Below are 444,437 nucleotides of genomic sequence, written 5' to 3'. Positions count from 1 at the left end.
TCTTGGACATTAGGTCTTAGTCTGGTCTTTGAGTTAGTTCTTGTAGTTACCATGGGTAATTGGAGTACAGCTAGTTAAGTATCCAGGCCATTTAACCCAGAGAATCAAATTGCACCACGAGAATTTATTTAGATTTGAGTTTTGTTCAACACTGTCTTTTTCTGGACATGTTGTTAATGTTTTTAATATTATTTCTTTGGCACATGTTCACTTTTGCTGTTAAAGTCATCTGTTTTCTGTTTCTGAATTTTCACCAGAACCTCAATACCAGTGGGCTCAGGTTCAGCAAACAAAGTATTGCCAAACGGGAAAGTTGGCTAAACACCCAACTTCAGCACCTCCACAGTTCCTAGAATCCACAGTCAGTCACACTCTCTTACCAACTCCCCAACTCCCTTGTAAATAAAACCCTTCTCATTGAAGGCATTGGACTTATTTCCAAAAATCCTCTCATTTTCTCCTATCACTGGCATTCATTACCTAGGACAAAGTTACAAACCCATTAATTATTGTACATTATAACCCATAACCACACATACTCTGAAATGTATTTACTCATTACAACAATCACTATAGCAGTGCATCTAAGTTATAGTGTCTCTAACCTGTTATGACTCACAGCTAGTACACACACACACACACACACACACACATACACATACACATACGACAAGTACAGGAAAGCCTCATTAATCTATATCCATTAATGGAAAGAACCCTCATCCTCCCCCAAAAAAAACCCAAATTCTGAATTGGGGAATGTTTTTTAGCGAAGTGTAATTTAATTATAATGCTTAAACATACACATAATGACTAAATTAGACTAAAACATGTTCCCTAATAGAAACTCTGAGGAAATATTCCTTATTGAATATGTAAGAATAATATGTGACTAAAATAAAAACGGTCAAGAGGTATGGGTCAGAGAGCTCTCAATATGCTTTAATGGTGCTTCTGAAATATTTTAAAAGACTTTTCTCAAAAAAGCTAAATATCTCCCTTTAAATATTCTTAACTTTAACAATTTGTTCAACTTTTTCTCTTTGGTCCTCAAAGGTAAACCTCCAGTCAGACCCTGACCACAGCTGTCACTAATTCCGAATTCGTGAGATCTGAATAAATGAGGTTTTAATACACCATCATTAACAAGTCAAGGCCAACAAAACACTCATGTTGGAAGCTGAGATTCTAGGAGTTTTGGACAGCTTTCCACCTGCAGTGTCACTTTGAACACTAATTTTCTTCTTTCTCCTCTCTGGTTTAGCATGAGAATGAAGCTCAAAACCTCTAGGGAGTAGCAAGAAAGATTTCCTTCAAGGATCTAAAAAGACCTAGGACACTCACTATTTAGGCTACAAATGTTAGGAATGGAAAACCAAGAAAAGGTTTGGGAGCAGAGGCTGGAAAAGGGGTGCCTTGAAAGTACCAGAATAAGGGAATCAATGACTTTTATGTGCTGGATGTGTTGACCAATGTCATTTTTGGGCCTTGGTTTTCTCATTTGTAACCATCGGAGAATTTGATAAACTCAAGATCCTTCCAGTGTCTGATATTTTATCACTTAATTATCACAAAACAATACTCACATTGTATTTGGGCTTCTAGGTAGCTGAAAGGGCTTGTGAAGCACCCATCCTACTGTCTTCCTCAGCCCTGTCCATCTTAACTTTCCCATCCCTATCAAAACAGGATGCAGTTGAAGAGTACTGGACTGGAAGTGAGGAGACCTTGTTCCTTGTACTGGCTCTGCCAAAATTTTGTTGTGTGATCTAGAAAAACTTATTTCTCCTCTTCAAATCTCAATATTCTCATTTAAAACAAAATGAGTAGCCCAGACGAGGCAATCTTTAAAATGCGTCTCAGCTTCTTTAGTCTCCGCTTTGGTGACTTTGCCAAGACTTTACAAGGAATTGGTGAGCTTAGCTGGTGTGGATCATGGCAGAAGGGTAGAATGGATGTGGAGAAGGAGAAAACCCTTAGCTGAAGCCACCACTTATGAGGTAGTATCTTCCCAGTTGTCAGCATGGTCTACCCTTGTGTCAACAAATCGCTATAGAGGAAGCAAAAATATTGAATGAGAGGAAGAACAAGGTCCTCAGAAAACTGTCTCTTTTGTTTGACTTTTTTGTGATTCCCCAAAATCTACAAACTGCCTTTCAAAGAAATTTCAAATAATACATTTTCACACAAAGTTCCGAGCAGTTCATTATTTTACAGTGTTTTGCCATTAGAAATAGAGCTCATATGTGTGTTGCAGGACCAGCGCACTCTCCACAAAGAAGAGAGAATTTTTTTTGCCTCCAGCCTCTATCCAAGTTCTGGAGATGTGTGGCAAAGGCAGTATACTAAGGCTTTTGCCCTTATTCCCAAGTGTGTGTACCTTAATGCTTCCTTCCTGGAGCATTTAGAAGAGCTACTCTTACTGGTTCACCATGGCAATCATGGAGAAGATCTCCTCTGCTACATAAGGCAGGGGGTCCATACATTGTCTTTATTTTAGACTTAGAGAAAACTAAAAACTGTCATCTAATCCAGTGCTACTCAAAGTGCAGTCCCTAAAGCAGCAACATCAGCATTCCCTCAGAGCTCATTGCGATGCAGATTCCCAGTGCCCACCCCAGACTTTCTGAATCAGAATCTCTGGGGGTGGGGCCCTAGGAATTTGCATTTTAACAAGATCCTTAGGTGATTCTATGCACATTAATACTTGAGAAGCATACCATTTTGCCTGTTTTTTTCAGTTTTGAAATCTTATAACCCTATGACAAAAATAAAGACTCGGAACTCTGGGAATCAGAGTAGCCTTGGTCTATGTAGCCTGACGATTTTAGGCAACCAGCTTCAGTGACAAGATTAGAAAAAAAATGGGTGTACAGAGAATTAAGCATTTAGGAAATGAGGAGAAAGCTGAGGTAGGGTGTATAAACTCAAAAAGTTTAATAGAAGGCCGGGCGTGGGTGGCTCACACCTGTAATCCCAGCACTTTAGGAGGCTGAGGCAGGCGGACCACGAGGTCAAGAGATGGAGACCATCCTGGCCAACATCATGAAACCCCGTCTCTAATAAAAATACAAAAATTAGCCGGGTGTGGTGGCACACGCCTGTAGTCCCAGCTACTCGGGAGGCTGAGGCAGGAGAATCGCTTGATCCCAGGAGGCAGAGGTTGCAGTGAGCTGAGATCTCGCCACTGCATGCACTCCAGCCTGGGCAACAGAGTGAGACTCCATCTCAAAAAAAAAAAAAAAAGTTTAATAGAAGAGAAATTATGTGACTATTGGACAGCATCATAAAGATGAATCTTTAAGGATTCTCCAAACCAGTGTCAAAATTTAAAGTCAAGGGAGAACAAGGAAAGGATGGGAAAACACAAGATCCATTTCCTCAGGCACAGCAGGAGGACAGAGTGGGCAGGGCTGCTCCAGTGCAGCTTCTCGGGAAGGCAAGATGGCGGCCACTATGAGCGATGAGAAAGGGCTGCTCAGGGTGGTTTTTCTGGAGGGTCCCAATCTTCTTGGTAGTCTATGAGATGGAGTCATTGAATCAGGTAGGACAGGGTGGATTCTGCTATGGTGATAAATAACTCCCAAACTCCTCAAGACACCAAAGGATTATTTTTCACTCCCCCTCTGCTGTAGATCAGCGAGGGCCTCCGTGGTACTTCCCCATCCTTACTCAAAAGCCCAGAAATAGGGGAGCAGCCTCTATCAGCAATGTTACCTTCGTCCATGGCAGAGAAAAAAGAGAACTCTAGGGGGGGCCCCACAAGGACAATTAAATGGTAGCAGAGAGTGGCACATACCACTTCTACTCACATCTTCTTGTATGAATCTGGCCACATGGACCCACCCCACCAAAGGGGAACCAAGAAGTGTGATTCTACCTTATTGCAGGATAATGGAAAATACCCAGTGAGCAGCACCAATGACTACCATAGTCACCATGTTGAGTTTAGAGCAAAAGATTGGGAATTTATGTAGACAAAGGTCCCCTTCCCTATCACCATGATAAAACCATCAAAGTGTTCTTTTTTAAGGCAGATGAAACATTTCTGCAGCCAACTTATTATATATGAAGCCAGTGGTGTGCGAGCATGTCCACTGAGCAACCTCTTTATGATAAGACATCTATGAAGTGTTGAGAAAGTATCCCATAAACAGATCATCTATTCTTCAGTTCCAACCTCAGGGCTCCAGAGGGGACAGTGGATACGAAATGCTAACAGTAGATTCTGTGGAATAGCATCAAGATATTCTCCTACAACATGTAATGATTTTAAACTGTGGTGGTTTCCACCTACCCCCCTTTCCTTTTGCCATAGTCTTTTCCTCAGTACTCCAAACAACAGTCACCCTCCATCTACTCTGCCCTCAGGGAAAAGGTAGATAGACACCAGAGGAAGAAGTCTTTGTTCAACCTTGACTTTCAAAATAGACTTTTTTTCAAGCCCACAGGGCAAAAATTGTCATGTAATTGCAAGAGCCTTATAGTAGAAAGAGAAAGTGTTTTCTCTGACAATGAAAGCTGACCTTTTAGTATCAATGAGCCAAGCTTGGAAAGCTTGAGTTTTTATAATAAGCCACAGAGTAGACAGCATATGGGATGTGGTGGAAGAGCATGTCCTGCTATACAAGGCAAAGAGAAATATCCTCCTGCACTGGGGAAAAACCTCAAGTACAATCAAAGAAGGCAGAAAGAAAGCAAGATATGTGAATCCCTGAGATGTCCTGATCACCCACTATGGGGTGGGCTGGTAGGGAAAGAGGGAGCGGGGAAAGTAGACAACTGAATCCTCCAGACAGATTGGAGAATCTGAGGGTAGGACACATTTCTGCCTGGCTTCCTGCCTAGATCTTAGGGAGGTAAATTCCTAATGAATGTTCCATGCCATCATGACAGTGATGGAAGCATGGAAACAGCAGTGAGACAGGACTACTATCTGTCAGGACAGAGAGACGGTCCTTCACTCAACCCCAGACTTCCAGAGCTCCTAAGTGATACCCAGAAGACAAGTACCCTGGCTAGGAATTTAAAGGCTATCTCAAAGACTGCATATCTCAGAGCTCACAACAGCAGAAGACCACCATTACAGAGAAATGAAGTTAAGCACAAATTTACACATTTGAGTTACAGCCATAAAGTGTCAAACAGGCACATCAATATCCTAAGACCCAAAGTCTTTCAAAAGCGGTTCTCAAACCTTTTTGTCTCAGGACGTCTTTACACCCTTAAAAGTTATTGAGGGCCACAAAGAGCTTCAGCTTGTGTGGGACTTAACAAAATACAATTATCATACTCAAAATTAAAATAGAGAATTTAAAATGTATGTATTAATTTATTTTACATTAAGAACAATAAATCTATGATGTGCTAACATAAATAACATATCATTATGGGAAATAACTACATTTTCCAAAAAAAAAAGAATTAGTAAAAAGAGTGGAATTGTTTTACATTTTTTGCAAAGTTCTTTAATGTTGTGCTTACTAGAAGATAACCAGATTCTGATGTCTGCTTCTGCAGTTACTCTCTTGCAGTATAACATCTCATGCAGCCCCCAAAGGCAGCCTGGTGAACACAGGAGGAGGAAGGGAAGCTCCAAAAGAGGAAAGAGAGAGAAGCCCATTTTTCCCCCTGCCAGTGGTCAGCCCAAAGTAAAGCTGGGCTGGAAGAAGCTTTAGTTTTACAGTAATTTGGAAGCTGTTAATATTACAATGGTCTGGGACTACTAATCATTAGGCTGGGAAATTACAAAATGGCTTTCTATTTTCTAACAATAACCTGAAAAGTAGGGAATGGGAAAAAGGAATGAAATTTCTTACTGGTGACACACTTGGGTTTACTTGCTTGGCATAATGGTTATATAAGCAAACACACCTGGCAAAGGACCTGTGCAAAATACCCCTGACTGAGGAAGAAGGAACGTTGTACTAAAGACTTGAAGGAGGGGCATACAATTACAGGATTAAGGAACTGTATGAGATCCTTGATAGACTACAAGAAGAGAAGATAAGTCTTTCATGAACAAGGAACAATCTTCATGAGGGAACAAGACAGGATAGAAAGGAGACGAGATTCATGGACATCTGGGTCTTTGCCTTCCATCAATCATCCTGGCCACCATCCTATGTCTCCCACACCTCTTGATAATAGACTCCAACCCTACTTCGTCACCAGTGTAGGCACATGGCTCAAGCCAGACCAACTGCAGTCTTTTTCTTTAATTTCAGACAGAAACGTAAAGAGAGAAAATTTCTTCCTTTTCAGGGACTGGACCTTAATGATACAAATCTAGGGCTACCGTAGCCTTGTCCTACACTATATGGGGAAAGAATGAAGGTGATGAAAGAGGAATAATGAAAGCTAACATTCACTCAATGCTAACTGTGCACTTGGCACTATCAAAGCACTTTGCAGGCATTAACCCATTGAATCCTCACACCATCTCTTATGAGGTTAGAATTACTGTGTGTCCCATTGCTAAGGAATTTGCCCACATCCTAAGGAAAAGGAGAAGCCATTGATGGGCTATGGGATGTATGGGAGGAAGATTAAGGTCACCCTTCAGAAGATGACTCCTGTAGAGCTCTCCTGTAGAACATGGATTTGATGAAGTTCATGTTGAAGGACAGGTAGACCAGTGAGGAGCAGTGTGGTATTATGCTGAGAGATGCACCAAATCAGAGCTTTGGGTGTGGCCTTCAAATTTCAGTTGCAGAGAGCAACATAGTGGTCATTTAAGGATTCTGAGTCATTTTCTGGTTATTTTAAAATTATACTGACCAGGAGCAGTGGCTCACACCTGTAATCCCAGCACTTTGGGAAGCTGAGGTGGGCAGATCACCTGAGGTCAGAAGTTCAAGACCAGCCTGGCCAACACGGTGAAACCCTGTCTCTACCAAAAATACAAAAATTAGCCAGAGGTGGTGGCGCACTCCTGTAATCCCAGCTACTCGGGAGGCTGAGGCAGGAGAATTGCTTCAACCTGGGAGTTGGAGGTTGCAGTGAGCTGAGATTGCGCCACTGCACTCCAGCCTGGGCAAGGGAGCAAGACTCCATCTAAAAAAAAAAAAATATACTGAATGATCTGAATTATTGATTTTTAAAAATGTACACTAATATACTACTTAGCAGTAGCTTGCATTTATCACAAATCCTCTTTCCATTTATCTTCTATCTAGGACTGTGATTATTCTGATGTATAATATGCTTAAAAGTCAGGATTGTGTGTGTGTAAAATGTGTAGGTAAAAGAATAAGTAAATATATCAATAAGTAAATTATGTTAGCACTAGGTGGTGGGACTCTATCTGATTTATAGTGATTTATTTATATTTCTTTTTATTTTCTATCATTTCTAAGCATATATTATGCCTATGTGCAGAAAATAATCAGTATTTGTCATGTTACCAATATCATAGGATCATTATATATAAATCTATAATAAATGCATATATGTATAAAATGTGTGTACATAGATCATCCCTGACTTATGGTGGTTTGGTTTACGACTTTTTGACTTTACAATGGTATGAAAATAATATATGTTCAGTAGAAACTGTACTTTGAATTTTGACTTTTTCCTGGGCTAGCCTTATGTGGTACAATACTGTCTCACGACACTGGGCAGCGGCCAGGAGCCACAACTCCCAGTGAGCCCCACCATCACGAGGGCAAACAACCAATTCAAGGGCAAGCAACCAATTCTGTTCTCTACAGTGTATTGTTGTCAATAAATCACATAAGACATTCAACACTTCATTAGAAAATATGGCTTTGTGATAGGTAAGTTTGCCCAACTGTAAGCTAATATAAGTGTTCTGAGCACGTTTAAGATAGGCTGGGCTAAGCTATGATGCTCAGACGGTTAGGTGTATTCAATGCATTTTTGACTTACAATATTTTCAACATATAATGAGTTTATCAGGATGAATACCCATCAAAAGTTGAGGAGCATCTGTGCATGGGTGCATGCATTCGTGTATGTGTGTATGTGTAACAAAATGACTAGAAGAACTACTCGAAATTACTAATGGTGTTAGTGAATCTTGGTAATTTTTAAATTTCTTTTTACTTTAATGTATTTCTCAGTTTTCCATAATAAGCATGCATTACTTTTTTAATGGAAAAAACAACATTCATTCTTTTAATATTGAAAAGAAGTGAGGTTGGAGGGCTCACTTTAAACAAAGATGCCACACCTCCCTGAAAATGGAGCAGCAAATGTTTTGGCCATTCTCCAGCAGGGCCTTCTATATAAAGCCACAATACTCATATGATGGTTGGCTTAAATTAGGAAAACTCAGTGGAACTGTGAGCAACTCTACTGAGCATCCACCTTAAGGTGGATCTTTGCCCCCTTTTTCTTTGTTTCCCAGGGCAGGGCTTTTATCACTGGATAATTAGCTCTGCCTTTTTTATAAAGTACTTCTAGCTGTGACTGGGGAACTGGTGGATTAGGGGTTGCAACAGGGCCAGGTGGGCTGGGTGAATGTCATGCCCTCTCTAGTCTGTCCACACCCCATCACTCCCTACTGGATTCCTTATAAGTCAATTACTACTGCCTTTAAAAAGAATTCCTGGCCAGGTGCGGTGGCTCACACCTGTAATCCCAACACTTTGGGAGGCCGAGGCAGGTGGATCACCTGAGGTTGGGAATTCGAGACCAGCCTGACCAACATGGTGAACCCCCGTTTCTATGAAAAATACAAAATTACCCAGGCATGGTGGTGCATGCCTGTAATCCCAGCTACTTGGGAGGCTAAGGCAGGAGAATCACTTGAACCCAGGAGGCGGAGGTTGCATTGAGCCGAGATCACACCATTATACTCCAGCCTGGGCAACAAGAGCGAAACTCCATCTCAAAAAAAAAAAAAAAGAATTTCTATGCTATCTCTGATCTTAGCCTAATATTATATTTGTTAGAGCCTTTAGGAGGTGGTGAGTACTACATCAAATTAGAGAACAAGTCCCATCTAAAAAGAGTTGTATTTATCAGCTGCAGCCAATCATTATAACACAGAAATGCCAGCCCAAGATAGCCCCTATTTCATATTTTTAAAGGATTAAAAGACACTGATTTTTAAATGATGTTAATACATTTGAAAAAAAAAACAAAAACAAAAAAAAAACACTTTCTGGGCCAACGAGTTCTGGCTAAATACAATAGCTTTGTGAGCCATGATTTGACTAGTCAACTAAAAAATTACATGACCTCCAAGTCAAATAGTCAGTACTAGGATTCCTTGTTTTCCCATATCTGTAGCAGCTCTTAACCACTGATACTGAATACTATGCATCGCACCTATAATTCTGAAAAATAGGTCTGGCACCCATAAATGAGTAATACCTTGACCCAAAAGAATGGCCAGGGCATTTCAAGAACCCACAAGATCATGGACCAGAATTGTTAGACATAAACATCTCCTTTGGATATTGAAAGTTGTGGATGCAATCACACTTCCTGGTAGGTCATGAGATTTAGGTTTTTACAGTAGAAAGTATTGGCTACATAAAGGGTCATTATACAATACTGGGCAGAGCATAATCTATACGAGCCTTTGACAGAGCTTTGAGCTGGCCCTGAGACATTTTGCTTACTTCCAGGATGCCCTTTTAACAGACCAGTAAAGCTTTGGAAGATTCTGAGCCAGACCAGTCTTTGTTTTCACTGTGTAGCTGTGAGACTCCTGGGAAGCTATGTCACCCAGAAAAAGTCATTGTAGCAGTAAATTGAAATCATGTCAAAATATAGCAGAAAGAGAAAGATGAAATACCAAATCCCAAACATCTAAATCTCTCCTCAAACTGCCACCTCTAACTGCAAAATCTTAGAGGGAAATATATGCAACCAGAAGAGAACAAAGTAAAGAAGCATTTATGATTATCTAGGGCAATGTAGAATTTTAGTGAACTAAATTTAATCAGAACACTCAGGCCTTAATAGATCTAGGCAACTCCATTTCAAGGCATGTTCCAGGTGAGCTTATGCTAACCATGGGGGAGAAAGATCTCAAAGGAAGAAAAGCCAAATAGGAAAAAAAAAAAAAAAAGGCAAAAAGGCCTGCCTTTCTTCTAGAAAAGAGTACCTCTAGCCCAGTCTCATTTATCCAATTCTAGCCAGCAAGCATGTTCAACAAGTATTTGTGTTGGGGCAGTGGGATTGGAGGGAAGATGGGAGAATGCAGTGTGGAGAACCAAAGTGAAATTGTCAGAGGTGTTTGAACCAGAGCAACTCCATCTTGAGTAGGGGCTGGGTAAAATGAGGCTGAAACCTTCTGGGCTGCATTCCCAGGAGGTTAAGGCATTCTAAGTCACAGGATGAGACAGGAGGTCAACACAAGATACAGGTCATAAACACCTTGCTGACAAAACAGGTTGCAGTAAAGAAGCCAGCCAAAACCCATTCAAATCAAGATGGCAACCAGAGTGACCTCTGGTCGTCCTCACTGCTACACTCCCACCAATGCTGCAGCAGTTTACAAATACCATGACAATGTCAGGAAGTTACCCTATATGGTCTAAAAAGGGGAGGCATGAATAATCCACCCCTTGTTTAGCATATAATGAAAAAATAACAATAAAAATGGACAACCAGCAGCCCTTGGGGCTGCTCTGCCAATGGGGTAGCCATTCTTTTAGTCCTTTACTTTCTTAATAAACTTTTTTTCATTTTATTCTATGGACTGCCTTGAATTTTTTCTTGCACAAAATCCAAGAAACCCTCTCTTGGGATCTGGATCGGGACCCCTTTCCAATAACAAAAGGGAGGGGGTTGGCCCCTCTTTTCCCAGAGAGCAATCCTTACCCTCTCTTCTCCTCTGGACACGTGAAGGAAGAGTGTTTCTTGTGGTTCACTCAAAGTTTAACCTCTTTAAAAGTTCCATCCCCCTAGGACTGGGACTGTGTCCAGGAACTTGTCCAATCCAGATCAGAGGTCCTGCTGTTTTCCATGGGGCACAAGACGAATACAGACTATTTAGAGAGGAGCTGTGAGCTTCCCCTCTCTTGGAGGCCCCACATTCTCATATTTTCCTGTTAACTTATTGGCTCAACTCGAGCTTAGGCTCAACTATTGGGTGGGTGCTGCTATGCTTTTGCTGGAAAATCAGTGAAGTCTAGAGAAATCCCACAGTTTTGACAATACCTTCATGGACCCCCTTCCCAGCTGTACAGATCTCCTCTGACCCCATGAGGATCGATAAAGAGAGCAACTCACCTCTCACTGCTACATGATTGTCTCTTTGATTTTGCTCTCAGAATCTGATGAAAGAGGTAAACCTAAGACTGTGAAAATTAGGTTTGCCTCCAGGCCACATTAAGCCAAGCATCATTGTCTCTTCTGTTTCTCCACAGAAATTACAATCAGCTCCATCTCCAAATAAGCTCACCAAACAAGTGTGTACAATATGCACCAGAAAACAATCTGACAATCTAGCCCAGATAGAGTAGCATCTTCCATTTTAAATGTACAAGCTTGCTGCCATCCTATGAGGTTTCACATAATGGGCCTTGTTGCTCCCACTGAAAAAGACAAAATCTTCCTGTCTTCATATTTGCCAGGGTGCTGGTCAACACATGCAGGTGATCTGTGTTATCTATGACTTGTGAACATAAAACTCACTTGGGAGAAATCTCCCCACAAAGGGCAGTAGGTAGCACAGGAGAGTGGTAAGGGCTTTGGCTCCAGAGCCAGGCCACTTACTATCTAGAGACCATATATTTAAACTTTTCATGCTTCAGTCAACCCATCTGTAAAAGGGGATTAGAACCGTCCTCGGTCATAGGGTTTTTGTGAGGATGAAATAAGTTACTATGTGTAGAGCACTTAAAAGAGCACTTAGCATAGAATAACTCAATAAATCTTAGAAGAAATTGTGACTAATTCCCATATAATGGTTGTATAACGTGTCAGGCGGGTGGTAAGCTATATAAATTTCCTCCTGTCTCAAAGAGTGACCATTCTAAACAATCCTACATTCTAGCAAAACCTAGACATTTGCAATGGTTATACCTCCTGTCAATCAGAAGAACTTTCTAGAGGCTCACTCGTATATTTAAAACATATATATATATATATGTTACTTTAAGTGGGAGGGTACATCCAGTCTGAGTTAATCCATCTTGGATGGGAACAGAAGTCCCTGAAAGCAACACATTTCAAGTTTTAAATACATGAGAGAGCCTCTAGAAAGACCTAGAAAGTTTCATATATATATACATACACAAATATGAAACAATAGGCTTGAAGAAATTGAGTATCAGGCAACAAAGGACAATGATTCCTGCAAGACAAGAAATAGATGAGGTGAGCCATGTGATTGTCCCAGCTCATTGCCTAGAAACAGTTTAAAAATGAAAAGACAAGCCATAACCTGGGGAAGAAAATATTTGCAAATCATGTATCTGAGAGAGGATTTGTATCCAGAATATGTAAACAATTCTCAAAAGTAAATAAATTGGCCAGGCACAGTGGTGCATGCCTGTAACAATCCCAGCACTTTGGGAAGCTGAGGTGGGAGGATTGCTTGAGCCTAGGAGTTCAAGATCAGCCTGGGCAATACAGAGCGACTCCATCTCTACAAAAAAATAAAATAAAAATTAGCCAGGCATGGTGATGCATGCCTGTAGCCCCAGCTACTCGGGAGGCTGAGGTGGGAGGTCCGCTTGAGCCTGGGAGGTCAAGGCTGCAGTGAGCCATGTTCACAGCACTGCACTCCAGCCTGCCCAACAAAGTGAGACCCTGTCTCAAAAATCCCTTCCTTAAACCTTACACAAAAATTAATTCAAGATGGATTAAAGACTTACATGTTAGACCTAAAACCATAAAAACCCTAGAAGAAAACCTAGGCAATACCATTCAGGACACAGGCATGGGCAAGGACTTCATGTCTAAAACACCAAAAGCAATGGCAACAAAAGCCAAAATTGACAAATGGGATCTAATTAAACTAAAGAGCTTCTGCACAGCAAAAGAAACTACCATCAGAGTGAACAGGCAGCCTACAAAATGGGAGAAAATTTTCGCAACCTACTCATCTGACAAAGGGCTAATATCCAGAATCTACAATGAACTCAAACAAATTTACAAGAAAAAAACAAACAACCCCATCAAAAAGTGGGCGAAGGATATGAACAGACACTTCTCAAAAGAAGACATTTACGCAGCCAAAAAACACATGAAGAAATGCTCATCATCACTGGCCATCAGAGAAATGCAAATCAAAACCACGATGAGATACCATCTCACACCAGTTAGAATGGCGATCATTAAAAAGTCAGGAAATAACAGGTGCTGGAGAGGTTGTGGAGAAACGAACACTTTTACACTGCTGGTAGGACTGTAAACTAGTTCAACCATTGTGGAAGTCAGTGTGGCGATTCCTCAGGGATCTAGAACTAGAAATACCATTTGACCCAGCCATCCCATTACTGGGTATATACCCAAAGGATTACAAATCATGCTGCTATAAAGACACATGCACCTGTATGTTTATTGTGGCACTATTCACAATAGCAAAGACTTGGAACCAACCCAAATGTCCAACAACGATAGACTGGATTAAGAAAATGTGGCACATATACACCATGGAATACTATGCAGCCATAAAAAATGATGAGTTCATGTCCTTTGTAGGGACATGGATGAAACTGGAAACCATCATTCTCAGCAAACTATCGCAAGGACAAAAAACCAAACACCACATGTTCTCACTCATAGGTGGGAATTGAACAATGAGAACACATGGACACAGGAAGGGGAACATCACACTCTGGGGACTGTTGTGGGGTAGGGGGAGGGGGGAGGGATAGCATTAGGAGATATACCTAATGTTAAATGACGAGTTAATGGGTGCAGCACACCAACATGGCACATGTATACATATGTAACAAACCTGCACATTGTGCACATGTACCCTAAAACTTAAAGTATAATAATAAAATTAAAAAAAAAAACAAAAAGGAAATAAACCAAACAGCACAACAAAAATGACAAAAAAGGAGGCCAAATACTTGAACAGACTCTTTGCAAAAGAAGATGTATAGATGTCAAAAAACATGAAAATATCCTCAACATCATTTAGCCATTCAGGAAATGCAAATTAAAAGCACAATGTTAGATACTACTCCAAACCATTAAAAATGAATAAAATTTAAAGACTAACCATACAAGAGTTGGCAAGGATGTAGAGGAAGTAGAACTCTCATTCACTGCTGGATGGAATGCAAATGGTATAACCACTTTGGAATATCGTTTGACAGATTTTTTTAAAAAGTGAAACATACATCGATCATATAATCTGGCCATTCTAATTCTTAGTATTAATGCAAGAAAAATGAAAGTATATGGCCATACAAAAACATGTAATAGGCAACAAGTAGAAACAACCCAAATGTTCAACAGATTAATGTATAATGTGTGTATATATATATATATATATATGGGAATATATGTTATGGTAAATCCATACAATGGCATAGTATTTAGCAAAAAAAAAAAAAAGAAAGAAAGAAATGGACTTTTGATACATGCAGTAACATGTACACATCTCAAAATAATTAGGCTAAGTGACAGAAGCTGGTACTCAGTACATAGTGCATGATCCCATTTATAGAAAATGTAAACAATCTAAAGAGACAGATAATAGGTTAGTGTTTCCCAGGGGTTGGGAGATGGGGCAAGGAGAGAAGAAAGGGAGAGATTCGCAAATGGAAACTTTGTTGGTGATGAAATTTTGACAGTGATGTTCATCATCTTGACCGTGTTGATAGTTTCATGGGTGTACAAATATGTCAAAAATTATCAAACTGTACACATTAAACATGGGCTGTTTGTTCTATGTTAATGACACCTTAATAAAGCAGTTAAAAATACATTTGCCTTTTAATTCCTCTTTGGTGAGGTCTAAGGACACAAATACACTACATCCTATGGAGCAAGAATTCCCATATATAATATATGAGTTACATATATTCCCATATATATATATATATATTTGTCATCATAGGTCACAGAGGGGAATAGTGTAATAAATACACCATATCCTATGGAGCAAGAATTCCTATATATAATACATGAGTTACATATATACATATATTCCCATATATATATACACACACATATATTCCCATATATATATATACACATATATTTCCATATATATACACATATATTTCCATATATATACACACACATATATATATGTCATCATAGGTCACAGAGGGGAATAGTGTAATAAATACACTATATGCTATGGAGCAAGAATTCCCATATATAAGAGTTACATATACTCCTATATATATGTGTGTATATATATATATTTGTCATCATAGGTCACAGAGGGGAATAGTGTAATAAATACATTATATCCTATGGAGCAAGAATTCCCATATATATAACAGGCACCTCTCCAACCACGTCTGCAACCCCTGATCATCCATGTGGAATTCCCACCTCCTGCAATTCCAACTGCCTTCTTCAGGCTTTCTTAGTCTTGTGCTGTATTTACATTACAGTGGCCAGGCAGGCCCTTCCTCCTGAGGCCTACGAATCTGCCTTACACCCATATTTCTTCCCAAATGCAGACGTTATAATGAAGTGTTTAAAAATCAGACTTGGGAATCAGCCTGCCTGCAGCATAATTCACCAGCTGAATTATATTGAGCAGTAACTTAACCTCTGGGCTTTTCTTCATCTGCAAATTGGGTATACTAATAATATCCCTCTTATAAAGTCATTGAAGAGGAAATAGTTTTAATAGTGCTGAGAACTGTGCCAAGCACATAGTAAGAATTCGGTAAGTTCTGCCCAGAGAGAAACTACAGAAATGATATGGCTGCTCATTTTTTTGAAATACAGGGCATGGAAATATCCTTATTCTTTTTCTGCTTATTTTCCCAGAAAAAAAAAATCATCTCAATGTTGTCTTAAGAGTTGTCTACAAAAGTATTGATTGTTTCAACAAAACCCATTGATCCCACCTACTCCCCTGAGGAGGGTAATTCCACCCGGGGGAAATCCAGGCCCTACCTGCCCATTCCACCCACATGCAACCCAATGTTGCCCTTGGTATATCTCGTCTGCCACCAGCTTTTGCCCAAAAAGTCGACACCATCTATCTTTGAGGCATGTTCTCTCAGAGCATGGGGTTCAATCTTTCCACTCAGCTCTGCCAATGCTGCAACTCAGTAAACATTGCCCTGCAGTTCCTTCTACTGATATTCCTGGACTTCTTTCTCAAATCTCTACAGATTTCCCTCTACTTGCATTGTCATCACAGGTCACAGAGGGGAATCGAGGAGACAGAATTCCCCATATAATCTTATCTTCCTGTAGAAGTCCCATGATCCACCCTCTGCAAGCTGAAGATCTGGAAAAGCTGATGGTGTTATCCAAAAGCCATGATGTCAATTCCCGTCTGGAATCTGAAGACCTGAACACCAGGAGTGTTGAGGACAGGAAAAGATCAATGTTCCAGCTCAAGCCATCAGGCAGAGTTAATTCAACTTTCCTCCTCCTCCTTTTGGTTCTGTTCAGGCCCTGTTTATTGGATGGTGCTCCCCCACACTGGGGAGGGTCATCTTTAAGGAATCAGTCCACCAATCTGAATGCTAATCTCTTCCACAAATATCCTCAAGCCACACCCTGAAATAGTGTTTAACCGGCTATCTGGGTATTTCATGGCCCAGTTAAGCTGATGTACAAAACTAATCATCACACTTCCTATAAGTTTAGAAGAACACCTTATTTGATTTTTTAGATTCAGGCTTTCTCTGGAGGAAGGGGGTGGATCTTCCCTCTGAGGGAAATGACTTTCCTCTTCTATTTAGTTTTTCTGGTACCACCATCCTCTATAACCAACGAACAACTAAGATATCCCCAGTCTTTCCAGTCCAGTGATTTTAATTGCAGGCACTATTTAATGGAATTTTCTTAGACTGCTAACTTTATAATATTTTCATTTGGTTTTCTCCATCCCAGATCAAGAAAGAATTGTATTCCCCATGTAGTAAGTGCCCATGTTTTTCACTTATCTTTCCACTGATCAACTCCTCCCACTGGGGCTCTGAAAACCACAACCATGATTAGGAATTGTCTAATATCCATGACACCTAATCAAGAAAGAAAGTGGTAGGGGACCCCCACTGGTATCTTCCAGCCAAACCACATAGATCACACAGGGATGATCCCTTTGCTTGTTGGTGCCACTACTCTCCCAGGTCCCCTATCTCCCTGAGATTGTGGCTTACATGACACACAATGGAGCCAGCCCAAGAGCACATGGTGAGGAATGTGTGGGCAACTGCAGTCAAGGTTCTTCAATCCTACTGACATTTAAATAAGGCATTCAAAACAAAGTGGAAAATCTGGGGACGCTAATTCAAGATAGCTCATCCAGTCTGAGATCAAAGGCCTGAAAGTTCCAAGTGAGAAGCCAAATATGCAAGCAGACGATGGCCAGACCATATTTAAAAAGAGAACTTCAACCCATAGTCTCTGCAGCCACAAGCCCAGGCAACCAAATCACAACCCCTGCAGCAATAGGCCTCAAATAGTCAGGACTTGGTCAATGTTATGTCTAATTGCGTAAGTCAATTTGACTGGGTTAAGAGATACCCAGGTAGCTGGTAAAACATCTTTTTCTGGGTGTGTCTGTGAGGGTGTTTCCAGGAGAGATAAGCAGTTTAATCAGTAGACTCAGAAAGGAGATCTGTATTCATCAGTGTGGGCTGGCATTGTCTAATCCACTGAGGGCGTGACGAGAACAGAAAAGCAGAGGCAAGTTCACGTTCTCTTCTTGAGCTGGGACATCCATCTCCTCCTGCCTTCGGACTTCAAAGCTCCTGGTTTTCAGGCTTTCTGACTTTTAAACTTACACCAGAGGTTCCCCTGGTCCTTTGGCCTTAGACCGAGAGTTACATCATAAACAACAGAAAGTTATTTCTCACCGTTCTAGAGACTGGGAAGTCCAAGATTGAGGTGCCAGGAGATTCAGTGTCTGGTGAGGAGCCATTTCCTGATTCATGAAATAGTGAAATGGATTTTTGAAGACTCAGTTACAGCTTCAGCTAGGTGGCGATACCTTGCAGGGCTGGCTCAGGGTTCTCCAGAAGGCTGTATATACTCTGAATCAGCATCCAATATATGGTACTATTTCTCCAATAGCCAGAATTCATGGGTCTAGGAATTAAGGGGTAGAAATTGGAGTGGCACCACTCACCATCACCACTAGTGACCCATTAATAAAAATTTTGCTTCCCATTCCCGTGACTTCATGCTGTGTTGGCCCGGAGGTCAGAGGAAGGAATGGTGTAACTCTCAGTCCAATGTTGAAGACCTGAGAACTGGCAGGGCTACTGGTATAAGCTCTAGAGTCCAAAGGCCTGAGAACCAGGAGCTCTCATGTCCAAGGGCAAGAAAAGATGGCTGTCCCAGTGTTACAGGACCTTTGGGGTGTTGCTTTTCTGGCTGGAAACCTGTGTCCGATGGCACCTTTGCCGAAGTTTTGCTTGGGTCCACCGGGCTCATTCTGTCCACTTGGCCTGGCAGGCTGCACTTGTTTCATGCTACAGGCCTGGATCCCATACCTCCAAGGAGACCATAAGTCAGGCATGGAGTAGTGAGGAGTGTGTGAGTGAGCATGGGGTCTGCACCCTCAGACATGCCAGCTGCTGCCACAGGGTGGACAACTCCAGATGCTGGCACAAGCATCAGCTCTCTTCGAGGCTGTGGCTGGACCAGGCACACTACGAGCAGCTTCCCCTGGGCAAGGAATGTGGTGGTACCCGGAAGCTTGGAGATGCCAGGCACTGCAGGGCCCCAAAGAGGGAGTCACAGCCCTGGCTCAGGGAGCTTCCAGGTCTGGAGTCCCCAAGGGGCTGCAGCTCTTCTCTCCTTCTCCTTGTCCACAACGTAGAGAGCAAGGGTCATGTTTCAGCCCTGTTTGTGTTACAGCTCTTTTAGCCTCACCATTTGGTGGGTCCTGAGTTCTTGTCCTATGACCAGGAAGAATGGGTTATGCAGACAAGTGAAGGGTAAGCAAGATGAAGCAGAGCTTTGTTGAGTGATAAAACAGCTCAGTCTCTCAGCTCCTTTCTACAGCCAGGGTGTCCTGTTGTAGTGTTCAGCTCCTAGTAGAGAGGGTAGCTCCTATCTGCAGGCAGGTCACTCTAACAAGTGTTCAGCTCCCAGCAGAGAGGGTAGCTCCTCTCTGTAGCTGGTCATCCTGATGAGTGTTCCGCTCTTGGCAAAGAGGGTATCTCCTCTCTGCAGCCAGTTGACCCCTTGTCTGTTCTGCTCTGGCTGAGCCCCAGGCTTTTATGGGCCTCAGAGGGAAGGAAGTATGTGCCAATTAGTCCATGTGGTGATGGGCAGGCCTGGGAAAGGCACTACAAGTTCCCACTCCAGTCCACAGGCTGGCAGCCCAGCCCTCAGCCTTCAGGCCCTCACCAGGAATCCGCCCCTTTCCACCCAAGAGCCTGTCTGCCTCCTGCTGCCATCCATGGCATCCAAGCTGCTCACACCAAGGGGCACCTGCAGGCCAGTGCCAGGCTGTCTTCAACACCCCCTCAGTCTCCCTCCTGTGTTTGTGGGCACCCAAAGGCCTTCCCAGGCCCCCAAGAGTGCAAAGAGGCCCAGGTCCACAGCCCCAACTTGGGTGGCTACAGCTGCATCCCAGTGGATCAGGGCTCTGCCTGCTCCCAGCTCCTGCTGGCTCCATGGAATGTGCAGCCCTGGAATCTGTCCCCTCGCAGCTTCAGATAGCGGCTCCAGGTCCTTGCTGGGCCCAGGCTGGTGTCCAGGGATGCAGCAATGTTGCCACGAGCTCCCCCCATGGCCCAAGTGCTCAGGGGCAGCCCAGGGCTCCCCCTCAACTGGCTCGTGGCCTTGCCCAGCAGGGCACCTCTGGGAGCAGATCACGGGCCGCAGGCCTCAGGCCCAGCTGTCTGGAGTGTCAGGTCTGGTGGTCACCCCAATGCAGGGCAAACCCTGGGGACACAACCTCCTCCGAAGGTACAGGAACCCGGTGCTGTAAAGTAGGGTGAGTATAGTGGCTGCACCATGGGCCAGGTCCCTGAAGTAGGCACTTCTCACCCTGGAACCCCAAAGCATGGCCCCAGCTCTGCACCCTGAGCCTGGCCCCCGTACCCCATGTGCAAGCATGGCACTGTTCTGGGCCCAGCTCTACCTCAGGGCCCTTCTCTGCCCAACCACACTGTTCCCCCTCTGGCAGGTGACCCAGCCCAGCCCCATCATGGCAGCCCCCAGAGCAGCAGTCTAAGGAGTGGGGGGGCTGTCCGCCTCTTCCCCACACCCTCCCTGCAGCAGCAGCTGATGGCAGCAGCTGCCTCAGATGGCCCACCACTGCCATCACCTTCTTGGCCCACCAGCTCAAGAAAAGAGAGAGAAATTCAGCTCTCTCTCTTCATACTGTTCTATCCAAGCCCTCAATGGATTGAATGATGCCCAGATGCACTGATGAGGGCAACATTCTTTACTCAGTATTCTGATTCAAATGCTAATCTGTCCCCAAAACACTCTCACAGACACACGCAGAAATAATGTTTTACCAGCAAATTGGGTATCCCTTAACCCAATGATATTGACATATAAAATTAACCATCACAGTCAATAACTACAGCTTCCCTAATTTTTGCCCCCACTTCTAACTCAGGACCAGCCAGAGAAAGCCAAATATACTTTCAAACTAATCACATAAGATGCCGGACTTCTAATTAGCCCGTCTTCAGCTTCCCCATACCTGCTGATTCAGCAGCCTCCCATCAGGGGGCACCTGAAGCTTTCCCTTTTTGCCCCACTGTAAATCTTTCCCACTCTGCCTGCCTTTGAGGCACTGCCAAACACAAATGATTGTAGGTGACTCTTTGTTATAGCAAGCTCTGAATATATAGTCTCTGTTTCCCATTTGGGTATTCTTCATTCATTTCCACCCAAGTCACTGAGATTTTAGGTCATTTCTTTCATCAGATAGCATTATTTCCTTGGATAAATATAGATCTCAGGCCCATTATGAGCTCAGACGCTTGGAGGACATCCTTCATCCAAAGTAGAGGCCCATGAAGAATAAGTCAGAGAGCATTTCTCCCATGGAGCCTGGTCCTCAAACTTTGGCATGCATCAGAATTTCTTCGAGGTCTTCTGAAAACACATTGGATGACACCCACTCCCAATTTTCCCTTTAGCAGAGCTGAGTTGGGGACCAAGAATTTGGGTTTCTAATAAGTTCCCAGGTTGCTGATGCTGCCTGCCTGGGACCACACTTTTGAGAACCACTGGCTCAACCCTTGAGCAAAACAAAAAGCAAACAAACAAAAATATCTTACCCCTGGGCTATTTAGTGCCGGGATCAGGTTCTCACTAAAGAACTGCTGTAAGTCATTGTACTGTAAATCACAGCCTCTGTATCTGAAGGGATCCCAAAGGAACAAGAGGGAGTGGTTGCTCAGTCTTTTCTTAGAGGTGTCTAAGGTGACATCCCTAGAGGTCTAGAGGTGTCTAGAGGTGACATCTCTGTCACCTCTCCAGGCTCATGTAAATAAAAATGTCTGAAGGAACAAAGGGAGAGAGAGAGAGGTAGGGGCAGAGAACAGACAAAGATACATCATGTCAAAGAGAAAGGGAGCCAGTAGAAAGAGAAACAGATGTAGGCATAGAAAGAAGTAGAATTGAAAGAGGATGAGTCAGATCTCCCATTACCTCGGCCCTGTAGAAGGAAGGGCTTCCTGGTAGAAGGGTAGCTGTCTACGCTGGCAATACATTGGAATCCCCTGAAGGTCTCCTAACATGTACCAAGGCTTGGCCCCTATTGCCAGACACTGCTTCAGTTGCTCTGGAATGGGGCCTTGCCTATTGGTACTTCAAAAATATCCCCAGATGATTTTAGTGTGTAGCTGCACTCGAGAACCACCAGAATATAGGGCAGCATACCCAAAGGGCATTCATTTGTTACCTCTGCAAAACTACTCTCAGTGGACTATAGTCTATTGTGTCCTGGAAATACTTGGGCTCACCTACCCACCTGGCCAGCTCAGAGGTGAACATACTTTTTCATGCTTTTGATAATGCATCTATTCATTCATTTACTCATGTACTTGCAAATGAATATTTCATATATTTCACAAATTTAAAATCCCAGTACCACCAGAAGAGTTGACTCCCTTGACCTATAAGATTTGTGATTTCCTTCCAAATCAAGGGGATTACATCTAAGAAGGAAAGTTCACATCAACCCCCAAGAATTCCTGCAATCGCAAAAAGGACAAGAAGGTGTGTTTTCTGCACTGTTTCTTGTTCTGCCCACCCGTATCCTAGGGTGGGAAATGTACAGTTACACTCTATAGATTATTATAATTAAGTAGTGTGTGGAATTCGTTTTAAAAATAGCTTCATCAACTCTTCATAGCATATTTCTGTAAGCCAAGTACAGGTGAAAAGCAAGCGAGGGTTGTTATTGTTTAGCACATTTAATTAAGTAAGTATTTCTTTCATCCTTCTGGGAATTAAACGTTGAACAGTGAATAAATACAGGGAAATCTGCCTATATTAATTTCTGGCTTACTGCCTTAATTCAAAAGCAGGGTGAAAATCAAGAGCTAAGTCTGTGATCTGGGGTCGTTATGTGCTAAGCAAAGCAATTGAAGGTTTACCCTTTATGTCTCCGATAGAAGTTACTTCAGGAAATATCTTCTTTTATGTTCTCGCTTTCAACTACCTCCTTGACGGCCTCCTCCTCTATAAATAAACATCATCTCTTCTCTTTCTTGAAGAAATTTTTCTTTACGTGTCACCTGCATTGATTGTAATTTTTGTTTAAGAGGGACAGAAACACCTCAAACTGGCTAACTGGAGAGAGAATGTCTTGGTTTATGCAAATGAAAAGTCCAGTCTTGCAGGCTGCATGTAGAGCTCAAAAATGTCATCAGGGGCCAGGTGCGGTGGCCCACACCTGTAATCCCAGCACTTTGGGCGGCCAAGGTGAGCGGATCACGAGGTCAGGAGATTGAGACCATTCTGGCTAACACCGTCTCTACTAAAAATAAAAAAATTAGCTGGGCATGGTGGCATGCACCTGTAGTTCCAGCTACTCTGGAGGCTCAGGCAGGAGAATCGTTTGAACCCAGGAAGCAGAGGCTGCAGTGAGCCAAGATTGCACCACTGCTCTCCAGCCTGGGCGAAAGAGTGAGACTCTGTCTCAAAAAAAAAAAAAAAAAAAAAAGTCATCAAGAACTGCTTCCTCTTCTCCGTCCCTTGCCTCTACTCCCCTTGTCTTGGCTCCATTTTCAGATAGCCCTTCCCCTCATGGAGTCAAGGGGGCCACATTGGCTCTGTCTTACATCCTTCTAGGTTCAAGTCCAGTGGAAAATAGAAAATACTCGTTTATTCCAACATTCAAACCAAAGCTTTGGTCTGACTCTAATGTCCTGATAGGATCATATGGCCATTACCACATTGATGACTGTGACCAGGAGAAAAAATGATCCAAGTTTAGGCCAAGTCACATGCTTCAGCCATAGTACTGGGGGTTGAACCCTACCAGAAGTACCTGGACTAGGGTGGGGAAGGAGGCTGTCAAGAAGGTGGATATAGTTTCCACAAGAAAAAGTGGTGAGTAGTTACTAGAAGAAGAGTGTATGGATTTGTTACAGCAAAGCACATTCTGAGCTTTATTTAATGAAACTGAGGCTGCTTTATATCCTTCCCATCTTGAGTCTTTCTCAACTGTGAGATTTGGTAGTTGCTAATCCAAACTAGAATTCGGCAAACTTTTTCTGTAGAGTCAGATAATTAATTTTTTAGGCCTTGTGGGCCATATATTCTCTGCATAATTACAACTATTCAACTCTGCACTTTCAGTGTGAAAAAAGTCATAGATAATGTATAAATGAATAGCCATGGCTGTGTTCCAATAAAACTGTATTTTCAGTATTGGCTGGTGGGTTGAATTTGGCCCATGGGCTATAGTTTGCTAACCCGTGATTGTTAATCATGGGTCCTAAGTATGAGAAGGAGTCAAAATAATATTTTACCCCTCTTCTCCTCCAGCTTAGCTGTACCCAACATTCTCCATTCTCATCACCTTTCTACAATCAGAAACAGAAACTCCCATAAAACACTGAGACTAAACATTGATCGAATTGTGGGAAGTACATATTAGAAGTCAGTAGATAGTCGTATTAATACTGTATGAAGGTACATTTTCCATGGTCACAGAACTCAGATTTAAAAAAAAAAAAAAGATTGACAGATGAAATAGACAAATGAACAATGGCCAAGCCATATATAAAAAATAGAACTCGGCCTCACAATCTGCAGTAGCCAGTTTAGGAGGTCAAACAAGAACCCCTGTATTTATTGACTCGAATGGTCAGGATTTGATTAATAATTGATAGCTTCTGGAAGAGGTGGGGTTGTGGGGGTTCAAGTAAAAAATATTATATTCAAAAAAAATTTGGTATCTTCTCTAATTTTTGTCCCCAAACTTAGGGCCAACTGATGAAAGCCAAACAAGTTCCCCTAACCAATCACATAGAATGTTCTGCTTCTACTGAACCACCTCCAGCTTCCACAGGCCAAAGGCCTCCAATCAGGGCACACATGAAGCCTTCCCTTCTTTCTGCTACAAATCTTTCCCACTCCTCTGCTTGCCTTTGAATCTATACCAAAACGTAAGTGATGGCAGCTGACTCTTTTGACATAGCCTTTGCTTGTTCTCATTTGGGAGGCTTTTGTTTATTTGAATAGTATGTTGTTATTATCCTACATCTAAACTAAAGTTGTTTCAAGATGATCTCTCTTAAGGGATGAATTCTGTTCCTACAAAATTCATACATTAAAGCCCTAGCAAGACAGAGCAGGGACCTCTTCATAGGGACTTCCCTCAGGGTCCCCCCAAAACATAGAAATAGAGGAAAATTGTGAGCTCCTTCAAGGGAAATTCCAGGCACCTAGCTAGCCTTAAAAAGCAAGAAGGTGGCCGGGTGCATTAGCTCAAGCCTGTAATTCCAGCACTTTGGGAGGCTGAGGCAGGCAGATCACAAGGTCAGGAGATCAAGACTATCCTGGCTAACATGGTGAAACCCCATCTGTACTAAAAATACAAAAAAATTAGCTGGGTGTGGTGGCACGTGCCTGTAGTCCCAGATACTCGGGAGGCTGAGGCAGGAGAATGATGTGAACTCAGGAGGTGGAGCTTGCAGTGAGCTGAGATCATGCCATTACACTCCAGCCTGGGCAACAGAGCGAGACTCTGTCTCAAAAAAAAAAAAAAAAAAGCAAGAAGGTAACAGTAGTGTGAAACAACAGCCAAAGAAGTTAGAGCCACAGGATATTTGATTCTTTAGAGAAACTAAAGATAACATCTTCACGTTTGTTCCTGAGTTGTTTTTCAAAACCCAGATGCTCACCAGATGAAAAATACTGTCCACCCATGGCACATAGACCTCAGATAAGAAGGAACTGAAGACTGAATTCTGACCACTGTTCTTGGTTCTAAATTTCTTCCTGAGGGCCCTAAAGAAAGTCACGCTCACAGGCAAAGCCTTAACATTCCTTACTGCTGACCCCAAGTGTTTAGGCAGAAGTCTTACTTCCTTAACCAATTGCAAATCAAAGAACCTCTGAATCCACCTGTGACCTGTAAGCCCCCACTTCAAAATATCTCACCTATTTGGACTAAGCCAATGTATAGTCCCCATGCATTGATTTACGACTTTGTCTGTAACCTCTGCCTCCCCAACTTTAAAAACTCTTACATGTAAGCCATCTATGAGTTTGGGTCTTAAGCATAAGCTGCCTGGTTCTGCTTGCTTGGCACCCTGCAATAAATGCCTCACTCTTCTCACATTGCAAATCTTGATGTCAGAGTTTGACTTTGCTACTTCAGGCAGGCAGATCCAAGTTCAGTTTGGTAACACTAACTCCTAGTACATGAATTATGATTATATTATAGAGACTGTTGTGGGAATCAGGAGACCAGAGAGAGCAGATGGGTGGAACAGGAGGATTTTATTTAGGTGGCCACTGGCTCAGCAGATTAATATCCAAAGGCTGAGCCACAAACAAAGACAGGGCTTGACTTTCATCCATGCAACCGAAGTGGGATGGCTTGCCAGTGGCACGAAACTTGTGGGGCAGGGAAAGTGAGCTTACAGAAGCAGAACAAGGCAGTTAATCAAACTGTGACAGGTTCCTAACTCAGGCTTACATGTGACTCTTGCTATGCAGGCCAGATGGCTATTATCTAGGTTTGCTCAAGATGCCTGCACAGTCTTATCTCATATCCTTCGCTATGGTACCCAGATGGCTGCAATCTAAGCATGCTCAAACATGTCTCATGACCTCTGTGGTGCTACAGAGACTTACAGACTGTAGTTACAGAAAACAGGAAACCATAAACTCATAAAAACTTGCAGAGCAGGGTCCAATCACACAGAACGGGGAGGGATTCGAAGGGGAAGCTGCTCATACCAAAGGAAAGAGGGAAAATTTGTTTTTCCTCTCACATTTCCTGCTTCAAGACACAGCCTTCGAAGAGGTGATTAAGTTAAAATGAAGCCTTTTGGGTGGGTCCTAATGCAATCTGACTGTTGTCCTTTAAGAGGAAGAAATTTGGACACACAGAGAGACACCAGTAGTGCATGGCACATAAGAAAGGCCATGTGAGGACACAGCAAGAAAGCAGTCATCTGCAAGCCAAGGAGACAGGCCTCAGAAGAAACTAAGCCCCATGATACCTCAGTTATGAACTTCTAGGCTCCAGAACATGAGAATATAAATTTCTGTTGTCTAAGCCATCCATCTGTGATATTTTGTCATGGCAGCCCTAGCAAAATAATATAATCTTCTATTCTAAATTGTCTGTTACCAATCCAACACCACCATCCCTCCCTTCTAACGCAGGGAGCTACATTCAGGGTCTCCCTTACTACAAGGCTCCCTTCTTATGCTAGAGCTTGCCATAGAGTAGAATTCACATGAGATGTTAAAGGGGGAGATAAAAAGGATGCTGTTATTCATGGGTAGGACTGCAATACTTCACAAATAAAAATACAGGATACCTGGTTAAACTTGAATTTCAGATTGGTACAAGGATGTCCCATTTTGCCATGCATTTTTATATGCAATATTTGGACATATTTATACTAAATATTTACTCATTACATATCTAAAATTCAAATTTAAGGGATATACTGGTAATTTATCCTAGAGGCTATGGTGGCCAGTCTTGGTGCCTTTGCAGACCACCTCCAAGAACTTCCCCTCTGTGGTTCTGGCAGGCTTATGCTTTCGAAGATCTGTCCAGGGTCTCACGCTTTGAGGTTCTGACATATGGATGCTTTGGTTTCTCACACTTTTCCGTGAACTTGGACTATTCCACTCACTTCACTGTGGCAAAGCTGATGTACAGCTATAGCCTTCCTGATCTTCACTTCCCAGTTCTTGACATAGTTGTGTAAGCTCTAATTTCTATATTAAGCCTCTTATCGGTATAACACTTGGAGTGGCTCTAACCCAACCCAGACTGATCCACCCTTTTATCCACAGTCTTGCCAATTCAGGGCAATTCAATCACTTCTGATGTCTCTGTATTAGTCCATTTTCACACTGCTGATAAAGACATATATGTGACTGGGTAATTTATAAAGAAAAAACACTTTAATGGACTCACAGTTCCACATGGTTGGGGAGGCCTCACAATCATGGCAAAAGGCATGTCTTCCATGGTGGCAGGGAAGAGAGAATGAGAACCAAGTGAAAAGGGTTTCCCCTTATAAAACCATCAGATCTCGTGAGGCTTACTCAGTATGGGGGAAATTGCCCCCATGATTCAATTATCTCCCACTGGGTCCCTCCCACAACACATGGGAATTATGGAAGCTACAATTCAAGATGAGGTTGGGGTGGGGACACAGCCAAATCATATCAGTCTCCATACTCTATTTAGGATTCTTCCCTTTTACTCTCTCCTCTGGAAGGTTGTGAGTACCTGGAGGGCTTATATATCTTCCACCAATCAGTGTAACTGCCAGAGGGATTCTTCCTGCCTACTGCACAAATGAAGAAATTTGTGCCTACTGCACAAATAAAGAAAGAGTTTAATAGACACAAGTCCAGCCACACTACATGGGAGATGGAATTAGTACTCAAATCATTCTCATCCACAGCTGGTAGGTTAGGGGTTTTCAAAGGCAGTTTGGGGGAAGGGGTGGAGATGGCTAGGCTTACTGCTGATTGGTTGGGGCAGAGATGAAATCTTAGGGTGTTGGAACTGTCCTTTTGTGTGTTCAATCACTTCAGGGTGTGGGCCACTGGAAGAGTAGGGTTGGCAGGTCCAGGTGGAGTCATATCTCAAAAGGCCAATCTACTATAGCAGTGTTATCTGCAGGAATGGCTGGCAATCTATGTCCGCAATTTAGCAGAATCAGGCTCCTCTCTTCCTCCAGCCTGATGTTCTTTCATTAGCTTTACAAAGGCTGTTGAGTTTTGGGGAAGTCCTATTATAATTTAAACCATAGCCTAAATGTCTTCCAAAGTTAGCTGGGCCCAAAAGCCCGAGGGAAAGGCAAGATGAGGGGTGGGTTAACTCACTTCACTGTTACAACTTTCTCACTGATATAGTTTTTGCAAAGATGGTTTCATCAGGAGAAGGACACCCAGTCTACACCTGTCTTTGTCATCGCTGTGATATAAACCATCTTGTATTGTCCCTGTAACCATGCACTGTCACCCGTTAAGGCCTCTAGGTAATACCTGTACTATGTTCTTCACAGCCTGACCCCCCAGCTAGCCCTCCAAGCATTTTGATTTTCCTCCTCCTAATCATACCACACATGTAGAAACTGTCAGCTTCTGTACCTGGACCATGCTAGGGCAGGGGAGCATTGAAAGGCTGCCTCCTGGTCCCTCTTGTCAAATCCTGCCCTCTGTCACTGCTACACTAACACAAGGGCCAGGTTGGATAAAGGCTTCTCCACTTGTGCACTGTTTCCTACAGCTTACCAGAGAAGCAAGGCTCAAGTATTCCCTTCTCTTGGACACTCAGGATTTCTGTAGTAGCTGTCATCTCATCTCCTTCCCTGGACCTACCTGAAAGGGTCAAGAATTCTGCAGCCATATCCATAGTGTCTTCTGCTCCTCTACTCCGCTTCCCTAGTCTCTCTCCCCAATCCCAGAAAGAGTCCTTATCTCTTTTTTTGTAAGGAAATCTGCTTATCATATTGCTGTGTGTTCTTATACATCCATGGTTTAGCAAATACGCTCTAACCTCTCAGTCTTTCAGATTATGCCTTATATATTCAAAGCCGAGCTCTTAGAATTACAACAAATAATACAATATAAATCTGTTCTCCCTGTAAGCTCACCTATTACAACACAAGAAAAGAAACAGCATAGCTTTCATAGCTATTGTCTCTGCTATGTGTTTAAAAACTATTCAGAACCAATGAGCTGTTTTAGGCTGTATTCACACTCCCCTGAGGGATTAAATGTTGTTAACTCACTGTGTGGAGAGCCGCAGGACAGCATCAGAACACATAGGAAAGAAAAACCTCAATTAATATCTCAAATTGTATACTCTACTTGGAATTGTTAGCACACTTTATCAGTTTACCTCTCCAGAAAATCAGACAAGAAAGTGTATATGGAAAATAAGTCATAATCCAAGATTCCATAGAGCAATCTTTCCTGCTGTGAAGAAACAGTTCTTTATGAGAACTGAATGGGCTTTTATAATTTCAGGCAAAGATCAATTACATGGGGCTTTAGTTTTATCCTAAAACATTTTTCTGAATCATAAAAATTAAAAGGGAGATATTAAAAAATCCCATAAATGATCATGTAGTTTCAACATGTTACCTACAAAAGAATAAAATGAAGCTGGCTTCAGACTTCTCTTCAACAGTAAATTCCTGGCTGGGCACAATGGATCACGTCTGTAATCCCAGTACTTTGAGAGACTGAGGCAGGCGGATCACTTGAGCCAGGAGTTCGAGACTAGGCTGGCCAATATGGTGAAAACCCATCCCTACAAAAAATGCAAAAATAAGCCAAGCATGGTGGTGTGTGCCTGTAATCCCAGCTACTCGGGAGGCTGAGGCACAAGAAGAGAATCACTTGAGTCCAGGAGGTGGAGGTTGCTTCCACACGTTGAATCAGGAATCAGCTGAGTTTAATAGAACCAGTAAGTAACATAAAGACTGAACAATGCCAATTGGATTTTATGAAAAAGAAGTCACCAGTAACAGACTTATCAATTTTTAGGATATCTGATATGTAATTTTATAAATCTAATGAGTTATTAGCATTTAAATGAACATCTATACATTGATTCTCAGTAACTGAAATGAATTTCCCCACAGCATTCAGAGTACATGAAATGGCACATTTGTTTGTTTTATTTTATTCTGAGTTATATTATATATTCACATGACACAGGAGTTACGAAGAAATTACTTAGGCAGATGGTAACGGTATGGGAGTCCTCGGTAAGGCTTTTCTTTTTAATGAAAAGCGGCCCCAAGTCATTTTCTAACAAAGAGCAGCCTGTAAAGTCCAGCTGCAGACATACACAAGCAAGCTGGAAGCTTACACAGGTGAATGCCGACAGGAACTAGGGACTAAACATGTTCAAGATGGCGGCTCCATCTTCCCTTCTCTGCCAGTCACGTGTACGGTAAGGAACAGACAAGATGGCACCAATCAACTAAAAAGTCCATTTGCATAATAAGATTAGGGTAGGGCAACCAGCCTTCCGCTTGCACTATGCAAACATTATACCTGATCGAATCAATCTGTGTACCCTATGTAAATCAGAAACCGCCTTCTCAAACCTGACTATAAAATCTGGCGCATTGACCACCAGCTGGTCCTTGCTGCTTGGAGACCCCCCTCTCTCTACAGAGAAAGCTGTTTCTCTTTCTCTTCTCTTCTGCCTACTAAATCTCTGCTCCTAACTCCTCCTGTGTGTCCATCTCCTAAATTTTCATGGTGTGTAATGACAACCCCCAGGGTATATACCCCAGACAACACAGCCGCTTCATAAGTACAATATGCATGTACAGTTTAAGAGGAATGACAAAATGAAAACTCACAAGCCAAGTTAGGAAATAAAACATTATCAGGAACGTAAAAGGGCCCTGTGTTCCCTTTACTCATCCATGATTCTTTAGTCCCCCAAGGAGTGATCAAAATCTGAATTTTGTGATAATCATTCCTTTACTTTTCATTAGATTACTACATATGTGTGTGCCTCTTACAACGTATTGTCTAGTTTAAAACTTCTAACAAATGTAACACTAAATTATTCTGTAACTTTCCTATTTTTATTCAACATTATGCTTTTAGGATTTATCCATGTTGATGCATATGACTATTGTCTATTTATTTTTACGCTGTAGAGTATTATACATCACGAATAGTATATAACATAATTTACTCATCCATTCTACTATTGATGGACACTTGGTTTGCTTCCTATTATTTTGCAGTTGCTACAATGCAACCATTGATGTTCTTATGCATGTCTCCTGGATGTAGTCACAGGCAGCATACACTGTCCTTCTATTCATGGATCCCATAGATATCCCTATTTCTGTCTGATGTTCACATTAATAGTATCCAAGATAGCTGCAAGGAAGTTATTCTAATAACGCATGCATATTATTTGAATTAGAACTTCATCATTATTTTAAAATATCTGATATGAAAAGGTTGGGTCAGATTCAGTATCTATTAGCCGCATAAAAGAATTTCAGTGTAACATTTGTCAAGGAAGAAAAGAAAGAGCTGTTAGATTCTGTAAATATAATATCAATTGCTAATTTATGAATAGTTTTGAAAGGCTTTAACTTTTATATTACTTGCTTGTGGGAACAAATTTCTCATCACAACGACTATCCAGAATTTAAAGAGATCATGACCAAAAGTCTTGAACAGGAATTGTGCATAGTCATTTAGAACAAAAAATATGATTCCTACAAATATTATGCTCATGGGACTGAGTTCAAGTTTCCAATTTAAAAAATGGAAATTATTTTAGCTGAACATCTTATGCAAATTCATTCCTTCCCTTACTTTTTGTGGTAACCTGCCTCCAAGATGGTACCCAGTGATTCTTGTCTCCTGGTATTCACATCCTCATGTAATTCCCTCTCATATTGAATAGGGCAGACTTCTGTAACTAATAAGATAATTGCAGAAATGACAGTGTGTGATTTCCAAGGCTAGTCATAAGAGGTACTGTAGGCTTCTGCCTTGTTCTCTCTCAGATCACTTTTTCTGGGGGAAGACAGTCACAGCATTACAAAGACACTCAGATACCCAATGGGGGCTCCACAAGCTAAGAAGCTGAAGTCTACTGCCAAGAGCCAGCACCAACCCACTAGCCATGTGAGTAAGCCATCTTGGAAGTGTCTCCTCCAGCCCCAGTCAAGCCTTCAGATGATGTAGCCCCTGATGACATCTTGCCTGCAACATCATGAGAAACCTTGAGCAGTAACTATGAGCTAAGCAGCTCCTAAATTCTTGACCCCCCATAAACTGTGTGAGATAAATGTTTATTGCTATTTTAAGCTGATAAGTTTGGGGGTAATTTGTTATACAGTGATAGGTAACTAATATATTTTGGGAATATTTTTGTCATAATTATACAATATTTTAAAATGTCAGTTTTTTCAATAATCCCATATCAATGCCTCCCACCAATCACCTTCTAAAATGCAGATAAGGTATCTTTTTGGAGAGAAAATTAAAAACTGGGATTGCTAATGTTCAGGAGCCTTCACCTTACACAGAAATCTTTAAGTCATATTCACAGACTCCTTTGTTTCTATTTTTATGTATGTTGGGGCAAGGGGACATAGGAGATTAACGGCATAATAGAGCCACAGTGGGGTGGCACAAATTTTATTTCAAGGGTTTACTGAAAGTTAGTGGTCCTGAAGTCACTCTGTATACGAAACATGAGCATAGTTGACACATCTGAAGTCCCTAAGCACTAAAACAATAACGATGCCTTCCTATATGCAAAGACAAATAAAAAACGATATGTGTAAGACGCCCCTGACATTAGTATTTTTCCCTGATGCTTTTTCTTGAAATGTCAGTTACCAAGTTCATCCTAAAAATTCTTTGTTTCTCACTTTTTCCCTTTCCTCATAGTTGGTTGATTATTGTTTAATGCAGCAATGATAAAACACCCTTTACAAACATAAAGATTCATTTCCAACATGAATATTTTTTATGACAGCAACTCCTTTGCTGCAGTTGTTATGAAATCAATCATTTTACTTCCCAACCACTGGTGTTTTCCTGAGGGGCTCTTGTTAGCCGAGCTGCCATTGATAAGTGCTTATTCTGTTAATATTCCTTTGAAACCCATTATAAACATTCCTTTTACCCAGAAACTCAGCAGTCCCTGGGAGGTGACTAAAGTGAGGATGGCAGGGCAGAGGGGAGGGAGCTCATTCAGTCCTGCAGATCTCATGCTGCCTAAGTTGTTTGTCCATTTTTTCAGCACCCATGCATTGTCACCTCACATGCATGCAAAGAGCCAAGCTGTTTATCCTGACCATGGAGAAGGACTAAGCAGGTAACAAACGCTAATTTCTGAGGTCAGGCAAGGCACTTTATATTATCCCTTTTTGAAGCCAATATCCAGGTGTAGGGCAGGATGGGGAGGCTCTGAGCATGCTGCATATTTACAAGTACTTTGCTACATTTAGTAAGAACTGATTAGTGGTCATACCCATGGAAGTCAAAAACTCTAGCATGGTGGCTCATCCATATAATCCCAGCACTTTGGGAGGCTGAGGCAGAAGGATCAATTGAGTCCAGGACTTCAAGACCAGTTTGGACAACATGGCGAGACCTCATCTCTACAAAAAATTTTTAAAATTAGCTGGATGTGGTGGCGCCTGTATTCCTAGCTCCTAGGGAAGCTGAGACCAGAGGATCAATTGAGCCCAGGGATTTGAGGCTGCAGTGAACTATGATCCGGTCACTGCACTCCAGCCTGGGCAACAGAGTAAGACCCTGTCTCAAAAACAACAGAAACAAAAACAAGCCTCTCACAGTTTGATTACATTTTTGGCAGATTAAGCACATGCCTTAAAAAACGTGGGCAAAGAAAGGCAAGGAAGAAAACTTTAAAAAACTTGATATTAAAATTTTGAAGCTGAGCTGTTCAATATAACTACAGTCACATGTGACTATTTAATTTTAAGTGAAAATTAAGTAAAATTAAAAATTTCCTCAGTGGGACGAGCACATTTCACCTCCTTTATAGGCCATGCGTGGCTAGAACAGATGGAAAACATTTCCACCATCGCAGAAAGTTCTATTGGACAGCACTGTTCTGAAGTGTTTAATTTGCCATCATGGAAAAGAAATAAAACACTCACTGAATGTCCTTAAATCTGTTTTATGATTTGGCATTGTGTTTAAGTCTGGATTGCGCATTTAGGATAGAGGTGAGAGGACCACACTATTTTCAGTGTCTGGAGACCTCTAAAGACTCTAATTCGACCTTGGCCAAAACGATCGTTAACAGCATTTATATGCTTGATGTCCCCTCCACGCAGCCCATCAATAAGCCATTGCGCTCCACGGACACACTTCAGCACTCCCAATACACCAGGCACACACTGAGTAGGAGTCTCGGCTGGTGTCCTAGCAACAGCGACGCGACCCCGCCCCTTCCCGCGTACACCTCCTACCTTATTAGCCTGGAAGGGGCGGGACCAGGGGGTCAGTGCCCAATAGGAAGGGAGCAGAGGAGGGAGTCCCGGCCGCGTCTCCGTCGCTAGGGAAACCGATGCAGCTGGAGGCCTCGCGCGATGGGGAGCGCGGAGGAGCGCGCCGCGCTCGCGGCGGCAAACGTGGATGGGGAACCCGGCGCCGACCGACGACTGCGACTCCTGGGGACCTACGTGGCCATGAGCCTGCGGCCGGCTGCGGGCGCCTGGGAGCGTTGCGCGGGGAGTGCCGAGGCGAAGCAGCTGCTTCAGGCCTTCCTGGGCCGCGATGCTGCCGAGGGGCCGCGGCCGCTGCTGGTGGTGCGGCCCGGGCCCGGGGGCCTGGCAGTACGACCCGGGCTGGAGGTGGGACCTGAGTTGGGCCCGGCTGGCGCTAAGGGGCTTTTTTTCTTGCGCACCGGGCCCGAGCCTCCAGGGCCTGACAGCTTCCGCGGCGCAGTGGTCTGCGGGGACCTGCCCGCGGCACCTCTGGAGCACCTGGCCGCGCTGTTCTCGGAGGTGAGGGTGGGTTAGTATTCCCGCGAGGCTAAAGCTGGGTGGGGGAGGGGAGGAGGAGCCTTAAGGGACGGAGGCGGGGCCAGAGGGGGCGGGGCGAAGCTGCAGGGGCGGTCCAAGGGGCGGGGTGATAGGCAGAGGGGCGAGGCTATGGAGGAAACACGACCAGGAGGCAAGTTCCTGAAGTCAGGAAGAAAATGGGATGGGGTTAGGGGCGGAGTCGGGGGGGTCCGGAGGGAGGGATCTGGGTGGAGGCCAGGCCAGAATGAGAATGGGAAGGGGCTAAGGCTTGGGTCAGTCCGGGTCTGAGTTCCAGCCAAAGTCAGGGGAAGACCATAATCTGAAGAGTGCCTTGGTCCTGACTACTTTCGAAATCAGCATCTCGTAATCCCTCCTGTAAATTGGAAACGTCTGAGGAAGATGGGAAGTGGTGAACAAGGAGGTATTTCTGATGAATCAGTGGGGTGGAAGGAGGCGAATGGCTATAAACAGTGCCTACTCCTGGAGAGCAGTTAAATGGAGGGGGGAGGTGGGTAGTGACTTGCTTTTGATTTTCATTTCATTCATTCATTACCAACCATTTAGCAAAGGTCAGCCCTGTACCAGCATAAGAAGTTGGGCGCCCATTTGAAAATGCCCAGCAGGCCTTTGGAAGAGTCTGCCTGAAGCTCAGGGAGGAAGGTGGAGATGTGGGTCATAAGTGCTTTAGTGGCACCACAGCAGAAGCTTCGAGACTCATGCAGGAGATTTCAGGGAAGTGCTCCGGAGAGATTCCTGGGCCCCTTAGACCTTTCTGGAATGGGAGTAAACTGCCCTGACAGAGAAGTCAGGCCTGTGTGTTTCTGGAGGCTTGATGCCCTGGACCCTGCAGGTTGTGAAATAAGAATGGGCGGGATACTGGCTGTATGATGTTTCAGGTGATAGGTGCTATAGGGAATATCAAAGAACTATTCCCACCCATGAAATGCTTACTCCAAGGAGCTGAAACGTATGTAATAATTCATATATTCAAAATATTTCAAACTTTTAAGACTGGGGTGAGGGTAAAGCTTACCTAAAAGTTGGCCTCACTGCTGGATCCAAGTCCTGGAGTCTTCCTGCTATGTCAGGTGTAAGCCCTTTAGATGGTTTATCAGGAGGCTGTGGGGAGGTGAAAATTCCAGGGAAGGGGTTGGATAGATAGAGGAGGACACAGAGGGCCCAGGGAAGCTAGATCTCTTAGATATGGAGGTATTTCAATATTTTAACAAACAGAACGGTCTTGCCACTGTGCATTGTCTGAAAGCCATCCCGCTGAAACCTGAACTTAAATCAACTTCTCTAATGAATGTTGATGATGGAAAGTACTTTTGGCTTCAGAGGAGAAAGACAGGCCTGTGATCTGAGAAGCATGCTTAACATTAAGTGTTGAATTGTCTCCTGAACAGTTAGAAGAATTCGTATAAGTAGAGAACAAGGTAACTTTCAAGATACTGAGAGCAGACTGATCAAAGGTTCAGAGACAGTATTTAACCTAGTGTATGTGGGAGACAGAAGGCCCATCTCAGAGTTGTGTCATGGCTAAGCAAAGTAGTCCAGGAAGAAAAATAATTTTAAAATAATGAAAATTCTCAAATGTTTAAGAATTTTCATTGGTGCATTGAAAGAGATTGGAGACAAACAATGTTCATCAACAGGGGACTGGGCGACTGAATTATGGGCCATCTATACAGTGAAATACTTTGCAACTATTAAAAAGAATGACTGATATGGAATATTCCTTTTTTTGAGGCAGGGTCTTGCTATGTTGACCAGGCTGGTTTCAAACTCCTAGACTCAAGTGATCCTCCTGCCTTGGCCTCCCAAAGTGCTGGGATTACAGGTGTAAGCTACCATGTCCAACCAGAGTATTCCTTAGGGTAATTTTTTCCTTGTGGCAAAAAAACACATGACATAAAAGTCACCCAACAATTTCCAAGTGCAGAGTACAGTATTGTCAACCACATATGCATTGTTGTGCAACAGATCCTCAGAACTGCCCCGTCCAGAATCACTGAAACTCCACACACACCCAACAAGCCACACACCACTCCCCTGAGCTCCTGGCAAGCACCATTCTACTTTCTGTTCCTATGAACCTGACTCATCATATAAGTGGAATCATGCAGTATTTGTTCCTTGTGACTGACTTATGTCACTTAGCATAATGTCCTCAAGGTTCATCCATATTGTCGCCACCTATCATCATATGCGGAATTTCTTTCTTTTTTTAACAATATTCTATTGTGTGTATAACCATATTTCTAAAAAATTTATCCATCATAGACACTTAGGTTGTTTCTGTCTCTTGGTTTTTGTGAATAATGCTGCAATTTAAGATAATTTTTTAAAGAAGTGCAGAATTGCATGGATGGTATGCTACTATTTGTGTTTAAAAAAGAAAAGAGGGGAAGAAGAAAGAAAGGAAGGAGGGAAGGGAGAGAGGGAGGGAGGAAGAGATGACATTCTTTAACAGTAATCTACAAGAAGGAGAAACAGTAACTGAAGTACAGGGGTAGGTGGAAGATTTACTTCCCACTGTAAAAGCTTTTGTACATTTAAAATTTTGCCCCATGTAAATGTATTACCTATTTTAAAACCTAAATAAATAATTTATTTTAAAAATACCTCAAGTCCTTTCCTTGCATTTCTCAAAGCTGGTACCAGTAACTTTATTCCACTTTCTGTCTATCCATCTACTTTTATTCCATACCCTGAAGCTGATCCAGTGTCTCTTTCAAGGCTTGCTGGCCTCCCATCTGCTAAGCCCCCTCCTTCCAGCCTGGCCCTCCTGTCCACCCCCTCTCTTCTCTCTCAGCACCTTGTAATCATATTAGTAGTCTCTGATTACCTGCTCCCCTTTTCCTTCCACCTCCCCACGCAGCATCGCTAAAGCCAGAAGAACCTACCTGGCTGAGAGACGTCTTCCTGCCTTGTGTGTGTGGGGGTAGGATTGAGGGTGTTGGCTGAAAGAAAGCTATAATTTTAATATTACTTTTGTTCCATTCTACTAGTACAAGGTAAAAAAGGAAAATGTGCCTAAGAAATGTTTGAAAGGAAGAATTAACAGAATTTAGTAACTTGTTCTCCTACTTCCTTACTTCCTCCTCCAACCACGTCATTCACTACTGCCAACTTATTTTTCCTAGCTCTGAAACTTGGATTTTTTTTTTTTTTTTTTTTTTTTACTTTTTACATTTTGGAGTGTGAGCATAAGATTTGGAATCTCACAGACCTAAGTCAAATTCTGGTTAAATTCAGCAGTGTGATGTGAGCAGATGTGCTCAATCTGCCAGGTCCAAAACTGTCTTGCAGGGTTGCTATGAAATTTAGACATCATATATTAGAACACCTGGAATAGAGTGTCACACTGCAGGTGTTCCATAAAGGATGAGAATTCTTGTCACTCTTCATCCCATTTAAAATCCTCCTCACCCATCTGATGGATCCTTGTCACCTTGCTGTAACCCATCCTGGCTCCTCCTAGAGGACTCAGCTGCGTTTCCCCCACAGCCTTCTCCTGAGCCTGGAGCTGGGGCAGGTGGCCTCCTTGTTCCTCCTTGCTGCTCTAGATCCACATCAAAAAGCCTCCAGTTTGAATCTCCTGTCATCAAAGGACATCATCCACTCTCACTGCTGCATCCTGTACAGATGGTGCTACCCTTGCGTGTGTATGACTTTGCCTGCCAACTCACTGTGACTCTCCCCAACATTACTTTTAATATGTGGTTATTTCCAAAGACATATGAGTGACCCTTCCAATAACTTGGCCTCTGGGTTCTCTGTATCTTTGTCCTCCAGTGATCTTGTCCTCCTCCCGATCATAAGCGGCCCCTCCCATGGCCATTTCCAGACCTTGCATTCCCAACAACCATCAACCTCATTGCCCAATTTTATGCACCTCCTTCTCTGACCACTACTCCCATCTTTCCAGCTCACTCCCTCTCATACCCTGACTACAACAGTCCTTTGATCCTGCTGGGAGCTCCAATCTCTTGGCCTTGGCTGCTTCCCATTGGCCCTGGCCCATGCCCACGATCTCTTCTCTTACCCAATTTGAGTACCATGCTCCTTCATGATCATCATACCCTTGCATCAGCTCCTGATGTACTGGCCTCTACCTCACTGTGTCATACTCAATTGGTGCAACCACAATCCTGGTAAAACCCAGCTCTACATACTTCATACCGGCACCCATTAAATTAAAAGAGACCAGGGAAAAACCAATGGGCTCCTCTTTAAATGCACGAACTCTCAAACCGCTAAGTCAGCTTTTTATGTTTCCCAGCAGACATTCTATTTTTTTTTCTTTTCCAATTATATTTTCTTGCTCTTTTAGATCACTATTTCCCAACTTGAGAAACAATTTGAAAAGAAAAATCTTTCTTCTCTCAAATGTCCAAAACCTCCTGTCAACCTCACTCTGAGACGCTCTTGCTTCTTTCTTGGTTTTTTAAGAAACGGAAATGAGAATAACATGTCCACGAACACTTATGTCTACTTTGACTGGAGCATCTCTCCTTGTATCTTCTGCCATCCCGTCCGTTGCTAGAGGTACTGTTTATGCTGCCCTCTGATGCCAACCCTAAGGCTGAAACTGCTGCCTGTGCTCTGAATCCCACACATTCCTGAGGAGATCACTCTAGCAATTTCCTCTTCTCTCCTGCATTCATATTTTTCTCCTCTCTGCTAGATTATTCTCATCAAGCAAAATCCCCCTTTCATCCCACCAGCTGTCACCTCATGTTTATGACCCTCTTCATAGCAAAATTCTTAGAATGTGTGTCTCCTCTTGCTGTCTCATTATTTTCCTGTTTTATCTCGTCCTCACTCACCAGGCTTTGACTTTCACACCTCACAGAAGAGGAATAAAATAACATGTCAATGTTTCTGATGATCTCCACTTGACTAAATTGAACGACCCTGATCAGTGCTCATTTGGCTTGACCTGAGAGCAGCGTTTGTCATAGCTCATGATCATCCTCTCTTCCTGGGAACACTTTCTTCTTTGGGCTCCAGCAACCAGTCTTCTGGTTTCCTCCTATCACCATGGCTATCACCAGTGATGGTGCCTCCTCTTCTTCCCCACTTCTTTCTTTCTTTATTTTTTTGTTGAGATGGAGTCTCGCACTGTCACCCAGGCTGGAGTGCAGTGGCATGATCTCTGCTCGCTGCAACCTCCACCTCCTGGGTTCAAGCAATTCTCCTGCCTCAGCCTCCCAAGTAGCTAAGATTACAAGTGCCCACCACCACGCCCAACTAATTTTTGTATTTTTAGTAGAGACGGGGTTTCTACTCTGTTGGCCAGGCTGGTGTCAAACTCCTGACCTCATGATCTGCCCACCTTGGCTTCACAAAGTGTTGGAATTACAGGCGTGAGCCACCGCGCCCATCCTCTTCCCAACTTCTTAACACCAGATGGCCCTACGGCTCATTCCCTGGACGTCTTCTCTTCTCTCTCTATACACCCATTTTCTTGGGGGCTGTCAGTCGATTTCAAAGTTTCACAAGCCAGTTGTATCTGACACCTCCCAAATTTGTTATCTCCAGCCCTCTCTTCTCCTCTGAACTCTCAACTAGCATATCCAGCTGCCTACTCAACATCTCTATCTTAAAGTCCAATCGAGATACTACATTTTAACATGTGCAGACAAAAGCTCCTGTATCTTCTCTCAAGATCTTACTCCACCTTTACTCCTCCCCACATTGGTTGACAGCAACTCCATTCTTCCCGTTGTTCAAGCCACAGATCTTAGAGTCATCCTGACCCTTTTTTTTTCTCTTGCGACTCCTAAAGCAATTTGTTAACACATCTTATTGGCTATACCTTCAAAATTTGTATGGAATCAGGCCATTTCTTTCTTTTTTTTTTTTTTTTTTTGAGACGGAGTCTCACTCTGTCACCCAGAGACTGGAGTGCAGTGGCGCGATCTCAGCTCACTGCAAGCTCCGCCTCCCAGGTTCACGCCATTCTCTTGCCTCAGCCTCCCGAGTAGCTGGGACTACAGGCACCCGCCACCACGCCTGGCTATTTTTTTGTATTTTTAGTAGAGACGGGGTTTCACCGTGTTATCCAGGATGGTCTTAATCTCCTGACCTCGTGATCCACCCGCCTCGGCCTCCCAAAGTGCTAGGATTACAGGCGTGAGCCACTGCGCCCGGCGGAATCAGGCCATTTCTTACCATCTCCCCCACTACCCCCTGTGCCACACCACTGTCTTCTGTATTATAGCACCAACTTGCTAGGTGGCCTCCCTTTCCACCTTTGCACCTTAGAGCCTATAATCACAGCAGCTTGGTTGATCCTACACAAAGCGATCTCAGCCTATGGCACTCCTTTGCTCAAAACTTTCAATGATGTCCATTTCTCTGAGAGTAAAAATCAAAATCTCACAGGCAAGGCTGCATGTGAATTGACTCCCTTTACTCTCCCCTATTCTTTGGGATCACTCTGTCCCCGCTTTCCTTGCTTCCACACTGCTCCTTGATAACACCAAGCATGCTTCCATCTCGGGGGCTTTGCACTGGCTGTTCCTTCTCCCTGCAGTATACTTCCCCCAAGGATCTGCAAAGCACACCCCCTATCTTTCCCAGCCTTTGTTCAAATCTTCTCTTCTCAGTTAGGCCAACCTCAACATTTACAATTGCAGCCCCTCCACCCCACACTCCTGATTCCCTTCACATGCTTTACCTTTATTCACAGAACTTACTGTTTCTTGACTGTCTCTCCCTTAGAATATAAGCTTCATGAGGTCAGAAATTTTTGACTGTTTTGTTCACGGGTGTATCCTCCTAGCACCTAGAAAAGTGCCAGCACAAAATAGATGCTCAGTAAATACTCATTGAATAAATGAATGAGTAGCTTTTTGGTTTGTTGTTGTTGTTGTTTTGAGACAGGGTCTCACTCTGTTGCCCAGGCTGGAGTACAGAGGCGCGATTTCAGCTCACTGCAGACTCGACCTCCCTGAGCTCAAGCGATCCTCTCACCTCAGCCTCCTTAGTAACTGGGACTACAGACATGCGCCACAACAACCAGTCAATTTTTCTATTTTTTTGTAGAGATGAGGTCTTGCTATGTTGCCCAGGCAGGTCTCCGACTCCTGGGCTCAAACAATCTGCCCTCCTCAGCCTCTCAAAGTGCTGGGATACAGGTGTGAGCCACCGCACCTGGCTATGAGTTGCTTTTCACTTCATAGAGAGTTTACATTCATTATTTTTCTGTCACTCAAAGCCCTTAAAACTCCCACCCAAAACTAATCCTTTTTCTTCAGACAGTATACATTGAGTTATTTGATAAACATCTTGAGTGTTTTCTATATGCCAGATCCTGGAGAGAACTGTGACTATATAAAAATTAAATAAGATAGAGTCCCTGCCTTTGAGATCCTAGGAAAATTCCAGTTCATCCTCTTTCCCGGTTAGGTCTTCTGCCCTGGGTTCAAATGGTTCTTTCTTAACATGAATGTGATAAAGCTTAATTTGTAATCTTTCCTTACTTTTTGAGCTCCCTTTACTGATTGTTGTAAGTTCCTACCTCAGTGAATGTTTCCAGACAGACCAGGCAAAGACCATCCTCTAGAATCTAGCATGCTGGGTCCAGGTATTCTGTTTCACAGCCACTGGGGCTTATTGATCATAACCCAACCAGTCATATCAGTTCATATTTCCTTTTGGTTTTTTATATATTGATAGCTTCCTCATCACATTATATGAGCATCTGTTTGTCTTTCTGGTATTCTCCTTCCATCAGTTGTGAGATTTTGACAGTCAAAGATTCCTGGTGAGTTGTATTGACAACTGTTTTTCTTTTCTTTTTTTTTTTTTTGCTCTGTCTCCAGGCTGGAGTGCAGTGGTGTGATCTTGGCTCATTGCAACCCACGCCTCCAGGGTTCAAGTGATTCCCCTGCCTCAGCCTCCCAAGTAGCTGGGACTACAGGCGTGTGCCACCGTACTTGGCTAATTTTTTGTATTTTAGTAGAGACAGGGTTTCACCATGTTAGCCAGGATGGTCTTGATGTCCTGACCTTGTGATCCGCCCACCTTGGTGTACTGACAGCTTTCTAAGTTGCTGGTAATGGAAACTTAATTTAAACTAGCTTGGAAAGTTTAAGAGCAGCTTGATTTAGGAGCTCAAACAAAGTTACCAAGACTTGGTCTTTCTCCATCTGTAAGCACTCTCCTCTCCATATTAACTTTATTCTAAGGCTCTATTGGTTGCGAAGGTGACCAAGAAAAGCTCCACACTAGCAGAAAAGAGAAGGTGTCTCTTCCTTGAAAAGTCACATAAGACACTTTGGCCTGACTCTCACTGGCTCAGACTTGGTTCCATGTTCACCTATGGATTTGGGGATGAATAGTGAAAAAAGAGAAACTATGTTGGGTGGCCAGAATCCCCTAACATTCACGCTAAAGATGGATTCAAGATCCTCAACTTTGCTTGCCTTTTCAAGGTGCCCCCTCCCACCACCTGTAGACAGAAGGTCGTGTTTATCTGCATGTGTCCTACTTTTTTGCCTCTGGCCTTTGTGACTATTTAATCACCTCCTATTCACCTCATTGATGAGGGAGGGATTCCTGCCCCAGAGTAATGGAGATGGCTAAACATACAACGCCCAACATAGGACAGACACCATTGACAACAGTTTATCAGTCAACATACTCACAGCCCAGAAGAGGACACTGAGCCATGCAGAGCCACATGGGGATTGCTCTTGGGAACAGACTAAATGACAAGGGGCTGTGGAAAGCACACTTTGTATTAATAGTATCAAGAGGGTGTAGTGGTCCCTGGATCTCATTGGGGGACACAATTGGCTAGGTTAACTCATTCCACCAGCTGGCAGGGAACTGAAGTCTGCTTCTCAGGGATAAGTGGGAACTGTGCCTGGTCCTCTTGATAAAGAGTTTTTTGTTTTTTCTTTTTAATATTTTTTCTGAGATGGAGTCTTACTCTGTTGCCCAGGCTGGAGTGCAGTGGTGTGATCTCGACTCACTACAACCTCCGCCTCCTGGGTTGAAGCGATTCTCCTGCCTCAACCTCCCAAGTAGCTGTGATCACAGGCACCCACCACCATGCCTGGCTAATTTTTGTATTTTTAGTAGAGATGGGTTTTTGCCATATTGGCCAGGCTGGTCTCGAACTCCCGACCTTAGGTGATCCACCCGCCTCAGCCTCCCAAAGTGCTAGGATTACAGGCATGAACCACCGTGCTTAGCCGATAAAGAATTTTTTGGCTAGAGGACTTTATCCCCAGGAGCAGAATGGGAACGAAAATTTGTAAGCAGGCTATTCAAGGGCCTCCCCAATTTACCAGATGTCAGGGTCGTATGTAATGTTTGACCCTATTATTAGGCCTTCCAGCACAGTGACCTGCAAAAGGTTGTATATAGCTTTATAAGCCTTTTCCAGATGAGGCTTTCTTTAAGTTCTCAGAAGTAGAACGCCTGCCTTTCTTTCCTGTGCACCTCTGTTCCAGGTTGTTCTACCTGTCCTGGCCAATGAGAAGAATCGCCTAAACTGGCCCCACATGATGTGTGAGGATGTCAGGCGGCACGCCCACAGCCTCCAATGCGACCTCTCGGTTATAGTCGAACAAGTGAAGGGAAAAACTTTGCTGCCTCTTCCAGCAGGCTCAGAAAAAATGGAGTTTGCGGATTCCAAAAGTGAGACAGTGTAAGTACCGCCAGCCGGGCCATATGGGCCTCTGAGATATGGGAGATGCTGGTTATCAGAATGTTTTCCTTACAACTTTTCTGTTCCTGACTCTGCACATCTCCTCGTTCTGCACGCAAGCCTACTGTCTGCTCTGTTTGCCGACACCCTCCGACTGTGGACTGTGTGTTTACCCTGGTTACTCCCTGCCCAGCCACTGCATGAAGTCTTCCAAGGCTATTACAGCAACGTGGCCTTTTTTTCCGTTCAGAATCATTTCAAGGCTGAGCGCAACCACACTAGCTTTCGGTATTTTGCTTATCAGGATAGTGTCTCATCATTGGCAAAGACCCAGGTCCAGTCTGGGAGGCAGGCATGCCTCTTCCCAGTGTTTACTCAGTACATAATGTCACAGAACTATCGCTGCTGGCTCTTGTCACAGTTCCAGACTCTCCTCCCCCAGCAGCTGAAGACTTTTTACAGGTCCTGGGGATTTTTTTTTCTTTTTTCAAATAGTAGCAAATCTGGCTTTGTTGGGACCTGGCTTTGTTGGGAGTTCATGGCTCCTGCCCCTAAGTGGGCCTTAAAACCCCAGCCTCATCTCCCTTTAGAAGTTGAATCCACCATCAGCTTCTGTTTATCATGCTGACTTTCGAGTTGTCTTCGTTTCTATCCCTTGGGAATTCTTTTCCCCTTTCAAGCCAGGCTATGTATATAAATATTAATAGTATATTTTGCTATATTTTATCCAGCATCTCTAGGTGCTTGTGGCAACGGACAGCCTTCCTACGTGAGCTCGGTCTGCCACACTGTCAGGAGTTTCCCAATGTATTACTGTCAACATTGTGTATTCAGGATCCATGATTTGATCCGAAGAATAAGTAATGCATGCAACAGATTATATGCGTGCAATGCATTATAATATACAACAATGTACTTTATAAGAGTTTTTTCTATCAGAAGTAATTTCCTACATATACAATTTGAAGTAATTTCCCAGTTAATTGGAAAACTTATTGTGGTTTAATAAAGATATCCAATCTTCAAAATAAATAAATTCAAACTACCCCTTTTCTAGTCCCTTTATATTTTAACTTAGTAACATTCAGTGTGTGTTTATAATCATTGCTGAATTTATCTCTGTTTGTTCAAGTTTGATAATTTCCCAAAAGACTGGATCATTTTGGGAGAATGGGTGTCTTCTTCCTTTAATACCTTCCACAATCACTTGTGCCATATCATTTCTCAGCAAATATAAATTTAACTTAATGAAGTGGAAGTGGGTTTCTGACATAAAAATGTGAATTGTATGTCCTCTTTCTTTGTCATTGTGTCCTTGGTTCTTTGCACGTATCATTTTCAGTTAAGACTGTGAAAATAATGACCAAAATGTATTAAAAAAATTTTAACTGTTTCCAAATATAGCTAAGTTACTTTCTCTAAAAGTCGTATGAGGGGAAAAGTTTGGGAATTCTATTCTTCACTGGAAAAATGAGGACCAAGTGAAATCGTGATGGTGATATTCAGATGGCTGATTATTAGCCTTGTGAAGGAGGAAATAAACTATTTCCTCTTGCTGCAGAGGTCAGAGCTAAGACCAAGATGAGGAAATCACAGGGAGGTAGAAATGGTTCAGTATAGAGATAAACTTTCTCCTTGGGAGAGCCAATCTATTGAGAAATGTGCTGCTTTGTGAAGGAGCTTGCTGTCACTGGTAGGATTCAAGCAAGCATTGGGTGGTCATCTGAATATTTTCTGTCCAAGGTATTCCTGCATTGGCAGGACAACGTACTGGCATTCAAAGTTCTTAAACTAGTCTTCAGAATATTGATGAGCCCTGAATCTGTATGAAAAATGTACATACACGCACATAAGCATTTTTTTTTTCTGGAGAGAGGATCTATAATTTTCATTGACTAGTCAACAGAGACTGTTATCCAAAGAAGTTAGGAATGCATGGGCTAGGTGAAATTTCTCACCTATTTTTTAAAATTGGGATTCTGTCTTGGGGTACACCCAGAGTTATTTTCACGTTTCAGGGTTTTTGTTTTTGCTGTTATCGTTGTTGTTGTTGTTTTGTCTTTCACAGCTTGGATTCTACAGATAAGTCAGTCATCTATGCCATTGAGTCTGCAGTGATCAAATGGAGCTACCAAGTCCAGGTGGTTCTCAAGAGAGAGTCTTCCCAGCCACTCTTACAAGGGGAGAATCCCACCCCTAAAGTGGAGTTGCAGTTCTGGAAGAGCAGGTAGGCAAGAAGGCACCTGCTGGAACTCTGCGGTGAAGATGTCTTACAGAGACTAAAGCTAGAGCTTTCCTGGGTTAAGCCACCACTGAGCCTGTTCTTCCCTATAGGTATTTCACATCATCGCTGGGGTAGACAGCTCTGTGTCATTGGGTCAACAGAGTTTTTTGATAGACTGGGAGATGCACACTTTCCCCCAGATTCTATAGTCATTTTTCCTTTCCTGGGCTAACGTCAGTATGTCTTCTCACATTTTTTCAAAGGCTCTTTGGACTACATGTAAAATTAATGAACTCTCTTTAACATTTTTCTTGTAACTTTTCTGCTCCCTTCCCCTTGAACAGTTGAGGCCACATGCACACACCTTTTGTAAAGTTCTGAAGACAGAGGGGTTTTGGGGAGTTGGCTGCAGAACAGCCTTTCCTGTGTTCTGGCTCATCACTCGCAGGGCTGGAAAGTTCATCTTCCAGGGTGTTTGTCCAGAAAGGCTTCATTATTGCTCCCGCTCCTGCTTATTCCCCCTCCTCCTCCCCATTTCTTCACTCCTATTTATTATTGTGCTGATAAATCCTTTACTCAAAAGGAGATAGACAGATGTTAGAGGCAGATGTGCCTGTCCTCGCATGGAATGGAGATTATCGGTGTCACATGACCAGACATGCCTGTAGGGCTCCAGCCTTTTGTCTGTACCACCCTGCTGAGATGCCCCATGCTCTTGCCTGGCTTCTGACCATTCTGCTGACCTACTGCAAGGCCCTTCTCTTAGCACCCTTGCTCCAATAATGCCTCTCTCACCCTGACTCAACCTTACTGCCAGAGCTAATGACCTCCAGCTGCCGAGCTTTTTGAACCACCAGATGGTCACAGCAGTGTTTCCTGGAGCTGCCCGTTTGAACCTGTGTTCCCAGCTCAGGCTTTTGCCCTCACTGTGCTGGGAACAGATGTCCAGGCTCTTTGGGCTGGAGCACAGCCTCTGTGGAAGCACCCTGAGGCAGGGCTCCTGTCTGTGTGACGATGGGTCATCACAGTGTGACTTGCATTTCCTGATGCTTACCTGGATTCACCCTTCTTCATGATATTGCAGGTATGAAGATCTGAAATACATTTATAATCAACTGAGAACAATAACGGTGAGGGGCATGGCCAAGCTCCTGGACAAACTTCAGAGTAGCTACTTTCCAGCTTTCGAAGCCATGTACAGAGATGTTGTTGCAGGTGAGGACCAGCAAGTGTTTTCCCAAATGTGTTTGACTCAATTTACCGTTGAATGATGCATTCACCTCTCTCTGTCTGAATTCAGCAACTTCAAGTCCTTGTAAATTTCCGACCTGACACAAACTAGCACGGTGGCAAGAATACCACATCTAGATACACAAGAGCAGCTAAACAGAGCTATGCCGTTTGCAGTTCCACTGCTGTATGGCCTGGGCAAATTCACCTAGCCCCTCTGAGCTTTAGTATGTATGATGGTTATAGGGCATACACTTCTGCCTACTTTTCTAGGTCCGTGTGAGATTATACAGGTGGAAGAACTTATTGACTGAACACAACAGTGTTCCTGGAGCTGTCCCTTTGTGTCTTTCAAACACTGGGGCCAGGACATACAGTTCTGGGGTGGCCATTATGGAGGCTGTGTGACGAACTCCAGTGTGGTCATGTGAGTCCATCTGTCCTAATCAAGGACTACCCTTCTGGCAAGACAGCCTGACCATGCCTTGCAGGACCTGGGATTATTGGCTGGGACCTCTCATTAACTAAGTGCTTGTACCTCCCTGGCATGCTGGGAACTCGTGGGTCTGGTCAAAGGTCTTTCTGGGCCCTGTCTTCAGAGTCTGGAGACTACTAGAAGAAAGTTCTTCCATCAGATCTGCCTACAGCTGCTGCTTTGCACTGTCCAAATGCGTGTTGTTATCTCTCACCTCTGGAATTCAGGTCCCTCCACCTTTGGCTTCTTGAGAAATCTCTATTCCATTTCTAGCTCCATTCTGCATTTTCTAATCCTACTGTCAGATGGACTGCAATTTCCTGGCCATTTGAGCACCAGACAAGATCCACTCTTATCAAAATTGCCAAGCCAGCAAAGTCTATGATTAGAAGTAGGTAAATTTTTTCAGGACTCCCTCTCCCTTCCTTGGTGCACTGTGCGTCTTCTCCCTTTTTCTTACGAAATCTCCTCTTTGCTCTTCAGTGCCATAGGTCAAAATGTGCTTTTAAAGGTCTTTGTCATTTCACATGGTCTAAGCTTAATCTAAGCAGTGATTTTCAAACATTTTACTTTGCCCAGAACTCTCTCTTTAAATACAATCTCCCACATAAGCCCACTATATAAAACGAATCCAGGCATATTTGGTTTAGTAAAAAGGGCAGTGTCAGCTAGGCGCGGTGGCTCACGCTTGTAATCCCAGCACTTTGGAAGGCCGAGGTGGGCGGATCACGAGGTCAGGAGATCGAAACCACGGTGAAATCCCGTCTCTACTAAAAATACAAAAAATTAGCCTTGCGTGGTGGCAGGCGCATGTAGTCCCAGCTACTTGGAGAGGCTGAGGCAGGAGAATGGCGTGAACCCAGGAGGCGGAGCTCGCAGTGAGCCGAGATTGCACCACTGCACTCCAGCCTGGGCGACAGAGCGAGACTCCGTCTCAAAAAAAAAAAAAAAAAAAAAGGGCAGTGTCCTGTGCCCAGAGCCCATTGGCTACTTCCCTGTCCCACCTTCCCTTCTTCATGACTTGGAGATTGCAAACAACTTAGCTAAAGGAAGAAAAGTCCAGGTGTTAGTTTCCAACATGAGCTACATCACAGAGCAGAACTGGCATAAGTTGTTAGTCTCTGAGGTCCTCCCTGACCCTGAATCCTCATTGCAGAGGCAGCTCTGCCAGCGTGTTTGGCTGGCTCGGCACCAAGTGTCTCTTGAGGCTCCAGTTCACTGCTTTGCTGAGAGATTCTGTGTCCCCGAGGAATCAACTTTTGTTCCCAGTTTACACTTCCAGTGGACAGGTGTCCCCAGAAGTGGTATGAGTATCCCTGCTGATGTCAGAAATGACTAAGGGAAAGTTTTTTAAAAAAAATATGTTAAAGGGGCCGAGCACGGTGGCTCACACCTGTGATCCCAGCACTTTGGGAAGCCGAGGCGGACAGATCACAAGGTCAGGAGATTGAGACCATCCTGGCTAACACGGTGAAACCCCATCTCTATTAAAAATACAAAAAATTAGCCAGGCCTGGTGGCACAGCACATATAGTCCCAGCTACTCAGGAAGCTGAGGCAGGAGAATTGCTTGAACCCAGGAAGCAGAGGTTGCAGTGAGTCAAGATCGCGCCATTGCACTCCAGCCTGGCGACAGAGCGAGACTCTATCAAAAAAAAAAAAAAAAAAATATATGATAAAGGGTAATAGCCCTGGTTTTGGCAAGTGCTACCAGCTTTCCATTTATAGTAGTAATTTAAAGTTTTCATGCTGTCTAATTTAGTTAGGTTAAATTGGGAGTCAATATAGAGAAAAATATTAAGTAAGCAATAGAGTGCTACAGATTGTACATATGTAGAACACATATAAAGGACATATGTGAATGCCTGAAATTTGGGGCTCTGAAAAAGATGTAGTAAAAATATATTATGAGTTTGTTATTTAGTGCCCCAAATATACTTTTCATATCAGTAGATCAATAGACTATAATTATTCATATGAATTAATAGTTATAAGATTCACTTCCCCAGGCGAGCTTCAAAAAGTTATTTGCAGTAGAGTGTATGCCGGCAGTGAATTTTTTTTTTAAAAAGATACCATTACAATAGTGCCAGATAAACACTACTATAAAAATAGAAATTCTTTAAATATGAAACTCAATGTCGATGATGGAAGAAAATTTGATTAGAAGAGTTAGGTAGAGACGTGGTCAGAAAATTTGGCAGGATCTTCTAAGCTGGTGACTGATTTTCTCATTTCTAGCTGAATTTCAGAGCATCTGACTTTTTTTTATCCTAAATAGATATACTATGTACATTATTCTTATTAGTCATGGTCAGCGTAGTTCACTGACCTACTGATGAACTGGAAAGAAGGAGAGGAAAAGAAATATTTCTGGGTTGGTGGATATGAATTAGAAAACAGTGAGAAGAAAAAAGGAGGTTAAAAGGATGGAGGAAAATATGCGGGAACACGATTGTATGAAGTAGTATTGACTGAACAGTAAATAACCTTGGAAAACAGGAAAGCAACAGTCCCCTTGAGAAGGAAGAACAACGGTAATAAAGACTAACTAGAGAGTTTTCTTTTCTTGCACAAGATTGGCATGGCACAACCTGGTTGCCAAGTTTCTGAGTCCATTTGTGCTGCTCTAACGGAATACCACAGCCTGGGTAATTTATAAAGAGCAGAAATTTATTCCTTTCAGTTCTTGAGGCTGAGAAGTTCGAGATCAAGGCACTGGCAGGTTGGGTGTCCGGTGAGGGCCTGGTCTCTGCTTCCAAGATGGCGCCTTGTTACTGCATCCTGCAGAGGAGAGGAACTCTGTGTCCTTACCTGATAGATGGTGAAAGGGCAAGCCAGCCAAACTCTATGTGAAGCCTCTTTGATGAGGGCCTTAATCCCATTCATGAGGGAGAAGCTCTCATGGCCTAATGGCCTCTTAAAGGCACCAGCTCTTAACACCATCACATTGGCCATTAAATTTCAACACCTGAATTTTGGAGGGGATACATTCACACAGCAACAATTAAGGATGTGTGTAGGTAGATATGTGTGCGAAAGAAGGCACACAAAGAAGGGCTGCCTGGAGCCAGTGCACACTGGTTTACTGTGGCTCGTGAAGGGCTGCTGTATGCATTGTTTTAAACCTTGCACCCCCATTCTCCAAAGCAGCACTCAGCGAAGTCAAATTGGTAGCCTAGAAATGGACATAGTAGGAATACTGGGAATATTTACACCATAGAAATTGGCATATGCTACAAAAAAACATGTTTGTCCTCAAAGAGCCTGTTGTTAAAGACTTTCTAGCAAACCACTGGAGATCGCTATGCACTTTGCTGTTTATATTTACATTCTTTAAAAAGGTATAAGCTCGGCTGGGCACAGTGGCTCGCACCTGCAATCCCAGCACTTTGGGAGGCTGAGGCGGGCAGATCACTTGAGGTCAGGAGTTCGAGACCAGCCTGGCCAATATGGTGAAACGCCGTCTCTATTCAAAATACAAAAATTAGCCAGATGTGGTGGTGCATGTCTATAATCCCAGCTACTACGGAGGCTGAGGCAGGAGAATAGACTAAACCAAGGAGGCAGAGGTTGCAGTGAGCCAAGATCGCACCACTGCACTCCAGCCTGGGCGACAGAGTGAGACTCCATCCCCACCCCCAAAAGAAAAAAAAATGGTATGAGCCCAGCTCTCGCTCTCTCTCTTCATATGCCTTGTCATCCAAGCGTATTGCATCCTGGGTTGGATGGCCAACCCTTTTCTCAAGTATTGTGCTCTTAAAAATCAAGGCAATGCTAATTAGTATAATTAAAAGAGATTGTGATTTTTAAAAAGATTTCAAAACGGTATCATAAAGAGAAAGCTATAGCATGATAATCTCAGCCTCTTTTGTCTCAGCACTTATGAAAGCAAGAGATTGCGCTCATTAGAATGACTGTCGGATTCTGAAATCCCCCACCCCAACACAGCAGTTCTAATACTCACCATCAGCTCCTCCACTTGAGAATCCTTGCCCTAATCAATTTACTGTGACATCTGACTTTGCAAAAAATTCGATTCACATACTGCTTTCCACAACTTCATTTGGGATATAAAGTACAAACATACACATCAACATATTTTTGTGTATGGTGAGCCTCCATGAAGCCAAGGGTTCAATGTAATAAACTCTGGGTCGTCTTCCTTTTCCTTAGCCGGACAGGATTGGTTGTTTCGTGGGAGGGCCCTTGGAAAGTTATTTAGACCTTAATTTCTTCACTTATAAAGTACTAAAGTATAAAGTACTAAAGCTGGCTTGCAGGGCTTTCTATGAGATAGTAAATATCTCATAGATAGTAAGTAGAACAATTCCCAGCATATTGAAACTGCTTGCTAAATAGTGTATATTTTGAGTTCCCTGTAGGATGAATGCAGAGCTTCATCCACTTACTATAACCTAAGACCACCTGCTCTCATATGATACCACCTGATTATCTGCCCAGGACAGAACCAGCCTTTATAAGCTCACCCTTCCAATTTAGTTTGTCCAATGGCCTTTTGCATTCCCTCTAAGTTGCTATGCAGATATTAGCATCCAGTGCTGCTGGATTTCCTCGTTTCCCCTGTCAGTCACCACAAGACGACTGGTTAAAGGCTGCTTTCTTTCCCTGGTTGTATTCAGAGGAGATGGTAAGAGATTTTCCTGGCTTTGAAAACCAGCAGAACCTTGCCATAACCCATCTATGTTATGTCTCTATGCTCTGTGACTTCTTTATAAGTGCTCAACAAGTTTCTTTATTAGTGAATATTCATCAGTCACCACCATTTATCAAACACCTGCATTGGTCCAAGCACTGTGCTAGTTGTTTATAAAGGTTCCTGTTGAACTACCTTCAGCCTTCACAAGGACCCTTTAAACTGATTACAGCTCCGCCTATTTTTGAGGCTCAGAGAGGTTACACATGCCCAAAGTCATACAATTGCCAAGCGTCTAGGCCAGCATTTGAAGGAAAGTCTTTCTGATTCTAAAACTTGTATTGTCTCAGAGATAGCAGCAAAGTAATCGGCAAATATGTACTACCCACCAAGCCCCAGATGGAGGCTAGGAGGGCCAGGGAGAAGTCCATTTAGAGGAATGTTACAAGAGAGAACTCTTCAGATCATTATCCTAGTTGTTCAGGACTCTCCAGTTTCCATATTTCCTCATAAGAGCTAGGAAGTTTTCTGGAACCAGCCTTCTCTCTGCTTGTTGCTTTGCAGATCTTTTACTTCCCAGGGACTAGGGCTCCACCAGGTGGGTATTAGGCTCCAGATGGGAATGCTGACCATCTCCAATTCCTTCCAGCTCTAGCAGAGGCACAGGACATCCATGTGCACCTGATACCACTCCAGCGCCACCTGGAAACTCTGGAGAATGCAGAATTTCCGGAGTTGAAGCCCACGCTGCGGCCCCTGCTCCACGTGGTATGTCTGATTTGGGCCACGTGCAAGTCCTACCGCTCCCCGGGGAGGCTGACTGTGCTGCTCCAGGAGATTTGCAACCTTCTCATCCAGCAGGTGGGCTACCCCGGGATGCCCAGCAATTGCTCCCTGGGGGCTGGTTGGCATCTTGTCACAGGAGAGAAGAGACAAGTGTCCTTTTTTCTGGGCGGGGAAATAATTATGTTCCAAAGAGTTCTTACACTTGAATTACAGTATTTTACTCTCAGAAGCCAATAATTTACAAAGACATTTTCAGTAACATTAGAACACCTGAGCCATCCTGTCTTCCTTTCCCCTACTTAAGAGGGGATAAGTAGGGGTGGTGAATTTCAACCTCCTTAATAACCTATGAAGGAGGACTGGTAATGAGTCAGCAGCAAAGCCTAAGCAGTTGAGTGCAGCCTCTGATGTCAGGTAGCGTCAGGCGATGCTGTACCAATCCCTGGCTTTGCCACTTGGCAGCCAGCATACCACTTGTGTGCCAGGACAAGTCACTTCCTGTTCTGTGCTTCACTCTCCTCCTCTGTACAATGGTGAAAACAAGAAGCCATATCTCTTTTTGGGTTGCTGGGTGATTTGAGGCTTCCATGTGAAAATGCATGTGCCCTGCACATGGTAAGATCCTGATACCCATAAGCTATTGAGAAGCAGCTTCTTAGATTACGCACTTCATGCTCCTCCTTCTTAGGGACCCTTGTAGCACCAACCAGGGCAGTGTAAACCTTGAGGAGTGTACCTTAAAAAAGAACTAGAGGGCTGGGCACGGTGGCTTATGCCTGTAATCCCAGCACTTTGGGAGGCCGAGGCAGGCAGATCACAAGGTCAAGAGATGGAGACCATCCTGGCCAACATGGTGAAACCCCCATCTCTACTAAAAATACAAAAATTAGCTGAGTGTGGTGGTGCACGCCTGTAGTCCCAGCTACCTGGGAGGCTGAGGCAGGAGAATCGCTTGAACCCGGAAGGCAGAGGTTGCAGTGAGCGGAGATCGTGCCACTGCACTCCAGCTTGGCAACAGAGCAAGACTCCATCTGAAAAAAAAAAAAGAACTAGAGGGCTTAAGTAGGTTTGGGTGATCTCTCCAAACCAGTTTCTTTTTCTTCTAAGGAGCTGTGACTCTGAGAAAATAACAAACAAGCTTAATAAGTAACTAAGAATAACTAACATCTATGGGGTACATTGCAGGCTGCAAAATACTGTTACATTCATGATTTCCATCAATCATCAGATAAACCCTGCAAGGTGGGCAGGGAAGGTCTTATTATTTAAAGATGTGGGCTACTGTTCAAGGAGGTTAACTGACTTGCCCAAAGACACCCAAACCAGGACCCCAACCCAGGCTGTTTGACTCCTTCTAGGCTAGTGCCTTTCCATTACTCCATGTTTATCAGCCAGAACTCTTTCGGTTGAAAGTGTAAGAAAACCCAAACCAAAAGTAGGAGCAAAAAAGAAAACACATTGGCTCACGTACCTTGAAAGTCCAAGGTAAGGCTGGCTTCAGCCCTGACTTGCAATGTGGCCTTAGATGATGTCATCCAGACCCAAGGACCCACCCTGTTGTGGTGAAGGTGGTGGTCCCTACAGCTCCAGCTTTTCAGTTTTCCAAGTGTAAGCCTCTTCAAGACAGAAAAATAATTATGGTCCAAATAATTCTTGCACTCAAATTACTTTACTATTGAAAGCCAATAAGTCACAAAAGCATACCTGGGAAAGGGCACCTGCTCCAGCCCCAGCTAGCCCAGCAAAGTCTCATTGTGTTTCCTTGTCTCTGGCTACTTGCCCATTCCTGAGCCAATCACTGTAGCTTCAGTGACTAAGACTATTTGGCCGAAACCCAGGTCGCAGTCCACATGTGGAATGAAGAGCGAGGTCAGATGTTTCCTCTATTATCCTCATGAAAAACATTACTTGGGCAATGATTCAGTTCAGAGTTGGTGTTGCAGAGTTACAGGATGTCTGCACCTGCTCAGTGATACTAATCTGTTTGTATACCAGGCCTCTAATTATCTCAGCCCAGAAGACCTGCTGAGAAGTGAGGTAGAAGAAAGTCAGAGAAAACTGCAAGTGGTCTCAGACACTTTGAGCTTCTTCAAGCAAGAGTTTCAGGACAGACGGGAGAATCTCCACACTTACTTCAAAGAGAACCAGGAAGTCAAGGAATGGGATTTCCAGTCTTCTTTGGTCTTTGTGCGATTGGATGGCTTCCTGGGACGACTGCACGTGGTGGAGGTGAGTGCGCTCCTCACCTCAGGCTGCCAGCCCCAGACAGAAAGAAGCAGTCCAGGGGACCAAAAAGTGGAATAGGAAAATGCACAACACAACCTCATAGCCAACCCTCCATCAGCTGGAATAATCCATAATAAAGGTTCAATTGGCCAGTAACAGTGGCTCATGCCTGTAATCCCACTAGCACTTTGGGAGGCCAAAGCAGGTGGATTGCTTGAGCCCAGGAGTTTAAAACCAGCCGGGCCAACATGGCAAAATGCCTTCTCTACAGAAAATACAACAATAACAAAATAGCCAGGTGTGGTGGTGTGCACCTGTAGTCCCAGCTACTCGGGAGGCTGAGGTGGAAGGATGGCTTAAGCCCAGAAGGCAGAGGTTGCAGAGCTGAAATTGTGCCACTGCACTCTAGCCTAGGCGACAGGAGCCAGACCTTGACGCAAAAAACAAACAAGGGCCAGGCGCGCGGTGGCTCATGCCTGTAATCCCAGCACTTTGGGAGGCCGAGGTGGGTGGATCATGAGGTCAGGAGTTCGAGACCAGTCCAGTCAACATGGTGAAATCCTGTCTCTACTAAAAATACAAAAATTAGCCAGGTGTGGTGGCACATGTCTGTAATCCCAGCTACTCGGGAGGCCGAGGCAGAGAATTTCTTGAACCCAGAAGGCAGAGGTTTCAGTGAGCCACGATCACACCATTGCACTCCAGCCTAGGTGACAGAACGAGACTCTGTCTCAAAAAAAAAAAAAAGAAGAAGTTTTAATAAATAGTTGTCATTTGGATTGATCATCACATCACATAATAGTGGTTATAGTAGAAGTTTAGGAAATCCTGATCATAGACCCATTTAGGAAGAAGGCCCAAGGAATCAATGAACTAATTCAATTGGTTTGTTGCCCATAGCCTTTGAACTGGGTTTCAAATAAACTCTGCCTAGAAAGACTGACACTGAGCAAACCTTGGTTGGGCTAGCCATTCCCACAAAGCTGGCTGCTTTGAACTTCTCCTCCTCCACTCCCCAATCTCCAAGGCAGCTCCCCAAAGTCCAAAATGAATGAGTCCCTGTGCAAAAGAAACATGACTTTTGCTCAAAGTTATGTCTTTCCCTCAATTATTTAAAAATAAATATGGATTTTAGTTGAAGTACTAGGGTGAGAAGACATGATACTATTTCTTTGGATTGTTTCAATTATCAAAACTTAGTATGTTTAACAGGTCTCTCAACATTTTACAGCTATGTGTTTGCTGACTGGACTTGGAAGGGAGGGTAATGGGCCTAATAAAATGAAATACAGACTTAAACGGCTTTGAGAAATTCAGGGTTGAGTTTAAGATTAAGACAAGAGGCCGGGCACGGTGGCTCACCCCTGTAATCCCAGCCCTTTGGGAGGCCGAGGCAGGCGAATCACGAGGTCAGGAGTTCATGATCAGCCTGGCCAACATGGAGAAACCCCGTCTCTACTAAAAATACAAAAATTAGCCAGGTGTGGTGGCGGGCGCCTGTAGTCCCAGCTACTCGGGAGGCTGAGGCAGGAGAATCGTTTGAACTCAGGAGGCAGAGGTTGCAGTGAGCCTAGATCGCGCCGTTGCACTCCAGCCTGGGCGACAGGGCGAGACTCCACCTCAAAAAAAAAAAAAAAAAAAAAAAAAAAAAAAAAAAAAACAAGAGCCAGAGGGACAGGGAAGGAACAAGAATCATATTCCCAGCGATCCTGAGCAGGTTTGGAGGGAAGAGAGCTATGCTGGGAGGAAGCCGTGATGAACAGAGCAAACCATGGGAGGACAAGGACAGGAGAACGTAAGATTGGATCTGTTATCAGTTCAAAAAGTATTGGTTCAGCATCACCATGTGACAGGCACGGAGCTAGGAAGTGAGATACAAAGATGACTGAAATGCAGTTTTCCTGTAAGAGGCTGGTGGACCTGCAGCCACCGCAGGAGAAGGAAGACAGACTAAAGGAGGAGATCCGGGAGGAAAGACACAGAATCAGGAAAGTGGGATATACTGACTGCCATCATAAAAGTGAGATTGGGCTGGACGCTGTGGCTCACGCCTGTAATCCCAGCACTTTAGGAGGCCGAGGCAGGTGGATCACAAGGTCAGGAGTTTGAGACGAGCCTGACCAACATGGTGAAACCCCGTCTCTACTAAAAACACACACACACACACACAAAATTAGCCTGGCATGGTGACGCGCACCTGTAGTCTTAGCTACTCAGGAGGCTGAGGCAGGAGAATCACCTGAACCTGGGAGGCAGAGCTTGCAGTGAGCCGAGATCGCACCACTGCACTCCAGCCTGGGGACAGAGCGAGACTCCGTCTCAAAAAAAAAAAAAAAGCGGGGGGAGATTGATGTGTTACTGGGAGCAAGAAAGAGGGGTCTCTAGCCCAGCACGACTTCGACAAAAAGTGGGAACGCAAGAGAAAATCAGTTGTGAAACTGGAGTGGGAATTTGCCAGGGAAAACAAAGATGGGAAGGGCATGGCATAAAGAGAGAAAATCCGTGAGAGAGAAAGCCAGAAGCTAGATCTTATGAAAGGCGCACCTTAAACCCTTCATCAGGATCACAGAGACTATAAATAATTGATTATCTAGCTTTATTCTAAATGCCTCTTTTTCCCTCAGCTGTTTCCATCACAATTGATGTACAGCCCTTCACTCCTCCTGCACTCTGTATTCCTCTCATATCCACCACCAATTCCTTTGCTGCTGTTTAGTGAGAGGTGAGGGACACTCCAGCCCCAACCCATGCCTGGCCTGGGCTGACCATGAAGAACGAATTTCCATCACTGCCTTGCAGCAGCTATGTTTGCAGGTGCTCCAGCCCTGCAGATGGCCCTGGAGATGGTAGCAGAGCATGACTCTGAAATGACTGCCTGGACAGGGCCCTCAGGCCCTGTGCACACATGCTAATGATTTGAGTTTGCATGTAGACAGCTATTCTAACATCAGGGCGCCTAATCTGCAGGGTATATTCAGTAAATATAAGCAGTGATGGCCACCAGCCTCCCTAGAGTCATTACTCTCACAATAAGTCCTTTCTCAGGCTGCTGCTGCTTTCTGAATCAAGGGCACAGGTGCATAAAAAGCAGTTGCCCCCATTTAATTAGAGGATGACATGAGTGTCACCAAGCTCCCTGCCATGCTGCCTCTCCTTCTTTTGTGTGTCATTCTGTCCTTGGCTGTGGTTAGCTGCTTCGCTCCTGTGCCCAGCTGCTCCTTTTCTTTTCTTTTCTTTTCTTTTCTTTTCTTTTTTTTTGAAATGGAGTTTCGCTCTTGTTGCCCAGGTTGGAGTTCAGTGGCGCAATCTCGGCTCACCGCAACCTCTGCCTCTCGGGTTCAAGAGATTCTCCTGCCTCAGCCTCCCAAGTAGCTGGGATTACAGGCATACACCACCATGCTTGGCTAATTTTGTATTTTTAGTAGAGACGGGGGTCTCTCCATGTTGGTCAGGCTGGTCTTGAACTCCCGACCTCAGGTGATCCGCCCACCTCGGCCTCCCAAAGTGCTAGGATTACAGGCGTGAGCCACTGTGCCTGGCCAGCATTTCTTTTCTTGACTGTCTTTCTCTAATTCTTCCTCCTCTTTTTACTTGGCCCCCTTTCACTTTGTTCTCCTCTATTTTCTAACTTCCCTGACCTCTTTGTTTGCCCTGAATTTCCAAGTTTTTTTATCTTCCCACAGCTACTCCTTGCCTCCTTTCCTCATATATCCTCCCCTCTTTTATTTTTAATCTCCCAAACGTCTGCTTAGATGCATCGCCCTTGCCCTTTGCCATCTTTCTCCTCCCCCAGCTCTTGCCTCCTGAGTCTGTGCAGTGGAACACAGGACTGTCGACTGTCCTCTGGCATATTTCATGTAGCACTTTAGTTAACATTCTGTGTATCTCTGTGATTGATGCCTGATGGAAATGGGATTAATCTGCTCCTCTCCTGTAAGAATTATCATGAACTTAGCCTTATTCATCTTCTATTCTAATACAATCTATGGCCACTGAGATGATGGTAGCTGCAATTAATAAATACATGAAACACCAATGTGTTTATCTCTCTGCATGCTCTCATCAACGGTTAGAGTGTGAAGGGCTGGTTTTTAATCCCTACAATTCTCCCAGATTTCATTTCTCTGATGTGAGTTGCTTTTTTATTCTTTCACACTTTTTGCACAAGAGAATTTTGTTGTGCAGATCCATTCTTCCTCTCCGGGTGCCTGCTAAATGCCAGAGGTGGGGCTGGCTTGGAAGAAGGAGTATACATTGCCCAGTATTTTTTGGTGTCTGCAGTAAGCGGAGTAATTGCATTTTCAGGATACCACCATTCTCCTCTGCCTTCTTATCACAACCATGATACAACTAATCTCTTAAAGATTTAACCCTTGTGGAGGGAAGAACTAGGAATAGAAAACTAAAAAATTAACGTGTTTCAAGAACCTATACCATGCCAGAGCCTGTATCCTTGCAATCATCTTAAGAACTGGGGCCGGGTGCAGTGGCTTACACCTGTAATCTCAACACTTTGGGAGGCCAAGGTGGGGGGATCACCTGAGGTCAGGAGTTTGAGACAAGCTTGGCCAACATGGTGAAACTCCATCTCTCCTAAAAATACAAAAATTAGCCGGGCATGGTGGCATACCCCTGTAATCCCAGCCACCCAGAAGGCTGAGGCAGGAGAATCGCTGGAACCTGGGAGGCAGAGGATGTAGTGAGCCGAGATAGTGCCACTGCACTCCAGCCTGGGTGACAGAGCAAGACTCCATCTCAAAAAAAAAAAAAAAAAGAAAGAAAGAAAAGAACTGGGTATCAGTATCTTTTCTTTAACAAATGAGCATAACTAAATCTGATACATAAATGAACTCACCAATAGTTACACAGGTTGGAGAGGTGTAGCTGAGATTTGTACCCAGGGGGACAGCTGGTTCCAAGTACTGTCTTTGCACCAAACTTTGATGTCTTATAGGGGGTTGTAAAGGTCTATTTCCCTCCTTCCATCCTTTTCTCCCTTCCTTCCTTCTTTCTTTCCTCCCACTTTCCTGGTTTGAGGACCCCAAACTGGTTTTGTGGTTTTATTCTGCCCTTATAAACTCTGTTCTACTTTTGTACACTCAATTTTTACCATACAATTTCTAGGTCTTTATATCAAAGTAAGTTACTCAGGTACAATTATAATTCCCATTTCATGAAAGGATCTTATTTGACTTTATGACTTACTAAGAAAATCCTAGAAGTATATAAAATCTTTGCAATTTAATGAACCATCAAAGTTCAAAGAGAAAAAGAGTTGTTGGGTTGCCTCTTGATTCCTTCTTTCATCCTGCCTTCCTGCTTGATGCATCAGTGCACACACACACACATCGAGTTCATTTTTGCGTCATAGAGTTGTAGATTCTGCAGATTCCCTGTTTGAGTTTCTGCCTGCAGCCTCTTCCCTCCAAACAATGCAGTAAGCACCGTGGAGAGAACTCTCATTTCCTTTATTATAAAACTGCTGTAAAGCTGTGATTCATTTGGAGACAAAATGATTTCCTGCTGAGGCTTTATGTGAAGTGATTAGCAGGTAGATAGGTAATAAGCTGACCTAATATCCACACCGCGTTTCCTTTTGCTCTTTCTACCATCTCCAGCCACTCTTCAGCCTCCTTTTATTCTGAGCCTAATTGGGTGTCTTCACTTTTAGCCCGGCTTGAATACGTGGTCACATAGGAGACCATTAGCCACATAAGGTCGGTGGCGGTCGAAAGGTAAAGAAAACAGTTTTTTTCCAAATGACCTTTTGAGATTTTCATCTATGAACGTCTGCTTTGTGCTCTCCCTTAATGAATTCCCAAGGTTCTTCTTTTAAGATGGGCAGTGCAGCCTCTCCTTTAAGAAGGGTTGCTGTTGGCAGGTCTTGCTATTACCTCTGATTTTGATTCTTCATCTCAGGGGCCAGAGCACATATTGAATCCTCCCCTCATCCCCGCCACCTGCCACCACCGTTAAGTGCTGCACGTTTTTTTCATAAGAATAGAACCTGATCAGTCCAGTAAGCAGCCTGGGACCCCAGTGTTCCTTGTTCTGTCTTGAAAAAAGCACCCAAATGTCCCCTCTATACCCCATTACACATATAATATCCATTAACCCGATCTAATGACATCAGAGTGATCACGGTTAATTATAGTGGCTGCCTTTTAGTGAAGTCCTACAGGGAACCTTCCATAAACTTGGTAACCCCACGGCAACTTAAGTGTTATTGTTCCCATCTACAGGTTAGGAAAGTGAAGCTTAGAAAAGTTAGGTGTGTTGCTTTAAGCCACATAGCTGGTAAATGATGGAACCAGAGTTGTGTGAACTCTGGGTTTTTTTTCGCTTTGTTTTGTTTTGGCCCTAGATCCTAGGCTCTTTCCACAATGCCATATGTTGTGTCTCTGAAGTGGATATTTCAGCCCGTGTATAAAATGATGAATTTCATGTTTAGTACTGTGATGAATAAAAATAGATATTTTAAAAATATCACTTAAACCTCTTATTGATTTAAATTGCCTTTTATCTGTTTTGTGAGAACTTTTAAATAAACAATGAAAAGAACTTACATTTACATAATTTAAGAATTGAATTATTTTGATTCTTAAATCAAAGATTTAAGGTTAATCAAAGATATAGCCATGGTCAGTGCCATAAATCTGGTGTCTATAGTTGTAAGACAATTTCCTGGCTGCTTCAGAAATCTTTTCTACTATGCCTCCAACATCAAACTTATTAAAACCCGTTCAGCGATGGAGAGCTCCCTCCCTCTCTTCGTAGCCCATTCTACAGCATTAGATGTTTTTTTATTAAGTGAAACCACAGGAAGTGGCCATTTTTTAGGTCAAAATGATCCCATATCAGCAATGTAATAAGTTCAACCTGTATGGTGAGGTCACATCTACTTCTTGGTCCCAGTCACTCATTTGCCTTCATTCTGCCCTCACTGTAGCACCAGGGAAGGTTCCCCCTTGCACTTGACCAGGGTCCTGTGGACATTGAAATGTCCTTCTTTATAATTCTCTTCTCTTGTCTATTTTTTTTCACCAACTGCTCTTCAGAGGTTAGGGTTCCTAGCTCCTCTATCACCTTGTTGCCTTTTTTTCTGGAAGTATTATAGGCAAGTCAAAAACAAAGAGCATACATTCCTTCACTCAACAAATATGTGTTCAGGGTCAGGGACTCTTCCAGGCACTGGAAATATCAAGGTACGTTTGGGGCATTTACAACTTACTGGACAGAAAATAAGCAAATAGTATAATATAATGCCAAACAATATAATTCCAGAGTGTGATAAGCGCTCTGAATAAGCAGAAGAAGGGGATAGAGAGTCTGGGAAAAAGCTGGATGGGTGGATCTCTTTCCATAGAAGGGTGAGGAAAGGCCTAAGACCTTGAGTTGAGCCCCAGATAAATCTGTTGTCCACTGTGTGTGTTAAGTTACATAAAACAATGTAAGTGTCTATCTTTTTAAGTGACCAGACTTTCTCCAAAAGTAGAATAGTTAAATAAATATTTTGCTAATATCTAGGATAAATTGAAGATGAAACACCTTCCTGTCACCTCCCTAGACCACGCTTTAAGTATTCTTGAGAAATAAAATAGTCTAACAAAATTATCATCCGGGTTTCTGATGTAATCAAATATATCACAATGCATCTACCTTTTAAAATGGTTAGGAAGTATTTCCTAGAAATTGAAATTGACATCCACAGAATTATGAAGAATGAGTACCAAGGTTGCATTTCACAGCACAAGTATGACTCTCCCTATAAAACCTATTACAACTAAGCACTTTACGAGAGACTTGAATTACTACTGAAGTCAATTTCATTTCCATAAAATTCATTTCGGTTTTCTTCCCAGTATATCAAGTTGAACCTATTTTTAAAGAAAGACTGACACTTTTCCCACCATTAGTGGCAAAAGTCCCTCTCTGGTTTTGGCATCTGTCTTCCCTGCCTTGGCTGGTGTCTTCCCTTTTCTCTCCCCTCCCACTTCAGCTGCTTGCCACCAGCCATGCCCAAACATAGCTGAGCAAAAACAGGCTTGTTAGATGGCTGCCCAAATCTGTGTGGGTGCCCTCCTGGCCAAGCGAGGAAAGCCAGCCATTGTCCGCACTTCCCAGCGCGTCTGTCACTGCTGCTGGAGTTGGTGTGTCCTAGCAGGAGAAAGGAGCCAGGCAGCCTGTGCTAGCCTGATGGGTCACCCATGGCAACAGCCATGGGCAGTGAGATTTCCTGCAGTGGTACCAGGACCTGCTGGATTTTACAGCATCGGTGTCAGGGTACACCCCTTAAGCCTCCAGAGCAGAGGATCCCTCCCACAGTCCGCACCAAATGTTGGCCAAAATGACACAAAGGGAACTTTTACTTTCCTCTTTCCTTCCTAAGGAACATGCACACAGATTGGAAGTCATGACAAGAACCATATCTTGGTTTGGAGGTTTTGTGATTTTTAGGTACTCACCAGAGATAAATTCAATCTGTCCTGCTAGACGTGCTCAGGAGGAAGCTCCCATCCTATCGGAGGTGAGGCAGCTTCCATGGACTCAGGAGGGGCTCCTCCCCAAGGCTTCTGGGTTGTGCCATCCACCTGTCATTGGATCTCAAGCACACCTGGGACACTGCCACATCAATAACAGCGATGATACTGTGTGTGCAGACCTGGCCTAAATCCCAGGCTTGAGTTAACTGACTTAGCACTCAGCATCATGCTACAAGGTGTTATTATTATTCTGCAGCAGATGAAGAAGCGCAGCACAGAGCTGGTAAATAACCACTCACCGCCACCAGGCTGGCAGCAGGGTGTAACATCCTGTGCACGCCCAGCAAGGGCACCCTGCAGATGTCTTTGCTTGGCAGACAAGTTGCAAAGAAGGCCAGTGTCACCCTCTCGGCATGTCTTCAGGACTATTTTGCAGCTCTGTTTTTCCATCAACATCCCTTAGGATTGCTGTCATTCTAGAACTGGATAAGATGATCCATTTGAAATGAGCTATTTTAGAGAAATCAGCGATAAAGCTACCAATTATATAAATAGTTTTATTGTTATTACATTTTATTATTTGTTAAAGACTGCAAAGACATAGAGAGGTGGAAGCGTACATTTCACTTATTTATGTACGTATATATTTATTTTGGTTTGCGTGAATTTTAGACTGTACTTTCTCTTTGCTTTGTTATCGAGTTTAACCAAGAGTTATTTTTACCAGCCCAATCTAATAATAAGGTTACAAAACTAATCAGACTCCACAATGTCCTAAGCAACCGCCGCCCCCATGGTTTCCAACTTTTCTCATCCACTGTTGTTATGATAATGATGATGATTTTAACTCTTTTGTGAATTGTCCCCATAGGGTCTTCTGAAGACGGCCCTGGATTTCCACAAACTGGGAAAGGTGGAGTTCAGCGGCATCAGAGGGAATGCCCTGAGTCAGCAGGTCCAGCAAATGCATGAGGAATTTCAAGACATGTACAGGCTTTTCTCAGGATCCTCCTCCGACTGCCTGTACCTCCAAAGCACGGTAGGGCTGGGAAGGGCTAAACCGCCAGCTCCGCCTCTGTCCCAGATGCCGTTCACCTGTAGGGTCTAGGTATTGACTTGCATTTTCCCTGTGTATTTCCTTTGGCTCTGTGGTCCCAGTGGTTTTGCTAATTATCCTTTGTGTTAGGAGAAATTATTATTCCTTGTGCCAAGCGAAAGATTCTAATTATTGTGTTGGGAGAAAGATCAAGGAGGCCTTTTCCAACTGTTAACTGCTCCAGACTAATGACACCAGGGTTTCAGAGATGCTGAGGTGGGTATGACATGACAGTGGAGGCTGTGGCCGCCCTGTGGCTTCAAAAGTTTTAAGCTCAGTGAAAGAAGCCAGACACAGAAAGACAAATGTTTCATGGTCTCACCTATACGAGGCACGTGAAATAGTCAAAGTCATAGAAGCAGAGTGGAATGGTGGCTGCCAGGGGCTGGGGGAGAGGGAAATGGGGAGGTGGTGGTCAAAGAGTATAAAGTTTCAGTTATGCATGATAAATAATTTCTGGAGCTCTAATGTACAACATAGTGAAGATGGTTAACAATACTGTATTGCGGGCCAGGTGCGGTGGCTCACGCCTGTAATCCCAGCACTTTGGGAGGACAAGGCGGGCAGGTCATGAGGTCAAAAGATTGAGACCATCCTGGCCAACATGGTGAAACCCCATCTCTGCTAAAAATACAGAAAGTAGCCAGGCGTGATGGCAGGCGCCTGTAGTCCCAGCTACTCAGGAGGCTGAGGCAGGAGAATCGCTTGAACCCGGGAGACGGAGGTTGCAGTGAGCCGAGGTCTCGCCACTGTGCTCCAGCCTGGTGATAGAGGGAGACTCCGTCTCAAACAAACAAACAAACAAAAAACTGTATTGCTTTGCTCTCTCACTCATAAGTGGGAGTTGAACAATGAGAACACATGGACACAGGGAGGGAAATAACACACACTGGGACCTGTCAGGGGTTCAGGGACAAGGGGAGGGAGAGCATTAGGACAAATACCCGATGCATGCGGGGCTTTAAACCTAGATGACGGGTTAATAGTTGTGGCAAACCACCTTGGCACATGTATACCTGTGTAACAAACCTGCACGTTCTGCACATGTATCCCAGAACTTACAGTAAAATAATTTAAAAAAAAAGAAAAACTGTATTGTGTACTGGAAATTCGCTAAAAGGGTAGATCCTAAGTGTTCTCACCACGCACACAAATAGCAAATGGTAACTGTGTGAGGTGATGAATATGTTAATTAGCTTGATTGTGGTGATCTTTTCACAGTGTATACATGTATCAAAACATCAAGTTGTATACCTTACATGTATACAATTTTTATTTGTCAATTATAACTTAATAAAACTGAGGGGGAAAAACGTTTTAAGCTTTGGGCAAAAACTGCTAAGGGAAGAACAGGCACACCTGGACAGAATTTTATTAGTGACTCGGGGAGGTGTAAGTGAAGCCACAGCCTGGGTTTTCTGATCTGAACCTGGTTCCTAACAGAACACATAGGATAAGGAAAGGGCCAGAGAAGCATTTTCCAGGACAGGAACAAAGAGCCCGCGTCTCACCTGTAGCCCCAGGAAAGCCTCGACCTGTAAGTCCACGCCCAAGGGAGAAAAAAAGAAGAAAAAGGGCCAGTATGAAAACAGAGAATGGAATTCTCAGAAAAAGGAATGGCAGAATTACTGGAGGAGGAATTTTAAGAGCGTGTGCGGGAAAAGGAGAAAGAAATTAGGGTGACAATCTGCTCTGAGCACCTTCAGACATCCAGGGGAATCTTAGGTGGCCAGACCCAGGAAGATACTGCCTTCTAAGAATTCTATTCATCAAAAGTAGACCCAAAAAAGGTAGACTGTACACCATCCTGGTTAACACAGTGAAACCCCGTCTCTATTAAAAATACAAAAAATTAGCTGGGCGTGGTGGTGCACACCTGTAATCCCAGCTACTTGGGAGGCTGAGGCAGGAGAATTGCTTGAACCCAGGAGGCAGAGGTTGCAGTGAGCCGAGATCGTGCCACTGCACTCCAGCCTGAGTGACAGAGCGAGACTCCATCTCAAAAAAAAAAAAAAAGTGGACCACAAAGCAGGCTATATACAATGTATTTGCTACTCTATAATACAATAAAACAAAGCATAATCCCATGGATTTTGCCCAGGGAAAAAACTAAAAACTAAAAAGAAACCACAATGTCATCATGTTTGGGAAGTAGGACTAGACCATTTTTTCATACTCTTTTTTTTTTCACACACACACACATGCATTACTGTTACAAAGCAATAATAACAAATAATTCCACAAATTAGAGATTGGAGTTAACAATGTTTCTCTGAAAATTGCTACATTCTAAGAGAAATACATTATGGTTGCCAGATAAACTACACTAATTTGGACATACTAAAAAAAAAAATTCTTGTTTATCTGAAATTCCAATTTAACTGAGTGCCTTGTAGTTTTATTTGCTAAATTTGGCAATCTTAAGAACAAGGCTAGTTGCTGTCCTAACCAATTAAGAAGGATTTAGAAGAAATAGTTTGTATTAGTTTAAATAGCTTTCTTTCCTCCTAATGGCTAGATTAGTTTGCTGACAATGGAAAAATAGAATTCTGACTTGGGGAAGGAAGGAAAGTGGGTGGTAATGTTGAAATAGCCCCATTGCTGGGGCTGTTGATGCTGCGATGGTTTTCAGGGTAATAAGAGCTGGTGTTATAAGAGCTGGTGTTATGAGTGAGAGAAGGGGCTTCAGGAAGCAGAACGGAGGAGCGTGGAAAGGGTGGAAGAACACCAAACTCACATCTAATTCACTTCACCATTTTGCTGGGACCCTTTAGGTAAAAATGCTGCAACCACAGGATAACTCTACATGGCTAAAAATTAAGTCATGCCATGGTGAATTTCAGAAAAATAAAATAATTATTTGGTATAACCAGTTCAAACACAAAAGTTAGCTGTGAGGAGCATAGTGGGGTTGGCTTTCAGAAAATTATGTTTTCCTTATATATATATGGTGTCTCTTCAGGACTTTGAAAATGATGTCTCTGAATTTAACCAGAAAGTAGAAGATCTTGACCGAAGATTGGGGACTATCTTTATTCAAACTTTTGATGATGCACCTGGCTTGGAGCATGCCTTTAAGGTTTGTGTAAATGGGGCAGGAGCCACTCGGTCCTGGATACTCCCCCAGCCCTCATCAGAGGATGATATGGATACCTTTCCAACTGTTCTGTTCCTGCAACTATTAATTATTCTTATTAATCTAGTAGAGAAGGATATGGGAATCCTTCTCACATCAAGAAAGTGTGCAGAACTGGGATTCTCGGGCTGATTACTGATGCCTTCCTGAAAATGTGACAATGTAAAAATACTTTTAAGAAGAATTTCTGTAGTGATCTCTTTAGGTGCCATACCTTTATCAGTAGGGAAAGCGTGACCATGCAATACCATGGCAATTTAACCGTGGCTGCTAGGTTGATGCAATCTGGAGCAAACCACCTCCCAGGTAATGAGTGATAGGTTTCAGGCATCGATAACTGGAATAAGAAGATGTGTGCTCTTACCACCTCACGCTCAGATCAGGTAGTACAAAGTGTATGGAGGAGAAGGACATGTATGTATTTAGGACAAGGCATAGATGATGAGTAGGTAAATGACTGCACAGCTGAGAACACTGCATCGTGAGACATGAAGACTTGGTGCAGCATGATACATCTTCCACGAAGCAATCAAGAGGCTTATTCTGTAAAGCTTTAAGGGTTCCACTAGTTGGTAGAAGTTACAAGAAGTCACATTGTGGTTCAGTAGAGGAAAGAGATTTCTGTCAAAGCCGTTTAAGATGGAATGGACTTCTTTAGCAAGTAGTTCAGTTTCTGGGCACTGAAAATGTTCAGACACAGGATCTGTGATGGGTGGGACGATTGTAGAAGAGGCTTAAACCCTGGATGGATGGATCTGTGCTATTCTAGAATATTTGGTAAACCAAATGCGGCAGGCTCCATTAGCCATTGACCATATATACACATGTAACCTTTAATCAATACCGTAATTCACATTGGAAGGCTTTTGAGATTCCCCTCTCCAAGCATTTGAACCAATTCCAAAGAAAGGTCTTGCACGTGTCTACAAAATGATCATGTATGCTATTGACTGTCAGGGATGATTGAAACTCTGCTGCCCAGGTAACTTGTGGGGCTGAAACTCCATTCGTGCACTAAGGATGCCCAGCCCTACCCATCATATAGATCCCTCTCTAGCAGAGATATTCGGGAATCTTCAAGGGATCCCTCATAAGTATTCTCAAGTCACTTTGAAGTCTTTGAAATCACGGCAACTGCTACCTGTCTACAGATCTCCTTTAAATTTTATCTGCCAAGAAAGGTGCTTGAAGGAGTCTTGCCGTTGCTTTTCTTCTGATGGTCCCCACCATGAAAACATGTCTGTGTGTGCCAAGGGCATGCCTCTTTGGGTTCCAAAATTCCAATCCTTGAAATTTTATGGTAGAGTAGGGTTCTGGGCAGAAGTAGAAGGAGACCTTTCCTCTACTGAAGCAGCACTGCTTGTACCCAGAGTTTCAGAGGGCTCATAGAAGCAGATTATTTATCTTCTGACCTTGACTCTTCTTCTCAGCTGAGCTTCCAGCCCAGCCCTTGGGAACTAGTAGGAAAACCATAACCCTCCGATCCCTTCTGCCTACTTTGTTTCTCTCTTTTTGGTGATCTCACCAACAAGAAACTAAAACCCTTCCTTCATCCCCAAGCAAAATCAAAATCTCCAATTGACATAAGCTCATGCAGAGAAGAAATTTTCAAGGCTGAGGAGTAGGGACCAGAGAGAGTACCTGACTCTGGATCCCCTGTGGCTGCTGTAAGATCATCCATCTACTAGGTGGCCCCTCAGTGGACATGAATCCATGAGGACATCCAGGCCAAGGACTGTGAATAGAGGGTGCAGGCTGGCTGTGGTGGTCCCTCAGTGCACACACATGTGCTTCCTCAACAGAAGATGGGAGCCACCAAACTCAGTGCAGTCCTGCTCTCTTATGCTTCCATTGAGGCAGAGCTACTTATTACTGTCTCCAGAGATCTGGGTGATTGTTTTGTGGAGGAAAGTGTGACCCTAGATCCTCCCCAATAGAAGGCTTTTTAGCACCTTTAGAGAGTCCTTAGAGTGCCTTGGAATCATTAAGGAAATCCAGTCAAGCTGTCAGGCCTGGAAAACATCTGGCCAAGGACCCCATATTTGGCTTTTCTCTGTACCTGGTCATTCTGCATAACATGGCCTGGACACCTCGGACTTCTAGGAGCCATCTAAGATTGTGAGCTGATGCCAATCAGCTCCTAGAGCTTGCACTCCCTCCAGGATTGGAATGCCAGTGAAGCAAAAAAATGGCCCAACCTGAAATAAGGAGATAGGATAAAGAGCATAAGGTCTTAGACAAATGCAGACTGTTCAGCTTCCAGTTTCAGGACATGTGGTTGTAATTTTACATCATGTTTCTCATGTTCATTGACTTAAAGCAAGGGTTCCACATTTTCTTCTACAAAAGGTCAGAGAATAAATATTTTAGACTATGGGTACATGTGTTTTCTGTCACATACTCTTTTTCATTTTATTATTTGTTATTTTTATTTATTTATTTTTGAGACAGAGTCTTGCTCTGTCACCTAGGCTGGAGTGCAGTGGTGCGATCTCAACTCACTGCGACCGCTGCCTCCTGGGTTCGAGTGATTCTCATGCCTCAGCCTCCCGAGTAGCTGGGGTTACAGGCACACGCCACCATGCCTCGCCAATTTTTTTTTTTTTTTGGTATTTTTAGTAGAGATGGGAGTTTTGCCACATTAGCCAGGCTGGTCTTGAACTCCTGGCCTCAAGTGATCTGCCTGCCTCGTCCTTCCAAAGTGCTGGGATTATAGGCATGAGCCAGAGTGCCCGGCCCTCTTTTTAATTTTTTTAATTCTTTTTTTAAATGCAAAAACCATGCACTTAGCAGTTGTGGGCAGATTTGGCTACCCACTGCTGTACTTCGTCACCCCCTGACTTCAAGCACTAGGTGGAGATGAGAGGTTATCATGGAAAGCACGTTTAGAAGCAGTGTATTGGCACATCCTAAATATAACTGGAGTCCTACATGTCCTCATCTCAGAAAAGCATCACAATCGAAGAAACACAGTCTAGGAGCCAGAAAGTAATTAAAAGCATTTCACATCTTGATTTTGCTGCTCCAGGAAACACTGAGGGGTTAGAGCAGTCTGAATGCACAGGAACACATTTTCAGAGCAAGGTCAGCATCACTGCCATTCTCATGGCACCTGCTCTCAGAAACTATTTCCTTGTTCCCATTCTCAAATTTTTGCCCTTCAAATTCTCCCCAACATCCAGCCTACTTAACTTCTTTTTCTTTTCCATCATCACCTTCTTTCTGTTCTAGGTCTTTTTTTTTTTTTTTTTTTTTTTTTTGACAGAGTCTCGCTCTGTCACCCAGGCTGGAGTGCAGTGGCGCGATCTTGGCATCTTGGCTCACTGCAACATCCACCTCCCAGATTCAGGCAATTCCCTGCCTCAGCCTCCTGAGTAGCTGGGATTACAGGCACCCACCACCACGCCCAGCTAATTTTTGTATTTTTAGTAGAGATAGGGTTTCACCATTTGGCCAGGCTGGTCTCGAACTCCTGACCTCGTGATCCACCCACCTTGGCCTCCCAAAGTGCTGAGATTACAGGCATGAGCCACCGCACCTGGCCTGTTCTAGGTCTTAATTATGTAGTTCAGCTTAACCTTTCTGGGATCTTTAGTTGTCCCTTTGTTTATTGGTTTATCCAGATTCTTATGCCAAGTAGAGCTGGGGGTGGGTAACTCAGCAGACAGGAATTCTCTGTTAGAAGCAAAGGAGAGGAGAAAGACTATGAATATCATCCACATATGAATAATTACAGGTCCAGCTCCACGATAACACTGTTCACTCTTCTTACAGTGGTAGGCATATAAAGGAAAACCAGAACACTGGATTTGTATGACCATGGAAAGGTTTAATCTGTGATTTTTTTCCTCTTTTTCCTCCACCTTCCCTACAGCTGCTAGACATAGCAGGAAACCTCCTTGAAAGACCACTGGTAGCGAGGGATACATCTGATAAATACCTGGTCCTCATCCAAATGTTCAACAAAGATCTGGATGCAGTGAAGACGATCTACAGTCAGCATGTTCAGGAGGAAGCAGATCTTGGTAGGCTTGTTGAAGGGGATTTTGATGGAGACATTCTGTTACTGGAAAGAAGCAACTCATTCCTCTTGTATTTGTTAAATGTCCATGTATGGATCTATACATTCTCAAAAAAGAGCAAGCACAACCTTCTTGCTTGAAATTCCAGACCACTTTGGGTGACTGGGGAGCTCTCTGAACTATGGCTTTCCCTGTTTCTGGGGCTGAGATTGGCAGGCTGACCCAGCGTGGTGCAGTCTTGACCGCCTCTGTTCAGCTGAGACCTTGGCATTATGTATGAGTTCACCCTTGATCCGTGTTGCTACACTGACTAATCTTCAACACGCCTCCATTCGAAAATAAATGTTTACACGCCTGAGAAAAGTTTCTTATGCCTTCCAATGCCATAGCAACCATGCTTCTGGTGGGAGGAACCAGCAGGAGCCCTCCAAAGGGCAGTACCGTGCCAAGGCGTGATGTCTCCATTTTTATTATGATGCTGAGTGTCAAAACAAATGCATTTCAGTTTTACATACATTTATTGAGTCCTTACTACATGCCAAGCATGCCTGTGGGTACTATATAGTGTGGCAAGTCAAGGTAAGGGATAAAATAACAAAAAAGGTGGTTCTTTATAGAATGTTGAGTACTGCTCGACTTGAGTTATAAAGAATGGTAACAAGCTGGGAGTGATGGTGTGAACTTCTAGTACCTAGTATCTCAGGAGGCTGTGGGAGTATCGCTTGAATTCGGGAGTTCAAGGCTGCAGGAGCTATGACCCTGCCACTGCACCCCAGCCTGGGTGACAGAGCCAGACCCTGTCTCTAAAAATAAAATAAATAAGAAAGAAATAAAATACATTCCTATAGTCAGTCGCACAGTGCTTTGCACATAGTGGGTGCTCGATAAGTGGTTATTGGACTGAATGGCCTCTGACATCTGAAAAATGATGCCATTTGATGAAATAAATTATTTACTTCTTATTATGAAAAGAAAATAAAGAACAAGAGACTAAAACTCTTCCTTCCTCCCCAAGCAAAGATGCATTGTGGATGGGAGATTCGAGGGCAGGCTTAACAAGACAAGATGCATTGTGACTGGGAGATTCGAGGGCAGGCTTATGGAAAAGGTAGTCTTGAGCTGAGCCCTAAAAGTTGGGAGATCAACAGTAAAGCAGAGGAGACAAAGGCCTTCAGAGCAGATATGAGAGGATATGGAAGGCGATCAGCTGGGTCTGCCTACAGCCAAACAAGGTGTGCAGAAGACACTCATTCGGCCACGGCATTTGGGGTCAGCCTGGGAAGTGCTCAGAGTGCCGCATTAAGGAATTTGGAATTCATGATCGAGGGTAAGGGAAATTATCAAAGGCTTTTAAGTAACTGAGTAACAGGATTGCTGTGCTTGCAAGTAGGTTTCATGGTGAGGTCATCAGGAATTGCCTCCACTTGGAAGTCATTCCAAGAAAATCTGTTGGCCAAGCCTTATGTGGGATTATCCCCATGACTTCTTATGGTCAGATACAGAGTTTGAAAACTCAAATGCCTTCAGAAGCTATATCGGTAATAAATGACCACGACCTTAGTACCTTAAAACACCACCACCCGTCTTTCAGCTCACGCTTTTTTTTTTTTAGACGGAGTCTGGCTCTATTGCCCAGGCTAGAGTGCAGTGGCATGATCTCGGCTTATTGCAATCTCCACCTTCCCAGTTCAAGCGATTCTCCTGCCTCAGCTTCCAGAGTAGCTGGGATTACAGGTGCCTGACACGAGGCCTGGCTAATTTTTTTGTATTTTTAGTAGAGTCAGGGTTTCATCATGTTGGTCAGGCTGGTCTCGAACTCTCGACCCCATGATCTGCCTGTCTCAGCCTCCCAAAGTGCTGGGATTACAGGTGTAAGCCACCACGCCTGGCCCTCAGCTCACACTTCTGTAGGTCAGGAGTCCAGCATGGTGCATCTGGGTTCTCTACTCAGAGAGAATCCCAAAGCTGAAATCAAGGTGTCAGTCAGGCTGAGTTTGCATCTGGAGGCTCTGGAGGAAAAATCCACTGCCATCCTTCTCGCTATTGGTAGAATCCAGTTCCTCATGACTATAGGAGTGAGGTCCCCATTTCCTGTTGGCTGTCAACAAAGGGCCACTCTTAACAACTAGAAGCCATCTGCATTCATTACCATGTAGCCACCTCCATCTTCAAGCCAGCAACAGGATGTTAAATCCTCTTATGCATCAAATCTCTGCCTTCCTCCCCTGCCACCAGCCAGAGAAAACATTCTGCTTTTAAGGCCTCACCTGATTAGGTCAGGCCCACCCAGGGTCCTCTTCCTCCTGCTGTATAACAGCATGACCACAGGAGTACGTTCTCATCATAGCCACAGTTTTGACTCATGCTTAAAAGGGAGAGGATTATGCAAGGGTGAGGGGCATTGGGGGTCATCTTAGAATTTTGCCTATCATGGAGGACAAGCAGGAAATGAAAATGATGGATCTGGACTGAGCATGGTGACACCAGGGAAGGGTGGTACCCGTGGTGAACTAAAGGAAGTGGCCACTTCTCTAGTTGCTGGTTAGAAATGCCAGCTGATTCTTGCTAATCTTCTCATTTTACCAGAGAAGCTGGGAAGTGAGATTCTTTAAAAAGTGAAAACCTCACATTTGTTAAATCTTGACAACTAAATATAAGCAGACAAACCCAATGCCCGGGCTAACATAAGCATATCTAGTCTGTGCTGACTCGAGTCCAGGGCTGCATAATCCACATGACCTGCCTCATTCATCATCTTACAGAATTCTCACAGAAATTTAATTAAGCAGGGAAGATATTATTCCCGTTTTATAGATGTGAAAATTGAGACCCAGAGTGATTTGAGTTGTCTGTTTAAGGGAGTGTTTCAACCCTGACTGTTCAATTAGAGTCATCTTGAGAGCTTTTAAAAAAAACACTCAATTGTGGCCAGGTGCAGCGACTCACGCCTGTAATCCCAGCACTTTGGGGGATTGAGGCGGGTGGATCACCTGAGTTCGAGACCAGCCTGATCAATAGGGTGAAACCCTATCTCTACTACAAATACGAAAATTAGCCAGGTGTGGTGGTGGGTGCCTGCAATCCCAGCTACTCGGGAGGCTGAGACAGGAGAATCGCCTGAACCTGGGAGGCAGAGGTTGCAGTGAACCATGATTGCGCCACTACACTCCAGCCTGGGCGACAAGAGGAGTTAGACTCCTTGAAACACTCATGGCTGGGCCCCTCCCAGAGCGGTGAAATCAGAATAGCTTGGGCAGGGGACCCAGGTCCCCTGAGGCTGGGAGTGTTCGTCTGAGGATCACTCTTTCTTCCTCTTTAACAGAACCCCCCAGGAACTCCAGTGTGCTCCCAGGTGACTTTAGTCTGGAGATAATGAGGCAAAAGTGGAGTACGTGGCGGGAGGCGTTTGTCGAGCGGAGAGGGCTGAGGTGCTCTAGGCTCATTTTGGTCTGTCTGTGGCCCTGTGTCCCCAGGGTTCTCCCCGGTGCACAAGAACATGCCCACCGTGGCTGGCGGCCTCCGCTGGGCACAGGAGCTGAGGCAGCGCATCCAGGGTCCTTTCAGCAACTTCGGACGCATCACACACCCGTGAGTATTGTGTTCCTGAAAGACAGGTTTGTCTTGGGCTGCTGTTCCTGCTCTAGAATCTGAGTGTTGTAGAAATGCAACCTGCTTAACGAAGGCCAGAAAATCATCTTCCTTTCTTTCCATATCCAGCAAGGGATTAGGCACCTATTGGCAAAGCAGTCGTGATATGGATGCATTTGGACTGATGGGCAGGGCCCTTGGTGTTAAGCGGTGTAACTGGCTGACTCATTTTGCTCTGGGGGATTCATTTCTGGAGGACAGTGAGCCAGGGATTTTAAGCTCTGTGGAGTTCTTCCACACGTCTCCCTTTGACACCATGTCTCCTTGCTGCTGAGGCCACTGGAAAATAATGAAGCCCGGCATTTCCTCAAGTGCAGTATGAGGTCTCCGTCCATCGGGACAACTCTGGGAAACCTGTTAAAGATGCAGGTTCCAGGGCCTCACCTGTCACTGGCTGAATCTGAATCTGGCTATGAATCTGCCCCTTTAGCAAGCTCCTCCTGTGATTCTGACGGTGACCCGGTTTGGAAACCCTCAGCTTGCTTCACAGCTGAGGTTAGAAGCTGAGATGGAAGCATCTCAGCTGCTAATTGTGATGTTGTGTTTAAGACGCTGGCTGAGGAAAGGCAGTCTTTCTCTGATACCTCTTTCTAAAAGACTTAATCTTGCTGACAGCACACAGGTCTCGGAAAACACAACAGAAGGAAAGGAATCAAACTCTGGCCGTTGGACTCACAGGCTTTTTGGAGTTAGGAAGAGCCTTAGAGACCCTCTGGTCTGGCCCAAGTGGGAAGACTCAACACCATCAGAGGCCAGACAAATGGATGGCCAGGATGGGGACTGCAGGGGCCCATCAGCACCCCACTCCAACATTGCCAAGCAGAAAAGCAGACCCAATGTGAGCAATCTCCTGACTGTTGGAGATAAGCTGGAAACTGGATTTTAGAGTTGGACATCCAATTTTCCAATGATCAAGGATTCCATTTTTTCTCAAACTCTGCGCAGATCTAACCAAGCATGCCTGTGAGGCAGGTCTGCCCTGTGGGTGACCCATTTGCAGCATCTGCTTGGGTGTGGGCGAGATTTTTATTTTCAGATGAAGAAGTGGAGGAAATGAAGAGAAAAGGGAGGTAACTTGCCCAAGGTCCTAGAGACAGCCAAAGAAAGAACTGGAAGAAATGCCTGGTTCCCCAGGCTCCTAATCCAGAACACTTCCCAGGGACCCCCAGCCCTGGAAGTTTGGCGGGGAGTAGATCTGAGCCCTCATGCATCTCAATCAAGCAGCAGAAGGCAGAAGATATATGAATGGGGTGGGGAGGGGTGCCAGGGCTGCCCCTAGAATGTGGACTGCTGCAGCTGTCACAGGTCTGGTTCACAGGAAGCAGACCTATGATGTGTGTGCAGGAATTTATAAAGATCCTTTCAGGAGCAGCACCCATGAGGAAGGGAGGCGAAACAGATTGGGCAGAGAAAGAAGTTGAGCTGCTGAGCTGCAAGAAAGTTGCAATGGGGGCCTCAGCCGGTCCTCCAGGGAGTTTGGGCCCTTCAGAGCTGTTCTGCCTCTGTACCCTACATCAGCTGGTTGAATGTGGGCTTTCCTGGGGAGAGGTATGACCTTTGGGTGAGGCAGCTTTCTTTGGCCAAGGCTGTTCCCAAAGAGGGAGGCAGCGTTGCTTCTGCAGCAGCCAACACTCCTGGCTAGCAGGGACAGGGTGAGGCAGGGGTTGAAGCGGGGAGGTTTGGAGGTGTACCAAGGCTTGGTCCCAAGAGGGGATCTGGAAGGCACACAACAGAGACCTCTATAATTCCCGTGAAAACACCCCCGTTGTTTTAAAAATGAATTGAAATATGTATTTTGGGCCGGGCGCGGTGGCTCATGCCTGTCTGTAATCCCAGCACTTTAGGAGGCCGAGGCAAGTGGATCACCTAAGGTCAGGAGTTTTTAACCATCCTGGCCAACATGGTGAAACCCCATGTCTACTAAAAATACAAAAAATTAGCCGGGCATGGTGATGGACACCTGTAATTCCAGCTACTCGGGAGGCTGAGGCAGGAGAATTGCTTGAACCCGAGAGGCAGAGGTTGCAGTGAGCCGAGATTGTGCCATTGCACTCCAGCCTGGGCAACAGGAGCGAAACTCTGTCTCAAAAAAAAAGTGTATTTTGCTTTATAATAGGTATTGATTGGTTATTGAAAATGTTTTAGATTCTTCACCATGAAGTGACATGGAAACTGCAGGAATTTCACTGCTTAGTCCTGTGACTTCCCAGACCCACTTGGCCACACGCCCATGGGAGAAGCCTCACTCTGCTCTGGCCTCATTCTTTTCTAGATACAAAACTGAGACCCGGGGTTGGGGCCTGTGGGGCTTGTGGAAATCACACAGCTTGGGAGGGGAAAGCGCCTATTCGGGTTGGAGCATATTCCACTTCTCCTTGCTGCCTGGCAGACGCATCTGCTCTTTCATCACGAACGTGAACTGAGTAATCGGGGGGAAAAAAAAATGCCAGCAAAATCATTGCTTTCTCTGCAGGCGCTAGGGCTTCTGTGGAAAGCTCGAGGGATCTGGTGAATAAATCCTATGTTGGTTTAAAAAGCAAATGAATTTTAAGGAATCTCTGCAGTAAGCTGCCTCATTTTGCCAGCAGGACAAATAGAAACAAGCCTCTACATAGTTAGTGTGAAGGTTTGAAGAATTAAAGATACTTCACCAATTTCTTCCAGGAACTGGACTTTCATTAGTGTTGCAGCACGTGTCAAAACCAGTGGGTAACAGTACCTCGAGCCACACTCTCTTCCGTGGTCCTTAGCATTCCTGCAGAAGCCTCCGTGTGTGTGTGTGCGTGTGCGCGCGCACTTGTGTTTACGCATGTTATATGTACATGCACGTGCACTTTATGTGTATTACATGTGCACATGTTTTGGGGTAAGAGCTGGGAGGGACCCTCGTGTAAAAACGTGAAGAAGTGGTAGTGTTTCGGATCACGTGTTCTAGATGGATTTCAGAAAAGGGGAAACATATATATTTAAATATATAAAAAAACATGTTAATATACATGTACCTATATAGATATTTACCTGGCATATAGTGTTATAGACAATCATGTATCACTTCACAATGGGGTTATGTTCTGAGAAATATATCCTTAGGCAATTTCATCATTAGGTGAACAGCATAGAGTGTATTTACACAAACCTATGTCTATGGTCTAGAGTATTGTTCCTAGGCTACAAATGCCCTATGGTCTAGCTTAGCCTAGGAGCAATACGCTCTATGATCAATATGCTCTATGATCAATACTCTCAATGATCAATAAGCTCTATGGTCTAGTGTATTGCTCCCAGGTTACAAACCTGTGCAGCGAGTGACAGCATCACCACAGGCATGAGAGTAATGCCTTGCACCATATCAAGAGGCAAGAGGAATTTTTCAGCTTCATTAAAATCTTACCGGACCGCAGTCATATACGTGTATATATGTTGACCAAGATGCCATTATGTGGTGCATGACTGTATATAACATTGATGGTCTTAAATACAGAAAATTATAGCACCTAGAATTTTTTCATATCTCAGTTTCCCTTTTATTCAGATTTTTGAAGGACCTCACATACCTTGTGCGTGACTGGCTCAGCTAGGTGAGGATGTTGGTGGAGCCTCAGGCAGGAAAGGTTATGAGAGCTCTGACGCTTGCGGAGCTGCCTGCGTTTCAGGAAGTGCAGATGCCCTCTAGTGGCCAGAGTAGGATGTTCGGGAAGAAGAAGGGCTCTCTCAGGGCTGTTTGGAAACGAGCCAAGGAGCTATTCACGCTCTTCTTTGGAGACTGCAGTTTGTTCCTCGGATTATTATTTTAACTTCTTCTAATTCTGTGTCACTTTTTCTCTTTTGCACAAGTAGTTGCATGGAATCTGCAGAAGGAAAGCGAATGAAACAAAAATATGAAGATATGCTGTCATTGCTAGAAAAGTAAGCAACTTCTGGGATTGTGTGGGTCTGCAAATTGCATAGCCTCCACGGGGCCTTTTGCAGCGCCGAGTTTGTGCAGATTCCCGAGTGGCTCTGAAGTATCACTGTATGTTTTATGTTATAACCATGATATTTGTGAGTACAGTATTTCCGGGTTGCACACACACAGGGTCTCTGGGGAATTCAGCTCTATTCTGGAAATAAATGCTTTTCCAGTGTAGTTTTGCTAGGAGTGTGAACTAGAGCTAGGAGTGGGGTGCTACTCATGGAACTCCAAGATGGGAGTCACGGAAAACTGCAACAGCTGCTTACTCAGCAGAAGGCAACAGTGCATGCTGCACAAAAAGACAATAAGTTTTAAAAAGTACTTCCCACATCATTTTATTGAGAAAGCATAAGAATGAAAATTTCATATGACTTCAAACTTGTAACTGCTTTAAAGCTGAATAAGTCTTTTGGGGGCTCAGGGTCTAGAAACAGCCATTGTCTTGACTTCTCCTTCTGCCATTTGTTCTTTCTCCTGGTTCAGGAGGGAAGAATGGTGGCCGTTGAGATTACGATTGTGATTATGCTTAGCATTGTTCCAGACAGATCAATTAACAGCACCTCTAACTGCCAAGTAACACATATTCCATCCCTTTTACCTCCAAAATAACTTCAAGTCCATCCACTCCTCTTTGTCTCTACCACCAGTGTCTTCACAAGAGACTGGAACTTCTCCAGGCTGAACTGCTGCAGTGTCTTCCTAACATCCTTGCTGCCTCCAGATCTGTCCCCCTCAGTACCCACATTGTTACCAAATCCAATAATGTCACCACAGCTACCACCAGCTGGGAGGCCTTGCAGTGGTTCTCACAGCCTCCTTAACATGACATGAAAAGTCTTCCCTGAGGTGGTTCTTGCCTCCTCGTCACCACCTCCAGCCCCTGCCATGCTCTGTAGTCCTTGTTTCAATCACAGTTTCAAGCATGCTGTTTCTCACCTCTACCCTTTGGCTACGCCAGGAATGCTCACTCTCCCTTTGCCACCCAACCTCTGGCCATACTCTGAGACCCAGGCAAGCATCCCTTCATCACCTCTCCTGTGAAACCTTCCCTGACATTCTCCTTATCATCCCCAGCCCTCCACCTCTGCTATTAGGTGCGTGATGTCCTGTACATTTCTCTCTCTTTTTTTTTGAGATGGAGTCTTGCTCTGTCGCCCAGGCTGGAGTGCAGTGGCACGATCTCGGCTCACTGCAAGCTCCGCCTCCTGGATTCACGCCATTCTTCTGCCTCAGCCTCCCGAGTAGCTGGGACTACAGGCGCCCACCACCACACCCAGCTAATTTTTTGTATTTTTCGTAGAGACAGGGTTTTACCGTGTTAGCCAGGATTGTCTCGATCTCCTGACCTTGTGATCCGCCCGCCTCGGCCTCCCAAAGTGCTGGGATTATAGGTGTGAGCCACCATGCCTGGCTAATTTTTTTTTGTATTTTGAGTAGAGAGGGGTTTCTCCATGTTGGTCAGGCTGGTCTCGAACTCCCAACCTCAGGTGATCCACTTGCCTCGGCCTCCTAAAGTTGCTGGGATTACAGCTATACATTTCTTTAGGATTGCAGTTGCTGCACTGTGTCAGGGTGATCTGTTGGCCTGCGATCCCCACCATTAACTGCCTTTACTGTCAGGTACTCATTCATCATTTGTATCCCCGAAGTCCAGCACATGGTAGGTGCTCGGTCAGTGTGTCATGACTGAATGATGAACGTCCATGAGCTACATAAAGATTAGTGTGAGAGCAAATCTTCCCCAGTAACTTCTTCCAACATTTACTGAGACTAATCACAACTTCCTTATCCCCTCAAAAGATCTCATGGGGTCTTTCTCCTCTTCTCTGATTTAAGCGATGCTACCTTTAGAAATCTGTGGTTACGGCCGGGCGCGGTGGCTCACGCTTGTAATCCCAGCACTTTGGGAGGCCGAGGCGGGTGGATCACGAGGTCAGGAGATCGAGACCATGGTGAAACCCCGTCTCTACTAAAAATACAAAAAATTAGCCGGGCGTGGTGGCGGGCGCCTGTAGTCCCAGCTACTCGGAGAGGCTGAGGCAGGAGAATGGCGTGAACCCGGGAGGCGGAGTTTGCAGTGAGCCGAGATAGCGCCACTGCACTCCAGCCTGGGCGACAGAGCAAGACTCCGTCTCAAAAAAAAAAAAAAAAAAAAAAAAAAAAAGAAATCTGTGGTTACGGCCGGGCGCAGTGGCTCAAGTGTGTAATCCCAGCACTTTAGGAGGCCGAGGTGGGCAGATAACCTGAGGTCGGGAGTTCGAGACCAGCCTGAACAACACGGAGGAACCCCATTTCTATTAAAAATACAAAATTAGCTGGGCGTGGTGGCGCATGTCTGTAATCCCAGCTACTCGGGAGGCTGAGGCAGGAGAGTTGCTTGAACCCAGGAGGCAGAGGTTGCAGTGAGCCGAGATCGCACCATTGCACTCCAGCATGGGCAACAAGAGCGAAACTCTGTCTCAAAAAAGGAAGGGAGGGAGGGAGGGAGGGAGGGAGGGAGGAAGGAAGGAAGGAAGGAAGGAAGGAAGGAAGGAAGGAAGGAAGGAAGGAAGGGGAAATTTGTGGTTCTCGCAGAAGCTGACAGTATCTTCAATTTATGTTACAGATCATGACCAGGCACTGGGGAGCTGGGAGTGGGCTTATGAGGTGGCTGTTGTCTCTGACCCTTGCAGGTATGAGACAAGACTTTATGAGGATTGGTGCCGGACGGTATCAGAGAAATCACAGTACCATCTTTCCCAACCACTTCTGAAACGTGACCCAGAGACGAAGGAGATCACTGTCAACTTTAACCCACAGGTCAGTCGGCTGACAGTAGCTCTCTTTTGGGTGCCTGAAGAGTTTCTTTGAACTCTGCTGATTTCAAAGGCGTAAAGACTTTTTTTTTTTGAGACGTAGTTTCACTCTTGTCACCCAGGCTGGAGTGCAGTGGCGTGATCTCAGCTCACTACAACCCCTGCCTCCCAGATTCAAGTGATTCTCCTGCCTCAGCCTCCCAGCATAAAGACTTTTTATAAGAACATGCAAAAGATGCTCAAAATAATTTGTACCCTGGATTTATTTTTTGGGATGAATCGTGGGGTGTAGTGTTTTATTAAGTTGTCCATGTTCACATTTTTCACTACAGTTGCTCAATATATTTGCTTTGATTTTGCACAACAAGAAATACTACAAAAGATCACCAATCATTTAGTAACAAACATAGCCCACTGGGCCTACCTTGAATACTTACCGTGTCTGAAGGCCATTGACTAGATGCTGGAGGGCCAACCAAGTGCATATAAGACTTGGCTCCTGCCCTCAAGGAACCCACGGTCTAGCTGGGGGTCACAACCTTAACATGCAAAATTTTATCTTCACTAGATGGCATATGGTAAATCCCAGAGGAGTGGCTTTGGAAATAAGACTCTAGATTAGTGATTCTCAACTGGTGGTGATTTTGTCCTCCTGGAAACATTGTTGTTTGTCAAACTAGGCAGGAGTGCCAATGGCATTTAGTGGATAGATACCAGGGATGCTGCTAAACTTCCTGCAATGCACAGGACTGTGTACCATAACAGAGTTACTTGTCCAAAAATGTGAATAGTGCTGAGGTTGAGAAACTGTTTTAGATGATCAGAAGGATGGAAGACCAGTGGAGACTGTAGCAGCCACAGAAGGTTTAATGCTGAAGAAAAATGATAACTAAAGTTTAGTTGGTATCAAAAATAATATTACTCAGGTTGAAAAAAACTGCTAAAAGCAGTCACCTACATCTGCCTTGATGGCATATGCTCCAGGAATGCACTATAGACTGAGCCGAAAACCAAGCTGATGGCATATTGGTGTCTTTCAAGAAAATTGCAATTTAAGTAGAACATTGCTTCCTCCTCTGCAATCAAAGTCAACAAGGAATATAGAGAATTTATGTCTTCACTTTGGCAAGACGTGAGTCTGTTTAACTTACTGAACTCCTTGGATCAATTTCATTGGCATTCACTGTGAGCAATATTGAATATTAAATGCCTAAAGAGATGAATATCTGGATTACCAAGTAGGCCACAGTCTCCATGTTGTAATATAGTAATTAAGCCCTTGAGATAAGTCCTTGGTATAAGATATATTACTATATAGTAATTAAGTCCCTGGTATATAACCATACTTGGTCATGTATTGAAGATGGACCAGCCTCTGCATATTCCAAGGACAAGGACCTTATCTGCCTTAATGTGTATAACACATAGGGCATACTTTATAGATGTTTGCAGGCCATAGAAGGGAAAGGAGGGAGGAAAGAAGAAAAAGGGGGGTAGGGATAAATATTAATATCTAAACTATAATGTGAGTTAATGGGGACAACTACAAGCTTCACAAGTCAAAGAAGAACACGATCACCCCTTGACATACAACTTCAAGCAATGTGGCCAAAGCTGGGCTATTAAGAATGAACAGGGCCAAGCGTGGTGGCTCACGCCTATAATCCCAGGACTTTGGGAGGCCGAGGCGAGCGGATCACCTGAGGTCAGGAGTTCAAGATGAGCCTGACCGACATGGAGAAACCCCATCTCTACTAAAAATACAAAAAATTAGCCAGGCGTGGTGGCGCATGCCTGTAATCCCAGCTACTCAGGAGGCTGAGGCAGGAGAATTGCTTGAACCTAGGAGGTGGAGGTTGCGGTGAGCCAAGATTGCACCATTGCACTCCAGCCTAGGCAACAAGAGCGAAACTCTGTCTCAAAAAAAAAAAAAAAAATGAACAGTAACACAGTTATCTTATTAGTCTAGAGGGACATGATCAGAAATTTGCCCCTCTTGGGACAGGATAAGAATCGTACAGGTTAATTTTTTCAAATTTATGTAAATCATTTAAATTATTTTAAATGTCTTATTGTTGGGCATTTACATTATTTTACAGTTTCATCAGTCTGTATTTCATTGATTCTAGGAGGCATCTTTTTACATATTTATATCTCTGAAATTGGCATGTTTGTAGTTTGACTGCATGTTTTTCTTTTTTCTTTTGTAGCATATAAAATAATAGTGACTCTTACAATTGATGACATCTTAAATTGGATAAAGCATGATATAAATAATGCTACAACAAATATCCCTAGTTTTTATTGTATGCATTCTTGGTTAGGATAAAAGTCCAGAAATGGAATTTCTGGGCTAACGGGCATTCACATTTTGAGACTTTTCGTGTATATTATCAACTCGTTCTTTAGAAAGATGGAACTCAGTCATTTTCCTGCCAACAAGATACTGTTCATTTCTTCAAATAGTTTCCAGACTGTTGAACTAAGAGAAAAAAATCTCAATGTTGTTCAATTTGCATTTATTTGATTACTAGTAAATTTGAATTTTTATCATGTGTTACTCATGTATATTTATTCTTCTTTGAATTGCTTGTTCATGTCCTTTGCCCATTTGCTAGTGGAAGTACCCTCTCTTCCTGTGAATTTGTTACGATACTTAGGAAATATATGACAGATACTAAGAAATCTGCTCCAAAAATTTTGCCAGTTTAAATGGCCAAATATGTTGGCCATTTTATGTTGATATTTTATGCTCAAAAATTTTTATGTTTTATTTTGTGGTTTTATGTTTGGAATGACTTTGTCTACTTCCCTATTCTATTAATAGCCCTAGATCTTTTCTTTTAATTATTTTCTTTTCACTTTTTACAGTTAAATTATTAATATCTATCTTGAGCTTACTTCTAAGAAAACTAGAAGACTGAGTCCATTTCCCCACAAAATGGTTAGCATTTGTCTGAATGATGAGTAGGGTTTGCCCACTAGCAATAAAGAATTGACCCAGAGTGCTGGAAGGAGAGCTAGGAGCCAGGTGTCTTTATATGAGGGGGAGATAGGGAGAACCTGGGGCCATCTGTTTCGTCACCTGTACCTATGCCCATCAGTCCTCATGGGTTCAGATAGAAATATCAATAAATAAGGAAGGATGAAGAAGAGGGTGCCTGGAAACCCTGTTGTTTCATTGGACAAGTCTTTCTCCTTGGCTTCTCACTTCTTCAGTTGCTGCTGAATTTGGGACCTCACAGAAGTTCAGCGCAGCCTGGATGAGTTCCATTTCCTGAACCCCTAGCATGTTAAGACACAAGGAAATGCCAGCAGAAGGTTACAGAAGTTGTGGGATATTCAAATTTAGATATTGAATAAGTAAAGTTTTATTATGGGCACCTCCTTTCAATCCTGCCACTGTCTTGCTGTGACTGTTTCATTTGGAGAGAATACCAGAAGTGTGAACTTGAGGCTTCTCATGAATGTTGGTAACCTAGGCCAGATGATTCTCCTCCTTTGGACCACCATCCTTGGATGAGAACTGGCTGGGCCAGCACGAGCCCATCATTTCCGCAGCCACATTGTCCAAAGCACAGAAGGCAGAGCCCTCCCTTGCTATCGCTCTTGTCTCTGTTCTCAGGTTTTCTTCTTCTTTATGATTAACAGATTTAGGAGCCTTGTTTCTTTCTGAGACATCTTCCTTCTGCCTGATACTTGATTTTCCTTTTCTGAGACTAGATTTAAGAAACTGATAGGAGCAGAACTTAAGAAGAGACCCAGAAGATCTTTGGGCCTCCGAGGATTGTCCAGTCCTTGACCAATGTTGCAGATTTATTATCACTGAACGACAGACGCTTGTGTTGCTTCTTTTCTCCAGCTGATTTCAGTGCTGAAAGAAATGAGCTATCTTGAACTCAGAGAGATGAAACACATCCCTGAGACAGCAGCAGCCATGTTCTCCTCCAGGGATTTCTATCGGCAGCTTGTGGCTAATTTAGAGTTGATGGCAAATTGGTACAACAAGGTTATTAAAACCCTGCTGGAGGTGGAATTTCCATTAGTGGAGGAAGAGCTGCAAAATATTGATCTCCGCCTCAGAGCAGCAGAGGAGACTTTGAACTGGAAAACAGAAGGTAACAGGGCACCATCTGAAGTCTGACAAAAACATAGAGATTCAAGGATCTAATAAAGTTCATAGAACCTCCAGTTATTCCCTGGTAATCTTATCTGGGGTTGAAACATAAGTCTGTCTTCTCCTTTGACACATATCCAAGCAGAGAAGGCAAGAAGGGTTGGTATTCCTTTTTTCCTTTTCTATGGCTATAGTTGATAAATTTAGAAAACCTTGCTGCCATGCACGTTGGGAGGCTCAGAGGTTGCATAAGATCTCCAACAGTCTCCAGCATATATTGGGTGCTCCATGAGTGAGAGCTCTTACTATATTATCTTTGTTATTTAATTTTCTTCACTAGATTGTAAGCATCTTAAAGCAGTATGCATTGACTTCTCTCGTATCTCTCAATTCAATACACTTTCATTGGCTGATTAATATGTGCAGGGTACTGTGTGACAAATTAGAGAGATCTGAGGTGTATGGGACATGGTCTCTACCCTCAAAGAGCTCACATTTAGTAGGGACAACAGACAGATATACAACATAGTTATACAGAGCCATATGATGACTTTCATGAAAAGCCATCATAGAGTTAAAAATGAAGTGTGATGAATAACAGGAGAGGGATTCACAGGACGGAATCACAGGAGGGAATCACAGGAGAGGGAGATTAATTCGAATTAGGGTCCTCAGAAGGGTTAAAGTTTAAAAAAAAAAGATTACAGTTGATTCATGAAAGTCTTAGAATGCCATATGAAACAAGTTAGAACTTTATTTCATATACAAGAGGAAAAGACATTTTCAAAATTTAACATGATGAAAGTGCTTAAAACATTAAAAGAAAGATTAACCCAAATAAGGTTATCAAGTCTCACTGGTGTTTGGATATAAAATTGTATTCCCTAGCAGCTGTACCAACTTTTGTGTGCTTGGTAAGTAAGCATTACCTCTTTCTCTTCCTCCATAATCAGGATCATGGTAAGGGTTGGCTTTTCTTTTTTTTTTTTTTTGGAGACAGAGTCTCGCTCTGTCGCCCAGGCTGGAGTGCAGTGGCACAATCTCAGCCCACTGCAAGCTCTGCTTCCCAGGTTCACACCATTCTCCTGCCTTAGCCTCCTGAGTAGCTGGGACTACAGGCGCCTGCCACCGCGCCTGGCTAATTTTTTGTATTTTTAGTAGAGACGGGATTTCACCGTGTTAGCCAGGATGGTCTCGATATCCTGACCTTGTGATCCGCCCGCCTCGGCCTCCCAAAGTGCTGGGATTACAGGTGTGAGCCACCACGCCCGGCCAGGGTTGGCTTTTTAATACAACTAGGAGGGAGAATATTCTGATGATAATGAAGTTACTTGTGTAGAAAAGTCTTATAACACTCGCAAGTATTAAATCCCTGTCTTTCATAGCAACTAGCCCTTTAGCTATGCCACTGCAGGCTATTTCAATTAATTCTGTTTCTTTTGGGGAGCAGGCATTTGCGATTATGTCACTCAAATCACCAGTAGTATTCATGATCTTGAACAAAGAATTCAGAAAACTAAAGACAATGTGGAAGAGATCCAAAACATCATGAAAACATGGCTGGCTCCAATGTTTAAGAGAAAAGATGGAAAAAGGGAATCCCTTCTTTCTCTGGATGATCAGCATGATCGAATGGAAAAATATTACAATCTCATCAAGGAATCTGGCCTCAAGATCCACGCCCTTGTTCAGGTAATAACCCAGCCACTCAGGCGCACATACTACGAGTTTAGGGAAAGCATCAAAAAGTGCGTTTGGATGCACTAAGTGATTAGGACAATCAATAAGTGCAGTGTCTTCTGAAGTCAAGGATAGAAGTTTAGGCTGATAACAAAAGACTAAATCTAATAGATTGGGCAAATGAAAAGTTGCATTTTGGTATCAATGTGTTGAAATTATTACTGTCTTCATGGTGACAACACTTAATTGTCACATGACTACGGTCTCACACCTACCCCCAAGGGAACAGAAGATGATGACAAGGGCAGAATCCCAAATTATCCACTGCACTAACCACCCCTTCCCAGCTTGCTGACACAACATAGTGTGGTCCTCCAGCAGCATCCTTATAACCCAGCTCCGTAGAGCCTAAAGAAATGAAGGACTACCATGGTATCCATAACTGTGTGTGATTAGAGGAAAAAATGCAGAGTGCTACACTTCCTGCTGTAAAGCTCTGCCCTGCATTAGTGGTCAGGGAAACTTTATGTCCCATCATCAAAGACTGAAGCTTCCTTGTGAACAATGGGAAAGGATTATAAATGGCCACCAGCTCCAGCCCTACCCAAGTAGCTATAGGGCCTTGTCTGACAAGTTGACTCCTGTGGAAAGTCACAAGTGAATCACACTTGTTATCTGTGGATTTTCTGTGGTTTGAAGCACAATAAAAATGTTGAGCCTTAAGCACCAATGATTACCAGAATTAAGATAATTATCCCAATTTTGTCTTTGAGAGTAGAGAGCCCCTCAAGTTGAAGAGTCCCTCAAGTTGATTTAATTTTTAACCCCTTCTGTCCCCACATCCAGTAAATCAGTAGCTGTTGTAGAACCCAGGCATCCGCTTTTCGTTAATCTTTCTTTCATCCAACTGTTCATTCATCCACTCATTCACCCATCCATCCATCAGCTGTGTTTCCATAGCTGTCCTGGGCACTATATTGAATACCAAGAAAATGTAAGATATAGTCCCTGCTTTGAGGTAGAAGAAAACCATTAGGCAAAAAAAGAAATTACTTAAGATTTTGAAAGTTTCAAATCTATCATCCATCTGTCGTCTATGTATCTACCTATTGATCTGTCACCTATCTATGTGATGACAAATGTTCAAATCCATGCTCTTGAAAGTCAGAATGAGAAAAAATTCAGATAATTAAATCACAAAATCAGTGAGACAAGCACAGTGACCTAGAAAAAAGTACATATTGTAACATTTCAATTCTCCAGGGGTCAACCAGGAAATAACCAAAAATGGCCACAAGCCAAAATACTTATCACAAAAGTCTCTAAAAGTTCAGACACTTTGATAATAATTCTTATTATAACACAATAATAGTAGTTGATATTTATCTAGTATCTACCATACACTACCATACAGTGCCAGGCAGTGTCCTAAGCACTGTCCATTTCATGTAATTCTCATGAAAATCAGATACTTTCATTATCATTTTATTGATAAGAAAACGAAGGCACAAACAGGCTAAATTAATTGTCTGTAGCTGCCCAGTTAATAGGAGACAGAGCTGTCTGACTGTAGCTCTGCATTTATCCAATATATTACACAACCTCCAGGGTAGGCATAAAGGTCCCTCAGGTCAAATACAAGACTTAGTAATTAGGCCTTAAATAATGTTTGCCTTTTGATAATTTAAATATTTTTAGACAAAAACCACTGAACAGAAGCTCCACGAACAGAAGAAATTTTTATCTTTTTCTGCTAATTGGTACATAGGTACCCATCACCTGAGCAGTGTACACTGTACCCAATGTGTAATCTTTTACCCTCACCCACCTCCCACCCTTTCCTCTGAGTCCCCAAAGCCCATTGTATCCTTCTTATGCCTTTGCCTCCTCATAGTTTAGCTCCCACTTACGAGTGAGAACACACAATGTTTGGTTTTCCATTCCTGAGTTACTTCACTTAGAATAATGGTCTCCAATTCCATCCAGGTTGCTGCAAATGCCATTATCTCATTCCTTTTCATGGCTGAGTAGCATTCCATGGTGTGCGTGTGTGTGTGTGTGTATACACAGAGAACTAGATAAAAGAGAAAAATTTCTTCTGTTCATGGAGCTTCTGTTCAGTGGTTTTTGTCTAAAAATATTTAAATTATCAAAAGGCAAAGATTATTTAAGGCCTAATTACTAAGTTTTGCATTTGACCTAAGGGACCTTTATGACTACACTAGAGGTTGTGTAATATATTGGATAAATGCAGAGCTACAGTCTCCATGTATATGTACACACACACACACACCATGTATACACACACACACACACACACACACACACCATGGAATGCTACTCAGCCATGAAAAGGAATGAAATAATGGCATTTGCAGCAACCTGGATGGAATTGGAGACCATTATTCTAAGTGAAGTAACTCAGGAATGGAAAACCAAACATTGTGTGTTCTCACTCATAAGTGGGAGCTAAACTATGAGGAGGCAAAGGCATGATACAATGGGCCGGGCGCGGTGGCTCACGCTTGTAATCCCAGCACTTTGGGAGGCCGAGGCAGGTGGATCACGAGGTCAGGAGATCGAGACCACGGTGAAACCCCGTCTCTACTGAAAATACAAAAAATTAGCTGGGTGTGGTGGCAGGCGCCTGTAGTCCCAGCTACTCGGAGAGGCTGAGGCAGGAGAATGGTGTGAACCCGAGAGGCGGAGCTTGCAGTGAGCCGAGATTGCGCCACTGCACTCCAGCCTGGGCGACAGAGAGAGACTCCGTCTCAAAAAAGAAAAAAGAATGATACAATGGACTTTGGGGACTCAGAGGAAAGGGTGGGATGGATGGATGGATGGATAGATAGATAGACAGACAGACAGACACACACACACACACACACACACATATCACAATTTCTTTATCCACTCTTTGATTGATGGGCATTTGGGCTGGTTCCATATTTTTGCAATTGCAAATTGTAGTGCTATAAACGGGTCTGTGCAAATATCTTTTTCATATAATGACTTCTTTTCCTCCAGGCAGATACCCAGTAGTGGGACTGCTGGGTCAAATGGTAGCTCTACTTCTAGTTCTTTCAGGAATCTCCACACTGTTTTTCATAGTGGTTGTGCTAGTTTACATTCCCATCAGCAGTGTAAAAGTGTTCCCTTTTCATCACATCCACACCAACATCTATTTTTTTTTATTTGTTTGGTTATGGCCATTCATGCAGGAGTAAAGTGGTATTGCATTGTGGTTTTGATTTGCATTTCCCTGATCATTAGTGATGTTGAGGACTTTTTCATATATTTGTTGGCCATTTGTTTATCTTCTTTTGAGAATTGTCTATTCACATCTTTAGCCCACTTTTTGATGGGATTGTTTGTTCTTTTCTTGCTGATTTGCTATAACTAGATTTTTAAAACAGTGTACCCAATAACTATGTCACTAATTATCTTCTATGATATCATGTGTAATGTTTAATTGTGTGGATGCACCAGTATTTGACTAACTCATCCCACTGTTGGATATTTGGGTACAGTTGGTTATTCATTTATTAAAGTTATAGTATAATATACATGCAGTACAATGTACAGACAAAAAGTATACATAGAGCTCAGTGAGCTTTTACAAATGTATACACTCAGGTAACCACCACAATACAAAACATTTGCCATCACCCTAAGAAAGTTCATCTGTCCCTCTTTCCAGTCAATACATCCCCATTCTCCTGCCAGCCTCAATCACTGATCAGCTTTTTGTCAATATAGAGTAGATTTGTCTTTTCCTATAAATGGAATTACATAGCATGTTCTCTTTTGTGTCTGCCTTTTTTAAAACTTAGCCTAGTGTTATTGAGATTTGTCCATATTGTTGCATTTATTTCGAGTCTAATTCTTTTTATTGGTAGAATTCCATTGTATGAATATAACAGAATTCGTTCATCCAGTCCCCTAATGATGGTCTTTGAGTTATTTCTAGTTTCAGACTATTATAAATAAAGCTTGTATGTACAGTCTGATATAAGTTATTCCATGGACATATGTTTTCATTTCTCTTGAGAATTGCAGGGTCATCAAGCATATGTTTAATGTTTGTAAGTAATAGCCCAGCAGTTTCCAAAAGTGATTGTGTAATTTATACTCCCAGTGGCAGGGTAATAAAGTTCAGTTGCTCTACCTCGTCACCAGATTGTGAGTTTATGTTGTGGGTCTTTTAAATTTTTACCATTTTAGTCAGTGTGTTTTGGTATCTCACTGAAATTTTAATTTGTCTTTCCCTGAAGATTTATACTTTTGAATATTTTTTTCATATGCTGATTGGCCAATTATATGATTTCTATAAAGTGTCTAAGTGTTTTTCTCATTTTAAATTGGATTGTTTGTAGTTCTAGGAATCCTTCACAGCTTCTGGTTACACATCTTTTGACAGATATGTGTATTGTGAATATCTTCTCCAAATTGGTGGTTTACTTATTTTCTTATTGATATATTTTGATGATAAATAGTTTTAAATTTTCATGTAGTGTGATTTCCCTTTTTTCCTCTTATGGTTAGTACTTTTGAGTCCTAAGGAAACTATCTACTCCAAAGATTGCAAAGATATTCTTTTTTTTTTTTCTTTTAGAAGCTTTATAGTTTTAACTTTTTTATTCAGGAGTATTATCTATCTTGAATTAATTTTTGTTTAGGAGGTTACAGGAGTTGAGTTCATTGTTTTCCATATTAACATCTGATTGTTCCCATACTGTTAAAAATAACTTTCCCTTTTGAATTTTTTGGCACCTTTGTTGAAAATCGATTAATTGTGTAAAATATTAATATAAAATATATGTGGTAGAAAATACCAATGCCACTTGTTCTTGATTATTGATCAAGAGAAAATTGATTATTAGTAAGTCTGAAAATCAGGTTCTATATGTCCTGCAATTTAGTTTTTCCTTTTCAAGGTCACTTTGACTAGTATAAGTTCTTTACATATACACATAAATTTTAGATTCAGCCTGCCAATTTCTAGGGGAAAAAAAGCTAGATGTGATTTTGATTGAGATTACATTGAATCTGTAGATTAATTTGAGGAAAATAAAGACCTTAACAATATGGAATATAGCAATTCATGAACACAGCATATCTCTTCACTTAGTTAAGTCTCTAATTTTTCTCTGCAATGCTTTGTAGTTTTAGTGTAGAAGGCTCACACGTTTTCCATTAAATCTAGCACTAAGTTTTTTATGTTTGCAGTTCTACAATAAGTGGAATTGTTTTATTAATTTTATTTTCCAATTACTATCAGGTAGTGTATAAAAGCATCATTGATTTTTATATTTTGATATTCTGTGATCTTTCTAAATTTATTAGATGTAGTAATTGCTTTGTAAATTTAGGATGATGATCTATGTAAATAAGTCATTTGTAAATATGCATAGACACAATATTACCTCTTTATTTCCAATTTTTTATGTCTTTATTTTTTTCTTTTTGGCCTTATTGCTCTGGCTAGAACCTTCAGTATAACATTGAAGTGGTGAGAGTAGAAATGCTCGCCTCATTTCCAATTATATGGAGACACATTTGGTAATTCACCATTAAATTTTTAGCTGTAGGGTTTTTTGGATGTTCTTTATCAGACACAGGAAGACCCCTTTTATTCCTAGTTGGCTAAAAGAATTTCATCATGATTAAACATCGAATTTTATCATATGATTTCTCTGCATCTCCTGAGGTGGTTATATAATTTTATTCCTTTTTTCTGTTAATGGGCACATTGTTCTCTTTTTTTTTTTTTCAATGTTAAACCCAACTTTGCATTTCTGAGATAAATGCACTTGGTCATGTCATATTAATCTTTTCATGTATTATAGAATTTGCTTTGATAATTTTAAAAGATTTTTGTACATGTGTTTAAGAATGACATTTATCTTCTACTTTTATTTTCTTTTGATGTTCTTGTTTTGGTGTTAAGATTATGCTAGCCTTATAAAATGAGTTGGGAAGTATTTCCTCTTTTATTTTCTGAAAAAGTTTGTGGAAGGTTGGTCTTGACTCAACCTTAAATGTGTGATAGAATTCACCAGGGAATACTTCTAGACATGGATGTTTCTTTTGGGGAAAGTGTTTGATAATTATTTCTTAGATAGATGAAAGACTATTTAGATATTTTGCGTTAACACCTTTATTAGTTTTTGCAAGTTGTTTTTTTTTTCAACAAACGTTTTCATTTTATCTAAGTTATAAAACTTACTGGCAAAAAAAATTATTCATAATTATTTCTTATTATCATTATGTGTTGGCAGAAGAGCTGAGGCATGGCTTGCTTGTCTGACATAATGTAAAAGAGTCTTGGAACATGTCCTCTGTCCAGGGTCTAAAACCCTTGTGGCCTATGGAACACCAAGCTCTGTGCCAAAGGGTGGAAGGCTGCCCTGCCACACTACAATCTAAGCCCAGGGCATAAAACCCCTTGTAGCTGGGAGAGAACCCAGGGTTCAGGGCATAAAACCTCTTGTAGGCTCTGGAATGTGTCCAGACTCACTGGCCCCTTGCTCCTTGCTCTCCCAAGATCATAAAGTCATTGTATCTTGAATTAGAAGAACCTGTTCTCCCTTATCTCAAGTAGCAGAGCATATGCTAAACCGTCACAGCTACGCTTGATGCACGGCTACCTTTCTATCCTCATCTGTCTACGCCTACATCCGCACTTCCTCACCACCTGCTTCTTTGTTTGATTACCAATAAATAGTGTGGGCTCCCAGAGCTCAGGGCCTTCACAGCCTCCAAACTGGCATTGGCCCCCTGGACCCACCCTGTGTACTCTTGTCTTATCTCATTCCTTTGACTCTGCCAACTTCGTAGCCCCCATGACCTGGTGTTGGGTCTAATAAACACCCCAACATTATGTGTCTATGGGATCTGTAGTGCTGCATCCTTTTTTATTCCTAATATTGGCAATTTGTGACTTGTTTTTCTTCGTCAGTTTTGCTAGAGATTTTTTCTTTTCCTTAATTTTATAAATATTTTCAAAGAACCAAATTTTGATTTTGCTAATTTTATCTCTTCATCTATTTTCTAGTTTATTAATTTATGTTTTTTATTATTTCATTCAAGTTATTTTAGGGTTAGTTGTTTATCTGTTTTTAGCCTCTTTAGGGTATAAACTTAGGGTCTTGATTTTAAGCCTTTCTCTCGGATATGGGCTGATGGTGATACTAGTTACCCTTTTAGTAGTGCTTTAGTTTCATTCTACAAATTTGATCTACCTCATTTGCATTATTATTCAGTTTTAAATGTTTCTTTCTTTTTTTTTTTTTTTGAGAGTCTTGCTGTGTCCCCTAGGCTGGAGTGCAGAGGTACTGTCTCGACTTACTGCAACCTCCACTTCCCAGGTTCAAGCAATTCTTGCACTTCAGCCTCCCAAATGGCTGGGATTATAAGGATGTGCCACCACACCCAGCTAATTTTTGTATTTTTAGTAGAGATGAGGTTTTGCCCTGTTGGCCAGGCTGGTCTGGAACTCCTGACCTCAAATGATCCACCCGCCTTGACCTCCCAAAGTGCTGGGATTACAGGTGTGAGCTACCATGCCCAGCTCTTGTTATAACTTCTTTTACTCAATGGTCACTTTGAAGTTTGTTGTTTAATTTCCATATATTCAGAGCTTGTCTTGATATCTTTAAAAATTGATATCTAATTTAATTCTATTGTGCTCAGAGAAGATACCCTGTAAGCTTTCAGTCTTCGGGAATTTGCTGAGACTTGTTTCATGACCCCGAATATGGTCTATCTTATTGAGTGTTCCTTGGAGACTTGACAATAATGTTTATTCTTCTTTTGTTGGGGGCAGTGTTCTATAAATATGAATTAGTTCAAAGCAATTGATAGCATTGTTATGATCTTTTGCAGGCTATTTGTTCTATCAATTATTGAAGGTAGGGCCGGGCGCGGTGGCTCATGCTTGTAATCCTAGCACTTTGGGAGGCTGAGGCAGGTGGATCACGAGGTCAGGAGATTGAGACCACGGTGAAACCCCGTCTCTACTAAAAATACAAAAAATTAGCCGGGCATGGTGGCGGGCACCTGTAGTCCCAGCTACTCGGAGAGGCTGAGGCAGGAGAATGGCATGAACCTGGGAGGCGGAGCTTGCAGTGAGCTGAGATTGCGCCACTGCACTCCAGCCTGGGCGACAGAGCGAGACTCCGTCTCAAAAAAAAAAAAAAAAAAATTATTGAAGGTAGGGTGTTAAAATCTCCACTTACAATTTTGGATTTGTCTATATCAATTTTAGTTCTGTTAAATTTTTTTTGTCATGTGTTTGAAGTTCTGTTATAATAGCTATAAATTTCACATTTATAATTATTATAAATGTGTAACATTTTATCATATTTATAATTATTACAACTTCCTGATTGACCCTTTTATCATTTTGAAATTCCCTTTTTATTTCTAATAATACCCTCTTGTTTTGAAGTCTATTTTTTTCTGATAATAATATAGCCTTTCCTTTCTGATTCATTATTCTTACTGTTTGTATTTTGCATCTTTTCCTACCAATTTAACTTCAACCTGTTTGTTTCTTGGATTGAAATTTCTTGTCTTTATAGTCGGCATATAATACAAATTTACTTCTCTAAGTCTAACAACTCTGCCTATTAATTGGAATGCATAGACTGTTTACATTTAATGTAAGTATTTGTATGGTTGAATTTAGCTCTACTAAATTTTGCTTTTTGTTTTCTATTTGCTTCATTGCTTTCTTGTTCCTCTGCTCTTCCATTGCCACCTGCTTGTTGGGTAATTGTATATTTTTTAGTATTCTATTTTAATTTCTCAATTGGCATTTCAGCTTTACCTTGTTGCATTACAATTCTAGTGGTTGTTCTAGGTTTCAGTATGCCTCTTCAGCTTATCACAATCTACTTAGACTTTTCCTACAGAAACCTTGCAAAAATGTGGTGTAATTTAAGCTCTCACCTGTTTTTTGTACTGCTGTTGTGTGAGATATTTGTATATATGCACGCACAGAATATATAAATAGTAAAGTATATGGTATTTATTAATATGCATATTGAGCCCCACAATGCAGTTATAGTTTTTACTTTTAAAATTTAAGAAAAAATATTTACAGTGTTTTATATTTACTCACATACTCATCATCTTCAGGCTTGTTATTCCCTTTTATAGATATAAATTACCTTCCGGGATTATTTCTCTTCAGCCTGAAGAAATCTATTTACTATTTCTTCAAGTACAGGTCTGCTTATGACATATTCTCTCAGTCTTTATCTAAAAATGTCCTTATTTCATCTTTTTTTTTTTTTTTTTTGAGACAGAGTCTCCTCTGTCACCCAGGCTGGAGTGCTGGAGTGCAGTGGCGTGATCTCAGCTCACTGCAAGCTCCTCCTCCCGGGTTCATGCCATTCTCCTGCCTCAGCCTCTCCAAGTAGCTGGGATTACAGGCTCCCGCCACCACGCCCGGCTAATTTTTTATATTTTTTTTTAGTAGAGATGGGGTTTCACCATGGTCTCGATCTCCTGACCTCGTGATCCGCCCGCCTCAGCCTCCCAAAGTGCTGGGATTACAAGCGTGGGCCACCGCGCCTGGCCTCATCTTTGTTTTTAAAGGACAGTTTTAAAGGACAGTTTCATAGTGTTTATAGTTTATAGTTTTGCTTTTCTTTTGGAAGTTATTTCATTATCTCCTACCCTCCAATGTTTCTTATAAGAAGCCAGTCATAATTCGAATCTTTGTTTCTCTATATGTAATGTATTATTTAATCTCAGGCTGATTTTACTAGATTCTTTTTTAATCTTTGATATTTTTTCAGCACAGTGATAACATTCCTAAGTTGGTTTTCATTGTGTTCTTCATGCTTGGAGTTTGTAAGTTTCTTGAAACTCTTTTTCACTAAATTTTGTGAAATTATGATATTCTTATCTGCTAATTTCAATATCTATGTTATTTTCTGAGTCTATTTCTTTTCTCTTAATGAGACAGAAGTTTAATTTTCTCTCACATAAAATAGGTTTAATGAGTAGGCTTTCTAGGGTTAGTATGACAACTATGAAATCAGAGACCTACCCAGATTATTTTCTGAATCTGTTTTTAGGGACTGTTTTCTCTCCTGGTTAAATGGCACATTTTTCTGCTTCATTGTATGTCTAGTAATTTTTTTATTATGTGCTAGACATGTTGGAGGCCACTTGAATGCCTCTTGAGAATCCGGATTTTTTTCCTTTAAAGATTTTGATTTTTGTTTTGGCAGGCCACTAATTTGCTGATGGATCACCTTGATCCTGTTGAGGCTCACTTTTTAAGGGTCTAAAGCGGACTTACTCTGGAATTGAGCAGCTCTAACTTACGGTGTTTCCAGGGTCTCAACTGAATTCCTGGGTTATCTGCAAGTTTGCTTCATTATTTCTGATAGAATCCTAACATATTCCAACACTATATGGCCTACATAATTTCCATTCAGCTTACAGCCCTCTGCAACTATTCTTTACTGGTCTTACAGAGCCTTGCTCTAAACATATGTAGCTGATTCCTCAGTCAGACTCAAGAGGACCCAGCCACCACAGCAGCACCAAACTCCAGATTCTGTCTTCTCTGCCTATCAGCAGGAATGCTGTAACTAAGCTCCACTAACCTATGCCATAGTTTGAAAAGGGCCTTTGGGTAGAAAGCCAGGTGGTGGTGAGGCTCACCTTGAGTATGTCCCTTCTTTCAAGGATCACATTCTTGTTCTGTCTGTTATCCAGTTACCCAAAGCAATTAATTATCTTATTATAATCAGTTCTATGTTTGTTTGCGGAAGAAGAGCAAGTACAATCTCACTCTCTGCTGTTGTGGTTAAAATCAGAAACCTGAACTATTTCTTCCTACGTCATAGAAAATTCCAACACGTTTGTTTCTTAGACCACAATAGATTTGAGGCAGTAAACAAAGGTGAAAGATATAGATATTATATTGATAGCTTGACAGTAAGAGAAGATAGAACAATTATACAAAGCAGTCATAAACACTAGAAGTGATTAATGTTGAAGCAAACAAGCATATGCATCTTAATACCTGAGAGCAACTCTGTCTTGTCACTGTGTTGTGATTTGCATGATGATGGACTTTAAGTCACGAAGAACATCTTCAGTCTACTTAGGAAAGAAAGGTGTAGGTATTGCATCTTAGAAATTGTAGAGTTGTATTACCTAAAAGCAGGATCATGAGATTGTTTAAATCCAGGGAGATTTATAACATGGCAATACATCCTGAAGAGGTAAATATGAGTCATCTAGAAAAGTTACTTCTGCAAGTTAGTTCCTGCTTTTTCTGAAGATATTAGATAACTGGAAAGTTGCTGTAAAAAGTGTTAATACTGCAAATGACAAAGAGTAAATGGGATGTCTGTACTTGGCATTGCTGAGCATTTAGGCTTCCTTTCCATGAAGCCCAAACCTTGTTACCATGGTGATGTTTGGACGCCAGTAGGTCAAGAGTGTGTCATGTAAAAGAGAAGGCGGGGAGGAAGGAGGGGGGAGAGAGAGAGAGAGTGAGAGAAAGAGAAACATTTTTTATTTATTTGTGTGCATTTTCTAAATCACTGAGTAGGATTGAATGCCAACTGCAAAACATTTCAGCTCATTTCTAAGAATTAACCAGAAAATGCTTTGCTTCTTTGAACCTGAAATTTTTATTAAACTTTGAATCTTAATACTGTCTACCCTTAGAATTTCTTCCTCTGCCTACCCTCACTTCTGCCCTGATGCAACTTCCTCCACAGTATATCAACCAGCACTTAGGAAGCAAACACATTGCATCCATCAGCATTGGTTCTGAGAAGCTGGGCCAACCCCCTCCTCCCTCCTCAGGGACAGGTTGCCCCCTATATTACTGTCATGGACTAACTTTGCCTTCCTTTCAATCAATGGTAATACTCGTTAGGCAGAGTGGATTCGATACACATGTAACTGCAAATTCTCCACAAGAGAGTTTTTTTTTCTCCATGTGTTGTTATTTTGACTGTTGATTACACCAGTTCTTTCATGCTATTAAACAAGGTTTATATCCTTTCTTCTTCCTTTTATAGGAAAACCTGGGTCTATTTTCAGCAGACCCAACCTCCAATACCTGGAAGGCTTATGTTAACTCTATTGACAATATGTTGCTGAATGGATTCTTTCTTGCCATTGAGTGCTCCCTCAAGTATCTTCTGGAAAATACTGGTACTTACCGGCTTATGGATGTGGGTTATTATTGGAAAGATAACGAAAGTAACATTTGTTGAATTATGTTGAAGAGCAGCTGAGTGCTCTGTGACTTTTCCCAAAATGTTGTAGACCTTTTGTGAATGATGCACAGGAAAATAGAAAAGGTATCGAACTTCTAAATTGTTCAAAGACAAAAGATTTCTGACGCTTAAAATTAGATAATAAACCAGGCTGTAAGATAGTGACGCACAAAGCAAAAACATAAAAGTGAATTCACTCTAAATCAAGCTTCAGTAAAGAGGAGTGACCAAGTTAAGAAGCAGGAAGCACTGTTAGTATGAAGGCAGAAGGCTTCATCCAAGCTTGACTTATGGCAATGGGTGGGGGACATTCTGTGCCTTCAAGCTTCATGTACTTTATCTCTGTAGCCTTTTGAGAACACAAGGAGATTGTGTCCGCCAGGTAAAATGGAAGAAACAGAAGTTTTTCTGAGTGAGAGTCACACAAGAAGTAGGGGAGGAGGTAATTTTCAAAAGAAAAAGAAATGTGTAGAACACAATGGGCATTCTTTGAAGCTTTTAAAAAATGGTTAAAGGCTTTGAATTTATAGTAGACAAACTGGGGTAAGGTATACAGAGTGAAAGATACAGAAAGGGCTAACCTTGGCTAGTAAATGATGAGATGGACAGTGCAGAAGAATTCAGGGCTAAAAGTTGAATTAAACCTTCACATTCTGGCAGATTCTGAGTTGCTTAGCAAAGAACCTATAGAAGGATTTGTCAAAATGGAAAGGCAGAGGTAAATAGTTTGAAGCTAGAGGATGGAAGTAAGATGAGAGTTTTTAAGAACTCAAGTATCGAAATGAAATACTGATGTAAAATAAATAGTCTAAGGCCAGTGTCCAGATATCCAGCCCATAAAAGAGACTACATGCAGACACCTAGGTTGAGAATCCAGAAGGAAGCAAGGCCCAGCACTGAGTGTAGCCCCAATGGCCACCCCCATGGTCTTGATAGGTAGAATGGCTGAGGTGTGAGGCATGGTCTTTGCTTGCAGGATACAGGGGTGCTCCAAACTAAGGAAATCAACAACAGGACTCAGGAAATCCAGCATAGTTAGCAAGGTAAGAGATCATCTTCTGGAGCCTGGAAGCAACAAGCCAATGGGGCATGGAACACGGGCACCAAGTCTGGACAACTGGCTCTTACAGACCAGCACTGGTGGTGTTCACCTTAGTGAACTGACCAAGCCTCCTCTAATGCTGGAGGTTCAGGGGGCTTCATCACTAAGCCCTCCCTAGAGAATCTAGGAAGACACCCCAGCCATACTTGGGTGCAAACAGTGCACTAGAAAAGGTGCCTAAATGACTTCATCCTTGACCAGTGGCTCTCTGGTTCTCCTGATCTGGGCTGTCTGATGTGCCATTTGTCCACTTGTGGGAAGGACAGAGTGGGACCAGGGGATGGAGAGAAGAGATGGCAGTCTTTCTCCAAGATGACCAAAGTTTCCTTTGCTTTATGGAAATAGGAGGACAGGGGAACACATTTTCTTCACAATATAGAGGCCCTTCGAATTCTCCTTTGAATGGGCAGGAGCTGAATTTATCAGCTGCCTGATCTGAAGCACTATAGATAAAATTTAAAAGGCACTGGTTATCTAAGGGGAAGTAAAGGAGCCTAAAGGGGCCTTTGAGGAGAAAATCATGGTGACACCTTGCAGTGGCTCAGTTGGGTGGCTTTTTCATCCTAGGTCCACCTTACCATTTTGTCTGGTCAAACCCACAATAAACGAGGATAAGGCCCTGGAAAATGGTAGAGCCACAGGATGGAAGGAACCTGTCCACCAAACTGGAACACTCACCTTGGACTGTTAACCTGGAGGGGAGTAGACTTCTTTGACCTTTGGAGTCTAGAGCAGAGCAGGGGCTTCTGTGATGTTGAGTGCATTCCCAAGGTTTGGGATGGTCTCCCTGTCATCTCTCAACCCAAACCCTGCATAGGTTATATGCTTCCCACTCCATAGAGAAATATCCCTCCTCCTCTTACCTAGTAAAATGATTTACATGCACCAAGATTGTGGAACCAGGACAATCTACTTTGGATGGTAATTACATTGGCATTACATCCAATGTAGAGATTACAGTCCCATGTCAACATATGGGACAAAAATCTCATATAGTCAAAACATTCTGTCAAGTCTTTTGAATTCTGTAAACTATATGCAACTTTATCTATTAATTTATAAGTACATAATATGTATATTAATGCAGAATATGTCATGAATACATATATAAAGCAAATTATAGGTGATTTTATAAGCTATACTATTTTATAAACTTAGAGTAGTTTTTATAAACTATACCATTTTATAAACTCATAGTAGTATAATTACTTCATTATTGGTAAACTTGTATTCCCTTAAGTTAAATATTGGGACTCTCCTGAGTCCAATCTTGTGTTCCCTTAGTTAAATATTGGGACTCTCCTGAGTCCATTAATGCGAATTTGTCATCCCTCCAGTTCCGAAGGCAAGGCCCTATTCTTATGTATTTTGAGTATACTGCAGTATTTTACTTGAGGTGAATGGCTAAGCTGTGGTAACAAAAACTCCATCAAAAATATGGTTTGAAGGACAGAGAAGTCTACCCTTGAAACCAAGAGTTGAAGGTGAGTGTTCCAGTTTGGTGGGCAGGCTCTTTCTGTCCTGTGGCTCCACCATTCTTCAGGGCCTTATCTTCATTTCTGGGGTTGAGCTGACTCAATGCCATGTCCAGGCTCTAGTCTGGTAGAGGAGAAAGAGACTGAGTACAGAGAAGGATCACCTGCAGTCTCAAGAGTCCCAGCCCACAAGTGGCACCATCATGTTGTCTTACATCCACTGGTGAGGAAATTTCATTGCCACACCTGTCTGCAAGCAGGGCTGGGAAATCTGGTCAAATTCCAGTTATTACTCTATTTCAAGGGAAGAAGACAACAATGGATTTCAGTGAATAGTCTCTGCCACCCACAGTATTCAGCCCATAACAGGCTCCTAAATATAACTACAATTGAAAAGTCATATAAAAATAAGTGGTTATTGATAAAAACTTTAAGCATATATCTTGTTCCTGGAACATCTCGCTCTGTGTTGTATTTTGATTTAAATTTAGCAAGGCAAGTTGACCTAGTAAGTAATCAGGGATTTGTTAATTATTCATACTGTTTTTAAAATTTTTATCAGTACAGGACCACAGCAATAAATTATGTCTTAGAAAAGGATATGGAGCAGAATAGGCAGAATTGTAATTTCTCTTTGTAGTTTGTGTCTGAACATCATTGACAAGCCTGCCCCTATTCACCTAGAGCAATCAGTGGAATTGCATGGTTTGTGCCTAGGAAGAAATCATCTGCTTCCAAGAAATGGGCTTTGAAAAATCATCCTCTTCTCGGCCGGGCACAGTGGCTCATGCCTGTAATCCTAGCACTTTGGGAGGCCGAGGCAGGTGAATCATGAGGACAGGAGTTTGAGACCACCCTGGCCAATATGGTGACACCCCGTCTCTACTAAAAATACAAAAATTAGCTAGGCATGGTGGCACGCGCCTGTAGTCCCAGCTACTCGGGAGGCTGTGGCAGAAGAATCGCTTGAACCCGGGAGGTGGAGGTTGCAGTGAGCCAAGATTGTGCCACTGTACTCCAGCCTGGGTGACAGAGCCAGACTGCATCTCAAATAAAAAAAAAAAAAAATCAATCTCTTCTCAATCAGAGGCTGGACTGTCCCCCAGGAGGCATTTGAGAATGTGGAAGGGGAGTGGCTTGGGCTGATCCATCACTAGGATGTGCTCCACGAAGACAAGGAAAGTAAACATCCTGCAGTACCCAGGAGAGCCCTGCACCAGAATTGGCCTGTTCAAATATCAGTGGTTCTGCCGCTGAGAAGCACTGCAAGACTATCACCCTCACATTGTATGGGATGTAAATAAATTTTACATTTCCGTTTCCCTACAGTCTAGCAGCTTATCTGAAGAAAAGCATTGCTCTGGATGCTTTTAAAACAGTCCTCTACTTTGTCCATTTTATCCACTCTTTGTTTTGTTTGCTTGTTTTCCGTGTTTTTCAGAGTGTAAGGCAGGACTTACCCCAATATTTGAAGCACAACTGAGTCTAGCCATCCCAGAGCTAGTTTTCTATCCATCTCTGGAGTCTGGAGTGAAGGGGGGTTTCTATGACATTGTCGAGGGTCTCGTCACCAGCATTTTCAGGATATCATCTCTGGTGCAACGGCTTTCCCCACAAAACGGCTCTCCTCACTATCAGGTACTGGAGCTGCAGCCATCCTGCCCTCCAACTGTGTCCCCTCCAGCCGAATCTCAAACTTCCTGCCACGCACTGGTGTAACCTGCCTACCGTTGTCTCGCTTCCCCAGGTCGACCTGGACGGCATGCCAGATTTGGCAAACATGCGGCGCACGCTCATGGAGAGAGTCCAGAGAATGATGGGCCTCTGCTGTGGCTATCGGAGCACCTTCAGCCAGTATTCGTATCTCTATGTGGAGCACCAGAAGGAGGTTCTGGGTCAGTTTCTGCTGTACGGGCACATCCTCACTCCGGAGGAAATTGAAGACCATGTGGAAGATGGCATCCCAGAGAACCCTCCCCTCCTTTCTCAGTTTAAAGTGCAAATTGACTCCTATGAAACGCTCTATGAAGAGGTGTGCAGGCTGGAGCCCATCAAGGTGTTTGACAGCTGGATGAAAATTGATATTCGACCCTTTAAGGCATCTCTGCTGAATATTATTAAGAGGTGGAGCCTCCTGTTCAAACAGCATCTTGTGGACCACGTCACTCACAGGTACAATAGTTGTTTTCACTTTCTTCCAGCATGCTAGGCTGCGAGGAACACCATGTTTTTAACCTTTTTTTATATTTTTTCCCCATGGGTATGTTGGTTAAATTAAAAATTAAGACAGCTGGTTATAGGTTCTAGGCTTTTGGACACCATGGTAACTTAAGTCCTGCCCTTTTCTTTGTTCACCAGATAAGGCCTCTTTGTTTTCTTTTCTGTTTGACTTCCAGTGTGTGAAAAGCAGGTGGTTAAGTGGTAAGGAATATTAGAGTCAATAATAGCAGAACCAAGCTCCCTTCACAGCTCCATGCAATCTCTTTAAGCTTGGGAAGCAGAGGGGGTCTAATGCGCCTCTTTGTTCTCCTTCTACCTCTTACTTCTTGTCTCGGATTATCCAGCTGGGCAATGTGGGCGTCACTAAAACCCTGTGTTCCTGACTGCCTGTCTGTGCCATTCTCACCGTGCAACAGGCTGGATATGAAATTCTGTCTGCCCTACTGTGACCTAGACCACCTAGCCCAGCACTAGGCTCTCTAAGCCAGAGCATCATCCTCTGAATGAATAATCCACGTAGTCAACAGTCACCCGATCACTTTACCTTGGCCTGGTCCCCAGAGACCCACCACAATTAGAATCTCATCCCCCATCTCAGAATCCCATTGGGGACCACCAGTCCCTCTGCACAGTGATCACCCTTTGGAGTGCTGGATGACACTGCAGGAAGGCCAACCTGACCCCCTCCTCAGTTTAGTGCTGGTTTTGCTTAATGCTGCCACTGCCTTGCTCCATGATCTGGAGCCATAGGCAGAAAAAAAATGGTAGCATCGAGAATTTCATCTATCTACAAATAAACTTTGAGAGATTTTCCAAGGGTGATGTTCAACCACCCTAGGAAACCCCAAGAATGCTTTCTAGGGATTTTTTTTTTTTTTTTTTTTTTTTTTGAGATGCAGTTTTGTTCTTTTTGCCTAGGCTGGAGTGCAATGGCACTATCTCTGCTCACCACAACCTCTGCCTCCTGGGTTCAAGAGATTCTCCTACCTCAGCGTCCTGAGTAGCTGGGTTTACAGGCATGTGCCACCACACCTGGGTAATTTTGTACTTTTAGTAGAGACAGGGTTTCTCCATGTTGGTCAGGCTGGCCTCGAACTCCTGACCTCAGGTGATCCAGCTGCCTTGACCTCCCAAAGTGCTGGGATTACAGGTGTGAGCCACTGCACCTGACTGGGGATGTTTTAAATAGGGCTTCCTGTGTATTCTTCCACATTCATGAAAGCTTTTCTTCCCTGAGGAACTCAGAGGCAAGAAGAGGAAATGCTGATGGGTGGTAGGACTGTGACAGATGCCCCAGGATGGAGCACTGTTGGAGGGGACAGCTGCTTTGTGGTCCCTTTCCATTGCTAGGTCTGGTAATCCAAGGATAAGCAGCATGTTTCAAAATGCATGTTTTATTATTCAGGCACAGCAAGGCTACAGAGCAGCAGATGACTCCCATAAAAAGATAGATTATTACTCACAGTTCCCAGGAGAACAGTATACAGCAGATAGATTATTACTCACAGTTCCCAGGAGGACAGCGTATGGCATGCCACACAGGGCCACAGTGGCGAGCTCCAGGGTCTGTCAGGAGGCAGAGGGAGGCGGAGAATACAGGCAGGAGCCTTTGTTGTGATTTCTGTGGGAAGGAATAGACAAGGCATGGCAAGCAGGCTCAGGATTGGCGAGTCTGAACATTTCAGTAGCTCTAGGGCACAGAGGCTATTCCAAATTGTCTGGGACCTGGCCTTGGGCTGATTAGGGCAGGGGGATAATGGCCCAGAGCATGAGAGCCCCATAGAGGAGGTGGTTGGACTCTGGAATAGTTGGTTTGCATATGGAAAGTGCGCTCCCGGCCAGCCACTGCTGTCTCAAGGAACTGCTCAGCCCGTGCGGAGAAGTCCCTCCAGAGTTTCTAAGACCCCAGACGTGAAAGGATCAAAAACACATGGTTGATACAGGATGTGGTAACAGCAGGTGCCATAGGCATCAACCAGGTGGGCTTTAAAGATCTAATGGGGTGGGTTTAACACGATGAACACACAGTAGAGCAGCTAGGAGGCCTGACTTTTGTGTCCTTGGATCCCTATGTCCTCACCTCTGAAAGAAGACAGCCCAACTGGATTCTTCTAATGTGTCTTCCGTGTTCTAGCTTTAACAGTTGGTGATTCTAGAAACTGGCTATTGTGTTAACACTTCAGGAGAAGATTTTATTGTATTCTGGAGGATTAGATAAAATAGAAATAAAAAAAAAATTATCATTGTCTCCTCTGTGCCATGTAATTATGTGATTTCCACCTTTCGTTAATAGGTCAGGATGAATCCCACCTTACGTTGCATTTTAGATACTTCATTCACTACCAGAAGTCCAACCCCCTTTTATTACGTAAATTCTCATCCCATTCAGCTCTTCCTGCCCTAATCTGACTCAACCCCTACCCCTGCACTGGCAAAGCTTTCCCATGCTCTTGCACCAGACCTCAGGATCTTACAGCAGCAAATGCCTACTGCCCCTTTCATCTTGTCTCATCACCGTTTTGCTCCAACTGAAACCTGGCTCCCTTCTGAGGACACTGCTTCCCCTCCAGCCCTCCCAAGTGGAGGCCGACTTTTCTCCTATATCCCTCTTACCAATAGGCCTGCAGGTGGGTGAGGTATGGTTGCTCTTCAGTGCTGCTTCCAGACCATTTTACCGCCATCTTCCCTCAAAATCACCAGCTCTGCTGACGTGAATTCTCAGACAATACCAGCTGCACTCTGCCTTGCTGCCATCACCCACCAAGCCATTACTCCCTCTTCCTCACCAGTGCAGATCTTAGCGTCTGGCTCAGAGGTTTCCCTTCCCACCCTTCCCACTTTCTGCTGATAGTCACCCGCCATGACCCAGCATCCACAGAATTTCCATCACATTGGCTCTTATGCCATTGACCTCCTCCCTCCAACACCCTTTGCTCTGCCATACCTCTGCTACCTACATCTCTTCTGCGTTCTCAGTGGGGCTCAGAGAATGATGGGGAAGTAATTGCTCTGCCTTCAGAAGCTCAGGTTGAAGCATTCCACTCCCTGGCCTCCACCTGTTATCTTTCCACCTCACTTACTTGGCAACACTGCTGCCCAGAACTCTTCAAACCCATCAGGATTTCCAATTCATTGACTCCCCTGCTTTCTCAGAATCTATCATCCTCGGTCCCTATTCCCTCCCATTCCCACCTTGTAAAACCCTGACTGTTTAAACTCAGTGCTCCACGCCTTTCCTGAGCAATTCATCCCTGATGAAGCAAAATCAAACCAGTCTTCTGACCAGTCCTACATTTCATTTGTGAGCATAAATTCGAGTAGGCCCTTCACATTTTCCTAGACACTTCTCAATTCTCTCAGACTCCTGTTTCCTTCAAATATCTTCTCTGCCTTTATGACTCTGCTTCTCATTTCATTGAGAAATTAGTATCAATCACAAGAGAACTAATTCACCTTTTCATCAACAAATCTACCAACATGCCTGCATTTGAAGCCAGATATTCAACCACCTCTCCCGTGACTGTGGATAAGCTGTCCTTGCTTTTCTAAGTCCAGCCTCTTTCCTCTCACCTTAGGACTTACCTTCTTAAATATTCCCTATCTCCAACATTATTAATTCTTTCCTTTACACGTTCTTAGTAGCATGTGAGCATATTGTCATATTTGCCACATTGAAAAAGAGAAAGGAGTATGATCCCACAAGTCCTTCTAGCTACAACACAATTTTTTGTATGCACTCCTTTACAGCAAAATTTCTCAAAACATGTGTTTATATATATATTTTTTTGGTTCTTCACCTCCCATTCTCTCTCTACAAAAAGTTTTATGATGAAATATAACATACATACAATTTAGAGAACAATATTAAAGAGAATATGTGAGTTTGCATCATCCAGCTAAGAAACAGAATATTGGCTATATTTTAAAGTTTAAATCCTTCTCCCTCCTTGCAAGATGTTACTAGTGTCCTAAATGTGACATAATCCTTCCCATGCTTTTCTTTATCGCTGTGTGTGTGTGTGTGTGTGTGTGTGTGTGTGTAATGTATATGGATATATATACACGTGTGTATGCATATGGATGTATACATATGTATATGCATACACACATACCTATATGGAGACTTGCATTAAAACTTCATAAAAATGAAATGATATTATTGTATGCCATATATTTTTCTGTGTTCTATTTCTTTCACTCAGCATTATGTTTGAGATTTATCCAGGTTGACAGTATAACAGTAGTTCATTTTCACTGTCGTAGAGTATTCCCTTAGATTAATGTACTACAGTGTATCTGTCCATTCCATAGTTGTTGAACATTTGGGTTGTTTCCAGTGGTTTTGCTCTTCCCTAAGGACACTGCTTCCCTTTTAACAATGTTGCTGTAAGTACTCTTATATGTGATCACGGAGTGGGCAAGCACTCCTCTAGGGTGTATACTTAAGAGCAGAATTGCTAAGTCAAAGAGTATGCATATAATGCCAAGCTCCTTCCAAGGTAGAGACAGCCATGGGTGAAAGCTCTTACAGCCTAACATCCTCCCCACCTCTTAGTATTGATAAATTGTTTAATCCTGGCCACTCTGGTGGGAGTGTAATGGTATCTCACTGTGGTAAATATTTTGCACTACTCTGAGTATAAAAAGGTCCTCATCTTTTTATGTTTTTGGTGAGTCATTATGTTTCCTTTTCTCTGCCTATTCATATCTGTGGCTTATTTTTCTACTGGACTTTGTTTTTTTTCCTTTTTGAAATTATGATTAGGAATTACTTACATATTCTATATCTAGTCCTTTGCTATTTTATGTCTTGCAAATGGAGTCTACCATTTTGTGACCTGTCTTTTCACTCCACTTATGATGTATTCTGGTAAACAAATTCTTAATTTTGTGTGGCCAAATGTGTCCAACTTTTCCCTTATATTGTTCTTCTTTTGTCTTGTTAAATAAATCCTTTTTTTGCCCTGATATCCTAATGATACCCTCCTGTATTCTCTTCTAAAAGTTTTAAAATTTTATCTTTCACATTAAATAGTCCCTTATCTAGCACTCATGAATATGAAGAAATCCTAATTACTGTAGCTTAGTAACAAATCTCGATATCTGGCAGGGCAGGTCTCCACCTGGATCATTTTCATCAAGAATATCTTGACAGTTCTTGGTCCTTACCATTTCATATAAATTTTAATCATCAGTTTGTAGAAGAAAAAAATCTGTTGGGATTTTAATTATATTTGTAGTGACTATAGACCAATTGGAGTAGAATTGATGATACTGAGTATTCTTGTCCAAGAAAATGTTGTCTCTTTAGTTATTTATATCCTTTTTATGTCTTTCAGTGAAATTTTGTAATCATTGTCTTTTAAAAATTTGCATATTTTTGTTCAAATATATTCCTCAGTATTTTGTTTTTCAGTTCCTAGTATAAATGATATTTTTAAATTATATTTTCTGTAGAAATGGAATTTATTTTGTACATTGATTTTTTATCATGCAATCCTGCTAAATTTAATAATTTTGATAATTCATCTGTACATTCTTTGGTGTTTGCTATGTACATGGTCATCATCTACAAATTTATGATACTTCCTTCTTCTCGGTCTTTATGCTTTATATCGCTATCTCTTACCTTACCACTCTGGCTAGGACTTCCAGTAGAATGTTGAATGAAAGTGGGGATAACATACATCTTTGTCTTGTCTCTGATCTTAAAAGGAGTGCTTTTAACATTTCACTGCTGAGTATAATATTTGCTGTGAGTTTTCTGTGGATTTGCTTTATCTGATTTTAAAACTACCCTTCTTTTTCTAATTTGTTAGGAGTATTTAGCATAAATGGATGTAAAATTGTGTCAAGTGTTTTATCTATGTCCATTAAGATAATTCTGGTTTTTCCCTCAAGCTGTTAGAGTGGTGAATATGTTATTTGGCTTCTAATGTTAAAACAACCTAGCATCTGAGATATACCCAACATAAAGTATTATCTTTTTCAGCATACTCTCTGGCTTATTGTGTTTGCAAATATTTTGTTTAGCATTACTGCACCTGTTTGTGATTGAATTTGGCCTTCAATTTTCTTTTTTTTTTCCTGTCTGTATCTGATTTTTGGTTTTGTAATTTTGCTGGCTTCATAAAACAAGAAGTAATCCTTCTTATTTATTCTCCAGAAGAGTTGGTGTAATCTTGAAATTTTCTGATCTCTGAGAGTTTGATTTAAATTTCTTATTGAGCCATCTGGGATTGGGATTTTCTTTGTAAGAAGATTTTAGCCTATAATTTCTTTAATGATTATAAAGATATTGAAGTTTTCTATTCCTTAGTAAGTCACTTTTAGTAAGTCATATTTTCTAGGAATGTATCCATCTCATGTAACTCTTCAAATTATTATTTTAAAATGGATAAGATCCTCTCAACTGTTTAATCTCTGCAAAGCCTATGGTGTCTCCCTCTTTTCATTTCTATTGTTTTTTTTTTTTTTTTTTGAGATGGAGTTTCACTCTTATTGCCCAGGCTGCAGTGCAATGGCGTGATCTCAGCTCACCGCAACCTCCACCTCCGGGGTTCAAGTGATTCTCCTGCCTCAGCCTCCCAAGTAGCTGGGATTACAGGCATGCACCACCACGCCTGGCTAATTTTGTGTTTTTTAGTAGAGACAGGGTTTCTCCATGTTGATGAGGCTAGTCTCGAACTCCCGACCCCAGGTGATGCTCCCACCTTGGCCTCCCAAAGTGCTGGGATTACAGGCGTGAGCCACCACCCCCGGCCTTCTATTCATTTTTATTTGCGCTTTCTGGTTTCCTTTCTTAGTCTTGCCAGACACAAGAAACTATCTAATAAACTCATTGATCTTATTTATTATAGTTTTATTTTTATTTCAATAATTTATTCTTTTATTATTTCCTTTACTACTTTGGATTTATTTTCTGTTATTTGGCTAACGTTTGCTTGTTAATTTTGAGTCTTTTGTCTGTTTGAATGCTAACATTGAAAGTTATAAATTCTCTTCTAAATACAGTTTTACCTCCATCTTGCGTTGTAGTATGTAATACTCTCATTATAATTTAGTTCTAAATACTTTTAATATTAATTATAATGGGTTTAGATTTTTTAATTTTTCAAATGTGGGACTTTTCTAGTTACAGTTTTTTTATTAATTTCCAACTTAATTGTGCTGTGGTTTAAAAATGATGTGTCTAATAACAAGCTTCTGAAATTTGTTGAAGTTTTTCTTATTCAATCTAGTATATTCAGTTCTTATACATTTCTGGGCATATTTGAAAATAATGTATATTCTATAAGTACTGAGTGGAATGTTCTATGTATGTCCATTGTTCAAGTTTGTTAATTATTCTGTTCAAATCTACTGTATCCTCACTGCCTCTTTTTAATCTACTTAATCTATCATCACTTACTAAGATAATTGTATTAAAAATCTTCCATTTTTAGTGGTATATTGTCAATTTCTCCTTGTAATTCTGTAAATTTTTGCTTCATATATTTTAAGGTTATGTTATAGGCATACAGATTTTGACTTTTTATATCTTCTTGGAACATTGAGCCTTTTAACCAAACATTAAACATCTTCTTTATCACTAGCAATATTTCTTGTACTAAAGTATGTTCTGTCTTCTATTAATGTAGCTAAAACAATTTTTCTTTGGTGATATTTGCTTGGTGCATCTCTTTTTATCCTTTGGCTTTCAACCTTGCTGTGCCCTTACATTAGAAGACATTTTTATAATCAGCATAGAACTGATTTTTTAAATCCACTTTAGCAATATGTATTTTTTAACTGGAGGGTTTTTTTCGTTAACATTGATTGTGGTAGATTTTAATTTAAATCTACTATTTTATTATGTTCTTTTAGTTTGCTATTCTTTTTCTTTTTCATTGACTTCCTTTTTTGTCTGCATTGGGGTATAATTTTTCATATTTTCTTTTATTTTCCTTATTCCACTTTTTCCTCTGCTACTTTGAATGTCATGCCATGTAGTTCTACTGTTCTAATGGTTACCACTGCTATTTTAATAAGCATCCTTAAAATAAATAAATTAATTACTATTTTTAGTCTCTTCACAATGATTAAAAGACTTTAGAATAGTTTGATGTCTCCTGTTCATCCATCAAATTGTATTCTATAATTCCTAGTAATTTAGATTGTTCTCTATTATTTATTTAAGCCCCGGGAACTATATGTATATACTGAATGTTATTTTTATTTTTATTTTTTTTTTTTGAGATGGAGTCTCATTCTGTCGCCCAGGCTGGAGTGCAGTGGCATGATCCCAGCTCACTGCAACCTCTGCCTCCCGGATTCAAGCGATTCTTGTGCCTCAGCATCCTGAGTAGCTGGGACTACAGGCACACACCACCATGCCTGGCTAGTTTTTGTATTCTTAGTAGAGACAGGGTTTCGTCATGTTGACCAGGCTGGTCTTGAACTCCTGACCTTGTGATCTGCCCGCCTCGGCCTCCTATTTAGATTTACCAACATACTTACCATTAATGCTCTGTAGTCCAGATATCCGACTGAGGTATATCCTATTAGAAGTTCCTTTAGTAAAGGTCTATTGATGAAGTGCTCTCATTCTTTCTTTGTCTGAAATGTATTTATTTTGCCCTTGTTCTTTAAAAATAGTTTTGTGGAGGGGAGAATTCAAGAATAACATAAGTTCCCTTTGATTATTGAAAATATTATTCTACTGTGTCCTGGCTTCCATTTGTGTTGCCGAGTAGTCAGTTATCACTCTAGTTTTGTTTTGGTTGTATGTGTACTGTCGTTGTTTTGAGAAACTTGTCTTTGCTCTGAAGCTAATTTTAAGATTTTGTTTTCTTTTGGTAATCTGTAGTTTCATAGTGAAGTATATATATGAGGGTTCCTTTATATTTATTCTGCTTGGGATTTGTTGGGCTTTCTTGATCTCACACTGAGTGTCTTTCAGCAATTCTAGAAGATGTTTAGCCAGACTCTTCTCAAATGTTGCTTCTTGTTTGTTCTATTTTGTTCTTCTGGCACTTTTGTTATACTTATGTATGATGTTTTCATTATCTCCTATCTTTTAATAACTTGCATATTTTTCCTTTTTTCTCTTTCTACCCTGCAGTTTAGAAACGTCTCCACATATATCATATGCCAGTCTAATCCCCTTTCACCTTTGTTGAAATTTAAATTATAATTATATTTTCCATTTTTAGATCTTCTACTCAGTTATTTTATAATTTTGCTTGCTTGTTTTTATTCTTTGATATTTTTCACACTTTAAGCCTTCTCATTTATTACTTAAGTTTTAGAACATGTTTATTAGAGTATAATCTTAAGACAGTTTTTGATTTGTCAACTTAAAAATGTTTGTTTCTTCCTGCCATATAGTAAAGTGATATAAAGGCCTACTGAAAATTATGAGGTTATTTCTCCTGGAATTGTCCATCAACATATGATCATTTATGCATTGCCAGCAAACACCTCTTAGAAGCTTTTTCTATGCTTCTTTTCACAAAGCAGCGCTATTGCAAGCCATAATTCTCATGTTATCCACTTCATAAATTTTGCCACTTCTCTGAATCTAGCATTCAATACAAAGGTTCCACACACTATCACAGATTTTGAGTGTGCTCGGAGAACCTCTGAAATGGCCTCCATTCTTGATTCTATCCAAATTACACGTTACATTTAGATGTCGTGTCTCCTCCTAAGTCTCCTCCATCTCAAGATAGGCCTCAGTCTTTGCCATTCATAACCTTGACACCTTGTGCAAGAGGTCACATTCTTAACATCAGAGCATAGTCTATGTAGAGTGCTTAGTCAAGTGTTGGGCATGTGGTAGGATTTTCATAATGATAGATATTTTTGTTGGGGAAATCAATACATCTGCCTTTTGAGAAGTAGAACGAGAATGGTTCCTCATATTCTGTTTGTGTTGATTAGCTTGGCCAACCTGGAAGCGTTTATAAAGAATAGTGAGAGCGGCTTACTCAAGAAAGTTGAAAAAGGAGATTTCCAAGGCGTGGTTGAGATCATGGGACACCTTATGGCTGTTAAAGAACGGCAGAGTAACACTAATGAGATGTTTGAGCCCTTAAAGCAGACTATTGAATTGCTGAAGACCTATGAACAAGAATTGCCAGAAACAGTGTTTAAGCAGCTGGAGGTCAGTGCATTTATGTCTTCCTTATAAAAGAAATAGAGGAAACATTTTAGGATTTCAGAATGGGGTAAAGTGGGGTACAGCAAATGAAAAACAGGGCTTGGAGCTGCAAGATCCGTGTTTTGGAACTATAATATGTAGTGTATTTGTAACGTCTAGCAAATTTTGGAAACTCAATACATATGGGAGAAGGCAATGCTGGAGATAGATGGGAGAATTAAGATGGATAATTTTTTTCCACAGAAATGAACCAATGTTTTGGTTGAGAAAAAAAAAAAAGCAGATCTGAAATATGTTAAGATGGTCCAAGAGGTAATGTGGGACATAAAAGAAAATAACCAAGCAACCCTGAAGAACATAGAAAAGGGAAGGGGTTAATGTAGCTTCAGTAGAAATATGGTAGAAGCAATAGAAACCGAAGATTGTAGAAACATCTTCCTTTAAGAAAAATCTAAAAGTCTCTTTAGCATTGCAAGTTTTCACAAATTTAGAGGGCTTAGAGGACCAGAGGTTGAGAGCAAGAAGGTTAGTGCTGAGTGAGCAGTAGGTAATAGTTGACAGCAGCTGTGGAAGGAAGTCGAGGAAGAGTGGGTGGAGGGCAGATTGTAGGGAATGGGAAGGTGACACCACCACATCATCGTACCATCTTGTAGCACAGATGGAAGCATCTGGGCTCTGTCCAGCTCAGGACTATGGGAGAGGAAAGAGCACCTTGGGAATCTGACCACACTGAGGTTTCCTTTGCAGGAGCTGCCTGAGAAATGGAACAACATAAAAAAGGTGGCCATTACTGTGAAGCAGCAGGTGGCCCCACTGCAGGCAAATGAAGTGACACTCCTCCGCCAGAGGTGCACAGCCTTCGATGCAGAACAGCAGCAATTCTGGGAGCGATTCCACAAAGAAGCCCCGTTCAGGTATGGGCCAAACACTGCTGCCTCTCTTTCTCTGAACACTGCAGTCTTTGAGTCATGGATAATCTTTTTGTTGGGCGTGTGTATTCTTCTAGCAGCTGCAGCCCAGTTAATAATCTTCCTTCCCATTTAGGACCTTTGGTTGAAACGTGGTGCTAATGTGGACTGAATCCTATCATGACCTGTATGAAATGGCCAGGGATTGTAGAAACCTCTTGCCTTAAAAAGATGCATATATATATATATATATATATATATATATATATATATATATATATATATATATATCTAGAAGCATCTTTGTGCCTGCAAATTTATAAAGGGATGATAGGTGGTATAATTACTAGGATTTTACTAAACCTTTAGCATTCTAAGTTCTCACAGACTGTTCTTTTGGTTTTAAAAAGTGGCTGATTGAATTTTTAAAATTTTACAGAGCATTTCATTTCGGCAGCATAAAGGAAGGATTTAGGTGAAGGTTTTCTCCAGGGGGTTTCTCTCTGCTTGGTTCCGACACCTCCCTGCTTGTTATGACAGGTCTTTACATAAACAAAGCAACTCTAGGATCGGCAACACCATTCATCTGTGCCCACACTGCACATACTTGGGCTCCTTTCTCAGGGATTTCCTCCCGTGGTGAAGCAGTCTGCTTCTGGTCCACAGCTCAGCATCAACAGCTCCAACCAGGAGGCCAGGCTGGCGCTGAATGGTCCTACATCTGCTGATGTGCCAGCTAGATTGGGTGCCCTTTGCCCTAACGCTCCAGCTCTGTGATTTGTTTCCTGTTTCCTTGAGCTTCATTTCTTGCTGGGTCTCCTCTATAATGTTGGGTAGACAGACTTCGAAATCTCCAAACTGGAAAATTCTCGATGCTCACAGTGAGGAATATTTTCGTTTTCATTTTCAAAGGTTATTTGCCCACAGAAATAGTAAAGCAGCAAACCAAGCAAAAAAAATATAACTTCATTGGAACGAAGTCCAATAAAAATTAAGCGCACAGATGCTAGATTCAGGTGGCCTGGGGTCTAATTTCAGGTCTTCTACTTCTTATGTTATGACAAAGTTACTTAATATCTTTGTGCTCCAGATTCTTCATCTATAAAATGTAGATAATAATAGTGTCCACCACATATAGTTGTGGGCTGAATTAAAGAGATCATTCTTGAAAGTGTGTAGCATTGTGCCTGGTACTATGGTGAAAAACCATACTGGTTTGCCCAGGACTGTTCTGGTTGTTGTCTGGGAGTTTTAAAATCTCTCCAGGTTATTCTAAATGTGCAGCCCAAATGGCTGCACATTGCTTTAGAGTCATATGTTTTATATATTTATATCTTATGTCTGTTTTACACACTTGTCCTTCCCTGCCTTTTAACATACTCATCTTATCCTCTGTAACTCCAAGCATAATGCTTGGGAAATAGCAGCGTTTTCAAGATAGCGTCTTGCTCTATCACCCAGGCTGGAGTGCAGCGTCATGATCATAGCTTAGTGCAGCCTTGAACTCCTTGGGTTCAAGCAATCCTCTCACCTCAGCCTCCTGAGTAGCTGGGACTACAAGCATGCTCATGTCTTAGGAAGCACCTGTGTTCTGGACAAACTGGATGGTTGCTCACCCAAGCTGGCATGCCTATTTTTATCATTCATTCTTCAAACATTTATTAAGCAGCTGCTATCTCCCAAGCATTATACTTGGGGTAACAGAGAATAAGATGAGTAGGTTAAGAGGCAGGGAAGGACAAGTGTGTAAAACAGACGTAAGATATAAATATATAAAACATGTGACTCTAAAGCAATGTGCTGCCAGTTGGGCTGCACATTTAGAATCACCTGAAGAGATTTTAAAACTCCCAATATGCCCAGTCTGTCCTATATACTAATGAAGTTAGACTTTCTGGAGGCAAGACCTGTGAATCAGCATTTTGTAAGCTCCAGGAATTCCAATGTGCAGCCAAGTTTGGAAACCACCACCCTAAAGAGAAGTAATTGGTTTCCTTTCGAGCAATCATGCGGAGGAATGTAACTCCTAAGTCTGTATCCCTTTAGAATAGTTGCCTTAGGAGCCATGCCCTTGTTCCAAAGAATCATCTGTTGCTCAAAACCCTTGTAGACTCCTTTGGGAACTATCTTTCAGAGTCTGAGGCTTATTCTTTTGACTCTTTTTTGGGCATGCAATTGAATTTTTGAAATTGAACACCAATTCAGAGCCAAAACTGCTGGGGGAGGTAAGTTCTCCAGCTAGGTAATACTATTTAGTGTTAACAACAACCACACCAAAGGCAACAGCCATAAAAATAAAGACACTAATATTTTTGCACCAACAGTCTCTTTTTTTTTTTTTTTTTTGAGACAGAGTCTCACTCTGTCATCCAGTCTGGAGTGCAATGGCATGATCTCGGCTCACTGCAACCTCCGCCTCCTGGGTTCAAGCAATTCTCCTGCCTCAGCCTCCTGAGTAGCTGGGGTTACAGGTGCCCACCACCATGCCTGGCTAATTTTTGTATTTTTAGTAGAGGCAGGGTTTCACCATGTTGGTCAGACTGGTCTCGAACTCCTGACCTCATGATCCTCCCACCTTGGCCTCCCAAAGTGCTGGGATTACAGGAGTGAACCACCGCGCCCGGCCCAACAGTCTCTTAAAATAATTTCAAAAAAGAAAAAAATTCAAAGATGTTGGAGAAAATACCCTCCCAAAGAGACTTCTAAGACTGCTTGAAAGGGAAACAACATTGGTATGCTTTTGTATCTGTTCGAAATTCAGTATTCCTCCTTCATGGGTATATTTTGTGTATTGATCAACTCCTGTTGGTTTTTTCATTTTATTTTTATTTGATAGTTGTGTTCGTTTTTCTTTCTTTGCACTTATATCTGCTGGCTGTGAGGATACTGCTACTCTTAGCTGGGTGTTCCAAATTCACATCTGCTAATTTGACATGCAGATGAATCCCTGGAAGAGGATGCTTTGAAAAGAACTGCTGGGAAACCAAACATTTCTGCAATTTTGATGTATTTCTCTTCTTGTCAAGAAAAACATCAGAGCTAAAATGGAATTGTAGATTTATCACTAAAGTGAATCTTAGTGGATGTCAACTTATGTGTTTTGTTTTCTTTCTTAGTTTGGTGTGTGTGAGTGTTCAAAATTTGTAGGTATTGTGTGTGGCATGTGAGTTTAAATCTGGTTTCTCCACTGTTATTTATGAATTTCTAAGTTGCAGACCCTGGTACATTTTTCTGTGAATTCAAGTTTGAGTTTAATTCTGGTTTCTTCACTTATAGATCATTTATGAATTTCTAAAGTGCAGACCCTTGTACATTTCTCTGTGGATGCAAGTTTCTGCTCCTGATTAGCTTACACAGGTTAAGCTCAGTTTTGAATGTTCCCGTGTTTGAGGAGAGAAAAAACCTGAGTGTCTTACTAAGCCCTTGCAGTCTGACAGGTGCTGTGTGAAGTCAGGTTGCATAGGTTGAAGTTCTTCATGTCCAAGTCAAATTTCAGCTCCTCCTTCAGTTCTTAACTCTAAATTATAACACCATATCTCGGTGAGAGCCGAGCTCTCACCGCAGTAATTGGCTAAATCATCCTACTCAGATTCAAGGGCTTTGTGCAACTCTTAAAGCTGGTGACCAGTTCTCCCTCTTGAATGAAAGGAATGCCCCTATCCTCTAGTGGCGTTTCACTGTTTGGTCTTCCTGACCTTGAGCACAGTCCTCTTGACCTTAAGAAATGGCACCATGACATACAGTCTTCTTGCCCACACCAAAACCAAGGTAATCGAGGGATTACTGAGCCAAAATCACCTACCTCTGTGAGCTCCAGCTCAATGAAGACCATTCGTGTTTTCAGGAGGCAACCAGATTCTGTGAATGGCTGGGAGGGCTTTCTTGAAGATATCTTCCATGGGGTGCTGTCCTACATGACAACTAGAGAAAACAGCTTTCCAAATAGCCCAAGGCAGCAGTCATGAGGAAAGAAGGGCTTTTGTCCTTCTTGCACAGTGTCTATTGTCTCTTCCATAACTGCAGAAAAGGGCAGTATTTGTCATTAAACCTCCCAGGGACATATCGCTTTCCTAAGATATGTCATTCATTCAGCTTGATGCTGTTCTTCCAGTTAATCTGACTCATTCACATGATTTAGGCTTTCATGGAGTAGATGAGGTTATGGTCTCAAAAGTGGAGCTGGCAAAAAATGATGTAGCTGTTAGGATTTTGAGATAATACACCTTTCCTGACCTCAAGGACTTATAGCCTCAGGGACAATTTCAAATATGAGCAATAAGGCATGCACATTGGGGACCAGCTTTAACCCCACCTGGGGAGGCAGTTCACGCCTCCTGTAGAACATGGTGCTTGTCATGGTGAGCCAGAGCCAGTGGCAAGTAAGAGCTCTTTCAGTGGGGGAAAAAAAAAAAGAGTTAGAAAATGAGGATATTCTGGGCAAAGGAAATAGCACATATGAAGATGCAGAAGGATGAAAATGTAAGAAACAGCTGGAAAACTGCATGTGTGTATGGCTGGGATGGAGGAAGTAGGAGAGGAGAATGGAGGGGGCCATGTTTTGACCATAATCTCAGCTACTGAGGAGTCTAAGTATGACAAAAACATAAAGACCGCCTTTTCATGGCCGCAGAGAACAGAATGGGGCAAGGTAGGCTCAAGACCAGGTGCTCAATGGGAGAGTGGTTCCAACAGCCCAGATGAGAAGTGGTGAGGCCTGATCAGAAGCAGCGGCAGAGATGAGGGAGAGGGGAAAATGGATTGCAGAGAGATTTAGGAGAATATCTGCAGGATTGATTGAATGTGGGAGATGGGGGAGAAGGACAGTGTGAGGGGATTTTTCATCTTCTAGCTTGGGCAAGTGGTCGGAAGAGCTTTTGTCCCACTGTTCACTGAGACAGGCACAGAATTGGAAGGATTGTGCCTCACAAAGTCAGGGTTGGACACATTAATTTTTTTTTTTTTTTTTTTGAGATGGAGTCTCTCTCTGTCACCCAGGCTGGAGTGCAGTGACGGGATCTCAGCTGACTGCAACCTCCACCTCCCAGGTTCAAGCGATTCTCCTGCCTTAGCCTCCCAAGTAGCTGGGACTATAGGTGCATGCCACCATGCCTGGCTAATTTTTTGTATTTTTAGTAGAGACGGGGTTTCACCGTGTTAGCCAGGATGGTCTCGATTTCCTGACCTTGTGATCTACCCGCCTCAGCCTCCAAAAGTGCTGGGATTACAGGCGTGAGACACATTGAGTTTTATGCTACCTGGTGGGTATCAAGGACAGGTGTGACACCGTTCATGGTATACACACATACAGATGGTACTGAGGTTCACATTTACTAACAGCCAATTTCCCAGGAATCAATTTAACTCACTTATTTCTCTCTCTCCAGGCTCACATCTGGGTCAGGCCTGAATCAGTCATTTTTCCACGATCAAATGCATGAGCACCGTATTTTCATTTCTTTTAATTATAGTTTTATTCATCCAAGCTTTCCAGGCATTTCTCTTTTAGAGTAAAATACATTTTGCCTTATTATTTCACTTCAAAGACTCAATCCACCCTTTTCCCTCCTATTACTTTCTTGTTCTTATGCTGTATCATTTCCCCAGGGTTTAGAGGATGGCTTCCAGTTTATTAGGCACATGGACCAGGTCTGTGAATATCCTGACAATTTGCTGTAAAGTTTTGAAATCGTAAGAGGGCTACCTGTCCTCACGTCTATGGGTTCCCTTCACAGCTTAGGCCAAGTTGGTTTTTATGTGTGCTTAGCTACAGAAAATGATCACCCACAAATCTAAACTATAAACAATAATTATTCCGCAGGGTGGATGAAGTTTGGAATAGGTTTGATAAATGCTCACCTCTTATAAATACTTGAGGAACCAACATTGATTTAAGAATGCTTATGGGTGCCAAAGGAAGAATGGTTAGATAATTTCTAATCTTCTATGTGCACCCCAAATAGCTCCTATCTTACCTAAAAAGTTATTCCTGAATGGTGTTCCACTAACAAATTAAACAGCATGTGGGCTTTTAGAATTTGTTTGAATTTTAACTAACATCAAGAGGTTCAGTTCACATTCTAAGTTCACTCTAGTCAAGATAAAAAGTGGAACCTACACACATCAACGATTAGTCTTTGGAAATGAAGAATAAACACAAGAACTCCTCACCCTTGGTGATCTTTTTTGCTGGGCCCCTTACCATGAGCACATTCCATTTCTTTCCTCTTAGTTCTTTCTTCCTCATAAGGGAGAAAGCTCCTCTCTCTATATATATGTAGAGAGACAGGGCTCTTTTCAACTCTGAGCACTCTGACCTTCTGTTCTGAAATATGTGGGAGCTAAATAATAGAGAAGGCATGCAAATGATAGTCAGTCCCATTCTCTTAAGATGTAAATCTACAACCATAGCACCTGAGCCAAAAACGATTTAGATGGAACAAGCAGGATTCAAACATAACGAGCATTGAAGTTAATCTGACACTAATTTAATAGTGTGCATAACTGTTATTCTGTTGCATGGCAATTAGGCTTAAGTGGTAAGCATTCAGGTAAATGACTTCAATTAGGATTACTTTCCATCTGTCAAGTCAAATATTTCTAAAGTCAACAGAGAAAGGGCAGTTGAAAAACAGGAATTTGTATGTCATTTTCTTCCTTTTTCACTCCTTTCTTATTCTACCTACCAACACACAAACACATGCATGCACATACAGAAACACACACACTGTTGATGGGAGGAAACGGCCGATTCTCTAGTCACTCATTTCCTCGCAACCTTCCCTTTGATGGTGAACCCCATGATGACGTGTTTTGATTTTATCAGAACATACCATTCTTCCTTAAGCTGTGGTGTGTCTAGTATGTAGCCCTCCCAGCACACAGAAGCAAGAAAACCTGAGCTTGAGGATGAGAGTGAGTATAATAAAGTGGGGTTGGAGGAGAAAATGAGAGGGTCCTTGGACACTAGGGCTATGAGTGCCCTTGACCATAAAAAAGCCATCTGCAGCCGAGCAGGATGGCTCATGGCTCATGCCTATGGTCCCGGCACTTTGGGAGGCCGGGGCAGGTGGATCACGAGGTCAGGAGATGTAGACCATCCTGGCCAACATAGTGAAATCCCGTCTCTACTAAAATACAAAAAATTAGCCGGTCTTGGTGGTGTGTGCCTGTAGTCCTAGCTACTCAGGAGGCTGAGGCAGGGGAATCACTTGAACCCAGGAGGCAGAGATTGCAGTAAGCTAAGATTGCACTGCTGCACTCCAGCCCGGTGACAGAGCGAAACTCTCTCTCAAAAAAAAAAAAAACCCATCTGCCTACATGGGTTCCTTTGCATGTAGGGTCTTATGTTGGGGAAGACACTATGCAGGAACGCATGCTTTGCTGTATGGCAGCATAAAGTCTGTCCACACTTACGAGGATTAGAAGCAGTTTCAGGTGCATGCATGCCATAAACACTGGAGAGAAGAGGATGAGGAAACGTGAACTAAAAAGCTAGAAATGGTGCACATAGGTGTTGAGTGCAAACCCAGAGGCTGCCCCAGGATGCAGAAGGGAGTGGCCCAGGGAAGGGTAAAGCCAGAATGGGAAGATCAGGGACAGCTTGGAGGAGAACTCACGAAGATGAGGAGCCAGATTCAAGGCACACGGTGAAGGAAAGTGACCACAATTATCTATCAAGAGCTTTGCAGCCAGTCTTCATGGCCGCTCACAGTGGTTCTCCAGCGTGGAGTGCTGTTGCCTGAAGCTGATGCAGGCACCAGCGTGAGCTTCACCGTGAATGACAACACCATCCTGGCAAATGGAAATCACCTGTGGAGTGTGTCTGGGTCGCACCCCCAGTGGTTCTTATTTAGTTGGTCTATAGAGCAGTCTGGGCATGGGGATCTTACAAAGCTTTCAGAAGATCTTGACATGCAGCTGAGGCTGATAGCCACTGCCTCAGAGTGATCAATGGAGGTAGGGTCAAGGTTGGGCTCCTGAGTCCCAGCTCTCCCACTTGAAGATCACCTACCAAGCCAGGCTTGCTGGCTTGTGCCTGTAATCCCAGCACTTTGCGAGGCCAAGGCGGGTGGATCATGAGGTCAGGAGTTCAAGACCAGCCTGGCCGACATGGTGAAACCCCGTCTCTAATAAAAATACAAAAATTAGCCAGGCATGGTGGCAGGTAATCCCAGCTACTTGGGAGGCTGAGGCAGAGAATTGCTTGAACCCGGGAGGCAGAGGTTGCAGTGAGCCGAGATCACACCAATGCACTGTAGCCTGGGCAACAGAGCAAGACTCTGTCTCAAAAAAATAAAAAATAAATTTAAGAAATCGCCTATCACTAGGTTCCTGGCAGGGCCCTTAGCTTTCCGGCTTCTGCTGTAATATGACAGTGCTCTTTTGTGTCAAGTGGTCTTCAGAACCAACAGCTAGATGAAGGGCAGAGTCTAAAGGGGCTTGGATAAGGGGGTGTTCCCTTCTAGACCTGGGTGGAGAACATCTAAGCATAATGTTCTTGAATTGCCCTTCTTCCAATGCCCACTCCACCCCAGTCTATCCTGAGTGTCTTTTTTTTCCCAAAAGAAAATCCTGGGAAGAAAAGACATTCTTTGCTTTGGTGAAAAGAATGTTTTTGGTGAAAGCCACTGCTCTTTCCTAAAACACCAAGCATTTAAATATTTCAGCTGATTGCTACCTTAGAGATGCTAGGAGATGGGCCCCTGCGTGCTATACTTACAGAGGAACACACTGTGTTTTGTAGGTTTGATAGCATCCACCCTCATCAAATGCTGGATGCCAGGCACATCGAGATCCAGCAGATGGAATCCGCTATGGCCTCCATTTCCAAGTCCGCCAGCTTATTTGAAGTCAATGTCCCTGACTACAAGCAGCTGAGGCAGTGCAGGAAGGAGGTCTGCCAGCTGAAGGAGCTCTGGGACACCATTGGAATGGTGACCTCCAGCATCCATGCCTGGGAGACCACACCCTGGAGGGATATCAAAGTGGAAGCCATGGAGTTGGAGTGCAAACAGTTTGCCTGGCATATCCGAAACCTGGACAAGGAGGTCAGGGCCTGGGATGCATTCACAGGCCTGGAAAGCACTGTGTGGAACACTCTGCGCTCCCTGAGGGCAGTAGCTGAGCTGCAGAATCCAGCCATCCGGGAGCGGCACTGGAGGCAGCTGATGCAGGCCACTGGTGTGAGCTTCACTATGGACCAGGACACCACCCTAGCGCACCTGCTACAGCTCCAGCTGCACCACTATGAGGACGAGGTCCGGGGCATTGTGGACAAAGCTGCGAAAGAGATGGGTATGGAGAAAACCTTAAAGGAGCTGCAGACCACCTGGGCTGGCATGGAATTCCAGTATGAGCCCCACCCACGGACCAATGTCCCCCTCCTGCGCTCTGATGAGGACCTCATAGAGGTTCTGGAGGATAATCAAGTTCAACTTCAGAACCTGGTGATGTCCAAGTATGTTGCTTTCTTCCTGGAGGAGGTGTCGGGCTGGCAGAAGAAGCTGTCCACAGCGGATGCTGTCATCTCTATCTGGTTTGAAGTGCAGCGAACATGGACTCACCTGGAAAGCATATTCATTGGATCTGAAGATATTCGGGCACAGCTACCTCAGGTACCTGCTAAGGAAATCTAGAATCTCTCTATTCTCTGATCCAGGGTGAAGGGAAGGTCACCCAGTCCCTGCATTGTCTAGGCTCTTGCCTTTTCTGCCTCCTTGCTTTGACTTTACTTAAAGGCACCTCCCACAGATGCTCACCTTTCCTGCCACCAAAAGTTAGGCAGAGGAAAAGAGGGACAGTGAAATGCATAGCAATCAGTTTGTCCTTCAATGGGTAGGACAAAGAAAGGAGAATCTCATTCAGTAAAAAAAAAAAAAAAATGTATATATAAGAAAGATTAAAAAAAAATACTGGCTACTGCAGTTTGGGATGAGGTCCTCACGGGTTGCTTCTTGGATTATTAAAATTCAAGTGTCCACTGAAAATGAGTCTCGTTTCCAGACAAATTCAAGTTCCTTCTCAGCAGCATGCCGTTCTATAAACCGCTGACCTGTGCCAGCGCTCCAACTACCAGCTGTCAGCTAAACACCAAACAATGGATTTCCCTAAAATATGTGTTCTTCTCATTATTACCTTCCGTGTTTGATTGCCCCTTCTAATGAGTCCTAATTAATGTGCCATTAACTTACCCTTCTCTCAGTGGACTCTGATTCATTTTTAAATTTGTTCTTTAGGCTTCGTCTTTCTTTCAGTACAGCAAGTTCTTTGCTTACAAATTAGCTTGATTCCAAAATGTCACGCACTGTCCAGGCTTTGGTTAGAAATTAAAGCACGTTCTGCCCAAGCATAGTTTTCCTGCTAATCCCAAAAAGCATATTTAGTGTAATACTATCGATTAAAGGTTGTATATTTGCCGTGAAAAATAATAGAAAACAATTCTGTATCGCAGTTGTCATTAAGTCAAATTGAATAAGCCAGATTTTATTTAACTCAAATGCCAGTGATTGAAGCAGGCCAGGCTTAATGAAAAGGGGGTCGGGACAGAGGTGGAGATTCTTACAGAAACTTTAAGGGAGATGTTTGAGAACTTTTAATTAAAAATATTGAAGAGTTAGTATCATTAACCTCTATACAGTGGCACAGGTTTGTGTAGAAAATATGTAAACACATTTACTTTCTCTGTAATAACAATGAAACAGAAACAATTTCAAAACGTAATAAAATCAGCCAGGCTCTAACACCCTAACTGGTAACTATTTTCATTCATTATGAATTTCTCCCAACTTTTGTTCATGTATATACATATTTTTACATAATTGCTCTCAGTGTAATTATAATTTTCTATTCAATTTTTTATTTCAACATTTATGCCAGATATTCCAGATACTTCTACAACCTTGATACTGTTTTATTTTTAATTGGAGCAAAACATCTCATTGAGGAATCATAATTTACTTTGCCCTCTTGTGTTTTTTTGTTTGTTTTTGTTTTGAGACAGAGTCTTGCTCTGTCGCCTAGGCTGGAGTGTAGTGGTGCAATCTCGGCTCACTGCAACCTCTGCCTCCTGGGTTTAAGTGATCTTCCTGCCTCAACCTCCTGAGTAGCTGGGATTACAGATGAGTGCCACCACGCCCAGCTAATTTTTGTATTTTTGGTAGAGACGAGGTTTCACCATGTTGGCCAGGCTGGTCTCGAACTCCTGACCTCCTGATCTGCCTGCCTCAGCCTCCCAAAGTGCTTGGACTACAAGCTTGAGCCACCGTGCTCGGCCTACCCTCTTGTTTTTAGGTCTTCTTGGGCAAGGGGCAGGATCACAGAGGGAAGGAATGGCAGGCCTGGGCTTGAGTCCTCATTCTCTCAGTTGCACCTGTGGGACCTTGGGCAGGACATTTAACCTCTCAATGCCTTGGTTTCCCTGTGTGTAAATTGGGACTAATACTAGTATCTATTCCAGAGTCTTCATTAAAACAATGCACATAGCACATACCATTATGACTGTTGTTATGTAATAATAATACCACAAGCTCTACCACCTCACCAGGTGCCATGTATTTGGCTGAAGCGCGTTGCATATATTAGTCTGTCAATCATTTCAGTGATAACTGTGAGTGTGTATGTCTGGAAAAAATGATGACAACTGATTAATTTTGACATCAAAGGAGTATATTTGCTGAGGGAAAATTCATTTTGGTTATGTAAACTTTTGCATGGGTCCAGAAAGAGCGTTAGATGCACTATCTACTTAGGAATCAAGTGTTGTATGCCTGGGGCTTGGGGTGTTCTCTGAGACCTCTTCAGGGAGTCCTCAAGGTCAAAATTATCTTAATAATCATATTAAGATGTTATCCGCCTTTTTTTTTACATTTTACATTCTTCCATGAGTGTACAGTGGGGTTCTCCAGAGGTCAGATGACGTGTGATATCATAATAAATTGATACAGAAGCAGTTTTGTGTTAAGTCAGATATTGTAGAGACTTGACAAAAAGCGAAATGATGCCCCATTTTCAACTGTTAGTTTTTGTTTTGGAAAATATACTTAAGTATTTTATTTATGCTAACATAGTGGGTTTATTATTGTTACTTTTTTTTTTTTTTTTTGAGACGGAGTCTCGCTCTGTCACCTAGGCTGGAGGGCAGTGACAAGATCTCGGCTCAATACAACTTCCGCCTCCTGGGTTCGAGCGATTCTCCTGCCTCAGCCTCCTAAGTAGCTGCGATTACAGGCACGTGCCACCATAACTGACCTTTTTTGTTTGTTTTGGTTTTTTGGGGGTTTTTTTGTATTTTTAGTAAAGACGGGGTTTCATCATGTTGGTCAGGCTAGTCTCAAACTCCTGACCTTGTGATCCGCCTGCCTCTGCCTCCCAAAGTGCTGGGATTACAGGTGTGAGCCACCACGCCTGGCTTATTATTGCTACTTTTTAAATGCCTTTTTTTTTTTTTTTTTGAGACAAAGTCTCCCTCTGTCGCCCAGGCTGGAGTGCAGTGGCACCATCTTGGCTCTCTGCAACCACAACCACCACCCTCCAGGTTCAAGTGATTGTCATGCCTCAGCCTCCCGAGTAGTAGCTGAGATTACAGGCGTGCACCACCAAGACCAGCTAATTTTTCTATTTTTAGTTGAGACAGGGTTTCACCATGTTGACCAGGCTGTTCTCGAACTCCTGGCCTCAAACCATCCGCCCGTGTCAGCCTCTGAAAGTGCTGGGATTACAGGTGTGAGCCAGGGCGCCCCGTCTAAATGCATTAATGAATATTTTAGAAATTTCTTTTAAAAAAAACTTTAGCCTCTGGTACAGAAAATATTGAAAGATATGATAGATAGTACCTACATAAACAAAAGCTCTTTGGACTCCTAAATAATTTTTGAAAATGTAAATGGGTTCTAAGATGAAAATGTTGGAGAACTGCAGCTTAAACTAAGGGTGTTTCCTTCCTTAAGTCTATTCTCTGTATTTGACAACCCAGGAACAAGTTTCTGCTTCTAACTGGCTCCATGGAGGGAGCTTCTAGAAACTGAGCAGAGTGGTGGTTAATTGCTTCCACATTTTTATTTGCAGGATTCTAAAAGGTTTGAAGGCATCGACGTTGACTTTAAAGAGCTAGCTTATGATGCCCAGAAAACTCCAAATGTGGTCGAAGCCACCAACAAGGCAGGCCTGTATGAAAAGCTGGAGGATATTCAGGGCAGGTGAGGGTCCGCCCGTTACCCCTTCTCTAATAAGAAGGCATCATTTCCTTTTCCCCATCATCTCTGAGACCAGTGGGCAGGAGCGAGTATGTGTGCCTTGCATGTCCCTTGCTTTGCCTGTATGTTTGGGTAGCATGGAGCATTATTACAGGTGTTGACGCCAAGGTAGACACATCCACGTATATCTTTGCAAATATCTCTAAGTGTTTCTTGTGCTGATTTCTGCATATGTTCCGTCTATTGCATATACGTACATTTAGGTAATGTATGTGTATCCATGGGTCTAGGCATTCTTAATTGGGAAATTCTATGTTCTGTGCCCTCAGATTGTGCCTGTGTGAGAAGGCCCTGGCAGAGTACCTCGACACCAAGAGGCTTGCCTTCCCGCGGTTTTACTTTCTCTCCTCCTCCGATCTGTTAGACATCCTTTCCAATGGCACGGCTCCACAACAGGTAAGCTGGAGGAGCGTCTGCGGAAAGGTCTAGGAGGACTGAGGGGTGCCCGGCAGGAGACAGTTTCCGACTCCCCATCGTGCCTCTTCTCTCTGGCGGGTTCTGTACTTCAGACCTGTCTGTGTTGCCCCCAGCATCATCACATACCTCAGAGCTTTCTTTCTTTCTTTTTTTTTCTTTTAGACAGAGTCTTGCTCTGTCGCCCAGGCTGGAGTCAGTGGCACGATCTTGGCTCACTGCAGCCTCCGCCTCCTTGGTTCAAGCCATCTTCCTGCCTCAGCCTCCCGCGTAGCTGGGACTACAGGTGCATGCCACCATGCCGGCTGATTTTTTTTTGTATTTTAGTAGAGACGGGGTTTCACCATGTTGGCCAGGGTGGTCTTGATCTCCTGACTTCGTGATCTGCCCACCTTAGCCTCCCAAAGTGCTGGGATTACAGCTGTGGGCCACCGCGCCCGGCCACCTCGGAGCTTTTTTAATCCCCATCAGTATTGCCGCTCAGCATGCCCTCTGGCCCATCAGAGGCTAATCTCTAACAAAGAACTGAGAAACTCTGAGAATGGCAAAGGTGGAAGGGGTTAAGGCTTGGCAGAGAATGCCTTCAATCTAGTTCTGAAGAAAGATCCAGGAAATACTGGCCAAACTCAATAGCTAAAATTTCTATAGGGAGATAAGATTGGAAGTTATGTTAACTGAATATGGAGGTAAGGCTTATTGGCAAAAGCATATATGAGAAGCCCAAAATGTGGCGTTCTGGCTTCTGGTTCTAGACAGTTACTAGCCATAGAGTCTTGAGCATGTGACTTCTTAGCAACAGACTTTCCTCATCTGTAAAACAGAAGAAACCTGCTGTGTTCAAAGGTTTTTTGAGTATTAAAGTAACTAATTGAAGCAGTGTTGGTATTTGGAGCTACAGACATTGGTTCTGAAATTTGGGAGTGCATCAGAATCACTTGGAAGGCTTGTGGAAGTACAGATTCCTCGGTCCCACTCCCACTGTTTCTGATTCACTACGTCTGGTTGGAGCTGGAGAATTTGCATTTCTAAGAATTTTCCCAGCATGTTGCTGGTCTAGGGACTACACTATGAGAACTTCTGCTTTCAACATTGTCTGGGTCTCAAAATGCTTGGATGAGTTCTTTTTCCTGATGTCATTTTGTTATTCATTTAAAGAATAGTTGGGCTCATTTGCTTCTTTTTGCTTTCAGTGTTAGGGTTTTTCCCATACTTGTTTACTTGATTGTTTAAATATGTATGACGCTGATAGGATTCCAAAAGTCAAACCATGCAAAAAGATATGTATATACTCAAAGATGTATCCTTGCCTCCTCTGTTCCTTTCATGCCATAACCACCTCTGCTCCACCCCCTATAGGTAACCAAGTTCATTAATTTCTGGGTTATTTTTCCTATGTCTGTCTTTCCTATGGGTTATATTTCCTATGTACATTTTCTAATTTCCCCTTCTTGCATGCACAAAAGGTAGCCTGCTACGCCTACCTGTTTTCACTTTGCTTTTTTCTACTTAGCTATATAGTTTGGAAATCACTCCATATCAAGTCAAAGATATCTCCCTCATTTTTTAATATTTGCATTATACTCCATGGATTGATATACCATAGTCTGGCCATAGGTTATTTATAATATTTTGTAATTACAAAGAATGTGGCATTGAATAACCTTGGACTTTGTATTGTTGGCTGTCTGTCTTCCAGGTAAACTCCTAAAAGTGAGATTGCTGGCTCAAAGGGTAGATACAGATGTAGTCTAGTGAGATATTGCCAAGTTTCCACCCTTTTGCTTCACCACAAACAACAGACGAGAGCTTCTCAAACAGAGCCAAAGGATGGAAACATGCATAAGTTTGTCTTTGACCTACCCTTTCTAAGTTAGTGAAATTAGGTTTTGATTTGTTGATAAGAAGCAAGTACTAAAGAGAGATTATCCCTGATAGTTATAGCGCTTCTTTTTTTCCTATAGATGGAAATATTTCCAAAGTAGTCCAGGTGTGGTGGTGTTGAAATATTTATTATTAATGCATTAACATTTTGTATTATAACTGTATTTTTAGTCATTCTATGTTCAGATCACTGCCAGATTTTTTTTATTTCTCATTCTTTTTAAAAATTAATTAATTTATGTTTAATGGTGGATCTTGCTCTGTCACCCAGACTGGAGTGCAGAGGCATGATCGTAGCTCACTGCAGCCTCAAACCCTTGTGCTCAAGTCGTCCTCCCACCTCAGTCTCCAGAGTAGCTGGAACTACAGGCATGAGCCACCACACACAGCTAATTTTTTAAAATTCTTTGTAGAGACAGGGTCTTGCTGGTTTTGAACTCCTGGCTTCAAGTGATCCTCCCGTCTTGGCCTCCCACAGTGTTGGGATTACAGGCATGAGCCACCAGAATAGGCCTCATTCTTAAATATTTATTTTGATTCATTTCTTATTTGATTTGAGTACATTTTTTAGTATTCCTCACACCCTAAGAGGTGAAGCATGGTGGAATACATCCTAATTCCTTCTATATCTGTCATTTCACATGTGAGCAAGTGAATGGTTAGGGTTAGTATTCATGAGTCACAGCGATTACCTCTCAATGCATGCAGATATCACCCTGCTGTTTGTTGTTACAAAGAAGTCATCCGAGGCCTGCCTGCTTTAAAAAAAAATTTCTAGATAGCCTAATTTCTTTCTATCTAGGTCCCTATAGAGAATAAAATTTAAATTAATTTCTAAAAATTTGTATGCTTATATACTTGCTTTATTTTGTTAATTTATCCCTAAAACATGATGAGATTTTGTCCTATCTGAAAACCAGAGCTTTTATGATCTTGAAAAAGTCTTCTTCTAGCATGTTTTTAAATAATATATCTATTCCATTTATCTGTATATTTTTTCATTCAGGTTTATCATACTTCCAGAAGCTGAGATTCCACTTTATACATGCGATATACATTACCTTCTCTTTAATCATATTTTCATCTCTTAGGCCTCTTCCTTGGCATTTATCAGTAAGTTTCTCAAGCTCTTCCACCACATTTAATTTTTTGTGTCAATTCTGCACTTTAGTGTTGCTAATACTGCTATAAACTGTACTCTGTCGTTGTTAGTCTCCTTACTTTATTTCTCTACCTCTGCCAACTCATCTTTCACCATGTTTTATAGACTTCATGTTTCTTTAATTTAATTGAAAGAAAAACAAGGTGATGGTTTCCAAATTGATTTGTTTCCATCATTAAAGGTTTAAAAAATTTTATATACAATTTTATGTAAAGTTATATAATTATATATAAAGGTTAAAAAATTTTATATATAAAATTAGGTATAAAAATTGTATATAATTATATATAAAATAATTATATATAAATTATATAAAAATTATATATAAAATAATTGTATATATGTTACTTTATAGCATATATAGTATATCTATCTATATAAAATTTAGCTATATATAATATACAATTATATATTAGCATTATATTTATATGTATTAATATTATTAATATAATAGCAATATATTATATAATATATATTATTAATAATAATTATATATTATATTCTATATTATACATACTAGTTATATATTATATATAAAATAACATAGATACATTATATATTTTATATATATATGCTCTTCTTTGCCCTCTTGAGTCCTGTTTTCTCCTTTTAAATTTTGGGATATTTTCATAGGCTCTATATTGTTGTTGTTTTTAATTTGCTATTTGTTTTTCAATAAAGAAAGGTCTATCTTGGTATTTATCCCAAATCAGTGTGGGTGGTGTCTCCATGGGTACCTTCACAGTTTACCTAAACACTCTTAGATTTGTCCTCTCATCTGATAAGCTGGAGAGCTGGTTGTTCTAAATTTAGCATTAAAAGTCAGGATACCAGCAGCTGGAGGGCCTTTTGTAATTATTCAACAAGCTCTACCAGGGAGCAGGTTCTGTTTATTCTTTTTCCTTCAATCTGCTATTTTCTTCACCTCAGGACCACAACATAGCTCTGTCCAGCATCCCTCCTAGCACTACAGCCCCAGGCAATCACTGTAGAGGAACTCTACACCTCAGATACCATGCCTGGGAGCAGCCCGGCACAGCCAGACTTTATGCTTGCCATGAGCATGCCTGCGCTGCTTGGAACCCTTCTGATGTGTGTTTATTGAACTGAAGAGATTTCAAGAATGGGGTGGCTATGGCTGGGTGTGGTGGCTCACACCTGTAATCCCAGCACTTTGGGAGGCTGAGGTGGGCGGATCACGAGATTAGGAGTTTGAGACCAGCCTGACTAACATGGTGAAACCTCATCTCTACTAAAAATACAAAAATTAGCCAGGCATGGTGGCACACGCCTGTAATCTCAGCTACTCAGGAGGCTGAGTCAGGAGAATAACTTGAACCTGGGAGGTGGAGGCGGAGGTTGCAGTGAGCCGAGATTGCACTACTGCACTCCAGACTGGGTGACAGAGCAAGACTCTGTCTCAAAAAAAAAAAAAAAAAAAAAAAAAATGGGGTGGCTTCTTCCACAGGCCACTGTCACCACCACTGTTGACTACCCAGATTCAGTGTATGTTAGCATTCTTCTACTAGATGGTCCTTTGCTCATGTCCTGTACCATGGTAGCGTTTTCTTAGGAAGAAGATTTACAACTTGACCATCATATTTTTCTCCAATCTAGTCCTATCTGTAGTAGACCAATCCGAATTTAGTCAAACCATTGTGACTTAGTTGGTTTATAGCTAGTGCACGACTCTCACTAGTTTTATTCAGTCTTCCTTTGGCCACTTCTATGGATTCATTTTATTCCTGTCCTCACATCAGCATTGTTCCCACAAACTTCTTTCTAAATGCTTGGTATCCACCACTCTGTCTTTCACAATGATTGCCACATGGTAGGCCTCTAAACAATTCCCGAACACGTTCTATGATCATTTGGCCTGGTTTCCCTTCATAGGTTCAACGTCACCTTTCCAAACTCTTTGACAACATGGCCAAGATGCGATTCCAGCTAGATGCCAGTGGGGAACCAACCAAGACAAGCCTCGGCATGTATAGCAAAGAAGAAGAGTATGTGGCTTTCAGCGAGCCCTGTGACTGCAGCGGGCAGGTAACACAATAGCCTTTTCCCCTCCTTCTGCTTTTTTCTCTCAAATGCCTTCATTCAAATATGATCAGCATCAACTCTAGGAGGGCCTTTCTGGCCTTGGTCCAGAACTGCTGTCCATGCCCTCCAAGAGCCAGCTTCTTTGACTGGAACTGACGTTGGAGCAGCAGCTGGTGCCCTGGTTTCCTCTTTTGGGGAAGGACACATGTCAACATTCATATCTTTTCCTTAACCAAAGACCTGTGCAGAGGGAAATAAAATGCACATAAACAACTACCCAAGTCAACGAAGGATTTTAAAATGATTACCGGCACCAGGAGACGTCAACATGGCAACCCCTGGAGCATCCTCCGGGGGAATCTGGGACACTGACACCCTCCGTGGGAGAAAAATGTCCTTTTGTGAAACCAGCTGCTTTCCTGAGATGTCCCCTCTGTGCACAAATGTGCCTCAGCGTCACTTCCTCCCACAGCCTTCCTCTTGGAGAACCAACTACCACCATGCTCCAGGAACTGCCTCCTCCAAATCTCCATGTCCAATGCAAGGGACACAAACCATGGGACCATTTAACCCCTTAAGCCTCCTTCCCATCCATTAGCACCACCGCTACAGTATAAGCCTTTCTTTATCCTCCGAAATGATCCAGCAAAGCATTGCCCCTGGGGATTCTCATCTAGTGCCAAATAACAGCTGGAGTAAGGATATTTTATAGGGTTCCACCCTTATCACCTATATCTAAGAAAGCAATTCTAGTGCCAGAAAATAATCGCTTCTCGGTTGTATGAGGGTGGCCCTGGGGTTTCATTCACAATGCGTTCTTTCTGTAGACCCAGAAAGCATTTAGTTAGGGAATACAATCCTGGTTTGTGCTTCAAACTCAGAGTGGACAAGGTCATAAGAAGCCACTGATTTATTTACACCCAGCTCAACCCAGATTTCTGTTTCCTCGCAGGAGCTCTGGGTGACAGCCCCCACCCCCTTAACCTGCTACTCCGTCCTGCATATTCCAAATGCACGCATCAGCCTGCTATTAATTAAGTCTGGGTCTGACTTATCACCATCCTGGATTACATAAACAGCACATCACTTTGCACCTTCTGGCAGCCACTTAAGGCTGTATACAATGTCTGGGCTCCCTTTCCTTCACTCCCTCAGACTGAGTGGAAGAAAATATGTAGGACTAATCAAAACTTCTTAGGCACCCAGTGTCTAACCCGAGTTATTCTTTCAGGTAGAAATATGGCTGAACCATGTCCTTGGTCACATGAAGACCACTGTGAGGCATGAGATGACAGAAGGTGTAACTGCCTATGAAGAAAAGCCGAGGGAGCAGTGGCTTTTTGACTACCCAGCTCAGGTATTCTCCTAATGGGACCCCATCCTCCATGGGGCTGTCTTCCTCCACAGCCTCCCCCAGCCTTCAGCATTTGGTAGATATCAGGCTGGCTGTGTGCTTCACTGCCAGGGAGGCTTGAGTCCCAGACCACTGTGAGGGGTCAGCAGGTGGGAGCAGGGGGATTAACAATCATGACCTAAGTCAACCCTGACCTTGGGAAATCAAGGGTGATCTCTTTTTGCCCTCATTGGCTGCAGAAGGGAGAAAATGTCAACAGTTCAACTCTTTGAGCCAGCCTACTTTCTATGTGCCAAGCTCTGTGCTGAGCACAGGACACACCAGCAGGGAACAAGACAATGAAATCTGTCTTGCTGGAGTTTACAGACTCATGTGGAACTGAGCTGCTGACACATGTGACTGGTGTTTTGTTGTTGTTTTTTGTTTTGTTTTTTGTCTGTTTGTTTTTTGTTTGTTTTTTAAGACGGAGTCTTGCTCTGTCACCCAGGCTGAAGTGCAGTGGCACGATGTCGGCTCACTGCAACCTCCACCTCCCAAGTTCAAGCCACTCTCCTGCCTCAGCCTCCCAGGTAGCTGTGACTACAGGCATGCGCCACCAGGCCTGGCTAAATTTTTGTATTTTTGGTAGAGATCGGGTTTCGCCATGCTGGCCAGGCTGGTCTCAAACTCCTGAACTCAAGTGATCTGTCCGCCTCGGCCTCCCAAAGTGCTGGGATTACAGACGTGAGCCTCCGTGCCCAGCCGTAACAGGTGTTTTAGTAGGGGAGGCTCAGGGTACTCTGGGAGCATACAGATAGTTCATGAGGTCTGGGGACACGCCCCTGAGCATATGATATAAAAGCTGAGGTGTGAAGCAGGAGTTAGCAAGCTAAAAATGGGAGCAAAGAGCAACCAAGTAGGAGGAAGAGCCCAGGCTCAGAAGCCAGGGTGAGCAGGCATGTCTGAGCCAGAGTAAGCAGAGGAGGAGCAAAGGCTGCAGGTGGATTCTGGAAGCCAGTTTCTGTAGACCATGTGAGAGAGTCTGACTTGATTCTGAGGTAGATCTGAATTCCTTATAGGTTTCTCAGAAGCGTAATAAGAGAGAAGCCAGACCTACCAAGAAATGTTTAAAGTACCTCTGGCTACAGTAGGCCACTTCTCCTTCCCTCAGTTAACAGTATAGTAGTAGTGTTGCTCTGTTTGGGGGTTGCAGACATTTAGTAGTCATCAAAGCCATAGAGTAGATAAGATTGCCCTTGGAAAGTATGTAGAATGAGAAGAGAGTACAAAACAAATTCTTGAGCATCATTCAGAGCCGGAGGAGGAGGAAGGAGGAACCAGTAAAGCAGAATAAGAAATGGTCTTTTGGGAGCAGAAGGAAAACCAGGAAACAGTAATCATGGAAACCAAGCAAGAAACTGTTGGTAAGAGGTCGGAAATGTCAAACACTTCTAAGAGGTCAAGCAAAATAAAGAGGGTAAAGAGAGTTCATGGATAAACTTGGTGAGGCCATTTCCGGGCAGTGGTAGAGAAGGGGCCACGCTGCAGGGGCTGAGGAGTGGGAAAAGGTAGAAAGTATTCACAGTGGCTGGGCGCGGTGGCTCACACCTGTAATCCCAGCACTTTGGGAGGCCAAGGTGGGCGGATCACGAGGTCAGGAGATCGAGACCATCCTGGCTAACACGGTGAAACCCATCTCTACTAAAAACTACAAAAAATTAGCTGGGCGTGGTGTAGTCCCAGCTACTCGGGAGGCTGAGACAGGAGAATGGCGTGAACCCGGGAGGCGGAGCTTGCAGTGAGCCCAGATCGTGCCACTGCACTCCAGCCTGGGCGACAGAGCGAGACTCCGTCTCAAAAAAAAAAAAAAAGAGAAAAGAAAAGAAAAGAAAGTATTCACAGTGAATGTGTGTGGATAGCAGGGAGAAACTTGGCTATGAAGAAGAGAGCAGAAAGGAGTCCACACTGCAGAGAAGAAGAGGTGTTTATTAACAGTAGGGTTGGAACATCCTCTCAAGTTATCCCAGTAAGGCTGCCAATGAGGGGGAGCTTCTTTAATAAAATCTAATGGGACATAAACTCAAAGGGAAAAATGGATGAACAGAAACGGTGCTGTTTACTACAACAAGATTCTCTATTTCACAAAGGAATTAATTCCCATCAGGCTTCCTTGTTTACCTGTATCAGAATGTGTTGCCTCCTCCTATTGCAGTAAACATCACCTAGAGTAGTGTCCCCCAAACCAAATGATACTACAGATGAGCAATGGATTTAAATTCCCCACCATGAATAATCAAAGTTATGCATGTTCCATACAAAGCTTTACAGCAAGTAGAAGAAATATGTATTTCAATTGCTTTTTCTATTTATTTATTTTTGATCTCCAAAAATGCAAATCGTATTAACCACAATTGAATTTCAGTATCTTTCATCTTGGCATTTAAAAATAGGCACTTTAAGGTTTTAAAAGGTCTTTAAAATGTAGTGAAAGTATGGTAGAAGAGCAAATATGTGCCATAGATGATCAGCAGTGACTCACTAAATTAGATTGTCAGAGCACAGGGGAGCAGAGCAAAGACTGGGTGTCATTGGGATGCTTGCGCAACATACTATCGTCCTCCCAAGCTTGGGAAAGTTGCTACCTCTGGGAAGTAAAAGACTGAATCATCCACGTCACAATTTCTAGAAGCCACCGGCCTTGATCAGAGTCAATCTTGGGTTCTTCTCAATCGAGTGATACATTTTGCAGGAGCAGAAAGTGCTTTTCCCACCTGTGCCGCAACAGCTTCACACCTTCAAGGGTTTAGAGCATATGGTTCACTTAGTGCTGGCGGAAGAGGGAGGGATGGGGCTCATGTCACCCACACAATTACATCCTGAGCCCTTGCTGTGTGATGAGTGGGTTGGTTGGAAACAGCCATGGTAGCAGCTTTATGAGGCAACTCTTGCTGCCACAGGTGGCCCTGACCTGTACTCAGATCTGGTGGACAACAGAAGTGGGCATGGCATTTGCCAGACTGGAGGAGGGCTATGAGAGTGCCATGAAGGACTATTATAAGAAGCAAGTGGCCCAGCTCAAAACGCTTATCACCATGCTGATTGGCCAGCTCTCCAAGGGAGACCGGCAGAAGATTATGACCATATGCACCATCGATGTGCATGCCCGGGATGTGGTAGCCAAGATGATTGCTCAGAAGGTGGGTCCCAAACACCCAGGGATGCCCACTTTTGTGTACAGCTACACTGAGAAAAGCTCACATATGGCGAAAATATGGGGGCCCCAGGGTCTGTACAGCACTGACTAGACTCCTGGGGGAGGATCACAGTGGCTGCTCCTCCTTTTTTTTTTGAGATGGAGTTTCACTCTTGTTGCCCAGGCTGGAGTGCAATGGTGCGATCTCGGCTCACTGCAACCTCCGCCTCTCGGGTTCAAGTGATTCTCCTGCCTCAGCCTCCCAAGTAGCTGGGATTACAGGCGTGTGCCACCACGCTCAGCTAACTTTGTATTTTTAGTAGAGACGGGGTTTCTCCATGTTGGTCAGGCTGGTCTCAAACTCCTGACCTCGGGTGATCCACCTGCCTTGGCCTCCCAAAGTGCTGGGATAGAACCCTGTAATCAGAGCAGCTTGTGCTTTCTATGCTGTGGTGGCCACAGCATGCTGCACTTTAGCAGCAGTCAACAGCCAAGGCATCAGACCCCTATGTGTCTTGTGGCCAAAGGACCACCTGCTGCCTATGATTCACCCACCTGCTCTACCACTCTCTCTTTAGGTAGACAATGCCCAGGCTTTCCTCTGGCTGTCTCAGCTGCGCCATCGTTGGGATGACGAGGTCAAACACTGCTTTGCCAACATCTGTGATGCCCAGTTTTTGTATTCCTATGAGTACCTGGGAAACACACCTCGCCTAGTGATCACACCTTTGACTGACAGGTGAGCACTGGTGTCAACCACTGACAGCCTTACTGCTGTCTGGTTCAGGCCAGCTAGTGGGCATCTAGGGTCAAAGTCCCTGTCACTTGCTATTTGTCCATAGAGCTAGAGGGAAAGGGCCTGACTCAACACAGCCGGTTTAAAGTGAAACTGAAAGGATATAGGGCAGAGTCTTTCTTGGAACAAATCCCAGAGCAAATCAACGAGCCGTGACTTTTTGAGGAATTACTAAGTGGTCATACACGCCTGAGTTCTAACACCAGCCCTAACACATACCAGCTGTTTGATTATGAAAAAAATTGACCTAAGTTTTGGTTTCCGCATCTGTGAAATGGAAGTGGTAACTCACAACTTCCATGATTATTTTAAGGATTAAAGACAGTAATGTTGGGAGGGAGAGTGGGAGGGAGAGTAGGAGGGAGATGAAGAGAGGTAGGTTAACAGATACAAACATACAATTAGATAAAAGTATAAGTTCTGTCATTCAACAGCAGAATAGCATGACTAGGGCTAGCAACAGTGTATTATATATTTCAAAGTAGCTAGAAGAGAGAAATTCAGATATTCCCAATACATAAAAATGATAAATACCCAAGATGATGGATAACTCGAATACCCTGACTTGATCATTACATTATATGCACATCATAAAATATCACATATACCCCATAAATATGTCAAATATGTATCCATTTAAAAAGCACACTGGTAACCCCGTCACCTCCATTTATAAAACACAAAGAGGTATTTCTCTGTATATTCATTAAAGTTAAGAAATATGCCATAGAATGTTATACTGCACAAAGATTATAATAACTTTCTAAAACTATTCTCTTGAAAATGTCATGGTGCAATTTAATGAAGAACTCTTAAGTAAGTGAATAATGTATTTTGCTTTCCAGGCATATTTATAAAAATAAATATGGTTCATTAAAGCAAGCATGTAAAAAAGACAGTAATACTCCCAAGGAGGTTAGTATATAAGTGCTCAGTAATCGATCCCTATTATTATTTTCCTGTCAATCAATCGATCAACTAACTGGCACATTTATTCAGTACCTCTTACTCTGGGAATGCAAAGAAATAAGCAAGGTAGTTCCAACCCTTCAGGAGCTTGCATTTTTTTTTAGAAAGACATCATTTCCCTCACATACTAATTCACACATGAATGAATTCACACCAGACACCGAACAAGTCACTGGGAATACTAAGATGACTAAAACATTTTCTGCCCTTAAACTCCAATTCTAATGAGGGAAATAAGACATATGTAGATAAAAATTTAAATATCACCAAAGGGAAAAGTACAAGGCCATAGTATAAAATAAGGTACAAAGCCATATGCAACAAATTTCCAAGCAGGTGACTCAGCAGAAAGCCCTTTGAGCACGGAGGGCCCCACTCACAGGAGGAGGAAAAGAACTGGAAAGGCTTCAGGGAAGAGATGGTATTTGACCTGGAGCTTGAAGGATGTATTGGATTCCAGTAGGATTTCAATAGGTTATGAGATTACTGTCGCGGTGTCCATGAAATTGTATAGAAATCTGTTCACAGGTAACTTTTTCTATTAAGAGGATATACAGCATTGATTAATTGTTAAAATGCTATGCATCCCCAAAAGTTAAGGAGCTACTGATAAACATTGCAGGAAAATGGCATATTGTGGGCAAAGTCACAGACGTGGGAAAACTCAAGATAATGTTCCTGGAAGAGGGAGTTCGGACTTTGGGGGAGGTAGTCAGCCATAAAGCAGTCAGAATATAGAGTATGAAGAATATATTCTTTATCCAGTAAGTAGTGATAAACTATTGAGAAATTTCAACAGAGTGTGAAATCTGTACTTTATGAAGATTCATCTGACAGCACAACACAGGTAAAGGAGAGTGAGGGCAGAACAGTAAGTCATGGTGCATGGGAGAAATGATATTTTAATTCCACTGAGATTTCTGTAAATTCCGCTGGGAGTTCATACCTTTTCCTTGTAATTCCATCGAACATTAAATCTCCTCTTCCCCAAGAGGAGTTGTATGTCTGAATAACTGGTTCACTGAGATGAATGACTTGTAGTTAATGAAGAGATTGTCAGAAATTGTGAGTTACAGTTAAAATGGCCAGATAGAATCTGTGCTATTTTTTGACTTTTCTCTTTTCCTGTTCTCAGTGATATCACTTGTATTTTAGTCAAATCCTCAGATATATTTCCCAGTATTTGATAAGTATTTCCAATTCAGTTAAATTGCAGTCACTATGTTCATGGAATGAATAGGACGTGGAAAATGCAAAGTAAGTACTTGAAAATCCCAGTATGATTCATAGCTCAACACCTCATAGCTGAAGCATCACAGTCAAGACGATTCCTCTGCTCCTGTTTTTTCATTTCTTTAATTCATTTTCCTCCCCAGTCTGGAAGGGGAGAGGAGGGTCCGACTCGAACTGCTTCCCACTTACTCTGTATCTCTCTTTTTTGTGGTACCCCTTAGAGGGCACATCACTGTCTCCAGTGGCTCCCCACTCTGCAGGGACCAAAATGTGAACTCTGCATGGGACTTGGTAGTTCCCATCAGCCACCCTGATGACTCGCTCCCTACACTCCAACTACGTGGCCTCCTTTGTGTTCCTTGATCACCTGGAGTTCATTCCACCTCAGCACCTGCACACACATGCTTCCCTCTGCCTGAAATGCCATTCTCAAGGCCGTCTGTTCCGCTGGTACCTTCTCATGCTTTTTTTCTGCTCTCTGTCCTCAGAGGCCTTCCCTGACCACTGTTTCTAAAAGGCAGCCTCTCCCACCACACACACACACATACACACACAGAGAGAGAGAGAGAGAGCAGGTAACCCTAACAGAGCCTCTGTTGATCTTAAGGTTCCCCCATTCTGAAATGACCTGGCTTGCCTCCTTGTTGGCATTCCCCTTTGGAATGTAAACCTCTAGCAATCAAGAACCTTTGTCTATCGTGTTTGCTGTTATGTCCCCAGCCCCTAGTAAGTGTTGAATTAATAATCTTCAAATGAATGAATGACACTTAAATATTGAGGACCCAGATCATAAGAATAGACAGAATCAAGCAAGGGAAGTTGACTTAGGGGCAAGGTCTGTCCAGGACTCTGTCTGTGTCTTCGCTCCCAGTGAAGAAGAAACAGCTACCCTGTGTTTTGCTCTTAGCTAGGAATCCATCTTCCTCCCTGCCTCAGCTTAAGACAAATGCAAATAGCACCTCTCCAGAGGGAGATGTCGATCTTTCTGTAGCTAGATGGTAAAGGAAGCAGCAACTGGACTTGGGGGTGGGGGGAGGGGTGGAGTCTTACAGGTGTTACTTAGGCCGATTAGTTGGAGGATCTCATCCTGTCTGGGTTAAAGGAAAAGTGGTTCCCTTCTTTTCATTCAGACTGGACCACTCTAATATCTGTCTTTAGGGCCATTCTCAGTCATTAGCAGGAAGGAGGTCCTGTACAGTCAGTCTTCCCTACTGCAATGAATTTTTCTGCCTATCTCGAAATATGAGCTAATAGTTTGGGAGTTTATACCACTTGGGACAGAATAATGAAGCCATTAGGTATTTGGGCAATTCGATAAATCTATCCCCTGCTCTAGACTATATGTTCCAAGATAACATTGACCTTCATTTCTTCTCTACTCCCAGGACCTAGCACTGTGTGTAGCACACAATGGGCACTCAGGAAATACTCCTTGAGTGAATGCAATGAAATGATTCCTGAGCCTCTAGATATGAGCCAGACCTTCAGAATATTTCCATCCTTTCCACCGACATATCAGACATTATCATTCTAAGTGATAAAAAGTACAAGATTTGTCTTTTCCCTGGGCCTTCGCACTCACCCAGGAATTGAAGATAATTACCTCTTTCGGATTTAGAGGTCTCTAGTACACTAGCGCTGAATACCTTATAGAGGGAAAGGGTAAAGTTTCGACAATGCGTTATTTCTGAAATAGGGATTTATGGCCTCTACTGTGAAATGATGCAAATAAGAATTTGAAAGGAATGTTAGCTAAAATAATGGTGAATACTATACAGACCTTCACCTTGTTTGCGCATTAGTTGCTTTTCTGACAAAGTAGTATGTAGCTGAATATTTATATGGCAAATTCCATTTTCTCATTGACTTCCATTATTATCTCAAGAAATGTTTTTTGCACAGAAAAAAAAATTGGCCTCAACATAGAAAATCACATTTTAAAAAGCATTCAGCTTTTACTGGTGTGTAGCCTAAGTACATTTAATTCTCTCCTGCCAGAAGAATTAATCAAATGGACAATTGATCCATACAACCTTTGCACATTCATTAAAAGCACACCCGTTTTACAGTACATCCAAATGATTATGCCTGTTTCTTTGGAATTTCCCACTGCCTGGATGGGACTTGAATATATAAATAGGTGCAATGGTTCAGCCCTTGTCACAGGACTTCGGCACCACACTAAGTTGAAGAACTAAATGGAAATGTTTTTTCAGGCTGAACAAAAGCAATTCTCATAAGTCGTTTCTGGACCTTTGGATGATCTGCTCCTGCTTTGCTCCCCTTCCTTCACCTTCACACACAAATTCCCCTTTCTGCCCTGTGCTGTGTTAAGTACTGTTTTAATCAACTGCTTATCAATGTTGAGTACCGCTTAATTTCTCAGGAACTCCTGCAAGTAGGTGAAATATAATTGATGCAAGAGGCTTTCAAGGTGATTTTCTGGGCAAGGACACAGCTAGCAAAAGTCGTACGCTTTCTCTTTAAGTTTTTCCCTGGTGTTTTTGCTGGAGAAAATTTGGAAAGCTTAGTATTCTGTACAAAAGAAAATGAAAGTCACCCATAGGTAGCCATTGTTAATATGTGGTTTGTTTCATTCTACATGTAGAATGTTGAAAAATGAAACTGAGGTCATATCCTATATATAAAACATCATAGATTGCTTGTTTTATTTAACATTATATTATGCATATTCTCTAAATATTTTCCTAAAACATTCTAATGGCTGAATTACAGTCTATTTATAAGTATCCCATAATTTATGTAACATAACCATATTATGGGTTATTTAAGTTACAACTAAGCTTTCACTATTAAAAATAAAGCTGTATGAACTCACTTATATGTACAATTTTAAGCAAAAATTTCGTATTTTTCCTTAGGATAGATTGCAAGAAGCAGAATAATTAGATGATACATGCTTTCAAATCATTCGTGAAAAAATGTTATTCCTACTCTCACTAGTAGTTTATTAAAGTATTAATTGCACAACACCCTGACTAGCATTAAGTATTACTGTTACTTTATTACTTTCATTATTCAAAATTGTATCAAGTTTGGATTTGGATGTCATTAAGTGCTCATAGGTTGAACATTTTTATTTATTAGCTATTAGATTTTCTTCTCCTGTTATTTATTACTGTCATTGCCCATTTTTCTCTGGGATATTCTTTTATCACTTCTACGGTTAGAAAATCCATGTTTATTTCAAGATCAATTTAATATTCCCCTATATTTCATTCTAGTCTAGTTTATTTTAATTTTTCCCTTAACCTGTTTTAATTATTTAGGAAATCTTTTGATTACTGAGTAAAGCGAGTCAAAACATTTTTGTGAAAACATTTTCAGTTACCAGTGATAGAAGTGACCAAAAAAACACTTATCTCACACATCTGGAAAATGAGTCCAGCTTGCTGCAGTATAACCAGCTCTGGGACCTAAACTAGGAGATATCAGGGTTTAAACACTCTCATATATCATGACTTGACTTCTTCTGAATGTTGACTTCTTTCTTGCACAGGCTAGAAAGATGGTCTCTATGCCTATGCCTTTATAACTCCTGACTCAGGAGGAAGAGAGACCCTCTCTTGCCTGGCATGTATAGCAAATTCCTTGAGGGAGGTCTCCGATTGGTCCTGTTTGGATCATGTGCCCGTCTGTGAGCCAGTCGCTGCAGCCAATGAGATTGAGTATTTTGCCCATCCTGAGCCTTGTCCCCCAGCCCCAAGGATAGGAAGGGTGTGATTGACAGCCCATCAGAATACAAGCTGTGGAGGAGAGATGGCTCTCCAAAGGGTGATATTCTGGGCAAAGAAATCCCACAGGAATGACAGTGGGGAGTATATAACGTTATTTCTTTTGTTTTCAAAGTGACTAGTGGGCTTAACGTTTTTTGGTGAGTAACCAGTTCTTCTTAATGATTTATGATGTTTGCTCTACCATATTTGAAGTTCTAAATTCATCAGTCTACCTCAAAACTATGTATTCTGTTCCATCAGTCTATCAGTCCCTCTCTGTGCCACAGTATTTAAAGATGTTTGCTTTATCCTGAGTTGTAGTATTTGTAGGGTAAAGCTCTGCATCATCTACCTTCATTTCCCCTTTCTTTTTTTTGGCACTTCTGTTTCTTCTTTCAAATGACAAATTCAAAATTATAAACCACTGGGGTTTTTTATTGGTGTGCCTTAATACTTTCAACTTCATTTGGAAGAAACAGCCATCTTTATAACATGTGATATATTTCTGTTTATTCATATGTGCAATCATGTTTTTTGGAAAAGTTTATATTTTGGTTATTTCTTAATGTGATCTCTGGGTCTTTTTAAAGTTGTCATTACTATAGAAGATTTTGTTTTTATTAATTATATATATACACATATATATAATATTTAAACAACTTTATTTCCCTGTTCTTTTAAAAATATATATAATAAAAACAAAATCTATCCACAATGCGATACCACCTTACTCCTGCAAGAATGGCCATAATCAAGAAATCAAAAAACAGTAGATGTTGGCATGGATGCAGTGAACAGGGAGCACTGCTGGTGGGAATGTAAACTAGTACGGCTGCTGTGGAAAACAGTGTGGAGATTCCTTAAAGAACTAAAAGTAGAACTGCCATGCGATCCAGCAATCCCACTACTGGGTATCTACCCAGAGGAGTAGAAGTCATTATTCGAAAAAGATACTTGCACATGTATATTTATAGCAGCACAATTCACAATTGCAAAATCGTGGAACCAACCCAAATGCCCATCATTTAATGAGTGGTTAAAGAAACTGTAGTATATACATACAATGGAATACTACTTGGACGTAAAAAGGAATGAATTAACAGCATTTGCAATGACCTGGATGAGACTGGAGACTATTGTTCTAAGTGAAGTAACTCAGGAATGGAAAACCAAACATCGCATGTTCTCACCGATATGTGGGAACTAAGCTATGAGGACACAAAGGTATAAGAATGACACAATGGACTTTGGGGGAAGGGTGGGAGGGGGATGAGGGATAAAAGACAACATCTATGGTGCGGTGTATACTGCTCAGGTAATGGGTGCACCAGGATCTCACAAATAACCACAAAAGAACTTACTCATGTAACCAAATACACCTGTACCCCAATAACTTATGGAAAAATTAAAAAATAAAATAAAAACAACTTTATTAAGGTATATTTTACATATCAAAAAATTATTCATCTTAAGTGTACAATTCAATGATTTTTTTAGTGACTTTACTCAGTGCAACCATTACTGTAAATCAGCTTTAGAACATTTCAATCCTCTCACAATAAAATCCCTCTTGATCATTTATAGTTAATTCTCATCCACCGGGAAACCTCCCCTAGCCCCAGAAGCCACTAGTCTACTTTCTGTCTCTTTAATGTTGCTTATTCTGGGCATTTCATATAAACAGAATCTTACAATAGATAGTTGCTTGTGCCAGGCTTTTTTCACTTCACATAATTTTTTTTTATTATTATACTTTAAGTTCTGGGATGCATGTGCAGAACGTGCAAGTTTGTTACATAGGTATACACGTGCCATGGTGGTTTGCTGCATCCATCAACCCATCATCTACATTAGGTATTTCTCCTAATGCTATCCCTCCCCTAGCCCCTGACCCACTGACAGGCCCCAGTGTGTGATATTCCCTTCCCTGTGTCCATGTGTTCTCATTGTTCAACTCCCATCTCATGGCAGAGCATGTGTCTGTAGTTGGTTATTTTTTAATTTCTGAATAATATTCCATTTTATAGATATATTACATGCTCTTTATCCATTCAACTGATGGACACTTAGACGATTTTCAGTTGAGGCTGTTATAAACAATACCGCTCTGAACGTTTGTGTACAAGTCTTTGTGTGGACATGTTTTCATTGCTCTTGGGTGAATACTAGGAGGAAAATTGTTATGATACTTTTATGTTTAACTTCTTGAGAAATTGAGAAGCTGTTTTCTGAAGTGGCTGCCCCATTTACGTTTATACCAACAACCTATGACGGTTCCCATTTCTCCACGTCCTTGACAATATTTATTATTGTCTGTTTTATTTCTTTATAGCCATTCTGGTGGCTGTTAAGTAATATGACATTTGGATTTTAATTTGCATTTTTCTAGTGATTAATGATGTTGAGCAACTTTTCACATGCTTATTAGCCATTCATTCATCTTCTTGGGTGTAATCATTGCCCATATCTTTTGCCTATTGTTTGGTCTGTCTTCTTCTTATTGAGTTTGAGAATTCTTTGTATATTCTGGATATGTTGCAAATGTGTTTGCAGATATTTTGTCCCAGTCTGTTGCTCATCTTTTTTTTTTTCTTAAAAAGCTTTAAGAAAAAAAAATGAGTTATTTAAAAAAAAAACTTTTATTTTAGGTTTTGGGGCACCTGTAAAGGTTTGTTACGTAGGTAAACTCATGTCATGGGGGTTCGTGGTACAGATTATTTCAACACCCAGGTGTTAAGTCCAGTGCCCATTAGTTATCTTTTCTGCTCCTCTCCCTCCCTCACCCTCGCCGCCAAGTAGACCCTAGTATCTGTTGTTTCCTTCTTTGTGTTAATAAGTTCTTATCATTTAGCTCCCACTTATAAGTGCAAACATGTGGTATTTGGTTTTCTGTTCCTGCATTAGTTTGCTAAGGATAATAGACTCCAGCTCCATCCATGTTCCTGCAGAAGACATGATCTTGTTCTTTTTTATGGCTGCATAGTATTCTGTGGTGTATATGTACCGTGTTTTCTTTATCAAATCTGTCATTAATGGGCATTTAGGTTGATTCCATGTCTTTGCTATTGTGAGTAGTGCTGCAATGAACATACGCATGCATGTGTCTTTATGGTAGAATGATTTATATTCCTCTGGGTATATACCCAGTAGTGGAATGGCTGGGTCAAATGGTAGTCCTGCTTTTAGCTCTTTGGGGAATCATCATACTGCTTTCCACAATGGTTGAGCTAATTTACACTCCCACCAAGAGTGTATAAGTGTTCCCTTTTCTCTTCAACCTCACCAGGTTAGTGGTGTCTTTTGAAGTGCAAACGTTTTGAATTTTGATGAGGTTCAACTTATGAATTTTTATTTTAAGGACCATGCATTTGGTGTTTTATTTAAGAAATCTTTGCCTAACTTCATTTTATCTTTAACTTTCTTTTTACTTGTGTACAGGAAAAAAAGTGATTTTTGTACAATATATTTGTCTTCCATTCTACTCATTTACTACCCTGTATTACAAATTCTAAAAGTTTTACTCTTGATTTTCTTGGGTTTTCTAAATCACTCCTAGAATTTCTAATCATATTTGAGACAGACAAATAACGAGAAGTGTAATTATAACTACTCAAGTTTAGTTACTAGGCATGCTATAATTTTTGCTAGAGAGATGATATGGGTAGCATTGCTCTCAGTTTTGTCACATTTTGAGAAAGATATTTACCAATTAGCATAGGTAAAGAAAAAGATGAGCACTGGATGATGAAGAATCTCATAACCAGTTGGTATAAGGAACAGATCCTAGAATTGGGGCATTTATGCTAAAAACAAAAAATTTTCAAAGTGTAAATATTAAAGCGTTGTCAAAGGAACGGATTTGTTTTAGGTTAGTGCAAAGGAAATTTCTATTAATGCGATTTCTCACGTTGAGCTTGAAACCTGTTGAAACCTCTGGGTCTTTTTCACATGAATTTTCATCTACCCACATCTCCAGTCTGCATGTATCCAAGTAGTTGGAAGATTACTTTACATTCATCGCTCTTAAATTGGATTTTGTTGGGTCTGTCCCATCATTTTTCACTGTTAACATTATTTAGAAATTTGTTCTATCGTCTATCTAGTAATTATTTCTTAAGTTATGAGTGAAGACATTAAACATCAGTGAGCTGAGTATGCCTCCGGGCCTCCCTGAAGGTAGATACTGTTGCATTCATGGTCATTCCTCAGTTATGGTTATTGAACCATGTGGTAGACAGAATTCTACAAATGATCTCTAAGGACGCTCACCCTTCTATAATCCCTTCCTTTTTGAGTGTGAGTAAAAACTGTGACTGTGATGATATTATTCCCATGGTTGTGTTTTGTTATATGGCAAAGGAAAATTATTTAGGTAGACTTAATATGATTATATGAGCCCTTAAAAACAGAGCTTTCTCCTGGCTCCTCAGCCAGCAGAAGGGGAAGTCAGATTTGAGGCGTGAGAAGAATTTGACATGCCATAGCTGGTTTTGAAGGTGGTAGGGGCTGTGTGCAAGGTGGTAGAACAGCCTCTAGGAGCTGAGAGATCCCCTGGCCAACAGGGACCTCAGAAGTGAATTCTGCCAAGAACCTGAATGAGCTTGGAAGCAGACTCTTCCCCAAAGCCTCCGGATAATAGTCCAGCCCAGCCAACACCTTGACTCTGGCCTTGTGAGACCCTCAGCAGAGAACCCACCTGGACTTCTGGCCCACAGAACTGTGATATAACAAGGGATGTTCTTTTAAGGCACTGAGTGCGTGGTAATTTGTTACACAGCAATAGAAAATTAATACAAGCCAACTATGACTCCACCTACTCTAAGATTATCTGGACCACTTTTCTGTGATAAGCACAGGCTATTCATAGCTGAAATCAAGATATGGCAGCTTTGATATTTTCTTTATCTTGCAGTAGAATATCTGTACCAAAAAAAGAATTTATTGCCTCAAAAATAATACCTTCAAAGTTTGTCGGTTTCCTACTCTTCAAGGTACTTTCAAATATCTTGTCTGATAGTATCCTCATAAGACCCTGGTGGGGCAGATAAGAACAGAAACTGTAGGAGTTATTTGCCCAGGGAAAACAAGACTAATTTTAGTTCGATGTTAAGAAGACCTTTCAAACAATTAGAACCAGCCCACTGTGGAATGGGCTGCCTTCTAGAATAGTAAACTGTACCTCACTGAAAGAAAAGGCTATATGATCATATTTGAAGGATTTAAAGGGGGAGCACCTGACATGGTGAAAGAGTCAAACTGCCTCACCTTTAAAATCCCTTCCAATGCTAACATTCCTGTGTTCCCACTGGAACCAAACTAAATCAATCCATATCCATGTTGGGACTCATCGGCCAGGATCTCTCTTCCTTAAGGATCTTTTGCCATTGTCACAATTGCCACTGCTTTTGAAGCAGCAAATTTGTCTAAGTTTCTTTGTACAAAGAAAATGAGATGTCATAGATCTTAAGGATGCCTTTGTTTTTAAGGTACAAAGAAGTTTAAATAACTTGGCTGAGTCTCACGGACACTTCATAGTGAGGCGAGGTTTGAACTCATTTTGTCACTCCAGAGTCAGCGCCTGAAACAGCTCTAGCATGGTCTACTGGCCCACACTCGCAAGCAGGCCTTAGTCCTATCTCACTGGGCCCCCAAAGATGATGACCTATGCCCTCCCGTGTTTGGCAGGTGCTACATCACCCTCACCCAGTCCCTGCACCTGACCATGAGTGGGGCTCCCGCAGGACCTGCAGGCACAGGCAAGACCGAGACCACCAAGGACCTGGGCCGCGCACTGGGCATCCTGGTCTATGTGTTCAACTGCTCAGAACAGATGGATTACAAGGTACAGTTCCACCCAGCTTCCTGGGGGTGGGGGTGGGGGATAGGAACTCAGGGCACCAAATCAAAGCTAAGATGCATCCGTGCCACCCTGACCCAGCTTCCCCAGGTCTCAGAGCCCAGATCAAGAAGTCTCTGCTTGCTCCTTCATGGTAAAGTTAGACGTTTGAACCCTGGAGATTTTTGGCCTCCCTATAAGGCTTTCATGTGATGAGGAAGCACAGCCCTTTGTATTCTCATTCCACCAATGAGCTCTGACCACAGATGGCTGACTTCATCTTTTTGAATCTTTCTTTTATTATCTGCAAAATGAAGAAACTGAACATATATCCAAAGTCCTAATTTCCCTATTTGACCTAGAAACACAGAAAGGCTCACAAGTAGCCAAGATGAAGGCACTTGTCTTTGCATAAAAGCTCGACGTATTTGTGCTCTTCTGTAGAAGTGGACATTCCCCAGAATATCAAGAGGGGCAGAATATTCTGCAAGGGCAGGCGTGATTTCTGAAAGCAGGCTAATCAACCCCCAACTCCGAGCACAGACACCCACAGAAGACAAGTGCAAAGCTAATATTCATTCAGGCACGTACCATTTTTTAAGAACCAATGTGTTCCAGGTTCTGAGTCACCAAGAAAAGCCAGAGAAACAAAAGTCTCATGAGGTCACTTCTTTATCTAGAAATATTCTGCTCACAACTGAACTTTATATAGCTTCTTTTTTTCTTTTTTTTCTTTGTGTTAACTATTCTCCAATTTTTCTTTTTTTTTTTCTTTTTTAATTATACTTTAAGTTCTAGGGTACATGTGCACAACGTGCAGGTTTGTTACATATGTATACATGTGCCATGTTGGTGTGCTGCACCCATTAACTCGTCATTTATATTAGTTGTATCTCCTAATGCTATCCCTCCCCGCTTCTCCCACCCCACGACGGGCCCTGGTGAAACAAAAATGTAATAACAGATTATCTCCCTCTATCGTTATTTTTGTTATATTGTATGTGTTTTTATAAACGGCCTTAAGTCCCTTTTGTCAACAGGATGACATGGAAATAAATTTTCAGTGAAAAAAAGTTGCATTAAATAGATTAAACCTTTATATATAAAAGTCATGTGCTATATTGACTGTAAAATAAATTTAATGTAGTTATAATTTTAGAAATAATGCTTGCCATTACCATGTATAGCACTCTGTAAATGAGATTCATCCTCTGTAATTTAATCATTTCTGTAGCATAATTTTGTTGTGTAGAGTTGCAGCATCCTGTGGCACCATGTTTTCTCATGTTAAGTAAACAAAGCAAGGATCTGGACCCAAAAATCTTGTCTTCCACATGGCCTTCATCCCCTAAATTTTAGCACAGTTGCTTTTATTGAACACATTAAGATAATGTTTCTCTTTAAGTCAGGCTGGAACAGAAAGGTGGAGTTTTCTCCCCCCTTTATAGAAATGACCTCAGCCTTAGGGATAATTTTATGTTTCTAGATTTTTCTATAGTTGAGCAATGGCAGCAGCACTGCTAAAGTAAGTAGAGTCTCCCAAAGGGAACATTCTGAAAGATACACTCATTTGGATGTAGAAGACATAGTGTATTGATTGAAGAAAATCAGCCAGATTTCTTCAAAGTCATACCTAGAATAGCAAGCAGGAAATGATGAGTTGGCTCCGTGGCCAGGGGTCACTATGGCCATTTTACTCAATTCTATCAAAACCAATCACTGAACCCTAACCCCACCAATTTTTTTAAAAGTACAGGGTGAACGGGGGAGTCTATCCTTATTTTTTTTTTCAACTATAGGCTAAGCTTCCATGGAATACAGGCTAGACACAGGTTAGAACATCATAAATAAGCATAGCCATAGTGAAACATGCCAGAAGGGAGGTGCTCCCTTCCTGGACACCAAATATCCCAGGTAACCAAACAGCCTTACTAAGCTGTTTGCAAACTTCCTCTACCTTTGTTTTCTGGCTGTTCAGAATTATTTTTTATGGTAAAACACTCACAATCCAGTTAATTTATTGAGTATTGCCATTGCTCAGCATGTGCTGGGCATTGTGCAGGATGCCAAAAACAGATCATATGGAGAGAGAGGGAGAGAGAGAGAGAGAGAGAGAGAGAGATGGAGGATAGATGGTAGATGGATTTTAGGTAGATAAATAATAGATGAATGATTGATGAGAGAGAGAGATAGTATAGCCCAATTTTATTTGGAGGGACAAAGGATATATGATATCATCAGGGGAGCTAGTTAACAGATAGCATAACCCTGGGTGCTCATGTGCCCTACAAACTTTAGGCCCTGGAATATTCCAGAGTAGGGGGAGAGCCACAGAGTGGGCTGGTCAGGAAAGACATGTGGAGGACGTGATACCCAACTAAGGCTCAGTTTTGGGGTTGGTGACAGAGCATGTGGCATTTTCACACATTCTAACCCATTAGAATGTCAGCTTTAAAGCCATGACCAAGTTCTATGTGTGGCCAATATTTGTCCCCAGCCCTCATTCTGACTTCACCCTGTGAGCCCTCCTCACAGGACCTGGCTGGGAGAAGGAGAAAAAGGGTGTGAGGTCAGGAAGAGCTGCTGTGCACTTCTCCAGGGGAGATTTTGATGTGTCATTCATGACACTCGCAGCAATATACTCTGTTCAGGTCTGTCCGTAGTGAAAGCTAGAAATAAGTATGGAACAAGGGCTAAGCTACCTTAGAGAGGATCAAAAACAGGAGATAAGGAGGGGAAGGACTGAAAGCCACTGAAAGCATCTCACCTTGAAGTGGGGACTGCAGAAAGAACCTGCAGGCTTCAGAACCGGAGCAAAAGCATTAAGATTGGCAGTCAGATGAAGTGAGAAAGGAAGAACTGGAAGCAGGAATAGGTTTTGGTGAGAGCATCTCAGTCATTCAAACCAGAGGGAATGAGGAACCAGCTGATGTGGTAGTAGACATGGAAAAGCGTAAGAAGCTTAAAATATAACAAGGTAAGTGATACCTCGGGAACATGGGCAGGCAGTCAGTGGTGAAGCAAAGGGAGAGGTTGAAGAGGAGAGTCTAGGCTGTGGTCAAAGACCCTCGCTATCCCCTCTGCCTTAGAAATCCTATAAGCCGTATCACCTCACTTAGCTCATGAGGACTGGGTGTGCAGTGAGCTGGGGAGGACAGGAGAACAGCGCAAAGACTTGAAGCAAAGGGAAAGTTATTGCTTTACTCTCTTATCCAGCCACTTTCTCTGAAAATGACTGCAGTTTCAGTGCTGAAACATCCTTTATATTACAGCTGCAATACTTTCCCCTCTTGACCTCAATTTGGAGATGCTATTGCAGGGACATCAAATGGTTCCAAACCTGAAAGTGTTTGGAATTATTTCCAACCCTCTCTGTAACAACCGTATTGTGGATACTACTCTTATCCTGGATGGAAAACCTATAAAACCAGCCACTTTCGAGATCATCCTGGCCAATATGGTGAAACCCTGTCTCTACTAAAAATACAAAAAAATTAGCCAGGTGTGGTGGTGGGGCACCTGTAGTCCCAGCTACTTGGGAGGCTGAGGCAGGAGAATGGCATGAACCAGGGAGGTGGAGCTTGCAGTGAGCCGAGATCGAGCCACTGCACTCCAGCCTGGGCAACAGAGCGAGACACCGTCTCAAAAATAAATAAATAAATAAATAAATATAAATTTAAAAAAAAATGCTGAATAAATGAATGGGACTTTTCCATTATTTGCATTTCCCTGGCATTTTAATGACGTCTCCTTGCCAATGACCTTGTGAGTGTCTCCCAGGAACCTATCTTTTTGGTTGCCCCATCACTTACCAGTTCATATTGAATACCCAGGATGGTTTTTACTTTTAGGACAGAAATGCATTATTCCCTTGTAAATTCTTTCCCTGCTCTCATTTGAAAAGATTTACCTTTAGTTTTTGTGTGTGTGTTTTTGTTTTTTGGTTTTTGTTTTTGTTTTTTTAAAAGGTGTTATCACCCCCTGTCTTTGTCTCCAGCTCCCTCACCACTCTGGAAAACCTGGGTGGTTGGGCATAGATTTAAAGATACAGACATAAATTTTTCCATCAGTGCATGACAAAGGCTGGTTGGAAGGCTTTTTATCTGTATAGCATAGGAAAAATCATCTTTTATTCATTTCCTGGGATTTTGAAAGCTACAGAATCAACAATAATGCAACCCTGATGACATTTTAAAGGGATTTTCATCCAAGTGTCTTGAAAAGGTTCTGTTTAATCCTGTGACTTCTGTTGGCACCCCATAACCATAAAACATTTAATTGTTCTTGAAATTTTAATACAAGTTTCTGACCAGTGGTCTTTAGGGGGACTAGAAATATCTATAATAAAGGGGATGGAGAATGACTTCAACATGTATTGATAAGCCTGGCCCGTTGGTAATTTAATCTTTGTGCATTTTCTTGCAGTCTTGTGGCAACATCTACAAAGGCCTCGCTCAGACTGGCGCCTGGGGCTGCTTTGATGAGTTTAATCGAATCTCCGTGGAGGTCTTGTCAGTGGTGGCAGTGCAGGTAGGGGCCAGAAGTTGGTGGGAGCTTTTTGGTCTTCATATTGATTACTGCGGAAGTCTATGTCCTCTTGTTTTCTACCTCTCCTGAGCATCTACGTCCCTTTTTCCCTTGTCATTTCATGCCCCTTTCTCCATCCTCTAAAATCAGGCTCCAGGGAAGCTGTCCTCCAAAATGGGTATCCTTCAGTTACCCACCAAAGTAGAACCATTTACCGGCTTTGGGACTCTGTTTCGTTCTCTGTAAAATGGAGAGAAAGAATATCTGTCCTACCTGCTTCATCTGGGTGCAGAAACGTGAGGGCATAGCTCAGCTCCTCAGAAAGGCCATGTTCTTTGGTTATAAACCAAGGCTTAAATTTCAGTTATTTTATTTCCTATTGGAATCTTTGGGCAAGTTGTTCCACCACGCTCAGCTTAATAAAATGAGGAATACAGCATGAATGGTTTTTGAATGAAGTCACTTCTGGGGTGAGATTTTATGTAAGCATGCCACTTGTCTTTCAAGTCATCCAGAAAGCATTTATTAAACACCTACAACATAGTAAGTGTTATGCAAAAGACAGGTGAAGTTTCCCAGTTGAATAGAACGTGATCTCTGACTTGAAAAAAACAAACAAACAAAAAAAAATCTTGAGCTCTTGAGATAGATGTGAGTACTTTCAATGTTCCAGAGGTGACTTAAATTCTGACTGAGCATGAGACTTCCAAATGCATTATATTGAAAAGATGGAGAGGATTTTGGATTTGGGTCAGGATCCTGTGAACAGTCGGAGCAGTAGAAGGGTGAAGGGGAACGTTTGAATAAGCTTTTGTTGAAATTCTGTACCAGGCACTTTTCATACATCATCTTTCACATCATGAAAGATCTTTCACGTCTTTCCACCATGGCCCTGCAAGCCACTATTCTCCCCATTAAGTATGTGGAAAAGCTGAACATCAGAGGGGAACTGTAGCTTGTCCATGGGTAGACTTTTGGAAAGTGGTAAGGTTGGTATATGCACCCTGTGCCCCCACCAACACTGTCCAGGTGCAGATGTGGGCACTGATCTGGTGTCTAGTGGGTAAAATGCCAGAGGAGAAAATAAGGCCAGAGAGACAAGTTCGAAGCCAATAGTAGCAGGCTGAAATGCCTTCCTCAGCAGGCATCAGAGAACCCCCAGAGACAGCCGGGAGGGAGATTGCTCCTCTATTTGGCAGCAATATAAAGGAGGGGCTGAGCAGTAGGAAAACTGGTGGCTGAGGGCAAGTCAAGAGTCCCTCCCAGGGATTCTTACTGCAGCTGCACAGGCTCCATTCCCCCCAGGAACCCCATCTCCAAGATAAAGCACATCGTTTGCCAGCATCTATTCCATACGCCTCCCTGTAGGCTGAGCACCCCCATCTCCTGCTAGGGGCGGCTGGTTTCAGAACCCCCATCCTGCCCTTAACAGAGCAAAGCAATCACAAGGGCACCATGTGATGATCAAAGCTGTGGCGAGGTGGTTGGGACAATGATGTGCCTGGTGCTTCTAGTGTGTACCGCACACCACATAATCGAAAATGGTTTAATTTTGCTTGTGTTTGCTTTTATTTCCAAAGCAGTATGCGCACAGTACAGAAAAAGAGAAACGTAGCTATGAGAGACTCTTTGGTCCCTACAGGTTTCTGTAATCCTTTCAGGTGCAGACAAAGGAATAAGGAAAGCGTTTAGCTTGACTGACATTTTTCTAAGGCAAGTGTGTGGGATTGAGGGGAGGGTGGCAGAAGCGGGGTGGGAGGAAACATCATGCAAAAGGTCGTCCCTGGTGGGGAAAGACGACTGAGCCAGTGTCATCCTTGTTCCCCTCTGCCGTGGCAGGAGCCAGCTTCCATCCACATAGGTCCCACATGTGGTCACCTCTCATCCCACACACTGTCATTTTCACAGGTAGGCATGGACATGGGACTGTGGGTAGGGCACTGAAGCAACCGCAAAGCTGAACAGCAGTAGGGCTCACACCATCCGCAAATCCATGCCACCTTCATCTCCAGCTGCCCTGAAAGCCACAGGCAGTCAAGGAACTCTGCTGGGTCCCTTCACTCATCACTGCTCCAAGGTGGCCTGTCTTTCCATCTCTTGTGTTTGACAGCCACTGACTCTTGTCCAAACTGTTCCTTGATGAAGCTCTGAAAATTGCCAGAATGTGAGGCTCTTCCCTGGTTTCCAGTGGTGAAATATGGTTTTTCCCTTTGTTTGGGTTTGTTCTTTTCAGCAGCAGTTAGTAGAGGAAGGAAGTCAAATGGCTAGCCTGGACACTCTTGGACTGAAACCCTTGACCAGCTTGGCTTGAAAGAGCTGGTTGTGTGCATCTCAGTGGCATCACATGAGTGTAGCTTGAAATGGGCTGTTGTGAGAGTCCCTCTATCATGAAAACTGCCAAATTCTACAAATCAAGGGCATTTTTGCTCTCCTGAAGAGCTGGTTGTTAAAAATTTACCAGCACACCTCTGCCTTGTAAGGATGTAAGCTGAGTGTTGCCAGATCTTTTACATTTTAAAGAGAGACTGGACATCCAGATTTTTATAAGAAATCAAACATGTTTCCTGGCTGCTTTCACCTTTGGCTGGTCACTTCACATCCTGGAATAAGGAATAATGCCAGTGTGCGATGCCGGCTCAGCCACTCACTAGCTGTGTGACCTTGAGCATATCCACGTCTCAAGATCCACATCTATAAAGGGAGTTAATAATATCACCTCCTTGAGGCAGTTGTAATAATTTTTAAATGAGTTAATATCTCTAAAGCACTTTTTTAAAAAGCCCTACAGAGAATAGTCACTCAATAAATGCTTTGATGATGATGATGATAATGGTGGTGGTGACATTAGTGATGATGATGATGTTAATGGTGATGATGGTAGTGGCGATGGTGATAATTATGCTAATGATGGTGATGCTGATGATGATGATGGCGGTGGTGGTGGTGGTGATGATTATTCTAATGATGATGATGATGGAGATGATAATGCTGATGGTGGTAATGATGATGGTGGTGATGGTGATGATGGTGATGATGATGGTGACGACAGTGATGATGATGGTGATGGTGGTGGTGATGATGATGATGATGGTGACAGTGATGATGGTGATGGTGGTGGTGGTGGTGGTGATGATGATGGTGACGGCAGTGATGATGATGGTGATGGTGGTGGTGATGATGGTGGTGGTGATGATGATGATGATGGTGACAGTGGTGATGGTGGTGGTGGTGGTCGTGGTGATCATGGTGATGATGATGGTGACAGCAGTGATGATGATGGTGATGGTGGTGGTGATGATGGTGGTGGTGGTGATGATGATGGTGATGGCAGTGATGATGGTGATGGTGGTGGCGATGATGGTGATGATAGTGATGATGATGGTGGGGGCGATGGTGATCATGATGTTGGTAGTGGCAGTGATAAGGGTGATGATGATGATGGTGACAGTGATGATAATGTTAACAATGATGGTGATGGTGGTGGTGGTGGTGGTGATGATGATGATGGTGACAGTGATGATGGTGATGGTGGTGATGATGATGATGGTGACGGCAGTGATGATGATGGTGATGGTGGTGGTGATGATGGTGATAGTGATGATGATGGTGGGGGTGATGGTGATCATGATGTTGGTAGTGGCAGTGATAAGGTGATAAGGGTGATGATGATGATGGTGACAGTGATGATAATGTTAACGATGATGATGGTGGTGATGATGGTGATGATAGTGATGATGATGGTGGGGTGATGGTGGTGATGATAGTGATGATGATGGTGGGGTGATGGTGGTGATGATAGTGATGATGATGGTGGGGTGATGGTGGTGATGATAGTGATGATGATGGTGGGGTGATGGTGGTGATGATAGTGATGATGATGGTGGGGTGATGGTGGTGATGATAGTGATGATGATGGTGGGGTGATGGTGGTGATGATAGTGATGATGATGGTGGGGTGATGGTGGTGATGATAGTGATGATGATGGTGGGGTGATGGTGGTGATGATGATGATGATGGTGGGGTGATGGTGGTGATGATGATGATGATGGTGGGGTGATGGTGGTGATGATGGTGGTGGCAGTGATAACGGTGATGATGATTGTGGTGGTGACGGTGATGATAATGTTAACAATGGTGGTGATGGTGGCGGTGTGATGGTGGTAATGGGGATGGTGGTGGCAATGATAGGGATGGTGGTGATGATAGTGATAATGATGGTGGTGATAGTGATGAGGATGATTACTATCATTATTATCTGAACACTGCAGGAAATGGGTTGAAGAGAAGTAGAGGCTGGGATACACAGGGCAGGGAAAAAGTGTTCACACCCTGGTCTCACAGGTCTTCTCTATGCCCTTCACTTCTTCTGAGCTGGACCAACCTCGAGCTATCTTATCAAGCTTAATAATGTACTAATCGATGAGGCAGTGCCCAACAGCCATTGTTCTCCCTGGATAGTAGATAGACACTGAATTTGCTTTATTTTGAAGCTGCTCAACACAAGGTCAGCAATGCATTCTCTAAGAGCACTTAGTTCCTGTTTGTTTCTGGAATCAAATGAAATAAGTTTAACTGGGGGGTCCCTGATGCTGTCACACTCTGATCTAGGAACATACCCATCAGAGACATTTCTCAAGAAAGTGGTCTGACAACAGCCCAGGCAAAATCTGAGCAGGTAACATTTGAAATCGAATACCCATCCAAGGAGAAAATTGCACTTAATTATTCACATGGCAATCCAGGCTGGCATATTGGTTCAGAAGCCACACCAGCTGCTGACAGTTCTTCACCACCCTCCCCTTTCCTCCTCTCCGCTCCGTGTCTGTCTGTGCTCCTCTTCCCAGTAACTCCTACAAAAGTGATTATGCTGCTGGTCCACAGCGTCTTTGTCAGTGGACATTCTCATGTCTCCATGAGACTGGACAAGCAAAGTCACATAGCCACTTGGGACAAACATCAGTGTGGCAATTCCAAAAAAAAGATTACTCTGCTATTTAAAAAATGTCTAAGATATTACTTACTTTTTTCTGGAATCTCTTTTTTACTATTGCAATCAGCTGTCTATGCTTTGGGTTATCTGTGCCTGGAGACGTGTGCCATGAGGACTCACCCCAATGCCCTGTCCCCCTCCATGCCCTCTGGCCAGACCTTCCTGGCACTTTCTTCTCTTCCCTGCATTACAAGCCCCAATAATGGGTTGGGCAGAGGCAGGAAGCAAGTAGAAGCAGAAGATCAGTCAGCAAAGACTTGGGAGCCCACCATATCAGGACTCCAAGTACTCCAAGCACCAAACAAATGCTCCAGTCTCAGAGCTGAGGGAACTTCCCATGTAACACCCTTTAAAGAGAAGCTTAAAGTCTAATGGGAAAAAAAAAACCCAGAAACGTTAAAATGTTTAAAAATTGGTGAGTGGGTTGCACTTCCTGAAGGCAACAGACTTCAATCTGCCATTGCAGTGGGAAGCGTGGAGCGGGCCAGGGAGGATGTTAAATAGCACATGGCATTTGGGGCAAAGACTTGAAAAGAGAATGACCACAGGGGACCACAAAATGAGCCACTCTCCTAGAATAGAAGGGCCAAGGTAGAGGGGTGACGAGAAAAAGCCAAGATCCCAGTAGCATAGGGCTAGCCCATGACCTCCTTAAAGTATGTCACCTGCACAGAGACAGCATGGCCTTAATACTTCACTGAGTCAGATGCAAGGCCCTAGCCTGAGTGGGAGGATACAGGGACAGAACCCTCTGTGATCAGCAGCTTCCAGTCATGAGGGGAAAGATGTCATCTTCATGCAAGAAATGCAGCTCTTATGGTCAGATGGGCACACAAGGCTTGTGCAGATAACAAGGATGACCACTGGACATGAGAGCTGCCTTGCAATATATAGAAGTAAACCCTGGCCGGGCGCAGTGGCTCACGCCTGTAATCCCAGCACTTTGGGAGGCCAAGGTGGGCAGATCACGAGGTCAGGAGATTGAGACCAACCTGGCTAACATGGTAAAACCCCGTCTCTACTAAAAAATACAAAAAATTAGCCGGATGTGGTGGCAGGTGCCTGTAGTCCCAGATACTCGGGAGGCTGAGGCAGGGGAATGGTGTGAACCCGGGAAGCGGAGCTTGCAGTGAGCCGAGATCGCGCCACTACACTCCAGCCTGGGCAACAGAGCGAGATTCCGTCTCAAAAAAAAGAAGAAGAAAAAGTAAAACCTAGGCAAATTATCCAAATGATAAGACAGAAAATAAGTTCCATGAAAGATGTGCAATTTTAAGGGCCATAGAGGCTGGAAAGAGACAGTAAAACCATCTGGCTGAGGGGCAATTGTGGGCCATGAAACTGGGATGGAGCAGCATGGCCCAGTGGCAAGAACAGTTCATTGACTTTCAGATAGGTGTCCTGAGAGTGACAGTGGAGGGTGCCAGGCATGGCTGGTGTCATCTAGCCCCATGCCACTCAAACTGTGAGCTTGTTAGAAATACGGAGTCTCAGGCCCCACCCCAGACCTACGGAAACAGAATCTTCATGTTAACACACCCTCCAGTGATTACCACGCACAATAAAATCGGGGACTGTGCGGCTCTGGCACAGTCATCTCAACACTGGCTGCACATTAGAATGGCCTGGGTAATTCTACAAAATAGTAATGCCCGGTGTCCACCCTGAAAAGATGTTGATTTAGTTCCTGCAGAATAGGACCAGTGTTTATCGGTACTTTCTAAAAACTTTCCACGTGGTTCACACGTTCAGCAAATTTTGAGAATCAGAGCTGAGAGAGAGACTGAAAAATGAGGAAAACACCGCTGAGGACTGTAAGTTTGGGTTCACATCAAGACCCCCAAGACTGAGCCCAGTTTGTCCCAGCCAGTACTCTGCAGGGGCAAAGCCTTTCCAGGCCCGGTGGGCCAGAAGGAAGTGGGGACCCAGGCTCATCTGAGAGAGGAAGAGAGGGGAACCTCTGGCCTTTTCCAGGACCTGGACTTTGTCAAGGCTTCCCGGACCCTGATCATTGTTAAGTTCCAATGATTTGCTCTGCAGACCTCAGTTGCTGCTAGATCCTGTCCAGTACAAACCAGGCTAACCAAAATTTATATGAGCACCGATGCTCCAACATTATCTACATCCTTGAGTCTGTTCCACACCCTCCCGTCTGAGAGAGCGAGGTCAGTATGCAGCTATGAATGGGGCCACGTGGACAGAGGTAGGGATGAGTAGAAATGTAAGAATTGACTGGACTGCAGTGGTTCTCAAAGTTCAGCGTGCATCAAAATCACCTGGAGGGCCTGTTCCAACGCACCCCACTGGACCCCATTCCCAGAATTTCTGATATGATTTATCTTGGAGGTGGAGCTAAGAATTTGCATGGGAATTGGTTTGGACCGAAGGACACATTGTGTGGGATGGAGGTTAAGTACCTTCTATCTTCTCAGCCTCAGAGTCCTCACTGGTAAAACATTTGGTCTAGATCAGGGCTTGTCAACCTCAGCACTATTGGTGCTTTGGGCTGATTATTCTATTTTGTGAAGATCTATCCTCTGCATTGTGGATGTTGAGCAGCATCCCTGGCCTCTACCCACTGAGTGCCGACAGCAACCCCCATTCCTTGCTGTGACAAGAAAAGTTTCTCCAGACATTGCCACACGACCCCTGGGAGAGAAGGATTGCAAACTCATCCCCAGTTGAGAACAATGGTTCCTACATAGCTTTCCATTTTTATTTTTATTTTCTTTGTTTTTTTTTTGTTTTTGCTTTTGTTTTTGTTTTTCAGATGGAGTCTCACTCTGTCGCGCAGGCTGGAGTGCAGTGGCGCGATCTCGGCTCACTGCCACCTCCACCTCCCAGGTTCAAGCGATTCTCCTGCCTCAGCCTCCCAAGTAGCTGGGATTACAGGCATGTGCCACCAGGCCTGGCTAATTTTTTGTGTTTTTAGTAGAGATAGGATTTCACCGTGTTAGCCAGGATGGTCTCGATCTCCTGACCTCGTGATCTGCCCGCCTCGGCCTCCCAAAGTGCTGGGATTACAGGCATGATTGTCTTTTTAATGGGTGGCAAAATCATCTTTTCTTATTTTGTGGAAAGTATGCCTCTAAATTATAACAAACATGATAGTTTTCAGAGTAAAACAAATTGCTCTGAAAATGTGTATGTTTGATGAGAAACTGGTCTGTGGCTGGCACAGCACTCCTTCTGCTACAAGAGCGTTTGGGGGAAGTAGCTAAAAGCATGTGCTTCGGCACCAGATTGCCTGGCTTTTAAACTTGAGCTGCTCCACTTACCAACTGTGGGGTTTCAGGCAAGTTTCTTTTTTTTCTTTTAACTTTTTATTTTGAACCAATTTTAGATTTATAGAAAAGTTGTAAAAATAGCATCGAACTTCTACATATCTCACTTTTAGCCTCCCCTTAATGCTAACATCTTACATAAACATAGGACAGTTTCTTAACTGCCTTCTGCCTCAGTTTCTTCATCGGTAAAGTGAAGGTCTGAGACTACCTATCTTAAACAACTGTTAAAAAGCTTTGGATGGAATAATTCACAGAAAATACTCAGAATCGTCCCTCGTACATATTAAGTGCTCAAAAATGTCAGTTATTATTTTTTGTTATTCACTGTGGCTTTAAGATCTTCAGAAAACAATGCATTTTTGATAGAGAAACAGATCCCAATGGGTGAGATGTGCCTGGCAGCCTTAGCTATCAGTTGCCAAATGACCTGTGTGTGTACTTCCTTCCATCTGGCTGGGCTTGCATTTAATCCATACATCCCTAGTCCACCTGCTTCTCCACTTCCCTCTCCCTGCCTCTAAGCATCCTGAAAGACTCTCTGGCCTTTCCCAGGACCTGGACGTTATCAAGGCCTCTTGGACCCTGATCATTGTTATGTTCCAGTGATTTGCTCTGCGGACCCCAGTTGCTACTAAAGCCTGTCCTGGACAAGCCAGCCTAACCAAAATTTCTATGAGCACCGATGCTCCGACATTAACTGCATCTTTGAGTCTGTTCAACACTCTCCCTCAAGAGCCCCTCTACAGAATTTTGCACAAAAGCACAGATGCCTCCAATCCAAAAGTGCATCATAAATTCTTGCTGAGCGTGAGGTTTCTGGGCTTCGGTGTTTCGAGAGAGAATGCTGAGTCAGAATGAACAGCAGAAAAGGTCCCAGGCTCGTGCCTTAGTCTTCACCCAAAGGTAGCAGAGCAACTTATAAACGCTAATTAAACTTGCTTTCCCACTCCCTAATAAGGCGAGTGCTCTGTATATTTTATGTACGGGAAGACTGGGGACAAAGGAGAGAACCAGCCTTTGCCAGTCACGTAACTTGCAGGGTGATGAAAGCTGCAAGAGGCCCCACGGCAGAGCTGGGCTGGGCTGTGAGCCCCACGCAAACCAGCAGAGCTTGATCTGTTTGGCCAGCGTCCTGGCTGCTGAAGCCTGCTTCTGCCAGGATGGCATTGATATTCTGCACGTAGAAAAGAAGTCTCAGTTTCAAACTAATTGCTGTGAGCTCAAACGCATACAGTCATTAGCGCTTCACTCTGGGAAGGGAGCTGAATCCTAATTGTAGAACTGTCATGCATCCAGGCAAACTGTGTACTCTGGAGACAGCCGTGCCCAGTGGTAGGTGGTCCAACTGCACACCCCGCCCTCGCCCACCGTTTCACACACACAACCCTACAGCCCCATCTCCACAGAACTAGGCTACCGTTTGCTCTTCTAGCACCCTGGACTTAGCCGACCTGCTGAGGCTCATTCAAAACCTTGCACCGGCCCCAGCTTTTGGGTTTTGCTTCTGAGAACCTGAGAGCCTGGAAATTCCCAAAGACCTTCTGGGGCTGGGCTGTACAAGGCTGTGGGCTAGCCTGAAAGTGTGTCCCTTTCATCTTTTCTCTGTTGCTGATCATTTTTGCTTATGCATTTCCAAGCGCCAGGTGTGACAATAAATGGTTGAATTTCCCTTCTGCCTCTCCCACTGCTAGAGAGTAATCTAGAACATAGATCTGACTGGGTCAAGCTTCAGGATAAATCCTCCTCTGACTCCAGTCTACATTTAAGAAAAAGTCTGATTTTCTAAAGAAAAAAGCACTAACAGCCCTCTGGGTCTGACCCAGCCTACCTTTGCTCCATCTTTAAAGGGTCACCTGTTCCGGAGGTATAGCCTGGGGGAGGGCTATGAGGAGTTAAACCAAGACAGGGACCACAGTTGCGATGAGGATGGTCACATGGATATCCCTCATGTTAGCTGGTATTTCTAAGCATTTTTCTTTAGGCTATGTACTTCATAGACTCTATTTCGTTTACTTAGAACAAGCTCAGCAGGTAACTGTGGCATCCTCACCATCACACAATACCTGAAAGCACAGGCTCCAGGATCCATTTGCCTGGATTCAAATCCTGATGCCCCAATTAGTAGCTGTGTGGCTTTGGGCAGATGTTTCCATCTCACCATGCTTCTGCTTTATCAGAGATGGGGATGATGTAATTGAAGTGCCCCCCTCCAAGCATGGTGAAGCTCAAATGAGTTACTACATGAGAAGTGGTCAGAACTGTGTCCGGCCAGTGGTCAGCCCTAATACACTTCAGCCATTACTACAGAGAGAACCCACATTCAGGGAGTTAAACACCTGTTTGCTGTTCCCTCCCATGCTGTTAGCCACAGTGTCATAAATATGGATGTGGGCAGCCAGATTCATTTTTTTTGTTTTGTTTTGAGACGTAGCCTCGCTTTGTCAACCAGACTGGAGTGCAGTAGCATGATCTCGGCTCATGGCAACCTCCACCTCCCTGATTCAAACAATTCTCCTGCCTCAGCCTCCCGAGTGACTGGGATTACAGATGCACACCACCACACCCGGCTAATTTTTGTATTTTTAGTAGAGATGGGGTTTCACCATGTTGGCCAGGCTAGTCTTGAACTCGTGACCTCGAGTGATCTGCCTGCCTTGGCCTCCCAAAGCGCTGGGATTATAGGCATGAGCCACTGTGCCTAGCAGTGGCCAGATTTCTTTTAGACATGCACCCAGGGCCTGTCAGTAAAGGGCCTGGGGTGTGGTCATCATGTCTGTCTTTCAGTGAAAGGGTCCACAGGACAGTTCTTCGTGCTGTGTGTGACTACGGAGTTCCAGCTTTAGTTATGATCCCTCCACTGAAAGGCAATTGAGGAATTTCTCGCTAATTGATTGGTTCACCAGGTAAAAAGCATTCAAGATGCGATTAGAGATAAGAAGCAGTGGTTCAGCTTCCTTGGGGAGGAGATCAGCCTGAATCCTTCTGTCGGTATCTTCATCACCATGAACCCGGGCTATGCTGGCCGCACAGAGCTGCCGGAGAACCTCAAGGCTCTCTTCAGGTGAGTGTCAGTTCTGCCCCATGAAAAAGCCCCAAAAGAGAAGTTTCTTTCATTTTTCCACTTAAAATGTGTGACATATATTTTAAAGAAAATTTGGAACATTTGGAAAAGTAGATTTTTAACAACCGTCTTTAATGTCTTTAATGCAGTAAAATTGCTTTTTGCTTAACTGTATTCTGTTCTCCTCTGTATATACATTTTAAATCCATACGTTGGTAGCCTACAGTTGTGGTCTACATAGTTTTGTGTTATTTTGTTTTTTTATTTCATAGTCTCTCATAATCATATCCTAAATATTTTCTTCTATTAGATACTCTTGATAAATCTCATTTCATGGCTGCATACTTTTTTATCAAGTGCATGGTTTACAATGTAATTAACTACTCCCCCATGGTTAAATATTAAGACTTTCTAACATTTAAAATAAATTTATGCATAATGCTGTAATGTACATCTTTGTATATAAATCTTTTTTTCTGTATGCATGATTATTTTCCTTGGCTAGCTTCCCAGAAGTGGAATTACTGTGTTAATGGGTAGAAACATTTTTAAGGCTCTTGATACACATTGCCAAATTGCTTTCTAAAAAGAGTAGTACCCAATTACACTCCTCGTAGCGACGCATGAGAGCACCTCTTTTATTTCACCCTTGCTACCGGTGGACATTGCCATATTTTAAACTCTTCTTTATTTTGATAAGAAAACATAAATACATTTCCTTAAAGTAGCTGGAGGCTGCATTCTTTTTCCAGAAAAGGAAAGTTGGCCCAACAAAGAGAAAATTGAAGAACGCTTCGTGGCTTCTGATTTTCTGGTTACTGAACTTTTACCTAAGTGAGACAGACTGTGGGGAGCTATGACAAAACTGTTCTGTCTCATTTTTGGACTGAGAAACACAGTGCCGTCTGTCTGGAGAGGTTGTCAACACTTTACTGGATTTCCAGAGGCGCAGGAGATCACTGGGCAGCTCCCTGAGTACTTCACTCTCTCATTCGTGGCAAATTCCTATGTCGCTGGAGTGACGGGGGCTTCTCCTTCTTCAGCCAGGTCCCTGTGTTAACCAAGAGCTGCTGGAATGCCAACAAGCTGTCTAAACGGGTGCTACAGAATACTGCATTGTTGGCCATTTGTTTCTACAAAGTAATTATTAAATAAGCCTTGTGTTACAAATGATTATAGAAGTAGGTGATCACCCAGATAAGAATTCTTTCTTACCTTTTTTTCTTGCTGAATTTTTCTGCTGACTGGAACTGTCTTTGCCAGTTCAGAGTGCCATAATAAAAATACTGCAGACTGGGCGGCCTAAACAGCAGACATTTATTTCTCACAGTTCTAGAGACTGAAAGTTCAAAAGCAGGGTGCCAGCACGGTCAGGCTCTGGTGAGGGCTCTCCTCCAGGTTGCAGGCAGCCACCTTCTTGCTGCATCCTCGCATGGAGGAAAGAGGACGAGCTAGCTCTCTGGCCTCTACTTATAAGGGCATTAATCCATTCATGGGCACTCCACCCTCATGACCTGATGACCTTCCAAGGGCCCCATCTCCAAATACCATCACACTGCATCTTGGGGGTACACAACATTTAGTCCATAACACATACCCATAGAAGGAAATTTGGAAATAAACAGATTTTTCAAAATAGTAAGTACAAACATCTACTTTTACATTTAATTCTCTCAAAGGCCCTATGAGGTAGATAGTAATAGTTTCTCCAGTGTTTGGTGAAGAAACAGATGCATTCAGCAAATTGCTCAGGGTAGTAACCCTGGTTACTAGGGTTAGCTAGTGAACCAACTAGTAAGCGGCAGAATGCTAGAGTTTGAACACAGAGCCCCTCCTCCTCCCTGCCCCCAGTCCTGTCATCCAGAAACAATCAGTGTAACCATTTGGCATTTTTTTTCCAATACTGCATCAGTAGTGCATTTCTTTTTCAAAATTGGGATCAGACTCTATATAGTGTAGTATCCTACTTTCATTAACTAATGTTTCTTTGTGTCATTAGATAATTTTCCTTTCACACCACTATTTTTCATGGCTGCATAGTGTTCTGTTGTACAAATGTATATTTACCCTTATGTTCAGGTTGCAAAATAATTTTGAGAATTTTAGCATTTGGTTGCTCCTTTGAATTTGAATACAATGTAAAATATTTCAAGAAAAAAATGTGCTCGAATGAAATGTTTTTGAAAATTTCATATCAGTGTAGGGAAAATGCAATTAAAGAAATGTAACAACCTGTTACATACCCAACAAATTAATAAAATGTAAGTAATTTTAAAATCAAATGTTTTTAGTGCCAGAGGAAAAAAAAATACAACAAAGCCTTCTATAAATCGCTTTCTATATTATTGTATATGCCATTCTGTGTCAAGATGGGGTTAATAAGTGTTAGGTTGGTGCAAACATAATTGAAGTTTTGCCATTGAAAGTAATGGCAAAAACTGCAATTACTTTTGCACCAACTTAATACATACTTTAGGCTTCATCATTAGAAATTTACATTTGTATTCAAACAAGTACAGGATACGCCCTAGGTGTCTAGGCTTAGAGGAGACACACATTTGGAGAATGAAGAATAGGGGAACTCTCAGTTTCTTGAAAGTAATGGCAAAAACCACAATTACTTTTGGACCCACTTAATACATACTTTAGGCCTCATGAGAAATTTACATTTGTATTCAGGTAAGTACAGGATAAGCCCTGGGTGTTTAGGATTAGAGGAGACACACATTTGGAGGATGAAGAATAGGGGAACTCTCAGTTTCTTGTAGATACCCAGAGAAACTCAATTCCTTATTCTAAGCCTCGAATCTACTCTAGACAATTTGCTTTACTAATTCATGCCTTGTGTAAGACACACTAAACTCAAGTCACAAGACTTGAGTGGTAGCTCCAAGTCTGTCCCTGCCTGCTAACATTATCCAGCCCCTTAAGAAGGCAACTTCATTTCCTTTATCCTTAGCTAACTCATCTCTAAGTTGAAAGTCTTCATGCTAACTGCAGGAGCACATAGAATAAATTGAAAGTCTTAGATGAAATAATGGCTCAGGTCTTTCCATGAGTTTTTGCACTCACAGATGCCTCCATGTGTGATCTCAGCCAGTGCCTATTTTCTTGCAGTCTCCTCTTCAACACTGTACTTGGGAAACTGACTGGGCCTTCTGTCTTTCTATACTCAGGCCTTGTGCGATGGTGGTTCCAGACTTTGAATTGATCTGTGAAATCATGCTGGTGGCAGAAGGATTCATTGAAGCCCGGTCATTAGCCAGAAAGTTCATCACTCTTTACCAGTTGTGCAAAGAGCTTCTCTCCAAACAGGTAGGATCTCTAGGGAGGCTGCACAACCAAGCACCGTGCAACAGCCCCAGCTCTGGAAACGTTCTGGAATAAATGTATTAGGAAAACATACTCAGGCTTTCTCATAGAAAGTCACTGTGCCCATAAGCATATCGAAAGCTCTGAACACTTCCATTTTGGAAGTGTTCGAAATCACTCTCTGCTAAAGATTTATGTTCACTTTTTTAGCTCTGCATTTTTCAAAATTAACCTCAAAACTCCATTTTGTAATAGAATACTTAGCAACACTTCACAGATACCAGCGTCCCATGAGAGACATTACAGTGGCCAATAAAAAACCCTGGAGGAAATGGTCTGTACCTGAAGGGACATAGATGAGGAGGGTTAGGGAAGCAGGTTAGATGTTAACCAGCTTTGTGCTTCTCATAGTTGTTTGGCCGTTACCTGTAGCTTCTGCCTAAGGCAGGAGGAAATTCACAGAAAAATTGCACCTTAGCAAAACATTACCTGCAAAGTTTCTGCCTTGAATGGAGAATTTCTTTTTGTCAAGGATAGATGACCAAGCTTCCCTGGGCTGTCCCCAGTGAGCTTTGGGAATATCTTGTTTTGATTACCTTTACTGCCATAACACAGGCTCTCTCAGCCATGTGGAGTCTGTCCAAGATGCAGAAAATCCTGTTTTCCTCATACTTCTTTTCTCATTGTATCCCCTCTCTAGGTTCTTTCCCAGCGGTGACTTCCACTTTTACAGCTTTATCCCAAACCTCTCTGCTGAGCTCTAAACCTGTACATTGAATGGTCTGTACCACAGCTCCCCCGAGTGTTTAAAAAGCTCCTCCAGCTCAGCATGTCTAAAGCTCATCTCTGTCAGCTCTAAGCCCAAGCTTCTTTCTCCTGCGTTCCCAGCCTCAGTATGCTGACCCCTCATTCACTCATTTGCTAACTCTAGGACCCTGGGAGTTACCCTGGACCATTTCCTCTTCCTTGGCCCTATATATAATTTTAAATGAACCCCTCATGATTCTATGTTCTGGATATTTCTCAAATAAGTCTCATTTCCTTTCCCTATTCATTGGTACCACTTGAGTTCCAAGCACCCATATCTTTTGCTTAAACTATTGCAACTGCCTTTCTACTAGTTTTTCCACCTCTATTCTAACTCCTCAGATCTGTTCTTTAGCCACTTGCTAGAGTGATTATTTAAAAACGCTCCTCACTGGTCCTAAGATAGAGACCAATGTCCTTATCACTCTCTGCTAAAGACTGCAGGGTGTTCTGTCTCCTCCTACATCAACAGCAGCTCCCTCCCTGTCGTGTGATGCTCCATCTCCATTGATCTTTTTTGAGTTCCTTGAAATTGATTGTCTTCTCACCTGAGCCTGTGGATATCCTGTTCTCACTTGCCTTGACTGCACTTCTTTTTCATCTGTGCCTGACTGAATTCCACTCCTTCAAGGTCTTCTTTAATGCCATTTCCTTAGGGAAGTCTGATCCATATCCTGGGTACAGCCACTGTGTTCTTTGTCATCATTGCACAGCACATTTTCCCTTGGCTGCTTTTTTTTTTTTTGAGATGGAGTCTCCCTCTGTCACCCACAGTAGAGTGCAGTGGCGTGATCTCGGCTCACTGCAACCTTCGCCTCCCGGGTTGAAATGACTCTCCTGCCTCAGCCTCCTGAGTAGCTGGGATTACAGGCACCCACCACCAAGCCCAGCTAATTTGTGTATTTTCAGTAGAGATGAGGTTTCACCATATTGGCCAGGCTGGTCTCAAACTCCTGACCTTGTGATCCGCCTGCCTTGGCCTCCCAAAGTGCTGGGATTACAGTTGTGAGTCACCGTGCCTGGTCTCCTTGGTAGCATTTGTCATGGCTCTAATTAAATAGCAGTCTGCTACAAATCAAGTAGAGGAGCTGGGACTTGACCAGAAGTCTGTCTGAGTTCAGACTCCATGCTCTGTTCTGCCCACTACAGCTCCTTCCCACACCATGCTGCTGCCTGAAGCCTGGTATCAGCAGTGTGGTCCACTCTCCCATAGATGCTACTAGCAGCACTGTGACCAGGGGCTTCATCTTTGACAGAACCCACTTTAAGGAGCTATTCTTTAAACCTCTTTTCCCATAGAATGTGAAGGACTCCAAGGTGGCACACGTAAGCTCAGCGTCTACCATCTCTAAGAGTCAACATGGCTCCCTCCTTGACAGCCCTTCCAATTCTACCTGCTGAGTATGCAAGGAGTAGCCAGATAGGTTTGAAAATGGCTGTGTTTGATCTCTCTGACCCCTCACATCATTTGTATGTTCTGTGTCTGCCCTGCTGTCATCACAACTGGAAAATTAGCTAGTGTTAGACCAGGAACTAGAATTCTGGGATCATGATTTTCTAAGTCATTCCTTCCCACATCTCTGCCCAGGCTTCAGAGGTGACCTAATGCTCATAGGATATCTATGATTCTACAGACACTCACCCCAGCACAAGGTGTTCTTTCTCTCTGTCACTTTGGTCTAACACTGCCCACAGGATCACTACGACTGGGGCCTGCGGGCCATCAAGTCCGTGCTGGTGGTGGCAGGATCCCTGAAGCGAGGAGACCCTGACCGGCCTGAGGATCAGGTCCTGATGCGCTCCTTGCGGGATTTCAACATCCCCAAGATTGTGACTGATGACATGCCCATCTTCATGGGCCTGATCGGGGACCTCTTTCCCGCCCTGGATGTCCCCCGGAGGAGGGACCCCAACTTCGAAGCTTTGGTTAGGAAGGCGATAGTGGATCTGAAGCTCCAGGCTGAAGACAACTTTGTGCTCAAGGTACATGTGGTTTTTCCTCCCAGGATTTCTCTATCTCTTCCTTATTGTCCGGGACAATGGGTTATCCTTCATCCGTAATCCAAAGGGTTGTTTTAGATGTACAAATATGTATCTAGTTAGTAATAATTCATTTCAACCAGTCTTCACTGGGGACCCACAATGTGGAATGCATGGCAGGGAATACAAGGGAAAGTTGGAGGGTCCTTACTTTACAGCCCTTCCATTCTGTTTGGTGTACCTCGGTCTGAATACCAACTATCTGCTCACTCACCCATAAATGAAAGGACAAAGACAGAGGCCAAGATCTGGCCACATCTACAGAGCCTCCACTCAATCCTACTATCCTGGATAGAGACCAGCAAAAGAGACACCCAGGACCAGCAGAGGAGAATACCCCTCCCAGCCTCCTAGAAAACACAGCACAGCTCCTTATTTAACCTTAAGGCTTACCAGATATTGAAGAAACCCAACAACATGCAAGATAAAGACGGATGGACAGACACAGATACACACACACACACACACACACACACACACACACACACAACAAAAGCAGCCAGTGAAACTAACAAAGAGAATATTTTTAAAGTTCTAATTAGCATCTTTGAAGGAAATTTTAAAAAATGATACCCATCAAACAAGAATTAGATGCCATTGTACAAAGAAAGCACTATTGGAGAATTATAAAGACCTTTTTTAAATGTAAAATTGTATCATCTATGGCATTCAAAATTCAGTGAGAGGATGGGAAGATAAAGGCAACATCCCAAGATAAAGTTATAAGCAGTATTATGTATTATGCATGTGTGTGTATGGTAAAATATTCACACATGCACACACACACAGAGAAAGTGTGAGAGGCTAGATGATGTATAGAGGATCAATTTAGGTTATCCAACATGTTACCAGTAAGAATTCTAGAAAAAGAACAGAAAGATAACTAGAGCTGGAAAGACATGTATCCACATTGGAAAGACAGTACTGAACAGAATGACTTTAAATGAATCTGTGCAGTGACACATCATAATGCAATTTCAGAGGTCAAGAGTCAAGAGAAAAGAATAAGTCTCCTAGTTGAGTGAGGAGGTAGTACTAGTGTATTAATACCTGAGACTGGGTAGTTAGGAAAGAGGTTTAATTGACTCACAGTTCTGCATGGCTGGGGAGGCCTCATGGCAGAAGGTGAAGGAGAAGCAAGTCCTTCCTCACAAGGCAGCAGGAAAGAGACAGAAAGAGTGGAGGGGAAATAAAGAGCTGCAGACACTCTTTGTCTTCCTTGCACAGTACATATTTCCTTTGTAGCATTTATCACAGATCTAATTAAATAACAATCTGCTACAAATCAAGTGGAGGAGCAGGGGCTTGAAATGAAGTGTAAGTTCAGACTCCATGCTCTGTTCTGCATGCTACACCTCCTCCCTGCACCGTGCTGGTTATAAAACCATCAGATCTCATGAGAACTCACTCACTATCACAAGAACAGCATGGGGGAAACCACCCCCATGATCCAACCACCTCCCACCAGATCCCTCCCTTGACACATGGGGATTTGAGATGAGATTTGGGTGGGGACACAAAGCCAAACCATATCAACAAGTGATCCAGGAAAGGAATGAAATTTAAGAGGAACTCAGAATCTCCTGTCAGCTAAATTGGATACTTGAGAACAAGAAAAGTCGTCCTTTAAAGTTTTTAAGGGAAATGATTTCAAGGCTAGAATTCTATACAACCAAATTATCATCCATGATATTCTCAGACTCATAAATGTTACTTCGTATGCATCCTTTTTGAGTAAGTTACTTGAGGACGTACTACAGCAAAACAAGAATGAAAAACAAGAAAAATATTGTGAGATTCAAAAAAATCAAGAATCAAGAAAAAAAATCCTGAAATGACAGCTGTTAGCAGGCCTAGAAAGCAATCAATTCAAATTAGAGCTGGAAGTCAGTAGTCTCCCAGAAAAGAGAACCTTAAGAAAAGTGAACTTATTCAAAGCAAGAATAGAGTAATAAGCTGAAAGTTCTTACGTGTTTTATTGAACTTCTAAGTTATGGGGACTGTGATGATTCATTTTATGTGTAAATTCACCTGGGCCACAGAGCGCCCAGATGTTTGGTCAAACATCATTTTGGGTGTGTCTGTAAGGGTGGTATAAAGTTCTAGTTAGACAAGATGAATAACTTCTGGAGATCCATTGTACAGCATGATGACTATAATTAGAAAGATTATCACATACCTGAAAATTGCAATGAGAGTAGACCTTAATGTTCTTAGCACAAGAAAGTGATACATATGTGAGGTGATACATATGTTAATTACTTTGATTTAATCATGCCACAATGTATACATAAATCAAAACATCATACACCATAAATATATACAACTGTTATTTGTCAATTATACCTTAATAAAGCTAGGGGAAGAAGAGGAATACAATGTTTATACAGTCTACAACATGACTGAAAATATTATTCTAAGTCAAAAAAAGAACGAGTCACAAAATACCACATATTGTATGATTCTATTTATGTAAAATGTACAGAACAGACAAGTCTTTAGAAGCAGAAAGTAGACCAGGGGTTGCATAGGATGGAGGTAGGGTAGGAGTGGGGATTGACTGCCAATGGGTAAGGGGGTTTTCTGTTGGGTTTTCTATGTTCTAAGATTGGATAGTAGTGATGGTTCTACAATTGTGTAAAGATACTAAAAGTCATTCAATTTTACACTTTAAAGGGTGAATTTTATGGTACATGAAGTATGTCTCACTAAAGTTGTTGAAGTGAAAAAAGAAAAGATGATGGATCTAGAAAGCGATTTTAAGTCTTCCCAGTATCAGGGTGTGGCATCTCTGTTAAATCCCTTGTTTATGCAAACAAACAAACAAAAACCTAGGAATAAAATACAGTCTCCATTCTGCAGCCAAAGCACCATCTACCCCTCCCCCTCCTCTCCCTCTTCCTCCTCCTTCCTCCCCCTCCTCTCTCTTTCTTTCCTTCCTTCCTTCTTTCCTTCCTTCCTCTTTCTTCCTTTCTTCTCCTTCCCTTCCTTCCTTCCTTCTTTCCTTCCTTTCTTCCTCCTTTCTTTCTTTCTTTCTCTCTCTTTCTCTTTCTTTCTTTCTTTCTTTCTCTCTCTCTCTCTTTCTCTTTCTTTCTTTCTTTCTTTCTTTCTTTCTTTCTTTCTTTCTTTCTTTCTTTCTTTCTTTCTTTCTTTCTTTCTGACCCCCGGTCAATTTCATGCTTAAAACCTCCAAATGCTTCCTATTATACTTAGGATGAAATTCCAGCTACCAATTTCTGCATCTCTCTCTGGCCCCTGCTTGCCTTTTTTGTCTCATCTTGTGCCAGTCTCCCATTTGTGCTCCTGGTCTTTCAGCCCTCTAAGCTTGATGCTGAACTTAAGGCTTTTGCATTCACTGTTGCTGTACCTGGGATGGTTTTCCCTGCTGGCCTTCACATGGCTGGCTCGCTTTCATTCATATCTAAGCTTAAGCCTCCTTGGAGATTCTTCCCAACTCTCCCCTCATTCCTATCAGAGATGATCCTGCATTAAGTCATTGAAGGAAGAGACTCTCTTCTAGGTGCTTTTGGGCCCTGAATCACAGGAACAGCAATGCCCTGGGACAGAGTAAAAAAGACACTGATGCTGTGGACAACAAGACACAAAATAATATCTCAGTAAATGATCCTGCCACAACTGACACTGATCGTCTTGCCCCCAAACAGCCGTTTAATCTACTACCTTCACACTGAGCTTAGCCTTCTGCTCTCCTCCTAAATTCCCTGGTTGTAGAATTCTAGAATTCTAACACCTGTGTCATTTAAATTTCAAAAATATAGGAGTTCTGGCCAGGCACAGTGGCTCACGCCTGTAATCCCAGTACTTTGGGAGGCCAAGTTGGGTGGATCACCTGAGGTCAGGAGTTTGAAACCAGCCCAGCCAACATGGCAAAATCCTGTCTTTACTAAAAATACAAAAATTAGCTGGGCGCAGTGGCAGGCATCTGTAATCCCAGCTTACTTGGGAGGCTGAGGCAGGAGAGTCGCTTGAACCCAGGAGGCGGAGGTTGCAGTGAGCCAAGATTGCGCCACTGCACTCCAGCCTGGGCGACAGAGTGAGACTCCATCTCAAAAAAAAAAAAAAAAAAATATATATATATATATATATATTTAGAGAGAGAGAAGGTCCTTATAATTTTTTCAAAATATAGAAAAAATAAAATACATAGGAAAAAACTTACTCTCTCACTGCCCTGTCAATATTTTGGTGCATTTTCTCTTCGTTCACTTTTCCTCTGCTAAGGATCTTACAGTGCAAAATCGAAGAAATCTGAACGACAATAAAGTTCAAATTTTTTCTCATGATATGCTGCAAGACCTTTCATGATCAGGCCAATCCAGCCTTTCCAGTCATCCTTCACATTTTCAACAAGTTGTTCATCATTTGGCACGTGCCAGCTTCTATATTAGACTTTGGAAGGAGAGAGAAAAAAGCTCAGTCCTGCCTACCTTCAAGGAGCAGATAATAGAATATGGAGACCAAAAAAAAGTAACCACTGCAGTATGTTAGATACTAGGATGTAGGCTAGTATGGGACATCTATACTAGGTATGGGTCAGACTGAAGGCTTCCTGAGGAATGTGCAAAGGTTTGGACAGAAGACTGTAGAAGTCACTTTTGTTTTTTCTTTGTTTGTTTGTTTTTGAGATGGAGTCTCGCTGTTGTTGCCCAGGCTGGAGTGCAATGGCGCGATCTCGGCTCACTGCAACCTCTGCCTCCGGGGTTCAAGCGATTCTCCTGCCTCAGCCTCCTGAGTAACTGGGATTACAGTCACCCGCCATCATGCCCGGCTAATTTTTTAGTATTTTTAGTATTTTTGTATTTTTTTTTAACCATGTTGGCCAGGCTGGTCTCGAACTCCTGACCTCAGGTGATCCACCTGCCTCGGCCTCCCAAAGTGCTGGGTTTACAGGCGTGAGCCGCTGCGTCCAGCTGAAAGTCACTTCTGAACAGAAGGAATAGATGCAGGACAGAGCACCACTTAAGAGCTCCAAGTAGTTCTCTGGCTGGACTGTGTGTGTTGCAGGATAAGAAATAAGACTAGAGTCTGATTTGGGCCAGACTGCAGTAGGACCTTATAAAGGATTTGTATTTCATTGTCAAAGCCATGGAGGACAATGAAGGGGACAGAGTGAAGGCAGTGGCTGGTCCGATTTTTATTCCTGTAAACGTGCTCCTGCAACAGTGTGGAAAGCTGTGCCTGGAGGCAAACCAGCCCAAGAGTGATGAGGCCGTCAGTGCCACCGTAGTCCCCACAGGACTTCTGACTCCAGCCTCACCAAACCATCTGGCCAACCAGCCACATCATACTCCATCACACTGCAAGCCTTTGTTCATACTGCTGCCTCTGCCTGGAATTTCCTTCCTGTTCATCTTCTGGGCAAACTCCTACTCATCCCTGGAGCCCTTGTTCAAATGTCCCCTCCTTTATGAAGCCTTTCTTGTTCCCTTTATGTGTACAAAATCAATTGTTTCCTCCTCTCTGTTTCCACAGCACCTTATAAATACCTCTAAGATGGTACTTATCCTCTTACCTTAGAATAATTTGTCCACATGACTTTCTTCTCCGTCACATTATAAGATCACGGAGGGCACGAGGATCGCATCTGAATCCCCCTCACCTGACACACTCTGTTGCACTTGGTTGGTGACTCATAATTATATAACTGAATGATGAATACAGGAACAAATGAATCATGCTGCCCTTATATTTCAGACCTCCTCACATCTTGGGGTGGATAACTCTTCCTCTGTTGACTTCAGGTCTCACTTCAGACACCAGCTGGGGTCACAAAAGAGCAGTTAGGATGCAGTTGAGTAATAGGCTGGTCCCTCTGGCTGAATTTCCTGCCTCCCCAGGTGGTCCAGCTGGAGGAGCTCCTGGCTGTGCGGCACTCTGTATTTGTGGTGGGTGGCGCTGGTACCGGCAAGTCACAGGTGCTGAGGTCCTTGCACAAGACCTATCAGATCATGAAACGGCGCCCCGTCTGGACTGACCTCAATCCCAAAGCAGTCACAAATGATGAGCTCTTTGGCATCATCAATCCAGCCACACGAGAATGGAAGGATGGTAAGAGTGGGATTCTCCCAGGAGAAAGTCTGCTAGCCTCAGAGTCCCTGTGGCGAGCTGGGATGCAGTTGGGTGAATTGCAGAAGTGAACATTGGACTGATCTGTTTGGGACCGCAGGAGATAAAAAAGCCAGTACAAAGGGAGAGACCAATTTTGGCTTGCAGGGGAACTTCAGTTTTTCAGATGTTCTCCCTCCTTGGGGACCTCTTCCAGCTGCCTTTTAGAGAGTGCATTTAAAGAGGATAAAGCAGGCTGGGTGCGGTGGCTCACATCTGTCATCCCAACACTTTGGGAAGCAGAGGTGGGTGGATCACGAGGTCAGGAGTTCGAGACCAGCCTGGCCAATATGGTGAAACCCCGTCTCTACTAAAAATACAAAAAAAAAAAAAAGAAAATTAGCTGGGCATGGTGGCACACATCTGTAGTCCCAGCTACTCAGGAGACTGAGGCAGAAGAATCGCTTGAACCCGGGAAGTGGAGGTTGCACTGAGCCGAGATCATGCCACTGCACTCCAGCCTGGGTGACAAAGAAAGACTCCGTCTTAAATAAATAAATAAATAAGATAAAGCAACACAGGCATTCAGCTGTAGTTCACTGACTCTGGGGTACGAACCATGGTGTAGAGTGTTAACGCTGCCTGACAGTAGACTTCAAGTATGTGTTGGGTAGGGAAGCCCACGGCTCATTCCCAAAGAAGTGGTGCAGTCTGGCATCCTACAAAGGGCACGACTCCCCTATTTGGTGTTGCCCCAGCAGTGATGGGGAAGCTGCATGCTACAGAACCTTGTGCCCATGCCAGGCCCCTGATGATTATCCATTCAATCTCAAGAGGGACCCTAGAGCCATATTCCTTTCTACAGTGATTCAGAGACCCCCAAGCCTGTGTTTGCTGGGTGCTGATCTCAGCCTTACCTTCAAAGAACTAAACTTCACCTATAGACATTGTAAAGGGTCGTTTGGCACTGGAAGACAGCAGAAAAGAAAGTTGAGGGGGAAAAAAAGAGGTCCCTGAGCTGATAAGGAGGACCTCTTTCTAAAACCTGTGTAGCTTCTGGAATGAGGAAATCTCAGCTCCTTCCTGATGTTTCAGTGTCTGACCACATCCGGGTCAAGCTCTCTGGATTTCTCTAATTTAGGAGCTTTCATCTGAGGTCTAGAACACAAGGATTTAACAACCAGAGTCTAATTTTTATTTTGCTGTTAATGAGACTTAGCATCTTTCCTTCTTATTGATCTTAGTAATTTGCTCTTTTATGATTTTATTTCCTGTTTTTCTTATCAGTTTTTAAGAGTTTTTTTTTTTTTTTTTTTTTTTTTGAGACAGAGTCTCACTCTGTCGCCCAGGCTGGAGTGCAGTGGTGTGATCTCAGCTGACTGCAAGCTCTGCCTCCCAGGTTCATGCCATTCTCCTGCCTCAGCCTCCCGAGTAGCTGGGAGTACAGGTGCCCGCCACCATGCCCAGCTAATTTTTTGTATTTTTAGTAGAGACAGGGTTTCACCGTGTCAGCCAGGATGGTCTCGATCTCCTGACCTCATGATCCTCCCACCTCGGCCTCCCAAAGTGCTGGGATTACAGGTGTGAGCCACCACGCCGGTCTAAGAGTTTTTTAATATATCAAAGATATTAACCCCTTATCTGTCACATGCATTGCTAATGTTTCCCCAACCTATTCTTTGTCTATAGACACTTTATTCTCCCGTGCTCTTTTTAACAAAGGAAATTATGCCTGTCTAGTCTTTTTAGCATCTGGGATTTATATTAGTTTATAATTCTTCAGCTGCTGATCTAGTATCATAAATTTGGTCAAAAAAGATTCTTTTTACATTAACATTTTTTATCCATCTGGAATTTATGTGGGGGCTTAGTATGAGGTAGGGTACAGAATCAATTTTATTTCCTTCCAGATGGATAATTGATTGTAACCGTACCATTTATTAAGTAAACTATCCTTTCCCTCTGAATTTAAACACCAGCTCGTCATTTGTTAAATTGCATATGTATATTGAGATCTGATTCTGGTCTTTCTATTCTGTTTGACTCACCTCTTTATCTAATCCTAGACTAATGTCATTTTATTTCAGTTACAATCATTTTATAACATTTTAATATCCAATGAGGTAAGTCCCTCCTCAGTAATCTTTTGTAATTTTATTGTCTTGTCTCAAGCACTTCTTTTTTCATATTAAATATAAGCTCAATAATATAATTCAAACATTTTAAGTCTGAATTCTAGTTAAAATTTTATTAGATTTATACATTAAATTTGGGAAAATTGACAGGGAAGATATAATAATCACAAGTCTGTGTTCACTGAACAAGGTAACTTTGAAGTAAATGGAATATAGCCTTTAAAATATGTTTGGGGGCCAGGCCCAGTGGCTCATTCCTATAATCCCAGTGCTTTGGGAGGCCAAGATGGGAAGATCATTTGAAGCCAGGAATTTGAGACCAGCCTAGGCAACATAGTGAGACCCCATGTCTACCAAAAAAAAAAAAAAAAAATTAGGATAACTTTAAAAGAATACAAATTAACAGGTTATTTTAGTTTCATGTATTTATTTGTTATCTGTTTTTTATTTTCAAAATTCACTCCAGTAAACAGAAAAATAAGTACATAAAGGAATTGGCAAGTATATCACTAAACTCAGTATAATACAAAGTTATAGAACTTTTTATCCCATAAATAGAAAGTATTCCTTTCCTGGTTGGTTCATGTAACATTTCCAAAAATTAAAAATGTAATTGGCTACAGAGAAAGCTATAATGAATTCAACAATATCAATTTACAGGTCACATTCTCTGATAATAATGGAATAGAATTAGAAACAAATAGCAAGAAAGTCACCAAAAATTATTTTACTACTTGCAAATCAAGAAATGTTCTCTTAACTCCTGTATCAAAAAGGAAATTTAATTGCAAACCTCTCTAAGATGCAATAAAAAAATACTTCATACAAGAAAACCTATGGGCTCCATCTAAAACCTCTAAGGGAAAACTTTTTAAACTCACTTTATTATAAAAGATAGGCTGGAAGTAAAGGAAGTTAATATTCATCATAAGAAATTATTCAAACTAAAAATGACAGAAAAGGAACTGATAAAGATAAAAGCTGAAATTAGTCACTAGGAGGAAAACAAACAGATTATATAAAAGATAAATAAATGTAAATATTGGTTCGCTGTAAAGACCAGTAAGATAAGTCTATTGTGAGAGTGATTAATGGGAAAAAAGAGTAAAAATACATATAATTTGGAATTAACAGACAAGACTAAAGTAGAAGAAAATATTTAATTGATGACACATACTTGAAAAACTAAAAGAAATAAATGAACCCCTAGTAAAATATAAATTAATAAAATTTCTTCATTAAGAAGTAGAAAAATTGAGTAAACTAGTGAAAAGGAAAAGTTAAAAAAGAGTAGAGCAAAAAACAGATAATTTCAAAATTATGAAAAGATAACTCAAATTATCTTATAGAGCAAGAATAATATTGATATCAACTTTTATGTGGAGCCAAAAAAATCCAATGTTACTCATTAATATAGACACAAAAATTCTAAATAAAATATCGGTAAGTAGAATCAAACAGTATCTCAAAAATAATACCCTTTGACCAAGTAAAACCTATTTCAGGAATGTAGGGATAGAGCAATTGTTTTTAACAGTATTAACATAAAACATTAACAAACTAAAGGGGAAAATCATTTGATCACTAAAAAGATACTTAAAATGCAATTCATTCCTAATAGAAAATTCTAAGTAAAGTAGGAATAGAAGGAAACCCCTGAAATATAATAAATGCTCTGTACCTAAAGCTGAAATGAAAACAAAGTCATTCTGAATAATGATACAGTAAATTTCCATGAAAAATAAGGAACAAGTTAGGGATGCCTATTGTCAACATGGGGTTCTAGAAAACGTAATAGGACAAGAAAATGAAATAGATGGTATAAATTGGAGGAAAGAAAAATAAATTAGAGGAAAGGAGAGAAATTATTGTTTTGTTTATTATGCAACTTTATATCTAGAAAATGTATGAGATATTACTGAAAAATTACTAGAATTAACAAGAAAGTTCATTAAAGGCAACCGAACATAAAATAAATACACAAAATTTGGTAACTTTTCTCAATACTGGCAAGTCAACTAAAAATAGAAGTGCAGGAGGAGAAAATTTGTTTCACAGTAGCAATAAAAATCATGAGATATTTAGGAACACATTTAACCAAACACATATATTTTAAAATCTGTAAAAATGTATTAGGGACATAAGACCATATGTGAATAAGTGAACAGACGTACCATACTATTAACTAGGGAAGTTTAATATCATAAAAATCAATTCTGCCCAAATTAACATATAAATTTCAGGTAATGACAATTAGAATTAGATGAGCCTGTTTCCAAAGCTTGTGTTTGGCAAGATTCGCCAAGACTGCAATTACAAAGCATGAAAACTCTACCTTAAAAAGTTTAATGTAGTTTCATCATGTCATAGTTACTTGCTGAAATGATCCACTTTGTCATTTAAAAAGCTTATACTATCAAGAGTTGTTCTTGTTCTTGTTAATGTTATGAAAAGTTAGACTAAAGCACAGGAAGAATGGACCTTGGGCACTGCCAGGTTTTTGCAAAGCAAGATATAAAACCAGGTCTGCATCTTGGCCAGCATGGTGAAACCACATCTCTACTAAAAATACAAAAAAATTAGCTGGGCGTGGTGGCACACACCTCTAGTTCCAGCTACTCAGGAGGCTGAGGCAGGATAATCGCTTGAACCCGGGAGGCAGAGGTTGCATTGAGCTGAGATCGCACCACTGCACTCCAGCCTGGCAACAGAGCAAGCGTCCATCTAAAAAAAAGCAAAGTAAAATAAAATAAAAATAAAACCAGGTCTGATCTGCCTTTGCATGTTCCACGTATGCCCCCTTCTGTGTGTCGTAGCTAAAGGGGGAAAGCTATGTTTAAGTGAAAGAGGATTAATGAAGAAATGGAAAATAAGATATCAGTGGTTCCTTTTAGGATTGTTCTCTTCCATCATGCGGGAGCTTGCCAACATCACCCATGATGGGCCCAAGTGGATTTTACTGGATGGCGACATAGATCCAATGTGGATTGAGTCCCTGAATACTGTCATGGATGATAACAAGGTATGAAATTGGGGGATATCCCTAGATCATGTCTAATCATCTGTGAAACCAGTCACCCAGTGTGGCAGGCATACTTGCAAATCTAGATTCCACATCATGGCCAGCTCAGAGTAAGGAACTATCATCAGCATCTTTACTACACATCTCCACACTGATACAGTCCCAGCAGCAACTTTTGCTTACATCAGTGGTACTGCCATGGCTCACACCAGTTTTAGCATTATTATAATTTCCATCAGAATGTTCTGCACATAGACTCTTTAGTATTTAGAGTTCAAAGCAGTCTTAAGTCATTTATTCACATCTTTTTTCTTTTTCTTTTTGTGCTTTTCTAGAATAAGGATATTGAAGATCAGAAACATTCCAAGCCTGTCAAACATCTTTCATGGTGGCAAATATTGTTCCATTGAGAGGATATTTTATTTTTTATAAACAATGAAAACTCTGTAGTCCCAGCACCCTGGGAGGCCAAGGCGGGCAGATCACGTGAGGTCAGGAGTTCAAGACCAGCCTGGCCAACATGGTGAAACCCCATCTCTACAAAAAATACAAAACATTAGCTGGGCGTTGTGGCAGGTGCCTGTAATCCCAGTTACTTAGGAGGCTGAAGCAGGATAATTGCTCGAACCCGGGAGGCAGAGGTTGCAGTGAGCCAAGATCGTGCCATTGCACTCCAGCCTGGGCAACAAGAGTGAAACTCTGTCTCCAAAAACTAGCTGGTGGCTGTTAAGCTGGTGCTGTTTGTAAGCTTGTTCAGAGAGCATGTCCAGATTACAAGTTTTAAAATGCCTTTGACGTTTACAGGACTGTTAGAATAAAAGTATGCTCTCCTGGAGAGAATACTTGATTGTTTTATCCACTTTTATTTTAGGTTTGAGGGTACATGTGCAGTTTTGTTACGTAGGCAAACTCGTGTCACAGGGGTTTGTTGTACGCATTATTTCATCACCCAGGTACTAAGTTCAGTACCCAATAGTTACATTTTCTGCACCTCTCCCTCCTCCTACCTTGCACCCTCAAGAGAGCTCCAGTGTCCTGTCTGTTGTTCCCTTCTTTGTGTTCACGAGTTCTCATCATTTAGCTCCCACTTATAAATGAGAACATGTAGCATTTGGTCTTCTATTCCTGCGTTAGTTTGCTGAGGTAATGGCCTCCAGCTCCATTCATGGTCCCCCCCCAAAAAAACATGATCTCATTCTTTTTATGGCTGCATAGTATTCCATGGTGTGTATGTACCACATTTTCTTTATCCAATCTGTCATTGATGGGCATTTAGGTTGGTTCCATGTCTTTGCCATTGTGAAGAGTGTGGCAATAAACATTTGCGTGCATTTGTCTTTATAGTAGAATGATTTATATTCCTCTGGATATATGTCCAGTAATGAAATAGCTGGATCAAACAGTATTTCTGTTTTTAGCTTTTGTGGAGGCACCATACCACTTTCCACAATGGTTAAACTAATTTAAACTCCCACCAACAGTGTATAAATGTGTTTCCTTTTCTCCACAACCTCACCAGCATCTGTTCTTTTTTTACATTTTAATAATAGCAATTCTGACTGGTGTGAGATGGAATCTCATTGTGGTTTTGATTTGCATTTCTCTAATAATCAGTGATGTTGAGATTTTTTTCATATGCTTTTTGGCCACAAAAAGTGTCATCTTTAGAAAAGTGTCTGTTCATGTTCTTTGCCCACTTTTTAATGGTGGTATTTGTTTTTTTCTCATAAATTTGCTTAAGTCCCTTATAGATGCTGGATATTAGACCTTTGTCAGATGCATAGTTTGCAAATATTTTTCCCATTCTTTAGGTTGTCTGTTCACTCTATTGATCATTTCTTTTGCTGTCAGAAGCTCTTTAGTTTAATTAGATTCCATTTGTCAATTTTGCATTTGTTGCAATGGCTTTTGGCATCTTTGTCATTAAATCTTTGCTCATTCTTATGGCCAAGATGGTATTGCCTAGGTTGTCTTCCAGGGCTTTTATAGTTTTGGATTTTACATTTAAGTTTTTAATCCTCTTGAGTTAATCTTTGTATATCATGTAAAGAAGGGGGCCAGTTTCAGTCTTCCACATATGGCTAGCCAGTTATCCCAGCACCATGTATTAAATAGGCTTCCCCAATTGCTTGTTTTTGTCAGCTTTGTTGAAGATCAGATGGTCAAAGGTGTGCGGCCTTATTTCTGGGCCCTTTATTCTATTCCATTGATCTGTGTGTCTGTTTTTGTACCAGTACCATGCTGTTTTGGTTACTGTAGCCCTGTAGTATAGTTTGAAGTCAGGTAACATGATGCCTCCAGCTTTGTTTTTTTTTTTGCTTATGATTGCCTTAGCTATTCTGGCTCTTTTTTGGTTCCATATGAATTTTAAAATAGTTTTTTCTAGTTCTGTGAAGAATGTCATTGGTAATTTAGTAGGAATGGCATTGAATCCATAAATTGTTTGGGGCAATATGGTCATTTTAATGAGTTTGATTCTTCCTATCCATGAACATGGGATATTTTTCCATTTGTTTGTGTAATCTCTGATTTATTTAAGCAGGGTTTTGTAATTCTTTTTGTAGGAATCTTTCATGAGTTACTACTATAAAAGGAACAGTATTAATATGAAATGTAAGTTCTTTTCTTTTAAGAGTTCCATTGTTCCAATATAGTCTAGTTCATTCAAATCATCAACATCAACTTAAACTGTTTAAATAACTTTTTTTGTCTGATTCAACACACACACACACACACACACACAGGGGTGGTGGTGGAGAGTGCATAGGAAGAAAGAGAGAGGATTACTGTAGAAAATTTAGAAAACACTAATCATCACAAAGAAGGAATGTATTCATTTTCACGCTGCTGATAAAGACATACCAGAGACTGGGTAATTTATAAAGAAAAGGAGGTTTAATGGACTCACAGTTCCATGTAAATGAGGAGGCCTTACAATCATGGCAGAAGGTGAAAGGCACATCTTACATGGCAGCAGACAAGACAGAATGAGAGCCAAGTGAAAAGGATTTCCCCTTATAAAACCATCAGATCGACTGGGTGCGGTGGCTCACGCCTGTGAGCACTTTGGGAAGCCCAGTTGGGCAGATCATGAGGTCAGGAGATTGAGACCATTCTGGCTAACACAGTGAAACCCCGTCTCTACTAAAAATACAAAAAATTAGCCAGGCATGATGGCAGGCGCCTGTAGTTTCAGTTACTCGGGAGGCTGAGGCAGGAGAATGGCATGAACCCAGGAGGCAGATCTTGCAGTGAGCCGAGATCGTGCCACCACACTCCAGCCTGGGTGACAGAGCGAGACTCTGTCAAAAAAAAAAAAAAAAAAAACAGATCTTGTGAGACTCACTCACAACCATAAGAACTGTATGGGGGAAACCACTCCCATGATTCAGTTATCTCCCACCGGGTCCCTCCCACAACACATGGGAATTATGGGAGCTACAATTCAAGATGAGATTTGGGTAGGGACAGAGCCAAACCATATGAAGGAAATAATTATCCATAATCCCAACCAAACCAATAATAATCAGCAAATCCCCACAGGCTGGCAAGGCACCTCCCTCCTTCCTCACTGGCATGCCCTTCCCTGTTGTCTCCAGGTGCTGACATTGGCCAGCAATGAGCGGATTCCTCTGAACCCCACCATGAAGCTCCTCTTTGAGATCAGCCACCTGTGCACAGCCACTCCAGCAACTGTCTCTAGAGCAGGTACGTCTCAAGAAGGGAAGAACCACAAAGCTACTCCACATAGGGAGGTGCCTCTCGCTTCACATGTAGTTTTGCTGGCTCAGAAGGAATCTCCACATGGGAGCCAGAAGCCTCACGTGTGGTTTTGTGAATTTGGAAATATGGTAATAAGAAGGGAAATAGCTTTTGAGCTGCACAACTATCCTCTGCACAGAAGTGTCCAACTTAGGCTACTTTTAGGCCAGTTCTAGCCTCCACGTCAATGGAGATGACCAAATATCACTGTTTCTCACTAACTCCTGGTGCAAAATTGCAACTCTATCTCTTAAGTTTCCTCTGTCTGCACTGAACACATTTGTTAACAGAGACTGGAAGATTTTTTTAAAAAATTGTGTGGCAAAATCAAACTTAAAGAAGCAGGGAGTAATTCTACTCAGTTGCCAAAGGTGAGGGTTGGGGGAAGGGGCAGATGTTGGTCAATGGGTACAAAATTTCACTTCTGCAGGATGAGTAAGTTCTAGAGACCTGCTATACAACACAGTGCCTATAGTTAGCAATACTGTAGGGTGCACTTAAAAAAATTGTTGGGCCGGGCTCGGTGGCTCACACCTATCATCCCAGAACTTTAGGAGGCTGAGTTTGGCAGACAGCTTGAGCCCAGGAGATTGAGACCAGCCTAGGCAACATACCAAAATCCCATTACTACAAAAACAGATACAAAAAATTGTGAAGAGGTTAGATCTCGTGTTAAGTGTTCTTAACACACACACACACACACAAACACACACTTTTGGAGGTAATGGATGTTTATTACCTTGATTGCAATAATGGTTTCACTGGTGTATGCATATGTCCAAATTCACCAAATGGTATACATTAAATATGTACAGCTTTTTATATATCAATTATACTCCAATAAAGCTGTTAAAAATAATAATAAAATAAAAGGAAATAAATAGTAAAAATAAATAATTTAAAAAGAGATCTTGTTTGGCCTCTACCATAATATTACGTTCCCTTTCAAGAACCTCTGCTAAAATTGGTGCACACAGGCCAGGAGAGTTGTCTGTCCCATCCTAGGGATGCTCTAACAAGACTAACGAATTTCCACAAACTTGGGGCTTTTAAAGCAACAGAAATGTATTTTCTCACATTTCTGGAAGTCGGACATCCAAAATCAAGGTCAGCAGGGCTATGCTTCCTCTAAAGGCTTTAGGGGAGAATGTTTTCTTGCATCTCCCAGCTTGGGTGTTCCTTGGCTTGTGGGTCCATAATGCCAGTCTCTGGCTTCTTCCCGTGGCCTTCTCTTCTGTGTGTGTCTCTCCCCTCTGTCTCTTATTAGGATACTTATAAATGTTCCACCCAGATAACCCAGGATAGTCTCATCTCAGCATCTTTAACTTAATTGCATCTGCAAAGACTCTTTTTCTTTTTTCTTTTCTTTTCTTTTTTTTTTTTTTTTTTTTTTGAGACGGAGTCTCGCTTTGTTGCCCAGGCTGGAGTACAGTGACACGATCTTGGCTCACTGCAACGTCTGCCTCCCGGGTTCAAGCCATTCTTCTGCCTCAGCCTCCCGAGTAGCTGGGATTACAGGCGTGTGCCACCATGCCCAGTTAATTTTTGTATTTTTAGTAGAAACGGGGTTTCACCATACTGGCCAGATTGATCTTGAACTCCTGACCTCAGGTGATCTGTCCGCCTCAGCCTCCCAAAGTGCTGGGATTACAGGCGTGAGCCACTGTGCCCAGCCTGCAAAGACCCTTTTTCTAAATAAGATCACATTGGCAGGTTCCAGGGGTCAGGACATGGCCTTGACTTTGGGGGGACCACCAGTCAACCCACTACATACCCCCACATTCCCATGACAAGTATTGCTAATCTGTCACAGCCTTCTTTCCTCCTTAGCCTGGATTTGGCCTTGGGATTCTCAAAGCTGCTCCCCATCCATCTATCACTAGTCCGTTGGAGTTAGTCCTCAATAGCAAACCCATTTACCCTCTCACATCTCAGCCAAATCTCCTTTTCTTTTCAGTCCAGTCTTCTGTACATTTTCCAAACAGAGAAAATAACTCCCTGGGGTAAAAAAAATATAATGATGTATATGGAATATTCACTAAACTGTATTCTCTGTGCTCACAGGGATCTTGTACCTCAACCCGGCAGACTTGGGATGGAACCCTCCAGTGAGCAGCTGGATTGACAAGAGGGAAATCCAGACAGAGAGAGCCAACCTAACCATTTTGTTTGACAAGTATATTCCAACCTGCTTAGACACACTCAGAACCAGGTAGGCCAAGAAATAAGAAAGATAGAGAGTTAAGGAAGCAATAAAAAGCCCATGGGTTCATACCTGGTGTCCTGCTGATGTTCTGTCCTGCCCCAAAGTCAGATGTTTCCAGAGCAGTCCCCTCCAGGCATGGCAGATGGCAGAGGGGACACACATTAGGATGGCCGTGGGATGCCTGTTGTCAGCTCAGGCATGAAGTGAGGTGAGTGAAGAGGAGGAAGATTGAAAGTCCCTTTCGTGAGTGCCACGTGGGTATATCTGAAGGAGGCTGCGGGTTGTAGTATCAGATTATAATCCAGAGACTCAGATCCTTCTGTGTACAGGGCAAGCAGCTCTGCATTTGTAATAAGTAATCCACAGGCCAGATCAACAGACCTAGGGGTGAAAACGGTACTTATTGGTGACCTGTGGGGCCCACTCCCTGTCCCTGGCTGTGTGTGTTCACGGCCCAGATAATGTGGGTATAATGTACCATCTGACAGTCCCGCCCTGCTGGATATTGTGAGTTTACTTTTCCTCTTATCAGTTTGTAAAAGTAAGAGCAACAAGCCCTGACCACTTATCACTAAGCAAGAGGTTAATCACTCTTGACCAAGAGGATACTTATTACAGCGAGAATACTATCTGTGTCAGCACAGGGAGCTGCCCATGTTTGGAAGCTGCTTTTGTTTTACACTCTTTTTATGGTTGTTGTTGCCATTTGATGCATCATTCTGTGAATCTGACACCCATCCCCATAGTGGAGGCAAGAGTGGGCCCCTGAGGCTGGTGCTGTGAAGGCGACGTGACTCAGAGCCCCATGAAGATGCCACAATCTAGGGTCAGGATTATGTTTCCCGGAAACTAAAGTCCATCATTGAAGTTGATCCCTGCCTCTTTCTTCCTTGGCTTGTCAAGCATGGGATATGATTGTGCCTTCAATGGTTTGCAAGCATGGAGGCCGAGGGGAAGGGAGCACTTCAGACTGCAGGAAACAACACTGCAAGAGGGCGCCAGGTGCTCTCATTCCACCTGCCCCGCCCCGCACCCCAAAAAATCCACTCACGTTCAAAGTGAATTTTGTATACCTAAAAATTGAGTTGCAGTCAAGTAGGTGACATTGTGGTCTATTTTCGTTGTTTAATGAAACATTACTTTTGATTTCATAGTTTTTCTATTTCAGGGTCAATAATTATTATTCCAACTCAACATTTGTATAAGCCTTTGAAAAGCTTTCAGTCCGTGGATGGCCCATGGGCTCTGTGGCCTTGGGACGTAATGGGCTAAAGCAGCCCGTGTAGCTAACAAAGTCTGGAAGTGGGAAACAGTAGTTAATATCACAGATGGACTAGGGCAGCCAAGAGTTAGAAAACCAGAGAAGGGTAAGGTTTTAGGAAAATAGTCTATCCCTGTTCTTTTTTTTTTTTTTTTGAGTTTTAAAATGTTTTTAAAGTTTTATTTGTATAGATTTAGGGATAGAAGTGCGGTTGTGTTACAGGGATATATGGCGTAGTGGTGAAGTCTGGCCCTTTAGTGTACCCACCACCTGAATAGCATACATTGTATCCAATGGAGTATTTCAACCCTCACCCCCCTGCCACCTTCCCACCTTTTGGAGTCTCTGGTGTTTATTATTTCACTCTATATTTCCATATATACCTACTGTTTAGCTCCCACTTATAAGTGAGAACATGCAGTTTTTGACTATCCATTTCGCAGTCATTTCACTAAGGATAACGGACTCCAGTTCCAGCCATGTTGCTGCAAAAGACATGATTTCATTCTTTTTTTATGACTTTAGCATTCCATGTGATATACATAGATATATATACACACCACTTTTTTTTGAGTCATTTTCTTGCTCTGTCACCCAGGCTGGAGTGCAGTGATGCGATCTTGGCTCACTGCAACCTCCACCTCCTGGATTCAAGTGATTCTTCTGCCTCAGCCTTTGGAGTAGCTGGGATTACAAGTGTGCATTACCATGCCCAGCTAATTTTTTTTTTTTTTTTTTTTTGTCAGAGTCTCGCTCTGTAGCCCAGGCTGGAGTGCAGTGGCGTGATCTCAGCTCACTGCAACCTCCGCCTCCTGGGTTCAAGCGATTCTCCTGTCTCAGCCTGCCAAGTAGCTGGGACTACAGGCACGTGCCACCACGCCCAGCTAATTTTTTGTATTTTTAGTAGAGATGGGGTTTCACCATGTTGGCCAGGATGGTCTTGATCTCTTGACCTCATGATCTGGCCGCCTCGGCCTCCCAAAGTGCTGGGATTACAGGTGTGAGTCACCTCACCCAGCTTAATTTTTGTGTTTTTAGTAGAGACGGGGTTTCACCATGTTGGCCAGGCTGGTCTCAAACTCCTGACCTCAGGTGATCCGCCTGCCTCGGTGTCCCAAAGTGCTGAAATTATAGGTATAAGTCACTGCACCCGGCCTACGCCACCTTTTAAATTCAATCATCCATTGATGGAAACTCAGGTTGATTCCATGACTTCACTATCGTGAATAGTGCTGCAATAAACATAGGAATGCAGGTATCTTTTTGATAAAATAATTTCTTTTCCTTTGCATCCCCGTTCTTTAGGATTTTCCTGAGACACTTGTCCCATATATCCTTTAACTAAAAGACTGCTGTTTCTCACTCTGGGCATTTAGAACAAGAGACGGCAAACTCGTGTGTCTTTGTGTGTGCATGTGTGCCAGTGTGTGCACAAGCCTTTGAAACAGCTTTGAATATTCTGACTGTATTAAGTCTATCCAGAGGCAACTCTCCCCAGAACTCTCAATTATGGGTGCTTACTCTGGGTGTAATGTCTTTTTTTTTTTTTTTTTTTTTTTTTTTTTTTTTTTTTTGAGACGGAGTCTCACTCTGTAGCCCAGGCTGGAGTGCAGTGGCGCGATCTCGGCTCACTGCAACCTCTGCCTCCCGGGTTCAAGAGATTCTCCTGCCTCAGCCTCCCGAGTAGCTGGCACTACAGGCACGTGCCACCACGCCTAGCTATTTTTTTGTATTTTTAGTAGAGACAGGGTTTCACCATATTGGCCAGGATGATCTCAATCTCTTGACTTCCTGGTCCGCCTGCCTTGGCCTCCCAAAATGCTGGGATTACAGGCATAAGTCACCACGCCCGGCCAATGTCTTTTCATTCTCACAGCCATCCTGCCAATGAGGGAGCTGAGGCTTATTCTATTTTATACAGTCACAGTGTTGTAATGCCAGCTTCATGTGGCCCTGTCACTACAAAGCCGTGTCATGTCAACAGATAATAATTTTTTATTAAATAAGCAGGCCCATAAAGGGCAATTATAAAGCAGCTTTATTTTATTTCCTACTGTTCCTTTAACACCATTATATGTGACTAGTTCTTCTCCTGCCCCTGCATGAGATCTAGGTCAGGGTCTGTGACTTTTCTGTAATAAAAAGGCATCTGATCACTTCCAGTCACACAGTCATACATACATGTGTGTTAGTCCAGTGAAAATATAAAGAAACAAACTCCATTCATAATGGAGGCTTCTGCCCCACCCGCCTCAGCTCAGGACTGCAATGAGAAAGGGGCGTGTTTTTGACTTCTCTCCTTTCTCTGCCAGTGACCTACTCCCTGGCTATGACTTCTGACCCACTGGTGTAAAAGGGGGGTGGAGAGAAGAGGGGAAATCCGACTTCTCTTTGATAGTTTTTGGGAGCTCCTTGGCTCCTTCCCATCACTGGAAATCTTTCATCTGTTATTCTGGAAGAAAGTAACTGCTTCTCTAGCCAGTCAAGTCCTGCTCCTACACAAACCCCATCTGCCTCACCTTATCCCTTAGCCAAGCACTCAGAAAACCCCTGCCGCACACAGCCCACACCTGGATTCCAGGAGATGCTTGCCCCTTCTCTGCTTTGACAAACTGGAGCACAGGCTGCCCCCGCAAGGTACCTCCCCACTCTCCACTGGGAGATCAGCAAGTCTCGGGGGTTTTCTAGGCAACGGCCCTTCACCAACTCGGAGTAACCCTACTGAAGCCCCTTTCCCTGGCTATTAGGGGAAAGCAGCTTCCTTCCCTGTGCAGGAGGGGACACTCATTGCCTACCCAGAGCTCTCTCTAGTATTCTGATTGCTAATTTCCAGGCCTTCCAGCATCTCCCACTTTGTCCTCTGTACTCTTGAAAGGGTGAGAAGCCAGGATTGCAAAACCCTCTGCGAGTGCCATCTAAGTTGTCTGGAATCTCTGTTTGGAATGGAAGGGCAGTTGGCACCTATCCTCTTGGTGGCATATCCAGCACTGGGCCCAAGAGAGTTGTGTTATATCCATCTGTTACAAATACACATCAAATAAATGAGGGAACACCCATCGAGGAGCCAGTCTTCTCGTCACTCATGGAAGTAATACCTAGATTACTAGACTCTAAAACCGTCATAGCGTTTGTTGTAAGAATTGCAATTAGATTCAAAACCAGCACAAACGCTAAAAAGTGAATGGCGTGCTGTGCAACTCTCAGGTTCAGTGCTGGGAACTGACTGTTAAGGTGTCCGTTGACAGTGCTATATTTGTTATGAAAATGGACTGCCTCCATGCTGCCTATGAACACTTCATCCTGTGGGAGGGGGCGATGTGGGCTGAGTGTGTGGGTACGTGGTGTACTCTGCATATACATGTGGTGTGATGAGGGTACCCATGGAAAGAAAAGCATGTATGTGTGAGCTTGCGCATGCTCCTGCTGCACGGGGCATAGGATGTCTTTTGCGCATCTCTTGATATCTGCCTTTCAATTAAGGCATCTAAAGCCAAGATTAAAAGTGCAAACACCAGGCCAGGGCAGAGTTACAGAGGTGTATTTTCGGTTGAAGAACTCCATTCAGTTCATCATGATTGTATAAAATAACCATCTGTCCTGGTCCACTCTACTTCCCAGATAAGATCCTGGCCCCAGAAAAAGTGTTTTTGGTGATTTCAATGGAAGGAGACCTCTGAGGTGAAGAGGTAAAAGGGCAAGCCTCAGAGTTGCACCCAAATTGCGTCTTTAGGTGCTTTTTTTTTTTTTTTTTTTCGAGAGGGAATCTCGCTCTGTCACCCAGGCTGGAATTCAGTGGCCCGATCTCAGCTCACTGCAAGCTCCGTCTCCCGGGTTCACGCCATTCTTCTGCCTCAGCCTCCCGAGTAGCTGGGACTACAGGCACCCACCACCACGCCTGGCTAATTTTTTATATTTTTAGTAGAGACGGGGTTTCACCATGTTAGCCAGGATGGTCTCGATCTCCTGACCTCATGATCCTCCCCGCTCGGCCTCCCCAAGTGCTGGGATTACAGTTTAGGTGCTTTTTGACAATTGCAGAAAGTGTGAAATGAGCGAAAAAGTGACTTGTTGCAGCCACCTGTGTTCCCCAGGGACTGAGAGCGGATCAACAGAAAGAGAAGTGTGGAGGGGGAGGGTGTCAGAGGAAAGGAGATGAGGAAGTCCTCAGGAGGGCTCTGGCCTCTTACTTCCTTACAAAGGAAGCTGGCACGAGAACAGACCGTGAGTCCACTGAAACCAAGTGGTTCCACAGCTGCCCAACAGCACCACCAGAATGGAATATCCTCTGTGTTTCAGATCCCCTTGGGTCTCTCTTTGCAGGTTTAAGAAGATCATTCCCATCCCAGAGCAGAGCATGATTCAGATGGTGTGTCACCTTCTGGAATGTCTCCTGACCACGGAGGACATCCCTGCAGACTGCCCTAAGGAAATTTATGAGCATTATTTTGTGTTTGCTGCCATCTGGGCTTTCGGCGGAGCAATGGTCCAAGATCAGGTAAGGAGATATGTTGAGTTCAACGACCACATTGAAGTCTGTAGCGGCAAAAACTGATCCTTTAGCAAAGATTTGGTAGACAGGACAGCTAAATGTTAGAATGGACTTGAAAGCTGCAAACTATTTAGTCATCTACCTATTACTATGCTAAAGACATCAGTCCTCCTAGCAAGACCTCACAGGGTGAGATACATGAGGTCGTGGTGTGTTCGGAGCTTTTCCTTTTTGAGCTACTGAACATATCTTTGATTTCCTGGGAATTTATACGGTGTCTGAGTTTGAACAACTGCTGGTATATATGCACTACTTTGCCGGGTTGTGTGTTTGTGGAGAAAGGGGTAGAAGGAGGCTGTGCTCTGGAAGCTTGAGTGGAAGGAAAACCTTCAGTTTTCTTAAAAACCTCTAGAACAAGGATGTACCACTCCCTACCAGGCCAGAGTTAACCATCATATCTCCATACCCGCGAAACTCAAAGCTGTCCAGAGAAGGTTGGACCAAAGTCTAATTCGCATCTAGGACTGGAAAACCAAAGTGGAATTTATCTCATAGTGTTGACTGCTGTAGTCTCATGTTGATTGGAAGAAGGGATATGTGGCTTGGAATATCCTTGCATCCTATCCCCCAACCCTTCTTGTATTCCCAGCCTTTTTCTTTACTTATTTTTCTCCAAATAAAAGATAGTTTATCTGGAAAGAAAAATATTCAATATTATGCAAACCAGTCTCTTATAACTGACTCTAGCTATTAGGCATTATTGTATGGCAGTTAAGAACATGGACTCTGTTAGCAAATTTTAAGTATACAATGCAGTATTGTTACTATAGGAACTTTCCTGTACAGAAGATTTATTCATCTTGGACTTAATCATTTTTATAACCAAAACTTTGTACCTTTTGACCTATACCTTCCATTGCTCCCTCCCCCAGCCACTGGCAACCTCAATTCCTCTCTCTGCTTCTGTGAATTGACTATTTTAGCTGCATCATGTAAGTGGTATCATGTCAGATTTGTTCTTCTGTGCCTGGCTTATTTCACCTAGCATAACAATCTCCAGGTTCATCATGTTGTCACAAATGGAAAGATTTCCTTTTACTTAAAAAAAAAAATTGCTAAGAGGGAAGATAAATCTTACATCAAATGTTCTTAGCACAAAACAACAATAACAATGATAAATAAGAGCATGGAAGGGAACTTTGAAGGTGATATGTAGGTTTATGCATAGATTGTGGTGATGATTTCACAAGTGTATACTTTTTTCTAAACTCATCACATCGTGTGCGTTAAATATGTACAGCTTTTTGTATATCAATCATACCACAATAAAGTGATTTTTTAAAATAGCTGAGAAAAGCAAAAAATAAATAAGAACATGAACTGTGAATTTGAATTGTAGCTCTGCCACTATTATCTGGGGAACCTTAGGAAAGTAACTTAACCTCTCTCTACCTTACTCTCCCCATGTGCACAAAGGATGATGATGGGGTACCCAGCTCCTAGGAGGGTGGCGAGGACTAAGTGAATGCATACTGTTCTAATCACTCAGCATGAATACATGCAAGGTACTTAGCACAACCCATGGGTGCTTATTATTAATATTCTTCTAGTAAAAATATTCAGTTCTATAGCAAGTATCTGGTGCCTCTCTTACAACAGGGGATCAGACCAAGCTGTAATTGTTGGAAAGTTATCATTTACTCTTTTCAGTCTGGATTGATTGTGAGCCTCTTTCAAAGGAAGGTAGAAAGTTTCAGCCTCCCAAGGCAAAACCATGTTTTAGAAATCCAAAATGAAAGTGAACTTGGACAAAAAAGAATTCGCAATTAACTTCTTTTTCATTTTCAAGGGCCCTGACTGTTAACATCCGTCCTACCAACCATCACTCCCTGATGTGTTCTTTGGTGCTCAAAATTCAGAAAGCAGCTCTCTCAGGCTCTCAGGAAGTGTGCCTTTCTCTACTGCCCTCCCCAGAGCCGGATGCCCTGGAGGCAGAAAGGGAAATCTCCAAGGATAGGAGGATACATGAACCAGGAGTTTGACATCTGAGAATTTTCTGCTGTCTGTTCTGTAGTCTTTGGAGCTTCTCTGCGGACTACTCCTTTGACAGCTCTACATTTCCCCTTTGAAGCAAGGAGGCAAAGATTTCAGCAGGATGGATGAGACCTGGCTGAACTGCACAGGGATCCCGAATGCATAGGTTTAATTGCTCCCCGTCAAATGCAGTCTCTGACCTGTGGGCTGGGAAAATGTCAGACAGCGACGGCTGGGCTACTCTCTCATATTGGTGCTGCGCAGGCAGTGGGGTATCAGGGTGAAAATATGTGATCAATTTTTCTAACTCTGGGTATAAAAATTTAAATCCCCTCAAGCCTTTTAAAAGCCCCGGAGAAAGCATCCCTCCAGGCATCCTGGGCACTGGAGCACTTGAAGCAATTGACAGCCCTGCCAGCAACCTGGGAAGAGGACAAGGGAGAAAGCTTTTAGCAGCAGGGCACATCCCAGACCCCTACACAGCCTGCATTAAAAGCTAAACACCAAAAACAGTGCTGTAAATAGGAAGGTAGGAGTTTGGCCAAAATATTCACATCAGGAACAGCAATGGTGCTTACATTGAAAAAAAACTGTCATAAAAGCAAAACAGAAATAACAAAATGGAGGCTATACCTGAGTAGAAGTTCCCATTTAAAAAAAAAGAAAAAGTCCTGGCTGAATACTTTGCAGCCCTTAGAGAGAACAATCTCTCGGAAACATAAGGTAGAGAAAACACCAGATTGTGAGACTGACAACCTGGGTTCAACTCCCAATTCTGTCTTTTCATAAAACCCCCACTTTATAAAATGGGAATAATTTAAAGTAACCAGGATAACTTATAGCATTGTGAAAATGAAGCGAAGTAACACTGGGTTCCCAGCTCTACCACAGTATGCCCGTAAAGTCCTCATGTCTTCCAGGTTAAAGGGCAGAGGAAAACAGTGAACTGTCAGAGCCCAAGGGAGATGGGGATTTCAGAAGGGACCATGCTGAAGAGATACCATGGAGTGGAATTAAGAAAGGATCACTGGGCTGGGCGCGGTGGCTCACGCCTGTAATCCCAGCACTTTGGGAGGCCAAAGCGGGTGGATCACGAGGTCCGTAGTTCAAGACCAGCCTAGACAATATGGTGAAACCCCATCTCTACTAAAAATACAAAAAATTAGCCGGGCATGGGCATGGTGGCGGATGCCTGTAATCCCAGCTACTCGGGAGGCTGAGGCAGAGAACTGCTTGAACCCGGGAAGCGGAGGCTGCCGTGAGCCGAGATCACGCCACTGCCCTCCAGCCTGGGCGACAGAGCGAGGCTCTGTCTCAAAAAATAAATAAATAAAAATAAAAAAATAATAAATAAGAAAAGAAAAAGAAAGGACCACTGGACTGGCCCAGCAGAGGTCACCTTGACTTTACAGTGTCCAATTCTAGTACCAGGTGCGGTCAAGCACCAGCTTACAGGAAGGTGAGACGACGTCGGGGTGGCCCGGCCAAGGGCTTAGCTGAGAAATTGCCAGGCATCTCAAGGCAGCATCAGGGTTGAGGAAAGGAGAAGACCCACACTTCCTTCCTTCTAGAGGTGGCCTTCACCTCAGAGTTTCCATAGAAACCTCAAATCTGGTTTTCGTAGAAAGTTGAAGGTCTTGAAGCGTATTATCTAGGAGTTAAGAATGGGGGTTTCCTCTAGGCTTCTGGTTCCAGAGAACAATATTGGGAAGTTATAACGCCCCCTTGATCTAAATTCAAATCAGAATGAGAACATCAAACAAATCTTTTCTTATCTTACCACCCATTTCCACTCTCATTTTAAAGCAAAAAAAAATCAATCCTATTTACTTAACAGCAAAATGAGGAGTGCCCTTTTTTCGGGGTCCATAGTTGTTAGCATGTGCCCAGCTCCCTGGTCTGTTCAGCCTTTAAACTCTGTTTTTGTCCTGCCCTCCATGAATATTTCCTAAAATGTCCAATATGGGACTTTTTTGTTTCTTTTAGGATTTTTCTTAGTTCATTGTGTTTAGAGAGTGGGTTTGCCCTCCCAAAGAGTTGCCAGTAGCAATGGGTATGATTTGGGTCTGAGTGTGTGTGTGTGTGTGTTGTGTGTGTGTGTGTGTGTTTGCTTGGACACAATAAGATAGTTTGAGTACACCGGGTGTACAGCCCCATGCGTAAGGGGCCTATTGTCTAATAGGTATGCATGCAAATTATATGCCTCTACCTATTCCTTCTGTCAGAAAAACCAGTGCAGCTCTGTCTCCCCCACTGCTCCTAGATTCTAGGATTTTAGCTCTTGCAAGAACCTTGGAAATCTTTCCAGAAACCTCATTTTGCAGATGAGGAGATTGAGGCATAGAAAGAAGGATTTGCCTGTGGTTACCTAGCTGACACCCATACCCCTTCTGAGGCTCTTCTCACTGCAGCGCCCTGTGCCCCAGGTGTCAAGAGTCACCATTCCACTCCAACCTTAGGCTGCCATCCTGGGAACTGCAGAGAATCTCAGGCACCGAAGAATGGGACCAATCTATCTCTTCAGGAGTTCTTGATTCTCCCCCGTGTTCTTCCACCTCCCTCCCTCAACCCTCTCCACCATTCAATGGCTGTAAGACAGGGCAGGACCAGGCTGGCTCAGCCGCATGGTCAAGCAGGGATTCCTGTGCGTGCCCCCTGCATAGTCAGGCCTGGTCAGGGTTGACCCTCGGGGCGGCGCTGCCTTCCTGGAGGAGCTGGTCTGACAGGCCCACACAGCGGGGAGCACACTGTCCTGCCCTGAGCTTCTATCTGACGCCGTGGCCTCCTGTGTGGGCTTCTTGAGTCCTGGAGGACCTCTTCCCCTGACTGTCTTTGTTTTTGCAGCTTGTGGACTACCGGGCAGAGTTCAGCAAATGGTGGCTGACTGAGTTCAAAACAGTCAAGTTTCCTTCCCAAGGAACCATCTTTGACTATTACATCGACCCAGAGACCAAGAAATTCGAGCCTTGGTCCAAGCTCATCCCCCAATTTGAATTTGACCCTGAGATGCCCTTGCAGGTGAGTGCAGCTGAGCAGCCCAGGATGTGTGTGCAGTTGCCCTGAAGGATCTGCAGTGGCTCCAGTAGCAGCCCCGCATGGGTATCTGAGCATCTGTCCTTGCTGGGAACTAGTCATCCCCAGCTCCATGACTTTGCAGAGGAGATGACAGGTGTAATGAAGTCACAGATTCTACTAAAGGCCAGGACATTTCCTCAAGAGAGGAGGAAATGGCAGGGGCAGAAGATTTTAAAATGCACTAGAAAGGCCACAGAGAAAGAGGCCCGGGTGGCAGAGGAGAGTGGGGAAGCTCTCTGCCTAACTGCGGGGAGCCCAGAGAGTGAGTCTGTAGGATGGTCCCACTGTGAACATCAGGGAAGATACTCCTGACCTGTGCTTATTTGGGGAGCTCCACCGTGACGGAATCCCCTGTTCTGAAATGCTTCGGAACATTGGTGGTGCATCTGTTTCTCCCTGGAGCCCACCCTTAGCAGGCTTATTGTGCTCCCGTTCCAGGCATGTTTGGTGCACACGAGTGAGACCATCCGTGTGTGCTACTTCATGGAGCGGCTGATGGCGCGGCAGCGGCCTGTCATGCTTGTGGGCATGGCTGGCACTGGCAAGTCGGTGCTGGTGGGAGCTAAGCTGGCCAGCCTTGACCCCGAGGCATACTTGGTGAAAAACGTGCCATTCAACTACTACACCACGTCGGCAATGCTGCAGGGTAAGCGGCCCAGGGCACCTGGGGTGGGGGGCATCTGGGTGGCCGTGTGTCACCTGACACAGAGCTGAAGCCAAGCCTCAGGTGCCTGCCTGGCTTGAGTTCTGCATACCCCAGCACTGTGCACTTCCTCCCACATGCCCCTTCTCACCTCTCCCTGCCCGCCTCTTTCTGGCTCCTCCAGCACCCCTTAGCACTGCTTCTGGTCTTTCTACATTCCTCCCTGGCCTGTTAAATTCCTCAAGAGCAAGGTGTTCAACACAGAGCAGTTCAGCACCTTGATGACAAAGAGCTAGCTCCAAGCCATAGAGAGATTTGCAAGAACTTGCAGACTTCTGGCACTGAAAGTATCTCTAGAAATCATTTAATTCATCTCTCATATGTTATGGATGGGGAAACTGAGGCTCAGGTAAAAGGATGTGATTGCCCAAAGTCACCACCAAATGGCGGGGCAGGCATGACACACCTGGTCTTCTGAGTCTACCTGGGACTTGCTTTTCCCTGGTGTTTACACACAGAGCCCCCAAATAGACATGGGCCACCGGTGATGTTTTCCCCTTGCCAGAGTCTCTCTCCCCTTAACTCATTTATGACACAGTCTCCTTTTTTATGGAAACAACACATTAACTAAAAACAGCTTTGTTTTGGAGAAGCTTCCAAGCCATTCTTCCAATGAAATGAGGGGAGAGGCAGGGCTGGGGAGAAACCCTGTTCTTACTTCCCAAACACCCACAGCACTTGGTCTGAGCTTTCCCAGGTGACACTGCAGTGTCTCCCCACACCTAGATAGGAGCTGTTTGCAGATGGATAAGTTAGGAGCCATAGCTTCTAGTGTGAAAAATGAACGTGGCACTCATGTTATCTGCTTTGCAGACTTGCAAAGCAGTCTTCGTGTGCACCACCACTTGCTCCGCCTTAACCATTTTACCCAGTCTTTCTGCCATCCCTGCCTGGTGGAAACCATAGAGTCAGCCCGCGATGTTGCCTCTACTAACACTCTACTTTCCCCAATGCCCCTGGGGGAATTCTTCCTGCACAGTTTTGCCAACTTTTTTAGGATTAAGGTCCAGCCAACTCAAAATGCTGATGGGGGGAGCGCCGCCTCTGCTCTCTGCCCCTCAGAGCAGCTAGGTGCGTGCAGCATGTGGACAGAGGTTCCGGCTTCCCCCCACCCGCCCTTCAATGGTGGAGACTTCTTCACCTATTTCAAACTCACCTCTGGACTTCATCCGCTGCTGAGCCAATCCTGATCCAGCAACCGACTGTAGTTCAGACGTGAATATTAACAAGTAAGACAAAATGAAGCAACAAAGATTTACATCAGAACTTTACTAGTTTGTCCAAGATATAAACATCTTCTATTCAAATACTGAAGGAATCGTTCTTCCATTTTTTGTGCTCTTCACAACGTCACAGCAACAAGCATGACATACTTTTAAGTATAATCTGTATTACTAACATTTTCCTTATTATTTTCACAAGTCTACAAAACAAATCAAGCCCTGCTTTGTAGCGTTTGCCAATTTCCATGGTGTAAATACTCCCACTGTGGCCAATTGTAAGCTACCAATGCAATGTCAGTGAACAAGGAGTCAGGAAGAGGTACACAGTAGCACACCATTATAAGCATTTCCACTTTACAGACACAGTGGATGAAAACCTCCAGTATACACATGATAGTAAATGTCATAAAATAATTAAGATGTGATGAGTTTTGAATATTTATTACCATGATTTTTAATATAATTTACTTAATTATAAGTTTATCTATATTTACTTATTTGTTTATTTTTGAGATGGAGTTTCACTCTTTGTCACCTAGGCTGGAGTACAGTGGCACAATCTTGGCTCACTGCAACCTCTGCCTCCCAGGTTCAAACGATTCTCTTGTCTCAGCCTCCCAAGTAGCTGGGATTATAGGCACCTGCCAAGACACCCGGCTAATTTTTGGAATTTTAGTAGAGACAGGGTGTCACCATGTTGGACAGGCTGGTCTCGAACTCCTGACCTCAGGTGATCCGCCAGCCTCGGCCTCCCAAAGTGCTGGGATTACAGGTGGGAGCCACTGCGGCCAGCCTAATTTATTTTTTAATAATGGTCATGTTTAACAGCCAGCTTGCACAATTCCCTTGGTGTCAATAATCAGCTCCAATAAGCCACTGGCTTAGTCTTTACTCCATGAGGCGTCAACACTGTCACATCTTAACCTTCCATCAAGGCCGAAGCCATCACATCAGCACCTGGCAGTGGCCTTAAGCAGACTTCACCTGTCTGGCTAATTTAAATCTTAGCACTTCGCTGTCTGCCTCATCGAATTCCTCTTTCTTGTTCAAATATGTACCCTTATTTTCAAGCCTTGAGTCCAACAACTGATCAGATTACCAGCTCTGACCATTTACCTCAATTCTTACTACTGTTACAACTACACTACTACTACTACTAATAATAATAATAGCAACAACAACAACTGACGTTTATCAAAGATTTATCAGGAGTGTGAATCTGACTTAGACTTTTACGCTTTTCTTTTTTTTTACTTCTTTAATCTTGTACAGCCCTGTGAATAAGAATTTGTATTACCTTCATTTTATACATGAGAAAACTAAGGCACAGAGAAGTTAAGCTACCCTATGACACACAGTAAGTCAGGGAGCCAAGGTTTGGCCCCAGAGAGTCTGACTTCAGAGGCTGTGCTCTTAACCACTAGGCTATACTGCTTCCCTGCTAAGAAAATACCTTGAAAACTGCAATAAATATTCAACATTATTACTATTATCATTAGTAGTACTATTCAAGTATTCCAGAGGAATGATTTTCTATTTAATTGATTTTCTATCTAAGTGATTTTCTATTTAATTTTATTAAATAGAATAAATTTGATAATTCTAAAATTATTAAAATTAATGATTTAATAAAATTAAACAGAAAAAGTGATTTAATTCTATTAAAGTGGTTTTATAATATTTTAAAAATATCCTTTAAATAGAGGGTAAACATTTGGAACCAAGGAAGAGAAGATGAGTTTCTCACACTGCCCTGACCTGTCATTCTCACTCTGGATCTCTCACCTAGAGGGCTTTCTCCTTCCCTCCTGTTAGAACACAGAGAATTCATTTTTTCTTTCTTGAAACAGCCCAGGCTGGAGTGCAGTAGTGTACTCTTGGTTCATTGTATCCTCTGCCTCCTAGGTTCAAGCGATTCTCCTGCCTCAGCCTCCCAAGTAGCTGTGACTACAAATAAATCTCAAAATGCTGTTAAATAGAGCCAGGATGAAAACTGGCTCTCACTGTAGCTGAGAATGCACCAAAACCCAACACTTTCTGTTTCTTGTTAATTCCCCAATGGCCTCTCAGTAACGTTAGACCTTGAAGCCATCCCTCCTCACACACTAAGTGATGGAGAAAGCTACTATTCTATAACCTCTCCTGTCCAGAGGCAACCAGGAATTGGAGAGTCAGCCGAAGCCCAGAGTAGCAGCATATATGTAACAACATTCATGCAATAAAGCTCAGACCCTTAACTCTGAAAAATGCCGTATTACCTTTTATTCCTTTATGGGAACTTCCTTCCTCTTGCCTTATTCACAGTGCAAACAATCTTGATTATTTGGGCTTCTTAGCCTAAAACATTTTAAGAGCAACAAAATGGCAGGAGAAAGGGTGTTACCAACGATTTAAAAAGTGACAGCTAGAAACCAGGTATCAAACAGGGATTTGGAGAATCAGCTGAATGTATGAGAGATGTGTAAACTCAAAAGACAGCTAGCTGCTCTAGTATCATTCAATGAAGAGGCAAACTGTTGCACCTCCTTCGTGAACCCGTTACTCATTTTGCAGCCCAGCGTCTTAATCATTATTTGTACTTGAGACCCTGTGTATTTAAGAAAAAGTTGGATGTGAGGTGGCATACTCTGCTTGAAAGGACAGTTAGCACACCCAGACAGATGTGCAAATTTATGTTTATAATGTGTCTATAATGGTAAAAGGGGAGAAACAGCCTGTCTGTATGATAGAATACTAAGCAATGTTGGAAAGAATGAGAAAATTCTGTAGGTACTGAGTTGAAACTATTTCCAAAATTTTGTTGAGTGAGAAAAGGAAGATATAGAACAGTATATATAGCATGCTCCAAACTGTATCTTGTTTAAAAAGAAATATATAAAAATTTACTCATTTATATGATTTTTTAAAATATATATAATATATATACACACACATAATTTATGCTTATATAAAAACTTAGACAGTCTCCAGAAGGACACAAAAGAAACATAGACAGCAGTTGTCCCGGGCAAGGGAAACTGACTGGGTGCTGAGGGTGGAATAGAGAATTATTTAAACCTTTTATGTTTAATTAAAAAATATTTCAAACATGTACAAAAGTACAGAAAACAATATAACAGATGCCAGTGTAGCACTATCCAGATTTAACAGATGCTGAAGTGTTAGCATTATGCTAAATGGAACTTAGCATTATGAGTGCAGCTAATCGGCGGGGCATGGAGGCTCACGCCTGTAATCCCAGCATTTTGGGAGGCTGAGGTGGGCAGATCACGTGAGGTCAGGAGTTTGAGACCAGCCTGGCCAACATGGTGAAACCCTGTCTCTGCCAAAAATACACACAAAAAATTAGCCAGGTGTGGTGGTGCATGCTTGCAGTCCCAGCTACTCAGGAGGCTGAGGCAGGAGAATCACTTAAGCCTGAGAGGTTGAGGTTGCAGTGAGCCAAGATCACACCACTGCTCTCCAGCCTGGGCAACAGAGTGAGATCCCTGCCACAAAATAAAATAAAATTGTATAAAAACAAGTACAGCTAATACAGCACCTCTGTTGCTCCTTTCTCCTTCCTGCCCCTTATTAACTGGAGTACTAAGCTCAATGTGTATCATTCCAAGTTTATACTTTTGAAACAAATGTGTAGCCATAAAATACATAGTGTTGCATACTGAAACTTTAAATATGCCATACTATACCTTTCTTTGGCAACTTACTTGTATTGGTCCGTTCTCACACTGCTATAAAGACATTCCCGAGACTGGGTAATTTATAAAGGAAGGAGGTTTAATGGACTCACAGTTCCATATGACTGGGGAAGCCTCACAGTCATGGTGGAAGGCAAAGGAGGAGCAAAAGCACATCCCACATAGTGGCAGGCAAGAGCGCGTGCGCGGGAGAACTGCCGTTTATAAAGCCATCAAATCTCATGAGACTTACTCACTATCATGAGAACAGCACAGAAAAGCCCACCCTCATGATTCAATTACCTCCCACCAGGTAGGACACGTAGGGATTATGGGAGCTACAATTCAAGATGAGATTAGGGTGGGGACACAGCCAACCCCTATCATTACTTTTTTAATCATTGTCTTAATACATGCAGATCTATTTCATTTATTTTCACTGCTGCATAGAATTCCATTGTGTGAATAAATCACAGCTCATTTATCCTTTTTCCTGCTGAAAAGCAGCATAATCTTTTTACATTTTTTTCTTTTCTAAAAAAAGCTATATTGAGTTATAATTGACATACAATAAACTACATATTTAAGGTGTACAATTTGATACATTTCAAAATATTTATACATCACAAAATCATCATCGTAATTGAAATAATGAACATAACGGTCACCTCCAAACGTTTCCTCACTTCCTTTGTAATCCCTTCTTCCCAACGCCCCCCACCTGCTGTTTCAGACAACCACTGATCTGCTTTCTATCACTATAAATTAGTTTGCATTTTCTAGAAATTTATATAATGGAGTCACAAAATGTGCACTCTCTTTTTGCCTGGCTTCTTTCACTCAGCATGATTTTGAGATTTATCCATGTTGTTGAGTGAATCAACGGTTCATTCTTTTCATTCTTGAATAGTAAGATAAAGTATGTAAAACACTCAAAATGATTCCCAGCATACAATAAGTGCTTTTTAAATGGAAGCTGTTATTTTAATCATATTAACAACATACTTCTCAAATTTAAGAATCTACATTGAACAATAATTTCTAAGCCCCAACTGCCAAAAACAAAACAAAAAAAAAACAACAAAAGCAAACCTTTTTTGCTTGAAAAATAAGTTTAACACAAGCTATGCTAAAACAGAAATAATGTTTTGGGAAAAAATATTCCAGCTTTCAAATAGACAGTAACTCCACCCAGTAGGTCAATTCCTAGAGGTCTCCAGGGGGACTTTTTGCAGGTCATTCATCCTGCCAGTCCATCAGATGCTATTTTTCTCAAAATCAGATGTTCTTTTTTTTTTTTTTTGAGACAGAGTCTCGCTCTGTCCCCCAGGCTGGAATGCAGTGGCGCGATCTCGGCTCACTGCGAGCTCCGCCTCCTGGGTTTATGCCATTCTCCTGCCTCAGCCTGCCGAGTAGCTGGGACTACAGGCGCCCGCCACCATGCCCGGCTAATTTTTTGTATTTTTAGTAGAGACGGGGTTTCACCGTGGTCTCGATCTCCTGACCTCATGATCCACCCGCCTCGGGCTCCCAAAGTGCTGGGATTACAGGCGTGAGCCACCGCGCCCGGCCAATCAGATGTTCTTTTATAGAGGAGGCAGCTGGTTGATAATACCTGCAACTCTCCTCTCTTTCACTACATCCAGTTCTGGAGTCTCCATTGTGCTTCTCTAAACATGGATTCAGAACTCCTTGATACCAGTGGGGGCTGTGCTTCCAATTCACAGTGTGGATGGCACACACTTTAACGTTTACAGTCGGTCAACTCTTGTACAAAGGGCTTTCCTCACGTTAGTTCGTTTAATCCTCCCCAGCCTATGAGACCATTTCAGTATGGCTTTTGACTGCAAGTAGTGGAAAATCTGACGTTAGTGGCATAAATATTCTGTTTTTTACAAGACAGGAATTCTGAAGGCAGGCAGTTGCTAATATCAGGTTAATGACAGTGATATCAATGCTAAGATATTTGCTGTTCTCTTGGCTGCTCCTTCAAGGTGGCAGAATGGCTGCTGCATCAGCCATCACATCTGCATTCAAAAAAAAAAAAAGTGGTAGGGGGAGATAGAGCCCATGTCCTGACATGATAACTCTCCAGGAACTTCATAAACTTATGCGTATGTCTTAATGTTCAAGACTGTGCCACATGACCACCCCAGCTGAAGACTGCCTAAAGAGAAGGAGGTTGGAAATGGTGTACAACACAGATTTGATGATAGTCCCCATTTTTACAAGTTAATCAAATGAAGCTTAGAGGTGTTAAGGACTTACCTCAGTCATCCTATGAGTTAACACCAAAGCTGTCTTATTTCATGAAGCTATGAAGACCTTCTAATTTGATAAGACTTTAAGTCACACATCTTAATTTTCATAGTAGAATGCTAACTCTGCTTCCACTCATCTAGAGCATATGGATATCTTTTTCTGTGATAGTCAATATAATAGGCCCTTCCGTCAGTCATTGAAAAAGTCAGCCTTCAGTTGACTACTGTGTAAGACATGCACAAACCACAAGTTCATAACACTGACACCTCAAGCTGAGAGAGGCAGAGATCTGTGTTCATCTCCATTCCAGCAGTTTCTCTGAACTCCACAAACCTAGCTGTACTGCTTTCATTCCCTTCATTAAATTACAATATAATGGTCCGCCCTTGGGTTTTGTTGAGGGTTACTATAATAAAAGATAATTTTAAGTTATTTTTTATGCCTTCTGCAAAATCTCAGTTGAAGACCATTCTGTAGCCTGATACCTGTTTTATAAGTATCTGTGATATATGCCTCCTAGAATTTGGTGCTTGCAAAATTTTTAGAGGAAAGAAGAGATGGCTCTGTACCAGTAACCTGAGATGACATGGTTATTGTAATTAAACACAGATTTAGTTCTGAGCTTTCAGGCAAGCAGTTCATAAAGGAAAATGTGAGATAAATTTTTATATGTTTACAGTAACTACGTCATCCTACATTACTAGTGTAATTAAGTTGCTTCTCATTCTGTATTGTTTAGCAATCCCTATTTAGTGTTTATTTTAATTGGTCTGTTTTATGTCTTTTTAAAGACTTTAAGTTTCTTCTTGTACTTTTTGAAAATATAAATAATTTTTAAAACAAAAGAATTCATAAAGACCCATAAGACAGGATAGTTTAGAAGCAGGATAGTTTAGAAAAGTAGGAACAAAGAGCTTGGTTAAGACATCAATGGGCTTATAGTTTTAGTGTACAGGGAGAAGGCCAAAGATCAAGCTCATCGCAGTTCTGAATTCTCTTGCCATTTGCATTATTAGCTCAACAAATATTTGAGTGCTTAATTACACCAATTATATAGGAGCTCAGATGTCTGAAACTTTGTATAAAATGAATCTCTGTAACCTGTTTATTATAAACCTCAAGGTTGGACAGGACCTTAAAAGATCTAATCAAATGTCCAATCTCAAAGGAGCATTGTGCTTACAATTATTACAGAAAGACAGCTCTCTCCCACCTAATACCTTTCACTTAATGACACAAACCAAAGTGAAATCATCAAAGATTTATCATCTAGTGAGTAAGACATTCCACTTGGAATTGTGGAAAGTTCAAATATAATGAAATTGAAAACACATATTTCAGGCAATAGAAAAATAATTCCATAAATTTTGGTATATCCAAATTATGGAACACAATACAGCAATTAAAATCATGTTTTAGGAGGGTGTTTATTACCATATAAAGAGCTCTACAATATATTAAATTTAAAAATATAAGCAGTATATTCAGTATAATTTTGATTGTGTAGAAAAAAAAATCTAAGCAAAAAAACCAGACTAGAATAAAATACACCAAAATATTGAAAGAGAGTACTTACAGCTAGTTGATAGAATTATGGGTGATTTTCACTTCCATTATTCTAATTTTCTATGCTTTTTAATCTTTCTAAAATGAATATGTATTATGTTTATAATCATGCAAAGTATATTTTTTGAAAGAATAAATGCAAAGCCCTTACAAGATAACTGAAAAGTCTTAACACATGAAAATTAAATAATATGAAAGGAAAAGACTTCAAACAGGTGCACAAATCATATCAATGCGAAATAAGATATGATTAATTACTAACGATCTCTGTCAAAAATGTGGTGCAGGCAATGAGTTGACTAAACTGAGAATTTTAAAGGGCAGAAGCCATGTCTTTATGATGTTTAAGAAGTAAGGCCGGGCACAGTGGCTCATTCCTGTAATCCCAGCACTCTGGGAGGCCGAGGCAGGCAGATCACCTGAGGTTGGAAGTTTGAGGCCAGCCTGACCAACGTGGAGAAATCCCGTCTCTATTAAAAATACAAAATTAGCCAGGCGTGGTGCCACATGCCTGCAATCCCAGCTACGCAGGAGGCTGAGGCAGGAGAATTGCCTGAACTTGGGAGGCAGAGGTTGCACTGAGCTGAGATCGCGCTATTGCACTTCAACCTGGGCAACAAGAGTGAAACTCCATCTCAAAAAAAAAAAAAAAAGAAGTAAATATTGCAGTAGTGGTTATGTGAGGTTCCATTGCCAGGCGGACCTGGGTTAAAATCCTGGCTTTGACACTTAGTAGCTGTTTGACCTTGGATAAAATCACTAAATTTCTCTAGGCCTCAGTTTTATAATGTGTTCAAAGACTTTTAAGAGGTAATGATAATACATGACAGGGCTTTGTGTGGGTCAGTGCTATAATAATGCATGTCAAGCACTGACTCACTGGTAACGCTTCATGATGAATGAATGAACTGCTCTAAAGTTCAGGGACAGGAGGAATCACTAAAACGAGAATTGTCAGGGAGGGTGGGAGAGAAGGCTCTCTTGCTGGGTAACACGGAGAAGATTTGGAATTACTATCTAAAAACCTGGATTCTAATTCCAGCAAGGTATTTAATATGCCTTAGCCTCTATGTCCTTAATTGCAAATGGGGGATAATAAGAGTTTCTTTACCTATATCATGAAGTTTGCAATAACAATAAGATACATTCATTCATTCCTTTATTTAATAAATGATTTTTGAGCACCATACTATGTGCTAGATAATACCCTAAGTCCAGGGGTTATGACAATGAGACAAACAGTAAAATCCCTGTCCTCGTGGGGTTTAGATTCTAGTGTTGAAGGGGATGGACGGGGTAATACACAAGATACTAAAAGATATAGGATATTAGGAAGTAACAAGCGATGTAAAGAGACATGAAGCTGGGGCACAGGATAGCAGTGGGGCTTTGAACTTTAGGGCGCATACCAGGGAAGACCTTACTAGAAAAATAGCACCTGGGTAAATAAACACCTGATGGGTGTGAGGGAGCAAACTGTGCTGGCATGTGGAAGAAGAGGATTCGAGGCAGAGGGTACAGCCAGAGCAAAGCCTTGGGTCAGCGAGTGACTCATGATCAGAAACAACTACTCGGGAGGCTGAGGCAGGAGAATTGCTTGAACCCAGGAGATGGAGGTTGCAGTGAGCCAAAATAGTGCCACTGCATTCCAGCCTGGGCGACAGAGTGAGACTCTGTCTCAAAAAAAAAAAAAAAAGAAACGGGGTGCCTGGAGCAGAGTCTGAGAACAGGAGAAAGAAACAAAGATGCAAGGTTAGTGGAAGTCAACAAACTGGCTTTTGCTCCAAGTGAGACAGGATGCCACGGGAGGGCATAAAACAGGGGATGGGCGTGATCCAATTTACATTTTACAAGGGTATTCTTGTCTGCTGTTTTGAGAATATGGTGTAGGGAGTCTAGGGCAAAAGCTGGGAGACCACTTGGGAAGATGTGTAGTTACCGGGTGAGAGCAGATGGACAAGGAGAGCAGCAGTGGAGATGGCGAAAAGAGATAACAAATGGGAAGCCACTTTGAAAATTAAATTGCAGGCCGGGCGTGGTGGCTCACGCCTGTAATCCCAGCACTTTGGGAGGCTGAGGCGGGCAGATCACCTGAGGTCAGGAATTCAAGACCAGCCTGACCAACATGGAGAAACCCCGTCTCTACTAAAAACACAAAATTAGCCAAGTGTGGTGTTGCATGCCTGTAATCCCAGCTACTCGGGAGGCTGAGGCAGGAGAATTGCTTGAACCCGGGAGGCAGAGGTTGCAGTGAGCCGAGGTCGCGCAACTGCACTCCAGCCTGGGCAACAAGAGGGAAACTCCATCTCAAAAAAAAAAAAAAAATTAAATTACCCTTCAAGCATAAGATGGCAGTGCAATAGTATCCAGAGAACGGCCATTCACCCTGGCGCAGCAGCTGACACCGGTCTTTGTGGCCAAAGACTGAACCCCAAGCTGTTCCATACGGGTCTTGAGGAGAAATTCAGTCAGAATGTACAAATGACCTTGGGCCTGGGCTCCAGGTGTGGGCTTGAGTTTCCAGGCTTGTTGAGGACAGTCAGAACCCAGAAGTGTGGCGAGAGGGTCACATTTCTTTACATGTCTCATTCATTCAGCTCCTTCAACATCAACACTTTTCCTGAAACTCAAACCCTCTTCTTCTCCTCCAATTCTACTTTGGAAACAGAGTAGCTCACTGTAATTCCATCCTAGGTGTGACATGGAGCAGAGCATGGCCAAGAAGGGATCAACAATGTGCCTGTATTTCCAGGAGGACCCTTTCTTTCTCTGGAGAACTTAGTATCATCCGCCTGAGATAATCCTGTGCCCTCCACGGCCACTTCTTGCTAACTGACATGCTTTTCTCCTCAACGATCCTTTTAAAGCATAAAGAGCTTAATCAACCCAAATTACAGGGTCTGCTTAATTCCAGGGGTTGATTTGAATATCATTGCCCTGGGAGGAGGAGAAACAAGTCTTCCCAAGGAGAGAATTTCCTATTAGAAGAACTGTTCTCAAAAGCATGTCCTTGTCAACCCATTAATTATATTTCATTTTGACAGATCTCACATATAGTTGTTATATCTTTAGGGGGGAAGAAGGTGTTGTGTGATTAATTGTTTGATAGTGTATGTTAATTGGATGCTAATTAAATTTAAATTTAATTCATATTTGAAACACTTAATTTAACTAAGGACCAAAAAATTAGAATATTTGAGCTTCTTGAAGGAACTTGTCTTTCTGTCACCTTCATATGTCTATTGACACTTTCTCCTTGTTTACAAACTTGTTTTTCAAGAGAAGAAATCAGCTGGTTCTTAGAGCTTCCAGCTGTAACAGGAAATGTTGGTTCTTGCAATTCATAAATATTTCATTGCTTTACTGGGAAAAATACAGATATCTCCACCCTATTACTTAAGTTTGTTCTAAACAAGTCCTGTCATGCTGGAAAACTGCTGTTAGACTCCTTCCTTTGGCTTGATAATTGAAGAAACCACTCCAGGACAGAGTTTCTGCACTCTGTCTCCAGAAAGGCACCAAGGTGCTCAGATAGAGAGCCAGGAAACCTGAGAGCACGGGAGGGCACCGTTCATGACACTGGAAGCATCTTGGAAGTTCTCTGAGACTGTTTTTTCTACATCCCACCAAGGAAAATCCCATGAGATGAACTCTCTGGGAACACTGTTGGCAAAACATCCATTGATGCCTCTCTTACAGCCTCGGAGAGGAAAGGGCATCTACCCAGCCCTGGAAGGGGAGCTGCAGCCTTTATGCATTTTTGCTGCCTTTGGTAGGAGGGCAATTCTACCCAGGATTCAACTGTTCATAAGCTTCCTTGGAGTAGAGTACCTGGCCTTGGGACTGTAAAGATATTTTCCATTTTTCGTATATAAACAAAGAAAACTGGGGACCACAAGTATGACAGAAGAAGCATAGTCTTTGAGGTTTAACCGCTGTGATTTGTATCCAGCCTTAGTAAAGTTGCTGAGTTCTTTTGAGCCTCAGTTTCCTCATCTATAAAATGGGATAATACTAATCTCACAGTTATAAGCATTAAATGAGATAATTAAGATGTCCAAAAACTTAACACGGTGCACGTGGTGAGGTGTTCAGTCCCCATTACTGCCTAGTAATTTCAGCTTCACTTTCTGGTCCTGTAGAATGCCTGTTGGGAGCAGCAGTAGCTGTTATTATTGTTGTCTTTTGCGTTGCTGTTTTTTGCACACATGCAGGCAGCACCATTGCTTGTCCTTGACATCTTTGCTGTCTCAGTACTGGCGTCTGAGGTTAGAGCTGCCTTCCCTCACTGACTGGCTCTCTCCCCAGCTGTCCTGGAGAAGCCTCTGGAAAAGAAGGCTGGCAGAAACTATGGCCCTCCAGGCCACAAGAAGCTCATCTATTTCATTGATGACATGAACATGCCTGAGGTGGATGCCTACGGGACGGTGCAGCCCCACACCATCATCCGGCAGCATCTGGACTATGGCCACTGGTAAGAGCGCCCATGTAGAGGGACTGGCCCAAGGGGGCAGAGCCTAAGGCAGGGCTAAAGGCCAGTCTTTATTCTGCCTGAATGGCAAACCTCAGCATAGCTCTGGTACCAGAAGGGAATCTTTGTAGTAAACCACATTTCTCATGCAATTCTCTATTTCCCAGAGTGGTTCCTTCAAACAGGGCCATTAATATTCACATGAAAAGTTTAGCCAGAGAAGACACTGAGCTCTCATCTAAGGAAAAAAAAATCTACTTTTTGCTTCAAGACTCATCTCCGAAGTTGCCTTTTTCAAGTGCCCGAAGCAGAATTAACCACTTCCCCTGCACCATGGCCCCACAGCACTGGGCATGTGCTTCAATGATAACACTTAACACAGGCCAGGCGCCGTGGCTCATGCCTGTAATCCCAGCACTTTGGGAGGCTGAGGCGGGTGGATCACAAGGTCAGGAGTTCGAGACCAGCCTGGCCAACGTGGTGAAACCCCTTCTGTACTGCAAATACAAAAGTTAGCTAGGCGTGATGGCAGGCGCCTGTAGTCCCAGCTACTCGGGAGGCTGAGGCAGGAGAATAGCTTGAACCTTGGAGGCAGAGGTTGCAGTGAGCCAAGATCATACCACTGCACTCCAGCCTAGGCAACAGAACGAGACTCCACCTCAAAAAAAATAAATAAATAAATAAACTACCTAACACCCGGTACCATGCACCATGTCTGCAGACCTTCCAGCCTCAGTGCCTTCAGAGCAGCTCAGAGGGCTGGATAGTATCTCTTGCGACAGCATAATTTTTAATGGCAAAAGGTCTGAACTTACTAGGAAAAAAAAAAAAAAGCAAGTCACTGATTTGAGACAACTTTGACTCACCTTTCTACTGCACACTGAATCTGCTGCTGAGAAAGAGTGAGAAGAGAGAATTCAGAGAGAAGAATGATAGTTAAGATGGCAACTTGAGTTGCCTTCCCTCCCTTCCCAAAATCTTTATTGGATGCCTGACCTATGGAACTGTTCGCAGTCTCCACACTGACGTTTGAGCAGCTTAATTTCATGGGCAATAATTAGAGTCAAGCTAACTAGTTTTACTTTAGATTCATGGTCACAAACCTTAAATGGGAAGTGGAAGCTTCCTGGAAATTCTACCATATGGCCTTAGTATGTCCACTCTCAGAAATGTCTATTTCATTCTATCTTCCCTCTCTGATCTTCCCACCACACCTCAGCTGATGACCTTGCCTTCTCAGAGAACCCAGATGCTGCCTCCATTTCTTGCTTCCACATCTATACAACTCACCCGTGTCCCCATGCATCTCTCCTCCATCCTCCTGTTACATCTTACCTAAGGCCAAACCATTCACCAGCCTCTTCATTCTACCATCTCCCACTCATCGATCAGTCCCCATCCCCTCATTAGCTGCTTCACATCATTTAAACTTGCATAAACAGGTTGCAGTGGCTCATGCCTGTAATCCCAGCACTTTGGGAGGCCAAGGCAGGCGAATCATTTGAGCCCAGGAGTTTGAGATCAGCCTGGCCAACATGGTGAAACCCTGTCTCTACTAAAAATACAAAAATTAGCTGGGTGTGGTGGCACATGCCTGTAGTCCCAGCTACTTGGGAGGCTGAGGCAGGAGAATGGCTTGAACCCAGAAGGTAGAGGTTGCAGTGAGCCAAGATCTGCCATTGCACTCCAGCCTGGGTGACAGAGCGAGACTCCGTCTCAAAAAAAGAATAAATAAATTAAAAATAAACTTGCATAAATTTCTTCGATTGGGTTAAAAAATTACTTTCTAATTACTCTTCTGTCCCCACTCTCTTATCTCCCACTCACTCCTCAATCCACTATTATTTGATTTCTGTTCCCTCCACTCTTCTTGCTAAACTACTATCTGCATCATTATTGCAAAATCCAAGAAATCCTTTGCAAGCTTGTCCAGCTGCCTTATTTTGTTGTTGTTGTTGTTCTGTTTTGTTTTGTTTTAGGCTTTTAGCAGCCTGAAGCCATGGTTTTTACTTTCTGTCTCTAGTGATAAGTGGAAAAGAGGGATGAGGAAGGGGCATTACTGGCCCAACCAGAGACAGAAACTAAGAACCCATGACTGCATTCTCTTCTTTAGACACCCCTGCTGGAGTCACTACCTTTCTTATTCTCTCTGCAGCCCTTGATGTGGTTGACCACTCCCTTCTTTTGGGAATACTGTCTTCCTGTGCCTTTTGGTATGGCACATACCCCTGATTTTTCTCCTACCTTTTTGTCCATCCTGCTGGCTCGTCTTCCTATGCTATTTCCTAAGATATTGAGGTACCTTGGGAATCTGTCCTATGCTCTTATTTCTTCTCAATCCCTGCCAGTGGATCTAGACTTTTTTATCACCCAAACACATGAATGGTAGGGCACATCCTACCTCACCTTGACAAAGCACTCACCTGCCTTGGTCCTCAGACACCTTTCACCTAGAGCTTCTGACTCTTCCAGGTATGATCGGAGCAAGCTGTCCCTAAAGGAGATCACAAATGTACAGTATGTTTCCTGTATGAACCCCACGGCAGGCAGCTTCACCATCAACCCCCGGCTTCAGGTACAGGAGGAGCCACGGGACCTGGCTCCTAATCCTACCTTACTAGAGCTGATGCCCCTTGATTATAAGTATAATAATTGGCCTTTTTCCCCATGCAGCCTCTCAGAATGGTAAATCAGATAGAATGCCAAATTGCATCTCTAGGGGAAAAGAGAAACTCCTAGACTTAGAGTCTCAAGATTGGAAGGGGTCATAGATTTCATCTGATTTGATCCCTCTTTCTTCAGATGAGGGAGCTTCAGAAAGATGAATGACTTTCCCAGGGTCATACGGATTCTCAGTATCAAATTCAGATTTGGACTCAGATTCTCTGAGTCCAAGTTTAGTTCTCTTCCTACTGCCCCAGGCTGCCATCTTTAACTGAAGGTGCTTTGCCTGTTATTCCCCTAGTCATTTTAGGTTCAACCTAAATTTGGACATAGTGTGAGAGATGGGACCAAAATATAGATTTGAAGGCTGTATAAGAATTTTCCATTATTATCTCCAAATTCAGAAGAAGTGATTTCTACTCCATGGTAACAGATGTTGAGCTCATGCCTTTGTTTCCTGTACAGCGTCACTTCAGCGTGTTTGTCCTCTCCTTCCCGGGGACAGATGCCCTGTCTTCCATCTACAGCATCATCCTCACTCAGCATCTGAAGCTCGGAAACTTCCCGGCGTCCCTGCAGAAATCCATCCCCCCACTGATCAATCTGGCCCTCGCCTTCCACCAGAAAATTGCTACCACATTCCTACCCACAGCAATCAAATTCCACTACATCTTCAACCTCAGAGATTTTGCCAACATTTTCCAGGTGAGTTCATCGGCTCCGAGACACCCTAGGGGCTTAGTGATTATCCAGATGCTCCGATTCTTAATAAAAGTAAGTAGTTAATGCCCAGCTCATAGGCACAGGCAAAGCCACTGTTCATATGTAATCATGAACATAAGCAGGTACACACAGTGTCATGGGCTCCATGAGGGAAGGCCCTCAATAAAATAGTTTCCTTTGCCAATTAAATTATTTCTTAGTAAGCAGCATGCATCTCTGAGTTGGTTCCCTGGGGGCTGCAGAAGGCTGAACACCTTGGAGATAGTGTTATATAATGAGTCCAGTATGCCTGGGAAGAAAAATGGCCCAAAAGAAAGAAAGAACTATTTTGGATCTCCCATTGGTACACCTGTTGATCTTGGGATGAAAAAGTATGTTCCCCAAACTGTGCAAGATAGCTCTGCTTCCTCAAAAAGCCACATTGTCATACTCCTAAGAGGCCATCTGCCAGCCCCTGAGAGGGTCTCAGTCCTAAAATTCCCAGGTTCTTTTCTAGGCTAAAGCTGTTTCAGATCTTTCCAACTGCTTATCTGAATAGTGATGGCATATCTCTGCCCATTGCTTCCAATTGCTTGGCTCATCACCATCAAAGTCTCCAGAGGGCCATCTAGCAAACCCAGACCCTTTCTTCCGTCTGGTCAGGGGTAGTATCCTCATGTAGCCAAGTCTACAACTCTCCCATTCTGGACAAGAATCTGCAGAAACTCATTTGTAGAGAGACCTTCCCCCAAGATAACACTGGGTTATTATTGAGGGAATGATGCCTTTCACATCAAGCAGAGGCCACACCCACAAAGAAGTGTCAAAGTGAAGTGATCAGGCAGTGACACCACCTTCTAATGAGAGCACATGTAATTGTAATTAATTTCCCAGAGCAATTATGCAGGTAAGACTTTGAGCCAAACCATCAAAGCTCCAGACCCTGACGACATAGGGTCAGGTTGCTCCAGCCAGAACTCCTGATTGTAAGAAGCAGAAACCTACTAAACCCTGGTTCAGAGACTCAAGAGCTATGGACCAGGAAAGCTTCACCTGAAGGTGGAATCAATGAGCCCCTCAGAATGATAAGTCTCTGAGAACACATCCAGGCTAGTTCAGGATACCACTCCTGAATCAGATGTAGCTCCCAAACATAAACTCATTTTAAAAATTAAAAACAAACAGAGACCCACATAGATCATATATATTTGCCCAGGAGCACAAGGAAGCCAGTAAAGGAACTGGAATCTAGGTCTTTGGGTTCCTGGCCTGGACAACTTTCCACCACACCTTTCTGTCCTCATCTGAATTTCCAATGAGGAAAATAAGCATGCGATGGTTAAGGCAGCAAGAGAGACTCAGCTCTGAGCCTATAAAACCCGCATCTCTGCAGGCCTCAGGACTGGACAGCAGCAAAGTTTGTGCTTACCCACAACTAGCTCCCATTTTATGAGCATTCATTGAGGAAGACTTTTTCACCACACAATCTCTCTCTTAAATATTACTACAGCTCTACGAAGTGGGGGTGTTACTAGGCGGATTTTTCAAATGAAAAAAAAAAAGAGAAGTTAATGTTGTTTGATTAAATCTACACTGCTCATAAGTGACAGAACTGAAGGGAGAAGCATCAGTTATGCTCCATTTATCAGAAGCAACCCAACCTTAGCTTCCGCCTGGAACAAGGGGTCTTGTCACCTGTACAACCTGAAATTTAATACTCACGACAACCCTTTGGGATAGACATTGTTATCCCAATTTAACAGAGGCTCAGAGAAGTTACTAGCTAGTCAATGACAGCATGAATGGTCAGGGAGGTTAAAAAAAAAAATTCTCGTGGAATAGCAAGGAGTTTAGCCCAGTGGGAACGACGAGTGATATGGAAAGGAGAGATGAGGTTGGAAAGGTAACTTGAAACCAGAGTGGGCCCTACTTAAGAGTTAGACTTTAGTCTGTAATAATAGCTAACATTTACTGAGCACAGTGCTAAGCCTTTTACATCTATGAATGCACTTAATCCTCACAACAACCCTAGGAGGTAAAATACTGATTATTTTCGATTTAGAGATGACAAAACCGAGCCACAGACAAATCAGTCTCTTGAGTGTGACTGCATGATCACATAATGGTAAGCAGCAGCATTGACAGAACAGCTAGAATGTTTAGCCCTGCTGTGGAGGTAATTCAGGGTGACAAAAGGCTTCCGGAGGAAAGAGTGCACCTTGTGGTAGTGGTCACTGATGCAATATCAAGGAGGAACCAGAGAGCAGAGAGATGGGAGTGGAGATTGTTCCCCTGGACTGTTTCTGTGCCTGATTCACTTAGCCTGAGTGGAAGCCCCCTGAGGTCTGCACCCCAGCCAGGCCTCTTTGCAGCCTGCCAGCTGTCAGCTGCTCCAAGTGTGAAGAATGTGACACCCCTGCAGTGCTGCCTCCCTTCTGCTACAAGGTCCCCTCACTCTCCTACTCTAACGAGAGTTTCAGGCTCATAGTTTGACCACAATCTCCTCCTACCTGCTGTGAAAAGAAAAGCCTTAGCCAAATTAAATTTAACAGTGTTTAACCGATCAAAGAACAATTCACGAATCCGAATTGGGTAGCCAGCAGGCCAGAGTAGGCTCAGAGAGACTCCAGCTTAGCCACATAGTGGAAGAAGATTTTTGGACAGAAAAGTGAAAGTGATATACAGAAAACAGAAGTGAGACACAGAAACGGCTGGATTGGGTTACACCTTGGTGTTTGCCTTATTTAAGCACAGTTTCAACAGCTGGCCACCTGCAGTTGGGCAAAACTCAGTGATTGGCACAAGAGTAGTTACAGTCAATTTACCCCTTCTTTTAAGTTATAGTTCACAATGTACAGAGCAACTTTTGGGCCAAACTTAAAGCACATCAGGAGGCAGCTTTAGGTTAAACTTGATTTAACACTCCCTTCCTCCCTGAGTGTCTAACCAAAGGCCTGATTGAGCATGTCACACACCAACTCTGCACCATCTTACATAGTTATGTGTTGCACTGAGATGGGGTGGTTTAATGTCTACAGCTTGGTGTTTGCCTTATTTGAACACCAGTTTTAACAGCTGGCCACCTGCGATTGGGTGAAACTCGGTGATTGGCACAAGAGTAGGTTACAGTCAATTTACACCTCCATTTAGATTACAGGTCACAATATACCGAGCAACTTTGAGGCCAAACTTAAAATACATCAGGAGGCAGCTTTAAGCTAAACTTGATTTAACACTCCCTTCCTCCTTGAGTCTGACCAAAGGCCTGATTGAAGGGTATACAGGGTGGTTTAATGTCTACTAGGAGACAGGCACTGCCCAGAGTACACTGTTGTTTTCCTTTATCCAGCTTGATCCCAGACTCAGTAATTCAGACCTTCTCTGTACTCCCCTCGCTCTGTTCAGATCAGAACAGAATTTGATAGTGCTCTCATATGGTTTGGCTCTGTGTCCCCACCCAAATCTCATCTTGAATTGTACTCTCATAATTCCCACATGTTGTGGGAGGGACCAGTGGGAGATAATTGGAATCATGGGGGCAGTTTTTTTCATACTGTTCTTGTGGTAGTGAATAAGTCTCACGAGATCTGACAGTTTTATCAGGGGTTTCTGCTTTTGCATCTTTCTCATTTTCTCTTGCCATCACCATGTAAGAAGTGCCTTTTGCCTCCCACCATGATTCTGAGGCCTCCCCAGTCATGTGGAACTGTAAATCCAATTAAACCCCTTTTCCTCCCAGTCTCAGGTATGTCTTTATCAGCAGCATGAAAATGGACCAATACATGCTCTGAGTAGCAGAAATCACTAACCATTCCCATCTCAGTGCAACACATAACTATCTAAGATGGTACGGAGTTGGCATATGACATGCTCACATTTACTCCACCTTAATTGTCAACCACCCTGACTATTTGGCTATAACAAGATTTATAAACTTCAACTGATGGCTTGCCTCACTGTAAAACACAAAATTCTAAAGGTCAGCACTCCTGGTTGTTGCTTTTTCTTGTCCTGTGCATTTCATATATGGCAGGTACCTAGGAGAGCTGAGGAGACAGAGGCTAAGATAAACATCTGGGTGGAGCCAAGGAGACCTAATGGAATTTCTTTTTGCTTTTAATAAACTTTTATCAAAGTGAAACATACAAGTAGAAATGCACAAAAGCCACGAGCATACGACTTGGTTAATTATCACAAAGGGATCTCACCTATGTAATCACTACTCAGATCAAGAAAGAAAACATTCTCAATATATTCCTGATGTTCTCCTTTGCACCTTCCATTCATGCTTTCCTGCTTTCCTCCTCTTGCCAGCCCTACATATTTTGTAAACTTCTAACATCATAAATTATTTTGACCTATTTTTGAACTTTATATAAATAGAATATGTAGCCAATATCACTTTGTATCTTTGTTCAGTATTATATGTGTACCTCTGTTTTTAATAATTGTTACTTTTTGACTTAAAGAGTAACAGTTATGTTTCTTTGTTTCCAATTCTTAAATTTTTTAATTTCTTTTTCTTGTCTTATTGTGCTGGCCAGAACTCAAGTACAATGTTTAAGAGAAGCAATGAGAGTAGCATTTTGACACAGTCCTAATTTTACAGGGAAACACTTTTAATAGTTTTCCATGAAATATGATGTTCTCTACTTGTTTTTCTGGGTACCTTTTACCCGATTAAGGAAATATTTTTCTGTGTATAGTTTACTAAGTTTACTAAGAGTTTCAATTATGAATATGTGTTGAAACTTAACAAATGATTTTTCTGCCATCTGTTTAATTATATAAATTTTTTCTCTTTTATTCAATTAATATGATAAATTAATTGATTACTTTCAAACATTAAATCAACCATTCCTGGAATCAACTCATCTTGGTTGTTACATGTTGTCTTTTTTTAATGTTTTCCTAGATTTCATTTGATAATTTTTAATATAATTTTTGAATCTATATATGTAAGATTGTCTTGTAACCTTTCTCTAATATTCTAAGGTTATAAAGTCCTCATAAAATACTTTGAGAAGTGTTTCCTCTTTTTCTGTTCTCTAAAAGATTTAGTAAAACATTGTATTGTGCTTTCCTTAAATGTTGGAAGAATTTACTGGTGAAACCACCTGCAGGTTTGTTTGGTAGAGGTTTTAAATTATAAATTCAAATTCTTTAATATGCATAAGACTATTCAGATTTTCTATTTCTTCATGTGTCAGTCATGTTAAGACATCCATGTTATCAATAGTTGCTAATTTATTGGCATAAAATTGTAATATTCTCAGATTATCTTTTAAATATCTGCTGTATCTGACATTATGTCCTCTTCCTTATGTTGGGTATTATGTGTGTCTTTTCTCTTTTTTTCTCTTCTATCACCCTTGCTAGGGAGTTAGCAATTGTGCTAGTCAAAAAACCTGAAGGGTATACCTGCATTATGCATTTGATTTTCTTATTGTCTTAATTTGATATCTGTTTTATATATTATTTGCTCTTTGCTTATAATTTTTATTCCTACTTACCTTGGGTTTGGGGTTAGTTTGTTCTATTTCTCACTTCTTGGCATGGCTACTTAGATCATTAATTGCCATCCTTTGTCTCATCTAAAACATTCATTTTAAGACTATATACATTTATCTCTAATCATACCATTAGCTACATCATGCAAGCTTTTATATGCTGTATTTTTATTATAATTCAGTTGATAATATTTAATTTCCACTATGATTTCTTCTTTGACTCCTGGAATATTTAGAAGTGTATTGCTTTATTTTCAAACATTTAGAGATTATCTAGTTATCTTTCTCTTATTGATGCCTACTTTAATTCCACTGTTGTCAGAAAACACTCTATATGGTTTTATTCCTTTGAAATTTGTTGAGACTGCTCTATGTCCCAAGATATAATCTATGTGCAGGGTTTTTTTAATGCATTCTGCAGATATTTGGTATAGTTTTATCAATACTCCAGTTAAAGCAACCTTGTAAATCATGTTGTTTAAAAAATTCCTATAATTTCTAGATTTATTTGTCTGCTTGTTCCTTCAGTCCCTGAGAGAGATGTTAAGATATTTCACTGTGATTGTGGGTACATTTATTTTTGCTTTTATTTGTCATATTCATTTTATATATTTTGAAACTGTGTTATTTATTAGGTACATACAAATTTAGAATTAGTGTATCTTCCTAGCAGACTGATCTTTTTCTTACTTATTAAGGGCTCTTCTTTATCTCTAAAAACGATATTTGCTTTAAAGTCAATTTTGTGTGACATTAGTATGTATGACTATTCCATATTCTTTAGTCAATATTTTTATGACATGTTTTCATTTTCTTGCACTCAGCTTTTCCATATTCTTATATTTAAGGTATATCTCCCATAAGCAGCATACAGTTGGGCTCTTTAAAGTCCCGCCTGACAACATTGCCTTTTAATTACAATGTTTAATTCATCGATGTTATTTTATATAATAATATATTTATGATTAAATCTACTTATGCTCTTTTTAATATATTCTATCTATTCTACCTCCTTTCTTCTCACTTGTATTCTATCAAACTAATTATATGTTTTTATAATTGTTCTCCCTCTTTTAGCATAGTATATATCCTTTTGCTATTCATCTAATGGTTACCAAAGGCATCATTTTATCTTTTTGCCTTTTATAAATTAGGATATTTATTAATTGCCATACAATGCAAGGATCTTGGGACAATTTACCTCCCATTGACTTTTGTGCTATCATTTATTTTAATGCTCTGTATTTTGAAAACTCACTGATATCTGTGTTTTAGTAAGTCAGCATTCCTTTAGAGTTACCCATACGTTACCTTTTCTATTGCTCTTTATTCCTGTACATTTCTGTTCTTTCACCTGGGATCATTTTTATTCTGCTTGAAGAACTCCTTTTAGTATTTACTTTAGTTCATATCTGTTGGAGAAGTATCTCGCAATTTTAATTTGGCCAAAAATATATTTCTTATTTTTAAAAAATTTTAGCGGTGGCTTGGATTTCTAGGTCGGTTGCTACTTTCTTTCAGCACTTTGAAGGCTTCTTTTATTGTTTCTGTTGAGAAATTACCTTTAGACTTACCACTTACCAAGTACTGATAATACAATTATAAAAATAAACCACAACCTAAATAAAGTCTGTCAACTTCCCTACCTTTGAGACACTTGCCATCACCTGGGAGAAACAAACCTGTACAAAGAAAAAATAATAATTTGACAACGGGTGAGGTGGCTCATGCCTGTAATCCAGCACTTTGGGAGGCCAAGGCAGGCGGATCACTTGAGGCCAGGAGTTCAAGACCAGCCTGGCCAATATGGCGAAACTTTGTGTCTACTGAAAATACAAAAATTAGTTGGGTGTGGTGGTGCGTGCCTGTAATTCCAGCTGTTCAGGAGGCTGAGGCACGAGAATTGCTTGAACCCGGGAGGTGGAGGCTGCCGCAAGCTGAGATCGCACCACTGCACTCCAGTCTGGGTGACAAAAAGTGAGACTCTGTCACAAAAATAATATTAAAAATAATTTGAGAAACTAATAATTCTATGATCGAGATGTATATATAAAGACTCTGTGAGGCACATGGGAGGGAATGCCGCTGGACAGGAGAGGTGTCTTGGGCGACTTCAGCAAGAGGTTTCAATTGAGCTAGATCTTGAAATATGAGTATGGCAAGCAAAGCAAAAGGCATGAAGACACAGAAAAGTGTGCAGGATCAGAACATATGGGAATTTTGTGAAACTGGAATCTAGGTTTTATGGGAAGTAGAGATACGAGTGATCATGAAGGGCTGGGCACAGTGGCTCATGCCTGTAATCCCTGCACTTTGGGGGGCCGAGGCGGGTGGATCACCTGAGGTCGGGAGTTTGAGACCAGCCTGACCAACACAGAGAAACCCCGTCTCGACTAAAAATTAGCCGGGCATGGTGGTGCATGCCTGCAATTCCAGCTACTCAGGAGGCTGAGGTAGGACAATTGCTTTAACCCGGGAGGCGGAGGTTGCGGTGAGCCAAGATCACACCATTGCACTCCACCCTGGGCAACAAGAGCGAAACTCCATCTCAAAAAAAAAAAAGAGTGATCATGAGGAAGCAGATTGTAGTAACGTTGTCACCAGACTTGTATTCTATGCTATTGGATCTGCACATTATTCTATGAATTTAAGTAAAGACCCATTAAATGATCCCTTTCCCTGTAAGACAAGAAAGCAAGCAATGAGAACAAGCACAGACATAGATGAGCTTGAACTCAGAGAATTTGTTGAGGTTATTGAGGGGCTCTAACATTGGTGGTTTCCACCTTTCAGTAAAATAAAAGAAGGTTAGGACTTTGGCTAATAGTAACAGAAAAAGATGACAGAGAAATTTGAAAAGAATGATAAATATTTGAAACCAACCCTGTGGCACATAGGAAGGGGAACTGACTAGAGATAAATAAATAGATGGCTGACCTGCCAAGGTTAGCTATATCCCTTCTAGCCCTTTGTTATAGTTCTGATTTTACACAGTCAATTGTTATCTGAATCAGTTTTCAAAATGGCACTTGTGGAATTGAAATATAGCAGAGAAACCACTTTTTCCCTCATTGTGGGTGATTCAAAATGGAGTGGTTACAATTCCAGGCATTATAGTCAGGAAGACCTGGTTTCAAAAATTTGTGGTTTAAAGGAAGGCAACTTACTCTATGAAATGGGGCGTGTTTTCTTTCTGAATTCCAATCTTCACATTATACAAAATGGATTTAGTAATAATTATTTCATGGGATCATCATGAGTATTAAATGAGCTTCATCTGGCAAAGCATCTAGTCCAATGCTGGCTTCACTAGCATCTAGTCCACATAACTGGCTTCAATAAATTATAGCTGTTGCAGTTGTTATTTTTATGATGAGCACAAAAGAATAAATCCAATGTATTGAGTATGTAAAATGAACAATGCTTGTTTCCTTAGGCATATTAATTTGAATTATTTAGACAACTTTAGAAAGTCAGTATTTTTATTCCACTTTGAAAAGTGAGCAAACTAAGGCTCAGAGATGTCACATGCCTTGCCCAAAGTCACACAGTTGCTTCGTGGTTGCCCAAAGTCACAAGTCACATAGTGGTTGTGCAAATATTTGAGGTCAGGTCTGTCTAACTGCAACCCTTGGGTCTTTCTTTACAAGCTCCCTTTCAGCTTTCCAAGTGTTCCCTCCACTAGAATGATCTGTTTAGCAAGACAAGCCCTAGGCATCATCCCAGGTTAGATAAGATGCTCCAGAAAGTTTTCCTAGCTATTGTACCTCTGGATAGTTATTAACGTTATTTTTTTGTGTCTGTTCCCCTTGAAGGGCATTCTCTTCTCCTCAGTGGAATGTGTGAAATCCACACAGGATCTCATAAGGCTCTATCTGCATGAATCAAATCGAGTTTATCGGGATAAGATGGTAGAAGAAAAGGACTTTGATCTTTTTGATAAAATCCAGACAGAAGTGCTCAAGAAAACTTTTGATGTGAGTATTGCCCTATGGATTTTCTTTGTATTTGGAAAAAAAAAGATAATTACACAGATGATCACCCAAATGATAAAATCTAGCTGTTTAATGGGGGAAAGGCCAGAGTCTAGGTGAGGAAAGAAATTCTATCATAATTTTGCCCAGGTAAAAAATGCTGGGTCAAGAATAGATGCAAATTAATCCCAGAATCCCAGTGTTGAAAAAGTCCATAGAGATCATCTGATCCACGTCCCCACGTGGTACTTGGTCCCCTAGCAGCATTTCTCAGATTGGTTACCCCAGTGATGCTCTAGCATCCTTGAAATGCATGATCCCATTGTTCCCAAGGCTGCCATTTTGGAGCTGCTAATAACTGGAAATTTTGAGCAATTTTTTTTTTTTTTTTTGAGACGGAGTCTTGCTCTTTCGCCCAGGCTGGAGTGCAGTGGCACGATCTCGGCTCACTGCAAGCTCCGCCTCCGGGGTTCACGCCATTCTCCTGCCTCAGCCTCCCGAGTAGCTGGGACTAAAGGCGCCCGCCACCACACCTGGCTAATTTTTTGTATTTTTAGTAGAGACGGGGTTTCACCATGTTTCACCAAGGGTTTCACCGAGGTCGATCTCCTGACCTTGTGATCCACCTGCCTCGGCCTCCCAAAGTGCTGGAATTACAGGCGTGAGCCACTGAGCCAGGCCTGAGCAATTTTGAAACTTGGAACATTTGAAATAATTTTAAAGACTGAAAATTTGGTATAATAATAATCTAGAAGTTATTTCTCTGTCCACTACTCAGGTCTACATGACAAACTCTCAAATATTTTAATGCCACTTATCTCACTCTTCCTGAGTCTTCTCTTCTCCAGGCCAAATAGCCTGAATCCTTTTAAGCATTTCTGACATGGATTGGTTTCAAACTTAAAGAACTCTGACATCCTCCTGATTGCTCTCTCACCAGTTCTCCCCTCTGAAATTGTGGTGCCTGACTTTTCGTTGCACAACCCAGCTGGGGTCTGACCAAAACCAAGATCATCATTCCCCTTTTCTTAAAGACTATAGTTTTGTTACTGTGTTTCCCAAAATGTGTCCTGCTAAGTAGTTTTACTACAAGATACTTCTTGAAAAAGAGTCTCTGTCATGAAATGAGTTGAGAAAATGTTTCATTGTATATGACTCTCTTGGAAATTCACAGTGGATTTAAGACATTAAAGTTCTGCACATGGACACATGAAGGGGAACATCACACACTGAGGCCTGTTGTGGGGTGTGGGGCGGGGGGAGGGATAGCATTAGGAGATATACCTAATGTAAATGATGAGTTAATAGGTGCAGCACACCAACATGGCACATGTATACCTGTGTAACAAACCTGCACGTTGTGCACATGTACCCTAGAACTTAAAGTATAATAATAAAAAAAAAAAAAATATATATATATAAAAGACATTAAAGTTCTGAAATCTTGAATAACTCTAATTCACATATCATTCCCCAAATGTATTGGACCCTAAAATTCTTCCCTCTCATTAAACCTATTAATAATTTACATAATGAATGGCCCATGGATTATGCCTCGGGAGGCATTGATATAGTAGCACAGCCTGAGATCGTATTATATTTCTTAGTGTCGAAATTACCCCACAGTTAACACTGAGCCTTCTATTAACCAAAGCCCCATCTTTTCCCCACATACTGCTTGTCTATCCCCTCTGGAAATTAGAAATATTCAAATTTTCTATTTAGGTATGCTATGTTGTCCTTATACTCACCTTGTTTGGTTTAGCTCCATATTTTTTTCCTGATAAGATCTTGACTCTACCTCTGAAGATATTTACAGTCCATCCCAACCTATGTGACAGCCTTTTGAATGTTTAGACAGCATTTTAAGTCACTTATTTTAGTCCGCTTTTTACTAAGCCAACCGTCCTAAATTCTCCCACTTCTCTCAGCATTGTTGTTGGGGCCTGATTTTGAGACCCTTATGTTAGATGCCCTTCTCTGAGCATCACAGAGTTACCCAATTCAGGTATTCATTGTTGGCCCTGCAGATTAGTCTTCATTGTCTTTACAAGTTGGTCTGAGCTAGCACTTCAGAGTAATAACACTTGAACTTTCAAATAGAGTTCCATGTGTGTGTCTGTGTGCTAAGAGCACTGCCTTTTGATCACAGACCCAGATATATGAATATTGCCATTATCCTTCCCCAACAACATTTGAAATGCCAGCCTGAAGCACCGTTGGTGACACCAAATCTTGGTATTGGTATCAAGGAAAAGTTGCCAGATTTCCACCAACAAAGCGACAAAATCCTGTTTCCACTATTGAAAGCTTAAGCTTCTCTGATTCATGGCCCTGTGTGATTTGGCATCACTATTAAGGAATCTTTGATTCTCTGAGTTGGTTGATTTTCTCTCTGCCTTCTGCACAGCATGACTCTGATCATAAAATCGAAGACTTGTTTTGTTCCTCAAAGAGTCTTTGTAAACCAGGCTTTTCAAAACTGCACTTTAGTTCCTCCTCCGCTAGATGGTTGGTGTCAATTGACTGATATAAGAACTGATTCCCAGGACATTAGCCCATTTTCAAACAGGGTAAATGCCTTCCCACGTTACATCCTCTGTCCTCATATGTTTTCCTAATAGCAAGAATAGCCCTCCTTCACTGCATTTACATCTTATCCAAATGTCTGAGCATTTTTGTTACTGTCTGGCAAAGCCAGAATAGTTTAAAAGTTTTCTATAGTTTTCGAAATCACCTTCAAAATCTAATAACTTTTTTATTTTTAACTCTTTCCAGTCCTTTCTTCTTACACCCAGGCAGCAGCCCTGGTTTCTCTATGGATGTTACTGTCTTTCTCACTTTCCCTATATTAGGTTTGGTGAATCTTGTCCCATAGGTTACAAGGCTTACCCTGCAGTGACTTATGCCCTGGGACGTGTCCCTGCTGATAAATAACACACTGGTTACCTCTTTCCCAGGTAGGTCTTCCAGTCTGAACTTTAGGAGGAAAAAACAACAGGTGGGGACAACTGCTCATGCTGGCATAACTTCCTATTTGTGTCTTAGAAAACCTATTCTTTCTCGGACTTTTCTCCTCGACAACCTTTCCTCCTATCTCAAGTCTCAGGTATTTGGGTTTTGACAGGCAAGTAGTTCCTTTTTGTCTCCACTAATATGAAAGTTAAAAAAATTGGTTTTCTCTTCAGTACTTAGAGGATACATTGGTGAAGAGACGTAGACTCCTTATCCTTCCAATTAATTGAGTTATACTATACTATAACCAGCCCGTGTTTATTCAATATGGTAACATTTCTCCTATGGGTGAGGTTTGACACACAGCCCGAAAGTGTTGTAAGTAGGGAGTTCTACCATAAATGCGTTAAGATTACCATAAATAAACCAGTCATCTGAGGGTGGCTAGTAGCGCATTCTTCAGAAATCAAGCCCTCTGGACTGAACCTATGAAGTCAGGGCTGGCAACATACTTGTGTAATCTCACAGGAAAAGATGTTGGATGGCTTTGCTGTGGATTGAGGACCTACATCTGTTGGAATATACATGCAGAAAGTGAGGCAACTGGGCCACGATCCCCTTCATTCAATACTGGTGAAAGAGCCCCCACTTAGAGAAATCCACCCATCCATCCCCATCCATTCTTCTCACAGAAGCACTCTCTTACCGTGCTTGTGAGGAGGCCCCATCCCACCTCCCACTTCCCATCCTCAGGCCTTAAGGAATAACAAACATCACCTGAGACTTCATGGAGCTGGTAGATGGATGTTAAACATCCACTTTAAAGGGCTTCTCAAGAGAGGGACATGTTGGAAGCAGCACTGATGCTTAATTTCCAGGGAATATGCAGAGCAAATCATTTGTCTCTGCTCTGTGGAACCAGTCCTAGGAGTCAGTAACAAGGGCCCTTATTCCTGTGTCTCATCACCAGGATATTGAAGACCCTGTGGAGCAGACCCAAAGCCCGAACCTGTATTGTCACTTTGCAAATGGTATTGGGGAGCCCAAATACATGCCTGTACAGTCTTGGGAACTTTTGACCCAGACTCTGGTGGAGGCCTTGGAGAACCACAATGAAGTCAACACAGTGATGGACCTAGTTCTCTTTGAGGATGCCATGCGCCATGTGTAAGTGTGCTTCTCCTCTTCCTTTTCCTCAGTTGCTTCCTCTTCCCAATGACAGGGGTCTCATTCGGCTATTTGAGGTCACTTCTGTAAAGCCAGGTAAGGAGCTCCTGCTTCTGCCATAAAGGTCAACATGGCTGCTGGCAGAGCAGCTGCAGCTCCTGCCGCCGGCCCTAGGGGGCAGCACAGTGCGGAGCTCAGGCAGGAATGGGTTCATTTCCAGGTCTGCCATTTGCTATCCTGGGCATGATCACAATGACACCAAGAACAGACTTGAGATCATAAAATGGGACCCAGAACAGCTCAGGACCTTCATCACCACCTCGCTATTAGTCCAAGGGCCATTTAAAAAAATGAGATAGGCTGGGCAGGATGACTCATGCTTGTAATCCCAGCACTCTGAGAGGCCGAGGCAGGCAGATCACGAGGTCAGGAGATCGAGACCATCCTGGCTAACACGGTGAAACCCCGTCTCTACTAAAACTACAAAAAAATTAGCCAGGTGTGGTGGCATGTGCCTGTAGTCCCAGCTACTCGGGAGGCTGAGGCAAGAGAATCACTCGAACCCAGGAGGCCCAGGTTGCAGTGAGCCAAGATCGCGCCGCTGCACTCCAGCCTGGGCGACAGAGCAAGACTCCGTCTCAAAAAAAAAAAAAAAAAAAAAAAAAAAGAGAGAGAGAGAGATAGAGGGTTTGTGTTCAAGTGCATATACATATTTCAAAAATTAAATATCCTTTTAGTGTTTTTGCTATCTAGTGAATCACTGAAGGTAATAACCAAGCCTCCAAGACAGTCTAGCCTCACACCAACACCATCCCTACCCTGCTTCTTACATTTCCCAATCTGAGACCCATTGCCAGCACTCACTGCCCTCCAAAATCCTTCCACCTTCCCCCAGGGTACTCACGGTCTTAGCAACAACATCTGCTTCATTTCAACTTCTTTGAACTTTCCCTTTACTGCCAAATTCTGATACCTGACTGACCCGAGTGGAGGAAAGCTGTTTTTTCTTCCCCATTCTATGTGCCCCAGGGCCTAGAGAGGAGTAAGTAAACCTCCTTACCCCCAGTCCCCCACCCCAATGGCACATTTAAGTCCTTTCTTCTCTTATCCTTCAAAACCCCAGTTCTTTTGAGCACAAGTCATCTGCCTTTCGTACTCATTCTTTCTCCTTGTCACTGTTATCTGCTGACAGTCAATCACTCCCCATCATCGGCTAATGGCCTTAGTCCCTGGGCACCGTTCCTCCTCACCCATGTCTCCACTCACTCTTGGCATCTAGCTAATAATTCTTTCTGTTCCTTGGCCTGCTTGGCTCCCATGATCTTTTCTTCTAGCCGACCTCAGTTCTCACTCTCATGCTCCTATCATAGGAACCCACCTCCAAAATCCCAACTTCAAACATCCCACTTTCTGACCTGTACCTGCCACCCTCCCACTCATCTGCTCTAGTCTTTCATTCAACTTCAAGACTTCATTCATTGCCGGGCGCGGTGGCTCACGCTTGTAATCCCAGCACTTTGGGAGGCCGAGGCGGGCGGATCACGAGGTCAGGAGATCGAGACCACGGTGAAACCCCGTCTCTACTAAAAAATACAAAAAATTAGCCGGGCGCGGTGGCGGGCGCCTGTAGTCCCAGCTACTCGGAGGCTGAGGCAGGAGAATGGCGTGAACCCGGGAGGCGGAGCTTGCAGTGAGCCGAGATTGCGCCACTGCACTCCAGCCCGGGCGACAGAGCGAGACTCTGTCTCAAAAAAAAAAAAAAAAAAGACTTCATTCATTGGACCAACTACTTCCCCAGACTCCGTTATCTCTCCCCCTACCATGTCTTTACTTTCCCTTTTTTAAAATTTTATTTTATTTTATTGTTTTGTTTTTTGAGACGGAGTCTCACTCTGTCACCCAGGCTGGAGTGCAGTGGCGTGATCTCAGCTCATTGCAAACTCTGCCTCCTGGGTTCAAGCGATTCCCCTTGCTTTCCTTTTTAACCACCATAGACCCCATCACCCCAGTGCCAGCTCCCCTAACTTTCTTGTCATTGTATCCACAAAATCTCACTCGGGCTAAACCCCATTGTCTTTCTTTTTTTTTTGAGAGGGAGTCTCACTCTGTCACCCAGGCTGAAGTGCAGTGGTGCGATCTCAGCTCCCTGCAGCCTCTGCCTCCCAGGTTCAAGCCATTCTCCTGCCTCAGCCTCTGAAGTAGCTGGGATTACAGGTGCCCACAACCATGCCTGGCTAATTTTTTGTATTTTTAATAGAGACAGGGTTTAACGATGTTGGCCAGGCTGGTCTCGAACTCCTGACCTAAGGTGATCCACCCACCTCGGCCTCCCAAAGTGCTGGGATTACAGGCGTGAGCCACTGCACGCAGCCCCCACTATCTTCTTGTTCCACCCCTGCCCCTAAGCAGCTGGATACTGTTGAAGAAAAATCTACCACCATGTTGATTGTTTTTGCTCCAGATCTGCAGCCATAAATATCAAACAGGCCTCGACATTGCTAGAAATTGTCCTCCTCTACCCTAGGCATGTTGCTCCTTTCACCATCCTGTGATAACTGCATTACACATTTTCCTTCTCTTTTCAAACTCCCAGCACCTTATTCCCAGTTAATAAGCACATCTCTTATTTCACTGGGATAATGAAAGTGACCAGAAGAGAATCTCGCATCTTCCCGTCATCAAATCTAACAGCCTATGTGTATCCCTGCATCCCTCCCACAAGTCCTGCCTTCCCTACAGCTTCAGTTCATGAACACCCCTGTTCCTACCTAAGTCTAGTCCCTCCACCTGTGCCCTGGGTCCCATCTCCTCTCACCTTCTCGGCGACTTCACCTCTCGCTGTAATTATCTGCTCTCCTTCTCTCTCTCCTTCTCCCTCTCCTATTTTCTCTCTCCCTTCTTTTATCTTACCCCATCATTAATTTCTGGATTATATGCATCAGCATACAAACATGCTATGTTATCATTTATCAAAAAATAATAAACTATTCCTTGCCTCTTACATTCCTTTCCATCTACTACCCCCATTTCTCTGCTCCTGTTCACGATGACGCTCATCCAGAACGTTGCCCATCTTTGTCTTATTTTCTCACTTCTGATTTCCTTCTCTGCCCACTTCTTAGCCCTTGAACAAAGCAGTGCTTATCATCGTCACCTCTGTAGTGAGGTGACCCACGTCTTGCTGAAGTCAGTTGTCACTGCTAAGTCCTTGCCTACATTATATGACGCCCCTGTGGCACTGGTCAATGATTAACCTCTGTCTGTTTACATCATCCACTCATCCAACATATATTTATTGATTAGACACTCTTAGGATGAGTGCCGGTATCCTAACCCCTAGGAGAGTGTGTGGAACCTAGCAGGTGCTCAGTAAAACTGCTTAGCATGTTATATGAGACTAAATCACGCAGAGGAAAACAGGGAAGGGGAGTAGAGAGGACTGAGGGTGATCCTAATTATAAATAGGGTCATCAGGAAGGCCTCCCTGAGAGGGTAGCATTTAATACGACACGTAGCTCAACATAGAACTCTCTATGTGCCTGGTGCATACTGCTTTGCATATATCATTGCATTTAGTTTTCACAAAAACCCTGAAGAAGTAAAGTTTTGTTGTTGTGTCTATATTATAAATGAGGAAACTGAGACTGAGAGAAGTTACCTAAGGTCACACTCCTCAAGAATAGGTAAAACTTGCAATAGTGCAATCTGGCTCCAGAGTCTGTGCTCTCTACCATCATCCTATGAAGCTTCTTCAAATATTTTTTTGTATCCCCCTAATCTGATGTGAGCTCCTTGAGCACACAGACTGTCTTGCTCACTGCTGAAACCTTAATATCTTAGACAATGCCTAGTGCATAGTAGGGTTCAGAAAATTAGGGGTTAAAAGTTCAACCTGCCGGGCACGGTGGCTCATGCCCGTCAAGCACTTTGGGAGGCCAAGGCGGGCAGATCACCTAAGGTCAGGAGTTTGAGGCCAGCCTGACCAACATGTTGAAACCCTGTCTGTACTAAAAGTACAAATTAGCTGGGCATGGTGGGGGCGTGCACCTGAAATCTCAGCTACTCGGGAGGCTGAGGCAGGAGAATCGCTTGAACCCGGGAGGCAGCGGTTGCAGTGAGCCAAGATTGTGCCATTGCACTCCAGCCTGGGCAACAAGAGCGAAACTCCATCTCAAAAAAGAAAAAAAAAAAAAAAGGTTCAATCTTGTGAAGCTCCAGTGAGTATTCTCTCTTCTCCTTAAGAGCCACCAGTATGTCTGTCATAGTCTTGGAATTGAGGCAAGTCTTTGTCCTTTAAGGGCGAATTTAATTTGAAAAAATTGTAAGTGATTCCATCAATGTGGCTTCCAACATGGGTGATCAAACTAATATTGTTTTTAGAAAAAAAAATAATAAGTACTGGCTACAAACACTGGCTTTCTTCCATAGGCTTATAAACACACTCTGAAGTTAGCATCCAAAGAGAAGGCTGAGCCTCATTTAGCAATGCCAAAATAACTGGGAAAATGAGCTGCCTGGTGGGGGGGACAATTCTGAAGAATAAAATGTATTTAGATGTATAATTTCCCATACATTTGTTTAAAGACATCAACCACCCGTTACTTTATCCTTGCTCTGCCCTTCCCTCCCTTCCCGGGGGCTCATGGACCTCTCGTTGCTGCCTCTAGCAACCAATAAAGGAGAAGGATTCCCCTTCTTAGATCAGAAAAAGGATACCAGGCAGTACAGGGAGAAACACAGATAACCTAAGAGTGTGGGAAGACTCTATGGCCTCACATCGCTACACACACAGCACTCCAGGAAGGTCCCACCTTCTGAGACCCAAAGTGGAAGTAGGGCGAGCACCTGAGTAGGATCACCTGAGGTCGGGAGTTCGAGACCAGCCTGGCCAACATGGTGAAACCCCATCCCTACTAAAAATACCAAAAAGCTTAGCCAGGTGTGGTGGCGGGCACCTGCAATCACAGCTACTCAGGAGGCTGAAGCAGGAGAATCACTTGAACCCGGGAGGTGGAAGTTGCAGTGAGCCAAGATCGTGCCACTGCACTCCAGCCTGAGCAACAAGAGTGAAACTCCGTCTCAAGAAAACACACAGACAAAAAAAAAAAAGTGGGAGTAGGACAGAGCAGAGGAGGAAGGAGACTGTGTGTGCCTCCCAGGAACTCACAGGTCCAGGGAGCCAAGGTGAGAACCTATTTTTATAGTAACTCCATCTAGCTGTTTGTTCTCACCACTCGCACTCTCATCGTCTTTTTTGTTAGAGTCCCCTACACCCTTCCCCAGCTTTGCTGCTCTCCCTTTCTGCAGCTTCGATGCTGAACTCAGTAACGAAGCACTGTGTAGTGGTTATGGACAAAAACCAAACCAAAGTTCAAATCCTTGTTCTGCCACAAATTGGTTGGGATGCTTTGGGAAGGATGCTTAACCCCCAAGCCTAAATATCCTTACCTGGGAAATTAGGATATTAAGAATGTCTGCATCGTAGGGTTCTTGCTATCTATGCAAAGTGCTTTGCAGTCAGTAAATATTAAAGTCTTTTTTCTTTGTGCTATTGCCTTATTTCCTTAGTAGTACCACTTTTCTACTGACTTTCGTCACCACTTCAGCAGATTCTTGTTCTGCTTTTTCTTCAAGCTTTAAACCAGATCTTTTCCCCCGCTTTTGGCATCATCTCCATTCATCTTTTTCTGTCTCTTTGTTTTTCACTCCCACGTATATTTTCTTCTCTTAGAATCACTTAGCAATCATTAACAACAACAACGACAAACCCTCAGATGTACTTCTTTTGTGCCCTGAGAATCTTACCCATTCTCTAGCGGTGAGTGTGTGTGTATGTGTGTGTGTGTGTGTGTGCTCGCACACACGCACATGCATGTCTAGTCCAATAAATCAACTTCCTCCAGCTGTGCGGTTGTGCATCTTCAGCTTTTGTTTTTAATCTCTCAGAAATTCAGTAATGGACTTAACTTAGACTGCCTTGGTTTTCTGGCCCAAGAGCACTTTAGAATATTGATCTTCTTTTTAAATTTTGTAATTTAAATTCAGAGTTCTTTGCCCTCATCAGAGGTTGGTAATGACTCCCCAGCTGGAGTCCGGTGCTGACGGTTGCAGACTTAACCACACTTCTCTGGAAACTTCATCACTAACGATGCATTCCCCATTGAGATATTGAATGGCGTGGGCCATGCTAAGCTGAGCTCAGGCCTTCAGAATAGGGCTGGGGGGTTGGGTGACCCAGAGAACCCAGCTGAACTCCAACTCCTCTGACTCCTCCTCCATGCCTGCCTCTCTCTTTCCTCCACTAATCCTTTCCTGCCACACCTTTTCTGAATCAGGAGAGAGGGCCTGGGTATCTTAGCACCATGGCTTCTGCCTTCATCAGGCATCATCTCATGCAGACACAAAGCAGATAACCCCTTGCACCCGGCGTAATGAATCATTGCGTACATCACCCCAAATGTGGAGCTCGTATAAGGCATGGGTTGTTCTGTTTAAATTTGACAAAAATGTATTAGATATCTTCAATGTGCTATCACTGCAGAGAATACAAAATGAGTATATGTACTCTTCAGACATCTAGAAATTACGGTTTCATAGGAAAGCAAGAGAAGTGTAAATCTATCTGATATAAGACATTATAAGTATCACAATTAAATAATTAAAGTGGCAAAGTAAAATCATAAAATTACTGAATGTAGGTCAATAAATAACTCCTGAATATTTAAGTCAAAACATTTTAACTACATAAAATTTAGTAGTTAACCACATCCAATTTTAAGACTTAAAAATATTTGCATATCTGAAACACCTTTAAAAAACTGGAAGATAAAGGTGAGAAACTGGAAGATAACTGAAAACATACATAAAAGGGTTTCACAAATTGAGAGAAACACTTCAATTGAAAGGCAGGCAATGGGCATGAGCAGAAAGTTTACAAAACAAAAATAATAAAATGCTTCATAAACATTTAAAAATGTTCAATTCCCTAGAAACCAAATAAATAAAAATAAAAACAGTAATTTTTCCACCATTAAATTGGCAAAGATTGGCTGGGCACGGTGGGTCACGCCTGTAATCCCAGCACTTTGGGAGGCCAAGGTGGGCGGATCACAAGGTCAGGAGATCGAGACCATCCTGGCTAACACGGTGAAACCCCATCTCTACTAAAAATACAAAAAATTAGCCGGGCGTGGTGGCAGGCGCCTGTAGTCCCACCTACTCAGGAGGCTGAGGCAGGGGAATGGCATGAACCCAGGAGGCGGAGCTTGCAGTGAGCCGAGATCGTGCCACCGTACTCCAGCCTGGACGACAGAGCGAGACTCTGTCTCAAAAAAAAAAAAAAAAAAAAAAAGTTATTTGGGGTCCAGGCGTGGTGGCAGGCAAATGTAATCTCTGCTACTTGCTACTCGGGAGGCTGAAGCAGGAGAATTGCTTGAACCTGGGAGGCAGAGGTTACGGTGAGCTGAGATCCCACCATTACACTCCAGCCTGGGCGAGAAAGCAAGGCTCCGTCTCAAAAAAAAAAATTAGATGTAAGATTCAGTGTCAACAAGGGTTGGGGGCCAGACTCCCACACACTGCTAGCAAGATTTCAGAGCAGCAAGCGCACCCCACAGGAGACATGGGGCAATGAGGAACCACAAACATTTAGTTTATTTATGTTAATTGTGAACAAGTCATCAGTACATGCAAGAAATTTGCAGAAATAAGAAACTTCAAACCACAGAGGCTCAACACAAACTCTGTAACTTTATACACACTCACATGTTGTTCATGCGTCGAACCCCATCCACCAAAACCCGTGCCCAGAGTTTCTTCCAAACTGGAGCTAGCTAGACCTTATGGTGCTCCACCACTACTTAATTTGAATATGGCATTTCTAATTATAACATCATTAACACAGACAGGAGCACAGGATTGGAGCCAGTGCAATTCAATCTCAAACGTATCCTCTACTCTATTTGGCCAAACTTTACCCGAGTTCTTTTTTTTTTTTTTGAGATAGTGTCTCTTTCTGTCACCCAGGCTGGAGTGCAGTGGAGCGATCTTGGCTCACTATAACCTGTAACCACCGCCTCCCATGATCAAGAGATACTCCTGCCTCAGCTTCCCTAGCAGGTGGGATTACAAGCACGCGCCACCACGCCTGCTAATTTTTGTATTTTTGTAGACACAGGGTTTCACCATGTTGGCCAGGCTGGTCTCGAACTCCTGACCTCAGGTGATCCCCACCACCTTGGCTTCCCAAAGCGCTGGGATTACAGGCATGAGCCACTGCACCTGGGCCCCAAAGAACTTTTTATTGCTACAAATGTTTCAGGCATCCAGACTGAAATCTTGAACCCTCTCCAGATGGGGTTTCACCATGTTTCCCAGGCTAGTCTCAAACTCCTGACCTCAGGTGATCCTCCCGCCTCAGCCTCCCAAAGTGCTGGGATTACAGACATGAGCCACTGCTCCCAGCCCAAGTTCCTATTCTCACACTCTTTTGGTCCCCAAATCACCAATACCTGTTGTCTCTTCTTCCAAAAACATTTCTCTAAAGCAGCTTGATCACTGTGTTACGTAGCCCTGAATTCACTGACTTAACACATCCTAATTCAACTAACACATCCAGTATATTCAAATCCTCCAATGTTGCAGATCCATCTTTTGATCAGTTCTACCCAGGAAAAGTACATATTGGTGCCGTCATTCTGCACGGCAGTCTCTAAAGACTGTCTTACTGTTTGGCTCAACAGTTTTACTTCTAGAACTTATCCTGAGGATATAATTAGAGATATAAACTTAAAAAATATATACAGCATTATTTATAACTGGAAAATGTTGGACGCAACGTACATATCCAAGAGCAGGCTATTACAGACAGGCAGTTTATTCTATCCTTATTACCAACACAGTGTTGGTATTCTACACAATACCATTCCACCGTCAAAAGTCTGGTTTAGCTGAATTTTTAATGGCTTAGGGAAACAATCACAGTATATTGCTAAACGAAAAAAAAAGTTTTCAAAAGACTATGTTCATTATACAAGATGAACTCAATTTTTAAAATACACATAACAGAAATATATTGACTTTTCAGGTACAATGTATGTACGAACATATATTTATAAAAATGCAGACAGACACTAGAGAAAAGTCTAGAAGGACCTATAATTCACGTCAGTAGTGTTTATTGCTAAATAGTAGAACTGTGGATTTTTTTCTGTATTGTATGCATTTTGTACACTGCAGAGCCATTGTTTTAAAGATGAGAAAAGAAGAGGAAATCAGGGTTATTTTTATAAAGGGTGTAGCACCTTGCGTAAGGTATATGCATACTGCTGAGAGGGGTTAGACACACGATTGGAGAGGATCCTGGAGGAGAGGCTGTTGGAGGGTGGCCTTTGAGGAAGGGCTGGAGGGCAGGAAGAGTGGTTTCCTCTGAAGAGGATGAGGCCTGGAATAGTCTTCCATTGCAAGGAAGGGGGCAAGGAGAGAGGAATATGGGCACTGAGAGCGGTGAGCAGTAAGGCTGCGAAGGGAGGAATCCAGAAGCCAGGGATGCGGCTGTCTTACCTATTGATAATAAGAACCCACAAACCTTCATTACAGGGTCATCGATGCCCGGGAAGGATTGAAGGAGGGAGACCGACGAGTTCTGTCCGGGCTCCCTGTTTCTCTCCTGCTGACTTTGGCCTGGCTTCTCTTCTTTCCTAAGAGGAACCAACTTCCGCTCCTACCTTGTCCTCCAGCCTTACCTGAATTTTTTAAATTGTATGTTTTCGACTGTTTCGCTCTTTCCATCCCCTCTTCTTGCCCAAAAGAATTGAAGTGGGAGGTGTGGCAGGGTCAGGTATGGTGCAGAGAAGAGCAAGAGCAATCCTGAGTCCCTTCCCTATCGCATCACTCATCCCCTGCAATCCTGCTCCCTTCCATGGGCTCCCCGAAGCTGTCCCTGGTTCACTAGAGGCTGTGGCTTAAGGCAAAGCAATGGCAACTTCAGTCGACTCAGGCAAGAAGGTGAGGCCAGGTTTGGGGACAATCTCATTAACGTTTCCAACAGCTCAGCCTGTGACATGCCTCCAAGGAAGGCCCCTGCACCCACTCAAGCCTTTATACATGCTTCTGACTGCAGACAGTCTGATCAAAGCAACATGTTCTTGCTCCCTTCTCTTTAGCTGCCATATCAATCGCATCTTGGAGTCCCCGCGGGGAAATGCTCTGCTGGTTGGTGTAGGTGGGAGCGGCAAGCAGAGCCTGACAAGGCTGGCAGCTTTCATCAGCTCCATGGATGTCTCCCAGATCACACTGCGCAAAGGCTACCAGATCCAGGACTTCAAGGTAAAAGGTCAGGAGGCTGCAGGGAGGAGGCTCAGCTTCCCTCCAACCAGCCACAGCTCCGTCATCCTTCACTCGTTCTCCAGTTCCCCTGTCCGGAGCCTCCCCTTCAATGTCTGTCCATTTCTGTCTTAGATTCTGGGCTGGTGATGTGAATGATTTTTCTCATTAGACTCAGCCTGAGGACAGTAGCCTTTCCAAAGTCTGCCTCTGGGAGACCTCAGGTGTCCTAGTTACGTCTGTGGGGCCTCTACTCTTGCTCAAATCAGAAGCACATCTATATCAAATTCAGCACACAGCTCACCGGCAGTAGGAGTAGACAGATGGAATTCTGAAGGTTTGCTTGAGTTTCCTAAGAAATTCAGATTTCAAAAGACGAGTCAGTAACCACTAGCCTCTGGGAACTTGGTTTCAGACAGCCAGCGCTTGGAGGCACGATGAGTGCTCTGGAAAGTAAAGAAAGACACTATATACAACTTTCAAAGGTCATTGTGTCCAGTCCCCTTCCTTTTATCCATGGCCACAACAGTCTTGGTAGGAAGTCACGGTGTAACTTCTATCAGGAGGCGGCTCTTGCTCTTCCCGGAAGAACTCCAGCCAGCACTAAGCCAGTCCTACCCACTTGCCCTCATAATCTCTCGGCCAGTGACAGAAGAGGGAGTTGCTCACTTCTACTCTAAAACCACAGCTCAGCCTCTTGACGACTGGCTGAATCTAAGGTCTTACATCAAGTTCATATTAGGTCTTTCTTTAGTGCTTCCAACAAAGACATGATAGTGCGATAGGAATTACACATTTACAGAATGCGCTGAGACTGTGGGTCTCAACTTTTACTCTATATGGGAATCGCTGGGGATCTAGAAAGAATACTGATGCCTGTGTCCCACTCCCCAATATTCTGGTTTAACTAGTCTGGGGAATGGCCTGGGCATCACGATTTTTCAAAGCATCCCCAAGATGATTCCAGTGAGAACTGAGAAACACTCTTAGATCGCTTAGAGGATGTGGTGAGAACCATTGATCTAAAATAAAAATCAGCGTCTTTAAAGGGGAACTATTTGGACACTAAGGTAGCTCTGTGGTAAAGAAATGAGTGGAGTTGTTAGAAACAGCTGTGAGTAGTGTGAGAGAGAGAGAAAGGCAACCTCAAGAACTGATGGCTAAGCTTGGGGAGGGTGATACACCAAAGGAGCTGAGATTGATCAAGCTGGATGAGTTCAGAACTTGGCATCCTAGCCCAAAATGTCATCCATCTGCAATTTTCAATGGATATAATTTTCTACAGGTGATTGCATTTGTGTGTGTGTATGCTTGTGTGTGTGTGTTGCCCCAGTATATTTTTTTCAACAAAAGCGTTTTGCTGGAGCTAGTCATAAGAACACAAGAGGCTCGGCACGGTGGCTTATGCCTGTAATCCCAGCACTTTGGGAGGCTGAGGGGAGCAGATCACGAGGTCAGAAGATCGAAACCATCCTAGCTAACATGGCGAAACCCCATCTCTACAACAGAAATACAAAAAATTAGCCGGGCGTGGTGGCACGCACCTGTAGATGCAGCTACTTGGGAGGCTGAGGCAGGAGAATCCCCTAAATCCGAGAGGCGGAGCTTGCAGTGAGCCGAGATGGCACCACTGCACTCCAGCCTGGGTGACAGAGCGAGAATCTATCTCAAAAAATAAAAAATAAAAACACAAGACCCTGCTAGCATAAGATATATTCATCCCCCATGCTGGTGGCCCCAAGTACCTCACTCTCAGTCAAGAGCAAGAGCTATGGCTTGCCTTCAGGAGCAGGTCATTCACTGTATGAGTCTTACATATAAGTAAGACATACTTACTTATGTGTAAGTAAGTCTTACATATAAGTAAGACATACTTACTTATGTGTAAGTAAGTCTTACATATAAGTAAGACATACTTACTTATGTGTAAGTAAGTCTTACATATAAGTAAGACATACTTACTTATGTGTAAGTAAGTCTTACATATAAGTAAGACATACTTATGTGTAAGTAAGTCTTACATATAAGTAAGACACTTGTATGAGTCTTACATATAGGTAAGACAGATAAATGGGGGACCACCTTTGGGCTTTGGAAAGCTGTAACCTCTTTGCACAAAGCAGGAGCTCCAGAAGCTTTACCCGAAAGCCTAATTTCTAAATCAGTTTAAGAGAGGTACAGGAGTTAGCATGGTTGTATGAATTAGAGGCCATTGCTATGTAATTTCTCTTGCCCACCTTTATTGGCACTGAAGCCTGGGAATGAGGCATAGTTTCCTGCCTGTCAGTGCAAGATAGCCCTCCCCCAGCTTCCCACTGTCACCTTACTTTAATTCCCATTCAAGCAGAGAAGAAAACGGTTCCATTTCTAAAGAATGGGTTGGAGTTCTCTTTCAAGGAGGCCTTCTTTTCAGAGATTTCTGATATTGACCCTTCCTATAGATGGACCTGGCCAGCCTGTGTCTGAAAGCCGGAGTGAAGAATCTCAACACAGTGTTTCTCATGACTGATGCCCAAGTGGCTGATGAGAGGTTCCTTGTGCTCATCAATGATCTTTTGGCATCTGGTAAGAGATTCCTTGCACTTGGTGTCACTGATAAATTCCCCCTGGAATCAGAGTTACACAAAGGTGAAGATTTCGTCCAGGGTGGGAAGAGTAAGGTCATAGTAACGAGGAAGAAAACTGATACAGCCAAGGACTGGTTCATTGAGGTCCTTCTCAGCATTGATGCTGGGCCTGCTCTCCTGGCTCTTTCATTCTTATTTCATTGCAAAACAGACAGTAATCGTGGGGCTCTCTTAGTGAGACTAGATCTGATGATGGGAAGAAGAGAGTGTTAAGAGCTTGGTGATGTGCTGAGTGTGGAGAGAAGGTGCTGTTCCCTCTCTGTATCCAAATCAAAGAGAAACTAGAATGTGTGTAGTATTTGAGGAAGCTCAGGCATTGGCAGGAAGATACACAAAAAGAGAGCATGAGCGTGTACGCATAAAACTTACACGGTAGGCCGGGCGCGGTGGCTCACGCTTGTAATCCCAGCACTTTGGGAGGCCGAGGCGGGCGGATCACGAGGTTAGGAGATCGAGACCATGGTGAAACCCCGTCTCTACTAAAAATACAAAAAAAAAAATTAGCCGGGCATGGTGGCAGGCGCCTGTAGTCCCAGCTACTTGGAGAGGCTGAGGCAGGAGAATGGCATGAACCCGGGAGGCGGAGCTTGCAGTGAGCCGAGATTGCACCACTGCACTCCAGCCTGGGCAACAGAGCGAGACTCCATCTCAAAAAAAAAAAAAAAAACTTACACAGTAGGGCAAGATGAGGTTACCAATGTAATTAACTAGCGATTTACAACCTCATGAGAGCAAAGTGGAAGTTCCACATAGTTTTCCTTGGTCCCCAAAAAACTTGACGGGGGTGTGAAGTGGCCTGTGATGCTGTCTGTGCAAGATAGGACTTCAGTGGAAAGCTCAGTGCTGCTATTGCTATTTTATTGTCCTTTATTTAGGAATTCAGTACATATACCAACAATCCCCCACAAAGTGAAAATTCACACCCGTAATCCCAGAACTTTGGGAGGCCGAGGTGGGTGGCTCACCTGAGGTCAGTAGTTTGAGACTAGCCTGGCCAGAATGGTGAAACCCCATCTCTACTAAAAATACAAAAATTAGCTGTGTGTGGTGGTGCGCACCTGTAGTCCCAGATACTTGGGAGGCTGAAGCAGGAGAATCGCTTGAACCCGGAAGGCGGAGGTTGCAGTGAGCTGAGATCATGCCACTGCACTCCAGCCTGGGCGACAGAGCGAGACTCCATCTCAATTAAAAAAGAAAAGAAAAAAGAAAAAGCTTATAAAACAGGAGATGAAGAGGCAGGGAGAAGAGATCAGTATGCTGGATCCCATCCTCTGACCTGCTCTCTTGATGTAAATTAGGTTTGTCTCCCCAGCTGTCTTATCCAGGGCAGTGGCAGCTCTACCGTAATTACTTTGCAAACTCTCATGCCCCCAACCAGAGATATGGAGACCATAGGTAACTGATAGTGGAACCTGGTGGTCACATCCCTGCTGTCGTCCCAACGTTTGGCTGACTCTTCCTCCTTTCAATCTCATCACTCCAACCTCAGCTGTCCATCACCCCAGAGTGGGTATGACCTGGTTTATCTGTCTTACCCATCATTGCTTTTTATATTTCCTACCTTGTCTCTATCTAGAACGAAGTCTTTCATATTTGGAGCAATCCCAATAATCTGGCAATAAGCATCTTCCCTCAAAGGTATATTGTTCCTGGACACTGTTGCAGATACGCTCTGTCCTGCTCAGGGCCAATATCTCCAATGCTCTTCTGATCCAAGCGCAGGACTGAGACTGCAAAAGGCCTGTGATCCCAGCTACTTGGGAGGCTGAGGCAGGAGAATCACTTGAACCAGGGAGATAGAGGTTGCAGTGAGCTGAGATCGTGCCACTGCACTCCAGTCTGGTGACTGAATGAGACTGTCTCAAAAAAAAAAAATATATGTATATATATATATATATATATACACACACACACACACACATCCAAGAATATAAGACAATATAATGCATTTATATAAATATGTATGTTTATATTAAAGAAAGAATATGCTTTCTTGGCTCTTAAACCAAATGCAGCATCTACAAAACCACTTCTTCATCCCAATTGAGAAGACAGTCAATATACAAATGTTCCTGAACAAAATTTCTGCCTCCAGACTTCCAGCATCTCAAAAGCCTGTCTGTCTCTCCACACTCCATTCCCTGGCTCTGATTAAATACTCTTTAGTTTAGAAGGTCCAAGGACCATGGTCACAAGTACCTTTCTCCATAGTCTATCTAGTATATATAGATACAGTAGTATATAGTCTATCTACTATATATTGTAAGTAATATATTTTAGGATAGTTCCTGACAACCTCCAGGAAGTTCCTGGCTTTGGAATCATTGTCTGCTTCATATTTTGTGGCATTGCACCCCATGCCATCATGCTGTCATTTTCATGAAGAGCCACTGGTCCCTGGTCCAGAGAATGTCCTAGCAGGCATTGTGAGCAATCTGTTGGCTTCTTTCAGGTGAGATCAGTGTCCCAGGTTTCCTTACTGTGTTGGCTGCTAGCGTTGCACTGATACCACCCTCATTCCCTTCCCTCCCTGCCCTGTTCAAGTTAGCTTTATATCAGAGAGTTTGCGTACCAACTCTTACACCTTTTCTCCTCCAATGCCACAATTTTTTCCTTTCTTAAATGCAATCTCTTTAACACCTCATCACCTTCTGCAATAGTGTTTAATCTACAACATAGCCTCATCTTTTATTATTCTACTAAATAATGAGAGAAGGATCCAACTTCCCTCCTACCCCAAGGCTACCCTAAAGCCTAATTTCTACATCAGTCTGAGAGAATACAGCTTTAGAGATGTCAGGCGTGTTGCCAGCCTCACACCACTGTATTACAATTGGCTCTAATCCAGCCAGGTCACCTTTTCCTAAAATAACATCTGAGACACAGAGCTGTCACATTTTCACCAATTGAAATTTTATTCCTCAATTAAGTATTGATAATTTTTCATTTAGAACACAACTTTTTTTCAAGTGCAAATGAATTTCTAAAGCCCTCCTAGTGAAAATGCAATCAGCCGGCTCCAAAGTCATGGAGTTTTAAGCCCCATTTTAAGGCTTCTATATATTCTTTAAGAAAAAAAAAAAGGTAAGATTTGTGTATACGTATTCAAGTAGAGATACAGTTAAGGTGAACACTTTTGTCTTCTAACCCACCCCCTTTTTTTCTTAACCATTTCAACAGGGAGAATTAGAGTATATCTTGGTTCTTCATTCTTCTTCATTCTTACCTCCCTCAGTCTCATCTTTTTCATTGAGAAAACTGATGCCATTTAGTTTGGGCCTCACAGCTACTTTATACATCACAGACTGTCTCCATTATTATTATTATTATTATTATTATTTGCAGTTTTCTCGTTTCCTCCAATATTACCATTCCTCCTTTCCAAGGCCAACTTTTCCTCTGAGGTAGGAGCCCACCCCCAGTTCCTAATTCAGAATTTTACCCTATTCCATCTTTCCTTTCAATTTCTAACTCTCCCTCTTCTCTGATTTCAAACATAGCCCATTATCTCCATCCTGAACATTTTTTAATTAACTTTCTTTGACTTGAAGTGACAGCCAAACAATAATCCTAGAACCTTCCCCGGACAAAATTCTCAGAAGAATAACATTTACGGTTTTCATATTTCCTCTTTGTGTTTTTCTGTATTTCCTTGCAAAACAATTTGGACATTACTAAAAGCAATAAAACAAACACTTGTGTAATTATGAATAATGATGCGAAATGGAAAATGTTATTGTGCATCTGCAAGGGTTTCTTTCCAACAGATGCCCAATACCTAGATTACTAGTTTGATGTGTACATTTCAGCTTTACCAAAAAGTGCCAAATTGCTCTCCATCGTAGTCATACAGTTTGTCTCTGGCCAGCAGTAGATGAACACCTGTTTCTGTATAACCTCACCAATATTTGGCTTAGCTGACATATTAATTTTTGCCAGTGAGAATGAAATTAAATCCTATTATTTTCTTTTCCCTTTTCACTGGTGACATGGAGCATCTTTTCAAGCATTTTTTGGCTCTTACTGCTTCTCTTCTTTTTTTTTGTTTTTTGTTATTGTTGTTTTGTTTTGTTTTTTGAGACGGAGTTTCGCTCTTGTTGCCCAGGCTGGAGTGCAATGGTGTGATCTTGGCTCACTGCAACCTCCGCCTCCCGGGTTCAAGTGATTCTCCTGCTTCAGCCTCCAGAGTAGCTGGGATTACAGGCAAGTGCCACCACGCCCGGCTAATTTTTTGTATTTTTAGTAGAGACGAGTTTTCTCCATGTTAGTCAGACTGGTCTCGAACTCCCGACCTCAGGTGATCTACCCGCCTTGGCCTCCCAAAGTGCTGGGATTACAGGCGTGAGCCACCATGCCTGGCCTTACTGCTTCTCTTCCGTGTGTTGCCTATTTATACAGTTTGCACTCTGGATCTTGTACTTTTTGTCTTTTTCTTATGAATTTCAGACATTCTTTACCTATTCGATTGTTTGTTCATTATATGGACTGTAAATATCTTTTGGAAGTCTATATCTGACTTTTGTTGTGCCAATTTAGTTTTAATATTGTCATAGTCTTTTTTTCTGTGCTTTTTGTACTCTGTTTCACAAATGTTGTTTTATCCCAATGCCATAAAAATAATTGCCTGTGTTTTATTTTTTAATTATCATTGTTTTACTTTTCATATGTATGTCTTTATTGGCCTGAAAATTATTTTTATATAGTGATCTAATTATATTTTTATATCAATATTGAATTATCTTAACATAACTTATTAATTAGTCCAGCCCTTGTCTGCCTCCTGATTTTTTTTTTTTTTTTTTTTTTTTTTTTTGAAACAGAGTCTTGCCCTGAAGCCCAGGCTGGAGTGCAGTGGCGCAATCTCGGCTCACTGCAACCTCCACCTCCCGGGTTCAAGCAATTCTTCTGCCTCAGCTTTCTGAATAGCTGAGACTACAGGCGCACACCACCATGCCCAGCTAATTTTTGTATTTTTAGTAGAGATGGGGTTTCACCATATTGGCCAAGCAGGTCTCAAACTCCTGACCTCGTGATCCACCTGCCTTGGCCTCCCAAAGTCCCTGCCTCCTGATTTGTAATATCAATTTCCTGTTTATATCTGGATCCATTTCTAGGTGTTTTACTCATTGTTCTATTTATTCACCCCAGTGTCAATTTCACATTGTTTTAACTAAGATAGCTTCATAAGGAGACTTGATTTGCGGTGAAACAAATCACTCTTTCTGGTTCTTTCTCAACAATACCATTTTTCATTCTTTGCTTTTCCATATAAATTTTAGGAAATATTTGTCAGAATGAAGAAAGAAACCCATTTGATTTCTTATTGAAACTGCATTTTTGGGAAAGCGGTGATACCTCATCATCCCTCCATGAACTCAGTATTTCTCTTCCTGTATTTATGGTTTCATTTATTCCCTTCAATAGTATGCTGTAGTTTTCACATGAAGATCTGGCACATCCCTTTATATATTTATTACTTACCTGCTTTATGAGGGGGTTTTTGGTGTTTTAATTGATAACTTTTCTATTAACAATTTGTTTTTGCTGGAGTACAAAATGTGATTTAATTTCCAGTATTAATTTTCTATCCAACAAGCTTGTTGTCAAATGCTCTTATGAGTTCTGGTTGTTTACATGAATATTCTCTTAGATTTTCTATGTAGAAAATTAGGTTTTGAACAATAATAGTTTTATTATATCCTTAACTATCTTTATACATTTTATTTTATTTTTTTCTTAAATTTTTGCATGGTTTGGGGCCTCCTACATAATGATAACTAGAAAACACAGTAGCAGTCATGTTTGTCATATTCTTGATTTGAAAGAGAATATTTTAGTATTTTACTATTAGGTATGTTTGCTGTGGGTTTGGGGGTGATATCTATTATTAAAGAGAAATCTCATTTATTCCTAGTTTGCTAACAGTCTTTAGAAACCTTATGCTTCCATTTCAATGTCATATTGTTTTACTTTGTTAATCAATTAATGTAGTAAATTATTTTCATAGTTTTTTTTCTAATATTTATCTTTGCATTTCCGGGACAGGGTTTACACTTGGTCATCATATACTAATTTATACATATTTAGTTGGGATTTTTAAAATTGTTATTCATCAGGGAGATTGAGCATATAATTTTACTTTCACATATTGTCTCATTAATACAGTGTTTTCATTTAACTTTCAGATTTTTGCCAATCTGTTAAAATAAAAATAATAATAAGGTGTAGTTTTAATATACATTTTCATTAAGAGTAAGATTAACTGTCCTTGTTCATTAACCTCACTTGTACAAACAAAAAGTAACTAAGCATAGTTTTGATATACATTTCTGTTCTTATGAGTGAGGTGAAGCATCTATTAATATATTCAACAGAAATTTTTATTTCCTTCACCGTGAACTTTCTTTTCATGTCCTTCACCCCATCTATCTATTGAATTATTGATTTTTTTCTTTATTTGTAGAGAATTTCTTTACATATTAAGATTAACCATTTTACTATAATCTGAGTTAACATATCTTCTTAGTTTATTCTTTGTGTTTTGCCATCTTTGCTATACTTTGCCTGTGATATTTTCATCATGAAATATTTTTATTTTTATGCAGTCAAATTTGTCAATTTTATGCATTCATGAAATTTATTTTTCTTTTAACATAGGTTGATTCAGATAGAGTTAGAAAATCCTTCCCCACTCAGAGATTATTTCCCCCATTTTTTCTCTTATTTTCCTGCCTTTTTTATAGTTAAATCATTGATTCAGTTGGCATTTACTCTAGTGTACTGTATAAGATCAAGATCTGGCCAGGCGCAGTGGCTCATGCCTATAATCCCAGCACTTTGAGAGGCTGAGGCAGGTGGATCACCTGAGGTCAGGAGTTCGAGACCAAGCCTAACTAACACGGTAAAATCCCGTCTCTACTAAAAATACAAAAAAATTAGCCAGGCATGGTGGCGCATGTCTGTAATCCCAGCTACTCAGGAGGCTGAGGCAGGAGAATCACTTGAACCTGCGAGGCGGAGGTTGCAGTGAGCCGAGATCACACCACTGCACTCCAGCCTGGGCAACAAGAGCAAAACTCTATCTCAAAAAAAACAAAAAAAAAAAAGAAATCAACATCTAACCATAATTTTTTCAGATCCCAGTTTTCCTAATGCAGTACCATATATTGAATGTTTTGGCCATTGAATCTTTTCCCCATTGATGTAAGGCATCCTGCTTATCATGTACTAAATTCCATGAAGCCATTCTGCTTTCTCCCCTTTTTCTCTCATAAACAGTGATAGCTTGCTCTTGTTAAATATATTGACCTATCTGTATGTTTGTTATGGCCCTTTTTGCCGGGGATCTTATAATTATTTTTGATCCTATTAGCCATGTTTCCTGCTAAATATTAAACTCCTGGAGGGCACAATACAAAAAGGGCAAAAAATACAGTAGATAGGAAACAAATGCTTTGAGCAAAAGAAAAAAGACCGTTGAAGGCTCTTGTGTTACCAACTGTCTACCCCAAGACAAGAGGGTACCCTACACTCTGTTCCAATCATTAACATACTCATTCTTCTGCCCTGGGTTTGGAATAGACATGGTGTCTGTCCAGCTTCACCAGCAAGAGAGTTGGTACGTGGCCTAAAAACCACTGACCTGTGTCCCAAGGTAGGATAACCTCCCATGTCTGATTGCATCATTTAGCAAGATGCCAAGGCCGCCTATCTGTGCTCCGTTTTTTCCCAGGGGAGATCCCAGATCTCTACTCTGATGATGAAGTTGAAAACATCATAAGCAATGTGAGGAATGAAGTCAAGAGCCAGGGTCTGATTGACAACAGAGAGAACTGTTGGAAGTTCTTTATAGATCGGATCCGGCGACAGCTGAAGGTAAAGAGCATTTACTGACGGGGGCAGGCAGAGACCCGAGATGATTCATGGGAGCTTCCACTGATACTTCGGGCACAACTGTCCTTATTGATTGTCTAGAGTGGGTGGTGAGTGTGTGGCACCCTTCTCAGCCTGAGCACCATTGCCAGGACACCTTCTCATCTGCTTTAAGGGCAGCAGCATCCCTTGTGGATCACGCATTCCCAGCATTTTTGATCTCTTGGCTGGTGAGGCTGGCTAGCATTTACAGATATTGTCACTGTTGGACGTGCTTCCCAATCTTCTGGGAGCTAGAGAACCCAAGGCCATATCTGCCTCTCTGTGAGTATTTCTCTGATGCCTTCCTGGTTCTCTCCACCCTTCTGACTTCTCAGGTGACTCTCTGTTTCTCCCCTGTGGGGAACAAGCTAAGAGTCCGCAGCAGGAAGTTCCCAGCCATTGTGAACTGCACAGCCATCCACTGGTTCCACGAGTGGCCTCAGCAAGCACTGGAGTCTGTCAGCCTCCGCTTCTTGCAGAACACAGAGGGCATTGAGGTGAGAGAGAAAAGGAGACACTCCTAAAAGTCCTTCCCAGATGAGGGTACAACGAATTCCCTGTCCAAGATGTCAGGGTTAAAGATTAAGCTTGGAGCATAAGTTTCCACATGGTGGAGGAATGGGTGGGGTGAGGGGTGAGCAGTTGCCTCCAATCTTCAACACGAGATAATCTTTTCATTTCTTGCTCTTTGGTTTTAGCCCACAGTAAAGCAGTCGATCAGCAAATTCATGGCCTTTGTCCACACAAGTGTCAACCAAACATCCCAGTCTTATCTGAGCAATGAACAGCGCCACAACTACACAACTCCCAAGTCGTTTCTGGAGTTCATCAGACTCTACCAGAGCTTGTTGCACAGGCACAGAAAAGAGCTCAAGTGCAAGACGGAGCGGTTGGAGAATGGGCTGCTGAAGCTGCATAGCACCTCTGCCCAGGTGAGCAATGTCCCGCTCCTTCCACCTGCAAGGGATTTGGAGGGAGCCGAAGCAGCCCTTTCCAGTGAACTGGAGTGATCACAATCAAGATGTGAAAAATATTTATGGTTTTCCAGAGACTCCCATGTCATCAGTATCTATTATGTTCTCATGTATTGCTTTCATCCCTTTGGCTTTTTTCTCTACATTGTAGGAGAGCTTTTCAAGTTTATCCTTATCCATAGTAACAGTATCCTCACCATCAGAAACAGTACCAAAAGTTGAGGCTGAGTTCCCCAGCAGAAGTGCATATCCCCGGCTCAGGTCTGATCCATCCATTCTCATTGATGCTGGAATCCCCTGAAGCACCTCTTCCCTCTTCCTCTTTGCAATGTCTTCGTTTTCCTCTCCAATTCACTTCCCTTCCATCCTTAAAACCAAAAGAAATGAATGGTGAAAGGAAATGGGGAACGGCTGCAGGGTTATACTGTTTTTGTTTGTTTTGTCTTACTCTGTTATTTGTCAAAGAGCCATTGGAACCTCAATTTTTCAAAAAGTCCTATCTCATTTCATGCATCTCTAAGTAGTCATCTATCTCTATCTGAGTAGTTGGCCATGGAAAGAAGGCCCCTGTCGGCCGGGCGCGGTGGCTCACGCCTGTAATCCCAGCACTGTGGGAGGCCAAGGCGGGAGGATCACGAGGTCAGGAGATCAAGACCAACCTGGCCAACATGGTGAAACCCCATCTCTACTAAAAATACAAAACTTAGCTGGGCATCGTGGCGGGTGCCTGTAGTCCCAGCCACTCAGGAGGCTGAGGCAGGAAAATCACTTGAACCCAGGAGGCAGAGATTGCAGTGAGCCGAGATTGCGCCACTGCCCTCCAGCCTGGGCAATAGAGTGAGACTCCATCTCAAAAAAAAAAAAAAAAAAAGAAAGAAAAAAAAGAAAGAAAGCCCCTGTCATCCTGTCCTTGTTATGTTTTTCTGTTTACTCCTCCAAATGGAACAGGTTTATTTCAGTCAATTTGCTCATCTTCCCTTGGGAGTTGGGGCCAACTCTTGCAGCTGCTTCGCCTCTGCTCACGCCCATCAAATACTGCCTCCTTGATGACCCCTTTCTATTTTCTCTTCTCCAGCAGCAGAGCCAGCCTCTCATTAAGGTGGTGAAATTTCATGAATTTGCACAATTAAACTAAAATCGTGATCCACCTAATTCTTGGACATCACGTGTTCCTGTAGTTATCCGAGCCTTTCATTTTGCCTTTGGAATTGTTCTACTGAACTTTCTTCTTTTGACTTGACCTTTTGCCCCTCTTCAGTTTCTTGATTCAGAAGTATTAAATGTACCTAAAAGATTTAAGTTCATTTAGTGGGATGCAGTGAGCCCTCGCAATCTATACACATAGACTTTCTTCTGCTCAGGAAGTGGTCCTTCTGTGATACGGTTTCACTCATCAGATCTGGTCTCTCCTCTGGGAGCAATAGTCAGTTGGATGGGGTCCCCGTGTCCCGTATCTATTATGTTCTCATGTGTTGCTTTCATCCCATTGGCTTTTTTCTCTACATTGTAGGAGAGCTTTTCAAGTTTACCCTCACCAATACTAATTTAATAGTGTGTAATATTGCGTCTTCTTCTTAGGCTTGCAATGAAGACTTTAATTATACCATTGAATTTTTAATTTCCTAACAACCCTTCCGCATTTTATCCTTTTCTTTTTTCAGTGTATCCTATTACTATTTCGGCCTGTTTTTCTGCTACAGTTTCACAGAAACTGTCCTGCTGATAATGCTAAACAGGTTCCTCCATGTTTTTTCTAGGTCTGGTAATAGATCATTTTCAGTACTCTCTTCTCCTTCTCCTTCTCCTCCTCCTCCTCCTCCTTTTTGTTCTTCTTCTTCTCCTCCTTCTCCTCCTCCTTCTTCTTTTTCCATGCTATTTCATTCTTTGCTCTGTAGTTTTATATAGACCTTTTTTTTCTCTTTATTTACCTTCAGGCAACATGAGATCAGTTCAAACTCAATGTTTGCTAACAAATGGCATGTGCAAATTATCTGTGATACCCCTGTCTTTCCCTTTGTATGATGATGAAAACCCCTTCTTAGGATTCCAGTTCAGGGCAGGGTAAGCTACACAGATCCCAGTCTAGGTCCTAGTTTACCTTTGCTATAGAAAGGTAACATCTTTTCTCCTGATCACTTTCTGTTTGTTCCAATCTCTGAATCTGTAGCAAACAGCATAGAATACAATCTCAGAATGCAGTACTACCAGATTTTTAAAAACATCTTCCACCTCCCCATTGTGCTTCCTCTCCTCACCGCCTACCATGCCCTCACAACATTCTCCACCAGCCCTGTTCTCCCTCCTATCTATTTATCTTCTGGGAATTGCTGGCCCATCTGTGTGAAGAATGGTTGCCAGGAAGTAACGGATAGCAAAAATACTTTGATCCTCTCATGGAGCAGAACCCAGTTTTCTATTTTGTACAGAGCCTGGGTCTTTGAGCAGAGACTGTAGAAAGCACAGTTTCTGTGTTACTGTTTTAGGTGATCTCTACTTAACAAGGAGATGCCTGGCTATACCATTAGGTGACTCCAGCTCTAGCTGCATATAGTGGAGAATCCTCCCAAGTCCTGGTCTTGCCAGGAGCCAGCACAGGTTCTTGTCTTTGCCACACAGAAGAATTTGAAAGCAAGACCAAAGTGATAGTACGGAAGCTTTATGCACACACTCAAGAGAGGAATGCAGGCATGCTAAAAAGAACAAGCCACGCCCAATGTGGTCAGAGCTCACATACTATATGGAAAAGCATAATGAAAGCACAAAATATTCTATAATGAGGGAAGAGGTTTTCTAGGAAATAGGCAGGCAATTCCCAGAATCAGGACTTTTCTTGACTAAATATGATTAATCTGGAACTAGTATGGTGTCAGGTGCATGATGGGAGTGGGAGGTTTCCCCATGGAAATTTTATGGTAATAGGGACATAATGAAGCCAAGGATTGACAGCTGGTCAGGTTTTTGGCCATCTTGGATTTAACCAGTTTCAGCTGGTTTCTTCTTTGTTACATTCTTATCTGTGCCTAAAGCAGGATGTGTGCAATCTGTCTTTATTGTTAAGCCTGTTGTAACAGTTGCTTCCTACTAGGGGGTGGGTCCTTTTTTTTTTTTTTTTTTTTTTTTTTTTTTTTTGAGACAGAGTCTCGCTCTGTCGCCCGAGCTGGAGTGCAGTGGCGCAATCTCGGCTCACTGCAAGCTCCGCCTCCCGGGTTCACGCCATTCTCCTGCCTCAGCCTCCGAGTAGCTGGGACTACAGGCGCCCGCCACCACGCCCGGCTAATTTTTTGTATTTTTAGTAGAGACGGTGTTTCACCGTGGTCTCGATCTCCTGACCTCGTGATGGGGGTGGGTCCTTGTGCTAACCTGTTTGGCCTCGTTTGCATTGCTTTGAGTCACCTGCAAGTAAGCAAGCCGATTCCCTGCTAACTGCCTGCCTCACTGGCATCAGATTTAGTATCTGAGACCACCAACAATGACCTTCTTATGTTATATTCTCTACTTCAATGAATGATGCTTCTGCTATCCAGTTCCCTAGGCCGGAAGCTGGGGGGTAATTTTAGACTCTTCCCTTTCCTCAGTTCCCACATTTAAAAATTACTAAGTTCTGTATGTTTTCTTTTTTCTTTTTTTTTTTTTTTTTGAGGCGGAGTCTCGCTCTGTCACCCAGCCAGGAGTGCAGTGGCGCGATCTTGGCTCACTGCAAGCTCCACCTCCTGGGTTCACGCCATTCTCCTGCCTCAGCCTCCCAAGTAGCTCGGACTACAGGTGCCTGCCACCACGCCCGGCTAATTTTTTTTTGTATGTTTAGTAGAGACGGAGTTTCACCATGTTAGCCAGGATGGTCTTGATCTCCTGACCTCCTGATCCACCCGCCTCGGCCTCCCAAAGTGCTGGGATTACAGGCGTGAGCCACCGCGCCCGGCCAGTTCTGTATGTTTTCTAAATATCTCTCAATTCTGTCCTGTTGTTGAGTCCCTACTTTCTTTTTTTTTTTTTTTTTGAGACAGAGTCTCACTGTGTCACCCAGGCTGGAGTACAGTGGTGCAATCTTGGCTCACTGCAACCTCCACCTCCTGGGTTCAAGTGATTCTCCTGCCTCAGCCTCCTGAGTAGCTGGGACTAAAGGCACCCACCACCATGCCCAGCTAATTTTTGTATTTTTAGTAGAGATGGGGTTTCACCATGTTGGCCAGGATGGTCTCAATCTCTTAACCTCAAGTGATCCACCCATCTCGGCCTCCCAAAGTGTTGGGATTACAGGCGTGAGCCACCATGCCCGACCGAGTTTCTACTTTCAACTTCTTGATTTAGACACTTCTTACCTGGATGATTTCAACAAACTGAACTCTCAATCCAGCATCACCCACTACCTCTTGCATCACCCACTATGTGAGGCCATTCTTGCATTGCTATAAAATACCCGAGGCTGGGCAATTTATAAAGAAAAGAGGTTTAATTGGCTCACAGTTCTGCTGGCACTAAGGAAGCATTGCACTGGCATCTGCATGGCTTCTGGGAAAGCCTCAGGGAGCTTTTACTGATAGAGGAAGGCAAAGGGGGACCAAGCATCTCACATGGTGAGAATGAGAGTAAGACCAAGAGTTGGAGAGGAGGTGCCACACACTTTTAAATGACCACACCTCACAAGAACTCACTCACTCTCACAAGGGCAGTACCAAGGGGATGGTGCTAAACCATTCATGAGACATATACCTCTATGTTCCAGTCACCTCCTGCCAGGCCCCACCTCCAACATTTGACAATTTGACATGAAATTTCTCAGGGATGTATATTCAAACTATATTACCCACACAGGCCAAAGTCCTTGGGATCATCCTTGGTTCTTCTTATTTTTTTTTTTGAGATGGAGCTTCACTCTCACCCAGGCTGGAGTGCAATGGCACAATCTCGGCTCACCGCAACCTCCGCCTCCCAGGTTCAAGAGATTCTCCTCAGCCTCCCAAGTAGCTGAGATTACAGGCATGCGCTACCACACCTGGCTAATTTTTGTAGTTTTAGTAGAGACGGGGTTTCATCATATTGGTCAGGCTGGTCTCGAACTCCTGACCTCAGGTGTTCTTGGTTTATCTTTGGTTCTTCTTACTCTCCACTTACTCTCACACCCACACCCAAACCATGAGAAGATCACTGTTGACTCTGACTTCAAAATATGCCCAGAATCCCACCACATCTCACCCCCTTCAAAGCACTACTGCTGAGTCACGGATATTTTTTACCTTCATAGCCACAAGACCCTTCTAACTAGTTTATTTGCTTTTACTCTTGACCGTCTGTAGTCTATTCTCAGCTGAGCAGCCAGAGTGGTCAATTTAGAACATAAATCAGAGGCTGGGCACAGTGGCTCACACCTGTAATCCCAGCACTTTGGGAGTCCGAGGAGGGTGGATCATCTGAGGTCAGGAGTTCAAGACCAGCCTGGCCAACATGGTGAAACCTTGTCTCCACAAAAATACAAAAATTAGCCAGGCATGGTGGCATGTGCCTATAATCCCAGCTACTCTGGAGGCTGAAGCGGGAGAATCGCTCAAACCTGGGGGGCAGAGGTTGCAGTGAGCTGAGATCGCACCACTGCACTCCAGCCTGGGCAACAAGAGTAAAACTCTGTCTCAAAACAATAGTGCCCAGAGTGGGCACTCATTAAATATTTGTTGAATGAATAAATTACTGAATGAATAACATTCTGTTTAGTTTCCCAGACTGTATGCTGATAGCATCTGAGACCAGCACTACCCTTGCGTATTTCTGCATCCTTGTATTCCTCGGTTCTACCACACTGTACCCTAGAGTCCACAGTACTCTTGCAGTGCCCCCAAAACTTTACAACTGGTTCACATCTCTGTATCTTTACATGTACCCCCACCTTGTCATCACTTCCAAGACCTGAACAATTTGTTCCCCACTGCTCCAGAAGCCCTTTCTGAACTCTGAGCAGTTATGCATTCCCTTCTCTCTGGTTCCATCCTTGAATTATGTCTCCTCTCCTGAATATATCAAGCTATACTGCTATTAATCCTTCAAGGGCAGAGACCAGGATTCATTTTTCTTTTAGCATCAGGAACTGACACATGGCAAGCACTCTACAAATGGGTGAATAAATGGATAGGTGAATAGATGAAGGGTGGAGAGGCAAATTAACACTGAACAGTCCCAATATCACCTGCAAGCTCACAGTGGGGGTGGAGGATAATTCTCGTCAATATTGTGCACATGGTATTCATTCCATAAACACTTAGCAATGGTTATAATAATGATCCTTCTAGTAAAAATGGTATCTATGGTTCCTAACTCTGACAAACTCTTAATCTGCAGTTGTTCTTTTGGTATAAAAAGACTGAAGTATACCATCAAAATAGTGGTATAAGGCTAAGGACTTGAGTTATTTTGTATTGGTATCCTACTGCTTGATTATGAGAGGTTTTGATGCTAGCAATCTGGTGGGAGGAGGCTAAATGAATGTTACAGCCTTAGCTCAGATAAAAGACAAATCTATTTAGCAATGATAATTGTGTTAGAAGTAGTAATGATAATTGTAATAATGACAAAAATTAACAGTTGTAAAGTTCACAAACTTATTTATTTATTGGCGTATTTGCTTATTTATTTATTTATTTATTTATTTATTTATTTATTTATTTATTTTTGAAACTGAGTCTCACTCTGTCACCCAGACTGGAGTGCAGTGGCCTGATCTGGCTTACTGCAACCTCTGCCTCCCAGGTTCAAACGATTCTCATGCCTCAGCCTCTGAAGTAGCTGGAACTACAGGCACGTGCCACCACGCCCAGCTAATTTTTGTATTTTTAGTAGAGATGGGGTCTCGCCATGCCGTCCAGGCTGGTCTCAAACTCTTGGCCTCAGGAGATCCTCCCGCCTGGGCCTTCCAAAGTGCTGGGATTATAGGCATGAGCCACCACACCTGGTCAAAGTTCATAAACTTTAGACTTATAATTTCCTTCTTAGAGCTGATCATAAATGTAACTTTATTTTTCTATAGCTGAATTCAACGTGGCTCTGGATCCATCTTATTCATTTCAGAGTAGAAAGCTCTTAATATTAATCTTGCATTGCATTGTGATGTAGTCACGTCAAGTTAAAAACTTAGTCTTTGGAGGTTAGTCAGTTCAGAGTTAAAACTCTCCCACAGGCCTGTTTCCCTCTGAAGGGACTTTTCCTCCTTCTCCTCTCTGTGGTGGGCTTGGGTTTCCAAAGGCAGCTGACAAAGCATCCTGGTGGACTCCTCCAGTTCTCACTGGCTCTGGTGGCAAGTGCTGGTCCTACCTGATCTTCAGGTGGCATCTTCTGTTTCTGCATCAATGTCAGCTGAAGTCTCACAGCTGGTGTCATTGCATCCTTTCTCTTGGCATTGCCAGGTCCCCCTTTCCTGAGTTGGGTTTCACTTGTCCCTCACTGGCACTGCTCAGACGCCACTGTCCTCCCAGCACCTATACCTAACTCAGGTGTAGTCATGAGGAAGAGAGGGTTGTTGGATTGAAGAAATGTTTATAAAAGACCTGAAGGCCATTGCCAATTGCCTGCATATAGGACTTAATCCACACGTCTGTCTATCTGGAAACTTAAATTCAGTTTATCTTGGGGTTTTCAAATAGTCTCAGGTCATCAAACTTACCTGAAGTTGACAGTTTCATAATTCATGATGACGTATTAGGATTCTTTTGGTTGGAACTGAAAAATTCTAACTCAAATTCATTTAGTGAGAAAAAACTAAAAATGAAAGGAAGGGAAGATGGGAAGGGACGGGAGGGAAAATAGAGGAAAGAGAAAATCTTGAGATTACGTGATGTCGTTATCAAGACCTTTTTGATGACAACCAATGAAAATCCAACTGAAGTTGGTTTAGGCCAAACAACAAAATAAAATAAATGAATTGGCTGGTGTAACTGAAAAGTCAGAGATAGGGCTTAATTTGAACAGGGCTGGAGCTAGAAACTTGCATGATATTCTGTACATCTTGGTTTTCCCATAGCTGAAGAATCTCTGTGACTTGGATACTCTCACTGGCCAAGGCAGGATCAAATGACAGCCGGAATAAGCCCCACTGAAACTATAAGGATTTGGAAGGGAGAGTTCTCCAGAGGAAACTTAAACTAAGTTACCAGAATAAAGGTGAACATTTATTAGGCAGGCAAACATTACAGGCATAGGTACGACACATTTGTATCTAAAAGGAAAGCTTCCTTGAAATTCAAATTCATATCAGAAAGAGTTGGATGACTATATGGACACAGAGTAGGCAGGAAAATATCTGTAAGCTTCTGTTTTAGTCCAGTTTATGTTGCTGTAAAGGAATATCTAAGTCTGGGCAATTTATAAAGAAAAGAGGTTTATTTGGCTCATGGTTCTGCAGACTGCGCACAAAGCACGGCACCAACGTCTGCATCTGATGAAGGCCTCAAGCTGCTTCTTTCCATGGTGGAAGGTAAAGTGGAGCTGATGTGTGCAGACATCACATGGCAAGAGAGGAGGCAAGAGAGAGGGGAGGGAAATGCCAGGCTTTTTAGAAATAACCAGCTCTCAAAGGAACTAATAAAGTGAGAACTCATCACCCACCCCCGCTGGAAGGGCATTCATCTCTTCATGATGGACCTGCCCCCATGTCACAAATATCTTCCACTTGTCCCCACCTCCAACATAGGGGATCAAATTTCAACATGAGGTTTGGAGGGTCAAATATCCAAATGATAACAGTCTCCAGCCCTCAGTGGAGTATTTATTGCTGCTGATTGCCCTGGGCTGCTTCTCCTTCTCTGGCACCAGTGATGCTATCCCATCTTTCCCCAAATCCTAGAGCTGCCTGAAGAAAGAAAGTTCTCCCCCACAGGCAATGCGGGGAAAACACCCTTTTCAGTTATTCTAGTTCCTTCTCAGTTTTATGCCCAAGCTGACTGGAGCGCTGCAGAAACATCATGACTGCTCTCTTTAGCATCGTGTGCCTGGTTCTTGAAGAAAGGAGGGTCACCCACCACCACTGCATTGTCACCCCACTCAGTCAGCACCATTTACTACCATGGTCCCAATTCAGGGGACCAGCAGGGCTAAGGAAAAGTGTCTCTTCTGTGTTTATGGCATGCTCCCTCTCAACCTTCCCATCCAAGTGTGGGTGTGTCTAAATAAGGAGACCTCCAAAGTGTAGCTGGGATGTTTTAAATAAGGGAGAAGAGGAAGATGTAAAGTAACCATTTCAACTTCCCATTCTATTGCAGAAGAACGATAAAATGAACCTGAGTTATGCCTCTTCTGAAACTTGGTTGGGGGAGCCCTAATTCTGACTGATGGGGCCCTCCTGTCACTCCATGTCATGGTTTAAGAGCTGTGAAGCTCCTATTCACAGTGCTGGTGGTTATTTACCTTGGGCCTGAGGTCGTAAGCCATATCTGCAATCAACAAAACAAAACAACCAAAAAAAAGCCACTTCAATTTTCTCAAATCTCCCAAGATTTAAAAAGGAACAAAAAGTTACTGGTGTGTTTGCTGACTGGAGTGATTATGCCGCTCAATCATTTTGATTTACAATTGCATCTTTGTCCCTGTAGAAATAACTCTCTGCAGCTGAACAACGGGAGATGGAAACGGATTAACCTTCCAACTTGTGAACATAAGACAAGTTCTAGGGAGCAGGCCTCCGTTTGAGGTTAACACAAAGTCTCTCGTTTCAATGAATACACAAAATTAAAGAGCATTCTCTTTTTTCCCCTCCCTTTTCTTTTGATCTGCCATGAAAAGGGAATTATCAGCAGCGTCTAAGCCTCAGTTTTATTTTTCCCCTTGTGCATTTTGCATCATAAAGCATTTGAATCTGTTTGACATGTTCCAGGAGCTCTGAAGTAACCTTTGGTTGTTGCGTGAAATAGACTGCAGAAAAATGAGAGGCAAGAGGCTGTTCTGGAATGTAAAGTTTATGGGCCGTATTGCAAATACAAATAGCTTCTTTACTTTCTAGAAATAGATAGGTCTGTGTCTTTCCTTTGCATCTGAAAAGGCCATTACACTAGGCCCGTGACTCTCAAACTTAGACGGGCATCAGAGTCACCGCTAAAACAGATTGCCACCCCCAGAATTTCTGATTCAGTACATCTGGATTAAGACTTGAGAGTCTGCGTTTCTAACAAGTTTCTAGGTGATGCTGATGCTACTGGTCCAGGGATCACATCACTCTGCTGATCTGAAAGTAGATAGAAAACCATCGTTCTCTCCCAGCTCATGAGCAGGACAGAAGTTTTCTCAGGTGCTGATATTCCCATCACTTTATTACTACCTCCAGGTGACATATGACTTCAGAGGCTGGGCTGGATGGGAAACTCAGCTGGCCTGGGCCATTGGGATTCTTACTGTTCCATTTTAATCTGGCCATCTATTTCTAGTAAGGATTGTGTAAATAAATGAAGACCAATCACATCAGAACAATCAAAGGCTATGTATTCAAGAGCTTGCTCTAGCAAGAAAGTCAACCACCATCACTTGTGCTTAGCCACTCAAAGGCAGGCAGAAAAGTGAAAAAAATTTATAGTAAAAAGAGGGAAGGCTTCCAGTGTGCCCTGCGGTAGGCGAGCTCACTGGAAGTCCGATGTTCTATGTGATTGGTTAGGGGAGCATGTTTGGCTTTCTCTGGTTGTTTCACAGTTGGAAGCAGGGACAAAAATTAAGGAATTTGTTTATTGTTAATCAAGTCCTGGCCATTTGGAGCCAATTTTTTTAGGGGTTTTTGTTTGTCTTCCTGGAATATTACTAGAGGTAGAAGTCCGACTTCCTACAAGTCTGACTTAGCAAGCTGGCTTCCTGGGCTGGTTATTGTAGAAAAGGGGTTGGTTCCTGAGCGGGTTGCTTCAGACTGTGGATCAGAGGTCAGTTTTTATATATGTTCTGTCATTGTCCACTTGGACATTCAGTCTTTCAGGATTCACAGTAGACATTCCCTTTTTGTATCTTGTTAAATCTTTGGCACACTCCACACTGGCCACTTTTAATTAAATTATGACTGATCTTTATTAAGGGCCTACTATATGAAAAGTATTATGTTAAGTACATGAAGTTTTATAAGCAATAGCAACCAATGTCAGTGAGAAGCAGCCTAAGCTGTTTTTGCATCAAGGAGAAAGGTCAGGGCCGGGTGCGGTGGGTCACGCCTGTAATTTCAACACTTTGGGAGGCTGAGGCTGACAGATCACCTGAGATCAGGAGTTTGAGACCAGCCTGACCAACATGGTGAAACCACATCTCTACTAAAAATGCAAACATTAGTTGGGCTTGGTGGCACATGCCTGTAGTTCCAGCTACCACATTTACTATGGTGGAGACAGGACATCCAGAGTTCCTGGGAAAGAAACCCAGGTCGGGGAGCCTGGTCCCATCTGAGAGCACAGCTTTGTACCTTTGTATCAGGAGCTGTCATCTATTCTGCTCCGCAGAGTTGGGTCCTCAGGTCATGCCCAACAGGCCAGTGACTAGTCCAGTGCCCACGGTCCCCCCAGTCATGACTCCTGATAAGTCCTGTGCTTCTCCAATGCAGGTGGATGATCTGAAAGCAAAGCTGGCAGCCCAGGAAGTAGAGCTGAAGCAGAAAAATGAAGATGCAGACAAACTGATTCAGGTGGTGGGTGTGGAGACTGACAAAGTGAGCAGAGAGAAAGCCATGGCAGATGAGGAGGAGCAGAAGGTGGCCCTCATCATGCTAGAGGTGAAACGGAAGCAGAAGGACTGTGAGGAGGACCTGGCAAAGGCTGAGCCGGCACTCACGGCAGCGCAGGCAGCTCTCAACACCCTCAACAAGGTAGGAGGACTGTCTGCCATACCTGCTGATCCCTCAGGGGCTGGTAGACCCAGAGACTACCTCGGCATTCCCAAGAGATGCAAGGACAATGTTGGGACGGTTTAGGGTGGGCTCCAGCTGCCACTGATTTGCTCATTAAGCAAGCAAACATTTCTTAGGACTATCTGTTCAGTTCCATGAGCTACCAATGAAATCCCAGAGATGGGAATCTTAGAACCAGCCAGAACATGAAAAGTCAGCTGATCCAAACTCCTCACTTCATGTATGAGAAAACCAAGGCCGAGGGAGGACAGACTAGGCCAGAGCCATAAACTTAAATATTAGAGCAGAGACTTGAATTTACATCTTCAAAATCCAATCCCAGGGATCTTCCTGCTCCAGTAACCCAGGACCATTTTGCCCTTTAGGTTCTGTGGGACACAAGAGCCCTTTAAGGTTTTTATGTTAAATGTTTAAGATGAGAGAATAAAATAAGATGTTGCCTCAAAATATACTTTTTAATCTATAAAATCAAAATTGGTAAGTAATTAAGTGGCAACCACATAACCGTATGTCAACTAAATTAAACTCATAAATTTACTCTGGAAGGAAGGTGGGGAGGGCACGAGGCTTAGCCATTCTTTTCTTTTCTCATTTTTCACAATTAACTTTTTTTCCCACTTGGATAACCGTGGTTGAGAGGCAAAGGTGGAAGGAAAAGAGGGGGCAGTCAGACTCAAGTCATTATGACTTGGCACCAGAGATGGATGGAAAGCTGCCCCCTTTTCTGCTGAGATGCTCACATATGCTTTTTGGAGATCCTCTGCCAGTCACTGGGGACCTCACCCCTGCAGATTGCTTTCTCTGCCTTCTCCTGAGAGTTTGGCAATTCCCTTTCTTCCTTCAAATGAAACACTTGGGCAAGATCTAAAACAACCTATGGTGGCGGAGCTATGCAAATGGCTCACATCTGGTCCACTGGAGATTTCCACACCACCTTTCCCTGAACAAGCTCTAAGAGGCCCCCCAGGCTGAATACTCTGCCCACATGTCTTGGAGCTAGACCGCTATTTGTATGCACTCTAGATTTCTGGGATGTAAGTTAGACCCCAGTCCCCTGTGCCAGTCAAACTGCAGGAGAAACATATTAAGCTCACCAAGTAGTCTTTTTGAAGTCCCTCCTTCCATATTTCACGTGAAAAGGGGTAGCTGCCACATCCTCCCTTGAAGGCACAGTGAGTGGTATGCACCAGTGATCCTCATGGAAGTTTCCTTTTAATCTCTAACTTCCTGACTTTCTTACATCCTCAATTAGAGTAAAGGATTGAAAAGTCAAAAAAAGCTAATCTTCTGAAACCTTCTTGAATTCTGCATAGTCACTTCATACCTCACATTGGAATGTAGTATCTATTTTCTCAGGGCCTCAACTAGGCACATTGTAAAATCCTATTATATATGGTTATAATAAAATTATATTTAATGTGAGATGTGAGTGCATTTTTATATTTTTTGTGATGTGGTATAGGGAAACCCTAAAAGTAAGGGTGTCCAAGGCCAGTAAAGTTCTTCTTTTTTTTTTTTTGAGATGGAGTCTCGCTGTCACCCAGGCTGGAATGCAGTGGCGTGATCTCGGCTTACTGCAGGCTCCGCCCCCTGGGGTTCACGCCGTTCTCCTGCCTCAGCCTCCCGAGTAGCTGGGACTACAGGCGCCTGCCACCTCGCCTGGCTAATTTTTTGTATTTTTAGTAGAGACGGGGTTTCACCGTGTTAGCCAGGATGGTCTCAATCTCCTGACCTCGTGATCCGCCCACCTCGGCCTCCCAAAGTGCTGGGATTACAGGCGTGAGCCACCGCAGCCAGCCAGTAAAGTTCTTAAATGAGCCTCTACTGCAAAGAAAAACACAAGATTTCTCCATTAGGAATTTGCTGTATCATTGGGTAGGCCAGGATCAGAGGTGTGACCCAGCTGTGCCACTGTCTCTGAGCCTGAAGCTTTCCTACAGCCAGACAGGCTTCTCTGTGGCCCCTCACAGCAACACTCTGCTCACCTGTAGGCCTTTCATTAGACTGTACCCACCCCCTTCCTCATTTAGGGTCCCTCTCCTTTCATTCCGTCTAAATCTTACCCAAATTGCAAAATCAACCTTACATTCCAGATCCATGTCTTCTGTTTCTGATTTCCAGAACACAAAAGATAGAACCACTTTATTTACACACCTTCATGTCTTGTTCACTGATCATTCCTTGCCAAGAAGACAAACGTCTTTCATAAGTTCTTTTGACACAGGTTTTATATTTCCTAAGATGACTGTAGTTCAAATACTGGCTGCACTACTTACTAACTTCGTGGCTCTGGGAATAATTTTATCTTCTCTGAGCTTCCATTTTCTCATCTGTGAAATGGAAGCAATGATAATACCATTCCCATTATGTTGTTACAAGGATTAAATGAGATTAGTGTATGAAAAGTAGCTAACAGATGATAGCTACTCAGTAAATATTTGTTGTTGTTGGTGGTGGTGGTGGTGATGTTGTCATAACCAGAATTATCACTTCTGTTTCCACAAAATTGCAAACAAAATGAACATTTATAAATACTGTTGGTTAATTTGATTAATTGATAGATTGAAATAAATAATAGGTATGTAACTTGAGAAGTGATGGAATAGGATACTGAAAATCACACTGGATTTGAAGTCTAGACAACAGAAGTAAAATTCATTTTTAATGAGTACCTACTATGTGCCAGGTAATATGATAGATGCTGTCCTTGAACAAGTGTATAGCTTGGTACAAGTCACTGATGTCCTTGATTCCTCGGTTTCTTTTCCCTAGTATTAGAGAGGGGCAAACAGGAATTAACAGGCTCTTTATGTCACTTTACACTCCCATCCAATCTATTAACAAATTACTTTCAAAATATATCCAAAATTCAAATGCTTTGGATCCTCCCTACTGCTACCACTCAGGTCCAAGCCACCATCATCTCTGCCTTGGACTATGGCAATAGCCCCTAAGTTGCTCTCTCTGCTGCTCCCCATAATCTAACACTGTCTTTGCCCGTTACAGCAGTCTGAGTAATCTTTTTGTAAAACAGGTGTTTGACCATATCATCTCTGTGTTCAGAATCTTCCATGGTTTCCCATCACATTCAGAATAAAACCCAAAGATGTCACCATGGCCTAAAAGGCCCTCCATTATTTTGCCTGTGCCACCTCTTCTGCATCAGTTACTACTCTTCCTTTTTTCTTTCTATTCCACCCACACCAACCTTCTTGCTGAGTCTCAAATGCTCCAAGCACAGTCCCACCCCAGGACCTTTGAACTAGTGCTTGCCTCTGCATGGAAGGTTCATCTTCCAAGTATCTCCATGGTTCCCCACTCTTCTTTCAAGTGTTTGCCCAAAAGTCACCTCATCAGGAAGCAAATAACAAAGGCATTCATTAATTTCAGAAAAATAGTAGGATATACAAGAAAGAAAAAATCCAAAGCGAATAGTTATAGTCATATTCATGTGCATACTGAATGTTAATTTAACTAAAAGTCTGATATAACCATAATGGGGAGAGGGAAAGGAGGTCAGTAACGATAACTAAATATTCACATTCTACAGTAGGAAGTCACTTGATAATGTCTTAAATGAAAAAGTAGCAGCATAAGCATGTTCTTTATCAATAAGGAGTAAAATCTAGAAGTAATGGTGGAAGAAATTGAAAGTGGTGGACTTCCGGAGAGACAGAACTGGCATGAAATGGGCATGTGTTTTGTTCCCAGCCTTGTAGCAGTATTACAGCTTGTAAACTATGTGCATGTGTTACTTTAGCAGAAATAAAAATTTAAACATTTCACTGATTTGAGATCACAGAAGAAGGCATAGCCAACTGCCTGGCCAGGTAGGAAATAGGGAAGAGAAACCCCATGAAGCAGATAGTATAAAGATAAGTGTTTTACTAGATGGAGAAGATGGTAGAAAAGAACATCCCAGGAAGAAGCAACCTCTGCAAAGACCCAGATGAACAAAGGGTGTGGTATATCTGAGCTGTGGGTACAGAAGTGGGTGCCTTAGAAGCTGATGTGGCAGGGGAGGCTCTAAAGGTGGGTTGAACAAGACAATTAACAGTCCATCCATCACTAAGAAGTTTAACTGTAGACCAGCTCACAATCTACAGGTGGCAATTCATTACTGGGTTGCAACAGCGCTTTTTTATGAAATAGAATGGTCCACGTACACCACCTGTTGTAGGGACGAATATTGCTCCATGAACCCAAGGACTCCTCGACTATCCTTAAACCCTTCTGCACTCACAGGACTCTGGTATTTAAGGACCATTTCTCTGTTTTCTCATTATTTTCAAAGTTAACAATAAATCTTTAGCTAATACATAAAGAGTACCTATAAATCAGAGGTGGGTAGTAAGTCTCTGCACATTTTAAGTCTCCATTTTGGCAGTTTTATTTTGTTTTTGTAGCTGAACTAAAATAAATCTAGTATAACTTTTCCTGCCTTCATTTAGAAATGGTTTATCTTGCAATGTCATGGCCTCCCTCCCACCCCCTCAGAGTTACTTAGAATGGTCTATTCATTTCCCATGCATTGTTTTTTACAGTGAACTTATATCTTCTTATACAAATAATAGGTAATAGCATTTTTGTTGCTGAAAATAACTCAAGGGCCAGGCACGGTGGCTCACGCCTGTAATCCCAGCATTTTGGGAGGCCAAGGTGGGCAGATCACGAGGTCAGGAGATCGAGACCATCCTGGCTAACATGGTGAAACCCCGTCTCTACTAAAAATACAAAAAATTAGCCAGGCGTGGTGGTGGGCACCTGTAGTCCCAGCTACTCGGGAGGCTGAGGCAGGGGAATGGCGTGGACCCAGGAGGCGGAGCTTGCAGTGAGCCGAGATTGCGCCACTGCACTCCAGCCTGGGTGACAGAGCGAGACTCCGTCTCAAAAAAGAAGAAGAAAAGAAATGAAATAGTATAGAATATATACGGTCAACATAAAGTTACCCTTACTTCAGCCCCTGACCTCTCCTAATGATGGCTCCTATAATAATTTGGGGTGTGTCTATTTCAGCAGTTTTTCTACACATTGATATTTGTATTAATGCACATATAAAAAAAATACAAATGGATATTACCAAATTACTTTCCCTCTTGTTTTACTGTATGTATTTAAGGTATGATGCTTTTGATATGCATATACATAGTAAAATGATTGCCACAGTCAAGCAAATTAACATATTCACCACCTCACATAGTTATGTTTATGTATGTACGGTGAGAGCACCTAAAATCTGCTTTCTTAGCAAATTTCCCATATACAATAATATGTGTTGGTGAAAGTGTGAAGAAATGGGAATGCTTGTGCACTGTTGGTGAGGATGCAGATTGGTACAGCTGCTATGGAAAACAGTGTACAAAGGCTTCTCAAAACATTAAAAGTAGAAATAGCATATGACCCAGCAATCCCTCTTTTGGGTATATACCCAAGGGAAATGAAATCAACACCTCATAGAGATATCTGCACTCCTTTATTCATTGCAGCCTCATTCCCAAAAGCCAAAATATGGAGAAAACATAAATGTCCATTGACATTATACAAGAAAGACATTCTGCATTTGCAACAACACAGATGAGCCTAGAAGACATTATGCTAAGTGAAATGAGTCAGACATAAACAGAAATACACTGTGTGGTCTCACCTACATGTGGAATCTCACTTTCCCTCTTGATACAAGATTATTTTATTTCATGCCAGTACAGGTATTGAAACCTCATTTATTTAATGCTTCGTAGTACTCTGTCTTCTAATAGTACTGCTTTCTATTTAATTATTTATCTATTTTTGAGCACTTAGTTTATTTTTTCCCATACAGTTTTCCTTGTACATATATCTTTATTGTTTGTGTGTAAGAATTTCTCTGGGCAAACAAGAAGTACAATTGCTTGACAGAACAACATGATAGGCTAAATAATGCCTCTCCCCCAAAGAGTTCCACATCCTAATCTCTGAAGCATGTGAATGTTGCCTCATATAACAAACGTGACTTTGCGGATATCATTAAGTTAAGGATCTTGAGACAGGCGGATTATCTGGGATTATCCAGGTGGGCCCTAAGTAATCACAAGGGTCCATAGAAGAGAGAGAAAAAAGGTCGGAAGAAGGAAGTGACGTGATGACAGAGGCAGTGGAAAGAAAATATTGTGTGATATGGGGCCATGAGCCAAGGAATTGGACAACCTCTGGAAGCTGAAAAGGGTGTGCAACGGATTCTCTACGAAAGCTTCCAGAAGGAATCAGCCCTCCCAACCCCTTGATTTTAGGACTTGTGACCTCCAGAACAGCAAGATAGTATATCCATGTTGGTTTGAGTCAGGAAGTTTGTTGTAACTTGTTATGGAAACAATAGAAACCTCTTAAAATAATATGCTCTTTTTTATAAATACATTCCGCCAAATTCCTGTCCAAAATAGCTGTTCTTACAGTTCTGAACACTGCTCCTCCCACATCCTGGCCAACCTTAGATATTTTTAGTCACTTCAGTTTTACTCAATGAAATGACTTTTTAATTTCTCACTTTTATTTTAACTTTAAGTGGTTTCATTCTAATGAGACTGGGTGTTGATCAAAGAAAATGATCAAGGCAAGTCTCAATCATTTTAGGAGGTTTATTTGCCAAGGTTAAGGATATGCCCAGGAAAGAACGCAGAGCCACGAGAAAAATGTGGTCCATGCTTGTTCCAAAGAGGCTCTGGGAACCTCCGTGTTTAAAAGGAAAGGAGCAGGTATTGAGGAAAGAGAAAAAACATTTTTAAAGGGTGTGGGTAAGTTAACAGGCAAATGGTTGCATCCTTTTGAGTCTTTGTTCAGCCATTCCCATGTGAGAGGAGGGTAGGGGAATAGTCACTTATGCATCCATCTCGCTTAGTGAATCTGCATTTTTACGGAAGATAATATAAACATAGGGCAGAGGAAGCAATCAGACATGTATTTGTCTCAGGTGAACAGAAGGATGATTTTGAGTTATGTCCTTTGTCCCGTACCTGTGAAGATAAGCTGTCAATTTACATTGTCAGGGTGAAATTCAGCAGAACTGTTTTAGGATAAAGATCTTGGGGCCCACAAGGAATTTCCTTGGGGGCAAATTGTGAGGGAAGTATGTAGATTTTTTTATCGTTGTAGCTATTTTATTTAGGAACCAAGTGAGAGGCAGGTTTGCGTGACCCAGTTCACAGCTTGACTTTTCCCTTTGGCTTAGTGAGTTTGGGGTTCTGAGATTCATTTTCCTTTCACATGGGCATCTTTTCAAATCTTTAGATTTCTTTTTCTGTTCATTACCTATTCAGATCCTATGCCCATTTTCTTACAAGGTAGTTTTCCTTCTTTTTATTTCCTTCCTTTCTTTCTTTTTATACAGTTTCTCATTATAAACTTTTGCTATGCGTCCCTTGGTGTATGTATGTTGTAATATTGTTCCCAGTCTGTTATTTGTCCTCTAACTTAATATTAACAAGTAATAAAAAAAGATTTTATAATCAAATAATTTGGGGAATTCTAGGAGAAGTCAGGGTCTTCATTATAAGCTTAATACTAAAAGTGATAGCTATAGCACATGAAAATAAAACCTCAGATTGATCTAACTTATTAATGGTGATGTAAGATATCAATGTGAAATACTAGTAAGTTGACTTTAGCAATTTATTCAAACAATATGCCACCAACTGGTAAAGTTAATTTAGTATATAATGCTATTTATGTATGCATACCCAAGCATACATTAAAAAGAAAAGCTTTGTAGTCACTGTGTTGTTAGTCAGGGTTCTCTAGAGGGACAGAACTGATAGGATAGATGTATATATGAAGTAGATTTTATTAAGGAGTATTGACTCCTACCATCGCAAAGTGAAGCTCCACAACAGGCTATCTGCAAGCTGAGGATCATGGAAGCCAGTCTGGGTCCCAAAACCTCAAAAGTAGGGAAGCTGACAGTGCAGCCTTCAGTCTGTGGCCAAAGGTCTGAAAGCCCCTGGGAAACAACTGGTGTAAGTCCAAGAGTCCAAAGGCTGAAGAACTTGGCGTCTGATGTTAGAGGGCAGAAAGCATCCCGCATGGGAGATAGATGAAGGCCAGAAGACGCAGCAAGTCAGCTTCTCCCACCTTCTCCTGCCTGCTTTATTCTAGCTATTCTAGCAGTGCTGGCAGCTGATTAAATGGCGCCCACCCAAACTGAGGGTGGGTCTGCCTCTCCCAGTCCACTGACTCAGATGTTAATCTCCTTTGGCAACACCCTCACAGACACACCCAGGAACAATACTTTGCATCCTTCAATCCAATCAAGTTGACACTTCATGTTAACCATCACGGTCACCTTGAGAAATGTCAAAATGATATTTAACACAATTCAGCATCTGTTCCTCGTTAAAACTCTCAGTAAAGTAGGAATAAAATAATATTTGGCTGTTTCGCTAGCAGATGGAAACCAATCCCAGTCCAGGAGCAAAACATTCCATCTAATGATAGAACCCAAGAGGCATTATCATTAACATAGAGAAAGTGCAATGACAGCTACAGCTCCCTTCGCTACTATAATTCAAAAATGTGTCCTAGATTGCTAGCCAAAGCAATAATAAATTTAAAAATCTTAATCACCTAAATGTTGTGAAATATCAAACGTAATATTATTTATGGATGATATAAAAAATAAATAAAAGGGAAAGTTAAGGACTCATTGCAAAATAAATTTTAAAATGCAATACCTTTCCTAATATCCACAATAGCCAGTTAGAAAACATATTTTCAAAATAACAACCAAAACATATGGTACAAATAAGTGTAAAGAAATGTGTTGAAACTGTGAAGAAAACTACATATCCTTATTGAAGGATATTTTAAAAGATATGAATAAACATATATACTTTGTGTACTGGGAGATTCAATTTTATAAGGACACTATTTCTCCAATTTACTTAAAAGTAAAATACTACTCTAATTGAACTCCAATTTGATTTTTGGCATATTTGTCTCTACTGTTATTAAAAGTTCTTATCATTTAACCAATTATTAAAGATCCAATAACCTACATGTTCAACAATATAAAGTTAGTCAAATAAATTATGTATATTCAGATGGAAGAAAAGTGTGCATTATTTATTTTAAATCATATTTGCAAAAATAATTGACAAGAAAAACTTTAAGATTTTATTTTCAGTAAAACAGTAGGTTCAAAATTAGTATAGTGATTGATATGTATATTTGTATATATACATATATGTGTGTTTGTGTGTGTGTGTGTGTGTATATATATATATACACATAGAGAGAGGGAGAGGGAGAATAATAGAGAGATATAAAAAAGAAAGCTACTGAATGAATCACACCAGCACATAATGTTTTATCTCTGGTTAATAAAATTATGAATCTTGTTTTTATCTTTATCTTAATATTCCACAATAAGTATATACTCTTAATAAATGGACAAAACAGTATTATCTTGTAGAACAGTTAAGAATAATAAAGAAATAAAACTGTAAAAGAACTAGAAAACTTCTCAAAAGTTTTCAGATCAGTTTTTAGGTATGTGAACGGTCTTTCTAAATGCAGAAACGAAGAACTATATTCAGAACAGAGCTGTTAAATGTGACTTCATAAAAGCTTTAAATTTCTGTAGATCACAAAATACCATAAACACTCTTTTGCATTAAATAGAAGTTTAATAATTTATTATAATCTTGAAGGGAAAAGTCCAGATTGTATTTTGATATTTTGTACATTAATATATTACTACAACATGAAGAAAGATTTTTTTGAAATTTTGTTTTAGTCATTTCCTTTGAAGTCACATCATGGTAACAGAGTCTCACTCTGTTGCCCAGGCTGGAGTGCAGTGGAGCGATCTCGGCTCACTGCAACTTACACCTCCTGGATTCAAGTGATTCTCCTGCCTCACCCTCCAGAGTAGCTGGGATTGCAGGCGCACACCACCATGCCCGACTAATTTTTTGTATTTTTGGTAGAGATGGGGTTTCACCATGCTGGCCAGGCTGGTCTCAAACTCCTGACCTTGTGATCCACCTGCTTCGGCCTCCCAAAGTGCTCGGATTACAGGCATGAGCCACCATACCCAGCCAGTAACATCTTTTTTTATTATTTAACTTTTATTTTAAGTTCAGGGTACATGTGATACAGATAAACTTGTGTCATGAAGGTTTGTTGTACAGATTATTTCATCACCCAGATACTAAGCCTAGGACCCAATACTGGAGTGAGATTGTATTTCATTGTGGTTTTGATTTGCATTTCTCTAATGATTAGCTATGTTGAGCTTTTTTTCATAGGTTTGTTGGCCACATGAATGTCTTCTTTTGAGAAGTGTCTGTTCGTGTCCTTTGTCCACTTTTTAATGAGGTGGTTTTTTTCTTGTAAATTTAAGTTCCTTGTAGGTGCTGGATAGTAGACTTTTGTCAGATCCAAGCTTTCAAAAATTTTCTCCTATTCTGTACGTTCTCTGTTCACCCTGTTGATAGTTTTCTTTGCTGTGCAGAAGCTCTTTAGTTTAATTAGATCTCATTTGTCAATTTTTGCTTTTGTTGCAATTGCTTTTGGTATCTTTGTCATGATATCCTTGCTCATTCCTATGTCCAGAATGGTATTGCCTAGGTTGTCTTCTTGGGTTTTTATAATTTTGGGTTTTACATTTAAGTCTTTAATCCATCTTGAGTTAATTTTTGTATATGTTGTAAGGAAGGGGTCCAGTTTCAATCATCTACATATGGCTAGCCAGTTATCTCATCACCATTTATTGAATAGGGAGTCTTTTCCTCATAACTTGTTTTTGTCAGGTTTGTTGAAGATCAAATGGGTGTGGGTGCGTGGCCTTATATTTCTGGGTTCTCTATTCTGTTCCATTGGTCTGGTCTATGTGTCTGTTTTTGTGCCAGTGCCATAAACAAAATTTTAAAAGACATTTGCAACACATATGTGAAAAGAGTAAATATTCTCTATATATGAAAAGCTCTCGTGAATTGTGCTGGGAATCTCCCATTTGTTCTGCTCCCCTCCTCTTATTGCCCCCAACCCAGTTACACTTTGCCATTCCCAACTCTGTTCTTTCCCTAACCTGGGAGACTTGATTTGTATGAATTTACATCAATGGACTGCCTTTGCCCTCTAGGTTTTTGTGACCTTTGGCCATGCTGAGTATCAGAAGGTCATAGGAAGGAGAAAGAGAGTGAGATCCCAGTAGTCATTTCTTTGGCCTCCACCTGCCCTCCGCTAACGGTTCGGTTACAGCTCGTGTAGGGCTCCTTCTCCAGTGCGCGCTCTCTCTCTCTCTCTCCAGGTTCTGCTAACCCCTCCTCTCCCTTGTCTCCTCAAGCCCAGAGTGGAAATGGAACCACTCCAGCTCCACTCACCCTAACATTACTAGCCCAGAGTAATGTACTCTCTCGTAGGTCTCTTCAGTCTACACTTTCATAAATAGTTCCTTTAGTTAACTTTCCTCAAAAGAGCTAGTGTGTTGTATCATCATTTTGCCTGCAGAAACCCTAACAATTACAGTAATCAAAAAGAAAAAGATAAATAGCCCAGTAGAAATGTAGGCAAAGGACAAGAACAAATAACTCACAAAATAAAAACTCCAAATAGTTTATCAACGTGAAAAAAAAATTTATCATCACTAGTAAATACACATATATTTGCATAATATGCATACGTTAATTAAACCAATGTTGTCATCTTATTTTTAATCTATCCTTTTTTAAATTTAAATAATATTTGCCAGTGTTGAAAGGATGGGAGTGCATATAGGTTATCTCAAATACTGATGCTTGGGATTGAAATTTCTGAGAAATAATAATTATTACTACTAATAATTTAATAAATTGAATAATTATTGAATAAATCGAATAATTATTAAATAATTTAATAATTATTAATGATAATTTGTACAAAGAATACTAAAAATGTTTTTACCCTTTGACCCGGCAAATCCCACTTCCAAGAAAATTGCCATAAGTAACTAAAATTTTCACAAAGATTTATATAGAACAACGTTCAGCAAAGCATTATCTGTGAGGTAAATTCTGGGAAATGACTTACGTTTTTAGAAATTAGATAAATTTTAGATAAAGTGTGGATTGTCCATATACAGACTTTTAAAAAATCCTCTCTAGAAGAACTGATGACCTTCTCTCACACCTCTTATCAGTGGCGTGATCTTGGCTCACTGCAAGCTCCGCCTCCTGGGTTCACGCCATTCTCCTGCCTCAGCCTCCCGAGTAGCTGGGACTACAGGTGCCCACCACCACGCCCGGCTAATTTTTTGTATTTTTAGTAGAGACAGGGTTTCACCTTGGTCTCGATCTCCTGACCTCATGATCCACCCGCCTCGGCCTCCCAAAGTGCTGGGATTAAAAGCATGAGCCACCGCGCCCGGCCACCTCTTTGTAAAAGTATTCATAAGTTCTGCCTACACTAGCTCCAAAATATGTCCCAAATCCAATCACTTCTCACCATCTCCCCTGCAAAAAGCCTGGACCAAGCCAGCTTCAGTTCCCTGCCTAGACGGATAAGCTGCCTCCTGAATCTCTTGTTCCTCATCCACCCTCCCCTGCCACAGTGTGTCCGCACTGCAACAAGCATATCTCAGAGCATAAGCCACATCATTCCATTCCCTGCCGAAAACACACCAGTGGCTTCCCAGTGAAATTGGAGTAAAATCCATACTCCTCATACCCCTCCCCATGGCCTCCGGAGCCTCTGGTGGTCTGGCTCCGACTGCCTCTCAGCCATCCTTTCCACCACTCTCTGGACTGTCCTCCCCACTGTACATCACAGCCAAGCTTGCTTCTGCCACAGGCCTTTACACTTGCTTGCTCAGCAGCCTGGAACAGTCTTCCTGCAGTCTGTAGAGCTGGCCATTTCCCATCATTGAGATCCCAGTGAAATGTAGCTTCTTGAATATGCCTTCCCAGAGGAAGAGACCTTCCTAGCTAACTTGGCATCATGACATTCCAATAATTCTGTCTCATGAGCCCTTGTGTTTTTCTCAGTATTTAAAATATCAAAGATGTATCTCTTTGTTGCCTGTCTCCACCACCAGAATGAGCAAAAGGACTTTGCCTTTCTTGTATCCCCGTCACTCACACTGAATGCCTAATACACACTAAATAATATTTGTCCAATGATGACTGCACACATATTGATTCATTCATTTATTCACTCAACAAAGACTTTTTGACTGCCCTTCCTATGCCAGGCACTGCTCTGGGTACATGTGATACATCCATGAGGGAAGATCCCTGCCTCTCTGAAGCTTATACGCTAGCAGAAATAAGAGGCAAGAGATAATAAATACAATTTCAAAGTGACTTATGTAATGTAGTAGAGCACGACAGATGCTGTGGGGAAAAAAGAAAAATGTGGAGTAGAGTAGGAGAAGCAATGAGGCTGGGCATCTGGAGAGGTTGGGTGGGAGGAGGCAGAGGTGGTAGGCCTTCTTAGGAAGGAGACATTTGAGAAAAACTTGGAGAAGAACAAATGCATCAGGCAGATATTTGGGGAAGAGCAGCCACACAGCTAGAATAATAGTCCTAAGACAGAAGTGGAGTGGAGCCCAGAGCGCCTGTGCCTAACAGTTTCTGCCTTCTGAGAAATGTTTCTCCCAGGCTGGGCACGGTGGCTCACACCTGTAATCCCAGCACTTTGGGAGGCCGAGGCGGGCGGATCATTTGAGGTCAGGAGTTCAAGATCAGCCTGACCAACATAGTGAAACCCTGTCTCTACTACTATACAAAAACTAGCCAGGTGTGGTGGCGGGCGCCTGTAATCCCAGCTACTTGGGAGGCTGAGGCAGGAGAATTGCCTGAACCCGGGAGGTATAGGTTGCAGTGAGCCAAGATCATGTCACTGCACTCCAGCCTGGGCGACAGTGTGAGACTCCATCTCAAAAAAAAAAAAAAAAAAAAAGTTTCTTCTAGCCTTGTGTTTCTATTAGCACCACACTGCTATATCTGCCTGCCCCATGCGAACTGGCTTGAGGGCCCGTGCTTAGCCAAACAAGATCTTTATCCAGGGCCTTTTTAAATTTTGACTTGCATTGGATAAAAAGTCTCTTTCCCTTCTCTTTCCATCCAATCACTCAACACATATTTTGACAAGCATTTACTACATAATTTCTTCTGTTCTAGGCACTGGGGCTTCCATGGTTAGCAAGATAAATGGGAGTCCCTGCTTTCATGAAGGGGAGGGATAGAGTAAGTCAACAAGGAAAAACTGAGAATCGTTTCGGGTTCTCTGAAGGAAATCATCATGGCTCTAGGATGGGAAATGACTAAGAAGGGGAGGTTGGTGGGTAGAGTCTTACATGGTGGGGGTCGTTTAAAATTGAGGTTGTTTTGTCGTTGTTGTTTGAGATGGAGTTTCATTCTTGTCACCCAGGCTGGAGTGCAATGGCATGATCTTGGCTCCTTGCAACCTCCGCCTCGTGAGTTCAAGCGATTCTCCTGCCTCAGAGTAGCTGGAGTTACAGGCGCCTGCCATCACACCCAGCTAATCTTTGTATTTTTAGTACAGATGGGGTTTTCACCGTGTTGGCCAGGCTGGTCTCGAACTCCTGACCTTAGGTGATCCCACTTCTCAGTCTCCCAAAGTACTGGGATTACAGGCGTGAGCCACCGTGCCCAGCCAGAATTGAGATCTTGGTGGATGCAGAGGTATCAGCCATGCGAATGTCTTAGGAGAAAGTGTTCCGGGCAGGGACCTGAGGTGGCAATGAGCTTGGCAAGTCAATACACTGAAATAAGGTGATTACAGCTACAGCCTAGTGAGAAAAGGAGAAAGTGGGCCATAGTCAGAGAGTTAGACCGTGTGCCTTCCAACATGAAGAAACTGGGGTGTAAAAAAGCAACCCACACACAGGGAGACAGGGAAGGAAGAGAAAGTCCACAGAGCCCTGCCGACAACATTCAGAATGGGATTCCACTCATCATACTGCCAGCTCCATGGCTGCCCTTGCCAGACACTCAAGTGAGAAAATCTCCCTCTGTACTTCATCTAGGGTTTCTGTCACTAAAACCAAAAGAGTCATGATTAATTTATAGATATATATGAATATGAAAAAGACTGGAAGGAGAAGTTACTGTACATGGAAACATCGACAGTGATATATCTGGGTTATAAAATTCATTTTCATCTCTGTACATTGCTTAACTTATGCTGTTTTAAAATCATGGCATTCTTTGGTTACATTTGTATTTTCTCACTTTGCCCTCTGTCACCTCAGGGGGCCGTGACGACAGGTGTGCTGGTATCCCTCTCACACCTGTGCTGCCCACCCCCCTGCCCTCACAGGTGTATTGAGACCAAATGTGAATTCCATTGCAAGAATGAAAGGAGCATTTGCCACAGTACTTCCATTCGGAGCTAGAAATAATTCTCTTTGTGGATCAAGAGCACTTCAAATTAATTTGGCATAAGAATCTAATTTTTGAAATCAAGATTTCCCCCCACTGACAAAGTTAGCGCCATAAGCAAATGGTTTCACAGCATTTTAAGAGCCTCCAGCTATACTGGGGCTCCACTGCCCTAATAGGAAGCGATAGGGAGCTGGGCGTGGGAGTCTGCAATGTATCTTTCACGGATATTTCTTTCACCTGGCAGACAGCCTAATGCTTAGCTGTCTGACCCACGACCAGGGGGTCCCTCACATGGGAAATTTGTTTATATTGGCGGATCCCCTTGTGGCTCTTGTCCAATCCATGTCCAGTTTATGCCTGCCTGACCATCACTCTGAGCTAGGAGCTCAGCCCGGTACCAGGATAAAACCCAGGCTGGAGCAGCCCCTGGTTCTTCAGATGGAAGGCGCGAACTCAGTACACCACCACAATAGGAAACACATTCAAACATTTTTACTTACAGATCCTGAGCAGAGAGAATGCAATGAGTTGGGAGGGTAGTGCTCTGTCCCTGGGTCATGAGAGGTAGGAATGAAGAGTGAGGCAGAGAGAAAGAGAAGTGCATAGAAGTGCATGGCAACCGGCAGTATATGTAAGAGATATATATAAGAAAGTGTGTGTGTGTATATATATATATATATATATATATATATACACATAATATATATACATAATATATATATACACATAATATATACACATAATATATATATACACATAATATATATATACATAATATATATATACATAATATATATACACATAATATATATATACACATAATATATATACACATAATATATATATACATTATATATATACATAATATATATGTGAAAGTGTGTATATATAAAAGAAAGTAGGATGTATATATTTAAAGAAAGTATATATAAGAAATATATTTCTCATATTTAATATAAGATATATCTTATGTTAATATATAAGTATATATAAGAAAAGTAGGATGTGGGTCACTTTAGGTTTTCAGCAAATGCCTCAATGGTCCCTTTAAAGAAGTGGCAGGAACGCAGGGAGCTGCTGCCTAGGAGAGACCCACATTCTCTGGCTGTTGGCTTGAGTCATCTGGGTGTGGCCTAGAACTGGAAACCGTGTCCAGGGTGACTGAACCCTGCTTCTGGTATGAGCAAGTTAAACCTGTATTCGAAATGGATGCCCACGCAACAGGAAATTAGAATTCCCTACACCTGGTGGTAGGATTCTCACTGAATGTCATAGCAGGCCTTAAATCAACTTCATACACGTTTATGATACCATTTTATGTACAGAGTAGTGAGTTCTCCTGCCCCCAATTTACAGATGAAGGTGGCAAGGTCTGGAAGGTTTAAATGATTTGCCAAGATCAACCCTTTCAGCCGTGTCTTTCTGGAACAAGTGAAACTCTGAGCAAAGGACAAACCCAGCATCAGGCAGAGCAGCTGACTCACAGGCTGTGCCTTGCTTTCTGTCTGAATTATTTCTTGGCAGAAAATGCTGTTTTGCTATCAGGACAGTCAAGTGTAGTTAGAACAAGCTCATGGAACAAAGCAGTTTAATTAAGGAAAAAAACATTACTTGGGTTACAGTGCTATTCTCTCCAATCCAAGATGGAAATTAATTTATAATAACCTTATCTTTTATTCATAGCATGCTGCATATTTCAGAGTATGTCGGCATCCTTGTATTTCTCAGTTGAATGTGAAATAATTGTGTGTTTCTAATGGGCTGCGAGTCAGTTCAAGTGCTGAAAGAACATAGCTGAGTCTTGGCTAACCATTCAGAGAAGTCTGAAGCCACTGGGGAGTGGCTTTGGTTTCCTTTTGATGAGTCATGATATTTAAAATTCAGAGGGCTGCTGCAGGCTTCAAAGCAGCCCTTTCAAACTGGTCACTCCACAACCTAACTCCATCAGTGGCGGAGGACAAAGAAAGCCCATTCATGTTCCCCTAACGACCCTCCTTCTCTTTTCCCAGACCAACCTGACGGAGCTGAAGTCATTTGGCTCTCCGCCTCTGGCCGTCAGCAATGTCAGCGCTGCGGTGATGGTGCTGATGGCCCCCGGGGGTAGGGTTCCCAAGGACCGGAGCTGGAAGGCTGCTAAGGTCACCATGGCCAAAGTGGATGGCTTCCTGGACTCGCTAATGAACTTCAACAAAGAGAACATTCACGAGAACTGCCTCAAAGCCATCAGGCCGTATCTGCAAGACCCCGAGTTCAATCCGGAGTTTGTGGCCACCAAATCCTATGCGGCTGCAGGCCTCTGCTCCTGGGTCATCAACATTGTGAGATTTTATGAGGTGTTCTGTGATGTGGAACCCAAGCGCCAGGCCCTGAGCAGAGCCACCGCGGACCTCACAGCTGCCCAGGAGAAGCTGGCCGCCATCAAAGCCAAGATCGCTGTGAGTGACCCCAGAGCCCCTCACCCTGCTAATCCGCCTCCAATACAAACAACGCTCTTCGGTCACCGTCTAACACCTAACGTTATGGTTTTTAAAGAGAAGCGGGAAAACCACATTTTCATGCAAAATCTCATTTTTCAGTAGAGGCAACTTTTTACATTTCTTTCTCAAACACTGTATAGGCCAAACAAGACAGTTCCACTGGACCCACTGGTTTATAAGCTGTGGTCCTAAAAGGTTTTCTTCTTTTCTGAACAAAAGGTTAAAATTTTGAGACTTTTTCTCTTTCTCCTTGGAAATGTAGATTTTAGCCACCTTACCCTTTTTACCTATTCCCTTCAGTTCTAGCCAACTATCTGCCTGTGTCACTCTCAGTAGCATGGATGTGTGGAAATGTGTCAGCTGTCTGCATTGTTTTGTGGAAGTTCTTTAAAGCAAGTTATATACTGTGACTTAGTGGGTGGCCCCTGGTCCATAAATATAAAACTGTGAGGGTCATTAGCTTTTATAAACTCATGTAGATATTGTTATTATGTCTGCTTCACCCGGGATTTGGAGATGGGGATGGTGATCTTGGATTCACATCTATTTGGGGAGATTGTCCTTGTCAACCTGAAATAATTGAAAGGATCAGAATTCATTTTTTTTTTTAGTCTGTAGAGGCAGGGTCTCCCTATGTTGCCCAGGTCGGTCTTGAACTCCTGGGCTCAAGTGATCCTCCCACCTCAGCCTCCCAAAGTACTGGGATTACAGATATGAGCCACTGAGCCCAGCCCAGAATCCAGCTTCAAGAGTTGATTTAAGTGAAAAACTGGCAGTGGCCATTCGGAAAACATGAACTCGAAAGAGATAGAGTGAGTGCTCCAAAGAGATAGAGTGAGTGCTCCTACTTACATAGGCAGAAAACAAAGAAATGTTCTATAATAGGCTGGTTTATGAGTTACAACAATTTAATTACAGTTTTCTGTACAGCTTGTTTCACTTCCTTTCCAATTTAAAAGAGTGTATTTAACCTTCCATCTTAGCTAATGTGGAGTCTTTGTGTGAGAAAGATAAAAGGGAGGTTAATCTATAACAAAGATCAGCAATGAAGCTGGAAAGAGTCTTCCCTGGTGCCCTTTAGTCATTCGCAATGTTTTACAAGACGGTGTAGGTAAGGAAAAAGGCCCATTTATAATCAGAGAAACAAAGGCTGCAACTGCCTGGGTTATAGCTACCTGTCCTATGATGCGAGACCTATAATCACATTACCTTAAGGCTCAAAATAGTTTAAAGTTCCAACAGCTTAGATCTTGAATTACTTACTTTCATACCCTTGAACTTCACCTTTCCCACAAAAATTTATACTAACAAAGTAACAGGTAGAAATCAGAATCCTGGAGGATAGCATAGCAGCTAAAAATCTGTCCCTCCACATACCTTAGTTCCAATCCAAGCTGTAATATTTACTGATTGTGTGACCTTTAGAAAGGTTTCCAAAATGCCCAAATCTGAGCTTCCCGAAGTAGAGTGGACGCAGTAATAGTACCTGCTTCATTTGACTATTGTAAGGATTAAAGGATGTGATGTGTATAAAGCATGAGACTAGAGCCCAGCCCATGATGAAGGGAGCAGCAGGAGCTGCCACCCCTGCTGTGAGCATGACCATAACTGCTCAACCACTACTGCCCCATTTACAGCATGTGCCGTCTACCACATGCACATCCAACCTCGTGCATGGACTCAATCACGGCTGTGATCAAGTTCAATCCAGAAAATTTTCTGGATCTTTAATTTCTATATGTGCATTCCAGGCAAATAAGATTCTTGCTACACATTTGTCATGAAGATAAGGAGCATTTTACAAGTTGTGGAAGATTGGATTGTAGACATGCCGTATGCCTCATGTGACATGGGTTTATTGATTATTAGATTAAAATCTATGGAAAAAGGCTCTAGATCAAAGATCCTTGAGACCAATCTCTCTATTTAAAAAGATACTTTAGGCCAGGTGCAGTGGCTCATGCCTGTAATCCCAGGACTTTGGGAGGTCAAGGCAGGAGGATCATGAGGTCGGGAGATTGAGACCATCCGGGCCAACATGGTGAAATTCCGTCTCCACTAAAAATACAAAAAAAAAAAAAAATTAGCTGAGTATGGTGGCGGGCACCTGTAGTCCCAGCTACTCAGGAGGCTGAGTCAGGAGAATGAAGTGAACCCAGGAGGCGGAGCTTGCAGTGAGCCATGATCAGGCCACTGCACTCCAGCCTGGGTGACAGAGTGAGACTCTGTCTCAGGAAAAAAAAAAAAAAAAAGAACTTTGGCAAAGCAACTCACCTCCTCTCAATATGCTTGTTTTATAATGCACGTGTTCATGGACTAGTTTACTTAAAACAGATGATAATCACCATAACAATGGCTCCCTTCAAAGAACGTCACATGCAAGACACCGTCACATCCCCATTCCTGAATTTATTTTTTATTTTTAGAGAAAGGATCTTGCTGTGTTGCCCAGGCTGGTCTTGAACTCTTGGCCTCAAGTGAACTTCTTGCCTTGGCCTCCCAGAGAGCTAGGATTACAGGCAGTCTACAGGCATGAGCCACCATGTTCGGCCCATATTCCTGCTTTTTGGGAGGAAAAGATCTCCCGATAATTTTTATATTTTTCAGTCTCTTCCAGAAAAGTATAACAAGAACTGCATTTTCAAAGACTCTTGACTCAAGTTATTTTAACTAAAGGAACAGTTGGTGCAAAGAGAATGTTTTCAAAATGTTTATACCTTTCCAGTAGCCAACATTCACATGATGGGCCCACTCAACCTGCGAAAGCAATAAGAATATTTTAAAAATCCTTGGCTACCTTTGGAAGGCACTTCTTTTCTGCCAAAATATTTTCTGGAAAAAAAAATGTATTCTTGCTTTTAACAACCTCCTCTCTATCCTCCACTTATACACATCCCCGTCAACATCCCAGGAATGTGGGCACTCCCTGCTAATAACACAGGAGATGGGCTAACACCCAGCCCTAACCTGGAGACCCACCCAGGGCAAGAAGATTCTTTCCTATATGCTGCAAGGTCATTCCCAGCCTAGTCCAATCTCACATACACACACCCAAGTCTTACTTTTAGGATTTTATGATAATTCCAAGTAAATAATTTTATATTCAGAATACAGAAAGTGGGGGGAAAGCATATTTCAAGACAGATTTCAGTTCGATTACTGTATGCAGGACATTATATAGTTTGGATATTTGTTCCTGCCCAAATCTCATGTTGAACTGTAATCCCCAGTGCCAGAGATGAGGCCTGGTGGGAGGCGTTTGTGTCGTCAGGAGAATCCTTTATAGCTTGGTGCTGTCTTTATGACAGTGAGTGAGTTCTTGTGATATCCGGTCATTTAAAAGTATGTGGCACCTGCCCCCCGCAACTCCCTCTTGCTCCTGCTCTGGCCATGTGATGTGCTCCTGCTTTGCCTTCCACCATGAGTAAAAGCTCCCCGAGGCCTCCCCAGAGGAAGATGCCAGCAGTATGCTTCCTATACAGCCTGCAGAACCATGAGCCCATGAAACCTCATTTCTTATAAATTACCCAGTCTCAGGTATTTCTTTATAGCAATGCAAGAACGGCCTAATACAGAATGGAAATACATAAAAATGTTAACAGTGGTGGTGATCTCTGGGGGATGAATTTTGGATGGTTGTTTTGTCTAATCTACATTTTCTTTTGTTCTATAGTGAAGGTATATTAATGTTACGATTTATAAAAATAATAGTAAGAACAAGGGAGGCATTTTCCTTGAGCATATAATCACACACGGAGTGAAATATCAAATAGTAGAGAAAGGCTTCTGATGAGAAACAAGAATCCCCTTTAATTCTTGTATCTGTTTCTGGTGCTTGAGAGCACATCAGAGCCTGCTACCTAGCAGCTCAACTGTGTTCTAGTTGGCCCACACAGTCTATTTGCAGATGATTTAATTAATTGCCAATATTTAAAACAGCAGGTACTTTTACGTAAAAATCTTATTTTAGGCCAGTCTAAAAATAATCGAAAGATTCTCATATGTCATTAATTGACCCTAAAGTTAAGTAATGGCTTCCCATTCACATGGTTTTGCTCATTTTGTCATAATCCCCACCAACTTCTATTTTTTTCAACACTAGACTCATCTGACAAGTTTCCATTATCTTCCCACTTTCTGATCACTTGAATTTCTGACTTCTGTCCACGTGTTATGCTGATATCTATTTCTTGATGTATCTTATCGAGGCAGTTGACCTTCTGCTAGCTAGCTAAGGCTATAAGTTGTTCATTTCCATGTCTTCCCAATATAGTTACAGTAACCAGTTTTATTAGGTTAGCACAAAAGTAACTGTGGTTTTTGCCATTACCTTAAGGGCTGGCACAGTGCCTCATGCCTGTAATCTCAGCACTTTGGGAGGCTGAGGTGGTTGCATCACCATCACCTGAGGTCAGAAGTTCAAGACCAGCCTGACCAACAATGGTGAAACCCAATTTCTACTAAAAATACAAAATTAACCAGGCGTGGTGGTGCACACCTGTAATCTCGGCTACTTGGGAGGCTAAGGCAGGAGAATCACTTGAACCCAGGATGCAGAGGTTGCAGTGAGCCAAGATTGCACCATTGTACTCCAGCATGGGCAGCAAGAGGGAAACCCCGTCCCCTGTCTCAAAAAAAAAAAAAAAAAAAAAAGAGTAATGACACAAACTGCAATTATAGCCGGGCATGGTGGCTCACGCCTGTAATCCCAGCATTTTGGGAGGCCGAGACGGGTGAATCATCTGAGGTCAGGAGTTTGAGACCACCCTGGCCCACATGGTGAAACCCCATCTCTACTTAAAATACAAAATTAGCTGGGCATGCTGGTGAGCGCCTGTAATCCCAGCTACTCGGGAGGCTGAGGCAGAAGAATTGCTTGAACCTGGAAGGTGGAGGGTGCAGTGAGCTGAGATCATGCCATTGCACTCCAGCCTGGGTGACAGAGCGAGACTCTGTCTCAAAAAAAAAAAAAAAAAAAAATGCAGTTACTTTTCTGCCAATCTAACAGTTAATGTAACCTTTATTTCCTATTTTTATGTTCTATTACATAGAGGCAGCTCCCTTGGAGCTCTCAGCTTTCAAGATGTGTTAGTCTATTCTTGCATTACTGTAAAGAAATACCTGAGGCTGGGTAATTTGTAAAGAAAAGAAGTTTAGTTGGCTCACAGTTCTGCAGGTTTTACAGGAAGCATGATGCTGGCTTCTGGCGAGGCCTTAGGAAGCTTACAATCATGGCCAAAGGCAATGGGGAGCCAGCATGTCATATGGCAAGAGAGACAAGAGGGAGGTCCCAGACTCTTTTAAACAACCAGATCTTCTCTGAACTAACTGATCAAGAACTCATTTACCAGCAAGGGAATGATGCGAAACCATTCATGAAAGACCCGCCTCCATGATCCAATCACGTCCCACCAGCCCCCACCTCCAATACTGGGAATCACATTTCAGCCTGAGATTTGGAGGAGACAGACATCCAAACCATATCACAAGATGACGCTCTTACCCCTGCCTTCAGCTCCCTTCCTTCTACTTCCCAACTTTTGTTATTACTGCTTATCATTACTTTTGCTTTGTGGTCACCAAAACTGAAAATACATTCTCTTCTGCAACCAAAATTAAGTGACCCATGCTCTGTCCATAGACTGATCTGCAAAGTTAAATCTGTTGGACTCCCTCACCCTCCAAATGGCCCTCACCAATTTGCTTGGTGTAATGGGCTTATGACTATTTTAATTGCTTTATAATCATTTTAGAGAAGTCTTGGGAAGTGTAGGAGGTAAATGAGCATGGCCAGTCTGCCATCCTTAATTGGATGGCCCACCACCTGATTTTTAAACTGCTTGGATGTTTAAACTTGGCCCTACATTGATTTCTCTTGTGCCTTAGTAATGACCACCAAAGCAGCCTGAACCCCAGTTATTGCACAGACCTGAGATGTATTTGGAGGTATCTGCTGTGTGTCCATGTATCTTTGTGTGTAAAAATATGTACTTGGAGGACAACAAAAGCTACGTGCTTCAATTTTAAATTCTTAATACATTTTTTAAAAATTGAAATTATGTCTTTTTTATGTTCCTATACATCATGTTAATGGGAGAGACTAGATGAGGTTAAGTAAAAGTTACCTTGTACTCTAGGACCTTAGAGCCGGTAGAGGACTTAGATGCCAGACAGCCCAGCCCCAGATGAGCTGCAGCAGATACTGGCAGTTGTCCTCCCTGGCCCACATGGGTTGCTGTTGACCTTTTTCATGCTAACCCCAGTTTTGATGTGTTCTTGCTTCTAATAGCAGCACCTGCACCATTTTGACAGGCTACTGGAACCCATTTTTCTCCAACTCAAGCAGAGGCAGAATGTATACACCCTTCCCCCCATCCACATCCCTCACACCTTGTAGCGTTCAACACCTCGATGACCGCGGTGGTGGGGTGTGAAGCTCAGCTCTCTCGTCTTGGAGCAGGACATCTCTGGATGTCCACTCCACCCTCCCACTGCAGGATCAAGATGAAGTCCTTGCTAGGACCTGCCTGAGATCTTCCCCAAATGTGCCTTCATTTCCTTCTCTGCCCTGCTTTCCCTGGTGCCATAGGAAAGCCCCCGCAGAGTGCTTCCTTCAGATTCAGAACCACCTCCATGTGAACCCTCATCTAATGAGCACTGGTAGTTACATGGGCTGAAATGACTGATGGTCCTTGTATTCCTTCCTAAACAGCACCTTAATGAAAACCTGGCAAAGCTCACAGCCAGGTTTGAGAAAGCAACAGCAGACAAACTCAAATGTCAGCAAGAAGCCGAAGTGACCGCAGGCACCATCTCCCTTGCCAACCGCCTGGTGAGTGTAAGCCACAGCAGCCCGAGCTGTAATTATATTAGCAGGCTTGTCAAATGCCATGGAGGTGCAAGATAGATAAGCACAGCACAGCAGTGCTTCGACTTGGAGGGAAGTATTAAAATGTGCAGAAATGCAGGAATTGAGTCTAAGGAAAATGTGGATGCATAAACCCTGATCTGGTCAAAGGAGTTTTCTTATAGACATGGTTGGGAGGATGGGAGCACTGGATCTATCAGGCAGCTCATGCAAAATGGGAACACGCTTATATTCATGTGTATTGACCAGAGGAAACATTACAAGACAAAGCTAGCATTTTATAGGCAAACCGTGACGTTCCTATCTATGTAACATTTCATTACAAGGGTGTGGCCAACATTAGGAACTGAGATAGAAACAGAAAAGAATGAGACCTACTGACCCTGAGTATTTCAGAAAACACACACACAGACACATATATACACACACGCTCTGGCCTTCCTGGGAAATCAAGTCTGCAGGTCAGGGCAGCGGTGCTTGTGTTATGAGTGTTTGTTTCTGCATAACAAATTACTCCAAAACTTAGTGATTTTGCACAATAGCCATTTCATAGTATCTCTCAAGTTTGTTGAGGGCAGGGCTCAGCTGGCCAGGTTTTCTGCTCCATGTGGCCATGACTGGGGTCACTTGGTACATTCAGCTGGTGGCTGGGCTGGAGGCCTCCAAGATGACTTCCTTCACATGCTGGGCATCTTGGCAGTGATGATTGGAAGGGAGGGTGCAGCTGGTCCTCTCTCCTTTCCTCAGGGCCTCTCCACACACTCTCTCTAGCAGGGTAGTCGGACATCTTACATAGTAACTCAGGACATCAAGGACAAGTGTCCCAAGAGGCAGGAAGTGGAAAGTCCCAATATCTGAAGGCCTGGGACTGAAAACTGGCACAACAGCACTTCCGCTGTACTCTGTAGGTCAAAGCAGTCACAGATTAAAGGGCAGAGAGCACAGACAGCAACTCTTAATGACAGGAATGTCAAAGAATTTACAGCCTTTTAAAATCCCCTATGGCTTGTATTTCTCTTCCCATATATCAGCTAAGACTCTGCAAAGCAAGTCAAATAGATATGATTTCTCTTCAAGCTAGAGACTTTACAGCCCCCTCCTCACCAGTGAAGGGAAGTACACTCCACACCTGTTGACATTTATTCCAGCCACCATTGAATTACACAGCTGAGCCAGATGTTTTAATTTGGGGAGCAGTGAGTCATAGCCATCACTGAATGGAGCTGTGATGTAATGAAGACCTGCCATACCCAAATGTGTGTCTGTGCAGTTGTCACTGGACCAGCTTCTGTGTGGCTTTGAGATTATCCGTTTAGCTGAACAGTTCAGTTTAGAGACAGCAACTCTTGCCAGTGTGCAAGAAGTCCTCCAGATCTCCTAGCTGGCCTGCCTTCCATTCAGCTCCCTGCTTGGTTTCCGAACTTAGTGCAGCCTGCTCTGCCTGGCTGGAGCACTTTCTGAGTCAATGCTCGTGGGAGGCAGTGTGGCACTCTGCTCTAGGAGTCAGGATGTTTAGGCTCTGAAGCCACCCCTGTCTCTACCGACCTAGAGATTCTGGTGAGATATTTGGACTTTCTGACCTTTGTGTAATCTGAAAACAGGCATGTGAATGACTGGGTTGGCAAATCTCTAAGGTCTTTCCAGACTCTGACGTTCCATGATGTTATCATTAGAAGAAAAAATAAAGGGTGAGTCCTAACACAGAAGCAAAGTTCCGCCATACCACTAACAGTCCTCTGTAGAAAGGATGGCTCTCCTCCCAGGGAGACTGTACCAACCCGAAGAGGGCTGGGGGGTCAGGACTTTGTACACACCCATGAGCTTACCATGCTTCTCTGTGTCTCAATTAGCACATCTGTCTCCTCGCCCGCTGTGAATTATTTATGGTGCATGGACTTGATATTGTCTATTTTCATTTCCCCAGCATTTGGAAAGGAGAAAGAAGTGGCTAATTTTCTAACATGTTCCACAGACCAGGTATTGTGCTAAATAATAACCATACATGATTATATTTCATCCTCTCAACAACCCTTTGATTGAGTGGTATCAGTCTCCACACATAGAAAGAGCAGAATCAAACCCTGTCATCTTTCCATGGTTCATGTGATGCATGACACAGAATGGGGGCTTGTGTACTGAAAGCTTTGCTACAGGCAGCGCAAATCCCCATTGATGGAAAGGGCCATATAAGTGATATTCTGCCTCTTCCCGCTATGAAGCGTGCAGTGGGCGCTCTCCATGATGGAATCATGGCTCTATGACCTGCTGTGTAACATGCCTCCTCTCCTCTCTGGCTTTTGAAATGGTAGGTTGGAGGACTCGCTTCTGAAAACGTGAGGTGGGCAGACGCTGTGCAGAACTTCAAACAGCAGGAAAGGACGTTATGTGGAGACATTTTACTTATAACGGCTTTCATTTCCTACCTTGGCTTCTTCACAAAGAAATATCGGCAGAGCCTCCTGGACGGAACTTGGAGGCCCTACCTGAGCCAGCTGAAAGTACGTATGGCCTGAATTTCTCCCGACCACATCAGCATTTGGGCACCAATGGGAAGACATCACGGTCATAATTCACATCCTCTGGTGTCCTCCTGCACACTCACCCCCATCACCCCCTGAGCACCAGGTGTGAAACCTGCGTACCCGTGTCCTTCCACACTGCCTTGCATTGCTGCCCACTGCCCTCCAGGCCACCTGGGGGCAGCACCTCTCCTCTGAATGCAGTCCTCCATGGGAACACTAGTCCTCTTCCCCGCGGGCTGTCTCCTAGCAATCCTTAAAGCTGTGAAACCTGGGAGATAGAAAAAAAAACCATTTTCGTCTCTGATCTCCCCACTCCAGAGCCAAACTTCATAGGAGCAGTCAGGGGAAGTTCCCTTTCGCAGATCCTACATTGCACGTTGTTACTGAGCTCCAAAGCTACACAGCTTGTGCCAGTGACTCACAGATATCCTTCCTCTGCTTCCGTCTTGCATGATCCCATGAACAGCTGCTCACATGCTTCTTATGGGGGCAGTTCAGCTTGTCCTCTTCATGCGGTTGGGTGGATGGTACTCCCAACTCATCCCTTTACATCACCCCCACGCCCAACGTAACAAAGTGAGGAAATACTGGGTTTCCCATTAAAGGGGATTCAAAGTTGTACTTGGACCCGAGCATCAGAAGAAGTCCTAATATTTCCTTGGCACTTTCACATCACTCATAGCAAACCACAAATACTCCCTATGTATTTAGCGTGTCCTGCCACTCCACTATACAGGAGGCACACAAAACGTGCAAGACCGGGATACCTTTGGCAAGTTCCCAGTCCACTTGAGGAGATTAGGCTCATAAAAGTCAGTGAGGGTGAAAGTCAGCCCTAAATTTCACAACATAAGGTAAAAGCTGTATTCCAGATCTATTTGTAAGTAGAACCTTAGAACAAAAACTCTTTCTATAGTGATGATTGTTTTCTCAGATCAGCTCATAAAACCCTGCTCACCTGACAATTAGCTAAACAGTAGTTTTTAAAATGTTACCATGCTAGCAAATAAACAAAAGTAAAGCAGCTGTTTTACTCATCCTAAACACGTTTGGAAAAAGGAAATTGTTGAAGGAACCATCACTAACTGAGTGAATGAAGATGAAGAGCTCAGTAGCAGCTTAGTGAGGATTTTTCTGGCTTTGTTTGGGTTCTTAAGCTTTCTTGTGTCATGGACGTCTTTGGCAGTCTGGTGAGGCCTACAGATTCCTTCTCAGAATAATGTTTTTGAGCACGTCAAATAGAATGCATGAGATTACAACGGGAAAAAATATATTGGAACACAATTCTGGTCCCAGATAAGAATCCCCAACAGGCTGATTTCCCTTCAGACGTTTTGTTGGATACTGTAGTACAGGCCATTTGCGCCCTTGTTAGATACAATTAAGAGGACAAGAGATGGTTTGGAGAGGTTTCCCTGGGATAACTGGGCAAAACAAACTTCAGAGAGGAGTGAGATGAAGGAGTTAAAAGGGTATTTGTCTAAACCTCGAAAGCATTACGCTAAGTGAAAGTAGTCAGACACCAACGGTCATATATTGTAGGATGCATTTATAGTAAAAATATCCAGAATAAGAAAATCCAAGGGGACAGAAAACATATTCATAGTTTCCATGAGCTGGGGGTAGAGAGAAATCGTGGGGGCTGTCGAATGAGTATGGGATTTGGGGGTGATGAAATGTTTTGGAAATAGAGCTGATGGCTGCATAATGTTATGAATAGACTAAATGCCACTGAATTGTGCACTTTTAAATGGTTAATTTATTTTGTATCAATGTTACCTTAATTTAAAAATATATATATGGGTCATCAATGAAAAAGATTGCCCATAAAAAAAATTAAGTGAGCCCGGTGTGGTGGGTCACGCCTGTAATCCCAGTACTTTGGGAGGCCGAGGCAGGTGGATCACCTGAGGTCAGGAGTTCGAGACCAGCCTGTCCAGCATGGTGAAACCTCATCTCTACTAAAACACAAAAATTAGCTGGGTGTGGTGCCAGGCACTTGTAATCCCAGCTACCTGGGAGGCTGAGGCAGGAGAATCACTTGAACCTGGGAGGGGGAGTTTGCATGGAGCTGAGATCACGCCATTGTATGCTAGCCTGTGTGACAGAGCAAGGTTCCATCTCAAAAAAAAAAAAAAAAGAACTAAGTGAGCAGAGAAAGGCTAACAAAGAAGGAAGTGTCTAGGGCACACACAGGAGCCCTGAAGGGGCATAAGAGAGGCCACAGGCAAGTTCTCAGACTGATAAATACTCGCCAGCTTCCCCACAGGCACCAGCAGGCAGGTTTGCGAGAAAGAGTCCTGCAAGTGAATGGGGTGTTTGGGGAAGAGGAAAAGAAAACCCATCCAGCCTCTTACAAGCTGGTGAAACAGATGAGAGGAAAGAGTGGTTTGTGCCGGTTGGTAGAGACAGGAGCAAACCCACTAGGCATGGGACCTGGTGCTGGTTCATGGAGCGTGCACAAGAAACACAGACATATGGCAGAGAAATAACACTGTTAACATGGGTGAGAGTGTGTAGGAAGTCATAGATTAAAATATAGATAATATAGTAGAAACTTGACTTAGGTAAAGATACCGAAAAACAAAGAATAAGTCACACGAGCTGAATTTCTGCAGTTATTCATCCATGGAGAGAAAAAAAAAAAGCTATCAGGACTTTAATAGAACCTGCTTCCAGAAATAATCACACAGCCAGAAAAGCATTCTTCAGCAGGATGTTGATCTTGCTTTTAAAGGAGTTGTGTCATTTGGTGAGTAACTGTGCATTCACCCAGCTGAGAATGTCTGCTTCTGTTCTGAGCATGGGGTGGCGTTTCTTCTTCACCAGACCCCCATTCCAGTCACCCCGACCCTGGATCCCCTGAGGATGCTGATGGACGATGCTGACGTGGCTGCCTGGCAGAACGAGGGCCTCCCAGCCGACCGCATGTCCGTGGAGAATGCCACCATCCTCATCAACTGTGAGCGCTGGCCACTCATGGTTGACCCTCAGCTACAAGGCATCAAATGGATCAAGAATAAATATGGTGAAGATCTCCGGGTCACGCAGATTGGTCAGAAGGGGTAAGTGGTTGACCACAAAAATTCCCACTTTAGCCATTTGTGCAGGAAAATGTATAGATCATGAGCAGATTTTAAGCCCCAGTGAATGGTTTGTACACTCCTGGTCTCTCCATCAGGCTTCTCATGTTTCTCCTCCCATTTTAGCAAACATCTCAGTGAAAGATGCCTGGGTACTAAGTCTTTGCTTTTCATCTACATGAGAGATCATGTACCACAACCTCTTGACCCATTCTGGGGTCCTTTCTTCACCATCCCTAGAGCTCATCCTCTCATTGTCCCTTAAACACTTCCTCCCCAAACTTCGCATCCCATTGTCACATAGCTCTGTGCTTTATAAAGTCTTCCTCACCCTTAGCCAAAGCTGCCTCCCTTATCTCTCTTCTACCCATTATTTCTACCTCTGTCCTAGAGCCACATAGAAAGAACAAAACTCTCCTCCTGAGGCACAATTGGACATTTCAGTAAGCCCATGGAGCAGCTGAGTTAGTTATGAAACCTTCAGAGCCCTTGGTACCTGCCATGTGGCTTCGTACTTACCTGTGGGAAAGTTACCACGTGGAGGGACTTGAATGGCACCGAGAATGTCTGGCCAGCACCCACCAGGCTTCAGTGGCTTGGGCCTCCACATCCCTCATGCCTCCCTTCATTTTAGCCTTGTGGTTTCAGTACGCATCCTGTTCTATGTCATCAGGGCACCTGGGGAAACAGGATGGGGCAATGGGGAAGAGGAAGTGAGGCAGACATCATTCATTAGGAGGTTGATATGCATCAGTCTTGGTGTTACGGGTTTTATCTCAAATGCCATCCTTAATCCACACAGTTAATAAGGTTAGTAATCAACCGGTTAATAACCAGTAAGGTTATTGGTTCCATTTCACGTCCGAGGAAGCAGAGGTTCACAGAAGTTAAGTAATTTCCCCGGGGAGTTCGCCATTTTAAAAGTGATGGAAATTTGGCACTCGTGTTTATAGCAGTATTATTCATAATAGACAAAAGGTGAAGGGAACCCAGATAAATGGATAAACAAAATGTGAGGTACACATGCAACGGAGTATTATTGCCTTAAAAGGAAAACAATTCTTAAAAGAGCATAATTAGATTGTTTGTGATACAAAGGAGAAATGCTTAAGGACATGGATATCCCATTCTCCATAGCATGATAATTTTTTTTTTTTTTTTTTTTTTTTTTTTTTTTTTTTGAGACAGAGTCTCAGTCTGTCGCCCAGGCTGGAGTGCAGTGGCCTGATCTTGGCTCACTGCAAGCTCTGCCTCCCGGGTTCATGCCATTCTCCTGCCTCAGCCTCCCAAGTAGCTGGGACTACAGGCCCCCGCTACCACGCCTGGCTAATTTTCTGTATTTTTAGTAGAGACGGGGTTTCACCTTGTTAGCCAGGATGGTCTCGATCTCCTGACCTCGTGATCCGCCCGCCTCGGTCTCCCAAAGTGCTGGGATTACAGGCGTGAGCCACCACGCCCGGCCTCTATAACGTGATTATTATGCATAGCATCCCTGTATCAAAATAGCTTATGTACCCCATAAATATATACACCCATGTACCCATAAAAATTAAAAGTAAAAAATGTTTTCAAAGAAAAAATATTTAAATAAAATAAAATTGAAGTTAAAAAAAAAAAGGGAAAAAAATTCTGACACATGCCACAACATGGATGAATCTTTAAAGTGTTATGCAGAGTAAAATAAGCCAGTGACAAAAAGACAAATGTGGTATGATTCCTCTCATCCAAGGTTTCCAGGGTAGACAAATTTATTGAGACAGAAAGTCGAATGGTGTTTGCCAGGGAGTGGGAGGGAGACGGGAATGGAGAGTTAGTGTTTCACAGGTACAGAGTTTCAGGTTTTGTTTTGTTTTTTTGTTTGTTTGTTTGTTTTTTGAGATGCAGTCTCACTCTGTCACCCAGGCTGGAGTGCAGTTGTGCGATCTCAGCTCACTGCAACTTCTGCCTCCCGGGTTCAAGCAAGCGATTCTCCTGGTTCAGCCTCCTGAGTAGCTGGGACTACAGGCGCCCGCCACCACACCTGGCTAACTTTTTTTTGTATTTTTAGTAGAGACAGGGTTTCACTATGTTGGCCAGGCTGGTCTCAAACTCCTGACCTTGTGATATGCCTGCCTCAGCCTCCCAAAGTGCTGGGAGTGAGCCACCGCACCCGGCCAGTTTCGGCTGTGCAAGAACAGTTCTGTGAATGGATGATGGTGATGGATGCACAACAGTGTACTTAAAGCCATGGAACTGTACACATTAAGACGGCACACAATATATGTTATGTATATTTTACCACAATTTAAATATATTAATAAATATGTTTAAAAAGTAATGGAGGCAGCTGGGCTCAGTGGCTCAAGCCTGTAATCATAGCACTTTGGGAGGCCGAGGCGGGCAGATCATTTGAGGTCAGGAGTTCAAGATCAGCCTGGCCAACATGTTGAAATCCCGTCTCTACTAAAAATACAAAAATGAGCTAGGCGTGGTGGCAGGCGCCTGTAATCCCAGCTACTCAGGAAGCTGAGGCAGGAGAATACCTTGAACCCAGGAGGCGGAGGTTGCAGTGAGCCGAGATCGCGCCATTGTACTCCAGCCTGGGGGACAAGAGCGAAAACTCTGTCTCAAAAAAAAAGTAACGGTGGCACTATTTGAACCTGGGTCATCCTCACTTAGAAACCTAATATTTATCCACTCTAGCGAACAGCCACTCAAAGTGAGCTTTGTTGCTCTGGCCACATGTCCCAAGCATGCATGCGCTGAGGTCCAGATCACTCAGGGTTGTTCAAATTGAACACATGATGTTAAAAATAAGAGTTAACCAAACCAAATATTAAATATTATAATGCATCTATCTTATAGAGCAAACTTTGTTGAGAAGTGAATGCCAAGGCATGCTATGATATATATAGATATAGTGGCGCTATCTCGTCTCACTGCAACCTCTACTTCCTGGGTTGAAGCAATTCTCCTGCCTCAGCTTCCCGAGTAGCTGGGATCACAGGCGTGCGCCACTATGCCTGGCTAAATTTTGTATTTTTAGTAGAGACAGGGTTTCACCATATTGCCCAGTGGTCTCGAACTCCTGACCTCGGGTGATCCGCCTGCCTTAGCCTTCCAAAGTGCTGGGATGACAGACGTGAACCACCGCACCCGGCCAATATGATATATTTTTATTTGCATCTTCAGTCACATAGTAATCCAACCCTGGCCTTCTCCCAAAACTTTAATTAAAATATTCTTTTCCAGCTGACTAACAATGCATTTTAGACAGGTGTGTGTTCTTTTTGCTTATTGCAGTGTCCCTAGTGTCTAAAACACTGTCAAATGCATTGTAGGCCCTTAATAAATATGTTCAATTAATTCTTAGTTCATGTCCATTAACTACTTTCCTGTTGAATGGTTTTCTAGATTTGTTGTATATTATTTGAATACACATGTTGCATTATATGTAATATATATCGTCTTCTTTCTTCATTTGAATGAAAATTTGTTCATCTCGTTTATCTTTTAATTTACTTCTGTGAGGTTTTACCTGCTTACAGTTCATTTTATTTTAGTTTTTTATTTGATCAGATTTGTCAGCCATTTATTCTATAAATGATGCCTAGAGGAGTCTTTTCTCTCCAAGAATTTTTAAAATATTCACCTACATTTTTAGTTTTTAGTTTTTTGTTTGTTTGTTTGTTTGTTTGTTTGTTTTAAGACAGGGTCTTACTCTGTCACCCAGGCTGGAGTACAGTGGTGAAATCATGGCTCCCTGCAGCCTCGACCTCCAGGGTTCAAGCACTCCTTCCACCTTAGCCTCCCAAGTAGCTGGAACTACAGGTGTGCAACACCACGCCCTGCTAATTTTTGTATTTTTGTAGAGAGGATGTCTCACTATATTGCCCAGGCTGGTCTCAAACTCCTGGCCTCAAGCAATCATCCCACCTTGGCATCCCTAATTTCTGGGATTACAGGAATGAGCCACCAGGCCTGGCCCATTTTTAAGTTTTTTGAGTTTTCTTTTTACATGGAAATCCAATCAATTTAAATATAGTTTAAGCTACTATATGTGGTACAGACTAATTCCCAAGTGGTTAGCTATTGTTTCAATACCAAATATTAAATTTTCCATTCTTTCCTGAATTAATTAGAAATGTCATTTTACTATATATTAAATTATTTTATTAAATAGGGTCATTATTCTTTTCTATGTATCTAATACTATACTAGCTCTTATTTACTTTTATATTTAGTAACATTTATTGTGGTGTTTCTCATTACAAAAGTAATATATCATCACTGTAAAGAAAAATGAGAGGCCGGGCGCAGTGGCTCACGCTTGTAATCGCAGCACTTTGGGAGGCCGAGGCGGGTGGATCACGAGGTCAGAAGATCGAGACCACAGTGAAACCCCATCTCTACTAAAAATACAAAAAATTAGCCGGGCGTGGTGGCGGGAGCCTGTACTCCCAGCTACTCAGAGAGGCTGAGGCAGGAGAATGGCATGAACCCAGGAGGTGGAGCTTGCAGTGAGCAGAGATTGCGCCACTGCACTCCAGCCTGGGCGACAGAGCGAGACTCCGTCTCAAAAAAAAAAGAAAAATGAGAGGACGGGGTAGGAGTTATCATAAAAAACAAAGAAATAAAAACTTCTATAATTCATCTTTCAAAAACACTGCTAACTTGTTGGTATATGCTGTCCTTTAAGCCTTCTTTCTACACATCTATATTGTTGATATATATAAAATATTTAGTATTAGATAATGAGTCCCTCCTCTTCTTCATTATTGGTTTTCTCCTTGCCAGCCTCACTGTATTCTTTTAGGTTAACTTTAAGATCTTTGGTTGAGTTCCGTAAAGTTTTATTGTTATTCTTTGTTTGAATTGTATTATATCAGTCTTATAAACGGACTTTAAGAAAATCAACCTATTTACATATTTATTAAACTCTACATAACACTGAAAAGTTAAAAGTAACCTAGATCTTTGTTAATTGATAAAATAAGGTGTATCAATATGGCCTAATACCCAGTCATTTAAAATTACATGGAAGGGTATTTAATGACATGGTGAAATGATTGCAATATATTTTATGTAAAAAAACAGGTTATAAAACAAAACCACCATGTGAATCCAATACTATCAAAGCTAAACTTCACAATATAATATATTCAAATATACACAGTATACACCAAAATGTTAAAGACATATTATGGTTTTCATTATCTTTTTTGTATTTTATAATTTCTCCCTATTTCTTTTATTATTATACTTTAAGTTTTAGGGTACATGTGCACAATGTGCAGGTTTGTTACATATGTATCCACGTGCCATGTTGGTGTGCTGTACCCATTAACTCATCATTTAGCATTAGGTATATCTCCTAATGCTATCCCTCCCCCCTCCCCCCACCCCACAACATTCCCCAGAGTGTGATGTTCCCCTTCCTGTGTCCATGTGTCCTCATTGTTCAATAGACCCACCTATGAGTGAGAACATGAGGTGTTTGGTTTTTTGTCCTTGCGATAGTTTACCGAGAATGATGGTTTCCAGTTTCATCCATGTCCCTACAAAGGACATGAACTCATCATTTTTTATGGCTGCATAGTATTCCATGGTGTATATGTGCCACATTTTCTTAATCCAGTCTATCGTTGTTGGACATTTGGGTTGGTTCCAAGTCTTTGCTATTGTGAATAGTGCCTCAATAAACATACGTGTGCATGTGTCTTTATAGCAGCATGATTTATAGTCCTTTGGGTATATACCCAGTAATGGGACGGCTGGGTCAAATGGTATTTCTAGTTCTAGATCCCTGAGGAATCACCACACTGACTTCCACAATGGTTGAACTAGTTTACAGTCCCATCAACAGTGTAAAAGTGTTCCTATTTCTCCACATCCTCTCCAGCACCTGTTGTTTCCTGACTTTTTAATGATGGCCATTCTAACTGGTGTGAGATGGTATCTCATTGTGGTTTTGATTTGCATTTCTCTGATGGCCAGTGATGATGAGGATTTTTTCATGTGTCTGTTGGCTGCATAAATGTCTTCTTTTGAGAAGTGTCTGTTCATGTTCTTCACCCACTTTTGGATGGGATTGTTTGTTTTTTTCTTGTAAATTTGTTTGAGTTCATTGTAGATTCTGGATATTAGCCCTTTGTCAGATGAGTAGGTTGTGAAAATTTTCTCCCATTTTGTGGGTTGCCTGTTCACTCTGATGGTAGTTTCTTTTGCTGTGCAGAAGCTCTTTAGTTTAATTAGATCCCTTTGTCAATTTTGGCTTTTGTTGCCGTTGCTTTTGGTGTTTTAGACATGAAGTCCTTGCCCATGCCTATGTCCTGAATGGTATTGCGTAGGTTTTCTTCTAGGGTTTTTATGATTTTAGGTCTAACATGTAAGTCTTTAATCCATCTTGAATTAATTTTTGTATAAGGTGTAAGGAAGAGATCCAGTTTCAGCTTTCTACATGTGGCTAGCCAGTTTTCCCAGCACCATTTATTAAATAGGGAATCCTTATCCCATTTCTTGTTTTTGTCAGGTTTGTCAAAGATCAGATAGTTGTAGATATGTGGCATTATTTCTGAGGGCTCTGTTCTGTTCCATTGATCTATGTCTCTGTTGTGGTACCAATACCATGCTGTTTTGGTTACCGTAGCCTTGTAGTATCGTTTGAAGTCAGGTAGCGTGATGCCTCCAGCTTTGTTCTTTTGGCTTAGGATTGACTTGGCGATGCGGGCTCTTTTTTGGTTCCATATGAACTTTAAAGTAGTTTTTTCCAATTCTGTGAAGAAAGTCATTGGTAGCTTGATGGGGGTGGCATTGAATCTATAAATTACCTTGGGCAGTATGGCCATTTTCACGATATTGATTCTTCCAACCCATGAGCATGGAATGTTCTTCCATTTGTTTGTATCCTCTTTTATTTCATTGAGCAGTGGTTTGTAGTTCTCCTCGAAGAGGTCCTTCACATCCCTTGTAAGTTGGATTCCTAGGTATTTTATTCTCTTTGAAGCAATTGTGAATGGGAGTTCACTCATGATTTGGCTCTCTCTTTGTCTGTTATTGGTGTACAAGAATGCTTGTGATTTTTGTACATTGATTTTGTATCCTGAGACTTTGCTGAAGTTGCTTATCAGCTTAAGGAGATTTTGGGCTGAGACAATGGGGTTTTCTAGATATACAATCATGTCATCTGCAAACAGGGACAATTTGACTTCCTCTTTTCCTAATTGAATACCGTTTATTTCCTTCTCCTGCCTGATTGCCCTGGCCGGAACTTCCAACACTGTGTCGAATAGGAGTGGTGAGAGAGGGCATCCCTGTCTTGTGCCAGTTTTCAGAGGGAATGCTTCCAGTTTTTGCCCATTCGGTATGATATTGGCTGTGGGTTTGTCATAGATAGCTCTTATTATTTTGAGATACGTCCCATCAATACCTAATTTATTGAGAGTTTTTAGCATGAAGGGTTGTTGAATTTTGTCAAAGGCCTTTTCTGCATCTATTGAGATAATCATGTGGTTTTTGTCTTTGGTTCTGTTTATATGCTGGATTACATTTATTGATTTGCGTATGTTGAACCAGCCTTGCATCCCAGGGATGAAGCCCACTTGATCATGGTGGATAAGCTTTTTGATGTGCTGCTGGATTCGGTTTGCCAGTATTTTATTGAGGATTTTTGCATCAATGTTCATCAAGGATATTGGTCTGAAATTCTCTTTTTTGGTTATGTCTCTGCCAGGCTTTGGTATCAGGATGATGCTGGCCTCATAAAATGTGTTAGAGAGGATTCCCTTTTTTTCTATCGATTGGAATAGTTTCAGAAGGAATGGTACCAGTTCCTCCTTGTACCTCTGGTAGAATTCGGCTGTGAATCCATCAGGTCCTGGACTCTTTTTGGTTGGTAAGCTATTGATTATTGCCACAATTTCAGAGCCTGTTATTGGTCTATTCAGAGATTCAACTTCTTCCTGGTTTAGTCTTGGGATGGTGTATTTGTCGAGAAATATATCCATTTCTTCTAGATTTTCTAGTTTATTTGAGTAGAGGTGTTTGTAGTATTCACTGATGGTAGATTGTATTTCTGTGGGATCGGTGGTGATATCCCCTTTATCATTTTTTATTGCATCTATTTGATTCTTCTCTCCTTTCTTCTATATTATTCTTGCTAGCGGTCTATCAATTTTGTTGATCTTTTCAAAAAACCAGCTCCTGGATTCATTAATTTTTTGAAGGGTTTTTTGTGTCTCTATTTCCTTCAGTTCTGTTCTGATTTTAGTTATTTCTTGCCTTCTGCTAGCTTTTGAATGTGTTTGCTCTTGCTTTTCTAGTTCTTTTAATTCTGAGGTTAGGGTGTCAATTTTGGATGTTTCCTGCTTTCTCTTGTGGGCATTTAGTGCTATAAATTTCCCTCTACACACTGCTTTGAATGTGTCCCAGAGATTCTGGTATGTTGTGTCTTTGTTCTCATTGGTTTCAAAGAATATCTTTATTTCTGCCTTCATTTCGTTATGTACCCAATAGTCATTCAGGAGCAGGTTGTTCAGTTTCCATGTAGTTGAGTGGTTTTGAGTGAGTTTCTTAATCCTGAGTTCTAGTTTGATTGCACTGTGGTCTGAGAGACAGTTTGTTATAATTTCTATTCTTTTACATTTGCTGAGGAGAGCTTTACTTCCAACTATGTGGTCAATTTTGGAATAGGTGTGGTGTGGTGCTGAAAAAAATGTATATTCTGTTGATTTGGGGTGGAGAGTTCTGTAGATGTCTATTAGGTCCGCTTGGTGCAGAGCTAAGTTCAATTCCTGGGTATCCTTGTTAACTTTCTGTCTCGTTGATCTGTCTAATGTTGACAGTGGGGTGTTAAAATCTCCCATCATTATTGTGTGGGAGTCTAAGTCTCTTTGCAGGTCACTCAGGACTTGCTTTATGAATCTGGGTGCTCCTGTATTGGGTGCATATATATTTAGGATAGTTAGCTCTTCTCGTTGAATTGATCCCTTCACCGTTATGTAATGGCCTTCTTTGTCTCTTTTGATCTTTGTTGGTTTAAAGTCTATTTTATCAGAGACTAGGATTGCAACCCCTGCCTTTTTTTGTTTTCCATTTGCTTGGTAGATTTTCCTCCATCCCTTTATTTTGAGTCTATGTGTGTCTCTGCACATGAGATGGGTTTCCTGAATACAGCACACTGATGGGTCTTGACTCCTTATCCAATTTGCCAGTCTGTGTCTTTTAATTGGAGCCTTTAGCCCATTTACATTTAAAGTTAATATTGTTATGTGTGAATTTGATCCTGTCATTATGATGTTAGCTGGTTATTTTGCTCATTAGTTGATGCAGTTTCTTCCTATCCTTGATGATCTTTACAATTTGGCATGTTTTTGCAGTGGCTGGTACCGGTTGTTTCTTTCCATGTTGAGTGCTTCCTTCAGGAGCTCTTTTAGGGCAGGCATGGTGGTGACAGAATCTCTCAGCATTTGCTTGTCTGTAAAGTATTTTATTTCTCCTTCACTTATGAAGCTTAGTTTGGCTGGATATGAAATTCTGGGTTGAAAATTCTTTTCTTTAAGAGTGTTGAATATTGGCCCCCACTCTCTTCTGGCTTGTAGAGTTTCTGCCGAGAGATCAGCTGTTAGTCTGATGGGCTTCCCTTTGTGGGTAACCTGACCTTTCTCTCTGGCTGCCCGTAACATTTTTTCCTTCATTTCAACTTTGGTGAATCTGACAATTATGTGTCTTGGGATTGCTCTTCTCAAGGAGTATCTTTGTGGCGTTCTCTGTATTTCCTGAATCTGAATGTTGGCCTGCCTTGCTAGATTGGGGAAGTTCTCCTGGATAATATCTTGCAGAGTGTTTTCCAACTTAGTTCCATTCTCCCCGTCACTTTCAGGTACACCAATCAGACGTAGGTTTGGTCTTTTCACATAGTCCCATATTTCTTGGAGGCTTTGTTCGTTTCTTTTTATTCTTTTTTTTCTAAACTTCCCTTCTCGCTTCATTTCATTCATTTCATCTTCCATCACTGATACCCTTTCTTCCAGTTGATCACATCGGCTACTGAGGCTTCTGTCTTCTTCACGTAGTTCTTGAAACTTGGCTTTCAGCTCCTTCAGCTCCTTTAAGCACTTCTCTGCATTGGTCATTTTAGTTATACATTCGTCTAATTTTTTTTCAAAGTTTTTAACTTCTTTGCCATTGGTTTGAATTTCCTCCTGTAGCTCAGAGTAGTTTGATTGTCTGAAGCCTTCTTCTCTCAACTAGTCAAAGTCATTCTCCGTCCAGCTTTGTTCCATTGCTGGTGAGGAACTGCATTCCTTTGGAGGAGGAGAGGCACTGTGCTTTTTAGAGTTTCCAGTTTTTCTGCTGTTTTCTCCCCATCTTTGTAGTTTTTTCTACTTTTGGTCTTTGATGATGGTGATGTACAGATGGATTTTTGGTGTGGGTGTCCTTTCTGTTTGTTAGTTTTCCTTCTAACAAACAGGACCCTCAGCTGCAGGTCTGTTGGAGTTTGCTAGAGGTCCACTCCAGACCCTGTTTGCCTGGGTGTCAGCAGTGGTGGCTGCAGAACAGCGGATTTTCGTGAACTGCAAATTCAGCTGTCTGATCGTTCCTCTGGAAGTTTTGTCTCAGAGGAGTACCTGGCCAAGTGAGGTGTCAGTCTGTCTCTACTGGGGGGTGCCTCCCAGTTAGGCTGCTCGGGGTCGGGGACCCACTATAGGAGGCAGTCTGCCCATTCTCAGATCTGCAGCTGCATGTTGGGAGAACCACTACTCTCTTCAAAGCTGTCAGACAGGGACAGTTAAGTCTGCAGAGGTTACTGCTGACTTTTTGTTTGTCTGTGCCCTGCCCCCAGAGGTGGATCCTACAGAGGCAGGCAGGCCTCCTTGAGCTGTGGTGGGCTCCACCCAGTTCGAGCTTCCTGGCTGCTTTGTTTACCTAAGCAAGCCTGGGCAATGGCGGGCGCCCCTCCCCCAGCCTTGCTGCCGCCTTGCAGTTTGGTCTCAGACTGTTGTGCTAGCAATCATCGAGACTCCATGAGCGTAGGACCCTCCGAGCCAGGTGCGGGACACAATCTCCTAGTGTGCCGTTTTCCAAGCCCGTTGGAAAAGCGCAGTATTAGGGTGGGAGTGACCTGATTTTCCAGGTGCCATGCTGTCACCCCTTTCTTTGACTAGGAAAGGGAACTCCCTGACCCCTCGCACTTCCCAAGTGAGGCAATGCCTTGCCCTGCTTCGGCTCGTGCATGGTGCGCTAAACCGACTGTCCTGCACCCACTGTTTGGCACTCCCTAGTGAGATGAACCCGGTACCTCAGATGGAAATGCAGAAATCACCCGTCTTCTGCGTCACTCACACTGGGAGCTGCAGACCAGAGCTGTTCCTATTCGGCCATCTTGGCTACTTCTGTCAATTTCTTCCTATTTCTAAAAGTGTATAGAATCACATAAATATCACTTTACATAGGGAAAAAATGTGTCCGCTGAAAACATCCCAAATAGCTGTGCCTCCAACTATACCACCATGTCTTAGAGGTCACGCTTGTCTCATTAAATGGTCTCGACTCCATAGCTTACCACAGGCTCATACTCCCGTACTCATACTTGCTTCCCCAGCTACCTTCAAATCATAGAGCAGGCCCTGGAAGCTGGAGCTGTGGTGCTGATTGAAAATCTAGAGGAGTCCATTGATCCTGTTCTGGGACCCCTGCTTGGGAGAGAAGTCATTAAAAAAGGACGGTAAGACTCAGCTCTGTTACTGACCCTTCGTGGGGAGCTGGTTCATGGCCCCGGTTAGAATCATGAAGAGGTCTGCTCTTCCTAGAATTTCCTCTCTTCAGTTCATGTCAAGTAGCTCCCTGCAGCACATCCACCTTTCTTTCTTCCAGCAGAGGTCTATTTAGTGGCTTTTGTCTCCTAGAGAAAGTTTCCTGGAAAACTTTGCTTCCATCAGCCAGTGTCCCAACTGACTTCCTTCTAAATGGCCACAGTGCACAATTTTAGAAAAACTTGAGAAGGAAATCGGTCAAAAAGCAGACTGACTTTTAAGTATGAGCATCTTATACAAGCCAGTCATCTGAATTCTGACAATTCGGTTCCTTGTCAATTTAATGAGTCTCTGCTACTTTGAGTGCTGGCTCATGATGAGGGCTTAGCAAGCACAAGGCAAAGCAGGGGGTGGTGTGGAGAGGAAAAGAGAGGAAGGAGACAGGCAATGGGTTCGTATGAGGGGCAGAGTAATTATCATGAAGTGGTGCTTGACTCAGGAGCCTTATCCACTGCTGGGGCCATCGTTGCCTTTACTGTCCTCAAGTCGTGCTCATTTACTTGCTTAATCATTTTCACCCATAGATGTCATTCCCCTGTCAGCCATGCGGAAAAGTAAGCCCTATTGCTGGCCTATAAAGCATGTTGGTGGAAACTGCAAGGTGGTTCACCTTCCTCCAGACACTTCACTGCCATCTGCTGGAAATTGTTCATAATGTCCTAGTCTACATTCACACAACAGGCGTGGCTCTTCTTAGAGTTGCACAGTACAGAACCAAACATGGCGGCCATGGGAAAACATCTATCCCCCTCCACACCTGTTCCCAACATTAGTGCAAAAAAGAATCCCAGGGCTCAGCCTAGAAGTACTCAGGAGGAATCCATCTGAATATGGCAATATTGTTTGAAAAAAACATCTCAAATTCTGACCCCAACCAAATTTTGCAGGAAGGCACCTCACCTTCACATGAGCCTTTATGTTCCAGATTCATTAGAATTGGAGACAAAGAATGTGAATACAATCCCAAGTTCCGGCTCATCCTCCACACCAAGCTGGCTAATCCTCACTACCAGCCCGAGCTGCAGGCTCAGGCCACCCTGATCAACTTCACCGTGACCAGGGATGGCCTGGAGGACCAGTTGCTGGCCGCTGTGGTCAGCATGGAGAGGCCAGACTTGGAGCAGCTGAAGGTGAGGACAGAAGGGAGAAAATGCTCTGCCACTAGAGCCTGCAGTGTACTCCACTCCGGGAGAGGTTGCGGAGGGGGGCTGTTTTTCCTGGATTGAGTCAGGTGGGTTCTGCTAGACTCTGGAAGGCTGCCGACCCCATGTAGCAACCTGGGAACACCATACTGGGAAAAGAAGGATGGGTGAGCTGAAGAACAGAAGCAAAAACAGTTTGAAGGCCGGGCATGGCGGCTCACGCCTGTAATCCCAGCACTCTGGGAGGCTGAGGTGGGCGGATCATGACGTCAGGAGTTTGAGACCAGCCTGGCCAACATGCTGAAACCCCATCTCTACTAAAAAAAAATAAAAATTAACTGGGCATGGTGGCGCTAGCCTATAGTCCTAGCTACTCAGGAAGCTGAAGCAAAAGAATCTCTTGAACCTGGGAGGCAGAGGTTGCAGTGAGCCAAGATCGTGCCACTGCACTCCAGCCTGGAAATAGAGTGAGGTTCCATCTCAAAGAAAAAAAAAAAAAGCTTGGAGACTGGACACTCTTATGACCAAGAGCAGAGCCTGGCATGAACATGAGTGCCGCTGATCACACAGGTCCACGTGCCAGAACTAACAGGAATGAAATTCTACAAGGGTAACAGAACTAGGTCCAACCATTTTAGGGTCATGTCTTAGTCAGCTTGGGCTGCCATAACAAAATACCATAGACGGGGTGGCTTAAATAACAGATAATTTGTTCTCCTGTAATTCTGGAAGTTGGAAGTCTGCGATCATGTTGGTTTCTGGTGAAGCCTCTTTTCCTGCCTTAGAGGCAGCGGCCTTCTCACTGTGACCTCACATGACATCATCTTTGCACATAATGAAATAGAGAAACCTCCCTGGTATCTCTTCTTATAAAGGCACTGATCACATCAAGCCATGGCTCCACTCTGATGACCTCATTTAACCTTAATTACCTCCTTAAAGGCCACATCTCCAATATAATCACGTGGGGAGTTAAGGCTTCAACATACGACTTCTAGAACAACACAATTCAATCCATAGCAGATAACGTGCTTTTTGTCATCCATTTAAACGTGATTAGATTATATAGCATGGGGGGTTGCGGGGGCGGAATTCCAGTGCATGAGAGCTTGAGTTCAGGGCTCCTTGGGACTCTGCTTCCTGCAATCATTCATTCATTGAACAGATACCTAGGGAGCACCAACTCTGTAACAGGCAGGATTTGAGGTATGGAGGATTCAGCAGTGAACAAAGAAAACCATGTCCCAGCCTTCATGGAATCTACACACTAGTGGAGGAACACAGAAAACAGCAATGTAAACAGATGAACAATGCCATTCAGATAGTGATAAGAATTTTTAAGAAAATAAAACAGGGTAATACTGGAAAGTCAGAAGGCAAATTTATACAGTGGTGGTCAGAAAAAGATTCTATGAGGAGTTGGCATCTGAGCTAATTCCTAAATAATTGTAAAGCCTCTGGGCATAGAGCATTCCCAGCACAGAGAACAGCAAATCCTGGTCTTAAGGCAGGATCAAGATATGTGGTTTTAAGAAACAGAAGAAAGGTCAGGGTGGCTGTGGCTGGAACCTCCAACAGGAAGGTTGTTCTTCCCACGGATCCAAAGGCTGTACAAGGGCAAAGACACTAGAGCTGCCTGAAGTTAGTGCTTTAGGATATGGAGCAGAAAGGGAAGATGAGATGAGATCCACTTGGATACCAGCACCCCACTCCAGCCTCGAGGAAGGTTTTACACAGTCTGCCATAGTTTTACACAGTCTAAACTGGAAGACAGATTCTGCTGATTTTTTTTTAAGTAAGCCATAGGAGAGTTGCTCATTAAAGTAAACTGGTAATAGAGAGAACTCTCCAGAGAACTAAAACTGGACCCTAACCCTCTAGTCACAGAAATAAACTCCATTTAGTGAACACTGATAATGCAGTGTGTTACCCATTGTGCATTAAGCATAGCACAGAAATCCTACAAGTAGGGACTGGGATTACAGGAGAGTACAGAGAGTAAACTGGCTCAAGGTCATGTGCCCAGAATATTATACAGTTGGGCACCAATTTTGACTCCTTGTCTCCTGCTCATGGTCTGAAGCTCTTTGCTATTCTGCCTCCAGTTTACTATCTTTAAGGCAAGGGACTCTCGCCCTATTCAGACGTATCCTTAGAACAGGATGCCCTGGGCATCTGCACCTGACTGTCTCTTGCTTGATATTTGCAGTCAGATCTCACAAAGCAGCAGAATGGATTCAAAATTACCCTGAAAATGTTGGAAGACGGTCTTCTCTCTCGCCTCTCCTCCGCCTCTGGGAACTTCCTGGGAGAAACAGCACTGGTGGAAAACCTAGAGATCACCAAGCAGACTGCTGCCGAAGTTGAGAAAAAGGTAAAACTCGTCTGGCTAGTCTGGGAAGGCAGCCTAGGCTGGGGTCCTCCTACAATTTTCTCTCCTCTTAGATAATGAGTCTGACTTTTAGAAAAAAGTCAAAGTAACACATGGCTTTTCTGTCTTAGCAAGGTTCTTATAGAAAGTCTACCTAGGCAGGATTCCTTGTATTATGTAGTTCCCACCTTCTGGAAAATACTTTTGATGTCTTAACTCCATCCACAGTTGATGAACACTTAAGCCTTTGCAGGGCCTGGTATTCTGTGCAGGGAATAGTAGCTCAAAATGGTTACCTCAGATAGTGTGTGGAATTGCCCTGAAGCTAAGGAATCGCACTGCTGGAAAAGCCAACTGGTTTGGGCGTGATTGCATCCTGACAAAACCCACCAGACCGCAGAATGTCACAAGTCTGATCTTAATGAGAAAACCTCAATGACTTCCTAGGAAATTCAGCTCTCAAAAACTGTATCATCCTGGGAAGTGATGACACAGTGCCCTACTGTGTGTAGCTTCCTTTATTTTACAATGTTTGGAAGGCCCTCGGTCCCCCCTGTGAGGACTAGAAGACGGGGTGTGATGGGAAAGGGGCCCAGCCCCTGCTCTGTCCCAGCATACCACCAAACCTCCAACAAGGCCTTTTGCAGTCTCAGTCCTGCGCTTGGATCAGAAAAGCATTGGAGATATTGGCCGTGAGCAGGACAGAGCGTATCTGCAACAGTGTCCAGGAACAATATACCTTTGAGGGAAGATGCTTATGGCCAGATTATTGGGATTTCTCCAAATATGAAAGACTTCGTTCTAGGTAGAGACAAGGTAGGAAATATGAAAAGCAATGATGGGTAAGACAGATAAACCAGGTCATACCCACTCTGGGGTGATGGACAGCTGAGGTTGGAGTGATGAGATTGAAAGGAGGAAGAGTCAGCCGAACGTTGGGTCAACAGCAGGGATGTGACCACCAGGTTCCACTACCAGTTATCTATGGCCTCCATATCTCTGGTTGGGGGCATGAGAGTTTCTAAAGTAATTATGGTAGAGCTGCCACTGCTCTGGATAAGAGAGCTGGGGAGACAGACCCAACTTATGTCAGGAGTGTAGGTCAGAGGACGGGATGCAGCATACTGATCTCTTCTCCCCGCATCTTCATCTCTTTTTTTTTTTTTGTCTTTTTCTTTAAAATCAGTAAACACTTATTGAGTACCTGCTGTGTGCCAAGGGTTGTATGAAGCTTTCTTTTTCCTTTTGTTGTTCCTTTTCTTTTTGTCTTCTTTCTCTTTCTCATTTATTCGCCTCATGAACACTTACTTGAAGGCCACTGTATTCTAAGATCCATGATGAAAGTTGGAGATACAGCAAGAAATTTGCCATCATCCTAGGCTTTTAGGGCCTGGCCCTCTAAGGAAGAAAAACAAGTAAACAGGCAGTTACAAAACAGGGCTGAGGGCTGAGGTCAAGAAAGCACAGGGACCAGTGAACACACAAAGGAGGAACACTCAACCCACATTGGGTGAGAGGGAGGAGGTGCTTCCCTTGAGTGTAACTGGAACATACAGGAGGTGGGAGCTGGAAGTGGTCACTGGCAATGAGGCATGAAAGGTGGCCTGAGTTTCCATTGTATAGGGCTGTGTAAACCATGCTGGGAAAATTGGGCTACGTCCTGATGGGCATCAAAGATCATGAACCTCTTTCACATATTTTCCATCTCTGTTTCTTTCTGAGTTGCTTTTGTAACAATTTCCTGAGATTTCTCTTTTAGTTTGCTGATTTTCTTTTCAACTCCAGTCTATTATTTAAACTGAACACTTTTTAAATTTAAATAACTATACTCTTATTTTTAGAAATTCTAGCTGGTTCTTTTCCAGAAATGCCTGTTCTTTTTCATAATGTCCATGTTTTATGCTTCCTTTTGTGTCCACTGCTCTAAAACATACTTTGTTAATGGTGAGTTTGTTCAGTCATTCTCAGTTCATGAGATGCTAATCCTTCTGGGTGTTTTTGGTTTGGTTTTGTTTTGGAAAGGGGCCTTCTGATTGTTCCCTTTTGTAATACTCCTGCAGTTTATAATTGTTTATTATGAGAACATCTTCAATAAGGATCATTGCCTTTTCCTGTGGTGCTCCCACAAATTATCAGTAACTTTCCTCTATTTTGGAGCATAAGGGCAGAGCATATTGAGGTTTACATTTAGAGGCATAGTCTAACAGAAATCTGTCTTCCTGATCCTGAGGTCTCATTTCTTATTTTTACCTGTCATAAGAAATTTTCTGGCCAGGCGTGGTGGCTCACACCTGTAATCCCAGCACTTTGGGAGGCCAAGGCGGGGGAATCACCTGAGGTCAAGAGTTCGAGACCAGCCTGGCCAACATGGTGAAACCCCTTCTCTACTAAAAATACAAAAATTGGTCAGGCATGGTGGCAGGTGCCTGTAATCCCAGCTACTGGGGAGGCTGAGGCAGGAGAATCACTTGAACCCAGGAGGCGGAGGTTGCAGTGAGCCAAGATCCATGCCATTGGACTCCAGCCTGGGGGACAAGAGCGAGACTTCGTCTCAAATAAAAAAAAAAAAAAGAATTTTTCTGAAAATAGAATATTCCATTGAAAGATATCTTTGTGAAATTACATATGAACTATTTCATAAAAATTAAGAAAAAGGAAGACTATACTATGTTTCTTTCCCTGGATTTCCACTGCTTGGCATTCCAGTGCATTTTTCAGTCATACATTTTTTTTTTTTTTTTTTTTTGCATTTCCATGAAATCTTTCTCATTAGACATGGAGTGTGGAGGCTTTCATGGCTCACACTTCCCATCTGGAAGAGCTGACACCTCACCCTCCGAAAGCACTAGAAGTTTACCATCTCCTTTCTCATCCAAGTTCTAGGAAGGAATACCATAGTAGCTTTTCAACTTTCTACCCATCAACCCCATCCCTCTTCACTCCATCCCCTAAGCAGACGCATGTCTACTCACACAGAGGGACCAAGTTGATTCTCAGGAAGCCCAGGTTGGTTGGAACAGTGAGCTGCTGTTTATTTTTCCAACAGGTCCAGGAGGCCAAGGTGACCGAAGTGAAAATCAACGAGGCCCGAGAGCACTACCGGCCAGCAGCTGCCAGGGCCTCACTGCTCTACTTCATCATGAACGACCTCAGCAAGATCCATCCAATGTACCAGTTTTCTCTCAAGGTGACTTATACCTGGAGTTTCTTGCCTGATTATAATAAAGCAGTGTAATATTGCCAATGCAGCTCTCTGTGAGAGCTTATCCATGTAAGATCATTAGCTATGGCAGGTCTGTAAGATCAAAGCCAGGAGAGCAGCTATGTTACCTTCAGACATCTCTTACCATCCTCATCTCTTTAATTGGATCTTACGTGACTCACGGGTAATTTTGACTGGAACAGAACAGGACACCACAGCAAGTCTTGGCTCATTCTTTCAGTAGGCACACATGATATGGTGGGTACTATGCTTACTGAATGTGTGGAAGGTGATACCGAAGAAATCTGAGAAGTGATCTCTGTCCCCAAAGAGCTTAAAATATAATAGACAATCAAATGTGTCACTTGTATTGATTAACGTCCAAAGCAGGCAATAATAATACACCAACTTTAAATTAGTTTTCTTATGACCCTAATATCCCCAAAGCTCCTGCCTTATGATTGTTGAAATATTCCTAAAACCAAAGATGTTAGCAAATTGTAAGTGCTGACTAAACTTATCTTACTCATGAAAAAATAAAGACCTATAAATTCTTAGTGCATCTCTGAAAGTACATCTTTCCCCCCAGGGCATTCACCAAAAGACCATAATTGAAGAGGCATTAGGAGGTAGTGAAGCATTTCTAAACTTCTTTGGTTTGACCCCACAAAGAGGACATGCATACACATACACACAGAGAAATAGGAGAGAGAGACCATATGTATATAGACACATGGAGATTTCACATACGGAGACCATATGTATATAGACACATGGAGATTTCACATACACACAGTCACACACACACACACAGAGAGAGAGAGACAGAGAGAGAGCACACACACTTCAGGATCTGTGGAGTGCTTTCAGCTAAACCACCATGTGAAGACCAAGATGGCGGGGATGGTGGTGAGCAGATGAGAAATCAGAGGGCCTCCAGTTCCTGGGACTCATTTGATTGAAGATGGCATTTAATCATTTCCCAGTCTTTTTATTTTAACTCAGAGTCTCTGCAGATTGGATGAACTGTGTTTATAATATTTTAGGTTTTTTTTTTTTTTTTGAGACGGAGTCTCGCTTTGTCGCCCAGGCTGGAGTGCAGTGGCACAATCTCAGCTCACCGCAAGCTCTGCCTCCCGGGTTCACGCCATTCTCCTCCTCAGCCTCCCGAGTAGCTGGGACTACAGCCACCACACCCGGCTAATTTCTTTGTATTTTTAGTAGAGACGGGGTTTCACCATGTTAGCTAGGATGGTCTCCATCTCCTGACCTCGTGATCCACCCGCCTCGGCCTCCCAAAGTGCTGGGGTTACAGGCGTGAACCACTGCACCTGGTCCAATATTTTATGTTTTTAAAAGAAACCCAATACTTGGCCTCATATTTAGTTTAAGGCAACATAGGAAAGAATTATGAAAATCTTTTAAAACAGCATAAAAGTTGGCATGATAAGCCTAATAACCACAGGATCATCTCCCTAGTTCCAAGAGTAGTTGAAATTGACTATAGGTACCCATTAGAAGCCTACCAGAGTGACTCTCTCTGAAAACAAGAAATTAAATGAGGCCCATGACAATCTGTGTTCAAAACCATGTTGTAAGATGTTTGGCAGCAACAGTGTCCTGATATAGGAAGTTCTGAAGCTCCATTTTTAAAGTAGGGGAGATGGAGTTTGGGTCACCATACTGATATTAAGAACTGCAAAAACAGCTGTTCATTGACCAACCTGATCATTAAAAGCAGGTTAACTGCTTCATGATAAGTAGCTGAAGTAAGGGTGTTCAAAAATATCGAAACCATGATGCATTTAGAAGCCTTCTCTGTTTTGAAGAAAAATGGGCCACTGTAGTTTCCATGGTCTTGGCTTTTGTCTGGGGTTGAATTTTACAGTTCCCCTTCCTGGCAGAAAAAGAAGAGGCATTCTCAGAATATGGAAACCCCAGATAGGCCAACGTGGCAGGAACCATTCATCCCAGCTTTCAAAAGTGTTTTGAGCAGGAATATATTAAAATGTGTTTGTGTGTGTTTACACATGCAAAAACTCTTCAACAGCCAGGTTTTGAACTTGGAAGTTTATAACATGATTAAGATGGAACTTAAGTGGCAGTAAAGTAATTTTTCTTCAAGATTTAGCCAAAGGCAAGGCAAAGGTTAATAAGACACATTCACAGGGTGCCTCAGAGTGAAAGACACCTCGCTGGGGTCTCCTGCAGATTGATGGGAGGCCCAGCTTTCTGTATTGTGTGCATTCTGCAGAGAGACATGGCTGGGGGAATAACACTTCTCAAAATAGTTAGAAGAAGCTTGCATCAGATAGGCAGAGGCGAAAATAACACAGCATTGGTCTCAAATTGGAAGCCCAAGGGCCTATTGTCCTGTTTTCTTTGGTCCTTGGAGGGCTTTTCAAGTACTTTAATTGGTTGCCAACATTTAAAAATGAGGAGAAGTTATGTAAGTTCCAAATTATGGCTTCTCATGAAGGTTTGGAAGATTGACAACACTGAGCTCACATCCCACGTGGCGTGATTTTGCTGGAGCCAAGGGATGCTGTCCCTCTAGACTGGCATGTGCCTCCAATGTTGCCACAGTCCTTATGCCTCCCTGTTTGGTGTTAAACACCTGGCCCCTGAAGGCATTGAATTTGATACCCTTGGTCTAGAGCATTGCTCATACTTTGCCTAAGTTCTTTTAGGCAGTGGCAGGACACAGTCATCCATCCAACAAATATTTTTTAGTGCTCACTGTAGGTGAAGAGATGGGCTAGATTTGGGGAAGTGTAAGAAATTGAGTAAGGCCTGGGCCCCACTATATGTGCTCATAACCTGGTAAAAAGATGAAAAATACCAAAGATACAAGGCAATGGATAAGGGCCCTACGAAAAAATTACAAAAGCTGATGAGTATATATGAGGGTGGTTTGAGTCAATGATAAGACTCCACGGGCAGGAGAAGGGACCTTCTGGAAGGTGCTGTGGAAATGGGATCAGGCCCAGCACCAGAGCTGTTCTGACACCAGAAGTAAGAGGAAGAAGGTTTTTGGGTTTTGTGTCTTTTTTTAGTACAGAAAAGAAAAAGAGAGCCAAAATTAGTTTAATGTAAAGAAAATGCTAAATGTATCTAGGTTTTTTTATTTTTTTTAGATCTTTTCCTGAATTGTGAATCACTTGGTTTAAACTTAAATAACACGGAGATTCTTTACTAATTACTGTTATTTTGATAAAGAGAGAGCTTTAGGGAAAAGCCATAGTAACAGCTAGGAGAAAGCTCTCCACTCTGTCTCTATGAAACTGTTCTGGAATCTTCCCAAATTGCTCTCTGTGGTGCTGGGGGGACATTATCAGCCTCTAATGAGCTATTCTTCCTGTCTAAAATCTATCAAGTGAAGGTAACCATCACAATGGATTGGGTTGAACATGGGCAGAAAATTTTGCAAAGATCATTAAAACTAAATAAAGAAGAAAGGCTGCAAAGCCTTTGTTAACAAGAAACACCCTGGAACCCTGGAAGGGAGTGAGAAATTCACATTTTCCTACTTTGCAAATGAAGAGATATTGAGACTCAAATCTTATCTGGTTTCCATTAAAGTTCAAATACTTGGTGGTGTTAGAAAGACTTAAGATTTTTTTTTCTTATTGAAGCCACAAAAGGAAAATAGAGAAAAGGCTGGAAATCTGCATAACCCAAAATTGAAAAGTTCCAATTATATCTTGGCTTGTATTTTCTTTTGTTCTGTTTTTTGTTTTTTGTTGTTGTTGTTGTTGTTGTTTTGTTTTGTTTTGTTTCTTAGGTTATTTTGAGACAGGGTCTCACTCTGTTGCCCAGGCTGAAGTGCAGTGGCACCAGTATAGCTCATCGCAGCCTCAAACTCCCGCTTCAGCTTCTCAAGTAGCTAGAACTACAGGTGTGTGCCACCATGCCCGGACAATTTAATTTTTTGTAGAGACACGGTCTCGCTATCTTGCCCAGGCTGGTTTTGAACTTCTGGCCTCAAGTGATCCTCTCAGCTCTACCTCCCAAAGTGCTGAGATTACAGGAATGAACCACTGCACCTGGCCTTGGCTTTTATTTTCTTTAATTGTTTGTTCTATTCATATCACCATATCACATTTAAAATGCAACATTCCAAATATTTACTTTTTTAAATAGTCAATATCTAAGTTTAAAACAATGGAAAACCGATTCACATGATTTTTATATTAGATTATACACATAATGTGTAGTTCAGAAGATGTAACCCAAGCAGGCTACACTCCCCACATTGCAGGAAGGGTCCATGAGAAAGGAGGCTGCTCGCAAGGACTCGTCTCATCACTGCAGAGGTATATATGCTTATAGCTATGTAATAATTCACATGAGCAAACTAAGAAAAGATAATAGCATGTTTTCTTGTTACCATTGTCCTTGGCAGGATATTTTGGGAAAACATTTCTTTGTTTTTTGGGGTTTTTTTGTTGTTTGTTTTTCTTTTTGAGACAGAGTCACTCTGTCGCCCAGCCTGAAGTGCAGTGCCACCATCTCGGCTCCCTGCGAACTCTGCCTCCCAGGTTCAAGCGATTCTCCCACCTCAGCCTCCTGAGTAGCTGGGATTACAGGCATGCACCACCACACCCGCTAATTTGTGTACTTTTAGTAGAAACAGTGTTTTACCATGTTGGCCAGGCTGGTCTCAAACTCCTGACCTCAGGTGATCCTCCTACCTTGGCCTCCCAAAGCACTGTGATTACAGGCATGAGCCACCGTGCCTGGCGTTGGGAAAAAATTTCTGTGGGCTGGAAAACTATCACATTCTTCACAGGTAAGACCACTAATATGTAGTAAGAAGGCTGTATACCTTACCAGTTTCCTGCCTTCTGTCCCCAGGCCTTCAGTATCGTCTTCCAGAAGGCTGTGGAGAGGGCTGCTCCTGACGAGAGCCTCAAGGAGCGGGTGGCCAACCTAATAGACAGCATAACCTTCTCTGTGTACCAGTACACCACCCGCGGGCTCTTTGAGTGTGATAAGCTGACCTACCTTGCCCAGCTCACCTTTCAGGTAAAAGTGGATTGAAGAAGTTTCCAGAAAACAGGTTATGTTTAGTGCCCAGACAGCAGGTGTTAAGAAACTTTCTTCTTTGAACATCACTTTCCACAGCATGTCCAGACTATCTGTCTTTGGATAGAGGCATCAGACAAGAAGGTCCAATATGGTGTATGCATCTGCCCCCACCATTTCCCACTTATGGCAGACATACTTATCCATCATTGTACTTTTTCTTGCTGATCCTGGATGATCTAAGATCTTCCTCAGCACAGCCCTCCAGCAGCCACTACCAATCAATCAAAACTGGCACTGAAGATGAAACTAGATGAAACCATACCAATAACTAGATGCTTTTTGAAATGCTGTAAGAAATTGGGTAGAGTATCCATCATTATTTATTTACCTTTAGATTGCGAGTTTACTGATACAGCCATCCCCTGGGATAAGAAATTGCACAGGTCTTTCCACAACTGTAGCAGCCTTGGCCTTAGAAAGTTTTCAATAACGTTGGTTCTCAAGGGTTTGCGAAGCAGGTATTTCCGATGTTCCTGCATCTTTAAGAAGAAACCTTTGTCTTCTAGTTATTCTCAACATCAAAAAACCATGAAAATTTACTTCCTTTTTTTTATTTTGAGATGGAGTCTCACTCTGTTGTCCAGGCTGGAATGCAGTGGTGTGATCCTGGCTCACTGCAACCTCCACCTCCCCAGTTCAAGTGATTCTCCTGCCTCAGGTTCCCGAGTAGCTGGGATTACAGATGTGCACCGCCAGGCCCAGCTAATTTTTTTTGCATTTTAAGTAGAGACGGGGTTTCACCATATTGGCCAGGCTCATCTCAAACTCCTGACCTCAGGTGCTCCTCCCACCTCAGCCTACCAAAGTGCTAGGATTACAGGCGTGAGCCATTGCATCCAGGCTAATTTACTTCCTTTTACATGTCCCTGTAATCATTTAGAATTGGAATTTTTTCCAATATGTAAATTGGGAGCACAAACTAATTATCTCGAAGGCCCTTTCCAATTCCAAAAGTCAGATACCCCATCATCACTTGTGTGCTGACTCCGTTTGCACCTTTCAGGGCCTGCTTGAGTTCATGGGTGAGTGTTGCTGTGCCTCACCCCTCTCACCCCCTGTATTCCTCACTCCAGCCCAGATGACAGCTTGGCCTTTGCAAAAAAAAAAAAAAAAAAAAAATGTGGGCCCCACCTCTCAGTGTCAATCGTGAGCTCAAACTAAGCCAAAGGCTGTTCTCTCCTCTGTACACAGCTCACTAATTCCCCTTTCAAGCCTCTGCTTTTTCCATTTCCTACTCCATGGAACGTCTTCCCTTCTGTGGAAATATCCCCATCTCTTAGCTTCTCCAAGACCCAATCCAAAACTACTTATAGGAAAGACACATGCACACGTATGTTTATTGCAGCACTATTTACAATAGCAAAGACCTGGAACCAACCCACATGCCCATCAGTGGTAGACTGGATAAAGAAAAGGTGGCACATATTCACCATGGAATACTATGCAGCCATAAAAAAGAACAAGTTCATGTCCTTTGCAGGGACATAGATGAAGCCGGAAACCATCATTCTCAGCAAACTAACACGGGAACAGAAAACCAAACAACACATGCTCTCACTCATAAGTGGGAGTTGAACAATGAGAACACATGGACACAGGGAATGTCACACACTGGGGCCTGTCAGAGGGTGGGGGGAAAGGGGAGGGAGAGCATTAGGACAAATATCTAAGGCATGCAGGGCTTAAAACCAGATGACAGGTTGACAGGTGCAGCAAACCACCATGGCGCATGTATATCTATGTAACAAACCTGCACGTTCTGCACGTGTATCCCAGAACTTAAAGTAAAAGAAAAGAAACTACTTTTAGAAAGTTTAGTCAAATTAGTTTCTTCCTGCCCCTCACTTGCTGGTAACTACTCTGTAACTCCTTTAGCATTATGGATTCCTATCCACATTTCTAGCTGCCATATATTCATACGTCACTTCGACATTCTCCTCAGATCGTGTCATTTGTATGTGTCATCTGCTCAATTGGATTGCAGAAACATACTCCATGGCATTTATGATTGATGTGTAATAAATGCTTATTAACCAAGATATAGTCACTCGCTATGTGCAGTTAAGTCACTCTGATATTTGGGGTAAAACTAGATGGACACAGTAGTAATGTGTGTGAATATACACTTCGTTCCACTCTACCCTCACTAAACAACCAAAATTGATGGGCAAACTAGTATTAGAGGCAGTAATAATTATACTGAATGACAACCCCTAAGATTTCTAGGACTCTGGCTACGAGCTAAAGAAATGCAGTGTCATTTCTCCACATTGCAGATTCTCCTCATGAACCGAGAAGTCAATGCAGTGGAGTTGGATTTCCTGCTTCGATCTCCAGTGCAGACGGGCACCGCCAGCCCCGTGGAGTTCCTCTCCCATCAGGCGTGGGGAGCCGTCAAGGTTAGTATTGACCCCTAGAAAAAAGCCATGCTGTTATCTCTCAGAGTTTACCTCTGACACTGGTCCCCGTGAAGTCAGCAGGGCTCTCTTTTGGAGTTCAAGCATTGAGCTGTGTTAAACATGGACGCATCCCTTTCCTCGCATCCCCACAGTGAGCTCATCTTTCCTGGGCCTGGAGAGAAGAAGCAGGTGCATGCTGGTGTATGAGGGCTCTGCCTCCAGGGTGTGAGGAAACAGGAAGTTCCTGTGATCCCCCCTGAGTCAGCTGAGCTGCTTTTCACCTACCAGGGCTTAAGGCTGGAAAATGGGCTCCTCGGTGAGTCCCTGGGGTTGATGGGGAGAGGCTGCCACAACATTTCCATAAAACAGCAGATGCCAGCGCTGTATTCAGGCATCTGAATCCTAACTCAGACTCAAAGCAGGAATGCATTTCAGCCTGGGATGCTCAGCAGTTAATAATAGCTCTTATATATTGAGTGCCTTGGAAATGCATTACCTTATTTAATTCAATTCTCATATCCACCTGGGCAATAGGTATTATTTCCCATTTAACATAAGAGGAAACAGGTCCCATGCTTACCAGAAGCCCGGAACACAAATTTTGGTCTGTCTGATGGCAGAGCCTATTTTCATTCCATGTCATGCAGCTTAGTTTAGCTGGGATTCTTTGAGTGTTGAAAAGATCACAAACTATAAGGTTCTTTCAGTAGGTGCTATGCCTGCAATTCACACATCCTGACACAATGCCTGGCAGGGAATGCTGGGTGAGGCAACACCAGCTCGCTCCAGAGTCCAGGCCTGCACTCCATGCGGGCAGTTGAATGAACACCTATGACAGGTTTCAGCGCCATGTGAGGAATAGCATCTGCATAAGATGAATCTTGTTTATGATCTCCTGTGTTTATTGCATTTTATAGATGTTTAGTAGCACAAAGAAGTATAAGAGTAAAGTAATATGATTGGCTTTCTTTCTCTTTATTTTTTTATTAAAATGGTTTATTTTGAGGCAATGATTCATATGTAATTTTAAGAAATAATACAGAGATATCCCTTGTACCCAGTTTTCCACAATGGTAACATCTTGCAATACTATAGTACAATAACACATCTGGGAAATTGTCATTGATACAATCCAGAAAGTTCCATCATTACAAGGACCTCCCATGTTGGCCTTCTATAACCACAACAACATCTTCCCTTACCCAGTTCCCAATACCTTCCAACCACGAATCTGTTCCCCATTTGTATAATTTTCTGTCATCTCAAGGATGTTACATAAATGGAATTATACAGTATATAACCATGCGGGTTTGGTGTGCTCATTTAGCATGATTCCCTCGATATCCATCTAAGTAGTTTTACTTTGTAACTAAAACCTAGAACTTAATTATTTATATACCTGCTGTCCCCTTCAAAGGAGTCATCTCAGGAAATTCTAGGCTCATTCCATTAATGCTACCATTGCTCAAAGATAGTTTTCTAACTTCTTTTTCAGAGCCTGTATTGTTTTAACCAACTTTAGGACTATATCTAAATCAAGAGTTGTCCCACTTTTTCTGCAAAGGGCCACTTAGTAAATATCACCATCTTCCCATCTTCACATGGCTGTCTTCCCTCTGTGAGTCCCTGTCTCTCTGCTTCTTATAAGAGCACCAGTTATATTGGATTAGGGCCCACACTACTAACTCCATCTTAACTTGATTACATCTACAAAGACCCTATTTCCAAATAAGATCACATTCACGAGTCCAGGAGATTAGTTCTTCAGTATATATTTTACCTTGGAGGGACACAGTTCACTCCATAACAATTATGAGGGCCACTTAGCCTTTGTAGGCCAGACTCTGTAGCAACTACTCAACTCTGCCAAAGCCAGACACAGTATGTAAATGAATGGACATGGCTGAGTTCCAATAAAACTTTATTGACAAAAACAGGTGATGGGCCAGATTGGGCCTGCAAGCTGTAGTTTGCCAATCTCTGATCTAAATAATAAAGTTGTAATTTGATTTTTATTTAATTTTATTTGTCATTCTGGGCCCAATCTGGTGAATGAGAAGGGAAATAATATACTGAGGAAGAAATAAGGGGGTACTCCATTCACAACAGAAACCCAAATTACAAAGTTACAAAATGCCTAAGAATGATTAAATAAATGCGGAGAAGTTGAAACCATCCATTTTCCTGGGCTACATAAGATACAAATGAATAGACACACTTTAGAGTAGCACTGTCAAAAAGAAATATAATGCAAACCACTTAAGTAATTTTAAATTTTCTATAGATGCATTAAAAAATGTTTTTAAAAATAGATAAAATTGACCGGGCATGGTGGCTCACGTCTGTAATCCCAGCACTTTAGGAGGCCAAGGCGGGTGGATCACCTGAGGTCAGGAGTTCAAGACCAGCCTGGCCAACATGGTGAAACCCCGTCCCTACTAAAAGTACAAAATTAGCCAGGTGTGGTGGTGCATGCTGTAATCCCAGCTACTTGGGAGGCTGAGGCGGGAGAATTGTTTGAACCTGGGAGGCAGAGGGTGAAGTGAGCTGAGATCGTGCCATTGCACTCCAGCCTGGATGACAAGAGCGAAACTCCGTCTCAAAAAAAAAAAAAAAATGGATAAAATCAATTTTAGCAAGATATTTTCTTTAAGCCAATACAGCCAAAATATTATCTCAATGTGCAGTTGTTATAAAATTATTACTGAGATATTTTGTATTTTTATACTAAGGCTTTGAAATCTGGTGAATATTTTTTAAACTTATAGCTCTTCTCAATTCAGATGCCAAATTTTCATCAAAAACATTTGTATTGAGATTCCATAAAATTGATTGATTCATATACCCAAGTTGTTCCAACAATCTTTAGAAGTTTTCCAATTAATAAAACAAGTCCTATTTTCTACACTTGAATTTTAAGACCATTAAAATTAAATACAATTAAAAATTCAGTCTCTCAGTCCCACCAGCCACATTTCAAGTACTTGGGAGTCACTCATGGCCAGTGGTTACCTCGTAGGACAGTATGGTCCAGAGCTAGACAATAATTTCATGTAGTCTTATGCCTTTACAGAAAATAAGTTAGTTCTGTAAAACAGTTCTGAATGAACCCCTTTGCAGAACTGGAGCAATGATGGAGATGGACTAATTAACACAGGCTCTGGAGTCAGACATCCCTGGATTCAACTTTTTTGTGTGTGTGGCCTCTGACATGTTATCTTATTCCTCTGAGCCTTGGCTTCCTCGTCTGCAAAATGGTCATCGGAATACCCTTCTCACACGGCTACTACATAAGACACAGTGTAAATGCTAAACCAATGGAAGCTGATTGGTTATGGTTGCTGTATTTGTTTCCTAGAGCTGTTCTAAGAAAGTACTACAAATGGAGTGGCTTAAAACAACAGAAATCTGTTCTCTCACAGTCGTGGAGGCTGAAAGCTGAAATTAAGGTGTCGGCAGGGCCGTGCTCCCTCCAGAGGCTCTAGGGAAGGATGCTTCCTCGCCTCTTCCAGCTTCTGGTAGCCCCTGGTGTCTTTTGCTTTGTGGCAGCATAACTCCAGGGTCTGTCTCCATCTTCACATGGCTGTCTGGCTGTCTTTCCTCTGTGAGTCTCTGCCTTTCCACTTCTTTCTTTTTTTTATTTTTTTATTTTTTTGAGACGAAGTCTCGCTCTGTCGCCAGGCTGGAGTGCAGTGGCAAAATCTCCGCTCACTGCAACCTCCACCTCCTGGGTTCAAGTGATTCTCCTGCCTCAGCCTCCCAAGTAGCTGGGATTACAGGCGTGTGCCACCACGCCCAGCTAATTTTTGTATTTTTAGTAGAGATAGAGTTTCACCATGTTGGCCAGGATGGTCTCGATCTCTTGAGCTCACGATCTGCCTGCCTCGGCCTCCCAAAGTGCTGGGATTACAGGCGTGAGCTGCCGCGCCCGGCCCTTTCCACTTCTTATAAGGCCACCAGTCGTAATAGATTAGGGTCCACACTAGTGACTTCACTGTGACTTGATTACATCTACAAAGACCCTATTTCCAAATAAGGTCACATTCACAAGTCCAGGAGGTTATTTCTTCAATATATATTTTGGGGAGACACAATTCACCCCATAACAATTATGATGATTAATCACCCAGCTATCTGGTGTCTAGATGTTGTAGTTGATATGGATTGTACCGCATAGAATTTGTCCAAAGAAGGAAAAACTTTCAGGAACTGTGAGTTGTGCAATTGGACCAAGTCCAGTTGCCTCTCTTTATATTACTCCACAAAGCCCTCTGCAGCAAAAGTCATAAGGAATAAATGATTCACAAGCCCTCTTCAGTGCTTTCATTTTACAAAGCTCAACCCAAAAGCTATGTACAATTTAGTTTCATTCCTCTTTTCACAAAATGGATTGTTTGGTTCGCTTTGCCTTGCTTCACTTTGCTTTGTTGTTTTGTTTTGTGGGCTAAGCTCATTTGGCTGTTCAAAGGCTTTTGCCAACTAGAGAAGCTTTGTCTCTCTATGTGAATTTGTTAGGAAGAGCAGCAAAGTCCAGACCCATCAAACTCAAGCACAGCACAGGATGTGAGCAGGTGAAACACAATGCGTTATGTAGTACTCATTGCCAAAGCCTTTGATGAATGCTCTTTTTAAGTGTTTGGTTGGATTTTAGCCTAAAGAAACAAAATAAGTATAATTGAATAGGACATGATTTTTTTAAAAAAAATTTTAAGCATTGTATCTCATGATGAGGACTGATTGCTTTGTTTCCCCAGAAGAACTAATAAGCAGGTAATGAATGAAATCTTTGTGATAAAATACTGCTTTTATTAATATCCTTTGTAAGGGTTTTTTAGGTCCTATCAAATGCAGAACTTTCAGGTAATGGGCATGCTCTGTTGCTCATTAGAAAACCTCATCTGCGATGAAGGCCTTTGTTAGCCTTTGAAAAGGCCCCTCACTACCAGTCTGGTTGCCAATTTAGCTTGGTTGTATTTTGCTACACAGTCCAAAGTAATTAGGTTAATTAGTCATTTCCATTTAGCTTATTAGAAGGCTAGAAATCCCTTTGCCTCATTTGGAAGATTAAATGTTGCAATTGTATTCAATCTAGAGCTTCAAGAAAGTGTGTTTCAGATCCAGCCCTGGCAGCTGGGAGCTCTGATCACAGTGTAATTTGCTCAGTTTTGTGGAGACGCCAGAGGGGGTTACAGGACTGCAGAAGGGTTAATAATGATGCAAACTGGGAAGAGGGGGTGAGTGGCTGCCTGGAAAAAGATGAAAGTCAGCTCCTCAGCACGGACAGAAATAATTACAGCAGCTGCAGCTTTCTCAGCCTGTCAAGAGCCCTCCTGCTGGCCAGGCAGATGTCAAATCTTATTAACTGAGCATTTCCTAAGTGCCAGGCACCCTGCTGGGTCTAAGCCGTACAAAGAGGCCCACAAAAGTTCTTGCCCGCAGGGAGCTCACAGTCTTGTGGGAGTAACAGACAAGTAAACCAGCAGTTGCAATTCAATAGCCATAGGAGCCCCCCAGGAAGGAAAAGGGAGAGCTTTATAGCCTTCAAAGCATTTGTATCTACATAACAGTATGAGACATGGCAGACCACATGACTTGGCCTCATTTTCCAAATGAAAAAAAACTCACAAGGGTTTTAAAACAGGCTCCAAGTCCATTGGCTCAAAAGTGGTGGTGCTGGGGCCAGAACTCCAGTCCCCCGGTGCCTCCTGCTCCACTCCACACACCACCTCCACACGACTTGCCTGCACCACTGGAGGATGATTCCCTGCTGTAAGTTATCAGGGTGAAACTGGGAAGCCACAGAGCCCATGTGAAGGAATATGTAAAGCCAGGACATGTGTTCATTTCCACGGGACAAAAGCCTGTGCAAGCCCCGGTCACATGCCTCTGTCCTTCTCCAGCTGTTTCTGTCGGTGGTAAGGCAAAAGACTCCTCTGCAGCAATCACGCTGCTTCCTATCAGGCCCTACACTCTCCCTCCTCCAGGCTTTAGCTCTTCTTGATCCTTCCTCCACCAAAAAAAAAAAAAAATCCCTTTCCTTCACTCTACCTCCATCTCTGCCCAGCAGAATTCTACATACCTACCAAGGCCTCCCTCATCTCCTTTTGCCCTAAGCTAGGACTGCAGGCTCCTGAAAGGCTTGTGTTTTTTGTTGTTGTTGTTTTTTATTATTGTCTTCCCCAGTATCTGGCAGGTAGTAGGAATTGAATAAACGTCAAAAGAATGAATGAATGAATGAGTTCAAATAAAAAGATTATATTGGGTTCCTAAAAACTCATGGCACTGTGGTAGGTGCTTTAGACACACAGTCTCGTCTAGCTTTTCACGTCATTGGAGAAACCAGGCATTCAGGCACAGTTGAGTAATGAAGGCAGGACTGCAGGTAATTAAGTATCTAAGTGAGTGATGTTGATGTGGGCACCGTAAAGAAATAGAACAGACCTCCTACACACACACCCAAAATACAGTTCCAACATCAAGACTGATGATGCTACATACATACTAAGAGGGTATGAGAAAGTTTATGACTCAGATAACGTGGTTTTCTAGGAAGAGCAGAGGAGCTCGCAAGCAGACTGCAAATGGCTTGAGAGTGCCAGAAAAGGAGACTGCTTTGGGTATTATGATGCTTAGGGGGTGGGGCCAGGGCGAGGGTGTCTGTGCATGGGCAGGGGCTTGCCTGGTACAACTTCCCTCCAGCACCAAAAGAGAGAGTGCCCAGGGCAGAAGGGGAAGAGGAAAGGATGAGGTTTAAAAGCTATCAGCAGTCAAACATCTAAAAATGAAGTCAAACTCTTTATTAAAGATGTCAACTCTGCAAGTAGCTCTAAGTCAGGGGTGTCCAATCTTTGGCTTCCCCAGGCCACACTGGAAGAAGAAGAATTGTCTTGGTCCACACATAAAACACACTAACACTGGGGCCAGGCGCGGTGGCTCACACCCATAATCCCAACTCTTTGGGAGGTCGAGGCGGGTGGATCGCCTGAGGTCAGGAGTTCAAGACCAGCCTGACCAATATGGTGAAACCCCGTCTCTACTAAAAATACAAAAATTAGCCAGGCATGGTGGTCCACGCCTGTAGTCCCAGCTACTGGGGAGGCTAAGACAGGAGAATTGCTTGAAACCAGGAGGTGGAGGTTGCAGTGAGCCAAGATTGTGTCACTGCACTCCAGCCTGAGAGAGAGAGCGACACTCTGTCTCAAAAAAACAAAACAACAACAAAAAAAAACACTAACACTAATGATAGTTGATGAGCTAAAATATATATCTGTCACCAAAAAACTCATAATGTTTCATGAAAGTTTATGAATTTGTATTGGACCACCTTCAAAGCTGTCCTAAGCCGCATGCGGCCCAAGGGCCATGGGTTGGACAAGCTTGCTCTAAGTGGTTTACAAAAGAGTGGGAGGTCTACAAGTTCTACATTAGGAAGGATGGCCTGAGGGAGGTTGCAGGTTTTGAACTGGTCTTTCACAACCTGTAGAGCCTTAACATATAACAATCGTGACCAGCACAAGAAAAGGAAGAAGTGGAATGTGGCAGAAAAGAAAACGGGACTTTATGTATGGTGGAAGTAGTATGAACAAGGAAATGAGTTGGGAATGAGTCAGGCACATTTCCAAGGTTGGGGGCAGATATGCTCAGAGTGGGACAGAGTAGGAGGACACATGACTTACTAGACAGATTGAAGAGAGGCACCACATGAAGAGATCTGGCTACCAAGTTATGCATTTGGACTGAATCCTTATAGAAATAGACAACCCATGGGCATTTTAAGAGTTGGCATTAACACAGAGTACATGAATAATTCTAGAAACATTTTGAGAGGTGAATTGACAGAGTTTGGTGGCAGAGTGAGTTTGAGGAGGAAAGGGAGAAGTCACTAACTTTAGGTGTCCAAGATTCATGACCAGAATAACCATAATGCCCCTTCTTGTCCCTCTTTTCCATGTACACACCTACAGGCTGGTGTGGCTCAGTCTCTGCTGCTAATAATATCCCAAACGTTTTATTTGCTAAATCTTGCATATTATTGGGGCACTTTGCTAAGCTGCCCAAAATTCTTCCTCTTTCTTGATTTTTCCTGGGGGATGATCCAAAGCTCTAGACAAGAGTATAAATGAGACATAATTGTGTAGATAAGACCATCTTGCCCCTCAATCCCCCAACGCAATGCAAATGACAGCTTTCTGGAGAAACTGCATTTCAGATTCTCTGAAATTTCCCAGGTACTTTCATCAATGGAAGAATTCTCTAATCTGGATCGGGACATAGAGGGATCTGCTAAGAGCTGGAAAAAGTTTGTGGAGTCCGAATGTCCTGAGAAAGAGAAGCTCCCACAGGAGTGGAAGAACAAGACAGCCCTGCAGCGCCTCTGCATGATGAGAGCCATGCGGCCCGACCGGATGACCTATGCTTTGCGGTAGGAAACAGGGTGGTGGAAGGCCCAGCATAGGCACAGGGCAAGGGCAACCTCAGGACAACTGGACCAGCAGGGCTGAGGTCCAAAGCCATGTGTGTATAGTAGTTTCCTGGAGCTAGAGGGTGGGAATAGAAATTAACTAAACAGACCAGGCGCGGTGGCTCACGCCTGTAATCCCAGCACTTTGGGAGGCCGAGGTGGGTGAATCACAAGGTCAGGAGTTCAAGACCAGCCTGGCCAAAATGGTGAAATCCCGTCTCTACTAAAAATACAAAAATTAGCTGGGCATGATGGCGGGCACCTGTAATCCCAGCTACTCTGGAGGCTGAGGCAGGAAATTGCTTGAACCCGGGAGGCAGAGGTTGCAGTGACCCGAGATTGCGCCACTACACTCCAGCCTGGGCGATAGAGTGAGACTTCATCTCAAAAAAAGTAAAAAATAAAAAAAAAAAGGAAATTAAATAGCCATAGCCATGAGGAATCTCACTGGTGTGATGTAAATGTTCTAAAACTGAGTTATGGTAAAGACTGTACAACTTGGTAAATTTATTAAAAGTTATTGAATAGTACACTTAAAATGGGAAAATCCTATGGTATGTCACTTATACTTCAATAAAGTTATTTTTAAAAGAAAAAAGAAGTTATAGGCTGTGGAGTCTACACTGGATAGGAAAGGAGTGATCAGAGTAAGAGCATAATAGAAAAATACCAGGGAGGGCCCAGGCGCGGTGGCTCATGCCTGTAATCCCAGCACTTTGGGAGGCTGAGGTGGCGGATCACTTAAGGTCAGGAGTTTGAGACCAGCCTGGCCAACATGGTGAAACCCCGTCTATACTAAAAATACAGAAAAATTAGCTGGGCGTGGTGGCGCATTCCTGTAGTCCCAGCTACTCAGGAGGCTGAGACAGGAGAACTGCTTGAACCTGGGAGGCAGAGGTTGCAGTGAACCGAGATTGCACCACCGCACTCCAGCCTGGGCAACAGAGGGAGACTCCGTCTCAAAAAAAAAAAAAAAGAAAAAGAAAGAAAGAAGGAAGGAAAAATACCAGGGAGGCCAAGATACTGAAATTCCTCCATTCGTAGTGGCCCCAGTACAGGCAAAGAATAGGTGAAGTCAGGTTAGATTGCTAAGGATAAAAAGCTTGGGTCAAAGACTGGGATGTTCCCATTTATGTTTCCTAACATTTAACAAGTTTCCAAGTAATGACAGCGATGAGCATGTGGCCACAGAATTAGGTGGCTAAAGGGAGAAGAAACAGAGATCACTTGAGCTGAGGTCACTAAGAATCTACAGGATTGTCTACATGGATGTTGACATCACCCAGGCTGAAAGAGAAAAAGTCAGTGAAAGAGGAGAGTGACTGACGGGGAACAGATGACATTGATGTGCAGGGGCAGTGGTGACACAGCCAGGGGAAATGAGCCTCTGAGGAGCCACAGGAGTGGGGAGGGGGCCAGGCACAGTGGCTCATGCCTATAATCCCAGCACTTTGTCAGGCCAAGGCGGATCACGAGGTCAGGAGTTCGAGACCAGCCTGGCCAACATGGTGAAACCCCGTCTCTACTAATAATACAAAAATTAGCTGGGCATAGTGGCACTCGCCTGTAGTCCCAGCTACTCAGGAGGCTGAGGCAGGAGAATCGCTTGAACCTGGAGGAGGCAGAGATTGCAGTGAGCCGAGATCGCGCCACTGCACTCTAGCCTGGGTGACAGAGCGAGACTCCATCTCAAAAAAAAAAAAAAAAAAAAAAAAAAAAAGAGTGGGGAAGGAATGGCTTGAAAACAGTAGTGGGCAGTGAGCTGGACCCTGATTCCACTTGCCGATCCAAAGGCAGGTGTCAGAGAATGAGCCCAGTTGAGAAGGCTACAGGGAAAATAGTGTTCCTGGGAAAAAGTGCAAGTCTCTGTTAAGACCAGGAGCTGGGTCAGACATCCGATAAGTGGTTATAGCTATGAAGGTTTGTTCAGCATAAAATGTGACACTTTGGACAGGAACACTGGTAAGTGGAGTGAGATGAAAGAAGAGAGGGAAAGATAAAACATGAGAGAATAGGCCGGGCGCGGTGGCTCACACCTGTAATCCCAACACTTTGAGAGCCGAGGCGGGTGGATCACGAGGTCAGGAGATGGAGACCATCCTGGCCAACATGGTGAAACCCCATCTCTGCTAAAATATAAAAAAAATTAGCTGGGCGTGGTGGCGGGCGCCTGTAGTCCTAGCTACTTGGGAGGCTGAGGCAGGGGAATCACTTGAACCCGGGAGGCAGAGGTTGCAGTGAGCTGATATTGTGCCACTGCAGTCCAGCGTGGGGACAGAGTGAGAATCCATCTCAAAAAAAAAAAAAAAAAAAAAAGAGAATAGCATACTGTAGGGCCTTAAATCTTGGGCAAGGGTGGGAGATAGCAGGGAGAGAGCATATGGAGGATTTAACTTACCAGCTTTCTGAAGGCACTGGCACTAACAGTGTCCTGATGGGTGGGGTAATGTGAGAAGCCACCAGGCTCCCCTAAGGGAGTCAGTGATGGCCTGCCTGGATGGGGCTTCAGAGGGAGCCCAGATCCAGGTGAGCAGCTCGGCAACTAGCAGCACAAGGTTGTGTGTTGACTTAATAAGCAGTGAACCTGGAGCCAGTCCTAGCTCTATAACTACCTAGCCCATGACCTTGAGTGTGTTCTTTCACTTCTATAGGCCTCCATTTCTCAAATGTTACCATTTTGTGGCCGCTATATATGTATAAATCTATATGTGCTTTTTTTCTGGCAGGGATTTTGTTGAAGAGAAGTTAGGAAGCAAATACGTGGTGGGAAGAGCCCTAGATTTTGCAACCTCATTTGAAGAATCGGGACCAGCCACTCCCATGTTTTTCATCCTGTCTCCAGGAGTGGACCCACTGAAGGATGTAGAAAGTCAAGGTGAGAAAGGCGTCCTCTTGGAGCCAGGGCTGCAGTTGCCCCGTGCACTTTCATTTTTGGGGTCTATTGATTTCTCTTTTCTGCATTCAACCTTCCAATATGCAACACTGCAAATCATACAGAAGTCAGGGTCATTGCTGAAATAAAATCAGAAGATCACCCACCAGGGAGAGAAAGAGCCACTCTGGGCTGTAAAAGGCAGAACTCACAGTCCCAGTTTCATGAAGAGGCCTCGTCCCCTCCACTCTGCCTCACCTATCCCCTTATCTTAGCCAGAGCAATCTTTCCGAAATACTAGTATGATCCTTCCACGGAGCCCCACAGTGTGGCGATTCCTGAGAGACCTAGAGGGAGAAATGCCATTTGACGCAGCTATCCCATTACTGATTATATACCCAAAGGAATAGAAATTATTCTATTAACATTATAAAGATACATGCATGTATATATTCACTGCAGCACTATTCACAATAGTAAAGACATGGAATCAACCTAAATTCCCATTAACGATAGACTGGATAAAGAAAATGTGGTATGGCCAGGCACGGTGGCTGACACCTGTAATCCCAGCACTTTGGGAGGCCGAGGTGGGTGAATCACCTGAGATCAGGAGTTCGAGACCAGCCTGGCCAACATGGTGAAACCCCATCTCTACCAAAATCACAAAACTTAGCTGGGCATGATGGCAGGCGCCTGTAATCCCAGCTACTCGGGAGGCTGAGGCAGGAGAATCGCTTGAACCTGGGAGGCAGAGGTCGCAGTGAGCCGAGACCGCACTACTGCCCTCCCGCCTGGGTGACAAGAGCAAGACTCTGTCTCAAACAAAAAAAGAAAAAGAAAATGTGGTACATATATATCATGGAATACTATGCAGCCATAAAAAGGAACATGATCATGTCCTTTTCAGGGACATGAATGGAGTTGGAAGCCATTATCCTCCACTAACTAATGCAGGAACAGAAAACCAAACACCGAATGTTCTCACTTAAAGTGGGAGCTGAGTGATGAAAACACATGAGCACAAGGAGGGGAAGAACACACACTGGGGCCTGTTGAGGGGGTGGCAGAGGAAGAGCATCAGGAGGAATAGCTTAATGGATGCTGGGCTTAATACCGAGGTGATGGGATGACCTATGCAGCAAACCACCATGGCACATGTTTACCTATGGAACACACCTGCACATCCTGCACATGTACCCCTGAACTTAAAATAAAGTTAAAGAAACAAAAATAGAATATTCAGCATGTCCAACTTCAAAACCCAAAAAAACAAAAACGATAAGGGGTGGTGGAGACCAGGGTTTTATCATGCAGTGAAGCCTCCACGTAGCAGGCTTCAGAGAGAATAGATTGTAAGCGTTTCTTATCAGACTTAAAGAGTCTGTCCTGGCTGGGTGCGGTGGCTCACGCCTGTAATCCCAACACTTTGGAAGGCCAAGGCAGTTGGATTACCTGAGGTCAGGAGTTCAAGACCAGCCTGACCAACATGGAGAAACCCCATCTCTACTAAAAATACAAAATTAGCCAGGTGTGGTGGTGCATGCCTGTAATCCCAGCTACTGAGGAGGCTGAGGCAGGAGAATCGCTTGAACCCAGGAGTCAGAGGTTGCAGTGAGCCAAGACCACACTACAACACTCCAGCCTGGGCAACAAGAGTGAAACTCCATGTCAAAAAAAAAAAAAAAAAGAGTCTGTCCTATCAGTAATTCCAAAAGAGAGGAGGGTATAATGAGGCATGTCTGACCCCCCTTCCCATCATGGCCTGAACTAGTTTTTCAGGTTAACTTTGGAATGTCCTTTGCTGAGAGAAGGGGTCCATTCAGAGTGGCTGGGAGGCTTAGGATTTTATTTTTGGTTTCAAGTCTAGTATTGATTATGGAATGAAAAGAACTAACGGCATAGGCTTTGTGCCTCAGAGGGGGAGAGATTAAGCTAACTAGGCCCTAAAGAACGAATAAGATGTGCATAATAAAATCAGTAATAGAGAAGAATTAAAAATGAAAAGCAACAGCCCCCAGCTCCAGCCCTCCAGATACCCAGTCCCCCTTCCCAGGCCCTATGCTTTTGTCCATTTCTGAATTTAGTTCTTTTGAGAATTGCTTCTCATTTCCTAGTAATAACGTTATATCACCATTTTTGTATTTAGCAGTTTTAGATAAAGTGTCTGTTCCTGATATGAAAAACAAGGATTTAGCATCCACTGTGTTCTATATGTGTGGTCTTAGATTCCATATGTGTCTGTTTGGCACTGAGGCATCACAGGGCCAAATGCATTAACTATACAGTCTTCCCTCCACATATACGGGGCGGGGACTGGGAGGTATTTGTTCCAGTCCTTGCATATCCAAGTCTCATCATCGGCCCTGCCACTCATATATGCAGGCTTCACATCTCTCAAATACTGCTGTATTTTCATCTGAGTTTGGTTGAAAAAAATCCATGTATAAGTGTACCCACACAATTCAAACCTGTGTTGTTCAAGGGTCGACTGTACCCTCTTTTTCTATATTCTTCTAAAACAAATTTTTTAATTGACAAATAATAATTGTACATATCAATGAGACACATAGTGAAGTTTCTGTTCACATAATACATAGTAGTCAGGCCGGGCGCGGTGGCTCACGCCTGTAATCCCAGCACTTTGGGAGGCTGAGGCAGGAGGATCACGAGGTCAGGAGATCGAGACCATCCTGGCTAACACGGTGAAACCCCATCTCTACTAAAAATACAAAAAAAATTAGCTGGGCGTCATGGCAGGCGCCTGTAGTCCCAGCTACTCAGGAGGCTGAGGCAGGAGAATGGCGTGAACCCAGGAGGAGGAGGTTGCAGTGACCCGAGATCGCGCCGCTGCCCTCCAGCCTGGGGGAACGGAGCGAGACTCTGCCTCAAAAAAAAAGAAATACATAGTAGTCAGATCAGGGTGATTAGTAACTGAGCAGCACAAAGTCAGACATAATAACCAGGTCCATTTGTGTCTTTCTACAATATCCGTCTTTTACTGATGCTATTCCAATCATAAAAGCCACAAGCTTTATGGAGTTCCCAAGGAGGTAATTCTTCTTAGTATTTCCCATTTACTTGGTAGTCAGAGCTGTAGGCACACAGGCTCAAGCCATTCCAAAAGTCAGTCGATATTGCAAACCATACATAATGGTATAGTAAATCAATATAAATGTTACAGATTAAACATTCCACATCAAACGAAGTAACGTCTAACATCAAGAGAAAGGGGATAGGAAAATGGGTTAATGAAACAGTCCGAGGGGAGCAACGCGGACAAAAAGAATCTCCTGTCCTGGTCTGGGCAGTCCTTTAACAAACCACAAGGAAGAGTCTTTGATGTGGGCAGAGCCTTTGCGGATGCCGGGCGTTTATCACAATTAACAGCAAGACCAGTGTCTGTCAAGATGGCTGTTTTGAGCCGGTGAAGTCCTCTGGTGAGGACTGATAGTGGGAAAGTGTGCCTGGTTATGTCCTTATCTGGTTGGATGCAGTCTCTACTGATTAGGCAAACGTCTGGTCCCTGTTGGTACGATGCCTTTTAAAATGTAAGATGGAGTCTTTTGCTAAGATGGAATTACTTATGCTCCATACATTAGCATATCCACCAACTCAAACATTTAATCATTTCCTTGTGTTGGGAACATTCCATATCCACCTTCTAGCTACTTGAAACTATATCATATGTTATTGTTAACTGTAGTCTTGATGCTCTGGCATTTGTGGCCTCACTGATTGGAGAGACTGCTGCTGCCAAAGCTAGCCAGTTCTTAGAGATCACAAAAGGCTCACCTGGGAATATGCCTTGTGTAAGCAAAATAACCATCCAGAGTCCACACTCCCAATCATCCCCTTTAACTCACACACCAAGCCAACATCCCCACTGGCCTAAATCAACCCAGGGCCAGGTACCAGACTAGTAAGGACAGTCCCTATGCCCCCAAACCACGAGAGTTACTCAAATTAGCCAGTCTTGAACTGTCTCCCCTGCCTTGCTTTGTGTTTCTCAGGGAAAACCCCAATAAAGACCCTGGCCTACGATTTCCCCTTGCTCCTTCCTGCCTCTTGACCAGCTTGGTGCTCCCCCATGTGGCTTTGCACGTATGGTGCATCCCCTGCTCTCAGGAAATGTAAGGAATAAAAATCTTTCAGTGGCATTTGTCCCTCCATGACATCATCCAGACTCCTCCATCAATGAACATCCCACAGGTACAGATGAGACACACTGCTGCCCACCAAAGCTCTCCTCGTGCTCCCAAATTTTTCAGCAGCTGCACTGAGATATAATTCACAAACCATACAATTCACCCATTTAAAGTGTGCAATTCAAACCATTTTAGGATATTCATAAGGCTATGTGACCATCACCATATGCTAATTTTTGAAACTCTTGTTTCAAAACCCTACATCCACTAGCAATGACTTTTCATGGCATCTCACCACCTCCCCAGGCCTAGTCAGCCATCAGTTTACTTTCTGTCTCTAAATATTTGCCTGTTCTGGACATTTCATATAAATGAAATCATATACAATGTGCTTTCTTGTGATGAGCTTCTTTCATTTAGCATAATATTTTCAAGGTTCAACCATGTCGTAGCATGTATCAGAACTACATTCTTTCTTGTGGATGGGTAATATTCCATTGTATAGCTGAATCACATTTTATCTCTCTATTCATCTGTTGATGGACATTTGGGCTATTTCATCTTTTAGCTGCTATAAATGATGCTTCTATGAACATTCATGTACAAGTTTTTGTGTGAACATAAGGTTCAATTCTCTTGAGTATATACCTGGGAGTAGAATTGCTGGGTCAGGTGGTAACTTTATGTTTAACTCTAAGGAACTGCCAGACTGTTTTCCAAAAGAGATGCACCATTTCACAATCCCAACAGCAATATGCAAATTCCAGTTTCCACAGGTCTTCACCAACACTTATTATCCATCTTATGATTAGAGCCACCATAGTGGGTATGCAGTGGTAGCTCACTGTGGTTTGGATTTGCATTTCCCAAATGATGGTAAGTGTCCTTTTTATGTACCTCTTGGGCATTTCTCCATCTTATTTGGAGAAATGTCTATTCTAATCCCGTTTTTAAAATTAGGTTACTTGTCTTTTTATTGTTGAGTTATAAGAGTTCCTTATAAATTCTGTATACAAGTTTCTTATCAGGTATATGATTTCCAAATATTTTCTCATTCTTTGGGTTTTCTATTTGCTTTTTTAATGTATTCTTTGAAGCAGAAAAGTTTTTATGTTAAAATGCAATTTATCTATTTTTTCCTTTGGCCACTTGTGTTTTAATACTATATTTATAAAACTATTGCTAACTTAAGGTCACAAAGATTTACTCTCCTTTGTTTTCTTCCAAGGTTTTTACTTTTTGTTATTACATTTAGGTCTATAATCCACTTTGAGTTAATGTTTCTATATGTAAGGAAAGGGTCCAACTTTGTCCCTTGACATGTAGATATCCAATTGTCCCTGCTCCGTTTGTTGAAAAGACTGTTCTTTCCTGGTTAAATGATGTTGGAACCCTTGTCAAAAATAGACCATCAATGTAAGAGCTTATTTCTGGACTATTATTTATATCCCATTGATCTGTGTATCTATCTGTATGCCAAATAACAGTCTCAATGACTGTAGCTTTGCAGTATGTTTTGAAATCAGGAAGTATGAGTTCTTCAGCTTTGTTCTTTTCATGATTGTGTTTGCTACTCTGGGTCTCTTATGTTTTCTTTTTTGTTGTTGTTTTCTGTTTGTTTCCCTCATTCTTGCTGTCATCTTATGTTTTCATATAATTTTAGGATTAGCTTATACGTTTCTGCAAAAAATAATAAATGTAGCTTGAATTTCAGTAAGGACTGCATTGAATATGTAGATAAATTTAGAGAGTGTTACCATCTTCACAATGTAAGTCTGACCAGTGAACATGGATTGTCTTGCCATTTATTTAGCTTTCTTTAAGTTCTTTTAACTATGTTTTGTTGTTTTTAGTGTGATTGCATTTCTTTTATTAAATGTATTCCCAAGACTTTTTTCTTTTAGATTCTGTTGTAAATGGAACTGTTTCCTTAATTTCAGTTTCTCTTTACATACTGATCTTCTTCAAACTTGCTGAACTTTCTTGTTAGTTCTAATAATTCCTTTTAGTGAATTTCTTAGGATTTTCAAGATACAAGACCATGTTATCTGCAAATTCAGATATTTATGTTTCTTCCTGTTTTATCCTTATCCTTATATGTTCCTTTTTTTTAATTTTTAATTTTTAATTTTTATTTATTTATTTATTTTTTGAGATGGAGTCTCGCTCTGTCACCAGGCTGGAGTGCAGTGGCACCATCTTGGCCCACTGCAACCTCTGCCTCCCAGGTTCAAGCAATTCTCCTGCCTCAGCCTCCCAAATAGCTGGAACTACAGGCACACGCCACCATGCCCAGTTAATTTTTGTATTTTTTTAGTACAGATGGGGTTTCACCACGTTGGCAGGATGGTCTCGATCTCTTGACTTTGTGATCTGCCTGCTTCGGCCTCCCAACGTGCTATCCTTATATGTTCTTATTTCTTTTTGCCTAATTACCCTGGCTAGAATTTCCAGTACACTGTTAAGTAGAAATAGCAAGTTCAGACATCCTTGTCTTGTTTCTGATCTAAGGGGAAAAAAATCAGTCTTCATCATTAAGTATGATGTTAGCAGTGGATTTTTTGTAGATGTCCTTTATTGGATTGAGAAAGTTTTATTCCTAGTTTGTTGAGTTCTGTTTTATTGTGAAAAGTTGTTGGGTTTTGTCAAATGCTTTTTCTGCATATATTGTAGTAATAAGATAGTTGTTTCTTTATTCTATTAATATTGTATATTATATTATTGATTTTTAGAAGTTAAACCAACCTTGCATTCCTAGGATCTCAATCAGTTCTAGTGTATAATTCTTTTTATGTATTACTGGATTCAATTTGCTAACATTTTGTTGAGAATATTTACATGTATATTCACAAGGTATATTGACCTGTTGTTTTCTTTCTTTGCAAAGTCGTTTTCTGCTTTCGGTATCAGAATAATGCTAATAATCTATACGTCAGAATTAGTTGGAAAGTATTCCCTGTGCTTTTATTTTTTTTTTAAAGATTTTGTAGGCCAGGCACCGTGGCTCACGCCTGTAATCCTAGCACTTTGGGAGGCTGAAGTGGGCAGATCACCTGAGGTCAGGAATTCAAGACCAGCCTAGTCAACATGGTGAAACCCCATCTCTACTAAAAACACAAAAATTAGCCGGGCATGGCAGCACATGCCTGTAATCCTAGCTACTTGGGAGGCTGAGGCAGGAGAATTGCTTGAACCTGGGAGGTGGAGGTTGCAGTGAGCCAAGATCACACCACTGCACTCCAGCCTGGGTGACAAAGTAAGACACTGTCTCAAAAAAAAAAAAAAAAAAAAGATTTTGTAAAGTATTAGTATTAATTCTCATGAATGTTTGGTAGAATTCAGGGATGAAGCCATCTGGGCCTGATTTTCTTTGAGTAAGAAGTTTTTAAATTATTAGTTCAACTTATATATATTTACTCAAAGTTTTTATTTCTCTTTGAGTCAGTTACCATAATTTATTTCTTTTTAGGACTTTGTCCATTTCATCTAAGTTATATAACTTGTTGATAAACACCTCCTTAATTTTGATATCTATATTAAAGCATTTAGATCATCTACTGGATATGTTATAACTAAATGCTATTAGAAAAACAATTTATTGGCCAGGCACGGTGGCTCACGCCTGTAATCCCAGCACTTTGGGAGGCTGAGGCGAGCGGATCATGAGGTCAGGAGATCGAGACCATCCTGGCTGACATGGTGAAACCCAATCTCTACTAAAAATACAAAAAATTAGCCTGGCATGGTGGCAGGCGCCTGTAGTCCCAGCTACTCGGGAGGCTGAGGCAGGAGAATGGCATGAACCTGGGAGGTGGAGCTTGCAGTAAGCCAAGATCACGCCACTGCACTCCAGCCTAGGTGACAGAGTGAGACTCTGTCTCAAAAAAAAAAAAAAGAAAAGAAAAAGAAAAAGAGAAACAATTTCCTATTCCACAAGTTTTAGATAATTCTTTTGACTTCTTTCTAGGTAAGCTAAAGCTTCCATTTCTCATCTTGTGTCAGCTATGTCTTTATTTTTGCATGGTCAAGAATGAATGCATATTCATTCTACTCTGTTACTATCATTAATTTCATGCATGCCTAGTTTATGGGTTAATTTTTAAGTTGAAAGCCAATAAACAGCACATATATCCGAATATATGTAAATATATTATTCACTGCAAAGGCAAGTAATGTCTAAGATTACACTTCCTTCTTTTTGATCAAATGTCATAATCTTTAGGGGGTCTCTAAAAGAAGAATGTTCTTAGCACAGAGGTTCAAAACATGTCAAATTTCAGTTTGCTTTACAGATGATGATAATTTTTGTAGCTTTTAGTTTTCTTTGGAGTTGCAAGTTGCCTTTTATTTATCTTGGGAGGAGTAAATGCCTCACTTATCATTGTCACTACCTTTTTATTCATTCTCTATATTGAAAGACTGCACTTTATTCTTCTTGAAGATACTCTTCCTGGAGCTCACTGACATCTTCTTCTAATATAAATAAATTGTATTTCGGCCTTCTAGGAAGCTATCATCCTGGGACCTATTTTCTTTATATTCTAAATTAGTTCTACTGTCTTTATATCCCATGTCTTTTATTTTCAATTTTTCATCCTTACTTTGCCGCATAAATTATCAGAAAAGATTCATGAGAAGTAAAAATTCGGAATCCTTGGGTGTCTAAAAATGCCTTAGTTTTGCTTATATAGTAGTTTGATAGTTTTTCAAGGTCCACATTGGTTTTTATCAGAATTTTGGATACATGATTCTATTATCTTCTAGAAGCCAGTTTTGTTCATGAGATATCATATGCCAGTGAAATTATATTCTTTCTTTGTTTCTTTGTTGGTGACCTGTTTTTATTCCCTGAAAACTTTAGAATAATCTCTCTACCTTGTGTTCTGAAATTTCATAAGCTGTGCCTAGTTGTGGGTCCTTTTCATTCATCTGCTGAGCAGTCAGCCTGTCGTGTCAAGTGGAAGAGTCACTAAAACTTTTGAGCTCTAAAAATTTTTCTGTTATATTTAGTAAATGCCACCACCATTTACCAAGTTTCTCATGCCAGAAACCTGGGTGTCAATCATCCTAGACACCTCTTCCACCACCCACACCACATTTAGTTCTATTGATTCCACCTCCTAAATATGCTTCAAATCCATCTAATTGTCTCTATTTTCATGATTACCATCCTAGTCTGAATCACCGTAGTCTTTCACCTGGCCTATTACACTAGCCTCCTAGCTCATCTCCACTCTTCTCCCTCTGCAAACCCTTGCCATTCTGCAGCCAGAGTCATGTTGCTAAATCTCAAATGTGATTGTATCACTCTTCTACTTAAAACTCTCTAGTGACTTCCCGGCCGGGCACAGTGGCTCACGCCTGTAATCTCAGCACTTTGGGAGGCCGAGGCGGGCAGATCATAAGGTCAAGAGATCGATACCAACCTGTCCAATATGCTGAAACCCCATCTCTACTAAAACTACAAAAATTAGCTGGGCATGGTGGTGCGCGCCTGTAGTCCCAGCTACTTGGGAGGCTGAGGCAGGAGACTCACCTGAACCTGGAGATGGAGGTTGCAGTGAACCGAGATCGTGCCACTGCACTTCAACCTGGTGACACAGCGAGACTCTATCTCAAAAACAAACACACACACACAAACAAAACAAAACACAAAAACTTTCCAGTGACTTCCCATTGGTATAGTCCAATATTAACATGACCTGTGTGGCCTGCATGGCATGGCTTTTCTGTCCAGCTTTTAGATCCTGTCACACCATGAGCCTTCCTAACCTAGGACATTGGCACAAATTGTTCCTTTTATCTGAAATATTTTCAGCCATCCAATGCCTAGTCATCCTGCAAATTACCAGCCATTTCTGGCCTCCCTGGAAGACCATTTGATTCCCAACTAGAGATTCTTACAGCACTCTATATATTTGCTTCAGAGCATTTAATACAATTTTAATTTAATCATTGTTATAATTGTAACTTACGTTTTGCCTACCTGCTTGTCACTGACATCCTTGATGACCATGTCATCTTGTTCATTTTTTACCACTGCCTAATAGCGTAACTAGCACAGAGAAGTACTGTTGAATGAACTAACAAACGAATGAATTAACGTTAGCAGAACTGTTATCAGAGCTAAGTTATTCCTGACTTTCACACTTTATAGTCTGTGTTCTTTCTGTTCCCTGGAGGCTTTGTTCCTTTTATACAGATAAATTTAGTTCCTCATTTTTATTCAGTATTTTCCCCTTTGGAAGCTTTCATATACCCTGTTTATGAGCAATTTCCTATTGTTCTTAGCCAATTGACCTCCAACTACTCCATCACGTAGTTTGCAGCATCCTGTCATCTCAGGCAAACTGACCCCTCCCTGACCTATATGGGTTGTTTGTCATAGAATACGTTATCTCAGCCCTGCCCTTGGCTTAATCTTAATGGATATTTTCTTACCAGAAGCAATATTGCTGTTCATCAACTAGAGATTACTTAGGCACCTGTGCCTCTCTCTCTCTTCCTTCCTCCCTGCCTTCTTGGTGCTTTGATTTATTTTCTAATTCACCCATTTAGGACATATATTCTGGTGACATCCACATTTCCCACATCTTGAATCTAATCAGCTTGCCTGATGCGCTCCTAGTCTCAAGTCTGGAATCCACATGGCTGATCTAAACACTTTCCCCATGTCCCCAAGCCCCAGCTTATTAAGTAAACTTACTGTTTTATTGCTTGTGCAGAGTCTGTGTATCACACAGTTCACTGTCTTCCTCCATTTAGACTCTTAAAAGGCTTGGAATCATTTCCCCTCTTTGGGTATTTGATTTAAGTTCTTTACTCCTTCATTTATGTATTCTTTTGCTTCAACAAGCCAGTTCTTAACATCGAGTAGAGTTTTAAAACCCCTATATTCAGATTCAAGATTTGTTCCTTTGTCCTTCCTCCACCCCCAAAAAAATGCACATACCCACAGACACGCAACATTCTGTATACGATTTTGAGCATTTCTTCAGCCCCTGAAGTTTATCCATTGACCAATTAATAATTCCCTTGATTAGGAATCTATAATTTGTAGGCACTTTTGTGGCACTCAGTCTCCTCCAGGATTTTTCTTCCTCAACAATTGTGAAGGAGGAGGAGGGGAAGAAAAGGAAAGTGGAGAAAGAAGAGAGGAGGAAAAGCGGGGATGGAGTGGGGAGGGGGCAATTCCATCCACTCTTCTTGGCCTCTGTTTTCTTTTTTTTTGTTTTTTTGTTTTTTTGAGACAGAGTTTTGCTCTTGTCACCCAGGCTGGAGTGCAATGGCATGATCTCAGCTCACTGCAACCTCCACCTCCCGGGTTCAACCGATTCTCCTGCCTCAGCCTCCCGAGTAGCTGGGATTACTGGCGCCTGCCACCATGCCTGGCTAATTTGTGTATTTTTAGTAGAGACGGGGTTTCACCATGTTGGCCAGGCTGGTCTGGGACTCCTGACCTCAGGTGATCCACCCGCCTCAGCCTCCCAAAGTGCCGGGATTACAGGCATGAGCCACCACGCCCGGCTGGCCTCTATTTTAACACGAAAGCCACCACCATCCACCCTCACTGCTTTCCTTCTTGCCTTCTCTGATTAAGCCTTTAACAGAGCTTTCACTGTACTCTCCTCTCTTTTCTCATCGTCTTTTTCCCTAAGGGAGCCACACTTTCTTATTTGCTTGTTTATTTCTGCTTTTGCTTCATCTACTTCCCCCTTGTTCTCAGTCACCCATGATACCTGCCTCCTTGGGTTACTGTGAAGATAAAAACAAAATCTCAGATGTGAAAAGGTTTTGAAAAGCTGAGAGTACAGTAGCATTGCACAGCGTTACGATGATGATGGTGCGTCTGTTCTTTGGGGCAGCTCAGTTTGCCCTTCCTTCACGTCGTTTTGTCACATCCTCTCAAAGAACAGTCTCCTCCTTGGCCCTCCCCTTCCTGCCCTGACGCCAGGGTCTTCTCTGGTCTTTCTTTCACTTGTCTGCAGTGTGATTTTGCTTGGTCTCCATCCTTCTTTGCTCAATTACCTGGCTTTAACAAAATGAATTCTGTCTTTCCATTTTCTGATCAGAAAGAAGCTGTGTATCCCGCCTTTGCCTTCTACTGTCTACTTTTCTCTCCAACGTTCTGAGATTTTTGTAGGCCTGCTACCAGATACGTTCAAAGAAACAGTTTTCCATTCAGTGTCTTTGCAGCCAGATTGTCGAAACTTTGCTTTGGGTCTCATTTTCATTGTTCCTGGCCCCATTCTGTTTTCTTGTATTTCGTTGGTTTTTTTTTTTTTTTTTTTTTTTTTTTGAGACAGGATCTCACTGTGTTGCCCAGGCTGGAGTGCAGTGGTGCAATCTTGGCTCACTGCAACCTCTACCTCCCAGGCTCAAGCGATCCTCCTGCCTCAGCCTCCCGAGTAGCTGGACTATATGCATATGCCACTATGCCTGGCTAATTTTTTGTATTTTTAGTAGAGATGGGTTCTCACTGTGTTGCCCAGGCTGGTCTTGAACTCCTGAGCTCAAGCAACCTGCCCACCTCAACCTCCCAAAGTGCTGGGATTATAGGCATGAGCCACCACACCCAGCCCTCTTTTCTTTAAAAGGCAAGTAAAAGATAGATAAGCTGAGGCAAGTACAGTCTTTAGAGAGAGGATTCAGGATTCACGGAGTATTGTTTTTTTGTGATGAGCAAAACTGATTTGTGCATATGCTGGGGAGCAGAAGAGTGAATAGAGACAAAGGTTAAAGATACAAAAAGAGGGCCAGGGGCAGTGGCTCACGCCTGTAATCCCAGCACTTTGGGAGGCCAGGGCACGCGGATCACCTGAGGTCGGGAGTCCGAGACCAGTCTAGCCAACATGGTGAAATCCCATCTCTACTAAAAATACAAAAATTAGCCGGGAGTGGTGGCACGTGCCTGTAATCCGAGCTACTTGGGAGGCTGACACAGGAGAATCACTTGAACCCAGGACAAGGAGGTTGCAGTGAGCTGAGATCATGCCACTGCACTACAGCCTGGGTGACAAGAGAGAAACTCCGTCTCAAAAAATAAAATAATAATAATTTTTAAAAAGATATGAAAAGAGATGGGATTTAAATGACAGATAAAGTGACAGGCAGGAAGGGAGGAGGACATCTTTTTCATTGAGAGAGCAGTGTACAGAGATGCAGACAAAATGGCAGTAAATGGAGGCGTGTCCACCAGAGGGCATGTTTTTTCAGGGAATTAAGACAGTAGAGCAAACTGCTGAGCATAAGAAGAGGGGTCCATGGCAGGGCGCAGTGGCTTACGCCTGTAATCCCAGCACTTTGGGAGACCGAGGCAAGCAGATCACAAGGTCAGGAGATCGAGACGACCCTGGCTAACACAGTGAAACCCCATCTCTACTAAAAATACAAAAAATTAGCCGGGTGTGGTGGCGAGCGCCTGTAGTCCCAGCTACTCGGGAGGCTGAGGCAGGAGAATGGCATGAACCCAGGAGGTAGAGCTTGCAGTGAGCCGAGATCACGCCATTGCACTCCAGCCTGGGTGACAGAGCAAGACTCCATCTCAAAAAAAAAAAAGAAAGAAAGATGAGGAAACATGAGGCTGGGTGTTGTCTGAGTCATCCATAGTGACATTAGAGTTTACCAAGATGATGATGAAACAGGAACCAAGTTCCAAAGCCCCTAATACAAATGAGACTCACTGAAAAGTTGGTAGAAGGCAGAGAACATAAAAGTTAGCAAATAATAAAACCAGATGGCATGTGCTTTCAGTGAGAAAGGGGTTTTTGGCTGGGCACAGTGGCTCATGCCTATAATCCCAGCACTTTGGGAGGCCGAGGTGGGTGGATCACTTGAGGTCAGGAGTTTGAGACCAGCCTGGCCAACATGGTGAAACCTTGTCTCTACTAAAAATATAAAAATTAGCCAGGCGTGGTGGTGGACACCTGTAATCCCAGCTACTCGGGAGGCTGAGGCAGGAAGATCGCTTGAATCTGGGAGGTGGAGGCTGCAGTGAGGTGAGATCGTGCCACTGCACTCCAGCCTGGGTGTAATCCCAGCTACTCGGGAGGCTGAGGCAGGAGAATCGCTTGAATCTGGGAGGTGGAGGTTGTAGTGAGGTGAGATTGTGCCACTGCACTCCAGCCTGGGTGAAAAAAAAAAAAAGAAAAGAAAAAAAGCGTTTTTTTTTCTTTTCTTTTTTATGAAGGCGGAGAAGAAATAGCCTCCAAATAGCAAGAAAGCACTAGAAAAAAGTTCCCCTTCCAACGCCAACGCCATAGGGGTATGGAACAAGGGAGAGGACTGTAGGAGTTGCGATGTCCTCAGAGAGACTAGAGGTCGGTGAGGCACACTGTAAAGATGTTAAAAGAGGTTGACAGTGGGGCACAGTTCCAGGTGACACCACCATATGTAGAGCTGGAAGGAAAGTCAGAAAAGGAGAGATGAGTCACAGGCAGTAGGGGTGGAGGCATGGAAGTACCAGCATAGAACAATCTGAAGGTGAAATCCTGAGAAACTGGAGGGACTTGCTCAAGGCCCAATAAGCCATCTGAGAGCCTCACAGTTGCAAAGGGAAAGACCTGGCAAGGTTACCTCCGCACCCATGAGGCTCACATGGGATGTGGCCACCTTTGGCTGAGTGTTCAGTCAGTGAGAATCCCATCCATTTTTCCCCTTCTCAATGTTTCCAAGATCTGTTTCTTTCTTCTCCGCCTCATTGTCATGCCTCAAGCCCAGATTAATGCAGACCGATCCCAGCCAGGCTCTGCAGTGCTAAGCTTTGCCCCGGATGATCCCTCCAGTCTGGAGTTTTCAAACTAATCTTTATTAAATAACCTCTTTGCCCATATCCGTCTGTTGCTAATAAACAAAATAAACAGGCCCTTTTGTGAGCAGAAATGTCACAGAAGACATCTAAAAGTCCCAACACTTTTTATCCTGGTATTTTCTCTGGAATGAATTGTTTATCTCCCCACTTCCAAAGCTGACATCAAAGGTTTTGCCAACTAAGATTTATAATTTAATAACGGTGTTTCTTGGGTTCATCTCAGTTAAGTCTCCAATATCTATTTCTTACTACAAAAAGTCATCATCTTGCATTGTCCTGTACATTTCAATGACAGTCCATACATTGTTTATATTTAAAAGAAATATTCAATATTAACACTTGTTTCCAAAAATTTTCTTGCACAAGTATCAAACTACATCTTCAGTTTTAGTTCCTCTGAAACTAAATTTTTTTAAGTATGGATTTTTATTATTTCTCTTTTTCAATTTCTCCCCTTTTTTCCACTTCACCTTGCTAGAAAAATTGCTTAATGATTCCTTCATGGTATTATACATTTTTATGATCCTTTTATCTAAAGAATATTATGTAATTTCTCTACACTTTATTGGATTGTGCTAAGAGCTAATGTTCTCTATATTAGGGTCATTTCTTTGTGTTGTTTCCCTTGGGCATGGAGAGCAGCTGAAGCCCATTGGTCTTGCTTCAGTGGTATGGCTGCCACGTTTGTGTGTGTGGTCATTCTCTTAATCCATCTGCAACACCGGCAACCCTTATATACATCCAGCAGAAAATTCACACCTACACAACTAAACAGCTTCATGTCTTGCCCCTCTTCACTCTAATTCGTGCAAAATGATGAGATAACACTTTTCTATGTGTTGGGAATGACAGGAGGGGAGGTTAATAGGGCATAAAGTACAGGAAGCCAGAACTACCTGAATCCTGCCCTTACTGGCCACACCTCCCAGTAAAGTTCCAGAGAAGACACAATATTTATTCAGAGGACAAGGCAAGCCACAAAGGACCACACCCACATGCTTGCTACTCTCTCACCCTTCTCTCATCAGCACTCCCTAGAATAGTGGACCAATATCTGGTCTGCAGATAAGACACATAAAGAATAGCATCAGCAATCCTACCCCTCTTTGGGAAGTAAGTGAAGAGGGAAGAGTGAAGTGATTTTGGTCTCAACAAGTGCTTCCCTTTATTTATTTATTTATTTATTTATTTATTTTTTGAGACGGAGTTTTGCTCTTGTTGCCCAGGCTGGAGTGCAATGGCGTGATCTCATCTCACTGCAACCTCCGCCTCCTGGGTTCAAGTGATTCTCCTGCCTCAGCCTCCCTAGTAGCTGGGATTACAGGCGCCTCCCACCACGCCCAGCTAATTTTTTGTATTTTTAGTAGAGATGAGGTTTCATTATGTTGGCCAGGCTGGTCTTGAACTCCTGACCTCAGGCGATCCACCCGCTGCGTCAGCCTCCCAAAGTGCTCAGATTATAGGAGTGAGCCAGTGGCACAATCTCGGCTCATTGCAAGCTCCACCTCCCTGGTTCACGCCATTCTCCTGCCTCAGCCTCCCCAGTAGCTGGGACTACAGGTGCCCACCCCCACGCCCAGCTAATTTTTTGTATTTTTAGTAGAGATGGGGTTTCACTGCGTTAGCCAGGATGGTCTTGATCTCCTGACCTAGTGATCTGCTCACCTCAGCCTCCCACAGTGCTGGGATTACAGGTGTGAGCTACTGCGCCCAGGTCAAGTGCTTCCTTTTATATGAGAACAAAAAGCTGGAAGAAGTAGCCCCCTGTGAAGGAAAAGGGTCAGTATATGAGGCTTGGGTTATAGATTTGGGCATGCCCATGCTTGAGAGGTGATCTGAGCATGTGCATTTCCTTATGAACATCAAACATCCATCATTAGACACAAGAAATAATAATGACAACTCCATCCTCCTTTTAGGAAGAAAACTTGGATACACCTTCAACAATCAGAACTTTCACAACGTGTCTTTGGGGCAAGGACAGGAAGTGGTGGCTGAGGCTGCGCTGGACCTCGCTGCCAAGAAAGGTCACTGGGTTATTTTGCAGGTATGTGCCTCTACCCTGGTCTGGGTTATCTTGACCCGTACTTGCCTCATCCCACACTCACTGGGCATCTCCGTCCACTCTTAGCTTCTCCCCACCTGTCCTTTCACACTCTTGTCCCCTTCATTTCTTCAGCTTCTCTCTTTGCAGTTCTCCTCACTCATATGTTCTCTTCCCCAGACCATGTCCAGGAACAATCCTTCTCCCCTCACCTGCTCTGCCACTCTCTAGTTTAAATAGCTCTACTTATAAAAGAAACAGATTCCCACTCTGATAGGTGTTCGGGAAGTTAGCATTTACGTTGAAGGCACTGGCAGCTGGATGCTTTCAACAGCTGGTTTCTTCCTGTGAATTTCGTGGCACGTTCCTCTGCTGTGCCTTTCGTTTGGGCTGTGTGTCATATGCGCTTCGTCACGGGCATGACTAGGATATGGGAGCAACCTTAGCCTCTTCACTGAGAGCTCATGTTGGTGTTTGGAAATCTGGAACCCCTACTACTGATAATTTCACCAAACATTTACAAGGAAAAAAAGGCTACCACTCTTCTATCAGAAGAGAGAGTTAAATTAAATAATTTAGCCCTCTCTCTTAGCCCCTGTTAAATTTATTTAACCCCTATTAAATTATTTCATTTAACCAATTTTCCAATTTTCATTTCAACAATTACTACTAACTCTTTTTTTTTTTTTTTTTTTTTTTTTTTTTTTTTTTTTTGAGATGGAGTCTTGCTCTGTTGCCAGGCTGGAGTGCAATGGTGCAATCTCGACTCACTGCAACCTCCACCTCCCGGGTTCAAGCACTTCTCCTGCCTCAGCCTCCTGAGGAGCTGGGATTACAGGAGCGCACCACCACGCTCGGCTAATTTTTGTATTTTTAGTAGAGACAGGGTTTCGCCATGTTGGCCAGGCTTGTCTCGAACTTCAGACCTCAAGTGATCTACCTGCGTCGGCCTCCCAAAGTGCTGGGATTACAGGCATGAGCCACTGCACCCAGCCTAACTACTACTAACTCTTACATAGCATTTTACAGTAGACAGAACCTTTTCAAATCCATCTATCAGGGCCTGCCTGCCTAATCCTCTTTTATGCCACTTGTATAGATGCTGGAGTTGTGGCAGAATGCATAGCTTGCTCCTCTTTTCTCCTAGAACATTTTGAAATCTTTTATTAGAGCTCCATTGCTATGTTGACATGGTTTATTTTATGATTGTATTCTCCACTAAATTTTTTAGGTAAAGAGATGTTCCTTCTTTACCTTTTATCACCCAGCCCACTACCTTGAACATAGCAGACACTGAAACAAAGGGCCGGTGGGTTAAGGAATACATGAAGAAATTAAAGAAAGAATAAATGCGAAACCCAGTCACTCCCATTCTTCCTGGCTTTCACTACCATGAACCTCCCCCGTCTCCTGATTACTGGTGACATCACATCTTGCTGCTGGGTCTTTGTCCTTAATTATTCTGTTATTTATGTGGAGCCTAGCAACTGAGAGATCTGCCCCTCCCAGGGCCTCCTTTTCCAGAAACATCAGGAAGTTCAGGAGAAAAGATAATAACAGCTGAGTTTCCTCCTTCCTCCCTCATGGGTCAGCACAGTGCTTGAAGGTATGACCTCCCCACCCTCTCAGGCACATTTGCCAAGAGACCTCTCCGGACACCAGTGCTGGGAACCCAGGCACTTGTCATGGACATCAGAGTCTGTTTCTGAGACTGTGGTGCCGCCTCTGCTGCCCCCATTGTCCCCCAGCACCTACGGGCCATGCAGGGCACCAAAACCTTGTGCTGATGTGGTTGCTCGGAGCTCTCCGACACTGAACTCAGTATTCCCTCTTTATTTCCTGGTGACTGGACATTTCCAAAGGAAAATTGTGCCAAATAATCCAGATGCCTGCCTTTCCCCCCTGAATAAAGCATTGGAGTATTGAATAGACGTAATCTGTCCAAACTGTAAAGTGCTCACAGAAACAAAAGATCCTTACTGGTTTGTGAAATCTCTTGTAGGAATCATAGTTACCTGGTTCTAAGAATTTCCTGATGTACTGAACTAGACTGGACCAGAGTCCTAACCGGCAATATTTCCCAGCCTGTAAACCTGAGTGATTCTCTGAAAAAAAAAAAAAAAAAAAAAAAAAAAAAAAGGAGGGATGGGGGAACACTTAACAAATTCCTATTTCAAACGTTGGAAAATACTACATACAAATTCCTTTTAAGGATATTTTCATTGATAGCAATAGATTAATGGTTCTGAGAATCCTTTGATACAGAAACATTATTCCATCCAGTATTTCCCAAATTCCACTGAACACAGACCTTTTTTTTTCCTTCAACTTTTATTTTGAGTTCTAGGGTACATGTGCAGGATGTGCAGGTTTGTTACATAGGTAAACAAGTGCCATGGTGGTTTGCTGCACAAAGTAATCCATCACCTAGGTATTAAGCCCAGCATCCATTGGCTGTCCTTCCTGATGCTCTCCCTCTCCCCACACCCCTGCAAGCGGCCCCAGTGTGTTTGTTCCCCACCCCTGTGTCCATGCATTCTCTTTGTTCAGCTCCCACTGATAAGTGAGAACACACAGTGTTTGGTTTTCTGTACCCGCATTAGTTTGCTGAGGGTAACGGCTTCTAGCTCCATTCATTTCCCTGCAAAGGACATGATCATGTTCCTTTTTATGGGTGTATAGTATTCCATGGTGTATATGTACCACATTTTCTTTATCCAGTCTATCATTGATGAGCATTTGGGTTGTTTCCAAGTCTTTGCTATTGTGAATAGTGTAGCAATGAACATACACATGCATGTGTCTTTATAGTAGAATGATTTATATTCCTTTGGGTTTATACCCAGTAATGGGATTGCTGGGTCAAATAGTATTTCTGCTTCTAGATCTTTGAGGAATTGCTACACTGTCTTCCACAACGGTTGAACTAATTTACACTCCCACGAACAGCATAAAAGGGTTCCTTTTTCTCTGAAACCTCACTAGCATCTGTTGTTTCTTGACTTTTTAATAATCGGCTTCTGACCGGCATGAGATGGTATCTCATTGTGGTTCTGATTTGCATTTCTCTAATGATCAGCGATGTTGAGCTTCTTTTCATATGTTTGTTGGCCACAATGAATATCTTCTTTTGAGAAGTGTCAATTCATGTTCTTTGCCCATTTTTTAATGAGGTTGTTTGTTTTTTGCTTGTAAATTTGTTTAAGTTCCTTGTAGACTCTGGATATTAGACTTGTGTCAGGTCTAATTGCAAAAATTTTCTCCCATTCCATAAGTTGTCTTTTCACTCTGATGATAGTTTATTTTCCTGGGAAGAAGCTCTTTAGTTTAACTAGATCCCACTTGTTAATTTTTGCTTTTGTTGCAATTGCTTTTAGCATTTTTGTCATAAAATCTTTTCTCCATGCCTATGTCCTGACTGATATTCCTAGATTTTCTTCTAGGGTTCTTATAGTTTTGGGTTTTACGTTTAAGTCGTTAATCTGTGTTGAGTTAATTTTTGTATAAGGTAGAAGGAAGGAGTTTAATTTCAATTGTTTGCATATGGCTAGCCAGTTCTCCCAGCACCATTTATTAAGTAGGGAATCCTTTCGCCATTGCTTGTTTTTGTCAGGTTTGTCGAAGATCAGATGGTTGTAGGTGTGCAGGAACACAGACCTTCTTTATGGATCTAACATCTTTTAACATCTCATGGCACACTTTTGGGAAATGCTGCCTGAGGACCCTGACCCAGATGAGCTAGGGCTTCTCTTCTGGGAGAGCTGGCTTCTCTGGTCCTGGGTGACAGGGCAAGGCTCACAGTCTTCCGGCTCTTCCTTCCTGGCTGTAGGAGCTATTGTATGGGTTTCCCAACCCAAGCCCATCAACCCAGTGGGGCAGCCTCGAGGATCTCTGAATCCACCCCAGAGTTCTATACACAAGCAACAGACATTCCTTCTCCCAGACCCGCCCAGTAGCAGAACTTGGAGTTTCTAAAGGAGCAGCCAAATTACCCACATGTGGGTTGCTGGTGATGCTGGCTCAAAGGAACCCTGGCTCTCAAGTAGCCCACTAAACACTCTGCTCCAATTGATTTGATTATAAGTAAATTCTCTAATTTCACCAATTTTCATCTCAACAACTACTACTGTCCCTTACATAGCATTTTACAGTATACAAACCCTTTCTTTTTTATTATTTATTTATTTATTTTGTAGAGACGGGGTTTCACCATGTTGGCCAGGCTGATATTGAACTCCTGGCCTCAAGCAATCCACCCGCCTTGGCCTCCGAAAGTGCTGGGATGACAGATGTGAGCCACTGCACCCAATCCTACAAAACCCTTTCAAATCCATTTCTTTGGTTATCTGCAGCCACTCTGTGAAATAAGTATAGCAAACGTTATTGTTATTTCTCTCTTATAGAAGAGAAGGCAGCACTCAAAGACCAAATTACTGTGGTCCAAGTGCTGGGCTCAGCTCTGATCTGTGTATTTAAGGCTTTGCATGCTTACTTCCTCAAATATTTATCAAGGAGATTTTATCTATCCATTATAATGAAACACATTGCAATGAAGCCAGGTGACTCTCCTTACTACAGTGAAAGGTGCATTCTGCAAAGCACTGGTAAGAAACAAATGTAGGTTTTGATAGATAGACAGATAGCAATCAAACGTGGGAGGGAGGAGACAGGCTCAAAGACCAGACGGGGGAGCTTGGGATTAGAGTAGAGAGCCTTGTTCGGTCTTTGAGCAGCAATGACTCAGTGTGTTTCAGGAAGATAAGTTTGGCAACAATTAACAGAATGGTTTGGAGAGTGGAGAGAGAAGACTCAGGAAAGCTAGCTAGAAAGAGTTTAAATCAGTGCCTTTCAAATGTTAACGTATGTACGAATTACCGGAGGATCTCATTAAAAGGCGCTGATTCAGTAAGTTGGGGCAGGACCTTAGATTCTGCATTTCCAACTAGCTCCCAGGTACTGCCAACAATGTTGATCCATGAGCTCCAATTTGTACCATCAGGGTTTCAAATAATCTAGCTGTCCACTAATGGGGAGTTAGACTTGGAATATGACCATGTGTTACAGCTTTTTTTTTTTTTTTTTTTTGAGATGGAGTCTCACTCCGTCGCCCAGGCTGGAGTGCAGTGGCGTGATCTCGGCTCACTGCAAGCTCCGCCTCCCGGGTTCACGTCATTCTCCTGCCTCAGCCTCCTGAGTAGCTGGGACTACAGGCGCCCGCCACCACGCCCAGCTAATTTTTTGTATTTTTAGTAGAGACGGGGTTTCACGGTGTTAGCCAGGATGGTCTCGATCTCCTGACCTCGTGATCCGCCTGCCTCAGCCTCCCAAAGTGCTGGGATTACAGGTGTGAGCCACTGTGCCTGGCCGTGTTACACTCTTAAATTGTGGTCTCCGGACCAGTAGCATCTGCGTCACCAGGGAGCTTGTTAGAAATGCACATTCTCAGGCCCCATCCTGGACCTGCTGAATCTGAAACTCTGGGCTGGGGCACAAGAATCTGTGTTTTAAGAAGCCCTTCAGGTTATTCCCATGCACAGGCAAGTTTAAAAACATTATGCTGGAAAGCCTTAGGATAGCAAGGGATAGAGTTTAATTGCAGAATACTGGGGGGTCCTCACTACTGGGCATCCCAGAACTCTTTTCTATGATGTGATTTAAGACACTTCTGCCATTAAAAGTCACTGAGTTGCAGAACATGTGAGTGCATGCAACGCCATTAACTGTCTACTGAAACAGGGTTTGAGGTGGTAAATTTTATGTTACGTCTTACCACAATTTTTAAAAATTATGTGATGCTAAGACCAGTCCCCCCTCGGGCTGCCTTCCTGACAACTGTTTACTGCTAACAGAGCTAAGCAGATGCCTGTATTGGGGGGTGCTCCTTCCTTCCCACTAGAACATTCACCTGGTGGCCAAGTGGCTCAGCACCCTGGAGAAGAAGCTGGAGGAGCACAGTGAGAACAGCCACCCAGAGTTCAGGGTCTTCATGAGTGCAGAGCCGGCACCCTCCCCTGAGGGCCACATCATCCCCCAGGGCATCCTGGAGAACTCCATTAAGATCACCAATGAGCCCCCCACGGGCATGCATGCCAACCTGCACAAGGCCCTGGACAACTTCACTCAGGTACGGCCCCGGGAGGGAGGCAAAAAGAGCAGCCCACCTCGCAATCAGCTGATGCAAACTGGTCGGGGGAGAGCATGCAACTCAGAAGGGAGTCAGGTGCTGGTTGGGCTACGGAGCAATGCTGATGTGGGTAGAATGTTCCCACCTGATGCCCATTCAGGGCAACCCCACTCTCCATTGCCAGATAACCCCAGGGGAGTAGAGCTCAGGACATTTCTTTGGCAAGAGATGCGGGGAAGCCTTCTGCAAGTTTACTGTTACCTAATATTCCAAGATGAAGAAGGGCACGTTGTTATACATCTAATTGATAAGATACACTGGGTCGCACACTGATGGGCTGTCATCAGGTAAGAGGATGACAGTGTCAATCAGATGATATCACTTGACATCTACATGAATCTTGAGTATCAACGGTTCAAACAATCCAGGTGTCAGGTAGTGGGGATATGGATTTGAAATGTAACCGCATGTTAGACCCCTTAAAGTATGGCCCCTGGACCAGCAGCATCAGCATCACCTGGAAACTTGTTAGAAATGCAGATTTTTCTGTCATCCCAGCTACTTGGGAGGCTGAGGCAAGAGAATGGCGTGAACCTGGGAGGCGGAGCTTGCAGTGAGCTGAGATTGCGCCACTGCACTCCAGCCTGGGCAACAGAGCGAGACTCCATCTCAAAAACAATAACAAAAAAATGCAGATTTTCAGGCCCCAATCTGAAACTCTGGGCTGGGGCCCAGGAATCTGTTTTAATGAACCCTCCAGGAGATTCTCATACACAGTTAAGTTTGAGAATACTATGCTCCAGAGAGACCCAAAATATCAAGTGTTCAAATGCAGACCACTACATTTCCATTATGGGGAATTTCAAGGCTTATGTCGTAGCGTATTTATTTGAAGCCAGGTCCAAGCCCATGGTGGCCAACTTTGTATATGAAGTTGCACTGTCAAAGTCTGCAGCCCAGGCCTCTTTCGTCTTCTCAAGAAGGCACTATTTCTTGTTGGTTCTCTCTTGGGAGTTCCACCTCCCTGGGCAGGAGAGTACCCAAAGGCCTGAACTGTAGCAGAGTGGGGGCCATGGGATCACCTTCAAATCCATCTGCCACACCACGCCTTGGTGGTATCCAAGGAGAGGGTTCCAGCAGCTGCTGGCGAGATTTTCTTCTTGGTTGTCATCTAGTCATAGTACCAGTGTGTCTCAGGTTTCCCAGAAGCCCTGCTAGCTCACATGTGTCGGATGGGTCATGCAGGTTATTTGAGATGGGCTGTCCAACAGGATGACTGTGCCACCGAAACCAACATAAACCTTTGGGGCCTGGTTTAAGCCTAAAGTAAGATGAAGACCATGTGGCAGTCAGAGCCTCAGAAGATTTTACTGACTGCGCGACACCCTCAGAGTCTAGGAGTCCAGCAGCCCAACTCTGGCGGGGAAGCTTCCACAAAGAGTCGAGAAGCAAAACACATTTAGTCCCCTCTGTACTCTTTTTCCCAGCTTAACTCCAAGGAATGGTTACACCTGCTAAGATTCCACAACAGGCAAGAAAAGCATGGTAGGAAGAGAAGAGATTAGAAATGCTCCCATGGGATGTGCACCCACACCCCACACCCCGGTACACAACATTCTCATTGCACGTCACCCTGATCCCCATCAGCTACATTAGTGAACCTTATTAGCACATCCGTATGCATAAACTTGAACCCTAAACCAAACCCCATTATAACCTGAATCTAAACCTTAATTCAATGCTCAGCTAAAGCCTGACCCTTCCACACGTTCCCCCCAGGCTGTAGTCTCGCAGTCACTCAAACCCAAACCAGAATATATGGTAACGTTTTCCAACACAAACCCTGATTGTAACCCCACCCTAGCCAGCGCCGTATAAGAGAAGCTGTGTGTGAACATTAAAAGCGATGCTCTCATTTCAGGACACTCTGGAGATGTGTTCTCGGGAGACAGAGTTTAAGAGCATCCTCTTTGCTCTTTGTTACTTCCACGCAGTGGTGGCAGAAAGACGAAAATTTGGGCCCCAGGGATGGAATCGCTCATACCCCTTTAACACTGGAGACCTCACTATCTCTGTGAACGTCCTCTACAACTTCCTGGAGGCCAACGCAAAGGTAAAGGCCATGGACATTCAGGGACCAGCCAGGTTGGGAGAGAGTTAAAATTATTTGATTTTGAGAGGTGAATCAGAGGGGTCTAGGATGGGGCCTGAGAATGTGCATTTCTAACAAGCTCCCTCGTGATGCAGATGCTGCTGATTCGGGGACCATAATTTAACAGTGTAACACATGGCCATGTTCCAATCCCACTCCCCATTACCTGACAGCTAGATTATTTGAAACCTTGATAGTACAAATCGGAGCCCATGGATCAACATCATTGGCAGGACCTGGGAGCTAGTTAGAAATGCAGAATCTTAGGTCCCGCCCAAACTTACTGACTCAGCGCATTTTAAAGAGATTCTCTGGTAGTTCGTATGCACGTTAAGGAGGGCCACCTCTCACAAGGATGATGCAGTGCCATCCTACAGAAGGGGCATGTGCACACAGAAGGGCTGCACCCCACACAGGTGGGATGAGGCAGTGCCAACCCCAGGACTAGCCCAAAGGCTGAGAATAGTACAACTGTGAGGTGAGAGCCATGGATGCTCAGGAAGTCTAACTAGAGACTCACACGGTGAATCAGTCCCATGAGAGTTTGTCCCGGGCCCCACCAGACCACACCTGTGTCTTCACAGCATGGCAGGCAGGCTGTGAATCTGCAGGAAGAGACTTCACACTTGCCTGATATAAATTCCCAAACTTCGCTAACAATCAGTGCTCTTCCAATTAAGGGAATATTCACCTCGTCAAGGTTATTCTAGTTCAGGAACCAAACACAGAGTCATCAGGGCCACCACCTCTTCCTCGTGGGGAAAACGAACCAGGCCCAGAAGCCCTGAGAGATCCTTCTGTCTCCAGCCCTTGGGCCTGGGAAGCTCACTCCTCTCAACAGTAATCTTTCATTGCTGGCTTTCCTCCAGTGACCTCCCTCCCTAAGTTTCACACCAATGAACTTGTGGGCTTTGTTTATTCACTTTGAACTTTCAAAGGGGACAGTTAATCTTGTCATTAAAGGCAGAAAATTAGAAAAGTACTCTGGTCCTCACTTTTCTCCATTTGACATTCACCTATTTAAAGGACTTCTAGGTACAGCCTGCCTTCACTGTCACAGTTAATGAGCATGAAAGACGGAAGGCATATGTATGTGGGGCATGGGGTTGGCATCTTTCCTGTCTTCACTCTTTGATGTAATTCTTCAAGCTTTTATTTCTTCTTTTTTTTTGAGACGGAGTTTCGCTCTTGTTGCCCAGGCTGGAGTGGAATGGCGCGACCTCAGCTCACCACAACCTCCACCTCCCGGGTTCAAGCAATTCTCCTGCCTCAGCCTCCCAAGTAGCTGGGATTACAGGCATGAGCCACCATGCCTAGCTAATTTTGTGTTTTTAGTAGAGACAGGGTTTCTCCATGTTGGTCAGGCTCGTCTTGAACTCCCAATCTCAGGTGATCCGCTTTCCTCGGCCTCCCAAAGTGCTGAGATTACAGGCGTGAGCCACCACGCCCGGCCTTCTTCAAAGCTTTTAATGAACTCCCGAAACACCCCTAACCCTGCTAGGCACTGGGGGTATGAAGAAAAATAAGACATTTCTCCCAATCTCAAGAAGCATCGCCTCTTGTGGCTTTCTGTGCTGCCCAGATGGCAGGCCAGTCCCGACGCCTGTGCGGAGGTCTTCCTTCCTTCCTCTCTCTTTCCCCCATCACTCAGGTCCCCTATGATGATTTGCGCTACCTGTTTGGAGAGATCATGTATGGAGGCCATATCACAGACGACTGGGACAGAAGACTCTGCAGAACCTACCTGGGGGAATTCATTCGACCAGAAATGTTAGAAGGAGAACTGTCTTTGGCCCCAGGGTTCCCACTCCCAGGCAACATGGACTACAATGGTTATCATCAGGTGAGACTCTGCTCTGTATTTCTGATGTTGTGAGGGTGCTCACAGGGCCCTGGGTATTCCTCCCACGCTGACCTGCACCACCAGAGAAGCCTCTGCTGGGACATCACCATGGGCTGCAGGCAGGGGCCGGGGCAGAAGGGCTTAGACAGCTGAGTGCATGTCAAATCTGGTCCTATGCCCCAAGCCTGCCCTGTTGAAGTTGAGAGATATGGGATTTCTAGCCTCAAATTAATAATCAAATGGTTCAGTCATTCTATGTGTTGCTGTTTTCTACAAATAACATCTGGGACAGTTATTTGGTTGTTTTCACTTGGGATGTTGACAAAGCCTTTTTTTTTTTTTTTTTTTTTTGAGACAGAGTCTTGCTCTGGCGCCCAGGCTGGAGTGCAGTGATACAATCTTGGCTCACTGCAAGCTCCACCTCCCAGGTTCACGCCATTCTCCTGCCTCAGCCTCCCGAGTAGCTGGGACTACAGGCGCACACCACCAAGCCCGGCTAATTTTATTTTTGTATTTTTTTAGTAGAGACGGGGTTTCACCCTGTTAGCCAAGATGGTCTTGATCTCCTGACCTAGTGATCTGCCCACCTCAGCCTCCCAAAGTACTGGGATTACAGGCGTGAGCCACCGCGCCCGGCCTGACAAAGCCATTTTTCATGGAGCAAAATTTCAGGCAAGACCTTAGCCAACTTTTGATAAAGTTTCTGTCAGTGATTCTAAATATCCCTGGAGGAGCATGGTCTTGTGCCAAGATCACTCAGGTCACTCACCCCTCCCACTCCCTGTTGGTGGCTATGAACACAGGCACATGCCACATACGTATGCCACAGTCAGCATTCTCATGAAGGTTTTCTTTTCTTTTTTGAGATGGAGTCTTGCTCTGTCACCCAGGCTGGAGTGCAGTGGTGCAATCTTGGCTCACTACAACCTCCGCCTCCCGGGTTCAAGCTATTCTCCCTGCCTCAGCCTCCTGAGTAGCTGGGATTACAGGCCCCCACCACCACACCCGGTTTTTGTATTTTTTAGTGGAGACGGGGTTTCGTCATGTTGGCCAAGCTGGTCTTGAACTCCTGACCTCAGGTGATCCACCTGCCTCAGCCTCCCAAAGTGCTGGGATTACAGGTGTGAGCCACCGCGCCCGGCCTCATGGAGGTGTTCTTATTATTGGTCTTTTATATTACTATTACCACAGCTATGTTTAAAGTATGCATCTTTGCCAATTTCACCTTCCATGGGATACATTCCAAAAGATTTTTTTTTTTTTTTTTTTTTTTTTTTATGAGATGGAGTCTCACTCTGTCGCCCAGGCTGGAGTGCAGTAGTGTGATCTTGGCTCACTGCAACCTCCACCTCCCAGGTTCAAGCGATTCTCCCGCCTCAGCCTCCTGAGTAGCTAGGATTACAGGTGTGTGTCACCACGCCCAGCTAATTTTTGCATTTTTCGTAGAGACGGGGTTTCATCATGTTGGTCAGGCTGATCTTGAACTCCTGACCTCGTGATCCGCCCACCTCAGCCCCCCAAAGTGCTGGGATTACAAGCGTGAGCCACCGCGCCCGGCCTGAAAGATATTTTTTAACAGTTTTTATTGGTAGGCTTTTGAACATGCCTAGAAAAATTCTTGAATATAAAACATAAGGGAAATATTGATCATAGAAATATTAACTGCAAGCTTTAAAAAAATTTTTCTTAATTCGTAAAACTTAAGATAAGGGTAAATTGTAAAAGTCATTTGATCCAGAAAAATTGGGCCTATAAGAAGAGATTTAAAGCACTAAAGCTCTTTAAGGAAAATAAGAGGAAATGTTTTTAACTACTTCACCGAAGGCAAGAAGGCTTTACCCAGGAAAATTGTGCAACAGCGTCCCCTAGTGTCCATGGGATAATTCGACAGGAGGCTGGAGCAAGTAACAGGCAAAGGAAGTCTGTTTCTCTTATCCAGTAAGGGTGAAATTGATTTGCACATTTCCAAATGACTGAGGTACATTCTCTTTCTTTATACTTCTCTTTAATGTGTCAGTTAATAGATGGTTCTAGGGCATCTACATAGAGTCCAGACATGCACAGAACGCTGGAAGAAATAGAAAAATGAACATACAAATCGGCCCTTGAGGAATGAGCAATCTATTAGACTAGGTGTTAATAACACCAAGGAATCGTCAAAATCATATCAGGAACAGAACTTGAGGGATATTTTCCCACCATCATAAAAAGAGTCATGAAGAGGTACTCAAAGCATTCAGAGCCAGGCACGGTGGCTCCCGCCTGTAATCCCAGAACTTTGGGAGGTCAAGGCTGGAGGATCACTGGATCACTTGAGCTGATGAGTCAGAGACCAGCCTGGGCAACATAGTGAGACCTCATCTCTACAAAAAATAGAAATAAAAAATCAGCTGAGCATGGCGGCATGTACCTGTAGTTCCAGCTACTTGGGAGACTGAGGTGGAAAGCACTTGAGCCTGGGAGGTGGAGGCTTCGGTGAGCTGTGATAGCGCTACTGTACTCTTGGTTTTTCAACAGAGTGAGAGCCTGTCTCATGAAAAAAAAAAAAAAAAAAAAACTGAGCCTTAGCTGCTGGGAAGGATTTTTAGGCATTAGGCATGGCAGACTGGCCACTAGCACTGACCACAGAAAGGGGCTGCTTGGGTGACACACAGTTTCAAAATTTTTTTTTATTTGAATACCTTTCACCAGGGGCGCAAACTCTCCAGTTTGCGGCCAATCTCACCTCCCTCATCCTAAGCCCAATTCACTTGTTTATTTTGCATGCGCCGTCCCATGTATGTGTTCAGGTTTGTCATCTCTGATTTCGATGAAGGGGAGAGAAAAAGAAGAAGGAAAGGTCTGGAATCCTAGATAAGCTTAAGTAAAATCACTAGGGATTCGTATTTTTGAAAGACTGTGAGAAGTCCTCCTCTGGTCTGCAGGAAAAAGAGTCATCAGGGAGGAGTGGGAGGCAGTGGGACTGGAGATAGATAAAGTCATCTAAGCCTCCCAGAAAAGAGAGAATGATAGAATGAATGTGGAAGTTCTGGGAAACGGGTCCAGCCGACAAAAACAGATGATGTCAAAGTGTACTAATAGGTGGAGAGGGTGTTGAAGTCAACCAGGGATGGCGAGCAGTGTCCCCTGGAGGGGGGATACCAGCCCATGGACTCCCTGCAGAAGACAAGCCGGTGTGGGAGATGGGAGGTACGTGTTGGTTTCTTTTTAAGTGAGCTTGCCCTTGATTTTCAGTACATCGATGCTGAGCTGCCCCCAGAATCCCCCTACCTCTATGGCCTCCACCCGAACGCAGAGATTGGCTTCCTGACCCAAACCTCAGAAAAGCTCTTCCGCACTGTGCTGGAGCTGCAGCCTCGGGACAGCCAGGCCGGAGATGGAGCGGGGGCCACAAGAGAAGAAAAGGTGTGTGTGGTGGGGACTGCCTGAGATCACTCTGAGGGAGCCCGAGGATCATAGATACACACCTTTCTCCTGCTGGCCATTTTGGCAGTAGACAGCACACGAGGCACCAACCACCTGCAGCCTGGAGATGCTTGCCTGTCCCTGCCAAGAGCCCCTCCCCTCCCCTGTCATCACCATGCTGGCCATCAGTTAAATCATAGGAAGTCCCTGCCATTGGGTTCAGCAGTTTTCTTTGCCAGTCCACCCAAAGTCCATTTTTATTCATCTTCTCTGCCAAAGAGAAGAAAGGGCAAGGCTGAACAGTGGTGGCTTGGGAACCTTGAATGTGACTTCCTGATCCCCTGGCAAACTAAGCAAGGATGGGCAAGGGGCTGCCCCTAAGCATCCCCACCTCAGGTCACCAACCAGATGCCGGTGGGGAAGAACACAGTCCTTCACAACGTACACGCATTCTCTCTGTGTCAATGGCTTCTAGTCCGAGAGTCTCTTAACACACAGTTACCTGCTACTAAGCACAGGACTTTCTGAAATTTTAGGAAGGTGGAAGGGAATTATGGAGTAGAAGGGCAGACCAGGGTGAGGTGTGGGTTTCAGGACAACCCAAGGCAACATGGGGGCTCTGATCCTGGTGTGGGGGTAGCTGAGGATAAAGAAAGAATGAGCCTCATGCCTGTAATCCTAACACTTTGGGAGGCCAAGGCTGGCAGATCATGAGGTCACGAGTTCGAGACCAGCCTGGCCAACATGGTGAAACCCCGTCTCTACTAAAAATACAAAAATTAGCCAGGCGTGGTGGTGGGCGCCTGTAATCCCAACTACTCAGGAGGCTGAGGCAGGAGAATCGCTTGAACCTGGGAGGTGGAGGTTGCAGTGAGCCAAGACCATACCACTGCACTCCCGGCCTGGAGACAGAGTGAGACTCCGTCTCAGAAAAAAAAAAAAAAAAAAAAAAAAAAAAAAAAGAATGGGCCACCAAAGGGAAATTTCTCCATGAAATTTTTTCTGAGACAAGCTAACCAACTTCCTAAAGATGTATTTGTACCAGCTCACATCCACCCCATGGTACTGCCTGGATTTTTTAAAAAATTTTTTTAATTTTTCTAAGAGTAAGATTTCACTCCATCACCCAGGCTGGAGAGTTCAGTGGCATAATCACAGCTCACTACACCCTCCAATTCCTAACCTCAAGCAATCCTTCCACCTCAGCCTTCTGAGTAGCTAGGACTGCAGGTGTGTACCACCACGCCCTGCTAATTTTTAAACTTTTTGTAGAGACAGGGTCCCGCTATGTTGCCTAGGCTGGTCTTGAACTCCTGGGCTCAAGCAATCCTCTCACCTTGACTTCCCAAAGTGCTAGGATTATAGGCATGAGCCACTGCACCCAGTCCTAGCTGGGTTCTTTAATTTAGAGATGCCATTAGGTTTACAAGTAAACATCCTTCGGAAGATTATCAAACTTTTAGGCTCTAGAGACTGATTTTAGGAAAGCAAACTGATACTAAAAGAGTTGGACTTTTATATAAAGTTATGGAGTCATGTCATCAAAATAGTATTTCTCAAATTTTAATATGCCTAAGAATGTGCCAGAGAGATTGAAATTCTGACTCCGAGGCCTGGGGTTAGGTTGCATTGGCAACCTAGTGATTTTGATGAGGTGAGCATACTTCAAGAAAGCTGCTCCATGTCACTCTACTCAGTCTATTCCACTATTTGATGCATAATTTGAAAATAAAGAGAGAACCCACCCAGAATGAATAATGTTCCTAGGTCTAAAACTGGAAAAGGCTGACACCATATAAATAATAGAATTCTTCAGTCAAGGTTCGAAGAAGTTTCTAACGCTTATCATTTCCTTATCCCCTCCCCGAGCTAACCCAAGAAATGGCGTGTGTATGTGCTTGTGTGTGTATTTCAGAAATGATGTGAACTGTGATTACTTGCCATGCACAATGCTGCGTGGGACACGTGTGCAAGTTACTGGGTGCACATCTGATTGTGCAGTATCCCAGTATTTGGCCATGGTGGTGTTTCTCACATAGCTCACATGTTCCTATGAGCTATGTTCCTTCCTGTCCACACAGCAGCTCAGCTCAAGATGAGGGGCAAAGCGTCAAAGCCCGGAGAGTATTTTGTGGTTAAGAAGTAAATGACCGAGAGGTTGTACACTCTACATATGCTCATGAACTCTTGACTCAATTCTGCTCCCATGTTTACATCTATATGAAGGGAAGCTGGGGGTTTTAGTGTATAGCTAAAGAGAGGGAGTGAGAAGGGAGGTTGGCATGTTAGATACATGGATGGATGGATGGATGAATAGATAGATAGATGGCTTGATGGATGGATGGATGATGGATAGATGATGGATGGATGGATGGATGGATGGATGGATGATGGGTAGATGGGTGATGATGGATAGATAACTGATGGATGGATGAATGGATGGATGGATGGGTGATGGGTAGATGGGTGATGGATGGATAGTGGGTGGATGGATGGATGATAGAGGAATAGAGTTATGTACACTGAAGGGCATCTGCAGGAATATATACCAAAAAACTAATAGTTGAACAGTGTTTTTCTCCCACTGGGGGAAGAGTTAAGACTGTGGGAGGACTTTGCTTCTAATATCATGTGTATCAGAAATGTTTAGATTTTTCTGATAAGCATTTATTACTTTTCCAGAAAGGAAGAAAGCAGAAATGTTTGTCTGTGGAAATAAGGTGGACTCCGTCCCTTGGAACCCGCTCTTCCTATCTGAAAGAGTCTCTGGGTTCCCTGAGCAAAAGAGGGCCCCACATACGCCTGTGGACCTGGGCCCTTCCCTATCAGCCCTCTCCCTTCTCAGGCCCCTACACCCTTGACAACCTGATCAGAGATGAAACAGAACTCTGTGTCCCCACATCCTATGTATTTTGGAACAATACCTCCAGACGATCTTTTCGTCTCCTTGTGAATAATGTCCAAATGGAAGCTCGCTGATATAGAGCTGTTTTTTCGAGCTCTGCTCCAGAGAAAAATAGATCTATAATTTTAGCCATTTGTCTTCTACCCCAGCAGCTGCTCTCAGGTACCATTAAAATCCGATTCCAGTTTTTGCTATGACAGCACCAAAGACCCATTTGTGACAGAGTGATTGGTTTTTACGTTCTTTTTTTTCTAACATCAGCTCTTTTCCTGGAGATGGCATTGTATGTTAACAATACAAGGCAAGGTGAATATTTATCATCCTTTACACTTATATAGTTGTTCATGCCTTTCAGAGACTGCCACACTCATCAGCTCATTTGATTTGATCTTCACATCAACTCTGGGAGTTGGGAAAGGGGACAAGTGGAGAAAAAGACACTCTTGGAAGTGTTTACAGTTGGAGAAAATTGAGGCCTAAATAACTTGCTTACGTTCACATGGGTAATGCATGGCAGAACTGTATTAACTCAGTCAGGCCTCCTTGGTTGCAAGCTATAGACACCAACAGAGCTTAACTAGGCAAGAAATAGCTCACTCTGTCAAGGGAGTCAAGCTAAGAACAGATAAAAATCACCATGGCTGTGGAGTCCCAGGTAAAAGAAGGGTAGACCGTCCTTTCCAGGCACCTCCATCCTGCCAGCGGTTCCTTGGATTACAGGCTTGAGATTCAAATCGTTGTGCTCCTGGGAAACATCATCTGATTGGCCTAACTTGGTTCAGGGGAAACTGGGCCCAGTGACTAAACATAAACAAAACAATGGGGAAGACATAGTTTCACAAACGAGATAGGGAATTGTTCCTAGAAGGGAAGAGGGATAGTGAACAGACAAAAACAACAGATATCCACCACAGGCACCTAGAGCTCAGCTCTCAGGACTCCAGAAAGGGCTGGTGCTCGCTCACTCCCTTCCTCTTTCCCCTCTCTCCCTCTGTCCCAACCTGCTGGCTGTGTGGTCTATTATGTCTGCACTTGTTTCATTTTTCTTTCTCTGCTGACAGACCTCCTGGGCTTACTCATTTATTCCAAAATGGCAGATTCAACCTCCGAGTGCTTGCCCCAAATTAACTCAGAGTCTCTGAGCCTCAATTCCAATTTTCCAGGAGAGAGACCCTACTTGTCCTAGCTCCCCTGATCTAATTAGCTGACAGTTGTGTGGGGAAAAGAATCGTGGGGTATAACAGGAGGTTGACATGATAGATTAGGGTGTTTCTTCCAGAACTCAAGGATAGAAACTGCAGTGTTGCCTCATAGAAACTCAGAACTGAGTGGATGGCCGGATACATAGATAGATAGATGACAGATGATAGATAGATAGATAGATAGATAGATAGATAGATAGATAGATAGATAGATAATTGATAAATTAGATGGATGATAGATAGATATTGTATATAACTGTATATAGATATACTGTATCTGGATATAGATAGATAGATTTGTCATTGCTGCTCATCACTTCAGCTTCACATGGCCCACAAGGGCCACCTTTTGTCCCAAGTCTGTTTTACAGCTTTCTAGTTTGATTCCCATAGCTAACTGGGTCAGCCTCTGAGTTTTTCAACTCCAAATTCTTAGAGAGGTGTTTGTGTTCATCTTATTATGCTAGGCATGCAAGTCCCAGGAACTTGGCCAGCCTATGAAGAGGTCCCACTGTGGTCAGTCAGTCCTCAGCCCTGACCTAGTTGACCTAGACAAGCAGGCAAGGGTTTGGCCAGGTCAGTGGGTGGAGGGGCAGCAGACGATGGGTGAGTGGCATCTCTAGTCGCACACTGCAGGCAAATGGATTCCTTCTGGAGAAGAGAGCCCTTCCTTAATGCTGTGTTTCCTTCTGTGGGGCAGGTCAAGGCACTTCTGGTAGAAATTTTGGAGCGGGTGACAGACGAGTTTAACATCCCAGAACTGATGGCCAAAGTGGAGGAGCGCACCCCTTACATTGTAGTTGCCTTCCAGGAGTGCGGCCGGATGAATATCCTCACTAGAGAGATTCAGCGCTCGCTGAGGGAGCTGGAGCTCGGCTTAAAGGTGAGCACGGTCTTGTAAGGCATGGGGGGGATGTTGCTAGGGGACACAGCTGGACCCCTATGGGGAAGAAGGAGCACTGGGGAAACTGGAAGCTGGGGAGCAGTTGTCCTGCAGCATCCTAGGTGCCCAAAAGGCACTACTCCCCAGAAACGAAAGTCTGGCCATGAGGTTGTCTGCAAGGACCAAGATGTTATACAATCTTTGACATTTCTCGTCAACAAGGAAAGAGTCTACTATTTCTACTACCAGTTTCTTAGACAAGTTTACTTTCCTCACCATGAGACGATGTAAAGTGCCTAGCACAGAGCCTGTTAATTACTGTTCACCACGATGACAGGTAAATGGGAGCTCTTGCTGCCTTTGAGGAGCTGAGGAAGGTGACTGCTGTCGATTTACACTGGCTTGTGGGGTTTTTTTGTTTTGTTTTGTTTTGTTTTTTGAGACAGAGTCTCGCTCTGTCGCCCAGGCTGGAGTGCAGTGGTGTGATCTCGGCTCACTGCAAGCTTCGCCTCCCGGGTTCACGCCATTCTCCTGCCTCAGCCTCCCGAGTAGCTGGGACTACAGGTGTCCGCCACCATGCCCGGCTACTTTTCTGTATTTTTAGGAGAGACAGGGTTTCACTGTGTTAGCCAGGATGGTCTTGATCTCTTGACCTCGTGATCTGCCCGCCTCAGCTTCCCAAAGTGCTGGGATTATAGGTGTGAGCCACCGCGCCCGGCCTACATTGGCTTGTTTATTAAAAGAATTATAAATGAACACTCAGACAAGCCCTGGAAGTCCAGGTATGGAACATGCTGGTGCCTTCATCATGTCTGTCTCTTGGGGTTAAACAGCCAGGGTCACATGTGGATAGGAAAAACATGTATGAGTTTTTTCACACAGAGTCACATAGATGATGAAACAGACTGCAAAATCTAGGTTAGGGCCAGGCGCGGTGGCTCATGCCTGTAATCCCAGCACTTTGGGAGGCCAAGGTGGGCGGATCACAAGGTCAGGAGATCGAGACCACCCTGGCTAGCACGGTGAAACCACGTTTATACTAAAAATGCAGAAATTAACCGGGCGCGGTGGCAGGCGCCTGTAGTCCCAGCTGCTGGGGAGGCTGAGGCAGGAGAATGGCGTGAACCTGGGAGGCGGAGCTTGCAGTGAGTCGAGATTGCGCCGCTGCACTGCAGCCTGGGCGACAGAGGGAGACTCTGTCTCAAAAAAAAACAAACAAAAAAAATCTAGGTTAAGGTTTTTTTTTGTTTGTTTGCTTAATCTCTTAATGTTCTTTCTCCTTCCTCCACCCCACCTTAACATGGGTAGAAGGAAATAAGGAAGGAGAGACAGGAAGGGAATGTTGAAGATGGACAATGTTTGGTAATGTTTCCAAATTCTGTGCCAGATTGTAACCAAATGAAGTACAGAATTCCACAGAGTAAATAAGAACTTTGCCTGTCATGTAATGCAGTTCCATTACTGAGGTACGCAGGTATATATTAGTAACTGTCTTGAGTAGGTTTGCTGCCATTTTAAAGGCTTATGGAACTTGGGTAATGTGGCGCAGCCTGTTTACCCATTCGACTTCCAATTCATTCACTCGTTTTTCTTCCCGAGAGCCTCTGCCGCGGTTGGTGTCATGAATCTCAGAGCTTGCCTGTGCAAAGATGCAGGGTGTGGGAGGTAGTTGCCTTTTCTTTCAGTCTGATTCAAGCAATGTTGATTGATGAGCCTCTTGGGCAAGTCTCAGCACTGCCTGCTGGAGGGTGCAAAGGAGATTGGAAAGGGAGCCTTCCCTTGCAGAAGGACAGTCTTGTGGGGAAACGAACACATACACTGATATAAAGCAGGGTGGAATTAATTAAGAACCACATAGAGAGACACGGGAGAAGAAAGAACAAACAAGTATTGTGTGTGGGACAAGGAAAGCCGCAGGGAAGAAGTGGCATTGAGGGGGTTCTGGAGGAAAGGTAGGATTGTGACAGGTGATCACAAAAGGCAGGGGCTCCTAGAGGCACAGAGCAGAGCAGCCCACGGTCTGTTCTCAGAGTTAACATGGTTTGGCTGCAGCTACAGGCCCACTCAGGTGAGCAACAGTGATAGGGTGAACTTCCAAAAGGTGACAAAACAATGATAGCAAAGCAGCCAGGACCTTTGTCTACTGGTCCCACTGCTAAATGGAAGATAAACAGAGAAATCTCCATTCAAACTTGCTGTCATGAATCCCAGACTCTCCTTAGGACCATCCCCCAAGCTGGCCTGGTCCTCAGACTCTAAGGAGGTTTTATCACATGTTCCCATCTCCACGCTCCAGTCCTACCAATCTCTAGGGGTGGGTCCTGGAAATCCACAATGTTTCATCACCAGCCAGGAAATTCTTATGATGACTCAAGTTTGGGAAGCACAGCATGAAGGTAAGAGGCAGAAGAAAAAAGTTAGACAGTGGTATTTGTGGCAAAATGAAGGTGCAAAGGGGATGGCAGCAGAGTTCAGAGAAGAGAGTTTTAAGTCTAGGGAACGGATAAAGCTGAGCTGGCCGGAAATGAGAACAGCGGGGAAAAGAGGCAAAGCAGGTGACTTGGCAGGAGGGGTTCGCAGGATGGCCTGGCCTGTGAGTGACAGGTGAAGGGCTCGAGTGGGGCAAGTCCCTCAGATGGAGCAGCGAGGAATGTCAGCTCCGATCTCTTCCCGGAACGCTGGTGGAAGGCAGGTTGGCTTTGCTGACCAGCTTACCTGGCAGGGGGAAGGGGAAGAGGAAATTCTACTTAAGGTTTTCCTTCCTCACTTTCTTAGTTTAACAATCACTTTATGCTGGGCACAGTGGCTCATGCCTGTAATCCCAGCACTTTGGGAGGCTGAGGTGGGTGGATCACAAGGTCAGGAGTTTGAGACCAGCCTGGCCATTATGGTGAAACCCTGTCTCTACTAAAAATACAAAAAAATTAGCCAGGCGTGGTGGTGGGCGCCTGTAGTCCCAGCTACTTGGGAGGCTGAGGCAGGAGAATGGTGTGAACCCGGGAGGTGGAGCTTGCAGTGAGCTGAGATCGCACCACTGCACTCCAGCCTGGGCCACAGAGCAGCGAGACTCCATCTCAAAAAAAAAAAAAAAAAAAAAAAGAAATCTGCACTTGTACCTGCTGAATATGTAACAGTATTTTAAAATTGAAAAAGGAAAAACAAATGCTTGCAACCAGAAAAATAAAATAAAAAAGTTCCAGGACTGTTTCAGGTTCAGCATAGGGAGACATAGGGCAACTCATGTTATCCAACACATTTGTTGGACAAACCCAAATGCTGTGCCCGGACTGGGCACCAAAGTTAGAAAATGTCTAATTTTTGAAGTCATTAAGTCAACACTGTTAGCATTCATGATAAAGATACTGTTATTCACCATACTTCATATTTGGCTGGATGGGAGGCCATAATGTCTACCCAAAAAGTATTAGCTACTGAAAGGCACGGCACTGAAAGCCTTGAGGACTACGGGAGCTCCAAGCACACAAAAGTGGTAAAGGAAGGAATCATCTGGGGAAGGCCAGCTGGCCACAAATATGTTCCCATAGAGAGGAATTCTTTTGGGAATTCACCACAGTTAGACATCTGTCTCTCAGCCTCACAAGAGGAGGAACCAGGTCCTGTGAGTATCCCAGAGCTGACTGGAAGGGGTACTGACTCCCACTAACCAAACTCACAAAAGCCTGATGTACCAAATGCCCAATGGCCAATTTATTCTGTTTCAATAACAACTAGGCACAATTTTCAAAGGGCCATATACTGACAGCAGACTGCCCAGAAATTATCTCCCTATGTAGGAAAACTACAGAAGACAAGTTCTTAGACTTTTAATGCCCAATACAGTAGCCATTAATGACAGGTGACTACTGAGCCTTGAAATGCGATAGTCCAAATTGAGATGTGCTATAAGCTTACATTACACACCACATCTCAAAGCCATAAGACCAAAAACTATAAAATAGTCTAGTAATTTTATATTTATTATATATTGAAATGATATTTGGTATTTTAGATATACTGAGTTAAATAAAAGTTAAATTCACCTGTTTGGTTTTTTACTTTTAAAATGTGAATTCCAGAAAATTTTTAATTACCTATGTGGCTCTCATATGTGGTTGCATTCTATTTCATTTAGGCAGTGCATATCTTTGATGGATGGCCAGAATCTGGGAGAGGCTAGGAACTAATTTTCTCCTTTTTTTTTTTTTTTCTGGAGACAGAGTCTCGCTCTGTCACCCAGGCTGGAGTGCAGCGGTGCGATCTTGGCTCACTGCAACCTCTGCCTCCCAGGTTCAAGCGATTCTCCTGCCTCAGCCTCCCAGCTCCCGCCACCACACCCAGCTAATTCTTGTATTTTTTTAGTAGAGACGGGGATTCACCTTATTGGCCAGGCTGGTCTCAAACTCCTGACCTTGTGATCCACCCACCTCAGCCTCCCAAAGTGCTGGGATTACAGGTGTGAGCCACTGCGCCTGGCCAGGAACTGATTTTTATCATTCAAACGTGTGATGGCGTCAGGCGTTTTTTTTCTATGCTTCAGTGGTTGATTGCCCCTCCTGATTGACAAAATCTGTTTCTAAAGATGTGAAGCTGTTCAAGTTTTAAAGTCTGGCTTGCTGACTGGGGATCTAATCTGGCTCTTTTTTTTTTTTTTTTTGAGATGGAGTCTTGCTCTGTTGCCAGGCTGGAGTGCAGTGGCACGACCTCGGCTCACTGCAACGTCCACCTCCTGGGTTCAAGCTATTCGCTATTCTGCCTCAGCCTCCCAAGTAGCTGGGATTACAGGTGCCCACCACCATGCTCGGCTAATTTTTGTATTTTTTAGTAGAGATGAGGTTTCACCACGTTGGCCAGGCTGGTCTCCAACTCCTGACCTCAAGTGATCCACCCGCCTCGGCCTTCCAACGTGCTGGGATTACAGGTGTGGGCCACCGCGCCCAGCCTACTCTGGCTCTTTATTCTGATGCACTGTGTGTTGACTTGAATAGTTCAGGTCTGGAAGGGTGGGCCGTGCTGTGGCCCTTTCATCCCCACCCACTGGGCAGCTATCCTGGCCTCTATGCATTTGGCCTTCCAGTACTCTACCAGAATACCTGAATAGAAAGGCTGCTGCCAGCCCAGCCTGGAAGCCAGCCTGGAAGGAGTGGGACCCTTATCACTTTCACTTCTTCCCATGTCCTCAGCTTCCAGTGTCTTAAACAAATGAAAGCTCCTTGCCAAGAACATCTTCATAGGGAAGAAAAAGCAGAGAGGAGCTAAGCCTCAGGACAGGTTACAGCATGGAGCCCCTCCAGGAGGGAGGACCTGGGTGCTGCTGCCCTGTGCCCTGGCCCTCTGTGGACTGAACGCCCGCTGCATGACCGTGAGCCCAGGGCAACAGCTGCTTCAGACACACCAGAGGCGCCCTTTGCAGATGGAGGTTCCTGGCCTCATTCCCAGAGATATGAGTCCTTAGTTTGGACTACAGCCTATGAATCCAAGCTTTTAACAGGCTCCCTGACTTAAAAGAACGAAGACCTACAGGAAAAATGAGGTTTTCACTCTGTATTATGCCAAGGAAAGATTATGAAAGCATTTATTGATAGGGATGAACGAAAGGGTTAAGGTCACAGCCAGATAGCCCTCCTATCCTGAAAAGGGGCCACCCAGGCTGTAGTTCTCCCAGAGTTTCCCTGCAATGCCAAAACCAAGGAAGCACCTTGTAGACCCTGAAATGCAGCATTTTCTTGAGCAAAGCGTCCAGTGTTTTAAGTTTTCTTTTTGTTGACTCTTGACCTGTGAGCAAGTAAGTGTGAATATTAATCGCTGTTAAACAGGATTCAGGCCAGAGGAGTTTAGGAAACTGGTTGAATGAACATAGGTGTCTTTGCTGCAGTATAGCTTGAGACTTTTTTTTTTTTTTTTTTTTGAGATGGAGTTTCGCTCTTGTTGTCCAGGCTGGAGAGCAATGGCGCAATCTCAGCTCACCGCAACCTCTACCTCCCAGGTTCAAGCAATTCTCCTGCCTCAGCCTCCTGAGTAGCTGGGATTATAGGCATGCGCCAGCATGCCCGGTTAATTTTGTAATTTTAGTAGAGAGGGGGTTTCTCAATGTTGGTCAGGCTGGTCTCAAACTCCCAACCTCAGCTGAATCACCTACCTCCACCACAAAGTGCTGGGATTACAGGCGTGAGCCACCATGCCCAGCCAATGATTTTTTATTTTCTTCTTTTCCTAAATGACTCCTGGTTCTCTTCTCCAGGGCTGTCCCTGCTTCACTGGCAAGCTGAGAGACAGAACATTCTTTAGAGTTCCATCACTTGCACATTCAATCAGTATGTGTAAAATTATTGTCAGAATACATTATAATCTTATTATAAGCAGATGTGAGAAATTTTTAAGAAAGCCAAGTTACACATATTATGTTCCTCTGCTTTCAAAATGATGTTAGATTTCTGAAGGGTGTTAAAAATTAAGTATTGCATATATTTTAAAATTTATTAGATCTTATTTTTAGAGTAATTTTAAGTTCACAGCAAAATTGCACAGAAGGTATGGAGATTTCCCATACACCTGCTGCCCTCAGAGACAAATTATCCCTCCTCAACTCTCAAATTCCCCACCAGAGTGGTACTTTTCTTATAATTGATGAATCTATACTCATACATCATTATCACCCAGGGTTCATGGTTTACATTGGGGTTCATTCTCAGTGTTACACTTTCTATGGGTCTGGACAAATAAATAATGACTTGTACCCACCATTACAGTATCATAAAAAGTAGTTTCACTGCCCTAAAACTCCTTTGTATTGGATATATTTTAAACTTTTTTTGTTTTCAGAGATGGAGTCTTTCTTTCTCTATTGCCCAGATTGGAGTGTGGTGGTGTGATCACGGCTCAAGAGATCTTCCCACCTCAGCCACATGCGTAGCTGGAACTACAGGTGCACACAACCACACCCGACTAACTTTTTATTTTTATTTTTGTAGAGATGGGGTCTCACTGTGTTGCCAGGCTGGTCTCCAACTACTGGTCTCAAACGATCCTCCTGCCTTGACCCAAAGTGTTGGAATTAACAGGCATGAGCCACTGTGCCTGGCTATTTTCAACTTTTTTCAAGCACGTTCTCTCTTCTTATAACAAAACTTATAGAAACAGTTTGTATGCCTTCACTGTTTTCAGAAACGGCACATCTCTGTATGAGGGATGGTAACACAGAGTGAGCTGTTGACTTAGCCCGGGGAAATGACCAGAAACAAGGACTTCTGAGTTCATCTGTATCTGCCTCGCTCTGGCCCAGTCCTCAAAGCACATCCCAAACACCAGGACATTTCCGTCACATAGCCCAGTGTGCCGCCAGCAGTCCACAACCTGACACCTTAGGAGCTCTGCTGAGTCATGTTATCGGGTGACTCCAGAATGGGGCCTTTATTCCCCTATCAACTCACAGGACAGACGACATTCACATGTACGGTATCTTCCCATAGACGCACCCAAATTTCATACAACCCCAAACAATTTTGTGTAGAAGCAAATTTAGTAGAACTATATTTTGCTGTACTGTTTGTAAAGGCATTTTATAACCATGGAAGTTAATTGGCCATTGAAAACTTCTTAAAATTTGTATTCTAAAGGGAAAAATGAATACAGTATGGCCTGTATTTTTTAAAAAATATCTGTTGGACTCATTTCAATTTTGAAGTGAGTCATCACTTTTCGACACATCTTCTTAACCAAAGGTTGGCAAACAAGTAGTGCTATTGTATGTACATAAAAATTTGTACTAAAACTGGCATTTGTAGTTTTTAACGTAAGCCAGGCATGGTGGCTTACACCTGTAATCCTAGCACTTTGGGAGGCCTAGGCGGGTGGATCACTTAAGGCCAGGAGTTTGAGACTAGCCTAGCCAACATGGCCAAATCCCATCTCTACTGGAAATACAAAAATTAGCCGGGCATAGTGGCTATGACAGGAGGATTGCTTGAGGCCAGGAGTCTGTAGACCAGTCTGGGCAACATAGTGAGACCCTATCTCGAGGAAAAAAAAAAAATTAAAAATTCGGCCGGGTGTGGTGGCTCACGCCTGTAATCCCAACATTTTGGGAGGCCAAGGTGGGTGGATTATGAGGTCAGGAGCTTAAGACCAGCCTGGACAAGATAGTGAAACCCCATCTCTACTAAAAATACAAAAATTAGCCGGGCTTGGTGGCGGCTGCCTGTAATCCCAGCTACTCGGGAGGCTGAGGCAGGAGAATTGCTTGACCCTGGAAGGCAGAGGTTGCAGTGAGCTGAGATCGCACCACTGCACTCTAGCCTGGGTGACAGAGCAAAACTCCATCTCAAAAAAAAAAAAAAAATTAAAAATTCAGTTCCTTTTTCACATTAGTTACATTTCATGTGTTCAGTAGCCACATGTGATCTTATTAGCACAGATACAGAATGTCTTTACTGTCATAGGAAGCTCTGGTGGATGGTGGTATTTTAGGCAAAAAGGCTAGGTTTTCTGTTTGGTAATGTACACTACTGTGTATGTTTTTGCCAAAGCTATGTTACTTTTTTTTTTTTTTTTTTTGACAGAGTCTTGCTCTGTTGCCCAGGCTGGAGTTCAGTGGCATGATCTTTGCTCACTGCAACCTCTACCTTCTAGGTTCAAGCAATTCTTGTGCCTCAGCCATCCAAGTAGCTGGGATTACAGGCATGTACCATTACACCCAGCTAATTCTTTATTTTTTTTCTTGTAGATACCAGGCCTCACTGTGTTTCCCAGGCTGGTTTCATACTCCTGGGCTCAAAGTGATCCTCCTGCCTTGGCTTCCCAAAGTGCTGAGATGATAGGCATGAGCCACTGTGCCCAGCTCTCAATTTGTAATTTTATAATTTAAATTCACTTGCATTTAAATAGCCACATGTGGCTAGTGGCTATCGTATGAGACACTGTAAACCTAAAATATATGTATTTGGGTCCTGTAATGTAAGGCCAAGGACAATGGATAAGGACTTGCCTTGTAGCTGTGTTTGCTAAAGAGAATATCAGGTAGTTTCCCCATAAAGCACAATACTTCATCCTGTCCCTAAAGGTGAATTTCAGCCCTTCTCTCCTAAAATGGCTTGTAGCCCTTAAAGGTCATTTTTTTTTCCATTCACAGCAATCACTTTTCCCACTGACCTCTCTCCTGGTTCTCTTCTCCAGGGCTGTATCAGTCAGGTACGGCTGCTGTAACAAAATACCATAGACCATGTGGCTTAAACAACAGACATTTATTTCTCATAGTTCTGGAGGCTGAAAGTCTAAGATCAAGCACTGGCAAATTTGGTTTCTGGTGAGGGCTCTCTTCTGGGCTTGTGGACAGGTGTCTCCTCTCTGTGTCCTCAAATGGCAGGGAGGCAGAACAAGAAAAGGGGAAAGTAGGAGACAGACTGAGAGATTTCTTCCTCTTCTCATAAGGCGAAAGTCCTATCAGATTAGTCCTTCATCCGTATGACGTCACTTAACCTTAATTACCTCCTTAAAGACTCTATTTCCAATACAGTCACATGGAGGGCTGGGGCTTCAACATATGAATTTGCCAGGGACACAGCCCAGTCCATAGCAGGGGGTTTTCTCACCTGTCCACCCTACAGCTGCTGCCCACAGAGAAGTTGCTGCATTAGCCTGACTTACCGTTGGAGCCTCCTGTACCCAGACTCAGTGCTTCTACCAGCCACCAACCCACAGCACTTTTGTGCTGCTCAGGCCTCAAGGGGCATCAACCTATGACATCAGTGGTTTTACCTTGCTTTTGCCCCTCCTTATCACTCTCACTCACATGATTCTGATTCTCATTCACAAATAGGACGAAGTGGTATCAAAGCTACTGGGCATTGGGAGTATGTCCTGTTAATGGGCATAATCCATCATGTTTGTTAGAAAAGAAGTGCTGACAAGGCCAGGCGCGGTGGCTCACGCATGTAATCCCAGCACTTTGGGAGGCCGAGGCGGGTGGATCACGAGGTCAGGAGATGGAGACCATCCTGGCTAACACAGTGAAACCCCGTCTCTACTAAAAATATAAAAAATTAGCCAGGCGTGGCGGCAGGCGCCTGTAGTCCCAGCTACTCGGGAGGCTGAGGCAGGAGAATGGTGTGAGCCCGGGAGGCGGAGCTTGCAGTGAGCCAAGATCGCACCACTGCACTCCAGCCTGGGCGACAGAGCGAGACTCCGTCTCAAAAAAAAAAAAGAAAAGAAGTGCCGACAACCACTGATCTGGGGCGCCTCCTATCTCCCTGGAAGGCAACGTGCTTCAGCCACTGCTGCCTCTGCCACAGTGCGGGCTCCAGGCTGTCTTGGCACGTGTCTGCAATAGCCATCCCCTAGCTTCTTTCCCTGGCTAAGGCTCTTTCTTAAAAACACACCTGCAAATGTGTCATATCTAAGCCTTTCCATGACTGATCCAACTTGACTGTGTTTACTTACATCTTCTGTACCTCTGCAGTACATAGATCCAGCATTATTCCTGGGTTAATATGCACTTATGCCTGCATTTCTTTATAATTGCTATTAAGTTATCACCCAAGCCTTTTCCATGAATACAAACCCTGCTTCCTCAGCTAAACTGGAAACTCCTCAAGCAAAGACTCTCCTAATTGCTGTACATTTCTGGAGGAAAACAGTCTGGTATAGCTCTCTCTCTCTCTGTTTACCATGGGTCTGAGTAAAGGGAGGGAGGTCAACTACATTGGTTCACTCCTCAGGATATGTCTTTCTGTTTAAAATAATTTGTTTGCCTACCAATGCAGATAGTCTGTAGCCTGAAAAGGATTCAATGGGCTTTCTTTTTATAAATCAGGGATTTGGAAAATTACACACACACACTATAATCAGTCCACTAAAAGTTAGTAGAATTGATTATTCATGGCGATTTTTCAGTTTTTGAATAATTCCTTTTACATACTTAGAGGTTTTTTTGGCCTAAACAGAGAAAGGTAAAAACTTTAAAGGAAAATTTATAATTGTGGTAGCAATCTCTGAAAATTGTTATTGAAACAATGCTTAAAAGTAACTCATGTGGCCTTCTGCTTATGACCAACAAGCCAGATTTACCTTTCCACCTTAAACTGCTAGAAAATTAGACAAGCTATGAAAAATATCAGTTTTCAGATATTAAACAACAGGCAGAATAAGACTATGATACTTGAGAGAAAGGAAATAAGAAATGTGAGCCCTTCATTGCACAAGCTACAGGTTACAGTTCAGGAACCCAGAACAGCCCCACAGTCTTGCTGAACTGGAAAGACGTAGAATTTGCGGAGTACAGTACCTAAGGTGGGGAGCTGCACAGAGAAAGAGCTCCAGAGATCCACAGAAGGAATCCCCTTGAGACTTTGGCTCTGCACATGAGTGAGAGGAAACTACCCACGGCTGAGAAGGAACCACCAGAAAAAACTACAGAAAACAATTCTCAGAGTTCACAAAGCGCTGGGAATAGTTTGTGTTCCCGTTAGCCAGAGTAGAAATTACTCAAAAAATAGGAGGTGTCAGGGAGAATTCCCAGAAGTGTATCAGCTTAGTAATGGGGCTGCATTGAACCTAGACTAAAAGCTGGTCTGACCCCACCCTAGCAAACTTAAATGCAAGCCACCAACAGATCCATTGATTTCAAGTAAATTAAGTGCAGGCTAAAAATAAATTCCACCACTGTTTAAAGGAATATGACAAAATTCAACACTCAATAATGTAAAATTCATAGTGCCTGACACAGAGTAAACAAATTACAGCCACGTAAAGAAGTAGGAATACATGGGCCGCGCGCGGTGGCTCACGCCTGTAATCCCAGCACTTTGGGAGGCTGAGGCAGGTGGATCACGAGGTCAGGAGATCAAGACCATCCTGGCTAACATGGTGAAACCCCGTCTCTACTAAAAATACAAAACATTAGCCAGGTGTGGTGGCGGGCGCCTGTAGAGCTTGCAGTGAGCGGAGATCGCCACTGCACTCCAGCCTGGGCAACAGAGAGAGACTCCATCTCAAAAAAAAAAAAAAAAAAATGTGATCAATTGAAATGAAGCCAGAAATGACAGAGACAATGGAAGACAAAGATGTTAAAACAACTATTATAAGTTTACACCATATATTCAAGAAGCTAGAAGAAAACAAGAGTATGATAATGTAAAACATGTAAGATATTTATTAAAAGACCCAAATGGAATTTATAGAGATGAAAAATACAATATTGATATGAAAAAATGAACTTTGGAGGATTCACAGCTGAGTAGGGACTGCAGGAGAAAAGATCGGTAACCATGAATACACAGCAATAAAAATACCTAGAATGATGAAAAAACTGAAAAAAGTAAACAAATCACTAGGTCCTGTAGGATAATATCAAGTGGTCTAACATACATGTAATTGGTGTCCCAAAAGGATGGGGTTGGTGATGGGGAAGGGGGGGCCAAAAAAACTATTTGAAGAAATAAGGGCCACAGTTTTGCAAATTTGATGAAAACCACAAAACCTGTAGGTACAAGAAGCTCAACAAACCCCCTGCAGAATAAGCCTAATGAAAACATTGTAAATACACCTCACAGTAAAACTGCTGAAACCCAGGGATAAAGAAAAATTTTAAAAGCAGCAAGAGGAGAAAAATAAAAATTAGATTTAAAGGATCAAAGAAAAGAATGATGGCAGACTTCTTGTCAGAAGCTGTGCAAGCCAGAAGAAAGTGGAGAACTGTCATTAAAGTACTAAAAGAAAAAAAACTGTAAACTTAGAATTCTTTGCCCAGGAAAAAATAGCTTTAAAAAAAGAAAACTAAGTAAAGATGTTTTCAGACAACTGAAATAATTCATAGCCAACAAGCCTGTGAGACAAGAAATGTTAAAGAAATTTCTTAGAACCCGGGAGGCGGAGGTTGTGGTAAGCTGAGATTGCACCACTGCACTCCAGCCTGGGTAACAGAGCAAGACTCTGTCTCAAAAAAAAAAGAAAGAAAGAAATTTCTTAGAAAGAAAGAAAATGATATCATATGGAAATTTGGATCTAAACAAAGAAATAATGGTCTCCACAGATGGTAAATATGTGAGTAATATGAAAGACATTTTTACTCATCCAAAATCTTTTTTTAAAAAAATAGACTGTTTAAAACAAAAACAATAAAAATTTACTGTGGGCTTTAAGCATATGTAAAACCAAAATGTATGCCAACAACAGCATGAAAAATGGGAGGAGAGAAATAGAAGCATATTGTATATGATTCTTACACCATATGTGGAGTGGTATAATTTTGAAGTTAGGGTGTGATGAGTTAGAGATATGTATTGTAAATCCTACAGTAGCATTCAGCAAACTATTGGCCAACAGGCCAAATCCAGCCCACAACCTGTTTTGGCAAGTAAACATTGGAAGACAGCCACAATCATTCATTTATACATTGTCTATGGCTATTTTTGTGCTACAATAGCAGAATTGAGTAGTGTCAGCAGAGATCATGTAGCCCACAAAGCCTGTAATATTTATTTACTATTTGACACTTCACAGGAAAAAAAAAAAAAGGTTTGTCAATTCTTGCCCTAGAGCAGCCAAAAAATAAATAATCTATAATTATTGTAGTTACTGTATTGGTAACTACATTAAATATAAATGGCTTAAGTGCCCAGGGTACTGATTAGAACTGCCAGATCCGATTTTTAAAAAGCAAGACCTAGCTATATGCTGTTATGTCAGGAGTCCTGTCATGTCAGGAGTCCTGTCTCCAGACCAGTCGTACATTTGGAGATTTGCTAGAAGGACTCATGAGTTTCAGCATATGATTGTATTAATACATATGGCTAAAATTTGTTATGGTGCTGTAGTAAGAATACACACATAGCCAGATCATAAGGGAAAAAGACATAGGTGGAGTCAGGAGAAATCCATGTATAGGTTTCCATATGCTGCCTCCCTCTCATGAAGGATCACATAGAGTGCATCCTCTCTCCAGCACTGGAAATGGAGTAACATTTGTGTAACATTTCTGCCCAGGGAATTCCATTAGAGACCCCAGTACCCAAAGATTTTGTTAGGAGCTGGTCACATAGGCACCCTCTGTCTAGTACATTCCAAAATTCCATGCTTCCAAATGGGAAGTAGGTATTCAGTGTAAACCAAATTGTTTGCACAGTCTGGATATAGTCAACCACCCTTTTCTATTAACCGTTAACGAGGAGCTAAGTTTCTAGATGCCAGCCACAGGCCAACCTTGCTAGCAGGCATTTCTAAGGATAGCAGTCTCAAGCTTGCCCCTTAACTCTTTCAGCACAGCTGATTACCAAAACAAAGGACAAAAAAACTTTACATATCCAACTAAACATGGGTTAGAAGAAAAAGATGAGAAAAAATATAAAAACACTAATCAAAACAAAGTTGTAGAGGCTATATAAAAATCAAACTATATTTTTAAATAAGCAATATTACCATGGATGAAGAGGAGTATTATATAATAACTCAATTTGTCAAGAGGATATAACAATCCTAAGTGTATAGGCACCTCATAACAAAGTGTCAAAATACATAAAGCAAAAAAATGATAGAATCAAAAGGAGAAATAAACAAATCCACAATTATAGTTGGTTTCAAAACTCCTCTCTCAATAGTTAGTAGAACAAGTAGACAGAAAACTAGTTAGGATAAAAAAGACTTGGCAAAATTATCAACCAACTTAACCAATTTTACAGACACTCCAACAATGGCAGAATACACATACTTTTCAAGAGTACACAGAACACTCACCAAAATCAACTATATTTTATGTCATAAAGCAATATGAGAGGATTAAAATCATACACAGTATATTAACTGACCATAGCATAATTGAACTAAAAATCAACAACAGAAATATATCAGAAAACCCAAAAGTATTTGGAAATTAAATAGCACATTTCTAAATAATTCTAACTATATTGAATAAAATTAAAACATATAAAATTGGTAACATGTAATTAAAGCAGAACTTAGACAGAAATGTGTAGCATGAGATGCCAATATCAGCAATGAAAAAAGTTCCCAAGTCAATTATCTAAGCTGCACCTTAAGAAACTAGAAAAAAAATGGCAAAACAAACCCAAAGTAAACAAAAGGAAGGAAATAATAAAGAGCAGAATTAATGAAAGTGAAAACAAAAAAATTTTAAAACTTTATGAAACCAAAAGCTGGTTCTTTTAAAAATGAATAAAAATTAATTAACATTTACCTGAATTTATAAGAAAAAAAGAAAAAACAAAAACTTGAAAAAATCAGAATGGAAGGGGAGATATCATCATAAATCCTATAGACATTAAAAGCATTATAAGCGAATAATATGAATAATTTTCTGCAATCAAATTAAACCACTTAAATGAAGTGAACCAATTCCCTATGAGACTCCATCAAAGCTCACCCAAGTAAAAAGTAAAATGTACAACCTAAATAGCCCATATGTGTTTAAAAAATTGAATTCATGATTTAAAATTTCCCACAAAGAAAACCCCTGATCCACAAAGTATCCTTGGTAAATTCTACAAACATTTAAGGATGAAATAATACCAATTTTACATAAACTCTCCTACTTCCAGGAAGAGGGATAGACTTATGTTTCCCTATTCCTCCTGCTAAGTATAAATAAAAACCATGGCCATTTTATATAGAAGAAACATAAGACTCGGAAACATGTAGAGAGGAATGAAGACTATCTAGGAACCTCAGGACCCAAGAAAGGAAAAGATAGTGAGTTTCTTGAATTTTCTTTATGCCTCATAGACCTCAGAATGGGAGAAAAAAAAAAAAAGCCAGCAAGCCAGAAATGCCAGTGGATGCAGACAAAACAACAACAACAAAACTGTTCTCTTCAGCAGAGAGAGATGAACCAGCAAAGAGACAGCCTAGCAAGACAGAAAATTTTTAGACAATAAGCATGCTAATTCAGCCATACACCACAGAAAAAACAGGAATCCTTATCATGATGGAAATGTTTTGTGTCTTGACTGTATCAATGTCAATATCTTGGTTGTGATATTGTACTATAGTTTTGCAAGCTGTTACCATTAGGGGAAACCAGGTAAAGGATACACAAGATCTGTCTGTATTATTCCTTACAACTATAAATATACCTATAAATATCTCAAAATTGTAAGTTTTTTAAATCACCATACAAAACCTGCAGATGTTTATAACAGCATTATTCATAACTGCCAAAACTTGGAAGCAACCAAGATGTACTTCAGTAGGTAAATAAACTGCAGTACATCCAGACAGTGGATATTATTCAATGCTTTAAAAAAAATCAGCTATCAAGCCATGAAAAGAAACAGAGGGAACTTAAACACATATTACTAAGTGAAAGATGCCAGTATGAAAAGGCTACATACTGTATTATTCTAACTATGTGACATTCTGAAAAAGGTAAAACAATGGAGGCAGTAAAAACACTGGTTGCCCAGAGTTGAGTGAGGACGGCATGAGTAGGTCAAGCACCGAAAAATTTTAGGACACTGAAACAATAATGATGAATATGATACTATAATGGTGGATACTTGTCATATACTATAATGATACAACATGGTACTATATTTGTACGATACTGTAATGGTGGATACGTACAATTATAATGCAATGATATATGATACTATAATGGTGGATACGTGTCATTACACTATAATGATACAATATGATACTATAGTGGTAGATACATGTCATTATAAATGTGTCCAAACACATAGAATGTACAACACAAAGGGCAAACCCTATGGTAAACTATGGACTCTGAGTGATAATGAGGTGAATGCAGGTTTATCACTTGTAACAAATGTACCGCTCTGGTGGGGAATGTTGATAGTGGCGGAGACTGTGCATGTGTGGAGGCAGAAGATATAAGGGGAATCTCTGTACTTTCTGCTCAATTTGCTGTGAAACTAAAACTGTCCTAAAAAAAAAAAAAGTATATTAAGAAAAGGCATAGAGAAAACTTCTCAACACATTTTATGAAAACAGAATTAACATGACACCAAATACATTATGAGCAAATGACAGATCAGCTTTCCTCATAAACACAAATGCAAAATTCCTTAGCAAAATGTTAACAAATCAAATCACACAATATAAGAAAAAGATAATATATCATGGCTAAATGCGGTAATCCTAGGAATACAAGATTAGTTTTAAGATTCAAAAATCAGTGAAGTTTACCATATTAATGTGCTAAATTTAAAAATCATATGATCATCTTCATAAATGCAGAAAAGGCGTTTGACAAAATTTAACACCCAATCTTCATTTTAAAATATAAAAAAAAAAAACAGAAATCAAAGGAAATGTCAACTTAAAGGATATCCAAAGAAAACATATTTAATTGTGAGGGACTGCCTGCTTTCTAAGTTTGGGGAAAAGGCAAGGTTTTCCACCCTCATCACTTTTGTTCTTCATTGCCATGAATGTCCTTGATAATACGGTAAGGGAAGACATGGCTACACAGATGGGATCTCATAAAACAAAGGGAATTGTCTTCTTTGATAATTTATTTTGTCCTTTGCACTAAATTTAATCTTTGTACTTAATGTTATTTTATTAAATAATCAGCTATTTAAAGGGAAACAATTATTACATAAGCTATACATTGCATGTAGCAATGAATTATCACATAACTACAGATATGAGGAAGACTGTATTGTCTCAGAAGCTTGATTTGGGCTCAGAGATATAAGCAGCATATTAAACCCGTTTCTCAGAAGCCTGTGTACACTAAAGCAGAGATTCCAAACAAAGGAAACAGTTTTTTTCTATTTTAACCTAATAATGATATTCATTTCAGCAGATCCTTAGGGAAATCTACCAGAAGAAACTTGCTCATCAAATTCGGGTTTGATTGAAAGTGATAAATTTTGGTGGCACATACAGGGCTCTTTTATGTCCCATTGAGCCTTGATGTGGCCTCAGATTCATCACAACACCCTGCTCTGGTCATCCACCTCAAAACATCTGGATAGATACATGGAATGAAATCTATTTTCTATCCCTGTAATAAAGTCCTGTTACTTGGGGGAAAACGTTTGTAATTCACACTGTACTCATTCAGGCTGGTCCATCTGTCGCTGGTCTGATTAGGGATATTTGTCTTTTCTTTAAAACATTGAGGTTTTTATGTCTTAAAATAGTCCGGCCACCAGACACTACAGTCTAGAAAGTGAATTCGTAATAATTACACTCCATGTGGGAAGTTCATAAAGAAGTTACCAGTTTAGTTTATTTCTTATAAATCAGGATCCTCTGGCTGTCACTCAGGAGACTGAAATATGTTCATCTTAAGGTAGGTATGCTTAACTGTTTTTAAGAATTCCAAAAGTGAGCCAGGTGCGGTGGCTCACGCCTGTAATCCCAGCACTTTGGGAAGCCAAGGCAGGTGGATCACCTGAGGTCAGGAATTTGAGACCAGCCTAGCCAACATGGTGAAACCCTGTCTCTACTAAAAATACAAAAATTAGCCGGGTGTGGTAGTGGGCGCCTGTAATCCCAGCTACTTGGGAGGCTGAGGCAGGAGAATTGCTTGAGCTTGGGAGGCGGAGGTTGCAGTGAGCTGAGATCATGCTACTGCACTCCAGCCTGGGTGATAAAGCAAGACTCTGTCTTAAAAAAAAAAAAAAAAAAAAAAAAAAAGAATTCCAAAAGTGGCTGGGCGCGGTGGCTCATGCCTGTAATCCCAGCAGTTCCAGAGATCAAGGTGGGCAGATCACCTGAGGTCAGGGTCAGGAGTTCAAGACCAGCCTGGCCAACATGGCGAAACCCCATCTCTACTAAAAATACAAAAATTAGCTGGGCGTGGTGGCAGACACCTATAATCCCAGCTACTCAGGAAGCTGAGGCAGGAGAATCGCTTGAACCTGGGAGGCGGAGGTTGCAGTGAGCAGAGATTGTGCCCCTGCACTCCAGCCTAGGTGACAGAGCAAGACGCCATCTCCAAAAAAAAAAAAAAAAAAGAATTCCAAAAGTTAAGAGAAAGAGTTAGACCTAGAATTCCATGTGCCAGTCTCCTGTCCCACAGGCCAGGAGACTCCAGGCCCTATGGAGGTGAGAACATCTTACATTTTAGCAGTCTGCCCTTGATGAGACAGCCAAACGTTGTCAGGTGCCCTAACACCTGTTACAGAAACCACAACAATAGAAATGGGGTCTTCAAGAAGTTGCCACAGATCATTGGCAGAGCCAAAGTTACAAAGTTTGCTTTAAAGATGGTGTTCAGGCTGGGCACGGTGGCTCACACCTGTAATCCCAGCACTTTGGGAGGCTGAGGCGGGCTGATCACTTGAGGTCAGGAGTTCAAGACCAGCCAGGCCAACATGGTGAAACCCTGTCTCTAGTAAAAATACAAAAATTAGCTGGTCATGGTGGCAGGTGCCTGTAATCCCAGCTACTCAAGAGGCTGAGGCAGAAGAATCACATGAACGTGGGAGGCAGAGGTTGTAGTGAGCAGAGATTGCACCACTGCACTCCAGCCTGGGTGACAGAGACTCCGTCTCCAAAAATAAAAATAAAGATGGTGTTCAGCGTAAACCTTTCTTTACAAATGCTATCTACCTGTTGAAAGAGTGTCCCTTAAAGTTGATTACATATCCGATAGCTTGATTTCTGAAGGAAATCCCTGATTTTGGGGAAATAGATCTTTGTAGGCGCTGGCTTCTTGGGTTTCTAAGCTGCATGCAGGAGAGTCATGGAATTTAAGCTTTAGGGTAGGGTCACATGGCACTGAACCCACAAGTGGTTGAAGGTCTGCAGTGGGAAGCAGTTGTGTCTTTTGAAACACTGTCAGTAGACAGTTGAGACTCTGACATCAGAGCAGGGAGGGTTTTCAAGGACCAGCTTCTGTGAGATAAACCTTCCAAAGCAAGTACTAGACAGGACAGTCATTGTGTCACCTACCCCTGGAGTCACGTTCAAATGACATGAACAAGGATGGATAACTCTTGTCTGCCTGGGTGCCATGAGCCAGGGGTCACCGAGGCCAGTTGTTTTCAGGGACTTCCCACCTTCTCATGCTTTCCCCCTCCCATTCTTTATCTTCAGGGGGAGCTGACTATGACCAGCCACATGGAGAACTTACAGAATGCCCTGTACTTCGATATGGTGCCAGAGTCCTGGGCTAGACGAGCCTACCCATCCACAGCAGGCCTGGCAGCCTGGTTTCCAGACCTCCTCAACAGAATCAAGGAGCTAGAGGCTTGGACGGGTGACTTTACAATGCCCTCCACTGTGTGGCTGACAGGCTTCTTCAACCCCCAGTCATTTCTGACAGCCATCATGCAGTCCACAGCTCGCAAGAATGAGTGGCCACTGGACCAGATGGCCCTGCAATGTGACGTGACGAAGAAGAACAGAGAAGAGTTTAGGAGTCCTCCTCGGGAAGGGGCCTACATCCATGGCCTCTTCATGGAAGGTGCCTGCTGGGACACACAGGTAAAGCTTGGGATGAACCAAAGGGCATCTTTCTGGGGGCTGATTAAATGCACATTGCTTCCTATGGTGTGACTACTAAAAGAGATATTCCTGAATCTTTTTCTCTAGATAACCTTTCTTTCCTTGAGGCCATCAAGCTATTTTTATATAGCTAGGGGTGGTGCAAAGAGCATAAGCTTTGCAGAGGCAGTGGAGAGGTTAATAGCAAGGGCTTTGGAACCAGACTGCCTGGATCTGAATCCCAGCACCACCATTTATTAACTCTAACCTTAGATATAGTTTCACCTTTCCAGACCTCACCTGTTAGATGGGAGAAGAGCATCATTGTAAAAATTAAACAAGCTAATATGTAAGACACTTGAACAGGGCCTGGCACATAGGCAGTGCTCAAAAAGTGTTGGAGTCAGCTATCTCTGCTGCTGCTGCTGCCATGTGTCTGTCACCCAGGCTGGAGTGCAGTGGTATGATCTCGGCTCACTGCAACCTCCACCTCCTGAGCTCAAGCAGTTCTCCTGCCTCACCTCCTTGGTCCACTTTCCTCATTCATGAGCTCTCAAAGGGCAAGAATCTTCTGCCTTTTATGTTGTCCTACGTCGGCAAAGAGGAGCCAGTAGATATCACTTAAAGTGGCATTTTGAAAGAATTCCTCATCAAGGGCTAATAAAAACGTGAGTCATATGAGATTGGAGAAGATGTTTTGTCACTGGTAAGAAACACAAACAAGCACAGATGGCTGGGATGAATGAAATCAACCAGAATGGATAACTCTAGAAGTGTACACTTGTTGTACCTATAATCTGGAAAGAGTCCCTAGTCAAATATCCCACTTGACAGGTGACACTAAACTCTTAGCAGTTAATATAAAGCTAATGGGGCAAAACTGTTAGAAGATCCAGAAGATCCCAAGAGGCCATGTGAAAATGCAAATAGAGATTTACTTGGTTAAGTAGTACCCCCAGAAATTCATGTCCAGGCATAACCCCAGAATGAGTATTTAGAAATAAGGTCTTTGCAGATGTAATTAGTTAAGATGAGGTCATACTGGATTATCATGAACCTTAAATCCAATGATCAGTGCCCTTATAAGACCACACAGGTCTGGCGCAGTGGCTCACACCTGTAATCCCAGCACTTTGGGAGGCCGAGGCGGGCAGATCATCTGAGGTCAGGAGTTTGAGACCAGCCTGACCAACATGGAGAAACGCCATCTCTACTAAAAATACAAAATTAGCTGGGCGTGGTGGTGCATGCCTGTTATCCCAGCTACTCGTGAGGCTGAAGCAGGAGAATCGCTTGAACCCAGGAGGTGGAGGTTGCAGTGAGCCGAGATCGCACCATTGCATTCCAGCCTGGGCAACAAGAGCAAAACTCCGTCTCAAAAAAAAAAAAGAGGACGACGACCACACAGATGGGCACAAATATGGGAACAACAGACGCTGGATTATTAGAGGGTGGAGGGAGGGGTGGGGGTTAATAAAAACTAACTATCCAGTACTATGCTCACTAACTAGATGAGGGGATCCATACTCCAAACCTCAGCATCATACAATATTCCCATGTAACAAATCTGCACATGTACCCCCTGTATCTAAGGGTTGAAATTTTTTTATTTTTTTTCCTCTTTTTTTTTCTTTATTATTATACTTTAGGTTTTAGGGTACATGTGCACAATGTGCAAGTTTGTTACATATGTATCCATGTGCTGTGTTGGTTTGCTGCACCCATTAACTCGTCATTTAGCATTAGGTATATCTCCTAATGCTGTCCCTCCCCCCTCCCCCCAACCCACAACAGTCCCCGGAGTGTGATGTTCCCCTTCCTGTGTCCATGAGTTCTCATTGTTCAATTCCCACCTATGAGTGAGAACATGCAGTGTTTGGTTTTTTTGTCTTTGCGATAGTTTACTGAGAATGATGTTTTCCAGTTTCATCCATGTCCCTACAAAGGACATGAACTCATCATTTTTTATGGCTGCATAGTATTCCATGGTGTATATGTGCCACATTTTCTTAATACAGTCTATCGTTGTTGGACATTTGGGTTGGTTCCAAGTCTTTGCTATTGTGAATAGTGCCGCAACAAACATACGTGTGCATGTGTCTTTACAGCAGCATGATTTATAGTCCTTTGGGTATATACCCAGTAATGGGATGGCTGGGTCAAATGGTATTTCTAGTTTTAGATCCCTGAGGAATCACCACACTGACTTCCACAATGGTTGAACTAGTTTACAGTCCCACCAACAGTGTATAAGTGTTCCTATTTCTCCACATCCTCTCCAGCACCTGTTGTTTCATGACTTTTTAATGATCTCCATTCTAACTGGTGTGAGATGGTATCTCACTGTGGTTTTGATTCGCATTTCTCTGATGGCCAGTGATGATGAGCACTTTTGCATGTGTTTTTTGGCTGCATAAATGTCTTCTTTTGAGAAGTGTCTGTTCATGTCCTTTGCCCACTTTTGGATGGGGTTGTTTGTTTTTTTCTTGTAAATTTGTTTGAGTTCATTGTAGATTCTGGATATTAGCCCTTTGTCAGATGAGTAGGTTGCAAAAATTTTCTCCCATTCTGTAGGTTGCCTGTTCACTCTGATGATAGTTTCTTTTGCTGTGCAGAAGCTCTTTAGGTTAATTAGATCCCATTTGTCAATTTTGGCTTTTGTTACCATTGCTTTTGGTGTTTTGGACATAAAGTCCTTGCCCATACCTATGTCCTGAATGGTATTGCCTAGGCTTTCTTCTAGGGTTTTTATGGTTTTAGGTCTAACATGTAAGTCTTTAATCCATCTTGAATTAATTTTTGTATAAGGTGTAAGGAAGGGATCCAGTTTCAGCTTTCTACATATGGCTAGCCAGTTTTCCCAGCACCATTTATTAAATAGGGAATCCTTTCCCCATTTCTTGTTTTTGTCAGGTTTGTCAAAGATCAGATAGTTGTAGATATGTGGCATTATTTCTGAGGGCTCTGTTCTGTTCCATTGATCTATGTCTCTGTTGTGGTACCAGTACCATGCTGTTTTGGTTGCTGTAGCCTTGTAGTATAGTTTGAAGTCAGGTAGCGTGATGCCTCCAGCTTTGTTCTTTTGGCTTAGGATTGACTTGGCGATGCGGGCTCTTTTTTGGTTCCATATGAACTTTAAAGTAGTTTTTTCCAATTCTGGGAAGAAAGTCATTGGTAGCTTGATGGGGATGGCATTGAATCTATAAATTACCTTGGGCAGTATGGCCATTTTCACGATATTGATTCTTCCAACCCATAAGCATGGAATGTTCTTCCATTTGTTTGTATCCTCTTTTATTTCATTGAGCAGTGGTTTGTAGTTCTCCTTGAAGAGGTCCTTCACATCCCTTGTAAGTTGGATTCCTAGGTATTTTATTCTCTTTGAAGCAATTGTGAATGGGAGTTCACTCATGATTTGGCTCTCTGTTTGTCTGTGATTGGTGTACAAGAATGCTTGTGATTTTTGTACATTAATTTTGTATCCTGAGACTTTGCTGAAGTTGCTAATCAGCTTAAGGAGATTTTGGGCTGAGACAATGGGGTTTTCTAGATATACAATCATGTCATCTGCAAACAGGGACAATTTGACTTCCTCTTTTCCTAACTGAATACCCTTTATTTCCTTCTCCTGCCTGACTGCTCTGGCCAGAACTTCCAGCACTACGTTGAATAGGAGTGGTGAGAGAGGGCATCCCTGTCTTGTGCCAGTTTTCAAAGGGAATGCTTCCAGTTTTTGCCCATTCAGTATGATATTGGCTGTGGGTTTGTCATAGATAGCTCTTATTATTTTGAGATATGTCCCATCAGTACCTAATTTATTGAGAGTTTTTAGCATGAAGTGTTGTTGAATTTTGTCAAAGGCCTTTTCTGCATCTATTGAGATAATCATGTGGTTTTTGTCTTTGGTTCTGTTTATATGCTGGATTACATTTATTGATTTGCGTATGTTGAACCAGCCTTGCATCCCAGGGATGAAGCCCACTTGATCATGGTGGATAAGCTTTTTGATGTGCTGCCGGATTCGGTTTGCCAGTATTTTATTGAGGATTTTTGCATCAATGTTCATCAAGGATATTGGTCTGAAATTCTCTTTTTTGGTTATGTCTCTGCCAGGCTTTGGTATCAGGAAGATGCTGGCCTCATAAAATGTGTTAGGGAGGATTCCCTCTTTTTCTATCGATTGGAATAGTTTCAGAAGGAATGAAATTTTTTTAAAAAAACTAAAAGGAAAAGGAGATGGAAAATTTTGTTGAGACATGTTTTATAATGCTTACCATTCTGTTGGATATAGCAAGTAACAGTCTCATGGCATACTATTAGCAGTAGGAAATGTATTCATTCATTCCATATAGGCTTGCAGTTAAACAAATTACCTCAAAAAAACAAAACAAAGAAGACCATGTAGAGACACAGAAGAGAATTCCCTATGAAGATAGAGGCAGAGATTGGAGTGATGCATCTACAAGCCGAGGAATTCCAGGGATTGCCAGCAACCATCAGAAGCTAGGAAAGGTATGGGATGGTTTCTGCTTCCGAACCTCCAGGAGGACCAACTCTGCCCAACTTTGACTTAGGACTTCTGGTCTCCAGAACTGTGAGATAATATGTTGTTTCAAGCCATCAAGTTTGAGGCATTTTATTACACCATCCCTAGGAAAGCAATTCAAGAGCCAACAGAAAGGACAGTAAAGTAGGATAATGTCTAGACAGCCTGAATCTTAAGAAGGAAGTTAACTTCCCTCTCTCCACCTGAACATTTGCACAAGATTCTGTCAGTGGAGATCATATATGGATTGCATTAGGTATAAGGTGGCCTAGAGCACGCCACAGCTATTAATAGAATCCTCCAAACCACCAAAATGAGAGAAGTACCAAAAGGAAAGTAGGCAAGAAGCTCAGAAGGAAAGTCAGTGACACTGGAGGTGGGGGAAGGATATCAGCTTCAATCGTCAACCTCCCATTTTTCATACCTCATTGTAAATAATAATAATAACTTCCCCAAAATCAATACTTGTTCACCTTAAGCTGTTGTTCTCAAAGGTTTTATCCCAGAAAGATGTCAGCAAAAACGGAAGAGTCAGGACCTCCTAAAATCCTCTCCTCCATAAAACAATGAGAACATTCACAAAAACTGAGTCAGAATCAACTTTCTTAAAATTCTGGAAATTAACCAAAGGCTTTCAGCAATCCAAGACGTGTTTATTCAAGCAAAACAGCTGAATCTCAGTAGGAAGAACAGCCTATGGCCTTTTAACTTGTCTATTCCCATCTCAATCCAACCCCTAGCTTGGAGGTTACCTATAAAACCAACAGACCACAATCACAGTGAAAACCAGTAGCCTGGAAACCACTGGAAGGGGCAAAATGGGGTTGGAGCACCTTCAAAGCCCTGTTCCCCCACAAAAGCTGTCATTATTTTGCCTGTCCAGGGATTCCCTGGACTCACAAGTCTTTCTTATTTCACCTGAGTTGGAACTCACCCAGGGCAACAGCCTTTTTCCCCAGGGCATTTGTTGAAGACAATCAAAGACAACTGCTTAACATTGCAGTTTGCCTGAAGCAGTTGATAATAGTGGAGCAAACAGTAGGCTAACCAAAAAGCTTAAAAGGGCTAGCTGGAGAATGAGATGGCCATAGGGGGCTTTGAAAACCCCTGACATGTTCCTGGAAATCTAAGCCATGCCTATGTGCAGATCTGTGCACACACCCACAGCTGTGGACACGCTCAAGAGAGTTGAGAAGGCTGTACACTCTAGCTAACCTTGATGTTCTAGGAAAATGGGAGTGAAATCTAAGCAGAGTTTTAAACTGCCTGGCTACGCACTGAAGGTGTGCTCCAACACTTGCACACAGCCACTCAGCCAAGACTTTGAGACTTATTGGTTCTAGGCATTTAAGAAAATCTGTCCAATTATTTGGTGACTCTAAGCTAATAGAGCAGGCCACTTCAGTGGCCATACTTGACAAAGAATATAGACTTTACAGAATCAGTTCAGAAAAGTCAGTAAACAAACCCTGAAGAGAGAGAGAATACGATTTGCAGAGTGGCCACATTATTTAAAATGTCCAAGTTTTCAACAAAAAAATTATGATATACAAAGAAACAAAAATGAATGGCCCATACACAAGGAAGAAAGCAATCAGCACAAACTATTCCTGAGGGGGATCAAATATTGGACTTGCTAGACAAAGACTTTAAATCAGCTATTTTAAATATGTTCCAATAAGCAAAAGAAACCATGTCTAAATAGCTGAAGAAAGTTGTGTGAACAATGTATCACTGAATAGAGAATACAGAGAAAAAAATTATGTATGTTTTTAAAAGAATAAAGTAGAAACTCTGGAGTTGAAAAATATAATACCTAAAATGAAAATTCAATAGAGGAATTCAATAGCAGAATCGAATAGGCAGAAAAATCAGCAAATTTAGAATCAGTTCAATTGAAATTATCCAGTTAGAAGGAAAAAAATGAGAAAATGAAGAGTCTCAGAGACCTATGGGACACCATCAAGCATACCAACATATGTGCAATGGGAGTTTAGAAAGGAAAGGAAAGATAAAGGGCCAGAAAGACTATTTGAAGAGATAATGACCCAAAACTGCCCAAATTTGAAGAAAACCTTAATTTACATGTCCAAGAAGCTCAGTGAAATCTAAGTAGAACAAACTCAGAGATCCATACCGAGACATATTATAGTCAAATTGGTGAAAGATAAAGACAAGAAGAAAATCTTGAAAGCAACAGAAGTGGCTCACCACTTACAAGGGGTTCTCAATGACAGTAATAGCTGATTGCTCATCAGAAACCATGAAAGAGAAGGCAGTAGGATGGCATAGTCAAAATGCTGAAAGAAAAAGACTATCTGCCAAGAATCCTACCTGCAGCAAAACTCTCTTTCAAAAATGAATAAAGTAAGATATTCTCAGATTTTTTAAGAAGAGACAGAGAGAGAATTCATCACTAGTAAACCAGCCTTATAGGAAATACTAAAGGGAGTCCTTCAGGCAGAAAGGAAAGGATACTAGACAGAAACTCAAGTCCACACAAAGATACAGAATATTGATAAAGGCAATTACATATGTAAGCATAAAAGATAGTATAAATGCATCATTTGTAATTTTTATTTCTCTTCTATCTAAAGGACAACTGCATAAGGAAATAATTATAAATCTGTGTTGATGGATAGAAATGTATAAAGATGTAATGTAAGTGATGAAAACAACACAAAGGAGGGAGAGGGAATGGAGCTATACAAGATTAGTTTTTGTATACCATTGAAAGTAAGCTGGAATTAGGCTGGGCACAGTGGCTCAGGCCTGTAATCCCAGCACTTTGGGAGGATTAGGTGGTTGGATCACTTGAGGTCAGGAGTTCGAGACCAGCCTGGCCAACATGGCAAAATTAGCCAGGCATGGTGGCACACACCTGTAGTGCCAGCTACTGGGGAGGCTGAGGCAGGAGAATTGCTTGAACCCAGGAGGTGGAGGTTGCAGTGAGCCGAGATCATGCCATTGCACTCCAGCCTGGGCAACAGAGCGAGACTCCATCTCAAAAAAAAAAAAAATAATAAGCTGGAATTAATCTGAAATAGATTGTGATGTACATTAGAATATTTTTTGGTTTTTGTTTTTTTAAGACTGGGTGACTTGCTTTGCCACCCAGGCTGGAGTGCAGTGGCATGAACAGGGCTCACTGCAGCCTCAACTTCCTGGGCTCAAGCAATCCTCTTGCCTCAGCTCCCAAGTAGCTGGGACTACAGGCATGTGCCACCATGCCCGGCTAACTTTTTTGAATTTTAGTAGAGATGAGTTCTCCCTATGTTGCCCAGGCTGGTCTCTAACTCCTGAGCTCAAGAGATCTTCCTGCCTTGGCCTCCCTGGGTGCTGAGATTACAGGTGTAAGGCACCATGCCCAGCCTTAGAATGGTAATTGTAATCCCCAAGGCAACAACTAATAATTTAAAAAATACTAAACAAAGGAAATTAAAATGATACACTAGCATATATCTATTAATACAAGAGATGACAATAATGGAGAACTAGAGAAATAAAAAAGACAGACATAGAAAACAAATAGTAGATTCTACTTAATCAGTGATTACATTAAATGTAAATGGATTAAGCACTACTTTAAAAAGGCAGAGATTAGCTAAATGAATTTTAAAAAACAAACCATGAAACTCATCATGATCCAATAATATCATTTCCACAAAAGACACATTTTAGATTGGAAGATACCAATAGGTTAAAAGTAAACAGATGCAAACAGATATGCCATGCAAATGGTAACCAAAAGGCAGCTGAGAGGCTATACTATGTCAGACAAAATAGACTTTATAAGATAAAAATTGTTACTGAAAAATAAACAGGATAGAAATTATAGAGACAAAAAAGGACATTTTATGAGAATAAAAAGATCAACCGATCAAGACGATACAATTAAGTATGTATGCACCTAACAAAAGAGACTCCAAAATATACAAAACGGAAACTGACAGAATTAAAGGAAGAAGTAAACAATTCAACCATAGTAACTAGAGCTGTCAATACCCCCTGCTAATGGTGACTGCTAATGATTATAGAGTTTCTTTCTGGGGAGATGAAAATGTTTTAGAATTAGACAGTGATACTGATTGTAAAACTCTGTCAACATACCAAAAACCACTAAATTACACATTTTAAAAGGATTGGTTTTACAGTATATGGGGGAAAAAAAAGAGATTCTACCTCTGTTCCTATTCCTTGCCATAAACATTCAACTCTGTGGGGCAAGGAGGTCCCCATTGTTTACCTTAATTCTGTTACTCACCATCCCTTACCGCATCAGCCTCTAAAAGAAGTGAAGAGGTACATCCTTCCCTTTAAATAAATTTCACACAAATAAACCAAACTTTGTCCATGGCATAATGGCCTCAGAGTCATATGGACACAAAGAATCTGTGAAACACTCTGAATCAGCATTTCCCAGAGTATGTTCCGTAAGGCACTAGTAGTGCCATGGGAAATGAATAGGTTGCAAACAGAAAGGTCCTGTGGTCAAATAAGTTTGGGAAACACCAGGTTAAATAAACTGTTTTCTTTATTACTAGGACTTACTTGTCTTCAGTATGGTAGTGTTTATGTTGTAAAACGTCAAGTCCAGAATATGGTAAGCACTACTTCCCAAATTTATTGGACCAAGGGAGACTTTGGCTCTGCAGAACATTTCTCGGGACTAGTAGGAAAAACTGCTCTGTACGGCGTATTGAAATAGCTCAGAAAATCATAGGGAGGCCTCATCTGGAAAGCTACAGAATAGTCAAGTCCACATTACATGAGTAAAGATAGAATGCAGCTCTCTCTACTCTAGAGGATGGAAGAGGTTGCATATGAAACAGAAAAGAAACAGAAACAGGACATAACAAGCCTTAGAAGCTAAAGCATTTGCTGGCAGAAACCGTGTCTTAGTCATCTTTAAATCCCCAGCATCTAGCCTGACATCTGGCAAATATACACATTCGATATGCTCATGAAATGAATTAATGAAAAAACAAACTAGGGGAGAATCAAGCTCCAAAGGCATTCATTTGTATATGATAAATAATAGCTTTTGGGACTCTGCTTCACCTGATTTAGGCTGAGAAAAATAGAAACGTGTTTCTACATATCAGATGCATTCCATCACAGGCTGCTGAGAAAACCTGGAAGGGGGCAGGTATAAAGGCAGCCATGCCAGCCCAGTCTTTCCTCCCTCGGATCTGCTGACAAGAGCAAGGATGGTTGGCTGGGCTCTGGGTCTGATCTAAGGTGCCTGTTCTCATGTTTTATCCTCAGGCTGGGATCATTACAGAGGCAAAGCTGAAGGATCTGACACCCCCTATGCCTGTGATGTTCATCAAGGCCATTCCTGCAGACAAGCAGGACTGCCGCAGTGTCTATTCCTGTCCTGTGTACAAGACTAGTCAGCGGGGACCCACCTACGTGTGGACTTTCAACCTGAAGACTAAGGAAAACCCATCCAAGTGGGTTCTGGCTGGAGTAGCCTTGCTTCTCCAGATGTAGCATCCTGCAGAGCCACCGAGAAAATAAAAAAGCTGGGCTTGGAGGCTGCCCAGAGGGACAGGTGGGTGAAGGGTGACCACAGACACTTAGAAAGGTAAGAAACCATAAGCACTCACAATTCTGTAGAATTCCTCTAGGGAACTTGGAGAGGTGTGCCTAAGGTGAGGCTGAGCTGGAGGTATATGGGCCCAGGAACCAAGGGAGGATAATTTCATAAGCTAAACCTTTCTTAATAAGATGATTTACTCTTCAACTGTGTCTGGCCCAGGATTTGAGAGCTGCTGAATCATAAATGATCATGTGGAGACCAAGAGAAATAAGCCACAAACACCTGGGCCCTGACCTTGTTACGCAACACTATCGTAGGTGCTCTTGTTCCAGGCTACCCAACGCAGTCCTTGGACCAGTGGTATTGGCATCACCCATACCATGAACCAGAATCTCCATTTTAACAATCTCTCTGGAAAATCTGTATGCACATTATAGTTTGAGAAACACTACCCTGGAGCAGGGGTCACCAACATTTTTCCACAAAGAGCCAGTTAGTGAATACTTTATGATTTACAGGCCACAATGCCTGTTTGAACTTTGCAACTTTGCCATGGTAGACCAATAGCAACCATAAATAATCAGTAAATGAAGGGGTGTGATTGCATTCTAACAAACTTTACTTACAAAAACAAGAAATGGGCCATATTTTGCTGATCCCTGCTGTAGAGGATAAGGGATGTGTATACTGATATTTATCCTTCATTAATTCATGCATCCACTCAATACATTTTAATGTAACACCTACTATTTGTTGTGGATACGTGAACAAGTAAACAGGAAGTATCTCCATCATCCTTTCAATCATTTAAGAGGAGGAAGCCAAGAAGAAACCTTTAATCTAAAGCTTTTTTTTTTTTTTTTTTTTTTTTTGAGATGGAGTCTTGCTCTGTCACCCAGGCTGGAGTGCACTGGTGCAACCTCTGCTCACTGCAACCTCTGCCTCCTGGGTTCAAGCGATTCTCCTGCCTCAGCCTCCCGACTACCTGGGATTACAGGCGCCTGCCACCACGCCTGGCTAATTTTTATATTTTTAGTAGACACAGGGTTCCACCATGTTGGTCAGGCTGATCTCGAACTCTTGACCTCAGGTGATCCGCCCGCCTCAGCCTCCCGCCTCAGCCTCCCAAAGTGCTGGGATTACAGGCATGAGCCACCGCGCCTGGCCATTCTAAAGCTTTTTAATCTAAAAGTTTTCTAGATTTACCTCTGTGGAACAAATTTTCACTGGAAGTCCAATGGGTTTAACAGTTTTGATGAGTTTTAAAAAGCTCTATGAGGCAGCTTGTTTGGTAAGAAAAGTATGGGAGGACCCAGTATTCCTTCTGTGATTATTCCCTCCTGACATTGCAGAAACTTAATTTTGTGATTAGTGTTTTGAACAGTGGTTCTTAAACTTGAACAGGCATCAGAATCCCCTGGAGGGCTTGTTAAAACAAAGATTGCTGGGACCCGCCCTTCTGTATTTCTGATTCAGTAAGTTTAAACAAATTGCCAATGCTGCTGGTCTGGAGGCCAGTTTGAGAACTCGTGATTTAAAACCTCAAATCCCATCATCCTATAAATCTCTGCTATACATAATGTGGAATCTAATGCTAATTCCTCTATGATTTTCCTGCTTTCTTCCTTGCGGTTCCTGCACCCCCTAAGTGGGGCCTTCTCATTTTCATGATACAAGGGAGTTAATAAATTTTACTGCTGGAAGCCAGGAACTCCAGCTTGGGTGTTGTCCCTCCTCTCCCATCAACTATTAATGCTCTTGCAGTTTCCTGACTATAGGTTAATCTGTTTTCAGGGAGATAACTGTTCACATTAGCATCATCCTTCCTGAGCTTCACTCATAGTAGTACAATAAGATCAGGCAGGCCAGGCGCAGTGGCTCACACCTGTAATCCCAGCACTTTGGGAGGCTGAGGCAGGCGGATCACGAGGTCAGGAGATTGAGACCATCCTGGCCAACATGATGAAACCCCGTCTCTACTAATACAAAAATTAGCTGGGTTTGGTGGCGTGTGCCTGTAATCCCAGGTACTCGGGAGGCTGAGGCAGGAGAATTGCTTGAACCAGGGAGTAGGAGGTTGCAGTGAGCCGAAATCACGCCACTGCACCACTGCACTCCAGCCTGGCGACAAAGCAAGACTCTGTCTCACAAAAAAAAACAAAAAAAACAAAAAAAAAAACATCAGGCCTAAAGAAGGAGGTGGAAGATGGTGGGAGGGGGAAGTCTCACTACACAGGCAGGACACTTTGAGGCATGTAACTTGTGAAGACAAGGACAATTGGACAGTTTAGATACATGTGTTAATAAACCGCTAGACAGTATTATAAACTAGATCAATACTATCGATTTCTTCCTAACACTCACAGACAAAATGAGATTATAACAAAGGTAATTTTAAAGCATAGAGCACACTTTGGCAAAAATGACAGCCCATGTGGGATGCCAGGAGAAAGAGGGGCAGCTTGAGGCAAGAGATCAAGTGGAAGGTTGGCTCAGAAAGAGGACACCAAAAACAAACTTACCTGAGATAAAGGTGTTGCCAGCACTGGCCAAGCTCTGATCATCTGAACATTGGCCTAGGACTTCCCTATTACTGTTCTGCTACATTATGAACTTGAGGTTTATAGGGGCTGACTTTGGAGCTCAACTGCCTAGGGTCTTCTATGAAATAATCTGCTTTGAAATACAGTCAAACACACAGTGAACAAACAAGATAGAAAGTGACTCTGCTAAGTTTATTTCAAACAAGGGACACTTGAAGTTAGTTTTTCACCCCTATGACAAAGAACACATGTGAGCTCACGGGCCCTCTATGCTTCTCCCCTTCTGGACCAGAAGACCTGCTCTAGAACCCATTTTAAGGGGCTGATCTGAGGTTCTTCCCATAAGCAGTGACTACAGCTAATCCCATTAAATGCTTCCCGGAAAGCACTTCTTCTAAAACTGGATGTGCAATTTAGACTTTTTCCCCAATGGGTCCAAAGGAAGGATGAGTGGAAACATGAAGACTATTCTTTCTCCTGAGGCAGAATCAAGAATTTAAGCCACTGTGCAATCCAATCCAAGATATCCTCCAAGTCCAAAGCCATGTCCAGATTCTCTCCTCTCCAATCCATGAAAAAAGGAGATGAACAAGGGTATCCTCTCAGAGACACAATTCCTCTTGATGGAGCTGAGTATTTTTGTTAATGGGCTAGGAGACAGAAATGGGGAAAGAGTTTGGTTACTGGCTATTGAAAGGGCTTCTTTCCTAAGTGGGATCTTTGATGTTTGTCAAGGCTCGAGCTCCAGCTGAAACTTTTCCCACAATGCGAACATTTATAAGGTTTCTCTCCTGTGTGAACCCTCTGATGTCTATTAAAGTTTGATCTCTGAATGAAACTTTTCTCACAGATGGGACATTTATAGGGTTTCTCTCCCGTGTGGATTTTCTCGTGGTGGCGCAATCCTGAGAAGTCACTGAAGCCTTTCCCACAGTAGTCACATTTACAGGGCTTCTCTCCTGTGTGAGTTCTCTGATGCTTCACAAAGTCTGAACTCCGCAGAAAGGCTTTTTTGCAGATGGTGCACTGAAAGTATGTCTCTCCGGTGTGAGTTCTTTGGTGAAAAACAAGCTGAGAATTCCTATAAAAGGTCTTCCCACACTCCCTGCAGGTGGGGAGCTTCTGGGCCATGGGGGCTCTTGGCTGCCCCTTCTGGGAGGTCTCTCTCTTCTCCTCAAGCCACATGGTGGACATTTCTCCTGAATGAGGATTAGGCAAATGCTGACCTAGTTGTTTCTCAGAAATCCTTTCTTGAGGAGAGAGCTGTTCCCCTGTTCCCTCATCCTGAATGTTTTGCAGAGCCCCAGGGAGATTCTCTCCTTCTCCAAAGCATCCTGGCTCATCCTCACTGAAGAAGCCCCTCAAGGAAGCCTGAGAAGGAACTTCTCCTGAAGCTTGACAGGAAGCATGCAGGAGCTCCTGGTCCCTGTGATTCTCCAAATTTAGATTCTCCTTGTCATTCTCTTGTCTATCTCCTAAAAGAAGAAAGAAGATTTGAAATGGTTCAAGTGCTATGCCCTGTTTTCTAACTCATATGTCAAAGAGAGGGTCATCATAAAACATTCATTTTCTTTTTTTTTTTTTTTTTTTTTTTAGGACATTAGTAAATGAGGAAGAAAACTACCATACGGCCCAAATGCTCAAACTTACTTCCCCTGTCCTGGGTTCAAGGCTAAATGGTTCAGCTCTGGAGCTGAGGATTTTTGAACAACACAGGAGTACTCATAAAGTGATCACTCCATAAAAAAAGCCACAAGTATTTCTTAAGGACCAGGAAAAAAGTATATTATAGGCAACTACTGCTTTTAAAATGATTTTTATCTGATTATATATAAAATATAAATATGGTAACTAAAAAAAAACTGAAGAGAGAGAAATATGTACAGAAGAAAACCAAATCCGCCTCAATCTTACTACCCAGAGATAACAACTATGAGCATACATTTCCTTTCAGTCTTTTTAATTTAACCTATATGTATGCAGGTATATGCTATTTTCTGACATAATTTGTGTCATATTGTACATATAGTTCTATATCCAGCTATGTAGCATTTAATTGTGAATGGTGGCATTAATCAATGTAATATAGAGTCTCCCTCTCCCATTCAGTAAGACGCCCAAAATTTGTGAAATGCACGTGTCATTTTACCACAGCTGCAATGCAGCGAGGCTGTACTATAAAAGTGAATCCCTTGATCTGTGCTTGAATCTAGTATTTACATGCCCTTTATTAAATCACACTAGCAATTGGAAGTTTGTTTTTCTCATCGTAACTTGGGTTTTTGGTTATACTACTTAATGATGCAAATAGAACATTTTTATTTTGGTGGTAGGTTTTCAACTTTTATAAATTATTTTAACTATATAGATCTAAAGATGCCATTTACCTTTCTCTTTCATTTATTAGTGTCTTTTCAATTGTCTGCCAGGGATTTAGACATCTTCTAGAGAGCTAGATCTGAACTTGTTAAATCAAAAAGCCTTAGAATGTCCCTGAATCTAAAAATAAAATAAGATAAAATAAAAGCCTTAGAATATATTCTTCTCAAATGGCAAAGGTACTTTCTCTTGTTTTTAAAAAAGCCTTTATAAATATCATTTTAAAGAGCTGAGTAATGGCCCATCAAGAAGATGTCATAATAAACATATAATTTGTTCCCCTACCATGGAAATCTAATTTGCTTATTGTGTTTTTGCTACTGTAAATAATGCTGTGATCAGCAGTTTTCTTCATAAGAAGTTTTTGCCCACATTTCTCATCAATACCTCAAAGGAATTTCTCAAAGTAGAATTACTATGTCAACAGGCATAAATATTAAGGCTCTTCATACCTACTGGCAACCCAACTTCCAGAACAACTCTGCCATCCTCTCATATGTGAAACTGGGCAGAGGGGGAAGTGGGTATTCAATACTTAAATATTGAATATTTTTAAGCATATGCCATTTAGATGGATGAAAAATGGTTTTTCATTGTTTTAAATTTTGATTCTTAAGTTATGAAAGGATGAATCTTTATCACATTTATGAGCTATTTTTCACACTCGAAGACTGCTGCCCATATTTTACTGGGAAAGTACATTTTTCTTATCAACTTTAACTCTTTCTATATCAATAAAAATAATCATTTATCTGTCATGTTCCTGAAAACTTTTTTTTTTTTTTTTGAGACGGAGTTTTGCTCTGTCACCCAGGCTGGAGTGCAATGGCGTGATCTCAGCTCACTGCAATCTCTGCCTCCCGGGTTCCAGCAATTCTCCTGCCTCAGCCTCCCAAGTAGCTGGGATTACAGGTGCCCGCCACTATGCCCAGCTAATTTTTGTAATGTAGTTAGATGGGGTTTCACCATGTTGGCCAGGCTGGTCTCGACCTCCTGACCTCAAATGATCCGCCCGCCTCAGCCTCCCAAAGTGCTGGGATTACAGGCGTGAGTCACCGCACCGGCCTGCTCATGCTAAATTCTTATACAGACCAGCATCTCTTTTCTAGGCTCCCTTTTCTGTTCCATTGATCTGTGCATCTATGTTTATATCAGAATCATGCTATTTTAATGATTTTTTACCTTTACAATACAACAGACTTAATATTTTCAGATCTAATATTCATGAAACATTCTTCTTTCAAAACGTTTTTTTAAAGCTATTCTTGCATGTTATATTCTTCCAGATAACTACTTTAAAAACGTTAATTCTTTGGATTTTTATTAGCAGGGTAAGTATATGGCTTTTTGAGACTGCCCCCTGCTGACCTGTTTTAACTAGGAGCTGTTCTTCCACATGGTCAACTATAACAGCATATTCACTCTCTACATTGACTTTTGCCCCTGATCTGAGTCCAGATCTGGTAAACTGGCAAAGTGTTGTATTTTTCAAACCAGGCCTTTCCCATCTGGTTACTGTGACTTCCACAGTTATTCAAGGTCTCTTCCCTGGACAGCTGGACTCCTGCATTGACTTCCTGCAGACTTCTCTCCTCCAAGTGTTCCCTTCCTATCTGTCCTACACGTTGATGCCAGATTCATCTTCCTAAACCTCTTTCCACATATCTTTTTTTTTTTTTTTTTTTTTTGAGACAGAGTTTCATTCTTGTTGCCCAGGCTGGAGTGCAATGGCGCGGTCTCGGCTCACTGCAACCTCCACTTCCTAGGTTCAAGCGATTCTCCTGCCTCAGCCCCCCAGGTAGCTGGGATTACAGGTGCTCACCACCATGCCCGGTTTTTTGTTTTGCTTTGTTTTGTTTTTGCATTTTTTGTAGAGACACGAACCTATAATAGCTTTTTTTTTTTTTTTTTTTTTTGCCTGTCAAGGCAGGATGACCCTTGTAGACTCCTCACATCTGGTTAAAGGCAGTATCTAATGGGACCATATCAGCAGAGGTGGGATGAAGGAAAAAAAAACAAATGAAAAACGAGTAGGAATATAGTGAGCTATATATTGCAAATAAGATCAGACTACTAGGAGCTATATGGGAAATCTCTGTAGCTTCCATTCAATTCTACTATGAACCCAAAACTCCTCTTAAATTCTGTCAAAAAAAAAATCCTACTGCAACAACCTCCAAAGCAATATTTTCAACCTTTTCTGACTACAACCCACAATAAGTAAGTTCTATGGACTAAACTGTGATCCCCCCAAAATTCATATGTTGAAACTCTAGCCCCCAGTATGATGGTATTTGGAGATGGGGCCTGGGGCCTTTGGGAGGGATTAGGTCTAGATGAGGTCCTAAGGGTGGAGTCCTCATGATGGGATTAGTTTCCTGTCTCCTCCTCCCCCTCTCTCACCTCCTCCTCTCCCAGTCACTCCCTTCCTCTTCGCCTCTCCTCTCCCCAACCCCCCTCTCTGCTATGTGAAGACACAGCAAGAAAAGCGAGGTCAGCAAACCATGCTGGCACCCTGATCTTGGACTTCCCAACCTCCAGAAATGTGAGAAATAAACGTTTGTTGTTTAAGCAACTTAGTCTATGGTATTTTGTTACAGCAGCCCAAGCTAAGGCAGTAATCAATATATTTATATTGAAACACAGTACATGCACACATATTTTAAACAAATATTTCCTGAAACACTACCCACCCCTACATCTGATACTTCCTCTTCAATCTTATTGTTGCTTTTTTTTTTTTTAACGCTGGTTGTAACTCTATCAAATGATTTCACAACTCACTAATTGGTTATGCAATGCAGTTTGAAAAATTCTCTTCCAGAAGAAATCCTTGTGAAACAGCCTGATAAATATGTTGCGTAAAATTAAAATCAAAAATCTCAGCTAATGATTGCTCTCTCTGTGGTATATTAGCAAAAGAAAATAATTAATTAGATGCCACTGGGGAGAAAGAATGGCTTGCCCTATAATTCCCATCCTTGGTCCTCTTCTTCCTCTAAGGTTCTTGGATTTACTGTATATATAAAAGTGTGTGTATGTGTGTGTGTATGTGTGTGTGTAGGTTTTGCAGTTAGTTTTTACATAACTTCAATGTTTCAGAAAAAGTGTAGAAAGCAAAGAATGAACATTTTACAAGATAACAAGTTCAGATTTCTTCTTCCCTAGCCTTAAATAAATTATTTATATGAAGTATTTGTTGATGCTGCTGTTTTAAGAAATGTTAGGTGCATAGGGATTAGATAAAACATTTTTTTCGCCGGGCACGGTGGCTCACGCTTATAATCCCAGCACTTTGGGAGGCCGAGGCGGGCGGATCACGAGGTTAGGAGATCGAGACCACGGTGAAACCCCATCTCTACTAAAGATGATACAAAAAATTAGCCGGGCGTGGTGGCGGGCGCCTGTAGTCCCAGCTACTCGGAGAGGCTGAGGCAGGAGAATGGCGTGAACCCGGGAGGTGGAGCTTGCAGTGAGCCGAGATTGTGCCACTGCACTCCAGCCTGGGCGACAGAGCAAGACTCCATCTCAAAAAAAAACAAAAAAACAAAAAAAACAAACAAAAAACATTTTTTTCTGTTTGTTTTATGTCTAGATACTCTAACTTCTTGCTAGGAAGGGTAATAATGGCTGTTACATAATCCTTTGCAATGAAATTCTACTCTATTTGTATTGGTCTCAATTTGCGCAAATCTTAATTCTTTCTGAGAAAGAAAGCTACAACAACAGACAAGATTAAAGGCAGCAGGTCTGACGTGTGGTCTTCCTTCCACAGGTAAATATGTGTCAACAGCCCTATAGCCAGAGATAAGCAGACTCAATCTCAATAGTCAAATCAAACCAGTCAGATCATGGCTAGTTATAACCAACGTAACAGAATATTGTGCCTCCTCTGACCTCCTTCACCACCTCCAATTTAATGACAGGTAGTCAGAAATGATTCCAGACCAATGAACGATTACTCACCTATGCAGGTGGGTCTTGGGATCTTCTCATTGACATGAAGGTATAGTCCTGCCAGCTCTTCCCCATATTCTATTGAACTAGTCAGGTCAGATTTGGAATGGGAAATGCCTGCTATAGAGAGAAAGATGTATGGTGGGCCTGGATGAATGGGAAAGACTGGGAGCTCAAGCTGTGTCTTTCAAAGGAGCACCCTACGCATGAGGGAAAATATGAAGGCTCTGGACACTTGCAGAAACTCACCTTAGAACAGCATGTGGAGCTTATAAGACACCAGTACTCACAGGATGACCTTGAAAGATGGTGAAGGCCATGAAAACAAGAGTCTAGGCAGGTGGACAGAAAGGTCTGTAGACTACCTGGCAGGCTGGTGTGAGAATCATGATGGGGATCCCACCAATGGTTGGTTGACAAGTGTGGTTTAGTAGAAAAGAGCATGGACTCAGAGCCAGCCACAACTGAGTTCCACCGTAACTCAGCCCACTTATGAGCTATGTGGCAGTGGGTAAGTATTTGATCTAACACTCACTTTCATCAGGCTTAAAATGAGAATACCATCATCAATTTCATAGATTAAAGAAGTTACTTTGTGCAATGTACCCACAAACAGTTCCCGGCACACTGAATACTTTCAATACAAGGAAGTTCTTACTGTAATTCTGCTAGCTCCAACTTGCCCCAGTTCCCAACTGTGTCCCTAACGATTTCCTTCACCTGGCGATTTTCAGTTCGGCAGATGTCTCTATAAGTGCATGGAAAATGCCTCACAGTTTTCCAGTCCTTCTACGTCCTTCCATCAGGCTAACCCACGCCGCCCTCACCTCCTGAGACCATTTTCCCATAGGTCTCCAGCATGAGATCCCAGTATTGCTCCTTTTGAGTGGAATCCAGGTGTCTCCACTGTTCCTGGAAAAAAAAAAACAAACAATACAATACCATGACTCCAGTGAAGGTGTTTGAACCTGCCTTCCCTGCCTAAAGGAAAGCTGAGAAGAAAGAAACGTGCCGTAGGATCCTGGCCATCACAAGACCTGAGAAATTCCAGCAGAGTGGTTCAAGGGACAAAGAGGCCAAAGGGAAAACAACAGTCCCTATATCAGTGTTTCTTTCCTTGGTGAGAAAACATCTAGGCTTTACATTCTGCACCTTTTCAGGTGAATTATTTAAAAGTGGAGAACATATAGAGGGCAGGAGGCTTTTCCATACTATTTGTTTTTATTTGGGTTTTTTTTTTTTTTTTTTTTTTTTTAGATGGAATCTCACTCTGTCTCCCTGGCTGGAGTGCAGTGGAGCAATCTCTGCTCACTGCAACCTCCACCTCCCAGGTTCAAGTGATTCTCCTGCCTCAGTTTCCCGAGTAAGCTGGGACTATAGGCACATGCCACCATGCCTGGCTAATTTTTGTATTTTTAGTAGAGACGGAGTTTCACCATCAGGATGGTCTCGATCTCCTGACCTCGTGATCCGCCCGCCTCAGCCTCCTAAAGTGCTGGGATTACAGGTGTGAGCCACCTCGCCTGGCCGGTACTATTTGTTTTTGTTTTTAACTCAAGTGCTTGTACTAGAGGTCTTTGAAGAGGAAGAGCCTGATAGTCCCACTATTTAATAAAAATCAGGAAATTCAAAAAGCAAAAGAAAGAAGTTAAAAAGGAATCTGTTAGAAAAGCAAGTGCAAATCAGTAAGATGTAGTTAAGAGTCAACTTCATTGTAAGCTTTACCCTGAAACAAAGATGGGTATATTCAGAGAAGAGAGAGATGTTATAGCCATACTTGAAATATCTCATAGTTCTGCATTTAGAGTCTAACATTAAATCAGTTTTCTTCCCAGAGAGTGGAAAACTGGTAGGTTCTCTGGAGCAAGGTGTCCCAATCTCCAAAAGAAGCCCTGCTTTTCCTATGAAATGACAGACTAGAGACTCAAAACTGGGAATACCATATAGCTAAGGTCTGCTTTCATGAATTCAAATTTCAGTCTTCCACCAAGAAGCTATTAGAAACTCAGATTGTATAGCAGAGGGATTAGCAGCCCATTTTTTGGAGTCAGACATACTGAGTTTTAAGTCCCAACCTTGCCACTTTCTAGCTGTGTGACCTTGAGCAAGTTATTTAACCTTCCGGAGTTTCAGGCCTTATCTAATGATGGCACTGAACTCAAAAAAGTGTTGGGAGGTTTGAGATAAATAATGCAAGTATCACCTGTCTTCATAGCACACTGTACTTTTTTATTTATAGCATTTATCCATTTATTAAATATTTGTGTATGTACAAATGTATATGCACACATGTAAGTATTTGACTAACTGTTGCCTCTACTAGCAATGTAAGCTCCATGAGAAAAGGACTGTGTTGTACTCTCCATTGTATAATACCTTCGCAGTTCCCAAGACCCTGCCCAGGACAGAAGAGGCACTTGATGTATGTTACCAGGGTAAAATAAAGCCCTTAGCAAATAGGTCCTCAGTAGATAATATATATTATTACCATCACATGCAGTCTCCCAGTCTCACCCCAAGGGTTTGCAGAGAGAATTAAGGGATTCTGCACACTTTCAGAAACCCCAAAGTGGATAGACATGAATAGCCAGGCTTCAGGAAACAGAAATGAGGAGAGGAATTACAAAGTCATCCTCCTGCTGTATACAATATACTATTTGGGGAAGGCACCCTCTGATATGGTTTGGCTCTGTGTCCCCACCCAAATCTCATCTTGTAGCTCCCATAATTCCCACGTATTGTGAGAGGGACCTGGTGGGAGATAAAACCAAGTGGGCGGTTCTTTCCTGTGCTGTTCTCGTGATAGTGAATAAGATAACATCCGATGGCTTTAAAAATGGGAGTGTGCCTGCACAAGCTCTCTTTGCCTGCTGCCATCCTCGAAAGATGTGACTTGCTCCTCCTTGCCTTCCACCATGATTGTGAGGCCTCCCCAGCCATATGGAATTGTAAGTCCAATTAAACCTCTTTATTTTGTAAACTGCCCATTCTCAGGTATGTCTTTATCAGCAGTGTGAAAACGGACTAATACACTCTCAGTCCTAAGTCAAGTCTGCCCGCCAGCACATCAAAGGGAAGTGGAAATGGCTCAAGGAGAAAAGAGATACCCAAAACTGTTCAATTAGCAGGTGCTAAGCCAAACACACAAACAAAAGAGGGTTTGGATTTTTTTGGGTGGGAAGGATAGGAAGCTGAAAAGTGACCTCAATATACTTAATTACACAGTCAACTATTAACTATAACCACATTTTTAATGTGAATTTTAATTTAATTTTTTAATTTTTAAAGTATAAACAGCTAGCAGCTTATTCGGTTAATCTTCTGTGAATGCAGCTATTTTAACAACCTCCTGAAAATAATCACTTGAGCAAATATTGCTGAATACAGGAGTTCTTAGTCTTTGTGGTCGGAACACATGGACCCTAGCTTCAGTGCTAGCAAAGAAAAGGATGCACATGCCAAGCACAGTAATATCTGTCTGGCTGCCTGGCTTGCTGACACAGGATCTATTCCATGAACACCAGAACAGTAACTACCAAGAAGAGTACAAGGCAGAAAAGGATACAGCCACCAAAACCCCCAAGGGTCAAAATCAGCTCATTCAAAAACCAGAAAAGTTGCTTCAGGAGCACTAACAGGGTACCTCCAGCTTAAAGACACAAATTTACTCAAGGAACTGCCAAGAAGCCGGGTACATTCGAATAAAACCTCCTACTGAAGAGGCAAGATGCCAATGGCAGCCAGCTTGCCTTTTTCTCATATGTAGAAGAGACGGAAAAACCTAACTTTCTATCCTGAAAGACAGACACATGGGATTTGATGGAAAAATTCTATTTTTGTGTGGAACTGGCACCATCTTGTGGGTTTATAAGGTATTACAACTGACTTGCACTGAGTTAAACGCTGTTCCTTTCCTTTAAGTCTGAAAACAGAGGAAGGTGAGTAAATGCACTGCTGGAGTCTATGTGAGGTTCCAACTGAGTCATGGTTTCTACTAATGAAATAACTCCTGTGTACTGGTAGTAATACCATATCATTATTCTGGCATTATTTATGAAGTTCTTCACTTATTTAAGAGATTAGAGGGAGTGATTAATTTAAAAATTCCTTTTACTTCCAAAGGATTCCATTAAATATCAAAGTCTTTCTGATGCAAATAACTGCTGTTAGTTTGGAGGGGATATTCAGATTGGGTAGGGACAACTTTTGTTCATTTGACTTAAATGGTTGCTAACTAGTTATCATCTGAAGGTAGGGAAATACAGACACACACATATATGTAAATACGGTTGTAAAAAACAAATTGGTGCTGATGAGCATTTTAAATCTTTTGACTTTAAGTTATCCAGAACAGGTGAGGATACTCTGTACCTGTAGATAGGAACAACAATAATCCTCCAAGCCTGGTTGACATATTCCACAGAACACCCAAATCTTTTTCACCAAGCAACATCTTGCTTAACAATTTGGTTTCTGGGCACCTTGAAAGCAGGCAGAAGGGTACCTTTGATTCACTAAAAAGATATTTCTCTCCCCTGCCACCTCCCCATCCACCTTCCCCCAGAGTAAACTATGAAATTGGTATTCTAGTTTTTATATATCTGAGCCTGGAGAGCTGAAGCTCAGACGCTGGTCTGAAACACAGCATTACCTACTGCCTTCTCTATTTTCATCTTCACTCTACAGCAGATTGCAAGGCAAGTCCCAAGAGGAGTTCCCTCAACGTTTTAAATGTTTTAATTAAGATGTATAGGTTCGTGAAAAAAAAAATTTTTACAAAATTCAACTTTTCAAAATCGTTAACTACATATCAACATAAATCTGTCCCAGAGACTTCTATGTACAGCAAAAATGAAGTATTAGGAATTGTTGAATTTACCTTCTGCCTGAAACAACTAAAAATGGGACAAAATGATGAAACAATAGTTTTCAGATATTGCACATTACACAAGCAGAGCAGAACAAGATCCCTCAAAGTGGGAAAGCAAATTCAGTGAGCTCTAGTTATCCAAACTTACTGCCTAGACAGAGGATCCAGGCAGCAGCCCAAGAAGGGGAAACCCAGGCTGAGCCAGGCAGCCTTCCTAAGTTGAGCAGAAGGAGCTCAGAGTCTGGAAATGCCAAGATGCTTAGAGTCAACAGGGTAGAAAAATCGGAGAGAAGGAAACTGCACAAAGAGAAAGCTCCAGAGATCTACAGAGCGTCCCTGCAAAGTCTGGAAAATAACTACCCAAAAGAATCAGAAGGAACAATCCCGTGAGTTCACACAGTGCTGGAAACAGTTTGTATTTCCACCAGGCAGAGTGGAAAACCTGGTATATGAAGGGGCATCAGATTACTCAGAATACTCAGAAGGGAAATGCCTTAGCATGGAAAAAATAATACTAGACTAAATGTTTCTCTGGTGCCATATAACAAACTGTGTGCAAATAACTGCACCCCATAGCAAAGTTCAAGAACATTTATAGTAATACAAAAATATACAGCACCCCACCAATGTCAGATACCCCATCAAAGATTACCAGGCACGGGCAACATAGTAAGACACAAAAAAATTTAAAAATTAGCCAAGCAGGCCAGGCATGGTGGCTCACACTGTAATCCCAGCACTTTGGGAGGCCCAGCTGGGCGGATCACTTGAGGTCAGGAGTTTGAGACCAGCCTGGTCAACATGGTGAAACCCCATCTCTACTAAAAATACAAAAATTAGTCGGGTGTGGTGGCACACGCCTGGAATCCCAGCTACTCAGGAGACTGAGGCAGGAGAATTGCTTGAACCAAGGAGTCAGAGGTTGTAGTGAGCTGAGATCACGCCACTGCACTCCAGCCTAGGCAATACAGCAAGACCCTGTCTCAAAAAAAAAAAAAAAAAATTAGCCAAGCATTGTGGCACATGCCTGTAGTTCTAGCTACTCAGGAGGCTGAGGCAGGAGGATGGCTTGAGCCCAGGAGGTCAAGGCTGCAGTGAGCTATGACTGCACCACTGCACTCCAGCCTGGGAGACAAAGTGAAACCCTGTCTCAAAACAAACAAATGAAAAAGACAAAGATTACCAGGCATACAAAGAAGCAGGAAAATACATCTCATAATGAGAATAATCATTGATCAAAATTGACCCGGAACCAATACAGGTAGTAATCAGTAGATAAGGATATTAATACAAATATAACTATATTCCATATGTTCAAGAAGCTAGAGAAAAAATTGAACATATTAAGTATAGTCACAAAGGATATAAAGCCCCAAATCAAACTTCTAGAGGTGAAAAATACATCTAAAATGAAAAATATACTGGAAGAGATTAACAGCAGATTAGATGCTGTGAGATGAAAAGACTAATGAACTTGAAGACATCAAAATAGAAACTGTCCTAAATGAAACACCAAGCCTTCAAAAACAGAATGAAAAAATACGGGATGAGATTAATAGCAGATCAGAGACTATAAAAGAAAAGATTAATGAACTTGAAGACATACAGAAATTGTCCAAAATAAAACACCAAGACTTCAAAAACAGAAAAAAAATCAGTAAGCTGTGGGACAACTTGAAGAGCTCTGATACCGGTATATACATTATCATTATACACATTCCACAGGTATTATTTCCCAAGTCCTTAAAGGAGAGGAGAAATAAGCGAGACAGAAAAAAAATGCTTTAGAAATAATGGCCAAAAATTTTCCAAGTTTAGTGAAAACCATACACCCACAGATATAAGAAACTCAATGAATCCCAATTACATGAAATGTGAAAATGACTCCAAGGCACATCAAAATCAAATTGTTTTAAAAAATGAGAATACACTGAAATAAGCAAATATATATATGTATATATATACACATTATATGCATAAGAACAAAGATAAGAGTACATTTGGCATGATTCTGTTTTTACAAAACTCTAGAAAAAGTAAACTAACATATGGTGACAGACAGCGATCAGAGGTTTCCTCAGGATGGGGAATGGGGTGAAGAGAGGCAGGAGGACGAGATTACAAAAGGTAAAAAGTTTCGTTTTCATCACTTTTGTACCTCAGCTCACCTGAGGTGCTGCTGGGAGCAGTGAGGCTCCGAGGTCCTGGTCTCTGATCAGCCTTTCCTCCAGTGGGGCAGGCTGGGAGGCAGCCAGGGCTGAAGTGAGGAGAGGAAGTTTTCAGAATCTGGATGTCTTCTTTAACCACTCCCCAGAGGGCGCAGATAACCATCTTCACAAATCAGAACAATACCTGTACTGCCATCTATATTTCAAGACTCGTGTTTATCTCCCTGACAAACTCCAACCCCCTCCAACCTTCCAGTCTCACCCATATGTTCTCCCACCTCCTTCCTCAGAGCCAAAATCCAAATGGTCTGGCCCAGTCATAAAGCAGTTTAAAACACAGACTTTGACTCTCCAAACAAGAGCGGTTTATTTAGGTCTAACCTGTTTGCAAACCTCTCAGGGATACCCCAATCTGAGCAGCATACCATTTCAACTCACTTAGGCCTACTAATCACAATCCCAAAATCTCTCCAAGAGAACACCACACAGCACCATCCTCACCTAGTTCTGCTTCTGTGTCAGATTCCTCTTTCACGATGTGGCTCAGAAGCTCCCCAGGCCCTGAGGATGAATTCTCAAGTCCCAACTCCTGAGGCACCACTTCAAGATGGGGCTCCACTTCCCCCACCTGGCAGCTTGGAGATTCCATCTTCTCTGATAAGATGTCCTGTCCTAGAACCTGGATACTGATCTAGAGACCATATATTAATTAGTAATTACTGAAGAATCCAGAGTAAGGATCTCTAAAAGATACAAAGCTTACCCTCTACAACAGATCATAAGACAATTTCTAAGGATGTGGAGAAAGAAAAAACCAACTTTTATTTCTAGTCCAGCAGAACCAGGGAAAGAAACATCCCAAAAGACACTAAAAGCTGAGGCCCGAACCAGGTGTGGGAGACCTTCAAGACATGCCACTAATTAATGTGCCTCTACTGGATATGCGCCACCAATGAAAACTCAGGCATCTTTTGAATAACTTCTCAAACATTCTAGTCTAAAGGTGGAATGTGCTGGGAGACTTTACCCTCAATCCTCAATAGCTAAAAAGTGTTGAGAGTCAGAGTGTTAGAATTAGGTGAGGTATGGGGGAACCCAGCTGTGGTATAACAAGAAATACACATTTAGTCTTTGTCCCCAGTTCCCGCAGAGCTCCTAAAACCCTGGTAATTTCCTGAGTGACAGAGGTGAAAGAAGAGGCTTTGTTATTCGTAATGAGCCCTTCTCAAGCACACCTGAGTTTATGCTAGGCTCCTACATAGCTTCAGGATGGGCGCTGGTTGCCAGAGGAACCAACCTTGAGATTAAAAGGCTGGAACTTTCAGTCTCTCCACCCAGCTTCTGAGGAGGGGAGGGCAGCTGGAGATACTCAATCACCAATGGCAAATGACTATATCAAGTGTGCCAAAGTAGTGAAGCCTCCATAAAAATCCCTAAACCATTGAGGTTCAGGAAGCTTCCAGGTTGGTGACCTCATGGAGGTACTGGTAACGTAGCATGCCAGGAGAGGCATGGAAGCCCCACGCCCTTTCCCCCACACCTTGCTCTACGCAGCTCTTCTCTCGGGCTGTTAGTGAGTTGTATCCTTTACAGTAAGTCAGTAACAGGAAGTAAAATCCTTCCCTGAGTTCTGTGAGTCATTCTAACTAATTTTCAAACTTGAAGAGACTGTGGGAACCTCTGAATTTATAACCAATTTGTCAGAAGTACAGGTGGCCCCTGGGACTTGTGACTGGCATCTGAGAACAGGAGCAGTCTTGGATTGAGCCCTGAACCTCCACAGTTAGCTTCAGAACTGAATTGCTGGACACTCTACTGGTGTTAGAGAATCAGAGAATTGGCCATTGGTGTGAAAAGCCCCACCTATTTGGTGTCATAAGTGGTATCAGAAAAAAGACAACACACCTGATGGGACCAGAGAGGAGCCCTGTGTTTCACTCGCAGATCATAATACCCTCTGCTTACCCATTGCCACAGTCTCTGGGGGTCCCCCTTCAAGCTTTCCACAAGGGTCACTGCCTCTTCTCCACTTCCTGGACACTGTTTCCGCACCCACATCTGGATCTCCCCAGGCAGGATGGTCAGAAACTGCTCCAACATGAGGATCTCTAGGATCTGCTCTTTGGTGTGAACCTCTGGCTGTAGCCACTGGAAACAGAGCTTCCGAAGTTGCTTCAAGGTCTCATGAGGCCCAGACATCACCTGGTAACGGAACTGCCTGAAAAGCTGGCGTGCAGTCTCAGGGCTGGAGAGTTCCTCTTGAAGGGCAGCATCTGATTCTGAGAACTGGGAGTCCTCGGCCTTCGCCAGTGATGGCAGCAGGCCTAGGGCCTGCCCCAAGTCAACGGGCATTGTCCAGCCTGGCAAGTCCTTTTAAGTAAAGTACTTCTGAAGTGGAATTGTCTCCGGAAAGAACTAGGTCTTCGCCAGGACACTAAAAAGGGAATGAGATTGAGTGCTACACAGAGGAAGGGGGCACATTTGCAGAAAGAACAAATTCATACGCCCTATCCGAGAAGCCTCGGGGTCAACTATGGAGCTTTTGAAATTGCTCAATGGATACACGATTCTATTTTGAAAGATTATAAACTTGAAGCCACAAAGCCAACTACTGATACTGTATCTAAATAGCCACCATTTCCCTGCCCATTTTATAATGTTCTTTCTTGGTCTTCAAATGTCCAGACAAAATGTAGAATAAAATGCACCATATGAAACATTTTCACTATAGGTTTCCAGGTAAATGGCTCTTCTACAAAACACTTCTACGTCTTCATCTATATATCTGCATACTAAAAAATAAAGCTGGAAAAAGATATTAATGCCCTAGGAATAAAAGCTAATGCCTACATGCTTCCGTAATAAATAGGAGATTAAAGAGAACAAATTAAGTCTTCCCAAAAAGGTGTAATGAAATTTCCAAGAGACATCTTTTGAGTGCCATATTGAAATAGGTCTATTTGAGAATTTATGAAAAAAACAAGTGTCATACCTGACACTTTCAACCTTGGGGTTAAAGAGGGTTGAGAAGGCCGGGCGTGGTGGCTCATGCCTGTAATCCCAGCACTTTGGGAGGCCGAGGTGGGCGGATCACGAGGTCAGGAGATCGAGACCATCCTGGTTAACATGGTGAAACCCCGTCTCTACTAAAAAAAATACAAAAAATTAGCCGGGCATGGTGGTGGGTGCCTGTGGTCCCAGCTACTTGGGAGGCTGAGGCAGAAGAATGGCGTGAACCCGGGAGGCGGAGCTTGCAGTAAGCCAAGATCACGCCACGGCACTCCAGCCTGGGGGACAGAGAGAGACTCCGTCTCACAAAAAAGAAAAAAAAAAAGAGGGTTGAGAAGACTACCTTGAAAATACTCCTATGGTGTTGATGTAAATAATCACTATTTTATGTGAATGGTATCAAAATTTAGCAGATCATAACTAAGTAGAAAGAGAAATATTAAATGGCAAATAATATTAAGTAATTTAAAAAGGATCATCCACTATTTCTAGTTAACTTTCTTGCAAGTAATCATAATATAGGATTATTGGGTACATCCTTAAATGTTATGAAGAATTTGGTGGTCATCATTTCTCCCTAAGACTCATCACAGCAAGTTTTAAAAAAAGATACCCCACCACTTGAGGATCTGGCTTAATCAGAGATCAGTACAATACTCGAGCTTTTTGTAGCTGCTTATTTCTTAAGGTGTAGGAAACAATGTCTTCATCCTTACTGTTTCACCAAAATAATTTATCCGACATTGGAAAATCATTTAAAAACTAAAAAAGAAATACCAATTTTTTTCAAGGGCCCAAGAAAGGAAAGAGCGAGGTCAAAAGAACTACAGTTAACCTTCGAATAATGCGAGATGGGGCGCCAGCCCCCACACAGTAGAAAATCCATATACAATTTCTGATTCCCCCAAAGCTTAGCCGCCTATTGACTGATGCCTTAAATGGTTGATTAACATACATTTTGCATGTTATTGTATTTTTGTGATAAAGTAAGTTAGAGAAAATATTATTAAGAAAATTATAAAGAAGAGGCCAGGCATGGTGGCTCACGCCTGTAATCCCAGCACTTTGGGAGGACGAGGTGGGCGGATCACGAGGTCAGGAGATTGAGACCATCCTGGCTGATATGGTGAAACTCCATCCCTACCAAAAATACAAAAAAATTAGCCAGGCGTGGTGGCAGGCGCCTGTAATCCCAGCTACTTGGGAGGCTGAGGCAGGAGAATGGAGTGAACCCGGGAGGTGGAGCTTGCAGTGAGCTGAGATGGTGCCATTGCACTCCAGCCTGGGCGACAGAGCAAGATTCGGTCTCAAAAAAAAAAAAAAAAAAAAAAAGAAAAGAAAATTATAAGGAAGAGAAACCACATTTACTATTCACTAAGTGGAAGTCAATCACCATAAAGGTCGTCACATCACCTTCATCATCTTCACACTGAGTAGCGTGAAGAGGACAAGGAACAGGAGGAGGAGAAGGAAGGGTTGGTCTTGCAGTCTCAGGAGTCACAGAGGCAGATGAAAATCTTTGTATAAATGGACCCTTGCAGTTCAACCCAGTGTTGTTTAATTAAGGGTCAACCATAATCCAATACCAAATGTTTTTTGTGTGGTCCTCATTAAATTTATTTTTTGCTTAAAAAGAAACCCAGATCCAGGCGCACTGGCTCATGCCTGTAATCCCAGCACTTTGGGAGTCCAAGGCTGGTGGATCACTTGACGTCAGGAGTTCAAGACCAGCCCGGCCAACATGGCGAAACCCTCTACTAAAAATACAAAAATTATCCAGGCGTGGTGGTGCACACCTGTAATTCCAGCTACGAGGGAGGCTGAGTGAAGCAGGAGAATTGCTTGAACCCAGAGGGCAGAGGTTGCAGTGAGCCAAGATCACACCACTGCAAGAAAAAAAAAAAAAAGAAACCCAGGCCAGGCGCAGTGGCTCATGCCTGCAATCCTAGCACTTTGGAAGCCCTATGCAGGAGGACCACCTGTGGTCAGAGTTCGAGACCAGCCTGGCCAACGTGGTAAAACCCCATCTCTACTAAAAATACAAAAATTAGCTGAGCATGGTGGTGCGCACCTGTAATCCCAGCTACTCAGGAGGCTGAGGCAGGAGAACAGCCTGAACCTGGCGATGGAAGTTGCAGTAAGTCAAGATCATACCACTGCACTCCAGCCTGGGCAACAGAGGGAGACTCCATCTCAAAAAAAAAAAAAAACAAAACAAAAAAACAGTCAGTAAAGACAAAAAATCTGAACACTATCAACCGACTTGCTCTAACTGACATTTTCAGAACACTGGACCCAAGAACTGCAGAGTATACATACAAGTGCAAAAAGAGTATTCATCAAAACAGACTATATGCATAATTTTCAAATGACTGATATCTTAAAGTTAGCTCTAAAACTGTTACACAAAGCGGTATTGCTAAAAAGCCATTAAAGCAATACCAAAAAACACTCAAAAACCCAATATCTGATAGAAAAGGAACACAAGAGAAACAAAAACCAGAAAGGTCAAATGGAAAACTTTAGAGCTTCCTGGGTTCGAATATATTCTCTGATCACAGTGCAATTAAATTAGAAATCAATAACAATAACTAGAAAATCTCAATTTATGGAAATTATTAAATAATGCTCTTAACCCATAGTCAAAGAAAAAAATCACAAAGGAAATTAAAATGTTTTCATACTGAGTGACAATGAAAACAGCATATCAAACCACGTGGAAAGCGGCTAAAGCATTGCCCAGAGGTAAACCTACAGTTTCAAATAACATCTTAAAAAATGAATAAATATATTTTTAAAAATCCCTTGCTTTGTAAATCCAACCTATTTGGCTCAAGAGTTTCAAATAACAAGTGGCAAGATTCTACATAGCAAGATACCGACCTGTAAACTTACTCCAATTTATCTGTTTCCTAAATTAAGATAGCAGTTTAGATAATATTTAAGAGAAATGACATTTTGGAAAAACTACAGATTTTATAAAATACTTAAATCTTTTGTTAGTAATATTATACTCCCAGGTAGTGTGTAGGAAAAATGTCTCGATTATTCAAAATTAAATTATAGAGTATTAAAATAATAGAGTTTATATTCCGATAACCTCATGAGGAACTGCCATTAGTTAATGAAAAAAAATAAGGTTATCTGTTATACCTGTTATTAAACCTTTAACAAATAGAATGAATTTTTAAATGTGCATTCTAGGTGTAATACACACACGTGGTTACATACATGGCTACATATATAAGTAACCATTTGTTAAGCACCTACTACGTATCGGCTATTAGGCTCGGTTCATGTATTTCTAATTCCCGCAATTACCCTGGTGTACAGATCAGGAAACTCCGAGGCTCACAAGTGGCAGCCAGATTAACCCAGGAAGCTCTAAAGCCTTTGCTTTGGGGACAACTGCCAACGTCTCGTGATTTGTGGGAGCGTTTTCTGGTTGTCACAAGCAGCTGGGGGAATTGGCATTTAGTGCTCCAGGCCAGGGCAGCGCTGCTCATTGGATACGTATTCTCCACCATGCGCCCCCCAAATGCCGATTGCACTCTGATGAGAGAGGGGGAGACTCCAGGCATCATCCCATCGGGTTTCCTCTTCCCGAAACTCATTTTCAGCCCTTAGGGGAAGACAGCGGGGAGAAGCCCGTTTTCGGTCCCAGTGCAGAGAACCGGCCGGTCCCGCGGGTGGCAGAGGCGCAGGAACGCAGAGCCGGGACGGGGTTCACACATCCCCCGCACCCAGGGTCTACTCCCAGCCATGGCGGCCCCGGCCCCGCACTCGCCACGTCCCCCGCGCGCTCCCAGACGCATGGGCGCGGGAGCCCGCTGGCCACTCCGCAGCTCCGGGGGGCCCAGCTGAGTCAGGTGCGGACGCAGATAGCGCAGGGCCTGACCCCGAGCGGCCGGAGGCCGGGACCGCCCCGTACGCGCGCTCACCTCCGCCCGCGGCGCCGGCTCCGGGCGCACTTCCGGGAGCTGGGTGGCTGCGCGCGCCTCAGGCGGCAGGCGAACGACGTGCGGCACCGGGCGGAGCTAGGGGCGGGGGCGGAGCTGATACCGAAGCTCCTATTGGCCGTCGGGGACGCCCCGCCTCTCTCTGGCGCTGCGGCCCAGGAGCCTCCGCCGACAGGGCAGTACGGTTGCCGAGCCAACGCCATCCTCCGTTCTTTCCGTCACTCACTCACTAATCACTGTTCCTGAGTTCCTTCACTTCTCACCCGTCATTTATTGCGCGCCTATTCTGTGCCAGGCACTCGGCCAAGCACTGTGAGGCCTTCAAAGATCATTGCTTTGTCTCTCCCAAACCCTTCCGCCCAGTCCCACACCCGGAGCTGCAACGCTCTGCCATTATCCCTGATTCTTAACCGCCGCCTTTCTCCTCCTTTCCGTTCTTGCCTCACTTGGCCTCCCTGAGACACTTGATTTGCCCCAACCTTCTTCCTCTGTCTTGGTTCTCCCACTCTCATCAGCTCTGCATCCTCTGGGTCCTCTCCCACTTCTCCCCATTCCGTTGGGGCTAGTTGAATCTGGTGCCATCCTCCTTGCACCTGCGTCTCTCTCTCTCTCAGCAAACGTCATCCCTAACTCTTCCCTTCTCCTTCCCTTTCCCACACGCCAACAATGGCTGAATCCTCTGATTTGACCTCATTGTCTCTCAGACAACTCACCCTCTCTCCCTTCTCACTACCCCTCCCTCGGCTCAGTTCCACACCATTTGTAATGGCCAAGGCCTTCTTACCCTTTCCCCAGCGTCCAGTGTGGCCAGTTTCCAGGCCATCCTGTGCTGGGCCACGACAGTCAACTTGTGATACTAAGTTGCATTACTGGAAGTATCATGTCAAAGTTTGGGTGTTCCATCTTGGGCAACTGGCAAAGAGGAGAGTATTAAAAAAAAAAGAGCTGCCATTGTGTTCGGAATTGGTGGGTTCTTGGTCTCACTGACTTCAAGAATGAAGCCACGGACCCTCGCGGTGAGTGTTACAGTTCTAAAGGCGGCGTGTCTGGAGTTTGTTCCTTCTGATGTTCGGATGTGTTTGGAGTTTCTTCCTTCTGGTGGGTTCGTGGTCTCGCTGGCTCAGGAGTGAAGCTGCAGACCTTCGCAGTGAGTGTTACAGCTCTTAAGGCGGCGCGTCTGGAGTTGTTCGTTCCTCCTGGTGGGCTAATGGTCTCGCTGGCTTCAGGAGTGAAGCTGCAGACCTTCGCGGTGAGTGTTACAGCTCATAAAAACAGTGTGGACCCAAAGAGTGAGCAGTAGCAAGATTTATTGAAAAGAGCGAAAGAACAAAGTTTCCACAGTGTGGAAGAGGACCCGACCGGGTTGCCACTGCTGGCTCGGGCAGCCTGCTTTTATTCTATCTGGCCCCACTCACGTCTTGCTGATTGGTAGAGCCGAGTGGTCTGTTTTGACAGGGCACTGATTGGTGCGTTTACATGCATAAAGGTTCTCCACCTCCCCATCAGATAAGTTAGATACAGAGTATCGACACAAAGGTTCTCCAAGGCCCCACCAGAGCAGCTAGATACAGAGTGTCGATTGGTGCATTCACAGACCCTGAGCTAGACACAGGGTGCTGATTGGTGTATTTGCAATCCCTGAGCTAGACATAAAGGTTCTCCACATGTCCACCAGACTCAGGAGCCCAGCTGGCCTCACCCAGTGGATCCTGCACCGGGGCTGCAGGTGGAGCTGCCTGCCAGTCCCGTGCCATGGGCTCGCACTCCTCAGCCCCTGGGTGGTCGATGGTACTGGGCGCCGTGGAGCAGTGGGTGGCGCTCGTCGGGGAGGCTCGGGCTGCACAGGAGCCCATGGAGGAGGTGGGAGGCTCAGGCATGGCAGGCTGCAGGTCCCGAGCCCTGCCCTGTGGGAACGCAGCTAAGGCCCGGTGAGAAATCGAGTGCAGCGCTGGTGGGCTGGCACTGCTGGGGGACCCAGTACACCCTCCGCAGCCGCTGGCCTGGGTGCTAAGCCCCTCATTGCCCGGGGATGGCAGGGCCAGCCGGCTGCTCGGAGTGCGGGGCCCACCAAGCCCACGCCCACCCCGAACTCCAGCTGGCCCGCAAGCACCGCACGCAGCCCCAGTTCTCGCTTGCGCCTCTCCCTCCACACCTCCCTGCAAGCTGAGGGAGCCAGCTCCAGCCTTGGCCAGCCCAGAAAGGGGCTCCCACAGTGCAGCGGTGAGCTGAAGGGCTCCTCAAGTGCCGCCAAAGTGGGGAGCCCAGGCAGAGGAGGCACCGAGAGCGAGCGAGGGCTGTGAGGACTGCCAGCATGCTGTCACCTCTCACCATGTTCCCCAATAACCTATGGAAATAAAATTAATGATAAAGTTAAGAGCTGTCATTATCATAACATGTCCTATACCTATCCCATGTTTACAAGAATTAAAGATATCTCCTCTGGAGAAATAAAGCCTGATGCGGGGACAGGATTACATCTTCATGTACCTGAAAAGTGACCAGTGGAAAAGGGATTTGGCATGTTCTCTTAAGTCCCAGGGACTGAACAAGATCCTGTGTGTGAAACTACTGTTTCAGCCTGACATAGGTGGAAGTTTCTAGTCTTTTTTTTTTTTTTTTTTTTGTATTTTTTGTAGAGATGGGGTTTCACCATGTTTGGCCAGGCTGGTCTCGAACTCCTGACCTCAACTGATCCACCCGCCTCGGCCTCCCAAAGCTCTGGGATTACAGGCATGAGCCATGGCACCTAGCTGGACGTTTCTAACATTCATGTGATTGATGGCGCTGCTTTGGGTTACTGAGGACAGCATGGCTAACCAGGCACATTTAGAGGAACACCTTCATTGGGTGTTGCTTCCAACATCAATGTGCTCTGCTTCTAAGAAAGTCAAGAGATAAGGTGGTTTAGAGGGGAAGATTATAGGAGTTTTATCTTCAATGTGTTCGCTTTTAGCTGATCATCACCCAAGGAAGAACCATTAATTGGGTTCGGACTCCTTTGTGAATCTGATGGAAGCTAAAACTTTTCCCAAGAAAAATGCACATACACATCTACATACAACACTTTGCACTCAAATTCAGGGAGCTAACACAGCCTTGAAACCCAACCTTGGAACCTACAAACCTCAGGTTGAAAACTGTAATCCTGGTAGATGGTTCCTGATATGAAAATGACACTTTGAAGTTTAATAATTTCTTTATAAACTGGCACCTTAGGAAAAGGCATGAACAATTCTTTCGAAACAGGCTGAACAACCAAAATATTTTTTAAAATAGGGAGATATCTACCTCAGCTTAGGAAAGAATGAAAAGGTGTCATCTATTTCTATTATTCACTCACTTATTCAATAAATATTTACCAGATGATGTGCCCAGCACTCTTCCAATAGCTATATATGCAATAATGAACGAAACACACAAAGTCCCAGCCCTCCCAAGACTTATATTTTATAGGGTGAGCTGCACAATAAATAAATGCACAAGTGGTAATTATAGGTGTTGTGAAGAAAATTACATTGGGGTAAGGAGGAGAGGTAGTGTTTGAGATGGAGTGCAAGTTATATAGGATGGTCTGGGAAGGACTAACAGATAAAACAGCCTTGAATCCAGACCTGAAGTTAATTAAGATGCAAGTCTTGCGTGTGGAACTTCCAGGCAGAGGAAATTGCAAAAGTTTTTGTTGTTGTTGTTTGAGACAGAATCTCGCTCTGTTGCCCAATGTAGTGCCAGAATCTCAGCTCACTGCAACCTCCAACTCCAGGTTTAAGTGATTCTCCTGCCTCAGCCTCCTGAGTAGCTGGGATTACAGGTGCATGCCACCATGCCCAGCTACTTTTTGTATTTTTAGCAGAGGCGAGGTTTCATTATGTTGGCCAGGCTGGTCTCAAATTGCTGACCTCAGGTGATCCACCCGCCTCAGTCTCCCAAAGTGCTGGAATTACAGGTGCAAGCCACCAGGCCCACCCATAAATGTTTAGGCCCTGAGACAATGAGTGACAATAAAGAGAAGAGGTATAAAGATCAAGCCCTGGACCACACCAACATATAGGGTCAGGGTAATAAGAAAAATCTATTAAAGGAGAAAGAGACTGAGAAGCCACTGAGGTAGCAGGAAAACAGAGAGTCGTATCCGGGAAGCCAGCTACATAAAGTGTTCAAAGAAAGAAGGAATTGCCGGGTGCGGTGGCTCACGCCTGTAATCCTAGCACTTTGGGAGGCCAACACGGGCAGATCACCTGAGGTCTGCAGTTCGAGACCAGCCTGACCAACATGGAGAAACCCTGTCTCTACTAAAAATACAAAATTAGCTGGGCACGGAGGTGCACGCCTGTAATATATAAGCTGGCACCTTAAGAAAAGGTATAAACCCATAATCGCTTGAGCCCGGGAGGCAGAGGTTGCAGTGAGCCTAGATCACACCATTGCACTCTAGCCTGGGCAACAAGAGCGAAACTCTGTCAGAAAGGAAGAAAGGAAGAAAGAAAGAATCAACAACTAATCAAATGCCATGATCAAATGTAAGATGAGGTTAAGAATTGACTATTTGTTTGAGCAACAGGAGAATAAAATCATTGGTGACCTTGACCTTATAAGAGTGGTTGGGAGTAGAGAAATCCTGAATGGAATAAGTTCAATAAGGAACGAGAAGAGAAGAATTAGAGCAGCAAACATAGACAAGTCATTCAAGAAGTTCTGCTATAAAAAGAAATAGCAAAATGAGACAAATTAGGAGATCTTACAGCATGCTTACACACTGATTAGAATGATCCAGTAGGGAGGAAAAATTTGTATGGAAGGGGAGAAAAGTGACAATTACTGAAAAATGTTCTTGAGTAGAGATTGATTTTTGAATAACAAGGCTTCTGGGTACTCACATAATCTAGGCCACATGGAACACCCACAGAAAATAATCTCCACTAGAGAGGAGCTTAAAGTCAAAAGTTACAAGCCACACCAAAAACAATTCCTTGTACAGAGAAAATGGGGAATGGAGAGGTGTTGATCAAAGGGTACAAAAGTTCCAGTTAAACAAGAGGAGTAAGTTTTAGCAATCTATTGCACAGTGTGGTAACCGTAGTTAATAATAATGCATACCTCAGGCCGGGCACGGTGGCTCACACCTGTAATCCCAACACTTTGGGAGGCTGAGGCAGGTGGATCACAAGGTCAGGAGATCAAGACCATCCTGGCTAACATGGTGAAACCCCATCTCTACTAAAAATACAAAAAATTTGCCAGGCGTGGTGGCGGGTGCCTGTAGTCCCAGCTACTCGAGAGGCTGAGGCAGGAGAATGGCATGAGCCCTGAAGGCGGAGCTTGCAGTGAGCCAAGATTGCACCACTGCACTCCAGCCTGGGGGACAGAGAGAGACTCCGTCTCAAAACAAACAAAAATAAAAAAAAATGTATATTTCAAAATCACTAAAAGAGTAGATTTTAAATGTTCTCACCATAAAAAATAAGTAGATGAGGTGATGAATATGTTAATTTAACTTGATTTAAACTTTTACAATGTATACCTATGTCAAAACATCACATTATACCCTATAAATATATACAATTATTATTCATGAATTAAAACTAAAAATAAATTTTAAAAAATCTATTATAAATGAAAATCACTAGTTACTAGAAAAATGAAAGCACGTGCACTCCAAAATTCAGAGATAATAGAGCAATCTGAAAGATATTTTAAAATAAAAATTCTGAGTTGTTTGAAGAGGTTTAAAAAAAAGTAAAAGCAATAGACTGAAAGAACCTTGTGGGGAAAAAAACAAGAAAGAAAGAAAGGATGAAAGGTGGGAGGGAGAAAACAAAATAAAACTGCATGATCAAATCTATTTCTTACAAACTAAAACATATTAACTTTTTGGCTGGGCAAAGTGGCTCAGGCCTGTTAATCCCAGCACTGTGGGAGGCCAAGGTGGGTGGATCATGAGGTCAAGAGATAGAGACCATCCTGGCCAACATAGTGAAACCCCATCTCTATCGAAAACACAAAAATTACCTGGGCGTGGTGGCGTGCGCCTGTAGTCCCAGCTACTCAGGAGGCTGAGGCAGGAGAATAGCTTGAACCTGGGAGGCAGTGGTTGTAGTGAGCTGAGATCGCGTCATTGCACTCCAGCCTGGCAACAGCAAGACTCCATCTCAAAAAAATATATAAAATAAAAAAATAAAGAAGATATTAACTTTTTTAATTAGGGAAAAAAATAGTCTAACCATTGATGAGAGTCAGACACGGCAAATATCTTTGTTCCCATTGTAGAGATAGGAAAATCGAGATCCAGAGTGTGTAAGAGCGTAACTAAAAGCTGCAGACATTGTTACTGAGGCTGAATTTAAACTCTGCTTTTTCTGACTGCAGATCCCATGCTCTGCCCTCTCTCTGCTGCATTTGTCCCAGGATAAAGTAGGGCTAACAGGACAAGCTGTTCAAAGAAATTGTATAAGGTTTGGGCAAACTATCATGGGAGATCTACTGTGAGAAGAATTTGAAATTAATATATGGATGAAGTTAAATTACATGAGATTGTCGTGGGCCAGATCAGTTATTTCAACAAAAATTATCTGGAACAGAGGAGCAGAAAGATTCGGATTGACTCAAGGTGAAAGGAACCTGGGCATCAGTGGAGGATATCAGTGTAAGCTGTGTGGAAATGGCTGACCACATGGACAAGGAAGGGAAGGGACACCAGAACAGAAACCACTTCCAACACCCTCCCTCTGCCATCAAGATGTAGTTTGTATCCTGTTGACTTCAATACAGCAAAGAGTGATTTAACACATGGCAGAAGGAACCTGAATTGTCTTTTAAGGACTATTGAGAGAACAGAGAATTCAACAAGACGGTAATTGCTTTTCTCTGGTTAGGACAAATACTAACATACATCACATTTTACGTGGGATGTCCTGGAGGAGATCTTTAAGATGTTCAAGAGGCTGGGCGTGGTGGCTCACGCCTGTAATCCCAGCACTTTGGGAGGCCGAGGCAGGTGGATCACAAGGTCAGGCGTTCGAGACCAGCCTGGCCAACATAGTGAAACCCCATCTCTACTAAAAATACAAAAAATTAGCCAGGCATGGTGGCGGGCACCTGTAATCCCAGCTACTCAGGAGGCTGAGGCAGGAGAATCGCTTGAACGTGGGAAGGCAGAGGTTGCAGTGAGCCGAGACAGTGCCACTGCACTCCAGCCCGGGTGACAGTGTAAGACTCTGTCTCAAAAAAAAAAAAAAAAGATGTTCAAGAAGGTTCAGGTGGGGCTGGGAAATGACTTCCTATAGTACCTACAAGTGACACACAGGGCCAGCAACCTGGATTAGCCCTAAAGTGTATACCTTAAAAAAATATATATGGTGGATAAATCCTGATGCATCTCTCACCAAATGAAATTTTTCCCTGAGGCTGTAAAATGTCTTTAGACAAGGTATTCTCAATCTGAGACTTCAGGATTTCAATGACTAACTCCCCCGTATGCAAGTGTTTGTAGGTATGGGCATTTTTCTCAGATGGAGATAAATTTAAAAAGTCATTGCATACTTAGGCAGACCCCCTTGAACTTTTAAATCCATGGGCCTGGAGACATGATAAAGAAGTTAAGCTTCACTGGTATTGAATACAATGGACTGGCCAGCTCCTTGATTTGCACGTATGTTGAACAGGCTTGAGTCAGCATATAGAAGGTGCCATAAGGGAACATGAGGAGGCCCACACCACGGAGCAGTTAAAAGTGAGGTCCTGGGCCGGGTGCAGTGATTCATGCCTGTAACCCCGGCACTTTGGGAGGCCGAGGCGGGCGGATCACAAGGTCAGGAGTTTGAGACCAGCCTGACCAACATGGTGAAACCCCGTCTCTACTAAAAATACAAAAATTAGCCGGGTGCAGTGGCACACGCCTGTAACCCCAGCTACTCGGGAGGCTGAGGCAAGAGAATTGCTTGAAGCCGGGAGATGGAGGTTGCAGTGAGCCAAGATTGTGCCACTGCACTCCAGCCTGGGCGACAGAGCGAGACTCTGTGTCTCAAAAAAAAAAAAAAAAAAAAAATGAGGTCCTTACATTTTCACTTATTCAACATACTGAGACATATTGAAGTTAATATGTGCAGGAATCAGTGGATTTATAGATTATATTACCTAGTTTTAACTAAACTAACCCTAGCAAAATGGACCCTAGTTTAAAGTTTCTTACAAAATAATCTCAATTTGAAGATAACAGTAATAATGCAGGCACATGTAAACAGCAATAAAGTAGCATAGTTACACTTCTATTTTCTATTTTTTTTTTTTTTTTTTTTTTTTTTTTGAGACGGAGTCTTTCTCTGTCCCCCAGGCTGCAGTGCAGTGGCGCAATCTCAGCTCACTGCAAGCTCCGCCTCCCGGGTTCACGCCATTCTCCTGCCTCAGCCTCCCGAGTAGCTGGGACTACAGGCGCCCGCCAACATGCCCGGCTAATTTTTTGTATTTTTAGTAGAGAGGGGGTTTCACCATGTTAGCCAGGATGGTCTCGATCTCCTGACCTCGTGATCCGCCCGCCTCGGCCTCCCAAAGTGCTGGGATTACAGGCTTGAGCCACTGTGCCCGGCCATAGTTACACTTCTAACTTGAGTCCTTTTGCAGATACATCGGAAGGTAATGATTAATGCCAACGAATCAGATCCGACCAAAGCCAAGCAAAATAATTTCAAATATTAAGAAGTCTACTAGAAATGTGCGTTTATGGTTGGGCACGGTGGCTGAAGCCTGTAATCTCAGCACTTTGGGAGGCCAAGGTAGCAGATCACCTGAGGTTGGGAGTTCGAGACCAGCCTGACCAACATGGAGTAACTGTGTCTCTACTAAAAATACAAAAATTAGTCGGGTGTGGTGGCTCATGCCTGTAATCCCACCTACTCGGGAGGCTGAGGCAGGAGAATCACTTGAACCCAGGAGGGGAGGTTGCGGTGAGCCAAGATCATGCCATTGCACTCCAGCCTGGGCAACAGCGGAACTCCATCTCAAAACAAAAAAAAAAAAAGAAAAGAAATGTGCATTTATATCTCTATCACTATACTGAATGGCACCTTAACAAGATGTATATTTATGTGTATGTATTTACACTGAGTGTGTAAATTAGATTTTAAATGTTTAAATATATATTTAGATACACACTAAGTGTATATAACATGTGTGTGTATATATTTGTACCTATATATAAGTATATTAAATATATATGCATGTATGTGTGATGTATGTATATTTATGCAGGTTATGGATGCAGAAGTTATATATATACAGATTATATATACAGATAATACATATACACAGATACTAATATATGCATATATATTATATATATAGAACATGAAGAAAATTCAACAAAGTTTAAAGTCATATTCTATCAAGTACTTTATGAAACTTCATTAAATGAAATGGAAACTGGTGGCCTCTTTTGAGGTTCTGATATATGAAAATCAATACACAAAATATTCCATATAAAAAGTTTTGTGCTTTTCACTTTAAGCCCATTGGTAAAAATTATGAAAATGTAATGTCTCTTCCCATTAGTTTGCACGAGCTACTGACTCACATCAGTGACTATGGAAATTAGTAGCCTCATTTCATCAAAATTTTTTGCTTAATTAGCAGATGGCATTGAAAGACAAGTATCATTTTTAGTATCTGCTGCCAATGATGCCAATGATGTACTTTATCCATTTGGAGGTTTGGGGAGATTTCTTTTTTCACTTTTCACAACCATTATAACTAAGTGTCAAAAATAAACTGAATTTAGAACCCGACTTTAAAACTCTCTGTATCACAGAGTATTAAAGATTTGCTCAAATAATGAGGTGTATTATATTTCTGGTAGAACTTTATTCAATAAGTAAGATATATATTTAAAAATATTATTTTTCCATTTTTACCATAGCCTTTTTAACTTTCAGTTTTGAATATGTTTTATAATGTACAGCATGTAGGCAAAATAATACCTGTATATATTATTTATGAATAAATACATATACAAACAGTGGCAACATAGTCTCAAAATACTTTTACTAGAAAAGAATGATTGATCAAAAAAGTGTAGATCTCCCTGTTCTAGATCTGGGAGCTTCTTAAACTGGGCTGCAGATCAGACTCACATAGAGGGCATGTTAATTCCACATTATTTTGACTTCTTTCCTGAATCAGATTATCTGAGAGGTAGAGCTTGGAAATACGATTTTTTAACAACTTCCAAAGTGATGCTTTTGGCACTGATCTGTGAGTGGCATTCAAATCCATGTTCATAAATAATTGTCTGTTAACTCAAACTTCAGGACACAAACAGATGTTAGTTGCCACAACTTATGTGGGCAGGAAGGATAATAATACAGGGAGTAATACAATTAACTGGCAATCAGTAGGCCTTTGGAAGAAGTTAAAACAGAACAAGGTTTCTGGGCTGGTTTTTATCCAGGAACTCCAAACATAGATATCCCCAATATAACAATATATTATAGCCATCTTTATGCATCTCAATTCTCTCATTAGTAAAATGAGAGATAACGATGCCACCTAATGCTTAGGACTGTTAAGAGAATTAAATGAGACAATATATGTAAAATACCTAGAACGGTGCCTTGGCACACAGCAAAATCTAGCTGTTATTGAGATATCATAATTTGTATGTATCATCTGTTTTAGGATACGTGATTCCTAGAAAGGATAGTAATAAAAAATTATTTGAACTGAGCATAAATTATTAGCAGGGCATGGTGGTGCACACCTGTGGACCCTGCTACTTGGGAGGCTGAGGTGGGAGGGTCACTTAAGCCTCGGAAGTTGAGGCTACAGTGAGCCATGATCTCACCACCACACTCCAGCCTAGGTGCCAAAGCTCAAAAAAAAGAACTGAGCAAAAAATATTACCATACTGTTTTTTTTGCCACAGTGTTTCAATAGTATCCAGATATCCCAGAAGAAAGAAAAAAGCTGTAACGATCGGAAACATGATAAAAGTCTCAACTAAATGAATTTAATTATGTAAATTGTAAGACATTCTATAATAATGTAATAAATATAATATTTTTACCTCAAAATTAAAACCCAAAGGAATTCTGTGACTGTGGCCTCATAGAGATACCTAACTACTATTAATGTAGTTTTCTGTGTTAGGCCAATGTTTACTGTTTTATTTTATTTTGTTTTGTTTTGTTTCTGTCTTTTTAGAGTCCTGCCTGCGCCTCTGAGCTTAATCTCTGTTCTGGTAAGATGTCAAGATTCTGGCCTCCTCCACCAAGAAGGGGATCAGGGCTTCAGCCACAGAGCTTCACCACCAAATGTTAAGACATCACCTCCCATTGAAGACTCTCTCTGTTGATCTCCCTTTTGAGCTTCAGTTCCTGCCAGAAAAAGGGCTGCAGCCTTCAGATGCAGATTTGGGAAGCTTCTGAAGTCTTTAGGCTTCTTTATCTCATTAGCCAGGGATCCTTTAAAACTTAGGGAGTCCTATACAGGTAACAATCTTAGAGGGATTGTGGAAGAGGCCTCATGTCCCCTTAAACCTTCCACCACCCAGAATTCTTCTTCAGTCCTCCTAAATGTCTCACTTTGACCCCTTGTTAGCTGAATTCTGATTTTTGTACAGTCACTTGATGCTGCCCGTGGCCTCCTTCACTTTCAGGTGCCTGACTCCTTGCTGGACTGATGGCCCTGCTAAATTTGGGCAGTCAGATGTTGCCCTTGCTGGGTCTGTGACATCTATTTCACCTTGAAAGCCAGGACTCCTGAAAATCCCATCAGCACTGAGCAGTGGGAAGCTCCATCTGTCCCTGCCACCTGCTGCTGGGGATGGCTAGACGCCTGCCCACGTTGAGATTTTCTCTGCACTCAGTTTTTCAGACTGAACCTTTCTCCTTCTGACAGAAGCTTCCAGGAGCATGTGGTGGCTCCTGAAGGTCTCACAGATCAATTTAAAAAAGCAAGCTTTTTCTTCCCCTGGAGAAACAGCAAGATTGGTGACTCGTCTGTCACTGCTAATTAGCAGAAAGGGTCTGAACACTGGGGAACACGGAGAGAGAAGATGATTGGAATTAACCAGACACCAGGGTTGAAAAAAAAAATCCATAATGTGGTGGTGCTCAGAGAACAGAAAGAAAATAAAGTTAATCAGCAGCAGTGGTCTGCTGTAGAGTCTTGAGGAGAGCCACTGCAGAGTGCCTTGGGTTGCCCGTGGAGATACGAAGAAGCAGCAGCGTGTAGCCAAGGCACCAAACAGAAACCCCATCTTGGAAGAGGCTGGTGACCAGGAATTAAGCAAGGAATGCATTCATTTAAGCTTACAGGGTTCTATCCAAGATCAGTTCTCTTCTCTGAGATTGATGTAGACCCTTCCAACCAGAAGTTGGAAACTGGCAGCATGTATTTTCTTTGGAGAGCACAATTTTAAAAATTTACTTGAACTGGAATGTCTTTTAGTGGTGCATGCAATTTGCAGTGAGTTGTAAGTCCGACCATCCCATTATTATTACCATTATTATTATTATTCAGAGATGAGGGTCTAGCTATGTTGCCCTGGCTAGGCTTGAATTCCTGGGCTCAAGGGATCCTCATGCCTCAGCCTGCCAAGTAGCTGGGACTACAGCTCAAGCCACCATGCCCAGCTTTGACCATCCCTTTAGATCATGTCTCTTTAACATACTTACAGTACCATCTGGACCCTGAAGGTATTTGAGCAAGACTGCACTCAAATATTCTCCAGAAGGCAGAGGAGTTAAGGTTAATGATGCTCCCCTTGGAGTCTGAGCTGTAGAGCCTACTGGGGATGCCTGAAGGCTTTGCTGGTCAGAGGGCCTAGAAGCTGACTACTGAAGATTGGGCAGGGTGCTGCCCATGCCAAATCCCTTATCCCACAGTTCACTTGATACTTACTTAATCAGTCTGTGGCCTCCACCAGATGGTAGACATCTAGGAACTGTTGTTCCTCCCAAGATCCTTATTATTCAGGGAACTCCCAAGAGAGAAATACGAAAGAATCTGCTCAAGGTCAACAGATAAGAATTTGGTCTAGGTCTACTGTAACTATATCCCAAGAACCAAAATTTAGATACCACGGCCCAAAATTCGGAGCATAGCATTTACAATTGTGACACCCCTGGCAAATTCCTGACTTACGGGCACAAGCTATACAGATATCAGCCAGTGTTCACTGGAGGAAATGAAGGGAAGAAAGGAACTCAAATCTCAAGCCCTGTCTGGGAGAAGGAGGCAAGTCTTCAGGGTTATACTCACTTATAAACTGGAATCTGGCCTTTTTCCCAGTGAAGAATCCACTGAATTATCTTAGCTTTCCTTCACATACCTGAAAACAGATATATTCGAGGAGACATGGGTTGGTGTAGACAATTTTTTTATCCCTACACAGCTACTTCTAGAACTGTCTGCTCCACTCGGGGTTCCAAGAGGACAGCCTTGGGTTCAGGGCAGCGATGTTCTTTTTATTCCAAATTGTATCATTTGGACCTCTAGAAAACAGGGTCCTGTGGTCCTCCATGATCAATTTCCACCCATCTCTGTGCCATACGTTCCCGAGCTTTTATTTTTTTTCTTTTTCTTTTTTCGAGACGGAGTCTTGCTCTGTCACCCAGGCTGGAGTGCAGTGGCGCGATCTTGGCTGGCTCATTGCAACCTCCGCCTCCCAGATTCAAGCAATTCTCCTGCCTCAGCCTCTCGAGTAGCTGGGATTACAGGCGCCCGTCACCATACTTGGCTAATTTTTGTATTCTTGGTAGAACAAGGTTTCACCATGTTGGCCAGGCTGGTGTCGAACTCCTAACCTTAAGTGACCCACCCGCCTCGGCCTCCCAAATTGCTGGGATTACAGGCGTGAGCCACCGCACCCGGCCATTCCTGGGCTTTTAAATTATGCCTCCTTGCTCCTGCCTGCCTGAGACGTAAAAGAAACAACAAATACCCTAACTTTGCTTCTTGAAAAACCACTTAAAATACACCAAATGATCTATTAACATATATTCCTAGAATTCCAACATACAGATTTGCAAGATGGTAGAAAAAAGTGCCTAAAATATGGCTTATCTATGTAATATTAGCAGATGATAGTTTAGAAAAGACTACAGGAACATCACCTTTTCCTTGACTGCACATGTGGCTTGGATATAACAGACCAAAACAGGGGTGAAAGCTTTATTGTGGTGCCTGTCAAGAATAGATTAGAACAGACAGTAATGGAGAGGTTAGTTTCACAAGACTTTATTCTCAGGCTTAATTAGAACCAATAAAAATTTATAAGTAAAAAAAAAAGTACTATCAATGAATTTCACTGTATAAATATAGTATGAAATGTTTACTAAATGAACAGGATTTTTCATTTATATATCTTGTAATTCTTTGCTATTCTAGTTGAATCTGAGCCAAGAATAGAAACTCAGTACATTTATTTTCTGGTGACTTAAAGAGAAAAAAGGAAAAGTTTTCTGTAAGTAAAATAGAATGTATTTATAAGAACAGACTTCTTTAAAACAGCTTCCAAAAAATTTGTTTCTTTTCTTTTTTTTCTTTTTTTTTTTTTTAGACGGAGTCTTGCTCTGTCGCCAGGCTGGAGTGCAGTGGCACAATCTTGGCTCACTGCAACCTCCACCTCCCAGGTTCAAGAGATTCCCCTGTGTCAGCCTCCCAAGTAGCTGGGACTATAGGCGTCCGCCACCATGCCCAGCTAATTTTTTTGTATTTTTAATAGAAACGGGATGGTCTCGATCTCTTGACCTCGTGATCCGCTCGCCTCAGCCTCCCAAAGTGCTGGGATTACAGACGTGAGCCACTGCGCCCGGCTGGTATTTTATTTTATTTTTCATTTTTTATTTTTATTTTTTGTTTTTGAGATGGAGTCTCGCCCTGTCCCCCAGGCTGGTGCGATCTCGGCTCACTGCCAGCTCCGCCTCCCAGGTTCACGCCATTCTCCTGCCTCAGCCTCCCGAGTAGCTGGGACTACAGGTGCCCGCCACCACGCCTGGCTAATTTTTTGTATTTTTAGTAGAGACGGGGTTTCACTGTGTTAGCCAGGATGGTCTCGATCTCCTGACCTCGTGATCCGCCCGCCTCGGCCTCCCAAAATGCTGGGATTAAAGGTGTGAGCCACCGTGCCCAGCCTATTTTTTAAACACTTATTATGCCATGAATTCATAGGGAATATGTTCCAGCAGCTCAGGCTTCTTCCCATTGGTTCTCACAAAGTGTGCTTCTCTGGGTAGAGCTGGCTGGCACTTCAGTTGAACCCAGGTACTTTTCTCTTTGTCTTCTTTAGTTTTCTGATAATTTTCCTTCACTCGTTTCAGGAAGCTATCTTGGCTCTTCGCGTGCTTAGTGTGCTCAATAGGCACATTAATTCTCTTGGCAAGAATCTTGCCCTTGTTTACAACAATGCCAACAGCATGCTGGGGGACACTGTAGACTCTTCCAGTTTAGCTATGGTGACACATGTGGGGCATTCCTTTTTGAACAGTACCCATTCTCTTGATGTCTACAATATCACCTTTCTTTTAGATTCGCATGTACATGGCCAAAGGAACAACTCCATGTTTTCTAAAAGGCCTGGAGAACATACATCGGGTGCCTCTCTTTCCCTTTGTGTTCGTCATTTTGGCGAATTACTGGAAGATGGCAGTTCCCCTGAATCATATTTTTAATGAAACTTTAAAAGAATATAAATGTATGGTAATAAATATTTTCTGTTTCATGTTTATTTAACAAAAGAAAGGACATCCATCATTCCTGATTTAGTTACATCTTTTTTTTTCTTTTTTTGAGATGGAATCTCATTCTGTTGTCTAGGCTGGAGTGCAGTGGTGTGATATCGGCTCACTGCAACCTCCGACTCCCGGGTTCAAGCGATTCTCTTGCCTCAGCCTCTCAAGTAGCTGGGGCTATAGGCACCTGCCACCACACCCAGGTAATTTTTGTGTTTTTAGTAGAGATGGGGTTTCGCCATGTTGACCAAGATGGTCTCGATCTCCTGACCTCATGATCCGCCCACCTCAGCCTCCCAAAGTGCTGTGACCAAAAGTGACTGACAGATGGTCACAAGAGTTCATGTTGTGGTAACTCCTCTTGAAATGAACATATATTTCATTTTTAGTTTATAAGAAATACAATGTCGGCCAATGTCCTCTTCATTGGATATTGTAGATGAAATGCCTCAAAACATAATGTTGTTCACTAGGGTGGCTATAATAGAAAAGCCAGATAATAACAAGTGTTGGTGAAATTGTGGAGAAATTGAAACCCTCATACTCTTAGTGGGAATCTAAAATGATGCAGCAACTTTAAAAAGTCTAGTAGTTCCTCAAATGGTTAAACATACAGCTACCATAAGATTCATCAGTTCCACTCCTATGTATATACACAAGAGATCTGAAAATATATGTCCACAGGAAAACTTGTACAAATGCTCATTGCAGCATTATTCATAGCCAAAAAGTAGAAGTGACCCAAAATGTCCATCAATAGACAAATGGATAAACAAAATGTGATATATCCATACAATAAAATATTATCCAGTCATAAAAAGGAATGAAACACTGATACGTGGTACAACATAGATGAACATTAAAAGCATTATGGTAAGTGAAAGAAGTTAGATACATATTGTGTGACCACGTACTGTATGATTCCATTTGTATGAAATGTCCAGAATTGGCAAATATATAGAGACAGAAAGTAGATTTGTAGTTGCTTAAAGCTAGGGCAGTTGGAGTCCAATGGGGAGCAACTGCAAAAGGTATAAAGTTTCCTTTGGTGATGATAAAAGTGTCCTAAATTTGATCGTTGTGATGGTTGCATAACTGTGAATGGACAAAAACCACTGAATTGGCCGGGTGCGGTGGCTCACGCCTGTAATCCCAGCACTTTGGGAGGCCAAGGCAGGCAGATCACAAAGTCAGGAGATCGAGACCATCCTGACTAACACGGTGAAACCCCATCTCTACTAAAAATACAAAAAGTTAGCCGGGCATGGTGGTGGGTGCCTGTAGTCCCAGCTACTCGGGAGGCTGATGCAGGAGAATGGAGTGAACTCGGGAGGCGGAGCTTGCAGTGAGCCCAGATCAAGCCGCTGCACTCCAGCCTGGGCGGCAGAGCAAGACTCCGTCTCAAAAAAAACGAAACAACAACAACAACAAAACCCACTGAATTATACACTATAAGTAGGTGAATTATATGGTATATGAATTATAGCTTCATAAAACTTAAAAAAACACAATGAAACAAAACAGTATTATTAAATTCAAACCTGATACTGTTACCTAATCTCAAAAGCAAAACCAAACCCACAATGCCCTCCCCCAAGTAATTATTAAATTCTACAGTCTTGAGTTAGGCAGAGGTGCCTGTTGTGGTCTCGTAAGACCACATTTGACACATGCCTTTGCATGTGAGGCCCTTTCCTGGCTACGCCCTAGGTGATTCTTTTCTTTTAGATACATTTCAATAAGTCATTATTTTTATCAGAACCTACCCAGTAAGATTATATTAGTTGGACAAATTCAGACTTAGTTGTTAGAAGTTACAGTACTGGGTTTGCTATTTTGTTCTAGCGAGTAATACAATTTAGCGAAATGTTTAACTTCTGTGTGACATTTTTAGTTTTGTCATGCTTTTTATATTCCCTAATATTTAATTTTAAAAAATTTCAGACATACAGTGGAAAAAATTGTAGTTAATAGCAGTCTATCCACCACCTAGATGTCACTATTAACGTTTTATTATGCTTGTTTTAGCGTATCTCTATCCATCTTTCTATCCCTCTCTCCTACCATTCAACCATTTTTTCAAAGTAAATTGCAGATACCAGCATTATGTCCTGTTAAATACTGCAGGACTCCTATAATTAGCTAGAGTTTTATATTTGTATTTCTTTTTTTTTTTTTGAGACAGTCTTGCTCTGTCGCTCAGGCTGGAGTCCAGCAGCCCGATCTCCGCTCACTGCAACCCCCGGCTCCCGGGTTCAAGCGATTCTCTTGATACCCAGCCTCCTGAGTAGCTGGGACTACAGGCATGTGCCACCACGCCCGGCTAATTTTTGTATCTTTAGTAGAGACGGGGTTTCGCCATGTTGGCCAGGCTGGTCTCAAACACCTGACCTCAAGTAATCTGTCTGCCTTGGCCTCCCAAAGTGCTCGGATTGTAGGCGTGAACCACCACACCGAGCCTGATATTTGTTTACATGTTTTTCTTTCGATGTAAAATTTACATACAATGAAATGCACAAATCTTTAGCATATATTTGCTGCATTTTGACAAGTGCTTACCCTTGTGTGACCCAAACTCTTATCAAGGTATAGAATATGACCATTACCCAAAAGTTCCCTTTTCCCCTTCCCAGTTAATCTCCAAGCTTCCTTCCCTCTATTTTACTTTATTTCTTTTTATTATTATTATTTTAAATTATTTATTTATTTTTTGAGATGGAATCTCTCTTTGTCTCCCAGGCTGGAGAGCAGTGGCACGATCTTGGCTCACTGCAACCTCTGCCTCCTGGGTTCAAGTGATTCTCCTGCCTCAGCCTCTTGAGTCGCTGGGATTACAGGCATGCACCACCATGCTTGGCTAATTTTTGTCTTTTTAGTAGAGACGGGTTTTCGCGATGTTGCCCAGCTTGGTTTTGAACTCCTGACCTCAGGTGATCCACCCACCTTGGCCTCCCAAAGTGCTAGAATTACAGGCATGAGCCACCATGCCCAGTCCTTTTTTTTTTTTTTTCCAGTGAAGTTAGAGCAACAGAATACAGAATATGTGGACAGGTTGTGGGTGCAGTTCTTGCAGAATAGAATCCTATACTTCCGTAATATGTTTGTATTTGGTCAGACCATGGTATTCACTAGCATAAATGGTAGCATGGTATTCATCTTTTGTGATGACTTAGAGTGAGATATTTCCATTCTTTCACTCTTATAAATAATGTTGTCATGAACATTTTCTTATAAATCTTTATACATATGCATGATTATTAATAGTCAAAATAGTAATATTGGCCGGGTGTGGTGGCTCACGCCTGTAATTCCAGCACTTTGGGAGACCAAGGCGGGTGGATCACTAGAGGCCAGGAGTTCAAGACAAGCCTGGGCAACATGGTGAAACCCCGTCTCTACTAAAATTACAAAAAATTAGCTGGGCATGATGATGTGCGCCTGTAGTGCCATCTGCTTGGGAGGCTAAGCCATGAGAATAACTTGAACCCGGAGGTGGAGGTTGTAGTGAGCTGAGATGAGCCTGGGCAACAGAGCGAGACTCTGTCTCAAAAAAAAAAAAAATTAGTAATATCTTCTTTTATCTGAACCAGATGAAACTTTGGTTCTTTAATGGCATGAACTGGTCAAAGTTTCTCACAGGCCCTGTATTTCCAATTAAATTCAATGCTCGAATGACATCCAGAAACCTGCACAGCCTGCAGCTCTCTGCCTGAATAGGCAACATCCGTCACTGAGTGGCCTGGTCCTGAGCCCTTGGCAATTTGAGGGTGGGCGTTTTGCTCAAAGACAATTGCTGAGGCTATATGGAATATCTGGTGACTGTTCCATCCAAATAGAGGTGTCTGACCTTATTTCTTTCCCAGAGGCTGAAATTGGGGTCCTAAGGTGAAATCCAGTTGTAAATTACTTTTTCTTTATTTGGAATGTGAAGTGAAAAATGTATTCTTGAGGCTGGGTGCGGTGGCTCACCCTTGTATTCCCAGCACTTTGGGAGGCTGAAGCAGGCAGATCACCTAAGGTCGGGAGTTCGAGACCAGCCTGAACAATATGGTGAAACCCCATCTCTACTAAAAGTAAAAAATTAACCGAGTGTGGTGGCACATGCCTG

General features: G+C 42.7%; 2 protein-coding genes and 2 long non-coding RNA genes across 19 annotated transcripts; 2 read left to right on the top strand and 2 right to left on the bottom strand.

The window, feature by feature from the left end:
- The first annotated feature begins 34,779 nt into the window (after positions 1-34,779).
- DNAH9 (dynein axonemal heavy chain 9) lies at positions 34,780-404,356 on the top strand. The gene is made up of 69 exons (XM_055258020.2): positions 34,780-35,267; positions 44,759-44,955; positions 47,024-47,182; positions 48,264-48,394; positions 54,191-54,402; positions 56,323-56,556; positions 65,908-66,075; positions 69,095-69,211; positions 73,143-73,293; positions 76,764-76,878; positions 80,776-80,844; positions 83,563-83,689; positions 87,548-87,803; positions 89,253-89,494; positions 101,545-101,680; positions 105,764-105,960; positions 106,070-106,494; positions 116,467-116,689; positions 117,434-117,600; positions 126,338-127,208; positions 130,657-130,787; positions 131,114-131,240; positions 136,195-136,347; positions 137,576-137,701; positions 140,635-140,874; positions 141,449-141,609; positions 153,291-153,447; positions 157,867-157,971; positions 169,150-169,307; positions 172,484-172,622; positions 175,122-175,409; positions 181,325-181,535; positions 186,562-186,689; positions 190,289-190,397; positions 192,516-192,663; positions 198,239-198,413; positions 203,286-203,459; positions 203,955-204,162; positions 217,256-217,421; positions 219,891-219,993; positions 220,548-220,787; positions 230,110-230,271; positions 234,194-234,390; positions 244,554-244,716; positions 247,155-247,278; positions 255,073-255,215; positions 255,590-255,751; positions 255,953-256,186; positions 267,771-268,031; positions 285,439-285,864; positions 292,619-292,738; positions 295,084-295,272; positions 298,126-298,361; positions 309,961-310,083; positions 311,097-311,301; positions 313,523-313,687; positions 316,731-316,871; positions 321,744-321,914; positions 324,254-324,376; positions 332,605-332,798; positions 335,564-335,712; positions 352,587-352,714; positions 358,608-358,835; positions 360,757-360,948; positions 362,639-362,830; positions 366,065-366,235; positions 371,043-371,225; positions 391,245-391,634; positions 401,449-404,356. Exons 1-69 carry the CDS (start codon positions 34,851-34,853, stop codon positions 401,674-401,676), a joined length of 13,461 nt encoding a protein of 4,486 aa, XP_055113995.2. The 5' UTR covers positions 34,780-34,850; the 3' UTR covers positions 401,677-404,356.
- On the bottom strand, positions 297,939-315,143 carry LOC134735165 (uncharacterized). Of its 2 annotated transcripts, none has more exons than XR_010117957.1 (3): positions 314,889-315,143; positions 298,899-299,057; positions 297,939-298,290 (listed from the first exon to the last, which is right to left on the bottom strand). It is a non-coding gene; the product is annotated as an uncharacterized lncRNA (long non-coding RNA). The 2 variants fall into 2 exon arrangements; XR_010117956.1 differs by lacking the exon at positions 314,889-315,143 and adding an exon at positions 309,658-309,757.
- An 85-nt stretch (positions 404,357-404,441) lies between the features above and the next one.
- On the bottom strand, positions 404,442-425,522 carry ZNF18 (zinc finger protein 18). Of its 15 annotated transcripts, none has more exons than XM_063628329.1 (8): positions 424,593-424,647; positions 420,635-420,788; positions 419,608-420,076; positions 418,144-418,333; positions 417,643-417,731; positions 411,432-411,516; positions 410,614-410,721; positions 404,442-405,743 (listed from the first exon to the last, which is right to left on the bottom strand). In XM_063628329.1, exons 3-8 carry the CDS (start codon positions 419,992-419,994, stop codon positions 404,956-404,958), a joined length of 1,647 nt encoding a protein of 548 aa, XP_063484399.1. In that variant the 5' UTR covers positions 419,995-420,076; positions 420,635-420,788; positions 424,593-424,647; the 3' UTR covers positions 404,442-404,955. The 15 variants fall into 15 exon arrangements, with proteins under 15 accessions (XP_063484399.1, XP_063484394.1, XP_063484398.1 ...); XM_063628324.1 differs by lacking the exon at positions 420,635-420,788 and adding an exon at positions 423,973-424,273 and having other exon boundaries at positions 410,614-410,724; positions 424,593-424,626; XM_063628328.1 differs by lacking the exon at positions 420,635-420,788 and adding an exon at positions 423,973-424,273 and having other exon boundaries at positions 424,593-424,626.
- On the top strand, positions 424,758-437,035 carry LOC134735166 (uncharacterized). The gene is made up of 2 exons (XR_010117958.1): positions 424,758-425,626; positions 435,798-437,035. It is a non-coding gene; the product is annotated as an uncharacterized lncRNA (long non-coding RNA).
- Positions 437,036-444,437: the final 7,402 nt, after the last annotated feature.

The sequence above is a fragment of the Symphalangus syndactylus genome, chromosome 20 (assembly GCF_028878055.3).
Source record: "Symphalangus syndactylus isolate Jambi chromosome 20, NHGRI_mSymSyn1-v2.1_pri, whole genome shotgun sequence".
In the NCBI taxonomy this organism is placed as follows: Eukaryota; Metazoa; Chordata; class Mammalia; order Primates; family Hylobatidae; genus Symphalangus; species Symphalangus syndactylus.
The sequence above is the reverse complement of the archived record's forward strand: the minus strand, read 5'-3'. Positions and strand labels throughout refer to the sequence as shown.

What these genes read in the sequence shown, in the direction of transcription:
- DNAH9 (XM_055258020.2), top strand. Translation starts at nt 34,851, where the DNA reads ATGGGGAGCGCGGAGGAGCGCGCCGCGCTCGCGGCGGCAAACGTGGAT. An exon ending in GCCTGTACCTCCAAAGCACG is followed by an intron (nt 66,076 to 69,094) that starts GTAGGGCTGGGA and finishes GTGTCTCTTCAG; the next exon opens with GACTTTGAAAATGATGTCTC. An exon ending in AGCTGGAGCTCGGCTTAAAG is followed by an intron (nt 371,226 to 391,244) that starts GTGAGCACGGTC and finishes CTTTATCTTCAG; the next exon opens with GGGGAGCTGACTATGACCAG.
- ZNF18 (XM_055258031.2), bottom strand. Translation starts at nt 419,994, where the DNA reads ATGCCCGTTGACTTGGGGCAGGCCCTAGGCCTGCTGCCATCACTGGCG. An exon ending in CCCAGAGACTGTGGCAATGG is followed by an intron (nt 418,334 to 419,607) that starts GTAAGCAGAGGG and finishes TATGGTCTCTAG; the next exon opens with ATCAGTATCCAGGTTCTAGG. An exon ending in TGACACAGAAGCAGAACTAG is followed by an intron (nt 417,732 to 418,143) that starts GTGAGGATGGTG and finishes TCCTCACTTCAG; the next exon opens with CCCTGGCTGCCTCCCAGCCT.